Below are 576,716 nucleotides of genomic sequence, written 5' to 3' on the forward strand. Positions count from 1 at the left end.
GACAGAAGATGAGAAATCTTGTGGCAAGAAGCAATTTTCAAGGGAGCGCAGTTTATAGTACCTTGGGAGGAGGTGTTCTCGAGGTGCTAAGACCCCGATTGTGCTTTCCTGCACCCCTTTTGCTCTGACCAGCTCTCCTGGACATTCTGGGACTCTCTGGGACCCTCTGGTGCTCTCTGGGACTCTCCGGCATTTCAACAAAAGTACTGCAGGCAGCAGGCAGGAGACAGTCAGGTTCATCAGGTTTTATTTCACGCCAGACTGACACAAACAGCATCGTTGTCAAGTACACAAACCGCTGTGCCCTTCTGAAAACGGAGATTCCTTTTATACTTTTCAGAGCAAAAGACTCGAACCCTCTCCCTTTTCTAAACATGTCCAGGCAAAACTCTTGGCTGACTATACTTGCGCACCTGGCAATTAATTCTTATCTGTTTAAACCTTCAAATTGAAATACATTCTGGCACCTATTCTAGGATTTTCCCGGCCACATTACCCAAATATGGTCACGCAGCTGTGTTGCTAGGCGAGAAACTCAGACATAGGCTCATTAACTGTCTGGTTTCAGAATGCTTATCTGGTTTCTGCAGGGCACTGTGGCCTTGAATTGTTCAACCCCAGGGCTGACTTATGCTGCCACTGTCTGCAGAAGGCGTCTTCATTTAAAGCATTATTTTTACTCAGTTAAAGACATTGTCAGTTAAACAGATGGTAGTGTTCTTTTCTGTCTGGGTATAGTAAAAAAAGTAATCATTTTCCTACTCAATTTTTTATAATGTTCATTCTGTACCTTGCCTGCTTACTAAACCATGATAACAGCATTTTCGACTTTATAAACATAACACCATTTAAAATACTAATGTCTTTTAACCTTAGGAGTTCTATTTTCACACATTTACAATACAAAAATCATTCCATACGAATTTCTCTGCCTAGCTTTAAGTGGGGGGGGCTGTCCCTTACTGCATTCAGTTGCTGGTACCTCATCTTCATTTTGGCCCATCCATTACACTCCCCCGTCTTGAAAGTTCTTGGTTGCTAAAACAATTACTTTCAACCATATTCATGTCCATCCTCCTTGATACTTATCTAAAAAATATTCTATCACAATTCTACAATTTGTCAAATAGTAACATATTATTATTAAAACAAAACATGCGTGTATCTCTAAACTTCTTTTGTCTTCTTTCATCTATGCCCCACCTTCCTTTCTCAATTTACCTTAAACTAACTGTGTGCCTTAGATAATTGCACAGCCATTGTGAGACTCGAGAGGTTGGTCAAGCTTTGAGATAACCCATTAGCCCATTGTCTTTTCATATGTCATATCTTGTCTGCAACTCCCACCCCAATGAAATACAATTGCTCCTTGATTTCTTCTGCCCAGGCATATTTATACAATGTTTTCAAACTGTATCCTTCCCCTCTTGTTCCACCCATTTTCTTCTTCCATATCGTCCACTTTACTCATCTTAGTTTGGCATCGGTGGACCGTCTGTGTCATGTTGACTTTGTCCTTTCTTTTGAGCTGTTTTCACAGTCAGTCTCCCAGGTTCTTTGATGCTTAGACCAGGAGTCCATTGTCTTTTTTCCTTTGTCACAGAGTTCACTTTTTCTCGAGTGTCTCTCTTTCAATAAATACATTGTTCAAATGAGTCCAAAAGAGGGGATGTTTCAGCATGGGGACACAGGGTTGGGGGAGTCTTTTGCAGACACAACTCAGACAATCATCTTTTGTCGGGTTTCCACTGGGTTTCTCTATGACCTCCCTCTTTCCTCACACGGTTCTACGTTAATTTCCTGAGGCATACAGGTCCCTCGACACGTATACCTGTAATATAAAACTGAATGAGTTTCTTTTGTAAAATAAACATGTCTCTTTTATTTGCCACATTCCCTATCAAACTATTTCTTTAAAAACCCCTCTGATTCAAACTCCAGCTCAAATACCCTACCTCCTAGAAAACCTACAAGACATTTTTATTTAAACATTTCTTTTTAATGGATCATTCCTGCCTCCTAAACAAATTCCACCCCCATCTTTCACTCTGGATCAGCCGGCTAGAACCTGAGTTTGTTTTAAAAAATATTATTTTGTCCTTCATGGGACACATTTTTCGCTTGAGGGTGACACATGTAACCCTAAGGAAACAAAAATAACAATGAAAGAAACAAGTCTTCTTTCTGGTCTTCTAGGCGCGTCCGTAGTAGATGACAGAATCGTCCTTGGGGATCCCTGTTGTCTGTAGAAAGTTAAAATAGGAACAAAAGTCATTTGGGTACTGGTAAGGGGTCAGGTTTCTTTCTAACTTCAACCCTTTCCTGCTATCAAAATACTTTCTGGATCATTCTCCCCTATTTGTTGGTGCACATAAACAACCATTTTCCAATCACCCTGCAGGATACTTAGTTTAGGCTTGGTTCCTTGCTCAGCTTAGCTGCACGTGCTTCCTGGTTAGCTGTAGGTGCTTCCTGGTTAGCTGCAAGTGCTTCCTCAGCTCAGCAGTAAATACTTGCTTATTAGCAGCCATTCTTCCTTTTTTATTCTGGCCTTGGTTGGACCATGGGCTTTGCTTGTGCTTTGCATTTATCCTATGGAGACAAAACAGAGGTGTTTCGCTGCACACCGTCCCTGCCTAACTTAATCTAGTCTACCCCTGTTTTTCGAGACTAGGGCACCAATTCTTACTATGTCTCTCCATTTTTTATCGTACATAACAATGTTTGCCTCTTCTAATAATTGCATTCCCCTATCACATCAACCTTTTTTGGCATTATGAACACAAAAATAATTACTCGCCTTCAATTTAACTTCTGTTTTCTGTGGATGTCTGAAATGGCCATGTTGTCATCTATTTTCTACTCTTTCCACACCTGATTGTACCTATCTTGGGAAAAACAGCTGAAGACATTGTGTCTCTTACTACCTCTTTTCCTGTTACTCACCTGGATCTTCCTACTTTTGATGCTGATCAATTGTGTGTCCACACCCTTTTAGCATGAACTAGTACTTAACTTTTTCTTTTTCTCCCTAATTAAGGCCATGCAGACATTTCACGTGCTTCCACGCAAAGGTCCATAACTTCTATCTGTGAAATAAATCAAAATTGTTACATGCGCCCAAAAAATTGTTTTTTTACTTACCTCACTATATTTTCTTAAAATGGCTTTGTGTGTAATGTCCCTTGTTTGGTGAACACAATTTTTGGTCACCCATACTCCTTTTCTCTGTCTTCATGGTCAATGATGTTTTTTATTGTCTTACGCTTCTTTTTTACTGTTGGCCAGGAAACCTCATAAGTGCTATTTGTTTTCCAATTTTTTGATTTTTTTTTTTGTTTTGTCCGTTGTATGCTTTTGAGTTTATTCCCTATCCTTTTATTCATTTGCCCAATTGTTCCCTTCCTCAATTTTTCTTTTATTCATTTTTTATTTAAGATGATCATTTTCATCTTTTCCCGATTTATTTTTTCTGATCCTATGTAACAGAGGCCCAAAGTCTCCCTAATGTTTTTAATCCTTTTGAGCATTTATTTAATTTTTTTCATGTATACTAAAACACACTTTCTTTTTCTGCGTGATGCTGTAAGGAAAGTACCATTTCATTCTCCATTAAGTCCTGTAAGGCTGTATAGTCAACTATGATGTTTAACCTAAATCTATTATCTGAACCATTACTGTCCTTCATGATTCTTATTTCATTCTGTTTGCTTCTTAATCATTTGCCATGCGCTATGGCTGCCTCTATTTTCCTGGAGGTCATCTGTCTCTTCCTCTTGTTCATGGCCTGCGCCTGAATTTATAAAATATTTTCATCATTTCTCCACAAGGTCACACAGCTGGATATTATCAACATGCTGCCACAATAATAAAATCCTTTAATTTTCACACAAACAATCTCATTGGCCTTCTGCCGTTTTCATGCCTTCAAAATTATGCTTGTCCCAAATACACAAACATGCTTTCCTTGGTAACCTAAACACCATCATCATGCTTTCATGCTTTGTCTTTCAATCCTTTTTTCAACCATCTGAATCCTATAATACTAGGCTCTCTACTGTTAGTCCTGAATCAAAAAGCTTTTCACTATTTTTCAAAGAGCTTTCTCCACGCCAGCTGCCAAGGCATCAAACATTGTAAACTAACAACCCTGGTATAACACCATTCTGGCTGTCCCATCACACAAGGTGGAGCCCCTGAAAAAGGACTTTTAGGAGCACCCCAAAAACCCCCATTCAGTACATTATGATTTCCTCAAAACTCCCCCAAAACAGGTCACAAAGGACCCAATAACCCCCTTCAAGTTTCTAAGTCAAAAATAATAGAGGACATCAATCACATTAGACCATTCAGCTGCAAAGGCGATGCCTGCCTCTGCCCGCACTTTAGTTTAAAAAACCTGTGTAAATCACTTGCTCCACATCTCATGACGTTCACCAATACCTCCTTCAATCCTAACACTATTCTGCAGCTGTAAAACAACCCTTAGGAGTGTTCCTCCACTCACCCTTGTCCATGTCATGCCAGGTTACATGCTACAATCTGTTCTGTTGCACTTATTTTTTTTTTTAAACTTTTTTATTCATTTAGCATGGCAGCAAAAAACAGGCGGACAACGCCAGGCAAGTACAATATGAATACAAAAATACACAGTATAGGCAAACAAGGGTTACATTGCAAAGAAACACAGCCATTGGGGACTTTTATAACATGAGCAGTATGTCAGAAAACTATGATGTGGGCGAGAGCTCGGGTCGGTGGGGGGAGGTAGTTGGAGGAGATGTGGCCGGTGTCGTATTCAGGTCTGACATATAAGAACGGAATCTGAGCCAGATGTTCCTGGGCCTGGAGTGGGTGGGTTGTAGATGAGACCAGGCTTCCTCGGAGTCTGAGGCCCACGTGACCGCTCTTAGCCATTGGGCGTGCGTGGGAGGCGAGGGGCGAAGCCAGCACAATAGGATGGATCGTACAGCGAGGAGCATGCAGAGACTAGCTAGTTTTTTGGAGTCCCGGGGGAGGCCCGGGAGGTCATGGAAGAGACAACCACCGGGGAGGGGCTGATGAGATGGTCTAGCATAGCAGACACCGACGAGCAGACTGCCTCCCAAAACTGTGAGAGATGGGAGCAGGACCAAATCATGTGGATGTAATCGGCAGCATCTATGCCGCACCTAGGGCAACTAGAGGGGTGATCACTGAACATGCGGTGTAATCTGATCGGGGAGAAGTGGAATCTATGTAGGACCTTAAACTGAATCAGTTTGAAGCGGGAGTTGAAGGACACCCGGTGTGTGCGTTCACACAGATGCGCCCAGCGCTCATCGGACATTTCGACACCAAGGTCCACCTCCCACGCCCGCCTCAATTTAGTGAATTCCGGAATGGATCTGAACTGCAGCATAGTGTATAGTCTAGATATTTTACCTCTAGTGGGTGAGGGGGAGGTGAGTTCCTCAATGAGGGGGTCGTCCGGCGGCATGGCCGGGAAGGTCGGATAGTTACGCTTGAGGGTCCTGCGAAGGGATGAGTATTGGAGCCATATACACTGGCCTCCCCTTAAGGGCAGTGGGAGGTCGGGCCATTCTACAAATACACCTTGATCAAACACATCGCGCAGCAACTCGTATCCCGCCTCGGCCCAGCGTCGGACCATGGCCGGTGGCACCCAAGGGACCCCCGGCAGGAAGTTCCAGAGAGGGAGGTTACCATGAAAGGTGTGAGCAGTGCCGGACAATTTCCATGTTTTTGACAATGCCAGGGATGTGCAGGCGACCGGGTTCTGTGAGTCCAGTGCCAGAGGGGCGGGTTGTATCACTAGTGAGCAAATGTCACGGTCGCTGACCGCAAGTTTCTCGAGTCTAACATGTGGGGGGGGGGGGTCCGTCGTGTTGAACCAATGGGATGTATATTGGATTTGGGATATCAGCCAGTATTTAAGAAAATCCGGGGCACCGAAGCCCCCATAAGCCATGGGGGTAGACAAGGTATCCAGTTTGAGGCGGACTGCACCCGAATGCCAGAGGAAGGAATTGGCCATGCGGGTCAGTTCCCGGAAGAAACCCACCCCTGGCCACAGGGGGATGTTGGTAAACTTGTAGAGTAACTGGGGCAACACTACCATTTTCAGTAGACCTATCCTGCCTGCGAGGGATATCGGGAGTTTGCCCCAGACTAGAACCATAGAGGACAAATGTGTGAGATACTTTTGGTAGTTCTCATTGAAAGTCAGCGCTCGATGGCGCGTTATCTCAATCCCCAGGTAGGTGAAAGTAGACTGGGCCCATGTGAACCCCTGAGTGTCCGGAGGGGGGGGGGGGGGAGTGCATTCTGTAAGAGGGAAGAGTATAGATTTCGAGCAGTTCACCTTAAGGCCCGAGATTCGGCCAAAATGTATGACGTCTTCCAGCATTGGGGGTAAGTTGATGGAGGGAGAGCGTATAAACAGCAGAGCATCATCGGCGTATAGGGAGACTACGTCTGCCTGGCCTGCCGTACGGAGTCCTCTATGAGCATGAAATTGGCGGAGCATATCAGCGAAGGGCTCTATTGCTATGGCAAAGATCAAGGGAGAGAAGGGGCATCCCTGTCTCGTCCCCCTGGTGATTCTAAAGAGGGGGGAGCAACGGTCGCCGGTGCAAACCCTAGCCACAGGATCAGAGTAGAGCAATTTAACCCAGGAGAGAAAAGAGGGACCAAATTTACAGCTCTCAAGGACCCGTCACAAATACCTCCACGAAACTGAATCAAACGCTTTTTGCATGTCAAGTGTGGCCGCCACTGCATGTGTCTCGGGATTTATTCTATTAATTATATTAAAGAGGTGCCTAAGGTTCAGAAAGGTAGAGCGACCAGGGATAAAGCCCCCTTGATCCGGATGGATGATGGAAGGCAAGAAGGGAGCCAACCGGAGTGCTAGTGCCTTCGCATATATTTTGACATTGCAATTTATAAGTGAGAGCGGGCGGTACGATCCGCATTGTGAGGAGGGTTTGCCTGATTTAAGTAATACCGTAATTGTGGCTTCGCGAAGTGAAGGGGGAAATACACCGGCTTCAACCGATTCCTCCCAGAGACCCATCAGGTGAGGGAGCAATAGTGATTTATAGCGTTTATAAAATTCAGCTGGGATACCATCCGAGCCAGGGGCCCTCCCCGAGGATAAGGAGTCAATCGCATCAGAGAGCTCCTCAAGCGTAAGTGGGGAATCAAGGAGACCCGCAGCTTCCGGAGTGAGAGTCGACAAAGGAAGGGTATCGAGAAAGGAGTCAATCTCCACCGCCGGCACCTCATCAGAGTTGGAATATAGGGTTTCATAAAACATGAAGAATTCTGTATTGATGTCCTGTGAGGTGACAGCCATAGAGCCTTCCGATCTCTCAATCCCAAGTATATGCGGGGACCCCATCTCGTGACGAATAAGTCTTGCCAGAAATCGGCCCGGACGTTCACCCTCCCGTATTTTCTCGCCATGCCGGGATTATCCAGAAATTTTTGTTCGCGCTCGGCAAGGGATCGGAACGTATCCAACTCAACCCCGATGTCCGCCAGGGCTCCCGGAGTGGAGTGAAGTGAACATTTAGCCTCAAGGATCGATAATTTAGATTCACTCTCGGCGAGGTCCCTGCGGATCGACCCAAGGACACCGTTCTCCTTCGATAGCGCTATCCCTCTGATGTAGACCTTGAAAGACTCCCACAGAATGGCCTGCGATGTCACCGAGCCTGTGTTTATATCGAAGAACTCCTCGATAGATAGCTCAAGTTCAGAACAAAACTCCGGGTCTAGAAGGCAGAGAGGCTTCAGCCTCCAACGTCGGGTGCGGCCGGGATCTGGTCCCCAGTCTATGGTGATAGTCACGGGAGAGTGGTCAGACAGGGTCCTGGGGAGAATCATTAACTGTATGACATTCTTAACTAGTGCGTTGGAGATCAACCATCTGTCAATACGGGAATAAGAATCGTGGACCGAGGAGTAGAAAGAGTAAACGCGGGAATCTGGGTAAAATAACCTCCATGCATCAACCATGGCAAGCCGGGGCAGGGATGATAGTGCTGTGTAGGCTGCTCTAGAGAGTTGACGAGGTTTGGACCCCGATCTGTCGAGGGCCACATCGAAAATTGTATTAAAATCCCCCGGCGCTTCTATTCATCACACGGGCTCCATCTTCAACTCACTTCAGCCCGTCATCAGCCATCGCCGGAACCCTGCAAAACAAGAGACATCATTACTAAAGACTTTAAAGACATTAGAATTACTCGAAACTTACCGTTCGTGCAGTAAACGACGGACAGCAGTCCTCTGAAGTCAAGAGGCCTGCTCCCCTTATCCAGTGAAGAAACTGGTTACAGCACCCTGCCCCGAGGCAGATGGAGAGCACAGCGTTCACTTACCTAAGGTGAGAGCGTTAACCTTTGGGGTTCTACAGGAGAAGAGAAAGGGAAGAAGAGAGAGACATTCATTCAATAACCCAGTTCCTTAATCCCATATTTTCTATCTGCAGACATCTTACCCTTCGAGTCAGACATACAGTGCACAGAGGTCCAGCCCAAAGAGCCAGCCGTGTGTTACACATCACCTTTGAAGATACGGTATACGCCCAGTCAAGACCGGCGCCTCTACGGGAATCAGGTGAGCGTTACACCTGTGGGCCGGATTGGCCGCGTCTCTCCGGGCCGCGGCAGGTCCAAATGACGTAAAAGGGTGCCAGTAGTAAGAGCTTGCACGTAACTTGGGCGGAGATGTTGCACATGTTGACGTGGCACCTATTCATAACAGTGAACAAACTAAACAGGTTGCAGAGTAGAAACCCAGTGTGGCTCCAGCGCAGGAAGGTGGCCGGGCATGGGCCCTCCCCGAACGGGCTGAAGGGTAGCTGCAGAGCCTTGAACAAGGGGGGGGGGATCAACCTGGGAAATGTTCGTCCAGGAACTTGGAGGCTTCTTCTGGAAGAGTGAAAAAGAACACCCGGTTGGCGTGTTCTATGCGGAGCTTGGCGGGGTAGAGCATGGCGTATTTAACTGAGTGATCACGCAGCCTATGCTTAACCGCCAGGAGGGTCTTGCGTTCACGCTGGACGGCTTTGAGAAGTCCGGATAAAGATGGATCCTCGCGCCATCCAGTAAGAGCTCACCCTTGAGTCTCGCGGCTCTGAGGAGGGCATCGCGGTCCCGAAAATTCAGCACCCGGGCTATGATGGGCCGAGGAGGAGCGCCGGCTTGGGTTTAGCCGTTAGGGCTCGGTGTGCACGCTCTATAGAGAATTGCGGGGAGAGTTTGGGTGAGTCGAGGAGCATCAGTAGTGTGTGTTCGACGAAGTCCTCCATTGATTCGTGAACCTCGTTCTCGGGGACGCCGATAATACGGAGGTTATTGCGTCTTGATCGGGATTCCAAATCCTCATTCTTCTTCTCCACGTCAAGGACTCGGTTGGAAAGAGCAGCGACTTCAGAGCGCAGGGCACCCAATGCATCCTCAGCAGAGCCCACCCTCGTCTCAACCTCCGCCACCCGGCTATCCGTCCTCTCAATATGGGCTTTGATAGAGGATATAGTGCCGTTCATGTCATCTAGTTTGGAGTGAAGTGTGGTGAAGTCCTCCCGAATAAAGTCCATCATGTTTTGGGACTCCGGGGCTGTGGCGGATGATGACGCTGTGGGAGCCTGCACGGTGGTTTCCTCTGGCGATCTCACCGGCGTCTCCGCAAACATATTGATGGAGCTCTGTTTCCTTGCGGCCCTCTTGGTCATCCTGATGATGTTGAAGTTCCAATGGAGTAAGGGGGGGGAATACCAGCGGCTCAAGAGAGAGGTGTGGGGACCTCGGGCCGTGAAACACACAGGGCAGGGTGCAGGGATGATGTGGAACAGGTAGTCCCCCGGGGGGGGGGGTCAGTGGCTGTGGACCCGCATATGTGTGGCCCGTTGCTGCCAACGAAGTCCGTGGGGGTATAGCCAGCCCACGGCAGCGCGGGAGGTGCAGTCCGGAGAGTTCAGATGTAGCTCAGAGGCTAAAAGTTGGTGTGCGGTGGCTGCCGTGTGATAGTCCAGGCGTGCCTGCAGGAGGGACAAGGGGAAGCACCAACCGGCCCCGTGTCCCACCGATGGATTGGACAGGCTGAGGCTCAAGAGCAGCAATGTGAGGTGACAGACCCCCGAGGCCCCTCAAGGTAGGTGAGGTGTAGGTGGCTAGCGTGGCCCAGAGCCCCCCAAGACAATTCCGGAGTGGGGGGATACCAGGGTGATGCAGCTCCAGGGCAGAGCTATCTGCATCGGGTACGAGTGCCGGCGGCCAAAGTGTGCCTCTATGTTACGGAGGCGGGCATACGGGTCGCGGAGCCAGGCGGCACCCCCCCTCCATGTACCACGTACCTTATTGGGCCCGGGGCCCTGCGGTGTATGTCGGGGGAGCGCGGCACCAGGTGTGATGGGGTGCGCCGCAGCTCGACCCCTCCGCCAAGTATCCTTGAGGGGGGGGGACCCCCAGCAGCAGGCAAACAGGATTGTGAGCCAGGAAGGGCCAGGCGGTAGCAGCCGAATCGTGTCGCAGCAGTATATGCCGCCCCTCCGCGGCTGGAGAAGGACGCCGGATCAGGGACTCCGGAGGAGGCCCCCCCGAACTGCAAGCCTCGGCAGGGGTGGGTGGGAGCGCGGGGGAGCGCGGCACCAGGTGTGATGGGGTGCGCCGCAGCTCGACCTCTCCGCCAAGTGTCCGTGAGGGGGGGACCCCCAGCAGCCAGCAAGCAGGATCCCAAATCCGGAAAAGTCGCGCTGCAGCCACGGTCGTGTATGCCGCCCCTCCGCGGCTGGTGAACGCCGGATCAGGGCTCCGGGAGAGGCCTTCCTGAGGAACGAGCCTCGGCAGGGGTGGGTGGAGGCCCACACCGGAGCGAGTAGTGGCGCCGGTGAGCAGGGGAGTCCGGCGCGTTCCACAACTGAGCAGGGTACTGGCGCGAAGCTGCCTCACTGGTGGGGAGGGGCGGAGAGACGTCGGGATCTTAGGGCTCCCAGCCCCGTTCCGTGTCGGGATTCGGGCCGAGTGTAGCCCGGATCAGCAGCTGTGGAGTCGTGCCCTCCGAAGTCGGGTATCGGTGCAGAAAGGTGCCGCAAATCGGATTCTGTGACCTGCCAGCCGCGGAGAGTCACAATCAAGCGCCCATCTTGTTCGGCGCTCAACAGCGCCCCCCCCCTGTTGCACTTATCATTTGGGTGCCATTGCTTCTGCTTCATTACCACATTCACCAATGCCGGCAGCCATTTCCTTTCCCCACAAAACTGTTTATTCATTTCTTGTGTCATTATCAGAGTTAAATTGGACTACTACACTGCCATCCTTGCAGGCATCCTAGCAAAACATTTTCACTGGCTCTAAAAAGTACAGAGTGATGCTGTGTGCAACTCTCAGTATTCTCAAAAGGATATACATTACTCACGCCAGGCGAGCTGCTCACTGGCTACCCGTGAAGGAACAGTTAATTTCAAGATCCTAACCATCACGCATAAATATATGTCTCACACAGCACCAGTATATCTAACTGATGCTGTTAATAGAGTCAGTTCAACCTGACCCAAAAGGAAGTCATCATGTCACTCACCTGCAAGTTTCACTAACCAAATGAGCTAATGCCGGAGGTCTAGGCCTCCCCCCACAATGTTCCCAAACCATGGGATGCTTTCCCTAGCAAACTTAGAGCAGAACCATCCCTCCTCATTTGTTCGCCAAAATCCTCAAAACTACCCCTAATTAGGTCCCCCAGCAGTATCTATACGTATTCCCCTGCTGCTTAATTAACCTCTATGCCATGCGTTTACTCAATTTCTACTCTATCCAATGTAAGCTAAACATGCAGCTCATCCATTGCAACTACAGTATGTATTTATTTGTCCTATAACTACAGGCGAAGCTGTGGCATGCAACCACTTATGTATGCCATTTTCCTTGTAATCTGCAAGCCTCTTCTTTGTAACAGCACCACGATGCCTAAGGGCTTTTGTGTGCTCTATAAATTCTAATAAATAAAGAGTTATTCATGCATTTAAGCCTTTCCTTTCTACTAGGAATTGCTCATTCCTTGCCAAAACTACAGTAGACACTAATACTGGATCACTACAATGCCCCTTCTCTGGGCACTCATGGATAACTCCTCAATAAACATATATATCACACAGAATAATGCCTCTAGGCAATACTGAATATTCCCATACAGAAATCTCTCATATGCCAGGAAAAAAGCGCACTGGCTATCAGTAAATAAATGCATTCCTTTTTTAAACTTATGGCCATCACACAAAAGATGCCTTTTTGTCCACGCCCTTTCATACTTAGAGTGAATCACTCTTGTTAGTCCATCAGAACCTCCTGATCAGTCCAATATATATGTCTGCCTTTACAAATCCACAACTGGGTGGCCCAGCTCTAGCCATCCGGCTCATAAAAACTGGAATGCTCTCCCACCAGCACTAGGAAATGAAGGAAGCTTACATTGCTTTCCTCAAAATGCTGAAAACATTCATGTTAAACCAAGCCTCTTCATGATCTTATTGTGATGAATAGCTATGCTGGCTATGACAATGCCATGCATGTGCCAATTCTTCTCTTGTTCAATGTATTCCTGTGCTTGTACCATTGAATCCTTTGTATGTGCGCCACAATGCTCCTGGGCTGATGTGTGCCTTTATATTTAAGTAACTGCCACTGGAAAGTGCTTATTGAAATTACACCACAGCTAACACATTCTCCCCAAAGACTGCTACCAATGCCACATCTGTAATCTTAAAAGCTGTCTTTGCTCCATGGATACACAGTCCCAATGTCTATCATTAGACCAAAATCGTTCTTTCTTGCCATAACACACCTGGTCATCCTCTGGGGCTGTCCTACTGTGAAAACACATTCATTTTTCTGTTTTGCAGGTTGACAACTTTTATTCCCAGGTACCTCTGTGTATCCTGTGTTTACGTATTGCTGAGCCTACATGTAAACTCACTTGTCCTCTGCAACAAATTCATTTTTTATGTAATGCACTTTATTTTCATAATAAATGCAATGTATAAAACACAACTCGCTTGATCATTTTCCAGATTACTAAATTGCCTTCATCTAACAATTACACCAGCTGTACATCTAGCTGATACACCCATCCATCATGCAATGCTGTCTCTCTCGACTGGGTGTTCAACCTATCAGTGCTTTAAAGTAATACTGCTGATATGTAAGGCACTATATGACTGTCAAATAACATGACATGCCATCTTTGTTCTTTTTAATGTGTCTTTTTACCACACATTTTAAACTAATGTATCTAGTTTACCACCCTACTATAAATGACCACTACGAGTCATAATGAAACATAAGCCGTCCCACTTAAATATTCAGCTGAGAGAAAAAAAATACTATCTTTTAAACCACAGCACACAAGCCCCAAACAGAACATTCCAACAAAAACACAGCTTGTTTCACTTCAGAGAGACATCCGTGTCAACACTTTTCTGAACTGAAACACAAATAAAACCTAGACTAGCATTTCACCATGCTCTGCTTTTACCTTGAAAATCATTAACTTATTTCTTGTCTAATAACCAATTGTCTTGCGCATCCCACAGGATCACAGTTCATTTCTTAGGTCATAAATTACTATAATTTCAACTGGAGTTTTTCTACCACACACAGTTAAAAAGCCCTCCTGCACGGTGCATTCCTTTCTCCAGGGTGCTTAAATGCGCGACAACAGCACTTCTATAAATCACTGTAACTCAGTCATTTGAGCGCGGAATTTTATCGTTCCCGACGCAATTCATTAATTATCTTGCATAGTACTAGGACATCTTAACTCTATAGTTGCTAGTTTCAATTCTCTGCACTGGCTACAAGTGCAAACAGCTTTTTTTCACTTATCTCATAATTGTTTGATTTTTTTAAAGTGAAATCACCACAAATTTGTGTGCCTTAAGTCATAGCATCTGATCTACTACATTTTTGTAATTTTTTGGCATTTTTCAAATTTTGGCTGAAAGCCAGGTTTTAAAATTAGCTTGAAAATACCATTTTTATATTATTCCCAATATTTTACAGTGCACACGGACAGTTACGCCATAAAACACGACAAAATGAACAGTCATAACATATAACAAATCAGACACACACATGGCCGGCTACATTCAAGTGCACTTCCTAGTGTCACCTGCCTCTGAAGGTACACTCCTGCACCTACATATGTGCGTTTCTTTAAAAAACGCGAGTTCACCCCTTTCAAGGAATCTTTAAATTCTCTTGGTCTCCTAATCACCCCATTAACTGGGCTCTGGGTGCAAAACTCCTTCCAGCCGTCTTTAAACGCTAGGCAAATGGGCATATCCTCTCTCTCGGGTGTCCTTCCCCGGTATCTCCTCTTCTCAGGTATTTTCCTGGTATCTCATGGGGTACCCCAATAATTTCTGTGGGGGTTACCCCAACATTTTGCATGGGGGTTCTCCAATCATTTCCTTCCCTATCCCCAGATGGCAAGGCCCTCTGTCATGCTATCGGGCCTGGAAGACTCTCAGAGTTTGCTAATTTTTGGGATTTCTTGCCTTTTTTTCCAAATCTGTACTCTAAAATTATTTTTCCCTGAAAAGTTGCCAAAAATATATAGTCCCCTTCTGCCATACTGTTCTCCCTCTCTGTCCCTTCTTTTCTATCGGCTAGGGCAGCTGCAGTCTGCCTCAAATCTATCTTATTTTCTATCCCCTTTACTCCACTCTTCTCTTGGGCAGAACAGTATGGCTCACCTTACTCTTGACTGTACAGGCTCTTTTCGGCTTGAAGAGATGTAGTCTGTTCAGTAATCTGTTCAATCTGTTCATCATCCTATCCGTCCTGGGTTGGCTTGCCATGTGTTCTCGAGGTGCTAAGACCCCGATCGTGCTTTCCTGCACCCCTTCTGCACTGACCAGCTCTCCTGTACATTCCTGGGCCTCTCTGGTGCTCTCTGGGACTCGCCGGCATTTTAAAAAAAGTACTTCAAGCAACAGGCAGGAGACAGAGTCAGGTTCATCAGGTTTTATTTTCACGCCAGACTGACACTAACAGCATTGTTGTCAAGTACACAAACCCCTGCTCCCTTCTGAAAACGGAGCTTCCTTTTATACTTTTCAGAGCAAAAGAGTCGAACCCCCTCCCTTTTCTAAAAATGTCCAGGCAAAACCCTCCGCTGACTATACTCACGCACCTGGCAATTAATTCTCCACTGTTTAAACCTTCAAATTGAAATACATTCTGGCACCCATCCTAGGATTTTCACGGCCACATTACCCAAATATGGTCACACAGCTGCGTTCCTTGGCAAGAAACGTAGACATAGGCTCATTAACTGTCTGGTTTCAGAATGCTTATCTGGTTTCTGCAGGGCACTGTGGCCTTGAATTGTTCAACTCCAGGGCTGACTTATGCTGCCACTGTCTGCAGAAGGCTTCTTCATTTAAAGCATTCTTTTTTACTCAGTCAAAGGCATGGTCAGTTAAAGGCTTTGTCTGTTACACAGATGGTATAGTTCTTTTCATTCTGGGTATAGTAAAAAACGTAATCATTTTCCTACTCAATTTTTTATACTTTGCATTCTGTACCTTGCCTGCTTACTAAACCATGATAAAAGCATTTTCGACTTTATAAACGTAACACCAGTTAAAATACTAATGTCTTTTAACCCTATGAGTTCTATTTTCACACATTTACAATACTAAATCATTCCATACAAATTTCTCTGCCTAGCTTTAAGTGGGGTGGTGGGGGCTGTCCCTTACTGCATTCAGTTGCTGGTACCTTATCCTCATTTTGGCACATCCGTTACAGAGGTACTAAAATTACTGGAAGCTTGTTTGTGTGATGGTCTGAGATGTGCTCAGGAAGCCCTCCAAGTATGGAGACCAGAATTAGTAAGTAGCAATTTGTAGGCTACCCCTGCAATCTCCACGATATAATCTGGGATAGCGGGAAGCGACATTGCCAAGTATTACCTATGTAAATAAGATGAGGGTTAAGCACAATGAGCGTGCAGGAAGAGCGACATGGAAGTGAAAACCACCCTACAAGAGCCATATCGCCATGGCTTATCCATGAGGGCAAATCCACTAACACAGGTTGGTCACGTGTAGAAACAGTGTAACCACCATCAGTATGTAGGCTCACATTGCGTTTTTGTCCTATTTATCTGACCAGCAATTGGGTAGAAAGCAGCCAGGGATCTAAGGGGTCAAGCTTTCAGATTAGTAGTTCCTGATGTGATTCATGTTGATTGTTAATTGGTTGTGTGGCTCTGCACAACCGTGGCAAGGGTTTAACAGTAAGTGGCAACATGTTCTCTCCATAAAGGCTGGTAGAAAGTAGCCTTTTACCAGTATGACAGATAGATGACTGAGCCAATGATGGAGGATTCATGACAGGAAAGTAAAGCAGAAGCTCGCTGTCAGGTGGCTAAAGAGAACAGACTGTTCTCAGGTGAGTGATGCTGTAAAGAAGGTCCCTGAGAGAAAGGGAGCCACAGGCTGGATTCTCAGGGAGGGGAGAATAAAGAAATATGTGAAAACTGCACTTATGTGGGTCAATAGATAATGATACAGGTCCATGGAAATGGGCCAGCTCTTGTGCTTCGGCATGAGACAGGCATTCAGGAAACGTATTGGACATAATTATGTATTAATGACACAGACTGACAAGTAGGGTGTGTTGTACATTGAATCTAAAACAGTGATGTGTGGAGAGAGGAGTTCATGGATGGCAGAAACCCTGTAACTGGTTGGGTACCAGCCCCTCTGCAAAGCGTAGTGTGAAAGAAATAATATGGTGAGGTGAGTAGTAATATTCGTGGTAGCATGCAACTTGGATCAATGTGCTTTTGTACAAATGTTCCCCTGCAAGTGTAGGGGGTATGTTATCCCCTCAGGCAGCAAATATGGAAAATTCCATGCATTTGCACTCATCCTACTAGGGGAGATCAGGGGGTATATTCTTGTGTGGAAAGTAGATCTCAGGAAAGGGGCACCACACAGGTAATCCCTTGGTAATGACTATCAAAGAAGAAAAAGTTACTTACCCCTGGTAAGTTCTTTCAACTGGATGTTCCTCCCAAGTATTTCTCATCTTATTGATATTTGCAGCTGAAGCTGGAAAAGATAATATCAAAAGATTAGGAACACATGGGAGGACACAATCCATTCAAAATCCTGGTTTTCCTAGTACATGCCAGGTGCAAAATAAAGATGAGTTGTTATTTTAGGGCTTGATATGCTATGCTGTGTCAACTTTATCCAAAGGTGGAGACAGGCAGGGATAAGCAATATCCTGAAGTTTTAAAATAGAATGCCAATGGTCAGTTCTGTTTTTGGGCAGAGAGGACCATCATTCTAGGGGATGGATTTACATGCTTGTGTACCTAGCCTACAATATAGTAATGTGCTGTAATTTTATGGATCTATGTGGTATATGTAAATAAGTTGCCAGCAGTAAAGAAAAGGTGTTCTCTTATGTAATCATATGTAAAGGGTATAAACGACATCAAACACCTCCTGGGCTGTGTGCAAGACAGTTACTGCATTATTAAAATAAAGGTCAGGACCCATCACCCTGCAATCAATAGGCAGGGGTACTGACAATGTTGCATTACCTTCTGGGGCAGTACAGCGCTGAGTGTAGTCAGCAGGAGGGGGAATTGGATCACAGACTCTGCTGAAACCCTAATCCCCTACAGTGTCAGGCAGCAGAAGGGAAGATAAGCCCCCAATGTTACATATGCATCATGTTTGCGCTGCTTCCGTTTGCTCTCCACTGCTATTTTATATAATGTAGTAATGCATGGCTAATTTAAGTATGAGGGTTGTGAGAAACCCGAGGGCGTCTCCCTGGCTAGACCCCGGGGATCTGTCATCCAGGTGGCCAGGAAACTGCCATCGCTATTGGATCCAGTTCCTGGGGGGGACCAGTGAGGGAGGATCACCTGGATGGGGGTGTCCTCTGGGAGAGGGACACCTGACAGGTGAAGCGCGGTATCCCCCTTTCTTCAACAACTCTTCCCCATCCTACCACATAGGGCATTCAAAAACACTGCCCCCCCTTTCAGACACAAACACTTTCGCACAACACGCAAGAGAACTAATACCAGAGCCTGACCTGACATGTCCCAATACAAGAGTCAGGCAATTGGTCAGCATCACACACACCTGACAGCCCTTGCTCTACCCCACAGGGATAAAAGGTGGAGCAAGTGAACACAGTACGAGCAAGGCAGACCACATGAGACAGATATACAGGCCCAGCAGTTCAAGAGTCGGAGAAAGGCGACGAATATCAAGGCTGGCAATGAGCGATACGACCTTGCCCTTTTTGACGCAGACCTGCGTAACCTGTAAGACCAAGGACAATAGCTCAAGTGTGCTGCAACAGATGTCAATGGTACATGGAGCATGTTGACGCTGATAAGTGTGAGCGAGGGAAACTCCTGCTACCGTGGTACCGGCCTTGACTCCAGTTACGAGGAAAGTCAAGCGGTTCATCACAGCCGGTGAGTCAAGGGGAAAGCCGATAAGAGCCGGGCTGTGGTGAATCAAAGTGGCAAGTTGAGAGAACTGTAAAAGTGTTAAGGGGAGAACAGCTGCAGAGGGAACCGGCACCAGCTGGGGAGCAGGTGTAAGTGGATCTAGGTCACCTGGCCTAAGCCCGCCCACCTGGTGCCTTCCTGGTTGCCGCTTTTTCACCACTTAAGGAGCCCTCCAGCCTCTTTCCCTTTGCAGCTGGGGAGCAGGTGTAAGTGGATCTAGGTCACCTGGGCTAAGCACCACCCACCTTCTTAGCCCTGCCTCTTCCTTCCTGCTCTTAAGTCTTAGATCAAAGGCGGCTCTCTCCCGGGCGTCCTAAGTGAAGGGCAGTCAAAGAAAATGGCAATTCCTGTTTGGGCATTTTCGGACCAGGAGGATCCAGGGTCCGACCCCCTGCTAAAACAGCAGGTAAGCATGCACCAACACGTGTTTACACCCTCTGTCCCCACAGGCCCACTCCACCCACTCTGCCCTCCCCCCGTGTTGTTCCCTTGTGTCCCCCCCTTCCCGCACACAGGAGTCTGTCCTGATACATTCTGGTTTCACCATCACCGTCTTCTGGCCAATGCTGGATTTTACTTTTATGGACTTCATTGATTCACAGTGTGTCACCCTTTCTCAACTCTCATGCTGGACTTCCTTTGCATCTTGTACTCATGGTGGACCTGAATCATGCTGGCCCCATCTTCATCTTGCATCCTGGCTTGCAACATTATGTATTACTACTGATTTCTGCAATTGCATTTGCTCTCCCCTCTTGCTTCTCCACTATTTTGACTGCTTACTCTCTGTTCTCTCCTCCCCTCTCCCTTTTCCTATCTCCTCCCCTTACTTTCTTCTATGCACTTACTCTATCAGAACTGTCCCTGGACCTAGTATGATAGCAACCTCGTCTGTCACTCCCCCAAACCCTTACTGTTTTCCCCCCCCCCCCTTCCCTCCAGCACTATCTGAAACATTGTCAGGCCTAGTATGTTTTGTTCCTCCCCTCCCTTTCTGCATCCCTCTCCCTCACCTTTTGTTTTTCTCCGGCTCTACCAGAAATGTCGTCAAGCTTATTACGGTAAGCGCCTGTCTGTTTCCATTTCCTTCCCACTCTCCCACGCCCTTCCTTATCTATGTCTTAGCTCTTGCACTATCTGAAATGTCGTCAGGCCGAGTACGATAGTTAATTTCACATCCTTACTGTTCATGGCCTGTAAGAATGTCGTATTTTCCCTTGTTCCCTCCCTTGCTTTGAAACACATTTTGTATAGGCGCTATATAAATAAAATATCATATCACGTGGGTGCTAACTCGAGAGACTCTGGTCAATCCCCGCCTGAGTGAAACTACAGATACCAGAAGGCCTTAGGAGAGCCACCAAGTTAGGTCAAAGTGGTCATACCGTGGGTGAACTAAAATCCATGTACAGTCGAAAGCCTTTGACCTATGAACTGTAGAGAAAGTAAGGGAAATGAATACCACAAACAGTGAAAATTAAAAGCACATTGAATGCAACGTTGGCAAGAGCGACCCCGGAAGAGGTATGCTAACGAATAGGGGGTAAAGTGTAAAGTCCCAAGAAACAGTGTGTTGACAAAGATCAACCCGGCCGAGGGATGTCCACTGGAATGGTTTAAAAAAACATTAAGATTTATGAAAGAAGGAAAATCCATAGTGAACCCGGAGGAGGGAAGCTGAAAGTAAAGAGGGGACAGCACCCAGAAGAGGGGCGACCAAGGGTGAAGATGCCACACCCCAAGTAAAACCAGCAAACAGACTTCAATTTTGTTGAAGGAACTTTTTGTTTTGGTATTTGAAAACGTCAGGCCCCCGAAGGTAAGAGACTCAAGAGAAACGAGACTTGGCCAACGATAATCCTGATAGCTGTTAGCAGAACTGTCATCTTGTGCTGGGGATGCTCGAGAGTGTACTGTGCTCCATAATCACACCATACCCTGTGCTTAAACATGGGGAAGGGAGACCCAAGCTACCACATCCTGACATATTATTTGTGAACACTTCTTTATTTTCTTGAAAACTATCCCACTCCCTTCATGTATTAGTTGTAAGGTTTGGCAATAGGTTTCTTAGTATGGCCCTTTTTATTTGACACAACATCACTAGGACTTCCTTATTTTCATTTGATGGTCAACATTTGCTCCCATCATAGATTTAGGTTAGGTATTTTTCCAACCTGCATACAGTTTAACAAACACCAATGAACTGTGATCACTTGTGCCTGTCTTTACTGTTGCCACCATGGGTTCCTTACAGGGTTCACTGGGAGAGAAATTAATTCAGAGATAAGGTTGTAAAGTAATGCTTGGCAGGCTAGCTAAATAAAAGGAAACATTCAGTGAAGAACAACACTCTACAAGGGCAACTGTCCAATACAATTCCTGCATGCAGTGACAATCTGGCACCCTTTTGTGTGGAATGCCCCAATGATGCCAGTAGCTCTTTGGCTCAGGGGTAGTCGACCCCTGGTCTTTATGCACTTCCCATAAGTGACCAAGCAATGCATATAGGAACAGTAGACCAACTGCTCCTCTACTTACCTCTGTCTGTTATGAACAAGCACGCAGAACGAATTCTTGCCACAGACTAGTTGTTCAAGAACAGTTTTGTGCCACCAACCTTCGTCAGGATTCCCCCATAGCAAATGCTCCTTGTGCAGGAAAATATCAGAACCCAACTTCTCTAGACAACTGTTTTACACCAGTGCTGTGTAGGACACATTTGGAACAGATTAAATGTGTCTGAGCAACTTGTCTGGTCTAGTGTCCCATTCATGGGAAGAGGAGCCAGCCTGTCCATTTCAATAGCAAGGCATAACATAACAGGAGATATCACGCCCAAATTAGTGTGTGGTGTCCTGCAGGACATAAACCCAGTTGTATCTCTCCCACTCAGGACACCAAAATCCACCTTTCTGTTCTGGCTATTGCCACACATACCTATGAAGGCCAGCCTTTTTAAAGGCCAATGTAGTGCCAGGTTTCCACTTGAATCAAAGTATCTCTGCCATGTTATTTCCAAAAATCTTGAGATCGGCTAATGGGGGCTCTTGAAGCTATGGCTGTGAAAATAGCCTCGAGATTCTGCTAAGAAAGGAATAAGGCTTTTAGACAAACCAATCAATTGTTGGTGGCTTATTTGAATCACAATACAGCCACTTCAGCTAAACAACAAGGCACAGCTAGATAGATGGTGGAATGTACAAAGTTCTGTTATGAACAAGCATCCAGGTTACCAGGATGTTTAACTGTGGATTCTACAAGATGCATAGCTGCAATTCGAGCATTGTTTCCAGACACTCCCACCCAGGAAATCTACAAAGCTGGTACATGACAGAATGCTTAGTATGTTCAGTAAGCCTTACTGTCTGGGCAGACTTAGATTGGGGTGGGTTTTGAACAGTAGTTCCACTGGGAATAATGCCCTGGAACGGGCTACCTGGAATTTCTAGACGCCTGCTAGTCACTTCATCGGAATGGCAAGAGATGGATTCCTCTTGAGCAGAGGCTGGGTTTTCTGGGAGTTAATCTGCATAATTCAGCCAGGACTATTTTTCTTCACCTGGGTTGCAATTCCCTTGAATGCACTGTATCCCATGAATCGATACTATAGCGGCGTAGCTTTGCAGCCGTACTGGTTGCAGATATGTCCAAACAAACACTTGCTGGATAACATTCCAATGTTCTGGCTTCTTTATCAGGTTGCAAAGCAGAATCTGATGTCTGTGTGCTTGACTTTCTTTATTCCAAATGTTTCCCTATAGAATCGGGCTTGACCGATTTTTTTTTTGTCAGACTGCTTACCACTTTAGGTAACTAATCTGTAGTCTGTCATTTGCTGGGCCACTTTCAAAATAGTAGGCATATCTGGTATCAGCAATGTAATTTCTCCATTAGGACTATATCTTCCCAAGGGCCATGTACATCCAGTTCAAGATATCCTTCAGAGAAATCAACTGGTTCCGCGTGACTTCAGCCTTGTTGTCTTCCTGTTCAGACTCCTCAGCCAAAACATAGTATGGTAACTTGCTGTAAGACCTATGTCTCTTCCACAGGGCTAGGCTATACAGGCTTATGAAAATATCCACCAGTGTTCTTGATATTCTCCAAAAGAATTGGAGGAATGCTATGCAACTCTTTTCAGTGGGTCTCCTCAGAAATTAACTCTATTCCTCCGGTGAAACACCCAGTGATAAGGAACCACAATGGGAACTGCCGTCTACTACCTCCTGCAATGAAATTGCAACCCATGTTGTGATCTTTACCACACATCTAGATTCCATAGACGATGGCCACTATGACTAACAGATTCCTACAGAAATACTGCTTTCTCATTATTGGCTGTTTCCTCAGCATTACCAGCATTAATGGAAAATCGTGAGATTGACGACAATCCTCCGGTGGAATTGACATCTGATCCTACACCTGCATGGAATGCTTTTCCGTCGGCAGTGCCGCTTGTGCAGCCAATACTCATGTCAAAGAGCCTTCTCCCAGCGAAAGTAGTTGTGACACTGGTCGCTTTCCCCACCATCATCTTAACAGTGGGTAATTCTGAGGTTCTGACTTGATGAATGTTGCCCCTAAAATAACTTCACAGAAAGTCTCACCTCTTTACATTTCATCCCCCACAACACTAGTCTTTCTGAGGGTGCCTTTTTAGAGCCCTTAAAAGCTTCACCTATGAGATTCTGCAGTCACGCCTAAGTGCTTCCCTTTTCTGTCTTGTTACATCCTGGTGCTCAATCCTTTCCATGATCTTTTGTAAACAAATGCAGAACATGTGTGTGTTCTACGGACTAATTTTCTTTAGGAAATGCTTGGCACTGGTGCCGAAACCGGACATTTCCAAAGCTGCCCAGAACTAGAGCTAGCTGGAAATGAAAATCCCCAAAGAGCCTTCAGAGCACGGACAACGTCTGACAGGCAAACTGTGGGACTGAAACAGAGGTAGTCAACACTCATTGGTTAGTGGTGGACTGGCTGTGCAATTGCCCTTAAAATAGTAGGCATCCACATTTAGGAAGGTTCAAGTTAAACCAAAATATAAAACTATTTTTTTTCTACGTTAACAGATAATGTTGAAGTTCCCAGGTTTAGTAGCTTGAGAGTTGGGTATGTTCAGAAGACCAAATAGTCCAGAGCTGAAATATGTGGCCAGTGCCCTGAACTGTACTGGTTTGTTCAAATTATTTCAGAGGAATGTCTCCTGAGAAAGTGTTACACATGACCCACAGAAGAGACCAATGCTCTGAGATGGCCCAAAGGTCTTTATTATGATTTCACTGGGCCCCATGGAATACCTCTCTCTGTTCTAGAAAGCACCACTCCTCCTTAACACGGGCATCCCTACTCCTCCCCAGGTTAGTATATGCAGCAGATTCCACCATATTAAGTTCTTAATAATACTAGGAGTGAAGACCTAAAGGCTGAGCACCTTCTCTATATGAACTTCCTCAGGGACTTACTGTCCCTACTCTGTCTAGAGATCAGTGGTATACAAGCAGAACTGGATTGTGCCTTACAATCCTCCCAATTCAGTCTCTTTTCTATCGCACCTGTGTATTCCTCTCTTCCCGTTATCCCACTCCTCTCTTCTTTCCAACTCCACCCCTCTTCTCACCTGCGGTTCCATGTAATTTCATCACGGGATGTTTTTTCGGTAGTTTTTTTTTACTGTGAATTTTTTATCGAAAAAATCCAACTAATTTTTTATATTTATTTTTGGGGGGTTATCCCCCATTCCCTTTCAGTTTATATCCATTACCAAAAATCCACATCCCATATATTTACCTTTCTTAACCCCCCCAAAAAATGAGATTTTTTAAAAATAAACGTGCAGTAAAAAACCCAGCGAAAAAACGTCCCGCGATGAAAGGATGTTGTACCCTCACCTGCCTACTCTGTGTGTCTTCCTCCTCTATCCCTCCAATTTCTCTCACTCTTTCTTAGCCTCAGCTTCACCCTTTGATGTCAGTACTTTGTATTTGTAACGCACAAACAGGCAGAGGAAACTGCATTTAGGCACAGGTCGTAATGATTCAGGTCAATCACAAAGCTATGAACTGAGTAGTCAAAGATAAAGAGTAATTGAAATAGGTAGGTTTTAAGAGCTTTACATAATGATAATAGAGGGCATATTGAGAGGCAGGGAGTTGCACAATCGTGTACCATACACTGAGAAACGTCCATCTCCCTTATGTTCCTACTCCCTCCTCCACAATACATCTATGTCCTCTGCACTACTACTCCACCAACCTTTCTACTCAAGCATGCTCCAGTCACTCACGTAATCACTTCACATACACTCCTTACACTTTTTCTCCTAACTACACTCATGTCCCTTAGACACAGTCATACTGCAGTACCACTTGCGCTCACTAACCAACATCACACTTTCTCCCGAAAATCTCATTCTGCTTTTCCTTCCTTCCATCTGCTGGCTTCTTGGTCTGCCACATCCTCCTTTGACCTCATCCAAACCCAGAAATTCCTGCTTCCTGTTGCCCTCTTTATGCTCCCCCACCTCTTGCTATTGGATCACTAGCCGTGGCCAACCTGGCCCTGCCTCCCTCACCCGGAAGGTGTTACAAGCAGCAAAGATAACAAATAGCATATGATGCCCTACCACCTTCCTCCATGCGGGCCTGCCACGGAATAGTGAGGGCGGCCCAGATAGAACAAGGTCTACATTTGTGTTGGGTGCCTGCCTTGGTCTTTGATCCCCTAAGCTAAGTGGAGTATGCGCAGGTATCTGCGACCCTTGGTTTGGTGCCTGCTGGGCTATGGGGTTTGACTCCTGCCTGAGGGTGTTGGGTTGTTGACGCTGAGGAGCACTGCAAGCTCTGCCTTGCCCCCACATGTGTTGCAATATCTTCCCCATTTTCTCCCTCTCCTTTTGTATGCTCTCAGCGTCTGACCACTGGCAACGTGGAATACTGGAAGGTTATTATTTATTTGGTTCTAGGTCTCGTCTTAAAAGGCGGATAAAATGTAGCCCTGGAGGGTTCCTCTCTCGGTCTGCCCGATGTTACCCTGATCCTGAATGTTGAATAGGCGAAATAGAATCTGGCGAGCATCTTGTTTTGGACACAAGTTATGAAAAAAGGGATGCTGCATATAAACAGGCTGGCACAAACTGGGGGTGGCAGGATTTGGGGTCCTCCCAACTGGCACCGTCCTCGTATGGGGCAGGACTGGCTATGGATTTCTCCTTGAAAAGGGAATTCAGAGGGCTTCAACAAGAGATTAGGAAGAATTGGGTTGAATATATAGTGCTCTGACATTGAAATATTGGTCTAATGTCACCAATAGTTTTACATGCATTAGGGATATTTTGAGGGATCATAGCAGGGAAGTGGTACTTTGATTACCAACAACATCTGGGCGTGATAATGAGGGTTGAAAAAGGGCACCAAATTTAGATTCTCTAGTGTCCAGTAATTTATGAGAATAGTGCCTTGTACAAATGTTCTTTTTGTGGTACTTCCTCTTTGGGCGGCTGTGACGAGATTCTCAATGAAACAAAGACAACCAGAATACATTTTTAGTTTTATTATTGGGAAAAAAAATAGTCTTACAAAAACAGACATTCCGGGTTTGCAGGTTAGGGGTGATTCCTATACTCTGCCTCATCCTTTGAGTGGGTTCCGAAGCCCAGTCTCTTTAGCACCCAACTGTCTAAAGCTGGCCCTACTACAAAAAACCTAAAGGCAGTAGCCTTAACTAACTTCCTCAGGTCCTTTTTCTAAATGAACTAGCGGGGTAGTCTGCCCAGGCTCCTTTCCTCCAGATGATTGCCTCTCAACCTTTTCTTCACTCTCGCTGGTCTCCTTTCGCTGCACACACTGTCTCCTAGCCTCTCTTTCGCCCTGCTGTCTCTGCTCTCCAACTCTTCCCGGATCTCATCTGCTTCCCTCCTGCTCTCGCACCTCCCCCACACTAGTGCCACCTCTACTACCTCACACTTTCCTCTCCTCATCTACACCCACCTGCCTCTCCCTCCCTCCTGATCACTCTCGCACACTCCTCTCACATGCTTGCTCTCAAAAATGATCTTCAATCACTCTCTTACTCAGAGCAAACACACATTGATACCACTCTCTCAAACCCAACACCTTACATTCACTATCTTCAAACACACCAAAAGTCTTCTCCAAGTCCTGCTCCACCTGATAGACATTTTGCTTGGGTCTCTTGTTTTTCTTTCAACCTCACCCAAACACCTCTCATGGCAGACTGACTATTGGAATTTTATAGCCCTCCACTTCCTGCCTAGGTTTTCCCTGCTTCTATTGTTTACACACGTCAGCTGCTTCCCCGGCTCAATCTCTAGCCAAGCTACCTTTAACTCCTCCCATCTCCTACCCTTGTGGACAGAAATTTCCCCCCAAAAGTCTTGCATGCGCCCCTTTTAGTCTCCATTTCCTTCCAGTTTGCCATGCGGTCTACACATAATTTGCTCTTTGCTCCTCTCCTGGATCAAATAAATCAGTGTCCATAAAAGATTTGAATAGTGGTCCCTAGTGCTGCAAGGTTCTCTGCTATCCCTAACTGCTGCTCCCCTGTAGCACGGCAGGGCTATATTCAGTGAGTTTTTGATCTCCCATTCGGCTTCTCAATAGGGAAGCCAATCCCATTTCCATTATGATAACCAGGCCGTTTCCTGTCTGTTATGTCCACGTACATTGTGGTACTTCCCAGGATGTTACTGCCTCCCGGGAATCACCCAAAAGATTAGAGAGCGAGACCAAGTCAGGAAAGAGCCTGATCGGGTAGTGGAAGAGGTACCAATGTACATACACTGATCCATACCTACATGAAGCTGTGGTACCCCACTCCTCCCCCATGCCACCTCTGGGATAGGTTGCCCTGGTAAGCCACCTACCCCAGGTTGAAAGGGGTCCATAGTCCTACCCCCTTTGACAGAGTCAACCCATGACCCTGTCTGTCACACATCTCCAATGAGGTCAACTAATACGTTTCTACTCCGTTGTAGTCTTTCCTCTTTGAGCAGTGTTCTTTGTCTCAATGCCCACTTGTCAGTTCCTCAATTATCAGTGACATCATAATTTGTCTATTTACTTGAGCTTTAAAGAAAAGCAGAAGAACAAAAAGTTGTACCAAAATAATTGAATTGTGGATGAATGCCGTTTCAATTTTAAAAAGGTACAAAATTGTAGATTACTTCATTGAAACAGCAAACAGGGGGGTACGTGGTTTTCAAGTAAACGATACTCAAGGCATAGTGTGGTGATCTGATGGCATTCTTTCTCCGTCATCATCGACACAATGATTTCTGGGACAGATTCCGCTATGTGTAGTAGCCTTACTCTGCTGAGGCCAGGCTCCAGGAATATCAGGTAATAAAATTGCAGCAAAAAATGTCGCGGTAAAAATAATCACGGCACAAAAACGGTGGTTTGACCCGGTAAAGGTGTATCCCATTATACCATTTAAGGGTAGCGGGGGTGTCCCCCTCGCTCTTTAAATGGTATAATGGTCTGGGAGTTGCGGGGGTGTCCCCCGCATCCTTTACATGATTGCTGACCACAGCATTTTTGCCACAATATTTTGTATTCACGCCCATTTCTGCTACGATTTTAAGACATGGAACAGCTCCAGGGACATCAATGTATCAAAATTTCAGGGGTAGCTGAAGTGACATCACAAATCTGATGACATCATAGAAGTGAGATCACATTACCTTTGACTGACATCACAGGAAGTGATGCCATATGATCTTTTTCCATCATGACATCGCACAGTGACATACAAGTGAATGATTAATAGAGCAGACAAAAGGCAATTTCAGTTTTCATCCAAATATTAACTATTGTCCGTCACAATATGTAATGGGTACAGCTATGATGTGCTAGGTGCTTCCTTATGTGAATTGACATAGTGTACACTCCTTCAGTAAGTGCTTGTGGTGGTGGGCTCCCAACTAACAAGCAGTCAGTGAATGGGACTAAACACACATCGAGTAACAAGTGATTTGTTTCAGGATGACTGTCTTTTCAGCACCCAACGTTTTCTCTAAGTGTCAGGATCCGGTTAGCAGAGGCTGTGCCAGGGATACCAAGGATGTGGTTTGGAGTAGCAGCTGGAACCTCTAGCTATCCCCTGACGTATGTACCCTCACCTGACTAAGGAAAAGGGCAGAGTAGCTGGATTAGATCTGGCCAGTCCCAGTGGCACCTGCAGTGACGTCGCTACCGGGAATGGACCTGGTTAAAAAAAAAAAAAAAAGGGAAAGCCGGAAGAGAAAACGAACAAAGTTAAAGGGACAAAAAGTCCCATCACACATCCTTTGGGCAAACCTAAGCAGAACTTAACCATACCAGAAATATTGGGCGGGAAATTAAAAGCCACTCCTTGTCCAGTAGAAAAGGAAGGCCATGAACGAGATACAGGTCAGTCACAACAAGCAATTGCAGCAGCGAGGTTGCTATGGAACTTGCATTGGCAACTCCACCCAGGATTGTACCAATAATGAAATCGACTTGTTTGGAGTGCAGCAGAGCTTTAATAAATAGTGTAAATATTCCGCTGCAGGTCGTCCATCAGGAACCACTAGTGCGGGTGAATGGTGTAACCAATAGTACGCTTGTGTCAGAAGAGCTGCCTGGGGCAGCAACGAGGGGGATGTAAATGAAGCATGTTTTAAATGCATTTATATTGACAGTAACACACCACACTTGCCAACCAACACTAATGATGAACGACTGAACCAATATGCGTGTTGTGTGGGCCCAAAGAGGGTACAGTACTGAGACAAGGTTCCAAGGGGTGCTATGCGTCTATCTCACAGGACTCATCACAACATGCTCAGAGGTTGTTGACTAAAGCCTGTGGGTTGGGGGACAAACCAGGGAACGATATTTTAAGCAGGAGACAATAGTTTGAAGGTCTTGGTAATGATGGCTTGGACATAAACGGTGCACACTTTATTTATGAAAAGTTATGCCAAAATTTGAAAAAACCTCTGACTCGCTCTGGTGCAAATCACATGAATGTTAAGTTTTCAATCCTGAAAGGGGCAAGGGGTAGAGAGGAGTCTGGTGATTTGATGCAGAGAAATGGGGACCACAATGACAAACCTAACAAGTCAACTGTTACAAAATGGGATAACAGCCTTAAATTTGCGTCCAGTAAAAAAAAAAAACAGGCCCCTTAACTTCTTTCGGAGGGCATATTGTACCAAGACAGGGTATTAGTCCTGAACCGCTCTGCAGTCCTGTCTGTTTTCAGAAACTGTGAACTTGAGTGTTATATCAACTAGAGATATTGCGAGCGGAATTTGTAGCCCAATGCCATACGGATAGAGTTGTGCTCGGATTTGATTCCAAAGTGGTGTTTGTGCTAATACTGAAGGCGGCTCAGACACTGAGGCATCTTGGGTTTGCCATTAGAACTATGGACATGACTGGGGATCCACAAACGAGGAGGAGGGCCCTCGCCACTAGTGATGAACAGCATCAACACACTAATTATCCTCAACAAATCACTGGTACAATGAACGTGGGTAATCGGGACAGGAGGGTGGCACTTGACAGAAGGGCAGGGAAGGGGGGGGGGTCGAGAGGATTCTGGATTGGTCCTGGGTGGCATCGACTCTAAACCCAAGTCGTGAGTCACAGAAATCAACATGCAGACTCGAGCGCCGGCAGCCTTCAAATTAGCCACTTGGAGCACGAGAGGCCATAGACATCTTGTCACCAATCCATCCATGGGGGCTCATGTTGAGAAAGCTAGATTAAATCTGTCTCCAAGAGTTCTGGTTGACGGAAGCGCCACGAACAAATGGATATATTGTGACTTCACAACTGGCAAGCAATGGTTCGAGGGGGAGACCGAAAGGGGGCCTCGTTACAATGTGTAGATCTGATCGTGGTCTAAAGCTCATAAAAAAATTAAGTCAGAACAGGACTTCTGGCCACTGAGTGGGAAAGCCACAATGAATTGATGTCCTTACAACTCTTATTTTGTAGTATTTACTGGCATGAGGATGTAGAACAGCTAGACTCCTTAGAAGCTTTGAGCACTTTTTCTGTGGAATGGATGGAGCTCCATAGAGATGGGCACGTCATTGTCCTTGGTAATTTTAACTCACCATGTTTTGATATAGATGCAGATGTAGGTTTATCATACTAGTCAATCACACGGGACAGTGCTAGGGCTGGTGGTCCACAGGTCTTGGGGGGTAAATGGCAATAAGCTGAAAAGCTGCCTAAACATTGGTTTGTACTTTTTGAATGTCTCCACCAACGTCGATATGGTCAAAGTAGATCTGCCCTGGACTACTCTTTCGACAACTTTTTGATGACCAAATGTAGCGACTATGAAATAATCAGAAACAACTAGAGTGATCACAGCTTATTGACTTGTTCATTTAATTGGTCACAGGGAAGCGGTCGAGGGGAGTATGACAAGGACATTGGGCTTAACCCTGCCTATAATATAAAAATATGGAACCAATGTAAGCTAGATAAGGTGAACCAAGAAGTCAAAAAGGTATGGTCAAAAGCACCATCTAGGACTGGAAATTGCTGACGTTCACACATGAGACCGTCAGTGACTTCTTGCATGATGTGATAGAGAGCACAATTGGTGGTAAACGGAACAAGGGTAAAGCTAAATGCCTTATTAACAAGAAAACACACAGATACGAGGCAGTCGCAAAAAAGAAGAAAAAAAAGGAGGTCCTTTATCTAGTCAAGAAAGAGAATAGAACTGATGATTGTTTGATGAAAATTTAAAAGAATCAGTTTGAAATATAGGAATTGAGTAAAAAACCATAAAGCATTAATGGTCCAGGAGGACACAGAGGACATGCTGGGATATCTCCAGAAGAAGGACTTGCGTTCTTTCTGTGCTTTCAGCAACAGCCAAAATAAAAGCTATGGGGAAAGCATCATCAATGCAGTTCAGAAGGCCACTGGGTTCGGCACTTTGGAGCCATCTATGGCATTGAGGGGGGAGTCAATAATGGAAAAATGTAACCATGAAAGTTGCAACAGTCGATAATGAGCTTGTGGGGGTAATTACCTATGGCATGGATGATGTGTTAGAAGCCATCAAAGGAGCTAGCACCTCTAGAGCCCCAGGACATAATAAAACTACAAATAGGTTGTTCACAGGAACCATGATGGAAGGGGCAGGGATTTTGAAGGTCCTTTTTGACGATATCTTGAGGACAGCAACATACCCGTTAACGTGGAGGAATGCGTACATTATCCCAATTTATAAAAAGGGTAGCAGATCCGATGCTAATAATTACCAACCAAACTCTATCCTAGATGCGGATAGCAACATTTTCAAGAGTTGGATCCTGAAGCACTTGGAAGCCTGGGCACTAAGTAAGAACCTGATTTCACCTTTTCAGACCAGCTTCCGAGAAAAATCATGGCACAAACTAGAATGGATACTCGCCGAGCTGTCTTCAGGATCTAGTGAATAAAGGAAAATATCCTGTCATGCATCTGGCGACCTTGGACTTATCCAATGCATTTGACACAGTTTCAAGACCCTGGGCGAAAGTAAAGAAGTGTGGCATCCCAGATTGTCTATTAAAGTTGATAATCAAACTGCACGAAGATACAAATGTCCAAGTCAGGCTAAATCGGGAGGGCACTTTATCCGAAAAGATACACACAAGTAACGGGTTGAGGCAGGGGTGGATTTTGGCATCTTGCCTCTAACCTATACGTTGCAGATGTGGGTTTTTCATTGGAGACAGCCTCCTTTGTTCCCCTTAAAATTGGAAACATGGCAATAAGTTGGCTGGCTTATGCCAATGATTTTGTTTTAATGGATTCTACACAAACAGGCTGTGTCGTCGCTTGAAGGCATTTGAAGGCTTTGTGAGGGAAAATTATCTTAACATCAACTCTTTATAAATAAAAAAAAAAAAAGTACTGTCGCTTGTGAGGAGAACATAAAAAAAACAAGTTGCTATGGGAATGGTATCGCCCTAGAGAAGGTCAAGACCATTATCTACCTTGATTTCCTGTTCATTAGTTCACCAGACAGAGCCTTTCTCCGGATTGAGAGCGAAAGCAGATCATTATATTCCACAAGTGAAAAGTAACAAGTTTCACTACTGTAAGTTCGCAATGGTCCGAATAATTACATATTTTTAGGGTAATTTCAGCCCAAAACTGCTACATGGTATTGAGTTACTGGAGGACTGGGCACTGGACTAGCTCACTTGGATTGAGGATGTGATCTGGCATAAGGTATTGGGGGGGCTCCAAACTCAGTGCCAGTGAGTGACATTAGACATGAATTTGGGCTAACATCCTTCAAAGCCAAAAGGTTATTGGCACATCTTGTTACTGTACAGGAAATGTTTGTGCCCTCGTGAAAATACTTTGTATCAAGCTATTGTTGAGGTCATGGTACCCAGGCTGGACAATTTCATTGACCGTTGTGAAACTACATTCAAACAAAGAATCAGGATGGGAGAGCCCCACACTATCGAGATTCAGGATATTTTAGTTTAATCTCTGAATTTTAGTAATGATACATACAATATATCACTTATTTGCGTAAAGACAGATAGACGGACAGTTATACATTGGGTATTTAGGTGTACCGTTGGGTACCACCCTCAAGAGTGTGGAGGGTGGTACGACGGCGCGACGCGACACTCCAGACAGACGCTTCTGCTCAGGCACTCTACCAATTGCTTGCGCCATTTATTGACGCTCCCACCATCTGGAAACCCCGGTTCCAGAATCAGTACTTTGGCCTAACACCCTTAGCAACAGTGGACACTGGGCCACTGCTTTCACCAGACTTTACGCATGGTCGAAAATCCTCAGAAGCTTTTACCGCCACACCGCTTGTCGGTCCAATATATCATAAGGACAGTGTTTCATTCCTTCACCTCCATCCTGAAGAAGGCCATCCTAGCCACCTACGTCCAGCCCTCGTACCCCGTGGCCGAAACACTACAGTGTCGATCCATGACACAACTCCACCTCATATTTACCTGTACACACCTGTTGAGTTTTTTCTTATGACAATACCCATGGACCAACTAAGGTCCTGGGCTGCATTCACTCTTGTGTTGTGAACCCATGTTCATTGTGTATCCAAGAGATTTTGCACCGCCAGAAGGCTAACACCCTGCACACTCTTCAGGGTGGTACCCAACGGTACACCTAAATACCAAATGTATAACTGTCCATCTATCTGTCTTTATGCAAATAAGTGATATATTGTATGTATCATTACTAAAATTCAGAGATTAAACTAATATATCCTGAATCTCGAAAGTGTGGCTCTCCCATCCTGATTCTTTGTTTGAATGTACATTCACCCTCCTGGGCATATCAAGACCTAGCCAGGCGCCCTGTACTATTACCCGTTGTGAAACTATACTAAGCAAATTGGAACCGGCTAAGGATGATCTAGTAAATAACCCAGAACAGGTTAAAAAAAAGGCTCTTTCAATATGACTGGTGCCTAAACATTGAAAGCTTGCACGATTATAAGACTTTTTCCCCAATTGTAATATGAACATAAAAGCAAAGGGACTGTTGCCCCTTATTTGGTGAGTTTTCCTAGTGCCAAGATCAGGAATGACTACATGCGGTTCTGTTGGAATCCATTTCCAACAACGGAGGTTCTGTTTAGACGGAAAATGTTGTTGGTGACAGAGGTTGTATGCAAATTTTGCAAACGGCAAGGTAACCTTGAAACCTTGAAGCACTTGTTAACAGAATGTTTTACACTCCGATCTAGGAGGCATTGGCATTTTCAGAAATATTTTGACAATGTTTGCACAAATCAAGAATCCCTTTGGGGAAAATGCATTAAGGGTACACAAATGGCAATGGTGGTTTAAGTGGTAACTTTCCTTAACAGCCTGAATTTAAATGACTTTAACCAACATGTACCAACATAAATATGCTTTTGACAGGAGGCTCACCGGACCTAAAACTTCTGTAAAGATCACATTTGATGTGGACAACCGGGAAACCGGCCCTTCTAGGGCTCAAGAGGAAGCAACCACAGAAGGAAGAAGGTTGGTCCTGGGTGGGAGAAGCATTGGTAAAGCGCAAGGAATAGCCATCCTGGCCATGACAGTACAAGATTAAGGCAACCTCGGCAGTCCAGCGACCGCAACAAGAGAACAGCGGCCAAGAACTAAAAATGGCATCTTGGAATACCAGAGGGTTCTACCACTTGACAAGATCTAGTGATGTCAACCTGGGTTCTTAGGATATGTTATGCCTCCAGGTAATCTGGTTGCTGGAGGCCCCCTACCCGGAGGGGTATGAGATGATTACAGCCTTGGCTGCGTGAGGCGAAAAGGGCCGCACCCGTTCTCAGGTTTGTTGATAGCCCTAAAAGCAGGCTCTGGGATGAATTTACAGAAAATTCTGCTCTAAAACCTTGTACTGTCTTGCGGTCTTAGTGAACTGGATACATGCTCCAGAATGGACCAACGTTGGAAAGATGGGAAACCTGGTTATAATAACTTGCTATTGGAACCCACAGGCTGCCACTAATGAAAGCTTTCTTGAGATAATTAGCAACATTATGGAAGATGTCTTGGAGAATACCAACGCCACCTATATAGTGGTCTGTGGAGATCTGAACGCTCTAGGTTTGCCCCCTCTATCAAGCAGGAGTGGGCAAAAGTCTAATTCCGAAGCTATGAAGAGAGGAAAGTTATGGTTAGGAATAATTAAATCCTGGGTCATGCAGCAAGTAAAAGTGAAAGATGACAACACCTTGAACTTGATCCCCACTTGGGAAAGAGGAAGCCAGGTGACCCAGGCAAAACAGATTGACAAAAAATACGGTAGAGTCTCGCTCATGGAGGCCATCAAATTCTACAAAGGCAAGGTGGTGCCCATACTCGCATATGGTGTGGAGGCAGCTCCTGATATTCCGAAAAGGCTTTGGTGCAAACTTGAAGGCAATGGGCCTCATTACACGGACGGCGGTGGTCCAAGGTGCTATTAGCACCTTGGTTCATGCCGGTAAAATACCGGCACCGCCTTGGTGGGGCGGTATTCCAAGGTTGGTGGGGCGGTAATTCCCCCTTCCCCCATAGGGCAAAATGGGAATGGGGAAGGTGCTAATTACGGCACCGCAAATTGCAGTACCGTAATTAGCTCCCTGGTCCCTTTGCGGGTTGGTTTTTAACGCCTGCAAAAAGCAGGCGTTAAAGTCTCCAACACGCAAAGGGACCTTGTAGTAAGGCAGTAAGGGTCAACGGTCACTGGTACCATTAACGGTGACCGTTAAGCCTTACCGCCGTCCGTGTAAGGAGGCCCATTGTGTGGCGAAAAATCTTAAATTTGCCAAACACAACACTAGTCTCTATAATCCGAAGAGAACTAGGCCTCTCGTCACTCTACGCCACAGTAGAGTGGAAAGGGTTGGCCTTGTTTCGCAAGGCCCTACTCCCACCCAGTACAATGATCTTGAAGCTAATGGAACGCGAAGTTGAAAGGATCCTCGGCCTTGCTGACCAAGTGGGACAAGCACAACAGGAATAAACTGGAAGAGATAGGCTGCAATGTGGAGGTCCTGATGACGAACCCTATGCGAGTCAAAAGGAAACTCATGGAGTTTGACTGGATAACCACTGAGGAGAACGCAGGGGCTTAAAAAAGTGTTAGTGACTTGCCAGCTAAAATTAGGAAGTTTAACCAGCCTCGTGCCTATCTCTTGAAATTTCCTAACAGAACGTATAGGGAAACCTTTATGAGAATGCGGTTTAACATGATTTTAACAAATGAGATCGAGGAAATCCGGGGTTTGAGCACGTCCAAAGCTTGCAGATTCTGCTGGAACTCTGACCAGGTAGAGTCACTCAAGCATGTGATGATGATTTGCCTTGGGTTGATCACGGAGCGACAGCTGTTCCTGAAACGACTTACGAGACATTTTAGCACATTGGACGATGAGTCCAGATGGGTGGTGTTGATCAACAGTGACAAAACATCTTGGGTCATTGCCGCCGTATCTTTTATACGGAAGGTCTTTCCACTTGCAACATGATCCCAATGGGACGGAAGAATGTGGTCATGCCATGCAATGCCAAAAAAAGGTCATCAAGACCAGAGAATCGACTCATCGAATGACTTGGAGCAAGGCCAGGGTTGATGGAGACTTCTAAGCCCTTGATGGCTGGAATTGAATTCTTAATAGTAAATACTACTATTGATTTTTTCTGTACTTTTCGTGGGGGTGGAAACTAAGGGAAGGATTGTTAACGGGAATTTGGTTAAAGAATCTATATAGTGAATGACTGAAGTTTGAATTGGATCTTTTGGTCTGCTCTTAATTTTTGTAAAAATTGCTATGCAATTAAATCAAGTAAAAAAAAAATAGGCTGTTATAGTCTTCCTACCTTCTAGTCACAAATGCTCTGGCTTTATGGCATGTATACACTTTTCTTGTTTCCAGGGCATAAGCAATTGATGATTGACCATACTATGAACTGCATTGTTAGCTACAAACGCTCTCGTTTTATGGTACAAATACATTTTTCTTGTTTTTAGGGTGCAAGCAATTGATGATTGACCACATTATGAATTGTACTTTCTTTTTTAATCTGTGTATTCATTTTTTTTCTTAATATGTTTTGTTAAGGTTGAATTTACTTTAACCAATAAACACATTTTTTTTTTAAACATAACACAAATATCACTAACCCAAACAGTGAATCGTCACCTTCTATTCTTTAGTGTTTTAAGGTTGGAATTGGAATTGTGCATCCAAATGGTTAAAATCATCAGGGAAACAATAGACAAAGCAAATACATTGTACTGCTAGTTGACCACTCCATTCAAAAACATCTGGAAGACCGTATCTACCCAAGCCCCTCATTTTATTAACATTTAAACATACAGACCTTAATTATAGACAATACATATTAATATACTGTATTAAAATATAGCCTCTTCACTTAAGAAAGAATTGGTTAGACAAGAATCTAAATGTTGATTAATTTTAGACTGCAAAACCTGAGTTTGACAGATGGGACAGCTGACGTTTGCACTTAAACTGCTAGTAAAAATGGTAGGTACAGTAGAACTTGTTACTTCAGTACTGGTACTCCCAAGAACACTTGTGGTGCAACTACTTCCTCTGACTGGGACACCAACATTCAGTGGTTTTGCAAAAAAATCTGCAATTGCCCTTTCATTGTCCATCTTGGGTCGTTTGTTGGGTTGGCCCCCATTGTTAATGCTACGAGATCCTTGAGACGAAGAAGGAATTGTTGGAGATGTTGCAGTATCATGATTTGAAGTCCTTTTTTGTGCAATACTCAATGACGGAAAACTTGGGACCTCCTTTGTTGGTCTCGTGACTGAAGGTTTTATGTTGCCGAAGACTGGAAATACACGCGTGCTAATTGATCCCTCTGATACATCTGGGGACTTTGAAGAGTCAATCACCCCAAATGAAATACTTCTCTTAGCCATACTGGATGATGAAAAACTTTGTGCATCCTTGGTCGGTGGTTGATCTGATGTTTTACTGCTGCCAAAAACTGGAAGTATTCTCACAGGGGAACCATTTATATTTTTGAATGCCTTGGTGTTGGCCACTGATATTTTCTTCTTTTTAATGACAATCTCATTACCGTGGTTTTTAATAGGACCCGAAATCGTATTATTCTGAGTCCTGCTGGCAGAAGTCTGAGAAAATCTAATATGATTTTCAAGTGTTGAGTTTACACATTCAGTTTCAGGTTTCAGAATGTTTCCTGGGCTTCTTACTTTAGCCCAGTGGGAAGTTGCACTTTGTTCTCCAAGTTTATAACCCTTCCCACTGAAAGGAATTATAGTTTGTAGATGAACACCTTCGGGATTACCTGCAGCATAAGGGAGGAGAGGAGGGGGACGAAAAACAGAGGTTAGATCTAAACATATGTAATACATTATGTTTGTTAAGTCAGTCACTTATACTAAAACACATATCAGGGACATGTCACAAAATGTAAAACCTACTCACTGCAGTGAATTCGAATCGATAGTCACTTTTACTTCACACTCAGCAGATGGCCCTTTTTTTGACAGAAAACACCCCACCATTTTGAATAAGCACATGCGTGGTGCATGGATCTGTCCCTGAATGCAAAAATGCCTACTTTGGCTGCCCCCGACAAGTAACTGGTAAAGCGGGAGGGAATACGAAGGAAAGGCGAGTAGGAGTGCAGTAATCACTATGGTGAGTACCTATTACATTCTCTTGTGTCCCTCTTCTCCATCCTCATGGCCGATTTATACAGCAATGAAGAAAAATCTATTCAGATTAAAGTCTTCCTCCAGTTTAAGACTATGGGCCTCATTACGAGTCCGGCGGTAACCGAGGTGGTAAAACCGCCTGGTTAACGCCGGACTCGTATTACCATTCCGCCTCCGTGACTACCGGAAATACCAGGACATTACGACCCTGGTGTCGCAGGAATTCCGGAGGCGAAATTCGGTAAATCCCCATTCCCATTGAGTCCCATAGGACTCAATGGGAATGGGGAAGTGGAAACACCGGCACCATCTCGTGATGGTGCTGGTGTTTCCACGTTCGACTGCAGGCAGGTGGTGTTAAACCTGCCAGGTCAGACCTGGCGGGAACATCGCCTCCCGTCTGCAGGACTCGGGATCAGGCGGTCCGGAATTAACAGTGGTGGCAAGTTTACCACCACTTATTTCCGGACCGCCCGACCTGTAATGAGGCCCTATGTGTCCAAACCTTGCATCTCATCTGGTGCCAATGTCCATGGAGAAAAGAGGATTTAGCAGCCCACATGGCTGCTCTGCATTTCACGTCAATGGAAACATGCCTCTGAAAGGCAATCAAGCACAGCTTCGCTCCGACAGAATGGTCATGCAGACCTTCAGGGCGATTATTCTTACAAATGCCAGGACAAGAGACGATACAGAGTCCCAAGATGGGCGCCGTCTAACGAACATTGCGGCTCCCGAGCCCCTGGACCCGCTCTTACTCTGACGGTGCCCACGCAGCCCTGACGCTGACTTTGGCCCTCCCCGGCAGTCTTCTTCAGTGTCAGCACCCTCGGTCCACCGGCTCACCTGGAGACATTGTGTGCGGACCTCGTCCGAGCACCCCAACGAGCGGCCTTCGCGAGTGGAGCTGGCCCATCTCACCGGGACGACAGCAGTAGCTTGGATCGGGCTGTGCTAGCAGAGGAGCGGCCCCTCAGTGGGGCCCAGCGGGGGAGGCCCCCCACCAGTGACTGTACCAGGAGGGACCTGGGGGGCACCGCGCGACACCCCGCAGTCCCTGGTGAAACCAGGAAGGCGCGGACACCTCGGGTGTGCGGGGAGATGAGCGGCAGTGGGCAACGACGGAGCTGGTCCTGGCGAAACCGGAGCACCACATTCATCTAGGTGACAGTAAGTGGGGGTAGGGGGCCTCCAGTTCAGAGTGGACCTTGAATTTGACCGGCAGCTTGAGCACCATACCCAACGGGGGGGCGGGACGGTGAGTGGGGGCGGGAGGACTCGCAATTCAAGTGCGATCCCGCGGATATTAAACTTGGCCATCCCCCAGCGCCTCATTAAGGACTGCGGTCAGGGGTCGGCGCGCTGCAGGGAAGAAGTCCTGCGCCCCCCAGGCATAGAGGCACCTCTGCGCTCCCCTCACCGACCCAGATCAGTGGAGGCGGACGAGTCGCCCTCCGGCCCCCCCTGTGACACTATTAGAGTAACAAGGAGACGCCTGGTCCTCTCAGCTGCCCTGACTGGATTTGTCCCCCAGCCCACCACGAGCCCATCATGCACACCTAGGTGGAGGAGGAGTGATCGTTGCCCATACACAGGATAGCCAACTATATATAAGAGAGTGGAGACCCCCGCTCTCACTTTGCTGCGCTACCCCAACATTTTGTGACAGAAACCAAGTGAACCCCAGACCTGTGCCCTACTATGTCCAGAAACAGACCAAGGATCCCCACGCCCCCTCGGCCCTCAAAAGCACCAGGAAGACCCAAGATGGTTCCCTTACCAAATTCTGGGCCAAAGACCACGTCCCAGAAGCCGAGCACCAGAGGGACCATCAGGCGGGTGACAGGGCTGGTGCCCAGAGTGAGGACCCTTATCCCGATTATCAAGACGGGCCGGTCACCTATGCGGTACTTCGACAATTTCTCTGAGATATAGTGGAAAAGATTACGACGGTGAGTCAGAAGCAGATGGATTCTCTGAGAGAAGATCTGGCCGAGGGGCTAAAAGATATAAAGCGAGACATCCGCAATGTTGAGGAACGAGTGGACACTAATGAATGGGCCATCCAGGACCTGACTGAGGACGCAAGGAAAACAGAAAACCTCCTGGAAACTCTGGCACAGGCCACCCAGAATCTGGAGCTGCAGGCCGAAATTTAGAGAACCGCTCTAGAAGAATCAACATACGAGTCAAAGCATTGGCAGAATCCGTTCAGGCCCAGGACCTAGCGCAGACCCTCACAGCCGTCTTCAGGGACCTCCTGGATGTGGACACGACCATTGATCTCCAGTTCGACAGGGTCCACCGAGTGGGCCCTCCCCGCTCTGAACTGGGCCCTAGACCCAGAGATGTACTAGAGGCATTTCACAGCTATGTAGCCAAAGAAAAGATCTTGAAAAAAGCGACGAAAGCTGGACATATATCCTATAATGGCGCCGAGATATTTTTGTATCAGGATCTGTCCCAAATAACCTTGAATAAAGGTGACGGATGCTCCCAGTACTGAAATACGTGCGTGAAACGCGGATCAGATACAGATGGTCCCATCCCTTTGGTCTATCCTTCATGTGGCAGGGAAGACAACACAAGATCACTTTGTGCGAACAAGGTCTGGATTTATTGGGCATCGAGGAGCAATCATCAGCAGACCCAGCTGGCCCTCCTGGCCGGCATGTCTCGTCCAAATCCTGGGAATGGACTACAGTCAAACCCAAGCGATCAAAGAAAGAGACCCCCCCGGACGGTGGGTCGCAGCTCAGCAAGGAGGGGGGTGGGGGGGAAGAGTCGATCCAATAGCCAAACTGGCTCCCCTGAAGTTTCAGCCGGCACCGGATCCCCGAACTCATTGGGGGCCAGAATAGCGGGTCCGGGGAGAGCACTCACTGCATAAATCTGAGGCACTGGTGCAAAGTTGCGAAAGCATTTGTAAAAGTTCTTACCGGAAAAGCGAGGGGGAGAGTCTCTTGGGATGGGATTGGGATATCCCGCGTTGGGAAATACTGGGTTGCTCTTGGGGCTCACCTCACGTCTTTTGGTTACGAGGGGGGCAAGTTGCCAGCTGAGCCCACCCAGGGGGTTATCTGAGTTTTGGGCGGGGGTGGGGGGTGGATGGATTCCCAGGGGCAGATGGGAGGGGGGTCTGGTCGGAAAAAACACAACCAAACCAAGGTATCGGGTGCCCCGAGAAAACAGAGGCCCAATGCGTTGAGCCTGTCTCCCCTAAATTACACCTCTTAATAATATGGACCAACTGAAGATAATATCCCTGAACGTAAACGGGCTAAATTCCCGGTTAAAAGAAAGAAGGAGGAGCTGTTCATACGCAAAGAGAAACCACATATAGTCGCTTTTCAGGAGACCCATATTCAAACACGGGACATCCGGAGAATCAAAATCTGGGGATATGCTCAGCTCTCCCAGGCCACTCAAGCTTGCAAAAAGGGGGGGGGGGGGTGGCCCTTGCTCTGAAGGATGGGTTAGATCTGTCGATCAAGACAGCGCAGAAAGATGAACAGGGGAGGTACCTGGCGTTGATACTAGAGGGCAGAGGAGAGGTATATACGGTTGCCACACTATATGCGCCCAACACTGGTCAGGATGCCTTTATTCAGAAGTCTCTCACCCGCCTGAGGGATTTTGCCAGGGGACGTATTGTTCCAACAGGGGACTTTAACATGGCCTGGGACCCCATTCTCTGTGGGGATCACCGGGCGGGCCTTCTGGGGACCTTAAAAAGAAAGTTCAAGACCTGGCCCTGGTAGACACGTGGAGAGAGACACAGGGGCCCGATAGGGGGTACACATTTTACTCGTATGCTCATAAAACCCTCTCTCAAACTGACTACATCTGGGTGTCTGCCCCTCTTCTAGGGTCCATTACCAAGATCTCACTTGGGCCCATTGCGATATTGGACCACACCCCTATCGCACTAACTCTGAGCAGGCCACAGGGACCCCTTGGGCTATGGAAATGGCGCTACCCGTTCTCGCTATTTAAAGACCCGGTTCTAGTGCAGGAGGTGCAGCGGGAACTGGAGGAATACGCGGAGAAGAATGGCTGGGATGATACTACCCCGCAAATATGGTGGGATGCACTTAAGGCCACGATACGGGAGAAAATCATGGCAATCAAAGCTATAAGGGAAAGGGAATTAAGACTTGAGGAAGAGAACCTGGGCATGAAACTTAAAGAGGCAATGGCACTATTGGCCACCAAACATACACCAGCCACAGCTAGAGAAGTCCGAACGCTAAGAGGTCAATTGAACCTCATCCAAACCAGGGCGGCCGAGCGCAATTTACTGCGCTTGCACCAAATGCACTATATTAAGGCGAACAAGTATGACAGACTGCTAGCCCGAATGTTGCGAAAGGAAGAAAAGTGTAAAACTATCCTAAAAATCAAGGGAGAGGGCGGCCGGGTGTTTACGGACAACAGAGAGCTAGAGAGAGAATTCTGCCAGTTTTACACCACCTTATACGAGTCAAACAATCCTGATCCCATGGTGCAGAAGGCTCATCTAGATAGGCTTGACCTCAGGGCCCTTTCAAGGGAGGAGCGGGAACAGCTTGACTGAGAAACAACAACTGATGGAGTCAGGAAGGCGATTTCCACCCTCTCCCCGAACAAGGCCCCAGGTCCAGATGGCTTTGTGGCCGAGTTCTATAAGGTCCATAAAGATTTTCTAATTCCCCAGCTCACCAGACTCTTTAATCAGATAGGCTCTTCTGGAGTTCTTCCCAGCTCCATGGACGAAGCCAAAGTAACTCTTATATATAAACAAGGCAAAGATCCAGGAGTGCGGTTCCTATCGCCCGATAGCACTCAAACGTTGACGCGAAAATTCACACGAAGACCTTGGCGACCAGGTTAGATTCCATCATGCCCAAGTTAGTCCAGCACAATCAGGTGGGTTTCATAAAGGGGCGGCAGACCGCTGATACTGTGCGGAGAGCGATTCACTTGGTCGAGAAAACTCAGATAAAGGGGATTCCTGCCCTCCTCCTAGCGGTCGACGCCGAAAAGGCCTTCGACCGCGTGGAGTGGGGCTTCCGCTTCGCCACAATGAGCAAAATGGGTTTCGGACCCAAATACATGGATCGAGTGAGGGCCAGCTATCGAAACCCGTCCCTCCGCCTACCAATCAATGGCTGGATCTCAGAACCGGTGAAAGTAGAGGGGTACGAAGCAGGGGTGCCCACTATCCCCGCTGCTCTACGCTCTTCATTTAGAGCCTTTCCTAGAGGCGATAAGAGCAGATGGGAAGATAAAGGGCATCATGTTTGGGGGACAAGTGCATAAAGTTGCCGCGTTCGCGGAGGATGTGTTACTCACATTGACTGACCCCGAGGCATCGTTACCAGCGCTATATGAGGAGCTTCACCAGTTTGAGCAGGTCACTGGCTTGAAAGTAAACACTAACAAGTCGGAGATTCTTGACCTTAATCTACAGGCGGCCTCGGTGCAACTTGTCAAGCGAGACTATGCTTTCAGATGGGCAGGCAAGGGAATCAAGTACTTAGGGGTCTATCTCACCAAAACCGTGGGGGAATTATATCGGGCGAACTACCTCCCTTTGTTGGAGAAAATTAAATCAAAACTAGTAGACTGGGGCCCGGTGCACATTTTGTGGGGGGGGGTGCATTAACGCCCTCAAAATGGTGGTGCTACCAGTCCTCCTGTACAACTTTGCCGCCCTCCTGGTAGAAGTTCCAAGTTCCTTCTTCAGAGCCCTTCATAAACTCACAAATCTCTTGATCTGGAACCACAACGTCCCAGAGTAGCCTCAGCCCTTATGAGGACCCTAACCAACCAGGGAGGCATGGGGGAACCAGATTTTAAAGTGTACTACTTAGTGGCCCAGATAAGGGTTCTCAGAGATTGGCAGAGGGACGATCGGGACAAACCGTGGAGGCCAATGGACAGGGCAGTGGTGGCCGGGAGGTTGGAGGGAATGCTCTGGCTTCCAAGAGCGGATAGGCTTCCCCAGATGTATAGGAGCCGAATCACATCGATCATAGGGGAAGCCTGGGACGCGGCAGTCAAACGGGCCCACATCACTACCTTTCCCTCCCCTTACACACCTATGTTTGAGAATCCACAAATTCTCCCCGGGTTGTAAAAAGGTAAAGGAATTTGAGCAGTGCAAATCAGAGTTTGGACTGAAGGAGACCCATAGATATGGGTATATACAATTGAGACATTGGTTATCGCACCCAGAGCAGAGACAGGCAGGCACGCGCCCCTTAACCTTGTTTGAAAAGTATTTAGACACACACGAGGGGGACAGGGGTCTCATGGCCTCCATATACAAGCTTATCAAACAGGGGGAAGATCCTCTGTATAGAGCTTTAATGAGGAAATGGGAGACTGACGCAGGCACCGAAATAGAGGAGAGTGGGTGGCAAGAACTGTGGACGCAGATCCCGAAACTCACCAAGTCCCTCCAGATCCAGGAGATCTGGCAAAAGCTGATGTACCAGTGGCATCTAACCCCGGTGGTCAAAATAAACTAAATGTTCCCGCGAACCTCTCAGCTTTGCTGGAGGGACTGCGGGGAGATGGGCTCATGGGCTCACATTTGGTGGGAATGCCCAAAACTGGACATATTTTGGAGCAACATTCAACAGGCCATTGAACAAGTACTGGGAGTCAGGGGCGGTGGAAACAGAGGGCTCAATATGCTAGGCCTAAACCGGGTCCTGGTGGACATCGCTACAAAATCGGGCCGCATAGTGTATGTCATTATGATGATGTCTGCAGCAATGACACTGGCGCGCAGGTGGAAGTCGAAAGACCCCCCACCCCCCCAAGAGCATGAGTGGATAGCAAAAATGTGGTCGATCGTGGCCATGGAATAGCTCACATACTCCATACAAGGGCAACATATGAAATTTGTATCCGACTGGGCGACCCTGCTAACTTTTCGAAGGAAGGGGCATGCAGAGCTTGGTGCCACAAAAGCATGGGTGAAAGACTGAATAGATTAAGAGCTGACCCAGACAAGATCACACAGACTTAAATCTTGCCGCTGCCAATATCAATCTCACAAGAGGGGGTAAAGCTCAGCTCATGGCTCCTGGAATCTGGGCGGAGGGGGGAACTGGGGAGAGGGATGGGTTTTCTTTGGTTATTTGTTTGTGTTTGCTTGAATTTTCTGTTCTGTCTTGTCATTGCTTACAGTAAAATGTTAATAAAAACAAGTTGTAAAAATAAAAGAATAGACAATATAAGATCCAATCTAAGGCATAAATTAGTATTCCAAAATTGATTAGCCAAGATTGCTTAATAAATATTTGATTTGCAATCTAACTTATTTGATTAGCAGTGTCTAAATCCTTAATTTGTTGCAACAAAACCTCAATAAAGACTTTACGAAGTAAAGTGCTTGCCATTGTTTAGCATACACCTATTGCTAAGTTTTGAAGTAACTGGTTGGCTTACAACTGCAGATTTCTTTTAAACAAATCAAGGCCAACATGTGACATTTCTTACTTACCGGTGGGCTGCCTCACCTTTGCCTTCTTACTGTACTCCCAATATTTCTTTCCCTCACCGTTATTGTCAAATTACCCATTCACTGTATCCCATTCGGTCTCCCTCCTGTCTCACACCTCTTCCATTCTGGCTCTCTTCTACAAGTTCATCTACCCTTTCTCTCTCTCTCTCTCCTATCTTTTTACTTGCGATCAGTTGCCTCCATGTCCTCTGAATCCATCATTTCCCCAGCCAACCCATATATTCCCAAAGTTCGTATGTCAGACTATAGTAACGTCCACATGGCATGCCCAACAGGAATAGTTGAAGTGGGTATATCTACACAAACAGTTTACAATATTTCTTACAGCACACCTCACAGGTCATTTAAAATTACATGCAAATTTGCTTCATGAGCTGTAGTGACTGGTAAGCTTTATTTGCAAATTTATCAAGCAGCTCACTCTTGCCACACTCCTTACTATCCCATGTAGAGTGAAGCTCTTAAGGGAAGAGACACTTTGATTTTAACATTTAAAGGTGTTTCAGTGGTGTATGCAGCATTGGAAGACAGTCAAACTATGGCAAGAGTCCAATATTTGGTAAGGAGTCTGAGTCTCACACGTGTGGTCAAAGAAGGAAGCCTAACTATCCATCTTATTGGGCTTGCGCACCCCAATCCAAAACACATTCAGTTTATAGGCTCACTGGCACAAGGTATAAACTACACTGCATCACAGTAGCACTAATTAACAGATCATGTTTTTATTACCCAACAAAATGTTACTTATTTTACAGCCGAGTGTTCTAACATTATCACATTATGATTAGCAACATAACGAGTGCCTGTGTCAAATATTGTTTTAAAACAGGCGAGATGTATAGTAGTAAGACTTAATTTATCAGTCAATTCAGAGGTCTTAAGAGGTCATACTGCCACATATCAGATGGTGAAATTATTGGCTTTTACCCTCATAACATATTACTTTCTGATATTTGTGCCTTTATAATCTGTACAGAAAGGCAGAATGGCATGCTCTAAAATGCCAGAGGTTACAGGATAGGAATTGCGAGCCGTTTCATATTTTGAAGACGTACAAGACTGAATGAAGTAGTGAGATTAAGTGATAAAAGTTGGCATTGCTTTATGTGCATTACTAGCTTTCTCCAGCAGTTACTTTGCATGCACCTTACTGTTGGTGCGACAGAACTACGAAAATATACTGCCAATTACATCGGCTCATTTCGGGAGGATTGCTACACATATAGGTGCAGAGTGCATGGAACGTTAACTACCACTATTTGGTAATAAGGTCAGTAAGCTCACTTTGCATCCATAAAAATGTTTTTAGTTTCCAACTGTTTATCCTGAATAGATGCTCCATGATGAAACGCAATTGACGTAATGCGATTACAGGAACATAGCTGTTGGTTATGCAGGGATATTGACCACTTTCCGGAATTCAAATCGAGTGTGGACTAATTTTGAAGTTAACGCATCGGCGCCGAGGGACAAAAGTAAAGAATTCATTGAAAAGGAAGGCACTGTGAGGTAGCAATACAAGTGTTACGGCCACTCCCAGAAGGAATCGAAATAGTACAGAGAAAAAAAAAAGACTGACTTCTTAAGATCACAAGTATTTTATTTTTGGGCTCTGCATAGATTGTGAAAATAAAGCAAGCAGGTTTGGTGGCTGTTGAGATCATATGTTCAGAACTGCATGGCACTCCTGCAGCTTTTTTCAATTTCCTATGAAAAATGTGCTGCAAAGTGCAATTTGGACACATTCATTTAAAATAAATTCCCTCTGGGGAAGGGTTGGGGGTACTCACTTTGTTCAGTTGTTTACTCCTATTCGGGCTAGGTGGGGGTGAATGGTAAGATGAGAGGGGAATTTCATATGCCTCATAGGGAAAATCCAAAATTGGCACCCATGAGTGTACCCATATGTAGATTTCCCAATGTTTGTCCATCTGTATGTATATGTTGGAATTCATCCTTATGAAGCTGATAAGGCTTCGCAGGAGGAAGCTGAGGCTAGAGGAAAGGGTCGCTACTACGCTAGTTGTGGTGCTTCGTACAGCCATTAGGAAAGGTTGCCATCAATGCCAAAGTCCAAGTGACACTGTCGAAAAAAAGGACTTGAAAGCCAGGAGTGCAGCTATTTTGAGTACCTTACACACCCTCAGGCACCTGATTTACCAGAGGTGGAGAGAGGCAAAAGTTGCCTGCTCCCTTTACTATGGAGCATGTGTAGGGCAAGCAGCCCCAGCTGTATGACCATCACTGGATAGCATTTTGGAAAAAGACATCCATCATTTCACATCCTTTTGCACCGGTTTCATGGGAACTGCTTGAATAATGCAATTTAGACCCAAAACAGTAGAAGGTGTATAGCTGAGAAAGAAGTGTGCAAATTAGGCAGGCTGGATAGCAAAGGACACTCGCACACGATAGAATTGCTGTCATGCAGGTCTAAATCCAAAGTAAAGAATTCATTTAAAGGCAAGGCACTGTGAGGCAGCAATACCAGTGCTATGCGCACTCCCAGAAGGAATTAAATTCGTATTAAAAAAAAAACATCTGACTGCTTAATATCATAAGTGATTATTTTTCACTTTGAATCAATTGTGGGCAATGCCGCAGGGCCGCCCAAGGATCAGCAGGGTAACTGATGTTACCATCCAGTAGGCCAGGAGAGGGGCAGCCCCCACCCCATGCCTGCTCTTCTCCCCCTCAGCTGCAGAGACACGCAGTCTCTAACACACAAAGCCAAGGAAGGGTGAGGTGTGAACAATCACCTCACCCTTCCTCTAGGCAACAAGGTGCTAAGCGCCAAGAGAAACCAACATTCAGGCAGGGCTCAGGTTCAAAGACCTGCCCCTCCCCTCAGGGGGCCAGACAGGCGGCTACCCGGCCTGGGAGCTGGAGCACAGCCCCAAACATATGAACATCAAAGACCCAGGGCTCCCCTGGGTCTTATAAATAAGAGCAACATGCTTTAAGAAAACACAATCTGTTTGTGGACCCTGAACGGGGACCCAAACAAACAGGAGGTTCGCTGTTCACTCAGCTTCTTCCACTCTTTGCTTCTTTAGCAAAACTCTAAAGTACACTGCACCCGCAGCGTCTTATTTCCCTTATGAACATTGTTACTGTTCAGAACTTCCCGTCCTGCAAACGAGCAGCGATATTTGGTTAAGCAGAGAGAGTCTCCAGGGACCTGCACGTGCGGAAACAGGACTCCAGCCAGCCCGAACGATTGGAAGAAAAACAGAGCGCCCCGGTGTAGGCGGCCATGTCAATTTCACAGTTTTAAGATGAGCCCCTACGCCGGGGTGCGAAGGAAGGGAATGTTAATTGTTAGAACGCAGACACTTATGTAAACATCCCGCGGGCAGCCGGCGAAAAGCAAATCCACCGGCAGCCATGGAACGCGCACTTTCATGTCAATTACAAAATTGAAACTAGCAAGGTGTTTAACCCATGCGCACATTTTACTGAGCATTATAATCCTCGCATACGAGGCCGTAACTTATAGAAAAAGGATCCTGGGCAATAATAAGCAGCGCTCGGATACCTAAACCCAACAGCCGGTCCAATAGCACAGCAAACGGAGCGTTCGTGTTCACGTCTGCACAGAGCCTGCTAACGCAGGTTCGAATCCGGGAAAGGCAAATAAATTAACAAAGGACCACAATTTTTCACCGCCCTGGGCCAGCGAGCTGGGGCACATTTTAAGTGTTTAGAAACGAACCAGGCAATAATAAACAGCGGTCAGACACTCATTTTTCATAACACAAATAAACACAAAATTGAGTTTAAGGGGACAACCCGGGGACAACAAAGCAAGCTAGCTCAGGAACAACAGAGGGCATAAGCCCACACCCATCACAAAGGGCAGAAAGGCCAAAACACACATGTTCTGGTCACACATAGTGAAACATTTTTTCTTTGTATTCAAACAGGCTAAGAATCATGGGTCCCAAACGAAAAAAAACACAGGAACCCCCAACCCCTGCGCAGAATCTCAAATCACCTCATTTGCCAGCAGCCAAAGAAGCAGCTGAACATTACGGCTGGGCCTGGGTCAGAGAGAATATGTATGGCCTACCAAGAGAAGGGGAGCCCACACCACCCAGTCAGGAGGATGACAGCACCAGCAAAGAAAAGGAAGTCAACAGAAGGCATGAGAAAAGGTAACAGAAAACTGTCTAAATTATGCGAGAACATGAGTGAAATGCAGCAATTATTGCTTGAAATCAGGGGAAAACAAACTCTGACACAGCCGGGACCAGGCCAACAAACCCTACCACGCCTTTAGAACCGGATATCACGGTGACCCCCAACCCCCCCAGCAACAATTACAACAGCACCAGCCCCATCAACACCAATAACACAGGTGCCAAATACACCAACAGCAGCCCCCACAGTTTTACCTACACCAACTGCGGCAGCTCCATATACAACAGGTGCATTAAAAGCATGGCGATCCCCAATACAAATACACCTGGACAGGCAGGGGCAAGCAACAACAACTCCCCAGACATGGTAATGATGAGCAGTACCCAATTAGACCTAAAGCTCAAATCCTTTCAGACAGAAATACTGAACAGATACAAAAAGGTGCTTAGCATGGAACATTGACATTACAATCAAAGAAGCCATATGGGTCAAAGAGTTCATAGAAATATTTTCACTTATAGAAGCCCAACTCAAAGGGAGAGATGCTTTTAGGGACCCCAAAAAGACAGAGGAGAAATCCATAGCCAGAAACGCCCAGGTGGAACAGAATTGGGACAACTGACTGCAGGCCGATGCCATCTTGGCAACCATATATGAAGAAAAAGTCCCCAATGATGGCAGAAAACTATGGGCATACATGGATAAAATCAGAGAAGTAAAAATCGCTCAAAAAGGAAGACCTGGCTAGCATATGATATTAGATTTAGGAGAAGCATGTCAGAGAGGCCAGCCATAGAATGGGACGAGGTCCGGAATGATGTATACATGCTCAACGCCGAGCCCCCAGCAGAGGAAGAGGCCACACAAGCAACTCCCAAAAATAGCAAAAATCAACAGGGCCCCAGATTTTCTGAAAATGAAAAAAACAAAAAAGGGGAGCAGCCCTTTCGGAAGAGTCAGCCATGGGCAGCTAAGTCTAATGCCCACAGGCAGAACAGAAATCACGCGCCAAAAGCCAACATACCTGTAACGCTCACCTGATTCTCGCAGAGGCGCCGGTCTTGACTGGGCGACTACCGTATCTTCAAAGGTGATGTGTAGCACCCGGTTGGCTCTTTGGGCTGTACCTCTGTGCACTGTATGCCTGACGTGTAGAGTAAGATGTCTTAGGTAAGTGAATGCCGAGCTCTCCATCTGCCTCGGGGCAGGGTGCTGTAACCAGTTTCTTCACTGGATAGGTAGCGCAGGCCTCTTGACTTCAGAGGACTGCTGTCCGTCGTTTACTGCACGAACGGTAAGTTTCGAGTCATTCAAATGTCTGTAAAGTCTTTAGTAATGATGTCTCTTGTTTTGCAGGGTTCCGGCGATGGCGGATGACGGGCTGAAGTGACTTGAAGATGGAGCCCGTGTGATGAATAGAAGCGCCTGGAAGCACGTAAGTAAGCGCTTGATTTTGCAGGTACGAGTTCGGAGCGGCTGCAGGGTGCCGGAATACCCACTGGATTAGATGTGGAAAGGAGTAATGGCACGTGAGTATTAAAGTTCCCCAAGGTCTTTAAACGCACCTTGTTTTGTCTTTCAGATGCGGGATGCAGCGCCGAAGGCCTCCGGAGCGTGCGAAGAGTTGGTAAACTTTTGTCTTTCAGATGCCGGAATGCAGTGTGAAGACCTCCGGAGCGCACGAAGAGTAGGTAAGCCTTTGCCTTTCAGATGCCGGAATGCTAACCTGTTCTTTCTTGTCTTTATAGGTGTTGCTGAAGACTGGATTCAGGATGGTAAGCCTTTTTCCTTAGGCCCAGGACCGGATGCAGAAGACACGATGAGCGTTCTGCTGCAGAGGTTGCAGAATAACGCAAAGCAAGATTCATCCACCGGGTGTGGTTTAAATAGCCTCCTGTAGTGCTTAGGGGTCTCCTTCCACAGCCACGCCTAAGTAAGAAAAGAGTTCCTGGTAAGAAAAGAGTTCCTGCCTTCCAGAAGAGTTCCAGTGTTCTGAATCTAGGGAGTGGCTCCAGCCCCACCCAACAGGAAAAGTAGTTCCAAACAGAAGAGGATCAGAGGCTCAACTGGCAGGCAAGTAAGCAGCATGGTCTGCTGAAGGTAAGTCCACCCAAGCATTATGAGCCCGGCGCTTCCAGCGCTGGGACTGGGCATATTTATGAGCCTGGTGCCACTGGCGCCAGGACTGGGTCCAAAAGGTCCCAATTGGGACTGGTTGGCACTCGGAACCTGGGTTATGGATCTGCTTCCAAGGGAGTTGGGAAAACCCTGACCTTTTGGAAGCAGAGATCATGACAATACCATGCAAGGACTTTGGAAAAAACCTCTGCACCTGGAGGAAGGAATGCTGGTACAAACACTTGCACAAACTGCAACAGTGACCACGCAGCAAGCAACTGCACCAGACTCCCAGCCAAAAATACAAAAGATTAACACCAACCCCACCCCGCTAAGTCCGCGGTTAGTACCGGGCAGAACCCCCATCAACCCAAAGAATTTCAGAGAAGCACTCATGAATTACCCAGACAGAGAAATCAGTGAGGCAATCCGGCAAGGTTTCACCATCCCCTTCAAGGGCACAGGGTCTCAGAATATTCCAAAGAACCTGAAGTCAGCCAGGGACAACTCACAAATGGTGGAAAGCAAAATCAAGAAGGAACTACTTCTAGGCAGGATTGCAGGACCCTGGGACCACATGCCCCTCAAAGATTACATAATATCCCCACTAGGCCTGGTCCCCAAAAAAGAACCTGGGAAAATGAGGCCAATTCATCACCTATCATATCCTAAGGGACAATCACTGAACGACGGCATTCCACACACGGAATCTGCGTTATACTACACACATTTCCAGGAGGCGGTACGACTCTTACAGGAATGTGGCAGGAACGCCCTGATGGCCAAACTGGACATCAAATCCGCGTTTAGATTACTACCAGTCCACCCAGACTCTCAGCAATGGCTAGGTTTCACTTTTAAAAACAAATTCTATTTAGACAGATGCCTTCCCATGGGATGTGCAGTATCCTGCGGCCTATTTGAGCAATTCAGCTCCTTTTTTCAATGGGCATTCCAAAAACAGAGACCAGGGACCAAAATAGTACACTACCTCGATGATTTCATGGTATTGGGACTAGCAAAATCTGAAGAATGTAGCAAAGCCATGGCGAAGTTAGAAAGAATGGGCTCACAGTGGAGCATCCGCCTGGCAACAGAAAAGACGACCAAACCAGCCACTAACATAATTGTTATGGGCATTGAGATAGACTCTGCAAAGGGCTTATGCAGAATCCCAGAAAATAAAATAGCAGAACTCCTGGAGAAAATACTAGGCCTGACAACAAAAGGACACAGTAAAAGAAATCCAGTCATTAGCAGGAAGTCTCAACTTCGCAGCCAGAATCATCCCCCAGGGGAGGGTATTGTCCAGAAGTCGAATTAAAAATCAAATCATACACCAAACCCCACCTGCACATCCGGCTAGGCACAGAGGTGAAACAAGATCTGGAAATTTGGGGAAATTTCTTTAAAAAATTCAACGGGACCTCACTTTTGCCCACGCCATTGAATACATAGACAAAAAGGGTCCTTTTCACTGATGCAGCCGGGAGCAGGGGGTTTGGAGCCATACTAGACTCAGAATGGGTGGCAGGACACTAGCCCAAATCTTGGCAATCGGCAGGGTGGACAAAAAAACATCACCCTCATAGAAATATTTCACATTTGGCTAACCTTACACATCTGGGGCAGACAGCTAGCGAACACGGAACTTTTGTTCTGGTGCGACAACATGGCCGTGGTAGGCTCCATAAGCAGAAGATCTACCAAATGCCAATTAGTACTGAAAGTCCTATGAGCCAACACAGCAGTCACACTACAAGAAAACATTGTGGTCAAAGCAAAGCACATCTCGGGGGGCGGATAATAACATTGCAGATGCTTTATCTCGCTTTCAGTGGCCAAGATTCCGGGAGCTAGCACCACACGCCCAAGAACAGATGACGCCAATACCAGTGGAACGCTGGTCAATAATGGTACTACAGGAATAATGTCATCAACGCCAGCGCCAGAGAGCCCAGGCCGGGATGCCCAACAAGTCCCAGCACCTCAAAAACGGGTGCCAACAAATCACTGCCTACAGAAAGCACTAACCTTGGCTTGGGTTTCCTAACAGAGATGGCAGAGAAAGCACTGGCAAGCAGTACTCCAGCGCAGTACAGCAAGTGCTTACAGATAGTATTTAGAGCCATAGGTTTAAACCATGTAGAGTTAATAACGATTAAAGAGACACATATTTTTAAAATGGCCGCATGAGCAGGTCTTTAAGAGAGATTGGGCAAAGAGACACTTGGTAGCAATCTCATATTTTTCAAAAATACGGGGCGATGCAGATCCCACCCAGAATGCCCTTATCTCCTACACCATGAAAGGCTGGGCCAGAATAGAGGGACCACAGGTAGACACCCGCCGCCCCCTTGATTTCAGCAAACTAGTAAAAATAGCAGATCAACTGGAAGCCATATGCTGGCACCCATATGAGATCATACTATTCAAAACAGCATTTTTTGTGGCATATTTCGGGGCTTTCTGCGTTAGTGAACTCATTGCCTCCAGCACCAAGGCCACCAACGGGCTAGGCATCATGGAGGTCAGGGTCAGACAGGACAGTGTCGGCATAGAGATCCAACAGTCCAAAAAGGGGGCGAAGAGAACCATCAACATCTGCTGCATTGATGATGCAACAAACTGCCCAGTATGCATCACCAACCTTTATTACGCGCAAAGGCCCAGAGGGGGGGGGGGGGGGGAGGTTTCTAATCCACAAGGATGCCTCGGCATTAAGCCGCTACCAATTTAAAGGGGTGCTGATGAAAGCAATCAGCAAAGCAGGATGGCACCAAGGGTTTCGGCACCCACTCCTTTAGAATAGGTGCTGCCACCTCAGCATGGCAAGGAAGCCTGGCACCACAACAACTAAAAAACATAGGGGGATGGAAGTCAGATTGCTACAAGAGATACATCAGATCTCAACTAATATAGCCACCCCCCCTTTTTCTTTCTCTCCACCCCTGCAGAAACTACAGGTGAAGGGAGGACCTCGCTCCGGTCAGCATGGATAGTCGGGCACTCATTTGTCTTCAGGACAGGCCGTTGGGCAGAAGAAACCAAAGAAGGGCCACCCTTCAGGAACACCATTGCCTCCTGGTGGGGATACAGAGGCCTGCGGTGGGCCGACATCCACGAAACACTAGCTGAGCTAGTCGCATACAGAGATCCGCCTGAATTCCTGATAATACACCTGGGGGGTAATGACCTAGTGACCACAGGAAGGAGAAACTTACCAGAGGAAATTTGCTCCTCCCTAGCGGGTATTTCACACAACTGGACGGAAACAGAAGAACAAGTTACTTACCAACTGTAACGTTCTTTCGACTGGATGTACCTCCCACGTATTCCTCATCTTGTGATAATCGTTATCTCCAGCTTCGCTGCTTCGGAAAAAAAAATTCTCGGCAGAGGGCGCTGTGCTCGAGGTCATGGCGTTGATTGTCCCCCGACGTACTCCGTACTCTGTCGACGTCACCGATGGTATAAGTAGCTCGAGCCGCGCCCGTTGCTTCAGTTCTGTTTTTTCGATGAAATATATATAGGAGGAACACCCAGGCGTGTCCCATGACCGATACATTCTTCGTGAGAGGAAAGTGTAAGAACACGTAAACTGTACTGTGGGGTTGGATGGGAGGGTCGATGAGGAATACGTGGGAGGAACATCCAGTCGAAAGAACGTTACAGTTGGTAAGTAACTTGTTCTTCGAATGGATTGTGTCCTCCCACGTAGTCCTCATCTTGTGATAGGCTCCCATAGCAGTATCAATTTTTGGAGGTGGGAGTACCATTTCAGTTTTCGTGGACAGAATGCAGAACTGCCTTTGCAAATAAACCCTCGTTAGAGGAGGCAGTGTCCAGACAATAATGTTTAACAAAGGTATGTATTGTTTTCCAGGTTGCAGCTGCACAAATGTCTGCTGCCGGGACTCCCCTCTTTAGAGCCGCAGAAGTAGCCATTCCCCTTGTAGAATGGGCACGAAGCCCATCTGGTGGTTCTTTTCCTGCTAATCTGTAGCATTCAACTATAGCTAATATGATCCAGCGGGAAATGGTCTGTTTTGTTACAGATGAGCCTAATTTTTGACCAGTGTAACCCACAAACAGTTGGTCATCTTGTCTCAATTTAGCCATCCTAGATATGTAAAAACTAAGAGCCCTCTTGGGATCTAATCTGTGTAATCTCTCCTCTTCTTTGCCCAGATGAGGAGGAGGATAAAACGTAGGAAGTACTATTTTTTGTGACAAATGGAAGTCCGAGACTACTTTTGGCAAAAATGAAGGTTTAACTTTAAGGACTACCTTATCTTTATAAAAAATAGTATATGGTGGTTTGCATGAGAGAGCCTGAAGTTCACTAACCCTGCGGGCTGATGATAGGGCCACAAGTAGGACAGTTTTTAGAGTCAAAAGCCTCAATGGACATGAGTGCAGAGGCTCAAAAGGTATGCAAGTCATGAATTTTAATACTAAATTTAAGTCCCAGGCTGGTACATGAAAAGGGACTGGAGGGTATACATTAGTGAGCCCCTTTAAGAATTGAACTATTAACGGTATTTTGAAATATGAAACCTCTTCCGAGGAGCGCTTGAAAATGGATAGCGCAGCAAGGTATCCTTTTATTGTTCCTATCTGGAGCCCCAGATTAGTTAGATGCAGCAGAAAAGAAAGCACCATTGGGGTGCCACACTGAAAAGGGTCCACATCCTTGTCTTTGCACCAGTTACTAAACCTATTCCAGCGACATCGGTACAAAGACTTTGTTGCTGGTCTTCTGGCCGAAAGCAAGATTTCCATTACGTCATCCGGAAGATCCCAATCCTTGTATCTCAACCTCTCAGAAACCATGTGTGAAGGTTGAGTGTTTTGACCTCTGGATGGAGAACCCGACCTTCCTCTTGCGAGAGAAGATCCTCTCTTTGCGGAAGAAGTATTGGAGGGCAGATGGACATGTCTAGAAGGTCCGGTTACCATGTCCTCCTGGCCCAATCTAGGCTAATTAGAATCATGGTTTTCCTGAACTTTCTCAACCTCCTGATTACTTGAGGAATCACAGGGACTAGGGGAAACGCGTACAGCAGTGGAAACTTCCACTCCACTACGAATGCGTCTCCCAGAGCACCTCTTTGAGGAAATTCCCCTGAGCAGTACTGATCGCACTTCCGGTTGATCGCGGTGGCGAACAGATCCACTTGAGGGGTTCCCCAAAGGGCGAAGATCTCCAGAAGGACTTCCTGAGCCAGCTCCCACTCGTGAGAGACCGTGCTCTGCCTGCTCAGAGCGTCTGCCACCGTGTACTTCTCTCCGGCTAGGTGAATTGCCGACAGAGAGATTCCTTCTCGTATTGCCCAGAACCAGAGCTGCATTGCCTCTCTGCATAGTGGCAGTGACCCTACTCCTCCTCTCCACTGTGTTGTCCGTCATTATCAAAACATTCATTCCCTGTACAGAGGGCAGAAAGGCCTTCAGAGCTAGTCTGATTGCCCTCAGCTCTAATAGGTTGATGTGTAGTTTGGACTCTGATGGAGACCAACGACCGCTGATTGTCAGATCGTTGGTGTGTGCTCCCCACCCTGTGAGTGAGGCGTCCGTCACTACCGTTATCTCCGGCCATGGTTGCCAAAAAGACTCTCCCTCGAGAATGTTGTTGTTGCAAGCCCACCATAGCAGATCCTGAGCAACTGCGCTCGGGACTTCCAGAAGATCCGACATATTCCCTGAGAACTGGGACCACTGAGTTCTGAGTGCCCATTGAAGGGATCTCATTCTCAATCTGGCCTCTGGTACTAGAAAAATGCAGGATGCCATGAGGCCGAGCAACCTGAGAAAATCGAAGGCCGGTAGACGTTGGGCATTCTGGAATTTTGTTACCATCTGCTGGATCTGGAGAGCTCTCACTTCGGGAGGCGAGGTTTTTCCCGATGAAGTGTCCAAGACTGCTCCGATGAACTGGAGTTTCTGGGATGTATCATGTGGGACTTCTTGAAATTGAGGGAGAAGCCCAGTTTGTGGAGGAAGTGGCAGGTGATCGAAAGATGTCCTGAGCTTGTTCTGGAGAACTTGCTCTGATCAACCAGTCGTCCAGGTAGGGATATATGTGAATACCTCCTTTCCTGAGACTTGCTGCCACAACCGCCAACAGTTTGGTGAAAACCCTTGGGGCGGAGGTCAACCCGAATGGCAGAACTCGAAACTGATAATGAGAATTGCCAATCGCGAACCTCAGGTACTTTGGATGGATTGGCACATGAAAGTAAGCATCCTGAAGGTCCAATGATACCAACCAAACTTGGAGTTGGAGAGCCTGAAGGATCTGAGAAAGAGTCACCATCTTGAACTTGTCCTTCCTGAGGAACTTGTTCAAGTTTCTCAAGTCCAAGATGGGTCTCAGTCCTCTGTCCTTTTTTGGGATGAGAAAATATGGGGAGTACCAACCCCTGTTCCTCTCCGCTACAGGTACCAGTTCTATGGCACCTTTCTCTAGCAGGGTTAAAATTTCCTGCAACAGGAGCAGATCGAAATTTTGACGGAATTGGCTCCCGGTGGATGATTCGGAGGCCTTTTTAGAAAGAGGAGACAGCAACTTTGGGCTACTGTTTCCAGTGCCCAAGCATCTGAGGTAATTCCCCGCCATTCCTCAGATGTTGAGAGATCCTGCCTCCAACTGTTGTTTTGTGCAACAAGGTCTCAGAGGGATTTGGAGGCGGCTGCAGGAGTGGCTGAGGGTACAGATGCCGCTCCTGAGGCTGATTTTGCACCTCTTCCCCGTGTTCCACGAGGGAAGTTCCTTTTGCCCCTTTGAGAGGCCTGTCCTCTTCCTCTACCAAAAGAGGAGTAGAATCGAAAAGAACAACCCCTCCAGGAAGATGAGCCGGAATAGGGTTTTAGAGGCTGGCGCAAAGAGGCGCTAAGTGATTTAGCTGCCACTTTCGAGGTCTGAAGTTTTTCAAGGCTTTCATCAGCCTTTCTGCCAAAGAGCCTCGAGCCATCAAAGGGCATGTTGAGGAGTCTAGCTTGCACATCCGGTGCAAATCCCGACTTCCTCAACCACGCAAATCTGCCTAGCACAACGCTTGCAGCCATGGATCTGCTGATGCTATCAGCAGTATCCAGTCCAGACTGGAGGCATTCCCCCATTGCCTCCTTCCCGTCTTTGACTATATTCAGGAAGCCTTCCCTTTCCTCACCTTCCGGAATATGATCAGCCGCCACCGAAATACATTCCCATAGGGTATGGGTAGACCTGGCTAGGGTACAGGTGACATTTGCCGACTTAAGTGCCATACTGCCTGACGTGAAAACTTTACGTGCCCAGGCGTCAATTTTTTTATCCTCTCTATCTGGAGGGATAGTTGGATAAGCAGTTTGTTTTGAAGTGGATGCTGCTTGAATGACTAAACTCTCTGGAGTCAGATGTTTATTCAAATATTCAGGATCCGATCCAGCTGGTCTGTATTTTCTTGGAAAAGTGCTGTCTGCAGCAGCAATGGTTTTTGGTTTCTCCCAGTTTTTCTCCACAGTCCTTTGAAGGGCCCTGTGAAAAGGGAGAACAGGATCCTTCTGAGGTCCCTTGACGATAATATCCGTCATGTCATCTTGTTAAAAAATGGGTGAAGTATTACCCCAACCCATGTATTCAACTACCCTGGTCATAAGACCCCTGTACCCAGCATCTGCATGCTCTGCAGGATCAGGTTTGGCAAACTCTAATTCTGGGGATGTGTCAACTCCACTGGCAGAATGTAGAGTATCACTCAGGTCTCTCATTCTGGATTCCTGGTCAATAAGTTCTTCAGGAACTTGTCTTGTCCCATAAGTAACTCCCAAAGGAGTAACTTCGTCTTCTTCTGAAGCAGACTCTTCATAAATCGCAAACAGACTTGAAAAAGTCTGATCTGGGCAAAGGAGTGAATCTCCTTTCTTCCTCTTCCATCTGCTTCGAAGGAAATGGCAAATCCCTCGAAGTTTTCGAGGGTGTCTTCAAAGTCTTCGAAGTTTTCGAAGATGACTTCGATAATGGCGTCGATGACGCATGTGGTTTTGGTGTCGAAATTATCGACGTCAAGGTCGTCAATGAAGTCGTCGAAGTCTTCGATGATTTGTGTTTCTTGGCCGGCACCGGAGAGGTGCTCGACTCTCGAGGTTTCTTCGACGGTTTTACGTCGACTCAAGGTTTTTTGTATTCCCCAACGCTACTGGTCTTAGCCATAGTAGCCTAGGACTTCCCTTTGTCGTCCAACGGAGCGACGTTAGGGGTATGGCTTTTTCGAGGTTCTTTCGAGGGGGTCGAGGCCGCATTCTTGAAAACCTCCATCATCTTTTTTGCGGAATTCTTCCCACTTACTGGGAGAATCTGATTTAGTCGTACAACGAATTTCTTCGGTCGATTCTGATGAAGAAGATGATGAGGGAGATCTAGGTCTCTTCATTTTTTTCGAGTGCCTATGGCGATCCGATCCCTTAGAATCGGTCGCTTTCTTATGTTTTTTTGACGAAACCTTTTTTGAGGCCTCCCTCCCCACCGACAGTTTACCTCTCCTCTCACAAAGAGCTTTTTCGGTCATCGACTGGCAGGAGCCGCAGTCGTCGGTTCGGTGACTGGAACGAGACACCAGAGACAAATCCGGTGGGGATTGGTAATCGACATCTTAGATCCACAATCTGCACACTTCTTGAACCCAGTCCTGGGTGTCGAAGGTGTCGAAGATGGTGACATTTTCTTCACAGAAAATAGAAGCGCGCCGTTCTCGATAGCGAAGCGATCGGAAAAACGGAACTAAAGCAACGGGCGCGGCTCGAGCTACTTATACCATCGGTGAGGTCGACAGTACGGAGTACGTCGGGGGACAATTAACGCCACGACCTCGAGCACAACGCCCTCTGCCGAGAATTTTTTTCTCCGAAGCAGCGAAGCTGTAGATAACGATTATCACAAGATGAGGAATACGTGGGAGGACACAATCCATTCGAAATATACTTCTCGGACATCCTTTTTTTTTTTTTTTTTAGAAGAAAATGGCAGTAGGCCACATGTTACAAATCAATAGACATTTCTAGAAGAAAACTCAACAGAGGGCTGGAGAAATTCTGTACAGCAAGAGGCCTGGGCTTCATAAAGCATCCGGCCACTACCCTGGGTGATCCAGACCTTTTTCTCAAAAACGGCACCCACCTATCAAACCAGAGTATGGAACATTTCTTTCGAGAAATTTCTGCAACCCTAGCCTCCAGGGGATGTCACTAAGATACTTTTGGGGGAACACGTGCCAGTGTGTGGCGGCACGGGCCAGAGGGGGTAACCTCAGGACCCGGTGCCCAAAAGTATGATACTATTAGGCAGTGTTTAATTTGTAAAAAAAAAATAAGTGCCAGTGCCCAAAAAATATTGGCCCCATAATGCCGGTCGCAGCCCGGCCTCAGCGCGGGAGCGCCGGCCGCGCCAGTTCAGTGCTAGCCCTACCCAGATCGGCCCACCACCAGCCCATCACACAGCTGCTGCTCCATGTCACATGTTTGGCGCTGCAGCAACTGCCGGCACAGGCTAGTAGTAGGATGGATGGAGAAGGGCACACATGGGTTGAGAAAGTATAATGCTTTACAGTTGGAAAACACTTGTTATGGTAGGTGTAGTGGTTCCAGCATTCCGGCAAACCCAGAGGCAAAAGAGTGCATTTGAACACACTTCTAAGTTCTAGACCACACTTGTTAGACATCTGCACCATACTTGCTGTCCTCGAAGTGATAATGCATTTGATAACATTGTTGCAAACCTGTGGATGTTATCTTATTTGTCAATTTTGAAGAATGACTCCCCACCGCCTTGCCCACCCCCTCCCACCGCCCTGTTTCCCAAATGGCTCTGAGTGGAGCTGCGTTACAATCATTGTCCCGGGACTCAGGATAGCTCAGCAGCAATGTGCTCGATTGGAAGCAAGAAGACCCGAAGCAACACAGGTTCGATCCCCGACTCCTCCCTTAGAAACCTCTGGGTATTAAGCGCGTTATAAATGCGCAACTAAGACATGCTCCTCCTGTAACTGCGCCTTGATGCCCCCGGGCTGTGTGAGCGCTTTAAAAATGCAAATAAATAGAAAAAAGCATACTGTTTCAGTCACTGTTGCACTGTATTTGTTTCTACCCCTTCTGCCCAATCTGACAGTCTGTTAAAATACACCAAGTATTGTTAATCGGTTACCTCAGGAAGGGCACCCTCCCCTCCGCCTGTTCCTCAGTCACCTCATCCAGGTGTTTTGTATAATCAATTTACTCTCAAGCCCTTATCAGTCATCACATCTCATAAATGCATCCTCCTTCACCCTTCCTTCAAGCATGAGCATGGTGTTGTATAACTTGGAAAAAGTCATTTCTGCAATACATTGTTGTGAAATCAACTGCCTGTGCTACTTCTGCTTTAGGGCCTCTTTCCACCTTAACACATGTTAAAAAAACTAAATATGTTTTGTCACCCAATATTCAGGAGCCAGAGGAGAATGCATATTTGGATATCTCCTTCCCACTGGCATGTTCTTGACGTACTTCACTAAACTGCGGGGTGTAACAGACACCCACCTCTATCTGAAGATTCCTATCTGAGGATTGCATGTGCTCTCATTTGGATTGGAGCACATGCTTGGAGCGTATTGTACCCAGGTTAAGGGGCCACATCTGGTGTATTAACCACACATCAGGATAGATATCATGCTCTGGAATTATGTAAAAAAAATGACAGCAAAAGAGGGTTGAGAATTGTACACAAATACTCAACTAGTGCTTTTATTTATGACGACAGATTAGAGGGCACGTGCACCATGTTTATCCCAGTCTATTTTCCATGTGTGTATCTTTGCTTGAAATGGCATTTCAGAAGTTTGTCTTTGCATGGGCTTTTCTCGTGAAGTGCAGCCGGTTCGGTTTCGGCCCTGGCCCCATACATGCACCGTTCCAGACAGGGTCCCCTCGCTGAAGCTAGTTTGTGAACTAATGAGGTTGATAACTTTAAAAGGAAGAACGGAAACACCCAGGCAAAAATTCACAGTTCATGTTTCGCTTAGATGAATGTTATCCAGGGTCGGACTGGGGCATACAATTGTCTTGAGTCAGGCTCGGCACCAATGAAAAAGTGGCCAAAGTTGCAAATGACTTTTCATTCCTTTTGTGACAGAGTAGTGGGACCCCGCTGCCGCCCGTGCCCCGCCCGGTCCTGGGCCTTGCCCTGCCCTGCCTTGCCTCAATCACGTAGGCTACCTTCCGTGGGGCCGCCACGGCCATGCTGAGCCTGATGACAAAAATAGGTGTGCGGTGCAGCGGCCCCACGGAAGTTAAGATTTTAAAAGAAAAAAAACGTATATTTGGGCGGCTGGGGCCCATCACTCTCGACGTGATGGGCCACAGCCGCCACTCAAAAAAAGTTATTTATTTTAAAAACTACCTTCCGTGGGGCGGGGCCCCAGCCACCGGCCCCACGGAAGGCTAGGTTTTCAAAGAAAAAAGTAAAAACGTACTTTTGGGCACAATCCACGGGCCCGGCCGCCAGCGGCAGAGTCATTCGACTCAGTCTGCGGCAGCCGGCAGCCCCTGGTCACAGAAATTGGCCTGGGCCTGGCATTGACTGCAGTTAGCAGCACACTGCACACAGGTCACACAGACAGTAGCCCGGGTGCAGACGGGCCCCTGGTGGGGTCCTGACTCCTGGACAGTCAGGACACCACAAGGAGACCATGCTGGCACCCGGGCCCCAACCTGGGCCTTGCCTGATCACTTGACTGTGACAGGCTGAGGCTGCACTGCATGCAACAAGTGACTTACCAGCCAGCCGTTAAGGCAGGTCACAGACCCAGTCACCCAGGAGTCCACCAGGGACCACGCTGCCAGTGCCACCCGTGCCCCGCCCGGTCCTGGGCCTTGCCCTTGCTTCAATCACATAGGCTACCTTCCGTGGGGCCGCCACGGCCATGCGGAGCCTGATGACAAAAATAGGTGCGCGTGCAGCGGCCCCAAGGAAGGTAAAATTTTAAAAGAACAAACGTATATTTGGGTGGCTGGGGCCCATCACTTTCGAAGTGATGGGCCACAGCCGCCACTCAAAATAAGTTATTTCTTTTAAAACCTACCTTCCATGGGGCGGGGCCCCAGCCACCGGCCCCACGGAAGGTCAGGTTTTCAAAGAAAGAAGTAAAAAACATACTTTTGGGCACAATCCACAGGCCCGGCCGCCTGTGGCAGAGTCATCCGACTCAGTCTGCGACAGCCGGCAGCCCCTGGTAACAAAAATTGGCCTGGGCCTGGCACTGACTGCAGTCAGCAGCACACTGCACACAGGTCACACAGACAGAAGCCCGGGTGCGGACGGTCCCCTGGTGGGGTCCTAACTCCTGGGCAATCAGGACACCACCAGGGGACCGTGACACCACCTGGGCCCCGACCTGGGCCTTGCCTGATCACTTGACTGTGACAGGATCAGGCTGCACCGCACGCAACAACAAGTGGCTTACCTGCTTTACCGGCTGGGACTTGGTCTCCTGTCGGGGCCTCAGGCTGGGGGTGAGGGGATGGGTGCGCACACTGGCACCCGCACAAATGAAAAGGCAGGCAGAGGGGTCCCCAGGAAGCAACTAGGCTGCACCATGCAGGGCAGGTGGCACCGCGCTGCCTCCTCTGGCAACAACACGTCACCATGTAATTTCACTGGCTCAGAAGAACAGCCAATGAAAACTGCACATTCTGTGTTACTATACAGAATGTATCAAATACTGCATAGTAACAACAGAATGGTAGTTTTCATTGGCTGTTTGTAACAGTTTGTTGTTCATTGCTATTGCTGGCCCCTCCCAGGCCCAGCCAGCCATGGCCTGCAACCACAAGAGAGATCAGAATGACAAATCCCAATGATTTATAATCGAAGCAAAGCGAAGTGGAAGAACAAACAAAGCAATTGCACGTGCGCTGGCCCCGCATGGGTTCCAGTGCCCAAAAAAAAGAGTGCTGGTGTTGGCCACCGGCAACCACCCCCACAAATTAAGCACTGCTATTAGGATATGTGATTATTGTTATCTCCATAACCATATCTGCACAATAAAATCCTACAGCCTTTTATTGCCGACACTTGACAAATCTTTGTGAGCCAATTTATTTTCTGGTGAGGGTAAGGGGTTGGCCTACACAAGTGCATGCATATGGGTTCAGCAGTTATGAAATGAAAGCAATTTTAGGCTACAAGACTTCGTTTCTGAAGGCTTCCAGGGAATGAGCAGCATTGGCAGGTGCACAGCCGTCAGCGTTAATCTCTCCCACCTGCCAAATGTATTAGCCGACAGCCCACCTCATGTCTTCAACCGCTGCTCATTCATGCAAGCCTGGATGGTCATCTTCCGATATACACCCACTGAAGGGGGCTTTTGCTGGGCCAAGTCACAATTGAAGAAAATAAAATGCCTCTGCTTCACTTCCAGTTAGAGGTGTTCTGGGGCAACTGGCAACGCACCTCTTCCCTCTGAAAGAACCAACACTTTGTCGGCTATTAAGATGAGTAGGCAGTTAACTGGACTCTTTGAACATCCTCAATTCCCTGTGAACAAGAGGGACTGGAGAAGCTTGTGAGCTCGCATGAAGGTGTCATCACATACCCTAGAGCGCGTGGACATCTCCCCATCCATGAGGTGTACTAGCAACATTTGCAGTTCTACTGAGTTGTGAAAAGGTCGATGAGGGGTGGGGGGAGGACCCCATAACTGGAAATTTAGGGGCAGGGTGGAGTAAGGCATCTCCCACTTGGGGCTCTGCCGATGAAAACTGCTGAGTTAGCAAGCCTGAATATTGCTCTTCCCTGACAAATGGCGCACACGCAGATGCCTCTTCTGAGCGACAAGCACTGTGAGTACATGTACCCACATCCTGAAACACATTCTTTGGAATCCTTTTCAGGTGTCTCCTGGGCACTGGAGTAGTGGGGTGTTGCTGGCCTCCTTTGCTGTTAGCCATTGACTTGCATTGGCCTGAATCCTGCTTGGCTTCTTTCCTTCTCTGGTCGGATGGGTCTCAAACCTGGCACTGGAGCTCTTCAAGGCTGTCTCCTCTTGTATCAACTGTTGTTGGTTGCTTCTTTGCGCACACTTGTTGGGTAGAACAAGTACTTAACCAGCTTCAATTCATAACCACAGCTTAAGTATGGATTCTGTCACGTTAATACCTATGATTAGCTTCTGCAGACTTTAAACATCTTGCTAAAGTGACTAAGAAAAGGGTACTTACCTGACCGTTTACAATTTCTGTGAGTCCACTTTGGGTCCCTCAACTTCTACACCAAAGACTGAAATGTTATAACCTACTGGTTTATTACACATTTAAAATTTAACAAATCACTGCATTGCACTCCTGCCTGTTGGAATGTATAAGATTATAGTGTTTAACTTTTCTTACATTGAATCTATCAATTTTTAAGAGTGGAATAAGATCATGTAGGTCTGAAATTAGTCTTACTATAATCTGAAAGTTGGTGCCCCTTTGGGACACGTTTTAGAAGTGTTACCCTTTCACTCCCTTGAAGTACTGCACTGAGTCTATGGCTTAAATGTAGGTTAACTATCCAACTGGTAGCAGACGTTGTGGGGATTACAACGAATGGCCCTGTATTAACATGTTGGTACCTGAATAGAACTGAAGTCACGTTTTATTTATGTCTGGTGGTCCCCTCAAGCGTATATGTACTATCCTTATAACCAAGTACAGGTCATACATTTAGCATAGAAGTGAGAGGGCTCTGCTTAAATATATTTTATATATAATTCTACTCTGTTACAACTTGAACTTTGTGCGTTTTAAGTGTATCCCTATAATAAAGAGTTGTGACGAACCCGAGGGCATCCTCACTTACTTCCGCCCGGCATCGTCTGCTCAGGTGGCCAGGGAAAGGCCACCACTCTTGGATCCTGACCATAGCAGTGGATATGTGAGGGAGAATAACCTGGGTGGAGGAGACTTGGGGAGATGACGTCTTTGGGTGAGACACGTATCCCCCATTTCCTTTTCACAATGAACCTTCAGTCCCAACAAACTTAGTAGGTTACTCCCAATTCTTCCCCTTTTCTTCATTACAAAGTCACCCTCAGAAATGCAAGTTGTTATACTGGGACGTGGAAGTGATCAACTAGGAGTGCACCTCCTCATTTGGGAAGGTTAAACACACACCAGCCTCCCCTTGTTAATACAGAGAAATATCAGATCAATACCGAAACGAGGAAGAAGCAACTGCGAGTTATGCACAAATCCATTCATCCACACCACTTTGGTACCGAGACGAGGAGGAGGGCTGTGGAAGAGTTCCACTGTAATAGCAATGCATGTCCCACTAATCGGCATAACCATGGTCAGGCAACTGAGGTGAAGGACTTGCACCTGCAACCATTTAACAAATCTCATGAATATAAAATGGGGGACCGTCCAGCAGACAGGGAGAAACAGCTCAGAGAGAAGGTTGCAGCTTGTAGAAGCTGAGCGGGCTGGAGGGGCACTGGCTGGCGGGAAGCTGTGCTGAGCAGGAGGGCGAGAGAGATGCTACCGCCAAAGCGGGTCGAGAAGCCCGCTGTCGTCCTTGCCCGGTGTCGACAGCAGGAGCTGTGGGAGACCGAAGCCTCCTGATCACCAAAGGTTGCTTCAGCTGAGGAAGAGTGGAGCTATGCGCAGCAGGATTTGAGGACAGCGGGAAAAGGCAGAGTGGAAAGAAGCTGGGAATCGGAAACGAAACAACCGGAGGAGCAGCAGCATACCAGTGAGTGTAAAGAAGGCAACACTCATACCGGGACACTCCAGTGGCTGTAAAACAGGCATGATTGAATGCCGAACTAACTGAGAACTATTACCATTGCTATGGAAGACCAAATTAAGTGTTTATGAATGCTGCACAAGTACTTTGAAGAGTGCAACAAGCATTATAGAATACCGAACTAACCGTAAAGATATGAGCATATTTGAATACAGCACAAGATAAAAGCAAGCGATGACCACTCATTTAAAAAAAAAAAAAAAAAAAGTTATTACTTGTTTGTAGCCAAATATTGGCTTTTACAAGGGTGTGATAACAAAAACTTTAGTTTGGTGACCAGATCAGAATATCGAAAACATAAGGTTTGTGAACAGTCCGAGTAGTCTGGTGACAACATTGCTTTAAAGATTTGCGATTTTGTCCATTGCCAGTTTTTGAATTTTTGCAGCTGCAATGGTCCATCTATTGTTGTCGCCAGAAAAAAGACGAGTCCACCAGAGGTCCTCTTCACAAGATCATTGTCCAGAAATAGTGGAGAAAGGGACGTCTTTCTGAGGTTTTGTGTTGCAGGACATTTTATCATTGGATGGGGTAGGGTTTCCGGCTGGTTAATTTCCTGGCAGAGTCCACAATCACTCGTGACCGATTGGGATCTGATTTTCAGGATTTCCCCGGTGGGTAGGCAGTTGAGTCGTGCTCTGAGAAATATCCCTCTCAAAGATTTATTTGGGAAAAATGTTATGTATAGCGCTACCTCTTTTCTTTTACGCCCTATTGCAGGAAGATTAATCAATAGTCTGATACCTGATCTAAGGTCTTGATCCAATCTAGATCTTCCATCTTAGTTTTTATCCTCAAAGGGTTGACCTTCAGATCCCCTTCTGTACAGGCAATGGTTTTTAGCAGAGCTTTGTTCTTTTCACACCAGCCAGATAATTGAACACAGGTACCTTTGACGGCTTCCTCTTTAAATCAGAGTGTAAATGGTCAGACTGTCCAAAAGCAGGAGTTTTCTGAATAGTTGGATTCGGCTGTTTATCGCTGCTGATAGAGAAAGCAAGCCGAGTTCACGTCGGATCTCTGCGATAGATGTCCACTTGGGGAGTTGCAAGACTGAGCGCCAAAAGAAGCCCTCCATATTAGGCAAAATCATCTCCGGCATTGCCAGGCAAGCATCCATGCCATATACCATTGACGGGATGACTTTAGTTTTATAAAATAGGATGGCCGGCAGCAGGGAAAACCTTCTGTACTTTTTGTCATGCATTCTTGTTTGAGCAGTAAGATTGCAAATCTTAGACCAGAGCACTTTCTGCATGTGGGCCTCAGTTTTGGAGCAATTGAAGCTGACACCCAAATATTTAAAGTGGTCGACTGACTCTAGCTTTGTTCCTTCCAGGAACCACGTTGGTTTTGCTTTTTTCGACTGCGCTTTTTCCATGGTCAAGATTTTAGTTTAGCTCTTATTGATCTCCAAGTTGTTGAGAGATAGATAGTATGCCAGATGGTCAAGCTTTCGTTGGAGCCCGATCGGGGTTTGATCAACCAAGATCATGTCATCAGCACACAGTAGAAAAGGAACCGATTTTTGGAGGAAAAGCCCGAACTATGGGTGGCAAGTCTTTATAGTCCCCAAGAAGGGCGATGAAAAGTGAGGGAGACAAAGGGCAACCCTGTTTGACCCCTCTGAAAGAGGCCATCTCCGTGGAAAGCAAACCATTCTGAATTTGTCGTACTCGCATACGTGTTCCCGTGTGGAGGACTCTGATAGGCGCCAAGATGGTAGGGGGGGGGCAGTTCCAGGCCATTAGTTTCACCCAAAGCTTGTTCCGCTCCACGCGGTCAAATGCTTGGGTTAGATCCACGAAGTCGCGTTTAGTTGAGGACCCGAAAGTCAGATTAACAACCAAAATTATTTTGTTTTTTTTAAGGCCACTAGCTGGAGCATTCGCTCAGCGTCTTGTTGGTATAGGTCGATCTTGTAAGATCTGAGCCATGATCTATAGTTCTTGTGTTCAGTGTGAAATAGAGACCATGCTTCTAGAGTGTTTGGTTTAAGAGTAGATCTTTTGAGCTGTCTTAGCTTACTGCGAGCGATATTTCAAGAGTAGAGGTTGATAATCCACAGTGGTTTCTTTCACTTTGCTGATTTTGACTTCACACTGCCCGGTATATTTTTTCGCAAGATCAACTATATATTTGACGATGTTAGCTTAAGCCGCGTTTGCTGCTGGTTTGGTTCAATGGTAGCGTTCCATGAAAGGTTTTGGATGTAGCTGGTGGACCAACTTGTGGTCACCAGGCTATGGTTACTTTCATCTGTCCTCAGAACGTTAAAAGAGTCGAGTTGTGCCAATAAGGTGGTTGAGACGAAAATGTAATTTAAAGTTGCAAAAGATGAGGCTCTTTCCCATGTTGGAATCAGTTGATCGGGTAAGCCAATGGACGAGGCGTTATGTAAAGATCTTGAATTCATGCGCGCCTGCCATTCAGATCCTCTTTCGTCAGTAACGGACCTTAATAGTTTCGACGTTGGTCTGTTGTAAGAATAAGGGCAGGTGCGTTCAGGTCACCGCAGATGAGAATATTGGACAGTATGTGGTCTACCAGGATTTCATCAATCACTTTGCCCACGGTTGCACAGAACACTTTGGTTGTTGTTCTCCGAGGGTTCCAGTAGAGGGTGATCATTCCCAATTTTATTTTTCTAGGCGTCGATTTTAAGTTATCGCAAACATCCCAGGTTAGGAGGGCGGCTAGATGGCCAAAGGATTCTGATGTTTTCTTTATGAGATTTATTCCCGAGCCATTGCGAACTGCCAAAAGGAGACTCGATGAGGGTCTGCCTAAGGGGCCTCTGGTGGCGGGAGATACGATTACCGTAAATCGTCGAGGAGCGGGATCTCCTCCAACCAAGTCTCTTGGAGGCAACGTATGTCAGAAGCGCCTAGATCTATTCCTCCAGGTTTGGTAAGGTGCTGATGCCCTCTCGTGTTCCATGCTCCCAAATTTAACCTTGACAATTTGGGCTGGTCATTTGAGTTCGTAGTTTATGGAAAGTATTTGTTTGAGCTGCAATGGCTGCTATCTCTTGCTCGTTGGATCAAAGGATTTTGGCAGCCAAGCCCATATTCCTTTCCTCGGGCTTACATCTCGGCGGTTTGCTGGTGTCCGACGACCAGTCTGATCATCTGCAGAGATGCGGGCTCCTGTTCCGACATGCTTGTCTATGCCTTAAGACTTGGTCTAGTTCCTCAGGTTTTCTATGTGAGGAAGGTGAGCCGCACGATCCTCAGTGATCTCCATCGCCATGGAAAAACTCTGCAGCGTTTCGGATGTGTCGTCGGTTACTGCAGGTCACAGATTCTTTTGTTGTTCTGGAAGATTATCTTGAGGATCTTCTCCATCTTGAGTTTTTGTACAGTTCTTCTGTCTTCGAGACGTATCTGTTGTGGGTGCCTTTCTTACTGCTAGAATCCCTATGGATCGTCTTATTGGATCTGTGGGTTTGTAGTTCAGTCAGTCGGAAGCCTCGGCTTTCAACGTCATGATAGGCTTTGGACTGTATGTTCAAGAGATGGAGCTTTGATGTGCAAATAAGCTTTGGCCAGCCCTTCCCGATGGTATGGTTCAATAAGGAGGAAATCCACCGTTTTCAAAGTCTTCATCTTATAGTCCACCTATTGAGGATCAAGTCCTCCTTTATCTCTGGGGTTTGTTCAAGCTTAAAGAGCTGAGTCGTTGATTTCATCGTTAGACTTGAGTTGGAATCCTTGTGGGAGATGGTTTTCCCGGGAGCTTTTGTAGAAGAGTAGTCGTAGCTTAGTCTACCATCGTTAGAGGGTTCCAAGAGTGTTGCCTTTTTTTCTCCATTTCAGACTCTCGCAGGAGATCTCCGTCTTTCTGACCTTGGGAGAGATCACAGAGGCACAAGGGCGGGGCCCTCGATATGAGACAGGAATGCAATCATGAGATCTAAGAGAGGGTCGGCTGCCATTCTTATCGGAACAAGCGGAGGTAGTGCCTTTGAGATTTATTGCTGGAGTTGTTGGTACGGTTTGCTGCTCCGGTTCAAGCTCCTGAGATTTGTTTGTTGTGGTTGCCAAAACTGACAACTTCGTATCTGATTGGGGACTTGCGTCAAGATCTAGGTGGATGGTTAAATCCATTGAGTCTTTATCCTGTAAGAAGTCGTTTACAGTGATGGGGAAGGGGGAGGTGAGCCTGTGCTGGGGCCAAAGACTGTAGGCTTTAAGTGGTTTTGTCGTATGTTGGTAGTAAGTTCCTGGCACGGTGTTGGCTGCCCTTGACGACGAGGAACCCTTTCCGGGACTACCGGGAGCTTTGATGGAAGTTGCAGGACCACTGCCTCATATATTGGCGGTGGGCTTTTTCAATTTGGTTTTTGGATTTTCGAAAAATGGGGTATCCAGCGGAAAGGTCAATGGATAGCGCCAAGCCTGAGGTCGGGGGCCTAGAGGATCCATCAGATGTTGCAGTCGGCAGTGAGGTGATGGTTGGTATGCTAGTTAGATCGATTGTCGTAGTAGACTGGTGCTGGGTATCGGAAGACTTAGGTAGAATAAGTCCGGTACCCACCTGCTCCACTGGGCTCAGGTTACATTGGGTGCCTTTAGCAGACTGGCTAAGGTGAGTTGAATTGTGGCGAGACTTTTTTAAGTCCGCTATTTGGAGATCAAATGCAGACTGATGTTGTTTTGACTTTGACTCCATGGCAGCAATGTATCCCTCCAAGTAGATCATCTTCGAATGAGTCATAGCAAGGAGAGTTGTCTGGTCTTTAAGTGAGTCATTTAAAACTTCATAGAGCTTACTGAACAGTGCTAAGGCAATGGTTACCGTTGCCATTATGGACAAAGGGTCAGGTTTCTTGTTTTGGGTAGCGCTGGGAGGTGCAGTATGGAAGTCGCTCGCCCGTCTACTGGATTGTGGCCTGGATCCACAAGAAAACCGACGAGGGGGTGAGCAGAAAGCAAAGTCTGAGGGTGCTTTGCTAATTGATCGTCCCTGGGTGGACATTCTCTTGGGAATAGCTTCTGAGCGCAAGGTCTGAGGGGGATCAAGAGTTTGTTGCTCAGGAGCTGGTTCATCTTGCGAAGTCTGTGCTTCTTCCCTTGTTGGCAGATGAGTTGTATCTGGAGGCCTCTGCAGTAGCGGGCTAAGTGTGGGAACATGTGGTCGAAGCCGTGGTGAACCCCCCACGTAGTTGGTCAAGGGGGTCCTCGTCGTGTAGCCAGAGGACTCATGTATGCGTGATGCTGGGGTTTGGGGGCCCAGAAAGCCAGAATACGTCTTGGGAGCGGAGAGGGGCTCGCCAAGGCCAAACACAGCCCGCAATTCTAAAGTTGGTTCTTTAGCAGTATGACCCAGAGCTTGAGTACTAACTTCCAAGATAACTGGAGCGCGTGACGTTTGGAGATCATTAGAAGGTGGCGGGGAGCTGGCCATTCTCGAAGGGGAGGTCTCGACTCTTTGCTCTTTGGAAGATGGTAGATCTTGGATGGCTTCAAGTATTTCACTATGTGAAAGTTCGGAGGAAGAGTTTTTGTTTTGTTTTGTTTTTGTTTTGTTTTTGGAAGAAGTTTTTCAGGGCCTTTGACAATGGCGGGGTCGGCAGAAATTTTGCTTTAGGGCCTCCCGTTTTCCTTCTCTGCAGGTTAGGCCCTTTTGTGGGAATTTTCCCACCATCAGATGCTTGCCGAATTCCCATTGTGTGGTCCGTCGTGCTAAGATGTCTAGATGCCCTTGTCTTTGTTTTATTAGTGGCTATCGGCACTTGGGTTCTGAGAGGCTGTGATTTCAGCAACGTTTTTGGAGTCAGAGACTGATGACGAATGCTGAAACCGGATTTAGATTAAGCTCTGATTTTCTGGGATGGCTGCGTTTTTAGCCTGTATGTTGTATACCTCGGTAATTTGCAGGTTGTTATGGAGATCACGTTGGGCTTCTACTCCGCCGGAAGGGCTACGATCATTGTCTTGAAGGTCTACGGTCTGAACATAGTCTAATACTAAATCAGGTGCAGTATGGATGGTCGCCGTGACCTTAAGTATGCTTGACACCAACCACTCGAGTGAGAGTTGATTGTACTAAGATTAGATGGAGTTGCGGGCGGAAACGAAGATTTTAACGTTTCACGTTCACTTTCACTGACTAAAGGTGGCGGCTCAGTTATGTGGGATGCAGCCTCGTTGGTGCTTTGGTATATGGGACCATTCAGTGCTCAAGAGGGAGTCTGCACGGGCGAGGCCCCGCTGATGTCAACCGCGGCCGGACCCCCAGTTTGTGCTGAAACAGGCACCGGCAGGCCCTGAAGAACAGAGGGCCACGGGGGAGTCCCCCTGCTGGATTGACCAAACGGGTCACCCGGTGGGGGGCGCCAGACTGGGTCGCAGAGAGTCGGCCCGTACTTCTCGGGATTGCTGGATCTGGGGTTTCCTCCTGCACCTCCTCCCGTTCTGGAGGGACCCCCCCGACTGGGAGGACCCGGCTCACCGATGTCACATGCAATGCAAGCAGGAAATAGCGACTCTGTTGCTCTGCCGCGAGGGCTCGCGAGCTCCGCTTCGGGAGGTAGGTTAAGCATGGGGTTATGGAGGTCCTCTGGGGAGGCTCAACAAGGGTACGATACTTCTCAAACGCCGCCCTTCTCCTTCACAGGATTTGGTGCATTTGTGAAAAGCATGGGGCTCCATGTCCACTGCTATATTGCAGGAAAATGTGGCCGTGCAGAATCTTTCTGATGCTTCAATTGTAGTTAGTAGATTGATGGCAAGGAGGTAGCGAAATGCGGCTCTCGCCTCCCGAGATCACTGCAGATCACTTTTCTCCCCACTTTCCGCTCCGCATTCCGCGGCGGAATGAGGCTTAAGAGACCTGCTGCTGAGCTCCGGGCTCGGAGGCCCCTCCTTCAGTCCAATGAATGAAAGTGAAGGGATTGCAGGGCAACACGCAGGCACCGCAGATCACTTTCCTCCCCACTTTCCGCTCTAATGAATACATTGAAAGCAAGGTGGTGGAGAAGGGTGAAGACCACAGAGTGAGTTGTGTGAGATACAAGTTGTGGCAAAAGACTGCCAAGGAGAATCTGGTTGTATGAGATACACGTTTTGGCACAGCCAATGAGACTGCCAAGAAGTAGTATGTGAAATAAGTGAGAGCCAAAGATGTGGGAGTCCAAGGAACTACAGGTTCAGAGAAAAAACCTGTCTTGGCAAAAACATGAAGAATACAGCAGTACAAATGCCAAGGGTTATCGGTCGGTTGGGTGACCTGTAATGGGTGGACCGTGTGCCTGACAACTGCGCCTAGACCGAGTGACCCCTGCTTGAAAAGAGCAAAAGAAAGCAAATGAAAAGAAGCTTGTATTTTATAACAGTTGCTGAGGTGAATGATAAATACAGAAAGTGAGCAACCTATGTGAACTATTGGAAACCATGATGGTTAAGGAGTTGAACTGGAACTGTTTGGGTTGAAAGCCAGGAAACTAGAACTGATTGTAGTTTTGAAACTGGAAGAGCTACCTTCTTGGAGAAGGGAACCCTGAGGCCTTTTGGAACTGTTCTGAACTTGGATAAGGGGAAGCTGAAAATAAGCCAGGAGCTGAAGAAGCCTGGAACTTTATTTTGAACACTATTTCTTTTGCTGCGGAGATCCCTAGACTTTGTATATATTTAGTTACGATGGCAAGCATAGGTTTTCAACACAGACAGACATTTAAGATGAACTTACTGACAAAGACTATCCTTAGTTTTCTTTAGGTAGGTAAATCCCACCTTCGCATAGGGCAAGTTAAGCCTAACTCCATCCCGACATTTAAGTAAAAGAACAAGTTACTTACCAACTGTAACGTTCTTCCGACTGGATGTTCCTCTCACGTATTCGTCATCTTGTGATAATTCGTTTTGCCAGCTTTGCTGCTTTGGGAAAAACATTTTTGGCAGAGGGCGCTGTGCTCGAGGTTGGGGCGTCGAATGTCCCTCGACGGACTCCGTACCGTGTCAACATCACTGATGGGATAAATAGCTCTAGCCGCGCCCGTTGGCTTCAGTTCTGTTTTTTCGAGGAAATGCTTGTGGACCATCCAGGCGTATGCTGTTATTGATAGGCCCATCATGATAGGAAATTGTAAGAAAACAAACTGTACTGCGGGGTAGGCTGCGAGGGTCGATGAGGAATATGTGGGAGGAACATCCAGTCGTAAGAACGTTACAGTTGGTAAGTAACTTGTTCTTTGAATGGATTGTGTCCTCCCACGTATTCCTCATCTTGTGATAGACTCCCATAGCAGTGATCAATTTGGAGGTGGGAGTGCTAGTTCTCGTTTTCATGGACGGAGTGAAGTACCGCTCTGGCAAATAACCCCTAATTGAAGGAGGAGGCATCTAAGCAGTAATGCTTGATAAAGTATGCATTGAAGCCCATGTTGCAGCCGAGCAAATATCTTTTGCAGGGACTCCCCTCTTCAAAGTCGCAGAAGTAGCTGTTCCCCTTGTGGAGTGAGCACATAGCCCATCCGGTGGGTATTTTCCTGCAAATCTGTAGCATTCCAATATAGCTAGAATAATCCAGCAGGATATGGTTTGTTTTGTCACTGCTAACCCCAATTTACGACCTGTGTAGCCCACAAAAAGTTGGTCGTCTTGATGTAATTTTGCCATTCTTGCAATGTAAAAGCAGAGGCCTCTCTTGGGGTCCAGCCTATGTAATCTCTCTTCTTCCTTTCCCAAATGAGGCGGATAGAATGTTGGTAAAACAATTTTCTGCGTCAAATGGAAGTCGGAAACTACTTTTGGTAAGAAAAATGGTTTAACTTTCAGAACTACTTTGTCTTTGTAAAATGTGGTGTATGGAGGTTTACATGAGAGAGCCTGTAGTTCACTAACCCTGCGGGCTGATGTTAATGCCACAAGAAGGACAGGCTTTAGTGTTAAAAGCCTCAATGGACATGAGTGCAGAGGCTTAAATGGTATACAAGTTAGGAATTTAAGAACTAAATTTAAATCCCAAGTTGGAACATGAAATGGTATTGGTGGGAATACATTTGTAAGTCCTTTCAGGAACTGTATTATTAATTGTATTTTAAAGTAAGAAACCTCTTCCGAGGAGCGCTTAAAAATGGACAGCGCAGCAAGATATCCTTTGATTGTTCAATTTTGGAGCCCCAGATTGGCTAGATGTAATAGAAAAGAAAGCACCGTTGGTGTGCTACATTGAAAAGGGTCCGCATCCCTATCTTTTCACCAGTTATTGAACTTATTCCAACAACACCGGTACAAGGATTTTGTTGCTGGCCTTCTGGCCGAAAGCAAAATCTCCATTACGTCATCTGGAAGATCCCAATCCTTGTATCTCAACCTCTCAGAAACCATGCATGAAGGTTGAGTGTGTTGACCTCTGGATGGAGAACCCGACCTTCCTCTTGCGAGAGAAGATCCTCTCTTTGTGGAAGACGTACTGGAGGACAGATGGACATGTCCAGAAGGTCCGGGTACCACGTCCTCTTGGCCCAGTCCGGGGAATTAGGATCATGGTTTCCCTGAACTCTCTCAACCTCCTGATTACTTGAGGAATCGCAGGGACTGGAGGAAATGCGTACAGCAGGGGAAAATCCCAATCCACTACGACCGTGTCTCCTAGCGCTCCTCTCGCGGGAAATTCCCTTGAGCAATACTGATTGCACTTCCGGTTTAGCGTGGTTGCAAACAGATCCACTTGAGGGGTTCCCCAAAGGTCGAAGATCTGCAGAAGGACTTCCTGAGCTAACTCCCACTCGTGGGAGACTCTGCTCTGCCTGCTCAGAGCGTCTGCCGCCGAGTTCTGTTCTCCGGCTAGGTGAACTGCCGATAGAGAGATTCCTTCTTGTATTGCCCAGAACCAGAGCTGCATTGCCTCTCTGCACAGAGGAAGTGATCTTACGCTTCCTCTTTTGTTGAGGTAGTACATGGCCACTGTGTTGTCCGTCATTATCAGGACATTCTTTCTCTGTACGGAGGGCAGAAAGGCCTTCAGCGCTAGTCTGATTGCCCTCAGCTCCAATAGGTTGATGTGTAGTTTGGACTCTTTTGGAGACGAACGTCCGCTGACTGTCAGATCGTTGGTGTGAGCTCCCCACCCCGTGAGTGAGGCGTCTGTCACTACTGTCATCTCCGGCCATGGTTGCCAAAAAGATTCCCCCTTGAGGATATTGTGGTTGCAAGCCCACCATGATAGATCCTGAGCAACTGCGCTCGGAACTTGCAGAAGATCTGACATATTCCCCGAGAATTGGGACCACTGAGTTCTGAGGGCCCATTGGAGGGATCTCATTCTCAGTCTGGCCTCTGGCACCAGAAAAATGAATGATGCCATGAGGCCGAGCAACCTCAGGAAATCGAAGGCCGGCAGATGCTGGGCTTTCTGGAATTTTATTACCAACTGCTGGATGTGGAGAGCTCTCACCTCGGGCGGCGAGGCTTTGCCCGAGGAAGTGTCCAAGACTGCTCCAATAAACTGGAGTTGTTGGGATGGTATCATGTGAGACTTCTTGAAATTGAGGGAGAAGCCCAAGTTGTGGAGGAAGTGGCAGGTGATCGACAGATGTTCCTGAGCTTGTTCTGGAGAACGTGCTCCGATTAGCCAGTCGTCAAGGTAGGGGGAGACGTGAATCCCCCCTCTCCTGAGACTCGCTGCCACTGCCGCCATCACCTTGGTGAAAACCCTCGGAGCGGAGGTCAGCCCGAAAGGCAGAACTCGAAACTGATAGTGAGAGCCGCCAACTGCAAACCTCAGGTATTTTCTGTGCTTGGGATAGATTGGCACATGAAAATAAGCATCCTGAAGGTCCAATGATTCCAACCAGTCTTGGAGCTGGAGAGCCTGAAGGATCTGAGAAAGTGTTACCATCTTGAACTTGTCCTTCCTGAGGAACTTGTTCAATTTTATTAAGTCCAAGATGGGTCTCAATCCTCCGTCCTTCTTTGGGATGAGAAAATAAGGGGAGTACCAACCCTTGTTCCTCTCTGCTACAGGTACATGTTCTATTGCACCTTTCTCTAGCAGGGTTAAAATTTCTCGCAAAGGAGCGGGTCTGGAGTTTTGGTAGAGCTGGCTCCCGGTGGATGATCGTGAGGTCTTTTTAAGAAGGGAAGGCAGTAACCTTGAGCTACTGTTTCCAGTGCCCAAGCATCTGAAGTAATGCCCCGCCATTCTTTCAGATGCTGAGAGATTCTGCCTCCCACTGGTGTTTTGTATGATAAGACCTCAGAGAGATTTGGAGGCGGCCGCAGGAGCGGCTGAGGGCATAGATGCTGTTCCTGAAGATGGCTTTGTAGTCTTTGCTCGTCCACCACGAGTGACATTCCTCTTGCCCCTTTGAAAAGCCTGTCCTCTTCCTCTACCAACAGAAGAGTAGTATCGAAAAGGACGACCTCTCCAGGAAAAAGAGCCCGAATACGGTTTCTGAGGCTGTCGCATGGAGGCAGCTGCCGCTTTCGAGGTCTGTAGTTTTTCTAGGCTCTCATCAGCCTTACTACCAAACAGCCTCGAGCCATCAAAGGGCATGTTGAGAAGTATGGTCTGTACATCTGGTGCAAACCCCGACTTTCTCAACCACGCAAATCTGCGTAGCATTGTGCTTGATGCCATGGACCTGCTAATACCATCAGCAGTATCCAGTCCAGACTGGAGACATTCCGCCATTGCCTCCTTCCCGTCATTGACTATATTCAGGTAGCCTTCCCTTTCCTCGCCTTCCGGAATATGTTCAGCCGCCGCCGAAATGCATTCCCACAGGGTATGTGTGAACCTGGCCAGGGTACAGGTGACATTGGTCGATTTCAAGGCCATGCTACCCGAAGTAAACACTTTACGAGCCCAGGCATCAACCTTTTTGTCCTCCCTGTCCGGAGGTATGGTTGGGTATGCTGTCTGCCTGGAAGCGGTAGCGGCATGAATGACCAGGCTTTCTGGTGTAGTGTGTCTACTCAGGTATTCTGGATCAGAAGTAGAAGTTATGTACTTCTTTGGGAGATTGCTGTCTACTGCAGCAATGCCATCAGGTTTTTCCCAGTTCTTTTCAACTGTCCTTTGGAGCGCCCTATGGAAAGGGAGAACTGTCTTTCCGGGGTCCCCGGATTATAATGTCTGTCATATCGTCTTGTTCAAACGTAGGGGAGGCTCTTCCCCAACCCATATATTCAATCACCCTACTCATCAAATTCCTATACGCTGAGTCTGCATGTTCTGCAGGATCAGGTGCAGCAAACTCCAATTCAGGTGATGTGTCCACACCACTAGCAGAATGCAGAGTTTCAGATAGGTCTCTCATTTTTGTCTCAGGATTTATCAGTTCCTCTGGAACATGTCTAGTGCCATATTTTACTCCAAAAGGAGTGACCTCCTCATCATCTGAGCCAGATTCTTCAGAAATTGAAGACATGGACCTAAAAAAATCCGATTTTGGTAAAGGTGTAAACCTTCTCTCTTCCTCCTGATTTTTTGTCGAAGGAATCAGTGTTTTCTTCGAGGGGGTCGAAGGCACCTTCGACACACTCAACGAAGCCTTCGAGAATAATATAGGCTTCGTCGTCAGCGCTGTTGGCGTCGACGAAGTTGCGCTCGACTTCGACAACTTTTGTTTTTTATAAGGGATCGGAGAAACACTCGATCCTCGAGGATCTCTCGACGATTTGTCGACTCGAGATTTATGGGTACCACTAGGCTTAACCGTCCTAGTTCCCGACTTCCCTGCGTCGTCCAATGGAGCAACCGGGGTCTGGCTTTTATGAGGTTTCTTTGAGGGGGTCGAGGCCACGTTCTCAAAGACCTGCATAATTTTTCTCCTAAAGCTTTCCCATTTTGAAGGGGAATCCGATTTAGTCGGACATCGAACCAATTCAGTCGATGAATCGGACGATGACGATGGAGATCTATGTCTCCTTTTGAGCTTTTTAGAAGACGAAGGAGATCATCTCGACCTGCTACGAGATCAGGATCTTTTCGAATGTTTTTTATGACGTTCCGATTCCTTGGAATCGGACGATTTCTTATGTTTTTTAGACAAGGCTTTCAAAGAGCCCTTTGACGCCTCCCGCCCTACCGCTAACTTACTTTTCCTCTCACAGAGGGCCTTCATCATTGACTGACAGGAGCCACAGTCGCCGGTTCGATGGTCTGAGCCCAGACACCAAAGACAGATACGGTGAGGATCGGTGATAGACATCTTCGACCCGCAGTCGTTACACTTCTTAAACTCAGTTTTGGGAGTCGAAGGGCTCAATGAAGACATTTTCTTGACAGAAAATCTCAAAGCGCGCCGTTCACGAGAGCGAAGCAATCGGAAAAAACGGAACTGAAGCCAACGGGCGCGGCTCGAGCTATTTATACCATCAGTGACGTTGACATGGTACGGAGTCCGTCGAGGGACAATCGACGCCGCAACCTCGAGCACAGCGCCCTCTGCCGAAAAAATACATTCCAAAGCAGCGAAGCTGGCGAAACGAATTATCACAAGATGAGGAATACGTGGGAGGACACAATCCATTCGAATAAAACATTTACTTAGAAAGTTGAATCTGTGTCTTACTTCATGATGCCTCCACAGAGTATACATTTTTCGGTATAGCTGTGGTAGATTTCTATTTTGTGTATTTATTCTATTGGGACTAATTGTGCACGTCCACCATACTTCTTTCCTCCCTCCAGTGAATCCTGACTGCTCAGCCATAGGTACTCGGAGTTCGGTCTATCTTTTGGTTGGAACCCTGCTGTTTCTTTTGGATAGACGGTTTATGTTCAGGGGGCAGAGGGCCTGAAAGTTCCCCATCTCTGACTAGAATTTTGGATATTTGGAGCCAAGATGGAGTTGGTATTGCCTTGTTAAAGGTCCAGGGTGGAATTTAAATATATATTTTGCCCGAATCCACCAAGGGTCTTATCCTCTCTATTCAAGGGACAGCAACTGATTTGCTGTATGGTTTGGCAGCCTCCACCATCAATGAATGTGCCTGAGGGATCAACTCTAGGCAACGTTTTTAGGTGAAAATGGCCTATAATCTTATATCCAGGTTATGGCTGACTCAATGGGGTGAATGTGGTTTACACAAGATACTCTTGGCCCCTCAAATGACATTCTTTCAGACGAAAATACCAGCTCAAGCTGCTTCCCCGGATGCAGTGACAGAAGATAAAATATTACGGGCGATAAGATTTTCAGGAAGAGGGATACCCAGGAATCCCATGTTTTGCTGTAATCGCTTATGAAAAGCCCTTGTAGACAGAGAAATGTCCCCTCTTGACTAATGCATCATCAATATAGTCTGGACTATCTGGTGGTGAAGGAGGATAGGCCAAAGGAGGCTGCAGAGGAGCCACTGTAGTGGTTCCTTTCAGAACCAAAGGACTACCCACTGCAAGGCCTTAGGGAGACAGAGGATTTGTGCAAGAGGATCCTTAGGCAATCCCTATTCGGGTGCCAGTACCAGTGGGGGCATCAAAGTCTGCACATCTTTAATTAGGCACATAAAATTGTCCCTCATTGCCAGAGGCGCCAGGATTCTTCATTTCCATTTTAAATACAAACAATATTATTCACAAAACTTATATACAGCAATATATGTGTCATGATCACGGCAAAGGTTCCTAAAATTGCTTCCAAAAAGAATTGGTCTTCAATCTACCATTCGTGGATGTTAGGAAAAGACAACTCAGGGAAGTGTTTGGCATGGGTAGTACATCTTGACACTCAACAGGGCTGCCTGGGTTATGCTGGTAGCGTGCGCAGTGTAGGTCTAGTTGTTTTCTCTCTCCTCCTATTTAAGCCCCTCCCCTCGAGCATTCCCTGCTTCGCGTTCGGAAAGAATCCAGTCAACGCTTACCGCTGTCCAGCTTTAGGTCCTGTCACGTTCAGCGCCACTAGTCACCCTTCCTTTTCTGTCATTTTGGTTCCCTCTGCTCCCGTTATTTGTTTCCCCGGAGTTCCCTGTAATTCCTACATTTCCAGTCACAGAATTTTCCACAGTAGGGTCTTGGAACTCTAGTCACGGAATTCTTCCCTGTCACTCAGTTAGCCCCGTCACTTTCCAGACACAGAGCGGCTTCCATGGTTCAAGGGTTTCAGTCAGGATATTTCGCAAGTATCTTTTATTTTCCCTGAAGTGTCATGGTTTTTCATGGCATTGTAAAGTTCTGTGTTACGTTGTAATATTTATCTAAACACATGTTGCGCGCAATGTAATGGAGCCGGTTTTACGCTTCATTAGTTATTGAGCTTTCTTAGCTTTTGGTTTTAGTTGGTATGTGTTCTTCACACATTGTTTGCAACAAGCTTTTGATGACGCATTTTACTATTTTCAAAGGCTTGCACGTTCAGTGGTTGTGAGCGTTTTCCTGAGGTAAATTCGTTTCCTGTGGTGGTTCCACGAAAGCGTGTGTGTAGAAATTTTCCTCACATCCAAGTACTCCACTCAGCAATCTTTCCCAGCCCTATTCACCTGTGGGGGTCCCTTGGATTGACCAATAGTTTCAGCTACTTCAGTTTAGGCAGTCGTCTAGGGTTCACACTCTTTATCAAGCCGTGTGAACATTCTGTTCGAAGTACCTTCCCAGTTCATTTGAACTTTAGTAATAACGTCCTTCCTTGCCACTATAATTAGCGCCATATCCCTTCTTCAGAACTAGCGCCCCTGCACCGATGCAGGATGGAGAGCTAACAACACAAATTCCCAAGGTAATGAGAAAAGCTGAAGAATGACATTAGTGTTTTGGATTAGTTTAACTTCATTGAAGCGCTAGTCAAAAATCTTAGAATTCTCTTGTGTTTGTTCTAGGAACCTTTCCTGGTATGTTGAAGGGAGAATTGGAGGCACACTAATTGAGAAAAAGCTGTGTTACATAGTTCCATCGTGAGTGTCCCCGCAGAGTCCAGGTAAGTGTTACAATATGTAAGAGGAGGAGGAAAGAAAGAAAAACATGAGGGGCAGTGGTTTGGGCCATCCATTCCAAACATACAGTTCACTAAAAGCATTCCAAATTACTTAATAGTTTTCCAATTTATCCTTCTTTCGAAAGGAGTTCTTCTCTCTAATTGAAAGAGTAATCAAGTTGGTAATCCAGTCTTCACAAAATGACCTAATTGGACTCTTCCATACTTTTAAAATCTGTCTTTTCGCCACAATGAATGCTCTATATACCACCCCCATTCACCCCCACCCCCCACAACATGCAAACCCAGGACTTGTGGCATCAAATTCAATGCACAACAAATTGGAGATCTCAGGAATTAGATGTTCAATATTATATTTACAAGTTGCCAAATGTTATTCCAATAAGGTTCAACTTGGTTACAAGACTAAAACATATGAAGAGTTGTTCCACTCTCATGCTTGCAGTTCCAACACTTATCCGCATCCAGTAGTTTACAGTGCCACATGTTCCAAGGTGACCAATACAGGTAATGTATTATCCTTTGTTGGGTGTATCTCTAGTAGAGATCTATGTTCCAGCGTGACTATACGGAACAAAACTTGAGTCCAATGCTTAACCCCCCCGCCCACCCCCGTTGGCGTTTTTATTCAGGGGATTTAAGAAAAATATATATAAAGGAAGCAGATAAAGGAGCCACTCTAGAAAGCCTTAACAATTGTATGTCAACTTTTAGAGTCAAACAGAATTAAACATTTTGTAATGCATGATCTCTCTGAATTTTGCATGCTCCTAGCTTGTATTTAAATTAAAAAAAACATTTATTACCACCTAGAACTTGACCTAAAGCCTATAACCAGCATTTTGACATGATTTCCAAAAGATCATATGAATATTGATCAGTAAAGCGTTTTTTTTCCCAAAGACAGGAATTCTTAGATAGAAGATATCCCCCCACACACACAAATAAAAAATGCGTTTCCGTTCTTTCAGGGCTAAGTGAAGGGGGCGTCATTCGCCACTTATTCTCCATAAATAAAGAGCATTGTAAAGGAATCAAATCAATACTCGATTTTTCCATTTTCACCCAGGTAGGGGATATCTCCAAATCATCAATTAAGCAATAATGAAAAGAACAAAACGCGTATGCTCCATGATATTCTTTTAACTTAGGAAATCCAACTCCCCCGACCCATTACAACCAGACTTAGTAATACTTGTAAAGGGATTTGCGCCTTATTTCTCTCCCCACAAGAAACTACTAACAACTTTGTAGATGTTAGATATTATATGATTAGGTAACGGGAGAGGAAGCCCTGGAGATTCGCACTTACACCACCCATGGTCCAGGCTATGTAGCACTCCATCATTCCTAGCATTTCGTCCATGTCTCACCTGCGAGATCGGACCTGCCAGCACTTACCCCCTCTTCCTTTTTCCTTTCTGCAGTTGCATGTTCTGAATACTCACAAGGCATAGTAGGTTTGTCACTCCCCCTCTGCTCCCTGTGCTCTTAATGTTGTGTTGTAATTGTATTTCCCAACCTCCCGCCCTGCCGACACTTTGAAACAGTATATTCTTATTGGATAAGCGCCAAACAATAAATAAATAAATAAATACATACAACCATTTCAGCAATAGGGTCATTTTAATTATTCCCATGTTCCCCCAAAGAACGAGTTTGCTTGTTCCCATTTTTTGCATAAACTCTAATTATATGTCAGAATCTGTGCAATGTCTCGTATCATTAACACCCCCATGTACTTAAACTCTTTCTTGGCCCAATGTAATGCAGTATTCCCAAAGAAACCTATGACAAGCTAGGTTTATCGGGAAAATCAGTGTTTTGGGAAAATCAGTGTTTTGGATGTATTCATCTTGAAGTCACTAATCTTTCCGTATGTTTCTCAAAGCACAATCCTTTTCTGAAATTAGCTTTCAGTCTCGGATAGCATGACCAATAAGTCATCTGCATAGAGGCGAACTTTGGGAGTGTATCCTCCACACTGTACCCTCATAACCCCTTGATCTTCTCAAATCTGAATTGCCACGGGTTCAAAAAATAAATAAAAGAGGAGCCAACTGGCATACCTGCATAGTAGCCCTACATATAGAAAAAGTCTCCGAAGTTACACCATTCCCTGATATTTTGGCATCTGCGTTTTTAAATAAGGCATCAAAAAAGGAAGGGTCACATCCAATCATACTCAAAACCTGGCCCAGGTAGGGCCAACTTACTCAAAGGCCTTCGCAGCATCTATACAATATATTGCATCAATCAATTCCCATACAATGTACAAGCAATTGTGACCAGCCCTGCAGATAAGGGGTTTGTTGGCCACTTTTAATCTTTAAAAATAGGCAAATGCGACCAATAGGATGAATAGGGGAGTAAAAATACTCCCAACAAAAATAGGAAATAAACCTATGGGAGCCAATTCCACACCTTTCCTCCACACAGCTCCATAGATATGTTTGGACGAGTAGTGCCAGAGCAAGAAACCACTATTAATGCATGATCCAAAGTGGCAGAAAAGTATCTTTTAATGTGCATAAATAACTAGGTGCAAAGAAAGTGTTAATAACAAAAAACAGTACTGCTTTACAGTTAAAGCACATCTTTACAAGCTTTTTAAAGACTCCCACTGGGAATGCCACTTACTTTTTCACTCCCTAAAAATCATTTTACTCCCAAAAAGGAGTAAAATACTCTCACTGTAAAATCTCATCTGCAGAGGTGATTGCGACCGTCCAAAAATCCTGGTCGTCTTTTCCAATTACACTCGGTAGAAGTTTACCCAATAGCCTGGCATACATCGTTGCAAGCAATTAAATATCTGCATTTAGCAAAGAAATTGGTCTATAATTTGTACAATCCATGTGGTTTTTCTCTGGTTTAGGAATTACTGTTAAGGTAGATTGCATCGATGTAGGAGTTGAGCTTCTCACAATAATAACCCTGTACACTCTCTTAGAATTGGTATAATTTCCTTAGCAAATGTTGTATAAAATTCAATTGTGAAGACATCCAGGTCTGGACGTTTCCCTTCTTTTGTCAAATCTAAAGCTTCCATTATTTCTTCCGTCGTTATTTCTCTATCCAATTGCTCATAATCTTCGAACTGCATTTTTGGGATTTCAACAGAGGTTAAAAACGCCTCAATCTCTTCCTTCCTCGCTACTCTGTCCGGAGTATACAATCTTCCATAGTAGGTTCTGAACACCTCATATCTCATCATTCTTCCGTACTACCCTGTTATTCCAATCCATTAAAGACAAAAAGCTGATTTTTATCTTTTTTTTAAGGCGACTGGACAGAAGTAAACCTGGTCTTTCTCCATGTTTCCAAAAGCCTGTCTTGTATTTATCAGCATTTGTTCAGCCTTATGTGTCAATCTATGATACCGTGCATGTTTTGCTGTCTCAACCTTATCCCTCTTCACATCATCTGGGTTATCATTATATTCCTGTCCTGCTCCAAGAAAGGATTCTTCCCGGCTTAACAATTCCCTACATTCCTCTTTACGTTTATGTGTTGCATAACTAATCATTCTGCCCCTAATCGAAGCCTTTGGTGCACCCCAGATAAAAATAAATCTGTGTCCGTCTCTTTGTGAATCATTAAACATTCTTCTACCCCAACATCATTCTTAAATAGTTAATATGTTAATAAAGACTTATTCATCCTCCAATGGCTTCTTTCACACTAACCTGCAGACGAATTGTCCGATATCATCTGCACCACAGCATAATCAAAAATTACTATACTGCCGAAGACGTTTTCTATGGTGAGTGATAAAAGGTATTTTGTTTCTCCATTATATGTAGCTCCCTCCATATATCTACCAATTCCCATGTATTCTGGAAATCTAACAAACCTTTGTTGGCTTTTTCTTCTAAATAGGATCTGCTTCCACTTGTCCTGTTCAATGTACTACTGAATAGTGTTGAAATCCCCCTACCAACATACCATGAGATATATATATATATATATATAAATATAAAAAAGCAATAATGGCCAGTTTTCCATAACTATCACATAATATCCTCCTACGTGACAACTGAACTTAGAAATTCTTACACCAGTTCTGAACAAAAGACTCACCCCGCCCCCTGAACGGCTAGTAAAACAACTTTAGATTTCTTGATCATAGGCCTTATTTAGTATGTACTCCTTATCCTACTTTTTTATGAGGAAGACTAGATCTTTTTTCTAGCCCAGAAAGGTAGAAGTTTTTTTCCTCTTCATCGGATTATTAATTCCGTTCACATTCCAATTTACATTTCTTTAACTGTTCTACCATTTAATCCCTGGAATAAACACACTAGTGATGGAATAAACACACTAAAGATTAGACCAAAGAAACATAAAAAATGATAACTATAACTTGCACCATCTAGCTGACCCAAAATTGTATATTGCATACAAAAAACTAGACCTATATCTAAATGTAAACTAAATAGAGAAGATATATCTAGTACTATTGTCAAAGAAAGTAACTAATTTAAAACTGATATTAACAGGACGGCTAATGGCAGCCTCCCCAAAAAACAAAATGTAGACGGTTCACATTTCTTCACTTCCTCCCATTCACATCGAAAAGTAACCCCCTTCAGAACTAATCTACCATATACATTATAAAACTCAATTTTAACATTAATAACCCCTCTAACCTTATGTAATTGCAAGCTATTGCTACTTATTTCACACAATTATACATGAATTAATGAAGTCAAGATCATTCCTACCTATTTTAACATATTAAAACACAAATATTTACCATAGTATCCATATACCTAATTAACAACAGGAATAGAACGTTTTTTTATTCTTTATACACAAATGACTACCATCTCATGTTCTGGATTACATATGTCAACTCTTTACAATAAAACTGCAAAGTGCAAGCAGGCAAGAGACGACCTCTTTCCAGCTCCACACTGCCCTGAAGTCAGTAAAGGAAAAAGGGAGCTAAAAGAAACATGGACAGGTTGGACAAGTGAATCTGAAATACAAAATTCTAAAACTATCAGGCAAAAATGTTTAATAATATCTCTAATCATGTTTTTCCCTTTTAATGTATCATATTTCACTGTAATCCAAACCCTAACCAGTTCTTAAATATTATGAAAATGTATATTTTAAAATGTTCTTTTAGCATCAAAGAACAAGTTACTTACCCCTGGTAAAGTCCTTTCGACTGAATGTTCCTCCCACGTATTCCTCATCTTTGATTTTCAATATCCAGCTTCAGAATCTTTTTTAGGCAGAGGGCGCTGTGCGTCTATGAAGTCGACTCGAGGTCCCTCGGGGGGCCTCCGTCTCGAGGATGATGTCATCGAAAGCATATATAGCACACGCAGCGCCCGTTGGTTTCAGTTCTGGGTTTTCGTTCAGTAGAACTAACCGCATCAACATGGGTTTGATCATACTAGGCTCTGAAAGAGCAAAAGCTTTAATAGCATGGGAAATTCTACTGCAGGATAGGCTTGGTGGGCGATAAGGAATACGTTTACGTTTAAGAAACATCCATTCGAAAGAACGTTACTGTTAGGTAAGCATTGGTGCAGTCACACTTTGTGAGACTACATAAGACTTATCTGCTTGGTATTAGTTAACCCAACTTTTGGCATAGGTCTGTACTACACAAGTTGTTAGTGTGACTGAGCAGCCAGGCCCATCTCAAGAGGGGTAAATGTGAGCTGTAGAGATGTACATATGAAATCAGTCAATACAAGTACCCAAGTAACACTTGCACTCTCAAGGTTTCTGTTATAAATATATTTATTTACATCAAGTTTTAATTAAGCATTCTTTAAAAAATGCAATTGTTTCTAACAGGCAAGCAAACTTTGGAATAACATTTCAACAGTCAAAGTTGGTCAATACCATTGGATATGCCAATACATTTCTCCTACACCCTGAAGTGACTTCAATAGCAAGGATAGTATTGCATTTATTTATAACACCAATATACTCTTTAGACAGTTTCACAGGAGAAGGATTAAGGAAACATAGAAAGGTTAGAGCATACTTTCTTTTAAGTGTAAGACAATTGGAATCCTCCAATTATATCTAGGAAAGCCTTTCCCAGCAGTAAAAGTGTTCAATGAATTACAACCTATGAGGGACAAGCAATGCCAAAGTCAAATGATTCAGAAACGTGCCTTTAGGAAGCCAGGACAGCCAAAGTCATTTGGACAAAGTCCATAGTTCTGATGCACTTCTTGGATAAAAGTCTTTAACAAAGCATAGTTCAGAGAAAATCACTCAGGGCGCATACACACTGTTAAGCCTGTTCAATGGGAGTTGAAATCAACGCAGAAGATTAAGCAAGTGCAATTCTCAAGTGAGAAAGCAAGACGTAAGGCAAGAAGGTAAGTACCCCAAGCCCAAACACTACCTCTGGTTAGAAGTAAAGTGGTCCAGCTGGATTCCGTCTTGCTACAACCATGCAGACCCTGGTTCCTGAGCCTTAGTCCTGGGAACAAGAGAGATGCTGTCTGGAGGGCTTCTGCGGCAGTACTCTGGAAGGTCTTCGGCAGTTACGGGCTCTCTTCAATTCAGCAGAACTTCGCAGTTTCAGCGCTTTGCAAACAGCACGGATGCAGAACAAATCTCTGGTTGGACTTTCCTTGCTCCCTCGGTCCTGAACTCTGGATCGGGATTTCTAGCTTCTGGAGTGTCCTTAGGAGGCTCCTGAAGCTGTTGCCCGGATTCGTGCTGCGACAGATAGTGCACTCGATTATGGAGACTCAACCCCTGGCATTGGGCTTCTGCAGCAACGGAGAAGCACAGCAAGTCAGGGATTGCACCAAAGTGAAGTTCATCTTGGGGTTAGTTGGTCCCACTAACCCAAGGGAAAAAGTCGTCCCGTCTGGAGCTTCTCTGTCCATTCAAAAAAAGGAGGTGAGCACAGCAGCAGAGCTTCACCGGTACTTCGAGGTCCAGGAGGCTGCAGCAGGCTTCTCTTCACGATTTCTGCGTAAAATGTTAAGTCCAGTGGCCGACTCGGTCTCTAGTCCCAGAACCCTCACCTTTTAAGCAAGTTTCCCATTCATTCACAGCCTAGGCTATCAATCACACAGCAGGGTGGCTGTCAGTTCAGGACAGCCAGGCAGTCAATCGGGACTTTTTCGTTCAGGCACTCCTACAGACAAAGGACAGGGGAGTGTTTCGGGAACCTCCCTTACTTCCTGCCCTTCCAGACACACTGGAACCAGGGGCGGGCTTCAGGGCTGAAGCCCGCCAAAGGCAAACCACACAAAGGGCTCAAACCTGTCTCAACGTACAGAGTAGAAGCCAAGAAAGACCTCACAAACAGAAAATGGCTAAAAAAAGAGGACAGGGGCCATTTTGACAAAATGCTGTACTGCATGTGAAGGTTCAGCCTGTGGTAAAAAAGCACACTGGTAGTAAAAAGTAAACCACTGCCACCAGCCATTTAAAGTAGTGAGGGTAACAAAACACGTTACATGAGAAAGTAGGATATGGGGCTACCCCCAAGCACTCCACATAAAATGGTGTGTGCTGGACCTACAAAGTAAAAGCGAAGTAAGATCAATTTCACCTTACTATTCTTGGGAACAGTAGTTAAGCCAAGAAAGGGTATTTAAACCTTACGAGAAATCCAAGGGACTGTGTGTCACTATACAAAAGCAGATGCCTATCGAGTTTGTCAGACTCCAAAAACAGTGAAAACATAAAATCCTAGTCCAGTAAAAACCCACGAAAGCGTGAGAAAAAGGGCCCACTCACTCAGGAATTAAAATGAAAAAGTACCAAATCCAGCAAAAGAGCTGGGGGTCTCTAATGTGGGAGGAAATTTGTAGATAAATGAAAATTCTCCCCAACAGTTACCAGGGGTAAGTAACTTGTTCTTCGAATGGATTGTGTCCTCCGACATATTCCTCATCTTTAATAGACTGCCACAGCAGTATTTGTTTTGGTGGAGGGAGTAAGAATTTATCAACGGTTTTTATGAACAGAATGAGGACAGCTTTTCCAAAGCTTCCATCCTGACTGAGGGAAACATCAAGGCAGAATTGCTTCGTGAAAGTGGGTATTGTAGACCACATAGCTGCCTCACAAATGTTTTTAATAGGAACACCTCTTTGCAGAGCCGAAGAGGTAGCCATGCCCCTGGTGGAATGGGTCCTCAAGCCTTCTGGAGAATTCTTGCCTGCCAGCCTGCAGCATTTTGAAATTGCTAGAATAATCCATCTTCAGGTTGAACTGGGGTCCTTCCCATCATCTATCTTCCTCTCTACCTGTGGTGTTGCCCAGGGGTCTAACCTCTCGCACTGGCTTTTCAACCAATAGCTGGCAAGTCTCGCCCACTGCATTGCCACTCTATGCTCACATTTCCAGTGCTAAGCTGACAACTCATTTTCAGGCTGCCCTCGGCCACCTCCACTCGCATCTTGGATTGCCTAACTGCCATTCAAGATTGGTGTGCCGCCAATGATCTTTGCCTGAATGCCAGCTAGACTGAGATCCTCCTCATCGGCACACCGTCTCCATCCTTTCCCCTCTCTCTCTGGCCGGCCTCGCTTGTCCCTCCTCCCATCCCCACCCGCGAGGCTAAGAACCTCAGGGTCATCTTTGACTCCACACTTTCCTTCTCCTCCCACATCTCAGAGGTCTCTAAAAAGTCAAACTTCCTACTGCACCTCCTCAGAGGTACTCTTCCTTTCCTCTCCTTCCCCCAGAAGCTCACTGTCTCCCAAGCTCTGGTTCTCTCTAGGTTGGACTATTGCAACAGCCTCTTTCTAAAGTTACCTGCCTCTACTCTTCGCCCTCTTCAACTAATCCAGAACAGGACTGCGAGACTTGTCCTTGGCCTCAAGCCCTCGGTTCGTATCTCTCCAGCTCTGAAATCTCTCCATTGGCTCCCAGTGGATGCAAGGATTAAATTTAAAACCCTCTGCATTGTCCACAAGGCTTTCTGGGGCCTGGGTCCAAAATAGCTTCAGCTATCCATCCGCAAATACCTCCCCTCTCGAGCCCTTCGCTCCTCTACCTCGAACTCCCTCAGGGTCAGCCGTTTTTCAAAGAAACGAGCTGGGGGGGGAGATCTCTGTCTTCGGCTGGGGCCTCCCTCTGGAAAAGCATCCCTGCCACTCTAAAGCTTGAGGAGAACCATCTCCGGTCCTGGAAGCACCTCAAGACCTTCCTCTTTGCATCTGCCTTTGCTTCCCCTTTGCCCTGCTGATCCGCTCTCTTGGCACTGTGCACCTGGCCACCCTCTGTCCCCCGGGCCCAAGTACCGGCTCACCCTGCCACCCTTCTGCACTGCCTCCCGGCCACCCCTCGCACTGGGGACTGTACCTGTAACCCCCACAGTCCCCCACACCCCGTTTTTCTTCTTTTATGCACTTATCAGACTTACCCAGTTCTGCTGCCGTAAACACAGCTCTTGCCACTTGCTGACCGCACTACCCCTGTTATTGCTTCATTATCTATTTATTTGTATTCATTATTATTTATCTGTTCTCCTCTGCTCTGCACTGTCTACTCTCCCCCTTTACCTTTCTCATGCACTTGCACGTTCTCAATGTCACTGGGCCTAGTAAGATCGTTGTTTTTGTTCTCCCCCGTTTCCCCTCCCTTGCCTTGTCGCGCTCTAAAACACTTGTGTACGAGCGCAATACAAATAAAATAGCATATATCATATGTTGAGAAGGTCTGCTTTGTTACGGCCTGGCCCAGTTTGTGACCTGAATAAGCTATAAAAAGTTGATCATCCAGACAAAGTTTGGACAATCTAGAAATATAAAAGCTTCGAGCTTTACGTGGATCTAATTTGTGCAACCTTGCTTCCTCCTTGCTAGGCTGAGGTGGAGGATAGAAAGTGGGTAACACAATATGTTGTCCTACATGAAAACCCAAAATTATCTTAGGCAAAAATGAAGGCTTAACCTTCAGGACGACCATGTCATTGTGGAATACTCTAAAGGGTGGTTTAGGTGATAGTTGCTGCAACTCACTCACTCTACGGGCTGAAGTTAGCGCTACCAACAAAACGATCTTGAACGTTAGTAACCTTAATGGACATGAATGTAGTGGTTCAAATGGTGCACACAAGAAATGTTAACACCAAATTAAGGTCCCAAACGGGTACCTGAAAAGAAGATGGAGGGAACACATTGGTGAGTGCCTTCAGAAATTGCATCACCAGTGGTATCTTAAAATATGAAGTTTCTTCAGATGAGCACCAAATAGCCTTTAATTGTTCCAACATGGAGCCCCAGATTGGCTAGGTACAGTTAGAAAGGATAACACCTCTGCTGTTTTGCATAATAAAGGGTCTACATTCTTGCCCCTGCAGCAGCTGCAGAATTTGTTCCAACGGCAGTGGTACAAGGACTTTGTTACTGGCCTTCTGGCCGAAAGCAAAATCTCCATTACGTCATCCATGATGTCCCAATCCTTGTATCTCAGCCTCTCAGAAACCATGCGTGAAGGCTGAGTGTCTTGACCTCTGGATGGAGAACCCAACGCTCCTCTTGCGAGAGAAGGTCCTCTTTGTGGAAGACATATTAGCGGGCAGATGGACATGTCCAGAAGGACCTGGTAGCACGTCCTCCTGGCCCAATCGGGGCGATTAGGATCATGTGTCTCCCAAACTTTCTCAACCTCCGGAACATGAGAGGAATGAAGGGGACGGGAGGAAACGCGCACAGTAGTGGACACTCCCAGTCCACCACGAACACGTCTCCTAGCACAGTTCGCACTTCTTGTTGACATTGGTCACAAACAGGTCCACTTGAGAGGTTCCCCAAAGGATGAAGATCTCTTGAAGGACTTCCTGAGCTAGTTCTCACTCCTGGGAGACTGTGCTCTGCCTGCTCAGAGCGTCCGCTGTTGTGTTGTGTTCTCTCCGGCTAGGTGAACGGACAACAGGGAGATTCCTTCTTGAATTGCCCAGTACCAGAGCTGCACTGCCTCTCTGCACAGTGGTAGTGACCCTACTCCTCCTCTCTTGTTGAGGTAGTACATGGCCACTGTGTTGTCCGTCGTTATCAGGACATTCTTTCCCCGAACAGAGGGCAGAAAAGCCTTCAGCGCAAGACTGATTGCTCTCAGCTCCAAAAGATTGATGTGTAGTTTGGACTTCGATAGAGACCAACGATCTCTGATTGTTGGCGTGGGCTCCCCACCCCGTGAGTTAAGCATCCATCACGACTGTTATCTCCGGCCATGGTTGCGAAAAATCTTCTCCCTTCATAATGTTGTCCTCGCAGACCCACCACTTGAGATCCTGTGCGACCGTGCTTGGAACCTGAATTCGGTCAGACATGTTGCCCGAGAATTGAGACCATTGTGTCCTGAAAGCCCATTGAAAGGATCCCATTCTCAGGCGAGTGTCTGGCACCAGAAACATGCAGGATGTCATGAGGCCAACCAACCTCAAAAAGTAGAAGGCCGGGAGATGCTGGGCACTATGAAACTTGGAGACCAGCTGCAGAATGTCTTGAGCCCTCACCTCGGGTGGCAAGCTCTTTCCCAAGGATGTATCCAGTACGAATAGCAGAGGGGCAAGGTGCAGGTCTTGGAAGCAAGACCACATACAGCAACAGAGGTTTGAATCCCAGATCTGCGTGTAGAAACCTAACTCAGGTACGGTATTAGGCGGGTTATAAAAAAAAAAAAGAAAAAATACAGCCCGATGAACTGGAGCTTTTGAGATGGTGTCATATGGGACATCCTGTAATTGAAGTCTGTGAAGAGAGTGGCAGGTGAATTTGAGACGATACAGGACTTGTTTGGGAGAACGTGCCCTGATCAGCCAATCGTTCAGGTAGGGGTAGACATGAATCCCCACTCTCCAGAGACTCGCTGCCACCACCGCCATCAGTTTGGTGAAAACACTTGGGGCGGAGGGCAGCCCGAATGGCAGAACTCGAAACTGATAATGAGAACCGCCAATGGCAAACCTCTTCTTGGGCTTGAGTTTGATTGGTACATGAAAATGAGCATCCGGAGGGTCCAATGACACCATGCAAGCTTCCCCGTGCAAGCAGCTCAGTACTGGAATGTCCTACAACAGCTTAAGGCGCCATACCCGCACCTGGCTCCGTCGTAATGACCTTTGAAACCTGAGACCTTGTGCATTGCGTACTGATACCATACGCACCTATCCACTCGATCATGTAAAATGTACATAATGCATCTCCTGTTTGTAATATGTATCTATATGTAAAGTAAAGAATGTATATAATGTAATTACTGTATATAACACATAATACCAACATGTGATAACACTGTAACCAAGTTCTAAGTGCCCAGCTACCCAAGGGTTTTCTGGTGCCCTATAAATAAACAAACCATCCAATCCTGGAGTTGGAGGGCCTGAAGGATCTGAGAAAGTGTGACCATCTTGAACTTGTCCTTCCTGAGGAACTTGTTCAAGTATCTCAAGTCCAAGATGGGTCTCAGTCCTCCCTCCTTTTTGGGGATTAGAAAATATGGAGAGTACCATCCTTTGTTCTGCTCTGCTACAGGCTCTATAGCACCCATCTCTAGCAAGGTCAAAATTTCCTGCACAAGAAGGGGATCTGGAACCTTCAAAGAATGGCTCTCCGGTGGATGGTTCTGAGGTCTTTGAATGAAGGGAATGCAGTAACCTTGGGCTACGGTTTCTAAAACCCAAGCATCCTAAGTAAAGTTTCGCCATTGTTTCAGATGCTGAGACAGTCTGCCTCCCACCGGGGTGTCGTGACTCAAGACCTCCGAGAGGTTTTGAGGCAGCAGACGCAGTGGCTGTTGGTAAAGATGCCTCTGCTTGAGCGGGCTTTGCACCGCTCTCTCATCCACCACGAGGGAATTTTCTTTAGCCTCTTTGACAAGCCATCCCTCCTGCTCTTCCAACTGAGGAGTAGTAGTAAAAAGATCTATCCCTCCAAGAAGGGCCACCGGGGCGAAAAGGCTGAGGCTACCCAATAGTGTCACCCAAAGATTTAACTGCCCCCTTTGAGGTCTGCAGCTTCTCAAGGCTTTTGTCAGCCTTGCTGCTAAAAACGTTGAGACTCGTCAAAAGGAACGTTAAGAAGTCTAGACTGCACGTTTTAGGCAAATCCAGATTTTCTTAACCATACAAATCTGCGAATTACGGTGCTTGCCGCCATGGCTCTGCTGATGTCAGCAGAATCCAGACCCGATGGAAAAGGCTGGCACATGGGATCCTTGTCGTCCCTAACAATGGCCAAGAAACCGTCTCTTTCCTCCCGTTCAGGAATATGCTTAGCCGCCATAGAAATGCAGTGTATGAAAACTTTGCTAAGGCACATGTGGAGTTGGCCGACGTCATGCTCCCCGCGAAAAATACTTTTCTTCCCCATCCATCTACCCTTTTGACATCCCTATCCGGTGGGATGGTTGGATAAGGTGCTTGTTTTGAGGTTGCGGTTGCACCACCAGACTTTCTGTGATGGGGTGTTTTGATAAGTAGTTGGGGCCACTACTAGATGGGTGGTATTTTCTTGTCAAGCCCTTGTTTACTGTCGGTCTTGACTCTGGCATCTCCCAATTGGCACTCACCCTTTTCTGAAGAGCAATGTGGAAAGATAAAATGGGATCCTTTTGCGGACCTTTATCAAGGATGTCTGTTAGATCATCCTGCTCGAAGGGGAGGGCAGGCCTGCTCCATCCCAGGTAATCTACTACCTTAGAACTCAACTGCCTGTATGAGGCATCTGCATGTTCATCGCGGTTTTACCAAATTCTAATACTGGTGAAGTGTCTACTCCACTGGAGTGTCCACTTCACTGGCTGTTTGCAAATTTTCATACTGTAACCCAAAAGGCGCGTCATTATCAGATGGCTCATTGTCCTCATAAATAGAGGTTAGTGACTTAAAGTAATCCTTTCTTGGTAATGGAGGGAAAGTTTTCTCTGGCAAGGGCGTTGAAGGTTTAGAAAATGTTGAGCTTGCCGCTCGAGGAGTCGATGTCTTCGATGAAGATGTTTTCGACTTCGATGGTGCCATTGGTGTCGATGGGCCGGTTGGCATTGATGGCACAGCTGGCATTGAGGGCACAGCTGGCATCGCCGACCTGCACCTATTTTTTGACTTGTGACTTGAAGGATCCTTCTCACTGTGTCAAGACCTTGATGGCTCTCGATGTGGCTCTGGCCTTCGTCCCGGGCTCGAGCCTTTTCCTTACCAACTTCAGAAGGCGCGGTGGGAGCATGGCTTGTCAAGGGTTTTTGCTTTTCAAAATTTGAGCATTTGTAACCTGAATGTTTGCCATTCGGCAGGAGTGGAGGCCTTTGGGGGACAGGATATAGGAAAAGAGTCACACGAAGATGTTGAAGTGGGTGGCTTTTGATGCCTCCTCTTCGACTTCCTTGACAAGGAGTGGTGGGAACGACTCTTTGACCTGGACCTGTTCGCCTTCTTTCTTTCGAGGAGAGTTGTCTCTCGCATCATCAGAAGGTGTAGTTGATGGGGATTGTTTAGGGTTTCTACCTACCGCCAATTTCCCCTTACGCTCCTTCAGAGCTTTTCCAGTCACCGATTGACATTTCGAGCAGGCCGAGGTCTTGTGCTTCACACCGAGGCACCACAACCATACTCGATGTGGATCGTTAGCAACCTCTTGGAACTGCAGTCTTGACACTTCTTAAGCCCGGTCTTCGGGGTAGATGATGATACTGAAGCGCAACGTAGTTCTCCAAGCATAAAACGGAACTGAAGCCAACAGGTGCTGCACATGCTAAATATGCCTTTGATGACATCATTCTGAAAACGGAGGTACTAGAGGGATATCGAGTCAACTGCATCGACGCACAGCACCCTCTGCCGAATATTTTTTTCCGAAGAAGCTGAAGCTGGACATTGAATATCAAAGACGAGGAATACGTGGGAGGACACACTGCATTTGAATTTTTTTTTTATCTCTTAATTCACGGGATCTGTGTCTTGATTTTGGATAATATTTTATTGCAATTGCCGGATCATAAGAGATTCAGTTGCCCGCTTAATAGCTACATTGGTGATGATCTTTGTTGTTTATGAAAACTCTTCAGAGCCAATTCCCAAAATCACTCAAAGAAAAAAAAAAAAGACATCTTCCATGGAAACGGTACACACTTGGAGAGAAAACTACAAGCCTGTATCATATCAAATCCCTACAAAGGCAATATAGAGCCCATCCCTCCCCTCTATTCCCAAATAAATTCAGGCTCCCTAACATGACTGTCCTCCGAGTAGAGCTCACCTGTTATCCAAGCTGTTTCGCTGTGGTTGCATCACGAAGGGGAAGCTGGCCAAGACAGCCACAAACATGGGGAACACTTCCTGCAGAGCGTAGGAAGGAAGGAAGAAAAGAGCAACATTTAGGTGAAGGGAGGCCAATGACCAAACTGGAGGTTGTTGTACGTGTGTCTGAGTAGCAGCGGCCAAGAGATGTTGAAAGCCCACAAGACCAAGGACTCATGTAAACTAGAGAAGAGGGCCCAAAAGGGTTTATATCTAGAAGTAGTGACAGAGTCTTCTCAACTCCAGTTGTGATGAGTGGCCCATCGCCTGCCTCAACAGGTCTGGGCAAAGCGAACCCCGAATCCTCCGTTGAGGCCATATACCTGCGAGCTGTGGTGGGCAATTGACCCCTAGTGTCCTTGTGCCTGAATGGTACTTACGGACATCATGAGGACTACAGAAATCTGCATCACAGTGGCCACAGTGCAGCTAATGTCTGATCTGTAAGTTTTAAGGGGAATCTCAGGTCTTAACCTGGAATCAGGCCAATGGCCCTCATAAGGGATCATGGTCTAAGCACATCAAAGGCAGGCCATGCGCTTTAGGACGGACGGACACACACACACACACACACACACACACACACCCCCCCCCCGTTCTTTTGCTGGCACACACATTTTGCCAGCATGTAAAAATGCTAAACTAGACTACTGCAACAGCCTAAAGTCGGCAACTCACTAACAAACAAAGAAACTGCAAATTGTGCAAAATGGAGCTGTTCGTGCAATATGTATACTAGGGAAAAATGCCCAGGTTTACGATGAACGCCGTAGGCTGCACTGGCTCCCTGTGGAGGAGAGAATACAAGGCAAGGCAAGCTCCCTTGAACACAAGTGCCTATCAGGCAATCCCCCGTACCTCTGCTCACGCATTAGAAAAGCCCCATCTAACACAGATGGAACCCTGAAATGCCCATGCTTTAATCTTAAAAAGCTAAGAGGCACCAGTTTTGGCCAATGGGGTCCCGCAATGTGGAATGCAATACCAAAAGCTCTGAGATCAATACCATCTCGGCCCCATTTCAAAAAGAGAATGAATACTTCTCTATTTGACAAAGGTAACGCCTATGCCACGCACGGCTTAACAAATCCCTTCTCTGTCTCAATGTTCCTCATCTGTCTTGTGAGCGAGCTGAGGCCTCCGGGTTTGTGGCGCTATACAGATTTGCCACTGTTGAGTACCAAGCCGGTTTGCAAAATGTCTCAGGGTATCCCCTAGCAATTGCAGTACCATTTTTATGAGTACTTCGCAAATTAAAGCAATACCAGAGAAAGAACATTTTTGCAACTATAGATGAGCATATGCCTACATATTTCAACCATTGTTGATGGTTTTTGTATTTAAGTAACTAGCCTTTAAATGAGTATGTAAAACGTTGCACTTTTTATTGCTGCTCCTTAGGTACATTCTTTGCATCTCATGCACTTCAGCATGTAGCAGGCACGGTTTCAGTATTTCATGGTGGAAAGGAAAGGGACTTAATTTCCCCAATATCTATAGGGTGACGTTGGCTTTCGGCGTCAGAAGATGCCAAACGGGCTTAATTAACTTATGTCGGCACAAACGCTCTGCTTGACTGCTGCTCTGTGGGTAGAGCTCTGCGCAATTGTCTTCAAAGGCACTAGGCGTTCTGTGTTTTGCCCAGTCAACCTCACAGAGGAAGGGTTTGCACTGGATGTATGTATTAGGCGTTTGGCATTTTTTGGGTGGCATTTTGTTAAGTTAGTAGCTCAACCTAACAGAACTTTCTTTATAGAAGCTAAGACAATTTATAACTCCTGTGTTTTGCGGCTACTATTAAAAAATATCCTGATTTGGCACTTCAGCATCTCTGCAGTCCTCTGGTCTTATTAAAAAATGGCCAGTGCCTAGCTGCCCCCCGAACGAGTTTGATCTTCTCATTATTGTAGACTTAAATCCTGCCCCTGTTCTTGGGTACGATCAACATATTTTAGACTCAAACAAAACCTTCTATCTTCTATAAACGAGGCTTCACTTGAATCAGATAATCAGGATAAGTCCCAAGAACAAGGGAACAATATCAATGGCATTCCTCCATGCCAGAAACTTGTATGTCACATGTGACTCCGGAGAATGCCGTGCTGGGTGCCGCCAGCTATTTCTATAGGAGAAACAATTTTTATATTTGAAACACTGTTTAGATGTAGGTATTGAATTGGCGAGTCGCGCAGGGCCAGCAAGGTAGTAGCTACAGTTCACTGTCCCTTGAATTCATCCATAGAAAGCTCAATTTTATCATAAATGTGATTTATTCAGATTCTGATGGCGAATGTCTGCTTGCAGCCGACATGTGTTTCGACCACAGGCCGTCTTCAAGGCTGCCATTTCAAACATGGGTTAAACAGATATCATCAAATATAACCATGTTAGAAAAATGAATAAACAAATATGTAAAATATAATTTGTCGTTACATACCATATTTGTAAATGTGTGGTCAGCAGGATTGGCAGAGCAAACAGACAGAAAACATGAAATATGTTATTTAAGCAATGTTTGATTCATTAGTAAAGTGATAGGTCTATTGTTCTACTATTGCATATCACTGATGCTATATGTTTCTTATCTTGAGCAGAGGGATTGGCTATTTACCATTCCATGGTGCTCATACAAGCATACAAGTATCCCCATTATAGGTGATTATTATCTGGCAAAACAATTGCTGAATGTGCACTTTTTGACTTTAAAAGCTCATAAAGGCATTGCTTTAATAAGTTGCAAGCAATATTGTATTGATGTGATGTCCCCATGCAGTATCACACGACATTTCTCTGAAGAGTGGATTAGTGGCCATTTAGATGTGTAAGCGCCTTACAAATGAAAAAGAAATAATAAAATAAATAAAATAAGTACTCATGAAACATTCAAATAGGCATCAATTAATACACGCTCCATACCTGCAGACACCACAGAAATATCTGATCAAATTTTATATTACAGAAAACAGTTTTTCAGGTTAGTTTTTTGGTTCAACTGAAGCATCCGCCTGCCCCCTCCTTGAGACAAAGCAAGTAACGAGTGTTCATCAAATGTGTTCTTGCATTCAGTTTTTTGGGGTGTCATCTCCCCGGCTGCATCTCACGTCATTTGTAGGCATTGAGGAAGGGTGCCCACTCCATTTCTCTGCTTGAGGTGATCTCATGGAGGGCCCCTGTAATGTTCTCCATCTCAGAGTTCTTTAGCTTTCCAGGACCAGGTTGATTCCGATGGAAGAGTCTGATTTCCAGCTAATGGAGATGCAGACCCTTGCTGCTAGTAATAGGTAGTGTGTCATATGTGAAGCCCGTTTCCGATGATTTTCCTGTTCTTCCAGGCCGAATATAGTACCTGTCTAGGGTCGCACTCTCGGGTGATCCCGTCTACCTTTCTGATCCGAGCTAGCACTCCTTTCCACTATGCCTAGGTTTTCGGGCACGACCACCACATATGCCAGTAGTCAGCCTGGGACACCACATCCTCTCCAACATTGGGGGCTAGTTTGTTCAAACATTTTGGAGAGTCTTGTGGTGTCGTATTGTCATTTGTGCAACAATTTTAGTCTGTGGAGTTTATACTAGGCTGAAATTGAAGTTTTGTGTGCTGATCTGTACATTTAAGACCATAGTCTGTCCGAAATAGAGCCCATGTCATTCTCCCATCTTTTTTAAGGCAGTCGGTTCTGTTTCCTCGACACTCAGCAGGGATCTATATAGCTGTGAGATGAGGCACTTGGTTGCAAGGGAATCACATTTTCTCCATTGACGTGTGAGGTCTCTCTGGGTTTTTTCCTTCCATTTCGAGGTTAGCAGCGCTCCTTTTAGTTGTAAAAACATGAAGGCTCCCAGGGGTTTGGTTTGCAGGCCTGTTTCCAAGTCTTGGATAGAGATGCATCCATTGGCTTTAATGAGCTGGCCCACTCTTACAAGACCTGCTTCATATCATTTCTGGTAGCAATGGGGGTCTTGAATTTCATATGTGGGGCGCCCATATACAACTCATGAGGGATGGCCATGTCTTGTGACACTTCATTTCTTCCTTGTTCCACCATAGCTGCAGGAGAGATCCCATCTCAAAATGGATAACTACCTTTTTGGGGAAGGCCTTCTTTGGTGCCCAGAGCCATTCTCCAAAAGTTACAGGACGCAATAGGTGGTTTTCGATGGCAACCCACTGTTTCTGTTTGCCTTCTCTCAGGTGTGGCACCAGGGGCCCGAGTTGGGTCGCTCGATATTATGTGTACAGGTCTGGGAGCCCTGTTTCCCCTTCCTCCTTCGGTTGGATTAGGGCACTGTAGGCTATCTGCTGTTTTTTCCCTTGCCATAGGAATTTGAGGAGCATTGTTTTCATGTCTGTAAAGTGTGTTCGTGGGACAGGGATTGGGAGCATCTGGAACTGGTATAGGATTTTGGGGAATATCACTATTTTTATGGCATTCAGGCAGCCCAGCCATGATATCGTTAGCTTGGTCGACCTTTCCAGATCTTTAGTTATTTCTAAAATTAGTGGTGGGAGATTTGCCTCACATAGCTCTTGTGTCCCTTTAGTGACATTCCCAGGTATCTCAGACTTTGATGTGTTGTGGGGTTCCCCATGTAGTAGTTTTTCTTTTGTCTGGGTCAGCCCTACAGTTAAGGTGCGTAACGTGCCTTTTTACGCATATAATAAGGAAATACGGATGATTTATTTTACTACTGCGTACCATGTACGCTGGATTTATTAATTAAAAAAATACTTTCTGCCACTAGATGGCACTGTAGCAAGCAAGCTCCTGCCTTGAGGCAGGCAGACCCTTCCCTTGACAGTCTCTCTCTGAAGCATGTATCCTAATGAGTGATCTCAGTGAGGGGGAGCGAATGGGAGCGGTGCTTTTTTTGTTTTCCCCCCATTACCATTCGTATACTTTTATTTTAAAAAGAAACCGCTCCGGAGCGCTCCTTTTTAAAGTAAAAGTATAGGAACGGTTGCAGCACTGCTCTGTCTGATGCAGGCTGCAGACAGTTGACAGATGGCAAAGCCTTGGCCCACGTCTGCACATTGAGGGTGCAGTGCCATTCATTTCTGCACGTGCCCCTCACTATGCGCAAGCGTGGGCCAGTGACCAGCAGCCTCTGTCGGAGTTGGACTGCGCCAGGCTTTGAACTTACCTCCTGCAGGCTGCGTTGCCAGACAGGTAGGTAAAGGGGGTCACAGACTGAGGCCAGTGTAGTGGGTCGGGAGAGAGGAACGGTTCAGTGCCGTCCCTCTCTCCCGACCTGAGCATTTTTTATTTCTTTTTGGTGCGGGCAGGAGGGAGGTCACAGGGCCAGGCCAGATGCTGGGTCGGGAGAGAATGACGGTTCAGTGCTGTCCCTCTCTCCCGACCCGAGCAGCATTTTGTACTGCACTGCAGTAGTAACGTGCATAGTACGGGCGGGGTGTCAGGCTCCAGCCAGGCCAGGTGACTAGTGGGTCGGGAGAGAGGGATGGTTCAGTGCCATCCCTCTCTCCCGACCTGAGCATATTGGACTGCACTGCAGTAGTCTGCAGTGCAGTACGATATGTCTGCAGTGCAGTGTGCAGGCAGGAGCTCAGGGGCCAGCCAGGCCAGATGATTAGTGGGTCGGGAGAGAGGGACGGTTCAGTGCCGTCCCTCTCTCCCGACCTGAGCATTTATTATTTGGTTTTGGTGCGAGCGGCAGGTCACAGGGCCAGGCCAGGTGCTGGGACAGGAGAGAAGGAAGGGTCAGTGCTGTCCCTCTCTCCCCACCCGAGCATATTGTACTGTACTGCACTGCAGTAGTCTCGGTTCAGAGGATAGCGCCCAGAAGCTGCGTGTTTCCACGTCTGAGGCAGTGAGAGACTTTTTGGGCCAATATGGGCCAGTTTTATGAGTTACTTAACTATGCAGATAGTAGTTTTGACCAGTGTTGCCAAATAAATATTCATTAAAATGCTCAGGTTTTGTCCCATTTGAAATAAATACCTCCCCCTTGGGTAAACAGTGTCACAAAAGGAATGAATTGCCATTTGCAACTGTGGGCCACTTTTTCATTGGTGCCCAAGACAATGTTATGGCCCAGTCCGACCGTAGGGGAAAATGAATACAATTGAGAGCAGATGGGTAAAGCTGGAGACCACATGAACCCAGAGCATTTGCAGACTGAGGGCATCCATTGCTGTTCTTACCTATGCGAGCATAGCCAGGCGCCTAGAAGCTATCCAGCAACCTGGCACTATAAAATTCATAAAAAATAGAACAAACACACAGGTGAATAATTAAACTGCATTGCACTGGGTAACGCAAGCAACCCCGGCACCACCTTTTTAAAATAATATAATGGGAAATGCAGTACAGCTCTAAGTAAATGTTTATTAAACATGTTCAAAGTCCTCTGTAAATGGAAAGTGATTCTTACCTTAATCCGGTCCCAGGCAGGTGGTAGAATCAGAATAAAACTTTAAAGCTGCTACTTTCACGAAATACTTCCATCACCTTTCTGCAAATTGCGCTTTAAAATATACTTTGATAGTTGGTCTCCAGACAGTGGGGGCGGGGGGTAGACTGGGGCAGAGCCTCCAAGTGTACCCCGTCTATTTTCTGAAGTTGCCCCTGACAGCCCTGTCTCTCCCTTCCGGCTTGCATTGCGCACTTCAACGACTCCGGCCAACCCATTTTGCTTTGGCCTGAGCCAATGGCCGGGCCCCACAACCATCCCTTGGGGCCCCGTCCTGATTTCCTGGCATTTTTCCTTTCTAGCTCCTGCTGCATCATTCCCCCCTCCCCTCTTCTCGTTCACTTGGGCTGAGTTGATCATCTCATTCCCCTGGGGCCCTCTCCCCTTTTTAGGCCTTTGTGTACCACTCTGAGGCCCCCACTCCTCTGTTCCCGACCTTGGGTTGGGGGAGGGTGGGAATTACTTTGGCCGGGCAGGTATTATTAAAGTGCATAGAAGTAGAAGGAATCTGGCATGAAGTACTATCTAACATGGTGGTAAAGTGTGTTGAAGGCATTTCATAGCCAAGGCGGCGGCAGAACAGAGAGCACACTCACAAACGGAACCTGGAAGGTAGGCATTGACCACACCAGTAAGTGGCAGACTGCAATATCAGGAGAGGTGACCAAGAAGGAGCCCTCTGCTGTTGCTACTAAACGACCAGGCACATATGGGGATTATAGAGGGGTGGATGTGGAGGGGTGCTGTTTAAATGTAAAGTAGCAATGCAGAGAGATGCATACAGATGTTACCAAGCTTGGGGTGAGGTATACACAATTTACCCAAGTAGTCTGTTCTTCACTGGATTACCATTTCCGGGAGTGAGTTGGTGTCTTCCTTTCCCCCAAGTTAGCTAAATTGTTTGTGCTTCTGTAGCTTCCTACATTTATTAATTGATGCAGTCTGTGGGTCCCGGTCTCCTTTTGTGAACAGTCAGATTTGTATGCAGTTCAGGCCTAAGTTAAGAAAACAATCCCCCTGGGTCACTGCACATTAATGCCTTCTCGTAGACCTCTTTATACCAATGTTTCCTGGTCTTCATAGGTATATGGTGAATAAGCAGCAAAACCAGACTATCAGAGGCCCTGCTGGACCAACCAGTACTCTGACTCCAAAGAGCTGAACTAAAAGTGGGGAGGTGGGCACAGAGGCCCATGTACTTAGAACTTCAAGTACATGGGAAAGGAATCCCACTAATTGCAGAGATTAAGGTCTACACACTTGGCACTACTCTTACTATCTGGTTGGCATTTTAAAAGCATTGCCAGGAAGGATCTTTATTATGTTATGAATAGTATGCTATAGCCAGTTTCAAAAGCTCAAGCTATGATAAGTTTTGAACAACTTTATGTTCAATTGCATAACTAATATAGAATGAAAGGTCACGTCAGGAAGGGTGGTTGAATTTGTTCATGCTGTTTTCCAGGTAAGAACAAGGTGCCTGGCAGTGGCAGAAGTCTAGAGAGAAGCAAGAAAAGAAATGCAGAGGGAGGACCCCTAAAATGGCTACAAAGAGAACACTGCTAGATTTCTTTGCGCCTAGTACAAAAAAATCCCAGGAAGATCCTGTACTGTTATGTGGAGCAATTGTACATGACATTATTCGCAACGTAGTTGACAAAGTTGAGCAGCAGAAAAAAAAATACAGGAGAAAATGTTAAAGATAGCACTTTTGCTGAATGGCAAGTTAGGTATCCATGGTTAGAAACAAAAATGGATGAACAAGGCAATAGGAGACTTCTATGTAAAGTTTGTGTTAAGGCAAACATTCGTAATGTGTGGGCACAGGAAGGAGCCATCGATGTTCAATTATCAACCATATCGCGCCACAAGGATTGCAAAGATCATCAAACTGCTGAACAGGAAATTGCATACCTTGTGATGTCCAACAACGATGCAGAATGTCTAGATAGTAGTGACAGTGAGGAAGATGTCAGCATTGTTGTAGAAGAGAATGACAAAAGATTGTTCAGTACAGTATTTTATGCAGCAAAAGAGGAATTGTCATCCGAAAAAGTAAATAGTTTACTTGAACTTCAAGCTAAGAACGGAGTTACTACTGTACACAGTAAAGATTACAAAAATGTAAGCTGGGATTCGGTGAAGGATGTACAAAGTAGCATTGCATCTGTGATGGAAAAACAACTATCTAAGCAACTAAAGCAATCAACTGTGTTTGGTATTATGATAGATGAAAGTCAGGATCTTAGTGTTCAAAAGAAACTGGCCATTTGTGTCCGGTACCTTGATAGTACAGGAGCACCAATTACTTTGTGTAATTTACGCATTGACGACGGCAAAGCAAGCACAATTGTAGCACGGTTGACAGAAAAAATGAAGAGTATTGGTCTTGATATGTGAAAGCTTCCATCTCTTGGAACTGATGGTGTGATGGCACTGTAGTTATGTTGGGATCAAAGACAGGTGTTGGTGTGCAACTCTGGGCCAAATATTCACCATTCCTTACACAAACACATTGTCTTGCACACAGACTCAGTCTAGCATGCACAGACTCTATGAAGAAAATGCCAGTCCTCGACAAATTTACATCCCGGTTTAATTCTTTATATGCCCCATTTCATACTTCTGCAATAAAAACAACAAAACTTGAGAAGGTGCAAGAAGTAATGGACAATCCTGTTTTAAAAATGAAAGAGACACACTCGTTGGGTGGCTTAGTATGAGAAAAGCGGTTGAAGCAGTCCACAGAAGCTACCCTTCGGTTGTAGTTTCTCTATCGCAGCTTGCTGCTGATGGAAACGCTACTGCATCTTCACTGCACAAATACTTTAGCAGCTACAAGTCAGCCGTTATTACTGCATTTATGTTAGATGTACATAATGTTGTGGGAATTCTTTGCCGGGAATTGCAGAAACAGACTTTACTATTTACTGAAATTCAGCCATTGGTAGATGCTACTTGTATAAGTCTTGAATCCTTACTCAAAGAAGATGGTGATAATTTAGGCAACTTGAGATTATCGTTGGGTTCGCCTCACACAGAGGGCAAATGTATCTCACTAAAAGGTCTAATACTATCTTATAGTTCTCTTTCTGGTGCAGAGTTTAACTTATTAAGAGAACAGTATGTCACAAATCTAATAGAAAACATTGGGAAGAGATTTCAAAATGAGGATAATGCCATTTTTACTCATTTGGGTAACTTGTTAGAACCAGCAACAGTTTTAGACAATAGTGAGTCAGAAATCGGGGAAGCACTCCATGGCATATGCACATTTTTATGGACAAGCAAAAAAAGTAAGAATTCAGTATGACAGCGAAGGCCTGCATGTTGAGGAAAATGAGATTGCTTCTTTATTAGATGGCCAAACTTTACAGAAAAAAGAATGGACTCTGTTGCGTGGTATGATTAAGGGGAGCTATAAGGGTTGCAGTATGACAAAAAATCTGCAGACGTGTTGCTAGTCTACATGGTGATTTGATGCCAAATATTGCAAAAGTATGCAAAATTGCTTTATGTCCGTGTGTAACCAGTGTAGAATGCGAAAGGGCATTTAGCACACAAAACAGGATTAAAATAAAATTCAGATGCTCCCCTAAAAGTGAAACCATAGACACTTTGATGAAAATCGTTATGTTAGGACCATCCTTTAGGGACTTTGACCCAACTACTGCAATAAAACTATGGCATGCAAGGAAGAAAAGACGTCCAGCCAGGCTTTCACAGCCATACACACCTAGACAAAAGAAAACTAAAATTAACTGAATTCTTGTAGGTTTTCTTCACCGTGGTACTTTGTTTCTGCCATGATGCTTTCAAAAGCATTATATACATTTGATAGGTGTGTGTATTAGCTAGGACACAGAAAGCCTGGAGACTTGCATATTCAATCCTCTTAAGCATGGTTGGAGCGAAAGTGGAGACTTTATTTGCCAGAGACTAAACTTCACCCCGAAACAGGACAGTCATGATGCAGATGTTTGCAACAATCTATAAGATTGTCTTTTGAAATGTAGACTGATCCATCTACCTCCATTCTCTAGGTGACAATCACACACCTATAATCAGCTTGCTTTTTAAGTGTATCAGGCTGTTTTTTCGTGTTTTAGTGTGTGATTGTGTAATGGGTGGCTCAGTTTACCTTGCTCCGAGCTACCATGTAAGCCAGTAAAAGTTGATTCTGGCTAGTGAGTAATGTGTGGAATACTTAGTGGTCAAAACAGATTACCTTGGCTCTACGTAAGGGTAACACTTTTATTTGTGAAGCGTTGCATGTTATTTTCAGAATTTGTGATGTCTGTTTTAAATTATAGGAAAGGAGACCACATGTAATATTTCCAATAAGAACAACGCACGGAACATGTTATAGAAATTGATTTTGAAGTTATATAGTTCCAAACCTTTAGCCTAGCACTGTTTTGTTGACTGCTTTCACTTCTTTCAAACTATGTAAGCAAGTTCTGTACTGTAACACTTGCTTACGCACGCTCCATCTGCAGGAAATGCTTACGCACGCTCCATCTGCAGGAAATGCATTAGTCTCAATCTATAGTAGTTCTTAACAGAGTTTCTAGGCCCAGAATTTTGAAAATGAAGCTGCGTATGTAGCATGTACTCACGTTATTTTATGGCAGAATATTGTCCGCAAGTGTAATAAAATGCTTAAAGGCAAGCCAGACAACTTTGATCTACAACTCTATTTGTCTATGGGTCTGACTTTACGTATGCATTGGGTGTATATGTTGGATACGTTTTACTCTCTTACAGAGGAGAAAACTCATTTTTACTCTCTTGAAATTGTATTTACTCTCTAATTTAAAAAATCATGCGTAAAATACTCCCACCTCAAAATCCTATCTGGAGCACTGGTCTGGGTGGCTTGGTGTCTTATATGGGAAGAGTGTTGATTTTTCTGCATTGACTTTTAGTCCTGCCCATTTGCCAAATTCCTGTATTGTCTCTGTCACACACTGGACCAGGACCCAAGCCATTAGCTAAGGAAGTAGCGCTCAATTAGAATGCTTTTTCTTTATTTTCTACGAATTCGGATTGAGCTGGCATCCAACCCCTCTCACACCCCATTTTAGAAATACCCCAGGTCACAATGGACCATGAACCAGGCCGTAAGTGGGAATACAATATTTATTCATTTTAAAATTCAAATGAGATCACACAATTTTAATATTGGGCAGCAATCAGCAATGGGGTGATAATTACAGAATAAATTATGAAATACACTTAGTTTGACCTTCTGTTATAACATATTCAGAGCACAGATGCATAGCAGCAATTTTACTGTTTGGGTAGATAGCACCCAAGTTAAGATTTCCCCCTGCAATGCTCCCTCAAACCCCAATTAATTGAATTTTGAGTGGATAGAAAAGAGCAGAAAGGAGTCAGGGGTACTAGGCAGCAAACAGAATTATCCAAACTTCCCTCACGATTTTAAACCCTTTGTAATTAATTGCATAAAATGACACTCAGAATTGCTAATAATGAATTTAAACGTGCGGTTGAATAAATGAGGTAAATATGATTTATCACAGTATCAGGAATTTAATATCACTAACAACTACAAGGCAAAGTATCAACAAAGGGCATACAGTTCAGAAAGCCACTTGATAGTAAGAACACAGTGCATCCAAAATCACACGTTGAAAAGTTGCATTTTCCACTTTTTGCAATTTTAAATGTCAGAACATTTTTTTTTTTAAAAAACTGGTGAAATAGACAGAATCGGAATGCGGTTTTTAGGCATGGTGATAGATGCACATCTCAGGGATACTACAGAAGTGAAAGACTGGCTCTAGCTGAATACCTGGATGAGATTTGTAATGTGGAAGGAGATTCGGTTTTGGGAAAATAAACAGTTAACAGAGAAAGTCTGTTTGGAAAGAAAGGACAAGTTTTACTTAAACTAGATTATCAAGCCTATAGTCTTAAAGAAAGACAAGGTACGCTCCAACATTAATTTGCAACGTTAACCTTTTTCGCTGTGAATTCAGCTCTATGTGGGAATTACTTAAATTATTCATAATATGACTAAGGATCTATGCAAGACAGAAATGAAAAGAAGAATGGTGCTAACGCTTGGAGATCAAGGACAGGAGGCACAGAGAATTCTGACAGTTTTAAACAAGTTACCAGGGTATGCATAGGATTACTTAGAGAGTAGGCGAAAGACAAAGTATCAAGATGGGGTATTCTATGTGTTGCTATGGGATGGGAAAATACTCACAATCAGCACTTGAGTTTGGAATTTGGGGCAGCCAACTGGGTTTCTGGACTCAAAGGCTCTGGCCACAGCACGGCAGGCTCTCCTAACAGCTGGGCCTGTCTGGTCACTGGATAGCAAGGGTACAGCTGGCATGCAGGTAGTGGGGCAAAAAGCCGGTCTGGTCACAGGATACTCCCAAAAGGGTACCACAGCTTTGCCCCCCCTAGTTCTTGGGATTTTTAGTGGAGTTTCTGGATCAATGGTCCTGCCTGGATAGGGTCAGCTATGCTCTGGCCTGGCAGTAGAGTCTGGAATCTTGCAGAGTGAAGTGGAATATCTGGATACGCAGGCGCTGGAAAATTCAGACGAGAGTGTTCTGTCTCTGAGAGCTTCCCCCCTTTATATAATGCAGTTGACCTCACAGGAATTATTGTTGGGCAGAACTAAGCTAGACCTACCCTAAAAACCAGATAGGTCAGCCTATGTTGGTCGCCTTCTCCAGGAGGGGACTCAGTTTATGGGGTTGTGATTAATGAGGTACAAAGCCATTGCACAGTCAATTTTTGCACAAACTCAATTATGACATAAATCGCTCCTTTTTACAATTGTGGCGCTTTTGCAAATTACATAGGCAGATGGCATATTTCATACAGAGCATGGTATTCCAACTCCCAGGTCTGTACAACATGGTTTCGCCCTTCTAATAATTATTCACAATTTTTAGTGGGAACTGCTTCACCCAAAATTCCACAATTTTAGATATAAGTACATATTATCATGGAGCATATCTCCACAAATCTTTTACGTTCCACCATATGTACTTTTCCCATGATTCATATTTACCTGGCATTTCCGCCCCCGACATGCTATGGACGGCCATGATATCTTGTTCTAAAGCCACAAAAATTACATTTAAACTGTAAAACGTTTACATTACTGCGTTGTCCGGTTGTAGAAATAACAGTTTTAAAGTGTATTCATTAAAGTAGTCTTTAGTGGCAGATGGGCTGATCTTTGTCACCAAATGTCAGTTTAGCCCAGGGTTTCCCAGGGAGTTTGTCTTTGGAGCTCCTTAGTTTTAGTGGATGGGAGGTGTCACTTCCAAAAGTAACCCGTAGGTGTCCCAGAATCTATTGTAGCAGGCTAGAGTCCAGACAAGCATGTTACATTCTCCCCATTGGTCCATTAAGAGCTTCCAGATGCTGGTCCCCTTGGGGAGATGCAAGGTCCATCGAAGCCAGGGCAGAAACAACCTGTAGGGCTGGTTCCCCAGTACAGCCAATGCAATTATTTATTTATTTAGTTTTCCTGAACCCAAAAGGCAAGGCTGTTGGAATAAAACATTTTAGATTTTAAACAAACCCCATTTACAATTCTAGGCAAGGACAGGGCCTTATTCAACATTACACTTTTAAAACAGATATTTTTCTTGTTTGCAAAAGCACATTTGGACAAATGATGAATTCTGCTGGGATGTTCCTTTCAAATTCGGTTTTCTCTTCCATCTGGATTCCATAGATTGTTTGCAGCCTTGGTCAGTTTCTCTTTCACAGCAATCTGTTCAAGGCACAGTTCCACTGAAATTGACATATGCACAGAGAGCTAGGGTTTCTTTTGAAGAGTTCACCTTGACATTTTGTAGCATAAAAGTCAAGCGGTTTTCCTTACGGCTGAGAGTAAAGTTTCTGGTGATTTCCCAGATCTTGCATGACACAGCCTGTCATTCAGTGAGAAGAACAAGTTACTTACCAACTGTAACGTTCTTTCGATTGGATGTTCCTCCCACGTATTCCTCATTTTAGATATATCCTTACCTTCAGCTTTGCTGTTTCGGAAATTTTTTCTCTCTCCACCAGAGGGCGCTCCACTCAAGGCAACGATGTCCCTCGGTGGCATCCGTCGAGTGTCGACGTCATCCGTAGTATAAATGCCTTGAGCACGCCCGTTGGCCTCAGTTCTGTTTTTTCGTTTCAGAGCCCATGTATTATAAACAAAGGCGTGCCTCTTATTGACACAAGCCTTGAAAGAATTCAGAGTGTAAACCACGTAAACTGTAATGTGGGTAGGATGGCAGGGTCGATGAGGAATACGTGGGAGGAACATCCAATCGAAAGAATGTTACAGTTGGTAAATAACTTGTTCTTCGAATGGATTGTGTCCTCCCACGTATTCCTCATCTTAGATAGACTCCCAAAGCAGTTTTGTATTGGAGGCGGGAGTACAGATGCCTTTTAGTCATGTACCGAATGTAGTACAGATTTGGCAAATAAACCTCCTTGAGATGTAGTTGAGTCCAAAGCATAAGGTTTGATGAAAGTATGCATGGATGACCATGTGGCTGCTGCACAAATATCTTGCACAGGGACACCCCTCTTAAGTGCTGTTGAAGTTGCTATGCCCCTAGTTGAATGGGCTCTTAAGACCTCAGGGGGATCTTTTCCGGCTAGCCTATAACACTCTGTTATGGCTAAAATTATCCATCTTGATACTGTTCGTTTGGTTACGGCTAGTCCCAATTTACGGCCAGTGTATCCCACAAAAAGTTGATCACACTGACTTATCTGACAATCTTGAGATGTAAAAGCTTAGAGCCCTTCTGGGATCTAGCCTATGCAGTCTTTCCTCTTCCTTACATGTGTGAGGAGGAGGGTAGAACGCAGGTAGAATTATTTTCTGTGACAGATGAAAGTCAAACTATTTTTGGCAGAAAAGATGGTTTAACTCGAAGGACAACTTTATCTTTATGAAAGATGGAGTGAGGAGGACCACTCGAAAGTGCCTGCAACTCACTTACTCTGCGGGCTGATGTCAATGCAATTAAAAGTATAGTTTTTAATGTAAGAAGCCTTAACGGACAAGAATGTAAATGCTCAAAGGGTGCACAAGTCAGACATTTAAGTACCAAATTTAAATCCCACACAGGAACTTGAAAAGGTACTGGTGGAAAAACATTGTTTAAACCTTTTAGAAATTGTATTATTAAGGGTATCTTAAAATAAGATATTTCTTATGATGAGCGCTTGAAGATAGATAGCGCTGCTACATATCCTTTTATTGTCTTAACCTGGAGCCCCAGATTAGCTCAATGTAATAGAAAAGATAATACCATTGGAATGTCACATTCAAAAGCATCCACATTCTTATCCCTGCACCAGTTACTGAATTTATTCCAACGACACCGGTACAAAGATTTTGTTGCTGGCCTTCTGGCCGAAAGCAACACCTCCATAACATCATCCGGAAGGTCCCACTCCTTGTATCTCAACCTCTCAGAAGCCATGCGTGAAGGTGGAGTATGTTGTAACGCTCACCTGATTCCCGTAGAGGCGCCGGTCTTGACTGGGCGTATAGCGTATCTTCAAAGGTGATGTGTAACACACGGCTGGCTCTTTGGGCTGGACCTCTGTGCACTGTATGTCTGACTCGAAGGGTAAGATGTCTGCAGATAGAAAATATGGGATTAATGAACTGGGTTATTGAATGTCTCTCTCTTCTTCCCTTTCTCTTCTCCTGTAGAACCCCAAAGGTTAACGCTCTCACCTTAGGTAAGTGAACGCCGTGCTCTCCATCTGCCTCGGGGCAGGGTGCTGTAACCAGTTTCTTCACTGGATAAGGGGAGCAGGCCTCTTGACTTCAGAGGACTGCTGTCCGTCGTTTACTGCACGAACGGTAAGTTTCGAGTAATTCTAATGTCTTTAAAAGTCTTTAGTAATGATGTCTCTTGTTTTGCAGGGTTCCGGCGATGGCGGATGACGGGCTGAAGTGAGTTGAAGATGGAGCCCGTGTGATGAATAGAAGCGCCTGGAAGTACGTAAGTAAGCGCTTGTTGCCTGCTTCACGATGTGCTCTAACTGTCTTTTTATTTTGCAGGTACAAGTTCGGAGCGGCTGCAGGGTGCCGGAATACCCACTGGGTTAGATGTGGAAAGGAGTAATGGCACGTGAGTATTAAAGTTCCCCAATGTCTTTAAACGCACCTTGTTTTGTCTTTCAGATGCGGGATGCAGCGCCGAAGGCCTCCGGAGCGTGCGAAGAGTTGGTAAGCTTTTGTCTTTCAGATGCCGGAATGCAGTGCGAGGCGTTGGTGACAGCCGATGGACCAGGTAAGTGAAGCGCTGTCACTGAAGACCGTAATGCTAACCTGTTCTTTCTTGTCTTTATAGGTGTTGCTGAAGACTGGATTCAGGATGGTAAGCCTTTTTCTTTAGGCCCAGGATCAGATGCAGAAGACACGATGAGCGTTCTGCTGCAGAGGATGCAGAATAACGCAAAGCAAGATTCATCCATCGGGTGTGGTTTAAATAGCCTCCTTCCATAGCCACGCCTAGGTAAGAAAAGAGTTCCTGCTTTCCAGAAGAGTTCCAGTGTTCTGAACCTAGGGAGTGGCTCCTGCCCCACCAAACAGGAAATGTAGTTCCAAACAGAAGAGGATTAGAGGCTCAACTGGCAGGCAAGTAAGCAGCATGGTCTGCTGCAGGTAAGTCCACCCAAGCATTATGAGCCTGGCGCTTCCAGCGCTGGGACTGGGCATATTTATGAGCCTGGTGCCACTGGCGCCAGGACTGGGTCCAAAAGGTCCCAATTGGGACTGGTTGGCACTCGGAACCTGGGTTATGGATCTGCTTCCAAGGGAGTTGGGAAAACCCTGACCTTTTGGAAGCAGAGATCATGACAGTACCCCCCCTCAAGGCCCCTCCCAAACCGGGCTTCTCCGGGGGTTTTGGCTCGTCAGGAAATGTTCGGTGAAATCTTTTGATTAGGCGAGGAGCGTGGACATATTCAGCAGGTTCCCAGGATCTCTCTTGGGGGCCGTAGCCTTTCCAGTCAATTAGGTAAAATAGTTTAGATTTGGAGATCTTGGAGTCCAGAATGCTTTTGACTTCAAACTCGAGTTCTCCATCAACTAGGATGAGTTTTGGAGATTTAGTTAGTCGGGTTTGAGGTTGCACGGGTTTTAATAGAGAGACGTGGAAGACCGGATGTATCTTCATGTGCGGGGGCAAGTCCAACTTGACCGCTACTGGGTTTACTATGGTAGTGATGGAATAGGGACCAAGGTATCTTGGGTTGAATGTGCGTGGCCCTTTTAGAGGTAGATATTTGGTGGATAACCAGACTTGATCCCCTACTTGATATTGAGGGGCTTCCTTCCGATGTTGATCTGCTCCTTTCTTGTATTGTTCTTTAGCCCTTTGAAGGTGAGAAACAGCTTCCTTAAAGGCTTGGGTGATTGTAGAATGCAGGTAGTCTACTGCTGGTGTTTCAAGATCTTGGAGGGGATCCAACTCCGAGGTTCGAGGGTGACTGCCGTATAAAAGAAAAAACAGGGTTTTCCCAGTTCCCGAATGGACAGAGTTATTGTAGGCATATTCGGCTATCCAAAGGATGTCTTTCCAAGTTTTTTCAGTTTGTTGCAGCATGCAGCGTAAATACTGTTCGAGTTTGATTGGTCCTCTCGGTTTGTCCGTCGGTCTGAGGGTGGTGACTGGTCGATAGTCTCACATCAATTTGAGCCGACCGACAGCAACTTCGCCAAAAATGAGAAATAAATTGACTACCTCGATCCGAAATTAGAACCGAAGGAAAACCGTGCAGTCGGACGATGTTTTCGAGAAATTCTCGGGCCAGAGTTGCTGCTGTTGGCAAGCCTTTGAGCGGAATGAAATGCGCCATCTTGGAGAATAAGTCCACGATTACTAGAATCGTATTGTATCCGGAGCATGGAGGTAGATCGGTGATGAAGTCCATAGAAAGCGTATGCCAAGGGCGAGGTGGGATGTCAATAGGGCGTAAGAGGCCTGCTGGTCTTTCCTTTTGACTCTTGTTTTGGGCACATACTCCACAGGACATTATAAAGTCTCTGATATCTTTTTTCCAAGACGGCCACCAGAAGTAGCGCTTGATCTTTTCTGAGGTCTTGGCCATACCGGGATGTCCTTCCATTAAAGAATCGTGATAACAAGAGATTACTTTTTTCTGTAAATCTGTGCTGGGCAGGTATAATCGTTCTTGGAAATACAATAAGTTGTCGTTTACTGCAAAGTCCTTTCCCTGCAGATGCCAATTCTGTATGTCTGCTGGAGTTACAAGTTGCCTGGCCTTATCCTTAACTTCCTCTATGGATTGTGTGGCGATTACACCCAGAATTCTATGTTCGGGAATGATTGGTACAGGTTTAGGGTTGATCAAGTGTTCTTCCACTCCCATCCGAGAAAGGGCATCAGCTTTACCGTTTTTTGTACCAGGTCAATAGGTAATTATGAAGTCAAACTCGGCAAAGAATAATGCCCAACGGAGTTGTCTAGAGGATTGGGCTTTTGCGGTTTTCAAATATTGCAGGTTTCGGTGATCCGTAATCACAGTAACGGTGTGTCGGGCCCCCAGCAGATAATGCCGCCAAGCCTTAAAGGCAGACTTGATAGCCAGAAGTTCCTTGTCAGTAATCGTGTAATTGATTTCAGGAGGCGAGAATTTGCGGGACCAAAATGCCACGGGATGCAACTGATTGGTTACCGGGTCCTTTTGTGATAGAACTGCCCCCATGGCAAGGCTTGAAGCATCAGTTTCCACGATGTAGGGGAGTTCGGGGCGAGGGTGTTTTAAGATTGGTGCAGAGATAAATTTAGTCTTCAAATCCTGGAAAGCTTGTTCCGCCTCGGTAGACCATTCAAAACGTTTGTTTTTCTTTAACAAGGCAGTGATGGGCTGGACTATTCGAGAAAATTCGGGGATAAACCTGCGGTAAAAGTTAGCGAAGCCTAACATGCTTTGCACACCTTTTACGGAGGATGGTGATGGCCATTTGAGAACTGCATCGACCTTCTTTGAATCCATACGCACTCCGCTAGGTGATAATATGAATCCCAAGAATTCAACTTCAGTCACGTTGAAAACACATTTTTCCAACTTAGAGAAAAGTTTGTGTTGACGCAATCTTTCGAGGACCATTTTCACGTGTTTCCGATGTTCAGATTCCGATGAAGAATAAACGAGGATGTCGTCAATGTAAACAACAACACACACATCTATGAGCTCTCTGAGGACATCGTTCATAAAATATTGAAAGGCGGCCGGGGCATTGCAAAGTCCGAAGGGCATGACCTGATATTCAAATAGCCCATATTTGGTGCGGAAGGCCGTCTTCCATTCATCGCCCTCTTTTACTCGTACCAAGTGGTAGGCTCCTCTAAGATCCAGCTTTGTATATATGCATGCTTTTCTGACTTGGTCCAGGAGTTCAGGGATCAAAGGTAACGGATATCTATTCTTGACGGTGATCTGGTTCAGGGAGCGATAATCTATACAAGTTCTAAGGTCTCCTTCCTTTTTTGGGACGAAGAACAAAGCTGAAGAAGCAGGGGACTTGGAAGGACGAATAAACCCATTTGCCAGGTATTGATCCAGGTATTGTCGCAGGTGAAGGTTCTCAGGCTCGGTGAGGGCATAAATTCTACTACAAGGAGGAGTAGATCCAGGTATCAGGTCTATCTGGCAGTCATAAGACCTATGAGGAGGTAGAGAGTTAGCCTGATCCTTCCGGAAAACATCTTGGTATTCTAGGTATTCGGGAGGTAACTGGGGAGTCTCTGAAGAAATTGCTGCCAGTGCAACACCAGGTGGAGGGTGACAAGTAGAGACACATTCTGGAAACTGGACCGTTCTTGCTCGCCAATCGATCAGAGGATTGTGTTTCTCTAACCAAGGTATTCCTAGAATAATCTGAAACTGAGGAGCCTTGATCACATCGAACACGATCTTCTCATGGTGTCCATCTTGACTTACTAGCGTCACTTCTTGAGTGGTATGCGTTACTGGTCCGGAGGCTATCTCCGTTCCATCCACCGTAGTAATGACGTCCTTTACAGCCTTGGGACAAAGAGTTCGATTCATCCTCAAAACCATTTCATGATCCACATAATTGCCGATGGCACCGCTGTCGACGTAAGCTTCAATTGCATGTAATCGATCCGGATTATCAGGGCTAATGAGGACCATAGGTATCACGAAATGCGAGGTCACGGAACTGGTTTTCACGCTCGGCAAGAGGACCTCTATTCTTGTCAGGCGAGGTCGTTTCCCTGCTCAGAGTTTGTAACTTTGGTAACTGCAGCTCCTACTGCCTTCTTGGCAGGTTTCACCGGACAGTCTCGAAGAAAGTGCCCTGAGTTTCCGCAATATAGGCATAATTGCAACTGTTTTCTCCTTTCCCGCTCCTTTTGTGTTAGAGGACCTTTCAGGCCCCCTATTTGCATGGGTTCCCCGGAGTCTATTCCTTTGGAAGGAGTTGGCGGTTTGGAAAATACTCGAGCATCAAACTTGGAACGATCGGCCTTCCTGTTCTGCAGTCTGTGATCTATTTGAACGACTAAGTCTATATAGTCCGAACAATCTTGTGGGGGATTCACTACTTGGGCTAACACATCTTTGAGCTCTCCACGTAGACCTCTATAAAACAGCGTAATCCTTTTGTCCTCAGGCCATTGAGTTTCCACTATCAGTCTGTTGAAAGACGCAATATAAGCCAAAAGGTCTTGATTACCTTGTCGCAACGAAAGAAGCTCATTGTCCAAGGCCTGCCCCAGTGAATGTCTTGCGAACAGTTTTTCCATACTGAGCTGAAAAGCTTGAAAATCATGGAGGACCGGATCATCTTGATTTACTAGAGGGATCGACCAGTCTGCCGCATTGCCACTAAGGTACGAAAGCTACTTTAGCTTGATCAGTTGGAAAGGCTGCTGGCCGGCATAGGAAATGCAACCGGCACTGATTGATAAATACTGCAAACCTCTTTGGGTCACCAGAAAATCGTTCGGGCGGAGCCAGAGGTACATTCCCAGGTAGGTTGATCTGCACTGGATTCATAGAGGATGTAGAAGGAAGATTTCCCCCAGATGTGGGTAACGGGGTCTGTCCGGCTTGTGACTGTAGCAATTGTCTAGCGAGATGATCTGTTCGCTCCTTGGAAATAATCAGTTCCCTTCTTAGAGCGTTCGTTTCCTGACGGGCTGCATGCACTTCTGCCCTTAGTTCCCCAAGCAACTGGGCTAGCTGGTCGGTATCCGAGGTCTCCATAGCGCCTGGACGGGAGTTTTGCGGTAGGCTTTGCGTTCTGTAACACTCACCTGATTCCCGTAGAGGCGCCGGTCTTGACTGGGCGTATACCGTATCTTCAAAGGTGATGTGTAACACACGGCTGGCTCTTTGGGCTGGACCTCTGTGCACTGTATGTCTGACTCGAAGGGTAAGATGTCTGCAGATAGAAAATATGGGATTAATGAACTGGGTTATTGAATGTCTCTCTCTTCTTCCCTTTCTCTTCTCCTGTAGAACCCCAAAGGTTAACGCTCTCACCTTAGGTAAGTGAACGCCGTGCTCTCCATCTGCCTCGGGGCAGGGTGCTGTAACCAGTTTCTTCACTGGATAAGGGGAGCAGGCCTCTTGACTTCAGAGGACTGCTGTCCGCCGTTTACTGCACGAACGGTAAGTTTCGAGTAATTCTAATGTCTTTAAAAGTCTTTAGTAATGATGTCTCTTGTTTTGCAGGGTTCCGGCGATGGCGGATGACGGGCTGAAGTGAGTTGAAGATGGAGCCCGTGTGATGAATAGAAGCGCCTGGAAGCACGTAAGTAAGCGCTTGTTGCCTGCTTCACGATGTGCTCTAACTGTCTTTTTATTTTGCAGGTACAAGTTCGGAGCGGCTGCAGGGTGCCGGAATACCCACTGGGTTAGATGTGGAAAGGAGTAATGGCACTTGAGTATTAAAAGTTCCCCAATGTCTTTAAACGCACCTTGTTTTGTCTTTCAGATGCGGGATGCAGCGCCGAAGGCCTCCGGAGCGTGCGAAGAGTTGGTAAGCTTTTGTCTTTCAGATGCCGGAATGCAGTGCGAGGCGTTGGTGACAGCCGATGGACCAGGTAAGTGAAGCGCTGTCACTGAAGACCGTAATGCTAACCTGTTCTTTCTTGTCTTTATAGGTGTTGCTGAAGACTGGATTCAGGATGGTAAGCCTTTTTCCTTAGGCCCAGGATCAGATGCAGAAGACACGATGAGCGTTCTGCTGCAGAGGATGCAGAATAACGCAAAGCAAGATTCATCCATCGGGTGTGGTTTAAATAGCCTCCTGTAGTGCTTAGGTGTCTCCTTCCACAGCCACGCCTAGGTAAGAAAAGAGTTCCTGCTTTCCAGAAGAGTTCCAGTGTTCTGAACCTAGGGAGTGGCTCCTGCCCCACCAAACAGGAAAGGTAGTTCCAAACAGAATAGGATCAGAGGCTCAACTGGCAGGCAAGTAAGCAGCATGGTCTGCTGCAGGTAAGTCCACCCAAGCATTATGAGCCTGGCGCTTCCAGCGCTGGGACTGGGCATATTTATGAGCTTGGTGCCACTGGCGCCAGGACTGGGTCCAAAAGGTCCCAATTGGGACTGGTTGGCACTCGGAACCTGGGTTATGGATCTGCTTCCAAGGGAGTTGGGAAAACCCTGACCTTTTGGAAGCAGAGATCATGACATATGTTGACCTCTGAATGGAGAACGTGACCTCCCTCTTGCGAGAGAAGATCCTCTCTTTTTGGAAGACGTATTGGAGGGCAGATGGACATGTCGAGAAGGTCCAGGTACCACATTCTCCTGGCCCAATCCGGGGCAATTAGGATCATGGTTTTCCTGAATTTTCCCAACCTCCTGATTACCTGAGGGATCACAGGGACTGGAGGGAACGCATATAGAAGAGGAAATTCCCACTCTACTACAAATGCGTCTCCTAGAGCTCCTCTCGGGGGAAATTCCCTTGAGCAGTACAGTTCGCACTTCCTGTTGACAATGGTCGTGAACAGATCCACTTGAGGGGTTCCCCAAAGGGCGAAGATCTCCATAAGGACTTCCTGAGCTATCTCCCACTCATGAGAGACTGTGCTCTGCCTGCTCAGAGCGTCCGCCGCTGTGTTTTGCTCTCCTGCTAGGTGAATGGCAGATAGAGAGATCCCTTCTTGTATTGCCCAGAACCAGAGCTGCATTGCCTCTCTGCACAGTGGCAGTGACCCTACTCCTCCTCTCTTGTTGAGGTAGTACATGGCCACTGTGTTGTCCGTCATGATCAGGATATTCTTTCCCCGTACAGAGGGCAGGAAGGCCTTCAGCGCTAGTCTGATCGCCCTCAGCTCCAAAAGGTTGATGTGTAGTCTGGACTCCGATGGAGACCAACGACCACCGATTGTCAGATCGTTGGTGTGGGCTCCCCACCCCGTGAGCGAGGCGTCCGTCACTACAGTGATCTCCGGCCATGGCTGCCAAAAAGATTGTCCCTTGAGGATGTGTTCTTTGCAAACCCACCATTGTAGGTCCTGAGCTACTCTGGTTGTAACTTGTAAGAGATCTGTCATTTCCCCTGAAAATTGGGACCATTGAGTCCTGAGGGCCCATTGAAGGGATCTCATCCTCAATCTGGCCTCTGGCACCAGAAAAATGCAGGATGCCATGAGGCCGAGCAACCTGAGAAAATCGAAGGCCAGTAGATACTGGGCAATCTGGAATTTTGTCACCATCTGCAGAATGTGGTGAGCTCTCTCTTCCTCCTATAAACTGGAATCTTCTGTGATGGTATCATGTTTGACTTTTTTAAATTCAGAGAAAACCCTAGTTTGTGAAGGAAGTGGCAAGTCTTGGATAGATGATCCTGGACTTGTTCTGGAGAATGTGCCCTGATCATCCAATCGCCCAAATAGGGGTAGACATGAATCCCCCCTCTTCTGAGACTCGCTGCCACTACCACCATCAACTTGGTGAAAACTCTTGGGGCGGAGGTCAACCCGAAAGGCAGAACTCGAAACTGATAGTGAGAGTTGTCAAGCGCGAACCTCAGGTACTTTCTGTGCTTGAGATGGATTGGCACATGAAATTAAGCATCCTGGAGGTCCAATGATACCAACCAGTCTTGAAGTTGGAGAGCCTGAAGGATCTGAGAAAGAGTGACCATCTTGAACTTGTCCTTCCTGAGGAACTTGTTCAAGTTTCTCAAGTCCAAGATGGGTCTCAGTCCTCCGTCCTTCTTTGGAATGAGGAAATATGGGGAATACACACCCTTGTTCCTCTCCGCTACAGGTACATGTTCTATTGCACCTTTCTGTAGCAGGGTTAAAACTTCCTGCAACAGGAGCGGGTCTGGATTTTTGGTAGAGTTGTATTCCGGTGGGTGATTCTGAGGTTTCTTTAGAAAAGGAAGGCAGTAACCTTGGGATACTGTTTCCAGTGCCCAAACATCTGAAGTAATGCCCCGCCATTCTTTCAGATGCTGTGAGATCCTGCCTCCCACTGGGGTCTTGTGAGTCAAAACCTCAGAGTGGTTTTGCGGCAGCTCCAGCAGCGGCTGAAGGGACAGATGCTGCTGCTGGGGCAGATCTAGCGCCTCTTCCTCACCCCCGAGGACATATTCTTTGCCCCCTTTGATTGGCCTGTCCCCTTCCTCTTCCAAATGAGGAGTAAAAATGAAAGGGACGACCCCTCCATGAAGATGAGCCTTTGTAGGGGCATTGCTGAGGTTGTCGTATAGCGGCACTAAGTGACTTTGCCGCTGCCTTGGAGGTCTGCAGCTTCTCCAAACTTTCATCCGCCTTGCTGCCAAACAACCTCGAGCCATCAAATGGCATGTTAAGGAGTCTAGATTGAACATCTGGTGCAAAACCTGACTTCCTTAGCCACGCAAATCTGCGTAGCACTGCGCTAGACGCCATGGACCTGCTGATACTGTCAGAGGTGTGCAAACCTGCTTGAAGGCATTCTCCTGAAGCCTCCTTACCATCCTTAATTATGGATAGGAAACCATCAAGTTCCTCTCCTTCCGGGATGTGTTAAGCTGCCGCTGACATGCAGTCCCACAGAGTATAATTAAATCTATCCAATGTACAAGATACATTGGTAGACTTCAGAGCCATGCTCCCTGATGTAAAGATCTTTTTCGACCAAGTATCTATTTTCTTGTCATCCCTATCAGGGGGTATAGTGGGGTATGCAGCATTTTTTGTTGATGTGGCTGCCTGAACTACCAGACTCTCAGGAGAAGGATGTTTACTCTAATACTCTGGGTCAGAGTTACAAGGTCTGTATTTTGCCACATATTTTTTATTTACTGCTGGACTAGATCCTGGTCTTTCCCAAGCAGCATTTACTCTCCTTTGCAGGGCAATATGAAAAGGAAGTATGGGGTCTGGTTGAGGACCTCCTGACAAAATATCTGTCATGTCATCATCCTGGTATACAGGTGCATTATTACCCCACCCCATAAACTCTGTTACTCTATTCATGAGTTTTCTGTAACCCAGATCAGCATGTTCTGTTGGATCTGGTCTCTCAAATTCATATTCAGCAGATGTGTCTATTCCACTTGCAGACTGTAAACATTCATACAAATCCTGCATTTTTTGAGGATTTATTAATTCCTCTGGAACATCTCTTGTCCCATATTTTACCCCTGCTGATGTAACCTCAGGTTCATCTTGTTCTTCATATTCTTCATTTTCTGATGACATTTCTCCATATACAGATGACATAGTATGGAAAAAATCATGTCTGTTTTCAGGGTGAAATATTTTTTCAGGAATATGTTTCAACCCTGGTGTCGACGTCGACAGAAGCGTCGATGGCGTCGAAGTCGTGGCCGTTACCTTCGATGTTGTCGAGGCATTCTTCGATGTTTTCGAAGGCACTACAAATGGCGTCGAAGGAATCTTCGAGGCAGTCGATGTTGTCGAAGCAGTCTTCGAAACACTCGACGCCGTTGAAGAAATCTTCGAGGTCGTCGATAAAGTATTCAACGTGACTTTTTTCTGTTGGGTCGTCGACCCTTTATATTCGACAGCCTTCGACAGAGGCTTCGAAGATGTTTTCGTCGAAGTCTTTAATGACTTATCGACGTCGAAAGTTTTTTTCGTAGAGTCTGTCTTTTTAGGTATCTGGGAAGAGTCCCTAGAAGACACCCTCGACAATTTCTTGCCGGACTTCTTAGTTTTAGACCTTCCTCTGTCACTTTTGTGACTAGAGGCATGACCTTCAACAGACATTTTTGAGGGGGTCTGGGCCGCGTTCTCAAAAGTTTTCATCATGGACTCTCTAAATGCTTCCCACTTTTTAGGGGAGTCGTGTTTAGTTGGACAAGTAATAACTTCCTCCGAAGTCGAGGAAGAAGAAGAAGAGGGAGATCGGTGTCATCTCTTTTTCGCCTTTTTGGACGAAGAAGAAGAGGACTTCCTTGATCTACTCCTCGATCGTGATTTTTTTTATGGTGTTTTGCCAAAGACTCAGCCGAGTCTTTCTTCCCTCTCGAAGAAAACTTAGAGGATTCCTCCCCCACCGCCAGTTTATCTTGTCTTTCTTTCAAGGCCTTGTGGGTCATGGATTGGCACGAACCGCAGTCATCGATCCGATGTTTGGACCCGAGACACCAGAGGCAGTTACAGTGAGGGTCGGTCAGCGACATTTTTTTGCCGCACCCTAGACACTTCTTAAACCCCGTTTTCGGAGTAGATGGGTTCGAGGAAGACGACATAATTGCTTAAGACTGAAGCGCCGTTTTATTTCGATCCGAATCGAAGCTAACGGAAAAACGGAACTGAGGCCAACGGGCGCGCTCGAGGCATTTATACTACAGATGACATCGACACTCGACGGATGCCGCCGAGGGACATCGACGCCGTCGCCTCGAGTGGAGCGCCCTCTGGCGGAGAGAGAAAACATTTCCGAAACAGCAAAGCTGAAGGTAAGGATATATCTAAGATGAGGAATACGTGGGAGGACACAATCCATTCGAAATGTTTTTTTTTGCTAAAGCACAACTGGAATATAGCTGGGCATAGTTGGGCCTTACTGGATCAGAACTGTATATTGTTTAACAGATGTGAGCATCAGGGCGCCATCATTTGAATGCCAAATATTTCCTTTTTCAAAGGGAAATTTTGAGCTAACAGCAAAGCAGCTCTGCTTTTCAATTCTCTTCTTTGGTGCACCCAAGAAAACACACTGGCAGCCTTTCTCGGTGTGCTCCCTGTTCCATCTTGCCCAATAGGTGCTTGGCAAAACAGTGTAGCCATCATTTTGTAGCTGCAAAACGCAGTTTTGATGCGAGGCAATGGTGCTCAAAAGGAGCCAGCGCAGCCATTCTGCTGGTAAATGCTGAAGTGCAGCTTGGTGATGGAGGGGAATTCTGCAGAGTGGGTAAATGTACCTCACATCAATAGCACTCTAGGTATGGGGGTCTGTCGGGTATAGGAGTATATCGCTGGCGAACATAGCTAGCTTGTGCTCTGTGACGCCCACTACAATCCCCTTAATTGTATTCTCTTTCCTAATGACATTTCCCAGAGGCTCAATGGAAAGGGCATAGAGGAGTGGGGATAGAGGGCACAGCCTTGTCTGGTTCCTCTGGACATGCCGAATTCTTCTGAAATTTTGTTATTCACAGCCACTTTTGCCTTTGGTGCTTTATAGATTGCCTGGATCCCATGTATAAATCGATCCCCAAAGCCCATGTTCCTAAGTACTGCCGGGAGAAAGAACTACTCCACTCATCGAAAGATTTCTCCGAGTCCATGCTTAGAAGTGCATGGTCTCCGTCAAGCCCCCTGTAATGCTCCATGATGTCCAAGGTCTTACGCATAGCATCCGCTCCTGATCTACCTTTTATGAAGCCCACCTGGTCCGGGTGGATCAGGCGAGGCATTATCTCCTCCATACGAGAGGCTAGGACCCTTGCGTATACCTTGGCGCCCGTGTTCAACAGCAAAATCGGTTGGTAGGATTTACAGTGTGTGGGGTCTTTTCCTGTCTTGGGGATTACTGCTATGTGTGCCAAGGAGAATGATGGGGGTGCGTGGCCAGATGCTCGAATGTGATTGAATAGGTTGGCTAGGCAGGGGGTGGTGAGGGGAGGGGGCAGGGTTTCGATGAAGTGTTTATAGAAGCCCATATGGTATCCATCCTCTCCCCGGGCCCCTCCTGAAGGGAGTCCCTTTAATGCCGCCTATACTTCCTCTGAGGTTATGACAGAATCTGGGAGTGATTGTTCTGATCCCTTTAAATGGGTTAGTCCTGCCCTCTCAATATATTCTTCCATTTCCTTCTCAGCTCTATTTCCCTCTGAGGTGTGCAGGTGTTTATAATACTTGGCAAATTGGCCTGCCATTTCCTCTGGCGATTGTAGCCAATCCCCCTCCTCGGTTTGAATTCCGTCAACCCATCTCTCTGCTTTTTGGGCTCTCAATCTGGTGGCTAACATTTTATTTGCTTTGTCGCCCTTTTTGTAGAATTTTTGCTTTAATAGTTTTAGTTTTCTTATTATATCTCCCTTCCCCAGTGCTTTGAGCTCCTCCCTTTTTTGTTTGAGAGTTTCTAGGTGTTTTTTTCTATAGGACCCTTATTTCCGTCCCTAATTTCTCCTCCTGGAGCCTCTGTTCTCTTTTACGCCTTGCCCCTTCCCTCCATACTGCTTTTGCAGCTTTCCATACCGTTGAGATGTTTACTTCACCATTATTGTTTATCTGAAAGTATTCTTCTATTATAGTCTTTAGTTCCTGTGAGTAGAGTTTGTCCTTCCACAGGAAGTTATTACAAAACCTTTTGCAGTCTCGGTGGTTGAGCTCTTCCATTTCCAGCGTTGCTGTGACCATATCGTGGTCCAACCAGCCTATGGGGCGCATAGCACTGTCCATAATTCTAGATCTGGTTTCTCCGTTTACCAACAGTCAATTCTGGTAAACGTATCGTGAACCCCGGATCAGAACGTATACCCATTTTTGTCTGGGTTTATTGATCTCCAGACGTCCACCAGGATTTTGTCATTGAGGCTGGTTAGGAATTTACTGCCTTCCTCTATGGAGTGGTCTTTGGTTCTCACCTGTGTCGCTTGCCTATCTATTTGAGGGTCAGCCCATGTGTTAAAGTCTCCCCCTATTACCACTGGGCCTATGCTATTTCCCATTATGGTGGACAGAGCTTTCTCGTTGAACTATCCTTGCTCTTGGTTGGGCGTGTAAAGTCCCGCAAAGGTAATCGGAGTGGTTTCCCATTCACCCTGAACCACCAGGGCCCTGCCTTCCATTGATGCTTTCACTACGTTTTTTTTTTATTTTGATTTGTTTATTCAATATAAGGCCTACTCCCTCTTTCTTTTGGTCTGCGGATGCCCAGAATGTTTGTCACCCCTGCCCCCCCGCCCTCCCTTTAGCAGTACTCTTCCCCTGATTTGAGTCTGGTCTCTTGGATAAAGAGGACGTCAAGGGCACCACTATCAAATTCCCTCGCTACTAGAGATCTCTTAATGGGGGAGTTAAGCCCCTTGACGTTGAGAGTGCCCGCCTTTAACGTTGCCTTCCTCGGCCCTGCATTAGTGCGAGCTTCTGTCTCTACGCTGGGTCCCATTTTTTTAGTCTGCTCCCTCCTCTTTTTCCCCCTTTGTTTTGAGTGATCCATCATTCGTTGCTTTACCAGAGTAGCGTTATCCGCCTGTTTGAATCCCTTTGCCCCAGCCCATGTTAACTGTAAACATAACTAAACCCTCTAACTGAACCACAGTCAATGCAAATGCCCTAGGTACTTTAGGTTGAACCGCCCCCTTCGAACTGTGGGCCAGTAGGGTTGAAACTCGTCCCTTGCTGGGGACTTCCTTTGTTAATCCCGATCCTTGTTGCTATTACTCTGTGTCTCGTGTATTATTGGTCCTTATTTTCGTTGCTTCTACTACTTGTGTCATGCACCCACGGTATCGGCCCCCCTTTACCCTTTCACTGAGGTTTTGTTGGCGATGCCGGACTAAGCTTGGCATATTTTCTCCCCACCCTGCTTCTTTTTCATCTATGCAGCGGGACCTCTACTGTTTGCACTTGGGGTGAGTGGGCCCCTTGGGGGCCAGAGGTGCCTCTGGCATCATTCCGGTCTGTCAGGTGTTTCAGAACTTGTTTTTCTTCCTCTGTAGTAACCACTCTATAGTCCTCTCCTTTGTACTCTAAGGTTAGATCGAAGGGGTAGCGCCATCTGTATCGGATGGCTTGCTCTGTGAGCCATGTGGTGAGGGTCATGGTGAAGCTTGATAGATCTTGGAATATTTTTGTGTTTGAGCCCTGGAACTCGATGTCTTCCATCTGCTTAGCTTCAGTTAGGATTGCTGATTTCTCTTTGAAGCTGAGGAATTTCACGACTATTGAGCGTGGGCCTCCTCCGAACGCTCTTCCTCCCCTATGGGCCCTCTCAATTTGCATATTCTAGCCTCCCTCTGTCGCAAAAAGTTGATTTATTATGTCTTGGACCTTCCTCTCCACCTGTAGCAGGGTTTCCCCATCCTTTTCCTCGAGACCTAGTATACGCAGGTTTGATCTTCTTTCCCTATTTTCCATATCGTCCGTTTTAAGTGATAGCTCTTGCTCTCTCAGCTCTATGTCGGTCATTCTTGCGTTTAACTTCATCGCTACTAAATCCATATTGATCTGGTTGTGTTCCAGATTTTCCAATTTTCCTTCGATATGTTCTACCTTTCCTCTTATTTCCGAAATGGATGTTTGAATGTCCGATCGTAGAGCCCCGATTTCTGCCATGATCCAGGCGATGTCCTCCTTTGTAGATGTGTTACTCATTGTGTGGGAGCCTGTGTGAGGGGCCTCTAATTCGTGAGGTTGCCGTCTTCGATATTGTTGTAGCCTGTATAGGCTTTTTGCTCACGGGGGGCCTTTCTCCGTCCCCTTCTCCTCCTGGTTGTTTTGCCTTGGTGGTGTAGGGGGTTGCCCCGGGTACCTCCGCTTTGTTTTCCAGGGTTCTTCCTTGTTGGGGTCTTGGGGTACACTGGCAGAGTGGGCTCGGTGGTGTGGGGCCTCTCTGTGTGGTGTTCTGCGCTGGCGTCTGTGCGATGATCTTGCTGTTTTGGGCTAATTCCAATGCCGGCGAGTGACGGCTTCTCACACCCCCGCTGTGGGTCTCGGTGAGGTTCTCAAGCCTGGTGCACTCCTTTGGGTGTTGCTTATAATGAGGGCTCTAGTGGGTGTTCACCCGTACTGCTGATCTGATACTGACCTCACAAGGTCTCAGGAGTCGCTAGATTCCTTCCTATTGTCCTATGCGCTGTAGTTCCTCGGTTGCCGGTTGGGGTCTCCCGCTCCCCAAGCTGCGGGTGCGCAGTTCCCCAGGCTGCCAGCCCCTCTCCCTTGTAGACTGCAGGCTGGGATCTTTTTTGTCCTTCCTGGGTGCTCCCTATGGCACCTGTTGGCTCTCTCTGAGTGAGGCAGGGAATGGCAGATACCCTTGTATCGCCCGGGCGGGATATCTTTCTTTACGGTGACCCCGTCCCTCTATGTTGCTGGGGGAGAGGGGGAAGGGGACACTTCTCACCTCGGGTTTCTTTGGTGCTGCATCCCTCTGCATTGGCTGTAGTCTGGGCCCTCCACCCTCTCTTCGGTCCCTCATCAGGTCTCCACGTCGGCTTCCGGGGTCGCCTCCTTGTTTGGATCAGGGTGCTTCGTATGGAGTTGCGGGACAGAGGCGGTCACCTCGCAAATCATATCACCTCTGTGTGCCATATCTAATCCTGGTCCCTTTCTCAATACCTTTCGTTTGAGGGTTGCTGTGGGGTGGAAGGTGAAGGAGCCTGATCACACATGGGTCAATGCGGCTCCTTAGGGATGCCTTCTTCTGGTTGCTGGGGGCCTTATTTTGCCTTTGTTATTGCCACCTCTGTATAACGGTTGAGGTGGAGTCAGACCCTCTGGGTGGACACTGTCCGGGACGTGGCCGGAGAAGGAGCGTCTCTTCATGTCCGGCACCGGATCTCCACTATGCAGCGCTGGCTGGTCGTCTGTCCCCCGGCTCCCGTTCCAGGTCGGGCACCACTTGTCTCTCAGTGTCACCGATATAAAGGTCTTCCCCACCTGGCCACTGGTTCGGGACCCTGCCTCGAATGGGGGGAGGGGGGGAAGTTCCGTGGGAGGGGAGCGGGGCAGCCCTGGCCCTGCTGATTTCTTCCCTGGTTACCCTGGGCCATTTCTTACGCAGTCGCAGATTTCTCAGTTTCGAGTCTCTGGGGGTTCTGCTTTGGTCGCTATGGCTGGAAACGTCTTGTTGGCCCCCGGCAGCCCCCGTAAGGGTTTCCTCTTGCCTGTTGGGGGTTCTTCATGCATCGCTTAACTTTCGTCTGTTTGGAGCCTCTCATCGTTTTGCTGCCATGTACTGGGCCCTGTGGGAGAGGGGAACCTCGCTATTTTCTCGATTTCTCCTCCGAGCAGTCAGGGATTTGGAACTCCTATAGATTTTCTTGTGTCTCTGCGCTTTGAGCCCCTGTTTACCAAGCACAATTAAGTTTGGGATATTCTCTTAATCATCTCTTTAGTCCCCACTGGGAGAGGAGCAGCGCTTCAGGCAACCATTGCCTTCTGCACCCCCTAGTGGTCTCGTTCATTTCGATTTTTAACTCCATTGAATATGTGGATTGGAATGACCATGCAGTATGAAATCCAAAGAGTCAAGTAAATGAATTACTATTCCTTACAGGGACTATCACAAGCATTTGCCTAAGCACTACAATCCCTACTTTAATACATTATATGGCAACTTGAAGCCTTGTACTATTTTGAAAACTATAGCAAAAAGGTATATAATTAATGCATCTGTTAAACTGGTGACAATTTGGTTCCTTTCTAAATAAAAAAAACGATTAAAGCAAAAATGTTTGGAAATGTCTGCTACTCGTGAGAAGCGATCTAAACATAATCTAGTGTTGCTTGAAAAGAAACCTGAACAAGGGAATCTGTATTTAATAGGTTACATAAAATAAAAATAAAGCAGCTGTACTCGTATCTAAAATACATTTTTGCTAGCAAAATTAATTCTGCTTAAATTGTATAAAAGCTGGATTTAATTTTCTAAATTAACAAAGAACTCCCCTTCCAATGGCTAAATCGCATCAGTCTTCAGAGGGGCGGGTAGTCTGCAACACATTTTCAAGAAAAAATTAGAGATATTTGCAACAATATTAGCTGCTCTCTTCAGAATATTTCAAGTCAAGATACCTTCATTTTAAAGGATTTGCGAACCTCCCCCGTTCATCTTGCTGTACAGTTTACGTTTAAAGAATCCAACAGTGGAACACACAAAAAACCTCATCCTCAGTCAGAATCCCACCAATTGTTCAGGAGATCACGGTTAGCCTTTTGTCATCAAGGACTGTGCCGATGTCTTATCCATAGTAACTGCTCAAATAATCAACTCCTCATTCAATGACGCTACGATTCCTGTCTGCCTAGGACTTGATTTGATAACCCAACTCTTAAATAAGAAATCTCTGGACCCAGAAATGTGTGCCAGTTATTGGCTTATCCCAAACATTTCTTTTCTTATGAACACTTCAGACAAAACAGCAAAATTCAGTTGCAGACTCACCCTGAAGCCTTGTATTTGTTGGGAAACAGGCAATCAGGCTTCTGCCCATTCAGAGGTATGGAGATGCGAAAGATAATCTTAAAATCATGGATTATGGCAATAAAGGCTTATTCATGCTGCTTGAATAGTAAGTTGCATTTGGTACCGTAGATCATTCCATCCTCTTATAGCGTATAAAAGGAGGTCAAAAATTGTAAACAAAAAGAAATGCTGGACTCTAGCCTCTAAGCGCAGGACTGGGTATCACACCTCTGCTGCTTGGCGCAGTCTTGTTTCCAAGAGTGTAGAGGGGCGCCGGCTACCTTTTTTAAAAATGGTTTCCAAGACAATTGCGTCTAGGTATCCTTCTGACCAGACCCAGTGGGAGCTCATCCATCAGGTAGTGCCACTTCATGGATTTAATCTTTTCTAACCAAATACTTTTTGGGAGTAAACCTCGATTAACCATCGGTCAGACCTGAAGATGGTGTTGGTTGGCTTCTCACATGGTTCAGGTATTTTTCCACAAATGCTCAACATTTATTCAAATGATTTGCATGACCTTTTGAAAAACATGGGAGTGATTTGTTTAGAATTGTGCCAACGATAACCGGGCAGTCTTGCACCTGGTGGGACAGTCAAAGACGTTCTGCTCACGTTCATCTAATTTTCCCAAAACTTTGTTCAGAAATGTCCTACAATTGGCTTGGTCTAAACTCCCAAAGTGCTCAATTAAACATCTTGTTAGCTTCCAGATTCATACACACCCAAAATATATTAGGCAATATTTTAATTTGCTTGTAGAGCACATCCTCCATATATGGAGGGGCATTATAACTTTCTGATCAACTATCTTGGGTATCTGCAACCTGCGGATCTCTAGATGTCTTTAGCTACAACGCCAATGATCACTCATAAATGACTGTGCTGGCTATGGCCAAATGAAGTTGTAGTCCAAAACATCAGGAGAGCAAATGGTTGCAGACTCCTGCCCTGTCTAAACTGAGATGTTCATCAATGTTGTGGACACGACAGCGCAAATACAAAAAAGTAACTGCCGCAAATGAGGCAATGTTGCAGTCTTAACTTTAGGACCCAAGTAGACGGGATGGTTGAGAATGCTTACTTTTGTCAACCAAAACCTCTGCGCTAACTCCATGGACTGCTCTGTGCTGTAAATAAAAACACTAAATCAACTATGGTGAAGAATGTGCATCAGTGCAGAGAGCACAGACCTAGGAAGCATAGTTACTCTGACCAACACTATTGCCAGCTTGTGCTGCACATGCTGCAGCCTGAAAAGCTTAAGCATAGTAACCTAGTTTAAGAAACTGCATTTACCATTAGGGTAGGGAAAGCAGACTGTAAAAACACGCCTAACTTCAAGATATATGTGGCTGTTGTCAGGTACAGAACCATTGCTCCAAGGCACCAACAAACATCCCAGGACTCGGAATTAGCATTTTAGAGAATAACCACGCATTTGGCTGAATGGCATTTCAGTTGATTGACCTCCATCAACAACACAACCTCCATTATAAATAGCTGAATTGCCCTGGAGGGACAAAAACCACTAGCCTACTGCATCTACAACAAGAAGGCTGAACTGGGTCATTTGCACAAATACAGAAATGCAGTATTTCTAAGTGGAGAAAGCAATGTGAGCATGTTTCCAGGGGAGAAAATAAAGGTCTTAAGGGAAAGTGCCGACAGCCGAGAAATAACTTCACATGTAAGGATTTTAGACTTCTTCATGGGATGGAGGGGAAATGAATTGGCTTTGCCCAGTCAGCAATGGTTAGATCACAAGTAGCATAAGGTGTTGGATGCCTACATAATTCTGTACATAAAAAGTGCAAACTGGTTAACTATGTTAAACCCCACTGACTGATCCCACCATTTAATAGACGAGGCAACTGTTAAATTCTGTGAATTACTGCAACTGCTGAATTTCAGAAAGCTGAAAGAAATTGTAGGACCTGAAGGCTGGTAGCTTGATTTGAAATGTCGTCAAGTGGTTTGCATACAATGGCAAACGCTGTTACTGCACTCTCTGGTTGATCAAGCAAAGATGATCGTTGGCCACAAAACAGCCGAAGTGATACCTTTTGGGGCAACAGTCCGAAAGGAAAATGTCTTGAGATCGAACCAAGGGAACATTATCTTTTCAGATAACATTAAGCAAAGACTTCCCAACACTGGTACATTAACTGGGAATGTTACAGAGGGATGGCACAGTGAATGCTGTCTTGGTACAAAAAGTCTCCATACTGGTCCTATGTCAGGGACAAAAATGAGGTTCTCCAAGGTGACCAATGTATGCTTTTAATCAAATAAAAGGGAAGAACTTACCATTGGTACAAGAATCTCTGGTACCTCTAGCAGCCCCCTTTTCTATTTAACAGTACTAATTGCACGCATTGGAGTAATGATTCCAATATGAAAATGGTAAGCGCTATCAGAGGAGTTGTCTTTGAACTTGATAAGGCACAAATCACAAGTCTCACAAATGAAATTTATGTAAGACATTTTATGAATTCAAGCCTAGGGTGGGGAAAGAGCAACAGCAAACAAGTGATTTTCTCTAAACAAAAAGGAAAAAGTGCAATATCCAAATAGATGGAAGCACAAAAAAAAAAAAAAAAAAAAAAAAAAACAGACTTGGAGACCGTCAGGGGGCATGGACAGTAATGGCCGCCTGCTGGATATATGAGAGGATAAAGCACAGTCATTTCGACTGGCCTCGGCGACAACGTGGGGCAACAACTCGTGAAGCAAAGGGGAGGGAGTGGCTGATCCCGTGGCGCTGCCAAACTCATCTGAAGCCACAGGCACTGTGAGCAAGGAGCCGCAGCCTTGCTGTCGGAGTGTGCATCGTTGGAGCCAAACACCAGCAGTGCAGGGGGCTGCCGGAGAGTGACCAGTGATTGCCGGACAAAGGAGAAAGACAGAGGCAGCTCACCGGTGCCAAGGTCAGTGGACGCTGCCTGTGGGAGTGAGCGTCTCCTGTGGCGGAGAACCGGAGCAAGGCCGGTGACACAGGGGGCGCCCCCCAGTAGTGTCTGAAGCTGCTTGCTTGAAGAGCTGCAGCACCGCGATTGTGAGGTGGGCGACCACGCCGGAACAAAAGTCGGGGGAGGGTACAGCACTGCCCAAGGGGCTAAAACAGTGGGCAGCGAGGGGCCGCCGGTGGGAGCGCATAGCAGAACAGCATAGCACTTGTAGCCCTGGTATGGTAATGTTTATTTATAAAGCGCCTATACACAAAGCAGGCGTTTCAAAGCGCCAAAGGAGGGTGGGAACATGGGGAAAAAAAACAGTCACTCAGAGCCATTGAAATTCAGAGACAATAATAGTCTGCACATGCAGGGTAAGTGCATATAATACATTTAACAGGAACAGAAAATAGGCCTGACGGCGATTCTGCAATTTTACCAAGTGCAATTAAGCGGTGAAGACCAGGGAGAACAGACAGATGATCTTCAGGCACAGTGCATTCGGATCGTGCAAGTGCACAGACGCTTACACGGAAGGGGAGGTCCAAGTGCACCCGGTTGGTGGAGACTGAGGTAAGTGCAGGGAGAGCCACTCTCCTGGGTCATTTCTCAAGTGCAGTGAGGGTGGAGGGAGTGTAGGGCCCTGAGGCAAGTGCGAGAGAAGACTGGCGGGGGTTCTGTGACCTGTGAGACTCGGAGGTACACCAGGCGGCCAGGCAGCAAGCTGAAAGGAAGAGGAAAAAGAGGGAAAGAGCAGAGAGCTAGGTTAGCAAGGTAGAGGGAGAGAGAGGAAGATGAGAAGAGAAAGGTCTTGAGGAGTTTCCGGCACTTGAAGATCAGGCTCAAGATGGAGGGCAGCAGGGAGGCTATTCCAGAGGGAGGCACCTGCTGAAGATAAGGATCTCCCTCCAAATCTCTGCTTTGAGAACCGGCTCACTCGCAGAAGGTTGGAGGTAGTTGAGTGGAGGGCTTGTGAGGGACAGTATTTAGGTAGGCAACGTTGCAGGTAAGTAGGTCCCAGACCCCAGAAAGCCTTGTGGACAATGCAGAGGGTCTTGAACTTGATCTTTGCAGCCACAGGGAGCCAGTGAAGGGATTTCAGCGCCGGAGAGATGCAGTCCCTGGGCTTGAGGCCAAGGATAAGTCTCTCGGTTCTGTTCTGGATGAGTTGCAGAGGGAGCAAGGCAGAAGCAGGGGGGTTGAGGAAGAGGCTGTTGCAGTAGTCTAGCCTAGAGAGAACCAGGGCTATGGAGACCGTGAGCCGCTGGGGAAAAGTGAGAAAAGGTAGAGTATCTCTGAGGAGGTGTAGCTGATACACTTTTTTAAAGATGTCTGAAATGTGAGAGGAGAAGGAGAGAGAGTGGAGTCGAAGATGACCCCGAGGTTCTTAGCCTCGCAGGTCGGTGAGGGTGCAGGGCCGAAGGAGGCCGACCAGAGTGAAAGTGGGAAGGCAGGAGCAGGGGCCCCAATGCTGGTGAGACCGTTGAGAGAGAAAGGAGGGGAAGTGGAGGGGGGTCAAGGGAGGCTCCAGTGTTGGTGTATGCTGTGGTATGGATGTGAAAGGGAGAGAGGAACAGATGTCTTGGGTTTTTGTGATTAAGTGTGCAGCCAGGGCAGAGCAAAGGTCCTGGGTGGGTCTGACCGAAGAAGAGGCTGCTGCAGGATTGGCCAGTTCCTTACAGACTTCAAAAAGTTTGGCCGTGTTGCTTGATGCAGCGGAGATGCTGGCTCTTTTCTTGGAACGGATGCAGAGTCGATATTGCCTTTGAAGGAGGCAGCAGGCCAGTTTGTCAGAGGGACCGTTCTAAGAATTCAATTTCCGCTCAGCTACCCTACACCTGCGTTTAAGGGCAGCCAGATCAGAGTCGTACCAAGAGTTGCACTTTTTGGGAGGCTTCAGTCGGATCCTCACGACAGGGGCAAGAGTATCAAGAGTGTTGGAGATAGAGGGATTGAGGTTAGCGAGGGCTGTGTCAGGGTGGGAGTCAGCCGCAGGAATGGGAGGAGAGTAGGTGGAGGCAAAAGCAGCCACAGTCATTTTTTCATGGGTCTGGTGACTTTGAAGCCGAGTGGCCGCGCAGGTTGTGCCGCCGCAAGAGGAGAGGGGAGCTTCCGGTGTGTTGAGAGAAGAGTGGTCAGTCCGAGAGAGGGGTAGTGAGAGGGATCGAGGGAGGGACGTTAGTAGAGATGAGAGCATCCAAAGTGTGGCCTGCGGAGTGGCCTGCAAGGACTTGAGAGGCAGTGTTGATCAGACCACAGGGCAGCAACAGTGGCGGAGGCCCGCAAGCTGGGGAAGTGTGAACCTTGTTGAGGCCCCGCATGGTGAAGAATCGCGGGCAGTCTGGAGGCAGACAGAGAATATTGGAGAGGCAGATGAGCAAATCCGCCGGGAACGCAGATCCCCCCGTCCCCCAGATACACTCCATAACAGGGCACAGGGGCAGAGAGGAGCCAGCCCTAGGCCCCACAAGGTTCAGCGATCTCTGGTAAGAGGGCGCGTCTAAAGGGTGGGTGGTGGTGAGTTCACCCATGGTGGGGGAATCTGGGTTTAAGTTTCAAAGTATGGGGAGGGATTGGGGGCGTGCAGACAGGGATAAATGATTGGGTGGCAGGAAGACCAGTGCTGGTGATCAGGGGTGGGGGACAGCATTGAGGGAGTGTGAGAGAACTCATTGGAGTGCAGGATTGTGGGGATGACAAGACATTAGCGAATAGGGACACAATGTGAAAAGGCTTAACTCCCCAACCAAAAGGTTTTTGGTGGCCCTGGAATTCAAACAGGCTGCAACGGATGTCGTTTTTTCAGGAAACTCGATTGAGGGCAGGGCAAGAGAGGCCCCTGCGGGTGGGTGGGGGGGCTTGAGGGGGTGGGAGGGGATAATAGGGCGGTCCTATTGGGCATCTGGCAGGCTCAAAAAGGGAGGAGTTGGAATAGTGCTGCATAGGCCCCTCCAGTCGGCGGCTCCCTAAGAAAGTGGCCCGATTGGGGTTGGGGGGGGGGGGGGGGCGATAGTTGTTGGTGCAGGGCAGGTTGAAGGAGGCATGGATGAGGTTTACCTCTGTATATACCCCCAACCCACCACCACCCCAGCACTTGCATGTTTCTCCCATGCACTTGTGCATTCTCAAGGTCACTGGGCCTAGTAGGATTGTTGTTTTTGTCCTCCCTTGTTTTTCCCCTCCCTTGCCTCGCCACGCTCTGAAATACGCATGTATGAGCGCAATTCAAATAAATATAATATTATATCAACCAGGGCCAGAGAGCATTCAATGAAGAGGCACTGAACACCATATTGCCCAGAAGAAAGGGATTAGTCATAATTTGGGGGAATTTTAATTCATGGGCGGAAGCGTACCTGGACAGGCAATCGAAAAAAGGAGAGAGATTAGAGCAGAGGAGGGGCATGGAGACTCCTTTAAAAGAATCCTGGAGGAAAGGGGCCGGGCTGACGTGTGGAGAGTAATGCATCAAGGCATCCCATTCTTCTCGGGAGTGCACTCCACCTTTACTAGGATAGGTTACCTGTTGCTTGATAGGAAGCATTCATCACAAGTGCAGAGTTGCGAAATTCGCCCGGTGGGTCGGTCAGACCATGACCTGGTCAGCATGGTGGATGATATAGCTGGATTGAATAGAGGAGACACTAGGTGGCGATGCAATGATTTCCTATGGAGCGATCCAGTCTTTGCACAGCAGCTGACCACAGTACTGGAAGAATACTTCCAAGTGAATAACAATGGAGAAGTGAAGCCGATCAGAGTGTGGTAAGCAGGGAGGGCCACCTGGCGGGGGTTACTGATTAGCAAGGGGCTAAAAGGAAACAGGAGCGTAGGTTGAGAGAAGAGGAGCTCTGCAAATAAATTGTACAGTTGGAGGACAGGTAACATGAAGAAAGGGGTTATGAGGAGGAGGATTTGCAGGCCCTCCAACGGATGAGAATAGAGCTGAACTCGTTTGGAGTGGGAGACACCATCACAAAACAGAAATTCTATCAGAAGAGAGATAAGACTGATGCTATGTTAGCAGCTAGGCTGAGGGTGCAGAGAACGGTGGGTAGAACGCATCCAGGGGGAGGTAGAGCAGTGGGTCATGATCCCAGAAGGTATTGCTGAATGCTTTGCACAGCACTACAAGGAGCTATACAAGAGCAAGGAAGACAAGGACAACACAGGGATGGATTGGTATCTGGATCGGGCAGTGATAACACATTTACTCCTGGAAGAGAGGGCGCTCCGGGAATCCCTGTTCACATCTGAGGAAGTGCGGGCCGTGATTAATGGGTTGCCTTCAGGGGGGGCCCCCCAAGGGGAAGACGGGTACCCAATGGGGTTCTTTAAAAGGTTTGCAGGGGGACTAGTCCCACAGTCCGACAGTTGGTGAAGCTCTTCAATCACATTCGGGAGTCAGGGCAGATACCAGCTTCAATTGACAGGTCTCTCATAGCGCTGATCCCAGAAGGCGGCAAGGACACGGCCAGCTGCAAGTCCTATTGGCCAAGGGTGGTAGTGAATGAAAACCCCCCCCCCTCAGGGAGTGGAGCATGGGAAGGGGAACGTGGCAGGTTGCCCACTGTCTCCTCTTCTGTATGTATTGTCCATCGAACCACTGGTGAACAGAATTGGGAAAGAGGGCAGGATAGAGGGAAACAAAACCGGAGAGTGCGAGTACACATTGGAAATGTACGCAGATGATATGCTCATGTACATAGACAAGCCTGCATTATCTATCCTGAGGGCCCTGGAGTTGATTCAGGAGTATAGATAGTGGGCCGGGCTTAAGGTCAATGCAGAAAGATCAACTCCATTACCATACAGAAGAACCGAGCAGGACCGTGGGATGGGATTACAGACATTTGGGGTTCTGATTGAGGAAGTAGCAATTAAATACCTCTGTGTATAGATCACAAAAGACACTAAAGACCTTTACGACGCAAATTTCCCCCTGCTCCAATGAAACATCTTTGCTGACCTAGACAGGTGGTCAAGACTGACCATGTCTTGGCTGGAGCACCTCAATGCGATCAAGATGACGCTACTTTCAAAGGTCCTGTATTTTTAGCAGATGCTGCCCATAGCCATGCTGGGTGAACATTTTACGTAGTTGAAGAGCAGGATCAACCAGTTCCTGTAGCAGGTGAAGCGACAGAGTGGCCTACTCCACCCTAGTGCGTGCCAAGGAGGAGCAGGGTATGCGCCTCGCAGATATGAATAACTATTTTCAGGCGGCGCAGTTCAGGACTTTGGTTCCTCACTTCAGGGGAGAGAAGGACAAACAATGGGTTAAGATTGAGAACTACCTGTTTAGGACAGTGACGTTAGGGGAATGGTTGTGGGCCCCAAAAGTAGTACATCTGCAAATTATTATTATTAAGGTTATGGTGGACCAAGCATGAAATGAAGGGAATCACCAAGTGGCCCTCCCCACTGAGTAACATCTGCCCCCCCGCCCCCACTTCCCCTACCGACACCGCAGAGGTTTAACGAAGAGGGATCCAGGCCCGAGCGAGAAGGTGCCCCCGGTCTAAGAGACAATTTAGGTGCCGACGACAAGAACTCTGTCCACTCTCACCAATGTCAGCCCTCGTCCAGGGTACGCCGCCACGTTCGAGTTGGAACAGTGATGCACCCAGTCCGTCAAGACATGCAACATAGGGTGGAAAGGGTAAGCACCACTTCGGATGCTGTAAAAAATAACTATGTAAATTTACCAACAACTGCTTTTGTGAATTGTATGATGTAGGCACATTTATATAGAAAATGGATTTGATTAATAATGCCTCCCAATGTTGGAAAAACAAAGGTGGCGAGGCAATGCATACTAAATAGAATGACCCATAGTTCATGAACCATCAACCATGCAGTCCGAGCATCCCCAACCACACAAAGGGGGCTGCAGCAAGTCCATTGGCTTCAGAAGACTGCAAACAACCACTGCAGCTTGTATATTACGCAAAAGTCCAATTAGGAATAATGATTTTCCACATGGTTTCTGAAAGTTGTCTGATTCAATCTGACCCACACAAACTACCCTTCACTGTCCGCCAAAACTGGCAAGTGCAAATATATATGCCATGTAAGCGTAAGATATAAACTCTTTGGCCTTTTATTTAAACACTAGGCACCTGTTCGAGGGGCTTCACCAGCTGGTAACAGCCCTGTGCCCAATTAATGGGCCCGAGCAAAGGGAGGTCCTTAACACCGGGCCCAGTGCCGTTACCAGCCGGTGAAGCCCCCCGAACAGATACTTATTGCCATTGGTACCCCGTGTTTTAAATCTGTAAACCCCGGGTGATGATAGCAATGCATTTTGTTTGAATGTAAGGGACGCTGCGAGGCTTTCATTTAAACAAAAAAATATAAAGAAGATGGCCACCATGGAACTGGAAGGCAGGGCACCATACGCAGCACCTCTTCCATTTCCATGTCAGCTAGCAGGGACACGGAGAGGAAGCAGCCATGGAGCGGCAGCAGCAGCAGTGCCGCTGCACGAGTATCGGGTAAGTGCAGCTGGGAAGGGACCGGACACCAGAGGGGAAGGTTGGTTGGGCGAGGGGGATGGGGGAGATGGGATCTGGCTGCTCAGAACGCCAGCTCAGATTGTATGCTTCAGCCCACGATCCGAGCAACCGGATTGGCTGCTTCTCCCTCTCCAGGTGCCAATATTCTATTTAAAAACATGTACTCCAGCCATCTTTCTGGTGCTTACAAGTAACAAATATCCAATAAGCTTGCCTTAGTTTCATTTGGCAGCAATAACCTTTTTGTGCACTAAGGCCGATTCTAGTGTTTCATACCTTTTTCTTCAAGTAGCTTTTGGCTTTGAGATGTCCCCATCTTTGGATTTTGAGTGGAGGGTAGACTACTTTTTCCATTTCCCTTTTTAGAATAGTTTTCTGGCTCCTTGACTTTTGTAAATGTGCCTCCACATGTTTGCTTGTGCTCAGCCCACCAAGGATCATTGGCAGATGGTGCCCTATTCATGGCACGCTTCACATAACCAAAATACGGCCGCTTTTTCTGACAGGGGCCATTACACAGCCACCAATGTTTGCGATACTCGTCTACTTCATCATGGAAGTCGTGGTAGACCTGCAAGAGCAAAAATAGTAACATTTGAACAGTTGCATCCTAATACACTTTGCTTGTAATATTAAAATTGAATAAACATATGCAAGCAATTATACCAAAGACAATGGCCTCTCATTGTGCAATTTTTATTAGCTGTTACAATATAAAAAACAAATTCCAACAATTAATATATTTTCCAAAAACCCATCTACAAACAGCTCTTTTTCTGAGTACTTAAAAAAAAAAAAGCTGTGTGTTTCAATTGGAGAGGAGATTTCATCAATTAATATATTTTTGCATCAATTATACAGAGTTCAATCTTCTGTAAAGTCCACCAATATTTTCTTTTGGGTACGTTGTGCAATCAAAAAGCTTTTTCTATGAAGATTTAGAGTTCATTGCATTTAGAGTTCATCACCCATCGCCAAACACATTTTCGCACTACGAGACATGTAGCACTTCCGCATCATATACTTCTTCAGGGGCTATAAAACAAATGAATTCTATTACCTCTAATTTGTATGAATGGCAATAATCTTGCCTTGTTCTCCAATACCACAAACATAACTGATTGTCACATTTTTTGCCTAGAAAAGAAAAAAATATTTACTGTATTATGCCCGATACATTATTTCATTTAATTAAAATTAATAAGAGCTCTAAAATAAGTAACTGCCCAATTTACTGATGTTACAGATAATATGTTTATGTGACTATTCATTGGTATATTACTTTCAATGATCTATTCATCACCAAGTCAATTTTAGTTTCCAGGCCCTCACCTCTTAAATCGAATAGTAGTGATCCGTGATTTGTATTAGATCATGTACCAAGTATGATAGTCCATAAAAAAGATATATGCACCAATCAACTTGCTAGGTAACAAGCTTTTGAAGGTATATCATTTATATTCCACTGCATGCCTAATACCTAGTCCTTACCTCGCAAAATAGCAACCACTTGTGGTATCAATGCTCCAGATAGGATTTTGAGGTGGGAGTATTTTACGCATGATTTTTGAAATTAGAGAGTAAATGCAATTTCAAGAGAGTAAAAAGGAGTTTTCTCCTCTGTAAGAGAGTAAAACATATCCAACATATACACCCAATGCATACGTAAAGTCAGACCCGTAGACAAATAGAGTTGTAGATCAAAGTTGTCTGGCTTGCCTTTAAGCATTTTATTACACTTGAGGACAATATTCTGCCATAAAATAACCTGAGTACATGCTACATACGCAGCTTCATTTTCAAAATTCTGGGCCTAGAAACTCTGTTAAGAACTACTATAGATTGAGACTAATGCATTTCCTGCAGATGGAGCGTGCGTAAGCATTTCCTGCAGATGGAGCGTGCGTAAGCAAGTGTTACAGTACAGAACTTGCTTACATAGTTTGAAAGAAGTGAAAGTAGTCAACAAAACAGTGCTAGGCTAGAGTTTAGGAAATCAATTTCTATAACATGTTCCGTGCGTTGTTCTTATTGGAAATATTACATGTGGTCTCCTTTCCTATAATTTAAAACAGACGTCACAAATTCTGAAAATAACATGCAACGCTTCACAAATAAAAGTGTTACCCTTACGTAGAGCCAAGGTAATCTGTTTTGACCACTAAGTATTCCACACATTACTCACTAGCCAGAATCAACTTTTACTGGCTTACATGGTAGCTTGGAGCAAGGTAAACTGAGCCACCCATTACACAATCACACACTAAAACATGAAAAAACAGCCTGATACACTTAAAAAGCAAGCTGATTATAGGTGTGTGATTGTCACCTAGAGAATGGAGGTAGACGGATCAGTCTACGTTTCAAAAGACAATCTTATAGATTGTTGCAAACATCTGCATCATGACTGTCCTGTTTCGGGGTGAAGTTTAGTCTCTGGCAAATAAAGTCTCCACTTTCGCTCCAACCATGCTTAAGAGGATTGAATATGCAAGTCTCCATGCTTTCTGTGTCCTAGCTAATACACACACCTATCAAATGTATATAATGCTTTTGAAAGCATCATGGCAGAAACAAAGTACCAGGGTGAAGAAAACCTACAAGAATTCAGTTAATTTTAGTTTTCTTTTGTCTAGGTGTGTATGGCTGTGAAAGCCTGGCTGGACGTCTTTTCTTCCTTGCATGCCATAGTTTTATTGCAGTAGTTGGGTCAAAGTCCCTAAAGGATGGTCCTAACATAACGATTTTCATCAAAGTGTCTATGGTTTCACTTTTAGGGGAGCATCTGAATTTTATTTTAATCCTGTTGTGTGCTAAATGCCCTTTCGCATTCTACACTGGTTACACACGGACATAAAGCAATTTTGCATACTTTTGCAATATTTGGCATCAAATCACCATGTAGACTAGCAACACGCCTGCAGATTTTTTGTCATACTGCAACCCTTATAGCTCCCCTTAATCATACCATGCAACAGAGGCCATTCTTTTTTCTGTAAAGTTTGGCCATCTAATAAAGAAGCAATCTCATTTTCCTCAACATGCAGGCCTTCGCTGTCATACTGAATTCTTACTTTTTTTGCTTGTCCATAAAAATGTGCATATGCCATGGAGTGCTTCCCCGATTTCTGACTCACTATTGTCTAAAACTGTTGCTGGTTCTAACAAGTTACCCAAATGAGTAAAAATGGCATTATCCTCATTTTGAAATCTCTTCCCAATGTTTTCTATTAGATTTGTGACATACTGTTCTCTTAATAAGTTAAACTCTGCACCAGAAAGAGAACTATAAGATAGTATTACACCTTTTAGTGAGATACATTTGCCCTCTGTGTCAGGCGACCCCAACGATAATCTCAAGTTGCCTAAATTATCACCATCCTCTTTGAGCAAGGATTCAAGACTTCTACAAGTAGCATCTACCAATGGCTGAATTTCAGTAAATAGTAAAGTCTGTTTCTGCAATTCCCGGCAAAGAATTCCCACAACATTATGTACATCTAACATAAATGCAGTAATAACGGCTGACTTGTAGCTGCTAAAGTATTTGTGCAGTGAAGATGCAGTAGCGTTTCCATCAGCAGCAAGCTGCGATAGAGAAACTACAACCGAAGGGTAGCTTCTGTGAACTGCTTCAACCGCTTTTCTCATACTAAGCCAGCCAACGAGTGTGCCTCTTTCATTTTTAAAACAGGATCGTCCATTACTTCTTGCACCTTCTCAAGTTTTGTTGTCCTTATTGCAGAAGTATGAAATAGGGCATATAAAGAATTAAACCGGGATGTAAATTTGTCGAGGACTGGCATTTTTGTCATAGAGTCTGTGCATGCTAGACTGAGTCTGTGTGCAAGACAATGTGTTTGTGTAAGGAATGGTGAATATTTGGCCCAGAGTTGCACACCAACACCTGTCTTTGATCCCAACATAACTACAGTGCCATCACGCCATCAGTTCCAAGAGATAGAAGCTTTCACATATCAAGACCAATACTCTTCATTTTTTCTGTCAACCGTGCTACAATTGTGCTTGCTTTGCCGTCGTCAATGCGTAAATTACACAAAGTAATTGGTGCTCCTGTACTATCAAGGTACCGGACACAAATAGCCAGTTTCTTTTGAACACTAAGATCCTGACTTTCATCTATCATAATACCAAACACAGTTGATTGCTTTAGTTGCTTAGATAGTTGTTTTTCCATCACAGATGCAATGCTACTTTGTACATCCTTCACCGAATCCCAGCTTACATTTTTGTAATCTTTACTGTGTACAGTAGTAACTCCATTCTTAGCTTGAAGTTCAAGTAAACCATTTACTTTTTCGGATGGCAATTCCTCTTTTGCTGCATAAAATACTGTACTGAACAATCTTTTGTCATTCTCTTCTACAACAATGCTGACATCTTCCTCACTGTCACTACTATCTAGACATTCTGAATCGTTGTTGGCCATCACAAGGTATGCAATTTCCTGTTCAGCAGTTTGATGATCTTTGCAATCCTTGTGGCGCGATATGGTTGATAATTGAACATCGATGGCTCCTTCCTGTCCCCACACATTATGAACGTTTGCCTTAACACAAACTTTACATAGAAGTCTCCTTTTGCCTTGTTCATCCATTTTTGTTTCTAACCATGGATACCTAACTTGCCATTCAGCAAAAGTGCTATCTTTAACATTTTCTCCTGTATGTTTTTTTTCTGCTGCTCAACTTTGTCAACTACGTTGCGAATAATGTCATGTACAATTGCTCCACATAACAGTACAGGATCTTCCTGGGATTTTTTTGTACTATGCGCAAAGAAATCTAGCAGTGTTCTCTTTGTAGCCATTTTAGCGGTCCTCCCTCTGCATTCCTTTTCTTGCTTCTCTATAGACTTCTGCCACTGCCAGGCACCTTGTTCTTACCTGGAAAACAGCACGAACAACTTCGACCACCCTTCCTGACATGACCTTTCATTCTATATTAGTTATGCAATTGAACATAAAGGTGTTCAAAACTTATCATAGCTTGAGCTTTTGAAACTGGCTATAGCGTACTATTCATAACATAATAAAGATCCTTCCTGGCAATGCTTTTAAAATGCCAACCAGATAGTAAGAGTAGTGCCAAGTGTGTAGACCTTAATCTCTGCAATTAGCGGGATTCCTTTCCCATGTACTTGAAGTTCTAAGTACATGGGCTGGGATGGGTCTTCTGTGCCCACCTCCCCACTTTTAGTTCAGCTCTTTGGAGTCAGAATACTGGTTGGTCCAGCAGGGCCTCTGATACTCTGTTTTTGCTGCTTATTCACCATATGCCAATGAAGACCAGGAAACATTGGTATAAAGAGGTCTACGAGAAGGCATTAATGTGCAGTGACCAGGGGGATTGTTTTCTTAACTTAGGCCTGAACTGCATACAAATCTATGACTGTTCACAAAAGGAGACCGGGACCCACAGACTGCATCAATTAATAAATGTAGGAAGCTACAGAAGCACAAACAATTTAGCTAACTTGGGGGAAAGGAAGACACCAACTCACTCCCGGAAATGGTAATACAGTGAAGAACGGACTACTTGGGTAAATTGTGTATACTTCACCCCAAGCTTGGTAACATCTGTATGCATCTCTCTGCATTGCTACTTTACATTTAAACAGCACCCCTCCACATCCACCCCTCTATAATCCCCATATGTGCCTGGTCGTTTAGTAGCAACAGCAGAGGGCTCCTTCTTGGTCACCTCTCCTGATATTGCAGTCTGCCACTTACTGGTGTGGTCAATGCCTACCTTCCAGGTTCCGTTTGTGAGTGTGCTCTCTGTTCTGCCGCCTTCTTGGCTATGAAATGCCTTCAACACACTTTACCACCATTTTAGATAGTATTTCATGCCAGATTCCTTCTACTTCTATGCACTTTAATAATACCTGCCCGGCCAAAGTAATTCCCCCCCCCCAACCCAAGGTCGGGAACAGAGGAGTGGGGGCCTCAGAGTGGTACACAAAGGCCTAAAAAGAGGAGAGGGCCCCAGGGGAATGAGATGATCAACTCGGCCCAAGTGAACGAGAAGAGGGGAGGGGGGAATGATGCAGCAGGAGCTAGAAAGGAAAAATGCCAGGAAATCAGGACAGGGCCCCAAGGGATGGTTGTGGGGCCCGGCCATTGGCTCAGGTCAAAGCAAAATGGGTTGGCCGGAGTCGTCAAAGTGCGCAATGCAAGCCGGAAGGGAGAGACAGGGCTGGCAGGGGCAACTTCAGAAAATAGACGGGGCAAACTTGGAGGCTCTGCCCCAGTCTACCCCCCGGCCCCCACTTTCTGGAGACCAACTATCAAAGTATATTTTAAAGCGCAATTTGCAGAAAGGTGATGGAAGTATTTCATGAAAGTAGCAGCTTTAAAGTTTTACTGTGTTTGTTCAAGTACATTTTTCTGAGCAAACATTGTAAAACTTAACACCGCCAGTTTCGGGGAAAGGCTTCCCTCACCTCTCTGCTAAACAAAATGCAAGTGCACACATCCAGGGGTGCATCCAGGCTAATATTTAGACGGGGGTAACCCTTCAAATAGTGGGAGAAGCACTAACTTTGGAGATGGTGGAGGGGTGGCAAACTTATTTGTGAAGGGGCATTTAACTTGATTACTTGTAATGAGATTATTCTAGTGCAGCTTCAATGTTAAAATCAGTTAACTCTCTCCTTAAGTCTGAAACACCCACTTCTTGCAGATCCTGAAGGTCCTAGAAAGTGCCAAAATGGCCTTTGAAAGACTCAATATCATTGCATAACAGGACATTGCAGAGTGTGGGGCAGTACTCAGGACAGCCCAAGCAACGTCAGTGGCTGGGAGCAACAGGGGAGAAAATGTAATGTTGGTTCAACCACAGTTAGTCCGATATACTAGAATCTCTGGTGCGCATTATTGGCTGGTGAGACTATGTCTGCCTGTCAAATCAAGTCCTATTCTAAGGGTGTAAATGTAATCACTTATACACACTCACATTTTTGCAGTTGAAGCCAGGGTTAGATTACATTATATGCCCAGGATCACACACTTAAGCTAAACAGTGAACAGGGATTTTAACTTACTGTGCTATTTGGGCACGGCCATCTTCTTCCACGTTTTACTTGGAAAAAATATTTAAGTTTTGGGTGTCAATCAAGACCTACAATAATACTGTCCTATAGAGTTTACTTGCAAAATACACTAATTTCACAGTAAAGCATCATGACAACATGCCAATTCGTATAGCAGCATGTTGGGCCAAAATAATATCAGTGTGCCTATTGTTTTCCATTTAGGATGTGGAAAATAAAAAGATGCAAAAGGCAAATTAACTATTTACCCACTTCATTTTCAGCGATTTAAGACACACTCACAATAAAATAAGTTGTGTCATAAACTCACTTAGGTTTGGAGATTCGTCACAAACCTCCAGCATGACTTGTTATGTATGATTTTAAGATTCAACTAAGGACATCTAAGCAACTTTAGTTTTTAGCATCAAACTATTAGACATTATGGGTGGCCTGGCTGTCCCCTGACCTCCTGCCCGCACCCTGCCAGGACGAGGCTGTTCATCCCAGGAGACGGCGTTGGCGGTCTGACTTGGAGGGGCCTTGGATCAGTGTCCTCTGGGGCAACACAAGCGAACTATCTCATCAACCCCCCCCCCAAATGATTCTGATTCTACCACCTGCATGGGACCGGATTAAGGTAAGAATCACTTTCCATTTACAGAGGACTTTGAACATGTTTAATAAACATTTACTTAGAGCTGTACTGCATTTCCCATTATATTATTTAAAAAAGGTGGTGCCGGGGTTGCTTGTGTTACCCAGTGCAATGCAGTTTAATTATTCACCTGTGTGTTTGTTCTATTTTTTATGAATTTTATAGTGCCAGGTTGCTGGATAGCTTCTAGGCGCCTGGTTATGCTCGCATAGGTAAGAAAAGCAATGGATGCCCTCAGTCTGCAAATGCTCTGGGTTCATGTGGTCTCCAACTTTACCCATCTGCTCTCAATTGTATTCATTTTCCCCTGCGGTCGGACTGGGCCATAACATTGTCTTGGGCACCAATGAAAAAGTGGCCCACAGTTGCAAATGGCAATTCATTCCTTTTGTGACACTGTTTACCCAAGGGGGAGGTATTTATTTCAAATGGGACAAAACTTGAGCATTTTAATGAATATTTATTCGGCAACACTGGTCAAAACTACTATCTGCATAGTTAAGTAACTCATAAAACTGGCCCATATTGGCCCAAAAAGTCTCTCACTGCCTCAGACGTGGAAACACGCAGCTTCTGTGCGCTATCCTCTGAACCGAGACTACTGCAGTGCAGTACAGTACAGTACAATATGCTCGGGTGGGGAGAGAGGGACAGCACTGACCCTTCCTTCTCTCCTGTCCCAGCACCTGGCCTGGCCCTGTGACCTGCCGCCCGCACCAAAACCAAATAAAAAAATGCTCAGGTCGGGAGAGAGGGACGGCACTGAACCGTCCCTCTCTCCCGACCCACTAGTCATCTGGCCTGGCTGGCCCCTGAGCTCCTGCCTGCACACTGCACTGCAGACATATCGTACTGCACTGCAGACTACTGCAGTGCAGTCCAATATGCTCAGGTCGGGAGAGAGGGATGGTACTGAACCATCCCTCTCTCCCGACCCACTAGTCATCTGGCCTGGCTGGAGCCTGACACCCCGCCCGTACTATGCACTTTACTACTGCAGTGCAGTACAAAATGCTGCTCGGGTCTGGAGAGAGGGACAGCACTGAACCGTCATTCTCTCCCGACCCAGCATCTGGCCTGGCCCTGTGACCTCCCTCCCGCCCGCACCAAAAAGAAATAAAAAATGCTCAGGTCGGGAGAGAGGGACGGCACTGAACCATCCCTCTCTCCCGACCCACTACACTGGCCTCAGTCTGTGACCCCCCTTTACCTCCCTGTCTGGCAACGCAGCCTGCAGGAGGTAAATTCAAAGCCTGGCGCAGTCCAACTCCGACAGAGGCTGCTGGTCACTGGCCCACGCTTGCGCATAGTGAGGGGCACGTGCAGAAATGAACGGCACCGCACCTCAATGTGCAGACGTGGGCCAAGGCTTTGCCATCTGTCAACTGTCTGCAGCCTGCATCAGACAGAGCAGTGCTGCAACCGTTCCTATACTTTTACTTTGAAAGGAGCGCTCCGGAGCGGTTTCTTTTTAAAATAAAAGTATACGAATGGTAATGGGGGAAAACAAAAAAAGCACTGCTCCCATTCGCTCCCCCTCACTGAGATCACTGATTAGGATACATGCTTCAGAGAGAGACTGTCAAGGGAAGGGTCTGCCTGCCTCAAGGCAGGAGCTTGCTTGCTACAGTGCCATCTAGTGGCAGAAAGTATTTTTTTAATTAATAAATCCAGCGTACATGGTACGCAGTAGAAAAATAAATCATCCGTATTTCCTTTAATTATATGCATAAAAAGGCACGTTACGCACCTTAACTGTAGGGCTGAGTGGTATAATTCCTGTGTGTTCTGGCGTCCTAGACACTTGGTGCCATTTCAAATTACTTATGTAACTCCCTAATCGAAATAAAAGAAGGACTGGTTTTCTCTTTATATAATAAAAGATGGGCAAACTATTTCTGCCATTATAGTTAGAATATTATTACCAAGATCTACTTTGTAAATATGAGCCTCTCTCGGCCCAATTGATGCCAATGATTACATATATATATATATATATATATACACATACACACACACATATATATATATATATATATATATATATATATATATATTAGATATCTTTTCATGTTGTATCCCGTACAGCGACCATCCGCGATAGAATTCCTATGCGTTTTCTGGCATCCTGCACACTCCGGTGTCATTTTAAATTGCTTGTTAAGTAATTCCCTACCAATAAAAAAAAAGGGACTAATTTACTCCTTGCAACAAATATATCAAAAGATGGCCGAACTAGGTTATGATGATTTATACCACGCACCACTGCAATTTGCGTTCACTTGGCTCTGTAAGAAAAATGGGTGGGGTTGGTTAGTAAGGGAAATGGGGAAAGGAAAGAAGTTGTGCTGTTCTGTTGATGCTTGCAGAACCAGGAGAAACTGGTGTCTATGCGGGTCTTATTTGTAATTATTTTATTGGGCATTTGTAAGGCGCTTATACATCAAAAAATTGTGCTTCAAAGAGCCCACAGGGCAAAGGGAAGGAACAAGGGAACAGCAAGACAATAGAATCTAACAGTGAAGAGCAAAATACAATAGCGGTCCTACTAGGCCTTGTGAACATTCGGCGTGTGCAAGCCAGTGGGAAGATTTTAGGGCTGGAGAGATACGGTCCCTGGGCTTGAGGCAAAGGAGAAGTCTCGCAGTCCTAGTCTGAATTAGCTGGAGGTGGTGGACAAAAGAAGGTAGATTAAGGAAGCGGCTGTTACAATAGTACAGCCTGGAGAGTACCAGAACTCTGGCGACCTTACGCTTCTGGGGAAAAGGGAGGATGCCTCTGAGGAGGTAGAGTTGGAATACACCCATTGCTCCATCGCACACCAGTGGTCCATACCCGCCAGCCAAATTGAGAACACTTGCCCAGTTTGCCTCAATGTCTCTTTTAGCCACCATCAATGCAGTCTTTATCAGCTCCAGTCACTTGCCATCAAAGTCCATCTCCCCCTATATTTGCAACAAACAAAACTTTGGGCAATTAGGTATAGGTTTCCCTACCACCTCCCCCACCGATTACTGTACCCTCTCTCAAAACCGTCGTAATCTGGGGCACAACTACACAGTGTGAATGAATGTGGCCCTGCCCTATTCACACCTAACACAATTGGGGTCCCCTGCCCTCCCCATCCTATGGAGCCTGACCCTGGTGAAGTAAACCCTATGGATACATTTGTACCAAACCAGTCTCAACCTACTAGAGACCCCGCCTCCCTCGCAGAACCCAACACCCCCACCCAGTCCTCTTCCCATTTCTCCTTCAATTTGCTCATCGGACCAGTAGCAAAGTTATTAATTGCCTAATAAAGTGTAGTGGCCACCCTCCCCGGCAGTTTCCCGTCCAGCAGGTTAGCCTCCAGCAGAGATCACTCCGGTAGGTCCCACTCCTCTTAACCCTTGTGACTCAAGGGGTGGTGTAACCGCATGTAAGTGAATTGCTCATTGGTGCCCAGCCCTGGGGGACCAACCGTTTATGTTCGATTGTATGTTTCATCCGATGTACACCAGCCGCAGCCCCCCACAGGACCCATTCATTCACTGCTGCTAACTGTGAGGCACAGTAATACTCCTGGACGTCCGGTAACTCTATCCCTGCCCTCCCAGACCAACCTCACCAGGGTTAGGTTGGTCTGGGAGGGCAGTGTTACTCTTGCCGTTTTACCCTCCACCCCCTCCATTTCGCCTGTCGCTGAATCCCTTCTATGGTTCGGAACATCTTGGCTGGGATCTTCATGGGTGTGTTCGGGACGGCATTTAACAACCGTGGGAGGGTCAGCATCTTAAACAGATTTGCATGTCCCAGCAACGACACCAGGAGGGGGTTCCAGTGGAGGACATCTGTCTTGGCTCTAGCCAATATCAGGTTGAGATTGATCCGCAGGGAAGTGCGTTTGTCCGGGCATATGTGGATCCCCATTTATTTAATTGTCCCTTGGGCTACGGTTAATGGGCAGTCAGGTAGTACCGCCCCCACTCCCCCACCTCAGCAGCCCCGCCGATTTCTCCCAATTCGCCCATAGGCCACCCGTAAGCCACTGAAGTCCCCAAACTCCCTGATCAGTTCCTTTACCACCGGGCCTGGGAAAGGGGGCTTCTTGGCAAGGTCCAAGATGTGAGGAATGAAAGACAGAGAGAGGAGTCGAAGATAAAACTGCCAGGTTTCTGGTTTCAGAGGAAGGCGAGTGGGGAGAGCCCATAGAGTTTGGCCAGAGTAAGGGGAGAAAAGAGGGAACATGAGTCCCGATAGGAAGACTCTCAGTCTTGCTGGCATTGAGACAGAGATCATTGGAGGTGCACCAAGATTGGATGGTGGACAGGCAATAAGGAATGACAGAGGAAGTCGGAAGAGATGCAGAGGGGAGTCTGAATAAGAGTTGGGTGTCATCTGCATAACACTGGAAGCAGGGCTCCAGATAAGATTTTGAGGTGAGAGTATTTTACGCATGATTTTTCAAATTAGAGAGTAAATGCAATTTTATGAGAGTAAAAATTTGTTTTGTCCTCTGAAAGAGAGTAAAACTTATCCAACACATACACCCAATGCATACGTAAAATCAGACCCATAGACCAAAAGCGTTGTAGATCAAAGTTGTCTGGCTTGTGAAGAGCCCTTCACTCCACATGCAAACGGCACTTCCCGTCTGGGCACATTGTAACAGCACATAACTCCACTTGATAATGGCATATATCCTCCCTGAACATGCTAGCTACGCATCTCCTCGACACATACTAACGAGTATGCCACGTACTCTGTGCACATGGTAAAGGCACATCTACTTACAGCATTTTCAGAGATGTGCCGTTAGCATTTGAAGAAAAAATTTTTGTCATTTGCATGTGGAAATTGCACATTTACACCGTGCGCATGCTAACAGCACATCTCTATGAATATGCTAATGGCAGACATTGTTTTCACGTATTGATAGAACATGTTCTGTTTAGCAAGCCTGATATTTGTACACGTTGACAGGACATATCTCTACCCATAGTGACTTCCAATCTCTTATATGCTCATGCTATTGGCACATCTCTTCTCGTCTGCTAATGGTGTATCTTCTCTGCGCACATACAAGTGGGACAACTCTCTGTACATTTGTTATAACTGCATGCATGTGCACAGAGGAGATGTGCATGCTAACGACATGCCTTCTACGCATCTGCTAATGGGACGTATCCTCTCTGCATGTACTAACTGCACATCCTGTACAGCGACGGGATGTGTAGTTAGCATGTGCAAATTCCACATCCTGTCTATGCACATGCTAACAGCACATCTCGGCTCTGCATGCTAACGGCACATCTCGGCTCTGCATGCTAATTGCACTTCTGTTCCATGTCACGTGCAAACGACACATCTTTACTAATTACGTACTATGGGGACATTTCTTCTCTGCGAGTGCTAACATAGCATCTCCTCTGCCCATGCTATAACAGCACATCTCCTCTCTGGCAGTTTTAAGGGCTAAAACGTTGCATCCAAAGAAAGGGTGGAAAGCTAATGGGCAGGAGGGCGGCCTGCACGTCCCAAGTTCCAATTACGTGATGCAGCCTTGATGGGTGTGGTGCAGAGGGAAGACCGCAGAGGAGTTGCTTCTTTCTTACAAGAAATGCAATGATGAAGAATGACTGTTCACACAATTTACTATCATTGCTGGAAATTGACAAAATGTACTGGGGCCAGATGTACCCGATTTTCCCTCTCCCCTTTCCTTATTCAGCCTCGAACATGTCCTCGCCAGCCCCCACCACAATGCCCAACAGTGCTCCCCTGGCATTCTGCTCTGTTTTGCTGTAATAAATCAAGTGCCATTCGAAATGGGATAATAACCGTTACCACAGTGCTTAAAAGCTGAAGGAATTTGGCTAAAAGCGCTATGTAAGAACACATACTCCCTTTCGACCTGTTATTGGCATAGCCCCCGTACACATGCAGCAGCAAATCTCCTCTCTGCACATGCTAACTGAGCATCTCTTTTCTGCATGCGCCAGTGGCACATAGCCTCTCTGCATATGCGATTGGCAAATATATTCAGTTCAGACTAATGGAACCGTTGATCCCTGCATGGGGTAATGGCCCATCCCTCGTGGTATAGCCCAACAGCAAGCACACGTCTTACTGCAGCCAGCATACCTTTATAAATTATACATTACAGAGCAGATTTACAACAGGCAGCAAGTAAAGGAATAATTGCATAGGTGTTGGCTCCCGCCCCTTTATTGCAAACATTTGAGGGGAGAGCTGGGGCTGGCTGGTGGCTTGTGAGAGTAAGCCGACCTATCTGACATCTCTCCCATGCAGGGGTACAACAAAACCTACATTTCAGAGGAAGGAGGGGGGAATTAAGTTGTGATGGGAGGGACCGCTTCAGAAAATAGGTAGGGCAAACTTGGAGGCTCTGCCCCCACTGTTCTACCCAACTCCTTCCATGGTCTGGTGTGGGGAACAACTATTGAATAGTATATTTTAAAGCGCAATATGCAGACAGGTGATGGAAGACTTTCTTGAAAGTAACAGCTTTAAAGTTTTACTGCGTTTGTTCAACTACATTTTTCTGAGCACACACAGTAAAACTTTAACATCGCCAGTTTGGGGGAAAGACTTCCCTCACCTCCCTACCTATCAAAATGCAAGTGCGCACATCCAGGGGTGCACGTAGGCTAAAATGTAGGCTGGGGCTAACCCTTAAAATGTTGGGAGAGGCTCTAACTTGAGAGACTGTGGAGGAATGGCACACTTACTTGTGTAGGGGCATCTAACTTCATTACTCATTGTAATAAGAATATTCTAGTGCAGCTTCAATGTTACAACCAGTTAACTGCTCCCTCCTTTGAGTTTGAAACACCAACTTCTTGCAGAACCTGAAGGTCCTAGAAAGTGTGAAAATGGCAGATGGTGTGCAATTAAAGACTCAATATCCTAGCATAACAGGGCATTGCAGAGTGTGGGGCAGTACTCTGGACGGCCCAAGCACCTTCAGTGGCTGAGAGCAACAGGGGAGAAAATGTAATGTTGGTTCTACCACAGTCCGCTATACTAGAATCTCTAGTGCACTGACTGGCTGGTGACACTGTCTGCCTTTCAAATCCAGTGTTACAAGAATGGGGGAGGGCCAGTGCAGCAATAATGCAATTCTATGCAGCAGTATTGGAGCCACTAGCAGAGGAACACCAGTATACACCAATGTGCCCCTACACTTATTAAAACTGTCCTTTTGTAAGGGTGTAAACTTATAAGCACTCCAATTTTTGCAACTGAAGTCAGAGTGAGATTACATTATTTGCCCAGCATCACACACTTACGCTAAACAGCAAAGCTGGGATTTTAACACGCTCGTTCAATTTGGGCATGGCCACCTTCTTACGCGCTTTACTTGGAACAAAACATTTTGTTTTGGGTGTCAAGACCTACAATAATACTGTCCATACAGTTTACTTGCATAGTAAATCATCATAACATGTAAATCCTTATAGCAGCATTTTGTGCCAAAATAATATCACTGCACCTTTTATTTTCCACATCCTGCATGGAAAACTAGAAGATGCAAAAGGCAAAACATCCTGGATTTATCCACTTTATTTTCAGCGCTTTAAAAAACACCCCAAAAAATAAGTTGTGCCTTAAACTCACTTAGGTTTGGAGATTCGTCACAAACTTCCAGCGTGTTATGTATGGTTATTAAAGAATATTCACCTAAGGACATCAAAGCAAACTTTACTTTTTGGCATATCAAGCTATTAGACGTTATGGGTATGAACACATTTTAAAAGGGTGCATGCTTTATTGTGTTGCTCGCTTAGCTGTCACAGATTTGGTCTTTCGGTTGGAAATTCACCATCATGTGTAAGAAAGGCTATGCTGCTGACAAATGAAACGCTACAGTGCCATCGAGTGGTGGAAAGTATATTTTTTAATGAATAAATCAAAGCGTATACAATGCTTCAAATAGTGTACATTTGAAGCATTGTTAATGTGCTTTTTGTATATAGGTCCATTGATGTGGGTTTATGTTTATTCTTGTGACTGCACATTTGAAATGATCAACCAATCAATAGTAGCAGTTATCTGTTGTTGTTATTGCATTGAGATCCAGCCTGTCATACTGGATCATACCTATATGTATTGTTTTTTCTAAACATCTCTGGGTGCTCTATTCCCACCAACATTATCCAGATTTATCCAGATGACATTAAATACATTTTGTGAAAAATAATGCAGTAAGAAGTGATTGTTATATTTGCTATAATGTTGGAACGTTGTGACCTCTCACCCTGAAGTTTTTGTTAATTTAAGCATACCCACCTGGGTTTTTCAGGGCTCTGCCACGTGCCCTAATCTTCAATCGCGTTAGTTAGCCAGACATGAGGGGTTGGTAGAAGGCTTTATCAGGAGGGGGCTCACAAGGGAGTGCTTGAGGGAAGAGGGGCAAGAGCCAGTGGCAAGAGAGTGATTACAGAAATCAGCCAGTGCAGGGGCAAGGGAGCTCTAGTGACCTTATCCGATGTGATAGGAGGAAAGAGTGGAGGGGGGCGGGCGGTGAGGGTGGTAGGAGGATCTGGGGGTTAGGGGGGGGGGGGGTTGGGGCAGAGAGAACTCAGGATGTCCAGAGTTTTAGCAGTGACGTGGGTGGCCAGTGCAGTGCAGAGGGCCTGGGAGTTCAGCCATGTTAAAAGCTCTAGAGATGCGGGCCTGGGTGCAAATGGAAGGACAGCATTCCCTTTGGAGAAGGCGACACGCCAGTTTATCAGAGGATGCACTCCAAGACTGTCACTTCCATTCAGCAGCCATGTAGTTGCGTTTCAGGGCTGATAGATCAGAATTGTACCAAGTGCTATGCTTGGTGACAGTTTTCAGATGGATCCTCATGACCGGGGCAAGAATATCGAGAGTTTAAGTGATAGCGAGAAGGAGATTGTTGAGAGCAGAGTCAATAGTTGAGTCAGTAGGGGGGAGGGTGGTAGATAAAGGTGCAAGGGAATTCAGCAACTGATACTCATGTCATCGGACAGATGTCTGCAAACAAGGCTGGCAGAGCTTGGGGGGGTTCGGTCAGAGGGCTGAGAGGTCTCAGGTGGGCGGAGAGGAAGGAGTGGTTAGATCAGGAGAGAGGGGTGGTGAGATGGGTAGAGAGCAATATATCAGTATGGATGAAGGCATCAAGAGTGCGTCCAGCTGAGTGGGTAGGAACAGAGGGGAGAATAGAGAGGTGCAGAGGTCACGGAAGAGGGTGGAGGCTGTGAGGAAAAATCTAAGTGGATGTTAAAGTCACCCAGAAGGAGCAGTTTAGAGGTGGAAGTCAGGAGAGAGGAGGAGAAATCGTCCCATTCTGAAAGAAAAGAGGAGATGGGGCCCGGGGGCCTGTAGACCGTGGCAATGGTCAGCGAGTTAGTAGGCGAGATGTCAAGCTTGCAGACCAGGCTTTCAAAGGAAGAGTAGGGCTGGGTGGGTATGAGGGAAGAAGGGCACCCACTCAGGTAAGATCAAGGCTACTCCATAGCCAACACAGTTGAGACAAGGCTTCGAGATGATCTTGTAGCCATCAGAGAGTCAAAAGCAGTGACTGAACTAGCATTGAACCACGTCTCGGTGAGAGCAAGGGCGTTGAGATCAAAGTCTTCGAGGAGGAGGCAGATGTCGGAAAAATGTTTGATAGCAGAAGAAGCATTTAGTGTGGCCATGTGAAGCCGGTCACCACCCATGAAGGTTTTCCGAGGGAGTACAGGGAGGTGGTACACCCGTCGGAGGTGCTGAAGGAGGTGCTCAGAGGAAGGAGGGATAATAGGAGCGGGAAGGAAGTTGATGAGACGGCAGGCGCCGGTCAAAGAGGAGGAGATTAGCTTGAGGACCCTGAGCCATGATAGTGCCATTGTGATAGACATTCATGTATGAGAAGCCCACCAACAAAATTTCCCATCTAGGGCCACCATTAATGAGGAAGAGGAAGGGGAGAGAGTGGAGATCAGATGAGGTGTCCAAAGGTCTGGAGAGTGGACAGAAAAGAGGATATCAGTGACATTCTCTCTGGAAGCAGCGCAGAGATAGGTGTCTGCGATAGGTAAGCCAGGATTAGAGAAAATGAGATCTTTCTTCAACTTTTTTCTTCCAGACTTCGTGAGAGAGGGAGGATATGTAGGATATGTAATAGAATGGCAGTTAGAGTAGATTGGAGAGATGGAGAGAGGGGAGTAAAGGGATAGGCAGCGATAGTGCACATGCACAGCAATTCACCAGGCGGCCTATTAGCCGACAGTAGCTGATCATTTAAAAATCACACCTAGCAAGCACACCTAGTTCTGAATTTGCCAAAGAGCACTTAAAAAGCACAAAATGCAGGTTGCAGCAATTTAAAAACGCACCTAGATTTCGATTTGCCAAAGAGCAGTATGGAGGGCATAGATGTTTAAGTTGCTCTTAGGAAGAGTAGGTTAGGCACAAGCAGGCATCAGAAAGCAGGCTGTAGGGGATTAGCCATGTGAATTGGGTCAGGAGGAGGAGACAGTTAGCAGTCAGGCTGTGCAACAGTGGAAAGAGGAGTCAGCAGGCAGTCAGATGGATGTTTTTTGCTCGGCACAGGTGGTCCGGCGCGCTTACCGGTGCCGAGTGGTGGCACATTGTTCAAGGATCCAGTATGCAGGGAAGATAGAAAAGTTCAGTGTGCAGCGTGGGCCTGGGAGATGCAGGAGCTGCGGCAACAAGGGGGGGCTCCCTCCAGTTCCAGACAGGGCCAGATACAGGCCTTTGTGTGGGTCTTGGTCCTTGCTCCCGGTTGGCCCCGTAACAGTAAAAGCAACCAATCGGGAGCAATACTAGTCCGTTGGTATGGCAACCCTCTGAGGCACTCCAGTGCCGAGGAAGAGGGCAGCCATGATGAAGATTGGGATTGGCCCACAGAGCTGGTGCTCCATGCACGTGTGGCTGGTGAAAATGCAGGGCAATTGGCAGCGCGGAGGACATGAGAAGACTGCTGCGGCCCAAAATGAAATTACTGTGGTGCAGAACACCACGCCGAACATAAACGCCCAAATGGGCTTACCTTCAATAACAATGGCTCTCAAAGCCCTCAAGAAATTCTGTCAGCTTTCTGTGTGTGCTTTGTTATGTGCACTGGACTTTTAGTGTCCAGAGGGGTAGCGTTCAGTGTCTAGGTTGTTTGCAACTGTTTGGTCATGTGGCATGGTTAGCAGTGGGTGTTTGGATTGTGTGTTTTTGTGTGTAGTTTTGCTTGCCCTTTTGGGCGTGTGTAGTATGTGAGAGATATGCAGGTGTGTAAAAGAGGATGGGTGTGGTTAGTTATTTTCTGTTTGGCTCTGGGTTGTTTTATTGTTAGCTCTTTAATAGCCAGGATTTCAGTTGTTTTCTGAAAGTTAGGTGTTCTTCCTTTGTTCCCATTTCATTTGATAATGAATTCCATAGTTTGGCTATCAAACAGAAGACTGCGGTTCCTCCGAATTTTCTTTTCTCATAGTGTTTTGTTTCTATTTGGAAGTCATTGCTCGATCTAAAGATAGAAGCATTTGTTTGTTATTGCGTTGACGTTTGCTTTGTGGCATTCTAGTATCCAATATTAAATCTACTTAGTAAATATGAGCTAATCTCTGTGCCTAATTATTGGCAATGAATATAATATATATATATATATATATATATATATATATATATATATATTTTTAGATGTTTCCCTTAGCCCATTAAATCATACTTATTTAATTGGCTTGATACAATGCAATACCAAATCCAATTTAAGTTGATAGTTTTCACCATTTGTTCATGAACCACATAATACTGTTGTTCATCAACCCCATTAATTTAACCGGAAAAATATTCAATCATTTATTCTTATTTAATTCTAATTTTATTGCGTTACATTGAAAAATAAATGTCTCTATTCTCCGGAGCATATTTTCTGTTTCTCGCTCTTTCGCTTTGAGGTAGCTTGTACATCCCAAAATATCTTGACTTTCCTCTTTCTGTTCCAGACATTAGTTCCCTAACCCTAAAGTGGGCAGGAACTTCCTTTGCTGCTTACTTTTATTTTTAAGAAAACTATTATTTCTGCACGATCCATTTAATGGGTGCGGGAGACACCCCCACCAGCCCCTGCACACATTTTACCGTACTAGGGTAAAGGGGGTAGGGGGGCATCCCGCAATCCACCCCCCACCCCTTGTTCAGATGTATGGGATTCAGCATTTTCTGACATCACTGAATGTGCAGTAAATGTGCATTCAGCATTTTATTTGACATTTTCTGTCGATACCATTTTCTGACGTCTGAAGAGTTTACCTCTTTCAAAAAGGCATGTCCATCACTTTCTGGTGCACTTCCGATCTAAAGTCTGTACATCTGAGCCAACCCTGGCCCTCTTAACACCACTCCATTGCTGATTTGTTCAAAGCCTGCCTCTGCAAGGTCTACGGCGATGTTAATACTGTGATTTGACGCCTCCTCCCCTTCCTTGAGGATTGCCTTTGCCTCTTTCCTTTTCTGTTCTGGGAGATGTTGCAGTATGGGGGCCAGCCTATGCCACATCTCACGGTCATATCCTGAGACTATGGCCAGGGAATTGGCCACCTTGACTGGTCACGGCCATCACCAGCACTTTCTTGCCAAAAGCCTCCTGCTTGCGACCCTCGTTCTCCGGGTGCACCACACTCTTTTTCCAAGCAGGGCTTCCGACCTGCTTGCCGCCAAAATGACAAATTCTGGGGATGGTTGTGAGGTGAGGTACTTCAGGGTGGAGTCTAGTGGATAACACTTTTTGGCTAACCCGCTCTTTACGGCAGGCTCTGTAAACCGATGCCTCATAATTTTTAGACCACCTTCCCATATGGGATCTAAAATTAGTATGAAGACCACTGCTTTTCTTCTCTTTCCCGATATGATCAAAGAGGAAGCATTCCCTTTTGTCCCCCGATGAAACTAAGCTGAATTCTTGGCAGGTATTTGTAATCATGCTATGAAATGCTGAGATGTTGTCCGGCGGGGAAGAGGGAGTTTGTGCCTCATCTGGAGGTTCGACTGGTGTGTTCGTATCCCAATAGTCATCGCTCTGTCGCGACTGTGTGGTATTTGATGTCGCTGTATCTTGGGGAGCATCCCCGTCTGTCAGTTCCCCTTCCTCATGTTCTTGCACTCGATGTGGCAAGTGTCCCTGCCGAGGGGTGTTGGGGACCTGTGAGGAATGGGTCAGTCGCTTCTGCCCATGGATCCCACCAGTAAACAGGGTCTTGAGGGTCCTCAGGAGGCCTGTGTCCTACTTCTGGATCTAGACCTTGCCCTTGTGGGAGTGGGTGATCGATGTTGCTGTGCGATATGTATGGGTGCCTGCATTGGTGGAACCTGTGGCTGTACTTGGTGCAGCTTAGGTAAGGCGGTATCCAGTTGTGTAATAACCCTCTGTAAAGATGACAGAACCTGCAGGGACAAGAGCGCCTGTGTTGTTACAGGGCTCACATTTTTGCCACCCAGATGACTTGGTCCCGGTTTTGGGTGGAGTGCCTCATCCAGGCATTGTTGTTAAAGGAATAGGGCGCTCAAAAATATTATTGGCTAAAAAGATGGCCAATAATAAAAAACGTATCTAAAAAATATATTTTTTTAAAGTCCCTATGTAAAGTATTGAGCAAATGAAGCTCAAACTTAAAAATGGGAAGCACTAGGAGGCCTCCATTTTGTGAAATGGATGCCTCCTGTGCTTGCCCTTCCGGCACTAATGAAGCAAAAGCCAGCCAGTTGTAATAAACAAAAGCTACCACTGGGTGGCTTTTGCTTCATTGGTGGCGGAGGACGGAGACCAGAGACAGCAGGCAGGAAAGCTGCATCTCGGTAAGTGCTTATTTCTTAATTTCTTAAGCACTAGCTGCGTTTTTTAGTTTTCCGGGCTGGAGAAAACTTAGAAAGAAAACATCAGCTTCTAAAGAGAGACTCAAAGTGAAAGCCAAGGCAGGCAGAAACACAACGTGGTTGTGTTTCAAAATGCTGCAGTGTTTCTGCCTGCAGCAGCTTTCGCATGGAGTCTCCTGAGCTCCCTCAACCCTGAGGGAGTCCAGGAGACTCCAAGCGAAAGCCGCTGCAGTGAGAAATACAACGTTGTTGTATTTGTAAATACTGCAGTATTTACAGGGTTGCGGGAGCCCAGAAGACTCCACGCAAAAACAGCCGCAGTCAGAATAACAATGATGTTGTATTTATGATTTCTGTGGTTTTCCAACCACAGCAATCACAAATACAACGTCGAATTTGTAATTGCCGCACCTCTGCTTTTTGCCTTCATTTTACGTTTTCTATGCTTCCGTGTGCTTGGGGAGCACCAAATATGTAAAATGAAAGTGAAGGCAGCCTCCTCAGCTCTGCTCTGGCTTCAGTAAGCAAAAGCTCCCAGTAGGGGACTTTTACTGCTTGTTCAGTGCCGCCAGGGCAGAGCTGAGGAGGCTGCCTGAAATGGCAAAATGGATACTCCCATGTAAACGCCTTGAGCCTCGTTTGCTCAAAGTGTTTACATAGGAACTTTCATTCAAAATATGTTTAAACTATGTTTTAGACTATTGCCCATCATTTCTCATTTTTTCTCCCTGGAGTTGGGGAGAAGTCTAGAATACATAAGCCGTTGCTGTGGCTCCTGCATGATCACTGAATCTTCAGAGTCCGAAACCTGTGCCTGCTCTGCCTGTTGTGCTTCAAAGTCAGTGTCTATCTTGTGCTGCAGGATGTCTGCCGGGATAATCTTAGCAATGGGTGAGACCGGTGGAGGAATCCCCTACAGATGTCCTGCCTCCTGTTGCAGAGTGCCCTTTTGCTGTAGAGTGGTCTCTGTGGGATGAGCTCCTCTTCCTGGCATTCCATTAGGAGTTCATTTACCTGGGATAACAGCCCCAGTCTGCTCAGTGCCTTTAATGGTTGAAGGAGGTTTTTTTTTCCCATCGACTGGGTCGGTGACGACTTATGCTTAGGTGGTGTATACGCTGTAGGAGGAGGTTTATTAACCTGCGGCTTGGGTCTTTTCATTGAGGTGATCTGCTGTTGCATCGTTGACGACAGAGGAACCAGTGTTGCCATCGACTGCCATATAATTGACTAATGTTTACTAGTCAATGAGGGCATCAGCGAGGTTGTCTACGAGGTTTGTGCGCTCAATGATGGGACTGTTTTTGCCTGATCCATCATAGGAGCCTTCGTCGGCTTATGGTGCTTACCAAACAATGTGGTTGTCGTCAAAGGGATTTGTGACTTGTGCCGTTTACCCGATGATGGGGCTGTTGTCATTTGGCTTGTCACCTCCAACTCCGTTGAGGGTTGTCTCACCTTCAACCTGTGAGTTTCGTGTTGGTTTGTGTTTTTGACGACAATGGGCTTCTCGCCGACTCCATCAACCGTTTGCCTGATAACGATTGGGGTTTTAGAGGCATCAAGGCACCGTTTCCTTTGACGAGGCCTCCCGCACCGACGGCGGCTCACCAACAGCTTTGTGACACTTCTATTTCTTATGTGGTCTTTCTTCTGATCTCGCTCTTTCTTTAGAACGTGGTCTCTTGTCCTTGGAAATGGCCATACTGCTGGTGAGTCAGAGGGGTAATTAGACTCAGGGTGAATGCTTCCCTCATTGAGGCAACAGACAATACGCCATTCCTGTCCTTCAGGGTCTTGGAACTAAAGCCCTTACAAATATCACACTGCTCTACTGTGTGGTTCAGGTACAAGCAGTAGATACAGTTGGTGTGCCGGTCTTCCCTCGAATACATATTTGGGGCCATCTGTGGCACAGGCCTTAAATAAGGATTTCCTTTTGCCTTCCATTCCCCCTTATCTGTTGAAGTAGACAAAGAGACTTCCTTGTAGATGTCCAAAACTACAACTATTTTCTGAAGAAACGCTCGTTTTTCCTTCACTGAAGCAATATTTTCTCAGGAGAAAAGACAAGGACTTCCATTAACAGGACACGCAGTTAAAATCTGAGGAGAATTGGATGGTCATCCAACTACTCGATGGCCCATTGGTTGGCACCAAAAGCACCCCCGAGGACGGTGACAGCTTGCACAGTGAAAATGTTCTTTGCTTTAGGCAAGGAAAACAATATGTAACCAAGGATTCCCAGCCTGATGCAGGGGAATATTCACAGCATGTGAATCTATGAAAGATCCAATACTTGGCTATTCTAGATTTCCTGAAGACGAAAATGTAGCCTTTAGCTGCTGGTGGCCTAATGACATCCCACCATCTCTAATTCATTCAAGTCATCATCTGTGCAGTATATGCCATGCACATGCCCAGTATGTATGTATGCTGCATTGTAGGGGCTTTCCTGTTGTATATGATACCCTTGGTTTAATAACTAATCCACAATGATTTTCAAATGTGGAATGGCCTGTGCTTTCATTGAATATTGCTTCCGTTGGTGTTGCAAACACTGGCATTTTATGTGGCGGGCAGTCTATGTCATATCCTACATGATTCTTGTAGGGTTTGCAAATTCTACTAGCCCACTCGCATTGACGAGGAGATTTTTTTGAAGGGCAAGTATCATTTGCAGGGTACTCGAACCTGCTGGTGAGTATGGGGATTTTTTAAACGTTTTTGACATTTACTGAAAACAAACGGTTTGCAGTAAATGGCAAATAAAGGTTTCACTGTGCATGGCTAGCCTTTGGGTGGCAGCACTGCACCGAATATGAAGTGTGCTTTTGGTGACAAGCAATGTTTCATAGAAACCAGCTGTAAATATTTTTTCACCCGATACCATGGGGCTAGTGGATTCCTCTTAGGTCGAATATCTAAATTAAGGACCTCGCCCGGCAGGTCTAATGGGATTTTAAAGAATTTGCAAGGCCCGTCTTGTAAAACTGTGCTGCACCTAAAATAGCCCATGAGGTTGCATAGAGGTTCACTGCATGTCACTCAACCTCATCTGAAAGAGTTAGTTTAATGACTTCCTCCCTGTAGGGGTTTCCCTAACATATAGCCTAGACCAATCATGTTCTGCTAAAAAGTCATCTTGTGTTATATGCAAATTAGGCCAACATAGTGCCTCCATTTCCTTTGGATGTTCACCTTCAAGTTTATGCATATTAATGTCCTCAACCACTTCTCCTGTGGGAGTACTAACCTTGAGTTTTTGATTAGTAGAAATGTGATGTGAAAGCTTCTTTCGTCTTTCTTTAAATATGGAGACTTGTGTGCCAGAATCCAAATGTACCACTAGCCAGTCTGGTTTAGAGCGTCTGCCATTGTCCACTCTTATAGCTGTAGTTTACTTCCTTTCTTCTCCCCCCTCCTGACAGGCTTCTGCTCTCCCTTGGGTGTCGAGCCCTGCTTCTTCTCGTTCTGTGATGAAGGATAGTCTTCACCTCTGTATCTTTATCGTTGCCTACGCTGTGCCAGATCCCTTAACCGATAGGTACTCTTATCACCACTTTTGCCCTTGTAGGGTCTCCAACCCCAACTAGCTTCTTGTCTGGGGCTTGCACTGTCTCTTTGTACAGATATTGTCCTGCAACTAAAGGTCTCCCTTTCTTCTTTGGCAGGGGGCATACTTGAAGCATGTGTCCTTCCCTTTCTCCCTCTAGCTGAGAAGGCATTTCTGCCTTGTTTCGGTCTCATACCAGTGGTACTAGTAGGTGGTGCCCTTTAAGAGTGCTTATTCTCACCTAATTCTTTCCTTTGCCCTTCCCCAGGGTTCTACCCAGGTGACCTCTGCCTAGGGACCTGTAAGTAGCTGTCACGATGGGTCCAAACAGGAGTTTCCTTTCTTGGTCACTGGGCAATACTGCCAGGCGTCTGAAGAATTCTAGTCTCATTGACTCAACTTTTATGAGGGGCATGAATACTCCCGCCATCATGGAATGATTGCCCCCAGCTATTGCTAGTCCTAAACTCAGTGCTGCCTGTTCTCCCTCAGAGTTCTTCCAAAATTGGAGTTAGTACTATCATTGAAGGAGTCAAAATTAAATGAAGGTATAACCAACTGTACAGTGAAACCCAACTATTCACAGTGTTCCATAGGTGGATTAAAACCTGTTTGCATTATAACTGCTAAAGCCCTCTGCCGAGGAGTGACTTGAGGGTAGGCTGTCTCTAGCTGGCTCACTTTAGTGGAATACCATCTAGGGATTTCCTCCCGCCTTGTGTGGCAAGTGCCCAAAAAGGTTTTGAGGGTCTGGAATGGAAGTGTTCCTTCCTCCCCTGCTATTACTGGTCTGGGTGCTGGCGGTGCAGCTCCCAGGGCTCTATATTCTACAGCTTAAGCACAGACAGTGCCAAAATGTCTCACCAGAATGTCAGTGCTCCCCAGTATACGGGTCATTTGCCTCCGTATTTGGGTGGAACCTAAGGATGCGTTCTTAGGTTAACCCTTCCATAGCAAAAAGGGCCTTATCTAGTGCTTGTACTGGGATATGTCAAGCCCCCTTGAAACCAGTTCTGGTAGTATACACCTGCTACAAAGCTAACTCAGATACCCATCGGGTGAATACTGTATTTGGTCCAGATCCCTCGCTAATGTGTAGGGTTTCAAACACCTCTCCTGGCTTAACACCAGGAGTCTTCATATATGTAAAAAACAGGGGTTCCCTTGGCAATCCTCAAGGAACTGTCACTATAAAGTTGGTGTTTTTATTTATTTCATTTTGCATTTTAAAGCGCTCACACAGCCCGCAGACATCGAGGCGCTGTTACAGGAATTGCTTTTTTATTTTTCAGTTGCATAATTATTTTTTCTTAGTTGCGTATTTGTAACGCGCTTGAATACCCAGAGATTTCTAAGCGCAGACTCGGGGATCGAACCTGTGTTGCTGCCTGTTGTCTTGCTTCCAAGGCGAGCACGTTGCCGCTGAGCTACCCTCCCGGGACGTTGCCATCTCTAACACTGCCTTCCTGGAACCACGTGGTTACTGCCTAGCAGCAGTGTACAGGTAGAGGGACATCAGCATGTGGGTTAGCCATTTTAATAGCTCTTTGCCAGATAGCTTTTAAGAGTACTTGGGATACTCAAATGCCTCCATGAATCCAATTTAGTGGCTTTAAAATCAAGCAAGGAAAAAAGGAGGGACTTCGACCCTTCCATTCTGCATAGAGGATAATGGCCCCAATGCTTCTCCCTTCCAGCCTTCCGTCTGCATCTTCTGCAAACTCCAGTCTGGTAGGTGCACAGCTAATCTCCCGTTATGCCTTCTAAAATGGTTTTCTATTTTTCTGAGCATAAGCTATGCACTCCGCTTATTAGCATAAGATCTAACAAATATAAAAAGCTGGTTAGACTTTTGGCCTGAAAAAGCTGTTCTAGTTACCAGCTCAGAATCAGTGTTCAACATCTTTTCAGGGAAGCAAAAAGCTTGTTTCTGTTAAAAGCAAGGCCGCAAGGCCACAAGGCCACAAGGCCAATGCGGTCTGCCGATACCTTTCATCTAATTATACAAGCCGCCCCTGCCATTGCAAGCTTCGCAGGAAGTGCTGTAGCTTCTGTAATTCTTTCAATTATATGTAATTTCAGATTTTAGTTTTGTGTTTAAAGATTTTATTGGAAGAAATTAGGTGTACAAGACAGTTAATACAAATGTCAAAAATAGTAGCGGATGTAAAATTAGGTAAGCAGGATATAATGAGAATTAATACAAAGTATGCCAAGTATCCTTATATCATATGGTATCAAACTGTGTTTGAGAGGTTTGAATAAAAGGGGAGAACAAACGATAACAAACATCAAGACAACACACCAACTGGACAGAACGCACACAAGAGGAGGAAGAAGGAAAGGGGATGAAGGTAGGGTATAAATATATCATGCAATTTTACATAATAGTGATTCACAGGTTACTGATACAAAATTACACAGATAAGAAGTCATTACATGGTTGCCATTTCAATTTATGTTGTAATTTAGGGCTAATTTCATGGGTACAAGCATTACAACCTTCCAATCTGTGAATATTGCATATAGAATTCCACCAAAATGTATAATGAATTTGATTTAGTTTTTTCCAATTGGTTGTGATATTTTGGATTTCCACCATTAAGCATAAATTAAACAAATATCTAGCATGTTTATTGACTAAGTTACTCTGAAGCTTGGAGCATCAAAACAAAAATCCATAGTCAGGTTAAAAATGCATTTGATGGTGGTATTCCACACAGAGTTCCAGAATAGTTTAACATATTGGCAGTCTATAAACATATGTTTAAAAGAACCTGGCGCCGTAAGCAACTCTAGCAATTATCATTACAGTACGCACCCTCTTCTCCAGCCATTACGAAGTCATTCAATCCTCAGGGTAGGTGAAGAATTTAATGAGATCTTATAGTAGATAGAGGCTGTTGTATTAGAGTGGAGCATATGAAGCAGTCTTAGCGCATCAGGATTGTTGGAACTATACATCAGTGTCTCAAAATGTTCTACTATTGCTGGAGTAATTGTAAGAAATTGCATCAGGGAAGAGCCAGGCATATGAACTTTAACAATAAATTCATCAAATGTAAAGGGAATACCACATTTAAATAGCTGGTGGCAGAAGCGGATGCCCTTAAAGAGCCACGGCTTCCAGAAAATGGATCTACCTTTAATTTTAATCAAGGGGTTATGCCAAATGCAAGGGGATATGAATGAGGATTGCTTAACTATAGATGGGAACAAAATCACCTTAAGGGGAAGGGTAGATTGGCGAAGACAGGAGTATTTAGTACATTTATTTTTCCCTTTAATTAGGTTGAGACCCGCAAGGGACATTGGGGAAACAATAGCTCTCTCCAGGCGAACCCAGTTAGGCACCTGAAATGATATATCCTGAGCGAACCACCACTGTGTTTGCTTAACAGTAAAGGCTAGATGATATTTTTTTTAAATCAGGGAAACCTACCCTTCCATGGGAACAGGATTTTTTAAGCTTGCTCAGTGAAATTCTATGTTTTTTCCTTCCCTATAAGAATTTCGTAAGGCATGAATCTATAGATTTAAAGAAGGAAGGAGAGAGAGGAATAGGCAACATATATAGAAGATCAGAGTATTATAGGGGAGATTATTATCTTGATTGATTCCAATCTGCCCCACCAGGAGAGATACAGGGGGGACCAAGAAGATACTACTAACTCTTTGACTCTGGCTAATATGCTATCTGAGTTATGTTTACGAATACCATTGATGGATGCAGAAATGTGGAGATCTAAATATTTGAATCCTAGGGGACACCATTTCATGCCTAGAGTATTAGAGAGAAACGGGGTGCAATGTATGTTGAGTGGAGGAATCTCAGATTTGTCGGTATTACGTTTATATCCGGACGCATCTGAGAATCTGGATATAATATTAAGTAAATGTTGGGCGTCCAGCTGAGGGTTTTTTAAGAATACAAGTACATCATCGGCATAAACCGCGATTTTAATATGTAAATTGTCAAATGGAATTCCCAAGATGAAATCATTTTGTCTTATGGCTTCAAGAAAGGGTTCTAATGCTAGAATAAACAGGATAGGAGATAATGGGCAGCCCTGACGTGTTCCTCTAGATAAGGGAAAAAAGGAAGATAATTGTCCATTTACAAAGATTGCAGTTTTAGGGTTGGAATATGGGACCTTAATCATAGATAGAAAAGGGGGACCAAAAACCATGCCATTTCAGCGCTTGGAACACAAAGTCCCATTCAACTCTATCGAAAGCTTTTTTAGCATCATGAGCTATCGCATCAAAGGGGTCATTTGATTTGTTTAGAATGTCAATGGTGTCCAGAAAAATCTGGTCTGATCTGGGATGAGGACACTACCCTTTACATAACCTACTTGGTCTTGTTAAAGGAGATTGGGTAGGAAAGGGAGGATTCTGTTGCTGAGAATGTTCGCATAAATCTTACAGTCAGTATTAATAAGGGAAACTGGACGATAGTTTTGGGGGAGTTCGGGGTCTTTATCAGGTGTGGGGAATACCATTAGCATAGCTTCTGAAAAGAACCTTGGGCCATGTTATTTAAAATAAAATGCGAGAAAGGTTTGCTTATTTTAGGGACTAAAAGATTGGAGAAATGGGCAAAGAAATCAATAGGCAAGCCATCCGGTCCTGGGGCTTTACCTTTAAGGTTTTTGACTGCTAAATGTATTTCTGGGGATGTAATTGGAACACTAAGAGAAAAAAGATCAATTTGAGGATAGGAGTCGAGATATGTATTATATAGGAAATCATTAATAGCGGGATTATTAGGAGGAGCATCAGAAGTATATAATTTGGAATACAATTCCTTAAAGACATGCACAATATCTTTGTCAGACAATTTTCTATTTCCCAAATGATCTTTAATAACAATTTTGGATTTCTCCTTTTTAAGTTTAAGGTAAGAAGCCAAAGTTTTACTGGTTTTATTGGACAATTGGTATATTTTGGCTTTATATTTAAACAGATTGGAACAAGAGTAATGTATAATAAGCTTATTGTACTGAAATCTTAGTTTCAAAATGTCCCTAAGGATTACGGGAAAGTTAGTACGGGCAAATTGAATTTCTAAAGGTTTAAGCTGTTTGAGAATGAATTCAGATTAAGCTTTAAGGTTTTTCTTCTTGTTCACCATGTAAGAGATAATACGACCTCTAAGGACAGCTTTATAAAAGTCCCAATTATTGGGGATAGAAGTATCTTGATATTTATTTTCAGAGAAACAATTATGTTGTTCTGTGATAAATTGTGTAAAAGATGCATCATTTAATAGGCTAGTATTAAATATCAATCTGCAGGCGTTACGAGAGGTTATTGGGGTAGCGATTTTAATGTGCACTGGAGCATGATCAGAGATTGTGATGGATTCTATATGGGCATCAAGTAGAAGGCTAACCATAGAGTTAGGGATACAAATATAATCGAGGCGTGAAAATAAGTTATGGGGTGTAGAATGAAAGGTGAATTCCGAGTCAATGGGATATAGGATGCGCCAAGCATCACTAAGACCAGTTTCAGAAATAAAGTTAATAAATTGTGTATGAGATGTAGTGTTAGTGTATCGCATATCGGATTTTCTGTCCATAAAAGGGTCTATGACTTGATTACAAACTCCACATACAATCAAATTGAGGGGGTTACTAAGTAGTATATGATTTCTGAGTTGTTTCCGAAAGAAAGGATCTGCAGAGGTAGGTCCATACACATTAAGAATTGTATATGTTGTGGAGTCTACCAATATATTAAGAATAACGCATCTTCCCACTTGGTCCGATTCCGTAGATATAACTTTACACTTAAGGGTTTTGTTGATCAGTGTAATTACACCATTTTTTTCTCCATTGGCTGCGCTTGTAAAGGCCTGGCCCACCCAATGTCGTTTGAGCTTTGCTGCTTTGTTATCAGAAAGATGTGATTCTTGTATACAAGCTATAGAGGGATTCAATCTATTGAGATGTGAAAGTACTTTTTGTCTCTTAGTGGGATTATGTAATCCCTTAACATTCCAAGATACAATGTTGAGCGCCATTATTCAAGAAAAAGGATAAATATGTAATAAAATTAGCTGTAATAGGAATGAAACAGTAACTTTAGAGCATAAAAACCTGTTAGCATGTATAAATACATGAGTACCGGACAGGGCAAGGGAGAATATGAAAGGAGTGAGACATAAGGGAGAGGGTAAGAAACAAAAAGACATGAACATTGTTAAAAAATTGTTGTTTTCAAAAAAGATCAAAGAAACAGTGACGAACAGGAACCAGCCACACCAATCCATGTCCAAAAATGAAGAAGTGGGGAAGGAGAGCCGAGGGAGAGAAAAAAAGGACAGCCCGCCCTTCTCTGCTCCGACGAAGATCATCAAGTTTCAAAATGAAGAACACACATAGTTGTAGAATTTGTTCATGTAATGGGGTTAGAAGTATCCATATCAGACCTTTTATGAGATTGGATATAGTGTCTTAGATCCGTTGTGTTTTGAAAGGTTGAGGTGTGCCCATTTAAAGTAACTTTCAGGATAGCAGGGTGGATAATGCCATACCTGGCATTTAATTGCCTCAGAGCCGGTCGGAAAGTTATAAGACCTCTTCTTCTTGCAGCTGGTCTCTTGGAAACATCTTGTGAGATAAAAACTCTGTTCCCTTCCCATGTTAGCTGTTTAAGTTGTTTGACTTTTTGCATGATGAGGGTGATGTGCGTGAAGTCAAGAAGGGCTAAAATCAGATTTCTGGAAGGATTACGAGAATTGGAAGCTGAGATACTGGGGTCAATTCGATGAGCTCTCTGGATGTCGAGTTGCGCAGAGGGCGGTAGGCTGAGAATTTGAGGAAGAAACATATATAAAAAGGCAATTGGATCTTCTCTTTCGATTCCCTGCGGAAGGCCAACAATACACAGATGATTTCTCCTATTCCTGTTTTCATTCAGCTTTCAGTCTGTTGTAGGAAGGCCGCTTGCATTTCTAAGTTAGCAACCTTATTAGAAATATCTTCCGCATTCGTAACTCGTTTTTCCACTTCACTCATGCGAGATTCAAAAGCAGATCATTTGTTGTCAAGTAGTTGCAACTTAGCATTTGTATCCTCCATGAAGGGTTTTCTGACAAAATGGTCTGCATGACTGGGTCTGCTGTGTCTTCTTTGGGTGTCGGAGACTCACTTTTCTGTCTCTTTAGGGTGGGTGGGAGACGACACACATGCCTCTTTAGTGTGTCCCTTTTTAGTAGCCATATTATGAATATATGGGGATGTAGGAGCAAATTAGTTCAGCAGAAAAATAGCCTTCTCCTCGTAAATAACTTGGGACTCTTGTTTTCTTCCTTCCCTATCTTAACTCCATTACTAACCAGTAATTATGTAGCCTCATAAAACCGGGGACTGAGTAAAAGGGTTAAAACTTTAAGGAGGAGCACAGACAATCTGAGCCGGTATGTGAAGCAAGAATACGGAGCATAAATGATATGGGTTTGCTTTAGGATGTCGTTTTTAGCTTAAAAAATCATCAATGTGCAGTGAAACAGTGAAAGCAACAAACTCCATACAAAAATGGCTTGAAGTACTTATAATGTCATTTACCTCAGCGATAGTACATTAAACTGAAGTGAGTATAAGAAAAAGGTAGCAAATACCCCATGTTATGCAAGAGGAAAAAAAAAGAAAAAAAAATATTCACTTGAAGGAGAGGCAGTCCAAAATATTAAATAAGAAGAAAAAATAGTTTATAATATAAGGAGCTGAAACGGTTAAAAGAGAAGAGAAAAACCTGTGTCGTGAAGAAACCGTTGATCCACTGCAGGGCGTGCCCTCCACGTCGCGGCAGCCGACCAGCTGACAGGAAAAGTTGGCTGCCTGCGGTGCGGAATGATACGGTTACAATGCGGCCCTCCGGAGGTTCCAAGACGGCCTGTTGGAATCTTCATGCGGCCCTCCTCGGACTAATGGCATTACATAGTGGCATCACAGTGGTTACCACCTTCCAGGAAAAGGTGCGTTTGAATTATAATTTTAATGGTAATTCCTTTGCCGGAGCGCCGAAATTAAGGCGACCGCTCTCGTGGGCTCCAAGCCACGCCGCCCCGTAATTTCAGTTTTATTCACCATTACCAAGGCACTTGGAACACTTCCCAGAAAGTCGTGAATTCAGTTAGTGACTTGGTTTACATAATTTACCCACAAGAACCATAACAAAGATATGGCCGGGCGTTAAACCCGGAATTCCAAACCCAATGTAATTCTCTGCATTTAATTGTGAATCCTACTGGTTCCCTTAATGTATCAAATGCATTACATTAGGCACCTATGTTAATGATTACATGGCTGGGAATTACGCTAGGACAATATTCCACCAACATGGTTAAAACTAAAACTACATAACACAGTTACTAACACCTGTGTAGGGCATTTAATGGCTAGGATTTACTATAACCCAATACCCCCTTTTGTAATGGCCGAGTTAGCTTCTGACCTTGAGCAAACAAACGCCCATAAGCAAGCGCTCTGAAGAAATTATTTAATATCCATTAACATAAGCACGTCAATCAATCAACTGGTTACTTGCAGTTTGGTGAAGTGAGTTATTAGGCGAGTGAGTATTTAAATAAATCAAAAATAATTTGACAAAAAGTAACGAATACAACTTTTGAACTAAGCATCAGTGCCGAATAAGTGCCACTAGTTTCACTAGTTTATGCGGCAAGAGGTGGTGATTGGAGTCGAGGTTAAAGGAGGAGGCATGCTCAGAGAAGAACGTTGGAGAAAGGGGCACACCAAGACTAAACAAGACCATGTTTGTAGAGAGGCAAGAGGCAAACCCTTTTCTTACACAGGAGGGCCTAGAGTGGGCAGAGAGCCAAGCATGTGGGGGAAGCGTTGATGTACTGGTGCAGCCAGTGGTCAGAGAGGAGGAGGAGAAGGGGCTAGAAAAAGGCCCCATAGGTACTTTTATGCGGCAGAATAAAGTTACTCACTGTAGTGACTAACTTACTTCTAGTCCATAGTCCTCTTTCCTCCATACTTGTGGGACATTCCGTCCTTCAGGACGGGACCGGAGCACTTTGTAAAAAAGCATTAAAAAATTGAAATGTTTGTCCTTTTGTTTTTACGCGGGGTACTGCACGTGGCCGTAACCCTGCCCTCCTAAGCTCCGCCCCACGCATCGCCCTTCAGTCCTTTTCTATTGCCAGGTCTGAGACCAGTTAAACAATAATAGAGGATACTTTTTAGAGGGGATGACGGTGGGCGCATGGAGGAAAGGGGACTATGGACTAGGAGTAAGGTAGTCACTACGGTGAGTAACTTTGTTATGCTCCAATGTCCCGTCCCCTTTCCTCCATACTGGTGGGAGATTCCCAAGCACGCATCACAGTTTGGGTGGATGGAAAAACCACCTTACTGGAATAAGTTCTTAAGAACAGCCTGGCCAAATTGGGCATCAGCCCTGGAGCTCAGGTCCAAGCAATAATGCTTACAAAAAGCTGGTGGGGAAGCCCAAGTAGCCGCTTTGGCGATGGTTTCCCAAGGAACATACTTTTGAAGGCAACAGCAGCCGCTTTGCCCCATACAAGACGAGCATGAATGCCTTTCGGAGTTTGAAGGCCCTGGATGGTACAGGCTTCTGAAATTCAAGAGGCAATCCATCGGGACATAGTTGCCTTGGAAGCCGGTTTCCCTTTCGGGACCCCGAATGTGACAAAGAGCTGCGAGGAGCTCCCGAGTACACTCGTTCCGTCGAGACAAAACTTCAGGGCTCGCCTGACGTCTAAATTGTGTGAGACTCTGTGGGTATCCGATGCTGGGTTAGGAAAAAAGACAGCTAAGGAAATCAATTAGTTCAGATGAAAATCGGTAACCACCTTAGGCAGGAAAGAAGGATGAGTGCTGAGCACAACCTTATCCTTGTGGAAGGTGAGGAACGGATGTTCCACAGAAAGAGCTTGGAGATCGCTTTCTCGTCTTGCCGATGTCACCACAATCAAAAACGCGACCGTCCAAAAAAGGTATTTGAGATCGGTGGTGGCTACGGGTTCAAATGGTTTATGGCATAATGCCGCGAGTACTACATTCAAATCCCATTTGGGATTAGGAGTGTGTATAGGCGGGAACAAATGAAGACCACCAGCAAAATGCCTTTTAATGACGAGATTAGTCAAAGAAAAGGAACAGCTGTCAGTGGGCTGATAGGTCACAATGCAGATAAGCAAGTCCTCCAAGATAAGACATGAATGCCGGAAGCTGCGAGGTGAGCCACACAAAAGATAGAAGTGTCAACCATAGCGTGTCTGGGGTCAAGCTGTTTAGCTAAGCACCAGTGGCAAAAACTGAGCCAGTTGCTTCTATATTGGACCCTTGTTGAAGGTTTCCTGGCCGTATGGATGATGCGCATATTGTCCTCGGACAGATTAAACTGTGTTAAGGATCTGAATTCAGGCACCAGGCCGCCAAGCTGAACGATTGTGGGGCATGGTGTGATGGTTCATGGAATACGCGAACCTTGGGATAACGGGCCAGATGTACGGCGTCCATTTTACTCATCCAAAATGGAGAATCACATTGCAGCAAATAACGGTATAGCCGTTGGTTCACATGAGGAAGAGGCTGTAGCCACGCCCCCAGACTGGCGAGCAGTACTTCCGTATCCATCAGACGCACATCGTTGCGTTGCTACTCTCATTCCAGAGTCCAGCCGCGCTTCGCAGACGTAAGTACGCATTCGTACCCGCTGCGTTTCCACTTTTTTCCTTGTTAGTATAGTTCAAAGTTGGTTATCCTGTGTCGGTTTCTCTGCTCCCACTTGTTGAAACTCCCTATACCGTTTGCTGTAGGCAATCATCAGATCGCGGCTCCGATCCTCCACCTTCTTCTCCGCCTTCTGTGGAATCAGAGGAGTTCTTGTGTTTACAAGACTATCCTTCATCCAGGAATATTAGGACGCAGGTCTTGGTACGATCTTTAATATAGAGTCGGATTTCCTTCATTGGCATTTCTCTTGCTTTACCTGGTATTTTTCCATTCATCACAATCTCCTTTCTTAAGGATTCATTCATCTCTCTACACGGACCATTACGCTACCTACTTCCTCCCAGTACTAGCAGGGGATTAGTCTCTCCAGAGTCTCCTTCGGGTGGTAAGCTTAAGTGACATTCCATCTCTGTTAACAGGATCAGGATTGGGAGGGGAAAGACCAAGTCTAATTTTCATTCTTTACACTTCGTTAGGCTTTGCAACTATTCCCCCTGTTTTCTCCAAAACTGCCATCCAGGAACTCAACCCTCCGGTCTTCCGGGCCTGATTTAGGTGTTTCTAGGGTAAGCCTTTTAGAGATCAGCCAACATCCTCTCTTTGGGTCTGTAACATCTATCCTTCGTGTCATTAATCCCTCTCTGTGTCTACTTGCACCTAGCGCCTATAGATCTTGGAGGAGATTAGGAAGTTCAACCGAAGGGGCTGATTATTATCCACCGGAAACATCTCCAGGGAGCAGTCCTCAGGAAACTACGCTCTCTTGCAGCCCTTCACAGGGTTTTTTCCCCGTAAGGGGTTTTTCCCTGGAGGCTCCACCACTGTCAGACTCTCCGAATTCGGATTGTGGAGGGGCTTCTAGGTATTTTCCCATTACTTCAAAAGATTACAGAACCATCAATCCCAAAGAAGAGATAGGTAGGAGTTTTGTTTGTCTGTATTGGAGTCTGAGTACATGTAATGATTTTGAAATATCACACAGGGTGTCACATCTGGTGATCGCATTGGTGAAGCAGGTCGGGAATAAACGGCAATCTGATTGGAGGAAGAATCGACAGATGGAGTTCTGAAAAACAAAATCTGGCTGGCCACCGAGGAGCTATGAGGAGGAGAATGCAATTCGATGCATTCTTGAGCTTGCAGAGTGACCGATGAATCGGGGGCAGTGGAGGAAAAGCATAAGCCTTCCTGTTGTGCCATGGAATCTCGAAAGCGTCTCCCAGAGAGGACTCTCCGAGACCCTGTCTGGATGCATACAGAGGAAGTTTCCTGTTTGTGAAGGTCGCAAAGAGGTCCACTTCTGGAGTGTCCCATTGGCGAAAAATGGTAGAGATCTTCTGTGTTCGATTCCCACTCGTAACTGGCTGCTGACTGGCGACTGAGTGAGTCTGCAGTTACATTGATGTGACCCGGAATGTGTACAGCCAGGAGCCAAATGTTGTGCTGGATGGCCCTTTCCCAAATCTGTATGGCTATGTCCACAAGAAGAGGCGACTTGGTGCCACCCTGCTTGTTGATGTAAAACATTGACACAGAATTGTCCGTACGAATACGGATTACCTGGTTCGTGATGGACGGTTGAAAGGCTTTCAGCGCCAAAAAAACAGCAAGGAGTTCCAGATAATTGATATGAAACTGCTTGTCCTAAAGTGACCAAAGGTCGAACACTTGTAGCTGTCCCAGCGTCGCGTCCCACCCCAGAAGGGAGGACTCTGTTGTAACTGTCACTTGTAGGCAGGGCTCCTGGAAGGAGGCTCCCACTGAAAGATTGTCGGTCGAGGATCACCAATGTAGATTCACTGTCATGCAGGACGGAACTGGGATTATCTTGGAATCCGGGTCCAAAGCCTGAGACCAAGCGCTCCGAAGAGCCAGTTTAGTACACCTCATCTTCAGACGAGCCAGAGGAAGGGCTAACACGCAAGAAGCCATGAGGCCCAAAAGTCTCTGGAACCACCAAGCCATCATGTGCGAGGACTGGAGGAAGAACTGACACGTGGCTGATAAGTCCACAATCCTGTCTGCCGTTAGGAACACCTTGGTATTGACTGTATTCCAATGAAAATCCAGGACAATCAGGTCTTGAGACAAACATGGAAGATTTCCGCCAGTTTACCGACAGCCCAAGGCGAAACATGAGCTGGAGGAGAGACTGGAGATTGATCAATGCCGTCTCTGGGCAGGGGCTGCGCAGGAGCCAATCACCCAAATACGGGTATACATGGACTCCCTGCAGCCTGAGGAAAGCTGCGATGACCAACATCATCTTCGTAAAGTCCTGCAGCACCAAGCTGAGACCAAAAGGGAGCACATAGAACTGGAAGCATTCCCCTCCCAAGGAGAACTGCAGATATTTCCAATGCAGGCTCCATATCAGGATGTGCATGTATGTGTCCTGGAGGTCCATCACTCTGAGCCATTCGCCCTTCCGAAGAGAGGACTTTATTTGGTCAGGGCATAATAATCTTGAATTTCTCTTGAGGAAGAGATAGGTTGAACTGGGAAAAATCGAGGATAGTACGCAGGCCAGCCTGGTTGGGTTTGGGCACTGAACAGACGGGAGTAGAAGCCATTCCCCTGTTCCCCCGAGGGGAACATTCTCCACCGCTCTGAGGTCTAGAAGTTTCGGTACCTTGGCTCTGAGGGAGGGCGACCCGATCTGCTGGATGGGAGGATTGAAGGGTGGGGTAGCGGGGAGGGGCAAGCGAAAAGCCCGCCCTAGCGATGGACAAAACCCACCAATATTCGGTGATGGTCTGCTATGCCTACGGATGAGACTAGATTCGTCCTCCCACCGGAGTCTCGTGTGACCGACCAGATATATCATTTGGATGACTTGTCAGCAGAGAAACTACCTGTCCCTGGATAGGAGGCTGATGGGCGAGAGAAAAATAGACCACCTTGCCGTTGTTGCTTTCGATGGGGCCCGCCAACCGGAGGTTCAGTATGGCGTGCACAACAATCCTGAAACCCCCTGAATCCAGAGAAGGACAGAGTCTGTGACCCTGACCTCTGTGTCTAAGGGGCCTTAGCAGGAGTTTTCACCAGGACTGATAAAGATTTGGCGGTTTGGGTTCTCGCCTTCGTCTTTGTGAGTTTCTTGTCTGCAGAAGAACAGATTACTTCCTTGCCATCAAAAGGAAGGTCCAGTACTTTGTCTTGTACTTCCTTTGAAAACTACGTTGCGTGGAGTCACGCCTGGTGGGAGATGTCCACCCCAACAATCAGGCCTTGAGCTGAGGTATCTACGTGGCGTGCTGCAGTCTCCAGTAGATTCTGTCCCAACACTTTGGTGTCTGACAAACCGGCCTTGAAATCCTCTAGCCTATCCGCAGGAATACACTACTGGAAATCGGCCAACTCTTTACACAGCTTCAGATTGGCTGCTGCCCGGATGAGCTCGGTGTTGGCTTGACGAAGTTGGAGCGCCGAATTAGCAAAGACTTTCTTGCCCAAGGTGTCCAGAAGCTTATCCTCTTTAGAAAGAATTGGGGCTGCAGCCGTGGAGGATACAGAAGCCGGTTTTGACTGGAGGGTGGCTGCTGCCACCACCGTTGAGGAAAGGAGCGGACAAGCCGATAAGGCTATCGCTTCAGAGGCATGAAGCTTTTATTGAGCGTCAATCCTCTTGTTGAGGTGTAGCCCAGTATGGGGTTTATCCCAGAGCTTGCAGCCATTAGCCAAGACGTCCTTCTGGAGGAACAGGCCACAGCGCTCCTGAGACAGGGTGAAGGCTCCAGAAAGCACCCTGTCCTATCAAGTGGGGGCCTCAGGTACTGGAATATCAAGGAGGGCCATCATATCCAGTACCTGGTCATGGAATGCTCCAACAGAGCGGAGCTGCTCATCGCCATCCTGATCGGCTTGAGGCTCTCCAACGAAGTGGAGGCATAAGACTGGTCCACCACGCATACTGCCTCAGGCTTTAAGGGGGTGTCTCTCTCTGCCGGTGTCTTCTCAATAGGCGACAGAGGGAGAGGAGGCAGGGGCCCATTAGGAAGCAGTGGAGGGATTGGCACCACCGGGACCTACATAGGAACCACCGGGGCCGAAGGTGAGGCAGGAGGACCAGGGTACATTTCCCTGAAAAGACGTTTAAAATACGCCTTCATTGGGTCAGAATGCATGAGCATCTAAAACTTCCCGAAAAAACTAATATTCAGCTGAAGATTTTGGCACTGGAACAGGCGAGAGGCCGCTCGTGAGGGGCATACCCCTGAGCGCAAGGAGTCTGGCTGCTAGGAGGGCTACCCACCGGCTGGATGGGCATATATGAGAGGAGCAGAAGCGGGAGGGAGCAAGACTGTGTGAGGCAGCGGTATCCGAGCACGCCAGTCACATGGAGGGCAGAACAGATTTTTGTTGTCCACAAAGCGTGGAAAAGGCTGCTTAGCCCCAAGAAACATATTCCCAGCACCAGACATCATGAATGTTGGTGTGAGAGACTTATCCAAAAAGGCTGCCGTGGACCACGGTGGTTGGGCCGCCATTTTGTTTGCACCCGAGAAGAACTGCGTCACATGTGAAGATGAGGCAATTGTCTCCTCAGGGGACTGAAGTAAAACTTTAGCCTTGACACAAGGATCCTTGGCCGAGCCTGTCCAGGGAGGTCTCAGATGTTTACTAGACATCTTAGAACCTGCCCCAGAATTAGCCTCGAGTAGAGGAACCTCTGCAAAGCATGTACTGGAAGGCTTATGGTCAGTGACGGCCCTCTTTACCCTCTTGACAGAAACGGTACCACCACGACCCTGAGCGTGGGACGGTTGAGGAACAATCCTCACCGACAAGACCTTCAAAGAGGATCTCTCGATTCTGTCGGTACTGACCTTAGCCTTAAGAAGAGGAACCTCGGGTTGTAACGCGGAATGGATAGCTCCCTCAAGAGGGGCCTTGAGCCGTGACTCAGTGTGGAAAGCTCCAGAAATTGAGGCCTCAGGGCGTACCCCGGTATCTGTGTGGAAAGCTCTAGAAGTAGAGACCTCAGGGCGAACCCCGGTAACCACAGACCCAGAAGAACTGGGCTTAAAGGCATGGTCCAGTAAAAAATGTTATTGTCCCTACGGGTCGGCCATGTTTTTTTAAGCCTAAGTGGCTCGATTTTAGAAAACTTTCCTATGGACCTTACCCGAGTTTTCGTCCATTAAACGCACGCGAAAACAGGCACCAGGGAGCCGCCACTTGCCGCATCGCCCTGGCTGACCTGCTTCTGCGGCACTAAATCAATTCCCCCGCCCCTGAGCCTGTCATCAGCAGACTCGTACCGCCCATTTCCCAATGCCAAAGCACGTCTTGTGTCAACATTCGCTGCGCTTCAGCTAATGCCGTGTCGCCATGGAAATGGCAGGACGCCTCTTTCCTCAATAAGTATAAACAGACCGTTTCACAACACACAGCAGCAGATTTTCGATTCCATTCCTCTCTCTGTGTTACTTAGAGTATTTTGTGACTCGTTTCTGTGCTCTGGTAAGCTACCTTCGCCTCTTGTAGCCCGTGTGAACACCTGTACCATCTCAGTAAATTATTTTACTTTGTTTACCACGCAATGGCTACAATAATGCCCTACATGTATGAGCCCGAGTATACCGAGGAGGAACTATTGGAAAGGGAAGCACGCGAAAACGATGGGGATTCGGACGGCATTTGGCAGGACGAATCAACAGATGAAGAGCCTGGACCTAGTCGCATGGACGGCGTCTCAACCTGCTGCACATGCAATTGGTGCGAGCTAATGCCAACCGAGGAGGAGAACTGCTTCTGACGAGAAAACTCGGGATGCCTGGCCTACATTTCGGAAGGCGAGCCACGACCGCAATGCATCACCGAGCTGCCAGACTTCAGGGCAGCCTGCCTCACACGGGCCGTGTTGAGAATAATGATGGTGCTAATGCACGAACTTCGCGCAACTGTTCGTCCTCGTAATCCGAGTAACGAGTAAGTATACTCTGCTTGTCATGCCACTCCTATTTCATGTTCTTCTACTATATCCAAAATTATATATTCATATCATAGTAACGCATGAAAGTCGTTCAATAGTGTGCATTGTCTAGATAGCATTTGTCCGTGCAGAATGCCATTAGTTACAAGACTTGTCATTGACAACAAACGTTTATTAAACTTATCTTGGTCATTTAAAAACAGTTTGTTTCATTCCTTTTCACAGGTGGTACAGGCTAGTGGCCTATCGTTCCTTTACATGGGGGCTCCACGGAAGGCTTGGACACCGCGTTCGAAGAGTGATACCCGCCTGTGCCGTTCGTGCTATAAGAGAAACGTTCCCGAGTGACAGCGGTCAGTACAGGGGATTTTCTCTCGCTGTGCTGCAACCTGACCTGTATAATCTTTAAAGTCTTGTATTTTTGTCTCATGAAAATAAGATACAAAATAAAAAACACCACATATATTTTAACAACGGTTGTTTCGATTTTTTAAATGAATCAAGTGTGTCTCCATTCAAGGATGGATGTCAGACATCTGTGCTGCAAATGGGTGAAGGTCTGGTCGCTGTGAAGCAGGGTGGTCACTATCTATCTAAGCTAACATAACATATTCTCGATAATGCATGCACTAAATAACACTTGTTCAAAGTCTTTCAGTAGGTTATGTCTCAGTCACACATATATCTATACTAACAATTACCATTGGATTATACAGGCCTTAGGGTCTTGACCACTATAATACACCGGTTGAAGTGTGGGTCTGTGCTCACACGAATCTCCGGTATGTGGCATTTGTCATTGATAAGCAACAATATACTATCAAAGGCGGTTCGCGCCAGTGGATGCGCGCTGTCACGGGCGCGAAAGGCCAAGGTGCCAAACTACATGTACACTTCAAAAGGTATCCCACGCCAAGGGGCCATCGGTCACATGGCCTCCTCAGACCCCGTGTCTCCAGCCAGGCCTCGCCTTGAAGCAGGCCGCCCCCCTGCAATCCACATAAGTGTGTCTCCATTCAGCAGTCTTCCTGTGCCTTATCTGCACGCCCCAGGCCCCTCCATCCCACCCACCCTCTATCAAAGGCGGTTCGCGCCAGTGGATGCGCGCTGTCACGGGCGCGAAAGGCCAAGGTGCCAAACTACATGTACACTTCAAAAGGTATCCCACGCCAAGGGGCCATCGGTCACATGGCCTCCTCAGACCCCGTGTCTCCAGCCAGGCCTCGCCTTGAAGCAGGCCGCCCCCCTGCAATCCACATAAGTGTGTCTCCATTCAGCAGTCTTCCTGTGCCTTATCTGCACGCCCCAGGCCCCTCCATCCCACCCACCCTCTATCAAAGGCGGTTCGCGTCAGTGGATGCGCGCTGTCACGGGCGCGAAAGGCCAAGGTGCCAAACTACATGTACACTTAAGGTATCCCACGCCAAGGGGCCATCGGTCACATGGCCTCCTCAGACCCCGTGTCTCCAGCCAGGCCTCCCCTTGAAGCAGGCTGCCCCCCTAATACCACAACATACATACGTCATTCATTCACAAACACACCCCTGTTTCTAATACTTTATAAACCACTTGATATGTCTCATGAGAACATCTTTGTGCTTTGCAAGTCAACTCCTGAACGTGCTACCTGGCAACCACTGAGATCTACGCTAATCTGCTCGTCGTCGTGCTATCAGTAAACTTCTGCGACCGCTTAGAGCAAACCCATCAGTGTGCTACCTGTGGCCACCCACCTATTCTCCTGCAACATACTGCTCTGCTTGCTGAATCCAACTGTTTGTTGGTCAAGGTAAGGCCATGTATCCTAGTCATATTTCGCAGATTTTTAAATTTCTATCTATTTGCGAGTAGAGTACACAATAGTGCTATGTTCATTGGTCTCATTGCTATTGACTTCGAGTTTCCATTGCTATGCTATAAATAGATCTATTTATTTTCATCTGTGTCTATTGTCATCGAATTGCATCCTTCGGGGGTCCAGTGTATAATGTAAGCATGTTTCCTTCTCGTGCAAGACAGAACATCCAAGGGACGAGTCACATGTTCAGATTTTAGTCACACGATTTATACATTTCTGCAACTTATGCAAATACTAAGCTGCACATAATGAACTGGTATAGTGCCTGCGAACAAAACAAACCTTGCATTGATCATTGAATGATTCATTTACTTTTGTATCAAATCTTTATTCTTGCAGATTGTATAATAATCTTGATATTTACTTTTCAGATTTATCAACAATGCCTGCCTGTTCGATTAGCGATTGCCCTTCGAAGACCCATGCGAAATCTGAAGGCACTACAATGCATGTATTCCCGAAAACTGTTGATCGAATAAGAGAATGGGTCAGACATTGCAGATATTCACTGGATGAGCTGGAAAGTAGAGTCCAACAAGTCTTACAGGACAAGAGGGGTGATCGATACCGCATCTGCAGCCGGCACTTTTCCTTGGACATGTACACAACATCTTGGGTAACAAAGAAGAATAAACAGCGAACGACACGGAAATTGCTCGAAAACGCTATTCCCACTCTATTCGTCCACATTCCGCCACCGGTGAGTCAAGTGTCCGGATTTAGCTTTAGGCTTTGAGGTAGTGTGTAGGTAGCCGAATGGATTAATTGATATTGTAGGTGTTCTATCCCTTGTAATAATTTCGATATGAGTGTATAGTTTTTTGAATAATGACATTTATCAATATATTCTTTTTTGATTTCATAACCCACAAACGCAATGTATATATATGGGAACAGGGAACTGTGCTGTATTGAGCATTTTTCAAGTATTCTGTCGCCTTACATAGCTATTTTTAATATTGGCATTTCATTATCAATCATTAATTTACCTTTACAACTACTTGACTATCCCTTGAATCTGAAGCAAGAACATTCTACATCCTTGACGTGGTCGCAGTTATCAACCACTTCTAGCTCGTATCAGGTAATCTTACTAGGCTAATCCGCTACAGACTTGTTTTATGCATGTCACGTAATAGTTTTATTTTATCGTGTAATTATTTTACCGAATGTTTGGTTAGTGCTTTCCAATTGATATACACCTTAGTTATCGTCCACTGGTGTTTGTTTTCAGTTATAATTAGTGTTATCCATACTAATGCAAGTACTGTCTTTCAGGGAGATGCTGAAGCGTCCGCCACATCTACAACATTTCTAGATGTTCTTCACCAGCAGGAGGTATGGATACTGACAGCTCCATCGAGCGTAATCATCAGAGCTGGAATTGATTGTTCTACACAATGTTTCATTCATGGTTAGCCGTTGATATGTACCTGTACCGTCGACCCCAGGTGTGTGTTATGTTTTCACTATTGTAATCCTCACTAATGCAAGTACTATGTTTCAGGCAGTTGATGGAGCGTCAACCCCTGCACTTGATGCAGAGCCTGACATTCAAGTAATTCCAGGGGAAGTGGAAGCAGGACCATGCGTATACAAATCGGCGCAACAGCTTTCGGAAGTGCGCACTACATTTACAACATCCATAGATATTCTTCAGCAGCACGAGGTATGGATACTGACAGCGCCATCATGCGTGATCATATAACGTGATTCCATTTGCTATACTTTCTTCCCTATTAACGCAAGTGCTGTGTTTCAGGGAGACGACGGAGCTTCCACTACAATCACAACATCCCATTTAGATGATGCAGATGTAAATAAATCGGAGAAATAAGTCGATGAAATGTGATCATATTTAGATTTTCCTTGATTCTTTTAGACAATGCATCATTTGTGGTTATCTCTTTATATGTACCTGTGCGTTCGACCCAAAGTGTGTGTTATGTTTCCAATATTGAAAACCATACTAATGCAAGTACTGTGTTTCAGGGAGATGCTGATGCCTCCTCTCCAATACAACCATTCATGGCAGTCCATGCAAAGCCAGAGGTATGGATACTGACAGCTCCATCGACATAGATCATCACTGGTCGAATACTTGTCGTTTGATTGTTGCACACAATGTTTAAATCGTGTTTGGCTATTGAGATGTACCTGTGTGTTCGTCCTCACGTGTGTTTTATGCTAACAATATTTTGATACATAGTAACGAAACTAATATGTTTCAGGGAGACGATGGAGCCTCATTCCGTGCTGTCTATGCGGATACAGAAAATATAGTCGTTGCAGCGCAAGAGGAAGGGAGGACATGCGGAAACGAATTGGAGCTACAGCGTGCAGATGTTGAAGGTCGAGTCAAAAAAGTTGCAAAGAAAAAAAACAAAAAAAGGTTAGTTACAAACAGTTCATAACTTTAAAAAAATGTTTGTGCTGGGGACTATTTTATGTTTTTTTCCAGTCAATTGGACTACACTTTATCTTGTGTTTAAACTGAACATCCCTTTTCCAATCTCTCCTCTAGTTACCAGTGGGTGTCAGAACTATACATACACAGACAGTGAAGCGAATGAGAGATGTTGCTTGCCAGACCATGTACACTACGGAGGAACTATTAATTGAGGTGAGACGTGTTCAGGCTCGAGATGCTCATGTCCAATGGCCAGAACATGAATTAACTGTGTTTGGAGAATACAGCAAAGTTGCATTGGACCATTGCTACAGTGCGACCGCACCACCTCAAGAAGATATTGAATGTATTGAAGATAGCTCTGAAGTAGTTGCAGATCAATTCACACAATCTACACCCACCAAAAAATTGCCACCCAAAAACCTGTCGACATTGTTGTGTTCTCCCATCAATGTTGAAGTAACAGATGTTGAAATGACAGAGAATGAACCAGCCGCAGCATCCATAGACGCATCAGAACTTGATATCAGCGATATTACTTTCCAATGCGTTGAAATCTCCGCAACGTCACAGGCCGAAACAACGTGGACGCAGGATGACAGTCTAAGAAAGAGAGCAAATACATTGTTTTCGACAGTTGTTTGATGGAAATTATAAGTATGCTGAAATGTGTGCATTCCGTTAGAGGGAAAGTATGTGGGAAGCCATTGATTAATGTGACTCGTCAAATAAAAGGCAGTAACGTCACAATACATGCCGCCTGTAGATTAAATCATACGTTCTCATGGTCTGCACAAACGATGCTGGGGAAAATGCCAGCAGGCAATCTACTGTGTGCAGCTGCATCACTTTTTAGTGGCTCCAGTTTTAGAAAGTTAGAGGCTTTCTTTCAGTTTGTGGGACTCCATTTCATTTCTAAATCGCTGTACTACATATACCAACATGATTATCTGTTTCCGGCCATTAGTGATGCTTGGAAAATTGAACAATTGTCTCTAGTAAGTACATTTGAAGGGAAACGTTTCAGGCTAGCCGGCGATGGACAGTGCGACAGCCCTGGATTTTCTGCCAAGTACTGCACCTACCACTTTCAGGACATGGATAGTAAGAAAATTATGAGTTTGGTGGTCGTGCAGGTAACACAATGTACATCCTCAGTGGCCATGGAGAAACTAGGATTTATAAAATCAGTGGAATATCTACAATCAAGGGGAATGCACATCGACCTCATAGCCACGGACAGACACGTTTAAATTGCCAAGACAATGAGAGAGCAGTTCCCGCTTATTAATTATCAATTTGACGTATGGCATCTTGCTAAATCAATCAGTAAGAAAATCTCGGCTGCAGGAAAAAAAAAAGGTTTTGAAAGTATTTTGCAGTGGTCCCAGTCTATCACCAACCATCTTTGGTGGAGCTCAAAAACTTGTGAAGGGTCAGTGGAAATACTACTTGAAAAATGGCGGTCACTGATGCACCACTGTACCAACGTTCACCGCTGGTCAGAAAACCTACATTTCCACCAATGTGAACATGGCCCTTTGTCCCCAGAGGAGGCAACGAAGAAGAAGTGGTTGATTCCATCTTCACCTACACACAAAGCCATTGAGAAGATTTTTCGACAAAACTCTATCAAGAGATTTGAGAGGACTGACAGAATTCTATCACACAGGAGATTTGGAGGTGTTCCACAATATGTGCCTAAAGTACAGGCCAAAGCGCTTGCATTTTAGCTTTCGGGAAATGAAACATCCCACTCTACTTGCGGTCTTGGTCCATAACAGCAATGTCGGACGTGAACAATCTAGGACTAGGGGTAAAGTAAGGATGCCTCGCTACACTAAGGTGTTTTCAAAACAAAGTAAGCAATGGGTGATCAAACCAGTCTATGATGAAATGCAGTTTCGACTTTGTGAAAGGCCTTATTGTTGCTGTGTTAGAGAAGCACAGATATGGAATTTTGGACGTTTCTGTGCAGAGCAGTGATCCATTGCCACCGAACATTTCAACTGTGCCATGTCCACCAGAAGCACAGCTGGTTGTTCAGTACAAATGCCGGTTTAAATAATTGCAATACGATTGTCTTTTTGTAAATAAATGTTATTGTACAGTGTACCTGTAACCCTAACCCCTACCTTCACCATCATGGGTGGCGAACAAGCTGGGTGTCATCTTTGAATTCTCTCTATTCACCTCATATATGTGTATGTATATATTTTTCTCATGTCTCATCTCATGTAAATGTTGCGCACTGTTAACGGAGGGGAGGCTTGCGTATTGCAAATAATAAAACAAACAAACAAACAATAAATCTCACTTTTAACTCCACTCCTGTGGTACTTTATACTTTCCCTGACCTTCCGCCAAAAATTAAATGTCTCCATTTGGGCTGCAAAGCTCGCAGACAATGGGGACAAAATTGGGGGCCTTAGAAAGCGCCAAGCGGGCCGTGGCATTTGGGAGAGATGCCAGTTCGCATTTGCACATTGAGGCGCACTACATAGAGGTATTCTAAACTTCAAGTTCTCACAGATGCCTTTACTACGGGATGTTGCAAATAAAGAATGCGAAGGACAGCGGCTTTGATTTTCAGCTCGCGCCCAGAAGAGGCCCACAAGTGGCACTGGAAGTATAAGGATCTATTGTTTTTTGACCTTGAGACAGCGGCCATGCCGAAAGAACTTCATTTGAAGGGGGTGCGCAATAACCTAAGAGACGATAAGGCAGAAAATTCAGAAACTAGACCGAGTTTCATTTTAGTTCAGTATACGAAAAATCATTGTCAAGAGCACGGTCCGTTTTACAGACTGCATTACACAGAGACACAATGGAAATTTCAAATATAATGTGAGTAAATCTTTAGACGCTTTTATACCGGAATGAAGAATTAATGAATGGATGCATGAATAAATGAATGAATGAAGAGCTAGGAAAAGCAAGGAAAACGTGTTCGTAGTGGGCACATGGGCATGCAGGTCCACTGGTCTCACCGATCTCGGTCCTTGGCCCAGCCACTTTTCCCTGCACTGCCTACCTGCACTACGGGACTGTCTCTGTATCCTTTAGGCCCTTTCTCCCGGCATTTACCTTGCACTTGCCACCAGCTGGCCCTATTATTTATCTTGTATTCTACTAACCATGTACAGCACTTTTACCCCACTCTCCCCTTCCCCATGCGCGATCTGAAAGACACCTGGCCTAGTAGGATCGTTGTCTGTCTGCCCTTGTTCTCCCCCCCTGCCTCGTTGCGCCTTGAAACACTTGTGTATAGGCGCGTTACACATGCCATATCATATATCATATCATTCCACACGCATGTAGACTGTCGTTTCTCATTGTGTGTTGGCCTCAATTTATTTTGTTACTTTTCGCATTGATTTTAGAGCCGAACATACTCCATTGAACTATCCTTGCAAGCAAATAGTTTCTGATTGGCCGTAATAAATAAAATGATTAATATTAATGAAGATCGGCTGGCGAGACTAATTATAATTTTTTTGTTTTCATAACAGGTATTTGCTCCCCTTCTGCTACTGTCATCGGTTTGAGACACCGGCAGATGGTTTTTTCGTCAGACACCTGCAGCTTCGTGTGAACTGGAGCACACTGACAATTTTATGGGACGATCGCCAAGGGCCCACATGCCCTTACGCTGTACTAGTGGCTAGAAGCAACATATCAACCTTTACGATGGACTAGTGCCTAGTTGATGGAACAGCCTTGCGGTTCACTGTGCTTCCAAAGTGCTTCTTTTAACGAAAACCAACATCCTGTGTACCATTGCGGATACAGATAAAAGAAAATAAATGGCTTTCGGAGTTCATATGGCAATTGCTGAATATTCTCTAAACATTTAATGTCAAATAAATGTACTTTACCAAATGTACTGTGTTGCTGTTTGATTTTAAAGTACAGTTTCATATTCCGAATTGTGGCACGCTGTGTTGTGAGATGGTCTGTGTTGAGGACTGGGCGCGTTTGCCTACGCAGCACAGTAACGTCACGGAGAGAGGCGGGGAATATGAATGTTTTGATAATGTCAGGCTCAGGGGCGGGGGAATTGATTTAGTGCCGCAGAAGCAGGTCATCCAGGGCGATGCGGCAAGTGATAGGATTATCACAAAATGGCAGCTCCCTGGTGCCTGTTTTCGCGTGCGTTTAATGGACGAAAACTCGGGTAAGGTCCATAGGAAAGTTTTCTAAAATGGAGCCACTTAGGCTTAAAAAAACATGGCCGACCCGTAGGGACAATAAAAATGTTTACTGGACCATGCCTTTAACTTTAGCACCCTAACGGTGAACCTCGGAACAATATCCGGTTTTGCCAGGTCCGCCAAGGGAACCCTCAGAGAAAACTCTGGTATGCCTATTAGGCCCTTTCGGTACCTCAGGGGAACCCCTGGTGACAGAGCTACTGGAACCCCTTCCGGGCTTGGAAGACAGCAGAAAGGAGTCCCCTGGCCGGGGTGCCCAAAAAGGTAAGGAACCTACCGGGTGTTTCTTCTTTTTGTCGATGAAAAGAGGTAAATGAGGTGGAACGTGCTAAACCACTTGCTCCCACCAAAGAAGACGACGGAGTGCCCGGACGGAGAGGGAGTCGCAATAGAAGCACGAACCCCAGCGATGTTCTGGGCCTAGATACTCCAAGCAGAGAGAATGATGATCCGCCCTCGCAAAACGACATTTGCATGAAGAACAGGACACGAATCCCAGACGCTCTGGCATAGATGGAGGACTAGATGACCATTTAACCAGAGCAGGAAGAAGGATAAAGGGAATACAAATTCCCAGTGATGCTATTGCGTCCAGCCTCGACCGCACAGAGAAAAGGACAGAAGGGTGATGCGCTGGGCGGATCACAGGAGGGCAGGGTTACGGCCACGTGCGGTGCCCCACGTAAAAACAAAAGGACAACAATTTCAATTTTTGATGCTTTTTTACAAAAGTGCTCCGGTCCCGTCCCAAAGGACGGAATGTCCCACGAGTATGGAGGAAAGGGGACAGGACATAGGAGTATGTTGAAGAGTAAAGTGAAAGAGACAGGACTCAGAAGAGAAAAGGTGGTGAGAGACCCAGGAGCAAGTTCAGTTTGAGCTGAGAGACAGCTTCTGCTCTTGCTCAGACTTGGCCCTTTATGAAAGATCTGCTCAGATTGAAAGATGAAACTAATCCTGGGCCAATGGGTGTGGGAGGAGAGGTTGTCAGCATACTCCCCATAAGAAAACAGGAAAATCAAGAAAACCTATTAAAGTGATGGGGCCAAGCCTTTCAGAAACCCAATTGGGTCGACACCAGAGACAGTAGTATACTACACAGCCCCCATCCAACACTAGTAAGCAGCACCAAAGATAGTTTTTCTTTCATGTCACCAGTAGATGTTGTTTCAAAATTATATTTGTTACAACCATTCTAGACAGATGGGGCATGTATGTAAATGCCACAACAGAATTGTTGTTCTTCTCTGTCAATATCAGATGCTATTATTCCAAACATTTATTTTTCCCCAAGATGCTAGATAGATTAGGGCATGAAAATAGATATGGTATCTTTATTGTTAACGGAAAACATTGTTCCTCGAAATATATTTGTGAAGATACCTTTGGATCTCTTGATGCAAGAAGTTTCATATCACTGCAGAGATATCAAATGGTGTACATTGTATCTCACAAAATCAATCATTTTACACCAGGTGCAGGAATCTATCGCCAAACAGATGAATCAAAAGTGCTCAATTCAAACTACATTGACTATTACAATTAATACAAGCATCAATGCCATTCATCTATCTTCAGCAATAGAAACAAAGTCTCAAACTAGTCGAGAAAAAAGACTGAATAAACAATCACAAGAAAATGGTCTCCTGACATTGTTTTTAGACTAATTCCTACTTGCAACTATTCTCTGAGCCAAATGAATTTGCAAGGCTTCGACAAGGGATAGAGTGTGCCAATATTCCTGTAATATGCAAAAACTGTCTTCATGCTAATGGTCAAGATGCTACACATAGTAATACAGGATTCTATGCCCTTGAAGTACCTGTTCCCACAGACATTGTTTACAACTGGACAAATAGAGATCTCCTGTCCAATTGAATTGAGGGTTCGAAATTAAGATTAGATGTGCACAAGCTAAGACCAGCTCCTCTCTGTCAGGCACCACACAGTAGGTAGGAGCTACCGCTGGGGGACCAGGAAGAGTACACAGTGTGCTACAAATCTAACTTCCACATGAGATGCACACATTGAACTTTTGTTCATTATGTATGTTCATTATATTTAAGCGTGTCCTGTTGTCTCTCAATTCTTCTTTCTTTAAATTCTCAAACAAAGTTAATATCACATATGCATGCTTGTAAGGCACCAGTTGACCGGGGGAGCCAAAAGTAGTATCTAGTAACTGTTGGTTTTAAGCTAACAGGCTCTTCGAGGGTAGAATGTCAGCATCCATGCAGAAGTGGGTCAAAACCGCACACTGCCTCCCAACTACAGAAGCCGTTTGGAGTATGACCCTACTTACCTTGGCAGTTCACGATGAGGCAGCCAATGGGCGGTCAGGGTGAGAGGGTCAAGGAATGGTTGCGGGATGGGGTAGTAGGGAAACCAGAGAGAGGTTAAGGAAAACAAAATGGATATGTCTGGGGTGAATAGGGAAGAACACATGCGTTTGATTATACAGCTTTGAGGTATCCTACCCCACACCAGAGTTGATCCATGTGCGTTGTGTGCACCCTTGACTGAGGAACTTGAACCGCGACCCCCGCCTGATCCTACAATGGGGCAAAGATCCCAGTACCTGTCTGCTAGCAGACATTACATAACATTTAGAAAACACATAGCAGAAGAATTAGCAAGCAAATGCGGTGCAACACGTGGACAAAAACAAACATTAAAGCAAAGCAGTTCTCTGGGCTTGTACACTCGTGCGAGGACTGTTAGTTTAAGTCTGGTAAATAGACTGTTTCTTCACAGGCGGTTTTCAGTAGATGCAGCAATGAGCCTTCCCATAGCTTTATAACAGAAAATAGTATCCTATAGATTTTATCCTGCAAGACATGCACATATTCCTATTCAACAGTCACTCAGAATCTCACTTATCGTTGGCCCTGCAACTCTCAATGCAAGTTCCCAAGGCTTGTAGCGAACAGCACGTAGATCAACCAGGCGCTCAGGAGCTGGTCTAATCACCAATGCAAAGTCAGCGTGGCGGGGAACCACGCTGTATCCAGCAGAGCTAGCAAGAAGAAGCTGTTGTCAAGCATTAGCGTGTAGCCGAGCAGGATGAATGTTTAACAAATGGAGTTATTGTAAAAAGAAATTAGGTTGGTATGGGTAAAATTTAATAAGGAGTTGTAAAAAAAAACAACTAGGGAGCGTTTCACTACCTAAAGCCCAGGGATCAGTTGCTCAGGTGGCCAGGGGAGGGCCATCCCTTTGGGATCCTAACCCTGGGGTGGACAAGCGAGGGAGGATCACCTGGATAAGGGGTCCACAGGGAGTGATACATGGTATCCCCCCCACTCCCTCACACCTTCCCTACTCCTATCCGAACCTACTCTTTAGGACACTACAACTCCCATGATCCTCACCCTATCAGTACTACTGGGCCGAGTAAGATCAGGAACGTACTACTGGGCCGAGGAAGATCAGGAACAGGGTCATGAAGATTACCTCTGACTCTTTTCAACAGCTCTGTCCCAGTAATGAGGCCAGGCAAGGTCAGGCGTCCCTTTCCAATCATCCCCACCTGAAACCTGGTAACTACCACCCGGGATAAAAGGCAGAGCACACAACTACACTCTGAGCGAGGCTGGGAGCGAGAAGGGACTGACTTCAGGAGCTGCTGTGAATGAGAGATTGGTGGCCAGAAAGCCAGAGGACTTTACGAGCTGTCAGAAGTCTCTAGTAAGCCAGGCAAAAGAATCGCACTTGCAACAAGCAGCTGATAACCTGAGCTGGAAGTTGTCCTTCTGGGGAACTTTGATGAGAAGCCTGCTTCCCTCCCGATGAAGAATTGAATTGCGGAGGTTCGATAAAGCTACGAGTAAAGGAGCCTTGAACGTGGACAATATTAAAACTCGAACACAGACAATATTAAAATACAGCCAGAACAAAGGCCTGGTTGTTTTTGCTTGAAAGTAACTGCATCAAGATAAGGTTGCACGTAATACAGCAACCGCGAGTAAAGAAAGATCAACGCTTTAAAAGAGACAGTGTGATACAATGTACACAGAGTGGTCCTGCTGTTGGATACAGTACAGCCGGAAGTCTCTGTAGTAACATGCCTGACTATTCAAAGTCCTGAGGCAAATGGGATTGTTGGAAATGGAAAATAACATGGATTGAAGCTTGCGCCTGATGAAGGGGAGCTTGTGCGAGCTGGAGAAACGCATTTCAAGCCTGAGCCCTACTGGGGAGGCTGATGTGAAAGATAAGAGGTCTGAGCCCGACTGAGGGAAACCAGTAATATTATGAGTGGCTCGAGCCCGACAGTGAGAAGCCCATAATCTTGCAACTACAAATACCAGAAAGCATTGGGAGAAAGTGATAACGGTTGCCGAAGTGGTCAGGCATAGTCGGAATTCAAACCTATGCCGTCTCGAAAGTCTTCGACCAAGAAAGTTTGGGGAAGGGCATCCCCGAGACCTTTATGAAAGATTTTGACTAATTAGGTTTTGTTTCAATACAAAGAAGTCTATCTGTGGAAAACATTTGCAACCTTTGTTTTTGGAAAGTCCAAACTAACATTTGATTAGGAAAGAAACATTTTGGTGACTCACCCCAGTAAGCCAAAACTGTGCTGTCTAAGTCCCTATGCCCTTGAATCCCATTCTCCCAAGGTCAAATCGTGGGGAAGGGATATTTTTTTTATTTTTTTTTTATTGGTTTTATTTGGTTTTTGCATGCAAAACCTTTACCCATTTTTAAAATTCATATATCACTTTAGTTTTAAAATTGGCCAAATCGGTTAAAAAGTCACTAGATCTTAAATGTTCTTCATTAAGTCTTGTTTACTGATTTTCTTTATTCAATTTACTAATAGTTTCACCAAGGCTAATGTAAGGATGACCTTTCAACAGCTCGAGCCACCACTCATCATACGATTTTCCCATGTATTTCTTTGTGATGTCTTCCATGAGTTTGGTGCGTTTACCTTCCAAGGATGGACAGAACATTACTAGATATTTTAGGCTTTCCTCCATCTTTGGGTTCTGACACCATCTACATTTGATCTTTTATTTTTGGGTTGACCTCCCGTTTAAGATTTCTCCCGTAGGGAATAAATTTAATCTGAAACGTAGGTATTGATCTCTGAAGACCCAATCGGAATTTTGTTCCAAGTATTGTGGTAGCGTATTTAAATGTCGGCCTTCTTCTAATGATTTTCCATAGTATTTGAAGTTCTTTCGTCCTCCCCCATGTTAATATCCAATTGTCTGTATAATTTCACCTTGATTTTATCTGGATTTTTAATTAATGTTTGATCCATTTCTCCCAGATCACTGATTATAGCTTGACAAATCAGTTTCCATTCCACCAGTGGGGTGTCAGACTCTTATCATTGCTTCTTTAATTCCATAAAAGCCTCCTTTTCCTGGAGGCGCTAAGCATTTACAGTATAATGCTATTGTTTTCCATGTTACTATTGTTTTTAAAGCTGTAAGCCCTAATTCCATCCGTAATGCTTGCAATGGTAGGTTTAATGCTTCCAGAATGTTCCTTCGATAACTGACCAGTTTTCTTGTTTAAACGTAAACACAGTTTCTGCTCCATGTCTTAAAATGGGTACAACTTTTAATCTGTAGAACTCAGAGGTTTTACTGTGAATCCGCAGTATCTTCTCATCAGGATCTTCCCCTAGCTTGCTAGATTCTTTGCTTGTTTTCAACATTATTAGTCGATGTGCATCCGTTTTCGATGTATTTCTTAGAACTCCCAAATATGTAAATGTTGCAACCTGGGGAATCTTTTTTCCCTCTAGGTTCCAGGCATAAGACTTTCTTGATGTTGATAGAAGTCTCCCTGAATACCATTATCCTATAGGTCAGTGGATTAATCTTTAGCCTGTTGTCTTGAGTATATTTTTGCAATGGCTCCAATTGTCGTTGAAGTCCTAGCGGCGTTTGGTCCAATAGGACATCATCAGCATAAAGTAGTCAACCTATTTTCGTTCCCCCGATGCTTGGGGGGGGGGAACATCTGATCTTATCAAATGATTGTTTTATGTCCGAGGAAAACATGTTAAATAGAACTGCTGCTAGGGGACAGCCTCGTTTTAATCCCTTATTTGTTTTGATACTTTTTGTTAGCGTTCCTTCTCGATCTAATCTAATCTGTACCTATGTGTCTGAACACAACTCTCGAATCGCTTCCAATAATGGTGATGGACAGCTCCATGTTGTTAGTTTGTTCCATAATTTGGGTCAGTCAATTGTATCAAACGCTTTGGTTAGATCAATGAAGGCCATATATATTTTTTCCGCTTTTTCTCTTTGTGCTTGTGCCTTAAGTAAGTTGATTATAAATAAGTTAAGAGAGGTACCAATACCTTTGATAAATCCACTTTGCCACTTATCCTGCTGATTCACTTATCGCTCCACTGGTTCAGATTTTTCGACACCATTGCTGCAAACACCTTGCCCACCACATCTAATAATGCTATGGGCCGGTAATTATTTGGATCTGGTCTTACCTCTTTTTTAAAGATTGGAATAATGATTGCTAGCTAACTTTGCAGAACTTCTTGTTTATCAATAATCTGTGAGACTAGAATAGATAAAACCTTAGCCGATTCCTCTTTAAGTTGGGCATTCATCAAGCGATCAGGACCTGGTGATCTGGACTTATCTAATCTAGTTTTCTTATGGCTTCAAGTAGTGTGTGATAGTTGACTTAACACATTCAAATTACCTTTTTTACTCGTTCTTTCTCGTTTTTCTTCGGCCTCCGGGTCATAAAATTTTGAGAAATGTTTAGTCCAAACTTCTGCTGATATTTGATTTGTCAAGATGGCCTCTTGTGGTGTATCCATGCTATTAATTTGTGACCATATTTCTGGGTGTTTTATTTTGTTGATGTTATATAACATGGTTTCGGCATCAAGTTGTTTGATCATTCTTTTATGATCTTTCTGCCAGTTTCTATATTTTTGTTTGATCTTCTTGGCTTCAATGTTACGTTGTTGATCTTGTACATATTTTAAGCAGCTCTTTTTTGTTTCTTCCGTTACCATATTTTATGGTCATAGCTATGTTTGTGACTAAAATTAGGTCTATTTATTGAGCTTTGCTTTATCTCATAAGCCGTTAGCAATGGTGTGTAGTCTACTGTTCTTGACAGTTCCGTATTCTGATTTTGAGTTATTAATACATACGTTTTTTGATCTGGTCCTTATTTAATCTTATCTTATTTCTCCCTGGTTCTACACCAGGGTCTACATTATATGTGTTTATCTTAACATTCCTTTTACACCACCAACTACCTTTTAACAGATTGCGATTGCTTTTGTGTTTTTCCACAACTTCCATCGAGATTTGTCTTGGAATGTTATCGGACACACATATATAGTCTAGGATTTGACCTTTCCTTCTTCCTCTCCCAAGTTATCTTTCCCAGTTTATTTTCCTCCATGTTGTCCGTCAGGAGATAAAGATTTCTTGAGATCATGGTTCTCTTCCAGGTCAACCCTCTTTGTTTCGCTGCTGTTAGTGCTACGGGGTCCTCATCTGTGTCATATCCATCAAGGTTCCAACAGTCAGCGTTCAGGTCACCACAAATCAGAAAATATGGATTCTTCCATTTCTGTTGTGGTTTATCCATCTGTGCTACTACCTGGTCTGGGAAATCTAACTCTGTTTTATGGATTCCAATATACATTTAATATTACAATTGTGATTGGCTCTTTGTTGATATACTTACATTTTCCAGTCACCAATTGTATATACGAGTTTGGATTGCTTGTTTCCACAATCTCAATCTGTCGAGTGTTTTTAATTGCCATCAGTAGCCCTGGCATGGGTCTACCTCTTTGCCGCCTGACCGCTGGATTGAGGTATGTTTATCCTTCCATAATGGGTTTCTCTCATCCACGTCTCTTGCATACAAATTAAATCGTATTCCATTTCTTTTTGTTCCGGTCTCTGGAAAAAATGTGTGATCCATTTTGTGTTCCAGCTGGTCAGGGTTAACTGCGCCATTTCTTATATTTTTGGACTCTATGGTTTGTTCGTTTTTGAAGCTAGCAATCCCACTAACCAGCTTCAATTTTCTTCTGTCTCATCTTCATCAGACTTTGTTGCTTTTATTTTACTCTGGTTGTTAATTTGTGATTCTTGCCTCTTTAGTACTGGTTCTTCTTTGTGGCACTGTTCCCTCTCTTTACGCTCATCCTGGCTTCTTGTTCTACTCCTCCATTTCTGGTCGTCCCTCTTCTCCCTTGGAGTTTGTTCCTGTGATATCTCTTGTCTCAGTCGGGCCAAATCAAAGCCCATTGGTCTCAAATAACAGGATTCCTTTAGGAGATGTTTTATTAGTGAGCTTGATAGATGAACAATCACTTTATCCATTTGTTCATCCTTTAGAAATTAATTCTATAGTGGTTAGGTCATTGTTTGTCAATAGTCTTAAGGCTGGTAAACGATGGAAAAGTCTAAGGACATTTGCCCTATTTAAGATTAGACCATCATTCGTCGGAATCACTCTAACATGAGGCAAAGATCTATTTTATCTAGCTCTTCTATTCCCTCCTCTTTCTGTCTCTCTAGATGATTAGGAGCACGTTTTCTTTTTGTGATTCTAAGAAGTGGTATAATGTACGTATCCATTCTTTTTTTTAGCCTTTTTTGTTTCTGGTGTCGCTCTCATGAATATGGACTTCCTTGCTCTTTATTTCAGATCTTCCTATATTTATTGTTTTCCTAGTTCTTCCTCAATTTCTAGGATTTTGATCTTCAGCCTTGGGTTATCATTAGCCTGATCTTTTATCATCGCCTTATCATTGGCCTGGTCTTTTATCATCGGATTTTGGATGAGTTTCTTTGATGGCGTGCTTTCCTTTCCTTTCCTTAGTGATTGTGTTTGCTTCATACTGTTATTTATGTTTTCTTTTTGTATCTGCTTCATGGAATTTAGTCCTTTTGGCTGCCCTAGCCATATAGATCGTTTGCCCATCTGAGTTTCTTCTTCGCTTTCTGATGAAGCAGGCTCGCACGATAATTCTTCTTCCATCACTGAATTTTTTATTTTGTAATTTTTGTTTTAAACAAATGTTTATTATTTTTTGCCAGCATGACAAACATACATCACAATAAACCATCATACATATTAACATTTTTACATACAGTTCCATGTAGCATCCACCCACCCCCCAAATCCCCTCCTGCCCTTCAGCCTACAGAACCCTTCAATCTTTTCTGCTGACTCCTACCAACATTTCTGGAATACTCCACCCCTGCAGGACTATCTCCTCCCCGGCTTCCTCGGTCCGACACAAACAGTGCCATTATTAGTTGCCTCCAGGCAATCGACGTGTCTGCTTCCTCAAACTCCTCTCTGCCTGTTGCTTCTTGCCATAACGTTTTGATATACGCCCACTTCTTAAGATCTTGCCACAAGACCTGGGACTACGGTTTCTTACTCGCTTTCCAGCGCATAGCTATCCTCGTTTAGCTAATATATGTATGCCAAGTCTTTTGAGTTTGCTCACGTGTTTAGTATGGTGGGGCCTGGAGAACCCTCCTAACAGGCACGCCCAAGGGGAGCTTGTGTCTAAGTTTATCTCTTTCTCTGCCATTAAGCAGGCCACCTCCCTCCAAAATTCTTCTATTTAGGGGCATGACCAGAACATATGTACCATTCCTGCATTCACTTCCCCACATTTCAGGCATGCTTGCACACCAGCCTGTTTGAACGTAGCTATTTTCTTCGGGGTCATTTATGCTTGGTAGGTAACTTAGAACTGAATCTGCTACAACCGTACCTTTCTGGATACTTTTTTATGGTATCCCTGCAATCCGACCCACAGCCTGTCTTCCATTGCTTCCCCCACATCCTCCTCCCAGTTTAATCTTGTCTGGACAACTTCTTTCCCAACTTTAGACCTCAACAACTCATATATACGGGATACCTCGTGGCCCTCATCCGACATGTCATAAAAAGGTTTCTATTACTGTTTAGGGCTGTTGGGCTAACACCCCATCAGGCCATGTGCCTTTGATAATCCTCACCAGCCTTGAATATGTTATGTGCTGCCCCTGATGTAACCCTGTATCGACCAGTGTGTCAAACTCCTTCACCTGCCCGTTTTGCCACACATCTCCCATTGTCACTATGCCTACAGGTTCCCATTTCTTTCTGATGTTCCTCCTCATCTGCTCATCTACTCTTTCTAGTGCCACTTGCGGAATCTGTGGGGAGCTCCGAGACGGAATCGCCATTAACTGGCAGGCTCTACGCCACATCTTCCCTACCAGGTCTAGTAACCTACCCTCTCCCAACCTCTGTTTTGTAACCACATTCACTTGTTCAGGAAACACGGGGTACATTCTGCATTCAACAGTCTAGACTTGAGTGTTTGATCTGCTGACAGCCATCTTGCAACATATTGGAGTTGGCTAGCCAGATAATATACTTCGAAGTCCGGTAATCTGATACCTCCTAACTCATAAGAGTTTTGTAACTTCCATAATGCTATTCTATTTCTAGAATTATGCCAGATAAAACCCCTGCATTTGCTCCATAGTTTTGAAAAGAAACGCTAGGGTATTGTATGTGGGATGTTAGCGAAATAATGTAGTAGCCTGGGCAATACTACCATCTTTAACAATGCCATTCTTCCCATCATAGTTAAAGGCAGCTTGGCACAAAATCCCATACTGTTTTCTATTTTGGATACTGCCTTCCCCGTGTTTTGCCTGTATTCCTCCCGGCTAAAATGATATACGTCTATACCCAGATATCTAAACGTCTTGGTTTCCCAATGTACCTGTAGTACCGTCAGTTTGTGTTGTGGTATTCCTACATATCTCCCCAGGGGGGAATATGCTTGACTTTTTTGGGTTACCTATTAAGCCAGACAATTCCGCATACCGCTCCATAACCTCCAGAATATATTGTAGATTCTCTTCTGGGTACCACAGCATGTCATCCGCATACATCGATATCAAGTGTTGCCCCCACCCCTTTAGTGCTGATTCCAACTTCCCCATATTGCTGCCTTAAATACACCGCTAGGGGTTCTAGTGCTAGGATGAAAAGCATCAGGGACCACGGGCATCCTGGTCTGGTGCCCTTGCTCAGTTGCCACCGTTTTGATATGCACGCACCCGTTCTGACTCGCGCCAATGACTCACTGTATAGTATACGGACCCATTTCAGGTAATTGGGCCCTATACCGTATTCTCCCACAACTGCCAATAGCCAGGCCCATTTCAGAGTCAAAGGCTTTCCCCGCCATCCAGTGAAATTATTGCCGCCTCTTGGGAGCTCCCCCGGACCTGATCAATAACATGATGGAGCCTCTGCAGGTTATCTGACATGTTCCTACGTGGCACATTCCCCGTTTGGTCTGTATGCATGAGTTTGCTTATGACAGCTCTCAACATATTCGCCATCACCACTGTCAGGTTCTTACTGTCCTGATTGAGTAGCAAGAGCAGTCTGTTGGACCTGCACTCCGTGTCTGGTTTGATGGGTTTAAGAAGCGGAATGACGATCGCCTCTCGCAGGGACCCGGGCAGTGGGCCTGTATTAAACCCCTCATTGGAGCATTGCCAGCATTGTAGGGAGTAATTCTGTTTTGTAAGCTTCATAAAATTCACTCTGAAGTCCATCTGCCCCTGAGGCCTTGCTAGTGGGCAGTACCTTGATTACTTGTTCTAGCTCCTCAAATGTTATCGGGACCTCTATGTTTTCCCTCTCTGCCTCCTCAAGTTTGGGGAGTGTGATCTCTTAATGCTTCTAGTGCATTTACCTCTTCACCCTCCTCGGAGTCTGCATATAATCTCATACAGTATTCAAAAAAGCATTTGTTTACCACCTCCTGGGTTTCTCGTACCTGACCATCCTTCATTTGCATTGCTCCGGTTGTTTGTCTAGGGGTCTCACTTTCGTATAGCCAGGCTAGTAGTCTGCCTGGCTGGTCACCTTCAGCGTGTTGCCTTTCAACATATTTCTCATAACTTTGTTTGCTTAGTCTATCTTAATGGTTTCTGCCCTCCTGTTGCAATCTGTTCATGGTTGTGGTTTCCTCTAGGGATCCCGTACCTCCCAGCATACTGGTCTCGAACTCTCGTTCTGCATTATGTAATTCCTGCGTTATCTCACCTTGTAACCCCTTTGATTTAGCCATTGCTGCTCCCCTTACTACCACCTTAAATGCTTCCCACAGTGTCCCGCCGAATCAACACTGCCTGTGTTGTGTTCGAAATACTCCACTATCTCTTTTCTCAGGTCCTCTCTAAACACTGTATCCTTTAAGGATTCGGCCCTGAGCCTCCATGTCGGGATTCTCGCTCTGGGTGGTAGAATCTGTCACATTACTACCAGCAGTGCAAGGTCTGAGAGGACTATGGCTTTGTATTCCGCTTGTGTTACTTCTTTTGTTAACTCCATTCTGGTAAATACATAATCTAGCCTTGTGTGCAGGTTCTGTGGGATAGAGTAGCGCGAGTATCCCCTGTCATGTGGGTGGCGCAGCCTCTATACGTCAACTAGCTGAAAGGATTTTAATAAGGTGCTTAGGGCCTTCGCTGACACGGGGGGGGGGCACACCATCGCTCCATCCATATGTGGACTAATCTTAGTATACAAAAATAAAGTAGGGTGTAGTATCTTGGTTCGGGGCATAAATGTTAATGATACACACTTCTTTATTTACCATCCTGCCTTTCTTGTCTATGGTGGACTGTAGTAGCTTGAACGGGACATGTGGCGCTATCCATGTCATGACCCCTCTGGCATACGCTGAATATGTGGCTCCTAGGGTTATGCCTTTCCATTTCCTGGTTATCACCTTCTGCCTTTCCTTAGTCAGATAAGTTTCCTGCAGCATTGCTCATCTATTTTCGGTCTCTTCAAATACATCATGACTAGGTATTGAGCCCCCTGACGTTCCAGGTTGCTATCTTCAATTCACCCATCTCATCCATCTTTCATCCCTCCTGTCTCCACCCTCCCCCCTCCTCATCGCACTTTTTGGCATGTCTCTGTAGGATTGTTCCCCTTTAACTTTTCCAACTCCCCTATCCTCTAGTTACCCCAACTCCCCCTCTCCTGCCTCACCCCACCCCACCTATCCCCAACTGTTGGCCAGCTCCATCCCTGGATCTCAGGTTACCCCGCATCTAGTCCCTTTCTCGGTCAACTGCCGATACTCAGAGCTCAGTAGGTGGATACCGCACTACCAGTATCCTAACTAACTATTGGGGGTGATAGCTTTTCTAGTGCTAACATAGCACCTGTGTCTCCTGCATTAGGCTAACGGTATACGGCACATTTATATATGTAAACCCTCCTGTGTACATTTCACACTAGTCTCGACTTATTCGACATTATATTCTAGTCCCAAAACCACTGTCCTTGCTTAATCATGACCCCACCGCATCTGCACTGTCCAAAAGCACATTTCAGGGAAAAACACAGGTTCACTTATCCATTCTGCTCTCCGCCTGATCGTCAGCTCCTGCCGAGCAGTTCCTCGCGTGCAACCAAGCTGTAGCATCCTCTGGAGTCTTGAAAAGAATGCCTTGCTGTCGTGCAGAACTTTCTGTTTCGCTGGATACATCAACATATATTTATAACCAGCTACGCGTAGCCTCCTTTTAACTGACACTTAGTGCAGGCGCTGTCTGTACCAAGAAGGTATAATCCGGGTATACCGTGATGGTCGCAGACGCTCTGCTTATCGTTCCACCTTTACAACTGGCCGGATAGGGGCTCCTGGTGGCGGCCTTCTGGCCTGAGCTCTATGCGCGTTCTCCAATGTGGACCCCTGGGTGAGTGATCCACCGCCTATCTCTTGTAGCAGCATATTTTCGACATAATTTGTCAGGTCTTGTCCTTGTCCCTAAGGGAGCCCCACAATATGTACATTATTCCTGCATGCTCGTCCCTCTGCTTCCTCCACCCTGTTCTCCAGGTTGCACACTTGTTGCAATATGTTGACGTCCTTGGTATTAGCTGTGCAGGTATTTGTGTTGGCCTTCACTTCTTTTTCCAGTCCTCCTGTGAGTTCTGCCAGCACCCTGACATCTTGCCGTAGGAGGTTGACATCCACACTGACAGCATCTAGATTGCATTCTAACAAGGTCTTCAATTCTACGATAGCCATATCAATCTTGCATTCCCATGAGGACTTCAGCTCTGTGATGGCTTCCAAGATCTGGTGGTCGTCCCGTCTAAGGGTAACATCTCCTTACATGCTCTGCTCCAGTTTTTGGCGGCGTCTGCAGCTTGAGCTGGTTTGGCAAAAATGTCCATTGATGGCTGTCTCGCCTTGGATTTACCCAGATTGGACGTCATTCTTGCTTCCTTGTATTACGCACTCGGGTGATCGCGTCCGGCAGTGTATTTTCTCCGGCCCTTGTGTTCTTATGCGTAACACCTCGAAAGTGACCTTCTTGCCTTTGGTGGCACTAGGCTTGTGGCCGCCCCTGTACTGCTCTTGTGCCCAGGCCGGCAACTGTTCAAATGGGCAGTATAGTTACAACCGATTTATAGCTGTAGTTGTGTTTTCCGATGTCGCCGCCTATTGTGGTGGCACAGCTTGTGCCAGCTTTCTCTACTGCCACAATCTATGCTGCCTCATTCAATACAGGACCTCCTTTGTAGTCACTGTACAGTTGCGTTCCTCTGCGTCGCCTCACTACATTGCTACTACTGGTGTCAGGCACTGGTGCACTGCTGTTCAGTCCCAGTATGGAGTGCTTCACTGTTAGCCTCTTTAAATCCGGCCCACATATTGTGTGCTCCAGGCGGCCCTACATCCGTCTGTGCTCTTCCCCTGTGACCAATTGGATACACAACGTTGAGCTCCTCCTCACCTACACAACCAGTTTGTATTGGTGTCAGGGATTTCTGTGAGCGTCCTCCTTACGCTGACTATTTTGTGGTGTTTCACCTCGATCAGTGTCACTGTTGTGATCTTGGTATGCAGCAGTAGTGTTCCCCTCCTCCTGCAGTCCGTATGCCGGGCACTAGTATTCAAGTATACTGTTTGTAACTCAGGGGGGCATTCCAATTAGTTATAATATTGCCAGTATTCATGCAGCTTTTGTTCTTTGGGCCGCGCTCTCCGCGTGCAGCTTTTGCGTTAATAATATGCCTCGTCGCATCCACAGGGCTGTTGGTGGGGCTGCTTAGTCGGTGTTGGTTCTTGTGTTTTGGGGCGTACACGAGGTGATTTGAAACCCTGGTTACACAGCTACTGTGAACATTTCAAGAGCCGAGCTGTGGAGCTTCGTCTTTTCCGAGTCGTTTTTAGACAGAGTTAATATTTTAATATTGTACTCTGCCTCGCATTCTACTTTCCTCCGGCGGCTGTACTTTTTGACTGGGCACTGGTTACGCCAGTTTCGTTCTCTTGGGAGTCACTGGTTATTGTACTGCACTTGGTGGCGGTGCTCTTCGGTCACCACAACGTATCCCCTGTGAGTCTGGAACAAATGATGTTTGACAGTTGCTTACTATTCAGTATCTTTCCGTTCTGACCTGGAGTGGTACAGCTCAGATCCGATCACTGTAGTGGCCTGGAGAGTGTTTTACGGCCACTTCCAACACGCTAGCTCCCAACACGCTGGCTCCCAATCTGGGTTCAGTCACTCTGAGAACTTCTTGACATTCCACAGCCTCATTTTGTTCAAGTGACGATTTCTGTCCCAGACAGCACAGCACAGTAGTCTGTACCAATTCTCCTGTTAGTACCTCCTTGTTCGTACCATCGCCTCAGGGTGCGCTGTGCAATGCAGTATATTCGTCAGTGTCTGCACATTTCATGGTAAGCCACCGTCTACTGCCGGGGAGCCTGTCCCGGATGGCCGCGGGTACCTGATCCGCCCCACCGCACCTTAGAGGCACCGTCCACTCTCATGACGTGTGCTTTGTCAAATCACTGCGACTTACTCCCTTTGTCTATGGCTCCTACAGGCGTCGGGTCCATGAAAGCTCACACGGCTGCGTTACTTATGATTATGCATCGGTTATAGCAGTCAGCTGTGCCTCTCCGAGCCAGTCGTGTTGCGGTCCCGCTACGTTGTACATGTAGCTCATAGCATTATGCTTTGTGTCCATGCAGGCACCATTTTGGGTATTTTTCTCACGAGTTTCTCGCAGCTCTTATCGTCGTAGCTGTAGTTCTTCACCTTGGATCTTCACAAAAGTATTACCATCATACTCCACACATATTCCCCACAGCAAAAGTGTCGTTTGTATCCCGAGTGCACCAGTTTCAGCGTTAGTGTACAAGAGGATGTCTAAGGAGCTGCAGGAGCCGCGTCTTAGCCCATGGCTCCTTAGCCACACCCCCTTCCATCACTGAAGCTTCATAAGATCTTTCCGCTATCGTTACTGTGTAAGTTGATAGATCCATTAGGTCAATGTGAGAAACTCTCTCTATTGGAGTGGGTTCTTCTAAGCTCACAATATCTTCCGGTTTCTCTGCCAATTTCTTAGTTTTATTTATATTTTTTTCCATTTGGCTTGCTTTTGGTAGCGTGATGTTTTTAATGAAGCTCTTGCTTCCATTTGATCTTTGCTTTCCATCCCCCGCCATGTTCTTCATTTTTTAAATTTGATTTAATCCCTCCTTGGCGCCACCATTATTATTTCTTTTCATCTTTTCACTATTTCTTATTGTCTCTAAACGCTGCTTTGCTGGCTCAGAAATATTCTTAGTGTGTTTGTCAAAGATGGGGCATACGTTAATTGGTTAACCAATCCTGAAGTTGAAGGGCCTGGAGGACTTGAGAAAGAGTGACCATCTTGAACTTTTCCTTCCGGAGAAGTTTGTTCAACCAACGTAAGTCCATGATGGGTCTCAATTCCCGTCTTTCTTTGGGATAAAAAAATAAGGGGAATACCATCCCTTGTTCCTCTTCGCTACAGGCACCAGTGCTATAGCGCCTTTCTCCAGCAGGGACAAGATCTCCTGCGCAAGGAGCGGATCCGGAAGCTTCAAAGAGAGTTTCCCCGGTGGATTGTCGTGAGGCCGATTAAGGAAGGGAAGGCAGTAGCCGTGGGGTATGGTATCCAGAACCCACACATCTGAAGTAATGGCCCGCCACTCTTCGAGATGCTGAGACAGTCTGCCCCCAACCGGCGAACCATGGGACATGGCTTCATGACTGTTTGCCTACAGGCACTGCCACAGCCGCTTCCAAAGAGGCAGCTGCTGAGCGGCTTTGGCACCACGATTTCCCCGACCACCATAGGTACTTTTTCGCTGGCCCCTTTGACTGGCGCCCCTCTTGTTCTACCAAAGGAGAAGTAGTAACAAAAAGAACCTCCCCACCACTGCTGTCCCCTAGGGTGAAAAGGCGGAGGTTGACGCACTGCAGCGCTTAAAGATTTTGCCGCAGCTTTTGAGGTCTGCAACCTCAAGGCTCTCGTCAGCCTTGCTGCCAAACAAATGTGCGCCATCAAAGGGCATATTCAGAAGATAGGCCTGCACATCCGGAGCAAACCACGACTTCCACAACCACGCAAATCTGCGTATAATGGTGCTCGCAGCCATGGATCAGCTAACATGGTTGGCCGTTCCCAAACCCGACTGAAGGGATTCGCACATGGCATCCTTGTTGTCCTGCACAAGAGCAAGGTACCCATCCCTTTCTTCTCCCTCGGGAATATGCTCAGCCGCCAAAGAATCACAACTCCACAGTGTGTGTGAAAACCTTGCCAAGTTACACGTAGAGCTGGCCAATTTCAAGGCCATGCTCCCAGCAGAAAATACCGTCTGGGCCCAACCGTCAAAGTGCTTGTCGTCCCTATTAGGAGAGATGGTAGGGTACGCCGCCTGCCTCGAGGTGGCCGTAGCTGCCTGAACCACCAAACTCTCGGGAGTGGAGTGAGTAGATAAATAGCTGGAGTCGCTAACGGAAGGGCAGTATTTCTTGGTCAAAGAGTTATTAACAGCAGGAAGAGATTCCGGGGACTGCCAAGCAGCTGCCACCCTTTTCTGCAAGGTAAGATGAAATGTCAAAACAGGGTCAGAGGACGGACCTTGATCTAAAATGTCTGTTAGATCATCCTGCAAAGTCTTCAGGAGGACTGGACCAGCCCAGATACTCCGAGACCCTCGCCAAGAGCCTCCTGTACGAAGACTCTGATGAGCCCCAGGCTCAGGCCTACCAAATTGCACTTCCGGAGAAGTGTCCAACCCACTGGCATCAACTCCGCAACTGACTGTCTCCAGAATAAAGTGGAGCCTCATCGAGGTCACCAGGGTCCTCAACCTCACACCTTTCTTCCTCTTCATAGATATCATCTAGGAGGGAGTTGAAACCCAGGCCTGGGGACAGAAGAGGGCCTGGAGGCAAAACTGGCCGCACAGACTTCCCAGTAGCCTTTCTTGGAGGATCCACGAGATCCAGGTACTAGGTCTCGCTGGGGACGAGGACTGAGACCTAGAGACACGTCTCATGCGACTTTTCGAATCCTTGTCCGGACCTCGAAGGCTCTCGATGCGAGTCGCAATGTGGATCCGAGTCCGAAGGCGTGCGAGCCACGGTACAAGACTGATCCTGGCCTGCTTCGACAGAACGCGCGACCGGACCCGCGCCCTGCGATTGAAAAATTGCCAACAGATTCTTTAAACGCCGCCCATTCCTTCGTTGGGCACGTAACCTTCCTCAAGGCACCCTCCTTCGAGGAGGACGGGGAAGGCAACTGGTGACGGTGCTTCCTAGAGTGCTGGGACGAGGAAGACGAGTGGCGGGAACCACTCCGGGACCAACATCCCTGGGATTACTTCAGACGCGGAGAGTCGCCCCTCGAGTTGTCGGTGGAAACCCCCTTGGACTTGGCTTACGGGACTTAACAGGCTTAGAACCCCTACCTACCTGTAGCTTCCCCTTCCGCAAGGCCTTGGCAGTCAGCGACTGGCATTCCGAGCAGTCGTCAGTGTCGTGCGACTCTCCCAGGCACCACAAACAAATGCGGTGCGGGTCGGTGAGCGACATTTTCGACTTGCAGTCCCGGGTGGTCTTGAAGCCAGACCGCGGAGTCGGAGGGGTTGAAGAGAAAGACATTGTAACGATGAACACACAAGGCGCGGCGAGTCTCGCAAAGTTAACACGTTTGCGGACAAAATGGAACTGAATCTACGGGCGCCGTGCGTCCTATTTATAACATCTGGTGACATCGCCCTCGACGGAGACCTTAGAGGGACATCGACCCGACATCATCGACGCAGGACGCCCTCTGCCGAAAAAGTTTCCGAAGTGCATAGCTGTGGACATTACATGTCAAAATGTGGAATACGTTGGAGGACACAATCCATTCGAACTCCTATTTGCTCATAGAGCTTCATGAAGGGAGTTAGTACCGCAGTCAACGTTGAAACCAATAAGAAGTAATTATCTTTCTTACTTGTTTCATGATCCACTGTTTTCCAGTGTTTTTCCTTTATGTTTTCGGTTTGTGTTTCCATAGACACAGGCCTTTTGCCTAGTTCCAGAAAAGCTCTCTCACTTGATCTTTGCTTATTTGAGTTCCTCAGGTCATAAGACTCCTCCCTTCTCTCGATCGGTACCAAGCTATGTTGGTTATGAATGTTCTTCCATGCGTCTCCCCGACCCTGTACAACATTTTTACGAAGCCCCTTTTTGATGATCTAGATGGGCTGGGTATCACCTACACTAATTATGCCGATGACACCCAGATCCTCATCCCGTTGACAGGGGATTATGACAAGGATTTGGCCTTCGTCAATAAAGTATACCTCATCATCCAGGCATGGATGGCCTTACATGGTCTATGCCTGAAAGATGACAAAACAGAACTCCTCATTCTAGGGTCCACACATAACCTCAACAAACTAGACCTAAACTACTCCCTCTCTCGTAATTGATAACAACAAGATCACTGTAGCCAAGGAAGTCAAAACCCTTGGCGTCTAACTCAAAAAGCAAGTTAATGCTATGGTGTCCGCCACATCCTACACTTGCAAACTTATCAGAGCAGCCAAACCATTCCTCTCACCATCTAACTGTATCACCCTTGCCAGGGCTCTGATCCTGTCAAAACTGGACTATTGCAATGCGCTATATGTAGGTTGCAACAAATATATCACAAACAAAATTCAAATCCTACAGAATAACGCCCTAAGAGCGGTCCTTAGCATCCCTAAGAAAGCCCACATTTCCGAGACTAGAAGATCTGTCAACTGGCTATCTACGAAAGACAAAATCTTCCTCAAATCTGTCTCTTTGACTCACAAATGCCTCCACCAAGCAGCCCATCAATACCTTATAACTAAATTCACCAGAACAGCTTCTTCCCGCCCCATTAGACTGGTTAACTCCAATCTCCTCCATGTGCCCAGATTTAAACGTACAATGTCGGGAGGGAATAGCTTCCCTGTAAAAGCAGCGCAATATTGGAATTCCCTACCCCCCACTTGCAGGGAGAACCTCCCTTACCGCCAATTCAGATCAAAGACCATTCATTGGCTCAAGAACCATGATATATAACTCCTGCCTGCTGTGCCACACTACTATGACTGTAAACGTGTACACTTTGATGTTCAACTGATCTGCGTAGATACAATTCATGATTTAACCTGCATCTTGTATCTGTAAATTCTTTTGTAACTTATGCCTCACCGGCTTTCATTGTCTTTGATGCTCCAGTAATGTAACATAAGCTGGACTTCATCCTTTTGTATGTAACAAGCTTCGCAGTCATCTTGATGTCCCTGCGCCTTGTTACCCCCGGGTTAGGTGTGCAATATAAAATAAATAAATACAAATTCAAATGAGGAGGAGCTGTCAAATTCCATTTTATAGTTGAGTCTGAGACTCAATGGTTCGCTTTATGTATGCCTTAGTTTATTCTTTCTTGATGGTTTCCTCTCACTGCTTCCATTTTAAGTGATGTTTCAAGCAACAATTCATCTGATATTTCTGAGTCATTATCCTTTCCCTTCCCATTATTATTCATCAGTCGCCGTAATGCCTTTTCGCATGTTCTTTCTTCACATGTTTTTTCTTCTGTTTGCATTCCAGTTTTGTATCTAATATTCGAGGCTCACTGGATCCTTCCTGTGTCATACATTGCGGTTTTAAACTTAATGGCATCCATATGTTCGTTCTCTTTGTTGAAGCTGACATCGGGCGCAGTCGTAGTGTAAGCATTCGAGTTTCCTTTTTTTGGTGCAACAGCGTCTGTTGTCTCTCCGCAGTTTTCCTGGGTAGGGTAATCTGTCCTCCATCAATACTTGCATGTCTGCTTTGCTGTTATTTTTTTGCTGTTTTTGGGAATTGATCACCAATCCAAACTCGGTTGCATTTTGTCCGCCTTTTATCATTTGGTGCACATCATTTATTTTGGTAATCGGTTGTTCCGCTGAGGTTCTCTGTATTATTACATCCAGTGATCCTTCTCTCGATTCTTGTTCTTTTAGCTCACTCCGTGTTTCTATGTCCTTAACACTGTATTTTTCCGTGAGCCGTTTCTCATTGGCTTGCTGCATTGCATTTATGTGATCATCTTTTTCAGTTTTTTGTGCAGTCTGTGCCATTATCTATTGTTTTCGTTCCCGTCGACATTTCTGGTAGCGATTGTGAATCCAGATTTTGCTCACTCACCCCAATCCAATTTCTTTCTCCTATCGTCCCAGTGGAGAGACTTTCACCTCTTACTAGTAGGGGATCATGTTGTAAAATGTTTATGTGAGTCCGAATTTGTGCCACGATCTCCACCGCCAGGTCAAATGGCATTGGTTGTTGGTGACGGCCCTTTAGATGCACGGGTGTCAGTATTTCTCTGTGGGAGTTAAATTGCGGGAGGCTACCCGAGGCCTCAGATCTAGGATTTGAACTTCTCCCCACAATGTCAGTCAGTGCATTCCATGTTTAACAACTGTCGCTCTACGTCATGTACGTTTCCAGGAGGATTTCCGTGTAGATCTACGCTTACCTCTCCTTCGTGACACAGTACATGGTTTGCCTCCCGTGTGCTGATGGTCGATTTCTTTAAGCAAGAGCTTCGGCAATCTTCAGCATGGGCGTCTTCCATTTTCAATGTTTACAGGCTCGGTTATCAGAGGTCCAATGTTATTATTATCAAACCGCTATACACAATGTGCACCGGCTCCTCTCCCCCCTCCCCGCTAGAGATTGCAAGCTATTCGGCAGAGGCAGGAGGGGTACTCAGGGTCTGGCTGTCTATGTCGTCTCAAAGGAATCACTTCCTGCAGTCACCGCCTTTATGCACTTCTAACTCTTCCAATAGTCTAACAGCCCTGAGTCCCGAGCTCACCTGAGATCACTTTCACTCCACTTTCCGCTCTGTGGCGGAATGGAGTTAATGGATACTTGCTGTGCTTGTTGCCTTCTCCAGTCAACTTAGCCACTCCTCCAATGATAGAACTGGTAGATAGATTGTAGTACGTCTCCAGTCTCCGCAGATCACTTTCACTCCACTTTCCGCTCCGTTTTGCTTCAAAACCCTTGCCATGCTGATCCTTTTGCTGAGAACACTTTTCCTTTTTATTTTGTGTACATTTCCCTTGCACCTTTTTATATTAGAATTAGGGCAGACGTTCGGTTTGGAACCTTTTGTTTTGACTGTACTGACTAGGACTGTTTTATTTTATGGTCGAGTTTAGTCCCACTTTAGATTTAGGGTCAGTTAGGAAGCCTAACAGTGGTGTGGCAAGGTGAAACAAGGAATGCAAGAGTTCATGATTGAATCAAAGCCTCAAACATTCCCTTTAGTGTTTGCCATTACGTGCAGGCTATGAATTATTGCACTGGAATAGAGATGGGGGAGATGGGATGTGAGGAGACACACAGCCTATGTGTTTTCCGTGTAATTCCCCGCCCATTGACTGCCAATGGTCATGTTAACCTCTATGGCCTATCAAACACACTACATGACATCCCTGCTGCTGAAAAAAAATACCCTCCTGGTAACGTTTTGAGCTACAGCACTCTCAAAAGAAATATCAATCTTTGTGCCGTGCAGGGCCTGCCAACCTTATTTCTAAACCTTCTTGTGGACACCGATGGCTTAATGGATTGGTGACAGAGCTTAACGTGTAATAAACAGCTTTTGCAAATACAACTTTATTTGTAAGGAATATGTGTCTCCTTCCATCAGTGCCTTATACGGAAGTGCAGTGCTGTCTTTAACAGGCATCCATAATCCGGACTGTTTTTCCATGCTATTAGACAGGGTGTTGCCAGGCTATGACATCAGAAGCATAAGTATTCGCTGCATTCTGCAGTTGTTATCATTATATGGCCTTATGGCAACTTTATCGTAGTATCCCTCAAATACATATCCCACGAATACTTAAAACTGAAATGAATCTTCGTCATTCAAACCATTTAGACGAATGACACTATGCAAAGACTCGTAATGAACTTCTCCACAATATAACCTCCTATAAAATAAGGGTTAACTGTAATAGACCCTTAAAAATACAAATTGGTACTTGAAGGATGAACAGCGACAAGGGAACAGTTACTGCAGTAAAATTGCCTTTCCCGAGAACGTAGATGGGAAGGTTGGTGGGAATGGCCCATGTCACGGAGTGACGTGCTGTACAATTCCATAAAAGTATAAGACAGTCATACCGCAGTTTACCTTATGTAAACTTGAATATTAATGTTCAATTGCCATGCAGAAAGAAAACATTTTCATTCATGTACTTCTGTAGACTTAATGCAAATGAAAATACTTGATCTTGGTGGGTCTAACAAATGTAGAACGTGTAAATCAAGGAAAGTGAAAGAAAATGATGCTAGTCCAAAGGGACCATGAACCCTTCACTCAGTTAATGCTACAAGGTAGCCAATTCCAAGAAGGCGTTTTTGTTTTACAAAAATATATAACCCGTCTGAATGCAAACATTTCACATTTAGCATTAGCATGACATTGCTCGACCATGGGACAAGCAAATGTAGTATACGTTTTAGCTTTAACCTTGTCAAAAAATATAAACATTTCATTTTTATGCGCCTTATATCAAGCCTTTAAATGTGTTTTTTGCTCAGCAAAAAAAAAAAAATGATAATGGCAGAGATTCAGATTGAAATACGTGACTCTGCTACTGTGTGCGCTGATTGTCTTGTTAGTGAATAGCCGACTGCAATCTCTGCCTAAAAAATATTTTTGCAAATTACAAAAAGGATAACATTGGGGGCTAATTAATGAAAAAAGGAGATGCTTTTTCATTAAGTAGGAGCGCAGAGCAAAGACATGCAACACACATTGCATGCACTACAATAGCGTCCTTGGGCTTGTAGTCGTGGATTTCAACATTATAATTCTAAATTGCTCCTTCTCCACAACAAGTACGGTGTGTCAAACACGCCTGTGTCACAGTACAAGTAGTCCTTCAAATGGTAATCTACAATTAACATGCGAGGATGTCCTCTACTAATGGCCAGATCGTTACAGTTAGATGGGAAAACCCTGTTGCTCAGGTTTGCTCATTTGTTTACCCAAATATCAAGAGCAACGCATGCCGATTCAACAATCATGAAGCCGCTTTGTCTATGGGCATCGCGATTAGATGTGGGCAGAAAGTATCAAAGTTAACACATCTGAAAGGGACGCAGAAACGTACTTTTGCTAAAAAAAACATTTTTTTTAAAAAAAGACAAATATTTACGTAATTGGACTTTGGTTTTTGAGAGCGGTGTCATGTTGGAATCTAAAGCAAATTGAAATAAACGTGATGCTCTTTTATTGGGCTGACCATACGCTTTATTATCCAAGATGCACTTCTCATTTGAAATTTCAATACAAACCATATGGTTAATATTACCACCTCGACTGTTTTAATTAATTCAGGAAACAATATTTATGATATGATTTGATATGGCATTTGTAACGCGCCTATACACAAGTGTTTCAAGGCGCGACGAGGCAGGGAGGGGGGAACAAGGGGAAGACAGACAACGATCCTACTAGGCCAGGTGTCATTCAGATCGCGCAAGTGCAGGGGTAGGGGGAAGGGAGAAAGTGCATGGGGAAGGGGGAAAGTGCAGTACAAGGTAAGTAGAATAAAATAAATAAAGGGCCAGCTAGTGGCAAGTGCAAGGTAAGTGCAGACAAGTGCTGGGAACGGGGGCTGTAGGGATACAGAGACAGTCCCGCAGTGCAGGGATTGCCAGGGAAGCAGTGCAAGTGGAGAGTGGCTGGGCCCAGGACCGAGGTCGGTGAGAGTGGCCCAGTTGCAGATTCGGTGCAGATTCAGCGAAGAATTAGCAGGGGAGAGGGAGAGAGAAAGCAGAAGCAAAGAGGAAGGTTTTCAGGTGCTTCCGGAACCGGAGGTGGTTCTCCTCAAGTTTCAGGGAGGCAGGAAGGCTGTTCCAGAGGGAGGCCCCTGCCGCGGAGAGAGATCTACCCCCAGCTCGTTGCTTCGGCGGCTGACCCCAAGGGAGTTGGAGACGGATGAGCGAAGGGCACGGGAAGGAAGATATTTAGGAAGAGAGTTGAAGGTATTTAGGCCCCAGGCCTCAGAAGGCCTTGTGGACAATGCAGAGGGTTTTGAACTTTATCCTCGCAGCCACTGGGAGCCAGTGTAGAGACTTCAGTTCTGGAGAGATACGGTCCCTGGGCTTGAGGCCAAGGACAAGTCTCGCAGTTCTGTTCTGGATGAGTTGCAGAGGGCGGAGAGTGGAGGCAGGCAGATTAAGATAGAGGCTCTTACAGTAGTCCAGCTTTGAGAGAACCAGGGCTCGTGAGACAGTGAGCTTCTGGGGGAAGGAGAGGAAGGGAAGAATACCTCTGAGGAGGTGCAGCTGGTAGTGTGACTTCTTAGAGACGTTAGCTATAGGAGGAGAGAAGGAGAGTGTGGAGTCGAAGATAACCCCGAGGTTTTTTGCCTTGCAGGTAGGAGCAGGAAGAGGGTCAAGAGAGGCCGGCCAGAGAGCTGCAGGGAAGGAGGGAGTGGGTGTGCCGATGAGTAGAATCTCAGTCTTACTGGCATTGGTGGCACACCATTCCTGGATAGCAGACAGACAGTCAGAGATGAGGGAAGGAGAGGAGGAGGCCGAGGGTAGCCTGAAAATGAGCTGGGTATCGTCCGCATAGCACTGAAAGTTGGGGCAGAGAGCGGCGATGCGGGGGCAAGGAATGCCACATACTGGTTGAACAGCCAGGGGGAGAGATTTGATCCCTGGGGGACACCACAGGTGGAGAAAAAGATGTCAGAGAGGAAGGACCCCAGTTGGACCTGGGAGGGTCGATTGGAGAGGAAGGAGGTCAGCCACGCCAGAGCCTGACCAGTGATACCCAGGTTATCACAGAGACGGTTGAGCAGGATGGCATGGTTGACGGTGTCAAAGGCAGAAGAGAGATAGAGCAGAATGAGAACACACGGAGTGTTGGAGTCAAGGTTCAAGAGTAGATCCACACGGATGTTCAGGAGAGCAGTTTCCGTGCTTCTGGCAGCTCTGAAGCCAGATTGATGGTCATGAAGACTGCCAACAGATTTAGCATGCAGGTTAAGCTGGGAGATGGCCAGTTTCTCCAGGAGCTTGCCCAGGAAGGAAGTGATGGAGATTGGGCGATAGTTAGCCGGGCAGGAGGGGTCAGAAGAGGGTTGCTTAAGAAAAGGGTGCACAAGGGAGTGCTTAAGGGGGGATGGGAAGACTCCAGAGGCGAAGGAGTGGTTGCAAAAGTCAGCCAGGGCAGGAGCCAGGGAGTCGATGTGGTCCTTGATAGTTTTGGAGGAACAGGGGTGAACCTGTTTAGACGAGACTTTCATTGATCGGACTTGTCTGGAAACCTCGTCAGCAGAAAAAAGGGGAAAGGCAGAGAAGGAGGGAGGAGGGGTGGCTGCATAAGGGCCAGAGGAAGAGCCAGGAAGAGAGGGAGGGAGGTGATAGGAGGAGAGTGAGGACAGGATGTCCTGAGTTTTAGAGATGAAGTGAGAGGCCAGTGCAGTGCAGAGGGCCTGGGAGGGGACAGGAGAGGTAGAGACTGCAGCAGGGTTGGCAAACTCCTTGCAGATTTTAAAGAGTTCGGCCGAGTTGTTAGATGCCGCAGAGATACAGGCTTGGATAAGGGCTCTCTTCTTGGTGAGAAGGGAGAGACGGTATTGCCTTTGGAGCAGGCGGCAGGCCAGTTTGTCAGAGGATGAACATGAAGCACGCCATTTCCTCTCTGCCACCCTGCACTTGCGTTTAAGGGTGACGAGCTCCGAGTCATACCAGGAGTTACATTTGGCTTTGGGCTTCAGGCGGATTCTCATGACAGGGGCAAGGATATCAAGAGTATCAGATATAGCAGAGTGGAGCATGTAGAGGGCTATGAAATCTTGTTTTGTGTTGGAGCGAAGGGAGTGAATGTTGTTATGCATTTCTTGATGAAGTGTCTTCCGCATTTGTGTGGCCACACAAAATTGTGTGCATGCACAGTCTATGTTTAGCTCCGTTGCCCACTCACGTCCAATGCAAGAGTGCTTTGCGGCTGTGGCAGCTTACATCATGAGCAAGTTAGTATGCTAGGATTTACTTCAGCTTGATCACAGTTAAGATTGCGTTATCACACGATGGCGGATATATACAGTTGTGGTTCATAGATATAAATCCTTCAAAATGCAAGTGATCCTCCAGGGGAAAAAATGTAAAACATTGCCATGTGCTGAGGGGCGGATGTCAATAAGATTGGTCGAATTAAACATGTGGATGAAACTTTCCTTTAATACACACTGTCTTTTTTCTGATCTTTCCTCCAACCACCTCTGGATACCCGGATCTCCTCCTCACCCGCTTCTACTGGCTTCCTTCACCATCCCCCTCTTCCTGTGTGGTCACTTTCAACCTCCTCCTAAATACACTCTGTTCTCTCCAAATATCTCCACCAGCCTCCTCAGCACCCCAAACTTCCTCCTCTCTATACCAGAGCTCCTGCTTTCCCCTCCTCACCACTCCGGTCACACTCTTGCACCTCTCATCCTCACTACTCATTTTGCCCTTTTCCTCTTCTTTACTACACTCCCTCTGTCAGGAATAATATTTGGGGCATCAAAAGACTCAGACTTGGGATAAAGTAGTATTGGAACTACAATTCCCAGCAGTCTCCAGGCCTGGAGTAGTTTGAGCTCACACAGGTTCAGCTGTGTGGGGGAGGCTGGGCTATCAAAGACCGTTGGCCGGCCATGTTCAGGTGCGGCTAATTGAAGATCCAACACGGGCGGCCACGGCATGCGTTTCCAGAGCTTTGTTACAACGCGGAAGGAATGCAGACAACTATGTCCAGGCGGCGGCGGTGACCGAAGCAGCAGCGGTCCTCGGAATCTCCGGTTCGGAGAGTTGCGAGGCTTTTTTCCCCGGCCGCAGTGGTGAGCAGCTTTGGTCTCGACCGCTATAAGAAGCCAGTTCCCCAAGCCCGAGTGTCCTCATGAGGCACTCAGGCAAGCAGATAAGTGACTCTTTAATGCTTGTAATCACAGTTTATGTGCACGCTCTGTTAGGAGGGAATAACAGCAAAGTCGCCTTTTTGGTTCACGAACTTCTAGGAGTATTTCCGCATCACGGAGTTACAGTACTACCCGGCCTTCATGCTTTGATGCAAAATGCCATACCTGGGAATAGTATACGTTCCTCTCCCTCATTTGAGAACCCAGACAGCAAGTGGATGGGTACAGGAAAAGTCTAATTAGCATCTGCTGACTAGGAGTGTCTCTTCTTGGAAAGTGGGTTAGGAAACGCTGCCAAACGTTCTGTTCTATGGTGTTTTGTTGCTAGCCCTATGGGCCATGTGTACTGTCTTTCATGATAGGGAGCTTCCCTTGTATGTTTAATTCTGCTTACAGTTCTACATGTGTTTTGTGCTTTTGTTGTGCATGTTATTTGGTACCTGCTGGGCCACCTATGGCACTCTGTGCCTAAAAGTCAAAGTCATGTTATATGTGTATTTATGTTTGAACTTGCTGGAGTAAGGATGCAATTTGAGGTAGGTGATTTATCACTCAGTGTTTGGTGATATGTATGCACTTAATGTTTTGTCCCCACCTTCCCTTTATCTGTCCTCACCCTTTCCCCAACTTCCTTCTCACCCCCACCTCCCATTGGCTGCCTCGTGGTGACCTGTGGTATTTATATTCGGGTGCCCGTGCCAGCCAAGGTGGGAGGGTCGAACTATTCAGCTTCTGTGGTTCCGGAGAGGGGGTTGACATCCCTTGATCCCTTAAGATTTTGACACCCTCCTTACCAATTTCTTTCTCCCCTTTCCAACCTCCATACTCCTCCTGCTATCCATCCTCATCACCTCTTTATTGGGTGTCCAGTCAACTAGTCGACAACAAACTGGTCGACTGCAATTTGGTCGACACCATTTGGTCGAATGCCAAATGGTCGAATTTTTTTTTTTTTATATATATATATGTGTTTTGTGGGTTTTCGTGTGGGGAAAAAAAATAAAAAAGAAAAAAAAAGGGGGTTGGGGGGGGGGGACCCCCCCCAAAAAAAACCAAAAAATGGGTAAAAAAAAAAAAAAAATTCGACCATTTGGCATTCGACCAAATGGTGTCGACCAAATTGTCTGTCGACCAAATGTTTTCGACCATTTGACTGGTAACCCTTTATTCTTCACCACATCCCTTCCTGCCATCTAAACACCTCTCTCCAGCCTCCTTCCTCCTACACCAACTCCTCCTCTAGCTTCCAAAAATGTTCTTTCTCTGCCTTCAAACTCACACTCTGCACCCCAGAACTCTCTCACCGACTGTGCTAAGAGTTGGGTCTTTGGGGCATAAAAAAAACTGTCTTTACCAGAAATGGTTGGCGGGGTCACATTTTCTATCTGAGCATGTTCAGTCACTACGAGACCTGTTAGGGAGAATTCTCTTCTAAGGCTAATTTCCCTTACCTATAGTGTCCCCCAGCACCTTTGCTGGATTTGAAGGGTTTATTTTTTCCTCCTGCTAAGAGCGAGACCCTTTTTTCCTCACTCTTAGACAAATTGCTAGTGCGTGTTTTAGGCTATCTTGTGTGCTTCTGGTCTATGGGGTTTTTCTCACCCTCATAGGAATCATCTTTTTAACATGTGTGGTACACAGCATCCTCCAAGGCCGTACAACAGGGTTGTCGTAGTGACCCCCAAACATAGACTCCATACCCTGGGACTGACTACTGTCTCCCAGGGCATGTAAAGTCCCCATTGACTTTACTAGTCAATACTTATGAACTAAACCAGTACAAACCATCTTACTATGGAAGTACTGGAAAGGGTTAATAGTTTTTCCCTTATGTTCATTTTTGAGGGGGTACCGTACAGTCCTTCTCTCAAAAGGTTCTGGCTGGTGGCAATGGTCACTACCGTAAACATTCGACCGTGAATATTTTCCTATGGGATTTTCCAATTGTTCGAGGCTACCAATTTTACTGACAGTCTCTAACATACCGCCGGGTTATTTTAAATATTAACTTTACTCTGGTGGGTTTTTATTGCCAGAACTTTAATAATATTTCTTTCTCGTGTCTTTCTCTATAATCCTAACCCAGGTCGGGGATCCTTAGTTCGTCCTTTTGGCAGGCTTCTCCACAGAAGCCCTCCTCTCAGCGCCACTGAGTCTGGGGTAGACAGGATGTGTGGGAGGGGGAATAGGCACCCTGGACAGGGTTGCCTACGCAACCCAAGTCGCACTCTGCCCCGATAGGCTGGGGGGGGGTTCTCCTGCCAGGAGAGCCACCCCACTGTGTGAGCGACAGCTAGGATGTATGAATGGGGGTCTTGCTGCATAAAAGCAGGGTCCTGAGGACTGGAGGACAAGACGTCGCCACTGGAACTAAGAAACCGAAGAGGAGAGAAGCTGAAGACATCTACAATGAATGAACCACCGGTGAAGCCCTGTTGCAGATCCTCACCATTTTTCTCCAACGACTTGAGAAGATCTTCCTCTCCAAGAGTCTTCTTCCCTTGAGCTGGTGGGGCCAACCAGTTCGACAATCGCCTTCCTGGACCTGCTTCGGTCGAATCGCCAGTGCCAAGCACTAGGAGACCGGATAGCCAGGCACCCGTCCACCCGGACCGCGATTTAAAGGAGCGTACCTTTTATTCATTTGGCAGCACCGCGGCTGGTTTCATCCCTGGGAAGTGCAGTAACTCGAACCTTCCTCCACGACGAGACCCTCTCTTCCTCTGCTGGATCTCCCGAACTGCAGGAACTGCCAGGAACTACTGCCACCGCAGGAGCCTCTTCAACTTCAAAGGTACATTGTTCCGCTAGGCCTCCTGTTTCGTTGGGTATCGCTAAAAGGTGTTTTAAATCATTTGCTTACCTACTGGGTTGGCCGCCACCATCATCTAACATTGTCTTTCACCTTCTGCAACCGCCTTTTTGAATCGTTAAACAAAGAATAGACTGCAGCTACTAAAACAGTTTGATCTTGGGCACATTGCATTGTACCATTGACCCTGGCACAGGCCTATTGACTCTGGCTAAAGTTGTTAAAACTGCCTTCTCTAGAGATTGCTTCTCACCTAGAAATGTGTTGGTACACCTAACTCTTAAAACCACCTTTTCCTTCCCTATTTTTAAACTTGTGAAGTGCCATTTTGCTCGGGTTTCACCTCAGTATTGCATATGCTAAAGTACTGCTTTGCCTAACTTGTTCACAATCTACTTGGGAAGTGTTGCTGGTGTGTTAAAGAGTCTAAACCTGTATAACTTGTCCTTTCCCTCCCTTTTGAGAAATTGATAGAGTGCAATTTCGGCTTGGTTTTCACTGTGCCGTTTTGCTCAGTTTTCAATCTTCACTCAGTTGTCGTCCCTATTAGGGGGGATGGTAGGGTAAAGACTGACGTAGGTCTTAGATTTGGCTGTGACCAGACAACAGGTCATCAGGAACCTCAGGAGGCACAACCCCCTCCTCATCCGACCCTTCCTCCACCTCTGAAATATAGTCCAAAGGCTGGAATAAATCAAGCCTGGGGGGGATGACCAGAGAAGGGCTCAAAAACAGGCCTCACTGACTTACTGAGAGCCTTCCTCTGAGTTTCCACAGCCCTCCAGGGCACCTCTGGTAAATCCTCCTCAAAAGGAGTCGAGGGCGCCGATGAAATTGGTGTCAACCGAGGCGCCCACGACTTTGACACGGCTTCGATGCCGGAGCCCCGAGCGTGTCCTTCGACGGCCTCGCCGTAAATGACTTCCTCTGAGCCAGAGAGTATCTCGACGGACATGGCGCCGACGGCGTCGATGCCTTCTTAGAAGGCCTCACAGGCTTTGATGGTCTCGACGGCGTCTGGGACCTGGACCTGGTACGGCTATGGCGATCAACCTTGCCCTATTGGGACCTTGACGGCTCCGGATGATCGCGCCGACCGCCTGAGCCCGAAGGCGTGCGAGTGGTGGCTCTAGCTCGCTCCTTGCCGGCTTCTCTCGAAGGCGCGGATGGAACGGTGCCCTGCGATTCGAAAATCGCCATCATCTCCTTGCGGAATGCGTCCCGTTCCGCCTGCGATTAATGCTTGGTGGGACAAGCTACCCGCCATCTGGCGGAGTCCTCTGACAAGGACGAGGAAGGCGACCGGTGGGCGCTTCCGAGAATGCCTAGAAGAGGCAGTGGAATGGCAGGACCCACTCCGAAACTGAGACCCCCCCCTTGACTTACGCGGACGCGGAGAGTCGCCCCTGAGTCGTCAGTCGAAAGTCCAGCAGATTTCGGCTTACAGGTTTTAGATACCGTACCTACCGTTAACTTCTTCCGCTCCCGCAAGGCCTTCGAAGTCAGGGACTGGCAGTCATCGCAGGCATGGCTTTCGCCGAGGCATCAGAGGCAGACGTTGGGCGGGTCCGTAATGGACATTTTGGAACTGCAGTCTTGACACTTTTTGAAGCCCGACTTCGGGGTAGAAGAAGACGAAGACATGATCTCAACTTTCACAAACAAAGTAGAAGAATCGAGCGCGCCGAGATTCCGAAGCGACCACGTTCACAGAAAAAATGGAACTGAGGCTACGGGCGTCGTGCGTCATAGATATAACATCCAGTGACGTCGACGGAGGTCCTCGAGGGAGCGTATCAACATCATTGATGCAGGACGCCTACGATGAAAAAGATTTCCGAAGCAGCACAGCTGTGGTAATTACTGTCAAAGATGTGGAATACGTCGGAGAACACAATCCCCTCGAAACACCTTTTTCCCCAAATCGCATCCGGTGCTCTCTCTTCCTTTCCTGATGGTGCAAGACATACTGTTAGTAGGTGCTTTCCCTTGTGCCAGAGCTGCTGAGAAATCAGCAGAGCATGCTGCCTGGTTATTTGTTAGAGAAAGAAGCTCAGTGGTTACCTGTTTATAATGAACATAAAGCTTTTTGTTCACCTGCAAGATGTTATGGGGCTTTTCCCATATTTCCTTTGCCTCAGCAAGGATATGCTTTAGCAGAATTCCTATGCATTCCGTTCTTTTGGGCAGGACGTCAGCCAGAGTGCGGATTCTACAGGTTGTGCTGCTGGTACTGGAAGTTATGGGAACTCCACTATATCTCATAATCTATCCTGGAACATCCAATTTGTGGAGGTACTTTCCTCCTGTTCTTCTAACTCATCCTCTATGCTATGGGGTTCTGTCGAAATGTCTTTCTCCTGCAACCCCACGCCTGTAAGGCTTGACGTGGGTATGGGGCGGTGTGGCCTGCTGTGGAGGCCCTTGTGTTGGTTCCGATTGTGGTACCATTTCCTTAATCATATCTTTAAAGAAACCATCCATGTCAGGTCCCTGCAAAAGTGGTTTAAAACTAATCACTGAGTCAATTCCTTTCCCAGGAAGGGTCCTTCAGCTGACCCCGGTTGAGCAAAAAGGATGTTGAGGGAGAGTTTGGGTGGTTATTCCACCATGACGGTGTAGTCCAGGAGTGGGTTGCCAGAAGGGGGATGCCAAGTAAGCTTCCCTTGTTGGGGCAGACCATATAAGTCGTGGTTCATAATTTTGAGGCAGCGTTTGTGGATCGAAGTTCTGAGGCTGTGACTGCAGAGCCGTAAGGGTTACCGATGTTGCCAATGTGGAGGTAATCTTGCCACAGGTGCCAACTTCCTTAACCTTTTGGGCATCTTCCACAGGGGCCTTTCCCTAGGGTGGCAAAGAAATGTATTTCTTGGCTCCCAAATCTTTTAAATCTTGATGTGGGGTCCTATGTCACCTTCCTTTCAGGGGCGTAAGCCTTTGTGTACTCCTTGGGGGCCCTTACCTGCTGCTGCGCTTAGCACCCCAGGCACCCTTAGGGGCCCCTTATGTGCTCCCAATTGATGCGGGCGAGGCTGCCTTGCCCCTCTGTGTCAGGACTAATGTCCCTCTCATTCTTATTGCACGCACAGGGCACCTCTTCACCAGCTGTATGGACAGCAGTGAAGTCCCACCAATGCTTAAGCCGTGTGGTGTGAGCACAGGGTGCGGCTAGAGCCCCTACTCTACCAGGGGGTTCCCCTGTTGGATGTTTCATAGTAATCAGTCAATGGACCTCAGGCGTTGGACAGGTGCTATCCGCTTGCGTGGGTGGGAAAGGGCCTGCAAGACCCATTCCATGCAGAAGGGTACTAGGGAACGTACATGAACCCATACGAGTGTGTTGTCTCTCCAGTATTCCCCATGGATCAGTCACAGGAGACATTTTAGGCAACATTAATGACATTACCCCAGTGCCTTTAACATTTACCTTAATGCAGCGATTGGTCATGTCACAGGCGTCACCAAGCCTAAAATGCCCTCTCTTTCACCTTGTACCCTTGCTGGGTATCCCCCTGTGTTCCTTCCTTTTACGTTCCCGTTCCGTTTGTTCTCTATTGTTGCCATTGTTTCTCCGCCACTGCAATATCAGTTTCCTCCTTCTTATCATTCTCTTACGTGCTGCCATCCTTCATTTCTTTGGCTTACCGAAAGCGGTCGACTTCTCGATGGCCCATAAAACGACACATGCAGACCATGTATCCCTCGGTTATTCTATCCATCTCAACATGGTCGTCAATGACCAGCTGCGCTTCAAACAAAGTCAGCAGTCTAGTCTTTTCATTCTGCTGCCATGTTGCCACGGTGTTCAGCTACCTCCCTCGCTTTATTGTGACAGAGCCTGCCCGCCCCTCTGTCCCCTTTAGTAGTCCGGGTAGTACACTGCTTGCTTGGGCCTGTAACTGGGGCATTACCTGATGCAGTAATGCCCCCCGCTCAGGGTTTATTCTTATGTAGGATTGTGATGATTCAGGTATGCACATATAAACCTGTTTGAACTTTGAGCTACGCTCCAAATAGCACAGGGACCTAGCCAGAAAGGATTATGCCAGAATTCTAATGATTATACTATGTTTTGGCTGTAAGCTTCCTGTAATTCTCTTAGGTGGGCACTACTAAGATTATGGTGCCAGTCACCAAATGGACTGCAGCTTTGTTCATGAATGTTTTCAAGCAGAATAGGTATTAGATACTTGTATTAACTAGATGACTGACCTCTGGCTTTCAACCAAGTGGCACAGACACTTAACCGAAGAAGTAGAAGGCATCACTCGCCCTAGGAATAAAATATGCAGTGTTGCCTAACAATTTGTTATGCAATTCTGTAGATTTGCTCATTATTTTGGCACTTGTGTAGCAAAGCTAGCTATTTAAGTTACTGTGTTCAATTAAACCACAGCTTGCCCTGCATTCCACTCTTGCCTTCAGGGCTCTCTCCACTCTCTTTCTCTGTTCGCTGTAAGTTCAAAAGGGATAATGGAGAAAAAGTGAATCGATAATCCCCTCCTCCACTCTTAGTGCCAAAGGCCTGTGTGCGAGTCCTGGGCAAGATTTTCTTTTCTATTTCAAATAATCGCAAACCAAAAGTAAATCGGGAGGATACTTTCATTAAGCAAACTATATCCTGTTTGGCAAAGACCGGTAATCAAGTTAGCTTTGTTCTTTTTTTTTTTTTAAAGTCATGCAATTCCATTCCTAAAAATGTAAATTAATTATTACATAATGCTTAATTAGTTTTGCTACTGGAAAACACTGCATTGTTAGCATGCTTTAAAGTAAACTAAGTTTGTGTATCTAAATCTGTGTCTACTATATTTACTTTTGTTGGGGATGGTGCATCATATTGACGAGTGAACACTTTTGAAAATGTACATGACCAAATTTGTTTTGATGCCAAACCTAGTTCTGCAATCTGCTGGTTGCATACACCTGAGCAACTGGTGCTAAACCCATGAGCTGATCCCATGCTCCTCGACATTCTGTCTCATCAACCGTGGTGCTTTATACCAGCTACCCCTGAAAGTGAGATGACCACAAAATACAATATTCCACCCAATTTTCCCAATTCTCTGACTGCGACGAAATCCACTCTGCTTAGTCTCTTACTTTCTTTCCTCTCATTTATTTATTGTGCATTTGTTAGGCGCTTATACAGTAAGTCAATTCTGTTTCAAAGCGCCCACAGGGCAACATGGAGGGAACATGGGATTGAAATTAATGAATAAAATGGAAGATAAAGACAAACCTACTATGCCTTGTGAGTATTCAGAAAGTGCAAGTGCAGCGAGAAGAGGGGGAGTAGGGGTAAGGAACAAGTTACTTACCTGTAACTGTTGTTCTCCAGCATGGGTCTGGCATGGATTCACATGCTCATGAATATTCCCCGTCAGGCTGGGAATCCTCAGTAAAGAAAAAACCAGTATCAGTTTCGTTTCTGATCTGTCTTTCGTAGTAATAACCAATCACTGGTCTCTGCGTCATACTGACCACAGCCAATGACTGCCCTCTACCTAAGCACCGCCTCTGGCAGCCATCTTCAGATTTGGAAGCACGTGAAGTGGCAGTATGACCAAGTGAAGAGCCGCAGAGGGGTAGGCGGGAGGGTTCGCATGTGAATCCATGCCAGACCCATGCTGGAGAACAACAGTTACAGGTAAGTAACTTGTTCCTTCTCCAGCATGGGGTCTGGCATGGATTCACATGCTCATGAATAAAGAATACATAGCAGTACACACATGCACAACCACGGGAGGTGGCAAAGGCTCAAACTCAACATTAAGCATTTTACCTCCTCACCAGGCTCACCTCAGGCGAACAGGTTGCGCAGCACTGCATGGCCGACCCTGGACTCCTCCCTGGAATCCCGATCGACGCAGTAGAATTTCGTGAAGGTGTGCGTCGACCTCCACGTAGCAGCCCTGCATATGTCCAGCAGGGGCACACCAGAAAGGAACGCCGTGGTAGCTGCGATCGCTCTGGTGGAATGAGCTCTCGGACGGCCAGGCAGCGGTCGGTTTGCCAACCGATGACAGTACATGATACAGCCGGAGAGCCATCTGGAAATGGAAGCCTTCGAGAGAGCCTTCCCCTGATTGACAGGTCCAAAGTTCACAAAGAGTTGTGACGTCTTCCGAAAACACTTCGTGCGGTCCACGTAGAACTTCAGCGCTCTAGCCACATCCAGCAAGTGCAAAGTCCTCTCAGCCGGCGACGAAGGCGACGGGAAGAACACAGGCAACACCAAGGGTTCGTTGAGATGGAAGTCCGACGGTACCTTGGGCATGAAGGAGGGGTGCGTCCTGAGCACTACCCTCGTGTCGTGAAAAGTCAAGTACGGGGCCTTGCAGGAAAGGGCCTGGATCTCTCCCACCCGTCGTGCGGAGGTGATGGCCACAAGAAACGCTGTTTTCCACGACAGAAACTTCAACGGGGCCGAGTGCAGAGGCTCGAACGGAGGTCCCATGAGCTTGGTCAGCACCACGTTGAGCTCCCACGCCGGGGCCGGAGCCTTCACCGGCGGGAACGATCTGAACAGTCCCTTCATGAACTCTTTCACCAGACGATGAGACCACAAGGACGTCCGGCCCGTGGTTCTGGTGTATCGGGAGATCGCAGCAAGATGAATCTTGATGGACGCGTGTGCCAGTCCAGCTTTGGCCAGCGTCAGCAGGTACGGCAGTACCTGGGGAGCCGTAATCTGTAGAGGGTTAATCTTCTGTGGCACCAGACAGAGAACCTCTTCCATTTGTGTCCGTAGCATTTAGGAGTCGAGGACGCCCTGGCCTTTGCAAGAACCTCTCTGCAGTCGGCCGGTATGTCGTATCCTCCAAACTCTAGCGCTGCAGGAGCCAGGCCTGCAAGTTCAGCGATTTCGGGTCGTGGTGGAGGATGGCGCCTCCTTCCCTGGAGAGTAGATCCGCGTCCACCGGCAGCTTGATTGGCGGGGACGCTGACAAGTCCAGAAGGTCCGGGAACCATATCTGCCTCGGCCACGCAGGTGCGACGAGGATCATCCTGCACCGTGACCTCTTGAGCTGGTTGACGAGCCGGATTAGCAGTGGCAAAGGAGGGAACGCGTAGAGGAACAGGACCTCCCAGGGGAACGAGAAAGCATCGCCCATGCTCCTCGCCTGGGGAAACCTGCTGGCGAACCTCCGGCACTTGGAGTTCGTCGCCGTCGCGAACAGGTCGATCTGGGGTGTGCCCCACCGTTGGAAGAGGCGATCCACTAGATCCTGCCGTAGTTCCCACTCGTGGCACGAGCGCAGCTCCCTGCTGAGTGAGTCGGCGATGGTGTTTTTTATCCCTGCCAGATGAAACGGCACCAGAAACATCCTTTGGGCGACGGCCCAATGCCACAGGTCCTGCGCCTCCTTGGACAGCGCTGGGGACCTGGTTCCGCCCTGTTTCCTGATGTAAAACATGGTGGTGGTGTTGTCGGTGAAGATCCTCACCACCTTGCCCTTGAGGGACAGAAGGAAGGACCTGAGGGCCCAGAACACTGCACGGAGCTCCAGGACGTTGATATGGAGGGACTTCTCCGTCGGGAGCCAAAGGCCTCTCGCGTGCAGATTTTCGGTGTGCGCTCCCCACCCTTCCAGGGAGGCATCCGTGGTCACTGTCTCCTGGTGGTCTGGGGTCTGGAAGTCCATGCCCGCCGTCAGATGCGCGCGGTTGCCCCACCACCGGACCGCTCGGCGGAAACTCTCGTCGAGTGTGATCCTCTCCTCGAAGCCGCCCATCGTTTGGATCCAGCGCGCGTCCAGGAACTCCTGCAACGGGCGCATCCGGAGCCTGCACATGGGAATGAGGTAGATGCAAGAAGACATCATTCCGAGGAGGGACTTGATGGACCTCACCTTGGCCGCGTCGGAAACCAACATCCGCTGTACCTTGCCCAGGATGGACCTGGTCCTTTCCTCCGACGGGGAGGCCAGAAGGGACACTGTGTCGAGCTTCGCTCCCAGAAACAGTGCGTTTTGCGCGGGTACCAGGTGGGACTTGGCGTAGTTCACGGAGAATCCCAGGTCCGTGAGAAGTTGGACGGTCCTTGCCGTGTGCTCCACGGCGAGCTCCCTCGTCTTGGCTCGGATGAGCCAGTCGTCCAGGTAGGGGTAGACGTGGATCCCCTCGCGGCGCAGCTGCGCTGCCACCGGTGCAAGGCACTTGGTAAATACCCTGGGTGCCGACCGTAGTCCGAAGGGGAGGGCTTTGAACTGGTAGTGACGCCCTTGGACCACAAACCTGAGGAATTTTCGGTGCCCCTTTAGGATGGGAATATGGAAGTAGGCATCCTCTAAATCCAACGACGACAGGAAGTCTCCTTCCTCCAGCTGCCCCAGGACGTGCTGGAGGGTGACCATCCGGAACTTCTGCGCCTTGATGAACTTGTTCAGACGTCGCAGGTCTAGGATGGGGCGCCATCCTCCCGTCTTCTTCTTCACGAGGAAGTATCTCGAGTAAACTCCGGAGCCCCGAAGCATCTTTGGGACGAGTTCGATGGCGCCCTTCCTGAGCATCGCCTTTACCTCCAGGAGAAGCTGAGGGACGTGAAGCTCTTTACTGGCCACGGGGGGGACGCGCGGGCACCTTCTTTGAAACTCGAGTGCGTGGCCCCGGGCTAAGGCGTCCAGCACCCAACGGTCGGTGGAGATGGACTCCCACACGCTGACGAAGCTCGCCAGCCGACCTCTCACCGGGGTGCTTCGGTGGGGGCCCGACCCCACGGCCGGTTCAATCCTGTTTCGACGAGGCTTTGCCGCCTTGACCTCCTTGGCGACGACGGCGGGGTCCGCCAGACTTGCCTCGTCCTCTGTAGGCCTCCTGAGACGACGAGCGGGCCGCTTGACGGTAGGTGGAGAAACCGCCGCCGGAACCTTTGGAGGCGCCCTTGCCTCCGCTGCTCCGAAAGGGCGTCCGTCGTTGCTGCAGAACCCCAAGGGCCCGGGCCGTCTCAGTGTCCGCTTTAATGGCCTGAAGGGAATCGTCCACTGTTTTCCCAAACAGGTTGTTCCCATCGAACGGCATGTCCAGGACTTTGGTCTGTACGTCTTGACGGAAGTCCGTAGCCTTGAGCCATCCACGCCGCCTAAGGCACACGCCGTTGCCCAACTGGCGAAACCCAGTGTCGGCGATGTCCGTCGCAATAGTGATGGCGTGGTCCGACGCCACCTCACCTTCCTGTAGGATCTCCAGGGCATCCGCCCTCTTGTCGTCCGGTAGGAAGTCCAGCAGGGGAGCCAGTTTGTACCATAGCTCCCTGTCGTAGCGGGCCACGATAGCCAAGGCGTTGGCCGCCTTAATCGTCGTCGCTGCAGACGAGATGACCCTGCGTCCCATAGCGTCCAATTTCTTTCCCTCGCCGTCCGGTGGGGAAGTCGATGTGGAGGCCGCACCCCCCCCGCTTTCTTCCTGGCCGCCGCGGAGACGACGGAGTCCGGGGTAGGCTGCGCCCGGAGGCACAGGGGAGCCGCGTCCGGGACCCGGTACTTCTTCTCGTCCCGGTCTCTTCTAGCTGGCGTCGTGGAAGGGTTCTTGAGGAGGGCGAGGCCCTCATCCCAAATGTCGTCCAGTAGAGGCTCCGCGAGGACCGTCTTCCTCTTGGCCTCGCGCCGTTGATAAAGGAATCCTTCCTTTTTCTTCTCCTCAGGGCAGAGTTGGAAAAGCTCGGATGCCCTGGCGATCATGGAGTGGAAGGATCCAATCTCGTCGGGCGGAGAAGCCCTGGTGGGAGGTGACGACGGTAGATCCTCGTCGTATACCTCGTCGTCCGTACCCGTCGGTTCTGTGTCAGTCCCGGTATCATCCCCTCGGGTGGACGGGGAGGAGGGCTGGACGGGGCGCGACGGCTGAAAAGGAGGTGGAGGGTGAATCCTTCTTTTCTTGGGCGGGGGAACACCAGAAGGTCCCGGTTCAGGATCCCCCGACGGGAGAGGTTCCTCCGTCGGCAACGGTAGTCTCGTCCTTATCTCTGAACATAAGGACTGTATAGCCAACAAAATGGCCGCCGAGTTGTCTTGCGGCGCTGGCAGAGGGGAATCCGACGGGCGATCAGGGGCCCCGTCGGCACCCTCGACGATGTCGTCGTCACCTGCGTCGGGATCCATCCCGACGGGCCGGTCTTCTTCCGCGCCAAGGCCGTGGCTTAAGACCTCAATCAGCTCTTCCTCCGAGGTTGAGGCCGAATCTACGACGACGCCCTGCCCCCCCTTTTTCTTCCCCGCCGGGGATTTCACGGGGGTCCTATCGATGGGCACAAAAGAGGACTCCCTCCGAGGTGGCAGGGAGACTCTGAGCCCCGAGGTCGCCACCACTGGTGTAGCCTCCACAGGCTGAGCCAGGGCCGCCGCGACAGTATCGATAGAGGGCTTGGCCGGATGGATTAAGGCCTTCACCTTAGGTGCGCTCACCGCCTTATCCTTGAGGGGGGGGGGACACTGCCTCGCTCCCCCTCCGATGGGGCCTTCGAGCTCGACCGGGGCCTCTCCAGGAGCTTCGCCGGGTGCTCGCCCTTCCTCTTACCAGACCCAGAGCGTTGGCTCGTGGCTGAAGGTGCCGGGGAGGGTGCGCCCTGCCTGGGGCCCGTAGAGCCAGACCGTTCGGCGCTCCCGGTGCCAGCGGACTCGCGGTGCTTGGCCTTGTGTTGGACCCCCGTCGCCGGGGCGTCCTCAAAGGTCTTAGAAGACCGCTCGGATTTCTTCCTCTTCTTCTCACCTGACGGGCTCTTCCCTTCCAGCCAGTTGGCGAGACGTTGATGGCGGTCCTTCATGGTCCGCTCCGACATATTGCCGCAAAACGCACAGTCCTTCTCCACGTGCGTCTTGTCCTCATGTAAGCAGTAGAGACAAAAGGAGTGTTCGTCCTCCTTAAAGACGTTCTGCAGCTGGCATCCAGGGCAGATCCTGAACAGCTTTCCGGGCGTCGAGCTTCCCTTCTCCTGGGCCATGTCCGGGCCTGAGAAGCTTCTGGAGTCCTCCAAAAGCGTAGCTCGACGAAATTTTCACCCTTGAGGGGCGCAGACGAATCCGACACGGGTCCCCGTTGATCGGATGGAGAGTCGGTGGAACTTGAGGCTCTTTTGACCGAAAAAACGAAGTTTTTGAGAAAAAACGTGAAAAAATAGCACTAACGCTCGAGAGCAATAGCACGAGGATCCCAACACATGAACGTGCGGTAAAAATCTGAAGATGGCTGCCAGAGGCGGTGCTTAGGTAGAGGGCAGTCATTGGCTGTGGTCAGTATGACGCAGAGACCAGCGATTGGTTATTACTACGAAAGACAGATCAGAAACGAAACTGATACTGGTTTTTTCTTTACCGAGGATTCCCAGCCTGACGACGGGGAATATTCATGAGCATGTGAATCCATGCCAGACCCCATGCTGGAGAAGTGCTGGCATGTCTGTGCTTGTGGGTGAGCAGCAGATGAAGTGCATAGTGTGGTAAATGCTATGCAGCCTGGAGCTGCACTGGGTAGAAAGTGCAAGCCTACAGGATGGAGGCCGGTGGTTGCCCAGGCAAGTGCTACGAGGCAGGCAGAGGCTGGGGCGATTGGGTGTGGGAGACCAGGACCCCGAATGATAGAGAAGGGCCCTGGTCACCAATCATAGGGACTGAGATTAGCAGAGGAGGGAAGAAGGGAAGAAAAAGGTGAAGAGGAAAGTCTTGAGGGGCTTCTGGAATTTGAGGAAGTCCTGTTCAAGATGAAGTGGAAGGAGGAGGCTGTTCCATAAGAGGGAGCCAGCAGAAGAAAGTGATCGTCCTACGGCCATCTGTTAGGGAACCGCTTTTCAGACAGAGTTGGTGCTAGAGGATCGTATAGATCTAGAGGGAGAGTATTTAGTAAGAAAAAGTTGCAGATAGCATGGTCCCAGGCCCCAGACAGCCTTGTGGATGATGCAGAGGGATATGAATTTAATCTGTGCTGCAACCAGGAGCCAGTGAAGAGTTTTTAGGGCAGGAGAGATGCTATTCCTGGGCTTAAGGCCAAGGATAAGTCTGGATTAGCTGGAGGGGTCGGAAAGTGAAGAAGGTAGATTCATGAGAAGGATATTGCAGTAGTCAAGCCTAGAGATAACCAGGGCTCGGGTAACATTGAGCTTCTTGGCTAAAGTGAGAGAAGGGATAATTTCTTTGGGAAGGAAGAGTTGAAAGTGGGACTTCTTGGCAATGTCCTGCGTGTGAGGGAGGAAGGAGAAGGTAGTCTAAGATGACCCCAAGGTTTCTGGCTTCATATGAAGGAGCAGGGGGAGAGCCCATAGAGGAGGGCCAGAATGAGGGGTGGCGGGGGAAGAGGGAGTCGGAGTCCCAATGGGAACGATCTCAGTCTTGCTGGCATTGAAGCAGAGATCATTCGAAGTACACCAGACTGGATGGCAGATAGGCAGTCAGGGATGATGCAAGATGCAAGAGGGTCAGCAGCAAGTTTGAAAATGAGTTGTGCATCATCTGTGTAGCAGTGGAGGTTGGCGAAGGAGAAGGATATGAGGAGTTCCAGTTGAGCAAGGTAAGTGTTGAAGAGCCATGGGGAGATGCTTGAGCCCTGGGGCACACCACAGGTGGAGAAGAAAGTAGGTGACAAGGTGCCCAAAATGACTTGGGATGAACAGTCAGTTAGGAAGGAGGTCAGCCAGTCCAGTGCCCGATCTGAGATACCAAGGGTTTCACGGAGTTGTTTAAGAGGATCGAATGGTTGACCGTATCAACGGCAGAGAAGAGATTGAGTAGGAGGAGGACAGCTGGAGAGTTTGAGTCCAGAGATGCAAGCAGTTCTTCACAAGTGTTCAGAAGAGCAGTTTCCGTGCCTCTGGATGCTCGGAATCCAGATTGATGGTCGTGGAGACCGCCAACAAGTTCAGTGTGTGAAGTAAGTTGTGGAAAGGCCAGCTTCTCCAGCAGTTTCCCAAGGAAGCGGGTGATAGAAATAGGACAGAAGTTGGCTGGACAGGTAAGGTCTGCTGAAGGTTTGTCGAGGAGGGGTCGCGCAAGGGATTGCTTGAGGAGGATGGGAAAGATCCAGTGGTAAAAGGGTAGTTCCAGAGATCAGCGAGTACAGGGGCAAGAGAGCCAATGTGGTCCTTGATGGTTCTGGATGAGCAAGGGGAAACCTGTTTGGAAAAGACCTTCATGGAGTGTACACATTTGGTGACTTCTTCAGGTGTGACAGGGAAGAAGGAGGGGGGGGGAGAGAGAGGGAGAGAGAGAGAGAGAGAGAGAGAGAGAGGGCAAGGAGGGTGAGAAGCCATAGGAGGCAAAGGAGTGAGGGACGGGTTGGGCGGGAGGGTTCCAAGGCTGCTCAGGATGTCCAGAGTTTTAGTGGTGAAGTGTGTGGCCAGAGCATTGTAGAGGGCCTGGGACGGACGAGGGGAAGAGACTGAGAAAGGGTTGGCTAGATCCCTGCAGATTTTATAGAGTTCAGCCATGTTGTTGGATGAACCTGATACCCGTGCCTGGATGTGGGCCCTTTTCTTGGCACGGATGGAAGTTTGTATTGCCTTTGGCGTAGGCGGCAGGCCAATTTGTAAGGGGGTGATCCTGAGGTTTGCCACTTCTGTTCTGCAGCTCTGTACTTGCGTTTTAGGCCTGCAAGTTCAGAGTCGTAACAGACGGGTTTCAGGCGGATCCTCATGGCTGGAGCAAGAATATCAAGGGTGCTGGTAATGGCCAAGTGGAGATTGCCGAGAAAAGAGTTGGTGGTAGAATATGGGGGTGGGCAGAGGGGGGGGTTGAAGGTGGATGCAAAGGCAGCAGCTGACACTCGTTTCATCGGACAGATGTTCGTGAACGATGTTGGCAGGGATTTTGGCGGTGCGGTCAAAGGCTCGAGGGGACCCAGGTGTGAGGAAAGGAGAGAATTGTCTGACCGGGAGAGTGAAGGGACCGGGGGGGGTCAGAATGGATGAGCGCAGCCAGAGTGGGTTGGGCCAAAAGGAAGAATGGAGAGGGATAGTGAAGTGCAGAGGTCAAGGAAGAAAGTTGATGCTGTGAAAGGAGAGTCCACTTGGATGTTGAGATCGCCCATGAGGAGAATGGAGGTGGTTGAAAGTAGGGAGGAACAGGAATCAGCCCATTCAAAGAGGAACAGGCCTGTAGATGGTAGCAATGGTCAGAGAGGAGGAGGGAGAGATGACCAGCTTGCAGACCAGGTTCTCAAAGGAAGAGTAGAGCTGGGTGGGTATGACGGAAGAAAGAACCCACTCAGGAAAGATTAAGGCAACCCCACCGCCAGCATGGTGAGGTTGTATCTTGGAGATCTTGAAGTCATCAGGGAGAAGGGAGTCAAAAGCAGTAACTGAGCTGGCATTGAACCATGTCTCGGTAAGTGTGATAATGTCTAGGTCAGTGTCTTCAAGAAGGAGGCAGATGTCTGCAGAGTGTTTGTTGGCTGAGTGGGCATTAAGAGTAGCGAGGTGAAGGAGGTCTCCACCTTTGAAGGTTTTCTGAAGTGGAGTACAGGGATGTGGTACACCAGTCAGAGAGGAGGGACAGAGAGTGGTAGGGGGAGAGGCAGTTGAAGGAAGGAAGTTAATGAGGGACAGCAGGCGCCGGTCAAAGAGGAGGAGGTTGGGTCGAGGACCCTGAACCAAGATAGTGCCTGGGTGGTAGTGTCATGGTCACAGGCCCCAGAACACAAAAACCACACCATCTATTGATGGGGCAAGGGTTACTTGACTCACTTATGTCCCTTTGGGACCTATAAACACAAGGGCCCTGGCTGGACGCAGTCCTGGCTCCTTTGGCGCCAGGCTCATATAGAGATGTGAGCAGGAACACTTTATTTCAGTGCAGGAGTGCTTTTATTTTAAAAGAACTTTCCCGGAGCTGAAAGCCTTTATTCCAGAGAACATTCTCATGTGCTGACTCATTGGGTGTGGTTCCCTAGGCCTGGTCTTCATGTGCTGACTCATCGGGTGTGGCAGGGTGTGGCTTCAGAAGCTCAGCTATATAAGCTGCTACACCCTTAAGGCTGGTGCTTCGCGTTACTGTGCACTTGCATGCAACGTGACGCTCACTGCCGCCTGGACCAGTTTACTTACCTTTGAAACCAGGCGTTCTCCTGCATACTCACCTCCAGGACACCGGTGCTTCATCGCTTCATCTGCAGACTCATCTCCTGACATCCAGTGATCTTGATCCTGACGCCGCAGCACTGCTCTCCGCAACCACAAACTCGGACCCTGTGAAGAAGAAAGACAAGGTTAGAACATCCGTCCTAGGGCCGCACCACATTTGAACCCTGCGCGCCCCCTAGTTAACTTACCAGCTACTGTACCGCTGCAGCTTCGTTCCTCATTCCTTTCCGGCTGTCGCCTCGGTCTCCGCAGCTTTTGCCAGGCCGGCAACATCACCTGCAAGGGAAGAAAGCAAAAGAGCAAACATCAAAAGTGGAACGGACAGCAATACAAGACAATGAACTTTACAATACAAGAAAAACAGACGAGGAAAGACAAAGCCAAACAGGAACACTTACCTGAAGTATAATGGCTGAAGTCGCAGTAGGAATGGACTACCACGTGCAAGGGACCAGTGAAGGAACTCGGTCCAGATCATACAAGCGCCCCTGCCAGAAGCAGCAGGACGGAGTGCTCGCCAAAACTAATCAACAGGTGAGCTTTCCAGGGACAGTGCATCCCACGGGTACCACGGTTTGGGAGAAGTGGTTTGGAAGGGGATCAGGCGCACAAGCTGGCACTGTCCACTGACACTGATGAAACTAAAGTTATTTTCTTCCCCTCCAACTCTTTCCCTTCCCTCTCCTCCTACTTTCATTCATTTCCCCCCTTTCTAATCTCCCCATCTCTGACCACGCTCGTAACCTAGGCATCCACTTTGACTCCTCGCTCACCTTTTCCCATCACATCTCTCTCACGTCTCATGCCTGTCGCTCCCACCTCTTTAATATTCATAAAGTCCGCCCCTCTCTCACTTTCCATGCTACTAAACTCTTAATCTCCTCCCTTATCTTCTCTCGCCTCTTATACTGCTCCTCTTATCCTTTGGACTTCCTACTTCTCATCTTGCCCCCCTTAAATCTATCTACCACTCTGCCGTCCACACCCTCTGTCTCCTCTCCCACCAAGACTCCATCTTTGCTTCCCTTTCCTCCCTTGGCTGGCTTCCCTTTCACTCCCATCTCAAATTTCTATTTCTCTGCCTAGTCTTTAAATCTCTGCACGGTCTTGCTCCCCCTTATCTTGCCTCCCTCCACACTCCCTCCCGCTCTGCCGACCACTTCCTTCTCACTGTTCCTCCTTCCCCTTGTGCCTCATCCCGTTTCCGCTCCTTCCATCTCCTAGCCCCCCCTACACTGGAACTCCTTACCTATCTCACTCCGCTCTATTTCCACCTTTTCCTCATCCCGAACATCCCTCAAATCTCTCCTCCTCCATTCCCTGCCTTGATACCCCTCCCCCTTCCTACTCCCCTCCCTCCTTGCCTTAGCTCCTTGATCTTCTTCCCCCTGCCCTCCCCCCAATCTCTCCCCTCCCTTTCCCTTCCCCCTCTCAATTCTACTGCACTTCTCTCCCCCAGTTAATTGCTCTACTTATTGTTTTGTTGGCCTGATTCGCAATTTGTTAATTGCGTCTACTGTTATAAAGTTATTATCTTATGTATCCTGTTATAATGTGCAGCGCTTTGGTGTAAAGCGCTATATAAACAAAAATAAATACAAATACAAATGTCTGGGAGGACAACATGGGAAGTGGAGCTCAGGTCAGCGTGAAGGTGCAGGCAGCATACCACTCATTACGCATATTGAACCATACTTTATCATTCATTGCGAATGAGAATAGAGCTGCAGTTATCGGCACTCTGGTCAACTCGAGGCTAGATTATGGTAATGCACTGCTATCGGGCATCCCAGCCTATCAGCTACGAAGACTGCATGTGGCTCAAAACGCAGCGGTTAGACTGGTGCATAGGGTGAAAAAAAATCAGCTCCAACCTCCATTTTGAGAAGAGCTCTACATTGGTTGGCAGTAAAGGAGAGAATAGAGTTTAAGGTCCTTTGCCTGGTCTCTAAGTGTGTCAAAAAGATACGACCAAAATACTTATCAGATAAAAATCAGGAGGTATGTGCCACCAGACAACTGCGCTCTGCAGACTAAAATCTGCTCTACATACCATGTACTAGGCGTGTGTGAATAAAGGGGACCGTAGATTTGGAGTCTACGGTCCAAGAACATGGAACAAACTGCCCAGAAAAATCAGAGATTAAAAACCCTCTCGGCTTTCCGCCGGGCTGTGAATTTTTTGTGAACCTTAGCTGGTGCCAAGTAATCTCATATGACTAAGGCAATTCATACATCTGCGCCCAATTACGATTCAATTCGTCCAGTGCATGTTACAAATACTCAAATACTCACGCTCCCTATTCTCCACGCAGGAGCAGTGCCGAGCAGCATCACCTATTACCACCAGTAACCACATAAGCGCAGAGGGTGAAGTCGGACACGTGCGACCTCATCCCCGGGAGGGCTGCAATCGTGCCCCAACGCCTCCACAGAGACTACGTGAGCATAACAGGTAGACATCAATGAAGCAGCACGAGAAGCCGGACAAGAGGACTTGCCACTTGGCTCCACCATTAATGGGAGAGGATGTTAAAGGGAGGAGTGGAGATGAGGAGTCCAGAGATCTGGAGAAGCGACAGAGAAAAGGATGTTGGTGAAGACCTTTTTGGAAGTTGCACTGACATAGGTGTCTGCAATGGGTAGGCCAGGGTTGGCTCTCAGTATGTCTTTTTTTGTACATTTTTCTTCCGGACTTTGTAAGAGAGGGAGGGCAGGTGATAGTGTAGCAGTTGAAGTAGATAGAAGAGATGGCGAGTGCCATGAGGGTGGCAGAGGATAGTTAAAGGGGAAGTTCACTAAAAAAAATGCATTGTCCCAAAAGATGGGCCATAATAAAAAATATATACAAAAAATATTTTTAAAAGAAAGTTCCTATGTAGAATTTAGAGCAAATGAGGCTCAAAGTAAAACATTTCAAGCACTATGAGGCATCCATTTTGTGAAATGAATGAGCATTCTGCACTTGTGTTAAGCTCTACTCTTGCGGCAATAATGAAGCAAAAGCTCCCCTAGTGGTAGCTTTTGCTTATTACAATCGAGAGCAGAGAATGCCGTCAGGCTCCTTCCTGCCCTGTGGTGCTTGAGAGTGCTTCTTTGTGCTTTTTTTCCTGCTTTCCCAGGCTCCCCTGAGCTGGGGGAGCCCAGGAAACAAAGCAAAAGTCCAGGCAATGATAAATACAAAGTTCTTGTATTTATGATTTCTGGGGCTTTTGCTTCCAGTCTCTCGAGTCGGTGGAGCCCAGGAGACTTGTACCAGCAATTATAAATACAACGTTGTTGTATTTATGAATGCTGTGGCTTTCGTTTCAAGTCTCCCAGGAAGTCGCAGCAATTATGAATACTTCACCGGTCGAGTATTCATAATTGCTGAGACTTTAGTTTTCAGTTTCTCATGCTAAGAAAGTTGCAGCAATTTTGAAAAAAACTCTGCCGGCGAAGTATTTATAATTGCTGTGCCTTTCATTTTACGTTTTCTGTGCTTCCCTGGGCTTGAGGAGCACAGAAAATGTAAAATGAAAGTCAAGGCAGCCTACTCTCTTCACATTAAGCTCTGCTCTCTGGCAGCAGTAAGCAAAAGCTCCCAGTATGGGGCTGTTGCTTGATTATTGCCACCAGAGCAGAGCTTAACATGAACAGAGGAGGCTGCTTCATTTCACAAAATGGAGGTCCCCATGTGAAAGCTTTGAACCTCATTTGCTCAAAATAGGAACTCACTATAAAAATATATTTTTATATTTTTTATTTATTATGGCCCATCTTTTGAGACACTCAAATTTGTGAGTGAACTTCCCCTTTAAAGGAAAGAGGAGAGGCTGCACTGCAAGTTCTGGCCCTAGCTCACAAGGCAGTCTAGTGTTTACAGGAGGGGCACACAATGCAATGCAATCTGGGGTACACAATGTTGAAATAAAATGAATAGACAAAGCTAACTAGGTGTTAATGATAAGTAGTTACCAATAGTTCCATCCAGTTGGTACATCTACAGATCTACTGCACTACCATACACTGTAGTTAGTTTAATCATAGAGCAAAGCGAGCTCTGAAAGCTATGTATTAACACCTGTAGGAGCGAACTGGCTAAACTACTTTCAATGCCTTCTACTTGTGTCCATTCATACAGCTAACCTTTTCCATTTTACAGACACTCATCTAGGACTTTCAAAATCCTTTCGCCCACTTGCATAGTTGAGTAGATTTTATGAAGGGCGAGTACCATTTGCCGGGGATGTTTGAATCTTTTATTTAACGTTTGCTTTGTTTGTAGTAAATGTCAAATAAATGTTTCACTGTGAATGGGTTGCAGCAGTGTGGCAAACATAAAATGGGTTTGTGGTGATATGCAGCATTTTGGAGAGAGCAGATTTAAAGTGTGTTGTCATTCGTTGCCATGGGTGAGAGCGCATTTCTCTTAGGACGAGTAGGTAAACTAAGTTACTCGGCCTTCAAGTCTAGTGAAATTTTAAAGAATTTGGAAGGCTTGACTTATCTCACTAATGCCTTACTCCAGCAGTACACAAAACTACTATATTGTTGCTCATTTTAGGTCTTGGGTACAAATATGGTTTGGTGACATTAAACATATGAGAACCGCATTGCTAATCAAATGGGTGGGTTTGCTAATCAAGAACATTTTAATTACTAAACTCATGGAAAAGAGTAAGCCAGGCAGTCCTTCCTCAAATCCTTAGTGATGAATAAATATGTTTAAGTTGGCACAGCATACTGTTGGAGAGCACAGAGAACTTTGGATTTTCATAAAATGGACAGCTATTATCAAAATACAGAAAACACATCATAAAATACTTACTGAAATCTTAGCTCCAGTTATGCCATTGATGCGACGCATGTGTTTGCAAAATTCATCTCCGTGGGCGTCATGGTCTCTATCGTTGTGTGTCACAAACAGTAAGGCATGGATCATTTCATGTAGCAGGGTCTGTAGCATAAACAAAATAAACACTTGATAACTAGCCACCATTCATCAGAAACTTAAAATCTTGCAACCTTACACAGTATACATGCAACCCAGGGTGCATTGTTCCTCGACGTTAAATGGAAGGCGTGTTTGCAGGGTTAATGCCCTTCCGAGTTTTTGTACATGCCCACTGGCCTCTCTGCTTCTTGGCCCCTTCCCAGTTGGGATCTCACCCTTCAAATGCATTTTATGATTCTGGTATGCACCGAGCTGCCTCTTAGGGCTGAGCAAAATTGTTATATTCCGCTCTGCCAGGCATGAAAGCAGAATCTGTCTAATTTCGCTTCGCCCCATTCCGCCCCACCCGCATATCAAAGAGAGACGCATGATGCTTCTTGTGTTGCTGCGTGAACATAGCACGGATCGAAGAAAAACCTGCACTTAGTTTCAGGTGTCGCTGCACGATACTAGCACTGATCAAACTACACAAAGTTCCTCCTGTCACTGTGAGAAAATAGCACAGATTGGAAAAAACAAGCAAAGTTTCTCATGTCGCTGCGCAAAAGAGAGATTGTATATATATATATATATATATATATATATATATATATATATCCTGTGTTTTAGTGGTGAAGTGAGAAGACAGAGCCCTACAGAGGGCCTGGGAGGGAGCAGGGGAGGTGGAGACTCTCTTCTTGGACAGGATGGAGAGTCTGCATAGCCTTTGGAGCAGGCAGGAGGCCAGTTTGTCAGAGGAGCTGCCTGAAGCCCTCTACTTCATCTCAACCACCATGCACTTGCATGGGTGGCGAGGTTGGAGTCATACCAAGAGTTGCACTTGGAGGTAGGCTTCAGACAGATTTTCATGACCGGGGCAAGGATGTCCAGGAAGATGCAGGTTAGAGAGGGCTGTGTCAAAGTGCGAGTCAGCCGCAGGAGTAGGAGGAGCAGAAAAAGGCAAAGACATCCACTGACACACGCTTCATGGACCAAATTACCGAAAAGGCAGGGTGGGGTGGAGCCCAGAGGAGGGATTTGAAGCATCCAGGTGGATGTTGAGGTCTCTGAGGAGAAGTTGAGAGGTAGAGGCATGGAGAGGAGAGGTCAGCCCACTATGAGAGGAAGAGGGCAGCCTGGCCAAGTGGCCTGAAATGGTGGCCACAGTCAGAGAGGGGGAAAGAGAAAGAGAGAGACTGCAGACCAGGCGTTGAAAGTAGGAGTAAGCATGAAAGAAGCAGGGACCCACTCCGGAAAGACCAGAGTTACTCCACCTCCTGGTCGGTTGGTTCTGGGCTCAGAGAAGACCTTATGGCCATCACAGAGGAGGGTTTCAAAACATGTGACAGAGCTGGCTGTGAACCATGTCTCGGTGAGAGCAAGGACATCCAGGTAGAGTTCTTCGATGAGGTGGCAGATGCCAGAGGAGTGTTTGACAGCAGAACGAGAGTAGTAAGGTGAAGCAGATTGCTACCTTTAAAAGACTTACGGTGTGGGGTACAGGCTTGAGATACACCCAGCGGAAGGGGTAGAGAGGCCCGAAAGTGGGCAGAGGTGGTTGCAGGAGGTGGAATAATAGCCAGAGAGTCACTAATAGGAGCAGCGGAAGAAGGAAGGAAGGAAGTTGATAAGACGCAGGAGACATCATGATCAAGGTCAAGACCCTTTGCATCGTCCACCAGGCTTTCTGGGGCCCCCCCTACATCCAACTGTCTTCCAAAATACCTTCCTTCTCGAGCCTGTTGCTCAGCCACCTCCAAATCTTTGAGGGTCAGTCGCTTCTCCAGGCAGAGAGTGAGGGGTAGACATTTCTGCTCAAATTTCCAGTGCTATGCTGTCAACACTCCACTCATTTTCAGGCTGCCCTCAGCCACCTCCTCTCCCTCTCTCATCTCCGATTGCCTAACTGCCATTCAAGATTGGTGTGCCGTCAATGATCTTTGTCTGAATGCCAGCAAGACGGAGAACCTCCTCACCGGCACACCCTCACCATCCTTTCCCCTCACTCTCTGGCTGGCCTCCCTTGGCCCTCCTCCTACCCCCATTTACGAGGCTAAGAACCTCGGGGTCATCTTTGACTCCACACTTTCCTTCTCCGCCCACATCTCTGATGTCTCTTAAAAGGCAAACTTCCTACTGCACATCCTCAGAGGTACTCTGCCTACCCTCTCCTTCCCCCAGAAGCTCATGGTCTCCCAAGCTCTGATTCTCTCTAGGTTGGACTACTGTAACAGCCTCTTTCTAAATCTACCTGCCTCTACTCTCTGCCCTCTGCAACTAATCCAGAACATGACTGCAAGACTTGTCCTTGACCTCAAGCCCTGGGATCGTATCTCTCCAGCTTTGAAATCTCTCCATTGGCTTCCAGTGGATACAAGGAGTAAATTCAAAACTCTCTGCATTGTCCACAAGGCTTTCTGGGGCCTGGGTCTAAAATACCTTCAGCTACCCTCTGCAAATACCTCCCCTCTCAAGCTCTTTGCTCCTCTACCTCTAACTGCCTCAGGGTCAGTCGTTTTTCAAAGAAACGAGCTGGGGGTAGATCTCCGCCTTCGGCAGGGGCCTCCCTCTCGAACAGCCTCCCTGCCACTCTAAAACTTGAGGAGAGCCAACTCCGGTTCCGGAAGCACCTCAAGTCCTTCCTCTTTGCTTCTGCCTTTGCTCCCCTTCTCCCCTGCTGATCTGTTCTCTCTTGGCAATGTGCACCTGGCCACCCTCCGTCCTTCAGGCCCAGGTACCTGCTCACCCTACCAGCCTCCTGCACTGCCTCTGGCCCAACCCTTGCACTGGTGTCTGTATCTGTACCCAGAAGAGAAAAGAAAATGGGCGAACCCTCTTTTTTAGGGGGCCTGACTCGAGAGGGTTGAGAAGTATACAGATACGTGGGGGTAGAGTCAAAGGCTTCCCAAGCCAATAGCGTGACAGGAGGTCGCTATAGCCTTGCAAAAGGAGCTAGATAACTGCTAACTCAGAACAAAGAATCACCGTGGATGAATAAAACATTATAAATTTATTAAACAGGAAGACATTTTTGTGCCATAATCTGGCATATATGCATACATTAAATCTGCATTGTGAAGGATTAGTATACAGTGGTGACAGTCTATTTTATGTGTTGTTTTATATCACAACACATTGACGTTGTCGACACTTAAGTTTGTGTTTCTGGTTCGGTTGATAGCTGACAAGGGCAGAAGCTGATAGAGATGGAAAAGCGCTGCACTGAAAATACCGAACTGTCTTCAGGACTTGGAGGTCGAGTTCAGACCGGATGAATGAGTGAGATGTCGTCCTATGGTAAAAGAGGCTGTGTTAAAAACGGTGAGAATAGAGTATCCACTAATGGTGAGAAGGGCAAGGCAAACGGACCTACCGTGTGGACGTTGATAGGCGCCATGGCTGTTTGAGTGAATAGCGGCTGCTGGAGTTAGCGGCCGGGGGGGGACGATCTGCAAATGTCAGAGGCCCCAGTCTAAGTAAAAGAAGGTCAAAAAATTGATACGAAATAATCATAAGGCAGTGGCTACAACAAGGACTAACTCGTGCTGCTATGTCCAGTGAGCGGCCGTGACTCAGAGTTTGTAGATGAGGAGTGCTCGAGTCAACAAGTGAGTGGGAGTTGCAGTACTGATAATTAGTGGGGAGTCCGTGACTGCGTGGTGCTGGGATATGCAGGTGGTGTACAGAGGTACCTAGCCTAAGTACAGAGGACAAAACCACGAGTGAAACGTTGGGATATGGTTGTGACCAGAGAAGGTGGTACCAGCAGCGCGGGGAATTACGGATCTTACCTGTACGTGAGACAGGAAAAAGAGCTGTGTCACTGCTGTCGGTTGCGCTGGACTGACTGCGCATGTCAGGAGTTTAAAACGAGGCCGTAGTGCCTGCAGGGACTGCGCATGCGTCTGGGGATAGTGTAAGGGGTGGGAGCAGTCGCACTGAATGCGTCGGTATGCACGTATATTTAGGTCATGTGTATATTGGTGCGTGCACTGAAAGAGTCATGAATTGATCATGGGCGAAAAAATTAATTAATATTGGCACCATTTGCAACATGCATTATTATTCCATGAAATATCCATGAGGAAATCAAGTTAAAGGCTATTGAGCGAATATTGTCGAGTCGCTAGGTACATGTTACATACAATGCTGGCACTGCAAAATTACAAAACATGTGTTGCAGTAAAGCGACGTGAGTCATCAATAACATAGTTACCAGAAAAAACAGTTCAAAATTTCTGTATCGTTTCTGTGCTGGTAAATTAAGGACATGACTATACAACAGTAATGAAAGGAGTCATGGGTTGCAGTAAATCACAGACAAGTGCCAGAAAAAGATGAATCACGAAAAAAGATAGGAAATTGTTACAGGTGTGACCAGAACATCATGGATGTATACAAAAGAAAAACCTATTTGAAAAACCTCAGGGAGACTGACAGTTGGAGGGAGCTTGTTCTGGTAGTGGAAGAAAGCCCATGGGAATTTAAGTGGGTCAGAGCACAGGGGGGTGAACCGCACTTTTACTTATTAAAGAACAGGTTCCATTCGATGGAGATGTTAAGACCCTGTCTTACAGAGTCCAGACGATAAATCCATTTTTGCTCGAGTTTACGAAGGGCAAGATCCCTGTTGCCTCCGCGGAAGGGGTTGCCTACTGTTTGCAATATTGCCCAGAAGATGTCGTTGTGAGTGTGATTCATCATCTTGAAATGTGCCACTAGTGGTTTGTCTTCTGTTTGGTTTCGTACGCTGGAGCGGTGTTCACAGATCCGTAATTCCCCGCGCTGCTGGTACCACCTTCTCTGGTCACAACCATATCCCAACGTTTCACTCGTGGTTTTGTCCTCTGTACTTAGGCTAGGTACCTCTGTACACCACCTGCATATCCCAGCACCACGCAGTCACGGACTCCCCACTAATTATCAGTACTGCAACTCCCACTCACTTGTTGACTCGAGCACTCCTCATCTACAAACTCTGAGTCACGGCCGCTCACTGGACATAGCAGCACGAGTTAGTCCTTGTTGTAGCCACTGCCTTATGATTATTTCGTATCAATTTTTTGACCTTCTTTTACTTAGACTGGGGCCTCTGACATTTGCAGATCGTCCCCCCCCGGCCGCTAACTCCAGCAGCCGCTATTCACTCAAACAGCCATGGCGCCTATCAACGTCCACACGGTAGGTCCGTTTGCCTTGCCCTTCTCACCATTAGTGGATACTCTATTCTCACCGTTTTTAACACAGCCTCTTTTACCATAGGACGACATCTCACTCATTCATCCGGTCTGAACTCGACCTCCAAGTCCTGAAGACAGTTCGGTATTTTCAGTGCAGCGCTTTTCCATCTCTATCAGCTTCTGCCCTTGTCAGCTATCAACCGAACCAGAAACACAAACTTAAGTGTCGACAACGTCAATGTGTTGTGATATAAAACAACACATAAAATAGACTGTCACCACTGTATACTAATCCTTCACAATGCAGATTTAATGTATGCATATATGCCAGATTATGGCACAAAAATGTCTTCCTGTTTAATAAATTTATAATGTTTTATTCATCCACGGTGATTCTTTGTTCTGAGTTAGCAGTTATCTAGCTCCTTTTGCAAGGCTATAGCGACCTCCTGTCACGCTATTGGCTTGGGAAGCCTTTGACTCTACCCCCACGTATCTGTATCTGTACCCATACAGCCACCCCCTTTTCCTTCCTGCACTTATCAGACCTAACCTGTCTGCTGCCTTAAACCCAGCACTTGCCAATAGCTGGCTGCACTGTTTTTTGCCTTTATTATTTACTTATTTATTCATTATTATTTATCTGTTTCTCCTTTGCTCCGCACTTTCCACTTCTCCCCCCCTTCCATGCACTTGTGTGTTCTCAATGTCACTGGGCCTAATATGATCATTGTTTTGTTCTCCCCTGTCCCCCTCCCTTGCCTTGTCGCGCTCTGAAACACTTGTGTACGAGCGCGATAGAAATAAAATATCAATATCAATAGAGCTCTCTCCTCTGCTGGGTCATCCCTCTGGAAGGGCCTCCCTGCCCATCTCAAACTTGAGCCGGACCACCTGAAGTTCTGGAAGCAGCTCAAGACCTTCCTTTTGCCCTCTGCTTTCTCTCTCTCTCCCTCCCCTGCACCGAGTGTTTGCTTGGCTACCCTCAGAGTCTCACTGGGTATGAGGCCGCTCCATGTTCCATCCCCCCTGCACTGGTCCGGGCCTACCAAGCACTTGGGGGATGTAACTGTAACCGTTACAGGGCTCTGCCTCCTTGCACTTACCCAGTGTCGCGCTGTCCTGGTTGCACTTCCCTCTCCATGGTACTTCCCCACCCTCCGTTCCCCTAAATTTTGCATTGGAGCAGTTGCACAACATGAATCACACAAGGCCTAGTAAGATCGCTTGTCATGTCCTCCCTCGCTGGGAAACAATTGTGTACAGGCACGTTATAAACGTATTTATTTATTGTTCGCTTATACAGCAAATAAATACTGTTTCAAAGTGACATATCACATAACAGGCAGACCAGAACAGAAAGCCCACTTCTCTGGCACTTCTGGCATTCCATCCATCTTGTCAACCCACTGTATAGGACGATTTCTAATAACCAGTGTTAATCACTGTGTCCCACAGGTATCCAGAATTCATACATGTAAAAAGTGACAACATCTATGTAGAGAATATGGGTATTGGCCTATATCACAGTCCGCTGTGACAGACTTCAATTAATGTAATGTTCATCTAGTGTGAAGGGATCAAACATAGGGCACATGGACCAGATCAAGTCCCATTCAAACCAACAGGTCCTCAACATTGACAGAGCACACTGAAGGGTAATCAGGGTAGAGCAAAGAAAAAAATATTCTCTGCCGCAGTGGCTTGGTTTCCTTCTTGTGAAACGTAAGAAAGTAATTACAGAAATTGAAGCTAGCTAAATCAAAGTGAGCCAGCTAAACATTGTGCCTTTGCTTTATTCATGCATGTTGCAGTTTTTTCAACAACAGTGAAAAAGCTGTACCTGTGAAATCTAGATAAATAACTCCTTAGGTAATAGACAACACCAGACAAATGACAAGGTTTTCCCTCCCAACAACATTGAAGCAATATTATTTGCAGGGGCCAAAGCACAAGCAGGCCCAAGGTCTGGATTCTGATGAACTTTAATTTAGCAGCAAGATAGGATGAAATCCCCTTTTGTAACTAAGACTTTCTACATTTACATTGAAAGTACGGCCACCGGTTTTCAAATCAAGTGTAACATTGGACAAGACTAAGCTTAAATTGTGCATTGCATTTCATTCAAAACATGCAAAAGAGTGTCAAATATAAAAAAAAGATGCCACTATAAATAGATAGAAAGATTTTAAATGCATCAAATGCTCATAATTACAGGTTTGACTGTTAGACGTTATACAGTAAATACATTACTGTTTAATCTGCATGGGCAGATGCCACTTTTTATTTTGGCTTGGCCGATGCTCGTTTTTGCTAGTTCTCCAATTAGTCTGATACAAGTTAAACTTTGTATTCTACCTACATGAAAACAAATTGCTGATGGGGTGGGGGGAGGGGTTGAGAGCATTAAGACCACAGGAATTCTTTTGGCCAGATTGAGAAAAACAAAAGTATTCACTTTTCATCAAAGGAACACACCGAGTTCACTAGTAGCTGAACTGGGGGAGAATGGAGCACCTAAGCCAAAGGAGCAGACTTTGTGAGGAGGGAGTCGCTGTGGTCTGAAGACCCCTGCTCCGAGTCTGCTTAGCATGAAGAGGGAAAGGGTTCCTCGTGGATGAGCTCGAGAGCCAGCGAAAATGGCACTGCACTGATGGAATGTCAACCGCTGGGTCTACCAAGTCACCCTGTTCCTTGTAAAACTCCTTTCGGAAGTCTCCCATTTCTCTTGCCTAGAAGGGCTCTAGCCCGAAAGGGACAGGATTCATGCCTCATCAGAGATGTCCTCTTAATGGGACATAAGTGCCCTTCTGGGGAGTGGGAGCAACTCTTTTGCCACTCCGGCATCGCCGGCACCGCTAGACAGGAACCTGAAGTCAGTGGACTGACATCTTGAGACGGAACGGTATGCCACTCTGCCGTGTCTCACGGCAGAGTCCCTGCCAGTTCTTTCAAGGGTGGTGGGATAAGTCGGTTTGGCCGAAACCATCAGGGTCGATGCAGTCCGCCCATCGCCGCCAGGGCCTTGGCAAAGATGACAAGCAACTTCATACTGAACGCCTCTCAATCCTCTGGAGTAGAGGACTGGGTGGGAAAAAGTACCTGCAGGACCTCTTCCGCTTGGCCGTCCTTGGAGTAGTGGCTCCTCTTCTTCTAAGATGAGGAATGATACCACCAAGGATCACAAACTCTTGCAGCATGTCTTTTTGTCCTTTTGGACAAGGGAAGGTGCTGCGGTCCGCACCCGGCGACTGCGAACGGGTCAGCGTATCACATTTTTCCTTGTGGAGGAAGGTGAAAGTTTAGCTGCACACACTCAAAGCGTCTTCGGGTACATCGGTTGGCACAATGCGCCGTCCTGCGCATCGTGGCCTTTACAACAGTAAAAACAGTGGGACAAGATGTGCTCGCTGACCAAGACTGTGTGGTTTAATTCTACATTTAAGCTAATTTAATACAACATACTACACAAACTGCATTACACCCCTAACAGGCTTAAATTCATCTATCCAGGGAGTGATGGCAGATGCCCCCGCTGCCATGCAGAGGAGGCAGATCATTTTCACATGTTGTGGACAGCCAAACTGCAGGAGTTTTGGAAGCACATCATAGATACCTTATCGCAAATGGTGAATCGCGCACTGCCATATTCGCCCATGAGTGTTTTGTTTGGGTTATGGGGAAATGTCCCGAGAGGAGAATTAGATCTCTCCTTAACATTGGATGCATTGTGACTAAGCAATGTGTACTAGAAGGTAGAAGGATGCTGAGGCACTAAGGGGCAAAGACTGGACGTCTGACTTGATTTGGGTTCAGAATTATGAGGACCTTTATATTGCCACGCTGCCACGTACCTCCAAACCAAAGGCCATATGGTGTGAATTTCGGGTCTACCTGGCCAGGTTCCAATCTATTATCAATGACTTCTGAGGGCATTCGAGGGGTGGGGGAACTCAGCATTATGGAATGTCTATTGGGGGTTTGCTGTTTTCCCAATGTCATTTTATGCTGTTGATGCTACGTACAGGGCAGTAACACAAGACCCAAAGCCCCGCTTCATATACACAATGCCTGCTTTAACTGCTGTTCAATTGTGTCCGCCAAGAATAAATACATTTTTTACAAAAAAAGAATAAATCAGTGCATGTTTGTGTGAGGGACTTGTGATATGCTCAAGGGTTTGATTGATGTTTGAAGGCTTCTTCAACAGATAAAGCTATAAAACACACCACACCTCCTCCATCAACACAGAATAATCTTGTTCTGCAGAGGCAGTGCTAGAACAAAGACTTGGCCATGTGTAGGTGAATGGGGTGGGGAGCACAAAAGGGGAAGAAGGGAAAAGTCAGATCCTCGAGAGCCAAACCCCTTAGACCACTTAAATATGGTCAAATATTCCTGGTTCGGTATTATTAAAATTGAAGCAAATCCATATGCGTTATGTATGTTTTTAGCCTGGGGTTGGGGAAGACAATTTGATTAACTTGGATCCTGCTTGGCAAACACACTCAACTTAAGATAGGTTTTCTTATCTCATGACTATATTGCCATCGATTCCCCTGGAATATTGTTCCCAAAGGAAAATATGCAAAATAAGCGTATGCCTGTTATTGGTGCTCACTTTTTCAAGGCTGTCAAAGGGATAACCCAGCACATTTACAAGTGAACTTCTTGTTCTTGCATGCCAAAACGTTTCTTCACAAAAAGCAGAATCGGAACCCAAAGAAAACATTGTGTAAAAAGTCCTCTCCCTCAAATAAAATCAGCTCATTAAAAAAATAAAAAAATTAAATAAGGTGAATACGAAAACAAAAAGGTGGTAACGGGCAACAGCAATGGTCTTGAAGTGCTGAGCCTACTCCATGTTATCTGGCTATCCACACAAAGTACACTTGAATAGAGCAACTCTAAAAGGGAAGTTTCTTTACATAGTCATTGTTATTTGAAAACCTGGTGTGGTTGAGGCTCTTCATGACCAGTTTTTTTAGATGCCCTCTGGGCCATTGTCATTGATCATTAATATCAGTCACATCTGATGGTTTCCTGATACATACCCAAGGCAGTGACCGGGAGCATACATAAGTAAAAACACCAGATTTTACACACAAGCAATACACATGAATATTTAGATTTGTGAAGGCCATTATTAGTGGACATAGGCTGAAGATCAGGTCGATTGATTATTATGCGCTTATACACAAGTGTTTCAAAGCACAACCATGCACGGGAGGGGAAGACATAAGGAAGACAAGACAAATAATCTTACTAGGAGTGGTACGTTCAGATCGTGCAGGTGCACAGAACAGGAAGTGCAAAGGGGGGAGGGGGGAGAATAGGGACTAAGTGCGCCCATTCCCATCAGAACATGGGTTAAGTGCAGAGAGATACCACCCTCATGGGTTGTAACCGAAGTGCAGTAGTGCTGTAGCAAGTGCAAGGCCCGGAGGCAAGTGCAGGAGACTGGCGAGGAAAGCTTGGGACCTGTGAGGCCCTGAAGGTACACCAACTGAGCAGAAGTAGAGGAAAGAGAGGGATAGAGCAGAAAGAGGTTGTTAGCAGAGGAGAGGGAGAGGGAAGGAGGAGGCGAAGAGGAAAGTCTTGAGGAATTTCCGGAAATTAAGGAGAACCGGCAGAAGAGAGAGAGAGGCAGGGAGGCTGTTCCAGAGGGAGGCAACTGCAGAGGATAACAATATCCCCCCTAGCCTCTGCTTGGAGAAGCAGCTCACCCACAGAGAGTTGGAGGAAGAGGAGCAGAGGGCTCTGGAAGGCGAGTATTGCAGATAGAGTGGGCCCCGGCCCCAGAAAGCGTTGTGGACAATGCAAAGAGTCTTGGACTTAATCCTTGCAACCACACAGAACCAGTGAAGGGATTTCCGCGCCAGAGAAATGCAGTCCCTGGGCTTCAGGCCAAGGATAAGTCTTGCAGTTCTGTTCTGGATGCGTTGAAGTGGACGAGGTAGAAGAAGGAAGGTTGGGAAAGAGGCTGTTGCAGTAGTCTAGCCTAGGGAGGACCAGGGCTCTGGAGACGGTGAGCCTCTGTGGGAAAGTGAGAAAAGTTAGAATACATCTGAGACGGTGCAGCTGGTAGTGGGACTTTTTAGAGATGTCCACGATGTGCGACGAGAAGGAGAGAGTGGAGTTGAAGATGACCTCCAGATCTTTTGCTTCGTTGGTTGGTAGAGGTGCAGGGGTCTCGATGAGGACAATCTCTGTCTTACTGGAATTGAGACAGAGGTCGTTTGCAGCACACCACGACTGAATTACGGACTGACAGTCAGGTATGAGAGAGGATGAGGCTGAGGGTAGCCTGAATGAGTGCTGTGTGTCATCCGCGTAACACTGAAAGTTGGAGGTGAAAGTGGCTGTCCTAGGGGCCAGGGGGGGCCCATGTAGCCATTGAAAAACCAGGGGTATAGGTTAGATCCATGGGGTACACCACACGTAGAGAGAGAAAGGACCCCAATTCCACCTGGGATGGGCGGTTAAAGAGAAAGGGGGTTAGCCACGGCAGGGCCTGATCAGTGATGCACAGGGTATCAGGGAGACGTGCAATCAGGGTGTTGTGGTTTACCGTATCAAAGGTAGAGTAGAGGTCGAGTAGAATGAGGACAAAAGGAGAGTTAGAATGGGGAGTTGTCGAGCTGGCAGTTAGGTGTCCCTTTGCAGGCTAACAAGCTATCTCGGGTCAGGACTTTCATAAATCCACTGATGCACTTGCTTTGATGGTTGGGGGATTTGAGTGGAGAGGGCAAGTAGAGCGAAGCAGGGGTAGGAGGCACAGTGAAGGGGCTTGGGGCAGAAAGGTTGATGGAGAGAGGAGGATCACAGAGCGTGGGAGCTCTGAGATGCATCCAGCAAGGTAGTGGTGCAGTGAGATGATGGATTTGAACATAGGGTGTAGGAGATTGTAGAGAGATTCAGCATGGAGAGCCATCTAGTATGGCGGTGGTAAGTAGAGGTGGGGAACGATCTAGGAAAGTTGTTGAGTACACGTAACACTGTTTGGAACATTGTTTTGGAGAGGTAAGGAGGGCACAGGATGAGGATCAAGCAGTTATTCAGCTTGCTGAGCACATGGGTGGAGGTTGGATTTTTTACTGAGTGGGTGATAGGTGGTGGTAGCTCTTTTTTTTTTTTGAAGGAGAAGGTTAAACCTGGCAGCAGTGGCAGTAAAACTGCTGGAGTCATAGCTCACTGTAGAAGAACCCCAAGATGGCCAGCTGTGCATGAGTGAGTGAGGAGGAGGAGGACAGGAGGGGGAAGTGATTGAAGAGTGGAATTACCACCGGAGCAAGAGAAAAAAGGGACTTAATTTTGGAGACGTTAAACATCAGCCAACATAGAGCCATCCACTGTCAGATAGCGATGGGGCAGCTGTTGATCTGTTTGAAAGTTTTATTTATTGGATATTTGTAAGTCACCTATATAAATGGTGTTTCAAGGTGCCATAAGACAAAAAAAGGGGGGGGAACAAGGGAGAAAACATAACAACGGTCCTACTAGGCCTTCTGACAATCGGAGAGAGGTGGAAGAGGGAACGAATAAAAAGTACTGGGTATCATCAGCAAAGAGGTGGTAGCATAGACCAGTCTGCCCAAGGAAGAGGTGTAGAGGGTGAAGAGTGAGCCAATGAGTGATCACTGAGGAAAGCCAACTGGAAAGTGTGAGGTGTTAAGGAGTTCCAAGAGATGGAGAAGGAGCAGTCGGAGTAATAGAAAGACCCCCAATCAAGTAAAGTACCCTCAAGGCAAAAGGAGGATAGGGTTTGTAGGAGGGAGAGATGGTCCACAGTGTCAACGGCTGCAGAAAGATCAAGTGGATGGAGAAGAGGTGAGTGTGGTGGGCCAAAGTTATATTTTGCGAGATGTGGCTGGGAGCAGTTTCCGTGGAGTGTGTACACCAGAAGCCAGACTGGTGCAGGATCACAGAGTGAGAACCTCGAGGTAGCTGGCAATACAGTAAAGATAATGGTCTCAAGATAGAAGGGTATAAAAACTGCACAGTAAAGAAATTCAGCAGGGTCAAGATCAGTAGTGAGGGCAAGGAGAGCTGCTTTGTAAGCAATAACGGGATGGGTCTAGGGGAGAAGCGAGCAGGATAGTGCCAGTTAGTCAAAGGAGTAGCCAGTGGGTTGTTGAACTCAACAAGGGCAAGTTCAATTCAGTGAGCAAATGGAGGATAGAGGGTTTGAAGGGAGGACTTCACTTGATCCTGGTACGGTGCAATGGAGTCAGGTTTAAATTTCCTTTCAGGGATCAGTGAAGAGGGGGAAGTGAGGAGGGGCATTGATGGTGAAGTGTATTTGCGCGTTCTCACAGGGAAAGAGGTCAAAACAGAGAGCTGCCGAGAGTGGAGGATAGGAAAGTGGGTCAATGGGGTTCCCTGGAGTAGGAAGATTATGTAGATATACCAAGAAGTGGCCTGAGAGAGTGAAGTTAAGTTGCAGTTCATGGACCAGGTCATATCGGTGGGGGTTGAGATCTCCAAAATTTAAATAAAAGCGCGAAAAGTCTTGGCGGGTAGGAAGGCTGACATGCAACAGCTCCTATGAACCTTTAGTACTCTCACAGTTTTGGAAAACACCTAGGAGAATGGGTTGTTGACATAAGGTACCAGATCAAGGCTTGTTGAATACTTTAAAAATAAAAAAAAAAAGGATTTTTAGCAAACAAGTAACTAAGGCCATATACTGAATATGAATACCTCTCAAAATGTGTCTTTTGATTTTAAAATGATTACTGGTGTACTTTAGATACAATTACCTCCACAAGATCTTTTCGTGGTCTTAACTTCAATAGCGGCCCGCTTAGACGTATCGAACAGAGGCCACCTCGTCCTTCATAACTGCATACTCCAGCACATCTGAAAGAACATGAACTTCCTATTTAACCAGTGTGACAAATGCCAAATATATATATAGATCATAAAATACATACATGGTTGAAATGGGCAGGATGCTGTTTCTATAATGTAGGGCAAAACCCTTCTCCTGGAGGAAGAACACGATTTAATAAAACTGGGCTAAAATGCGTAGGGTTCTCTTTATAAAAAGGCAGGGCCCTACGCACCGTATAGAAGTTCTAGATCGATTTGTGCATTCCAGACAAAGCCATTACAACAAATACCTTTCAACATTATTCTTTAGTTCATTCAATTAAAAGCTGTATATTTTGTGGACTCAAATTTGAAGGCTATTGCAATAGCTATATAACAGTGTGGGGGGAAAGAGAAAAACCTGGGTTTTGAAATTTTTAAAAACCTCCTTGAACACTTTTGCTGTGTTAAAATAATGATCAGCAAAAGCTAACTGCCATGTTTAACAAGTGCCTTAATGCCATTGTTGTGTGAGCCCAATGTACTAATGTGCATCTCCCAACATCGAAGGCTTTACCTCCTAGTACCGAGTGGTACTCGCTTCCACAGTTGTCCGACGGGGTTCCCTCTGGGCATATAGAAGCACGTTTTAAAGTGCTGCTTGTCGTCAGTAGTAAGCAGGCCCCTAACAGTGTGGGAACTCCATGAGTAGGTTACCCAGTAAGACCAGAAACGTATAACTGTTCGACCTTCCATCCTGCGCGCGAGAACGCATCCGCTGCCTACGACTTGTGTGCTGAGGCACTGACATTCACCTGAAACATTATTTCTTGACAATATCATGCCAGGTCTGAGCCTCCCTCGCCATTGCAATGCATGGATGCCTTCCTGTAGGTGCCTAGAGGAGGGGCGAGAGGGAAAGGGGTTGCTGCACCGAGGCTTGTTCTGTCGTTGGGTTGCTGTTGTCCAGTGTATGCCAACTGTCATTAAAAGACGTGGTTGTTTTTCCATGACAAGATTGGCGGCCAAACACAAGGGTCGCCGAACGCAATTCCCAGGAACCTGAGGGCCAAGGTAAGACAATTTCATTGATGGGGAAAGCTAGCAGGCACGACCAGGGATTCGTGGAGAGTAGACAGAGCAGACGCAGAAGAAGAGCACAAAGTCGTGTGTTGGTGAGTGCAGTTAATTACATTGCTTTTTGTCATGTTTCGCGGATTGTTGTCGGAAACTAGTTGGTGTAATGTTTGTAAATGGTAATAGAATTCTGAAATCTGGACATTGTCTGGTTGTCCTAGAACATAGGAGAGATGGTTTTATTAACGGGTTTGATATGACCAGAAGAAAAAAAAGAAAAGAAATCATAAGTGTTTCACCACCGGGGGTTAAGAGTAATTCCAAAGCAGCGCATCTATGCACCCCACTGACTTAGGATGACATAAGGCTGCTGTGCCATTCACAGTAGAGTAGTAAAGACCAGGAACTGGAATGAGTGTCCCGTGAGAGTGCGAAGAAAACTTGTTGGCCGAAAGTCCTGTGCTTGTCCTGTCTAGCCCCTTCCACGACACTCGAAACCCTGTATGTGCCACTCAGCTGCAACCACAATTTAGCATTCACACTTTCCTCTATCCTAGTACAGGAGCTGTAATAGGTTTTTTTCCTCCGTTTATGGGTCTTGTCTTCGACCCTTTCCTAACCCTTTCCTAACCCTTTCCTAACCCTTTCTCTGGAAAGCTGAATACCACTCTGTATTTCAGGAAGCATAACAGGGGACATTGTGACTCCTACGTTTGGTGGTATCCTGCCATACCACCAAACGGTAATACCATTCCCACCACTTGGTCTATGGAGGTTTGGTTGGGGGATGAGGGGGCCGGGGGGGATTACCAGTAAAGGACAGGAACCCTGTCGGGGCTCCCTGGGCCTGCTGCTGTGCTTGGGATGGCCGACCCACATGCGAGACAGCTGCCCAAAGCCAGGGACATCACCCCCAACCATCCTGGAGCTCGGGCTGAGCTGTGTTGCAGTTTTGTCCCCCACCTGTGAGCCCTGGCAGTGTGCCAATGCCTCTCGGGAGGGAAAAGCTGTAACATAGCCCAGACAGAACTCCAGGACGGTTGGGGGTGATGTCCCCGGCCTTGGGCATCCGTCTCCCATGTGGGTATACCGTCTCCAAGCACAGCGGCAGTTCCCGGGAGCCCGGGCAGGGTACCCATTCTCAATCCCCCCCCCCCTTTCCACTGGAGAGAAAATTTGTTTTCATCAGGACACCTGTGGGAAGGTAGGACATTAGTTGTTTTCTCTTGGTTTTGATAACATTTTCATACTTTTGCTACTGCACTTTGTTACACAACTGTAACGCTCACCTGGTATCCACAGGGACGTCACTCAGCCTGTTCTGACCTCTTACGACCTCGAACCCTTCCATGGAGTCTACTTGACTGGAGAATGGGCCTGAAACACAGGATTGGCAGAGTTTAACTCCCTATTGTCTCTGTGTGCTTGAACCCCTTCTTCCCCGGGGTCCAACCCCTCGCTTTGATCCACAGCTCACCTTATTTTCTCCGTCCTGCTTTCAGCGCAGGGGCGCGCCGATTGATGCGGGCTTGTTACTTCACTGGCAAGAGTCCGACAGGTAAGTATAATGAGTCTTTTGAACAGTTCTCTAACTCCGTTCCTTTCCTTCCTTAGATGATGGCCGGTGTCCGGGGATGGCGACGTGCTGCTGAGATGAGTAGCGCTGAAGGTGAGTGAGAGCGCGATGCGACCCTTTCGTATTTGTATTGAACTCAGTTCTTTTTCTGTGTCTTTTAGGTGCCGTGACGTTTTCAGCGTGGATGCCGTTTATGAAGAAGAAATGCAGTGAGTAAGCGCAGTATGTGGCGCCTTCTAGATGTTTCCACGCTAACCTGGAGTGTCTTTTACCTCTTGCAGATGGATGAGGAGTTCCGGAGACAGAGATCTCCCAGAGGGGCTTGGATTCAGGTAAGCGTTTGAAGCTCATACAGTCTTTAAAAAATAAGCGAAGATTTGCTGAATGCTTACTAATGCCTTTTTTCTGTTCTTTTCCCTTCTCATTAGGAAGCAGCGTGTCGGGATGGGAATGGCACCGCCGAAGATGCCCGCAGAACAGAAGGAGTGATGAATGATGGGCAGAAGCGCCGCAAGGCAAGGCTGTTCCTAACGGTGTTCTTGTTCTTGCAGGAGCTGAGCGCAGAAGAAAGATGCAGACCTACTAGAGACCGTTCCGAACACGGTGAGTTTCACGCTGCAGGTGCAGAAAACACAAAGCATGTTTCTCAGCCTGGGCGTGGCTTAAATAGTCTCTGGGTATCCCAGGTGTCTCTGGGTATCCCAGGTGTCTCTGGGCTGAACCACACCCAAAAGACTAGACTGCACATGCAGTTCTGGGAACCGAAATATGTGGGGGCATCCATCCTGTCCCCATCAATGCACTACAAGTCCAATCCCCAATGTTATCCTATGGGAGTGAGTGAGTCTGGTGCTTCAAGCGCCAAGTCTGACTCCAAGTGGGTCTTTGGAGGGATGGAGAGGCCCTTGAGGGCCATGTAGGTGTTGTGGCCTGGCTCCAGCCTGACATCTTGGAGGGCTGGGGACATGAGGGGCAGCAATCATGACAACCACCCTTTGATTTCCCAAATGTAACCTACATTTAGTCGCTGCTTTAGGTGCTGTACGCTTTTGTAACCTGCACGAGTCACCTATCCCTCAAAAGGTCGGTGTGTGCTCTTTCAAAAAAATCTATGCTTACTAATCCTCACCAAATTTGTTTTCCTTATGTTCAAATGCTAAGTAGGTCTGTTTAGGCTGTCAGCATAAAAATCCTGTGTACCATGGCTCAGTTTTTTGGTTTGTGGTATTGCTCGTTTTGTGAAACATTATGAAAAATGTGCGATTCCCTCACTAGAAGAGTCGGGGGGAATGTAGCGGTGCGTTGCTTTTCTCAATATTCACAGAAGCCATTTACCTTACAGGTCCGAACATGTCCGGCACATACCTTTTTTTCCCTGTAATTTTTTCCAAACTATGGTATTTTTACCTACATAGTTGTTGCCTGAATTGCGCAAATGACCCCTTCCTAAACTTGGAATTTTGTCTACTTTTCTGAAATGTATGGCTTTCTGTCTTCCCATTCAGCTAGGCCTAACCTCATTCCATCCAAGCATGGCCTATTGAACAAAAAGGGCGAAAAACACAAAAAAAAGAATTGCCTACCTTTCACAAAACTGTTGGTAACCTTACAAAAATATAGGTTTCTTTTTGTTTCCACTCAACCTGTCCTTGAAAGCTCGGAAAATGGCGAAACAGCAAACTATTTCTTCCTAGCTCTTACAAGGAAAAGAAATCACAGGCTTCTTTGTACATCATTTTATTGGCATTTTCTTGAAACACACAAAATGTGCTCTCTTTTTTGTTATTTGTTCTCACCCCCAAACAGCAAACTAGGATTCCTTGGTGGCGTTATGACCGCCTACGTGTGGGAAGAAAAGGGGCCAAATTTGGCTGAGATAGCTCATGTAACAAAAATATTACAAGGTATTGAATGGCGACATACCGAAATCTCAAAAAAAGGGCTCAGCACTGGGAGGGAAAACACTCTGCATTTAAGGGGTTAAAAACCTGCCATCCTCTCGAAATAAACAAAACCATATACTTTCTCACTTCTGAACGGGATGCTTGGGTTTTTCACTACAGCATCGATGCCACCCCTCTCCCTTTGTTGTCTCTGGGCCATTGTAGTTGCCCTTTTCCCTCGTTTTCTGTGGGGTGATTTTCGCCAGCGTATTCCCTTAAAGACAGAATGGTTAATAACTAGTCAAATATACGTTATGTTCAGTACCCACCTGACAAGCCGGTGGGCAAAATGGAAACAGCCTTTGGCACAGAACAGGGTTAGAAATTGACAGGAGCTGGGAGCGATTTAGCTCCTGCTTATAGCCTAGAAGATCGTCCTGGTTAGCTTGACACCAACAGTACCAGGAGCTACTTTTGGCTACGAGGCCAACTGATGCCAAGCAAAGACACCCAACTGAATATCCCACATGCACAGCTACAATATATAAACAAACATTAGGACACAGCTATATGCCATTTAAAGCATACAGGGTGATAAATAACTGAAAATGATAGGTTTCCATCTTATGTGGAAGTTAGATTTGTGGAACGCTATGTGCTAGCTCCTCATTCCACAATGGTAGTTCCTGGTCAGTGGTTCATGCTGGATACCCAGATGAACAAGTTACTTACCCCTGGTAACGTTCTTTTGACTCGATGTTTCTCTCACACATTCCTCATCTTTTGATATTATCTTTTCGAGCTTCAGCTGCTTCGGAAAAATGTTTACGCAGAGGGCGCTGAGAGTCAATTCCGTCGACTCGATGTTCCACGAGGGCCTCCGTTTCGAGGCTGATGTCATTACCAGTATATAAAGCACTCACAGCGCCTGTTGGATTCAGTTCCGTTTGTCCCCAGTCCTTTCCTTTGCAGAATTACCTGCTTAGCATCATACCATATCAGACTCTAAAAGAGCGTAAAGTGTAATGCCTGGAAATTCTACTGCAGGGTAGGTTGGGAGGGGAGATGGGGAATACGTGGGAGGAACATTGAGTCGCAGAAACGTTACCAGGGCCAAGTAACTTGTTCTTCGAATGGATGTCCTCCCATGTATTCCTCATATTTTGATAGGACTTCAAAATCAGTGTTGAATTTGGACGCGGGAGTAAGTATTTTTCTGAATTAATATTAGTCATGAAACGAATGAAGGACTGCCTTCTCAAATCCTCCTTTCTGAGATGAAGGTAAGTCTAGACAGTAATGTTTTACAAAAGGTTATGTACTAGCAAAATGGTCTTAAATGTCAGATTGTTTTAATGGACACAAATGAAGCGGCTCAAAAGGAACACATAAGACATTTTAGAACAAGATTCAAATCCCAAACCGGGACTTGAAAAGGAGTTGGGGGGGAAAGACGTTGGTGAGCCCCTTGAGAAATGTATGATTAAAGGAATGACACTTCCTCAGAAGGCTGCTTAAAAATTGATAGAGCTGCCAAATAACCATCAATGGTTCCAATCTGGAGCCCCAGAGTTGCCAAAGGTAGTAAGAAAGTCAACACCATAGGTGTGTTACATTGAAATGGGTCCACATTCTTATCTCTGCACCAGTTGCAGAACCTGTTCCAACGGCAACAGTACAAAGATTTAGTTGCTGGCCTTCTGGCCAAAAGCAAAATCTCCATTACGTCATCCGGGAGGTCTCAATCCTTGTATCTCAACTTCTCAGAAACCATGCGTGAAGGTTGAGTGTCTTGACCTCTGGTTGGAGAACCTGACCCTCCTCTAGGGAGAGAAGGTTCTCTCTTTGTGGAAGACGCATTGGAGGGCAGATGGACATGTTCAGAAGGTACGGGTACCACGTCCACCTGGTCCAATTAGGATCATAGATTTCCCAAACCTTCTCAACCTCCTGATGTCTTTAGGAATGACGGGAGCTGAAGGAAAAGCACACAGGAGTGGAAACTCCCAGTCCACTATGAACACGTACCTAGAGCTCCTCTCGGGGGGAATCCCTGGAACAGTACAGTTCACACTTTTAGTTGGCACTGGTCGCAAACAGATCTACTTGAGGGGTTCCCCAAAGGGCAAAGATCTCGTAATGGACTTCCTGAGCAAGTTCCACTCGTGGGAGACTGCTCTGCCTGCTCAGAGCACCTGTGTCCTCCTCTTCGGCTAGGTGAACCGCCAATAGGGAGATTCTTTCTTGAATTGCCCCGAACAAGAGCTGCATTGCCTCTCTGCACAGTGGTAGTGACCCTACACCTCTTGTCGGGTTAGAACAAGGCAACTGTGTTATCCAAGATTATCAGGGCATTCTTTCCCCATACAGAGGGCATAAATACCATCAGCGCTAGTCTGATCGCCCTCAGCTCCAAAAAGTTGGTGTGTAGTTTGGACTCAGAGAGCTGACTGCCAAATCATTGGCGTGAGCTCCGCACCCCGTGAGTGAGGCGTCAGTACAGTCATCTCCAGTCAAAAAGGTTGTCCCTTCAGAATGTTGTCCTTGCAGGCCCACCGCAGGAGATCCTGCGCGACTCTGCTCAGAACCTGAAGAAGGTCTGACATCTTGCCTGAGAGTTGAGACCACTGAGTCCTGCAAGCACATTGGAGGGATCTCATTATCAGGCGAACCTATGGCACCGCGAAAATGCAGGAGGGCATGAGGCCGAGCAACCTTGGAAAGTCAAAGACCGGAAGAGGCTGGGCACTCTGGAATTTGGTGACCATCTGCAGAATGTGGTGAGCCCTCACCTCGGGTGGCAAGGCTCCCTATCCCTCCCCAATCACCCAATCCCCCAATCCCCCCCAGTCCCCCTCCCCCAAGGATGCCTCCAGGACTGCTCCGATGAACTGGAATCTTTGTGTTGCTATCATGTGGGACTTCTTGTAATTGAGGGAGAAGCCCAGTCTATGGAGAGAGTGGCAGGTGACGCGGAGATGTTCCAGGGCTTTTCGGGAGAACTTGCCCTGATCAGCCAATTGTCCAGGTATGGGTAGACATGAATCCCCCCCTCTCCTGAGACTCGATGCCACAACCGCCAATAACCTGGTAAAAACCTTCAGGTGGAGGTCAGCCCGAATGACAGAACTCAAAACTGAGAATGAGAAGCACCAACAGCGAGCCTCAGGTACATTATGTGCTTGCGATGGATAGGCACATCAAAGTCAGCATCCTGAAGGTCTAATGACTTCAACCAATCCTGAAGCTGGAGGGCCTGAAGGATTTGAGAAAGGGTAACCATATTGAACTGGTCCTTCCTGAGGAACTTGTTCAAGTATCTCAAGTCCAAGATGGGTCTCAATCTCCCGTCCTTCATGGGGATTAGAACATTTGGGGAATACCACACGGTGTTCCATTCCACTACAGGTACTGGTTCTATAGCATCTTTCTCTAGCAGGCTCAAAATGTCCTGCACAAGGAATGGATCTTGAGTGAGTGAGTGAGTGGTTCCCTGGTGGATGATTCTGAGGTCTTTTTATGAATGGGAGACAGTAACCCTGGACTACCGTTTCTAATGCCCAAGCATCTGAAGTAATTCCATGCCATTCTTGCAGATGCTGAGACAGTCTGCCTCCCACTGGGGTCTTGTGGATTAAGACCTCAGAGAGGTTTTGAAGCAGCTGGAATAGTGGCTGATGGTAAAGCAACCGCTGTTTCAGCATACTTGGGACTTCTCCCTCGTCCACCACAAAGTGAATCTTCTTTGGCCTGTAGGACTCTACCAACGGAGAAATAGAAGCGAAAGGACCAACCCCTCCACTGGGGTAAGATTGTTGTGCCTGTCTGATTGCAATGCTAAGTGATTTTGCCAGCGCTTTAGAGGTCTGTAGCTTCTACAGGCTTTCGTCAGCCTTGCTGCCAAATAGGTGAGAGCTGTCAAAAGGCATATTGAGAAGTCTGGACTGCACGTCCGGTGCAAATCCCGACTTTCTCAACCAAGCTAATCTGCATAGTACGGTACTTGTCGCCATGGATCTACTGCGGCTGTCAGCAGTATCCAGTCTTGACTGCAGAGATTCGCACATAGCCTCTTTTACGTCACTTATGATGACCAGGACGCCGTCTCTTTCTTTCCCCTTGGGAAGATGGTCAGCCGCCATTGCTATACAATCCCACAGGGTGAACATGAATTTTGCTAAGGCGCAAGTGGCGTTGGCAGATTTCAATGCCATGCTTCCCGCAGAAATAAAAAATCTTTCTTGCCCAAGCGTCCTCTGTCAGGAGGGATAGTGGGATATGTCGCCTGTTTAGACAAGGACGTCGCCACCTGAACCACCAGACTTTCTTGCTTGGGGCGGTTTGTCAAATATTCAGGGCATATACTTTTTGGTGAGGTTCTTGTTCACCGCAGCAATTCTCGGGTGCCTTCCAATTTGTCTTAACATTTTTCTGAAGGGCAAGGTGAAAGGTAAGGATATGACCCTTTTGTCGACCCTAGTCCAGGATATCTGTTAAAACGTCCTGCTCAAAAGGGGGGAAGCAGGCCTGCTCCAACCTAGAAAGTCAACCACCCTGGTCATGAGTTGCCTATAGAAGGCTTCTGCATGGCCTGAAGGGTCTGGTTTTGCAAATTCCAATTCAGGTGATGTACCCACACCAATGGCTGTCTGAAGGCTCTCATACAAGTCCTTCATCCCGGACACTTCCGACATCAGGGTCTCTGGTACGTGAACTCCAGGTCAAAGGGTGGAGTGTCTGCATCAGAAGGCTCATGCTCTTTAGATTGATGATAAAGATTTGAAGATATATTTTCTCAGTGCAGGTTTGTAAGTCTTTGGTAAAGGCGTTGACGGCTTCAAGCCTGCCGTCAACGGTTTCTTCGATATCAATGGCGTCGACATTTTCAACACTTTAGACATCGACGTCCTTGATGGCCTCGATACCGATGGTGTCAATGATGTCTTATTTGCAGACAACGCCCTCCAAGGGCTAGACCCCCGACTCGAAGGAGTCTTCGATGAAGTAGTATTACAATTGGGTAAAAACATTAATAGAGAATGTGGACAATTACTTCACGATGTTTTAAATGAATTGGAGAAATGAGAAGGGTTATGTGCACCACCTTATATATCAGAAGACTTTCCACCTCTCAAAGGGACGGCTCTAGGAACATGTGTGTACCGAGTCAGGAGAATACCATCACCCGAGGGGTTCCACACTGTATCAGATCACGTTGATGACACCAGATCAGATATGGTCCATCAAGGACACATTACCCCCCCCTCCCACCCCACTTCGCACCAACCACAAGAACTTTATTAAGGAACAAGAAAGCATCATAGATTCCCCTAATCCCACTACCGCCGATTTGACAGGCTTGCTTAAACAGATACTTAGACCGGAACAACTGCAAACAGTAGGAACCAAGGCACAATAATGATGGCACGAATTTAATAGTTAACATGGAAGACTGTGCAAAAAAGGGAAGGGGTATTAAAAGGCAGTAAAGGAATTTGCAAAAGCTACACCAGATTGGTCAACGGTGATATCTTTAAAGGCAGGATTAAGCGTAACATCCTAAGGATTTCTTAACAAGGGTTGTTGTCACTTTAAAGACCATTCTAATATAGAAAAGGTCAGGCACACAGCTCCAAAGTTGGTTACGCAGTATTTTGTTACTGGCCTTCTCCCGGCTATTAAAAGTGATGTTGAAAAAGCAGTAATTGATTGGAGATATTAGGAGATGTTAGAAATAATGCCAACAGTAATGCACATGTGCAGTTTATTTATTGGTCACTTGTTAGGCGCTTATACAATGAGCAAAACAGTTTCAAAGCAGATTTAGATGTGATCAGAAGAAAAGCTGTTGAAACTGCAATTAGCTCAGTTTGACTGACTGCAGAAACAAGGCCCTGCAGGACCTGGTGCACAAGGGGCAAGGAGGTGGGGGACAGCAGATCTCAGAGAAATGTTGCCCCATACAGACCCCCATACCAGCCCTCAGAGGGTTCTAAAAATGGGGCTATTGCCAAGGGATAGAATGTCCTAACAGATTTAACTTATATATGCCTCTGGCCCCTCCAAATGTATATGGATGGTCTAGTCAGACTCAATTGACACCCTGGTGCCCTAAGCCACTTGCAGGAGTCACAGCATCAAGGACACCATAGTAATTGTGCGTAGACAACCCCAATATCAGACAAGCCAATTAAATCCACAACCAACTGCCTTCCCAACTGGACACTCCAATTTCTCATATTGACATGAGGATGCCGCAGGACCACGCGTTATTGCACCTGTGTTCAAATTTGACACATCCAATCCTTTACTCCCAGCTAGAACTCCACCCTTATATGCCAAAGGCCTGTGTGAGTATGCAAGAAGAACAAGTTACTTCTTACCTTGTAACGTTCTTTCGACGGGATGTTCCTCCGACGTATTCCTCATCTTAGATATATCCTTCCAGCTCTGCTGGCCTCGGAAAATTTTTTCTCCAGAGGGCGCTGCGCGTCGACGTCCCTCGAGTCGATGACCCTCGACAGCCGCCGTATCGACGCTCGACGTCATCTTGCCTATAAAGGCCGCGCGCAGCGTCCGTTGCTCAGTTCCGTTTTGTAACCCACAGTATTACTGTCTGGACTAGACTAATCACCCTGAAGGAGCGTAAGCTGCAACAACAAGGGAAGTAGAACTGCGGGGATGGATGGGAGGGTCGATGAGGAATACGTCGGAGGAACATCCCGTCGAAAGAACGTTACAAGGTAAGAAGTAACTTGTTCTTCGAAGGGATTGTGTCCTCCGACGTATTCCTCATCTTAGATAGGCTCCCATAGCAGTATTCTATATTCGGAGGAGGGAGTACTGACTTCACGCTGTCTTCTATTGATGAATAGAATGTAGTACAGCCCTTCCAAACCTAGTCTCTTGACTAGAGGAGGAATCCAGATTGTAAAAACGTGTAAAGGTATGGACAGACGACCATGTAGCGGCCGCACATATGTCTTTAATCGGCACGCCTCTTTTGAGGGCCGATGAAGCTGCAATACCTCTGGTCGAATGAGCCCTAAGGTTTTGAGGGGGCTCTTTCCCTGCCAGTTTATAACATTCCAGAATGGCTAGAATGATCCATCTGGAAATGGTCTGCTTAGTTATTGGTAACCCCAGCTTGTGACCTGTGTAGCCTACAAATAGCTGGTCTGCCTGTCTTATCCTGGCTAGTCTACTAATATAAAAACTTAAAACCCTCCTAGGGTCTAGTCTGTGTAACCTCTCTTCCTCTTTCCCCGGGTGAGGAGGAGGATAGAAAGATGGTAGGGTAATCTTCTGAGAGATATGGAATTCAGAGACTACCTTTGGGAGGAAATTAGGCTTCACTTGCAGGACAACTTTGTCTTTGTGAAAGATTGTATGAGGGGGTTTACAAGAAAGAGCTTGTAATTCGCTCACCCTTCTAGCAGATGTAAGTGCTATTAATAAAACAGTCTTAAGGGTAAGGAATCTTAACGAACAAGAATGGAGAGGTTCGAAAGGTGTACCCATCAGGAAAGTTAATACCAAGTTTAAATCCCATAGGGGAACTTGGAATGGTCTTGGGGGATAAACATTGGTTAACCCCTTTAGAAACTGTATTACCAAGGGTAATTTGAAATAGGATGGTTCCTCCGCAGTACGCTTAAAGATAGATAGCGCTGCGAGATAGCCCTTAATGGTGCCAACTTGAAGGCCTGAATTTGCTAAATATAGTAGGAAGGACAAAACCATTGGTGTACCACATGAAAATAGGTCGATATTCTGTTCTCTACACCAGCTGCAAAATCTGTTCCAACGGCAGCGGTATAAAGACTTTGTTGCTGGCTACACCTCCATAACATCATCAGGGAGGTCCCAATCCTTGTACCTCATCCGTTCAGAAGCCAAGCGTGAAGGTTGAGGATTTTGATGTCTGGATGGAGAACCTGACCTCCCTTCTGTGAGAGTAGGTTCTCTCTGAGAGGAAGTCGAATTGGAGGGCAGATGGACAAGTCTAGAAGGTCCGGGTACCACGTTCTCCTGGCCCAATCCGGGGCAATTAGGATCATGGTTCGCCGGAATCTTCTCAACCTCCTGATCATTTGAGGAATGACAGGGACCGGTGGGAACGCGTACAGAAGCGGAAACTCCCAGTCCACTATGAACGCGTCTCCCAGAGCTCCTCTCGGAGGAAATTCCCTTGAGCAGAACAGGTCGCATTTCCTGTTTAGGCTGGTGGCGAACAGATCTACCTGAGGGGTTCCCCAAAGGGTGAAGATCTCTTGAAGGACTTCCTGAGCTAGCTCCCACTCGTGGGAGACTGTGTTCTGCCTGCTCAGAGCGTCCGCTGTCAAGTTCTTCTCTCCGGCTAGGTGAACTGCCGATAGAGAGATTCCTTCTTGGATTGCCCAAAACCAGAGCTGCATCGCCTCTCTGCACAGGGGTAGTGATCCTACGCCTCCTCTTTTGTTGAGGTAATGCATGGCCACCGTGTTGTCCGTCATTATCAGGACGTTCTTCCCTTGTACAACTGGCAGGAAAGCCTTCAACGCAAGTTTGATGGCTCTCAGCTCTAACAGGTTGATGTGTAGTCTGGACTCCGATGGAGACCAACGACCGCTGATGGTCAAGTCGTTGGCGTGGGCTCCCCACCCCGTGAGTGAGGCATCCGTGACTACTGTTATCTCCGGCCAGGGTTGCCAAAACTGTTCTCCTTTCAGAATGTTCTCCTGACAGGCCCACCACTGAAGGTCTCGAGCCACCCTGCCGGGAACCTGAAGAAGATTTGTCATTCTCCCTGAGAATTGTGACCACTGAGTCCTCAGTGCCCACTGGAGGGATCTCATTCTCAGGCGAGCCTCTGGCACAAGGAAAATGCAGGATGCCATGAGGCCTAGCAACCTCAAAAAGTCGAAAGCTGGGAGACGTTGGGCATGTTGGAACTTGGTAACCATCTGTAGAATATCTTGAGCCCTCACCTCTGGTGGCGAGGCTTTTCCCAGGGAAGTATCCAGGATCGCTCCTATGAACTGGAGTCTCTGCGATGGTATCATTTGAGACTTCTTTAAATTGAGGGAGAAGCCCAGCTTGTGAAGGGAGTAGCACACGTGATTTAGCTGGATCTGAGCTTGCTCCGGAGAAACAGCTCTGATCAGCCAATCGTCCAGGTAGGGGTAGACGTGAATCCCTTCCCTCCTTAGACTTGCAGCCACTACCGACATTAACTTGGTGAAGACCCTCGGGGCGGAGGTCAGCCCAAAAGGCAGTACTCGAAATTGATAGTGAGAGTTGCCAATTGCGAACCTCAGGTATTTCCTGTGTTTGAGATGGATAGGCACATGGAAATAAGCGTCCTGAAGGTCCAGAGATACCAACCAATCCTGAAACTGAAGGGCCTGGAGGATCTGAGAAAGAGTGACCATCTTGAATTTGTCTTTCCTGAGGAATTTGTTCAATTCTCGCAAGTCCAAGATGGGTCTCAGTCCTCCGTCTTTCTTTGGAATGAGAAAGTAAGGGGAGTACCAGCCCTTGTTCCTCTCCGCTACAGGTACCGGTTCTATGGCACCTTTCTCTAGCAGGTCTATAATTTTCTGCAAGAGGAGCGGATCTGGAGCTTTCTGAGAGCTGATCCCCGGTGGATGACTCTGAGGAATACGTAGGAAAGGTAGGCAGTAACCTTGGGCAACTGTTTCCAATGCCCAAGCATCTGACGTGATAGCCTGCCATTCCGCCAGATGTTGAGTCAACCTGCCTCCTACAGGTGTCCTGTGAGGGAAGTCCTCAGAGTGGTTTTGGGGCGGCTGATGCAGATGCCGAAGGTAAAGAGGCACCTGCTGTTGCTGCGGCTTTAGAATATCTACCCCGTCCACCTCGGGTAGTCCTTCTTTGACCCCTTTGAGCCGGTCGTCCTCTACCTCTTCCAAATGAGGAGTAGAAGCGAAAGGACTTGCCCCTCGCAGAGGTTCCTGTGGGACGAAAAGGAGTCTGACGGATTGCAGCTCCTAGGGATTTTGCTGCTGCTTTTGAAGTTTGCAGTTTCTCTAAACTGTCATCCGCCTTTTTCCCGAACAAAGAAGAGCCATCAAATGGCATGTTCAAGAGCCTGGCTTGCACATCTGGGGCAAAACCCGACTTTCTCAACCAAGCGAACCGCCTGGTTGATGTACTTGCCGCCATTGCTCTGCTGATACTGTCAGCCGAATCAATGCCCGTCTGGAGGGATTCGCACATAGCGTCTTTACCGTCCTGTATAATATTCAGGAACGCATCCCTTTCTTCTCCCTCCGGGATGCAGTCAGCCGCTGTAGAAGCACACTCCCAAAGTGTATGGCTGAACCTAGCAAGGGTGCAAGTAGCATTAACAGACTTTAACGCCATGCTACATGCTGAAAAGACTTTTAGCCATAGCATCATATTTTTTATCGTCCCTGTCCTGTGGGACAGTAGGATAAGCCGTCTTGACGTCGGTAGAGGATGCTGCTTGTACCACCAGACTTTCTGGGGATGGATGTTTAGACAAGAACTCTGGGTCAGTGGAAGATACCCTGTACTTTGCAGACAGTTTCTTATTTACTGCTGGTATTACATCTGGGGTTTCCCAGTTTGTCATGATCTTTCTCTGAAGAGCTTTATGAAAGGGCACCACTGGATCCTCTTGTGGGCCTTTGTCAAGAATATCCGTGAGGTCATCTTGCTGGAAAGATTGTGAAGGTGTAGACCACCCCATGAACTCTGTAATCCTGGCCATTAAGGCTCTGTAGGGGGTTTCAGCATGCTCCCCCGGGTCTGTCTTAGCAAAATCCACCTCAGGGGAAGTGTCTAACCCACTTGCCTCATGTAAAGAATCATGAAGATCCTTTAAATCTGCGCTCTTCAGAGGAAAATTCCTCTCTAACTGGGGTTACAGGTCCCTGTAACTCAAATGTGTCTTGTTCGGACAAATCACCCTCTTCTAAAATTGAGGATATAGTTCTCAATTGTTCTGAACTAATAAAGGGAGTAAATCCCATTTTCAAGGCAGAGGGTGCTGAACTTGTCATTATTGGCCTCGAAAACGTCGATGTCGTCGACGCCGACGTCGAAGGCTTCGAGCGTGGCGTCGAAAACAGAGGTGGAGGCCTCGAGGACCTCGACAGAATTGGAATTTTACTCGACAATATCGACGCCATCGACGTCGAGGGCCTGGGGATCGTCACTGGATGTGTGGTCACCGTGACTTTTCTCGGCGTCGACGCCGGTGTCGAGTCGACAGACCTGTGTGTCGAAGGTCCCCTCGACAACGGCGTCGAAGACCTCGACGTCAATGGAACCTTCGTCGACGGCGTTGACGGAACCTTCGAGGAAGGTTTGGAGGTCATGGTCCTACTCGAGGGTTCGAGACGCGCTCGAGAGGTTTCTTTCGCCGGGTACTGCGACTCGCGGCGTTTTTGACCTTCGGGTCTTTCGACCAGAGCATCGCTCTCGGCAGTCTTCGAGGGGGTCGAGGCCGCTTTCTCGAAGACGCTCATCATATTTTTTCTGAATTCCTCCCATTCAGCCCGGGAACTATGTTTCGTGGGGCAAGGGATTCTTTTTGGCGAAACAGAGGAAGAGGAAGACGGAGAAGGGGATCTTCGACGTCTCCTCTTCGAGTGTTTCGATCTCGAGGAGTGATGAGACCCACTCCGAGACCTGGAGCGTGAATGGTGACGAGGAGACGAATGTCTCGACTTCGTCGAAGAAGAAGAAGCTTTAAAAGTCTTACCTTTCTCCAGCTTCCCCCTACGCTCCTTCAGGGCCTTAGCTGTCATGGACATACAGTCCTCGCACTCCGAACAATGGTGTTCGGCTCCCAAGCACCACAGACAATTTCTGTGAGGATCGGTTAACGACATCTTTTTCCCACAATCTCGACATTTTTTGAAGCCGGATCGAGGAGTTGTCGGTTCCGACGAGGAAGCCATCGAGTACGGTATCGAATAACTCGAGGTAAATAGTACTAAGAACTGAGCAACGGTATTCCGAGGCACCGAGTAGCGCGGAAAAACGGAACTGAGCAACGGACGCTGCGCGCGGCCTTTATAGGCAAGATGACGTCGAGCGTCGATACGGCGGCTGTCGAGGGTCATCGACTCGAGGGACGTCGACGCGCAGCGCCCTCTGGAGAAAAAAATTTCCGAGGCCAGCAGAGCTGGAAGGATATATCTAAGATGAGGAATACGTCGGAGGACACAATCCCTTCGAAAGATTGTTATTTTTCAAATAATTGCAAACCAGAAATAATTGGTATAATACCTTTATTAAGCTAACCGTATCCTGTCTGTCAAAGACAAGTATGTGTTAACTTTTTTTAATGCAGTCCTTCAATTACATTTCTAAAAATGTAATTTATTACATAATTACAGTATTGCTACTGTGAAGCACTCCATTGTCTCCATGCTTTACAGAAAAGTGAAGGTTTGTGTATATAAATTTATAGGGTCCACTATATTTCATTTTGTTGGGGAAGATGCATCAGATGGACGACTGGACACTTTTGAAAATGTGCACGATCAAACGGCCAAATGCTTCCGATGGAAAACCTAGTTCTGTAACTGGTTAGTTATATGCAGCTTGCAAACGGTGCTCAACTCACAAGCTGATGCCATACTCCTTTACATTCTATCTTATCACCCTTTTGCTTTATACCAGATACCCAGAAAATGAGATGGCCACCAACTACAATATTCCACCTAGTTTGCCCAGTTCTCTGCCTGCTACACCATCCAATCTGCTTAGTCTCTTTCTTTCCTCTTACATAATGCATAGACAAAACTAACTAGATGTTCACACATAGCAGTGACCAATAGTTCCATCCAGTATGTACATCTATAGATCTACTGCACTACCATCACTGTAGTTAGCCTCCAGAGCTTGCTTTCCTCTGGGATTATGATTACATTACATATTAGCACTAGCAGTAGAGAGAGCTAGCCAAACTGTTTTCAGATCCTTTTTATCATATCTATGTGTGTCCATTCATTCAGATAACATTTTACAGACACTCATCCAGGGCTTGCAAAGTATTTTCGCCCACTCACATAGTCAAGTAGATTTTAAGAAGGGCCAGTACCATTTGCAGTGGATGTTTCAAACTTTGTTTGCAGTAAATGTTAAATACACGTTTTACTTTGCAGGGTTGGCCTCTGAGTGGCGTCAGTGCACCAAACTAAAATGGGATTGTGGCGACATGCACCCTTTTATAGAAAGCACATTCAAATTGTTGTCATCCGTTACCATGAGTCGAATGCGTTTCTCTTCGGTCGAATGGGTAAACTTAAGTTACTCGTCCGAACTAGACTTTGTGGTCTAGTAGAATTTTGAAGATCTTGCAAGGTCTGACATATCTCACTAATGTCTTACTTCAGTGGTACACAAAACTCCTACATTGTTGTTAATTTTTATTTGTATGGTACAAGTAACTTTTGGTGGTGTTAAAAATATTAGTACAACATTGCTAATCCAAGGCATACAATAAGCAGTGCTGCATAGCAATTTGCTATGCAATTCTGTCAGTTTGCTAATCAAATGGACACTTGTGTAGCAAAGAAAGCCATTTAAGTTGCCATCTTCAATGAAAGCACAGCTCGCCCTGCATTCTTCTCTTGCCCTTTGTGCTGTTCCCCCTCTTTTCTCTGTTCACTTCAAGTCCAAATGGAGAGAAAGTGTAGCAGTAATCATCTCCTCCACTCTTGTGCCAAGGGCATGTGTGGAAGTGCTAGGCAATTTTATTTTCTTTTTCAAATAATTGCAAACCAGAAATAATCGGGATGCTACTTTTATTAAGCTTTCTATATCCTGTTTAGCAAAGACCAGTAGGTCTCAACTTTATATATATATATATATTTTTTAAAGACAGTCATGCAATTCCATTCCTAAAATGTAGGTTGTTGATGATGCATAATTAGAGTATTGATACTGTAAAACACTGCATCATCTCCATGCTTTACAGTAAAGTTTAGGTTAGTATATCCAAATTTCATTGTGTCAACTACATTTCATTTTGTTGGGGAAGATGCATATTGACGAGTGAATACTTTTGAAAATGTACATGATCGCATGATTAAATGCTTTTGATGGCAAACCTAGTTCTGTAACCTGCAGGTTCAATACATCTTGCAACTGGTGCTCAACCCATGAGCGAACCCATACTCCAAGACATTCTATATTATCACCCAGTTGCTTTATACCAGTTACCCTGAAAATGAGATGACCACAAAGTACACTATTCCATCTAGTTTTCCCAGTTCTCTGCCTGCTAGGCAATCCACTCTGCTTAGTCTTTCTTTCCCCTTACATAATGAATACACAAAGGGAACTAGATGCTTACGCAAAGTAATGATCAATAGTTCCATCCAATCTGTACAGCTACAGATCTATTGCAATACCAAGCACTGTAGTCAGCCTCCAGAGCTCGCTTTGCTTTATGATTACATTATATATTACCACCTTCAGGAGACAGCTGGGAAAACTGTTTTCAGAGCCTTTTTATCACATCTATTTATTTGTGTCCATTCATGGAGCTAACCGTTTACATTTTACAGACACTCGGCTGTGGCTTGCAAAGTCTCTGCGCCCACTTGCATAGTCGAGTACATTTTATGAAGGGCGAGCAGCATTTGCAAAAGATGTTTGAAACTTATGTAACATTTACTTGCATTAAATGTCAAACAAAAGTTTCACTGTGCATGGCTGGCCTCTGTGTGGCCGCAGTGTGAAAAACAAAGCAGGTTTGTTGCGGCATGCTCCATTGTACACAAATTGCATTTTAAATTTGTGGTCCTCCATTGCTATGGGTTGAGTGCATTTCTCTTAGGTTGAATAGGAAAACAAAGTTACCCGACCTGCAGGTCTAGCTGAATTTTAAAGAATTTGCAGGGCCTGACTCGAACTTATGTCTTATTTCAGCGGTACGCAAAACTTCTGTATTGTTGCCCATTTCATGTCTTGGGTACAAATAACATCTGATGACATTAACAATATTAGTACAAAATTGCTAATCAAATGCGCCCGTTTGCTAATCAAAAAGATTTTAATTATCAAACTCTGCTAATCAAGTTTGGAAAACAAATGTATGCCTTGCTCTTCAAAAAGCACCCTTAAAGAACAAAACTTTCCCCTACCACATTCTGGGAAAGCTGTAGTTACCATGGGAGCGCAAGGTGTCAGTACACGCCTACCTTTAACTAGCCCAACTGCATTAACCATGGGGTCCCTCACCACTACACAGGCATTCCTGCTCATCCCAAATACTCTGAGATCTCTTGGGTATGGACTGCCACAATACCATGGGCACAGTGATCTACTGCAGACGACATGGCTCTTACCTTCATTTACCTCAAAATCCTGAATTGGCGGTAGATCTACCCACAGCAGTAGAAGCGTATACTCTAGCCACACACACTGAAGTGCTCGCAACTTCAAACACTTTTACCTGACTGTCTTCAGGATGGTCCAAAACAATGATGTGCTCATTACTTTGTGGGAACCAGTAATGATACCTTTAAATGTCCCTAAAGTGACGCAAAACCCCCCTTACGCCACAAGGGATACAATAGAAAGAACCTATTGTCCACGACCTGTTGAAACATGATATACTTATATCTTCCTGCAATGGCCTGATTTTCCCAGTGCAGAAGGGCGGCGCAACTACAGAAGAAAGATGGAGGGTAGTTCAGTACTAAAGGGCAATTAATGAGATTGTGGCACCTATTGCCACCTATTGGCACCACCCCACATATTGTCCTCTCAGCAATTCCATCAAGCACCACTGTTTACAGCATAGTGGACCTATGTTCAGCATTTTTCTTAGTACTTGTTGCACCCCAGTCTCAGTTCCCATTTGCCTTCCCCTTCCACAGAGGGGGCAAATACCAGAATTATCAATGGACTTGAAATAGGGTCCCCTAGGGGTTCATACACTCCCCTACCATCTTCTCAAGGATTTTGCATGCTGACACAGCATCTCTTTGTTTCCTGGGAGAGTAGTCTGCACTCATTCAGTAAGTCTATGGCTTATTACCTAGCTCACCTGATCAGGCAGCAGTACAAAAGCATGTTCATTATTTATTAATTAGTTTGGCCAACTCTGTCCATGAGGTAGCTCCATCTATGATGCATCTGTGTCAATTTGTAGTAAAATACCTGGGACACATCTTAACGCCTGGTCATCGGGCCGTCGATCCATCCAGAGTGAACGTTATATGACCACGTCTCCACCACACTCCAAGGCTGAATTGAGATCATTTTTATGTGTAGTATGGTATTGTCGGGCTTGGATTATGTAATTTTGTCAAAATTCATGCAAGGGGGAGGCCCCAAACGAGACTGTCTGGACACCAGCATTAACAAAGGATTTTCAAGGTTTGAAAACTGCATTATGCACTGTGCCAGCATTGAATTTGCAGCCATGTAAAAAGATTTTTGTTCTTTACTGCCATGAGCGCTCAGGAGTAGTATCTGGATTACTTGCACAAGACCATAGGGTAAGCCACGCCCCAGTGCTTATTTTTCTACATCTCTTGATACAATGGCTCAGGGTTTTCAAGTTTGTTTGAGAGCAGTTTCTGCATCTGTGATGCTCACCTGAAAAGTTTTGCCAATTGTTTTGGGGTCACCTTTTACTGTTATGGTCCCACACGCTGTGCATGCTTTGTTGTTATAAAGCAAAGCAAAACATACCTTACATAGCATTGACTGTGCATGAGGAAACACTTTTTAACGATCCTTCCATCACATTAGTGCATGTCGGCCCTCTTAATATTTCCTCATTGTTACCAGCGCCTGTGCTTTCTGAAGAAGACTCATGATTGTGTGACTGTTGTTTCTCAATGTTCTACCATCGAGCCCGACATAGGAGAGGTTCCCTTGGAAGGAGGGTGCACTATTTTCGTGGATGGATCCTCCTTCCACCTACCCTCCTCTGGTGCCCTCTCGTCCGCATTTGCTGAATGATTAATTTGTTGTTGTAATAGCTCAAATGACACACTTTCCTAGCCCAGCCCAAGTTGCAGAACTCGTTGCCTTAACATCTGCATGTCATCTTGCATCCGCTCACTCTGGCACCATATATACAGAGAGCAGATATGCATAGGGCTTAGCTCACTATTTCACCCAAATTTGGAAAGAGCAAGGGGTTAACTTCAGCAGGGACATTTATTCTTAATGGCCCCTACATTGCAGCCTTCCTTGATGTCATCTTGTTGCCCGCAAATATCGTAATTGTCAAATGCTCTGCACATACTAAGAGGGAAGACATGGTGTCCTAAGGAAATCAAGCAACTGATGGCACAGCACGAAGTGGCCCTGAGGATAATCCACCGACATGTAGTAAGTACCCAGAGCACCCCAGAGGCCATGGCCAGTATATATGTGAGTGACAGTCAGGTATCTGTGACAGACAGTTTGAGGAAGTTTCAAGAGGAGAAGGACAGGTGGGAAAGAAGGTAGCGCTGAAGGACAAAGAGGGGATATTGAGATGGGCAGGTAAACCTACTGTGCCTTAAAAAAGGCATTTATTAGGTTAGCCAGAAGTGCACATGGATTAGCACATGTGAATGAACAGCCAAGGTCTCACAGGTGTATTCGGCATGGTGGGCTCAGGGTTCCCAGCAGCAGCATGTCAGACTGTTCGTCAATGTTCCAAATGACACCAATTTAATCCGGGGGGGGGCAGCCCAGAAGGTCCCTTTTGGTATGGCACAGCCCCCGGATGGCCCATTTCAGGCCGTACAAAATGACTTTGCCTACGTCACTGTATGTAAACTCATGCAGCTACCTCCTTGTAGTGCTTGACGTATTTAGCAGATGGGTCGAAGCGTATCCCTGTAAGAGGGAGGACGTCAAAACAGTAGCTAATCGCATGTTGCAAGAATTTATACCGAGATGGGGAATCCCCATCTATAGATGGCGACACACTTTGATAATGCTTTAATAGCTCTTATTTGTAAAGCTTTATCTATTGCACATAAGTTACACACCCCTTATCGACCACAAGCATTGTCACGTGTGGCAAAATGAAATGTAGATCTTAAATGTAAACTAGCAAAGATCTGCAGAGAGACCCAACTTAATTGGCTCCAAGCCCTCCCAATTGCGTTAATGTACATGCAGGGCTCCATTAATTGAACTACTGTTCTTTTCCTCTCATGAAATTGTCACTGCACGAACTATGCGCTTGCCTGCAGCAGCAGGAGCAGTCTCATCTCTCCCATTGTCTGACGATTCTATGTAGCAGTACTTTATTTCCTCAACCTCTGCCCTCCAGTCTCTTCATTCACAGGTGTCTTCTTCCTTTCGAGAACAGCTGAGCAAGCCATTGCATGACGTACAGCTTGGGACAATGGGCATGTTCAAATGCACACCCGAAAATCGGAGTTGGAGCCCAGGTGGAACAGACCTTTCGTGATCCTCCCAACATCATTCAGAGCAGTCTACTGGGAAGGAGTATCAACGCGAATCCACGCATCACATGTTAAGAAGCAGAAGGAGCTCCCGGCACTTGCATCACAAAGCGCAGCATTTTTACAGACTTTGCCGTAAATTCGGCAAGCAAGGGACTCAGCTACAACATCTCATTATATTTTTACAAGCAGAAAATGACAAGCAACATGCACAACGTTCCAGAGTTGACTTATTAGAACACCCGCAAGTGTCAGATTGATGAGATTTGTTATGAGCACACTGGTGGGAAAATAGGTCATGGAATTGTCCTCCCAGCACGTAGAAGTAGATCGTAGCAGCGATAGTGATGAGGTTATTTAAGATTTTCCTCAAAAGCATTATATCCATCATGTTCTCACAGAAGACTGTACCTGCACAGCGCTAGGTGCCATGTATGTTGCATCGATTCTAAGTGAAACATTACCCATTGGTTATCAACATAGGCATTTATTACCCAAATAGTCAGTGCATGAAAGTTATTGGGATTGTGAAAGGTGTCTCAGCCAACATTCCACAAAAGGGCCAGTCTTAGCTGTCCACAAGAACCGCCCCTTTTGGGAATTTCTGCCAGCTTGGAGAAGGGGGCGAAGGGGGAAAGAGAACACAAACTCCCTCAGGAGGCACAGCCTGGTTTAATATGCACATAAAACACCAATTTCACCATGATCATGAAAAACAAGGCACACTTTCAGACCTAGCAAATTATTAAAAAATTCACTAGCCCTACACGGCTAGTTATTTACTCAACCTACTCCCCGCACCCCCCCCCCCCCCAAAATAAATCCACCTTTTTGGTTAAATGGTGCATTTCACCATAAATAAATATATTTGGCGCGGTGCTGCCACCTAGTGGCCAACCGCGCACAGTGAAAGTTGATTTGCTATTTACAGCAAAGTACTTTGCTTTGCAGTAATGAGCAAATGAAAAAAACTCTACATCCCTGTACTCGACATTAAGGGCGAGGAGAATGTAAATTGCCCTCGCCCTTCATAAAATCTCCTCGCCTATGCGAGGACGTGTAGATTTTGCACACAGTTTTAAACTATCACAGTGATATTCCCTACCATTGCCATATTTGTGAGGTTCTCGCCCAGCACGGCTGTACCGTACCGGGTTGTACAGCCTGCCCCTCTAGGTGGGTAGGCTCCACATGGGGACAACACTGGGTATGGCACAAGATAACTTATCCACAGTTCATAGCATAAGATGTCACATATTGGCTACCTTACCCACATACCTATAGGAGAGATAAATGTGGAATAAATATACTCAAACCGAGGACATTACAGGAATTGGAACAATTACACCCGAGGTACTTGCAGCCTATACGCTCAACCTGTACCACCACTGGGCCCGTGAACCTGAAGGGGGAGGAATTGATGGGAACAAATTAGGAAAAGCAAAGGCCACTCGGGTTGCATTAGCCACCACAATGAGAGGGATCATTATAAGCTTCCTTTTCATTGTGCCCATGCTAAGTTATCTTCACTAGAGGGTCATTTGTACATGAAATTGGCATACACAACTGCTTTTGATTTAAATGTTAGCGATGGCTGTGTATTCAGCCACCTGCAACAGCATTTCGAAGATACTTATCCCCTTGTTGCCGTTTCTGACCTAGCACTATGGAACCTCTCATTTAGTGCTTGCACCTACAAATTGGACTTCCGGATAATCTCTTTTGGCCCTTAGAGTAACACTTAGAGTACACCCCACATCCCTCTTTGTGTGGAGATAAAAGTAGAAGTGAGTATGCTGGGTAATGGGGTGCAACATACAGTGCAGTTGCTAGCAAATGGCACTGCCTTACTGAAAGGAGACAATTGGGGAACAGCCGATCTTTAACACAAATGGAGCAATACCACAGATCCAGTCTTCCGTTTACTGAAAAAGTTAACACTGGTTTTGGAATGCACAGGTTTCTGTCACTAAGCAGTATTCCTATAATGAGACTAAGAGTACCATGGACATAGTGAAGGAAATGTTCCCCTCACCAGGCTGGTGTGGCAATATCAGTGCAGCACGAACAACAGCGAGTCATAATCTAACCTGTGTGCCCTAAATACCACTAGCCTTCCCCGGCTACAAGCTGTGTTCTGGCTCAGTGGGACAAGATTGCATAAGGCACTAACTTCCCCATGGGTGGGACGATGCACCCTCACATAAGTGTTTCCCGGGTTGCAGGTGTTTAATGATCTCCCCTCCGGATAAATTAGAAACACTCACTCACTACATAAGAGGAGCAAAGAAGATGCACAAGCAATTGTGGATACTTTCCGCCCATAAACATCTGGTGAGATCACAGGGGGAGGAGTAGGGTGCATATTTGCAGGGCGGCTCAAAGGTTACACATATGCCATCACACAAGTTGGTATGTCTCTCCTAAAACTCCATGCAGTGCTCAAGCTAATGCCCATTGAGACAAGCTACATTCTGGATGCTCTGGTTCGGGAACATGGGGGGAATTAGGACTGTGGTCCTATAAAATAGATTAGCCCCTGACAGGATTTTGGCAGCGCAACGAGGAGTGTGTGCTCGCATTAAAAAGCAGGGTTGTGAGTAATACATGGGGCCCCCTTCTAGAGGCAATCACGTTTTGACAGGTGGGCACACCACTTTGTGTCTTTAGTCCCGCCCCCTTTGATAGGCTTTTGATATCAATGTAATATAAAAATGATATCATGATAAATAGATATAAAATTTATATAAATGGCTATAAAGTGTGTTTGTTTTAATATAAAGTGAAATTTTAATATGATGTTTATATTAAAAACGATTTTAATATGGGAGAGTGCATTTGTGCAAATCTGTGTCATTTGTCCGCAACAGACATGTTCGAGGGAGAAATGCCCAAAGATTATTTGCTCAAAATAATCTTCGGTCATTTCTCCCCTGAACATTCCCGATGTGTGCAAACCCCTACCCAAATGCCACCATACCCCTAGCCCCAACACACCCCAACCTCCTACTTACCTTTCCTTCCAACGCGCTGTATCCCTGCGGTGCTGCTTCCCTTTCACTTCCAAGATCGAGAACCAGCGCTGCTTTTCCTTTTTAAATAACATTTGATTGGGTGAGCTGCAGGGGTGTCCCCCGCAACCTCAGCTCACTATACTATACATTTATAGTATAGTATAGTGAGCAGGGTGTTGTGGGGGACACACACCACAGCCCCCAGCTTTACATTTTTTTATTTTTAGCGGCTCAGTTACAGGGGTGTCCCCTCAACCCCTGCTCACTATACTATAATGAGCGGGGGTGTTGCAGGGGATAACCCCGCAGCCTTTGCGTTTCTTTTTTTTTTTTATCCAACCCCACCAAAAAAAGTTTGAACTTTTTGTGGTAGGTGTTTTAGGTCTTTTGGTGGGGTCAGTAATTTGGTTACGGTAATTTTTGCCTATTCCATGTGCGCTGTTGCTTGGTTGAGGGCCTAGTGAGGAGTTAGCTGGCGAGTGTTAGTTGGTGGGGACGCATTGACACAGGAGTTGGTTGGAGCATTTATGGGATGGTGTCATTTTATATGAGGTTGTTGTTGAATCATTTTATATAAACTTTATATTATTTTTATAGAAGGCTGGTGGGCATTTTGATAAACACTTTGATGTTCATTTAATACAGATGTATTAGAGTTGTAATATAAAGCTAGGCAGATGGGGTGATGTCATGACTTTATAAGAGTTTTATAACAGAAAAAGGTTTTGGTGTTTTCTAGGCACGCTGTTATTTTATAATGTGAAGGACAGGTCTGGGGGGCTTGCGGCTATTTTAACACCAATAAAAATGATTTTATAATGGTGCGGACATGTCGTCCAGGCATGGCAGTGCATGCCCGGGCAAGTTGTGCTTATGAAGCAGACATTAAACCTTTGAAAATAGACAGGCAGAAATGCTGGGGCATTGGCTTTTGTCTGGGTTGCAAAACACAGTGTTAACAGCAACACAGCTCCAGGTCCATATGCAAACATGATACCATTTTAAAATATACAGTGTTCACAGCAGAGAGCAAAAGAAAACTTCAAAAGCCATATTTCAGGGGTGTGTTAATGTTATACAGAGTGCCAAATTTTGTATGGCTAGCCAGGGGTCTGCAACCTTTGGCTCCCAGATGTGTTTGGACTACCATTCCCATCCGGCCTGTACAGCATAGTCAATGTCAGGAGATCATGGGAATGGTAGTCCAAACACATCTGGGAGCCAAAGGTGCTGTTCTCACACACACACACACACACACACACACACACACACACACACACACACACACACACACACACACACACACACACACACACACACACACACACACACACACACACACACACACACACACACACACACACACACACACACACACACACACACACACACACACACACACACACACACACACACACACACACACACACACACACCTCCCCCCCAAAGAATTCACAGATGACGACACAGGAGGCCCTGGCGTCTGACTCTGCTGTTGGATCTGCCCATGTATTAGAAAATAAACGGAACCAACATCAGAATGAGGCAACCTTACAATGAAGCCCTGCAGCTTGTGTAATCTCCAGTGCTGGGTTGTCTAAACTGCATTTGAATGAGCCCATTCATTGTAAACTCAGAGTGACTAGGGGGGTTTTCAGAGGCCCGTAGCAGACTGCACGTGGAATATGCAGGATGGGGTTATGTTCTAATAAGCGGGCTGGGGGGCTAGGTGGGGGCACTAGCTGGATGTCTTTAAAAAACAGGCTTTGGAAGCCTGTCAGAATAGCGCTGTGGATTTCACGAGATTTACTTAATCTGTGGATACACCGGTTGGACTGAACACCCCTGCCATCTACAAGTCCTGTGAGGGAAGAATCCTCGTTTTTTGAAACAATAAAAGGTAAGATGTGTTTTATTTATTTATTTTATGCAGCCTTGTACAGCTGTGTGAAATCATTACTAATACATGGTAGCTTGTATTTAAAAGTGGGAAAACATGTATACTCTTTAAATCTAAAGAGGAGCATTTCTAGTCCTCGAAAGTGTTTCAAGGCGCTAACATTTGCTTTCTGGAAATGGAAAAAAGGTGTAAAAATGCTTCCAATTGTTGTTAGCCCAGCTATTTTAAAAATGTGAAATCCGTATGCAGTTTTTACATTTAAAGAGTAGCATTTATAGTGCTGAGAGGGTGTTTCAAGGCGTTAACATGTGTTTGTGACTGCATTGCAAGTGTTTATAGCATAGCTATTTAATGTGTAGGATAAACAAAATATATTTGTTTTTGGGAGGACATGCCATAATGAATGTGTGTTTTGTCAAACACACATGTTGATGTACTGCTTGTTAAATATTTTTAAAAGATGCGGTTCTTGTGAAAGCCAACTTTTATTTAAAGTTTGTTCAAGAATCTGGCATTGTTTATTTTTAAGTATGTGTCACGACCCTCGCCCAAAGACCCCTCTGGCAAACCCATTGGCCAGGTGGAATCAGGACTCGGGCCTCTAGAGCCTGGCATCCTCTTCAAAAGCCCTCATGGGGCCAGTCCTGGCGCCAGGCTCATACACCGTGAAAGACAATGTGCTTGGGAACTACTTTATTGTATTGTCACCCAACATGGAGGCATCCACATAGCTTGGTTCCTAAGAACCAAGCTATGCGGTCTAGTGTTTTGGGTGTGGTAGCCTAAGGACTACTTTACCTGGACTATTTTGTTGGGGCTATTTAAACCACACCCGAGCAAGACAACACGCTTCGCGTTACTTTGCAGCTTGCAACGTAACGCTCACCGTGTCCAGCTATTCCCTCGAACCTCGGAGAAGCAGAACCTGCAAGGAGACAAAAGGAACATCATTAGCAGCAGCATCTTACCTGCAGTCTTCATCTTTAAACACTTGCAGCTAACTGCTTCCTCGAATTTGCACGCCTCCCCGACAGAACGACCTGAAAGAGGAAGATAGAGGCAACATTAAAGAAAGCTGTAGAGACATTTACAAATTACGAACTGCTCAAAAGGCTTACCTGGCTGGTCGCCTCTCGGCTGGCACCACTCAGGAGATTCCACTCGCGCTGAAGAACACTGCGACCTACAAGGAAGGAAAACACAGGTTAGCAAAGGCAAGACTTTGCAGCGCTGCTCATAGCGCTTACTTACCGCATCATAGCGCCCTTAATGCACCATCATTTACCAGTGGGGCTCAACCAAGCCAGTTCGCTGCGCTGAGGCTCCGCATACCTAAGGGAGAAGAAAGGCATGCAGGATAGCAACAAAACTAAAGAACAGCAATAAGACCTACCTGAACAATATCAAATGAGCCGGCGTCAGTGAAGTAACTGGACTGCACTTGCCCAAGAAAGACAACGCGCCCCTGCAAAGAAGGCAGGACGGAAAGCACGCCCAATTCTACCACAAGGTGAGGAGAGGGCGCCAGAGGGACTGAAATCATACTGGGGTGGAGGTAGGATACTTACCCCAGTCTGTCAGTCTTGAACACAGTCCTCCTGTATTTTCAGGCAGAACCTTCCCCGCAGACCACATCAGTGCAAAGCTGAGAAGCATACTAGCGAGTAACCCGGCTGGGTGGCGTCCCTGTGGATACCAGGTGAGCGTAACAGTACGGGCCTGTTTGAAAGGTGCAACGTGACGCATTGTTGCAGCGGTATAAATGCCGGATGTGCAGGACGACGTTAGAGTAGCTGGTGTAAATATATGTATTCTACACTATATGAGGAATATTTACATTCTGGCTTTGGAATGTGCCTGGATAAATAAGGCAGGCTTGCACTATAAACTTGTATGTGCTATAGGGTTCCGACAACCTACAGCAACGGTGCTAAGCCTTATTTGCAGATTTAAAAAATGTCTAATGTCTTATAATGCACACCAGTAAATAACCAGATTGTGTTTAAAGGGGCTGCACACAACACAATGTCACAAATTTGAAAGTACATTTTTAAACCCAGAATTATTTAAACATGTTATTTAAACATGTTTCACAGGATAGCCTGTGAAAGCAGATGTGCAGACAGTCTACATGAGGCACTGTGAAGTGGCCGACAGCCTATGGGTGTAATGTATTTTTATTTAATGGGGTAGATTGTGACAATTTAAAACAAAAATGTGTTTATTCTTGGTGGGACATGCTGGATTAACAGGCCAGCATGCATTTTCATATGGATGCTGAAGTGTGCTTTAACAGTGGCAGGCGAGGGGTAAGTTACATGCAAAACTGTCTTAAGCGAGATAGGGTCATTTTGTAATCTGCATTTTATGCTCGTTTTAGGGCTCCTAGTGTTTAGGAATATCAATGTTTTAAGAGAGCTTGTTTACGAAGTTTTCGGCAGTGGGGACATTCTTTATGCAAATGAAAACTAGGCCTCGGTCTTATCGCCACATGCCGAGATGAAACAGCACGCACAATAATGGCAGTTATAAACTTCTGTAAACATTTATTTGGTTTTAGGCAATTCAACTTTTTTAAATGTTGAGCTCCGACTATGCACACAAGCGACATGAGGCATTGTGAACTGACATACAGCACATATATGAATAGGCCTCTTTGTGAAGAAAATCCCACTTTTTTTTAATGGCACACCCCTAAATAACGAAAATGCCGATTTAAACAGTATTGCAAATTAACCCATTTTAGCCATTGACAAACCCGATAGGCATAGGGAAGATTGAAAGCAGCCACAGTTTTATTTTATAACACATTTGTTATTTTAAAACAAATATTTGTTTTGGTTGGAGAGGCTATTAGACACGTAAGCTTATCAACATTTTAGATAACCACCCTCAGAAGCTCTAGGAAGCGGGGACATTCTATGTGTAAAATCAAACGTCTATATTTAAGTATTTAGAAAGTGCATAACACTCTTGGTTCTAGGAAAGCAGTTTGTGAGGTGTGGTTTTCTAATTGTGGACCCTTGACAAAGCGAATCGACATAGTGAGCCTTGTTTATAGTAACCACAGTGACAAAATGAAAATGCTGTTCCAGCTGTCCTTGATGGTCCAAATGTCCCTGTGTCCATTGTTTTCTTGCGTCAGGAATTTAAAACATAGGTGAAACTTTTATAATGAGGCTTCTGTCAGTGTGTCACAGATCACACGGGCGGTTGACATTTTTAAGGCTGCCAGGATTCAGGATGTTATATTTTGACCCAGGGTGTAAATATTAATGTTGAGATATGCTGAATATAAGAATTACTGATTGTATTGTATTTGATTGTATTGTATTTGGTTATTTATATAGCGTTCTTTCCCCTTTTGTATGGCCTCAAAGCGCTTTGTGGTTGGCACGCCATCAGTGACCGTAGTTAATGTGTTGGAAGTTCTAAGTGTTTTAGATTAAGAGATGCATGTGTGCATTTTCGCCAGACTGGGATTTAGGTGGCTGGTTGGGCTCGACCAAGCTGCCCAAAAAGGTCTGGCACGTGGGTGGGCGTTGTTGGTAGTTTGCGATAGAGTGCTATTGTTGAGAGAGTCGATGTGTGGCCAGCTATACCGAATTTATTTTAGTTGGTAGTCGCTGTATGATAGTGGCAGAGGTGTTGAGGTACGTGTGTTTCAGTGTGGACGGCTGTATGCACTGCTGGACCGGACGAGCATAGCCATAGCTGCATTCTATGGTGCATGGATGTTTGACAGTGCCTGCGGCCTGTGTCCACAGAGATGGTGTGAGGTACAAGTACCGTAGGCTTCGAAGTTGTTCGGCTGGAGCGATCTTTGTCCAGTGTGGACGGCGTGGTCTCATTATTCGAGGTCTCTCTGGTGCGAGGGTCTGCGCGGTGAGGGCGGGTGAGTTTAATGCGGTGTGCCACAGCTAAAGTTGCTGGCTTCCCTGGTGCATTTGTTAGGTAAGGAATGGTGTTGTGCATGGGGCGATAGTACGTCAGGTGAGCCGCTGCAAATGCTGCCAGCCTCTGTGTTGTAATTGGTGTAAGGGGATGTGGGGTAAGGCAGTGTTGTTTTGAGAGGGGGGAGAATTCATGGGAGATTATGGGAAGAGCCACGATGTAAGTGCCTTTCTGATTTTCAGGTGGTTTTCAGTGTTGCGAATGTGTAGGGATAGGGAGTTCCAGATTGGCATTTGGACGGAGAAGGAGGATCCGCCCAGCTTGGAGGAGTTGTGAGGTGGGACCACTAGGCGAAATGCGGTGCGAGATCTGAGATTCCTTGACGGCTGCTAGGGAACGATTTTGTCTCAAAGGAATTTTGGTCCGGTGTTGTGGACGGCGCGGTGGGTGATGCACATGGCTTTAAAGGTAGTGCGTCAACTTGGGGCGTGGCTAAGAGGCCATGTAGGAGGACGTGTCCTGCTGGAGCTCATGGTGATCCGACTATAATCCTGTGAATTTGTGCTGAAATATTGACCATCAGGCCAGCAGAGCAAAGTGCTAGGCAAGGGAAGCTGTGGAGCACACATTGCTGCAATCGGATGTGGACCGCCGGCTCGGAGGAGACAGCTGGAGCCCCGAATAGGGTGCGAGCGCCCGTGGCACACGCGAAAGGAAAATGACCGCCGCTTGATGCACCGCAGAACAAAGGACTTCGGGCCGGCGAGAGAACTGTATGTGGAGGCAGTGGTAGTATTGGAGATCCATGGCGCCGGCGTGTGCGAGCGGGAGCCGAGCGAAGACTGCTAGCTGCAGGTGGTGCCCTGTGTAAATATGGAAGAGGTCGGGCCCGCTCGGAGTGTTACTTTGTCTCCGTTCGCGGGCTCCGGCACGGGCGCACATCAGAAGGTGCGCTTGTAGCTGGGCTGAGCGGTGCTGCTACATTTGTAACCTGGCGGACCCGGCGAGCGCGCAAGTGCCGCACAACTAAAGGAGCCAGGCCACAGTGGGTGTAAGGAGCAGGACATGTGTGGAGAACTGGAGGACCGGTTCGGGCCTGCAGCGGGCCTAGACACACTGCAACTACATCGGATGACCCACGGTGCCAGCGGGTGCCGGCAGGATTTGAGCGCAGACCACCTGCTGCAGGGCACGAACGACGGAATCCGAGGAAGCCAGGCCCGGTTGGTTGGTTACATTTCTCCATCCACGGGCTCCGGCAAGAGCGCGCATTGGCGGGGAATCGGACATGCAGCTGCGACTGTAGCAAGGCTGATTTAGTGAGGTGCGATGGCCCGACACTTGCTGCCTTGCACACGGATGCCCATAGAAGTGGGATGCCAGGACGGATGAACGCTTGAAGGCAGAGGTGAGCACATACGCTTGAGATCCGCACCCAAAAGAAGGAACTGCAACAACACACAAAGGCAAACTTAGCCTGCAGGCATGCTTAGAACAGTGCTGGTCATGTGCTGGACATGGAGCTAACAGTGATGCGCTCAGAAGAAACAGATAGTGGTGGATGCAAGTAAAGCTGCTGGGATGGGGCTCCTGGTTTGGGGGCCCAGGATAGCCCGTATTACCACATGGGAAGGCAAAGCACGCTTCAAGGACTGGCTGGGGGGCCCCCTGGCACTGACAACACGGTTGGTCTGCGAAACAAGACCACCACTGGACAAGAAGCTGCGGCATCCTTGGGGTCCTGGGAGGATGCAAGCTGGACTGGTAAAGCGCTGAGTGGGCTCTGCAGGCTCTGGAGAGAAGCCTGAAGGCCCGGACCAACTGGGGCTGGAGCTTAGGGTCCGAGAGGGGTAAATGAATGCACATTACTACGTGGGAGGACACATCCCACTCATGTAGCAAGTAAGTAGCTTCAAGACACCCCTTGTGTAGCTTGTCTGGGCCCAGGCGCCAATAGCAGTTTAACCCCACTGGGGCTGGTAGCCATAAGTGGTGGGGCTCACCTACAAGTTTCTGGCACAACGCCATGTCCAGCAAACCTCTAAGAACGAAGGGCAAGCAACCTACGCTGGACAAATACGCCAGAACACCACCGGGCCCGGAAGGAGCCAAAAGTAAAGACAAAACCCCCGTTGGGAGCGCAGCCGCCATGGGCACGAAGCAGGAGATCCTTGCTGTGATCGCTGACCTGAAAGTGGCCTGGGAGACCAAACTGGGACTGGCGATGACTGAATTGAAAGCAGCACTAGTGCTCAAAGTTGGGGCAGTGCAAGAGAAAGTGAACCTTCGCCGGCAAGATGTCAGGTCTCTGGCAGAACGCACAGGGAACTTAGAAAAAGAGGTGGGCCCGAACACAGCGGACTGTGCAACACATAAAGCGAAACTTCACGCCCTAGTGCAACGCGTGGGTAACCTAGAAAGCAGGGCGGAGGAGGCGGAGGGACATGCCCGGAGGAATAACATCTGCATTGTTGGTTTGCCGGAGGGATCTGAGGGACCCAACCCTACGGAGTTCATCGAATCTATGCTGCTACAGGAGATAACCGGAGGGGTGCTGTCCCAGGGGTTTGCGGTGGAAAGAGCGCACAGGGCCCTAATGAGGAGGCCGCCGCCAGGAACCCCCCCCCCCCCAATGGCCACTGATTGCCAAGATCCTGAACTATCGCGATCGGGAAAGAATCCTTGAACACTTCCGGAAGGGTGGAACAATACAAAGGGGGACAGCAAACAAAACCACATACCCAGATTACACCCTGTTGGTACAATGCAGTAGTATGAACTTTGGGACTGTGAAAAGAAGATTGCGTGAAGAAGGCCACAAGTATATGCTGCTCTACCCGGCGAAGCTGAAGGTGTTCCACAAAAACAGAACCTTGTTTTTCGAATCCCCCGAAGAAGCTATGGGGTGGCTCGACACGCAGAGCTGCCCCCAAGAGTCGGGCATCCGGACGGGAGAAGAAGGAGAAGGAGGAGATAAGTAATCTGTGTCTATGGTATCAAGGGATGTTGCAGCCTAAGACAATGGGACTTGATTATTGAAAAAGATGCAGCTTATGGGCGTGCATGGTCAGGGATATAAGTGGATATGATCCGTGAGCACTGAGACTTTTGATATGAGCACGGGAGCCTTGCAGAGCTAGTGCTCCTACCCCCATATAGAGAAGCTTAGTTAGGTCACCGGTAGTCCGGTGACACCCTGCCGGGTTCCTGCCCTCGGCATTCCGAGGCAGGACCAAACGCGAGGTCGTCCGAGATCCAGGGATGGAGCTGGGCACTTGTTGGGGTTGGGAGGGGCGGTGAGATCTAAAGGGGCGGTGTGTTGGGGTTTGTTGTTGGGAAAGGGGGGGGGGGGAGTTTGTTGGGAGAGGGAGGGTAACGAGCCAATCTGAAAATCATATCAGGCGGGATGGGAGGTGGACAGGGAAGGCAGGATATTGTACCTAACGCGTCAGGTTGCCTTAGAGTGGTTACCTGGAATGTCAGGGGCCTCAATAGTTACTTGAAGTGTAGTAAAGTAATGATGTACCTGAGAAGGATGAGGATCGACATAGCATTATTGCAGGAGACCCACCTTACCAAGGAAACATTGGAGGTGGTCAAGAAAAAGTGGAAGAGGAGCATTGCGGGGGCCACATACTCGGCCTACGCAAGAGGAGTTATCACATGGGTAGCACCTCATGTACCATTTCAATTGCTTCAGTCTACGGGAGACCCAGAAGGCAGAATGACAGTAGTGCGGGGGATGTTGGAAAACCGTGAAGTCAGTATTATAAACGTATACGCCCCTAACCAGGATACAGCGGCCTACTTTCAGACCCAGTATGGCAAAATTAGCCCCCTATTAGGTGGCAGGATCCTATGGGGCAGAGATTTTAATTGTGTTCTGAATCCCAAGATGGACAGATCAGATGGTAAACTAGACAAACCCACCCCGGCTGCAAAGGTGCTACATGCCCTCCTGAGAGATTTAGACCTCGTAGATGTCTGGAGGCAGTTGCACCCTGCAGACAGGCAATACTCACACTATGCGGCACCACATGACCTGCACACGAGGCTGGACTACGTGTTTGCCGCTGTCGAGCTGGTAGGTGAGATGGGAGGCACGGAATAGAAGGCTAGAATGCTCTCGGACCACTCCCACCTGGTCCTGGAGTGGCGACACCAACCCCCTAGAGCGTGGATTCCGACGTGGAAACTCAGAGCTGAGGCTTTGCAGGACTCGGGATTCCGGGAGGATCTGAAGGAGGTGATCACGGAGTACTTCGAGATTAACGCCGGCAGTGTTCGAACAATGGGAACTGTGTGGGAGTCGTTTAAGGTGGTAGTGCAGGGGGTGGCTATATCAAAATCCAGAGGGCTCCAGGGGGGCATTGAACGAGAGCTGCAGAAAACAGAGAAGGAGTTGGAAGACATTATGCGCTCTCAGGAAGATGGGGTCAGGATGAGACTGCTACAACAGGCTAGCTGTGAACACTGGGACAGGTTATGTAAATTAAGCTATAAGAAATATGTGGAGAGACAGCATGCGGGGGGGAAGACAAGTCAGGCAGATTGCTGGCTTGGCTATATAAGAGCGAAGTGGCACGGCCGGTGATCAGGGAAATTAGAGAGGAGGGAGGCCTGGTCCTGGATACCCAAGAGGGGGTGAATGAAGAGTTCCTTGGACATTACGAGCGTCTCTATGATGACCCAGGCAAAGAGAGGGACCAGGAAATCCAGGAAACGCTAGAAGATATAGGCTTGCCCCCCTTAGACGATTTAGAACTGGCAGCCCTGGATGCCCCAATCACATTAGAGGAACTCGAGATGGTGATTCAGCACCTGCCTACTTGTAAAGCTCTGGGATCAGACGGGCTCCCAAGCGAATTCTACAAGACCTACAAACAAGAGCTGCTTCCCCCTTTGCTAGCTATGCTTAATGCGGCGTTTGAGCATGGCAGGTTGCTAGAGTCCCTATGGGAGACGGTGATCATTCCGCTTCTAGAGCCGGGTAAGCCTAGCACAGACTGCGGGTCATATAGACCCCTATCGAAGCTTAACCAGGACAGCAAAATCCTTACGGCCGTGCTAGCAAACAGACTTAAGCGAGTCATCAGCAAACTGATACACCCAGACCAAACAGGCTACGTCCCTGGCAGGAATTTAACTGATAACCATAGAAGACTGCATCATATTATTGATCAGACAGAGGGGGACCCGGATGAGCTGGCGATAGTCTCGCTTGATGCAGTCAAGGCCTTTGACTGCATCAAGATGACCCTGGCTGTTAGCAACTTTGAGAGCATACGGAATGGGGCCGGGGTATCTCAGGTGGGTCAAAATTTTATACAGCTCCCCATTTGCAAGGGTTAAAACGGGTGCCATTATCTCAGACAAATGGCAGCTTAGCATGGGCACGAGACAGGGCTGCCCCTAGTCGCCCATGTTGTACATACAAGCGTTGGAACCATTGGCAGTCTGTCTTAGACATCAATATGGGGAGGTAGGGATCCGCAATGAGTGGTCAGCATCTTATTTCATTATGCGCTGATGATATACTCTTGTACCTGCACTTCCCAGAGGAGAATATACAATACATCCTGGAGGTGATGGAACGATATGCTACCCTCTCCGGTATAGCGGTAAACCCCAAGAAATCTAGCATGTTCCCCCTGGGGAGATATAGACGTGCTTTACCAAGGAGCTTGCCGGCATTGCCAATACCCTGGCGAACCAAGACATTCCGATATCTTGGAATTGACATATACCACACGACAGGAGAGGAACACAAAAACACAGAAAAGGCAGTTGAAAGCATTAAAAATAGCATGGGTTTCTGGTCCAGGCTACCCCTCGGGAGAGCTGCTCTGATTAAGATGGTAGTCCTGCCCAGACTTACATTTTTTTGTAAATATCCTGTATGTGATCCCCAGGCACTTCTTCGCCAGTCTCCACAGCTTGTGCAGGGGCTTTATATGGCATAACTCCAGGAACAGGGTGGCTCTTTGGAAATTACAGAATTCATGTGACAGGGGGGGGGAAATAATCCTGCCGAATTTTTAGCTATATTACTTGGTGGGACAAATGCAATATGTGGCCAGATGGCTCTCTGAAGAAGAAACGGCTGAAACCAGGCTGTTGTGCATGGAGCCTGCTCCTTACTTCCTCAGAAAGATAGTGTGGTTGTCAAAACCCAAGGTACTAGAGATGGCGAGGCTGTTGGTACTTGGTTGGGAGGAGTGGCACAGGGCATGGCAGTTTGTGGGATACCCGGCTCCGTTCTCTATGCAGGTGCTGCTGGTGGCGCTATGCAGAGAAAACCTCCAATTGATAAAAGGGGTCCGTAAATACTGGGAACCAATGGGCCTGGCTAACCTGGGAGACATATGGCAGGAGGGGGAGGCACTGGAATTCCAGAAACTAACAGAGGACACGGGGTGCATAACGGGCAAAACATTACCTACTCCAGAATCGTTAAACGAGTGCCGGCGTCAGTTCTTGCAGAACAGCCTGATGCCACCTTTGAGACGATATAGGACATCTCAGAGGGTGGACATGAGATATCCCGCATATATGAGCTATTGGGGTCAAGGTGGGGAAGGAATTGCTCCAACTGATGCAAGCCTGGGAAAAAGAGGTGGGAGAACCCATGTCGGACGGGCTATGGGACAGAGACCAAAGATATCATAAGAAAGTGTCCCGGAACGCGAGGCTCCAACAGATCGAACTATATGTAACATATAGAGCATATTTGACCCCCAGTAAGATTGCCAGGTTTGGTGGCCAATTCACTCCGATGCCCCAGGTGCGGAGAGGAGGAAGCTGGGATGTTACACATGTTCTGGGCTTGCCCGGAGGTGGGAAGGTTTTGGACAGAACTGAAGATATGCTTGGCAGGTATAGGCATTACGCTAGAGGTGGAGTCGGCGTGGGCATGCATGCTTGGGGGCTTTCCTAGACCACAAAATCTGAGGCATATTAGTAAGATGAAAGACCTGGCCAAACGGAGGATTGCAATGTGCTGGAAGGCAGCCCATACGCCTAGGATAGAGTTGTGGCAGGCAGACCTCATGAAGTAGGCAGAGGCAGAAACGGCTGCTTGGTTCAAAGCTGTTAGGAGGAGGTGGGACCCCTAATCGAATGGAGGCAACTGGTGGCCACTCTATGGCGGGCCCCTCCCAGACCGTTCACGGCGATGATGACACGGAAAAGATAATGACAATAGACCCGCTTGAGGAAGAACAGGCTGATGACACAGATAGAGTGGCTCGAGTTGATGGGGCGGGAGGGGGTAGAACAGAAGAGCGTACTCTGCAGATGTTATATTGTTAAAAATGGAAGTCCTAATTATTTGTATGTTTGGTGTGTTGTTATAAAATAAAAAAAATTTTAAAAAATAAATAAATAAAAAAAAAAAAAAAGGTAGTGCGTCGAATCATGAGCCAGTGGAGTACTTTTAGTGTACGGCTGATGTGTTCTGGTTGGATGGTTGGAGATTGCATTTTATAAATGGGCCCGATCTGTTTTATTGATTCTGGCGGCCTGTGAGGCCTTATCGTCCGTGGCGGTCCTGTGCCTGTTTTGTTTGAAATACATTATATTAATATAAACACCAGGGTGTTTGGAAAACATTTGAAGGCTGAATTAGAGTGTTAGTATTTTTAAACATGCAAGAGTTGCACGGTGGGTTTATTCATTGTGTGCCATGAATTGAGAATAGAATTTCAACTTTTATAAAATAATGATGCTTCTGCCGCTGTGTCACAGATCACATGGGTGGTTGACATTTTTAAGGCCGCCAAGATTCAGGATGTTGTATTTGGGCTTAGGTTGTAAATATTAACATTATAATGTACTGAGTCTATATTTTGCAGTTTTTGTTAGAAATGGCCTGCAACACATGGATGGCCCGGGCGTTGAAATCTCTGGATGTAAATTGAGAGCACAGCAAGAGACGCTCAATGTATGGATGAATATTTCTGTGATTGATTCTGCAAATTCTGGATATCATGATAGCGCAGGGATGGAACCTTTGGCTGGTGGTTCAACAAATATTGGAGGTCAATGGAATGGTGCAGCTTGTTCCTACCGGAACTTTTAAGGGTGCTGGGATGGTGCCTGTTTTGCATGGATCAACAGGGGTCATACACCAGAGGAGCTGCTACTACCAAGATATCAAGCTCTGAGTTTTGACAAGAGGAGCTACAGAATGTTAGACTCCAAGGATGGGTCATCTTGGCTGTTGATCGTAAGGGCCCAAGGAATGTCAAAGTTGTTATTTTTTTTAATCATCGAGAGGGGCCTGAGGAATGTCTCGGATTCCCGACGTCTGGAGTTGTTTTGATTCATCCAGAGGGACCTGAGGAATGTCTCGGATTCCCGACGTCTGGAGTTCTTTTGATTCATCCAGAGGGGCTTGAGGAATGTCTGGGGACTCCTAAAAAAGTGGAGTTCTTTTTTTTTCTTGTTTTTGATGCATCCAAAAGGGGCCCAAGGAGTGTGTGTGGTGCCCCGACGATCAAAGTTGTTCTTCAGATTTAATAAATGGGCCGATGGATTGCCTGAGGCCCCAACGAGTAGAGTTGTTCTATTATTTTTGAAGACCGGTGTCATGACACGGCTAACAAATCACAACCCAATGCTTTTTCACAGGGGTGATGGATGGGTCGCTTTATGCTGAATGATTTATTATAACTTCTAAAGCTATGTTGTGTGTGATGTATACCACATGTGTTTTATACATTTTTCAAGTGGTATATCATGTTTTTATTTACATCTTCTCGTTAGGTAAAGAATGACAATTAATTTGTAAGTATTCATGTAGCGCTTAAATTCCAGATATATACGCCGAAATATAGCAATGTTTGTTTTATTAACTCCTAGAAGGCTAAAAGGCTAACCACATGCTGCGATTTAACCTCCCCCGAGAAGCGCACACAGATATCTGTAGATGTTTTGTTAATGCGCAAGTATTTGTCATTATGGATATCAGGCTACAACACTTTTCGCTTGCGTGCTGGCTGGCCCTTCTAGCTGCGGCAAGAGTTATTTTGTAAAAAAAACTTTTAGAAACGCCCACACTGCATTATCACATGCCCCCGATAATATTATTTGGTTTGACAGTTGCTGGCAACCTCTTTACACCACCTTACTGTTACGCTCACCTGGTATCCATGGGGACGCCACCCAGCCCTGGTTGGATGATTTGCACACTCGAACCCTCTCCCGGCCCCTTGGTAAGGCCTCTGGTTAAAGATGGGTCTGCAATATAGGAGAGCTTGGTTCAGTACCAGATTGTATGTTTTCCCACCTCCCTTGGCCTCAACTCCTTCCTCCCCCTTGGGCCTTCTCCTCACCTTAATATTGTAAAAGGTGGATTCTACGTCCTGCTCCTCGTGGCAGGGGCGCGTAGATGTGGGGGGCGAGCAGCGACCAAGTTACTTCTCTGGTGCAAGCCCCCCTGTGGGAATCAAGGCCTGCTGCGAATCCATCGGTTTGCTGCTTTACAGTTTTTATATGCACTTCGTATGTTCCTCTTTCGAATAATAATGTCTTGCTGCTTTCCTTTTAGGTATGGAAAGGTATTTTGGTGTTGTCATGCAGTTTGAAGACGAGCATGGGCCGGTAGGCGAAAGCGCGGTGTGCGCGATGCTGTCCGGTGAGTAATGCGCGATGCGCGGCGCCGTTTCGCTTTTTATATTGCTAACCTGTCGAGCGCCGTAATGTTCCAGCAATGATACTGACCAGGAGAGGACTACCCAGATTAAGAATTGTGTGGCTTTCTTCATTCGGGAGGAAATGTGTGCTGTCTTTCTTTCTCCCCTTTCCAGGTTATGGTATTCCAGGATGCATGCGGTGCTGGAGTTCGTACCTTCAGGTGAGTGGAACGGAAGTCAGCAATGGACTGAAGACAGGATATTGTTCCAGGTACGTTTCTAGTGTTCTTTCTCTCTCTGCAGGTCCTTGGTTTCAGGTAAGCTGGCATCAAAGAACTGGACACGGTGAGCGGTACGCTGCCCACAGCAGAATAAGGCAAAGCATGTTCTGCTGTTTGGGTGTGGTTTAAATAGTCTCAGGTAAAGTAGTCCAGGTAAAGTCGTCCCAGGCCTGCCACACCCAAAAGACTAGACCGCATAGCTCAGTTCCTTGTAACTGAGCTATGTGTGTGCCTCCATGTTGGCTGAATCCCTCCCCACCCCCCCAAGTAAATAGTCCCATTCTAATGTTGGTCTTCATGATGGTTATGAGTCTGGCGCCAAAGGTGCCATGACTGACTCCAAGAGAGTCTTGGATGAGGTTTTAAGGCCTTTGACCTGGCCCTAACTGGAAGGCTGACTTGCCAGTGAGAGCCAGGGGCAAGGGTCATGACACTTGCAACCACAGCTACACCTTCGGTTTGTAGAAGGTATGCCCGAAAGTCTCAACGACGATAGTTTATTACCGCCGAGCATGGTGAATATTATCATCATGGACTATTTGATGACCGAGGAGGGTCAGAACGCTGAACTAGAAAAAGCCTTTACTCAATAGTCCCATCACAGCAATCTCTACTTTTTTTGTATTGTGCAACACCTGTTCAACAAGGGCAAGAGCAACAGATCTATAACGCTAAACGCTAGTTATATAGTGTTATTCAAAAAGCCCCATGATAAACAATTAGCCATGATAGCCCACAAGATGTATCCGACTAAAACGCATTTTTTCATGGAGGCTTTTGAAGACGCGACCAGTAAGCCCTATGGGTATCTCCTGGATGATTTAAAAACAACGACTCCAGAGGATTATAGGATTGTGCACCGATATATTTCTGCTGCAGCTACCAGTTGTTTATCCCGAAAAAGACATCTAAAAAAACAACATTGAGGGTATATCACGTCAGTAGCCGGTCGTGCTGTCAGCATGTCGACACGCATACGAAGAAACAATGCGCTGTTGAAAATGCTTGTATTTGCCACCACTCAACAATGCAAGGCCATTCTAGCTGCGGCTTCCGACGATTTGGTGGCCGCTATTGCAGATTGCTCAGAACACTTTAAAGGGACACGTCCCTCTAACACACTGTCAAATCCTCACCTCGCTGTGATACCCAAGGGGTCTGGGCGAGTAAAAAATGTAATAAAATAAAAAGTGTTGAAAAAGGTAATCAAGAAACTGAGCAATAGGCAAATATCGCCACGGTCTGAAAGAAAAGTGGTCTCGCAGGCTGGTGGGTTCATAGGATCACTCATATGCATAGCTCTACCGCTAATCACCAGCATGCTTGGGGGACAAAAATGGAACACCCACAAAATATATTTGGTGGACAAGCATCAGTTAGAAAACCTGACGACTTTCACACCCACGCCGGATTGAGATATAAGAAAAGTTGCAACTGTGCGTCTCGACTCGGAAATGAAGGATGTTTTAAACAGATCTGATTTAGCGGTGCATGATAAAGCCGCCTTACATTAGAATATTCTGCATAAATACCTAAACCACACCCGACACGGCGATGCAAAGAAAACAAACTACCTTTATATATGCCGCTCAAAGAATCTAGCAGTGTGAAGGCTACACGCACGGCAGATCCGGTTGTGGCCGATGTGATAAACACTCTTAACCAGCGTTATAAACCAAACTATTGCTACATAAGATGAAACTTACAAACTATGTGGCCGGCTGAACTGATATGGGTGAGCTTATTTACAGAGGCAGGGTTGTCAGGTGTTTGAACCTGCACCATCTAGTACGGGTCGCTACAAACCGACACCACACCGCTACAATAAATGCCCCCATCGGCTGGAATGAGTTTATGCAAACAGTCGTGGATTTAAATATTCTGACTTCGGTCACAGATAATGTTGCCCAACTACGCATTCTGGAGCGGCTAAAAACTAGGGTTCTTGCAACTCCTCGCCAACAGCCCCGCTCTTTTGTCATCCCTATAAAAACAGTCCCCGCTTCCCCAACCCCGTAAAGGAGTGGAACACCAGCTGGTTTAGGGAATCTTTACCCACCCCCGTCATACATGACTCTGGAATGTCTAGGCAGCGCAAGGTGCAACATGCCTATATGGTTATCTGAATAATGCGATCCTGTCATGATCTCTGCTTCCAAAAGATCAGGACTTGCCCGACTCCCTTGGAAGCAGACCCATAACCCCGGTTCCGAGTGCCAGCCAGTCCCAATTGGGACCTTTTGGACCCTGTCCTGGCGCCAGTGGCACCAGGCTCATAAAGATGCCCAGTCCCAGCGCTGGAAGCGCCGGGCTCATAATGCTTGGGTGGATTTACCTGCAGCAGACCATGCTGCTTACTTACCTGCCAGTTGAACCCCTGATCCTCTTCTGTTTGGGACTACTTTTCCTGTTGGGTGGGGCAGGAGCCACTCCCTAGGTTCAGAACACTGGAACTCTTCTGGAAAGCAGGAACTCTTTTCTTACCTAGGCGTGGCTGTGGAAGGAGACACCTAAGCACTACAGGAGGCTATTTAAACCACACCCGATGGATGAATCTTGCTTTGTGTTATTCTGCATTCTCTGCAGCAGAACGCTCATCGTGTCTTCTGCTTCTGATCCTGGGCCTAAGGGAACAAAGGCTTACCATCCTGGAATCCAGTCTTCAGCAGCACCTGTAAAGACAAAGAAAGAACAGGTTAGCACTACGGTCTTCAGTGGCAGCGCATCTCTTACCTGGTCCATCGGCTGTCACCAACGCCTCGCGCTGCATTCCGGCATCTGAAAGACAAAGGCTTACCTACTCTTCGCATGCTGCGGAGGTCTTCGCACTGCATTCCGGAATCTGAAATACAAAAGCTTACCAGCTCTTCGCACGCTCCGGAGGCCTTCGGCGCTGCAGCCCACATCTGAAAGACAAAAGAAGGTGCGTTTAAAGACATTGGGCAACTTTATTACTCACGTGCCATTACTCCTTCCCACGCCGAATCCAGTGGGTATTCCAGTACCCTTCAGCTTCTCTAAAGCTCCAAACTTGTACCTGCAAGATAAAAGAGACAGTTAGTGCGCATCGTGAAGCAGGCTACAAGCGCTTACTTACGTGCTTCCAGGCGCTTCTATTCCTCACGCGGGTTCGATCCTCAACTCTCATCAGCCCGCCATCCGCCATCGCCGGAACCCTGCAAAACAAGAGATATCATTACAAAAGACTTTTAAGACATTTGAAGTGCCCAGAACTTACCGTTCGTGCAGTTAACGACGGACAGCAGTCCTCTGAGGTCAAGAGGCCTGCACCCTTATCCAGTGAAGAAACTGGTTACGGCACCCTGCCCCGAGGCAGATGGAGATCTCGGCGTTCACTTACCTAAGGTGAGGGCGTTAACCTTTGGGGTTCTACAGGAGAAGAGAAAGGGAAGAGGAGAGAGGCACCCAATAACCCCAGTTCATTAATCCCATATTTTCTATCTGCAGACATCTTACTCTTCGAGTCAGACATACAGTGCACAGAGGTCCAGCCCAAAGAGCCAACCGTGTGTTACGCATCGCCTTTGAAGATACGGCATTCACCCAGTCAAGACCGGCGCCTCTGCGGGAATCAGGTGAGCGTTACAGATCCCCATCATTGTTGAATGTATACGTTTCTTCTTTGCTATATTGTGATAACATTTTTTCTTTCTGTATTAAATATGTATTTTTTTTATTAATAAATGTTTTCAATTCATAAAACTGCCTGGTTGTTTATTATGTCATATTATTTAGTATGTATAATAACGCACAATGCATGTTGATTTTTAAAGCTATTTTATTGCTAGATGTATCACTGTATAGACGATCCACATGTACACTTTTGACATTGTAAACATATTTTGCAAGATCTATACACATCAGATAACGTTTTGGCACCAAGCGGAAGAAGGTGGAAGGTGATTGCGTATTAGTGACTTTCTCTGACCCAACGGTGGCTGGTAATCTTCTTAGCTCCAACATTCTACGCGGTCTTAGACCAAATGATAGTAGACTTTTTAGTAGTCTACTTTCCCTGGACTACTTTATTCGTGGTTGGGGAATGAGGTAGTGCCAGAGACACCCCAGGGTAGTTTGGAGGGAAGGGGTTCTGGGGGGCGAGACAGAAGGGGGGTTGGTCAATGGTACCCCTTATTTGACCGTAGTAAGGGGGAAGGTTGGAGGTCGATCCCCATAACAAGAGGGTCAAATGGTATAAGGGAAAGGGCGCCCTTGTGTGCTCCAGGACTGGCCAATCGTTTTGAGGTTCTTACCTCCTGTGAAGATCTAGACTGACAGCTGGGTGCTTTCGGGTGCCAGGAAGCCCTAGAGGCAAGGATGGTGGCGAAGGGGATAGGTAAATTCTCTAATAGGTCACCTTTAGAACTTCACCTGCTATCTTGGAATATTGCCAGGTCAAGGGGAAAGATAGATAGGGCTGACATGGTGGCACTCCTACAGGTAAATGAGGTGATTCTCTTGCAAGAAACATAGGCACTGGAGACCCCGAAGCTGGATGGCTTCGTCTCTTTTGGGATCCCTGTCATAAAGATGTTTTGGGGGTCTGACCACCCTAATAAAGATCTCTCTCGACCGTAGGGTCAAGTTGGTTGAAACCAATTTTGATTTTCTCCAGGTAATTTGCCTCTCACCAGGTAGGGGGAGAGCAGTTGTGTATTATCAACTTTTATAATAGCCCACACAAAGCAGAGGTGGATAGGCTTCCTAAGGTTAAGGTGTTCCTGGAGGATTTGCTGGCCACCAGCAGGAGCAGACATGAAATGTATATATGGGGTGGTGACTTTAACCTCAAACTGGGTATGGGCTTACCAAATGATCTTGTAGATCCCTTAGAGGACATGTCCTTAGGCATCCCTGTGCCTCAAAAGAGGGATACCAGGGGCTGTGTAAAAGGTCTGCAAATGTTTTCTTGGTTGATGGAATGGGGGCTGCGGACTATGAATGGTCGTTTGGCTCCTGATATTCCTGGTCATCTTACCTTTAACAGTCATGTAGGTTCCTCAACCATTGATTATTTTTTAAACTCTGTGGGACTATGAGTTTTGGGGCCATGAGTTTTGAAGTGTTAGCAGATGTGAATAGTGACCACCATCCCATCCGTTTGACCCTGAAGGGTGTGCTGGAGGACGGGGCACATCCAATACCATAGCCTGCCCAGTGAAGGGGGTGGCCTCGGGTTCCAGGAAAACCGAATGGGGGAAAATTAGTGTCTCTCTCTAATCTGCACCTAGATTCAATCTCTGAAAATATAGCCTTAGTTCTTTGTATTCTGGATGACGGTCACCCCCCTGGCAGATTGTGGATCAATTTTCTGAATTGGTGAGTGCTTTGCCTAAAAGGTTCACGATTGTGACCAAGGTACCAGGGAGGGCACTGCGTAAGGGCTGGTTTGATGAGGGCTGCAGTGGCGCGAAGAGATCATTGTTGAAGATTCTGAAAGCACCGGCCTCCAGCAGATGCCAGATCCCTATATCAGACAGAGATCAAGAGAAGGAAACGGGAAATCGAAGGGGCAGCTTGGGAGGACTTTCAGGATGCGGCGAAACGCAAGGACCAGACGGTTTTTAGGAGTTTTTGAAGAGGAGTCCCTGTGATTTTATGGCGCCGGTGCCAGTGGCACACATTTAGAGGAAGCAGCCCGGTTGGAACATTTTAGAGGAGGGAACACAAGGGAAAGCACTGGTTCAAGCCCCTCCTGCCTGAAGTTCAGGCTAGAGGATGTGTCTAGAGCCATCTGCCAGCAGGCACATAATCGTGCCCCCGGCCCCAATGTGATCCGCTCCGACATGTATGTTCAAGGACCCCCTGAATTTGTGGGCACTACTTTTAACAATGGTGTTTAACGCATGCATGGAAACAGGTAGCTACCCCCCCCCCCGTCCTGGAAAAAGGCCATTATTTTCCCCATTTTGGAAAGGGGGGGGGGGGGGAATCATACTAACCCACTTTCCTATATGCCTATTTCGCTCTTGGATACCGCCTTCAAGATTTTTGGCAGAGTGTTTTTGGGCCACATAGAAAACTGGCTCTCGGAGGAGTCGGTCTTGTCTGATATACAGTTTGGTGTTCACCCCGGGGGTGGGACCATGGAACAGAGTCTTAACCTATATCTCCTAGAAGCGAATTATGTCTTTTGCAGGGGTGAGGGAGTGTGTATGGCATTCATGGACCCGAGCACAGCCTTTGAGAAGGTAGATGGGAGGAAACTTTTGGGACGTGCTCCAGTCCTTGGGTTGCCCAGGGGATGTCTTGAAGGTTCTGGTGAAGTTACATAGAAACAGTGAGGCCTGCGTGCGCAGTGGGTTATTGCAGAGCATGTTTTAAGGTTGGGTGCAGCGTTCGGAAGGGCTGTGTCCTGGCTCCAATTTGATTTTGTTTATATATCAATAGACTTCTGAAGGACCTCCTTACGCGGACGACACCGTATTGCTAACCAGGACCCCAAGAGTAATCCAGATTCTCATTGACGCACATGTAGCATTCATGAGTAATCTGGGGCTCAAAATCAACACAACGAAATCAGCTGTAATGGCCTGTGTGGGAAGAAAACGGGCAGCAAATATGCGCCCTATGTTCTGTTGTGGAGAAGTAATCCCAAGGGTGAAGGTGTTTGACTATCTGGGGATACGATTTTCAGAAACACTCACAGGGAAGATGCACCTAAACAAACAATCAGTAAAATTAACTCAGCAAATAGGGGGAATTTTTTCGCTCTATGTCGCACTGGGAGGGTCAACCTCTGGATGCTGTGGTCAAGATATATGTGGCACAATCAAAGGCTGTTACTCTGTATGGTGCACAACTATGGGGCTTGCAGAGGGCAGACGAGATACAAACAAAGGAGAACCAGTTTCTTAGGAGATTATTGGGGCTCCTGAGCTGTTCGCCCTGCTTGTCCATCTATAGGGAATTGGGCTTGGAATTTTTGGAGGACCAGTGGGCTTTGGTCCAGAGAATCTTTTGGGTTCGGATTTGGGCGAACGAATGTGCCTCCCTCTGCCATACTATAATAAGGTCAGTAATGGCTAGGGTGGGTTAGAGAAGAATCCCGTGGCTCAACTACATTGATAATGCCCTTGGAGAAGCGAACCAAAGTACCCTTTCTCCACCAGTGGCTCTTCTGACTAAAATAGAGGCAGGCAGTTATAAACGTGTTTTGGGGAAAGCATTTGCTATGAAGAGACTATCCGCTGAACATGAGTAATACTGATACAGTGCATGCTGTGATTAGCCAGCTAAATGAGATCCAACCATACCTAATTTGGGGTACAAGTAAAAAAGACTGCTGGCTAATCAGAAGGGCAAGGTTTGATTGTCTTCAACTGAGGGATAACAGTGCACTGGAAGGTCTACCCGGATTCGACTGGGTGCCCAGTGTGCAGGCACAACAAGGAAGACCGGACGCATTTGTTGTTGTTTTGCCCTGGGTACGAAGGGATTCGAAGAGTAATGTTATTACCAGTGCTGATGGAGGCCAACATTCGTCAATATAGAGCTGCCATTTTGTTCCTTTAGAGTGCTGACTCTGTTCTGGCTGCTTGGTCCCTACTGTCTTTTCTGAAAAGAGCAATGTACTTCAGAACTAGGATACTGAGGTTACAAGGTGAATAACGCAGTGAGTTTTACACTGGATTGTAATGGGAACGGGAGCCATATGTTGAAGATCGTTTTTAATTGCATGCTTGTCAAAGAACATTTGAACTAGATTTTATGTGCATTGTTCCATCAGAGTGTATTTGATATGTATTATGTGGGTTTTTATGTAAGCTCAATGGAAGTTTTTTAAAAAAAAATAACAATTAAGTGTGATTATTGTTGTGTGTAATGTTATGTGTTTTATGGATTTTGAATGCAAAATAAACATTTTTGACTGAGTGATGTTCTGTTAACAAATCTGGTTACCATTTGATCGTTTTGCATGTGGTTGTTCAAATACATTTTTAAAATAGCCGCCAGCAACTTCCATTCCGACACTTGACTGATAAAGAATATACAGTGTTGACCACAGGTCACAGCCTTAGAGTTTTTAACTATTACAGTAATAGAACGTACATATTTTGCAATGCTTTTTACATAGATCATTAAAACTCCTGCTTATATGGGATGTTGGCGCGAAGTGCGCCACTGTCAGCACATCTCCCTCCAGCCACAGAGCTACCCAATGTGTTCCACCCTGGGGCTGAGGATCAGTGTTCACCACCAGAGTACCGGGGGATTTCTGGGTAGGCGCTTGGGACATGTATCGCTGGCATACACACCATGAAATGTTCTTTGAGCAGGTCTATGTTTACACAGAAATCTATCTGTAGAGTATCCATTAAATATCAAAAAGTATGTTTCTTTGCGTGTTGATCTCTAGAATGCTATCGAAAACGCTCCACACTATCAGGGAATGTGTGGCGGTTATGTTTCTTTCATACTTTATTTCAGCACATAGGTTTCTGCTGCTCATGAGGTTGAAATGCCCTGCTGATGTGTTATCGGGTATTAGATCAAAGGCCAGCAAGGTATAGCCTAGAGCATACTTGTTGCGTGTGAATGAAACCGGTAGATCAAGCATTTGTTTTCCGGTGACAGCAACATGTATTCTCGGATTATGTTCAGCAGTCCAAAATTGGGAGTATATGCTTTGGCAGGAATCAGAACACCTCCCTTATGCAGAGGCACATAGTTCATGTTACAGTGCTTGAAGTCAAAGGGCTTTCTATCACATGCAACAGTAAGCACCGTTGTTTTAACAATTCCCATGATGATTATCTTTGGGAGCTGCCCCAGAGACAAGTAGGAATGGTGAAGACTTTAAGAGCGACTCTCTCCACAGGATATTTCAAGTTAGATATCTGCAGCACCTCTGCATGCGCCAGTCAAACAGTTGGAGGGAAGCTTACATGTTTAACAAATAAACTGGCCGCGTTTGTATTGTTCGGCGTCCCCCACTCATGAGACAAAAAGCATCCGTGTTTCTGGATAGTTTCACTTTAAGATTAACGCTCTTGATCAATAGTGTATCCTGAAAGAAAATGTCAGTGTGTAGGCGGCCTAGTAAATTGAATACTTTACTTGTCCTGGCGTGAAGGGATCTCTTCTCGAAGCCCTTGTTATCACTGTCCAAAGCGGGTTTGTCGAAATGTCCCGCGTTATCGCGATAAAAAAGACCCGCTTAGAGTTGCTTATCCAGGACATCATGGCCACAATTTAACAAGCTCTCAATAGGGCCTGTAGGCATACATATCGCTCTGTGGTGTCATTCAATCACCCAGCATCACGTCCACCTGATTAAATATGCTGTCTGTCGGGTAAGCGATTGTGCCCACTCGTGCTGTAGCCGCAATGTTGGTTCCATCCACCTTTGTTATTTTACAGGTTAGATGTAACAGTGTATCGTTCAAATCCAGATACATGTCGGTCGAGCCCGGTACTAAAAATACCTATGGGGCTAGCAGTGATAGAGCCGCCATAGGCGAGACCTCGATAAAGAAACCGTTATCAATGCTGGTCTGTGTCAGTGGTACAGTAAAGAGATTGGCTCAGATTTTACACATTCCCCGAGGTTCTGTGTAAGAAAGCCCGGGTTCTTTAAAAAATATCACTGCCATTGTGTCTTTTAGAACTAACACGTTTCTTTTTCTTACTCAACTGCGCGTGTCAGGGTTTTCATCTGCTTTTCATGGTGGGTTTTGGGAGGCTGCGCAACAGGACGCCAACCTCTTCCTCTTAACGCTCATACATGGTTTATAAATGAGGCCAGATCCGTCCTGACCCTGCATTTTCTGTTGTGCCAGCCACTCATCAACTGCCGATGTCACGCCTCCCACAACGTCCTTTGCAATATTGCGGACCACCGTTTTCACATGCGGTTTAGCCAATTCAAAACCGCAACCTAGAAATGGCATCATGCATCTAAAAAGACTTTTAAAGATACTGCCTAGTCCTGCCGTATATATATTATGGGGTTCCGCTAAAATATGGCTGATCGCCGTAACAAGCCTGGTTCATGTAATATTACATTAAGGGCCTGAGTCTCTATAGTTCTTTACCACAGTCATTATAATGCTTTTCTATTAATCTTTCAGCCGGAGCGGCCTGAGGTGCAACCGCAGCCAGATTTTTCCATATTTAAATGATACAAACTGTCGCTCTTATCTGTATGTTGATGGTGTCAAAATGGTTTTTACACACTGGAACATAATCGTGGTTAGCCGCGCATAGCTATCCCCCACCCGTTGATACTCCAACACATCGCTATAGAGCAATAAGCTATAAACAAAACTCTTGTCAATGTCGGCACAGGTATTATCCCACGGTTCTTTACTTCCAATATGTTGCGCAGTCTCCCAGCTGTTGATGGGTCTGGACCCTGTAGAAAAACTGTGGGTCTAGTTGCACTGTCGTGTCCTCATATTTGGGTAGGATTGATACGGCCTTGTTGAGGACTCAAGTTCCTGTATAGCTGGATTATGCCCCTCGGGAAATCCACCCGGCCAGAGCCTCGGAGGGTTTGCTTGTTTTATAATAAAGGTGGTTTCCCCCCAGGGCTAAAGTGTCCCACGATCGGACGTACTGAACATCAGCGAGCGCCACCGTCCATTGCCCCTCCAGATTTACGGGTTGGCCAGCTTCATGGTAAAGTTGGATATTTTGGTCCCTGGAAATGTCTCGGCTAAAGCATTGCTAGGAAGCTTAATATAAAAATATGCAGACTCCATTTTGACCACCGTTACACACCAGTGGTCTCTAGGGATCCGACGGAAACCAAACTGTTGAATTTGTCAGACCAGCCCAGCCATTTAACTAGATATTGTTTTCTAGGTGCACGGCCATTACTTTTTAGATTCTATAAACTCGCTGTTGGTCTTTACTGACTTTCTGGATCTCCGCCCTATACAAAACACCTTGAACGCCCCTCACCCGGAGGGTGAGGGTGTTGGAGGGGGGTGAGAATATTGTGTCGCTGTAGTTCTGCTCATGCCCCTTTCTAAAAACGGTCTTGTATTTTGAAATCTGCACATGATCCCTGTAAGGGGTACAAGCTTCTTATTTTTAAAAAGGCTTTCACTGTACAGTTTTTCCAGACCTCCAGGGGATTATGTGACGTTACATCAGCTGGGATGGTTTTAATAGATCTATGATTGCACATAGCTATAAATATTTATAAATCCGGGTAGCACTCCCACATATCTTCAGGTATTTTTAGCTGTAAAAAAGAAAGATTTTTTTATTTTTCAAAGAAAAGACAAAAAATCGCCAGAGCCAGGTTTTCTACAACAGAGGCTTTAACTTCAGAGTGTGTTACAAAGTGGTGCGCTCCGGCTTATTTAAAAACTCTTTACCAGAGTCCGTCTGTAGTTTAGCTGGAATTCTGCTTTTGTTAAATATACACTTAAAAGCTGTTGCAACGTTGTGGCCCCCGCTTACTATTCTTCAAAGCCTCAAAATAGGCATATTTTGATAGACCGCCGATGACGGCTAGAATATAGCAGTAAATGAGTTGACTGGAATACAGTGTTGCTTTAACAGAAGGGCTGCCTTTTTATTAATTCCAACAACACAATTAAATAAAGTGGTTTTTTGCCTGAACCTTAGACTTGCTTCAGTCTTTTTGTAATGCTCTTCTCCTCAGAATTCCTTAAATAAGGGTGCACAGAGAGTGTGTGAGCCCAGACGGTCTCTTCAGCTGCTCTCTCTTCCCCAAACTGGCTGTTTTGAAAGTGAAAGAACGAAATCCCCTTAGTCCGTCATTCATTTCCACTTTATATAGGGACAGGAGGGATTTGGACCAATCAGAAACAAGATCCCTTGAAACTCTATATTTATCCCCAAGCTCCTCCCCCTTTCTTTCCGTCGGAAGGTTGCCATGATGCTACCCCATGCGGTGCCGGCGAAGAATGCAGAGTTCCGCGCCTCTCACAACCCGGGGACTCGGAATTGTGAAGTTTTTGGGAGAGAGAGAAAGCATTAAGCATTGTAAACTTGTAGGTAGTGGAGCCGTCAATGTTAATTGACGATTGTCCGATTCTTCATGCACAGCAAGCGAGAACCGGCCGGGTTCTGACCCACCCGTATCATGTCCACGAGAATGTGGGATATGGAGAACAGCTTCCGTTTCTCCGTGTGGGTAAATCTTGGTCTTAGATGGCCCAGGTCACCTCACAGCATCTTGTCGACCCGTGGCTACCTTCTTCCCTAGTTGCGATTCCCTGCAATGTCTCTCCCGCTTTCTGCCTCACTAGGTCCGCCGCCACGTCCCATTCTCTCACTGTGGATGCCGTGTGGGTTCACATTCGGGGCTGTGGTGTCAGGAATAAGGGCTGGTGCCACCGGGGAGTAACTAAGTTTGTTTATTAAAGCATTGGTAAAGAGAACTACATTTCCCAGCATTCCGAGGAGGACCTGTAGTTCAGCGCAAGTTACCGCGCGTTGCCAGCTGCAAGTAATGAAGGGCAGCATAAAGCCAACACGCTCGCGCCCGCAGGTGTGGCTTATTTTGTGTTCCTGGATGGGTGCGGTCGGAGCGAGACGTGAGCGAAGCTTTCCTTACAGCCCGTAAGACTTTGGAGCAAGACGAAGCTGGCGGACTGGCTGGCAGTTGCTACAGCGTTTTCTTCAGACTCCGAGTGGTCCCGTGGGGCCGCACGGAGCTCAGATAAGTACTGGGCACATTACGAGTTTACAGCAAAGTGTGCGTTTTCAGTGAATCCTTGTTAAGGACTTCGATGCTTAATACTCGTGTGTTTAAAGGCACACGGCAGAGTGCGGGCAATGTTTAGGGTTGCTAAATCAGCAACATACAGTACAGGACATTCAGGGTTAGGGGCTGTTTGGGCACAACAGTGATCTGGTGTCCCTGTCTGGGCATGTACATTATGGCTATATGTGTTCAGTGTTGCTTCAGCTTGCCTAACGGGCCACGTGTCATGTATTTCAAGTATGGAATCTAATTCCATTGTTGGTGTTCATCTATGTTTGCTATATGTTTATCTTGTTACATGTTAACACGTATTAAGGTGTGTTTATACGATTTAGAGGTAGGCTGGAGGCAAGATTAATAGCGCATACCCTATGTGTTTGGTTTAGTAAAAGAACTAGATAAGGAGGTTTTTTCCCTGTGCTTCCCCATTCCTATCCACCTTAGGAGTTCCCTAACCCTCTATCCGGTGTTCCTACATCCCTACCCTATCCACAACCTCTTCCTAACTCCTCTTCCCCCCCATTGGCTGCCACCGGGTGTCCTGTGTATAATCAGGCGCCTGTGCCAACCACGGGTGGAGGGTCGAATTCCTTCGGCTTCTGTGGTTCGGGGGAAGAGTGTCGATTCCTCTCCTCCATTATTGTGTGCATTCTGACATGTGGTGATCATGTTCTGTGTCTCGGGATCAGCCCTCTCATAATAGCAAAAACCGTAGTTATCTTAGGGAAACTAACTCAAATCCATAATATCTGCCTGCCATTGTTGATCGACATCACATACTACAGTCATTCGCCGTTTAAAATGTTTTCAGTCCGGTTTGTGTAGCATGTAGGCCCTCCTCCCCTGAAAGCCACATCTTAACCGCTCCACGGGGCACCTTCTCACCATCGCTTTGCAGTTTACGATACAGCCCGTCAACCCCTCCATAACTGCCAACACCACCTCCATCATAATACATTTTATGGATTTGGGGCAGACATGTTGGCCCGTAAAAGCTCAACATAAAGACACGGTCCATTTTTCTAAACAATAGATTTTTATTCACATTTAAAACATTAATTTGTATTCAAAATATATTCATACTAAAGTAATCAGCCCAGTTATAGAATCCATAATACATGTGAATACTGCATAAACACATTGCATGCAGCCGCTTCGTGAAGGCACTAATTTACATATACTTTATCCCCACCCAATTGGGAACTGTTTTCTCAATGTTTCTTCTCTAACGGCCATCGTACACATGCTTCTAAACTGCTTCAATTTCAAGCGCGGGTTATTCACAGATTGTATAGCTCATAATGTTTTAGATGCGCATCGTTCAATCCCAGCACCAATCCTAATCTGTGTCATTGGCTGCGTCAAGTGCAGAAAATCTACAATGCGTTTAGGGCTCAACGCAACATATTTTACATAGCAAATTATCCGCGTACAAGTTACAGACGTTCTCCAGCATTCTGCTGGAGTCAATTAATTGTATGTCCGTAGCACCATCTGTTGTTTCAAACATGCCTCAGCCGCTATGGCTGTGACCCCCTGAATGGCTCGAATATCGTTACGAATTGGGGTAGTTGCGTCCATGGCAGTCTCCACTAGCGCAAGACAGGCCTTACACACAAGACTGTTATCCCCCGGACTTTCGATTTGTTTTGAACAGCAAGCACACTGAATATAATAGCACTGTCTTTAAGGCTATCGGTCTCCATCAGCAGAAGACAGGTCTTACACAGATTATTTTCACAAAAACCCGTGTCTTCAAGCTGGTTTGAACAACCGACACAAAGTGTTAATAGTTTCTGCCACTGCCTCGATCAGCACATACCTGCACACAACATTGTTTTTCATCATGGTTCCGGGGGTAGTGGAGGGAGGGGGGGGGCGGCTTCCGTCTCAGGTGTCATCACTGCATCCACCTGCAGCATCATAGCTTCACAGTCCTTGTCTTCAGAGCTTGCATCGGCCACAAATGGCTGCTCCATAACCGCATCATTGTTCCAAAACTCTTTGGGTCCATAACCAGCCATTAAATCCTGAGCATCTTCCATCCCCTCTTACACCATAAAATCCATCAGGGTTCCTGGGGTTGTTCTCCCGTCTTCGTAGCTATAGCGGATTATAGTCGCAATTTTCTGAATAGCCCTTTGTAAGCTCAAAATAGCTTTACATACACTCCCGACGCAGGGGTAGGACGAGTAGAACACGACATTAGCCAGTAAGAATATAAGACTGACTAGGATTGCAGAGTAATGGTGAAACAATATAAAAAAGGGGGAAACTGTCAGCTATTTGGTCTTCAACAGCGTAGGCTGATTCATTTTAGCGGTTTGCTTTTAAGCTAAGAAATACACTTGTATTATGAAAAAGTGTCCATGCTAGGAATGGATGTGCACTTCATCACAAACAAGCATTTGGGGGAAGAGGACATGCAAGGTTGTTTTGTGAACTACTGCTAGGCCTCGTTTGTCAACACATATATAAGGCATGGATGCATCTCTGCGTCAATAAGCAGAGTTTTTTTGCTGTTCATGTTTTCACTAGATAAACAAGTTTCACGCAACAATTGACTTCTTAACAATTAAACTGTTTTCAGGCATGCAAATAATCAAAAGAAAAGAGAATATTGTGATGAAATACGTATGTATTCTTGCTTGCTATTGCATATTTGCATTTGTGGTTTTGAGCTATAAAAAGGATGGGACAAACATTTGCACATAATTCTGAAACCAGATGGTGTGTGGTGGGTGTTCATTTCACAGTGCCGCTTCTGCAAAAGGCCCGTCCAGAAGCAAGAGTCTGAAATGTGAAGAAGTGGCCCTTACAACTGGACAAAACCAGGGCAATGAGAGGGCGATCATACAAAAGCTTAACAAGAGGGAGATTGTACAAATGCTTACAGCGAGTCTGGATACTGGAAAGCCGAATTAGATTCAGCATTACGGTCAATGCAGGAAGCTAACCAGAGATAAGTGGGTTTTATCGCAGGAGAATTTGTCGAATTCTAATGCATTAAAATAATGTTAACGAAAGAATGTTAACGAATTTGGCCACAAATAAATGTGGTGGGGGGTGGGGGAGTGGGCAAGGGTAATAATGAAGGTGGGGGCAGGGTGGGGCACCGGGGAGTCTCCCCCTGCATATATTTGCAGCCAAATGGAATAAAAGGAAAAAAAAACAAATTTGAGGGATTTGTAGGGATCACAATTAAGGTTGGATAAGCAGGAGCTAAAAGCAGCTCCTGGATATCAAGAATCATTAACCCATGACCAGGAGCTACCACAAGGTAACGAGGAGATAGTACACAGTGTTCCGCAACTCTAAATTCCACATAAGATGGAAACATATAATTGTGTCCATTATTTATGGCTTCTTATGTCTTAAATGCCATAATGATGTGTCCTAATGTTTATTTATAGATTGTCCCAAACACACATAGGTGTGTATGTTCGGCATCAGTTGGCCTGGGGAGCCAAAAGTAGCTCCTGGTGTCAAGCTAACCAGGTTCTTCTAGGCTAGAAACTGGGGCTAAATAGCTACCAGATACCCTCAATTACCCTGGATTCAAATTCGATAATTTCTCCTAAATAAAATCATTTAGAACCGCCAACCGCACCTTTTGGGGTGGTTGTGTCCCCACCTCCACCCATCTCCACAGAATGCACATTATGATTGCCAAGGAGTTCCAGAACGTGTTGCACCACTCTTACCGCTTAATCCTGCTGCTCCCCATGTTGATGGTTTCATTGCTGGTCAAAAGGTTCCATGTTTGGTAGTCAACAGAGCATCACGCTCAGCGCCAAAGACTCCCGAATTTCCACATATTGTGCGCTCTCATGAAATTATCAGTGCTGTTGGTATTGAGGTAGGCAGATACCTCAACCTGTGTCTCCCTCGCTTGTAGCCACGTTGGGTCCTATTTCAGACAATCATGCTTTCTAGTTGATCGCCTGTTAATTTATTTGGGTTGGATTTGTTAAGTAAACCAAATTGTTCCATTTACTGTACCCCCAGTGGCATATTTCTTGACATCGCTGTCCACAGGGGCATTGACTGTACTACAGGAGATTCTGCATTTGAACCCTGGCGACACAGACAGTGCTCCCTTGCGGATCGAGTTCCTGCCAAATGATGTTCCAGTCATTGTGAAGGCCTCATGAAGACACAGATAACAGACTCCCTTTTCTCAAAAACAAGAATGCATTCCTTATTTGTTAGGATGGAGTAAGGCCTAACGTGCCCTATGCTAAGGTGGGATTTCCCTATCTAAAGAAATTAAGGCTAGCATGTGTGTCCTTGAGTTCAACTAAAAGTCCGTCTGTGTCTAAAACATCTGTGTCACAAACCTATTCTTGCCCTCACATCTAAAGATACATAATGTGTAGGGATGTCAGCAACCAAAGAAATAGTGTTCACAACAAAGCTCCAAGCCTTTACCGGCTCCTTGGCTTGTATTACAGCCTTCCCACAGCCCCCCACCCCAAAACAATTCCACACAAATAACCTTGGGGTTCCTTTCCCCAAGTGTAACACAGTTTCAACAAGGGTCTTGAGGTTCCCTTCCCCAAGTTGAACACTTTCAGCTTCAAAATGATAGTCAGTTAGTTGTCTTGGATTTCAGTAGGCTTTCCTAACCAACTTTGCACTGCAAGTACGGTTACTCGGTCTAGGCGCAGTTGTCGGACCACACAGTCGACCCACAACAGGTCACGCAAAGGAAAACCCTTGGCACTTTGCTACAGTCGCTTGTTCTCATTGGACTTCCTTGCAGACACAGGCTCCCTCTTTGACCCTGCATCAATTGTCCACTTGAAGCGCTTTTCCTCTTTGGAAGTTTTCTCGACTCTGCCACCACGTGGCTGTCACATCATTCACTTTGTCGGATGCGTTCCTTGTACCCACCTTGCTTTCACACTTCACAATAGTGCTATCTTTTGCTTTTCACTTGCTTTCAAACACCCTTATTACTGGCTGTCCCTTCAGTTATACTTTTATATTGTCCATTAACATCTTGGACTGGCTTTCACTATTCTCAAAATTGCATTTCACTTTCATTTCATTCATACAGTGCTTTCATGTGTTTCACATAACTTTTCTTTAGTTTGGTATTAAAAAATGCAAGCAATATTTGGCAGCTCGTTCGGGTTCATAAAACTCTCCTTTGGTCTCCTGACCCAATTAACATTAGCTTTTGTCCAAACGGCACCTCTGTATGCCCGAACACAAGCCCCTGGAGTCTTGTTCCCCCCCACGCTCCAGCGTGGGACACACGGCAGCGGATTCTGTAGGATTCCGATCCCTCACAGCCTGGTAGGGCTTGGCGTTTCTCTGCCTTTCCTACAGCACTCAGCGTCCTTTGCACCGAGCGGGTTCCTTTCTCCACACAGGATGCCATCGCCTGCAAGCTGGGTTCTCTCTCTCCCAGTTGGACTCTCTTTCCTTCAGACTTCCTTCTCTTTATATACACCTGTAGCCCGTCAACTGGCTGCAGGAGCAAATCCTTTGCTCAACCCCAATTAGTGGGACTTGCCCGACTAGTATAGTGGTGTTTCACAGTCCTCTTCCTCGTCTCAGTATCAGAGCGGTAAAATGACATTGGTGTGTATTGCTCCTAGTCACTGCGTCCCAGTACTATAGTGGTGTAACTGAGGGTGAACGATAGACTGGGATTGGCAACAGCCAATAAAGGCAGGGGGCGGGTAAGGTTGTTTAGCACAAGGAAAAAGGGGGATACTATAGCTCACCTGCAGACATCCTCTCCCCAATCCCCAAGGACCCTCCATCCAGGTGATCCTCCCTCGCATCTCCACCCCCAAGGTCAGGGTCCAAAAGCGATTGCTTTTCCCTGGCCACCTGAGAAGATGAGAAGAAGATTCAAGGGTAGTAGGTGTGAGGATGCCTCCGGTTTCTCACATAATACAAATGAAGCTGTTTATATGCTCAATGCCAAGCAAGTAAAAAAATAAATACCAAACCCAGCTAAACCTCTACCGTGTGTGCCTCAGTATCCCATAGCTATACAGGTAGAAGGAGGTATCCGTCACGTAATATAGTCCCTGCTTATACAGGGTTTTATTGTGCGTAGAAGGAGCACCTGTAATACCCCTATTTTGCCCACCAAGAAGCCAGGTAAGGAGGTCTACTGTTTCATAAAAGACCTGCAGGCAGTTAATGCTGCTGTCCCAGCCACCATCCTGCCCTGTATTCCACTGTCAGTCATCTATTTCACGGTTGTAGATTCGTGCTCAGCTTTTTTCTCCATTCCAATCCACCCTGACAGACAGTATCGGTTTGCCTTTACTTATAAAAATATGCTCAATATATGTTCACGTGTCTTCCTAATGAGTACGTAGAGAGCCTCACCTTGTTTTCTTAAATCCTGAAGAAGGATCTGAACTTGGTAGTATTACCAGGAGGGTTCACGCTGGAGCAGTATGTAGACGATCTGCTACTAGCTTCCCCCTCCTTGGAAGCCTGCAAGCAGCACTCCTTCGCTCTGTTGACAGCGCTTGTTGAAAAGGGTCAAAAGGTGCCCAAGGACAAGCTACAGCTGCGCTTACCCTGCGTGCGATATCTGGGCTATGAGATTTCATCTGGTAAAGACACCTATCCAGGATCATATTGTGGTGATCAAGAGAGTTCCCAAGTCCCAGATCAGGAAACAAATGAGGGTTCCTCAGGACGGTCAGTTACTACAGAAAGTGGGTCCCAGGGAAATCACACTATAGTTAAGCCCCTTCAGACTCTCACGCAAAATTCAATCCTAGAGCCCCTGCCATGGTTCCAGGACGCTGAAGACGCTTTGTCACCATAATACAAGTGCTCTCAACAGCCCCAGTGTTGGGTCGACCTGACTATGAGAGGCAGAGCCTCTTCGTTCCACCAGCCCTCCTGCTTCTTGGCACAGGAGACAAACGGGCCGTTCCAAGCTTTTCGGAGGATGATGTGGTCGCCAGGGTCCGCAAGGCGGCACGTCAACGTCCAAGCAAGAATGAACCGGTCGTGCCGTCGGGCCCCTACCCACGCACCCCAGTGGGAGGCCAATTGGCAAACTCCGTCAGCGTGTGGAAGACCATCTCCACCGACCGTTGGGTGCTGGATGCTCTTGCTCACGGACACACTCAGAAGTGTACCCAAATATCACCTGTGGCCCATCAGGAAAACCACGCCGCTCAGCTGCTGCTGGAGGTTCAGGCCAATGCTAAAGAAAGGGGCGATGGAGCTCGACCCAAAGCGGTTCCGGGGCTCCGGAGTGTACTCAAGGTACTTCCTCGTGAGAAAGAAGACTGGGCGCTGGAGGCCCATTCTCGACCTCCGATGACTGAACAAATACATCAAGTCTCAGAAGTTTTGAATGGTCACTCTTCAGCACATGCTCAGACAGCTAGAAGAGGGAGACTTTGTCATCGTTGGACCTGGAGGATGCGCACTTCCACATCCCACTTCACAAGGAACACTGCATGTTTCTGCGCTTCGTCGTTGGGGGAAGCATTTCATTTCAAGGCCCTTCCCTTCGGATTGAAGTCGGCACCAAGGGTCTTCACCAAGTGCCTGGCTCCGTTGGCGGCACATCTGCGACTGCAAGGGATCCAAGTCTACCCGTATTTGGACGACTGGCTCATCCGGGCCAGCTCAAGGAGCATCACCGTCGACCATACAGCGAAGACCGTCCACCTACTGATGGATCTGTGGTGCTCAGTGAATTATGCGAAGTCCTGCTTGACTCCATGGTAGGACGCACTGTTCCTGGGATTCCGGCTCAACACGGTGTTGTGTCTAGCATCCCCGTTGGAGGAGAGAGTGGCTGCCATCCTGGACGAGGTGCAACGGCTGCTCGCTCTGAAGATCGCCACAGTGAGGGCCTTCAAGTCTTTGCTCGGCATAATGTCATGCATTTACCTCGTCTGACTTTGCAGGCTGCGGATGCGGCCACTGCAGGAGTTCCTCAACGCCCATTATCAAGTTTCTGGAAGTTTCCAGGACAAGATCGCTCTTGACGAGGGGTTCCGTTGGGCGATAAGATGGTGGGGCATGCGCTCTCATCTTACCGGAGGAGCGGATTTCCAGAACCTACCACATCAGGAGGGGTTAACGACGGACGCCTCTTTGGACAGATGGGGACCCCACACCAGAGGTCTTCATGCCAGAGGCCTGTGGCTGCCGGAGGGAAAGACGTTGCACATAAACGTGCTGGAGCTACAGGCAGCGTTTTGGGTCCTCCAATCATTCCTGCCCTCTCTCAAGGGCAAGGTGGTGCAGGCCTTTACTGACAATACCACCACGATGTTTTACATCAGAAAGCAGGGGGGCACCGGGTCCCCAGCGCTCTCCAAGGAAGCGCAGGACTTATGTCTGAACTCAATGACCAAATACACAATGAGACTCTTTACTACGTGTTCAATGACCTCTGATCCTACCCACACGATAGGATCGATGGAGTGGATGAAGGAATAGATGTATGAATGATGGAGGGAATGGACTGACAAAATGGGTGGATGAAATGGATGGTGTGGATGCATGTATGGAGTGACGGATGGAGCAAACGGGTGGAGTGGATGAGACGATGGAATGAATGGAACAGATAGACACATGTGAAATTAGGGTATTGTATGTATCGCAAGATGCATGTGAAATTGAATAGAAGCTATGTATACCGAGTGGATAGAATGGATGAACTAGAGAGAATAGACAAAATCAATGGAACTGATGGATGGAGTGGATGGACGGATCAGACGAGTGTAACAGTGGTTGAATGGAAAGATGGATGTAAGAAAATGAGTGGATGGAAGGGACGGATGGATGTGATCGATGGAATAGATGCTGGATGGATGCAATAGATAAATAGACGGACGGATGGAAGGGATAGATGACATGGATGGACGCATGTGGGGCGAGTGGATGGAACGGACGGCGTAGATGCATGTGGAATGATTGGAAGATATGTACAGAGAATTGACAAATGCAATGGATGGAATGGTCGGAATATGTGTAGATGCAATTTATAGATGGAATTGGATGATGTGTATGGAATTGGATATAAGGGACGGATGGTTGGATAAGAGGAATGTATGGAGCTGATGGAACAGACTGAGCGGAATCGATCGATGAATGGAACGGAGTAGACGGAATGGATCGAACACATGAATATAACGGATGGGGTGGATAGAATGGAGGGATTATACGGATACGGGAACGATCAATGGATGGAACGGATGGAGTAGACCGAGTAGATCGAGTGGGTGGAATGGACGAACGGGGCAGATGATGGTACGGATAAAAATAGATGGAAGGAATGAATGATGGAAGAGGTGGATGGAGTGGGCGGAGTCGATGAATGGGTGGAGTGTATGGAATAGATCGGATGGGTGAATTGGATGCAATGGATGGAATAAATTAAGTGTATGGAGTAGATGGAATGGATGAACTGGGCGGAGTGGATGAGGTGGATAGACTGGAGTGGATGTGGTGCTTAGAATGGTTGGAATGATTGGAGTGGATGGAATGGATCGAGTGGATGGAGTAAATCAAATCGAGGGAATGGAGGGAGGTGGGTGAAATGGATGGAATTGGTGTAATGGATGAAATGGATGCAATGGATAGAATGGAATGATTGGTTGGAAGGGATGAAATGGGTGGAATTGTTGTAATGGATGGAATGGAAGGAATGGTTGGAGTGGATAGAGTGGAAGGAATGGATGATGTGGATAGAGTGAAAGGAATAAATAGAGTGGATGAAGAGAGTGGATGGAATAGATGAACCCAATGGAATTAGTGTAATGGATCAAATGGATTGAGTGGATAAAACGGATAGAGTGTATGAAATAGGTAAAGTGGACAAAGTGGATGGAGTAGATGGAGTGGACGGAGTGTATGGGGCAGATGAATGGATACAATCGATTAAATGGATGAGTGGATGGAGTGGACAGGGTGGAAGGGGTGAATGGGGCAGATGGATGGATGCAATTGTTTAAATGGATGAGTGACTGGGGTGGATGGAGTGGAAGGAGTGGCCGGGGTGGAAAAAGTGGCCGGGGTGGAAAAAGTGGATGCAGTGGCCAGGGTGGAAAAAGTGGATGCAGTGGCCAGGGTGGAAAAAGTGGATGCAGTGGCCAGGGTGGAAAAAGTGGATGCAGTGGCCAGGGTGGACGTTGTGGATGCAGTGGTCAGGGTGGATGGAAGGGTGGATGCAGTGGCCAGGGTGGATGGAGCGGACAGAGTAGACAGGATGGATGGAACGGATGGGATGGAACGGATGGGGTGGATGGAACGGATGGGGTGGAAGTGACGGAGGTGGCAGATGGGGTGGATGCGGTGAATAGAATGTTTGGAATGGATGGAGTGGATTGAATCGACGGAATTGATGTAATGCATGAAAGTCGATCGAATGGATGGAGTCGATCGAATGGATGGAGTGAATCGAGTCGATTAACTGATTAAATGGATGGAACTGATGTAATGGATGTAACGGATGAAACAGATGAAACGGATAGAGTGAATCGAATGGATAGAATGGACGGAACAGACTGAGTGGATGGAGTCGATGGATGGAATTGGTGTGATGGATAAAATGGATAAAGTGGATGGAATAGATAGACGGACGAAGTCAACGGAATGGATGGAATGAATGGAATCAATTAAATGGATGGAGTAGATAAAATTGATCAAATGGATTGAATGGGTGTATGGAATCGATGGATGGAATATACCAAACAGATGGAATGGGTGGAGTGGATGGAACGGATAGAATAGATGAAGTGAATGAAATGGATGGAATCAATGGAGTACCCGGTTAGAGCTGTGAATATTAGCCTGAATCGCATCTGGATAGAAATATGAATGTAAATGTTAACATGCTCCACACGTGTATCACTGTGTACCCTGCCTTCCTGCTCCCCATGCTGTCTCTATATATCCGTATCCCCCCTCTGTCGCTGTAAGCCCAACCCCTGTCTCCATGTGTCCGTCTGTCGCTCTACTCCCTGCCATCCTGTTAACGTGCCTGGTCTCGGGCGAATAAAGATAACCGTCATATCACCTCACTACGCTTACTCTCTACTATACACCATCATTCACCTAGAACACAGCTATACCCATAATTAATTCGGCCTAGCTGTCCACATACGAATACGACCCCATGAACACCTTATCACCCTAATAAAACGCAGCTAGCTGAGCACATTCCGGCCTAGTTGCTCACATATGCGTCCTTCAGGCCCAACGCAGCCTCAGCCCAGTCTGGGTGTCCACCCACCAGACTGCACACATTCAACTGATATCTCCAGCTCCACACAACACTAGGATGCAGCTACCACCTGGCAATCAGCTGCCCACATATCTGGTGCACCCACGCACCCTACAACACTATCTCTCTCTACTGACAAGAACTACGGTTCCTGAGGGCGTTCAACCTACCAGTGCTTTGAGGTCATAGCGCGATATATAAATGCCAAGTAACATAACAGATTGTGTTGTACTCCAATGAGCACAACTGATTTGCCCAAGAGCGTTAACACAGTTGCATGGTGACGTCCATTGGCCTGTGTCGTACCACAGTGTAACTCTAGTCCCCGGTAGTGGTAGGAATCCTGCTTGCCTGCGGGCTGTGGCCACTGCCGACCTGTTGATAGAGAAGACAGATTCCTTAGTACAGTGTCACCCTGTCACAGTTTCTTTACCCCACTCAGTGCTGGCCTTGCTGCTTAATGGGAAGACACAACATATGTCCAATTCACGACTTACAAAGTATGAGAAATTGATCATCTCTGCTGCAAATGTAACATTGAACCGCTGTTCTGTCTTGAACCCTGCCTCGCTGCTGCCAACCCTGCAAGACGGTGAACTGCATGATTGTCTAGTGGCTGTCGAAACACTTCTGTTGGTACAATGTTACATAGCTAACCATTTTTTTTTTTTTACAAAGAAGCTCTTTAAAAAATATAGGGGGGAGTGAGGGGAGTCGGGAATAGGTAATAGTCAATAGGGGAGGAGGGCATGGGGGAATGGAGAACTCCCCAAAAATAATTTGAAGAAACAATTAGATGTGTTTTTATGGCAAATAATTTTGGGGAAAAAAACATTGAAAAAAGATGGTTGATGTAATAACATAGAACCCATCTGTCACCTTGTGCTAATTTATTAGATGTCTCACTGCAGAACCCTGACGAGATACTCTTCTTGGCTAGCTCATGCTTGCGTAGCTCGGGGACAGGAGAACTGGTCTCTGGATACTCTGCATGCGCATCCCACTCTGTCCTCAAGGCTTATCGATTGCCCACGGCCAAGTCTTCCAGGGTTGCAGAACTTATAGCTTTCACACGAGCATGTACTCCGGCACGATTTCTGTGTCCTATGAAAGTAGCGTGGTTATTTGACAACCACCGGTACCCATATATGGAATGCCCTAGCACACAAAGTAGCTAATTCGGCGGCCTTAAAGTCATTTTAATGAGATTAGACATGTGCTTTGCCAAATACTGAAGGCGGGAGCCAAAGTATCTTTGCAGAAAGCACAATGGTGTAAAAAGAAAGTGAACTTTTTAGGCCACGAGGTGACTGAGGATGGGTTGAATCCACAAAAGTAAAAGGCGGAGGCAATATAGAAGTTGAATGATCCTACTAACTTGAAAGGATTGAAGAGCTTATTAGGCATGACAGGATATAACAAGAAATGTATTAAAAACTATGCAGAGATTACACAACCTTTAACCAAATTATTGAAGCAGGGTGTACCCTGGAAGTGGGAAAAAGAGCAGTGTGACGCGGTGGCTAGGCTGAAAGAATGTCTAATGAAGGCGCCAAGTTTGGCCCATCCCATAAAGAACCAGGATTTCTTTGTAGAAATAGGGTTCAAGGACCAATGCATGTCAGCTGTATTATCTCAGAGGCATGATTTAAATAACAAAACTATTGCTTATGCGAGCAAAGCTTTATCCCAGGTTGAAACTAAATTCAGTGAATGTGAGAAAACACTCCTAACCAGTGTCTGGGCACTGCAGCATTTCCGTCCTATCATTCAAGGAAAGAGTAACTATTGAAACAAATCAACAACCCTTACCGTTTCTGCAAAGTAAAAGAATTAGGTCAGGTAATTTGGCACAGTCCAGAAATACTTCCTGGATGTTGGCATAACCGGGGTTCCCTACAGGGGTTCCCGGCGGAAGTAAAATATGGACAAAATAAGAAGAGCCCAATTGCCCAGGGGCTGGTGGACCTGCATGATTGTGCAGCTGAATGTACACCCAATGAAGCAGAAATAGAATCCAATTTGAACAATCTCCCCATAAAGCATTCCAACAGTGTATGTGGATGGGTGTGCATATCATGTGGAAATAATACGGACAAAGAACTGGTAGCAGGAATAGGAAATATCTGGTTTAAATGTGACAACATTCCTAGAGTGAGCATGATAATTGGATCTAGGAGTAGTCAAGTAGCAGAGTTAGTTGCCCTTTACAAGGCAATTGCTACCGCAGTTGAAAATAAACTCAAGGAGATAGTGTTAGTGACTGATTCTGATTATGCGGGAAATAGTTTTGTGGAATATTTACCTGGCTGGAAGGCAAAAGGTATGCTCACATAATACAAAAAGCCTCTAAAACATGGGAAAATAATCCAAGCCATAGATAAACTTGCGTCAAAAATATTTAATAGTACATTGGAGAAACATCGGAGGCATCTAAATACACCAGGTTAGGACAAGGAGGGGGAATGACAAAGCAGATCAATTAGCATAAATTGGAGCTGTAATGGGAGAGTTATTTCTGTTTGAACACCGGCTTGGCGAGATACAGGTAGATGCGATCACATGCTCCAAATCTCCAAAAGAAGTCAAACAGCCTGTAGTGCAATATAGTTATGATAACCCAGATCAGAACCTAAATCAAAGCCCAAAAAGAAGACCCAATTTTAGGTCAATTTTTTTATCATTTGGTAGATGCCGAACACAATCCTTTGACTGAAAATGATTGTGAAGGGAAAGAAGAGTTGAGGGTACTGTTAAAGAACAAAAAGAGAATTAGGTTACAAGATCGATTGATGATTAGAGAATCTGTAACAGGGCAAATCCAATGGGTGGTGCCTTTGTCATGTCGGGGACTGATGTTACATCATGCACATGATATAATAACTGTAGGACACGGGACACAGGGGTTCACAAAAAAACTTGGGACATTTTAAAAGATTATGGTTATTGGCCACATATGTCCCAAGATGTTCAACTATACACCAGAGGGTGTCTAGTATGTGCACAATTTCAGCCTGGTTCACCTATGCATAGAGCTCCATTAATGAAAAGAGGTGCGACCCTTCCATGGTCTGGTTTTCAAATCGGCTATGTCGGGCCTGTAAAAAGATCAGAGGGAACAAATATTTATTAACAGTGGTTTGGCTAATGTCCAAGTGGGTGGAAAGTATTCCCGCTCCGGAATGCAGTGCGCAAACAGCAGCCACGTTACTGCCAAATCATATCTTTTCAAGATTTTGGTTACCCCAAAGGATAGAGTCAGTCCGGGGGACTACTTTCACTAGCTCCTTGATGACTAAAGTTTGGCAAATATTCTGTGTGAAAAAGAAACGCCACATCTCGCATCAGCCTTCTTCTTCAGGAGGGGTGGAAAGGAACCATAGGTCTATAGTAGAAATACTAAAGAAATTTCTAGCTAAGGCAGGTTCTAGTTGGGATCTTTGGCGGCCCTTAGTATCGATGGCCATTAGATCGACCACCGCTAAATCAACAAACCTCAGTCCTCACGAAATACTGACGGGGAGAAAGATTGTGTTACCACAACATTTATTGTACAGGATTCATGAGCAAACACTTGTAAATGCCTCCACAATTCAAGGATATGTGGAAGAGTTGAGGAAGCACTTGCAACATGCATTTGCATTTGTGCAGCGGAATCTAGAGAGGTCTGCTGATGGTGAAAAAAACATTATGATAGGAAGATATCTGTAAGGGAATACAAGGTGGGAGATCAGGTCTGCAAGTTGCATTTTGGGAAAAATAAGCATAAAAACTCTTGTTTCTTGCAGCATGGCAAGGTCCATTTAGAATCATAGACCAGGCGTCCCCTCTGGTATAGAGAATAGTTAAGAAGGAGGGTGAAGTGACAGTGGGACAGTTTGTCCATGTAAATCAATTCAAGCCTTTCCACCCGAAGCAGGAGGTGAAAATGTTGGAGCAAGTCGACACTAGTTGAATGAAAATAATAAATGCAGTTAAAATTGAGCCAACAGGGAGTCATGGTAAACACATCTGTTTTTCAGTGAATATAATGGGAAACTATAAGGTGTTTTGAGATGAAGAAAAATAATGGGGCGGGGTGTGTATTTGTGAAATTAGTTTGGTTGCATGATGTGGTTGTTTTGTATAATGATGGATTTATTTTCAGGTGTTCCGGTGTGACAAACCAGTATCCAGGCAGTCACCACAATAATAACAATAATCCAATTTTATTTTCAGACATTGCAGCAGAAGAGGGATACAAAAAAAATGTGTTGTTCTAGGTACTTAATTTGTTTGTTTCATTTTACTTTAGATGACTAATTCCTTGCCCTCGGCAGGGCCGGATTCTTGGAGCGCTGAACCCTTGGAGGATGCCACGGGATCGGATGCCCCGGGAAAGCCCCCAAACCGGGAGAAGGGGGTGAAGATAAGGAGCCCGAGATGCCATAAAAATGACGCCTGTGCAGGAGATTCCATGGGGTGCCGGATTGGAGAAGTTCTGCTGATGACAACGTTGTGTCTTTGTAGTGCAGAGACTAATGGACAGGACATTCCGGAGACGTGGTCCTGTATATTCTGGGTACCAGGAACTAAAAATGACAATCTTCACCGTCATTTTATTTTCCATTTATTGCATATGGAGCATATTGCTGTGCTGTGCTCCCCTAAAATGGAGATTGGACTATTGATAAAGGAGAACTTTTTTTTATTCTGAAAATGTTATGCTATTTATTGAAACATCATTGATGTATATATGGGTGGAAATATGGATTGTTCCATGAAGTTGGAGTATGTACATAATTAATGACGCCTATGGTTAAATATGTGTGGTATTTATTTCAAATATTGACACTTCAAGTGGGAGTACACATTTATTTTTTGTTTAACATTTTTATTTTTGAAAGACTGTTTGTTTCACCTGCAGTGATGTCTCAGGCGATCCCAGCAGGAGAAAAAGGAGGGAGATGTAGAGATACTGCAGACGTGTAGGGAGATACTGGAGATGTAACAACACTGTATATGGGCAGAGGAGGCAGTAAACTGAATGCAAAATACAGACAGCAAATGGAAATGCACATTAAGCACGTTTTAAAATGATCCACTTTATGGTGAATAGGCCATCTGTCCAGTTTGCACTGTATGCATATATTAACCCAACTAACACTTTCCCATCAACTAACACTTTCCGATTAATTAATAATTAATAATAATTAATAATAATTTATCCTTAACAAATAAGTGCAAAATACTTCAGATGAAATGGCAAAGTAATCTGCTGTTTTACAGTAGAATTATAACGTGCATGCAGTTTGCTGGCTATGATTCATTGAACAAATTGTGAAGAAAATATGTGCTCTGGTGAAGAGTGCCATTGTACCAGAGGAAATGAAATGTTGCCAATTTTTTTTTATGAAGCTATGCTTCCCTCTGAGATCAGCTCGGATGATGTGTATACGTCAGGGGAAAGGGCAGGTTTAGTGAGTTTTACAGGGTTAGGGTATAAATCTAGCTGACAGAAGGGGTGGAGAGGTGATTCAGAGAAAGGACAGGAGAGCAGAAGGCGGATAAAGCGGAATCATGCAGTGCAATATTTTCCATGAAGCTGGGGCCTTGAACTGTCCATCATGGGTGGTGGAGCTGCGGAATTCGCAATTCACTTCAGAGAGGGACTCCCCATGATAACAGCGCAGAAGTCTCACATGCTGGAAGCGAGTATTGGTAAACTTGAGGAGCGTGTACATAACCGTTTATCTTTTCAGTCAGTCAGTCAGGTTAAGTGGTCACTTTATGAGCAGTTTTTTTTAGCATTTGCTGAAGTGTAGACAGGGATAAGAAATTGGCATACCGTTGTGCTGTATTTTTTTGTTTCTTCTCTTAGACTGTATGTTATGCCAATTGCCTCGGAACTCAAGGTCTGGGTAAGATATAAAATGCTAATATTTTGTTCTGAACACAGGCTGGTCACGTAATCTATTATATACGTGCTATGTTGTATTAATGTGCATACCTCAACCTATTTTCAAACAACAGTGCATATAAAAAACATTTTAAAAACTAAATCAGTGGGGTTGTGTTTTCTGTGTCTAAGTGTAGTCAATGACAAAGAGGGTATGAAAATTCAGGGAATAGCCCCAGTGTGTCAAAAGAGGTAAAACATTTTACCACGGGTGGCAAAACAGGAGGTAAAGTTTGGGGGCCTAGCAAGTAAGTTCAGAAAACGTATGATTCATGCGTAACTGCTGAATTATTCATAATGAAAAGCGTCTCATGAACAAATCTGTCCAAGACAGTAGTCCAGTCTCGTAGATAAGTGATAGGTAGCACTGTCGAGTTCCTGTATGTACAAAGCCCGCTATCCTGCGTTAGAGTTGACCAAGTAGAATACAGGTATTAGAGGGGAGTTTTGTCACATCATATAGGGCATCACCATAACCATGCTGTACCACCATTTTACCACTATACCACCATAAGAAAATATCACAAGATTATAAAATAGTCCTCTGACAAAATTCCTTACAATATGCATTTAAGATGCAGGTAACATTCAATTGTAACAGTTGACTTAACTTTCGACTTCTCAAAGGGACTATTTAATTTCGGAACACACATTTCATCCAAGATGCTCTACATGTAATGGCTTAGAACACACAACTCATCAGTGCTGCTATACCTGTGATTGCTCAGAACACAACTCCCCAGGGCTGCTATGCTTGTAATGGTTCAGAAAACACAAATCATCAGGGCTGCTACACCTGCGATTGCTCAGAACAGACATCTCATTTGGGCTGATATACTTGCAATGGCACAGAAGAAGCACATATCTAGAGGACTGCTATATGTGTAATGGCTCAGAGCAGACATCTCTTCAGGGCTGCTATACTTGTAATGGCTCAGTACACACAGCTCATATGGGCTCTTATACTAGTAATGACATACACAGTGTTGCTGAAGCATCTGCATTCAAGCAAGTGCTGCATCTTGTCAGACAAACCTGTAACTCGAGAAATCCCAGCCGAATGGCCAAAGGAATGTTTGCACACATCTAAAAAGAAGCAGTCAATGGTAAAGCTGCACTAGATTTTTTAAATAGAAAATACATTTTCACCTTGTTGGTGCCATGTTAAAAGACAAACAGAAAAACTCGGAGAGGAAGAGCAACTCTGAACCTAAGAAATACAGGAGAACAAAGGTGTGGCGGGGGAAGGGGCAAAGGGACAGAGAACATACTAGACAATCCAAAACAGGAATTTCAGCAACAGGAAGAGAGAGCAATGAGCTACATGACAGGGCAACATAGAAAGTGAGAAGGGATATAGAATTAATAATAAGACAAAAACACACAATAGGAGTGAGGGATAGAAGCAGAGCAAAAGAGAAATTTAGAGACAGCAAAATAAAAACGCAGAGCAACAGCAGGTGGGGAGAGATGGAAATAGAGAAGCAAGACTAGAGAAGGGTAGGCCAATAGCATACCAGACAATGCAAGAAAGATAATCAAAAGGAGTAGCAACTACAACTGAGAAAATGAAAGAACATATATAGCCAGAGTAATGAGATGAGAGAGGAGGAGGTGTTCTATCAACCGATACAGCAAGATATAGGAGGGGAAACGGCAACAATAGAATGCACAGATGGGAGTGGCAGAGTGACAGAGAAACAGACCACAAAATGTGGCATCGCAACACTAAAGGGTAAGAGGCAGAGTGTCTGAAAGTGAGAGACAGGGGAAATAAGAGTAGCAAAGGGAAGTAGAGATGGAGCACAAACATGGAGTGGCTGTCAAGCAGGTAGTGCCAGGCAGCAACAGTAGGCCCAAGAAGCAGAGAAGTGATGCTGGTAGAGTGAGGGACTTGATTTATGAATCACCCGGTGTAACTAGCTGATATTAGTAGCCCTTAAAAGGAGAGTTTGGGCTCAAGTATCATGAAAACGAAGCTGAGTAGTATGCATCTATTAATTTATTTGCATTTTTAAAGCGCTCACACAGCCCAGGAGCATCGAGGCGCTGTTACCAGAATATGTCTTAGTTGCGTATTTATAATGCGCTTGATACCCAGGAGGTTTCTAAGCGCGGACCCGGGGATCGAACCTGTGTTGCCTCGAGTCGTCTTGTTTCCAAGGCGAGCACACTGCCGCTGAGCTATTCTCCCTACAAAGTTCTTGTGTGGGGGAATATTTAGAACCACTTTGAAATACAGCTGTTTGGTCACAAAGGATTTGAAACAAAGTTTTAATTTCATGTACAAACTGGATAGTTGTCAAGACACTTTACTCTCTTGAAATCGGATTTACTCTTGAATTTTAAATATTGGGAATAAAATACTCTCACTATAAAATCCTATCTGGAGCACTGCTACTGCTCAAGTTTCTTCCTTAGCCTTTGCACCTATTCCTTTTCTCCCCACATGAGCTCTCTTGCTCCTTCCCACCACCTCCATGCCCGCTGCTTATCCACGAGCAACCCACCTGTAGACTTCCCAGCTTCAACATTATCAATGGTCTTGCCCTTGCACCCTCGGCCGGGTACAAAACGTTACCCTCCTTTCTCCAGCCCTGTGGTTTGGGGAAACTCCATAATACGTGTCCCTTGCCACCCTGTTTGGTCGTTCGCTTTTTACCCCTGCCCCTTCCGTGGCCCCTCTCACCGAAAAACACTCACATTAAAAACACCCACCCATTTGAATAAGCACTTGCACTTCAGTACCTTCATCTTCAAGGAGAACTCTTGCTCTCGATCAACATTTATTCTATGTCAAGACCGGAGGCTCGGATTATGCTCCCTCTCATTTTACCATTCATGCAGCATTACAAAGGGAAAACCAATAATAAACACTTCGAACTACAAATCCCGCTTATGTAGTCTCTCTCTTTGGTAGTATTGGTCTTTGATAAACCCACGTGTTAACATAAACCAATCAGTAACTGTCTCTGCCCATAAACACTGTAGATTCCTCCATTACTTCCTCTTTCTTTGCTGCTTGGCAGCGAGTTAAGTACACATTCTTTCCTTATAATTTTATTGTGAAAAGAGCATATGATTAACAATTTTAATATTGTTTTCACTATGTCGACGCGCGCAGAGTAGATGTCTGGCGGAGCATATGCGCTAGAGTTGACCGAGTTAGCTGCGGCCGCGACGGGCTGGGAGATCTGGTGACCACAATGTCATGGTAAGCCCAGAGAGGGAAGCACGGTCATGAAGGAAGAAGCGTGATGGGACAACTTGTTCCGGCGTTTTCCATTCCTTCTTCCTCTGTGAGTGACTGCGTCGATCAGAGCGCTCCGACGGAAGGAACAATACTAAATTAGAAAAGGATCCCGATCTTGTTTATAACAACGCACGCTGCTATGGAAGGAAACCGCAACCGTTGGGCCTCGATCATTAGATCACGCATTGGCGACAGCGCACCTGCAGGCCAAGAGCTACCACAGCAAAGCATTTTGACGGGCACAGTCCTAGGTAAGACTTGATGATTTTGTGAGTCTGGCTAGCCTGGATCAAGGCTATTACAATAATACTTGACGGGTGACAGGCTCAAGCACCCCCCGGGAACGCCACCAAAAAAGAATGGTTGGTAAAAAAAGGAAGATGAAAGCCAGACCACGACTTAGCAGGTGGCAAGATAGATCCTCCAATAGCTCAGAGGATGACTATACTGAAGAGGAGATATTCTCAATATCATCCTCAAATGAGGAAGGCCGGAAAGCGCCAAAGAAAAAGAAGGTGGATAAAGAGGAGGACAGGCGGTGGGGGGGGGGGGGCTGATGAGTTTGACCCGGAGGCAATGTTCCACCCTTGGTCCTCCAAATGGGAACCATCAAAAAAGATAGCAGCCCATCTTAAAAAACGCCTAATAACACCTTTGGCAAAAGAAGTCAGGAGTAAACCAAGGGCGGAATGCCCAAGACCACACCTCCCAGAAGGGGTCGCAGATACCCTAGAAATAGATTATAAAAAGATCACCTTTATGGGGAAATACGTGAAGGACATGAGAAGGGCCTGAATAGGTCCTGGCGCTCCTGCCAGGACAAGATGTTAAATATGGTAGGCCCAATCGCTAAAATATTGCAACTGGGTGAAGAGGCCCTGGACAAGAACAAACCAGTAGACCCAAGAGGTCTCATTGGATGGGCCCAAAAGGCCATTTGCATGTTGGGTAACGCTAATTGGGCAATTACCATGGAAAGGAGGAGATCACTGCTAGTCAAGATTGACCCCAAACTAAGCGAACTGGCTTCGTCAGAAACGGCATCCTGTTACGCTCACCTGGACCCCACAGGGGTCCAGATCGGACCCGGACAGCTGCGGTCTCCGTCAACGTGATGCGTAGTGCAGAGATGACTGACCGGACTGGCCCGCCTAGTCTTGTCTGCTGGACCCGAAGAATTATTTTCCTGCAAGTGGAGACAGGGATTAGCCACATGTGGGTTTTAGTGATGGCCTCCCAACTGTTCTCGCTCTCCCCCACTAATCACCTCCGATATTCCCTTAGTTACCTCACCTTACATTTGTAAAAGATGAGCTCTCCATCCTGCGTGTCTTGCAGGGGCGCTTAGATACCAGTTACTTCACTGGTTTGAAGGCGTTGGGAGAGTTCCGGTACGCATTGACAAGTCCCAGGCGGGATTGGTAAGTATCAAGTTCAAAGAGTTCAATGTGCCCGATGTTCACTCTTGTCCCCTTCCTTCCTTAAGTTGCAACTGAGTTTGTGAGAAGAAGGTCTCGTAGCTGCTGCTGGCGTTCAGGTAAAGTCTGTGTTACCCAACGCTGTCCGGTAACTATTGCATGCGTTAACGTGTTGTTTTTTTCCCTCTATACAGATGCGGCATATGTAGATATGGAGAATAATACCGCCGGTGGTAAATCAGGTAAGTCTATGGTGGTAAGAGGTATTTGTTGATTCCCTTGGCTCACCTTGTTATTCTTGTGCCCCTAGGTGCCGGAGTACGGCGAAGAAATGATGGAGACAGTGCCGGATCGAAAGATGCTGTGAGAACTGGCGAGTATGGCGCCGTGCTGGAGCTGGCGAAGCGACGCGTGCAGGACTGATGTACTTTCCAGTTAGGGAGATGAAATGGATCCAGAATCAGGTGAGGAATTTGAAATAAGTTTGTTTTCTAACCTTGTCCTTTTCTTCCTCTTTATTCTAGGAGCTCCGGCTTCGAGGCGGGCGTGGCAGAAGACTGGATGCTGGCTGCAGGCACGCGGGCATGGCAGAAGACTGGATGCTGGCTGCAGGCACGGTGAGAGTCACGCTGCTGGATGCAGAATAACAAGAAGCATGTGCTGCTGTTCGGGCATGGTTTAAATAGCCTCCAAAGTAGTCCCAGGAAAGAAGTTCCCCAGGACCACACCCGAGTAAAAAAATAGTCCCTGTAGTAAAATAGTCCCATCCAGGCCTCACGTTGGCTTGGATTTATTTGCAGCATGGTCTGCATGAGGTAAGTAATGTCTATGAGCCTGGCGCCTAGGCATCATGACACATACGCAACAAAGTCTTCGGAGATTCTTTCATTAAGGAACTAAGTTCACAAATTCCTACGCGGCACTCACTAAAGCACAAGCTTCCCTCAAAAGAGTGTTCGGGAGACAAATTTTTGGAAGGGTTGGCAGAGGAAGGGGTCGCTCTTCCACCCGCTACCTATACAACAGGCCCGACAGTGAGAAACCACATTGGAGAGAACAAGAAGATCAGAGACAGAACCCCACCCCCACTCTTGGGGCAAAGGAAGGGGCAGAGGATGGTGACAAGGGGAACGCCAACAGAATTACACAGGTGAGGGCAAGTGAGCTTCCATGCACCTTAAGCTTAAATACCCCAACAGTAGGGGGAAGGTGAGCAGAGCATATAGGATGCTGGCACAACATATCCCCAGATGCTTGGGTATTGGAGACTTTTCAGGGTTTCCACATAGATTTTCACACAACACTATGGCAAACATCCTCAGCAAAGCGCATTTATCTAAGCCTAGAAGACCTACAGTTATTAGAAGCAGAACTGAAGGGGCTAGAACACAAACGCAAAGCGCCCATAAGACAAGTGACAGACATTCAGTAGACTACATAAGCAACATGCTTATAGTGAGAAGGAAACACAAGAGAAGACTGATTATCAATCTGAAGGGGTTGAACGAATTTGTGGTATACAGACATTTCAGAATGGAGGGGATTCATCTCCTAAGAGACATACTATTATAGGGCGACTACCTTGCCAGGATAGACCTGAAGGACACATACCCGACGGTGCCCATAGCAACGGAACACCAGACGTTTTTGAGATTTATATGGGGGCAACATGGGAATTCTGTTGCCTACCATTCAGGCTAGCATCTGCTCCCTGGTGTTTAATGAAACCAGTGGGGACACATCAGAGAGAGCAAGGCATTCACCTCATAATATACTTGGACGATATCTGCATAATATGCCAAGACAAGGAGACGCTTCAGGCTCAGGTACAGATCACTGAGGAGCTACTCCAGAAACTGGGATTCCTTATAAATTGGGAGAAATCCAAGGTTCGCCTTGAACAGACCATGGAATCCCTGGGTTTTGTGGTGGACACGACGCAGGGATCTCTCAGCTTACCCATCACCAAGGTGAACAAAATCAAAAAACAGATCAAACATACAATAAGAGAGATGTCGGTGAGAGACATCGCCAGACTGGTAGGACGTCTAGCGTCGTCGATTCAGGCCATATTCCTGGGGCCGTTACATCACGGCATGGGGCCCTTCAGAGGTTAAAAATACACCTCAGAAGAGGCACATCTAACGAAACAAGAGTTCCAATCCCCCCCAAGAGGTGAGGGAGGAAATGGAATAGTGGCTACACCACGTCGATGCATGGAACAAGAGAGCGATATTTGGCACATCCCCGGACATGATCATAGAATCCGACGCCAGGAGATGGGGCTGGGGAGCCTGATGCTTGGACTTATCGACGGGGGACAGGTGGTTGGAACAATAGACGTCCCTGCACATCAACTGTCTGGAACTTCTAGACGGATCCTTTTCGGTGAGATGCTGGACGCAAGAGAGAGCAGAGAGTTGTGTTCTACTCAAGAGGGACAACGTGACAGCAGTCAGATATATATACATACACATATATATATATATATATATATATATATACATACACACACAGGCTGGGAGGCACGAGGTCCAGGATATTAGCAGAGATGGCGAAGGAATTCTGGAAACTTTGCCTTCATAGACAGGTCTCAGTGACAGCAGAGTACCTGCCGGGACGCCAAAACGAAGTGGCCGGCTGGAACTCCCGATATCTCACAGACGCAAACGATTGGAAGCTAGACGAGAAAGTGTTTTCAGACCTTATGGTTCGGTGGGGTCCATGTCAAAATCGACCTTTTCGCATCGAGACTGACAACCAACTACCCCAGTTTTTCAGCTGGAGGTCGGACCCAGAGGCAATAGCAAAGGACGCTTTCCTACAATTATGGGATCAGGGAGTAGGCTATGCCTACCCGCCATTGTCGATGATTGCGAGGACGCTAGCTCAGGTGAGGCGGCATAAAGCCTCTGCAATTCTGATCACTCCAGACTGGAGGGGTCAGGCGTGGTTATCAAGCCCATCACAACCCAGTGGCTCTCCCCAGACACAATTTTATCATGAGGGGGACTCAGCCATCCACTAGTGAGCGCAGGAAAACTCAGCCTGATCGCGTGGGTGATTCACGAGGAGCTTGTGTTAGGCCAGGCCTATCGAACGAGGCTGAGCTCATCATTAACAAATCCTGGGCACCAGGATCCAAGAGAGCATATAAATATGCGTGGGCAAACTGGAGTGGCTTGTGTATGGAAAGAAGAAGAGATGTGGTTCACGTAGCCGACTTCCTTCACCCAGATGAAGGCATATAGGTCCATTAATACAACTCGATCTGTGATAGCAGCAGGTCACCCTAGAATTGAAGTGGTCACCATAGGGGAACACCCTTTGATTTGCAGACTATTAAGAGGAGTGAGAATGTCTAGGATTCCGATGGAGAAATACTCTCAACTATGGGATGTGGACACAGTATTAAAGATGTTTCTATCATGGCCAGACAACACTGAGTTATCCAGGAAAGCCATATCGGGTAAACTATCTATGCTATTGTATCTTTTATCATGCAAGATAACATCAGACATTAGAGCACTGGAGGTAAACAAGAAAAGTGCATCACTGAACAGGGCCACTGAACAGGGTGACTTCTTTTTTTTTTCTCAAGAAGGACTAAGACAGGATTGAAGAGTATATTTTATGAATCATTTCCCGACCAACCCAAACTATGTCCAGTTAGATGTTGGACAGCATACAAAGATATTATGAAGGAAGTGAGACATCCAGGAAGCCCTACAGTTAAGGTGCGTAACGTGCCTTTTTACGCATATAATTGAAGGAAATACGGATGATTTATTTTTCTACTGCGTACCATGTACGCTGTATTTATTCATTTAAAAAAATACTTTCTGCCACTAGATGGCACTGTAGAAAGCAAGCTCCTGCCTTGAGGCAGGCAGACCCTTCCCTTAACAGTCTCTCTCTGAAGCATGTATCCTAATCAGTGATCTCAGTGAGGGGGGAGCGGATGGGAGCAGTGCACCTGTACTCCCCCCCCCCCCCTTACCATTCCTATACTTTTATTTTAAAAAGAAAGTGCTCCGGAGCGCTCCTTTTTAAAGTAAAAGTATAGGAACTGTCACAGCACTGCACTGTCTGATGCAGGCAGCAGACAGACAAATGGAAAAGCCTTGGCCCACGCCTGCGCATTGAGGTGCAGTGCCGTTCATTTCTGCACGTGCCCCTCACTATGCGCAAGCGGGGGCTAGCGAGCAGCAGCCTCTGTCGGAGTTGGACTGCGCCAGGCTTAGAATTTACCTACTGCAGGCTGCGCTGCCAGACAGGTAGGTAAAGGGGGACACAGACGGAGGCCAGTGTAGTGGGTCGGGAGAGAGGGACGGTTCAGTGCCATCCCCCTCTCCCGACCTGAGCATTTTTTATTTCTTTTTGGTGTGGGCAGGAGGGAGGTCACAGGGCCAGGCCAGATGCTGGGTCGAGAGAGAATGACGGTTTAGTGCTGTCCCTCTCTCCCGACACGAGCAGCATATTGTACTGCACTGCAGTAGTGCAGTGCATGGTGAGGGTGGGGTGCCTGGGTCCAGCCAGACCAGATGACTAGTGGGTCGGCAGAGAGGGATGGTTCAGTGCCGTCCCTCTCTCCCGACCTGAGCATATTGTACTGCATTGCAGTAGTCTGCAGTGCAGTACGATATGTCTGTAGTGCAGTGTGCGGGCAGGAGCTCAGTGGCCAGCCAGGCCAGATGACTAGTGGGTCGGGACAGAGGGACGGTTCAGTGCCGTCCCTCTCTCCCGACCTGAGCATTTTTTTATTTTGTTTTGGTGCGGCCGGCGGTCACAGGGCCAGGCCAGGTGCTGGTCGGGAGAGAGGGAAGGGTCAGTGCTGTCCCTCTCTCCCCACCCGAGCATAGTATTCTCATTTCAGAGGATAGCGCACAGAAGCTGCGTGTTTCCACGTCTGAGGCAGTGAGAGACTTTTTGGGCCAATATGGGCCAGTTTTATGAGTTACTTAACTATGCGGATAGTAGTTTTGACCAGTGTTGCCGAATAAATATTCATTAAAATGCTCAATTTTTGTCCCATTTAAAATAAATACCTCCCCCTTGGGTAAACAGTGTCACAAAAGGAATGAATTGCCATTTGCAACTGTGGGCCACTTTTTCCATTGGTGCCCAAGACAATGTTATGGCCCAGTCTGACCGTGGGGGAAAATGAATACAATTGAGAGCAGATGGGTAAAGCTGGCGCCCACATGAACCCAGAGCATTCGCAGACTGAGGGCATCCATTGCTTTTCTTACCTATGCAGGCATAGCCAGACGCCTAGAAGCTATCCAGCAACCTGGCACTATAAAATTCTTAAAAAAATAGAACAAACACACAGGTGAATAATTAAACTGCATTGCACTGGGTAACACAAGCAACCCCGGCACCACCTTTTTTTAAATAATATAATGGGAAATGCAGTGCAGCTCTAAGTAAATGTTTATTAAACATGTTCAAAGTCCTCTGTAAATGGTAAGTGATTCTTACCTTAATCCGGTCCCATGCAGGTGGTAGAATCAGAATCATTTTTAGGGGGGTGGAGGTTGCTGAGATAGTTTGCTTGTGTTGCCCCAGAGGACACTGATCCAAGGCCCCTCCAAGTCAGACCACCAATGCCGTCTCCTGGGATGAACAGCCTCGTCCTGGCAGGGTGCGGGCAGGAGGTCAGGGGCCAGCCAGGCCACCCATAATGTCTAATAGTTTGATGCTAAAAACTAAAGTTTGCTTGGATGTCCTTAGTTGAATCTTAAAATCATACATAACACGTCATGCTGGAGGTTTGTGACGAATCTCCAAACCTAAGTGAGTTTATGACACAACTTATTTTATTGTGAGTGTGTCTTAAATCGCTGAAAATAAAGTGGGTAAATAGATATTTTGCCTTTTGCATCTTTTTATTTTCCACATCCTAAATGGAAAACAATAGGCACACTGATATTATTTTGGCCCAACATGGCGCTATATGAATTTACATGTTGTCAGGATGCTTGACTGTGCAATGTGTGTATTTTGCAAGTAAACTCTATAGGACAGTATTATTGTAGGTCTTGCTTGACACCCAAAAAGTAAATATTTTTTCCAAGTAAAACGTGGAAGAAAATGGCCATGCCCAAATAGCACAGTGGGTTAAAAACCCCTGTTCACTGTTTAGCTTAAGTGTGTGATCCTGGGCATATAATGTAATCTCACCCTGGCTTCAACTGCAAAAATGTCAGTGTGTATAAGTGATTACATTTACACCCTTAGAATAGGACTTGATTTGACAGGCAGACACAGTCTCACCAGCCAATCAGCGCACCAGAGATTCTAGTATAACGGACTAACTGTGGTTGAACCAACATTACATTTTCTCCCCTGTTGCTCCCAGCCACTGACGTTGCTTGGGCCGTCCAGAGCACTGCCCCACACTCTGCAATGTCCTGTTATGCAATGATATTGAGTCTTTCATTGCACACGATCTGCCATTTTGACACTTTCTGGGACCTTCAGGATCTGCAAGAAGTGGGTGTTTCAGACTTAAGGAGAGAGTTAACTGATATTAACATTGAAGCTGCACTAGAACAGTCTCATTACAAGTAATCAAGTTAAATGCCCCTTCACAAGTAAGTTTGCCACCCCTTCACCGTCTCCGAAGTTAGTGCTTCTCCCACCATTTGAAGGGTTACCCCCCGTCTAAATTTTAGCCTAGGTACACCCCTGGATGTGTGCATTTGCTTTTTGTTAGGCAGAGAGGTCAGGGAAGCCTTTCGCCAAAACTGGCGGTGTTGTTTTATAGTGTTTGCTCCGAAAAATGTACTTGAACAAACCCAGTAAAACTTTAAAACTGCTACTTTCACAAAATACTTCCATCACCTCTCTGCATATTGCGCTTTAAAATATACTTTGATAGTTGGTCTCCAGACAGTGGGGGTGGGGGGGTAGACGGGGCAGAGCCTCCAAGTGTGCCCCATCTATTTTCTGAAGTTGCCCCTGCCAGCCCTGTCTCTCCCTTCAGGCTTGCATTGCGCACTTCGACGACTCCGGCCAAACCATTTTGCTTTGACCTGAGCCCTGGGGGTTTAATGGCCGGGCCCCGCAACCATCCCTTGGCGCTGTTTAAATGTAAAGTAGCAATGCAGAGAGATGCATACATATGTTACCAAGCTTGGGGTGAAGTATACACAATTTACCCAAGTAGTCTGTTCCTCACTGGATTACCATTTCCGGGAGTGAGTTGGTGTCTTCCTTTCCCCCAAATTAGCTAAATTGTTTGTGCTTCTGTAGCTTCCTACATTTATTAATTGATGCAGTCTTGTGGGTCCCGGTCACCTTTTGTGAACAGTCATAGATTTGTATGGAGTTCAGGCCTAAGTTAAGAAAACAATCCCCCTGGTCACTGCACATTAATGCCTTCTTAATGCCTTATACCAACGTTTCCTGGTCTTCATTGGTATATGGTCAATAAGCAGCAAAACCAGAGTATCAGAGGCCCTGCTGGACCAACCAGTACTCTGACTCCAAAGAGCTGAACTAAAAGTGGGGAGGCGGGCACAGAAGAGCCATCCCAGCCCATGTACTTAGAACTTCAAGTACATGGTAAAGGAATCCCGCTAATTGCAGAGATTAATGTCTACACACTTGGCACTACTCTTACTATCTGGTTGGCATTTTAAGAGCATTGCCAGGAGGGATCTTTGTTATGTTATGAATAGTACGCTATAGCCAGTTTCAAAAGCTCAAGCTATGATAAGTTTTGAACAACTTTATGTTCAATTGCATAACCAATATAGAATGAAAGGTCATGTCAGGAAGGGTGGTTGAAGCTGTTCATGCTGTTTTCCAGGTAAGAACAAGGTGCCTGGCAGTGGCAGAAGTCTAGAGAGAAGCAAGAGAAGAAACGCAGAGGGAGGACCGCTAAAATGGCTACAAAGAGAACACTGCTAGATTTCTTTGCGCCTAGTACAAAAAAAGCCCAGGAAAATCCTGTACTGTTATGTGGAGCAATTTGTACATGACATCATTCGCAACGTAGTTGACAAAGTTGAGCAGCAGAAAAAAAAAAAACATACCGGAGAAAATGTTAAAGATAGCACTTTTGCTGAATGGCAAATTAAGTATCCATGGTTAGAAACAAAAAGGAATGAACAAGGCAATAGGAGACTTCTATGTAAAGTTTGTGTTAAGGCAAATGTTCGTAATGTGTGGGGACAGGAAGGAGCCATCAATGTTCAATTATCAACCATATCGCGCCACAAGGATTCCAAAGATCATCTAACTGCTGAACGGAAAATTGCATACCTTGTGATGTCCAACAAATTCAAAATGCCTAGGTAGTAGTGACAGTGAGGAAGATGTCAGCATTGTTGTGGAAGAGAATGACAAAAGATTGTTCAGTACAGTATTTTATGCAGCAAAAGAGGAAATGCCATCCGAAAAAGTGAATAGTTTTCTTGAACTTCAAGCTAAGAATGGAGTTACTACTGTACACAGTAAAGATTACAAAAATGTAAGCTGGGATTCGGTGAAGGATGTCATCTGTGATGGAAAAACAACTATTTAAGCAACTAAAGCAATCACCTGTGTTTGGTATTATGATAGATGAAAGTCAGGATCTTAGTGTTCAAAAGAAACTGGCTACTTGCGGTACCTTGATAGTACAGGAGCACCAATTAGTTTTTGTGTAATTTACGCATCAACGACGGCAAAGCAAGCACAATTGTAGCACGGGTGACAGAAAAAATTAAGAGTATTGGTCTTGATATGGGAAAGCTTGTATCTCTTGGAACTGATGGCGCTGCAGTTATGTGGGGATCAAAGACAGGTGTTGGTGTGCAACTCTGGCCCAAATACTCACCATTCCTTACACAAACACATTGTCTTGCACACAGACTCAGTCTAGCATGCACAGACTCTGAAGAAAATGCCAGTCCTCAACAAATTTACATCCCGGTTTAATTCTTTAAATGCCCCATTTCATACTTCTGCAATAAGAACAAAACTTGAGAAGGTGCAAGAAGTAATGGATGATCCCGTTTTAAAAATGAAAGACACACTCGGTTAAGTGGCTTAGTATGAGAAAAGCGGTTGAAGCCGTCCACAGAAGCTACCCTTCGGTTGTAGTTTCTCTATCGGAGCTTGCTGCTGATGGGAACGCTACTGCATCTTCACTGCACAAATACTTTAGCAGCTACAAGACAGCCGTTATTACTGCATTTATGTTAGATGTACATAATGAATGTTGTGGGAATTATTTGCCGGGAATTGGAGAAACAGACTTTACTATTTACTGAAATTCAGCCATTGGTAGATGCTACTTTTAGAAGTCTTGAATCCTTACTCAAAGAGAATGGTGATAATTTAGGCAACTTGAGATTATCGTTGGGGGTTGCCCGACACAGAGGGCAAATGTATCTCACTAAAAGGTGTAATACTATCTTATAGTTCCCTTTCTGGTGCAGAGTTTAACTTATTAAGAGAACAGAATGTCGCAAATCTAAAAGAAAACATTGGGAAGAGATTTCAAAATGAGGATAATGCCATTTTTACTCATTTGGGTAACTTGTTAGAATCAGCAACAGTTTTAGACAATAGTGAGTCAGAAATCGGGGAAGCACTCCATGGCAGATGCACATTTTATGGACAAGCAAAAAAGTAAGAATTCAGTATGACAGCAAAGGCCGGCATGTTGAGGAAAATGAGACTGCTTCTTTATTAGATGGCCAAACTTTACAGACAAAAGAATGGCCTCTATTGCATGGTATGATTAAGGGGAGCTATAAGGGTTGCAGTATGACAAAAGTCTGCAGTCGTGTTGCTAGTCTACATGGTGATTTGATGCCAAATATTGCAAAAGTATGCAAAATTGCTTTAAGTCTTTGTGTAACCAGTGTAGAATGTGAACGTGCATTTAGCACATAAAACAATATTAAAACAAAATTCAGATGCTCCCTTAAAAGTGAAACCATAGACACTTTGATGAAAATCGTTATGTTAGGACCATCCTTTAGGGACTTTGACCTGTAAGGATATTTGGCGTGTTACAGCACAGAGTACAGCACTACTGCACAGGTAGCAATTTTTTTTTATGCAGCGCCACCACATGGGTGCGGTGCATTGCTATATGCGTTACCAGATTAACATGGATATAAGTAAAGCCAGGCTATTCAGTCAAAAACGATTTTAACATATAAGATGCAAATCTATTTTTACAGTTAAAAGCACACGTGCACATTCAAAAATGCACACTATTTTTCACCTGAAATGCCTATGGTGCAAGAGACACATTTGAAAATTAATAACTAACATTATTAATAACTAACCTGACTAATAAAACTGCATTTAACATAACCCACTAATAAAAATGTGTCTCCACTGCAGAAATAGGCCTACTCTGAAAGTGAACTTTTAAACGCACATTCATTTTTTTTTCTTTTTCTCTGCTGCTCTGTCCACATAACTACAGGAAGCCAAGGGCTCGAAGGTACAGGAAATCAGTTGGTTACAAATGGTTACTGTAAAAAGGAGCCATTGTGTAGAGAGGGAGGAGATGGCATGATTAATTTCTGATTGGAGCAGCGTCATAGCAAGTATCATGCTAGAGGCAGTGATGAGGGTTTTGCTGGGGGGAGTTTGAAGAGAGGGGGAGGACAGTCGGGATTTGGAGAGCTGGGAGAAGGACCCGTTTTCCTGGCTGGAGCATTCCTGCTGCAAAAGCTGAGAGTTCCAGGCAATAACCCGGTTTGAGAACGAAAGACGCTTGTTTTCACCGGGGTTAATCTTCAAGGGAGCCAAATTCAGAAAGAGAACAGCTGAAGAAAACTCAGGCTGACCAGATAAGGTAATTACAGAAGTGTGGGGGATGAGTGTATACGGGAATATTCAGTCAGTGTAGGAAAGGAGATTCCTTTGCTTTAATCACATGTTAATGTTGCAAATTGAGTTCTTGTCTCCGCCACTCTCTTTTCAGTGTATCACAGACAATGCTGTTACTGTGCTATTTTATTTATTTCTGTAAAGAGTGAGATCGTGTTTAAATGCAACTTTTATAATACACAAAAATATTTGAAAGCAGACGGGTGGTGTGTTTTATATTTACCCAAACAGTGCTGATGATGTGGGGAGATGTTTAGACAGTGCAATTGTCATTTTCAAGCTAGCTAAACATCAAATTTGGTTGCAGCCGTGTGCACAATGTAATTCAGTATGAGCAATTATAACTAACTGTGTGTGTTGTAGTTTGTCGGAGGTCTATGAGTCGGCAAAAAGGGAGGCCCGGGACATAGTTCACTACCGTATATAAGATAGTGAAAATACCACATGATAGCTCGCTGCCGTAGATAAGACAGAGAGAAATTGCCCATGGTGGCACACTAAAAATGAAAATGTGGTGTTCCTGAAATGCAAGCCTGAGGTCTCTCTAGTGATTACACGAAAAATCTAAGCAAAAATAAGGGATTCTGGATATTGGGGCCACAAATAAAACAAGGGAATTATGCTCACCAAAATACCACCAACCACGCATACCAAATACGCATGTCTGGGTGCTGAAATAATGCATGTCCACTGTATTATTGTTGTACATGGCCCAATCTGAATACAAGGAGTGATTGTTGCGAAGTTATTTTTCGGCGGTAAGAAAATACCGTCAGGCCCCAAATCTCCACAAAATACCCTACAGACCCAACTACTGCAATAAAACTATAGTATGCAAGGAAGAAAAGACGTCCAGCCAGGCTTTCACAGCCATACACACCTAGACAAAAGAAACTAAAATTAACTGAATTCTTGTAGGTTTTCTTCACCATGGTACTTTGTTTCTGCCGTGATGCTTTCAAAAGCATTATACACATTTGATGGGTGTGTGTATTAGCAAGGACACAGAAAGCCTGGAGACTTGCATATTCAATCCTCTTAAGCATGGTTGGAGTGAAAGTGGAGACTTTATTTGCCAGAGACTAAACTTCACCCCGAAACAGGGCAGTCATGATGCAGATGTTTGCAACAATCTATAAGATTGTCTTTTGAAATGTAGACTGATCCATCTACCTCCATTCTCTAGGTGACAATGACACACACCTATAATCAGCTTGCTTTTTAAGTGTATCAGGCTGTTTTTTCATGTTTTAGTGTGTGATTGTGTAATGAGTGGCTCAGTTTACCTTGCTCCGAGCTACCATGTACGCCAGTAAAAGTTGATTCTGGCTAGTGATTAATGTGTGGAATTCTTGGAGGTCAAAACAGATTAACTTGGCTCTACGTAAGGGTAACACTTTTATTTGTGAAGCTTTGCATGTTATTTTCAGAATTTGTGAAGTCTGTTTTAAATTATAGGAAAGGAGACCACATGTAATATTTCCAATGAGAACACACGGAACATGTTATAGAAATTGATTTAGAAGTAATACAGTTCATAAACTCATGCCTAGCACTGTTTTGTTGACTGCTTTCACTTCTTTCAAACTATGTAAGCAAGTTCTGTACTGTAACACTTGCTTACTCAAGCTCCATCTGCAGGAAATGCATTAGTCTCAATCTATAGTAGTTCTTAACAGTTTCTAGGACCAGAATTTTGAAAATGAAGCTGCGTATGTAGCATGTACTCACAAGTTATTTTATGGCAGAATATTTTCCACAAGTGTAATAAAATGGTTAAAGGCAAGTCAGACAACTTTGATCTACAACTCTTTTTGTCTACGGGTCTGACTTTAAGTATGCATTGGGTGTATATGTTGGATACATTTTACTCTCTTGCAGAGGAGAAAACTCATTTTTACTCACTTGATATTGCATTTACTCTCTAAATTTCAAAAATCATGCGCAACATACTCGCACCTCAAAATCCTATCTGGAGCACTGCCTCCAGGGAGATCACAATTATTTATAGCATTGTGCAAGCCCTGTAAGGCGGTGGCGTCAGCGACATTAGCCAGATGGCTGAAGGCGCTAGCTGGCATTTATGTGGTCAATTACGGTGCACACTACGTGAGGGTTGCGATGGCCACCAAGGCCTTTAACGTAGGTGCTAGACTAGAAGATATCATGAGATCAGCAGATTGGTTGAATGAGCCGACCTTTAAGACCTTCCATTTTAAACCAGTGGAGAGTATGGGATTGTTGGTGGTAAGCTTTGAACAAGCATAATTCAAGCCTCCGATCTTGACTTGGAATTCAGAAAGTCAAAATTCATTAAAGACAGAGGCAAAGGATTATCCCACCCTTAAAATCAGATTTGATTTGTTGATGCATTAAGTCATTAAAAAATGAGTTACATTTATTCTATTTTGAATACTGTGACTTACGATTGCACAGCCCTTTGGTTCCATCTCACCGAGTATACATTTTGTCATACTAGGTACCGTGGTGGAATCCAAGCCGTCTGGGAGTTCAGAAGTGGATTTGATCATACATCGGAATTGTGGATTACCATGAGAAAGCAGTTGTGGATTCAGCAAAGAAAAGAGGAAGTAATGGAGGTTGCTGCAGTGTTTACGAGCAGAGAAAGTTAATGATTGCTTTATATTATCACGTGGGTTTATCAAAGACAAATGATACTGTACTACCAAAGACTTTAAGAGGGATTTGTAGTTTGATTATTTAACGATTATTATTGGTTTACCTTTGTAATGCTGTTGTAGTACTAAAATGAGAGAGAGAGAGCATAATCCTTTGCCTCCTGGGTTTAATAGAATTATAACTTTCTGGAACTAGTGTGGTGAAAATCTGAATTGCCCCAGTAAATCCCACCTCCCTTCCACTGCTGTAGTTGCCAACGACCATCCCTTTCATATTCCCTACACGTTTAAATCGATGTCCTCCTCTCTACAGGTCCTTAATCTATGTACTAGATTAAACCATCTGCCAACTATCCAATTAATGTTATTTTTTCTTGTAACCGGTCTCGAGGACTGCCGAACTTCTGGCTGTGTTACCCAGACCCACTATATGTGTCGAACAAACGTTTAAGTCAAATCGGTTTTAAAATGTAAATAAATATAACAATCTCTTTTAACAATAAAACGGTTTGTTGCAAGTCGTTTTTAACGATAATGCTATAAACTTACAGCGTCATGCGGGAGCTCCATTTCACCTCCACCCCCGCCAGCTTCCCCCAAAAAAAAAGTTGATTGAACTGGAGAAAGAGGGCGCGTACGTCAGGGCTGGGATCCAGCAACTCCCAGGACGGATCCACCACAGAAAGCGACTTCTCGGGGGCAGCGGTGACTGGGGTTCTGTAAGTCGAAAGAGGGGCCATCACTCCCCCCCGTGCCACCTCCTCTTCCTCAGCCTGCAGACAAAGAGCCAGCAGCAGATCCTGGTCCATATCCCGTGGACCCCGGGCAGCGTTAATCCGAGACCCCATGTCCAAAACAGTAATAGCTGCTAAAACATCTCGCCAAGAATTAGGACAAATACAAATGTACAGGTAGTACGCACGCGTGCGCATGCGTAGAAGCAAACGGATTGTGACGTTTCTGCATTTTACACAGCAGGCAATACTAAACTACAAAATAGTGGCGGCAACAATAGGCTTAGGGGATCGTCATGCTGTGTATCAATGCTAAAGGAATGTAGGCGGTGCATGTTACATTATTTTCCAAACCCAGTAAAGATACAACTTGCATGCACGTATGTTTGGTCAGTGTGGCATCTAGCCACGCAGTCTAGCGTTCAGCGAAAGGGGCGGGACGGGAAGAACGGCATTGACGAGGCGAAAGTCAGTTATAGATTGGAGACATGTGGAGTACTTGTCCGAAGACGGCGCTCCCTTGCCCGCGTCTTCTTATGAAGCACCGTGTGGGCGTAGAGCGTCGGGCCGGGATAGACCCTTCACTAGCTGGCGTAGATGTTCCTTATCCAGTGACAACATAGCAAATTAAAACTGCCCCCCTTTTTGCATAAAATACGTAGACGAAATCTTGAAGTAATTACGCATGGATATCTCCTGTACGTGTCGAGTTGTAAATGGAAGTTACTTAAATGTTCCCTTTTTCCATTTAACAAATGTATTTTTTTTTAAAACAGACTAAGCTATTTCAAATTACAAAACAAGACGTTGGCTTTGCTGACAGCCGCCCTTTCAACCGCCACCCGTATGGATATTCTAAGATGGCGGCATACTTTGCCAAACGCACAGCTTGCTGCTCTTACGCTGCTGCTAAGTTTACAGGCCGCCTGTCTGACAGGAGGAAAGGAGGCGGGGTTGCTTTGATTTCCGTCAACAGGAAGCAGAAATAGCTCGCAACCAAACAACTGCTAGCTGTCATCTTTCCAAACCAGTTGCCAATCGGTCTATCAATGGCGGACGTCAGGTTGCGACGGCAGCTAGAGTCCGGCGGCTTCGAGCCGCGAGCTTATGTCCAACGCCTCTCGCAGCAGTCTGACGGCGACCGGGACCTGCAGGAGCATCGGCAGCGCGTGCAAACCCTTGCCGATGAGACTGCGCAGAGCCTGAAGCGCAATGTCTACCAGAACTACAGGCAATTTATCCGAACGGCGCGCGAGATCTCTTACCTGGAAAGTGAGATGTACCAGCTTAGCCACATCCTGACGGAGCAGAAGGGCATCTTGGAGGCGCTGCCTGCCGCTCTGCGTCCCGACCTAGACGAACTGCCGCCTGGGGTCGCCGCCTTCCCGCTCCGAGAGTCCGAAGAAACACCTGGCCCTCAGCCGCAGCGTGCTCTGACCACCTTGCTGGAGCGGGTGGAGGGAGCCGAGCACCTGTTGCGCGACAGCCCAGGGCGGCAGTTGCTTTACAATGGCGATCTACAGGAGTACGAAGCCGACCAAGCGGCACACCTTCAGAAGGTGCATGTGTTTTTACTCAGTGATTGTCTGCTGGTAGCTGTATCAGGTCGACGTGGTGGCTACCGCCTGGACGCCCGCTATCGCCTCGATGACCTGGCAGTGGTCAATGTCAAGGACCACCCACCAGCCAAGGACATGTTCAAAATACTCACCTGCCCAGAGAGCCGCATCTTCCAGGCAGAGAATGCCAAGGTCAAAAAGGAATGGCTGGAGGTGCTTGATGAGGCCAAGAAGAACCGGGCCCGCAGTGAGAAACGCAGAAAGGAGGAGGAGGTTGCAGCAATGGCCCCACCACCACCCCGGTCACCAGAGAACACTGGAAAAGAGGGTCCCCGAAACCCGTTTGATGATAATGATGATGCTCAAGAAGAAGAGGCAGTAGACCTTGAGTTGGACTGGATCCTAGAGCTACCTGAGGACTTGGACGTTTGTATTGCACAGAGGGATTTTGAGGGTGCTGTGGACCTTCTTGACAAGCTGAATGCCTACCTGGGAGACGCACCTCTGACACAGAGGGTGAAGGAGCTTAGGGCGAAAGTAGAAGATCGGGTGCGTCGGCTGACTGAAGTGCTTGTATTTGAGCTGTCTCCAGATCGTTCACTCCGCGGCGGACCCAAGGCTACACGACGGGCAGTATCCCAGCTCATCCGTCTCGGCCAGTCTACAAAGGCCTGTGAGCTGTTTCTTAAGAACCGAGCAACTGCCATGCACACTGCCATCCGCCAGCTGCGCATTGAGGGTGCCACTCTTCTCTATATTCACAAGCTCTGCAATGTCTTCTTCACCGGGCTCCTGGAGACGGCCAAGGAGTTTGAGATGGACTTTGCTGGCAACAGTGGCTGCTACTCTGCATTTATTGTTTGGTCACGATCCGCTATGAGGATGTTCGTTGATGCATTCAGCAAGCAAGTATTCGATAGTAAAGAGAGTCTTTCAACCGCTGCTGAGTGCGTGAAGGTAGCCAAAGAGCATTGCAAACAGTTGAGCGAGATTGGCCTGGACTTAACTTTCATTCTTCATGTGCTCTTGGTGAAGGACATTAAATATGCTTTGCAAAGTTACAAGGATATTATTATTGAGGCTACCAAGCATCGTAATTCTGAGGAGATGTGGAGAAGAATGAATCTAATGACTCCTGAGGCTCTTGGAAAGCTGAGGGAGGAGATGCGAAGTTGTGGTGTAGGTAATTTTGAGCAGTACGTTGCTGAGGACTGTTGGGTGAATCTCAGCTATACTGTAGTGGCCTTCACAAAACAAACAATGGCCTTCTTGGAAGAGGCCCTGAAATTATATTTTCCAGAGCTACACATGATTCTTCTCGAAAGCTTGGTGGAAATAATTCTAGTTGCTGTCCAGCATGTTGATTACAGCTTGCGATGTGAACAGGAGTCTGAGAAGAAGAACTTCATCAGACAAAATGCATCCTTCTTGTATGAAACTGTACTTGTAGTGGTTGAAAAAAGATTTGAGGATGGTGTTGGCAAGCCTGCCAAACAATTGCATGAACTCCGTAATGCTTCTAGGATGATTAGGGTAAATCCAGAAAGTACCATGTCTGTTGTTTGAGAGGAATCTGGTATATAAACATTGTACTTTGAGAAGCCTAATTAATAGCTTAGAAAAAATATAGAGACATGGAGCAACAGGTGGAACCCACACAGAAATGTTTTCCAGTCCATTCCCATGAAATAGCACTATCGGAATTAAGACAAAAGATGGGTACAAAGTTTTTAAACTGTGCTGATTTGCACTTTTAGACCTCTGGATTTTGTTCAGGAAGCAGGATGTATGTGGAAAGAAATTGGCATAGCCTGTGTCAGCTATCGGGTTTTACACATTTCGTGTATAAACTGACACTTCTGTGAGGCATCAAGTTGCTGTGTGTATAGAAGTTTGCACCTCCACAACTGCCATTTCCACCTTTCACAGAGATGCCAGCATCAGTAAAAAGAAAAAAAAGGCAAATGCCAACAACTATGGTCCAGGTGCTTCGGGCACAAGATTGCAAACCTTTCTGGTTGGACTTCCCACATTTACTGTTTATGGGGCAAGAAGAGCACAACTCATTGGAAAGTCTCACATGTTTCCTTTGCTCTTGAGATGTGAAATGTGAAACATTATTGCTGTTCATTTATGGGTGCATGGTCGTTTAAGATTACTCCCAACAGTAATTGAATATTCAGTTTAAATAGGAATGGTTTCCAATGTTGCTTCTTACTATTATAACCATAGTGTTGTATTGCGAGAAACATCCAAACTTTGACAGTTCTCCCTTTTTGAGTTGATATCTCAATTGTCGGGTGTAGTAATCCTTTTAAGGCATCAGCATTTTTGGAAACTTGGAATAACCTCATGCCATTGTTGGGAGTACTACAAACTTAGCATTGTAAATCCTTTAAGGGCATGCATATTTGTGTTGAAGTATTTTAAAAGAATAGTTTGTACTTTTAATACAAAGTTCCGAATCACTTCACCCTTACTTTAGTGCGTTCTCACAATGCACAACACAGGTTCTTTCTTTAAGTGTCATATGTGAACTTTTGTAAAACTCCTGTGCAGATTTGGCCTTTTCAGTCATGTTTTTCCAATTTTGTCCCACTGGATAAAACTTTGCCTACAGCACATTTGGCTCATTTTCAACAATTTGCATGGTGGAGAGGGGCGGTTCGTAGTTATGATTCTGCCTCGCCCTTTCTCTCCGCAATGCAAATACTTCAGCATTTGTGCCAGGCTGCATTTTCATGCTGGCACAAATGCAGTGGATTCATTTGTAATCCATTTTCAACACTGCCTGCCATGCACACGTTGCAAGCAGTGTTCCCATTTTGCACAGCAGAGTGCAAAAGATTGAGAGTACGCAACCTTTTGTTTTTTACACTGCACATAAGTACTCCGCCGTGCAAACTTTGACAATTATGGCACCTGTGTACGTGAAGGTGCAAGTGTAACAGGCTCCCCGGGGGTAATACTGGGTTACTCGAAATTGAGCCATACTCAATTTTAACATAGCAGTGGTCCCGTTTCTAGTACCAAAAACCTTGCTACTTTAAAACGACAGCAGAGTAGCTGTATTTTTTTTATTTTTTATTATTATTTTTTTGGTTCATCCCTTAAAAAAAGTGTCGTTTTTATGGTGCGCCTCTTATGCCCTATACTTTAAAAACAGAAGTCACACACTTTGTTACAAAGTAATCCCAAACATAATGGTTTCGAGATGGTAAAGCTTGTCCACTTTACAATATCTGTGAATAATTTGGTATTGTGAAGAGTAATGCTGTTTTAATGCTGTATGCTTGTGTAAACTCTTTGTGCTTTCATGTATGATCAGATTATGTTAATTTCTGTTGTACAGTAAGCACCAGCTGCGTCCTGAACTGTAAATGACACTGCTACAATTCCTTATTTCATATTCTTTTCTTATTGATGGCATTTTGTTACAAGAAAGCTCCATCTTGCATTGTAAATCACTAAAATATTGCTTATGCGGGTTGTTCAATTACAAATTAAACATTATATACCTACCACAGGCTCAGGCCACGCCTCAGTGTTTTAGAATTTTAGAATATAAATAAAGAATAATTAGCAAACCTCTAGGAAACGGGGCTAAATGTTGAAGTGTGCATCTCATGTGGAACCTAGATTTGTAGAGCACTGTGTACTTTCTCCTGGTTCCTCAGCGGTAGCTCCTGCCTACTCGGTGATGCCTGACACCCAGGAGCTGCTTTTAGCTCATGCTCATTTCGAACCTTGGAGTACTGTCAGGGGTATTTTGTAGTATTTCTGGTGAGCTTGTTGGGGTATTTTTGGTGAGCCCTAAATATACAGGACTGCCTGATGCTATAATTATTATTATACCAGAGTCATAAACGGTAAGCTAAAACCGGACCTGGTGCGCCTTAAGTCACAATTTCATCATCATGTGGTGTTTTATTGACAATATCACTTTGGCAGTAATCAAGAATACACTTACCAGGACACCTGAATGCTGTTATTTATGTAATCCACCCCTGAGATGGACCCAATTCACAGTGATCAGTTTTTGTTTTGTATTTGACCAGATGTGATAAAATGCAACTACCACCTCCTGCTTCACATTGGTCTGAATACTAACACAAGGAACCAGAAATGCGTAATGAGTAGACTATGGCTAAATTGTTTCTTCTATGCTTTGTAAGAGATTAGAATTTTATAAAATGTACAGACTTATGTTATGTTACTTTGCATTTATATAGCGCCTTATATACCATTGGTATGGTCTGAAGGTGCTGGTAGGTTGAACGCCCTTGGGAACCGAAGTTCAAGTCAGTAGAGAGATTAGAGAGAGTCAAAGGTGCGTGTGAGCACCAGATATGTGTGCAGCTGGTGTGGCATTCGTGTAATAGCTGCTTCTTAGCAGTAGGTGTGGTGGTTGAGAGATTAAGAGTATGTGCTCGTTCTGGTAGGATTTATCCAGACCGATTGTGACTGCGTTAGGCCTGAGCAGAACGCCTGGCTGGGAGGTGTGTAACCATCAGTGTTTAGTTATAGTGATGTGGAGTATGTGGCAGATGTTGGTATGGGAACAGCTATACCGAATGGTGTCATAGTATCTCTTTGTTCTAGTTGGGTGGTGGTGTAAAGAAGAGAGTAAGCATGGTGATGTGATATGATGGGTTACATGCTCTTTCAAACGTTCTATGCACTCGCACCATTCCATGTAATTCACGCCGTTCCTTGCGCTCCAATCTGTTCTATGCATTCAGACCGCTCCATGCACTCCAGTCTGCTCCACGCACTCCATCTGTTCCACATACTCCAATCTGTTCCACGCACTTGAATCTGTTCTATGTACTCCGTTCCGTGTGTTTCTAAGTTGTTTTATGCACTCCATCCACGTATTTCACTCGTACCATCCACATAGTTCCCGTACCTTTCACATATTACACCAGTACCTTCACATACTTCGTGTTCCATCCACATATTTCACCCGTTCCATCCACATATTTCACCCGTCCATCCACATGTCACCCATTTCATCCACATACGCCACCCGTTCCTACCGCATAAGTCACCCGTTTCAACCACATGTCACACGTTTTATTCCCATACATCACTTGTTATATCCATATACGTCACCCATTTCATCAACATTCTTCGCCCATTCCGTCCGCCCTACGCGCTCATCTGCTCTACATGCTCTATGCACTCATTCGCTCTAAGCACTCGTCCGATTTACGCACTCGTCCGCTCTACGCACTCACCCGCTTTTGCGCCTCGCTCCGCTCTCACACATGCCTCTGCACTTACACACTCATTCGCTTTCACGCATTCCTCTGCTCCATACACTCGTCCGTTCTACCCACTAGTCTGTTTCTACGCATTCGTCCACTCTACATGCTCATCCGTTCTTACACATTCTTCCGGTCTACATACTCTTCTGCTCTGCGCAACCTTTTGTTCTGCGCGCCCATCATGCTCTGCGCACCCATCACGCGCTGCGCACTCATCCGCTCCCCGCACTCATCTGCTATATGTACTCATCTGCTCTACAAAGTCATTCGCTCATAGGCAGTCATCCGATGTATGGATTCCTGCGTTCTACGCACTCGTCCGCAGGTACGCACTCATCCGCTCTACACACTCGTCCGCTCTGCACCTTCATCTGCTCTATGTACTCCCACGTTCTACATACTCCTCCGCTCTATACATTCGTCCGCTCTATACACTCATCCGTTCTGCACATTCATCTGCTTTATGCATTCCTGCGTTCTACACATTCCTCCGCACTTATGCACTCATCCGCCCTACACACTCGTTTGACCTACACACTTGTTTACTCTACACACTCATCCGCTCTATACACTTCCGCTTAGCACTGCACATTCATCTGCTCTATGTACTCCTGCGTTGTACATACTCTTACGCAGTCATCCGCTCTACAAACTCGTCCGTTCTAGACTCTCATCCGCTCTACGCCCCATCCGCTCAGCAAACTCATCCATTCTATGTACTCATCCGATCTACGCACACGTCTGCTCAGCACATTCATCCGCTCAGCGCATTCATCCGTTTCATCCATTCTAACGATTTCATCCGCTCCGTTCACTTCGTTCATTCATCATGCATTATCGATTCGTTACATCCATTTCATTACTTTAAACCTCATTCCTGTTTTCGTACGATTTATTCCTTTTTTTTTTTTCTTCACTTCACTGCTTTGAGTTACTTTACTCGTTCTAATCTGTTTGTCCTTTTAGTTTATATTAGCGGTTATTAGTTGTCGATTTCTTGCATGGATCTTGATGATGTATTTTTATTTTTCTTATTGTTGTCAAGATCTAGTAGTTTCTTGGGTTGGTGTCATTGAGATGTTGTTATTCAGTTTGGGTTAGTTTGCGTACAGGTTGGTTTTAGGGGAAGAGCCAAGTTTTCAGTAGTTTGCGGAAAGACATTAGATCTTCAGTTAGGCGGATGTGGGGTGGGAGTGCGTTCCACAGCGTGGGGGCTAAGGCTGAAAATGATGATCCGGCTAACCTGACTGAGTTTGTTTTAGGTATGACTAGGAGGCCGGCTGAGCTTGATCTTAAGAGTACGTGAAGGGTGATAGGGTTTTAGCTTATCTTGAAGATATTGAGGTCCGGTTTTATGCAATGCTCTATGAGAAATGCATAAGGTTTGAAAGTCACCCTTCAGGCTACTGGAAGCCAGTGCAGAGTTTTAAGGGCTGGGGAGATGTGGTCTCTCGGGCCGAGCGCTAGTAGCAGTTTGGCTGCAGCGTTTTGTGCTCTTTGAAGTTTATTCATTTGGTAAGCGTAGGCTCCGAGGTAGAGGGGGTTAGCGTAGTCCAGTCTTGATGTAACAATTGATTGGACCGCGGAGAGTCTTTTGGGAAAGGAGAGATACAGAAAGATGCGCCTAAAGAGTTTTAAGGTGGTAGTGGCAGGACTTTGAGACGTTGTTGACTTGGCGCGAGAGTGTTAGGTCAGAGTCAAGGGTGCATCCAAGGTTTTTTACTGATTTAGACGGAGTCGGTGAGTTGCCCATGGCAGATGGCCAGGGTATGGGTGCGGAAGAAGTTCGGAGTTGCCACATACCATGATTTCCGTTTTGGAGGGGTATAACAAGAGGTGGCTTTGGGTCATCCAGAGCTCTATATCGAGAAGGCAGGAGTATCTTTGCATGACATTCCTTACGATTCAAAATGAAAATAAACGAAAGCCACACATTTCATCAGCAAAGTTCCCCCACGGTAAACAGCCTTTTCCCACAATAGGCCTCAAACACTTTCTTGCGATAGATGGCAATGGTTCTGCTAAAACTGACCTTAAAATGTGTTACAAATCTTGGCAGCCTATATCCTTGTTACATCTGAATCTCCTTACATGAGGTCAAAAACACATGGGAAAAATAACTCTCTTCAATTCAGAACGTGAATGTGCTTTTCTGAGCAGCCACAGTTTGTAACATGCATTTATCAAAAACCCTTCAAATATAAGTTACTTTGAACAGCATGTGAAAATGAACTGTGTACGATTGACAGTTTTAAAAAAAATTATAACAATCACCTCGCACCTCAATTTGACTAGAACTCGCCAAAAAAACACACCTGGTTTTGTCCACCGCCCCCCCACACCCACTGGGCAGCGAACCCAGGACGCCCTCCAAACGGACTGTAGAATATATCTGGTTTTCTTACCACTCGTCCTAGAAAGGTATCAGCCAAAGGGGGTGGTGAATTTGGCACTGCATTAACAGCTGACTGACTTTCCCTGTCAGCCAGCCTGCCTGCGAGCGAATGCAGCACACTGTCCCAGAGCCAGTCAGAGAGCGCCCAAAAGACCAAGCCTTCTGACTAACAGCTCTTTTTAAACCCTCTTCACCTCCAATGAATGTATGCGTGCCTACATAAAATGTAAGAAAATACCACATTTTGAAAGTGATGTCATGTGTCCATCAGAACCACCTCCCTTTTGCAAAGCAACTCACTAGAACGTTCCATTAAAAAACACGTGATCAGCCTGGCTTTTAGAAAGACAGCAAACAGATGAAAAGTCTTACATTACTACGCTCTGTTTTCCTGTTCTGAAAATGAACAATGGGGCTTCTTTGAACAACGTGGCTCTCCACTTTCCACATCGTCAACTTGTCATGTATGCACTGCAAAACAAATTCATTCTTGTTTATTTTCTTGCACTTCCAATTAACCTTGCACAGCCCGTGGTTGCCATCACATTCAGCTAATCAAATTACACCAAAAGTCATGGACTGAGATGCTCTGAATATTAGTAAGGGAATAGGGTAGAGTTTAGAGGTATTAGTAGAATAATGCATGTTCGTTTAATTTTCCATTGCACTCAGTCCATAACTGTGGTGTGGCATGATAACATCAGCTGTTAATGCAGTGCACAATTCCCCTGCCCCTCCTTTTTAGCTGGCATGTGCTCTGTGCATTCACAATACTTACCTAAACTATATTTGACCCAGAGCCTCATGCCCGAGTCTCACACTCTTGTTCACAAATGGGATCAGGTTTAATCTTTGTTGACATTCGGAGCCTTAGTTAAAATTCAGAGTCTCTTCTCCTACACTCCCCCCAATCTGTGTTTGCTGGGACTCGAGCGAAGAGTCACTGCAGAAACAAACTAATGCCGGCTACAGTACTATGTGTGATCTTGGAAAAAAAAAAAAATCTCATACTTTGATTTCATTATGTTACACGCCATATTATGCATGAATTGCCATAACATCATGCAATTAGTATCCAGAAGTTCTTCACATATCGTATCTCTGAATGTATATTATTTTGCGATTTAGATTTTTTCTTTTGATCACTTTTCTCATTTTTATCTCTTTTCTTTCATTGTAGTGATCTTTGATTTTTTTTGTAGATTGAAAAAAATCTGATATTCTTTTAAAAATATTTTTCTAAAAATATATTTTAAATAAATCATTATACTGTAGGTACCATAATTCCTCATGCTATCCAAAATGAAGAAAAGAGGGATGAAAATATGAACTTGTCCATTCTATGCTTGGATGTCGGCATCAGTCCAACCCTAGAAATGGAAATATTTAAGTCAATGTCTCAGTTGAAAATAAGTTGCTTTCAATGTTTTTCAAGGCATACAATAAGTGGTATTGCATCGCAATTCACGATGGAAAATTATTTAATTGTTTTTCATTGTATTGAATGTGAGTCGCTATAGCTGCCACCAATGTTCCCTCGGGGCTGTGTGCGCCAAAGAGTAGTTGTGAGTGGGCTGTTTTTCAGTCATGTGCGCAACTGAGGGATGCGCCGCCAGACTGGTGGTGGTCGGTGATTCGGCAGCGCTGGCGCGGCACTCACCAGTGAGCAAGTGCTTGCTTAGTGATCCAATTCCACAGTGTGCAAGCGAAGAATGCAAATTTGCGGCACAACAAGCTGTACTTCAAGGGACATTTGGGTGCCCTATTCATCCTAAGATTTTAGCTGATCTCAAAATTGTGTCCCTTTTACATAGCAATATCTTTCGTTTTATGATGGTTTGGTACAAGAACAGAGGGGTTCTTCTAGTGGAACCCAGATTCTGCCTCACAAATTAATTAGTAGCACAGCAGTAGCGCCTCCTGCATTCTCAGTTCACTAAATGTATGTCATTTAAAGGAAATGCTTTCTATTGGTTTAATGAAATAAGCAATACATGAACATGATTATGACTTAATAGAAGGGGGGGGGAGTATGGATGGACACTGCCCAGTGAAATAAAAAGCACTGAATTGTGTAATGTCAGATTGTCCTGGACCGGAAGTTAACCCCACCGATAGTCTGCCAAGAAAAGTGTGACTAGACTACTACTAGTACAGCATCATAAGAGGACTCTTAGGGTTGTGCAACCAAATCAGAGGTCCAGCAAGTGGCCACTCTCTAAGATGGAAGGGTTTAGTGTATTCTGTTTACTATTTTATTCAACATGAACAATAAATGTAAAGATGAAGGAAAGGGGACCCTGGGGCTGGTATAGTAGGTAGCAGCCAGGTAATACATTACAAAATAAATTGTTTTACAATTAAGAAAATAAATGAAACTTATGTAAATGATACAGAAAACACACATTTCTCATCAGATAGGAAAACAGGACAGAGAGCAATTTGCACCACCAGTTTTGCCATATATTGTAAGCTGATGGTGAGATATTAATACAAGAAAAAATACAAATCTACACACATTTTCATATAAATCAAGGGGGATATGTGCATGTCATGCATACCAATTGCTGTTCGTTAAAGTTGGAGTGGCTGTCTCAGTAACATTTCGACAGCATAAACAGGTTCCCGATTGAAAGCTTCTTTATAACATGCTTTTGTTTTTAAAAGTCAAAGTTCTCTGATGAGCAAAGCATCAATAGGCTCTAAAAATGGGACTGATTTGCAGAGTATGTGCGGAAGCTAAAGTTACTGAACAATTTTCTACAGGAAATGGGCTGAGGGGTGGAAATTGGACTACATGAAACACCATTTAGTTGGAAGAGTTCATGGCTCTGCTGTACAGGCTCTCGGGCACAAGAATGCGGCAGAGAAACTGGGGGTTGGATTGCGTAGTATGCTGGCACAAACGTCAACTGAGAGAATAGCTTGACCATGGTTGAGCAACAACGGTCTAAGCCTGAAGAGGTGAAAGTTCTACTCCACAATGTTTTGCTAGCTGTAAACTTAAACACTTCCATGCTATCCTCCGTCCCGGGAGGATAGCTCAGCGGCAGCGTGTGCGTCTTGGACGACACGAAGCAACAACAGGTTCGATCCCCGGGGCGCACTTAGAAACCTCTGGGTGTTTAAGCGCGTTATAAATACGTAACTAAGACAAAAAAACACAACTACGCAACTAAGAAAAACAAACAATTCCTGTAACACCGCCTCGATGCCTGCGGGCTGTGTGAGCGCTTTATAAATGTAAAATAAATAAATAAATAAATAAAAATATCTGTGCAAGAAATCCACAATCACATAGCGCGCTACACCAAAATACCAGACAGCTGGAGAAGTAAATATTATGCGTTTAAATTCCTGGAGTCCATCAGCAGCGTAATCAGATCAGAAATCTTGGTGAAGTTTGCAACGCTCCATTTCACACTCTGTTGATGAAAGTACTGACATTTCAGTCAGTAAACTGTTAGTTATTTACTTTAAAATCAGATCTCTTGCACCAACCACACACATTCAATGTACAAAACTCTGTTCGGTGGAATTGTCAAGTTAACATCTTGCAATGCAGAAGCTGTCACTTCAGCAATTACTGAATTTTACTCTGCCAGTGGTCTGAGTCTTCAGAAAATGGTGATGTTCACATCAGATGATGAGAAGTCAGGCTAAACAAAGTGTCAGCAATGGCATTGATGAGAAGTTGACGTGTCAGTTGTTATCTTGCGACACTTCAGTGCTGCTACAACTCGCCAATGGCGATGGAATGACTGCCGTGGCACTACTGAAACTTGAGTCTTTTGAGCTGTCAGACTCCCCTTGATTCACATGCTTCTCTCGCCTGTCTTTTCCGCTCTTCCAGTGCTGATACACATCATCAAGATTTACTTAGTTATGGGATAGATACACCTTCGTTCACATGAGCATGTCAAGGTGACTTTCTTCCAGTTGTTTCCTTGAATTGGTCTTCATGCTGTTCATGAGACTGAACCCTCGCTCACACTTGAGGCTTGAAATGTGGTGCATATGTCCATGAGCTGTGCCACTACATTGTACTCCACGGCATGTTGAAGTGTGAAATTCACCATGTCTTGAAGACATTTTAAAGAACCACACTTTTTTTCTCTGTGCTAGCACATACTCTTAAAAGCATTATATTGCATAAGGAGGGAAACTACTGCAAGCATGCTAGGGTCTGATTCTAAACAGTCCACCTCCTTACAATCTAAAATGGCATTGTATTTTTCAGCAAGATGCTTAACAATTTCTATTCCAAAGTCAAAGCTGCATTGTTGAGTGGCTAGTGAATCAAAATCAAAACTGGCCCAGTCCTTCAGTCTGTTTTCTGGAAACCTTTTCTCCATATGCCCCCACACCAAGCCAATAAAACTCAGAATAGATGCAGTACTGAAGTCCTTCTTGTTGTCGGAGTATGTTGAGATCAGATCTCTAACTGTGCTGCTCCAGAACACTTCCTGACCAAGGTACTGTTCCCTAATCTGGTTGATCTTGCCACGTGCAAACTGCATGGCTTCAATTGGGGTAACACTGCTTTGTTGGAGTAACTTGGACAAGTCTGCTAGATCGCAAAGAATATCAAAACAGTATTTCGCTATAGGATCATTTTCCTCCGTCATTTCCTGATTAAAGTATTTTAGCAACACTTAATATTTGCGCATTAATGCATTCACTGCAAAATGTCTTGATAACCTCAATTCATTGATGGGTCGAAATGACAAAGCATCACATGGAATGTCTGATGCCATTTCTTCAAATTTAGATTTTCTCACTGGAGATCTGCAAAACACAGAATAAACAGTTCTTAGCAACGTTTCTACTTCCCTAATCATTGGCACCTTCTTCCAAGCATCGCTGATGCCCAATTCTTCACGGTGAGCAACACAGTGTTGCTCAATTAAACGTGGAATAGATTGTTTAAACCTTGTAGCAATACCATTGTTTTTGCCAAGCATAACGGCTGTACCATCTGATGTGAACATCACCATTTTCTGCAGATTCAGACCATTGGCAGAGTAAAATTCAGTAATTGCTGAAGTGACAGCTTCCGTGTCGCATGATGTTAACGTGACAATTCCACCGAACAGAGTTTTGTACATTGAACGTGGTGTTGGTGCAAGAGATCTGATTATAAAGTAAATAACTAACATTTTACTGACTGAAATGTCAGTTCTTTCATCAACAGAGTGTGAAATGCAGCATTGCAAACTTCTGCCAAGATTTCTGATCTGATTACGCTGCTGATGGACTCCAGGAATTCAAACGCATAATATTTACTTCTCCAGCTGTCTGGTATTTTGGTGCAGTGCGCTATGTGATTGTGGATTTCCTGCACAGATAGCTTGGAAGTGTTTAAGTTTACAGATAGCAAAACATTGTGCAGTAGAACTTTCACATCTTCAGGCTTAGACCGTTGTTGCTCAGTCATGGCCAATCTATTAACTCTCTCAGTTGACGTTTGTGCCAGCATACTACGCAATCCAAAAACCAGTTTCTCTGCTGCATTCTTGTGCCTGAGAGCCTGTACAACAGAGACATGAGCTCTTCCAACTAAATGGCGTTTCATGTAGTCCAATTTCCACCCATTGGCCCATTTCCTTCCTGTAGAAAATTGTTCAGTAACTTTAGCTTCCGCACATACCCTGCAAATCAGACCCACATCAGCATTGTACTAAAAATCTCTCCAAGTAGCACATGTACCTTATCTTGTGATTTCTGGGACTCTGTTTCAACTATTCCCTTTAACTAATCCTCTTTGAAAGCAGCGCAACATTTCTTCTTAGATGGTGCAGCAGCTGCAGCACTCCTTTGCCCTTCCTTTAATGAAGAAGACTTTGATCTTCTGAAGTTAAACAGTTTATCTATTATCTGGTTAAAAAATAAATAGCATTTATTTGCATGGAAACAAAGTGCTGTGCTCCTGCTGCTGTCTATGTGCAAGTGGAGAACTTTTATTCATCATCACACCAGGCCGAGGGCAGATGCCCTTTATCTTTTAGCTTGCATCTTGAAATGTTTACCCACCCCAGGCAGCCACACAACACAAGTAGCAAAATGCATATCTAATATGAGCTACAGAACACTTGATGACTAAATGAGTAGCTTACACCTCAGTTGGACTTGACTGACTTCCCCATAACAAGCTGGTATAGGGAAGTGCTGTGGTATAGAACTGCAATGTTGTCTAATGTTGGTTGTCCTACCACCTCCACCCATGGAATTTGTCAGCGCTGTGAGTGAGAGACTGTTAGTAGCCCCCCCACCCTCAACATGAATGTCACTGAAACCCACTGCATTCTCTCAATGCTTCCCGTGAAATCTGATTTCTTATCTATTATACATACTTTTGTGATCAGGAGAGCATTGTGCCTCCCTGTATGTAAAATAAATGAAATAAGGACTGCAACAGCCAATGATCCGATTCCTGGCTGATAATCCAGTCAAACAGAAGGATCTATAAAGAGCATGACATCATGTAGTTAACCTAAGCTACTCCCCCAAGTTCTCTGGGTGCACTACTCTGCTGGCTGCTGCACTCGTTTAACAGAAGAGTGCAACTGCTGTAGGTCTTGCTTCTCGGCAAGGTACCTAGTACATAGAGAAACCTTGGTGCACTGTTGCTAAATCTGCTGGATTGTGTCTTCTACTGTGCCTAAGGTGGTTGTGTTTTTGGGGACAAAGGGAAGCAAGGGAGCGGTCTAAAGCACTGCAGTGCTAATGGGTGGCATGCCTTTTTTATAAAAAAAATATCAGGTTTTCTGACAATCAGAAAAGAATAGCAATCCAATCAGGCCAAAGGCAGAATGCACATGCCAGCAAGTCTGTGATATTTCTTATTTATTTAGTGTGTTGTTCTTAATACAGGGAGCGGTTTATAAGCGCGGATTCGGGATTCAAACCTATGTTGCACCGCTTTGCCTTTCTCCAAGACAACGTTGCCCCTGGGGCCTGAGATATCCTCCCTCCCCATACATCTCAAGACAGCAGCAGCCAGGTCTCCTTTGGAGTGGACTAATGTATCTTATGGTGGGTGATTAATTGAGATGCCGACAATTTAGCAGGAGTCCAGTCCTGGGCTTTCCTTTTGCTAATCATTGCTGTAATGAGCACAGCCCAATCTGTTTAACTGAAGTTGACAGACTACATCTCCCAGAATGCATGATATGATTGGTTATTTATAACACGCTTAATACCCAGAGGTTTTTAAGCGCGGATTCGGGGATCGAACCTGTGGTGCTCTGCGTCTTGTTTCCAAGGCGAGCACGCTGCCCCTGAGCTATCCTCCCGAGACTTGTTAAACAAAAGCCTAGACTGGAACAGTGGTGTCAGACCCCTAGAGACCAACAACTGTTAAAGGCATGGTCTAGTAAAAAAATTTATTTAAAAAATAGATAGACAACATAAAAAAAAATACTAGCATTCTCTTTTTTAAAACTTCCTATGTAAAATTTTGAGCTATTCAAGCTCAAAATTTGCAAAAGCAAGCACATGGGCGCATCCATTTTGTGAAATGGATGCCCTCCTGTGCTGGCTTTTGCTTTTGCGGCACTAATGAAGGAAAAGCCAGCCATCTGTAGTAAACAAAAGCTACCGCTGGGTGGCTTTCCCTTCATTAGTGCTGTACGTGGAGGACGGGGACCGGAAAACTTAGAAATAAAACCTCAGCTTTAAAAACGTTGTATTTATGTTTGCGGTCGCTTTTGAAGCGACCGCAAACATAAATACAACGTTATTGTGTTGGAAAACGCTGCGGTTTTTCTTTCCGAGTTTCCCAGGCTCCTCGGAGGAGCCTGAGAAACTCGTAAAGAAAAACCACAGCGTTTTCCAACACAACTGCGTTGTGTTTCTGCCTGCTGTGGCTATCATTTTGGGTCTCCGGTGCTCCCAGAGCACCGGAGACCCAAAGTGATAGCCACAGCAGGCAGAAACACAACGTGGTTGTGTTTACATGCCGCATAGTGTTTCTGCCTACAGCTGATTTCCCATTTGGGGCTCTCAGGCTCCCAGTGGGGAGCCCGAGAGCCCCAAATGGGAAATGCTAAATGCTGCGTTGTTTCTGCCCGAATCTGCTTTCCCATTTGGGGCTCTCGGGCTCCCCCCCGTGGGGAGCCCGAGAGCCCCAAATGGGAAAGCAGATTCAGGCAGAAACACAACGCGGTTGTGTTGGAAAACGCTGCGGATTTTCTTTCCGAGTTTCTCAGGCTCCTCCGAGCCGGAGCAGCCTGAGAAACTTGGAAAGAAAAACCGCAGCGTTTTCCAACACAATAACGTTGTATTTATGTCAGCGGTCGCTTCAAAAGCGACCGCAAACATAAATACAACGTTTTTAAAGCTGCAGTTTTATTTCTAAGTTTTCCGGGCTCCTCCAGCCCGTAAAACGTAGAAAAAAAACACCAGCTAGTGCTTATTTTTTAAAAAAAATAAATAGCACTTACCGAGATTCAGCTGCAGCTTTCCTGCTCTGGTCTCCGGTCCCCGTCCTCCGCGTACAGCACTAATGAAGGGAAAGCCACCCAGCGGTAGCTTTTGTTTACTACAGCTGGCTGGCTTTTCCTTCATTAGTGCCGCAAAAGCAAAAGCCAGCACAGGAGGGCATCCATTTCACAAAATGGATGCGCCCGTGTGCTTGCTTTTGCGAATTTTTAGCTTGAATAGCTCAAAATCTTACATAGGAAGTTTTAAAAAAGAGAATGCTAGTATTTCGTTTTATGTTGCCTATCTATTTTTTAAATAATTTTTTTTACTAGACCATGCCTTTAAGGCTACTGTAATCTGAGTACTCAATACAAAAGCAAATTTATTATTGATGCTCTGGTCCTCTTCTCCCTGTGGATGACATCTCAGAAGTATAGTGGAAAGGACAGTGATCGGTCACTGCAGTGAATAACTTAAACTATATTCCCTGCAGCCACATATTCAAAGGACTGCAAACGCAAGGTCTGGGAGTGGCTGCTGCTGGCCAGCTAGTACAGCTTAACCCAGCAAATCTGAGCCTTGTATGTGGAGCCTCCCCCAGGTCTTTGAGATTCCAGGGAGTGAGAGGAATCATGACTGCAGCAGATATGTTGGCAGATAGGGTATGGTGGAAGGAAGCGTGGTGTGGCAGTTCTCTAAAACTTTGGTAGAATGCAGGCCGAGCAAGAAGGGGGTAGGCGATGCCTCACTCTATACGTTATATAGACGCACCATTCCTCAGTGGGGTGGTATGATGAAGTGACCTGCTGACGTAATTGGTGGTGTGCTGTGAAAACGGCCAGGGCATTAGAATAAGTCTGCAAAGTGGCATCGGTTAGGTTCGTTAGCCGAACGTCAACCAGAATAAACGGGGATTGTGTGAACCTGCAAGTTAACTCGTTAGAGTGGAATATGTCAAAGTGGAAGAGGTGTCAAAAAGAATGGCACACAAGAAAATGCAAACTAAACATGCTGCCACCTGCGAAAGGAAGTATCCAACCGAAGGCGTATTGCTTGACGTTCAGAACAGTAGCTTTATTATTTCTGTCATGTTTCTTTGGGGTAGGAGGTGTGACTGTGAAATGGTTATCCTGCCAGTTTAAACGCCACAGGTTTACATTACTCCACAGATGGCAATTGCTCCAGAGTGTACACGTGAAATACAGCTCTCCTGCCCATACCCGTGGATTTCCCTCACATGGGCACGTTGCCCACTCAGTGGCAACTGGGCAGCTCACGACATCCACGCTGCCAACCCATGAGCACCGACTTACGAGAGGGGCAACATATCAGGGTGATGAGCAGCACCCGTCTTTTCCAATGCCATATCGTAGCCGTTATGATCTTCGGAAAGAAAAAGTACATAAATTGGAAAGTGTGTCCCCTGAAAGCTGAAAATACCTTGACCCTTCATTGCCCTGAAGTCCTTGTTCGGATCAGCCCTTAGCTCCAAAGCACCCACATATGGCTCACTGTTGTGCACAGACCACGTGGGACCAGGAGGATGCGCTCCCCAACGCCCACCGTAAAACTCACAATAACACTATTGCCATTTTGTATAGCCACGTCAGGCCTCAGATCACTGCAGTAGGCGTTCGAGTCAACAGTACTGAGCTGCTAAAAGAGTTACCCTCTGGCCTAAACACGGAACCGCTGTCATTTAGCCCTGGGCTTTGCAGGCTGGATTTGTAGTTCTGCACGTGGCCTACAAGCCCCAGAATGCAATCTGCTGCTTACAGGCAAGAGTGGAGGCTAGAGGTAGTAAATCCGCGGGCACGAGTCCCGCTGGTAGTGCTGGAAGTTGGAATGTTTATTCTCTATGTACATTGTACACGGTCACATAATTCGTATTATGTGCAGTGTGAAGGAAGCCAAGCCAACCATGGCCCAGCCGGCCCTATTACTGCAGCACCTTGGTGCACAGGCCCTTGTGCGCCCGCCGTCTACCCCACCCCACCCACACTCAGTGAAACACTTGGCGCTGCATTACACGGCAGGACAGGTCTCAGGAGCCAAATGAGCGCCGGTGTTAAATGTCACAGGCAGAGGGGCACGTGCCATTTCACACCGACGCTGCCTAATTATTTATTGAAATGCCCCCGGAGGGACCCCCGCCCTAAATAAGCAGCCGCCACTCAGTTGCTACACCAGTGTCTGTTTTACTCACCAGTCCGGTGCCCAGCGTATAGGCCTTGAATGCTGGATTCACTGCACTGAGGCCTCCAAGTTCCAAACCAGGTGCCTGGCTGCCTGCTGCCACGCCTCATGCACGAGGTCTCCAATGTCAAAGTGAGTGGGCGGGAGCAAAGTGTTGTGAGTGGCTGAGCCATGCAGCCCGTCAACAGGAATAAAAATAAAATGTTCATAAAAACAAAACAATGATGATTGGAAGTTGTGCACGGTAAAATAAACAATATGCGCGGCTTCCCAATCAAAGGTGCGCGGCCGCATAGACGCGCACCTTACAGGGAATGTTGGCTGCCACACAAATGTCAAACTGGCAATATGCTGCTAATGAGGTTTTAACTGATGTGTGTTGAAAGAGACTTTCAACAGTTGGACTAGTCCTGTAGGCGGGGCCGAGCACTCAGGCCAGGCTCTGCAACATAACTACAATCAGTGTTTAATAACATTTAGGCTCTAATCCCTGCTATGCTGGGTGGGGGGCTGGTCTGTGTTTCGTCACTGGTGTGTTTTAGCAGCCGAAAAGAGAAGAGGCAGGCTGGCATTTTTTGTGTGTGATTGCAAAACATGAGGAAGGCAACACTGACATTTTACCTGAGCTTCCTGAAAAACACGCATATTCTTAAAAGTAGAATCTCAGTTTTATTTGGTGGGTAGGTGGTTTATTTGCCGATGCAACCACAGATTTTGATCTACGAGCTCAAGGGAAAAAGAACGGCAGCACTTCCTTTTTATTCGTTAGACTGTGTTGTTTGGTTTATTTTTTCTTAGACCACACTATAGCTGAAGTGTGCATTAGATAAGTGGCATTTTACCATTTGTTCATAAATTATATGAAAAAACAAATGCAAGCATGCACTGTGAAGGCGGCTATATTTTGAAGGGATAATATTGGGTGAATGGTGTTGGATAGCATTGTAGCTGGCCTGTGTTGCTGGCCCCCTTGCTCAGGAAAGGATACCTGTTCCGCTTGTGTATTGGTTTTAAGAGCAATGCACTCCTCAAATGAATGGGTAGGTGGGGTGGGGGCAAGGGTGTTTGGTTAACATGGTGGGCCTTCAGTCTGTCAGGGTTTAAAGCACGTTTATCTGCATAGTTTTCAAAGAGAAAAGCTCACCAGCTTAGTTGGCTGCTTAATGTATACCTCCATTAAAAACACTAAAATCTGATTGAAATATTAACCTGTATATTCCATTTCCATTCTGACTGCCTGTACACTGGGCTCAAGTCCTTAAAAAAAGTGGAAAGAGTCTGACGTACGCCATAAATTCCTTCACAGTAGGGGAACATATATCCTAAAGTAAAACATTCACATTTCTTTCAAATTTTCTTTTCCAACCGAGCAAAATGCACAGGACAAATTGGCATTTGCCAAAAGAACAGTTTTCCTATATTCTTGTTGGCAGAGTAGAAAAGGTGCACACCTTTTATGTCTAAGAATCAGTTACAAAACATGTGTTTTTGTGGCTAAGCGACCACCTGGCCGTGCAACATGGGTTTATCTCCTGTCTGCGACACGGTTTACTTCAAATGGAGACAGCCAAGTATATCTCTATTCTTTCAAAAGCACACAGAGGCGGTTGCAGGGCATCCACGTGTTTCCACAACTTGTTCCTGCTTACATATCACGTCAAATTTGTTTTGTTGAACTGTACCTTTAATGCATAACCACACGCTGACTCCCAGTGTAGTAGGACTAAAAGTATTTGACTTTGAGAAATCTTTGAGAGGGTCTTGGGTCTCCAAACGAGAGGGAGAGTTTGGAGATCTAAGCTGTAAGCTGTCTATTGTCAATTATGACTTGTACAGCAAGTTCTGGCTTTTAAGATCCACCTCCCTTTGCATTCTGGTATTTGTAGTCATATATTTAAAAAGGAAAAATAACACTAGTTCATAACAGAAATCAAAATGAACTGAGGCAAGATATTCCAAGCATGATATGGAGACCTGCTTATGTGAAACAAAGAATAAGTAATCTGAAACAGACCAACTGTGTTACAGTTTTTATTGATTGCAATTATGATACATGATATGATATTCTATTTGTATCGCGCTCGTACACAGGTGTTTCAGAGCGTGACTAGGCAAGGGAGGGGAAACAAGGGAGAACACAAAAACAACAACGATCTTACTAGGCCCAGTGACATTGAGGTTGTGCAAGTGCATGGGACGGGGAAAAGGGAAAACGTGCATGGAAGGGGGAGAGTAGGTAAATGAATAATAAATAAAAAAAATAGAAAGGAGGCAATAAACAGTGATAGTGCAGCCAGCATGTGGCAAGTGCTGTGTTTATGGCGACAGACTGGGTAAGTCTTATAAGTGCAGAAAAGAAGAAAATGGGGGGGGCTGTATGGGTACAGATGCAGTCCATCCAGTGCAAGAGGTGGCCGGGAGGCAGTGCAGGAGGGCGGCAGGGTGAGCAGGTACCTGGACCCAGAGGAAAGAGGATGGCCAGGTGCACAGTGCCAAGAAAGAGCAGGTCAGCAGGGGAGAGGGGGAGAGAAGGTAGAAACAAAGAGGAAGGTCTTTAGGTGCTTCCGGAACCAGAGATGGTTCTCCTCAAGTTTTAGAGTGGCAAGGAGGCTGTTCCAGAGAGAGGCCCCAGCCGAAGATAGAGATCTACCCCCAGCTTGCTTCTTTGAAAAAGGATTAACCCAGAGGGAGTTAGAGGTAGAGGAGCAAAGAGCTTGAGAGGGGAGGTATTTGCGGAGGGATAGCTGAAGATATTTTGGACCCAGGCCCCAGAAAGCCTTGTGGACAATGCAGAGGGTTTTGAATTTAATCCTTGCATCCACTGGGAGCCAATGGAGGGATTTCAGAGCTGGAGAAATACGATCCCAGGACTTGAGGCCAAGGACAAGTCTCGCAGTCCTGTTCCGGATAAGTTGCAGAAGGCGGAGAGTAGAGGCAGGGAGATTTAGAAAGAGGCTGTTACAATAGTCCAACATAGAGAGAACCAGAGCTTGAGAGACAGTGAGCTTCTGAGGGAAGGAGAGGAAAGGCAAAGTACCTCTGAGGAGGTGCAGTAGGAAGTTTGACTTTTTAGAGACCTCAGAGATATGGGCGGAGAAGGAAAGTGTGGAGTCAAAGATGACCCCAAGGTTCTTAGCTTCGCAGGTAGGGGTAGGAGGCGAGCCAAGGCATGCAGGCCAGAGAGTGAGGGAAAGGGATGGAGATGGTGTGCCAATGAGGAGGATCTCAGTCTTGTTGGCATTCAGACAAAGATCATTGGCGGCACACCAATCTTGAATGGCGGTTAGGCAGTGAGAGATGAGAGATGTGGAGGAGGTAGATGAGGGTAGCCGGAAAATGAGTTGAGTGTCGTCAGCGTAGCACTGGAAATTTGCGCAGAAAATGGCAATGCAGTGGGCAAGAGTTGCCAAGTATTGGTTGAAAAGCCAGGGTGAGAGGTTACAACCCTGGGGAACTCCGCAGGTAGAGAGGAAGACAGATGATACGGAGGACCCGAGTTGGACCTGGGAGGGTCGATCAGAGAGAAAAGAGGTCAGCCAGGCCAGAGCCTGATCAGTGATACCCAGGTTATCACAGAGCCGGTTCAGCACAATGGTGTGATTGACCGTGTCGAAGGCAGAAGAGAGATCAAGAAGGATGAGGACAGAGGGAATGTTAGAGTCCAGGTTGGAGAGCAGATATTCACAGATGTTCAGGAGAGCAGTTTCCGTGCTTCTGGCCGCTCTGAAGCCATACTGGTGGTCATGAAGACAGCCAACAGAATCTAAGTGAAGATTAAGTTGAGAGATGGCCAGCTTTTCCAGGAGTTTGCCCAGAAAGGGGGTAATGGAAAATGGGCGATAGTTAGCCGGACAGGAAGCATCAGCTGTGGGTTTCTTGATAAGAGGATGCACAAGGGAGTGCTTCAGATTGGAGGGGAAGGATCCCGAGGCAAAGGAGTGGTTGCAAAAATCAGCAAGGGCCGGAGCAAGAGTGTCAATGTGGTCCTTGATGGTTTTAGAGGAACAGGGATGAACCTGTTTTGACGAGACTTTCATAGATCCGACTTGTCTAGCGACCTCGTCAGGGGAGAAAATCGGAAAGGAAGAGAATGACGGTGGGGGGGTGGATAAAGGAGGGTCTGCAAGCACAGACTGAGGGGGAATAGGAGGGGCAAGGGAGGAGAGGGTGGACAGGATGTCCTGGGGTTTTCAGATAAAGTGCGAGGCAAGGGCATTGCAGAGAGCCTGGGAGGCAACCCTGCCGCAGGGTTGGCAAGCTCCTTGCAAATTTTAAAGAGTTCGGCTGAGTTGTTTGATGCTGCAGAGAGACAGGCTTGAATGTGGGCTCTCTTCTTAGTCCGGACAGAGAGTCGGTATTGCCTTTGGAGCAGGCGACAGGCCAGTTTGTCAGAGGATGAGCAAGAAGCCCTCCATTTCCTCTCAGCCACCCTACACTTTCGTTTAAGTGTAGCTAGGTCGGAGTCATACCAGGAGTTGCACTTGGCTTTGGGCTTCAAACGGATCCACATGACAGGGGCAAGAGCATCAAGGGTGTCAGAGATAGAAGAGTAGAGAAGGGACAGGGTAGTGTCTGGGTGAGAGTCAGCCAGAGGAGTGGGGGGGGAGAGAAGGTGGCTGTGAAAGCCTCAGCTGTCGCACGCTTCATGGGTCGGTTGTACGTGAAAGTAGACGGCAGTGTTGGGGTGGGATTGGCTTGGGGCGAAGAGAGTGAGAGTGAGAGTGAGAATTAACTCCCTATTCAATTGAAAGTAATGACCTAACACAACTGCTAATCATATATGTTGGATTGCTAATCAAAACATTATTATTTAGCATTCTTGACTAATCAATTTCGCAAAACGAATTTATGCCTTGTTTTTAAGAGTGACCATGCAATAGAGAAAGAAAACAGCCCTGGAGAAAGATGTCGATTGGGCCAGAAAAGATCATTTGGTTGTCTATAAAAGCCAACTCCCTTAGAGTTATGGCACATCCATCACAAGGCTTAAAGGGTGCTTGTGACCCTGCTGCGACTTTCTTCAACCCGAAGCAAGCTTCCATCCTCAGCGAGTGGGCTTCCTTCAGGGGTCACCATCTTCTCCCTCCTTCTTTGGTCCAGGTTTTTTCCCCACGAACTCAGGTTCTGAGCGAACTTGAAGGGTCCCCTCCATTGACACCTGTCTTCAGGAGCGCTGGTGGAATAATCGGTTAGTATCTAAAGCAAATAGAAAAAGACACACTATGAACCAAGTACATCACACTCATTCATTGTTCTCTTTCCTTTGCTGATTACCTGAAATAAAATGTTGTATTATGCATATAAATATACCATATAAACAACAGTCAAGGATACCTTTTCCGGACCTGGAAATAACACATGGGTTGATTATAAGAGATACAACCAATGGTAAAAAGATGTGCCATATTGTAAGAAAATGCAGGTTCAGTTAACACAAGAGACACGTTGATCATTTCCTACAGGGAATTGCCAATGTAATTGTACTCGCATATCGACCTGCAGCAATCTAAATAAATGTCACCTGAAAAACCTGTCTATCTTTTGTTTTTTGTACAACCTTGCACACATAGTAACATTTATGTACTCCCCTGTTTCTCCCCTTTTTCACATTGATTTTTAATATGCATTCACAGTTAGCTACCTGATGTATCTCTCCTTTCACCCCCTTCTTTACACTTCAGCTTGATATTTTCTATATTATTCAGCCACTTATCTGCTATGGTGAACATCTTTCAGATGCAAGCTCTTCATTTTCAGGATTCTTTCTATATTATTCACCTACTTGACTGTTATGATGAACCTCTTTGAGATGCAAGTGCCTCATTTTCAGGACACAATCACATTTTTCACTCCCTACTAGTTTCACCAATTTGTTCTAACCTCCTTACCTCATGCTTCGGGTGGAACGGTTTAATTTGGTAACATGGTCAAATTGTTCTCCCTCCTTCATAGAAATTCCGTGAACTACAGGTGAAACTTTATCCATAATCCTAAGTGGCCCACGCCATAATGTGAGAAACGTTGCTTTTTGTGTTTACCTTTTCCGAAATCAAACTTATATACCTGGTCACCTACTTCATATTCCCTCACAGATGTTTTCTTGTCATATTATGATTTGCACTCTCAGCGTTTTTTCCAAATTCCACTGTGCAAACAGATAAGCAATTTATTCGAATGCTTTCTCAGTTCTTCCACATATTCGTGGATTGTGGTTGCGTTTACCAGGACCTGCTCATTGGTCCTTTGAAGCAGGTGTTGTGGCAAAACCATTTTCCTACCTGTCAAAATCTCATGTGGACCGAGATTTGTTATCTAGATGGTGTTGACTTGATAGCCATTAACACCAGAGGAAGTCGCAAATCCCAACTAGATCCTGCTTCAGCTACACATTTTTTTAACATATCAATTATTGACCTGCTGCACCGTTCCTCTCCCCATGAAGAGGAGGGCCGGTATGAAATGTGTAATTTTCTTTTCACACCCAAGATTTGCCACATCTTTGTCATCGCTGCACTAGTCAAATGGTTTCTACGGTCTGATTCTATTCTCTGAGGTAAACCAAATCTTGAAAATGTATGATTCACTAGCGAAGAGGCTACCGTTTGCGCACTGCAATCTGGGGCTGGAATCCACTCCGCCCACTTGGACATCAAACAAACGTCTGTTTGCCTCTGCTGACCTTTGCACTGGCCCAATGCAGGTCTGACCATGGAAGTGTCAGACCTCTTTTCATTAATGGCACCCTATGTGTTGGGGAAGTAGGTTGACATTGTGTGCACACCAGACATCCCCTTGTATAGAGTTCTACATCCTGTGTCATGTGTGGCCAATATGCATAATCTTTTAAAATTTCTAACGTTTTCTGAGAACCTCTGCGACCCGCAGTTATGGCATCGTGGGCATGATGTAACATCAATCCCCAAAATGACAAAGGTACTACCCATTGAATTTGCCCTGACACCGATTGCCAAATCATCAGTCCATCTTGTAAATTAATTCTCTTTTGGTTTTTAACAGAACCCTCAATTCCTCTTTCCATTTGCAGTCCTCTTCAGTTGAGGATTTTGCTGTGCATCTAGCAAGTGGTTATAAAATGGGGCTAAAATAAGATCTCCTTTCTGTGCCTTAATTAGGTCTTGATCAGGAGTATAAAACACCACTGTGCCACAGGCAGATCAACTGTTCCCTGAGATTTGGAGCGTGTTATCGCATCCACTTGGATTTCACCGAGCAGGTGCTCGATAGAAAATAATTCCATTACAGCTCCAACTTTCGCTAATTGATCTGCTTTGTCATTCCTTTCCCTGTCTTCCCTTGGTGTTTTTAAATGACCACGTATCTTCCTCCAATGGATGATCATGTCATTTTCTGGAACCAGTTTGTCTATGGCTTGGATCATTTTGCCATGTTGAAGTGGCTTCTTGTTATATGTGAGCATTCCTCTCAATTTCCAGCCAGGTAAACATTCCACAAAACTATTTTGTGCATCATCCGAATCAGTGAATCAAACTATTTCTTTAAGTTTATTTTCTACTGCTGTAGATATTGTTTTATAAATGGCAGCCAATTCTGCAACTTGACGGCTTTTGGGTCTGACCTCATGCTTATTCTTGGAATTCCATCGCATTTAAGCCACCAGTTTCCAATTCCTGCCACTAGTTCTTTTTCAGAATCCCCTTCAACGTGGTAAGCACATCCATCAACATACACAGTCGGGGAATTGATATGATGATATGATATAGCATTTATAACATTCCTATACACAAGTGTTTCAAGGGCGTGACGAGGCAAGGGAGGGGGAACAGAGGGAAGACAAAGGCAACTATCTTACTAGGCCAGGTGACAGTGAGATTGTGCATGTGCAGGGGACGGGGAAAGCATAAGTGCAGGGGTATGGGGCAGGGGGCAGTGCAATACATAGGATCAACAGAAAAGAATAAATAAAACAATAGGTAAAAGTGTGGCTAGCTAGTCGCAAGTGCAGGAGTAAGTGCAGACATCAAGTGTCAAGAGCTGGGGGGACAGTTGGGATACTGAAACAGCCCCCAAGTGCAGGGGTTGCCCGGGAGGCAGTGCAGGTGTGCAGCTGGTGGGGGAGGAGACCTAGGCCCGAGATCAGAGGGTGGCCTGGTGACTAGTGCAGTTTCAGTCAGGAGCTCCGCAGGAGAGAAAGCAGAAGCAAAGTGGAAGGTCTTGAGGTGCTTCTGGAACTGGAGATGGTTCTCCTCAAGTTTCATGGAGGCAGGGAGGCTGTTCCAGAGGGAGGCCCAGCTGAAGAAAGCGATCTACCACCAACTTGTTACTTGGAGAAGCGACTGACCCTGAGGGAGCTGGAGGTGGATGAGCGAAGAGCTTGAGAAGGAAGGTATCTAGGTAGAGAGAGTTGGAGGTATTGAGGCCTCAGAAGGCCATTTGGACAATGCAGAGGGTTTTGAACTTAATCCTTGCAGCCACTGGGAGCCAGTACAGAGATTTCAGTCCTGGAGAGATGCGATCCCTGGGCTTGAGGCCAAGGATAAGTCTCACAGTCCTGTTCTGGATGAGTTGCTGAGGGCGGAGAGTTGAGTCAGGCAGATTTAGAAAGAGGCTGTTGCAGTTGTCCAGCCTAGAGAGAACCAGAGCTCTGGAGAAACTGAGCTTCTGGGGGAAGGAGAGGAAAGGAAGAATATCTCTGAGCAGGTGCAGCTGGTAGTGTGACTTCTTAGAGACGTCAGAGATGTGAGGAGAGAAACAGAGAGTGGAGTCGATTATGATCCCGAGGTTTTTAGCATCACAGGTGGGAGAAGGAAGAGGGTGAAGGGAGGCTGGCCAGAGAGAGACAGGAAAAGAGGGAACAGGTGTGCAGATGAGGAGAATCTCAGTCTTACTGGCACTAGGGCAAAGATCGTTGGTGGCACACCACTTGAGGATACCGGACAGACAGTCAGAGATGAGAGAAGGAGAAGAGGTGGCGGAAGGGAGACTGAAAATGAGCTGAGGGTCATCTGCATAGCACTGAAAGTTGGGCCAGAGAGCGGCAATGCGGTGGGCAAGAAGTGCCAGGTATTGGTTGGACAGCCAGGGAGAGAGGATAGGCCCCTGGGGAACACCACAGGTAGAGATAGAGATAGAGGAGAGGAAGGACCCAAGTTGGACCTGGGAGGTTCGATCGGAGAGGAAAGAGGTCAGCCAAGCCAAGGCCTAATCGGTGATACCCAGGTTATCACAGAGATGATTGAATGGGATGGCATGGTTGACCGTGTCAAAGGCAGAAGAGAGATCAAGTAAGATGAGGATACGGGGGGTATTGGAGTCAAGGTTGGAGAGCAGGTCTTCACGGATGTTCAGGAGAACAGTTTCTGTGCTTCTGGCAGCTCTGAAGCCAGACTGATGGTCATGGAGACAACCAACCAATTCAGTGTGAAGTTTAAGCTCGGAGATGGCCAGCTTTTCCAGGAGTTTGGGGGTGCAGACACAGAAGCTCTGTATTCTGGTTCTGTCCATCCTGCATGGGTGGAGTTCAGGTCTGCACATGTCCTTCCTTCTGGTGGATTGTAGGTCTCCGGAGAGTCTGAGTTTCTCAGTGAGGTAGCTTGGGAACTTCAGGGTAGCAGGAGATAACATTTGGAGGCTCTGTATTGCACCTGCCCCTCTATATGCATTGACATATATTTTTCACAGCCATAGATAACTATTTCTGTTAATAATTGGTCTTAGCATTGAGTAATTGAACATATACAATGTTGGTGTTTCCTATGGTCTTCAAATTCATTGGCACACTAGTAAAAAGGAGACATGTGTATGACGATAAGCAACTTTAATATGACTTGGCATTAACACAAAGCTAAAGCCATACATATATATTCCACTTAAGTATATAAATACCCTTTTATAACCGTACATAATTGTACGATCACAGTTAATCCTATGCGGGTCCCTTTTGCAAACTTATGAATAAGACTTTCCATTCCTAAGACTGTGACCATTATTATTGGACGCTGCTGAGCAATGTTCCCTGTAAGGTGCATGCCTGTGCGGCCGCTCACCTTTAATTGGGAAGCCGCACATATTGTTTATTTTACTGCGCACGACTTCCAATCATCATTGTTATTTTAATTGTTTTGGAACAAACATTTTTTTTATTCCTGTTGACGGGCTGCATGGCTCAGCCACTCACAACAAGTTGCTGCAGTCACACATCACATTCCTTTAATTTGATTGGCTGTAGCAGAGCTTGGATACACGTGCTGCACTACTACATCCAATCAATCACAGTTGCTGGCAGTGCTTACATGTTGCTCCCACCCACTTACTTCGACATTGAAGAGCTTGTGTGTGAGGCATGGCAACAGGCAGCCAGGCACCTTGGTTGGAACGTGGAGGCGCTCAGTGCAGTGACTCCAGCATTTGAGGCCTGTACGCTTGGCAGTGGGGCACTGGACTGGTGAGTAAAACAGACACTGGTGTGGCGACTGAGTGGCAGCTGCCTATTTGGGGCAGGGGTCCCTCTGGGGGCATTTCAATAAATAATTAGGCAGCGTCTGTGTAAAATGGCACGTGCCCCTCTGCCTGTGACATTTCACACTGGAGCTCATTTGGCTCCTGAGTCCTGTCCTGCCGTGTAATGTAGCACCACGTGTTTCACTGAGTGTGGGTGGGGTGGGGTAGGCGGCGGGCGCACAAGGGCCTATGTGCCAAGGTGCCGCAGTAGTAGAGCCCAGCTGGGCCATGATTGGCTTGGCTTCCTTCACGCTGCAGACAATACAAATGATGTGACCGTGTACAATGTACATACAGAGTAAACCTTCCAACTACCAGCGGGACTTGTGCCCACAGATTCACCACCTCTAGTCTCCACTCTTGCCTGTAAGCAGCAGATTACATTCTGGGGCTTGTAGGCCACATGCATAACTACAAATCCAGCCTGCAAAGCCCGGGGCCAAATGACAGCGGTTCCGTGTTTAGGTCAGAGGGTGACTCTTTAAACAGTGCTGTTGACTCGAGCGCCTGCTGCAGTGATCTGAGTGAGACCTGACGTGGTCATACAAAATGGCAATAGTGTTATTGTGAGTTTTACAGTGGTCGTTGGGGAGCGCATCCTCCTGGTTCCTCCTGGTCCGTGCAGAACAGTGGGCCATATGTGGGTGCCGTGGTGCCAAGAGCTGATCCGAACAAGAACTTGAGGGCAATGAGGGGGCACACACTTTCCACTTAATGTACTTTTTCTTTCCGAAGATCATAACGGCTACTATATGGCATTGGAAAAGACAGGTGCTGCTCCTCACCCTGATATGTTTCCCCTCTCGTAAATCGGTGCTCATGAGTTGGGCAGCGTGGATGTCGTGGGCTGCCCATTTGGCACTGTGTGGGCAACATGGCCATGTGAGGGAAATCCAGGGGCATGGGCAGGAGAGCTGAATTGTGCCTGTGCACTGTGGAGCAATTGCCATCTGTGGAGTAATGTAAACATGTGGGGTTTAAACAGGTAGGCTAAACATTTCACAGTCACACCTCCTGCCCCAAAGCACTGCGATAAATCCCAGATAATCAACGTGACAGAAATAATAAAGCTATTGTTCTGAACATCCGGCGATATGCCTTCGGTGGGATACTTCCTTTCACAGGTGGTAGGCTGGCAGCATGTTTAATTAGCATTTTCTTGTGTCCCATTCTTTTCGGACACCTCTTCCACTTTGACATCTTCCACTCTAATGAGTTAACTTGCAGATCAGCATTTTACACAATCCCTGTTTATTCTGGTTGACATTCGGCTAACGAAATTAAACCGATGCCACTTTGCAGACTTATCCTAATGCCCTGGCCGTTTTCAAAGCACACCGCCAATTAAGGCAGCAGGTCACTTCATCATACCACCCCACTGAGCAATGGTGCGTCTATAAAGGGTGCTCGGCCTGCATTCTACCAAAGCTTTAAAGAACTGCCAGGCCACTCTTCCTTCTACCATACCTTCTCTGACAACATATCTGCTGCAGTCATGATTCTTCTCACTCCCTGGAATCTCAAAGACCTGGAGGGAGGCTCCACATACAAGGCTCAGATTTGCTGGGTTAAGCTGTAGGAGCTGGCCAGCAGCAGCCACTCCCAGATCTTGAGTTTGCAGTCCTTTGAATATGTGGCTGCAGGGAATCTAGTTTGTTATTCACTGCAGTGACCGATTACTGTCCTTTCCACCATACATCTGGGATGTCATCCACAGGGAGGGGAGGACCAGAGCATCAATAATAAATTTGCTTTTGTATTTATTACTCAGATTACAGTAGCCTTAACAATTGTTGGTCTCTAGGAGTCTGACACCACTGTTCCAGAATAGGCTTTTGTTTAACAAGCAACATTCTGGGAGTTGTAGTCTGTCAGCTTCAGTTGAACAGATTGGGCTGTGCTCATTACAGCAATGATTAGCAAAAGGAAAGCCCAGGACTGGAATCCTGCTATCTTGTCGACATCTCATGTAGTCACCCACCATAAGATACATTAGTCCACTCCACAGGAGACATGGCTGGTGATGTCTCGAGAAGTATGTGGAGGGAGGATAGCTCAGGGCCCAGGGGCAACGTTGTCTTGGAGCAAGGCAAAGCGGTGCAACATAGGTTCAAATCCAGATTCTGTGCTTAGAAACCACTCCCTGTATTAAGAGCAACACACTAAATAAATAAGAAATATCACAGACTCGCTGGCATGTGCATTCTGCCTTTGGCCTGATTGCATTGCTATTCTTTTCTGATTGGCAGAAAACCTGATCTTTTTTTTTAAAAAGGCATGCCTCCCATAGTCCCATTAGCACTGCAGTGCTTTAGACCACTCCCTTGCCTCCCTGTGACCCCAAATACACAACCACCTTGGGCACAGTAGAAAACACATTCCAGCAGATTTAGCAACAGTGCACCAAGGATGCTCTATGTTCTAGGTACCTTGCTGAGAAGCAAGACCTGCTGCAGTTGCATTCTTCTGTTAAAAGAGTACAGCATCCAGCAGAGTAGTGCACCCAGAAAACTTGGGGGAAGTAGCTTAGGTTAATAGATTATGCCATGTTCTTTATAGATCCCTCTGTTTGACCGGGTCATCAGCCAAGAATCGGATCCTCGGCTGTTGCAGTTCTTATTTTATTTATTTTACATACAGGGAGGCACAATGCTCTCCTGATCACAAAAGTATGTATAATAGATAAGAAATCAGATTTCATGGGAAGCAGTGAGTTTCTTAGAATGCAATGGGTTTCAATGGCATTCTTGTTGAGGGGGCGGGGGGGAATGGGGCTACTAACAGTCTCTTACTCCCGGCAATGACAAATTACATGGGGGGAGGTGGTAGGACAACCAACATTAGAAATTTCTAAGTGCAACAGGCAGTGGTACTGCAGTTCCATACCACAGTGCTTCCCTAGACCAGCTTGTTATGGGGCAGTCAGTCGAGTCCAACTGAGGTGTAAGCTGCTCATTTAGTCATCAAGTGTTCTGTAGCTCATTTTAGATAAGCATTTTGCTACTTGTGTGGCTGCCTGGGCTGGGTAAACATTTCAAGATGCAGGCTAATAGTTAAAAGGCATCTGCCCTCGGCCTGGTGTGATGATGAATACAAGTTCTCCACTTGCACATAGACAGCAGCAGGAACACAGCACTGTGTTTCCATACAAATAAATGTTATTTCTTTTTTAACCAGAGAATGGATAAACTGTTTAACTTCAGAAGATCCAAGTCTTCTTCATCAAAGGAAGGGCAAGGGAGTGCTGCAGCTGCTGCATCACCTAAGAAGAAATGTTGCGCTGCTTTCAAAGAGGATTGGTTAAAGGAAATAGTTGGAACAGAGCCCCAGAAATCACAAGATAAGGTACATGTGTGACTTGGAGAGATTTTTTAGTACAATGCTGATGTGGTCCTGATTTGCAGAGTATGTGCGTATACTAAAATTACTGGAGAATTTTCTACAGGAAACAAATGGGCCGATGAGTGGAAATTGGACTACATGAAACGCCATTTAGTTGGAAGAGTTTATGTCTTTGCTGTACAGGCTCTCATGCATAAGAATGCGGCAGAGAAACTGGGGTTTGGATTGCGTAGTATTCTGGCACAAACGTCAACTGAGAGAAGTAATAGATTGGCCATTGTTGAGCGACAACAGTCCAAGCCTGAAGAGGTGAAAGTTCTACTGCACAATAATTTGCTAGCTGTAAAATTAAACACTTCCATGCTATCTGTGCAAGAAATCCGCAATCACATAGCGCACTACACCAAAATACCAGACAGCTGGAGAAGTAAATATTATGCATTTGAATTCCTGGAGTCCATCAGCAGCGTAATCAGATCAGAAATCTTGGCAGAAGTTTGCAACGCTTCATTTCACACTCTGTTGATGAAAGCACTGACATTTCAGTCAGTAAACTGTTAGTTATTTACTTTAAAATCAGATCTCTTGCACCAACCACACACATTCAATGTACAAAACTCTGTTCGGTGGAATTGTTAAGTTAACATCATGCAATGCAGAAGCTGTCACTTCAGCAATTACTGAATTTTACTCTGCCAATGGTCTGGATCTGCAGAAAATGCTGATGTTCACATCAGATGGTGCAGCAAAAACAACAGTGTTGCTACAAGGCTTAAACAATCTATTCCACATTTAATGGAGAAACACTGTGTAGCTCACTGTGAAGAATTGGGCATCGGGATGCTTGGAAGAAGTTGCCAATGATTAGGGAAGTAGAAACCTTGCTAAGAACTGTTTATTCTGTGTTGTACAGATCTCCATTGAGAAAATCTAAATTTGAAGAAATGGCATCAGTCATTGAATGTGATGCTTTGTCATTTCGACCCCTCAATGAAGTGCGGTGGTTATCAAGACATTTTGCTTTGAATGTATTAACGTGCAAATATGAGGTGTTGCTAAAATACTTTGATCAGGAAATAAAGGAAATAAAGGAGGAAAATGATCCTATAGCGAAATACTGTTTCAAGAAACTGTCTGACCCCACTTGTCACATTTCTTTAGCAGACTTGTTCAAGTTACTCCTAAAAACCAGTCTCACCCCGATTGAAGCCATCCAGTTTGCAGCAGCAAGATCAACCAGATTAGGTGACAGTACCTTGGTCAGGAAGTGTTCTGGAGCAGCACAGTTTGAGATCTGATCTCAACATACTCCGACAACGAGAAGGACTTCAGTGCTGCATCTATTCTGAGTTTTATTGGCTTGGTGTGTGAGCATATGGAGAAAAAGTTTCCAAAAAACAACTGAAGGACAGGGCCACTTTTTATTTTGATTCACTAGCCACTCAACAATGCAGCTTTGACTTAATAGAAAATGTTAAGCATATTGCTGAAAAATACTAAGCCATTTTAGATTGTAAGGAGGTGGACTGTTTAGAATCAGACCCTAACATGCTTTCAGTGGATTCCAACCGTATGCAATATAATGTCTTAAAGTACGTGGTAGCAGAGAGGAACAAGTCTGGTTCTTTAAAATGTTTTCAAGACATGGTGAATTTCACACTTCAACATGCCACGGAGTACAATATAGTGGCACAGCTCATGGACATATGCGCCACATTTCAAGCCTCAAGCACAGAATGTGAGCGAGGGTTCAGTCTCAAGACAGCATTAAGACCAAATCAAGGAATCGACTGCAAGAAAGTCACCTTGACATGCTCATGCGAACAAAGGTATATCTATTACATGATGTAAATCTCGATGATGTGTATCAGCACTGGAAGAGTGGCAAAGACAGGCGAGAGAAGCATGTGAATCAAGGGAGTCTGACAGCTCAAAAGATTCAAGTTTCAGTAGTGCCACGGCGGGCAGTACTCCGCCATTGGCGAGTTGTAGCACCACTGAAGTGTTGTAAGATAACAACTGACACCGTCAACTTCTCAACAATGCCATTGCTGACACTTTGTTTAGCCTGACTTCTCATCATCCGATGTAAACATCACCATTTTCCGAAGACTCAGACCACTGGCAGAGTAAAATTCAGTAATTGCTGAAGTGACAGCTTCTGCATTGCAAGATGTTAACTCAACAATTCCACCGAACAGAGTTTTGTACATTGAATGTGTGTGGTTGGTGCAAGAGATCTGATTTTAAAGTAAATAACTAACAGTTTACTGACTGAAATGTCAGTGCTTTCATCAACAGAGTGTGAAATGGAGCGTTGCAAACTTCTGCCAAGAGTTCTGATCTGATTACGCTGCTGATGGACTCCAGGTATTCAAACGCATAATATTTACTTCTCCAGCTGTCTGGTATTTTGGTGTAGTGCGCTATGTGATTGTGGATTCCTTGCACAGATAGCATAGAAGTGTTTAAGTTTACAGCTAGCAAAACATTGTGGAGTAGAACTTTCACCTCTTCAGGCTTAGACCGTTGTTGCTCAACCATGGCCAAGCTATTACCTCTCTCAGTTGACGTTTGTGCCAGCATAATACGCAATCCAACCCCAAGTTTCTCTGCTGTATTCTTGTGCCTGAGAGCCTGTACATCAGAGCCATGAACTCTTCCAACTAAATGGCGTTTCATGTAGTCCAATTTCCACCCATCGGCCCATTTCTTTCCTGTAGAAAATTGTTCAGTAACTTTAGCTTCCGCACATACTCTGCAAATCAGGCCCATTTTTAGAGCCTATTGATGCTTTGCTCATCAGAGAGAACTTTGACTTTTAAAAACAAAAGCATATCAGAAGGAAGCTTTCAATTGGGAACCTGTTTAATGCTGTTGAAATGTTACTGACACAGTCACTCCAATTTTAACGAACAACAATTGGTATGTATGGCATTCACATATCCCCTTCATTTAAATGAAAATGTGTCTAGATTTGTATTTATTCTTGTATTAACATCTCATCATCAGCTTACAATATATGGCAAAACTGGTGGTGCAAATTGCTCTCTGTCCTGTTTTCCTACCTGATGAGAAATGTTTCTTTTCTGTATTATTTACATAAGTTTAATTTATTTTCTTAATTGATTGTAAAACAATTTATTTTGTAATGTACTACCTGGCTGCTAGCTACTATACAAGTCCCAGAGTCCCCAGTTCCTTCATCTTTATATTTATTGTTCATGTTGAATAAATTAGTAAACATAATATATATTCTTTGTTAGAGTGTTGACTCTTGCTGGACCTCTGATTTGGTTGCAGAACTCTAAGGGCCTCATTACACGGATGGCGGTAAGGATTTACCGGTACCGGTAAAATACCGGTACCGGTAAATCCTTACCGCCTTACTACTAGGTCCCTTTGCAGGTTAGGGGATTTAACGCCTGCTTTTTGCAGGTGTTAAAAACCAACCCGCAAAGGGACCCAGGGAGCTAATCACGGTACCGCAATTTGCGGTACCGTAATTAGCGCCTTCCCCATTCCCATTGAGCCCTATGGGCCAAAAATGGGAATGGGGAAGGGCAATGGTGGAAGGGGAATTACCGCCCCACCAACCTTGGAATGGGGCAGTAATTCCCCTTTCCGCCAAGGTGGTGCCGGTATTTTACCGGCATGAACCATGGCGCTAATAGCGCCATGGTTCTCCGCCATCCGTGTAATGAGGCCCTAAGAGTCCTCTTATGATGCTTTACTAGTAGTAGTCTAGTCACCCTTTTCTTGGCAAACTTTCTGAGACTGTTGATCAGGTTAACTTCCGGACCAGGAAAATCTGACGTTACACGATTCAGTGCTTTTTATTTAACTGTCCATTGTCCACCCCCCCTTCTATTAAGTCTTCTTTGTCATTAATCATGCTCATGTATTGCTTATTTCATTAAACCAATAGAAAGCATTTCCTTTATATTCCATATATTTAGTCAACCGAGAATGCAGGAGGCACTACTGCTGTGCTACTAATATTAATTTGTGAGGCAGAATCTGTGTTCCACTAGGAGAACCCCTCTGTTCTTGTACCAACCCATCATAAAATAGAAGATTTTGCTAATGTTTAGAGGTGTAAAAGGGACACAATTTGAGATGGGCTAAAGTCTGAGGATGAATAGAGCACCCAAATGGCCCTTGAAGTAGAGCTTTTTGTGCCGCAAATTTGCATTCCTCGCTTGCACACTGTGGAATCGGATCACTAAGCAAGCACTTGCTCACTGCCGCCGAGTCGACGACCACCACCGGTCTGGCGGCGCATCACTCAGTTGCGCACATAACTGAAAAACAGCCCGCACACAACTATTCTTTGGCGCACACAGCCCAAAGAAATTAGAGGGAACATTGCTGCTGAGGCCAGCAGATAGAGACATTGCAATGTATAAGCAGAGTCAAAATGACTTCATCCATTTGAATAGAATTTTCAGAGCGTACTATAACGCATCGGCTCCAAATACAAATGTGATATAAACTTTAGAAACATTTGTGTTTTTAAGTATGTCCAAACACATGTCCTTATAACTATATCATCTATCTATTATAGACAATAACTGACATGATATGGATATAGCTGCAGACCTTTATAGATTTCCCCTCCCCTCTGCCTCCATTACACTAAAGAATACACAATTGAGACCTTTTATATTTGGTATATACTTGAAAAACGCCCTTTTTTATTAAACAGGTTTAATTGCTAGTTTCAAAACATTTATCATTCATCACAGTTAATAACTGACATGAAAGTCGAGAGGAACTGGGGGTAAGAAAAAGAAAAGAAAAAAATATTCACCATTGGCTAGAGTGAGTAATTTAAAAAATGACGATCACTATAGTTTCTTACGACGATTCTTAGATGTTTCTTCATTGAAAGCCTTGTGTTTGTATTGCTCAAATTCATTTGAATTTTTCTCTAATTCAGTGTCTTCAGGTGCACCGATAGCTGCACAATCATGTAAATCTACTAGTCCTTGAACAACTGGGCTCTTTTTGTTCTGTCCATATCACACGTCCACTGGAAATCCCTGTAATGCTAGTGACCATGAAGTAATTCTTGACTGGACCAAATTCTCTGATCTGATCCTTTTAGTTAACACAAATTGTAGAGGCTGGTGATTTGTTTCAACAATCACCCTCTCCCCTTGAAGTGCATTCTTTACCAATACCTTTGCCTAATTTTATTGAACTGACTTTTTAAATCTTAATTTTTGATTACCACATCCACATAAACTATAGTTCCTCTCTCAGCTGCATCTGGAAGTGCCTTGTTCAGGCATATTCCAAATTCACTCCCACTATTGACATACCCAAAAGGGTCCGGAACTATGCATATTGTAATTTGTCAAAGGAAAATGCAAATACATTTTGTATATCTTCAGCTAGTGGTACACACCAGTAGCCTGCTATGAGATCTAAAGTGGTAAACACCTTTGACCTGTGCAAGGCCTTGATCAATAAATGGAAGGGGCCACCTTGAAACAGGTACCCTCTTGTTCAATTCTTTTAGGTCTGCACACAAGCACCATTGGGCTTTAGCACACCTAATATGGTAGTATTTAAAGTACTATGAATAGGCCTGATGTCTCTAGATTCAACATTTTTTATTATTTCGGCCAGTGACTACAGACATGCTAAGGGTAACATATATTGTTGCACAAATACTGGCTCCCTACCATATCCTTCTGGTAGCGTGGCAACATGCAAATCGGTCAGCCAACAATCATAGGCATCTTTGGCAAATACCTCTTTGATTTCCATAAAAATCATCCTCAATTGATCCCTTTCTTCTTCATTTGTGAAAGCATCTGCAGCTTGAATCTGCTCCTCTGCCATTTTTGAAAATTCTGGGAAATCCTCCAAAGGAGTAACCTCGGTACTCTCTTCTAGTTGTGTGTCAGTGTCTCTTTGGAGAGCCACTACCCTCAAATATTTTGTAATATTTACCTCCATCTCAATTTGCTGTGTTTTACCTTGCTTCTTTCTATTTTGGATTTGCCCACTTCAAATAGGACACAATAATCCTGATGACTGCATACCACTTCATTTGGCTCATAAGGGTATACAGACTGAATTCTAAAAAATCGTTTTGGTCTAGTCACATAGCTTACAGGGATATTCCCAATCACTGGGTTTCTTAGATCTGTGTAGTAAGATTCCTGCGCCGCCATCCCTAACACTGTATTTTCTTCCAAATGAATGTCCTGACACCCTTTGTTATCTACCAGTATTCGAATGGGTCCATCCCTAATCTCTACCATTGGTGTATATTTGCATTCTGACCCTTGCTGTTTCATGGATTCATTTAAGCACACAAATGCATCAAGCCCTTTCTTCTGTTGTCCCTTTCTGTACTTTAATGCTACTGTAAATTGTCTGGTAAATGCAGGAATAGTGACAGCCAACTTCAATTGAAGCTCAATCGTATATGGCATCATTTGGGCACAATGGTAAGCTTGTCTTTTATCCTCAGATTCAGGTGCAGCTCCACCCACTCTGGACCAGGCCTTCTTATTTAAGAAATCGTATACCATACACATTCTGTGCATGATATGATTTCCTAAATAGAATTTAGTTTGGGTTCTGCTTACAATCCAAATATCATGATGAATGCTTTTAGAGCCAATTGTAATCTTTAGCATACATCTTCCCACAATTATTTGTGCCAATTCAGGGTAATTCAGCCCAAAAATCTATTGATTTTTTATTTGAAAACTTGAAATTTCCTCTCTGTCAAGTATTTGTTTAAACACCTTTAAGTTAGTGAAACTTCTTTCCTGCTCTAGCGCCAAAGTGGCTTCAATCTTTTCAGAATGTCCGTTGACATGGATAGTGATCAAGGGCTGTCCTTCTCCCATGTGTATTTCTGCAATTGCTTTCCTGATCTGATTCTGCAGCAATATCTGGTTTGTAGTTTTCCTCATCTAGGTAAAAATGCAAGGTGTTCTCATCTATTTCTGTTTGCCAGTTTTTCTTGGGGTCCAAATAAATCTCTAAAGATTGTTTCTCTTTTTATCCTTGCATTTCATCCTGGCACATGAGAATGACAGTGACGCTAGGCCAGCCATTCTGAAGATATAATTCCACTGTGCTATCTGATTTAGTAATAGTGTGGCTTTCTTTTGCGCTGTTGCTCTGAACCATTATTTCCCTAGGTTTCAGTGGTTCTTTGGCTAAAGGCCACAACACTCAATTTGCCCTCGGAAGTACTTTCGAAGTACTGTTGTGCTGTGCCGGCGTCTCTTGCCGAGGGCTCTTGCTATTCAAGGACTTGGCTGTGGATTTTATTGGATTTTGTTGATTTATGCTCCCGAACGGCGCTGTATGCGCAAGAGGAAGGAGCTGGGAGCTGGGAAGCGAAACGCTGCATTTTGGACTGCCTTTACCACAGTAAATATCTCTGCACATTCCATCTGTTGGGACTGGGACTGATGCTTGGTGTTAGGGGGAGGGGGATTCTCACCACGCTAATGCGAGTTACGTAACATTTTTGTTCTCTTTCTTAGAGCCTTTGAAGCGTGACCTTGGGACTCCGCCCCCCGCCTGCCCGCCTCCTCTGCAGGTCAATATAGTACTGTGTGCGTGCGCACCCGCGCACGCACCTCGGAAGTACTTTTGAAGTACTGTTGTGCTGTTAGGCTGGGAGGTGTGAGGATTGGGGGGCTCCCTGGGCAAGAACGCGGGATGCAACGGTAGGCCGCCTCTAAGGGCTATTGAACTAGGAGGAATTTCGGCAGCGCTGCACAAAGCGGAACTGTTTATGAGCTGGCGTTTTGCGTTTGGTCCAGTGTGCTGCTTACACTCTATCTATGAATTAACCAAGTGGGACAGTGAGGGGGAGAACTGTGTTACTGCACTGATTTGATACTTTGAACTGGTGAGTGTGTTCTGTAAAGGTTTTGCAAACGGGTCATTTTTTCTATAGCAGGCTCAAACAATGGTGCAGTGATAATTAACAGACCTATTAAGGGCGGTTGTGTGAGCTCCTATTGAGCTGAGTATCTCTATTCTCGATTTTGTCTACATTGCAAGTTTTGCCTAGCCTGCTGATTAGCAGCTCGGGATTGAATTTCAAGCGTCTCTCCTCTGGAAATTCTATGCCATAGGTTGGAAGAGGTAATGTCTTTTGCACCACTAGGCACAAAAGGTTCTCATTTTGAATGCTGCTAGTATGGTCACGGTCTAAGAAGTGGTTGGAAGCTCACAGGGGTGGGTGTTTCGGCTGCAGCAATAATGGAACTACCTACTGAAAGATCCCTATGTGAGGATACGCAGAACCAAAGTGTCATTCAAGATGAGGTGGTCAATTTTGAATGCAGCGAGCATAGCATAGTCAACATTCCTATGGTACAAAGTGTTAATGAAGGAGGTGATGTAATATTGGATACACTTAAGGTTGAACAGATGAAATCTGATCTCGAAAGTGAATGTGATAAGAAGTAAGAAAAATGTGGTGTTGACCAGGAGGGAAAAAAGAACCATAGCCCGTGCTCAGAAGAGGGAGGCAAAGAGTAATAAGTCTAGAAATGTGAAGAAGAAGAAATTGGCAAATACCCAAATAGGGGATCTCCTTGTATTCGCAAGTGCAGATTCAAGGAAAAAAGTAGCGCATAAACAAGAGGAGGAGATTGGCATTGATCTCCACCAATTGGATGAAGAGTCTAAGGTGCACTTGGATCTTCACTCAGAGGATCAAGGAAACGTGCCCTGAAACTCTAAAAAATGTACACAAAAAAACAAACATCTAAATGGGGCGAATGGTAAGGCTGGGGAGAGCGTTAGCATTGAATGTGATTTGCACTCTCAGAAAAAAGGGCGGTGTGCACCCGTTGGTATTGCTGCTTCACAATTTTACCCAGTAAATAGTAAAAAACAGAAAAAAGCAAAAAGTAATCTCAGGATAGTATCCGTTGCAGTAATGAGGCAGGAAGGAGTGTACAGTCAGTTGCAGTTGAGAGGAAAGGAATGGGTGACAAAGCTGATCAAGGCGAGGGTGAAATTTGTGATTTTGTGGATGGAGAGGAGGTGACATCCGCTGAGGTAGTAAGTGGGCCAGAGAACAAGTCCAAGACGCAACCCTTAAGTGGCAGCACTAATCCTAAATCCGAAATAGCTGGCAAAGAGGAGGAAGTGGAACATGAGGTATGCAATGAAGAGGGCCGAATGGGGTCAGGTATGAAAAAAGTGTGCTGTGAGGAGAAACTGGTTGCAGGAATGCTGGTTATTATGGGTTGGGAAAGTGATGTCCGAATGAATGGTAAAACAAGCTTGAATAGAACATTCATGTTGAAAATGTTTCAAGCCATCCCCTCTCTAAGAACCTTGCGCTCAGACGATGTGGATTGGATAAGGCTGGCCACCAACTACAATCATTGTATGTTATGTGGGTTCCAGTCTATGATTAGTATGAAAATGGTGTGGGAGCAGAGGGAGAATTTTATCGCACTTGGCCTTGCCCCATGTGTATTCATGAATGTAAAAGATGCTGAGGAATTTCTGGAAACCCCACCTGAAATTGAACCTGTAAAAGAGATGCCATTACAAACTGTTCCACAGTTGAATATCAGTGGAGATACTTTGAAATAATTGCTTGCACTTGTGGTAGCACTGAATGGGATTACACCTGTGGCATGTGGAACCAATGGTCCACCAGTAAAAGTGAAAGAGGATGCGTTAGCGTAGCGTGGGTCCCCTTAGGGTCACATCATGGAATTGCTGTGGCCTATCAAACTTTCATCGTTGGTATGGCAAATTTGATTTAGGGAATTGTCCCAAAATCATTCTGCTGCAAGAGACGATGCATATGTCGGTTTTTAACATTGCTGGATACAGCTTTTACTCGATGGATGCTACTAGAGGTCCAAAGGGTAGGTCCTCTGGTGGACTAGCGGTACTTGTTAGCAACAGATCTAAATATGATGTTCTGTTGTTGTACAAAGATGAAAGTGTGCTGGTAATACAAATGAATCCATGTAAAACTCAGGATCTAGTTTTGGTTCTCATATGTATATATTGGAATAAGACTTGAATAGCATGGGACCAGATTGCCAACACTCTTGATGGAATTTTGGAAGACTTGTTTGTACGTATGGGTTGTGTGGGGATTATAATGGGTGGGGACTCCTTGTATTCCTCCTGTTATAATAACAAGAGTGTTCGAGAGAGAAATAAAAAAAAGAGATCATCCCTGTCATTGAAAAATGGTCAAAAGTGGGTAAAATATCTACTAGGATGGGATATGCAACTGGTGGAGCCTGAGGGTTGTTTGGATCCGCTTACATGGAAGCGAGGTGATCGAAATTCTTACATACATCCTTTTTTTATATCTGCAGTCCTGTGAAAGAACTGCGAACCTACACAAATACTAGACCTTGGGTATGGGGATCACTCTGCCATTTGTATTAAACTCAATATTCGCAATTGGAGTTTGTACTCTGAACCTGCTTTGAGTCTGACAGAGATTGACAGGCCTGGCCTGTCGCTAAGATGGAACAGGGGGATCTGCTTAAGACGGATTAATAGGATCAAGGAGCATGCTCTATTTAAATATATCAGTCGCAATCCAAGGTCAATTGGTAGATGGCTAGAAGCAGAGCTGAGCAGTTGTATTCAGGCACACTTGTTGGGTATTGCACAGGAGAAAAAGATGTATCCATTTGCAAAGGTGCACAAACATGCATTTGATCTCAGAATTTATAAGTTTAAGATTGCAAAAAATCTAAAAATGAGGAAAGTACTTAGAATGCAACTCAGTCATGATGCACACCAAGCTGAAAAGAAGTGCATTATTCTATCTCATAAAAATCAGATCAGAGAACTCAGGCAGGAAACTGCCATTAGGGATAATCAACGTATGATGCACAACATCTTATCCCGGGATACTAGGAATACTTGGACACTGATTAGAACTATATCCGCCCCCGCACTCTCCATTGAGCCTTCTATTTTGTCGATCACCTGGGTACAATACCTTACTAAGAAATTCGAATTGCCAAACAGGTTTTCCAGTAAACGTATTGTTGATTTCTCTGAGTATATTCTGGAGTCCTGTCCCTGGTCTGCTGAAGACATAATCAATGCCATAGCGAATTTGAAGGATTTTAAAGCATGTGGCTCGGATGGGATCCCAGCATGTGTGGTAAAACTTGATCCGCTATTCTGGGCTGAGATTCTTAAATTAAAATTTGATATGAGATTTCTCACAAAAAAAAAAAATTCCTGGCTCATTGTGTTCGGCCATAATAGTGCCGATTTACAAGAAAGACCCCATAAATGATCCGCATAATTTTAGACCTATTGCACTTACGGATGCCTCATCAAAGATTTTTTCTCAGCTTATTTTAAAGGAACTCCAGGACTACCTTTTCTCTAATGATACTCTGTTCAAATTTCAAAATGGGTTCCGTAAAGTAGTGGTGCACTCTCAATGCCACTATTCTTGCGTATTTGCAGTGTCAAATGAAAAAAAGGGGGAAGAGGAAAAGTCTATATGGCTGCACTCGACCTGAACTCAGCCTTTGACACAGTAATAAGATCTAAATGATGGGAGATTATGATACATCTTGGGATTCCGGTACATGTAGTGGCTTTGATAGCTATGTTGTACTCTAAGACGAACTATAGGGTACTGGAACCCTAACAAACGCTATTTCCACAGAAGTTGGGTTAAAACAGGGATGTTGCCTGGCAGCGGTTTTATTTAATCTATACCTTTCTTACATGGATATTATATGGAAGGATGGAATAAATTATCCGGTTTGCCTAGGTGATCTAAAACTGAATTGCATCTGTTTTGCGGACGATCTGTTGATGTTTGACAGAACGCCATTTGGGCTACAGAACAAGTTGGATGCCCTCTATTTCTTTGCAGAGGATCACAATTTAAAGATAAACCAAGTGAAATCCAACATTTTTATATTTAATGATGGAAGCAAAAGAACCAGGAAATTTAATTGGTCAATTGGGTCGGTAGAGCTTGAAGTGGTAAATGACATGCGTTACCTCGGATACACACTCACCGATCAGAACTCTAAAAAATGGTGGGAAACATTGCTTAGGGAAAAGATGAAACCTCTTACTGCACAGATGTGCATCCTTTATAGGAAATACTGTAATTTCTCGTTAATACCATTAATACAATTCTACCTGCTAAAAATTGAGCCAAGCATTCTTTACATTCTTGAGTTATGCACTGTTGAGATTGATGATATACTGGATATGCTGGAGGGTATACTGTGGAAAAGGGTATTATGTCTAGCAAAATCTATTCCCAATGACATAATCAGACATGAGCTCGATCTTCTGCCTCTCTCCGCGAAATGGAATTAGAGGCTGCTTAATAATTATAGGAAAATGTTGAGTCCCACTAGGAACTCACTTTATGTAGACCTAAATGCAATGATCAAACTAGGAGCTCTAGCCGATTTGTCGGGATTTGTAAGGAAAATTGATGTAATTTTGGAAGAATTTAACATATCGGAGGATCTGATTTTATGTTTGCCCTCTAATAAGCGCAAATTCCAACTGTTGACTTGGTGCTTGCAATCTGATCGTATAGGCAGATATAAAGCATCCAAAGAATACGCTGCATTTAGAAGAAAAATGGGGGATTTGTCCAGATACCTATTACAATTTCCGTGTCAGGCTGCAAGAAAGCTATACACGCGTTTTCGCCTAAATCAGTTTCCTACATACAACCGAATTGGTAGATGGTGTGGGAAATTGGAAAATTCCGGGAATGTAGATTTTGTCAATTTGGTGGAACTGTTGAATCCCTGAGGCATTTAGTGATGTATTGTGTACATTTTGATGATATCAGAATCACTCATTTTGGGAGCCATTGGCAATCTGGTATGGAGCTTTCGAGACTCTCATTATGGAATAGGTGCATGTGGGGGAATAGCATAAAACTACTTATTGGGCTAACAAACTTCCTTGAGGTTGTAATGCAAATCATCATTGCTCTAAATGAATTGGATCCTTGACACCAATATATGTTATAAGTATGTTTTAATTGTAATTGTAAGCTAATCATCATTGGCTCAATGGTGTATAAAATAATTCTGTATGAAATGTTTTTTTTTAAAAAAGATAATGACATGTTCTTAAGTTTTGTAGCATTGTAAAGGTTCAATAATGAATCAAACACAATAAAAAAAAACACTCAATTTACCCGATCAATGAGGGGTGACAGCCTCCTCAGGCAATTTGTCCCTAAAAGGAATGGTATTTAATTAATGGGTGTGATCAGCACTTCCTGTCTCACCCTATGCTTCCCTATCTTTATGTCAACCTCAGTGACACCTTCCACTGGTATTTCTTCCCCACTGAAATTGCGCACAAGGCCTTCACTCAGCCTCAAATTTACACAGTTTTGTGGGGGATCTCCCCTCATTGATGCTTTGCATTAGTTCCTGAGACATTATTGTTGCTTGGGCACCTGTGTCAATCAGTTCAAATGCACTACATTTCTCTTCAATAGTGATAGGAGCATGATATGTATCCTCACATTCTTCTAGTATGCATAGAAAGCGCAAATTGTTACTGAAATCAGGGCTTACTTTTCTTAGGCCAGCTTGGCTTTTTGCTAGGCAAAGGGGCATATGAAATGACATTTTACCTCCCTTTTTGGCCATTTCTTTTTTAATTTCCTTGTCTGTTCTCCTGGGTTCAGAACCCATTTGAAGTGTAGCCACCAACTGCTCCTCTGATTTGGGACAACTAGTGTGCATTCCCCATTCCTCTAGTGTCCTTTTGACATTGTCTGGGTCCTTTCCACTTACCCCCACTCTGTAACCTATTGACTGTGTATTTAGACAAGTGTCAGGTGACAGAATATCAGTTTCGGTGTGATACTTACCTGCATTTTGGACGATACATGTCATTTCTGTCTCTTGGAATATCTAGGGCTCATAATGCTCCTCAGGTAATGACCTGCATCTGTCTTTTGGGAATACTAATTTATTTATTTATTTATTTATTTACTTGTGTATAATCAAAATATATGATTTTTACAAGGCTGAACATCAAACATCAACATTTTTATATTTCGCTACATCCCACGGCGTTGATTTTACTAAACGCTGCTTCCAACAGTTTAGCTGAGGCTATCACCCATCGGGTTTTCTCCCTGAAATGAGACGACACCACCAAGTATTTTCTTCTATCAGTCGGGGGTCGTGCCAGCAAGGTGATAGGAAAGCGGTGCGTTCATTCGTTAAGGAGGGACAATGCAAAAGAAGATGACGAACTGTCTCAATAGAGTCTGAGGCTTTGCATAGCCTGCAGCTTTTTGTGGCTGTTTGTTGTCTTATTGTCAAGATTTCTCTTGTGTGGAGTAAATTCAAACGTGCTCTTAAGAAGGTAGATCTTAATTTTCTGTCTGGAAATTTCGAACAATAGGCTAGAGGAATGTGCAGTCTATTGAACGTAGGAGGAAGATGGGTCAGCAGCTTGCATGCTTGTACTTGGTCGTTTGTTGTTATCCAATCCAGATCCTTCAGTTTTTTGGCGATTCTAACTGGGTTGGTGATCAGATCGTCCACGGAGCACATAATCTCCTGCAGTTTATTTTTTTGGCGTTTAACCCAGTTCACAAGAGTCTTGCATTCTGAGGAAGCCATCTCTTGGGCGATGATGTTGAAGATAGGGAGACCGTCTGTTATAAGAGTCTTTCTAAATAGAGCTAAAGACGAAGCATTCACCGTAGCACTTAGTGATAGAAGGCCCAGCTCTCTTCTTACGGCCGCAATAGGAACAGAGTTAGGAAGGCCGAGAACAGATTTCCAGATGAAGCCTTCCAGTTTCTGCCAAAAAGTAGTAGGTATGGAAAGTGTGGCATCCATACCGTAAGTCAGTGCCGGAACCATTTTTTCTTTGTAGAAATTAATGGCCGGAATCAAAGAGAATTTGCCATACTTGCGGTCCACCATTCTTAGTTGCGAAGTTAAAGATTTTGCTTTAGCCCAGAGGTGGTCCTGCATTTTAGCGTCATGGGTGCTGCCATCAAGAATTACTCCCAGATATTTGAATTGGGAAACCACTTCGATTTTTGTTTGGTGGACCGACCAGGGCCTGATGATTTTCGTCGACAGGCGTTTTTTTGAAAAAATCATGATTTTAGTTTTTAGCTTGTTTATGGACAGTTTGTTTGATTCCATATATTGGGCTAAGTTTTCCAGCTGGCGTTGAAGGCCAATGGGCGTCTGATCAAGCAAAATCATGTCATCTGCATATAAGATGCGGGATAGTTTGGAACCACCAAAATTCGGGGGAAAAGAACGGACCATGGGTTCTGAGTCTTTGAAATCGCCTAAAAAGGCCAAAAACAGGGCCGGGGCCAAAGGACATCCCTGCTTGACTCCTCTTTTGGCTGTGATTTCCTTTGACAGCGACCCTTGTTTGTTCAGACGAACCATAAGTGTGGTGTTCGCATGCAGCGCCATTATTGGATTCAGGATGGCCTCAGGGCAATTCCAATGTTTCAGCTTGTTCCACAGCAGCTTTCTATATATTTTATCGAAAGCCTGCGACAGGTCGATGAAAGCTACGTATACCGTCAGAGCCCCTTGTTTAATTTTTGCCTTCAAGATGTTTAGAATAAAGATGTTAACCGTCGTGCTTCCGTTCTTCTTGAAACCGACTTGAAAGGGATCTCTGCAGGGAGCCGAAAGCGCCCAGCGGCGGAAGTGGTCCAGCAGTAGGGAGGCGAAGAGTTTTCCCAGAATATCCAGCAACGCAATGGGCCGATAGTTACCTGGTTCTTCTCGGCTTCCTTTTTTGTAGATGGGTATTACTATGGCTTTGGTCCAGGATAGTGGGATTTTCTTGGTGTCAGCACAGTGTTTAAACAGAAGGCTGATGAAGGGAACCCATTCCTTGATATGAGTTTTAAGATCCAAGTTTGAAAGGCCATCGGGGCCCGGGGCTCTAGAGGATTTCAACTTCTGAATGGCCCTGGATATGTCTGCTTTATCGGATAAATCGGCCCAAGATGACTGCGTTGGCTCTACTCGCAGGTTTCTTGTGGAATGCGGGGACGCAAACAGTGCTGTAAAGAATTGAACCCAGGCTGTTTCCGCCACTGCATTAATCATGTTGTTATCTATGTTGCTCTGCGAGTGATTTATGAGATTCCAAAAGTCGGCAGTTTTTTTTGAAATGATAACTCTTAGCATTTTTTCTGCATCGTGTTGATAAATGGCTGCTCTCCTTGATCTTATCCAAGCTTTATAGATTTTCTTATGGTGATCCCAGACGTCCCACGCTGCCCGTGTATTTTCAGAAGTTGCTCTGCATTTTTGTTTTCTTAACTCCTTCTTTTTCGCTGCTATGAATTTATCATAGTTGTGAGTGAAAGCTGGGGCGATGGTCTTCCCTGGCCCCGACTTGGTTCTGTGTTCAATCAGAAGAGGAAGGTAGTTCGGCCTCTGTACCTTTGCGGAAGTGTTAGCAGTATTAGCTGTCTCCGCATATTGCTGCGTAAAAGACCGCACATTAGCCGCGGTAAGGCGAAGCCTGGTCTGTTGGAAATTCGTCTCGATTGATGGAGAATACTGGTTACACGTCTTGACATATGCTGGCCATTCCAGAGTGAGCATGTTATGATCACTTGCCTCGGTTTTCACCACCTGGTATTGGCGAGTTTCAGCGATTAAGGCCTGCGAGACAAAGATGTAATCTAGAGTGGCCATCGACTGGCCTCTTTCCCTAGTTGGGATATGGATGTCTTTGCCCAGAATCCAAGCCGCATTGTGGAGCCCTCTGGCAGCCATAAGGTTCATCCACGCTTTGCCTCTGTGTTCTGCTTGGGTCGTGGGAGCATCCGCAAGAGCTTGTTGGTTAGGGTGGATGCAGTTAGCATTAATGTCTCCACAAATTATCGCAAAGGGGGAGTTCCATTCCAGCATGATTTCATCCATGGTTTCTGCCATGACTCGGCAGAAGTCTGTTACTGTTGTTCTTTGCGGATTCCAGTATGTAGTTATTAAGGCTAAAGGGTGATTGGTACGGCTTTTACTGTTTTGACATGTAGTATCACCTCCATAGTTCCACTCTATAAGGACTGCCAGAACCCCATACGACTTTTTCATGGTCTTGATGATTCTCAGGTTCTGCCCTGAGCGGACCGCAATTAAGAGACCGGCGGACGGGCGGCCTAGCATGCCCTTGATAGCTGGCGAGATCTCGATTTCGTAGCCGTCCATAGATGGTTTTTCTTGGAGCCAGGTCTCTTGAAGACAGAAAATGTCAAATGATGATAGAGCTACAGAACTGGGTTCCACTAAATGGGAGTGTCCTCTCGTATTCCAGGATGCCAGCGTCAAAGTCTTTTGGAGACACAAATCGCCGGTCTCGGAGGGTAGTTGCTATCTTGGGCGTTTAATACTTAGGGCGTCCTTGATCCAGTTCCAGGGACCCCCTGATAGCAATGGTTTTTCCAAGATCTCAGATGTATCTTTGCTGTGCCTGTTTGGTGAGACTTGCCGATGTTTTCTTTGGATGTCGTTTCTTGTAGCCGGTGAGTAGGCTCTGGTGGAGTGTCACGAGCCGTATGTACGCAATTTGTCCATACGTCGTTCTGGCAGGGTATTCCTGTTCTTCTCATAATGGTCTCTTCTATTGGAGAAGTCCGATGCTACTGCCGCATATGTTCGAGCATGATGATCTCTTCGTCGAGATGTTTCCGGAGAGCAGGCATACTTATCTGTCCAGCGAGTTACTTCTGGTGAACGGCGTGTGTGTTGATTTTGGGCCCTAGATGGTTTGGTTTTGACCGCTGAGTCGAAGAAATGCGCTTTTAGGACTTCTCTCCGTGCCGAAAGGTTATGGGCCGGAGTTCGGGGTTTGTGACTGCTAGTAGCGACCCTGTCTTCTGTCTTAGCAGTGGTGTTTTCCGGATCTATTATTTCTGTTAGCAAAAACCCCATGGATTTTAATTCGTCTCCTGCCTTTTTGGAAAGGTCCTGTAATGGTGCAGCGTGTATGAACAAATAGGCCTTGGCCTTGTTGATGGAATGGTAAGGCTGAATCCATTTGAAGTCAGCGGATTTCAATTTCTTTAGACAGTCTGTCGAAGATGTAATTTTCAAAATTGTTCTTCTATTTAAGATCATGTAATTGTCTTTACTCGAGATTTGTTCGATTTTAAACGTGCGGATCTGAAGTTTCCTGTTCACATCTGCCTCTCGAGATTGCACATGGTTGTGTGGGTTGTTCTGATGAACTTCCGGAGATCTGTTTTGACGGTTTGTCTTTGCTGAGGTGTCCCATGGGGCCAGTGAATGAGACACGATTTCCTGTGAGGAGGCTCTCTCGGATGTAGAAATGCTTTAAGAGTGAGCTTTCCGTGGCGCGGTAGTTAAGACGCTAGGCCGTTTCTGAACTTCTATAGACTTGATGTCTGGGGCTATTGGAGATTCGTCAGAATCAACGTCAATGTTTACTAAAAGGCTTGAGTCCAAGAAGTCTTCTGCAGATTTGGGCGACTGAGTTAGGTCAGTAATGGTAAGAGCCAAATTACCCCTGGCAGACGGTGTGCTTCCTTCTGGAAGGACCTGGGAGGGTGTCCCGTTTGACTCTGTTTGTTTGGAAAGGGGCTGAGCGTTCGGCCGAATCGTCTCTTCTTTTCTGTTTACTTTTAGTGTTTTATTTTCTTATGTTTTTTTCCCCTCAGGCAGAGGGAGCCTCTGACCCAAACCTGATCTTCCCATCAATACTTCTTTCGGCTCTTTTGCTTCTTTCGCCATGGCTCTTTTTGACAGGGTTGTAGTTGAAGGTTTGCTACGGAACAGAGGTGCAAGGTCCTTCCTGTCTGTAAGTACAGAGGTCTGTGTGGATTAATGGCCCACCGCGTCCACTGAGGAACAAGGCTCGGGTGTCTGTGGCGATCCCCTTTTTTGATATTGAATATCATATTTTAAATCAATGGCGGTGATGAAGCCCTCCAAGAAGGTCAGCTTAGATTGAATAATAGCTAGGGCGGCAGTGTTGTCTTTTAATGTGTCCCCCAGGCCCTCATAGAGTTTGCAGAATGGTGCCAGTGCTATTGTAATGGCAGACATGATCGTTGTCATGTCCTTCCTCACGGTGGGTGATTCTTTGTGACTCGAGGATTCACCTTCAGAAGGTCTTTCGTTTCTGACTGGTGTGGCTTTCAGTTCTGTCAATGTTGAGTTGGCGATTGAGTGTCTGCGTCTCGAATTCGGTTCCTGTGACAAAGAGGCCGGTTTCGGTGTGTTCAAATGGGCTGAGGCCCATGCTTGTGCAGACGTCCCTCTTTGAGGTGGGTAGACTTTGGGCTGTAGAAGATCCAAGATCTCTGAAACTCCATTCCGAAGAGGTCTATCTTCCGGTGAAGGGGAATGCGGCCCTATAGACGGCGGGATGGTAAGGTTGGAAGCCACTAAACCCAGTTGCAGAGAAGTGGGTTGATCTGGAGTGGAAGTCGTTGAGGTTTGTGGCAGCGGTGTGGCCGTCAGTTGGGCCGCTGTTGTGGGAAGCCGAATGTCCGGCGCCTGGGCTGCCTCTGACTCAGCTGTCAATGAGCTCGGTGCTGTCGCCCCTGCTGTTTTCCTACACTTAGGGGCTGGAGGGGTTTGCTCCAAAGCTTTGAGAATCTCAGCATCCGATGGTTCAGAGTCGATAAATACTTTTCTTTTCCCCTGTGTCTTGAAGAAGTTCAAAAGGGCATTTGACAACATAGGGGTAGAAAGGAAATTTTTCCCCGAGGGATTTTTTTTCTGGGCTGTAGGAGAACCCGTTTGTTTCATCTGTTTAGCGTTCTTTTTTTTAGGAACCGCCTGATTTTGTTGTGGTTTGCTGGCCGGGAGGCTTTTGCTAATAAGGCCTTGAGACGGGACCTTTCTCTGGATTGCCTTCCCTTTTTTTTTGTATAAAGGTCTCTTTATATTAGACTGTAAGGGCAGTTTAGGACTCCCCCTAGATGAAGCGGAGAGGTCCGAGATAGAGTCTGAATCAGAGGAGGCTTCTGCGGAGCCTCTCATCATTTGGGGGAGCGGGTGGACCACCCTGTCTTGCTCGTTGATCCTAGAAGAGGGCGGGACCATGGGTGTGTCCACCGTAGGCAGGTGTATTAGATCCTCAAAAGGCAAGGGCAAAGTTGCCGGAGCTGCAAAGGACAGCCGAGGTAGAGTTTTCCTTAAGTCAATGGTTTCTATGGACAAGGCCTCCACAGGAACGTGGATCATGGCCGTGATGGTTTGAGTAGGTGGAGCTTCTAAACGTGCTGTTGGTTGGGCGCACCTCCCAGGGGAGGTTCCATCCTGTAACTGCGGCTGCATCTGGGGATGCAATTCCGGAGGGTTTAGCGCATCCGGCTTGGTACAGGTCGAAGCCGGCTGAGGTATTGGACCAACAGAACCGCCTGCCAGGGCCACTTTCCTCAGGTCTTCCCCCAGGGGTCCTCCGACCCTCACGGAGGTTAGACCACTCGCCGAGGCGGTATCGAGGCATGTGGCGCTGGCTAACTGCAAAATGTGTTGACGTTGGCTGACAGCGGAGCAGGTTAGATTGTCTCTGGGGCCTGTAGCAGTGGCCTGTGACAAAGGCCCATTGAAGAGACATTTGGATGCTGTAGGATTTAAAGTAGAGGAAACTCCTCCGGAAAGCGTCATCAAGTTAGCCGCATTTGTTCCACTGGGGCCTGTTTGCCCCATGGCCGGGTTAGTGATCAAGCTGTTCATCCCTTGGCCTGGGTTAGACGGTGAAGCAGTCAAAACGGCCACCGGCATATCTGTGGTAGGAAGCGTGGATGGGCCAGCCTGCGTTAGGATTCGATTTTGTTTTGCATCACTTCGTAGAAGGCACTTTTCCGGATCTTCTTCCATCTCCGGAAGGCGCCAAAGGGAAACGAGAGGTAAGGATGGGCACGGGAGTGGGGGAGGGAAGGGGGGTGGAAGGGGGGACGGGGGAAGGACGAATGCCGCAGGAAGCGGCAATGAGTGAAGTTGAGCGGAGGCGGGAAAAAGGGGAAGGGAGAGGAAGGAAAGAAAGGGGAAGGGGAAGGAAGGGGAAGGAAAGGGGGGGGGAGTGGATGGGGACGAGCCGCCTCAGACAATGGGGACACTGTTTCCCCCCGCGCTGGAGATAGAGATAGAGCACTAGGACCGTTCCGATAAGACGAGGAGCAGTGGCGTGCAGGCGAGCGTGTGGGCGGGCAGGGTCACAAAGTCACGGTAAGAGTCAATGGGAAGCGGTGCGTGAAACTGCCTACCTCCTCGCTGGTGTCGACTGGCGGCCTCCGCCTCCCTCTTCACGACCTGCAGCACTGCTGCAGACTGGACTCTGCTCACAGACTCTCCGCGCGCTCCGCGCGCTCCAAGGGTTTTTAAGGATAATTGTGCTTGTTTCCCTTAAAGGCACACTAAACAAAAAGCAAAGTTCGTGGGTCGTAGCTGCAGCTCCTCACTCCTTCTCTCACTGCTGCAGACTGGACTCTGCTCACGGACTCTACTACTACTGGGGAATACTAATTTCTGTGGGGGTATAAATGGTATTTTGGTTATTAAGCAAGGATAGACTATCCCGACCTTTCATTTTTATACTGCATATCATTTTTTAGTTGCCATCTACGGCGCTGCTCTTTTTCTTTTTTCTGTTAATTTCTTATTTCCAGCTCCTCATTTTCACACTCCTGAATGGTCTGGCTCAAATCTAAGTTAGAACATACTCCCTTTTTGTGTGCGTTGCTGTTCTCTGTCTCACTTTCATTTGTTTTCTTGTCATCAAGGCGCTAGACAACTCAGTGTTTTCATTCAAAGGTAATTCATGGGCATCTGTGTTCTCATCATTGCCGAAATGACTAACTAGTCGCTTGTTGTCGCTGCGCACAAGGTCACTCCTAGAACCTCATGCACTTTTCATTTGGTTGCTGTTTTTGCACTGCATATAATTTCTCGATTTGCTCAGAGGTCATTCTAACCTGTTTCCCATAAGCATTGGAACCTGTCCATGTCCCTGAACTCATCCCTTTGTGGTCTGGGTCGGTAATGATTGAAATCACCCTGATTAGGCATGTTCTGGTACCTGTCAGGAGATGGATTTCTTTTTGTGTTTCCCCTGAATTGTCATGACACAGGGGATGGGGAGCGTGGGGTGACCATCCTTTGACCATGGTCAACCTGTGGTGGGGATTGGCTATATTGGTGAGGTGCATAATTCACGTTTTGTCTTTCATGTGGTGGGAATTGTTCCCTATTATGATTTCCATTTGCCATGAATCGATCCACATACCTTGGTCTTTCCTGATGGCTATAAACCATTGTGTTAGGCTCACATCTACTCTTGGCCCCCTAATGTCTGATATGGACTGTTGTATTTCGGATTCTAGTTGTTGTTTAGTCCTAGCATATCATGGCGAAATCCCACATTGGGAGCATTACTAAGATACAGAGGACTAATGTATTGGAATATGGGAGTTTGGGGTGGTGTTCTCTGTTGACCCACTCACCTTTCACTGTGTGGTGTGTCTTTCATTGCTTGAATTTGTGCTGTTTCTAGAGGCATCTTTACAGACTTTACCTCAAGAATTGCCAGTGTGGACTCTCTAGTTTTTTATTTAGTTTCCTTACTTTTCGTTCCCTCTTCTTTCTCATTAAACATTACCTCATAGATCTTGGTTGCCTGTTCAATGATCCAATCTAATGGTTTTTCCATGTCAAACTCACGGATTAACTGAGACACGATACCTTTTTGAAACCCATACAAGTAAGCAGTTTTGAATTCTACTGACTGAGGAATAAAGGTCACATCAAAACCTGAGAATGCCCTATTTAAGTGTTCAAAGAATTGGCGAGGGGATTCATTTGGCTATGCAGACATGCTATAACCAGCCTTTTTGGCTTGTTGTATAGAATGGTAGGGCAAGAATTGGTGTCTAATTTCTTTCTAAATGTCCTCCCATGACAAGATTTCCTGTTCATTCAGGCCACGGATAACACTGGCAGAAGCAGCATTTAAAGTGAGGTGAAACTGCCACCCATATTGTTCCCCAGGAATCTGAAGGGTCTTAAAGATATCATATACAACCTCAGGATGATCTTCTATACAGCTATCCCCTCCTTTTTTGAATGGTTTGATTAAAGCCTTAATCGATTTCATTATCTTTAAAGCACTACATGGGACATTTTGGGATGTGTCATGTTGTCCCCCACTCCTGTTCTTTTGTGGGTGAACATGTGTGTGAGCAATTGTTGGTGGTTCAGCCTCAAATACTTGACCATAGCCAGGCCATGTCAAGTGGACATTTGCTGGCAAATGTCCCTGGCTAGGGCTGTGATTAACCCCTTCAGTGCCAAGTACGAGCTGTCCCGTCCTTGGAATTACTTCTGCAGTGCCAAGGACGAGATAGCTCGTCCTTTTTGGTACTCCGTTTTGAGCGATCCATGTAAAGCAGGGATCGCTCAAAACAGTAATCCAACCCCCGGGCTATGTGAGGGGGAGGTCACCCCTCACTGCCAGCGGGCTGGATTACCTTCAGTTTCACATCGCGTGCGTAAAGCACGCCGACGTGAAAGTAATTTTCACTACAGCAGCCGTTTCGGGCTGCTGCAGTGAAAATAAAAGGCGAGTCTTCACCTTTCTCCCCCTCGATCTCCGGCTGTATTTCAAGCCAGAGATCGAGGGAGGTGTTGTTGGAAAGGGGAGATTCTCCCCTTTGTTTACTAAACTTGCCTTGGCGCAGAGGGGCACATTGGTGTGCCAATCTGGCCCCGGGGTATCTACACCTTACTGCCCCACCCACTGGGGGGCCTGTCCCACAATTTTTGGGGCCCCTCTCCCCCCTCACCCAAAATAGGTGGCAGGGGTACCTCCTGCAGGCCTCCCTGGAGGCAGATATCTGCCTGTAGGAAGGGGCAAATGGGTTTTCAGCGGGGAGGTGAGGTTCAGTAGACCACCAGGGATGGCTTGCAAGGGGTGGTGCATGCTTGAAAATGATTTGTTTTTGCTGGTGTGACCGTAGGTAACACATGTTTTTTGTTTTGTTTACAGCTTTTTCTACGTGAGCAGCTGCAACGTTATGTGAGTAGTGTTTTTTATTATTCTATGCTTAGGGCCCACTGTCAGTGGGGTGGGTGAGACTGGGGCTGGATTGTTGGTGGGGTGGGTGGGAATGGGCCGTCTGGGCAGATATGTTGGTGGGCTGGGACTCAATTGCAGGGGCAGGCCACAAATTGCCCCCAATGCCAGCCGAACATTGGTGTTTTCCTGGGAGCGGATCCCTCCCATGTGGGTTGTCCGTCTGCAAGCCTAGGCTCCACCTCTGGCTGTGCTACGTTACAGATGTCACCTCCTGGGAGGAATTGGGATCCTGCGGGGCTCCCTGGAGCTGCTGCTGTGCTTAGGGGACGGTACACACACATGGTACATGGATGTCCAAGGCCAGGGACATCACCTCCAACCGTCCTGGAGTTGCGGCTGGGATGCATTACAGCTTTTCCCTTCGAGGAGATATTGGCACACTGCCGAGACTCCCTGGTGGGGAGAAACTGTAACGCAGGGCAGCCAGGGCTCCAGCAGAGTCGGCGGTAATATCCCTGGCCTTGGGCACCCTTCTCCCATGTGGGTCTTTGCCGGGGGTTCTGGGTAATAAATTCTGGGCCAATTTGCGTAAGTCAGACCTCTGCGGATTCCCACAGGTGTCCTCTTTTCGGAAATGCATGGGGTTCTCTGTTTTCCTTGGTGGCTTGGACACCCCAGGCCCATATCTGTATGGTGTGCCCGTCTGGAAAAAGTGTGAAATTCAGCTGTCAGAACAGACTTGGGGTTACCTGTATTTTAGGCTTTCCCCTTAGTGCCCAGGTAGGTGCACCCACACATGTGAGGTACCGTTTTCACCGGGACACCTGTGGGAACGCGGGACGGTAGGCCATGTGTTGTTGGTGGCGTGTTTCGGTGGGTGAGCCGAGTGAAATGTGCGGAAAAGGTGTTTTTTTGCCACATTTCGGACTTTGCCGGGGTTTCTGGTTAATAAATTATTTGCCGATTTGCGCAAGTCAGACCTCTGCGGATTCCCACAGGTGTCCTCTTTTTGGAAATGCATGGGGTTCCCTGTTTTCCTTGGTGGCTTGGACACCCTAGGCCCATATCTGTATGGTGTGCCCGTCTAGAAAAAGCGTGAAATTCAGCTGTCAGAACAGACTTGGGGGTAGGGGTCTTTTATGCTTTCCCCTTGGCGCCCAGGTAGGTGCACCCACACATGTGAGGTACTGTTTTTATCAGGACACCTGTGGGAACGTGGGACGGCAGCCCATGTGTTGTTGGCGGTTTGTTTCAGTGGGTGAGCCTAGTGAAATGTGCGGAAAATGCATATTTTTAGCCACATTTCGGACTTAGCTAGGGTTTCTGGGTAATAAATTCTGGGCCGATTTGCGCAAGTCGGACATCTGCGGATTCCCACGGGTGTCCTCTTTTCGGAAATGCATGGGGTTCCCTGTTTTCCTTGTTGGCTTGGACACCCAAGGCCCATATCTGTATGGTGTGCCCGTCTGGAAAAATCATGAAATTCAGATGTCGGAAAGGACTTGGGGTTAGGGGTTTGTTCGGCTTTCCCCTTGGTGCCCAGGTAGGTGCACCCACACATGTGAGGTACCGTTTTCATCGGGTCACGTGTGGGAATGCGGGAAGGTATGACATTTGTTGTGTTTGTGTGCTTTTCATAACGTTTTGACCCATTAGTGGTGCCCTTTGTCACACAACCCTTTCATTTCCCAAATGTACCCTACCTTTAGTCGCTGCTTTAGGCACCATACACTTTTGTAACCTGCACAAGTCAACAACCCTTGAAAATGTCTGCCTGTGCTCTTTCAAAAAATGTATGCTTGCCGTTCTTCACCACATTGGTTTTCCTGATTTACACATGCTACGTACCTCTGTTCAGGCCGTAAGCATAAAACTCCTGTGTACCATGGCTCAGTGTTTGGCTTGTGGTATTGCTTGGTTTGTGAGACACTACAAAAAATGTGTGCTTTCCTAACTGCAAGAGTGGGGGGAATGTAGCGGAGCATTGCTTTTCTCAAAATTAATAGAAGCCATTGCCGTACCAAGCCAACCATGTCCACCACATACCTTTTTTTCAGTCATTTTCCTGCTTTTTCCCCAATCTATGGCATTTTCCCCAACCTAGTTGTTGCCCGACCTGCGCAAATCAACCCTTCCTAAACTTGGAATTTTGTCTACTTTTCAGAAATGTATACCTTTCTGTCCTCCAATTCGGCTTTCCTACCCTTTTCTTCCATTCCGTCCATGCATGTCCAATTGGCAAAAATTGACAAAATCGCCTACCTCTCACAAAATGGTTGATAACCACATCAAAATAATTTCTTTTCGTTTCCAATCAACCTGTTCTTGACAGACAGGAAATGTGGGAATTCAGCAATTACAAGGAAAAAAACACAGGCATCTTTGGACATCTTTTTATTCGCATTTCTTTAAAAAACACAAGATTTTCGCACTTTTTGGTTATTTTCTCTCACCCCCCCCCCCACAGCAACCTAGGATTCCTGGGTAGCGTTATGACCGCCTACATGTGGGGAAAAAAGGGGTCAAATTTGGCTGAGATATCTCATGTAACAAAAAAGTTACAAGGCATTGAATGGCCACATACCAAAATCACCAAAATAGGCCTTGGTACTGGGGGAAATACCCATGGCACTTAAAGGGTTAAATTCAGCTTCAGTGAACGTGGTGCACTGCCGCTTTTCTTGAGATTCAAAACTCGAAATTTAGAGGGCGCTAGAGGGCCATCCAAGATGGCCGACCTGGTCTAAAGCTCCCGCTTCGCCCCGTATTAATCCTTCGGAATCCTCCAGTTCCCGGCGAATCTGTGTGTCAGCCCGCAGATCCTTGTCTTTCTGGTCCCCCCAGCGACATATCTAAGAAATTTGGAGCCAAATCGGTGCCCCCGAGTCAAAGCCCAGCCCACGCGGCTCTGTACCCGAGCCCCGCATAACTGGCTAGCGGGGCGCCAACTACCAAGAGCCCTGCTCCCTCTCCAGTGGTAACCTGATCCCCCACCAGAAGCCGAGCCGTGACGAGGGCGCCAAGGGAGCCGACGACAAATCCGGGCGCAGCACTGTGGGCACCTGTCAGATGACAGCCAGTCGGCGAGGGCACAGGGGCCTCCCTCCTCCACCATCGGACGCCGGCGGTCGTGCAGGGATCGCGGCCACAAGCTATCCCAGCGGCCGGCGCCGGCCTCGGAGGTGACGGCACTTCGAGAAAGGATCAGCTGCTCCCCCACGTCGTCACCGCCCGCCTCTACCGCGCCAGCTCCGTCATCCAGCTCCGAGGCTATGGGCCTTTGAGCAAGAGGCACAACGGCGGTCGGGGGTTAACCACCTCTCCCCCCCCAGCTCCGAGCCACCGTACAAGTCCACACTCTGCTGAGCCCGCAGCGAATACCGTCGCCCCAGCGTCGGTGCCGTGCTGAGAGCTAGGAGCCCCCCCAAGTCTCGTGAGCACCCAGGGCGGCACAAGCCTCGAGGAAGGAAAAGACTGAGCGAGTGCTGAGGTAAGGAGTGGGGGGGGAGTCTACAACACTCCCCGTAGGGAGCCGGTCCGGCATATGGCCGCCCCCTCTCCCCCCCCCTCCGGCCTCCCTCAGGCAAGCCGTGATTAACATTGGGTTGGGTCGGCGCAGAATTCCAGAAGTTGTCCATCATGACCCTGCTCCAACTGTGACTTGAACATTGCGTCATCCACGCTAGCTGGACACTTTGGGCCTCACCGCACTAAGGTGGGCAACATCACCCTGGTTCAGGAGTGCCAACTGCACCGGAAAGGGTAGTCCACCCCCATTGAAGTTCTCAGAACCCTTCCCCACTGCCCATGGGTATTGGATTGTGATGCTTCTTCCTTCACAAAGCCGCAAGACCACCATCCATATCAGGCAGCGTTCAGCCCACTCCAGGGAAAGGCCCTGGAGGTGCCCCAGTTATAGTCTGGACATAAGCAGCCGACAACAGTCATTCCCACTTCCACTGCCGACAACAGTCATTCCCACTTCCGCTGCCACGATGGGGAAGACTGACAAGTCCCAGAGGAAATTAAACTTTGAAAGTGGCTCGACTCCCAGAGCACCCCTCCTCCAGGAGGACCTAGCTTCAATGTCAGTCTGTCCGCAGCAAGATGATTCTAGTGGCAACTCCTCCGAAATCAAAGAAATCCTCCTTGACTTGAAGGCTGGCATTGGCAACCTGAGCAATAAAATGGATGGTCTTGCATCTAAAGACGACCTCCTGCAATATCGGATGGACTCACATACTGAACGCATGAACGATATGGAGCAGAGAGTGTCAAATCTCAACGACAGTTCAACAATTCTAACCAACAAAGTCTCTCTATTGGAATCACAACTTAAAACAACCATTGCCAAGTGTGAAGACTTAGAAGACCGTTCAAGAAGGAATAACTTACGGATAGTGGGAGTGAGAGAACAGCAAACGCAGGAGAAAATGGAGGACTTCGTCGAGTCCCTTTGCATCAACCTGTTCGGACGCAAGGCTCTGTCCCACCTCTTCATTATAGAGAGGGCTCACCGTGTTCCCACGTCTAGACCAGCTCCGGGCTCGCCACCCAGACCAATAATAGCGAAGCTGTTGAACTACAGAGATCGGGACTCCATACTTCGGCTAGCCAGAGAGAAAGGCGAGCTACGCCACGAGGGGGACAATATTCACTTCTTCCCCGACTTTTCCCCATCGGTGCAGTTACAACGGAAAATGTTTGCCAGTGTCAAGCAGAGACTCCGAAACAGTCAAATGATGTACTCAATGCTCTATCCAGCGCGCCTTAGAGTTCAGCACGATGGGAAGATCCAGTTCTTCCAAACCCCGGATGAAGCAAACCTATTCTTAGACCGTTTGGGATGTCCAGATCAGAACCAGGCTCGCCCCAGACCGCAGAGAGATAGAAACCCCAGGAATCCTCCATAAAGAGTAATGCAGGGCGGCGACTCAGAAACTAGCCTGCATCACAGAGTAAGCTGGAAAATTCACACTAAGCGAAAGACAGAGCAGGGACACTTGGGAGGCCCCGAGCGCCCCTTGCACAGCTACTGTTAAGTTTAGTTTTAGTTGAGTTTTTTTCCGCTGAGGTGGAGGTTCATTCCATCGGCATGGTATTTCCATGGGCCATTTGTGTTAGCTGTTGGCTAATGAGGGACCTCTCGGTGGGCCAGTTGGGGGTTGCCCACCCTTCGGAGAGTAATGTCTCGGGCCTGTTGGGATTTGCCCCTAGATCGAGCCCTCAGAGTGCATTGGGAATGGTCAGCACCGCCAGATCCCGACCGTCCTGTTCCCCGCTTGTTCCCTGCCCATCGTCGATTCCGTCGCCTCAACCAGGCTCTCCACCCCTGAGCATTGATCCTGGTACTAGACCATTTATTGCCAAGTCAGCGCTGCCCATCGGAATGGCAATGTGGTCCGACATAAAAACCTACTCGCCCCATTCAATGTCCTAACGTGGAATATAAGAGGCAGCAACATCCCAGCAAAAACCAGAAAAATTCTGCATTACCTTACATGCCATGATGTGGACGTGGCCTTGATCCAAGAGACACACCTCAGCCCTGGGAATGATCACCGGTGGGCCAAGAGTTGGGGATGCCATAGATATTTCTCATCCTACTCTACATACTCGAGAGGAGTCGCTATACTCATACACAGGAGGCTCAGTTTCCGTCTACTCCATTCGGCAAAGGACACCGAGGGAAGAGCAGTACTGGTGTGCGGCATCATCACAGGTCAGAAAATGACTTTCATTAATTCTTATGCGCCGAATGTGGACGGTCCTGACAATTTTGGCTGGGTGTTGACACAGCTCTCCACTCACGACCCTGCAATAATAATTTGGGGCGGAGACATGAACACGGTTTTAGACCCTATGAGAGATAGATCAAAGGCCACACCGCTGCCGCCCTCTAAGGCTGGCCTCCAAATAAAGGAAATTTGCAAAGCGTTTGATCTTCAGGATGTCTGGAGAATTTCAAATGGAGAGCTGCGGGATTTTACCTTCCATTCTGCGGTCCACAACACGAGCTCCCGGATCGACTATCTCTTCACCTCAGTAAATGGCCCCTTGACATGTGGCCGGTGTTGTATCCATCCGAGAACGCTCTCAGACCACTCACCACTTTTTCTCAATCTCAAGCCATCCAACCCTACGCCGCCTCTACAGCGCTGGCGCTTCAAAACGGGCTTGCTACATGATGAGGTCTTTGCCTCCGAATTAAGAGAGGAGATGGACGTGTTTCTTGAAGCCAACCTTGGTTCTGTCCCCTCAGCAGGCACAATCTGGGAGTCTTTTAAATGTTTCATTAGAGGAGTCTGCCTCGCCAAAGAAAACGGCATCCTCAAGCTCATCAGGAGCGAGCTTACAGCCAGCGAAGATAAACTAAAATCTCTCGAGATCCAGAACACAAACTCGGCCGACCCAAAGTCAGCGGCAGCTCTGAAAATGGAACTGCAAAAATTCAATGCCACCGCGGATCGAGAGGTCAAATGTTTAAGTCGCTCCAGTCAAGTCCATCAATACGGCAAGGGACAAAAACCTGGTGCCCTCCTAGCGAACCTAATCAGAGCCGACAACAAACAGTCCCAAATCGAAAGGATCCGAACCAAGCAAGGTGAGGTGATCCACACCGACGATAAGATTGCAGAGGAATTCAGGCTATTCTACCAAGACCTCTACAGTGCGAAACTCCCAAAAGATTCAAACGTCCCATTGGAATATCTAGAAGACACAGAGCTCTACTGGGTCAAACAACACCTGTGTGAACCTCTGAATGAGCTGATCTTGCAGGAAGAGATTAAAGCAGCCATAAAGACCCTACCCTCTTCCAAGGCGCCAGGCCCAAACGGCCTAACGGGAGAAGTCTATAAAGCATTTGCAGACACCCTGGCTCCCCTCCTGGCGGCGGTGTACGAAGAGACGCTGGAAGTCGGGACTCTCCCTCGCTCCTCCTGTGAAGCCAATGTCATCCTTCTGCATAAACCAGGAAAACCACCAGAAGAATGTGCTTCGTACCGCCCTATCTCGTTGCTTAACCTCGACAATAAAATACTCGCCAAGGTTCTAGCCAAAAGGTTGATGCCCCTGATGCCCGCCCTTGTACTAGCGGAGCAAGCCGGCTTTATTCCAGGCCGCAATACGACCTTCGGCATCCGTAGAATGTTCGGTATCATCGAGGCACTAGACCCCTCAAGTCAGGCAATTGCAGTCCTTCTAGATGCCGAGAAAGCGTTCGATTCGGTTGAGTGGCCGTTTATGTTCATGGTCCTCACCAGGATGGGATTAGGTGCCCGTTTCATCAAGCTTGTCTCTCTCCTGTACACCAAGCCACAAGCAAACATCATTGTAGGCACCGCAAAATCAGCTTCAATAGATCTGCAAAGAGGTACGCGACAAGGCTGCCCGCTGTCAGCTTTAATCTTCGCCCTGGTAATGGAGCCACTCGCCTCCAACCTTCGGGAACTCAGACAACAGAGGGGACTCATCATCGGCCCACACAGGCTCATCGTCTCTCTATATGCCGACGATGTGGCTCTGTTCATTCGCGACCCCGAGGTCAACCTAAACCCAGTCATGAGGGAAGTCATCAAATTCGGAGCGGCCTCTGGGCTAAAAATTAATCATTCTAAATCTGTCGTCTTTCCACTGACCAGGGCCACAAAACAGTTTGCAGACGAATTCAATCTGACGTGGAAAACTGCCAGGGTCCGGTACCTGGGGATACAGCTGTCTCTGGACCAACACGAGGTGTTTTGCGATAACTACGAGGAAGTGGTCAAGTCCCTCCAGGACAAGGTTTCACGCTGGAAGACGCTTCCACTAACGCTTTGGGGAAGGGCCTCCCTGGTCAAGATGGTGGTCCTGCCTAAACTACTGTACCTCTTCAACAATATTCCTCTGCTACTACCGCAAACCTTTCTGAAAAGGCTGAAAAGCTTGGTTCTTGAGCTTCTTTGGGCGGGCAAAGCAGCCAGAGTGGCACACTCAACATTGACACTTCCTGTGTCCAATGGGGGGCTTGCCCTCCCGTACTTGGAGAAATACTTCTGGGCTGCCCAGGCACAATACCTCAGCCATTGGTATGCAACTCACACGATCCGCCCTCATGTACAAGTGGAAAGAGCCCTGGCAACGCCCAATTTCCTGACTGCAGTAATCTTCGGCCAGATCCCCGTTCCTTGCCACACGATGAACGTGATGCTCACGACGTACAAAGTCTGGAAAACCTTAGCCCAAAGGCTCGGGGTGCAAACACGGTACTCCCCTCTTTTGCCAGTCAAGTTTATTCCGGGAATCCCCCTAACCTCAGAGAAAGTCTTTCACCAATGGGTCGATAAAACAAACTCTAGGAGACCTCTTCACAGAGGAAGGCTTCCTAACCCCAGACCAAGCAAAAATGAAAGGGGGCAACACTGCACTGGATGTGTTCCTCTATTTCCGGACTCGTTACACATTACAGACCCTCCTGCCGGGCTTCCCGTGTCAACCGCCTACCTGGCAATTGCTGCATGACGTTATTCAAGCACAAGGTGACGGCAGGTTGGTGTCACAAATATACAAAGCATTAATCTCTAGTACGACCACCGCCACCACTTGTGCAAAACCCAAATGGGAAAGAGCACTAAACACAGTCATTTCAGATGAGGATTGGAGCTACATCCTGAATCAGAATCAGGAAATCGCACTTAATTCACGCCTCAAACTTATCCACTTCAACTTCCTCCATCAAACCTATCACACACCCGAAAAGACCAACAAACATCACCCTGACGTGCAGGCGGAGTGCAAGAGATGCGGTTCCCTATCCGCGAACTTTGTCCCTCTGTCCTGGGAGTGCCCTGAAATAGCCCCTTTTTGGAACCGAGTGCTGGAAACGACGACGGCGATTGTTGGAGAATCTATACACCCGAGACATACAGCAGCACTGCTAGGCATGACAAGGCTGCTTTCCGTCCCATCCAGAAGGTTGACGGGGGTTCTGCTGACACTTGCCCGAAGGAGAGTGGCCATGGCGTGGGGCGGGGGCCCCCCTCCTTCTTAAGCAGCCTGGCGCAAAGACTTACTCTACTACCAGGATGTAGAATCGGACTTTATAAAACTTCTGCCCCTACACGCTCGCCCTCCTGACATATGGGGCCCGCTGATAACATTCCTGATGAGTGAAGCGGAGGCCCCCTCAATTGGCACTTCAGAGTCAGGAGGCACACCCTGATGAAATCTCAGTCCAGACCAACTTTTCCTCAAGTCATGGATCAGGAGGGGAGCGATGAATACCTACGGAGACTTAGCTCGGGTGAAGCGGGGGTGGGGGGTGAGGGGGACAGGGGACGGCAGGAGGGTTTAAGACGACAGGTGCAAAGTTAATGTCCACCCTAATGTGAGTGTGTAGTTGTATGGTGTGTTAAATACCAAAAATAAAGAGTTTTAAAAAAAAAAAAACTCGAGATTTGCTGTTTCATTTCTCTGCAGTGTGCATGGAGCTGCTGTGCTTCATGGCAAAGGGCAGAGTTCTCATTCGTGACTTTAGTGATTATTCCTTGCAATTCATTGATTTGTGCCTGATAATGGTCAACTGTTTTGGTTTTTACTTCTTTCTCATCTAATAGTTTAAATATTTCATTTTCCATGGCACAGAATTATTTATCTTTTTCACTATTATCCTTTCTAAGTGTCTTACTTTCTGAGATTGCGACATCTCTATCTTTTCTTTCCGTACACTGTCTAATATGTTTTTTAAATTAATTAATTCTCCCAAAATTTCAGCAAACTGTTTGTCTCTCTGAACCAACAGTGTATTAAAATCGCTACGTTTGGCCTGGAGTTCCGTGTCTAATTCTCTATGTTTTAAATCTGCCTTCATTTGTTCCAACCATTCACATTCTGTATCTAAACTACACTGCAACTTGCTAATGACCTCAGCATCCTTTCCCAAAAGCTTGATGAGCCTATGTAGCAGAAACCATAACCTGGCAAAGACCAATAAATAATATGGTCATTCTCCTGTTTGAGTTCTTTGGCTTGAAATAATCTAAGAAGACACGTTTGTATAATGCTTCCTTCATCAAAGATCTTTTCAGGGGCCTCTTTCTCGACTTCAGTACTAATCTTGTCTTTTATTGTTATCAGATTTTCAGATGACAAGGTGCCTAAAGCATAGAATTTCGTTTCGAGGTACGCTGATAGTTCAGAAAACCCAGCTTCTATCTCGGACATGGTGGTGTAGTGGCAATAACACAATAACAAAATCAATATGCACACAGCACAGTTGCTGATACTTCCCTCCCAATGCACTTTAGGTCAGAGAATGAACACACAATATGATTATGCTATATTATGCAAAGCCACGCCCAATAATTGCTTCATCATGTTCCCAGCCAACGCACAATAAATCTGTCAGGGGTATTTTGCAGTATTTTTGGTAAGATTGTTTGGGTATTGTGTGGTATTCTGGTGAGCTTTAAATATACAGGACTGCCTGATATTATTCTAATAGATGTGCTTTGAGGGTAGTGCTGTAAATTAAGCTACTTTAGATGTAAGAGATTTAGAGATTATTAAAGTTTTGGGATTGTGTAAATCCAGTTTTAAGATCATACAAAATCCAACATTTTGATGCCTTTTTTCTGACTACCTGAAAATACTATACTGACAGATGGCACATTTTGTTAGCTTTCAAAGTCTATTGGGACACATTTGACAATTTCTCTGGACATGTTATGCTAAGGCAGTTCTGCTCTCTACCCCAGTGTTCTGAAATCAATTTATTGTGTTTAATCCATAATCTTTGAAGGGTTACCTTGGTATAACCTAAGGGACCGATCAAGTATATTAGCTTTTGTACAAGTAATAGTTTTGCAGGCTTCTGTTGGGGCGGACCCCCAATTACCCCAAACCAAGTGGGCCTACCACCTGAGGAACGAGTCCACGTTTTGAACATAAAGCAAGTTTATTGTGCAATCGTCCGGGGAGCAGTTAGATGGTACAGCGGGACCAAACTAACCCAAGTTTCAATAACGCAAGTTTCAACAAACCACATCAGTTGATATATTTTATACATTTTTGCAACAGTTAAAACACTCCCATATACTTTATTACAATCCACCCCTGTATGTGATTGGACGAAACCTCTTCAGAGAAATCCCATCTTTCTCCAATTGCTACACTCTCATTGGTAGCCGTTATCTTAAATACCATCTTCAGCTCGTGTAGAACACACCTTTTAGGATTTGTCTATGGTAGGTCATTGCATCATCAACCAGTTAAACATGTGTATACAACCATAATTCATTACTAGTAATAACTGGCCTAAGCCCTTTTAACCTTAACTCTGTAGGGGAGGGTAGGTCGATAGGACCCTCCCTCCCACTGCATGTCCCACCCTAGTGAAGACCCATGACTCGTCGGCAGTCCACCAGCCCCTGGGCCCAGGCGGCAGGGCGGCTGCAGACCGACACGTGAGGCTGCAGCACCACGTTATGTGGCAGAGCACAGACGCCATCTTGTATTAAGCCATCCCCATCTTGCTAGAAATGTGCAGATCTAACCCAAGGCAGAACAAACATGCACGCTGAACGCTGCAGAGTGACCCCTACTCGACCGCGCTCACAGATGCCCACACTTCCCCCACATCCCACTGCATGGCAGATCCGCTGAGGACTCTTTCTCACGAGCCACCAGACGCGAGCAAACAACAAAATAAAACACTGCAGCCGTTAACCTTCCGCAGTACATCATTGCCCCAGCCATGAACAGGAACATTAGGAAGTAAGTGAGACCAGCCCAAACCCTGCAGGCCCTGACCCTGCACCAAGCCCCCCACGATAGACGGCGTGGCGCCTCACACCCATACCCACCCCGAAAACCCTTGCAATGTGTAGAAACCATTTATGTAATGTGTGTCTTGTTGACTAACGTTCGCTGCTAATGTAAAGGAGAATTGTTAAAGAGAAAATATGCAACCGATATTGTATATAATGAAGAGATGTACAAAGACTGGATAGCTGATAATAGTGAACAATAACATGTGTTGCTCTCTTTATACACACACCTGCCTGACACTACCTCATGTTCATATGTCAACTGTAGATGTGAAATGCTATGCAAAAGAGTATGATCCCCAGCAAGTATTCCATTTTAATGCAAATACATATGAGCGCTTTTAGAAACCCCATGTGTTGTTAGTCGCCCCTCACCCATAAGACAGTAAACCGCCTTGTGCAAGATGCCACGCACAGAGCTGCAAGGCCATTTCCCCCTCCTCCTGCCCAGGCCCTCTATAGATAGCTGGTGTTCAAACAGCACAGCTTCGCCTCCCCTCCCGACCCTGCTGGACCCATTTCAAGCATCCGCCCGCCTCCCCCATGTCAGAGGCCACCACAGCCTGACTCCATGACTTACGAGCTACCTGGTCCTAAATCCCAACGCCTCTCAGGCACCAATCACATGCCCCCCATGGGCCAGTAGTACCTCCATCGACCCCGAGTTAATGACCTCAAAAAGGGGGGGGCCCACACGTGTACCAACAGATAGTAATACCATCCCTCACCTAAATTGCCAGGGCAGGTTGGTTAAGCACCCCCGCCCATGCCCCTGATTATGCACATGAGACCGGATTCTTTGAACCTAAGGTATCCTCCAAACTGATGTATTGAGACACTCCAGATCGCATATCAATGTTCCTGGCCATGTACTGATCTAAGGTCAGTGCTTACAAGAGTTGCAAATCAACGGAAAATACGAAGTGTGACGAATGGGTGGGAATGTGTGCCCAAAAGGGCACATGTTAGTTTAGTTATCAATCATCGTTACAAGGCATGTCCGGCCCGGCACTCCACCCCGATGAGACCAGCTGACCTCCCACCCCACGTGGCGCAGCACCAACGTCCGCCAATCCTGGAGAAGCAAATGTATACATTGTATACCACCTAGCCATCACCACCCAATCCCTAAGAGTCTGTGGCCCCTATAGCCTACCTCATGCATGACGTGTATTTGTAATATAACTGATTGTCTTTGCCATTGTCAGACAGAGCGCTCTCGGAGTTTGCAGAGTCCTTTGCATGCCCTATATTGACCTATATAAAGCTCTTTTTAATCTGACCCGCACTTGGTCCTGGCCTCATTCCCCTTCTGGGGTGTGTCCTTTACTGCCTCTCACTAAGGGGGGTGCGTTTCTGGGGACACTTACATTCAGTGGTGACCCCATAGACGTGATTTATTTTGTTAACTTTAAACTGTCCCCTTGGCACGAGACGGCCCCGGTCGCAGTGGAGACGCATGGCGTGCCCGCTCAACAGAGCCACCCACCTATGGCAACTGGTACGCAGAGACGTGCGCACGCAGTTAGGGCCCGCTCGCCGGAGCTGGGTGGGGCCATTGAGTGCAAGGCCACGCTGCTTGGACGGACCGAATCCGGAGAGTCTCGGATCAAGACGGGCACGTGAGTATTAAGTGCGAGTGATATTAAAAGGGAAAACATTGGGGGCGTGGCCTGGAGCGCCAGCGATGAGGCAGCTCCTCTAATGGTCTCCGCTCGGATCCGCGGTTCAGTGATAATTTTACCCGTGTCCAGCTGAGTTCGTTGGTCGTGATGGGGAGCTTTCAGCTGCTGTGGTCCTGGGCTATGGATAGCAGCGTTTTGGGGGCATAATGCCTTCGCTAACGGCGAAAACCCGACGGGGAGCGTGAAGGTCCGCTCCCGTAACACGGCCTAAAATGGCCACCGCATCCTCGCAACCCGCTCCAGGCTGGCGGCTGGCTGCCATCATCTGCCCATGAGACGCGCCGGCCCATGCATGAGGCTCATCCCGCCAGACACCCTGCACCGGAGCGTCCCCCCGTGCCTGGTCCTCGACGGTGCGAGGCCTGCTGCCGGTGCCCCTGTGATCACCCAACTCGGCGGCTCCCGACACCGCCGCCTCACTGGGATTGCCCTCTCTGCGGACCCTCCACCCTCGTTTCCTGGGGCGCCCCTGCCCACTTTCTGCCTGCTGCCTCTCCCGGCAACCACCGGAGGCCCCCCCATGATCCCGGCTCGAGTGAGAGCCACACACGTTGCCCGGCTGTGATTGGCGGCCCCTCAGCTCCACCTCAGCACCTTCTCTGATTCCTGGGGCGCCCCTGCCCATCTTCGGCCTGCTGCTCTCGGGGGTAGGGCCCTGCCTCCCCCGGCTACCATCGAAGGCCTACTTGTTGCAGCGTGGCCCCGGCTCGGAGGACGGCCACGCACAGGTGAGGTGAGCTGCCCCTCATCCCTGCCCCAGCAACCCCCCCGACCTCTGAGGGGGCCCTGCCAGCCTTCACTCCGGAGGCCCTCCAGCTACAGCGTGGCCCTGATTTGAGCCACACACACCGCCCTGGGATGACTTTGTGTCTTCTGGCCCCTCTGCTACCTGCTCTCTGCCCACCCTCCCGGGGCTGCCCCGAGGCCTACCGCAACACCCCCTCCGGGCGCCTACTATCCCCGCCGGGAGGGCCCTTGAGCTCCACCTACTCTGACCCCATACGGAGTGTGTTCCCCCTGCGACTTCCTGCGGCACCCCTGCCCACGTCTGCTTGCCACCGGCTGGAGGTGCCGATCGCCGCCGCCATCTTCCTAGGCAGACGCCCAGCTTGCTGGACTGCCCAACTTTGAGGAACTGTTCTACTTCGTGAGAAGATGGATTCTTAACCTGTCCGCTCCACTGCCTGGGATCCCCGGGCTTTGCCCACCCCGCACATCTATTTGGCCACCCCCCTCAGCCCCTTGCAAAACGTGAACTCGGGAGTCACACTCGGGTGACGTCCCCTCTCCGTGGAGTGATGGCCAAAGCACTGAAGCCTCCTAAATCAGCCGACATCTCTGCTATGCTGCTGGCCTCGGGAAAGGGTGGCAAAGCGGACCCCCTCAAGCTCACCCCTCAGAAAACGTCTGATGGCAGCGGAACGCTCGCAACTAAGGAGAATCTTCAGGCTTTCATGAGCGATATCAAATCTGAATTCAGAGCCTGCATGTCGGAATTCACCGCCAAACTGGAGCAGACCGAGCAAAGAGTCGCCGGCATCGAACTGAGGGTTGGCGAGGTCGAGGACCTGACCACGGACCACTCCGCTTCATTGACGGAAATTCAACGCACCGTCCAATCGCTGGTGGCAAGAACCGAAATCCTCAAACATAAACAGGAAGACTTGGAGAACCGCTCCCGCCGCAACAACTTATGTCTTCGCGGAGTGCCCGCCTCAATCTCCGACCGGGAGCTCTGGAATACGTTAGCACCTTCTTCCAGTCCCTCCTGCCAGACCTGGACGAGACTCAACTGCTGCTGGATCGGACCCACAGGCTGCGCCCTCGCCGAGGGGTTGATACGGACCCCCCCGGACGTGATTACTAGGGTCCACTTCTACACCACCAAGGAGGCCATAGCAGCGATCGGCCGTTCTAAGGACGAGCTCTCATTTCAGGGAATCCCGATATAGATCTTCCAAGACCTCTCCCCGCTGACTCTTCAAAAGCGCAGAATGCTCCGGCCTTTGTCACTCTTTCTTCGGGATCAGCAGATCCGTTATCGATGGCTCTTTCCTACGGCCCTACAGTTTTCGTACAAGGGCACTCAGCGCACCATCAGCCACCTCGACGATGCAACGTCAATCCTCCGCACAGACTCCCCAGAGACCTTAGACCTCTCCGCTCCGGGCCGATCAAGCCCGGCCTCAGATGCAATCTCCCCAAAGCCAAAACGGACCCCATGGTCCAGAGTGCAGAGAAATTGCAAACCTAAATGACACGCCTTAACGCCTGCACTGGAACCATGACTCTGGAACATCCTTAAGCCTCACATTTTGCCGCGGATCCGACGCGGTCCATAACCCCCTCCAAGGCGGATGTCATCACTTTACCCTTGGAGAGACTTTCAAACATGTTGGTGCTGTCGAATGACAGCCCTGTTGCCTAGAGGCCATGTCGATAGTTCTAAATCGACCCCCCTGGCCGCACTTTGGTCCTCCTGTTGGAGGTCGCTTTTGAATGTGCTTTCTCCCGTTGGAGACCAGTTAGACCAGTTTAAAAAATCCTCGACCACAGGAGACTCCAACTCAATCATGCTCTCACGTCCATGGCTGACCTAACTCCCCCACAACCCCCTTCCCCTCAGCAAGAGGATCGCCCGGATCAACCCCCTCACCTGAAACTCAACTTCACCTCCTTGAACGTTAGGGGCCTGAACTCCCCCCCGAAGAGGAAATCGATCCTACAGAGGCTACAAGACGACGGGTCGTCGATCGCTTTTTTGCAAGAGACGCACCTGATTCCGGCGGACTTTCCACGCCTGCGAAGCAGACTCTTCCCGCTACAATTCCTCGCCTCTAACGGCACTAAGAAGGGGGGCACCGCTATTTTATTTGCAAAAGACCTGAAGCCTCAGATCCTTGACTCACTACGGTGCCAGGAGGGTCGCTTTACTGCAGTCAAATGCTCCATCCATGGCCAGCTCTACACCCTCATCTCGGTGTACGCCACGAATGAGTATCAGGAGAGCTTCTACCAGGACCTGGAGGACTCTCTCCTCCCATTCATCGAGGGGCATGTCGTCAACGGGGCTCTGGACCCTCTCAAGGACAGATCTCACCCCCGTCTTCTAGAGATTTGAAGTTGGCCGCCGGCTTGCTCCACCTGTTTCGCACACTAAACATTGTGGACACTTGGAGGGTTCTGTCCCCAGACGAACGGGACTTTACCTTCTATTCATATGTGCATCGTACCTTTTCCAGAATTTACCTGATCCTGACCTCCCCACAGATCATGTCCTTCACTGATGATGTGATAATTGGCCCCCGGATCCTTTCAGACCATGCCCCAGTTACTCTGACCCTGCGGTCTCATGACCCAGACCCCCCTCCGAGTCGCCGGTGGTGCCTCTATGACCCTATCCTGGGAGACATGGCAGTGAGGGACTCAATCGCCAACTCCATTAAGAACTTTTTCGTTGAAAACCGGGACGAGGACACTTCCCCAGCTAACACCTGGGACGCCATGAAGGCGGTCCTCAGAGGCGAGCTGATTGCCCAGGGAGCCGCATACCACAAAATAAAGAGGGCGTTGCGCGCCGCTTTGGAAGCTGCAGTCCGAGAGGCTGAGGCTACACATAAAAGGAAGGGCTGGGCCCCCAAATCTTACAGGATCCTGCAAATGGCCAGGAAACGGCTGGAAGCCCACTACGCTGAAGCTACGGCGAACCTGCTAACCAAGTCTAAGCAATGGTACTATGCTCTCAACAATAAGGCCAACAAGCTCCTGGTTAACAAACTGGTAAGGGTGAAGAGCAGGAATACTATCTTAGGCCTCCGTGATCCGCAGGGGGTGATCCACTACGCTGACCATGAGAAAATACGCTTGGCAACAAGCCCACCACCTGGAAATAATGACGGCGGCCCCAAGACATCCAATCAAGCAGCACTCATACATCCAAGAGGCGACCCTACCACACCTGACCCCGGCGGCCAGGGAAGACCTGGAAGCCCCGATTACAATCGAGGAGGTGGAGGCGGCCATTAAGAGCTTAAAACCTAGAGCCCCGGGCCCGGATGGATTTTCCACTCGCTACTACAAAATCTTCTGGCCCCAACTAGCGGTCCCCCTGGCCCGCCTCTTCAACTCATTCGTGGCCACTGGCACGGTCACCCCAACGATGCAAGAATCTATTACAGTCCTTATCCCCAAGCCCGGGAAAGACCCTCATGATATTAGCTCATATAGACCCGTTGCGTTGCTGAATCTGGACGCCAACATATACTCTAAAGTCTTGGCCAACCGTCTGGCACCTATCCTCCCTAATATTATAGACCCGGATCAAACAGTCTTCATAAACCACAGGTCAACGAAAGACAACATCCGCAGGGCCCTGGACCTCATTGAAATCGCCACTCGGGATTCCCAACAGCTAGCCTTATTGGCATTGGACGCAACTAAAGCGTTCGACAAGGTGGACTGGTCTTATCTGCGCCTCACTCTGGGGGCCTTTGGCTTCGGTCCGACCTTTCAGAAGATGATCCTGGCGAACTACCAGTCCCCCAGGACGAGGCTGAGAGTCAACGGCCGCTTGTCGGACCCAATCTCCCTCACGTGCGGAACGAGGCAGGGATGTCCTCTATCCCCTCTGCTCTTCGCTTTGGCCATGGAGCCGCTGGCTCAACGAGTCCGTAAAAACCCCCGAATCAGTGGCCTGAACACCGGCTCTGCGCAGCATAAAGTGGCCCTCTACGCGGATGATGTTCTGCTTACCATCACAAACATTGAGAGATCCATGAGTGAGGCTTTAACTGAAATTCACAACTTTGGGATGGTCTCGGGATTTGCGATTAACTATCAAAAGTCGGCGACGCTGGGAGTGGGCATGACGCCAGCTGAACGAGAGGCCCTGGTGAAGAGAGGTCCGTTTCAATGGAGCATCAAATCGATCCCCTACTTGGGGGTTCAGATCCCCGCACGCCCAACGGAAGTTTACCGAGCTAACTTCCCGCCACTCTTCGAGGAATTAGAAAAGGATCTGACCCGCTGGCAACCCCAAGAGATCTCCCTCCTAGGCCGGATCACGGCGTGCAAAATGAACTTACTTCCTCGCTTCCTCTATGCCTGTGCCGCCCTCCCGATCACCATTCCGCTTCCCCCTTTGCAGCGGCTCCAAAGGAAGATGGTGGACTTTATCTGGAAGGGGAAGAAAGTGCGCATCCCGCGGAGAACAATGATGGCCAGCATGAGATTGGGAGGCCTGGGGGTTCCCGACCTCCGTAAATACCATATGGCGGCACAGCTGGCCCACCTTCAGGCATGGGGGCTTGCTACGGGTCGACCGTAATGGGTGGAGATCGAACAATCCTGCCTTTCTCTTCCCCTTCGCTTCCTCCAGTTCTTACCCACAGCCTTACGCCGCAGCTGGCCGGGCACTCTCACAGCTACAAAACAAACAATTAGGGCCTGGGAGTGGGCTCGCAGACACCGGGGCATCCCAGGAGACTTGAGTGTGCTCTCCCCAATCTTCCTCAACCCAGCTTTCTCCCCCGGGGCCCGTCCCCAAAACTTTAGAAACTAGGTCACAGGGGGCCTCGCCACTTTAGTGCAACTTTTTGAAAGGGACTCCCCCCTAACCTTTGAACGCTGCAAGATGACTTTTCAGTTAGCGGAAACGGATAGGTACTCCTACGCTCAGCTCAGACATTGGTGCTCCCACCCACAGACCCGAGCGGCGGCCACAAGACCCCTTACCTCACTGGAACTGACGGTGAGTGAGCTACCGGCCCAGGGGAAAATATCGACCCTGTATAGGCTGCTACTGGAGGACCCCCTCCAGTCCAGGCCTTCCTATATGTCCTAATGGGAAACGGACCTCGGACACGCCATTGAGGACCATACATGGGTGGACATTTGGACAAGAACGCGGACGACTTCCCGCTGTATTACCAACCGGGAGTGTGCCCATAAACTACTCCTGCGCTGGTATTACCCCCCTCTACGCCTTCATCACTTCCAACCAGCACTAAACCCTCACTGTTGGCGACTTTGCGGCCTTCCAGGATCCTACTTTCACATGTGGTGGACCTGCCCCCGGGTGCAAGAGTTTTGGTCGCTCTGTTTAGCTACCATAAAAGACGTCGCCCAGACGACCATTCCGTTCACGCCCGAACAGGTGTTATGTCACGCGGGAGACGGGGGTCTGCCGCTCTCTTCCCCTCCTGGCGAGTCTATCCGCGCATCTGCTTCCGGGGGCTCGCCGGGAGGGGAGTGGCGGGCTACAGGGCTGGCGGCCTTCGGCGCATGCGCGGAAGGCCTCTCTCTCGGCTCCGCGCATGCGCCGTGGGCCGAACTCATCTCCCTAGCGGGGCTTGCTTCTCAAGCCTCGTTATGGGTCCGCCGGCGTCCGGAAACGGAACGGCTTGCGTCCCAGGCCTTTCGGGCGCCGGCGGCCCATAAAAGAGGCCGCAATTCACAGCGAGTCGCGTCTCAACGCGGTTCGCTTCGCTCGCCTCGTTGTTCCTGCCTCTTACTTACCTGCGGCCTGTCCTGGGCCAGCTTGCCTCCTGCATTTACCCGTGGCCTGTCCTGGGTCAGCTTACCTTCAGTCCTTACCTGTGGCCTGTCCTGGACCAGCTCTCTTCCAGCCTTACCTGTGGCCTGTCCTGGGTCAGCTTACCTTCAGTCCTTACCTGTGGTCTGTCCTGGACCAGCTCTCTTCCAGCCTTACCTGTGGCCTGTCCTGGGTCAGCTTACCTCCATTCCTTACCCGTGGCCTGTCCTGGGTCAGCTTACCTCCATTCCTTACCCGTGGCCTGTCCTGGGTCAGCTTACCTTCAGTCCTTACCTGTGGCCTGTCCTGGGTCAGCCAGTCTCCAGCCCTTACCTGTGGCCTGTCCTGGGTCAGCCAGTCTCCAGCCCATACCTGTGGCTTGTCTTGAGCCAGCCTGCCTCCAGCCTTACCTGTGGCCAGTCTTGAGCCAACCTACCTCCAGCCTTACCTGGGGCCTGTCCTGAGCCTGCCTGCCTCCAGCCCTGACTTGCTGTCGGCACTGGGTCTGCCCATCTTCAGACTTACCCGGGACTTGCCCAGTACCAGCTAGCCTCCAGCTGTTCTCTCTCTTCCTGTTCTGCCTACCTCCGAACCTTATCCTGCAAACCTCTGGAACTATCAGCACCAACCGGACTTTTCTATCAACTGTAATACCTCACTGTTACATTGGTTCCGGAAGATTCATGATATCTACAATCGGCTCTACCTGAACTACAGTATCACCAACCTGAGCCATCAATCCTCGAGTCACGCTCATCTGGCGAATACTTATCGTGACATTGGGGGTCGGTCCAACCTTCACCCAGTTCCTCTTTTGGGTGGTGGAGGGGCTGATTCCTCGTGCCGCTAATTCATCAGTTCCTGGACTCCAGACTGGCGACTTCAGCAAGACCAACCACCAAGATTACAGGTACGCGGTCCTCTCGGGCCGATCAGCTTAACAGATCCTTTTAGGGATTCCACTTTCAGGCTCATACCCGCGGTTGGGGAGAAGAGCGGCCCTGATATCCCAGTTCCTATTAGCGGCTAAGATCACGGTGGCCCGCACCTGGAAGTCCGCGGACGGACCCTTGATGGCCCTTTGCTGGGTCAAACTTTGGGATATTTTAATAGCCGAGAAAGTCACGGCAGCCAGGGCGGGACTGCTTCATCAATTTCGGGATATCTGGGAGCCAGTGCTAGACGATGACCGGAATTATCCGGCCCTGACCCACAAACCGCGCCTGATCGCAAGGGCCCTTCACGCTATGGAAGACCCAGCAGTGCCGCCAAGTCAGTCTGACTAAGGCCGAGAACTATGCTTGCCGGGGAACGTAAGGGGGGGAGATGGGGACTCTGGGTTACATGACCTGAGATGCTACATGTAATGTTCTTGTATAATTTCTCCTGTGTGTGGATTGATAAATAAAGAAATAAAAACATTTAAAAAAAAGGGAAAACATTTTTTGGGAGGACAAGGGGAAGCAAGAGGAAAGGAGTGGGGGATATAAGGGGAACTTTCTTACTTCTAATACTTTCTCTTTCTTTGCATATGGCCATTAGGATACTGAAGTGAAAAGGGAAAAGAGGACGGGAACCTAACTCTGCAAGGGGGTAGAAGGCGGCGCCGAGAAGTGCTATCTCGACTAGTGCTGGGAATGAGTACAACAGTGAAAAAGATAAATTAAGGGTGTCTGAGCGAAGAGACACGGAAAATACGTTAGGACTAGCTTTTTCTTCCTCTTATTCTTCTCTAAATTCCTCTCATCCGGGGTAGAAATAAGGTCTCAAAAAATATATATATATATAAATAAATAAAAGAAGCTGTGTAAGGGTTAGAGGGGGTCGCTGTAGAAGGCGAAGGGCAAGGCAGGGAGGGTAAATGCTATATGCGTATGCTGAGGTATGATGAATGTCTGTGGTGTTTTGTGCACATTGTATGTTTGTGATTTTCTGTAATGAAGTGACTCTGTATGATAGCACTGTTTCAAGTACTTTTCTAGGGGGGTACGGTCATTGTAAGTGTGGCCTGGTAAGATTTGACAAACCGGCACCTTTTCCATTGAGTAAGAGTGTGAATTGTTTATTAAAACGTAAAAGTGGTTGAAGTCCCATGTACACAGTGACCCATACATAGTGACAGAACAGACTGATACAAGCAAACAGAGTAACACTGGTCTAGACATAGGAGCGTAGACACCCCTAGCGCACATCTGTAAAAGTTTGCCAGGACATGCAGAAAGAATAACTGAGTACCATGACCAGTGGGTAACAGAATTGAAGGGGGAGGGTCTCCCCCAGGTCTGGCCACAAGGAGGGTCTTTTGATAAAAGTGTGCTAGACATAGACATGGTAGCCACCTGCATATTCCTAAAACACAAAGGAAAACAATTTCATAATAGGAGAGAGATACTAGATCTATGGCGATTATTCAAGGAAATACCTCCACTAAAGAAAATAGAGACCACACTTGATCAACCTGCCCTCACGGCTACCCCATCAGCGTGAGCAGAGGGTAGCAAGGAGGACGAGGTAAAAGCGGGAGTCATAGAGGTGACTCGATTGTACCCACTTCTGAACAAACCCCCACCTGCTGAAGGATACAGTGATCCCACATATGTGCCCACTAGCACCCCCACACCCACAGTAAGACCAACCGCACCACTGCCATTTAAGTGCCCCCGATCAAATGGTCAGGTGAGTACCCCCTCAGTAAACATATGTAAGTTGACAGAAGACTTAGACGCCAGGCTCTCAATAGCCAGGGAAGAGTTGTCAAGGATACAAAGCCTATGTGAACAAGGTGAGCCCAGTACAACAAAGTCAGAACGATTGTCCCGGTCCCACCCCTTAGATAAGTCAAACGAGGAAGGGTGGAAAAAAGGGGCGATACTATTCAGAATACAAGAGGAGCCCACCCAGATAGTATAACTAGGAGCAAACAATATAGGAGGAAGTGTAGAGGGAGGAGAAGTGGAAGGTGATGGGAGAGAAGAGCTGTGGTGTGACCTGGAAGAAGATGAGCAGGAAGCTGGGAGGTTGGGAATGGTGGCAGGAGGAAGTTTAGTGGAGTTAGGGGAAACACCACTGGGGAGGACAATGGAACAGGAGTGGACAGGGAGGTTAAGAAACAGGACGGGAAGGATAGCCATGGTGGGGAAAAAAAGGAACAAAGGTGAGTATTGGGAAAGGAAGTAAGGGACGATTACAACTCCCACTAATACATCGGGGGGCGGGAAGACCAAATTATATAGCTTGGGCACAGATGGATAAGGCAAACTTATTAAAATCTATGCCCTCGCTATCAGGTGTAGCTAGCAAGTGGATATACGCCTTTGAGAAACACACTGCAGGGGTTCCCCTGGACATAGGAGATGTCAAAAGTTTACTCGTGTCAGCAGTAGGGGACCAATCAGACAGGGTGTAGGCAAAAGCAGGTTTTCCGGGAATAACGCTGGATACTGACAGACATGATGGCGCTGCCTTCAATATAGTGCACGCGCGCGTTTGGGACGCATTGAGGGAAACAGTTCCAGACGCGCCATATTTAGAGTCAGTAATGCAATGCACTATGAATGATGGGGAAGAAGTTATGGACAGGGGGGATTGGTAGCGATTTAGGGGAGGATGGCTGCAAATTGGGCAAACAACGGGCAGAGACAGTGGAATGGACAGGAGGAATACGGAGGACTGCAGTGGCAAGCGTGGCACCCCAGCAACAGAAGAGGTGAGTACAGGGGGCGAAGAGGAGGTGGACAGGGATATGGAGGTAATGGTGGAAATGGGGGACCAGGACCCAGAGGGGGGCAAGGAAATTGTTGGAATTGTGGAAGGTGGGGACATTTCTCGCGCGAATGCAGGAGCAGGCCTAAACCGAGTTACCAAGATGACCAATATTGCGGGCACCCCCATCCGGGGAGCCCATACGGGTTGCCCCGGGACGGGGGAAGAGAACAGCAAGACCAAAGGGGGCAAGAGCAATACAGGGAAAGACCACACAATGTTCAACAACATCCACAAAGCAGTGAGCACCTACTCTACACTCAAAACAACCCATTCACTACAACATCCAACGGCGTGCCTGCCCCATATGGAGGAGTAGCAGTAGTTTCAGGTAACTTTTTCAGCCAAGGGGGAACAACTAGGCATCCAGCATAGGACAGCCCACAGAGAACACCTGCGTGTCCAATCCTATCGACAACCTTCAATGCAAGCGAGGAACCATTGATAGGAGCAGAGATAGGAAATAGACAATTCATCTTCATGGTAGATTCGGGAGACGAAAAATCGTGCATACGCGAAGGCCGGTTTCCGCTATCTAATCGTAAATTGGAAACGCAGGGGTTCTCTGGGGCGGTGGTCGAAGTTCCTTACACAGAAGATTTGGACGTGACAGTGGGGGGGAAAACAGTAAGGGCACCCCTATTGTATTATGATCAATCCCCCGTGAACCTGCTAGGAAGAGATCTCCTCAGCAAATTGAACATGACTATCTCGTTCACAAAAAGGGGAGGGATTGTGTGCTCAACCCCAGGGATGTGTTCTATGCGTGCGATACTAGTGATATATTCAAGATTGACATGCCCAGAGGTGAGTGGCATACCCGTGAACCCGGATATGTTCAATCAGGGGTTAAAAACATTAGCTGGGGTGGTCCCGGAGTTGAAAAAGCTGGAATGGAGAGTGCCAGCAGAATTTGTCTTCCGCCCAATAGCTCGCCCCGAGATAATGCCAGGAACAGTGATGTCATTGGACATACATGCAGTACAAATCACAGCCAAAAGAATAGTTGTAATTGCAATGGACATACACGACTGCGAGTGGCGCACAGTATTATGCATAAACGCTGACATTGCACTCCAAGATCTGTCAGACGAGGAGCTTTTCACAGATTCAGAGAGTGACGGAGAAATAATCCTGGAAATAGCCATCCCTTGTGAATTAATGATACAGCAGAGGCAGGTGCCAGTACAGTTAATGGCAGTAGTGGGCGCCCCACCTTCGTTCTTTAATGATGACATGCAGTGCCCTGGCAATTGTGGACGACTGGTCCCCACGACGTAGGACTACTACGCGGGGTCACACCAGGAAAGATCAATCTCAAGCCTGGAGCAATTCTGCCCCGGGTCAAACAATACCCCCTGTCCCGGGAAGCAGAAGAAGGGATAAAAGAAACAATAAATGCTCTACTCACACAGGGGATAATAGTATTCTCGAACTCCCCATGTAACACCTGTATTTACCCAAACAAAAAAGCAAAAGGAGGGGCCTGGAGGATGATCCAGGACTTACGCCCACTGAATGACGTCATCTCGAAAGAGTTCCCTTTGGTCCCGAATACGTCCTATGCAGCATCCCAAAAGACGCATCTCACTTCACTGTGGTGGATTTGAAAAACGCATTTTTCTCAATACCACTCGCAGAAGAGTGCAGATACCTGACAGCATTCACCCTAGGGTGGAGGAGGTACGAACACTGCAGATTGCCCCAGGGTTATTGCGAAAGCCCCAGCATATTCAACAGAATATTGCATAAAGATCTTGGAAACATGATTGCCGACAGCACAATAATACAGTACGTGGATGATTTGTTAATTTGCAGCAAAAAACGAGGGAGAGTGTGGAAAAGACTCCATTGCCCTTTTGGCATTACTAGCCCAAAAGGGGTACAAGGTGGACAAAGAAAAGTTGCAATATTATCAACGTGAAGTGCTGTACCTAGGGCAATTAATCTCAAAGGATGGCAAGAAAATTATCGCAGTAGCAGCCATCTCGGCTGTGGGGAGACCAAAGACAGTGAAAAACATGCAAAAATTCCTAGGGATGTGCAACTATTGTCGTGCCTGGATATTAGACTATGCTGCATACACACGCCCATTGCTCCAGGCACTCAAAGAAGCACAAAAGGGAAAAACATAAATACAGTGGGACTCAGATTCGTGCGATGCATTCACATCACTCAAAGAACTCATTTCAAGCGCACCAGTGCTCGCAAACCCAGATTATGAACGCGAGTTCTACCTATTCTCGCACTGCAAGGGGGCACTCATGACAGCAGTCTTAACCCAGAAAACAGACAACTGACACAATGCCAGCACGCATGCAGTGAGGACGAGCACCGTGGCGCTCCTGCCCGAGATCCTGAAACGAGTGGAATTACGCAGTAAAAACTTCACGGACATCATTGGTAATCATACTTGTGGAAAGGGGAACCTCTCCCCCCTGACTTGGCCCCACTCTGAAACGAAATCGGACCTAACAAAGTCTTGAACGGAGCAGAGGGAGAGGCGCCCCCCCTGACATCCAAGATGGCGATGCCCACGGCGCTCGCTGCCGCTGATGAGACTTGGCGCTCGTGAACGGAGAGGTCCAGCCGAGAAGGAAAGGAAATACTCTCACCTACCTCCACCTTCTACACCCGCTGAACGGTGCAACTCTTCTGGGCCTGGGAGGTGTTGAGATCCGGAGGCTCTCTGCAGCGGAGGAAGAGGCGGACCCTCGGACAGAGGGATAGTGGACGGAGACTCTTGAACGCCGCCTCAAGCGGGAAAAATGAGAGGCCCTCGTCGGAAAAGGCGGGCGGTGGGAGGCGACCGAGTGAGGAGAAGCGGGGCTCGGTGATACCGCCCAGCGTGACCCACAAAGCGGAGGACCCCCGACCGTGGCGGGAGAGGGGCTCGGCCCGGGACAAACAGAGAGTCACGGAACTAGAATCTTCTCACACACACTGTTACTCCGCTAATAGACCTGGGGTCAGGCTGGGCTGATTAAGTGGAGCGCAGGAAGGAATAGGACAGTACACTGGACTTAAAGGCAGAGATGCCCCCCCCTAAAGCAAAGACAAAACTATCACCGACAATGGACTCCTACACGACGGTCAGGCCCAAACAGCCGCTGCAACAGGACCCCGATCCCAATTCAGTGTCACCGCAGCTGGAAACAGAACCTAAAGACACCCTAGTCCTCCAAGCTATTGCAGCACTACGCACCTCTATTGAAATTAAAATAGAGGAAATGAGGGCGGACATGCAATTTATGCGCCAGGATGCCCGTAACCTAACGGAAAGAGTAAATACGAATGAAGCTACCCTGCGAGACAACGTCGCTAACACCTCAGACCTGAAGGCAAAGGTAACGGAATTGGAACTGAAAGTAGCAAGGCTGAAGGCGAGATCTGAGGATGTGGAGGGGCGCGCTCGGCGCAATAATGTTAGGATCTTGGGGGTCCCGGAGGACATGGAGGGCTCGGACCCTACAGACTTTATAGAGACGTTGCTCTTACAAGAAAAAGGGGCGGGAAAACTCTCCCAGGGGTTCTCAGTGGAGTGCGCCCACAGATCTCTTCAAAAGCGTGTCCCGCCGGGGTCGCACCCGCGCCCGATAATAGCGAAAATCCTCAATTTCCGCGATAGAGAAACGATACTACGACACTCCAGAGAAGGCGAAGCGATCAGAAGACAGAACTCCAGAATAGTCATACACCCAGACTATACCCCCACAGTACAGCGTGCTAGAAATTCTTTCATACCAGTGAAAGCCAGGCTACGAACACTTAACATAAAATACATGTTGCTATACCCATCTCGTCTTAAGGTTTTATACAAAGGGAAGGCAATCTTCCTAGAGACCCCAGCGGTGGCAACCATGTGGATGGAGCACAACAATCTAGCGGAGAACGGAGAGGACCCATAGAAAAGCAGATAAAAGAGAAGTGAACGACAATGAAATGAACACCTATGGAAGGTCCCACGCTGGAGATGAGACGCTTAACCAGATATTACAAAGGACCACACTGTGAATATAGCTACGTCGGGTAGGACCACAAAGAACCACAAGCAAATACACCGCTGACACACCCCCTCACGGAAAGTGCAGGTCAAATGCCTACACACTGCCCGCACCAAAAACGTTTAACTGGAGAGGCCCAGAAGGCTCGGGAGCCCCTGAGCGCTGCAAGTTCGAAGCAACTGCTGGGGGCAGTTTGCAGTTAAACGTTTTTGGTTATTCATTCGTTCGGATGAAAGTTATAACAGTTGGTAAGTCTCCAGAAAACATCGACACGGAAGAGGGGGAAAGGGCTGGGGAGGAAGACACTATGTGGGTAACCTCCCTACAGGACAGCGTAATCAGCAACTCCCAACCTAGAGTAACATGGCAGGGGAAGTAAAAATAATGACATGGAATGTGAGGGGCCTCGGCACCTACCTTCGAAGGAATAGAATCAAGTCATACTTACACAGGAAAAAGGTGGGAATAGCGCTCTTGCAAGAAACGCACTGCACGGCGATATCTATGGGCAAACTTCAGGAACATTGGGGGGGACAAGGGTTTGGAACTGCTTACTCAAAATATGCTAGAGTGGTATATACATGGATACACCCCCAACTCCCTTTCCGACTAGCCAAATTTGTTAGCGATCCAGAGGACAGATATGTGATTGTATGGGGCCACATCGAACAGCAAGAGCTATGCATAGTGAACATTTATCTACCTAACAACAGCATCCCCGCCTACTTGGCCTCGATGTACGACATAACCACCCCACACAGAGACTGCCTCTTCATCTGGGGTGGGGATTTCAATTGCGTGTGAGACCCCACGCTGGACAGGTCATTACCGCCGCCTACCACCACTATGGCGGCCACGACAGCGCTACACGCGCTGATAGAGAGGCTAGACTTGGCTGATATATGGAGGGAGCTTCATCCCCACACACGAAACTACTCGTACTTCTCATCCCCACATAGCCTCCATACGAGGCTGGACTACATCTTTGTTGGTAGAGAACACCTACCTCAGATGGAGGGAGCAGAATACCTGGGAAGGACAATCTCGGACCACTCCCCCCTAATAGTAAATTGGAACCACACTGGCCCCAGGCCCCCCATCCCTATGTGGCGCATGCCAACAACGGCCCTGTTAGACCAAGCATTCAGAGATGAGCTTCAGGACACGATGGAAGACTACATAGAACTAAACAAGGGAAGCGTAGACTATGTAAGCACGGTATGGGAGGCTTTAAAGATAGTGACCAGGGGAGAGGTCATGGCAAAAGCAGGTGGCATCAGAAGATCGCTACGCAAAGAATTAGAGCAGAGCGAGTCAGAGATTAAGAGGCTTAGTACGGACCTCACAGACCCACAACAACACAAAGACAGAATTAGAGCACTCCGCGAGGAGTGCTCGACTGCTTGGGACAGGCTTGCTAAGTTTGATTTTGCCACCAGAACAAACAGGGCACACACAGAAGCAGACAGACCTAGTAGGCTCCTGGCCTGGCTCTGCAGGAAGGAACAACCCAGACACACCATTACCCTGATCCAAGACGAACAGGGCAACACATACCAGACCCAACAGGAAATAAATGATACCTTTAAGAACTATTACAAGCACTTATACTCTCACGAAATAGAAATATCTGGGGACCAAATAGCGGATACCTTAGAAGAGATAGGGCTACCCAGGCTCTCTCCAACACAGGCCGAAGCACTAGATGCAGACATTACCACAGAAGACATTGCCGAAGCGATTAAAACACAAGCTACGGCCAAGGCTCCCGGGAGCGATGGGTTACCCTCGGAATTTTATAAAACTTATAGTTCCTCCCTGATACCACTCTTGCATGAGGTCTTCCAGGAAATATACGAACGAGGCATCTTACCTGACAGCATGAGGGAAACCCTAGTAATCCCAGTCCTTAAGCCAAACAAGCCGGCGGAGCAATGCGACTCATATCGCCCCCTGGCTATGTTCAATCATTATGTTAAATTGCTAACCACAATCCTAGCCCAGAGGCTGTCCAGACATATAGGGGATATTGTACACTCGGATCAATGTGGGTTTGTCCCAGGCCGGAACACGACCATGAACTTACGCAGACTTCAACACATCATTGCACAAACAGACGCGAGCATTGAACCCTACGCCCTGTTATCACTAGACGCCATCAAGGCATTCGATTCCATATTTTGGGAGTGGCTATTAGCGGTCCTGAAAGAATTCGGGTTTGGCCCACGATTTATCAGGTGGATCCGAATACTCTACACTGAACCAAGGGCACGGGTAAAAACTGGGAGGCATGTGTCAGAAGTTCGGGAGATACGCAGAGGTACCCGGCAAGGCTGCCCGCTATCCCCCATGCTTTATATATTGGGGTTAGAACCCATAGCTATTTATTTTCGTAAACAATTTTTTGATGCCGGAATAAGGCTAGGGGAGATAGACCACATAATTTCACTTTATGCAGACGATGTGCTTCTGTACGTTAGAGACCCGCATCTCAATGTCCCAACTATGCTGGAGGTTCTTGACAACTTTTCCAAAGTCTCAGGCATAAAATTCAGCAAGGCAAAGTCCTGCCTATTCCCACTAGCAGGCCTTAAAGACAGATGCTCGGAGGAGCTCCCAGCACTAGAGATACAGTGGCAGACCACCAAGTTCCGTTATTTGGGCATCCAGATTATGCACACTCCCCAACTGATGCACAAGCATAACACAAATACTGCAGTACCCGCACTGCGCAGATCAATGTCCTTCTGGGCAAAACTCCCACTGTCGGCAATGGGGAGAATTTCGATAACCAAAATGATTGTCCTCCCTAGGCTCCTGTATAGGTTCCAAAATGTGCAGTAATACATCAAGAGCCTGTTCTTCCGCCTATTAGGGCCAATAACTCTAGAATTCATTTGGAGGCAGGGCAGGCATAGAATAGCACACTCCACGCTAGTCCTACTACATGCTCAGGGCGGAATCCAACTCCCCCATATCGAAAAATATTATCTAGCAACCCAACTCAGCTTTGTGTCCAAATGGCTAGCCGACGAGAACACATCTGAAACTCCCCTGCTACAGTCCCTGATCTCTCCACTGCAACGGAAAGAACTTATTTGGGTGCCACAACACCAAATGAGCGACACACCCTTTATAGCCACCCTGGGGAAACAAATTTGGCATAGAACGAAATCACTAAGAAACCTAACATACCTGTACTCCCCAGAAATACCAATGATTTGGGACCTGTGCAGGTCAGACACAGACATGTTACACCTCAGGGTCTGGGAGATGAAGGGAGTCTACACGTGGGGAGATCTATACGAAGAAGGCTCCTTTAAAGAGTTCAGCACACTACAGAACATGGACGGGAAATAGCAAGACACAAATGGGACACCTGGCCAGAAGAACCCGAACCTGATCCACTCACAACTCTATTATATAACCTAGGCGAGGGACAGAAACTGGTCTCCCAAATATACGGACATCTCAACGATAACCCCAATCCAAATGGAGAGACCCTGAAAAGCAAGTGGGGAACAGACACTGGCAGAGAACTCTCGGAGGGAGAATGGAGCAGGGCGCTAGCATTTCCCAAGGTCGTATCAAGGAACCACAGATTCCGCTTTATACAACTAAACGTCCTGCACCGGACATACCTCACTCCACACAGGCTTACGACATTTAACAAGAAGGCAAGCCCCAACTCCCCGTGGTGCAAAGCGGACAGGGCTGATCTCATACATATGTTCTGGGAGTGCAACACAGTGCAATTCCTATGGGCAAAAGTCAAGTTGACGTACGAGAAGGCAGGAACCTCCAATTACAGATGGACTCCCGAAGAATGACTTTTAGGTACGTACCCCAGACTGGCCAAACTTAAACATCGGGTGAAATTAATGGACCTATTGTGCCTCCTGGCCAAAAGACATATCGCCATGTCCTGGAAAAAGCCAGTGGGCCCCAGACATGACGCCTGGCACAGCGAGCTTATCAGATGGATTAACACAGAAACTAGGGTGTGGGAAGATAGCGTTGCCAGATTCACCGAAGAGTCCAGCTCCAGCCTAGAAGCATGGAGGGAGATAGTTAGAACAATAATCTACCCCTCAGACGATAAACCCCCATGAGCAAACACTAACTGGACAATGCAGAACTGCAGAAACCTAGAAACCCACGAGGGAGGCCCCTAAACACCTAAGGAAAGTGCTGCACCCAAGAATCCCTCCCCTTCCCTATAGCACCCCTTACTGCATACTCGGTAAATGGACGATGAAGACTGGATAAGGAGACAGTTTATGTTAATGTTATCAGGTTATTGTTTACTGTTCAGAAGTTCTTTCTTCTCCTATCTCTTACCTCCTCTCTCTCCCCCTTTCCCCCTTCTTACTCCCCCCCTTTTTTTTCTTTTCTTCTTTTCTCCCCCTTCTTTCCTTTTCTTTTCCCTCTTCCTCTTTTTCTTACCCCCCTCACCTTTGTTCATGATATACTATTCCAAAGAGTTTTCATTGTATGGCCTGATTGACCTGCCAAGTGTCACTGTTTTCATGATAAATGCCAATAAACAAACTTGAAAATAAATTAACCCAGAAAACATCACTAGGTCACAAGCCTCTGGCATACTACAGTGGTACACTGGACGCAGTAATGCAGGGACATTTTGCATGCAAACAGGCTCTCGCAGCCGCCGCGTTCGCCATTGAGAAAAGCGCCACCATAGTAATGGGGTGCTCACTGACACTGTATGTAGAACACTCATTGTTCCCCATACTCGAGCGATCAAAAAGCACATTAACCACACAGAGAGCTACCGCGTATGAGGTAATACTGTCAAGCGCCAATATACATGTGGTAAGATGCAAGGTGGTTAACCCCGCAAGATTCATCTCAGAACCATGCACTGTAGAGGACATCCAGGCACATGATTGTGCAACATATCAGTGTGAGGACAATGGCACAACTGTGGTGAGCGAGAACGCACTGGCGGAGGGAGAGGTATTTTTCATATATGGGTCAGCATCCATAAATTCGGAAACTGTAGAAAAACATGTGGGGGTGGCGGTCGTGCGAATGGAAGAAGGTGAGTACGAGGTCCTAATACAGCAGCGACTGCCGGCTCATTTCTCAGCACAGGCAGCAGAACTGGTAGCATTACTAGCAGCAAAAGGATGCGCAGTAACAATTTACACAGATTCGGCATACATGGCCACAACAGTACACGGAGGGCTTGGCGGGTGGGGAAGAAGGGGGTTCAACCGGGCAGATGGTTCACCCGTACAACATGCAGAATTATTAAAGGAACTCATAGAAGCGTTGAAAGAACCCACCATGGTAGCAATAGTGAAATGCCAGGCCCACACCAACAATACTGACTTTGTCTCTTTGGGAAACGCGGCAGCAGATGTCACGATGCCCGCTCCCGGGGAGCCGGCTCAGGCCCTGCGTCCCCGAAAGCGGACATCAAGTCCCCGGGGAAGGTCCCAGCAACCCCTTATAGGGGCCCTTTGGACAGCGTCCTGGCGCCTATGGCGCCAGGCTCATTATGAAAGTGTTTGGGTGCACTTACCTGATGCAGACCATGCTGCAGAACCCCGGCCTCCTTGAGGCCTGAAAGGAACTACTTTACCTGTGGGACTCATTTACCACCCAGGCGTGGTCGGGGAAGGATACATACCTGATTGGAGGAAGGACACATTCTAGGAACTTCTTCCAAGGCTATTTAGACCACACCCGATCAGCCACACGTGCTTCGCGTTGTTCTGCATCTAGCAGCTGGACGCTCACCGTGTCTGCTCCTGCATCTTGACTTCTGCCACACCTTCCAGCATCCTGAATCACCTGCAAAGGAAGGGAACAAGAGAACAGAAGAAGGAAAAGGCCTCACCTGCTAAATCTGCATCCCAGAGACATTTCGCCGACAATCCTGAAAAGGAAGACATTTATTTTTAAAAGCACATCGCATCGATCGCTGCAGCGCCGCATTCTACTCACCTTTACAGGGCGCCTCCATGTTCAGCAGCGACCATCCGGATTCGCAGTCGCGCCCCAGCGCCTAGGGAGAAAAAGACAAGAACAAAGGTGAGAGAAAGAAGGGAAAAGGGAAGCTAAAACTCCATGTCAAGACTTACCTGTTGGGTCATTCCCTTTTCATTTCGGGTCCGCGCCGCATCCAGGCATTTTCGAACCCCGGCCCCTAAGGGGAAAAAGACATCAGCGTTAATGAGTGAATGAAAAGACATTACCAAAACACTCATTAAAGACTTACCTGATTTCCACAAGGATTTCACCGCTCACCTCGGGTCGGTGCCTGTTCCCCGGCATTCCGTACCCCGGCCCCTATGGGGAAAAAGACACTAGCATTAGAACATTAATGCATGGACACAAGGGGAACCACTAATAGAAAAACTTACCTGGAAGCCAAGCAAGTTTGGTTCTCACCCATCCGAAAATCCAGTGACGTAACTGGATACCAACGCGCCCCTGCATCAGAAGCAGGATGGAGAGCTCGTCCTTCCAGACCCTAAGGTGAGACGCTACGGGGAAGCACAGAAGGGTTTTGAGGAGGGTGAGAGGGGTAAGTGGGAGGCCGATTGCATTACCCCGCAGACAGTTAACCCCCTATTCTCACCTACAGAAGGATACTTCTGCGAGTCAGACAAGCCAGATCTGGGGCCCGGTCCAGTCCGTCTTCCGAACCCTGCGCATCACCTTAGACGAGGTCACAGCAGCGCGAACCAGGCCAGCGCCCCCGTGGGAGTCAGGTGAGCGTTACAGAACGCAAAGCCTTCCTACAAATTCCCACCCAGGTGCTATGGAAACTTCTGAGACTGATCAGTTGGCCCAATTAGTGGGGGAATTACGGGCCGAAGTACATGCCGCTCGTCAAGAGACTAATGCCCTCAAGAGGGAATTAATAATATCAAAGGAAAGAACTGATGACCTGGTCAGACAGCTTTTGCAAGGTCAAGCTGGACAAACTCCTCTACCCTGTTCCGGAGGGAACCCCGCTCCTGTGATTCCCAGTAACCCTGTGCAGATTAATCTACCTGGAAACATGCCGCTGGCCCCACCTGAACGCTTTGCTGGGGACCCCAAACGATTCGCCGTATTCATGAATCAGTGTCGTTTGCACTTCCTATGCAGACCTGGGGCCTTTCCTAATGATCAGACCAAAGTAGCCTTTGTATTGTGATATCTCAGCGGCTGCGCTGCCGATTGGTCAGTTCCACTGGTTACTCAAGATGACCCGATTCTCTGTGATTTTCAAGGATTTCAAGCAAGCATGGAAAGGTTATTTACTCGACACTCTCAGGGGCAGGCTCTGGATGACAAACTTCTATCCCTGTGACAGGGCAATCAGGACCTCCTATCCTATATTGCAACCTTTAATAGACTAATTGTGGAAACGGGATGGCCAGAGGATAAAAGAGTCACGTTATTTTATTGAGGTCTACGCGGAGAACTTAAAGATGTTTGTGTTTGTGTTTGATGTAATCAAGGCTCCACAATTTCAGGTTATTCTTGGAATTCCTTGGTTAGAGACACATAATCCTCAAATTGATTGGCGAGCTAAGAGAATAACCTTCCCGGATTGTGCACAAACATGCTACCCAGAAAACCTGAAGATTAATCTAGCATCTGTAACCTCTGCCTCCATGCAATTACCTCCGGAATACCAGGACTTTCAGGACGTCTTCCAAAAGGAACAGGCCAACACGTTACCTCCTCACCGATCGTACGATTGCCAAATCGATCTGGTGCCCGGTGCACAACCCCCTTGTAGCAGGATTTATGCCCTTACCGAACCTGAGAACCTGCATTTGAGACAATATTTGGATCAATACCTCGCCAATGGTTTTATTCGCCCGTCAAAGTCCCCGGCATCCTTGGCTTTGTTCTTCGTGCCTAAAAAAGAAGGCGACCTTAGAACTTGTATCGATTACCGTGCATTGAACCAGATAACGGTTAAAAACCGTTATCCTCTGCCTCTGATTCCTGAACTCCTTGACCAGGTGAAGGACGCTTGCATATACACCAAGTTAGATCTCCGGGGGGCATATCATCTGGTGCGAGTAAAAGAAGGCGACGAATGGAAAACAGCCTTCCGTACAAAATATGGATTATTCGAATACCAGGTAATGCCTTTCGGGTTGTGCAATGCGCCTGCTGCCTTCCAATTCTTCATGAATGATGTCCTTCGGGAACTCATCGATGTTTGTGTTGTCGTCTATATCGATGACATTCTAGTGTACTCCTCTTTGGAATCTGATCACAGAAAACACGTTAGGGCAGTTCTGGAAAAACTGCGCCAACACAAACTATTTGCTAAACTGGAGAAATGTGTTTTCCATACCACAGAAGTTGAGTTTCTCGGTTTCATCCTGACACCCAAAGGAGTCCGAATGGACTCAAGAAAAGTGGATGCCATCCTCAAATGGCCATCACCTAGCTCTGTAAAAGGGGTTCAAAGCATGCTCAGCTTTGCCAATTTCTATCGCAGGTTTATCCCGGAATGTTCACGCATAGTACAACCCATTACTGCACTCTTGAGGAAAAATAAACGTTTTGAATGGTCTGAAGAAGCCGAGCAGGCCTTCCAGGATTTAAAAGCTAAGTTTACCTCTGCACCTATATTGAAACACCCACGTCCAGATCTCCCGTATGTCGTCGAAACTGACGCATCCAGCCTAGCCATGGGAGCAGTTCTGTCTCAAAGAGATCCTGAAACCAACCAACTGCATCCCGTAGCATTTTGGTCCAGAAAATTCTCGGCACCAGAGATTAATTACGCAATCACTGACAAAGAACTGTTAGCCATAAAGTCTGCTTTTAAAGCCTGGTGGCATTACCTGCTTGGCGCTCGACATACCATCACGGTGATCACTGATCACCGGAATTTACAGTATTTGAAAACCGCCAAGGCTCAGTCATCACGGCAGCTCCGATGGGCTTTGTTTTTCGCTGAATTTGATTTCGTGATTACCTATCGACCTGGCTGCAAGAACGGCAAAGCAGACGCCTTATCCCGAATTGGAATGGGAGAATCTGATACAAACTCAGAACCAGTACCAATAATTCCCGAACAGAGAATTCTAGGCATGACTTCCTTACAGACGCTTGAAGACATTCAAGTCAGAGTGAAACAACTCCTGGACCCTACAGTCCTACAGGATTGGATACAAAAGGGATCAGACTTTACCATAGATAATGGTTTACCTTATTACCAAGGACGCTTATTCCTGCCGCACAAGGATTTACACGAAGTAGTTATTTCAGGTTATCATGATACATTAATAGAGGGACACCCCGGTATTGCCAAGACAATGGAAAAGGTGAAACGACAATTCTGGTGGCCCTCTTGGCGAAAAGATGTTAAATCTTTTGTGATGTCCTGTGGTGTTTGCGCCCAAAATAAAGGTCAAAAGAAAAGACCAGCCGGTCTCCTTCAACCTCTAGACATACCGCCAGCACCCTGGCACACCCTATCAATGGATTTTATTACGGACTTGCCTCCTTGTTCGGGATACAATACCATTCTGGTAATTCCAAAATGGCCCACTTCATTCCTTTGAAAGGTTTACCTTCAGCTTCTGTCCTAGCCAAAGAATTCCTCGAAAATATTGTTCGGCTACATGGATTCCCATCTATACTAATCTCTGCCCGGGGAAGCCAATTCATTTCCCACTTCTGGCGCAAATGTTGTCAAATGGCACAAATCGATGTAAGATTATCGACCAGTCACCACCCTCAGACCGATGGTCAGACCGAGAGGACAAATCAGACCCTTGAGCAGTACTTACGGTGTATGTTACAGCAATCTGAAAGCAACTGGAAAGACATCCTTTGGATAGCCGAATACGCATATAATAATTCGGTACACTCTGGAACTGGCCCTAGTCCTTTTTATACCTTGTTTGGACATCCCCCTCAAACCTCGACTCACCTCAGAACCTCGGAGTGCTTGCAGTAGAACATCTGCATTCTACCATTACCCGAGCCTTCAAAGAGGCAACCACGCATTTACAACAAGCCAAGAGAAAATACAAGGAGAATGCTGACCTACATCGGAGTGAAGCACCTCCGTATCAGATTGGGGATCAAGTATGGTTAGCTACCAGACATTTACCGCCCAAAGGGCCTCGAACTTTTAACCCAAAATATCTGGGACCTTATTCTATTACGGCAATAATTAACCCAGTAGCGGTTAAACTTGATTTACCAGCTAATATGCGAATTCACCCTGTTTTTCATGTGTCACTTCTGAAACCAGTGGTACCCGGAACCCGACTACTCAAACCGCCAGAACCTATTCAAATAGATGGGGAACCCGAATTCGAAGTGAAGAACATTTTAGATTCAAAAATGTTTAGGTCAAAGCTTTTCTACCTAATTGATTGGAAGGGGTACGGACCTCAGGAGAGGTCGTGGGAACCCAGTGACTATGTGCATGCACCTCGATTAGTCAGGAAATTCCACCGACTCTTCCCAAATAAACCAAAACCCCCGGAGGGAACAACCTTGGGAGGGGCCTTGGGGGGGAGTGCTGTCACAATGCCCGCTCCCGGGGAGCCGGCTCTGGCCCTGCGTCCCCGAAAGTGGACATCAAGTCCCCGGGGAAGGTCCCAGCAACCCCTTATAGGGGCCCTTAGGACAGCGTCCTGGCGCCTATGGGTTCCAGGCTCATTATGAAAGTGTTTGGGTGCACTTACCTGATGCAGACCATGCTGCAGAACCCCGGCCTCCTTGAGGCCTGAAAGGAACTACTTTACCTGTGGGACTCATTTACCACCCGGGCGTGGTCGGGGAAGGATACATACCTGATTGGAGGAAGGACACATTCTAGGAACTTCTTCCAAGGCTATTTAAACCACACCCGATCAGCCACACGTGCTTCGCGTTGTTCTGCATCTAGCAGCTGGACGCTCACCGTGTCTGCTCCTGCATCTTGACTTCTGCCACACCTGCCAGCATCCTGAATCACCTGCAAAGGAATGGAACAAGAGAACAGAAGAAGGAAAAGGCCTCACCTGCTAAATCTGCATCCCAAAGACATTTCGCCGACAATCCTGAAAAGGAAGACATTTATTTTTAAAAGCACATCGCATCGATCGCTGGAGCGCCGCATTCTACTCACCTTTACAGGGCGCCTCCATGTTCAGCAGCGACCATCCGGATTCGCAGTCGCGCCCCAGCGCCTAGCGAGAAAAAGACAAGAACAAAGGTGAGAGAAAGAAGGGAAAAGGGAAGCTAAAACTCCATGTCAAGACTTACCTGTTGGGTCATTCCCTTTTCATTTCGGGTCCGCGCCGCATCCAGGCATTTTTGGACCCGGGCCCCTAAGGGGAAAAAGACATCAGCTTTAATGAGTGAATGAAAAGACATTACCAAAACACTCATTAAAGACTTACCTGATTTCCACAAGGATTTCACCGCTCACCTCGGGTCGGTGCCTGTTCCCCGGCATTCCGTACCCCGGCCCCTATGGGGAAAAAGACACTAGCATTAGAACATTAATGCATGGACACAAGGGGAACCACTTATTGAAAAACTTACATGGACGCCAAGCAAGTTTGGTTCTCACCCATCCGAAAATCCAGTGACGTAACTGGATACCAACGCGCCCCTGCATCAGAAGTAGGATGGAGAGCTCGTCCTTCCAGACCCTAAGGTGAGACGCTACGGGGAAGCACAGAAGGGTTTTGGGGAGGGTGAGAGGGGTAAGTGGGAGGCCGATTGCATTACCCCGCAGACAGTTAACCCCCTATTCTCACCTACAGAAGGATACTTCTGCGAGTCAGACAAGCCAGATCTGGGGCCCGGTCCAGTCCGTCTTCCGAACCCTGCGCATCACCTTAGACGAGGTAACAGCAAAGTGAACCAGGCCAGCGCCCCCGTGGGAGTCAGGTGAGCGTTACAGCAGACATGGCTGCCAAGGAGGCATCATATTTAAGAAAGGAAAACACAGGTGAGTACTTAATACAAAGAGAATCGGAGGAGGATGTTCCGGACGGGTACAATGCCATGCCAGTGTCTCAAATATTGGAGCTACAGGAAGGGGGCAGCTGAGGACGAAAAAGAGTTGTGGACAAAAAGAGGATGCAGCCAGTCCGCCACTGATTTATTATGGAGGCAAGACAACACAGGTAAAGTAGTGATGCCAACTAAATTATTAAAAGGCATTCCAGCAGTTACACTTTCCAGCACACAATGCAAAACAACACATCGTGGCCGAGATACAAGAACACTAGTTCATTCCAGGATAACAGGAACAACTCTCTAAGCTAGCAATGGAATGTACAACGTGCCAGATATACAACTCCAGCATGACTTTAAGGACACTCAGGGGAACAATACCCAAGCTGGTAGGACCTTTCAGAGAACTGCATATAGATTATGCAAACATGGGTGAGAGATGCAACGGAGCGAGGTACATGATAGTGGTAGTTTGCCCTTTTTCATGGTGGGTAGAGGCAGGTCCCTGTGCCCGCCCAGATGCTAAATGCGCTGCAAAGTTTCTAGTGAGGGAAGTATTCCCCCGCTGGGGAATTTGCGACATAATTCGCTCTGACAACGGCACACATTTTGTGAATGATCTCTTTAAAGAAGTGACATCATTGCTAGGAATAACACACAAATTATGCTCGATTTATCACCCGCAAAGTATTGGTGTGGTAGAAAAGATATACGGACTACTAAAAGGCAGACTCTCAAAACTGTGTTTCACCTTTAAGAGAAATTGAGTGCACTGTCTCCCCTTGGCCCTGTTTGAGCTGAGGAATCAGCCAAGCAAGGACCACCATTTGTCGCCCCATGAGATCGTGACAGGGAGACGAATGCACACAGCACACTCACCCCTCCGTAGACATTCAGATGCACACAGAAGTGCAACTGTACTAGGAGAAGAATTCAACGACTACCTAACAAAACTCACTAAGGCAGTAAATGATAGCGAGACAGCTTGCACCACCATTCGTAAGTGATGGGGAAAACGAAACACACACTCCAGAGAAAGAAAACACAACAGGTCAGCTGGAACCAGGTGAAATGATATATGTTAGGAGCTTCTTGCGTAGGTGGAATGCTCCAAGATTTCATGGCACATACGAGGTGGTGTTTTGCACACCCACAGCGGTGAAAGTGAAGGGCTTGAGATATTGGATACATTTGACAGACGTCCGAAAAGCCTATGACAGCGTGGGACCAGTAGAAGGTGCAGAGGACCCTGAGGGGGAAAATGTGCAAGAATAAAAGAAATTTACACACAAGAGCATGCAAGGTTTATTGAAATAACAACTGTATTATAACAATGTTTATGACAAAATATGAAACAGTATAAAATGAACATGATCTCTCTCTCTCTCTCTCTCTCTCTCTCTCTCTCTTTCTCTCTCTCTCTCTCTCTCTCTCCCTCTCTCTCTCCCTCTCTCTCTCTCTCACTCTAGATGATTACTCCAAAGTGGAAAAAGCAAAAATAATTGCACTATATGCTTAATGTACCATTTTCTATGCTTAAACATATAGGAGTAACCATGCAACCGAACAGGCCGCCTGCTACAATTAGCAATAGGGACGCTAGGAGTAGAAATGTTTTTGATTGGCGAACATACTCATACGAATGCGGGTTGACTGTCTGTGCTATTATATTTTTCACGCTCATGTTTGGCTTAACAATATATTGGATAATAGCATTTATCTGCATTGAGATAAATGAGGGGGGAGGTAATGGAACCAATATGGAAAATGTAAGCAAACCATTTAAGGAGGGTAACTATTTAATATGGGATGGCTTTCAGCTGGTATGGGGGTATGGCCCATATCCAGATGAGGCAAAACGTCAGAACGATACTAACAACAAGCCGACCACCCCTCTGAAGCCCCAAAGCAATGCTACAAATGTTAGTGTACATGAACTAAATGACCGACACCCATCTGTTATATCATGGTTATATGGCACCACTGCTACCCCACCCACAACGACAATCAGTCCTCCCAGAGAAAATGACTACACCACAGAATGAAAGAGAATATTAAAATGGCTGACAGTTTTATGACTTTGTATGAGGAGTGGGAGAAGGAGGGGTCCGGGGAGAGGGAGTCCCTGTTGCACGCAGCCAGGCACGCTAAAACATTCCTCAAAAACAGAGAAAGAGAGAAGTAGGTAGGAAGAGATATGATGAATACTATGGCCTGGGACTAGATACGATAGAAGATCCCAGACACCCACACCAGTCGAATAAATGGTATGCAGACATGAGCTCCACAGCCAAACGAACAACTAATGAAAGCTTCTACGTGTGCTCCCTGATCCCCCATGCCTCAGGCACTCCTAAAGTTTTAATGCCACAAGAATTGCCTCTTGCAGATGCCCAGTGTCTCCTCCATCTCACTCTGTGCAGAATTAAGAACACCTTCCAGGCACACACAGTATCTTTTGAAATGCTGCAAAACGAGAAAACGTGCTACTCAAGAGCAAAAGGAGTGGTATGCTTAAAAGAACCATTCTTAGTAATAAAAGGAACACTATTTTCTGAAAACAAATGGAAAGATGATGTGGTAACGTGCAAAGCTGAAGCACTGCGAGGGCTGTCAACCGAAAAACTACAATGGATTGCAAAGACGTGTGCCGTAGTGTGGTCAGAACATATGGCAAAATTGACCTGTGTGAGCGCAATAGAGAAAGCATTGAAACTACAGAAAGAAATCTCAAAGGAACTTTGCTTCCTGGGAGAAGGGAAAATCGACATGGGAAGAAACACGAACTGCAGAAAGAGCCTAATGATCCCAGATATGAAGAAAGGAACAGCAGCCTTGATGTTTACTTACTGGGTCTGTGGCAAAAGGGCGTACATGCACCTCCCACCATCATGGAGGGGCACGTGTTCCCTGGCAACACTGCACTCAGCTCTAATGGTAATACCAGAGAGCCACCTCGGCCAAGGGGGCCAGAGGACAACCCAAGCTACAGCCAACGCCTCACCCACTGAAGAGCCACCACTTTACGCCCTATCAGAATGAAACGCAGAAGGAATCGTGTCCAGAAAACGGAGGTCATCAAACTACATCACAAAGGCCTCCTCAGAACTTTTGGCACAGATCCCAGACAGGTACAGGTTATTCAGCTCAGCGGAAAGCTTCATCGCCTCTCTCATTCCAAGCATTCAGGCCCGAACAAATGCAAAATGGCTGCAGATTACACGGTGAGAGCTGATTCAATTGGCCAACGACACTGAAGAAGGGTTCAAAGTGATCAAGGTGGAGCTAGGGGCGCTGAGACTAATGACAATGCAAAACAGGTATGTCCTAGACCTGTTGACAGCGATGGATGGAGGTGTTTGCCGAAAAATCAGAAGTGCCTGTTGCACTTTTGTACCTTCTGAAGATGCTGATAATGGGACACTATCACACGTTATCGCTGCAGTGCACAACCTAGGGGAACGAATGAAGACGGAAGGTGGCACAGACCCAAGCACATGGTTCGATAACCTTTTTTCCTGGGTACCTTCCTGGATGGGGCTCGCTGTGAAACTACTAATGCCCCTCATCGTGTTTTTACTTGTGATTTTTTGTGTGTGCCAGTTAGGTCTTCGATGCTGCGCAAATGTAGTCCCCAATGGAACAATGATGATGGTGACAATGGGCAACGCCGGAGGAGGGGCACGGGCGCAACAGGAAGCCCACATACAAACTGGTGAGGCTTCAGAGTCCATATATAGATTGGTACCCATATATTATGACAGGGATATAGTGGACAGGTTATATCATAACACAATAAAGGAGCCCCGGGAACTAGAGTGGTACACGGAGGTATGGGTGGACCTGGAGGGAGATGGGGGATGTATATATATGACCTGCACCCCAGATGAGTATGCTAGAAGGGGGGAAAGCCTCCGGGGGGTTTGCAGAGCTTGGATGCCAATAAAGGGAACGCCAGCCTGGGAAGAGGCAGTGTTGGCTGAGAAAGAGCGCGAACGACTGGGGGAGCTAAGGTATTCGTTACTTAAGTAACAAAAGGGGGGAAATGTAGCGGAGGGTAGGTCGATAGGAACCCCCCTCCCACTGCATGTCCCACCCTGGTGAAGACCCATGACTCGTCGGCAGCCAACCGGCCCCTGGGCCCAGGCGGCAGGGCGGCTGCAGACTGACATGTGAGGCTGCACCACCACATTATGTGGCAGAGCACGGACGCCATCTTGTATTAAGCCATCCCCATCTTGCTAGAAATGTGCAGATCTAACCCAAGGCAGAAAAAACATGCACGCTGAACGCTGCAGAGTGACCCCCACTCGACCGCGCTCACAGAGGCCCACACTTCCCCCACCTCCCACTGCATGGCAGATCTGATGAGGACTCGTTCTCACGAGCCACCAGACGCGAGCAAACAACAAAATAAAACATTGTAGCCATTAACCTTCAGCAGTACATCATTGCCCCAGCCATGAACGGGAACATTAGGAAGTAACTGAGACCAGCCCAAACCCTGCAGGCCCTGACCCTGCACCAAGACCTCAACGATAGACGGCGTGGCACCTCACACCCATACCCACCCCGAAAACCCTTGCAATGTGTAGAAACCATTTATGTAATGTGTGCCTTGTTGACTAACGTTCGCTACTAATGTAAAGGAGAATGGATAAAGAGAAAATATGCAACTGATATTGTATATAATGAAGAGATGTACAAAGACTGGATAGCTGATAATAGTGAACAATAACACGTGTTGCTCTCTTTATACACACACCTGCCTGACACTACCTCATGTTCGTATGTCAACTGTAGATGTGAAATGCTATGCAAAAAAGTATGATCCCCAGCTAGTATTCCATTTTAATGCAAATACATATGAGCGCTTTTAGAAACCCCATGTGTTGTTAATCGTCCCTCACCCATAAGACAGTAAACCGCCTTGTGCAAGATGCCACGCACAGAGCTGCAAGGCCATTTCCCCATCCTCCTGCCCAGGCCCTCTAGAGATAGCTGGTGTTCAAACAGCACAGCTTCGCCTCCTCTCCCGGCCCTGATGGACCCATTTCAAGCATCGACCCGCCTCCCCCATGTCAGAGGCCGCCACAGCCTGACTCCATGACTTACGAGCTACCTGGTCCTAAAACCCACCGCCTCTCAGGCACCAATCACATGCACCCCACGGGCCAGTAATACCTCCATCGACCCGAGTTAATGACCCCAAAAAGGGGGGCGACCACACGTGTACCAACAGATCGTAATACCATCCCTCACCTAAATTGCCAAGGCAGGTTGGTTAAGCACCCCCGCCCATGCCCCTGATTATGCACATGAGACCAGATTGTTTGAACCTAAGGTATCCTCCAAACTGATGTATTGAGACACTCCAGATCGCATATCAATGTTCCTGGCCATGTACTGATCTAAGGTCAGCGCTTGTCATGATCTCTGCTTCCAAAAGGTCAGGGTTTTCCCAACTCCCTTGGAAGCAGATCCATAACCCAGGTTCCGAGTGCCAACCAGTCCCAATTGGGACCTTTTGGACCCAGTCCTGGCGCCAGTGGCACCAGGCTCATAAATATGCCAGTCCCAGCGCTGGAAGCGCCGGGCTCATAATGCTTGGGTGGACTTACCTTCAGCAGGCCATGCTGCTTACTTGCCTGCCAGTTGAGCCTCTGATCCTCTTCTGTTTGGAACTACTTTTCCTGTTGGGTGGGGCTGGAGCCACTCCCTAGATTCAGAACACTGGAACTCTTCTGGAAGGCAGGAACTCTTTTCTTACCAGGAACTCTTTTCTTACTTGGGCGTGGCTGTGGAAGGAGACACCTAAGCACTACAGGAGGCTATTTAAACCACACCCGGTGGATGAATCTTGCTTTGCGTTATTCTGCAACCTCTGCAGCAGAACGCTCATCGTGTCTTCTGCATCCGGTCCTGGGCCTAAGGAAAAAGGCTTACCATCCTGAATCCAGTCTTCAGCAACACCTATAAAGACAAGCAAGAACAGGTTAGCATTCCGGCATCTGAAAGGCAAAGGCTTACCATCCTGAATCCAGTCTTCAGCAACACCTATAAAGACAAGAAAGAACAGGTTAGCATTCCGGCATCTGAAAGGCAAAGGCTTACCTACTCTTCGTGCGCTCCGGAGGTCTTCGGCGCTGCATCCCGCATCTGAAAGACAAAACAAGGTGCGTTTAAAGACATTGGGGAACTTTAATACTCACGTGCCATTACTCCTTTCCACATCTAATCCAGTGGGTATTCCGGCACCCTGCAGCCGCTCCGAACTCGTACCTGCAAAATAAAAAGACAGTTAGAGCGCATTGTGAAGCAGGCAACAAGCGCTTACTTACGTGCTTCCAGGCGCTTCTATTCATCACACGGGCTCCATCTTCAACTCACTTCAGCCCGTCATCCGCCATCGCCGGAACCCTGCAAAACAAGAGACATCATTACTAAAGACTTTAAAGACATTTGAAAGACTCGAAACTTACCGTTCGTGCAGTAAACGACGGACAGCAGTCCTCTGAAGTCAAGAGGCCTGCGCTACCTATCCAGTGAAGAAACTGGTTACAGCACCCTGCCCTGAGGCAAATGGAGAGCTCGGCATTCACTTACCTAAGGTGAGAGCGTTAACCTTTGGGGGTGTACAGGAGAGGAGAAGAGGAAAGAGATAGGGACACCCCAATAACCCCAGTTCATTAACCCCATATTTTCTATCTGCAGACATCTTACTCTACACGTCAGGCATACAGTGCACAGAGGTCCAGCCCAAAGAGCCAACCGGGTGCTACACATCACCTTTGAAGATACGGTAGTCGCCCAGTCAAGACCGGCGCCTCTGCGAGAATCAGGTGAGCGTTACAGAACGCAAAGCCTACCGCAAAACTCTCGCCCAGGCGCTATGGAAACCTCGGATACTGACCCCCTAGTCCGGTTACTTGGGGAACTAAGGGCAGAAGTGCATGCAGCTCGTCAGGAAACGAATGCTCTAAGAAGGGAACTAATTATTTCCAAGGAGAGAACAGACAATCTTGCTAGACAAGTGCTACAGTCACAAGCCGGACAGACCCCGTTACCCGCATCAGGGGCAAATCTTCCTTCAACATCCTCTATGAATCCAGTGCAGATCAACCTACCTGGGAATGTACCTCTGGCTCCGCCCGAACGATTTTCTGGTGACCCAAAGAGGTTTGCAGTATTTATCAATCAGTGCCGGTTGCACTTCTTATGCCGGCCAGCAGCCTTTCCAACTGATCAAGCAAAAGTAGCTTTTGTACTTTCGTACCTTAGTGGCAATGCGGCAGACTGGTCGATCCCTCTAGTTAATCAAGATGATCCGGTTCTCCATGATTTTCAAGCCTTTCAGCTTAATATGAAAAAACTGTTCGCAAGACATTCACAGGGGCAGGCCTTGGACAATGAGCTTCTTTCGTTGCGACAGGGTAATCAAGACCTTTTGGCTTATATTGCATCTTTCAATAGACTAATAGTGGAAACTCAATGGCCTGAGGACAAAAGGATTACGCTGTTTTATAGAGGTCTACGTGGAGAGCTCAAAGACGTTTTAGCCCAAGTAGTGAATCCCCCACAAGACTGTTCGGATTATATAGACCTGGTCGTTCAAATAGATCACAGGCTGCAGAACAGGAAGGCCGATCGTTCCAAGTTTGGTGCTCGAGTATTTTCCAAACCGCCAACTCCTTCCAAAGGAGTAGACTCCGGGGAACCCATGCAAATAGGGGGTCTGAAAGGTCCTCTAACACAAAGGGAGCGGGAAAGGAGGAAACAGTTGCAATTATGCCTATATTGCGGAAACTCAGGGCACTTTCTTCGAGACTGTCCGGTGAAACCTGCCAAGAAGGCAGTAGGAGCTGCAGTTACCAAAGTTACAAACTCTGAGCAGGGAAACGACCTCACCCGACAAGAATAGAGGTCCTCTTGCCAAGCGTGAAAACCAGTTCCGTGACCTCGCATTTCGTGATACCTATGGTCCTCATTAGCCCTGATAATCCGGATCGATTACATGCAATTGAAGCTTACGTCGACAGCGGTGCCATCGGCAATTATGTGGATCATGAAATGGTTTTGAGGATGAATCTACCTCTTTGTCCCAAGGCTGTAAAGGACGTCATTACTACGGTGGATGGTACGGAGATAGCCTCCGGGCCAGTAACGCATACCACTCAAGAGGTGACGCTAGTAAGTCAAGATGGACACCATGAGAAGATCGTGTTCGATGTGATCAAGGCCCCTCAGTTTCAGATTATTCTAGGAATACCTTGGTTAGAGAAACACAATCCTCTGATCGATTGGCGAGCAAGAACGGTCCAGTTTCCAGAATGTGTCTCTACTTGTCACCCTCCACCTGGTGTTGCACTGGCCGCAATTTCTTCAGAGACTCCCCAGTTACCTCCCGAATACCTAGAATACCAAGATGTTTTCCGGAAGGATCAGGCTAACTCTCTACCTCCTCATAGGTCTTATGACTGCCAGATAGACCTGATACCTGGATCTACTCCTCCTTGTAGTAGAATGTATGCCCTCACCGAGCCTGAGAACCTTCACCTTCGACAATACCTGGATCAATACCTGGCAAATGGGTTTATTCGTCCTTCCAAGTCCCCTGCTTCTTCAGCTTTGTTCTTCGTTCCAAAAAAGGAAGGAGACCTTAGAACTTGTATCGATTATCGCTCCCTGAACCAGATCACCGTTAAGAATAGATATCCGTTACCTTTGATCCCTGAACTCCTGGACCAAGTCAGAAAAGCATGCATATATACAAAGCTGGATCTTAGAGGAGCTTACCACTTGGTACGAGTAAAAGAGGGCGATGAATGGAAGACGGCCTTCCGCACCAAGTATGGGCTATTTGAATATCAGGTCATGCCCTTCGGACTTTGCAATGCCCCGGCCGCCTTTCAATATTTTATGAACGATGTCCTCAGAGAGCTCATAGATGTATGTGTTGTTGTTTACATTGACGACATCCTCGTTTATTCTTCATCGAAATCTGAACATCGGAAACATGTGAAAATGGTCCTCGAAAGATTGCGTCAACACAAACTTTTCGCTAAGTTGGAAAAATGTGTTTTCAACGTGACTGAAGTTGAATTCTTGGGATTCATATTATCACCTGGCGGAGTGCGTATGGATTCAAAGAAGGTCGATGCAGTTCTCAAATGGCCATCACCATCCTCCAAAAAAGGTGTGCAAAGCATGTTAGGCTTCGCTAACTTTTACCGCAGGTTTATCCCCGAATTCTCTTGAATAGTCCAGCCCATCACTGCCTTGTTAAAGAAAAACAAACGTTTTGAATGGTCTACCGAGGCGGAACAAGCTTTCCAGGATTTGAAGACTAAATTTATCTCTGCACCAATCTTAAAACACCCTCGCCCCGAACTCCCCTACATCGTGGAAACTGATGCTTCAAGCCTTGTCATGGGGGCAGTTCTATCACAAAAGGACCCGGTAACCAATCAGTTGCATCCCGTGGCATTTTGGTCCCGCAAATTCTCGCCTCCTGAAATCAATTACACGATTACTGACAAGGAACTTCTGGCTATCAAGTCTGCCTTTAAGGCTTGGCGGCATTATCTGCTGGGGGCCCGACACACCGTTACTGTGATTACGGATCACCGAAACCTGCAATATTTGAAGACCGCAAAAGCCCAATCCTCTAGACAACTCCGTTGGGCATTATTCTTTGCCGAGTTTGACTTCATAATTACCTATCGACCTGGTACAAAGAACGGTAAAGCCGATGCCCTTTCTCGGATGGGAGTGGAAGAACACTTGGTCAACCCTAAACCTGTACCAATCATTCCCGAACAAAGAATTCTGGGTGTAATCGCCACAGAATCCATAGAGGAAGTTAAGGATAAAGCCAGGCAACTTGTAACTCCAGCAGACATACAGAATTGGCATCTGCAGGGAAAGGACTTTGCAGTAAAGGACAACTTATTGTATTTCCAAGAACGATTATACCTACCCAGCACAGATTTACAGAAAAAAGTAATCTCTCGTTATCACGACTCTTTAATGGAAGGTCATCCCGGTATAGCCAAGACCTCAGAAAAGATCAAGCGCTACTTCTGGTGGCCGTCTTGGAAAAAAGATATCAGAGACTTTATAATGTCCTGTGGAGTATGCGCCCAAAACAAGAGTCAAAAGGAAAGACCAGCAGGCCTCTTACGCCCTATTGACATCCCACCTCGCCCTTGGCATACGCTTTCTATGGACTTCATCACCGATCTACCTCCATGCTCCGGATACAATACGATTCTAGTAATCGTGGACTTATTCTCCAAGATGGCGCATTTCATTCCGCTCAAAGGCTTGCCAACAGCAGCAACTCTGGCCCGAGAATTTCTCGAAAACATCGTCCGACTGCACGGTTTTCCTTCGGTTCTGATTTCGGATCGAGGTAGTCAATTTATTTCTCATTTTTGGCGAAGTTGCTGTCGGTCGGCTCAAATTGATGTGAGACTATCGACCAGTCACCACCCTCAGACCGACGGACAAACCGAGAGGACCAATCAAACTCTGGAACAGTATTTACGCTGCATGCTGCAACAAACTGAAAAAACGTGGAAAGATATCCTTTGGATAGCCGAGTATGCCTACAATAACTCTGTCCATTCGGGAACTGGGAAAACCCCGTTTTTTCTTTTGTACGGCAGTCACCCTCGAACCTCGGAGTTGGATCCCCTCCAAGATCTTGAAACACCAGCAGTAGACTACCTGCATTCTACAATCCCCAAGCCTTTAAGGAAGCTGTTTCTCACCTTCAAAGGGCTAAAGAACAATACAAGAAAGGAGCAGATCAACATCGGAAGGAAGCCCCTCACTATCAAGTAGGGGATCAAGTCTGGTTATCCACCAAATATCTATCTCTAAAAGGGCCACGCACATTCAACCCAAGATACCTTGGTCCCTATTCCATCACTACCATAGTAAACCCAGTAGCGGTCAAGTTGGACTTGCCCCCGCACATGAAGATACATCCGGTCTTCCACGTCTCTCTATTAAAACCCGTGCAACCTCAAACCCGACTAACCAAATCTCCAAAACCTATCCTAGTGGATGGAGAACTCGAGTTTGAAGTCAAAAGCATTCTGGACTCCAAGATATCCAAATCTAAACTATTCTACCTAATTGACTGGAAAGGCTACGGCCCCCAAGAGAGATCCTGGGAACCTGCTGAATATGTCCACGCTCCTCGCCTAATCAAAAGATTTCACCGAACATTTCCTGACAAGCCAAAACCCCCGGAGAAGCCCGGTTTGGGAGGGGCCTTGAGGGGGGGTACTGTCATGATCTCTGCTTCCAAAAGGTCAGGGTTTTCCCAACTCCCTTGGAAGCAGATCCATAACCCAGGTTCCGAGTGCCAACCAGTCCCAATTGGGACCTTTTGGACCCAGTCCTGGCGCCAGTGGCACCAGGCTCATAAATATGCCCAGTCCCAGCGCTGGAAGCGCCGGGCTCATAATGCTTGGGTGGACTTACCTTCAGCAGACCATGCTGCTTACTTGCCTGCCAGTTGAGCCTCTGATCCTCTTCTGTTTGGAACTACTTTTCCTGTTGGGTGGGGCTGGAGCCACTCCCTAGATTCAGAACACTGGAACTCTTCTGGAAGGCAGGAACTCTTTTCTTACCAGGAACTCTTTTCTTACTTGGGCGTGGCTGTGGAAGGAGACACCTAAGCACTACAGGAGGCTATTTAAACCACACCCGGTGGATGAATCTTGCTTTGCGTTATTCTGCAACCTCTGCAGCAGAACGCTCATCGTGTCTTCTGCATCCGGTCCTGGGCCTAAGGAAAAAGGCTTACCATCCTGAATCCAGTCTTCAGCAACACCTATAAAGACAAGCAAGAACAGGTTAGCATTCTGGCATCTGAAAGGCAAAGGCTTACCATCCTGAATCCAGTCTTCAGCAACACCTATAAAGACAAGAAAGAACAGGTTAGCATTCCGGCATCTGAAAGGCAAAGGCTTACCTACTCTTCGTGCGCTCCGGAGGTCTTCGGCGCTGCATCCCGCATCTGAAAGACAAAACAAGGTGCGTTTAAAGACATTGGGGAACTTTAATACTCACGTGCCATTACTCCTTTCCACATCTAATCCAGTGGGTATTCCGGCACCCTGCAGCCGCTCCGAACTCGTACCTGCAAAATAAAAAGACAGTTAGAGCGCATTGTGAAGCAGGCAACAAGCGCTTACTTACGTGCTTCCAGGCGCTTCTATTCATCACACGGGCTCCATCTTCAACTCACTTCAGCCCGTCATCCGCCATCGCCGGAACCCTGCAAAACAAGAGACATCATTACTAAAGACTTTAAAGACATTTGAAAGACTCGAAACTTACCGTTCGTGCAGTAAACGACGGACAGCAGTCCTCTGAAGTCAAGAGGCCTGCGCTACCTATCCAGTGAAGAAACTGGTTACAGCACCCTGCCCTGAGGCAAATGGAGAGCTCGGCATTCACTTACCTAAGGTGAGAGCGTTAACCTTTGGGGGTGTACAGGAGAGGAGAAGAGGAAAGAGATAGGGACACCCCAATAACCCCAGTTCATTAACCCCATATTTTCTATCTGCAGACATCTTACTCTACACGTCAGGCATACAGTGCACAGAGGTCCAGCCCAAAGAGCCAACCGGGTGCTACACATCACCTTTGAAGATACGGTAGTCGCCCAGTCAAGACCGGCGCCTCTGCGAGAATCAGGTGAGCGTTACAGAACGCAAAGCCTACCGCAAAACTCTCGCCCAGGCGCTATGGAAACCTCGGATACTGACCCCCTAGTCCGGTTACTTGGGGAACTAAGGGCAGAAGTGCATGCAGCTCGTCAGGAAACGAATGCTCTAAGAAGGGAACTAATTATTTCCAAGGAGAGAACAGACAATCTTGCTAGACAAGTGCTACAGTCACAAGCCGGACAGACCCCGTTACCCGCATCAGGGGCAAATCTTCCTTCAACATCCTCTATGAATCCAGTGCAGATCAACCTACCTGGGAATGTACCTCTGGCTCCGCCCGAACGATTTTCTGGTGACCCAAAGAGGTTTGCAGTATTTATCAATCAGTGCCGGTTGCACTTCTTATGCCGGCCAGCAGCCTTTCCAACTGATCAAGCAAAAGTAGCTTTTGTACTTTCGTACCTTAGTGGCAATGCGGCAGACTGGTCGATCCCTCTAGTTAATCAAGATGATCCGGTTCTCCATGATTTTCAAGCCTTTCAGCTTAATATGAAAAAACTGTTCGCAAGACATTCACAGGGGCAGGCCTTGGACAATGAGCTTCTTTCGTTGCGACAGGGTAATCAAGACCTTTTGGCTTATATTGCATCTTTCAATAGACTAATAGTGGAAACTCAATGGCCTGAGGACAAAAGGATTACGCTGTTTTATAGAGGTCTACGTGGAGAGCTCAAAGACGTTTTAGCCCAAGTAGTGAATCCCCCACAAGACTGTTCGGATTATATAGACTTGGTCGTTCAAATAGATCACAGGCTGCAGAACAGGAAGGCCGATCGTTCCAAGTTTGGTGCTCGAGTATTTTCCAAACCGCCAACTCCTTCCAAAGGAGTAGACTCCGGGGAACCCATGCAAATAGGGGGTCTGAAAGGTCCTCTAACACAAAGGGAGCGGGAAAGGAGGAAACAGTTGCAATTATGCCTATATTGCGGAAACTCAGGGCACTTTCTTCGAGACTGTCCGGTGAAACTTGCCAAGAAGGCAGTAGGAGCTGCAGTTACCAAAGTTACAAACTCTGAGCAGGGAAACGACCTCACCCGACAAGAATAGAGGTCCTCTTGCCAAGCGTGAAAACCAGTTCCGTGACCTCGCATTTCGTGATACCTATGGTCCTCATTAGCCCTGATAATCCGGATCGATTACATGCAATTGAAGCTTACGTCGACAGCGGTGCCATCGGCAATTATGTGGATCATGAAATGGTTTTGAGGATGAATCTACCTCTTTGTCCCAAGGCTGTAAAGGACGTCATTACTACGGTGGATGGTACGGAGATAGCCTCCGGGCCAGTAACGCATACCACTCAAGAGGTGACGCTAGTAAGTCAAGATGGACACCATGAGAAGATCGTGTTCGATGTGATCAAGGCCCCTCAGTTTCAGATTATTCTAGGAATATCTTGGTTAGAGAAACACAATCCTCTGATCGATTGGCGAGCAAGAACGGTCCAGTTTCCAGAATGTGTCTCTACTTGTCACCCTCCACCTGGTGTTGCACTGGCCGCAATTTCTTCAGAGACTCCCCAGTTACCTCCCGAATACCTAGAATACCAAGATGTTTTCCGGAAGGATCAGGCTAACTCTCTACCTCCTCATAGGTCTTATGACTGCCAGATAGACCTGATACCTGGATCTACTCCTCCTTGTAGTAGAATTTATGCCCTCACCGAGCCTGAGAACCTTCACCTTCGACAATACCTGGATCAATACCTGGCAAATGGGTTTATTCGTCCTTCCAAGTCCCCTGCTTCTTCAGCTTTGTTCTTCGTTCCAAAAAAGGAAGGAGACCTTAGAACTTGTATCGATTATCGCTCCCTGAACCAGATCACCGTTAAGAATAGATATCCGTTACCTTTGATCCCTGAACTCCTGGACCAAGTCAGAAAAGCATGCATATATACAAAGCTGGATCTTAGAGGAGCTTACCACTTGGTACGAGTAAAAGAGGGCGATGAATGGAAGACGGCCTTCCGCACCAAGTATGGGCTATTTGAATATCAGGTCATGCCCTTCGGACTTTGCAATGCCCCGGCCGCCTTTCAATATTTTATGAACGATGTCCTCAGAGAGCTCATAGATGTATGTGTTGTTGTTTACATTGACGACATCCTCGTTTATTCTTCATCGAAATCTGAACATCGGAAACATGTGAAAATGGTCCTCGAAAGATTGCGTCAACACAAACTTTTCGCTAAATTGGAAAAATGTGTTTTCAACGTGACTGAAGTTGAATTCTTGGGATTCATATTATCACCTGGCGGAGTGCGTATGGATTCAAAGAAGGTCGATGCAGTTCTCAAATGGCCATCACCATCCTCCAAAAAAGGTGTGCAAAGCATGTTAGGCTTCGCTAACTTTTACCGCAGGTTTATCCCCGAATTCTCTTGAATAGTCCAGCCCATCACTGCCTTGTTAAAGAAAAACAAACGTTTTGAATGGTCTACCGAGGCGGAACAAGCTTTCCAGGATTTGAAGACTAAATTTATCTCTGCACCAATCTTAAAACACCCTCGCCCCGAACTCCCCTACATCGTGGAAACTGATGCTTCAAGCCTTGTCATGGGGGCAGTTCTATCACAAAAGGACCCGGTAACCAATCAGTTGCATCCCGTGGCATTTTGGTCCCGCAAATTCTCGCCTCCTGAAATCAATTACACGATTACTGACAAGGAACTTCTGGCTATCAAGTCTGCCTTTAAGGCTTGGCGCCATTATCTGCTGGGGGCCTGACACACCGTTACTGTGATTACGGATCACCGAAACCTGCAATATTTGAAGACCGCAAAAGCCCAATCCTCTAGACAACTCCGTTGGGCATTATTCTTTGCCGAGTTTGACTTCATAATTACCTATCGACCTGGTACAAAGAACGGTAAAGCCGATGCCCTTTCTCGGATGGGAGTGGAAGAACACTTGGTCAACCCTAAACCTGTACCAATCATTCCCGAACAAAGAATTCTGGGTGTAATCGCCACAGAATCCATAGAGGAAGTTAAGGATAAAGCCAGGCAACTTGTAACTCCAGCAGACATACAGAATTGGCATCTGCAGGGAAAGGACTTTGCAGTAAAGGACAACTTATTGTATTTCCAAGAACGATTATACCTACCCAGCACAGATTTACAGAAAAAAGTAATCTCTTGTTATCACGACTCTTTAATGGAAGGTCATCCCGGTATAGCCAAGACCTCAGAAAAGATCAAGCGCTACTTCTGGTGGCCGTCTTGGAAAAAAGATATCAGAGACTTTATAATGTCCTGTGGAGTATGCGCCCAAAACAAGAGTCAAAAGGAAAGACCAGCAGGCCTCTTACGCCCTATTGACATCCCACCTCGCCCTTGGCATACGCTTTCTATGGACTTCATCACCGATCTACCTCCATGCTCCGGATACAATACGATTCTAGTAATCGTGGACTTATTCTCCAAGATGGCGCATTTCATTCCGCTCAAAGGCTTGCCAACAGCAGCAACTCTGGCCCGAGAATTTCTCGAAAACATCGTCCGACTGCACGGTTTTCCTTCGGTTCTGATTTCGGATCGAGGTAGTCAATTTATTTCTCATTTTTGGCGAAGTTGCTGTCGGTCGGCTCAAATTGATGTGAGACTATCGACCAGTCACCACCCTCAGACCGACGGACAAACCGAGAGGACCAATCAAACTCTGGAACAGTATTTACGCTGCATGCTGCAACAAACTGAAAAAACGTGGAAAGATATCCTTTGGATAGCCGAGTATGCCTACAATAACTCTGTCCATTCGGGAACTGGGAAAACCCCGTTTTTTCTTTTGTACGGCAGTCACCCTCGAACCTCGGAGTTGGATCCCCTCCAAGATCTTGAAACACCAGCAGTAGACTACCTGCATTCTACAATCCCCAAGCCTTTAAGGAAGCTGTTTCTCACCTTCAAAGGGCTAAAGAACAATACAAGAAAGGAGCAGATCAACATCGGAAGGAAGCCCCTCACTATCAAGTAGGGGATCAAGTCTGGTTATCCACCAAATATCTATCTCTAAAAGGGCCACGCACATTCAACCCAAGATACCTTGGTCCCTATTCCATCACTACCATAGTAAACCCAGTAGCGGTCAAGTTGGACTTGCCCCCGCACATGAAGATACATCCGGTCTTCCACGTCTCTCTATTAAAACCCGTGCAACCTCAAACCCGACTAACCAAATCTCCAAAACCTATCCTAGTGGATGGAGAACTCGAGTTTGAAGTCAAAAGCATTCTGGACTCCAAGATCTCCAAATCTAAACTATTCTACCTAATTGACTGGAAAGGCTACGGCCCCCAAGAGAGATCCTGGGAACCTGCTGAATATGTCCACGCTCCTCGCCTAATCAAAAGATTTCACCGAACATTTCCTGACAAGCCAAAACCCCCGGAGAAGCCCGGTTTGGGAGGGGCCTTGAGGGGGGGTACTGTCATGATCTCTGCTTCCAAAAGGTCAGGGTTTTCCCAACTCCCTTGGAAGCAGATCCATAACCCAGGTTCCGAGTGCCAACCAGTCCCAATTGGGACCTTTTGGACCCAGTCCTGGCGCCAGTGGCACCAGGCTCATAAATATGCCCAGTCCCAGCGCTGGAAGCGCCGGGCTCATAATGCTTGGGTGGACTTACCTTCAGCAGACCATGCTGCTTACTTGCCTGCCAGTTGAGCCTCTGATCCTCTTCTGTTTGGAACTACTTTTCCTGTTGGGTGGGGCTGGAGCCACTCCCTAGATTCAGAACACTGGAACTCTTCTGGAAGGCAGGAACTCTTTTCTTACCAGGAACTCTTTTCTTACTTGGGCTTGGCTGTGGAAGGAGACACCTAAGCACTACAGGAGGCTATTTAAACCACACCCGGTGGATGAATCTTGCTTTGCGTTATTCTGCAACCTCTGCAGCAGAACGCTCATCGTGTCTTCTGCATCCGGTCCTGGGCCTAAGGAAAAAGGCTTACCATCCTGAATCCAGTCTTCAGCAACACCTTTAAAGACAAGAAAGAACAGGTTAGCATTCCGGCATCTGAAAGGCAAAGGCTTACCATCCTGAATCCAGTCTTCAGCAACACCTATAAAGACAAGAAAGAACAGGTTAGCATTCCGGCATCTGAAAGGCAAAGGCTTACCTACTCTTCGTGCGCTCCGGAGGTCTTCAGCGCTGCATCCCGCATCTGAAAGACAAAACAAGGTGCGTTTAAAGACATTGGGGAACTTTAATACTCACGTGCCATTACTCCTTTCCACATCTAATCCAGTGGGTATTCCGGCACCCTGCAGCCGCTCCGAACTCGTACCTGCAAAATAAAAAGACAGTTAGAGCGCATAGTGAAGCAGGCAACAAGCGCTTACTTACGTGCTTCCAGGCGCTTCTATTCATCACACAGGCTCCATCTTCAACTCACTTCAGCCCGTCATCCGCCATCGCCGGAACCCTGCAAAACAAGAGACATCATTACTAAAGAATTTAAAGACATTTGAATGACTCGAAACTTACCGTTCGTGCAGTAAACGACGGACAGCAGTCCTCTGAAGTCAAGAGGCCTGCGCTACCTATCCAGTGAAGAAACTGGTTACAGCACCCTGCCCTGAGGCAGATGGAGAGCTCGGCATTCACTTACCTAAGGTGAGAGCGTTAACCTTTGGGGGTGTACAGGAGAGGAGAAGAGGAAAGAGATAGGGACACCCCAATAACCCCAGTTCATTAACCCCATATTTTCTATCTGCAGACATCTTACTCTACACGTCAGGCATACAGTGCACAGAGGTCCAGCCCAAAGAGCCAACCGGGTGCTACACATCACCTTTGAAGATATGGTAGTCGCCCAGTCAAGACCGGCGCCTCTGCGAGAATCAGGTGAGCGTTACAGCGCTTACAAGAGTTGCAAATCAACGGAAAATACTGTCATGCCGCCGTCTTTTGGTGGTCGCTGGCGGTTATGGAAGGCTTGGCGTTGGCGGCACCATTAGATTGTTCCGTGTTTTTTCCTTTCACTTCCTGGTTTGACGGTCTAGTCTTTTTCTCTTGTTTCTGTATTTAACCACGCCCTCCCTTGGGTTCTGTGCGTTGCAACTTTGTTTCCTTTTCCTGGTTGCCGTGCTACTTTGTTTCCCGTGCCTTTTCCTGTTGTCATTTTCCGCGGAGTATATCGCGGTTTCCTTTCACTCAGCTTCTCCCCCTTCCTTCCCTTTTTCTGCTTTTCCGTTCCCTCGGTCCTCTTACCTTTCGGGGGTTTCTCCTCTCCTTCCTTTCACCTGGATCTCCTTCCTGGTTCCTGGCGGTACTTCCATTCCGGTCCCTCGCACCGCTCCTAGTTCAGCATCAGCATCTCCGGACTTTCCAGCCTACAGCCGCAGAAAGAGACTTACCTTGATTCGCCTGCCCCGGTATTTTCCTGCATTTCCGGGCTCTCCAGTCATCGCTTCCTGCACAGCATCCGGACCAACTACATCGTAGAGAGGTCTTTTTTAGCTGCTGCTTTTTTCCTCTCGCTTTGGTTTCTGCGGGACGGGGGCCGATTGCTTCCCTGTTTATCAGGGGATCAGGGTGGCTTCTTCCCGCGGACGGCCGTACCTCTACTCAAAGAAGAAGAAGCCCAAGAACAAAGCCTCCAGACGAGAAACCGTGTTGAAAGAGACAGGTGAGGAGAAAGGGGAGGTGGACGTTGAATTATCAGATTTGGAAGATAATCCGCTGGTTCCCATCACTCGTGACAGTTTGCAACGCCCGAAAGAGATTACAATGTCTATTCCGGAACAGGTCCAAGAGTTGCTCACCGCAATGCAGAATGTAACATTAGAATTACAGGCTGTGAAGGCCGAAAACGCTGCTTTCAGACAGCGAGTCGACCACTTCGAACAGTCCCGGAGTGATCTGCCTCCCATGCCCTTAGCCTGCGGTAAATATGATGGCTCACCTACTAGATTTAAGGAATTCATGGAGGCTTGCATTATCTATTTCACCTTCAGACCTCAGACATATGCCTCGGATACAGCCCGCATTGGGTTTCTGATTTCTAACCTTACGGGTAACGCTCTTTCCTGGGCTACTCCGCTTGTGACCGGGGTCAGCCCGTTGCTACACGATTACGCCGGTTTCACCGCCCAGTTCAAATTGGCCTTCGAGAGGCAAGAGACAGCGGTAGTCGCCAGTGAACAGTTACTGGACATTCGACAGGGAAGTTCAGATCTTCTGTCCTACATCTCCCACTTTAAACGGGTGGCGGCAGACGCAGGCTGGCAAGAGAACGCTCAGTATACCATTTTTCGCCGAGGATTAAGGGAAGACCTTAAAGACGAATTAGCAAGGGTAACCAGACCAGCCACTTTAACCGACTTGTGGTCTACAGTGGTTCAGCTGGATTTCCGTCTCTCAGAACGGCGGTCTGAACGTCGAAGACAGCGTGGATTTCCTGCTACGCCTGATCCTGGGATTACCTCTCCTTCTCCTACATGTATGTCGAAAGAAGAGCCAATGCAAATCGGAACTACTCGAGGGCCACTCACCTCGGAAGAAAGAAGAAGACGCAGAGAGAACAGCCTGTGTATGTATTGTGGGTCTAACCAGCATATTCTTAGAGACTGCCCTAATGTACCACCAAGACGTTCGGGAAACGCCAGTCCTCGGAGCTAGTAGGGACAAGTTACCGAGGGGGATTTCCTGGTCCCTTCGTTTCTTTATCAGTCACACCCATGCTTACTACAGAAGACAACCGTCTTATGGTAGTCGGAGTAGAGTTATGCATCTCTCAGCAGTCCTATGAGGTTCTGGCTCTACTGGATTGCGGTGCTGCTGGCTGCTTTATGGACTTGGTTTGGGCGGAAAAGGTCGGTATTCGCCGTTTGCAGAAAGACGAGGACCAAAAGGTGGAAGGTGTGGATGGTAGACCACTCAGCTCGGGTCTTATCACCCATACCACTTCTCCTATGCAGATGAAGATCCTACATCACAACGAAACCATACAATTCGACCTTATCCGAGCAGCACATTTTCCAGTAATCCTGGGAATCTCTTGGCTTCGGAAGCATAACCCGACCATTGACTGGACAAAGAATCAACTGTCATTTACTTCAACATTTTGTCGTCGGTCATGTTCTTCGCAGACCACGCATACCTCTGTCCACATTTTTCCAGATATAACCTCCAGTTCAGATATATTGAAGGTAAACAGCATCCCTAAAGAATATCTCCGCTATCAGGAGGTGTTTACAGACGATGGCCCACATGAGTTACCTCCTCATAGACCAGAGGATTGTCAGATTATTCTCCAGCCCTTTCGGGGTTTCTCCTCTCCTTCCTTTCACCTGGATCTCCTTCCTGGTTCCTGGCGGTACTTCCATTCCGGTCCCTCGCACCGCTCCTAGTTCAGCATCAGCATCTCCGGACTTTCCAGCCTACAGCCGCAGAAAGAGACTTACCTTGATTCGCCTGCCCCGGTATTTTCCTGCATTTCCGGGCTCTCCAGTCATCGCTTCCTGCACAGCATCCGGACCAACTACATCGTAGAGAGGTTTTTTTTAGCTGCTGCTTTTTTCCTCTCGCTTTGGTTTCTGCGGGACGGGGGCCGGTTGCTTCCCTGTTTATCAGGGGATCAGGGTGGCTTCGTCCCGCGGACGGCCGTACCTCTACTCAAAGAAGAAGAAGCCCAAGAACAAAGCCTCCAGACGAGAAACCGTGTTGAAAGAGACAGGTGAGGAGAAAGGGGAGGTGGACGTTGAATTATCAGATTTGGAAGATAATCCGCTGGTTCCCATCACTCGTGACAAATACGAAGTGTGACGAATGGGTGTGAATGTGTGGCCAAAAGGGCAAATGTTAGTTTAGTTATCAATCGTCGTTACAAGGCATGTCCGGCCCGGCACTCCACCCCGATGAGCCCAGCTGACCTCCCACCCCACGTGGCGCAGCACCAACGTCCGCCAATCCTGGAGAAGCAAATGTATACATTGTAGACCACCTAGCCATCACCACCCAATCCCTAAGAATCTGTGTCCCCTATAGCCTACCTCATGCATGACGTGTATTTGTAATATAACTGACTGTCTTTGCTATTGTCAGACAGAGCGCTCTCAGAGTTTGCAGAGTCCTTTGCATGCCCTATATTGACCTATATAAAGCTCTTTTTAATCTCACCTGCACTTGGTCCTGGCCTTATTCCCCTTCTGGGCTGTGTCCTTTACTGCCTCTCACTAAGGGGGGTGCGTTTCTGGGGACGCTTACATTCAACTCTTAATTGCACATGGTTCACATAAATATTTCAAGCGATATGAAGAAGACTGAGTATGCCAGTTCGAACTAGAGATAATTATCTCATCCCCTGGATCCTTGTTTCCATTGGAACATTCTAATCTGAATAACTGCCATTTCATTGCACACAGCACATCTGAAAATACAATTGAAACTCCTGGGTTTCATTTACTTTAGCCCAGAGCATTGACTTACCCCATGTTTCACTGATGGTCAAAAACAAATAGCAAAAACACTCTGTCAGGCTCCCATGCATTCAGGAGATTGCATCTGCTATCTGTGATACTTATCAGACCATAAAAACTATGGCCGGCTCCTTCAGCCTAGTAGACCATCGCTAAATTTGTAGTTACTTATTCATCCATTCTCTGGCCTTTGAAACTCTGCAGAACCAGTTTCTGAAAGTCAACCCCTGACTGCCATGTTTTAATCTGTTCATAAAAAGCACACTAAATGTAGATTCATAAATCCCCTTTTATGTTTTTTCAGTGTGCATGAATGTTTGATGAGTTCCATCTTTCCTTGACATGTGGATTCTTGCAGTATAGGTCCCCTTTCTTACATTTGCATTATAAAAACTCCTTGTTGCCTCCTTTTTGGCACTCCATGGTACATTATTTATTTTCACATTTGTATAGCGCATCAAACCCATGGGCATCAAGGCACTGGTTACAGAATGCGCTGGTAAGCAAGAAGGCATGTTAGCGGTCAAGCGTTTAGATTAGATATGCAGACATAAGGTGCACCAAAGTACGTTTACATTGGTTTAAGTTTCATAGGTTTCCGTAGGGATAGGGATTTGGGCGTGCATGCTAATCCATCTTGTGTGAAGAGCCACGTTTTGAGGCCTTTGAGGAAGGACCAACAGGAGGTTTCTGATCTTAGATGATGAGGAGTTAGGGCATTCCAATGTTTTTCTGCCACCAGTGGGAAGCTACGCCCCCCTGTTTTGTGCAGTTTGAATCTGGGTGTGGCTAGTAAGTGGGAATGGGAGGCCCTAGTTGGTCTATTGGTTTGAGATTTCATGAATTTATTAGATAGGTTTTCTGGGGTGGTGAGTGCCAGGCATTCTTAGGTGAGGGATAGGGTTTTGAAGTGGATGCTCTTGCTAACGTGGAGCAAATGGGCACTCCTTCTCGCTGCAGAGATGTGGTCCCTTTTGGGTGTATTTAACGCTGCTCTTGGGGCATTATTTTGTATTACCTGTAGTTTTTTTATGTTCTTCATGGCGGTTCTTGCAAAGAGGGCATTGCATTAATCGAGCCTGGATATAATGAGGGCTCTGGCTAGTGTCATGCAACTGTCTGTTGAAAGGAAAGGTCTACCGGCATTAATTAGTTCTGTTGTGTAGGCCGAGGAAGAGGCTATGGCGTTGACCTGTCTGGTGAGTGATAGGGAAGAATCAAGTTAAACCCAACTTCCTTGGCGACTGGGATGATTTTGCTGTCAATTGTAAATGTTTTGTAGGCTTTGTCAAGTTTGTTTCGAAAATGTTGTGATCTGAGGAGGAGTAGCTCAGTTTTATCATTGTTAAGGCAGAGAAAATGGAGGGCCATCCAAGCTTGGATGCTTAGGTAAATTGAACTCAGAGAGTTGGAATCAGCTTCATAGTTGCCTGAGATGGGAAGAAGGACTTTGGTGTCGTCAGCATAGTTAGTGTAGGCAATACCTAGGGAGTTGAGGAGGTTGAAGAGGGGTTTTGTAAAGATATTGTAGAGCATGGGTGAGACACAAGAACCCTGGGGTAGCCCACATGAGACTAGGACAGGGGAAGCTGATGCTGATGTTGAGAAGGCTCTCATTGTTCTGTTGGCCAGGAAGGATTCAATCCAGGTAACTGACATGGGAGAGAAGGGAGGTGGCAGAGGATTTTGTGGTCTACTAGGTCAAAGGTGGCCGAGAGGTCCAGTAGGAGGAGGAGGGCAAGTTTGCTGTTGTCTTTGAGTTCATCCATTTGTATTTTGAGGTCTAGGAGAGCAGTTTCCATTCCGTGCCCTGGACGGAAGCCCGATTGGCGCAAGCCAAGACGATTGTGTGTTTCCATGTGCTTCTGGATCTGTAGGTGTGCCGCTCTGTCTAGGATTTTAAGAAGGAAGGGGACGGTTATGATGGGACAATAGTTGGTGGGGATGTTGGTGTCGAGCATCGGCTTCTTGAGAAGACGTAAGTCCCACACGTCCTTGAGGTTGGACGTACGGTGCCAGTGGAGAACAAGGTATTGATAAGTGAGGCAATGAAGGGGGTTAGCTCTTCTGCACAGTCTTTGATTACAGATGCAGGGCAGATGTCACCTTGAAATTTGGAGGGTTGTAGGCCTTTAATTATATTGGTTACTTCCAGGTTCGACACGTGGGCGTATTTGAATGGATGGGTAGCACGGTCGAGTGGTGCTGAGAACTGATTTGGAGGTGTTCTGCTGGTCCCAAGTTTGTTTAATTTTGTTTTAATTTTTGATTGGAGTAAGGAGATTTTGGCCATAAGTGCATTCTGGATATTAGAACAACAAGTGCTGTCTTTGAGGCAACAGTTCGTAGGGGTAACGTGTCTCGAGTTCACACAATATTACAAAGAGCTCACGAGTGCCCGACTGCGCTTTATCAATTCTCTCATTGTTGGGACTTTGTTTTGGCTTGAATTAAGGCTCATTTGTATTTTTTGTAAAGGGACGGAAAAATGATTTTAGTTAGTGCGCGAGGGACCCTTATTCCAGGATGCCTCCGCCGATGTTTGGAGGAATGTAGGGTTTTGAGTTTGGGGGTGAACCAGGTGTTCCTGTGGGCAATGGGTTTTGGTTTTTGTTGGCACAGTGGGGCTACTTTTTCAATTACTTGAGGAGAGAGTTGTAAAAATCTACTAAGGATGTGATGTCATTCGAGAAATGTTGGAAGTCTCTGAGTGGCTTAAAGGTGGGAGTAAGTTGTCCGGGGTGCTATTCTGGGCTTTTCGCGTTAGTGTGGCAGGTAGGGGTGCTGTCGCCTGAATGGGTGGATTGCACATAGGGATGGAGACGGAAATCTCATTGTAGTCCGACCACGGGCAAAGTGCATTACTGAGGATTTTGATTTTGCAGTTATATTGTACCAGCCAGTTTAGGGTATGTGCCATGTTGTGGGTTGGTTCTGAGAATTGTTGGGCGAAACCCAGGGTTGCGATTGAGTTGGCTAGGGAGGGAGCATGGATGTCAGTAGGGTTGTTGAAGCCGAGATTAAGGTCACCCCGGAAGGCAATCTTAAAGATGGCTTGGCCTCCAGAGAAAGGAGAAGTGAGATTTCTTCCTCAAATGATAGAAATGGTCCTGGGGGCCTGTAGATGAGGGGAAGGTTGAGGGTAGCTGTGTGGAAAAGGGTCAGTTTAACTGATAGAAGTTCTCCAGTTTAAAGTGCTGGGTTGCTTATTTCTCTAATCGTTAGTGTTTTATTTTGCAATGAAGGCTACTCCTCCATCTTTAGCTGACTGTCTGTCTTTCCTGAAAATGATGTAGTTATCAGGTATGGCTAAGGAGTGCGAGGGGCCAGTTGCCGGGTGTAGCCAGGTTTCTCTGATGGCCAAGATGTCAAGATTGGTGGATGTGATCACATCAGCGATGTCAGGGTCGTGAGCCAGCAAGGACCTTGCATTGATGAGAGCTGCATTTAGGGCTGTAGGTGTGGGTGTGTTGCGGGTACGATGGCTAGTTTTCTTAATGGAGGTATTAATTACAGCGTTAGCTGAGGTATGTGTAGGGTTTATATCATGGGTATATCTGAGGCCAGTGAGCAAGGAATCACCAGTATTCACATTTACATTTCTGTGGCTAGCAGGCAAGGAATCAGCAGTATTCACATTTACATTTCTGTGGCTATCAGGCAGCTAAGCAGCAATGTTCACATTTACATTTCTGCGGCTAGTAGGCAAGAAATCAACAGTATCTGCATTTACATTCCTATGGCTAGCACGTAGAGAGTCAGCAGTATACATATTTACATTTATGAGGCTAGTATCCGAAGAGTTAGCCTGATGGTCAATGCTACAGCAAGCAGTGGTAGTATTTACCTTGGGAGCGGCCAGGACAGTTGTGGTGCCCTGGGCACAAGAGTTAAATATTTCCAGGGCGGTAGTGATAGGGTAGTGGCAAAGTGATCATCAGCGAGAGTAACATTAGCCAAGCGTTTCGGAGGAGCAGTGGCAGTGGTTTTCTTGGAGATATGAAGCTATGCTGGAGGCGTGAGCAGAGGTGTGAGTTCTGAACCCTGGGAGGACAAGGTGTGGTGGTCCATGACGTGTAGGTGGGTAAGGGGGACTCACATTTAGTGGTATCAAGGCTTTGTCGGTTGCATGCATGAGATGCGGCAGGTAGGCAGTATGAGGATGGTATGAGGGAATGATTCAGCAGGTTTTTTGACATAGTAATCCTCACCCTATTAAATTGGTGAGCGGGTGAGGGTGATCCAGCTCCAGGTGCATGTGGCCAGACAGGGACTGACAGGTAAGTCCCTTGGCCATGATTGTGGGGCTTCAGTGGGGGCCGGCATCGCCTGCCGGCTCCCGTGGGGCTCTGACATAGAAAGTGACTAGAGCCATACATGGCAGTGGATCGGTAGAAGGGGCGTGTCTGAGTAGGCAGGGGTGAGCATAATGTCTGAAGTGGCCATCTTGGAGTGCATTATCCTGGGTGATCCAAGTAGAGCGGTGCACTGTAGGGTATGAAGATTGTACGGGGTATGATGAGGTGGATATCCAGATCCCTGCAGCTCGGAATAGGGGGCATGGTTGGCAGGGATGGTAGCCTGGACAGGCAATGTGCTGCAATATAGGTGGGGGACCAGGGGCTGAGGTCACTCTTTCTCCTTGTACGGACCCATGTGGCGATGCCCATAGTGGTCGATTGACTTACCTTCTATGTGGTTGGCCCATTGCGCAAGAATCTGGGTGGCTGTTAAGCCAAACTTAGTTGCGGCTTGGCAGTGAAGACGGCGGAGAACGGCAGAGACTGCTGGTACAATTGGCCTTTCACACTGGCCTATCCGAACTGGCTGGCTTCACCTCCTGGCTCACTACGGGCCATGTAATTGGCTGCACCGGTGCCCAATCAGCTGGCTCCATACTTGCTGTGTTTGGACCATCAGGCTTGATGGTTGCGGCATCGGCCATTTTAGCGATGTTTTTCATGTCCACAGTCAGCGGGGGCAGGATGCTTCTTCTGTATTGTGGGTCCTCAGCAGAGGCTGCTCACCCATATGACAGGCAGAGACTGCTGGTACAATTGGCCTTTCACATTATGTCTGAATTACGTTTATATTTCATTTGGTGGTTTTAGCATTTGTCTTTCTATGCTTGTGCAAAGCAAATATGTATCGGTTCTAACCAAAAAAGTAACACTAAAAGTAACATATTCCATCCATAATTAACTGTACTCGATACATACGAAGTAGCAACATTCCGCCACACCCCCAGTCATCAATATGGCATGCGTAACATGAACTCCTTCCTGCCCAACATTCCCCCCTTTAGTTAATACCTTATCAAATCAAAATCATCTTCCTGTGGAATAACCCTGGAAACATCCCTCATACCAGTACCAATATGGGCATACTCCTCCGCTGGAAAATCCCAACTCGTCCACCCAACATGTCCGCAATCTACCCACCGCTCCACACGAATATCACGACTTGGTGGAGGACACAAAACAGCTTCAGTCTGAGTACCCATGTGAGATGAAATGATAGTTATTCTAGCCTTGGACAGGGTCACGGTCATCATGGCAGTTGCTTTCGAGACCTGGGCAGAACAACATTTGACAGGAACAGAAAAGAATAAGAATAAAAGACAAAAATAGGCAACATGATATTTACAGCGAGTCTCGTCCAAGATGGTACCCAAGAGAATAAAGAAAGAGAACAAAGACGCCAACCACGAATCATTGAGCATTTCTGCCTCATTTTCCATGATCACTCTAAGCTCATGCAAGGCTGCGATACTTTGTGTTAGGGTACTGTTCTCATTGTCATTGGGAGGCACAAATGTGCAGCACATACTCCCAATTTTCACACATACTCTGCCCTCCATTGCTGTTAAGAGGTTGAGTATGTACCGGTTCTGCAATGTCATTAGCAACTCTTCCCTAATGGTACTAAACACTGACTCAGACGTGCTAACAAATAGTAGAAGTTCATACCTGGTTACCTGGAGCCATTTGGCATTTGCCGCTGCTTTGATGCAAGGTGCCAGAAAAGATGAAAAGAAGGTCTTGGTATGACTAAATAACCATATTGATCGGGAATGTCCATTAAAGCCTTTGATGCTGCGGCTGAAAGATAATTGGACCGTCTGCTACGTTGCTATTGTTCCTGATTTTCATCCAGCAAAGTAATTGATTTGTCCACATAAACTGATGAAGGGGATGCAAGGGGCTCAGTGGACAAAGGGGGCACCGATGTATCTTTGGGCATTGGATGGGTAAGGACCAGGTGCTCCTCAGGGATGAGGCCTGGCACATGGAGAGTAGAGAATCTGCACACGGCTCGGCAGGCTGGATGCAACTGCCTGTATGCATTTGGTCCACAGGTCCAGAAGTTGTCCAGAAGGGCAGCAGTACCTACAGTTAGATCAGCGATGCAAAGCGCATGACTGCAGTTCCCATTTGTGCCCTCGGGCGCCATGCTATCGCCCTTAAAACACAGAGAAAAAAATACAAGTGTCTGTATCTTAACAGGTTTATCTGCCCCTTTGACCGATGTCAGATTTTGCAAGTAATGTTTCCATACAGTCCCACATTCTTGATTTAATCATGCCACCCCTCTTTCCGCGAGCTTTGCAACTCTTCACCCCTTGCTCCCATTGATTTTTAGAAAAAATAGCCCCTACTAGCCTCATTTGAGCTCTATGGGTACACCATATAATTTCTGATCTTTACAATCGGCAATTTAACAGTATTCATTGATAGGAAGGATTGATGCCGTGACTGATTGCCCTTTAAACCACCCTCGTACCCTGCATAAGGCTAGGTGCACCAGGCATAGTGCATTTGCTACCCCTACCACGCTCGGTATAAACACCCTAGGGATGCCATAAGCATGGGGGATGAGAGAGCAGATGTAGCAATATCCTGCTGATCTCTCACCCCCAACCTTCTTCATGTGGCCATACCAAATATTATCCACTGTGAAAACATGTCCATTTGTTGTAGGGTCTAATTCATCATCCTCATTAATCACAAAATCAATATTAGCATTTCTTTTTTCGCTAGACAATTCTTTGGATTCCACAAAACTAGATACTTTTAAACATTTTGTGTTTACACTTATTGCCATTGTAAACATTTATTTTCCTAAGCAGAAATATTCAAATTACAGATCTTTATTCCCACCCCCCTTTGCAATGGACTGAACGGCGGGTTCTTAGGGCACACTTAACTTTGGGCCTGCTCCTGCTCTGGTGCCGGTATCACAGAGATGATTCCAATTTGTGTTGCCCTCCACCTTCACAGCAGTCGAAGCTGCGTAAATCACATGATGAGGGCCATTGAAACGCTGTTCATTCCAGTGGCTCACAAAGGTACAGACAAAGATGCAGTCTCCCGGTAGCAGCTGTGCCTTGCGTTGATTGCCGCTCTTTGCCGTTTTCTCCTGTAGTCTGTTCGTGAGAAGACACCTGTGAAGATATCATCATAACACTTTAGTTTAAACCCCTAAGGTACTCCCTAAACTCCTCTCATAGGACCTCTGCAGTCTTGTGTGTGTCTGATGCCATGTGTGTAGGTGAAAGTGGTGTATGTAACCTATGCCATGTCACGATTACGTGGGGGCCTAAATGATGGTTTTTCCCAGGCTGATTTCTGAAATAGAATAGTGAAAGAGGAAGGCAGTATTGCCAGGACATTTTCAATTCAGTACACAATTTTGCTAAATGGGCCTTAAGGGCCCCATTGAGCCTCTCCACGATTCTGTTGTCCTGTGGGTGGTAAACTGAGCACAACCTGTGCTTGATTGCCAAAAGTGAAGTAATTTATGTGAACAAAGCATTAAAAAAGTGGGTCCCATTGTCGGATTTTAGGACCTCACAGATTCCCCACCATGGAATGACATCTCACCAGAAATCTTGCTGCAGAGTTAGCATCAGGATGTTCACAGGGACCAACCTCAAGCCACCGGAGAATGGACATGCAACGACAATCAAATATGTACAGTTATTTCACCTCGTGATCATTTCCACAAAGTCTATATTGAGCTCCATGAATGGCACAGAAGGCCTAGCCAAAGCTTCCATTACTGACCTGTCATGATCTCTGCTTCCAAAAGGTCAGGGTTTTCCCAACTCCCTTGGAAGCAGATCCATAACCCAGGTTCCGGGTGCCAACCAGTCCCAATTGGGACCTTTTGGACCCAGTCCTGGCACCAGTGGCACCAGGCTCATAAATATGCCCAGTCCCAGCGCTGGAAGCGCCGGGCTCATAATGCTTGGGTGGACTTACCTGCAGCAGACCATGCTGCTTACTTGCCTGCCAGTTGAGCCTCTGATCCTCTTCTGTTTGGAACTACTTTTCCTGTTGGGTGGGGCAGGAGCCACTCCCTAGATTCAGAACACTGGAACTCTTCTGGAAAGCAGGAACTCTTTTCTTACCTAGGCGTGGCTGTGGAAGGAGACACCTAAGCACTACAGGAGGCTATTTAAACCACACCCGATGGATGAATCTTGCTTTGCGTTATTCTGCATCCTCTGCAGCAGAACGCTCATCGTGTCTTCTGCATCTGATCCTGGGCCTAAGGAAAAAGGCTTACCATCCTGAATCCAGTCTTCAGCAACACCTATAAAGATAAGAAAGAACAGGTTAGCATTACGGTCTTCAGTGACAGCTCTTCACTTACCTGGTCCATCGGCTGTCACCAACGCCTCGCGCTGCATTCCGGCATCTGAAAGACAAAGGCTTACCTACTCTTCGTGCGCTCCGGAGGTCTTCACACTGCATTCCGGCATCTGAAAGACAAAAGCTTACCAACTCTTCGCACGCTCCGGAGGCCTTCGGCGCTGCATCCCACATCTGAAAGACAAAACAAGGTGCGTTTAAAGACATTGGGGAACTTTAATACTCACGTGCCATTACTCCTTTCCACATCTAACCCAGTGGGTATTCCGGCACCCTGCAGCCGCTCCGAACTTGTACCTGCAAAATAAAAAGACAGTTAGAGCGCATCGTGAAGCAGGCAACTAGCGCTTACTTACTTGCTTCCAGGCGCTTCTGTTCATCACACGGGCTCCATCTTCAACTCACTTCAGCCCGTCATCCGCCATCGCCGGAACCCTGCAAAACAAGAAACATCATTACTAAAGACTTTAAAGACATTAGAATTACTCGAAACTTACCGTTCGTGCACTAAACGATGGACAGCTGTCCTCTGAAGTCAAGAGGCCTGCTCCCCTTATCCAGTGAAGAAACTGGTTACAGCACCCTGCCCCGAGGCAGATGGAGAGCACGGCGTTCACTTACCTAAGGTGAGAGCGTTAACCTTTGGGGTTCTACAGGAGAAGAGAAAGGGAAGAAGAGAGAGACATTCAATAACCCAGTTCCTTAATCCCATATTTTCTATCTGCAGACATCTTACCCTTCGAGTCAAACATACAGTGCACAGAGGTCCAGCCCAAAGAGCCAGCCGTGTGTTACACATCACCTTTGAAGATACGGTATACGCCCAGTCAAGACCGGCGCCTCTACGGGAATCAGGTGAGCGTTACAGAACGCAAAGCCTACCACAAAACTCCCGTCCAGGCGCTATGGAAACCTCGGATACCGACCAGCTAGCCCAGTTACTTGGGGAACTAAGGGCAGAAGTGCATGTAGCCTGTCAGGAAACGAACGCTCTAAGAAGGGAACTGATTATTTCCAAGGAGCGAACAGATGATCTCGCTAGACAATTGCTACAGTCACAAGCCGGACAGACCCCGTTACCCGCATCTGGGGGAAATCTTCCTTCTACATCCTCTATGAATCCAGTGCAGATCAACCTACCTGGGAATGTACCTCTGGCTCCGCCCGAACGATTTTCTGGTGACCCAAAGAGGTTTGCAGTATTTATCAATCAGTGCCGGTTGCATTTCTTATGCCGGCCAGCAGCCTTTCCAACTGATCAAGCTAAAGTAGCTTTCGTGCTTTCGTACCTTAGTGGCAATGCGGCAGACTGGTCGATCCCTCTAGTAAATCAAGATGATCCGGTCCTCCATGATTTTCAAGCTTTTCAGCTCAGTATGGAAAAACTGTTCGCAAGACATTCACAGGGGCAGGCCTTGGACAATGAGCTTCTTTCGTTGCGACAAGGTAATCAAGGCCTTTTGGCTTATATTGCGTCTTTCAACAGACTGATAGTGGAAACTCAATGGCCTGAGGACAAAAGGATTACGCTGTTTTATAGAGGTCTACGTGGAGAGCTCAAAGATGTGTTAGCCCAAGTAGTGAATCCCCCACAAGATTGTTCGGACTATATAGACTTAGTCGTTCAAATAGATCACAGACTGCAGAACAGGAAGGCCGATCGTTCCAAGTTTGATGCTCGAGTATTTTCCAAACCGCCAACTCCTTCCAAAGGAGTAGACTCCGGGGAACCCATGCAAATAGGGGGTCTGAAAGGTCCTCTAACACAAAAGGAGCGGGAAAGGAGAAAACAGTTGCAATTATGCCTCTATTGTGGAAACTCAGGGCACTTTCTTCGAGACTGTCCGGTGAAACCTGCCAAGAAGGCAGTAGGAGCTGCAGTTACCAAAGTTACAAACTCTGAGCAGGGAAACGACTTCGCCCGACAAGAATAGAGGTCCTCTTGCCGAGCGTGAAAACCAGTTCCGTGACCTCGCATTTCGTGATACCTATGGTCCTCATTAGCCCTGATAATTTGGATCGATTACATGCAATTGAAGCTTACGTCGACAGCGGTGCCATCGGCAATTATGTGGATCATGAAATGGTTTTGAGGATGAATCTAACTCTTTGTCCCAAGGCTGTAAAGGACGTCATTACTACGGTGGATGGTACGGAGATAGCCTCCGGGCCAGTAACGCATACCACTCAAGAGGTGATGCTAGTAAGTCAAGATGGACACCATGAGAAGATCGTGTTCGATGTGATCAAGGCCCCTCAGTTTCAGATTATTCTAGGAATACCTTGGTTATAGAAACACAATCCTCTGATCGATTGGCGAGCAAGAACGGTCCAGTTTCCAGAATGTGTCTCTACTTGTCACCCTCCACCTGGTGTTGCACTGGCAGCAATTTCTTCAGAGACTCCCCAGTTACCTCCCGAATACCTAGAATACCAAGATGTTTTCCGGAAGGATCAGGCTAACTCTCTACCTCCTCATAGGTCTTATGACTGCCAGATAGACCTGATACCTGGATCTACTCCTCCTTGTAGTAAAATTTATGCCCTCACCGAGCCTGAGAACCTTCACCTTCGACAATACCTGGATCAATACCTGGCAAATGGGTTTATTCGTCCTTCCAAGTCCCCTGCTTCTTCAGCTTTGTTCTTCGTTCCAAAAAAGGAAGGAGACCTTAGAACTTGTATAGATTATCGCTCCCTGAACCAGATCACCGTTAAGAATAGATATCCGTTACCTTTGATCCCTGAACTCCTGGACCAAGTCAGAAAAGCATGCATATATACAAAGCTGGATCTTAGAGGAGCTTACCACTTGGTACGAGTAAAAGAGGGCGATGAATGGAAGACGGCCTTCCGCACCAAGTATGGGCTATTTGAATATCAGGTCATGCCCTTTGGACTTTGCAATGCCCCGGCCGCCTTTCAATATTTTATGAACGATGTCCTCAGAGAGCTCATAGATGTGTGTGTTGTTGTTTACATTGACGACATCCTCGTTTATTCTTCATCGGAATCTGAACATCGGAAACACGTGAAAATGGTCCTCGAAAGATTGCGTCAACACAAACTTTTCGCTAAGTTGGAAAAATGTGTTTTCAACGTGACTGAAGTTGAATTCTTGGGATTCATATTATCACCTGGCGGAGTGCGTATGGATTCAAAGAAGGTCGATGCAGTTCTCAAATGGCCATCACCATCCTCCGTAAAAGGTGTGCAAAGCATGTTAGGCTTCGCTACTTTTTACCGCAGGTTTATCCCCGAATTCTCTCGAATAGTCCAGCCCATCACTGCCTTGTTAAAGAAAAACAAACGTTTTGAATGGTCTACCGAGGCGGAACAAGCTTTCCAGGATTTGAAGACTAAATTTATCTCTGCACCAATCTTAAAACACCCTCGCCCCGAACTCCCCTACATCGTGGAAACTGATGCTTCAAGCCTTGCCATGGGGGCAGTTCTATCACAAAAGGACCCGGTAACCAATCAGTTGCATCCCGTGGCATTTTGGTCCCGCAAATTCTCGCCTCCTGAAATCAATTACACGATTACTGACAAGGAACTTCTGGCTATCAAGTCTGCCTTTAAGGCTTGGCGGCATTATCTGCTGGGGGCCCGACACACCGTTACTGTGATTACGGATCACCGAAACCTGCAATATTTGAAAACCGCAAAAGCCCAATCCTCTAGACAACTCCGTTGGGCATTATTCTTTGCCGAGTTTGACTTCATAATTACCTATCGACCTGGTACAAAGAACGGTAAAGCTGATGCCCTTTCTCGGATGGGAGTGGAAGAACACTTGATCAACCCTACACCTGTACCAATCATTCCCGAACAAAGAATTCTGGGTGTAATCGCCACAGAATCCATAGAGGAAGTTAAGGATAAAGCCAGGCAACTTGTAACTCCAGCAGACATACAGAATTGGCATCTGCAGGGAAAGGACTTTGCAGTAAAGGACAACTTATTGTATTTCCAAGAACGATTATACCTACCCAGCACAGATTTACAGAAAAAAGTAATCTCTTGTTATCACGATTCTTTAATGGAAGGACATCCCGGTATGGCCAAGACCTCAGAAAAGATCAAGCGCTACTTCTGGTGGCCGTCTTGGAAAAAAGATATCAGAGACTTTATAATGTCCTGTGGAGTATGCGCCCAAAACAAGAGTCAAAAGGAAAGACCAGCAGGCCTCTTACGCCCTATTGACATCCCACCTCGCCCTTGGCATACGCTTTCTATGGACTTCATCACCGATCTACCTCCATGCTCTGGATACAATACGATTCTAGTAATCGTGGACTTATTCTCCAAGATGGCGCATTTCATTCCGCTCAAAGGCTTGCCAACAGCAGCAACTCTGGCCCGAGAATTTCTCGAAAACATCGTCCGACTGCACGGTTTTCCTTCGGTTCTAATTTCGGATCGAGGTAGTCAATTTATTTCTCATTTTTGGCGAAGTTGCTGTCGGTCGGCTCAAATTGATGTGAGACTATCGACCAGTCACCACCCTCAGACCGACGGACAAACCGAGAGGACCACTCAAACTCTGGAACAGTATTTACGCTGCATGCTGCAACAAACTGAAAAAACTTGGAAAGACATCCTTTGGATAGCCGAATATGCCTACAATAACTCTGTCCATTCGGGAACTGGGAAAACCCCGTTTTTTCTTTTGTATGGCAGTCACCCTCGAACCTCGGAGTTGGATCCCCTCCAAGATCTTGAAACACCAGCAGTAGACTACCTGCATTCTACAATCACCCAAGCCTTTAAGGAAGCTGTTTCTCACCTTCAAAGGGCTAAAGAACAATACAAGAAAGGAGCAGATCAACATCGGAAGGAAGCCCCTCAATATCAAGTAGGGGATCAAGTCTGGTTATCCACCAAATATCTACCTCTAAAAGGGCCACGCACATTCAACCCAAGATACCTTGGTCCCTATTCCATCACTACCATAGTAAACCCAGTAGCGGTCAAGTTGGACTTGCCCCCGCACATGAAGATACATCCGGTCTTCCACGTCTCTCTATTAAAACCCGTGCAACCTCAAACCCGACTAACTAAATCTCCAAAACCTATCCTAGTTGATGGAGAACTCAAATTTGAAGTCAAAAGCATTCTGGACTCCAAGATCTCCAAATCTAAACTATTTTACCTAATTGACTGGAAAGGCTACGGCCCCCAAGAGAGATCCTGGGAACCTGCTGAATATGTCCACGCTCCTCGCCTAATCAAAAGATTTCACCGAACATTTCCTGACAAGCCAAAACCCCCGGAGAAGCCCGGTTTGGGAGGGGCCTTGAGGGGGGGTACTGTCATGATCTCTGCTTCCAAAAGGTCAGGGTTTTCCCAACTCCCTTGGAAGCAGATCCATAACCCAGGTTCCGAGTGCCAACCAGTCCCAATTGGGACCTTTTGGACCCAGTCCTGGCGCCAGTGGCACCAGGCTCATAAATATGCCCAGTCCCAGCGCTGGAAGCGCCGGGCTCATAATGCTTGGGTGGACTTACCTGCAGCAGACCATGCTGCTTACTTGCCTGCCAGTTGAGCCTCTGATCCTCTTCTGTTTGGAACTACTTTTCCTGTTGGGTGGGGCAGGAGCCACTCCCTAGATTCAGAACACTGGAACTCTTCTGGAAAGCAGGAACTCTTTTCTTACCTAGGCGTGGCTGTGGAAGGAGACACCTAAGCACTACAGGAGGCTATTTAAACCACACCCGATGGATGAATCTTGCTTTGCGTTATTCTGCATCCTCTGCAGCAGAACGCTCATCGTGTCTTCTGCATCTGATCCTGGGCCTAAGGAAAAAGGCTTACCATCCTGAATCCAGTCTTCAGCAACACCTATAAAGACAAGAAAGAACAGGTTAGCATTACGGTCTTCAGTGACAGCTCTTCACTTACCTGGTCCATCGGCTGTCACCAACGCCTCACGCTGCATTCCGGCATCTGAAAGACAAAGGCTTACCTACTCTTCGTGCGCTCCGGAGGTCTTCACACTGCATTCCGGCATCTGAAAGACAAAAGCTTACCAACTCTTCGCACGCTCCGGAGGCCTTCGGCGCTGCATCCCACATCTGAAAGACAAAACAAGGTGTGTTTAAAGACATTGGGGAACTTTAATACTCACGTGCCATTACTCCTTTCCACATCTAACCCAGTGGGTATTCCGGCACCCTGCAGCCGCTCCGAAATTGTACCTGCAAAATAAAAAGACAGTTAGAGCGCATCGTGAAGCAGGCAACTAGCGCTTACTTACTTGCTTCCAGGCGCTTCTATTCATCACACGGGCTCCATCTTCAACTCACTTCAGCCCGTCATCCGCCATCGCCGGAACCCTGCAAAACAAGAAACATCATTACTAAAGACTTTAAAGACATTAGAATTACTCGAAACTTACCGTTCGTGCACTAAACGACGGACAGCAGTCCTCTGAAGTCAAGAGGCCTGCTCCCCTTATCCAGTGAAGAAACTGGTTACAGCACCCTGCCCCGAGGCAGATGGAGAGCACGGCGTTCACTTACCTAAGGTGAGAGCGTTAACCTTTGGGGTTCTACAGGAGAAGAGAAAGGGAAGAAGAGAGAGACATTCAATAACCCAGTTCCTTAATCCCATATTTTCTATCTGCAGACATCTTACCCTTCGAGTCAAACATACAGTGCACAGAGGTCCAGCCCAAAGAGCCAGCCGTGTGTTACACATCACCTTTGAAGATACGGTATACGCCCAGTCAAGACCGGCGCCTCTACGGGAATCAGGTGAGCGTTACATGACCTCATGGTATTTTCAGGATTTAATTATTTCCACACTGCACAATTCCCTATGAATCTATTTACCTATGACTGTAGGTTCAGGATGAGTCATTCCTCCTGGAGCTCTGCTGTGATTTGTTGTTGAGAAGTATGCAACGGGTAATGTAGTTGCTCTAGAGTCAAAAGAAGCAGCTCTGTGGGCATTATTACCTTCCCCGTCACCTCTTTTCTCCAGAGCAAATGCATGGGTAAAATGACACATTCGTTCTTCTTCCAGAGCTCATGTTGTTCTCTAGGGGCTCTCTCTTGCATCTCTATGATCTGAAGCACTGGGACGGCGGTGTACGGGGCTGGCAACTGTACCTGTTGGGACACGGTTTCCATTTTCTGGGAATCTGTAAACGGTAAATACGCTGCTTGTTTGGCCGCCTTGTCTGCAGAATCATTTTGAAGAGCTATTGGATTAGTGTGGTTAGTATGCGCAGTGCATTTAACCAAACCTATCTCTGTAGACAAAGTTAACGCTTCAATTAGTCAGGATAGCAGCGCACCATGCTGGACAAGGGACCTGTCAGACCTCCTAAACCCTCTTCTCTGCCACCTTGATAATGCAGAATGTACGGTGGAGATTTAGAATGATTGTTAAATAGGGTTTTCAAGAAAGAAGGTTTCATAAATAATAAGTCAGGATGCATGTTGCCAGGGGTCTCCATTACCCATGTTTTTAGAATGGGATAAGATGGGAGTTCTGAGCACAGCACACTGCTGGAGCTTTCCCCAGCAGGAGGCAACAGTTCCAGTTTCAACTTTTCAGAAGCTTCAACAGCAAAGTCTCTTTTCCACAAAAGTCTCTTGCCTTCGAGGGTCAGTAAAATAATAAACAATTGAAAGTTCTGTTTGAAATGAACGTTGGGTGATGGACTCACCCCTGCGTCCCCCTCTTCCGAGCGCAGCCCCTTCAAATAGTTCTCATCAATATCAAGATCTTTGGGTGTTGTCTCTCCTGCTTCTGAGGATCTGATAGATTCGACTAACAAACAAAAAGTGGTTTCAGATTGCTCTCAAGGTAGTAATTCTTCACCTGTGGGACCCCCTCTTCTGGGCGTAAACCCCTCTCGAATATCAACCTCCCTTCGTTGGGTTCACTTTGTCTCTCATTTGCAGGTTTTCTTCTTCTGCTTTCACAGTTCAATGGGTGACAACTTCTTACCCTTGGATCTCCCTTGTCTGGTCTCAGATCCTTCTCAAATCTCAGCCTCCCTCCACCGGGTTCACTACAGCCTTTCAAGGTCTTTGCGACTTGTATTTGGGATGATGATTTTTCACCCCTAGGTCCCACTCTTCCGGGCACAGACTCTTCTCGATTCTCAGCCTCTCTCCGCCGGGTTCACTATGGCTTACTTGTATACACAAATCTTAATGTCTTATTAAACAGTTCTCCGTAGACATCCCTCGGCCGGGTTCACTTTTGTCAACACACTGTTTCTTGGGACTTTAGACTTTGCCCCTCTTACTGGCATCCCTCCACCAGGTTCACTCTTGCCACTTTACAATTCCTTTTGTTGTCAACGATTGCGGGATACACTTCCCTTACTTTCTCTTGGTGCAGGATTCACTTCCCATGCTTTTTTAACAAAGACTTTCGACTGTACGAGGATTTTGCTAGACATCCTGTATGACCACTTTGACTTGTCCTGGCGGCTCTACTATGGCATTCTGGTATCACTAGTTTCAATCAATATGGGATCAAGCCATGAGTTTCTCGAGACTGCACCTACGTGGGGCTGGTCCCTTCTGCAGCTGGTCTTCCCTTAACAATTTGACAGTTCTTTGAACTTTTCTCAATATGCCACTTTGCGACTTTCATTCAACACAGTTCGGTTGATTATCGGCTCTCCCCTCGACTCACCGGCTGTGATGAACTGCTTGGCTTCTTTGGTATCCGGAGTCAAGGACGGTACCACGGTAGCAGGCGTCTCTCTCGCTCCTGCTTATCAGCGTAGGCAGGTCCTGTGTACAGCTGACATCTGCTGCAAGACTGTATAGCTATTGTTCTCTGGCTTACATTTTCTTCCTTTAAGGTTTTGTGGGTTTGTGTCAGAAAGGGCAAGGTCACTTCTGACCTTGTCACCCTCTCGATTCTCGCCGCCTTTCCCCTTCTCTTGAACTGCCGGGCTTGATTAGCTGTCTCGTTGTGCGATCTGCCTTGCTCGTCCTGTTCTCTCGTGCTCCACCTTTTATCCCTGGAAAGGAAAGGGCCATCAGGTGTTGTTGATTCTGGTTAATTTCCTGGCTCTGCCTGTCTCTTGGGTTGGGACATGTCAGGTACACAGCTTTATTAGTCCATTGTCTGTGGTGTGCAAAAGTGTTCATGTCAGAAAAGGCATGGGTAGGAGTGTCAGAGAATCCTACAGGTTAGGATGGGGAAGAGGTATTATAGGGAATGACAACCCTCATATCAGGAGGGTTGATGACTTTAGAAGGGGGAGATTGGTAGGGTTTGTGAAATAGACATGAATGACCGGGATTATTATCGTGAGACGGACAGGGGGTTTTGTGGGAATAGTAGTGTCTGCTTAAGGTAGACTGGGTGTTTGAAAAAGAATCATCAGAGGGACGTGGAGAAAAATGATTGGGGTTTTTCAGGAAGGGAACAGAAAAACAGAGATTCTGAGAGTTGTGGTTGTGGGATGCAATAGGGTATGGGCACTTAGGGTATTTACCAGATATAGAGGGGTCGTCGGGTTTGGACAGGAGAAATCTAACGGAAGGAAGGGAGGCAGATGTAATACAGCCTACGAAAGTTTCAGGAGATCTCGCCCTCCTCTCCTACTATGATATAATACTGCGTCTCCCCTGCGTTATTCCCACAAGTACAAGCCTTGGTTCCACCTTCCAGGTGAGCCTTTCTTGCTCTTTCAGCCCCTGGGTTGGGATCAGAGTGTGTCAGCCTTTCTTTGGTCACCTGAAAAGGGTTTCCCGAGGTTCGCTGGGGAGAATACCGTCAGGTTTCTCACACAACACACTCAAGGGCCTCCTTATTCACATTCACCCTCTCTTCATCTTCTCCCTCATAAGTGGCACAGTCATTAACTATATCCTCCTTTTTCATTGGTTCGGCTACAAATGGCACGGGATGACTAGGTGACACTGCACATGATGTATCGATGCATTTGATAAAATTGCCTCATACCCTGAAACTCTCAAAGTCATTAACGTTGACTTCTGTAAGATCGCAAAGACTGGATTTTCCGCATACAATGTCACTGGGCAACCCCTACTAATGGTCGAAGACTTTTGAATCACAAAAGCTGCTGCTGCTAAAGCTTGCTCAAAGGGGAACTGTCCCTGCATCACTGGGTTTAGGAGTCCTCTCTAGTACACTAAAGATGTGTTGCCTGACAATGTTTGCTGGGTCAGGACTGCTGTCATCGCCTGCCCATTCGAATGAGAAAGAAAATAAAATGGTTTCTTGTAATTCGGGGTCACCAAGACCGGTGCATTACTGATCGCCGCCATGAGTTTCCAAAAGCAAGTTGCCATTTCTTCAGACCACTCTATCAGAACTTTCACCCTCTGCACTTGCACCTACAAGAAGGGCATCACGTAACTAGAGTAATTGAAGATCCATGATCTACAATAGTTACAGATCCCCAGAAAACGGTTGCATTTGTTTTGCTGTGACTGGCTAAGGCGTATTCTGTACTGCAGTGGCTCTCTCTGGCATCCCCTTCCTTCCCCCCTGCAGGTGATATGTGGGTCATCACAGTAGGGATGTAACAGAGAATGGAGGCAAAATTCGGTACCCTCGGAAATTCTGCTTCAACAATATTGTTGAGGGGCACAAATCCTGGACCATCCTCCAACTGGACCCTTTTACTTTCTTCACAGGGTAGATGGTCGTATTGCATGGGGACACAGAAGGTTGTATTATGTCCTGCTCCAACAACACCATAATGGTCTCGTAAATCCCTTCGTCCACCTCCCTAGACGTGTGGTACTGCTTAACCTGTAGTAATATCGTACTGGGTTTGAATTTTGTCCGCATCACTCCAACACGCGTCAGCAGCCCCACATCATGAGTATTGCTGGTCCACAAATGGTCCAACACCGTTCCTAAATCCTCCTTCCAATATGGCAATGTATTTTTAACAATAAGCATTGCCTGTGGCACTTCCCTTTGCTCTATCGCTATCTGGCAAGGCACCCCAATTTCAAAGACCATCTCTCCTGTGTCTTCCCTTAGCGATAAGGTCGGATCAAAAGCACAGAACTGTGCACCCACTGTCCGCCTTCCTCATCAGTGCCTGAGAGAACCAACCTATTCTTCTTGATCACTACCACCTCTAAAAGAATCATAACTGTAGTGCCAGGTGTTACTTCCTGCAGCACATCAGGCTGGAATAAAAACTCCACCAGTACCCGCCATGTCTGATTTTTGATCCATGAGACCCAACTTAACAAAACCATCACCCTACAAAGAAACAATACTGAATATGCAGGTGTTACACTTCGGGCTTCCCTGCAGGCTTCCTTGCAGAATACGACTCCTTTACAAGCTCCTCCAAGGAGCAGATACAGGTTGCCATGGCGCCTGCACAAACTACGACAGAGTCTGTGTCAGCTGACACCTCCTGTACATGGAAGACGTACGGCAAGACACGCCCCCATACGGCTTTAAAACCACCGTCTTTCAAGGGGCTTGTTGCTGCTAATTAGCGTTACAAGCTTCAGTGGTTACGTCCGTTTACTCCTTCATGTTTCCTCTGCACGAATTCCTAATCTGCTTAACTGGTCCTGACCCTTTGTCACGACCGCTCGGCGCTGGCGGCTGTGGGAGAGGTGGAAGCGGGGCCGCCATTGATTTGTGCCGCCACGTTTTTTTTTCCCCCTGACAGTATTAACGGTCTAGTCTTTTTCAACATGGCCGCTGCCTATGCGTATTTACTTCCACACGCTAGGCAGCTCGGCGCGTTGCAACTTCGGATTTCCCTCTGTTGCTCTCGCTCCCCTATTGTTTTCTCCTTGGCGGTGCTCCGCCCATGCTGTTTTGGGGCTCCCTGGCCCTTACGCTCTTTCCCTTGCGCTCTTTCTCCTTCCAGCCTTCCCAGTGTTTCTCTTCCCGGTTGGTTTCACCGATTTCGCTCCCTTTCCCTGGCTGTCACTTTCTCGGCTCCTTTCTAATATTCAGCTCGTCCCTCTTGTGCTCTCTCACTCACCTTGCATATTCGTTGGATTGTGCTTTCCCGAGTATTCCTGTTATCGGGTTCCTGCCTGCTCAAGTACTCCGGAGGGGTTTTTATGCCATTCTGGCTTTTCCCCTCACTCCCCTCACTCCGTTGTTAGTCCGTCGCGGAGGGGGGTCACCGTGCCTCCTGTGTTTGGAGCCGAGGTGGCTTCCTTTCGAGGCCGACCTTACCTTCTACAGAAGAAGAGACTTCCCGCTCTCCACGCCAGAAGAAAGAAGTTAAATTCAAGCTCAGGTGAGGAGGAAAGGGAACGGGAGTCCGATTTGTGTCCAACTGATGAGGAGGAAGACTTTACCGAACAATCTGATACATTGGTTAGTCCGCCAGCCCATTGTGATAGATTGCAACGCCCAAGTATTGAGATGGCAACCCCACAACAACTCCAGGAACTCGTCGCAGCAGTACAAGGTTTGAGTCAGGAGGTTCAGACTTTAAAGGCAGACAATGCCGCCCTTCAACTAAGGGTGGCTGCTCGAGAACAGCTTACTGCCGATCTTCCCCCCTACCCTTGGTATCAGGCAAATTTGATGGCACCGAGAGGAAAGTAAAGGAATTCCTTGATGCTTGTGATATTCACTTTGCTTTCCGAAGAGGCACCTTTTCCACAGACCATACCAAGGTAGGGTTCATGATAACCCATATGACGGGTAATGCCTTAGCATGGGCCACTCCTTTGGTATCTCGATCTGACCCAGTGTTACAAGATTATTCGGCTTTCAAAGACCTTCTCAAACAGACTTTCCTCCATACGGAAACAGCTTTTTTAGCCAGCGAAGACCTCCTTGACGTGCGTCAAGGAAATTCAGACCTGCTTTCCTATCTGTCCGCTTTCAAAAGAATAGCAGCGGAGGCTGGTTGGCAAGAAGAAGCACAGTATACCATATTCCGGAGGGGTTTGCGGGAGGACTTAAAGGACGAACTAGCCAGAATACCCCGCCCAGACTCTTTCTCCGATCTCATCAAGGCGATAATCAGGATCGATTATCGCATGACCGAAAGAAAGAACGAGAAGAAGACGACTCGTCCTCCCGGACCTTCCCTTGAAGCCCACACGTCGACCTCCTCACCTGTTACTCGTCCACCTTCCAGAGATGAACCAATGCAGATTGGTACCACCCGAGCTCCTTTGACAGCAGAAGAAAAGAAGAGAAGGCGAGAAGGCAATTTGTGTCTCTATTGTGGTTCGGCAAGACACCTTTTGAGGGACTGTCCTGACGTACCCCCGAGGAGGCCGGGAAACGAGCGCCCTCGGTAGTCGGTGGAACAGACTATCGAGGGGCGTCAGTTGGTTCCTATGCTACACTTTCTGTGACCGCTGCCAAAACCTCCGAGGACCATCGATTGATGGTAGTTGCCGTCCAGCTCCAGTTCCGAGGACAACAAATAGAGACACAAGCCTTGCTTGACTGTGGAGCTGCCGGTAATTTTCTAGACACTGTGTGGGCTGACAAGGTGGGCCTTCTCCGAGTACCAAAGAAGGAAGACCAGAAGGTAGAAGGGGTGGATGGTACTCCTTTATGGTCCGGGCCCATAACCCACACCACCGAGGAAGTTCAGGTGTCTATCCAACAACATTCCGAGTCCCTGAAGTTCGATATCATTAGGGCCGCCCATTTCCCTGTGATATTGGGAATTGGTTGGCTCCGCAAACACAACCCAACAATAAATTGGACAGACAACCTGCTGAGCTTTCACTCTTCTTTTTGTAAAGAAAGGTGTCTGCCGGAACCGATGTTTGAGAAGGTAAAGACTATATGTGCTACTGAGAGTAACTCCATCCACAATATACCCAGGATATTCGAGGAATTTGCTGATATTTTTAAGGAACAACAACCTTCGGTACTCCCCCCTCATCGGCTGGAAGATTGTAATATAGACCTCATACCTCAGGCCTTGGTTCCTTTTGGAAGAATGTACCCCCTATCCTTGGCTGAAAAGGCAGTTCTCCGGCGCTACCTGGATGACAATCTTGCTAACGGATTGATCCGACCATCAAGATCCCCAGCAGGAGCTTCTTTATTTTTTATACCCAAGAGAGACACAAAGGAGTTGAGACCTTGTATTGATTACAGGGGTCTAAATCAAGTCACAATCAAGGACAGATATCCGATGCCTATAATCTCGGAGATACTTGAAGCCGTTCAGGGATCGGTATTGTTTACTAAGCTCGATCTTCGGAACGCATACCACTTGCTTCGGGTGAAATCCGGTGATGAATGGAAGACTGCTTTCCGCACTCCCTACGGGCTTTTCGAGTACCGAGTGATGCCATTTGGACTGGTAAATGCTCCCTCTATTTTCCAGAGGTTTATGGATCGCATATTTTCCGATCTATTGGGGATCAACACAGTAGTATACCTTGATGACATCTTGATATTTTCCCGGAAGAAGGAGGAGCATTCTTCCCAGGTATTGGAGGTGTTACACCGTCTCCGAACACATCATCTATTGGTCAAACCAGAGAAATGTGCTTTCGCTAAATCTTCCATACCCTATTTGGGGTTTATTCTCTCTGAAGAAGGGATAACCATGGATCCCGAGAAAGTTGAAGCCATTCTCTCATGGCCATCTCCTTCCTCTGTAAAGGACATCCAGAGGTTTTTAGGTCTGGCAAACTTTTATCGGAAATTTATCCCGGGGTTTTCAAGACTTATCTTGCCCATCACTTCTCTACTTAAGAAATCCTCCAAACCTTTTCTTTGGGATAAAGTAGCTGAAGACAGCTTTACCAGTCTCAAAGGAAGATTCTGCACGGCTCCTATCCTTCGGCAACCAGACCAATTGAAACCTTTCATTATGGAGACCGACGCTTCTGCTGCTGCAGTAGGTGCCGTTCTTCTCCAAATCAACCACGGCATGGAACATCCTATAGCCTATTTCTCCAAAACCTTGACAACCAGTCAACAAAACTACTCTGTCATCGAGAAAGAGCTACTGGCTATGAAATTGGCTTGTCTGGAATGGAGACACTTACTTCAAGGAAGTATGTACCCATTTCAGATACGTACTGATCACAAAAATTTGCAGATTTTGAGGCAACAGGAATGCTACAACACCCGACAAGCCAGATGGGCACACTTCTTTGCTCAGTTTCATTTCACCATCACGTATATTCCAGGCTCTCAAAACCAAGTCGCTGACGCGTTGTCTCGAAGAAACGAAGTACACCAGTCATATCAGAAAGAACTCATGTTTCCCCATACTAAGATCGTCCTGGTTGTATCATCTTTTCTGGAAGAGGTTAGGGGGGCTTATACTCCTTTAGAAGGTCTCGCTCCCACTCTAAGAAATTTACCTGTCGAGGAAAGGGATGGACTGTATTTCAACCAAGGTAGACTAATCCTACCCACACATGACCTTCAAGTACGAGCTCTTAAGTGGTGTCACGACTCAAAGGTTGCGGGTCATCGTGGCCTGCGCGGTACTCTTGAACTGCTCCAAAGAACCTTCTTTTGGCCCAAGATGCGGGCAGACACTCAGGCTTATATTCAAACATGCTTGACTTGTTTATGTAACAAGAATTCCACCCAGAAATCGTTGGGGCTACTTCAATCCAGCCCGATCCCTCCAGGTCCTTGGATCAACATTTCTACGGACTTCATCGTTGACTTACCTAAATCCCAAGGGTGTACGTGCATCATGGTAACAGTCGATTCCTATTCCAAATTGGCGCATTTCTCCCCACTGTCTGGCATACCTTCTGCTTCACTCACTGCTGAAGTCTTTCTTAAAGACATATTCAGATTGCATGGACTCCCTCAAAAGATTGTATCCGATCGTGGCAGCCAGTTCACATCTAAGTTTTGGTCAGCTTTATGCAAACTGTTGGGTATTGAGAGGGCTCTTTCTTCTGGATTCCATCCTCAGACTAATGGCCAAACTGAGAGGCTAAACGGAACCCTTGAACAATATCTGAGGTGTTTTGTAAACCAGTCTCAAGACAATTGGGTTTCTCTTCTCCCAACTGCCGAGTTCTCATACAACAATGCGATTCATGCTTCTTTAGGTATGAGTCCTTTTTTTTGTACATATGGATACCATCCCAGATCGATTATACCCACTTTCTGGAAGGAAACTCCTATCCCGTCGATTGAATCCAGTTTGGCACAGCTGAAAGAAGCTCACTTATCGGCCAAACAGAGTCTTAAAGAGGCAAACATTCAATACAAAGACCAAGCAGATCGCCACCGGAGACAGGTACCGATGTGGGAGAGAGGTAAAAAGGTTATGCTGTCTACCAAGTTTCTACCCCGATGGGTCAGACCTTCCAAGTTGTCCCCCCGGTATATTGGACCTTTTGACATCCTGACCAAAATCAACCCAGTGGCTTACCGCCTCAAGTTACCTAAGTCACTCAGCCGTGTTCATCCGACTTTTCATTCTTCACAGCTCCGCTCTTATGTGGCTGATGAGAGAAGGCAGAGAGTTCCCAGACTTCACGTTCCGCCCGACCCTAACTCTGAAGTATATGAAGTCTCCCACATCAGGGATTCCCGTTAGCATAAGGGACGCCTGGAATATCTTATACATTGGAAGGGCTTCCCTTCGTCCGAGGATTCCTGGGAACCCCGATCTTATGTTAACGCACCTCGTTTGCTACACCGGTTCCACAACCTACATCCCGGCAAGCCCGGGGGGTATCGCCCTAGAGGGGGGCATACTGTCACGACCGCTGGGTGCTGGCGGCTGTGGGAGAGGTGGAAGCGGGGCCGCCATTCATTTGTGCCGCCACGTTTTTTTTTTCCCCCTGACAGTATTAACGGTCTAGTCTTTTTCAACATGACCGCTGCCTATGCGTATTTACTTCCACACGCTAGGCAGCTCGGCGCATTGCAACTTTGGATTTCCCTCTGTTGCTCTCGCTCCCCTATTGTCTTCTCCTTGGCGGTGCTCCGCCCATGCTGTTTTGGGGCTCCCTGGCCCTTACGCTCTTTCCCTTGCGCTCTTTCTCCTTCCAGCCTTCCCAGTGTTTCTCTTCCCGGTTGGTTTCACCGATTTCGCTCCCTTTCCCTGGCTGTCTCTTTCTCGGCTCCTTTCTAATATTCAGCTCGTCCCTCTTGTGCTCTCTCACTCACCTTGCATATTCGTTGGATTGTGCTTTCCCGAGTATTCCTGTTATCGGGTTCCTGCCTGCTCAAGTACTCCGGAGGGGTTTTTATGCCATTCTGGCTTTTCCCCTCACTCCCCTCACTCCGTTGTTAGTCCGTCGCGGAGGGGGGTCACCGTGCCTCCTGTGTTTGGAGCCGCGGTGGCTTCCTTTCGAGGCCGACCTTACCTTCTACAGAAGAAGAGACTTCCCGCTCTCCACGCCAGAAGAAAGAAGTTAAATTCAAGCTCAGGTGAGGAGGAAAGGGAACGGGAGTCCGATTTGTGTCCAACTGATGAGGAGGAAGACTTTACCGAACAATCTGATACATTGGTTAGTCCGCCAGCCCATTGTGATACCCTTGCCTGGCTTCTGGATTGGCTTTCTACTGACCGCTGTTTCTGACCCGGACTTCTCCCGTTTGGCTTGCCTCCTCCTTTAATTCTGTCGTGCTCGCCTGGCTTTTGACACGGAACGCTATTGGATTATTCTTCCTGCTTCCTGCTGCCTCTTGTAGTACCTCATCTCAGCTAGCTGATACCAGACGCGGAACGACTTTGCCCTCCTCACAGGTGACTTGCTATCAACCACCCAGAACTCTTCCACACCTTATCTGGATGCGTGTGTGCTCAGGTACTTATTTGTAGTTGGCAACTCCATCTCTGCTATTGAATTCATTTCCCTATTGTCTTGATTGGATATTTTCCTTTTGCTGGATTTTGGGACACTGAGTGATCTACCCTGTCTTGTGAACTTGTCTTCAAGTGCATATAAACGCTTTGCTGATTCTGCACCAACCCGGCACTAGTGCGACCCTCGTGCTGCTCGGGTTTATTTCCCTATACTAACATTCCTGTATGTTGTTTTCTCCTATCGTTGTCTCCTGTTTCCTGGACTATTATCCATCCTCAAAATACCCATATTTCAGGTTGGTTGTCATTGGTTCAATACTTCAGGAAGTCTCTTTAGAATTCTTTCCACTCACTGTGGTTATTCAGATTTTTTTGTAGATTCACCCCGGGGAAGCTCCACTCCAATACTTACCTAGGTATTTTCTGTATTATACTGCTCTTCTGATTGCTTGATTTATTCTCAACACTGTATAATATCTTTGTATTCTTTTGCAGCATTGGTATTGGCGGTGTATGTTCTCCCCGCTCTTTTATTCAATTGACATCTCTGTCTGTCCCATTCGAAACAGCAGAGAGGTATATTGTAGAAAAGAGCCCCTCTTTGAGGAAGCCTGAGTCTTATACTCAGGGGAGCTGGGATAGAAGGCGGAATATTGATTCTTGTACAACCATCATCTCCAAGGTCACTCATCCACGTCTTGGGCCTACTTTGGAGTGGTGAGTAACAGAATTAGCAGCCACGAACAATGTCCACGGAGGCCAGTGATGCTTTGAATCAAATTGTGCAAATGGTCACGGATCTACGAATCGACTTGACCAATGCACAAGGGGCACTGCGCCAACGTATGGGCGCCATTCAGGCCTTGGTTACCACTCCAGCACCACAGATGGCCGGTTCTGGTGCTGCGGCTTCAGGATCAGGGTTTCCACCTCCACAGCAGGAATCAAACCCTATTATGCTTACAACCCAGTTTCCTCTAGCTCCTCCTGGACGCTTCCTGGGTGATCCTAAACAATACTGAACCTTCATCAATCAAAGCAAACTGCATTTTTTGTGCCGTCCCGCTTCATTCCCTACTTCTACGGCTAAAGCGGCTTTTGTTTTGTCACATTTAGGAGGCACTGCAGCCGCGTGGGCTAACCCATTGTTAGAATCCAACAGTCATGTTCTCTACAATTGTGATGCCCTTCTTGCTATGATGAGTAAAGTGTTTGATACACGTTATACTACTCAAGCTACTGACCTGGAACTCTTAAAGCATCGGCAAGGGAACAACTCCGTATTGGTTTATTTGGCCCGTTTCAATCAGCTGGCAGCAGAAACAGATTGGCCAGAAGAGAAGAAAACTGCAGTCTTCTATCAAGGCCTCTCAGATGAGTTAAAGGACATCCTCCCCACTGTTCTGGTAGTCCCCACGGCATTTGGGGAACTGCTAGATCTAGTCCTTCAGATTGATGCCCGTAAATCCGAAAGACGTGCTGAAAAGAAACCTGCTTTGTTCAGCATGATTCCAGCGGAGACATCGTCCTCTTCACTTCCTGTGCCAGAAAATATGCAGATTGGTGTGGTTAGTGGTCCGCTAACCCCTGCTCAACTAGAATACCGTAGATCGCACAATCTCTGCATTTATTGTGGGGCCTCTGACCATTTACTGCCCGACTGTCCCAAAAAACCCAAAAGAAAGGCGGGAAACGCCAAATCCCGACAGTAGACGGAGCCCCTACGTCGGGAAGTTCACCTTTGGACTCTACAGTACAGAATCCGAGCCATCTAGGCCACCTTCCTGTTACATTTTCCTTGAGTCATGGTGGTTCATTCCAGACAACAGCAGTAATTGATTCAGGAGCAACGGGCAATTATGTTGACCAATGCTTTGCCTCTATGTCAGGGATACCACTGATTCGCAAAGCTATACCTGAAACAGTGAATGCAGTGGACGGTTCAATCCTTGTATCCGGAATGGTAACTCACCAGACAGTTCCATTACACATGAGTACCGACGAAGGCCATACTGAAGAGATATCATTCGATATCATCAAAGCGCCGGCCTACAGGGTCATTCTGGGTATTCCATGGCTGAAGCTCCATAACCCTATCGATTGGTCAATGTCTCAGATCCAGTTCCCTTCCAACATATGCAATACCTGATGCACTACATTGCTTGGAATTAGCCAGGATAGTCCTGTCAGGGCACTGGTATCTCCTACTATGCATATTGGAGCCGTTTCTAACAACGCTGTCTCTATGGTACCTTCTCAATATGCAGACTATATGGATGTATTCGACAAAGGGATGGCAGAGACTCTACCCCCACATAGGGTCTATGATTGTCCAATAGACCTAGTACCGGGGGTAAAGATACCATCTGGCAGGGTGTATTCGCTCACTCTCAAAGAAGACAAAGTACTTAAAGAGTACATAGACAAGGCTTTGGCCATGGGATTTATTCATCCATCCAAATCACCAGTTGCATCCCTGCTTTTTTTTGTTCCTAAAAAGGAAGGGGACTTACGTCCCTGTATTGATTAATGTGCATTGAATGCAGCTACCATAAAGAACCATACTCCCTCCCCCTGATCTCTGTTCTCCTCGATCAGTTGGGATCCTCCAAAGTATTTACCAAGCTCGATCTCAGAGGAGCTTACAATTTGGTCCGTATGAGAAGGGGGGATGAATGGAAGACTGCTTTTAAAACACGTTACGGTCTATTTGAATACCTGGTGATGCCCTTTGGGCTATGTAATGCCCCGGCCACCTTTCAGGCATTCATGAACGATTTGTTCTATGACATCCTTGACCAGTTTGTTGTAGTCTACCTGGGTGACATTTTGATCTATTCACAAAACCAGGAAGACCACGAACTACATGTCAAAACAATGCTCCAACGTCTGAGGGATCACAAACTGTTTGTAAAAGCCGAAAAGTGCATATTTCACGCCTCAGAGGTGGAATTCTTGGGGTATGACCTTACTAGCAACGGGGTGCGCATGAGCCAGTCCAAAATTAGCGCAATCCAGGAATGGCCTGTGCCCAATTCAGTCAAATCTTTGCAATCATTTCTGGGATTCGCAAATTTCTATAGACGCTTTATCAACGGCTTTTCTGAAATCTCTGCACCTCTTACCTCCCTGACCAGAGCCAAGGTGCCATTTGTATGGTCTTCTGAAGCGGGCTATGCTCTTGGTGCTGTGTTGTCACAAACCGGTCCTCACTCGGGTGAGATGCATCCCATTGCCTGCTTCTCTCGTAAATTGACACCTTACGAAAGGAACTACTCCATTATGGAACACAAACTCCTAGCCATCAGAGACGCATTCTTGGAATGGAGACATCACCTCCTGGGGGCCAAACACCTTGTAACGGTATACTCGGATCACCGTAGTCGGTTAGCCTTCAAATCCATGAAATGTCTTACGGCTAGACAGGCGCGGTGGCATTTATTCTTTTCACAGTACCAATTTGTTATCACACACTGTCCTGCTAAAGCTCAAATCTCTGCTGACACTGTCTCCCGCCTCCATGTGGGTAGCCAGTCGCAACTGGTCGAAATACTTCCTCTACTACCGAGCAAAGTTGTTTGCGGGTGTTCGGTTCAGCCCTCTTTACGTTCGATCATCCTTGATTGGGTCTCAACCCATCCAAAGGAAATCGCTGACTTGAACCTAGAAGTAATTCAGGGTATGCCATTTATCCAAGGGCACGTCTATGTACCATCAGGTCAAGCTAGAACTTTGGCTCTCCAGTGGTCCCACGATTCTTTGGTTACAGCACACCCAGGAAGTCAAAAAACTCTTGAGGCCTTACGGTGTTGGGCCCAGTGGCCTTCCATGGCTCGCAATGTAAAGGACTACATTTTGACCTGCGTCATTTGCACCCAATGTAAGACATCTAGAGCCAAACCAGTAGGCTTATTACAGCCTCTGCCTGTTCCGTACAAACCTTGGCAGATGGTGTCAATGGATTTCATTGTGGAACTACCCGACGTCCAGGGTCACAACACCATTTGGGTGATTGTGGATTATTTCACAAAATACGCACTGGTCATAGCTTGTTCCGGCTTGCCTTCAGCTCCGGAAATGGTGAGACTGTTCATGACGAATGTGTATCGTTTCTTTGGCTTACCCTCGATCATTGTTTCCGATCGTGGTACACAATTTACTTCACGGTTTTGGAAGGCACTTACGGCTTCCCTGGGCATCGAGGACCGATATTCCTTGGCATACCATCCTCAGATGGATGGGCAGACTGAGAGAACCAACGCTACTATCGAACAGTTCCTACGCTGTTTATGTCTTCAGTTCCAACAGTCCTGGTTTACTTCCCTGCCTTACACAGAGTTTGCATACAACAATTCTATGCATACGTCAACCGGGGTTTCTCCCTTCTTTGCCCTGCATGGTGGCCATCCTAGGGCACTCCCACTCGATCCGGTACTGCCGGCTGTCAACCCAGCCGCAAGAGACTGCGTGAGAGACCTCGATAAGATTCATCGGGACATACGCTGTCATTTGCTCCATGCTCAAGACCGGGCCAAAAAATATGCTGATGTGCATCGATCCCCGGCACCGGTCTATCGGAGCGGCATGAAGGTGTGGTTGTCGTCCCATAACTTACGGATTGCGGGCAAACGTTCGCTTTTGCCTAATTATGTGGGACCCTATGCCATTATTGATGTTATAAATCCTGTGGCGGTCAAGCTCTCCCTGCCACGTTCATGGCGTATACACCCAGTTTTTCACGTCTCCCTGATCAAGCCATTCATCCAGGGGACTCGCCTGCCTACACGTCCTTCGCGGATCTTGGTGGACGGCAAGGAGGAGTACGAGGTTTTGCGCATTGTGGACTGCAGGGTGTCTAGGGGTGAGTTGTTCTACCTGGTGGATTGGAAGGGTTATGGGCCTGAGGACCGTACCTGGGAGCCTTTGTCTAACTTACATTGTCCGGAGCTTCTGAGGAGTTTCCATTCCACCAGGGGGTTGCCGGTGTCTTTGGGGGAGGATTCTGTTACACTTCGGGCTTCCCTGCGGACTTCCTTGCAGAATACGACTCCTTTACAAGCTCCTCTGTGGAGCAGATACAGGTTGCCATGGCGCCTGCACAAACTACGACAGAGTCTGTGTCAGCTGACACGTCATGTACGTGGAACACTTACGGCAAGACACGCCCCCATACGGCTTTAAAACCACTGTCTTTCAAGGGGCTTGTTGCTGCTAATTAGCGTTACAAGCTACAGCTGTTACGTCCGTTTACTCCTTCGTGTTTCCTCCGCACGAATTCCTAATCTGCTTAACTGGTCCTGACCCTTGCCTGGCTTCTGGATTGGCTTTCTACTGACTGCTACGTTTCTAACCCAGACTTCTCCTGTTTTGGCTTGCCTCCTCCTTTAATCCTGTCGTGCTCGCCTGGCTTTTGACACGGAACGTTATTGGATTATTCTTCCTGCTTTCTGCTGCCTCTTGCGGTATCTCATCCCAGCTAGCTGCTACCAGACGCGGAATGACTTTGCCCTCCTCACAGGTGACTTGCTATCAACCACCCCGAAGTCTTCCACGCCTTATCTGGATGCGTGTGTGCTCAGGTACTTATTTGTAGTTGGCAACTCCATCTCTGCTATTGAATTAATTTCCCTACTGTCTTGATTGGATATTTTCCTTTTGCTGGATTTTGGGACACTGAGTGATCTACCCTGTCTTCTGAACCTGTCTTCAAGTGCATATAAACGCTTTGCTGATTCTGCACCAACCCGGCACTAGTGCGACCCTCGTGCCGCTCGGGTTTATTTCCCTATACTAACATTCCTGTTTGTTGTTTTCTCCTATCGTTGTCTCCTGTTTCCTAGACTATTATCCATCCTCAAAATACCCATATTTCAGGTTGGTTGTCATTGGTTCAATACTTTAGGAAGTCTCTTTAGAATTCTTTCCACTCACTATGGTTATTCATATTTTATTGTAGATTCACCCCGGGGAAGCTCCACTCCAATACTTACCTAGGTATTTTCTGTATTATACTGCTGTTCTGATTGCTTGGTTTATTCTCAACACTGTATAATATCTTTGTATTCTTTTGCAGCATTGGTATTGGTGGTGTGTGTTCTCCCCGCTCTTTTATTCAATTGACATCTCTGTCCATCCCAATCGGAACAGCAGAGAGGTACACTGTAGAAAAGAGCCCCTCTTTGAGGAAGCCTGAGTCTTGTACTCAGGGGAGCTAGGATAGAAGGCTGAATATTGATTCTTGTACAACCATCATCTCCAAGGTCACTCATCCACGTCTTGGGCCTACTTTGGAGTGGTGAGTAACACAGGGACCCCCTGGTCATGCTGCCATTACAATCGGCATGTAAACGCATTATTTCTCTCACCGGTTACAGCCCTGAGCTCAAGCATACTATACCTTCCTCTGTGAAAGCAATCAACATCTGTAGCTTGCTCAGAAGTTCTCTTCCCAAAATATTCGCTGGGGTGTCTTTACAATACAACAAAGGGGCAGATAAATTTTGAGTACCTACCTTAATGCGAATATCTTCAGTATAAGGAACCAACAGGATAGCCCCAGAGAATCCCTGTGTGTCCACCGTTTTGCCTGACAAGAGGAACTCACCTTCCTTAATGCAAGATTTCATTGCCCCTGTGTTGACGATGAATGAGAACGTTTGATCACCTTCCTGCACACCTAGCCGGGGTTCCTCTCCCGGATCAGTGTCAACAGACAGGACTGGACACATCAGAGACCCCTGTGGGCTGTCCTGCTCCTGGTACATATTATTAACACAGGGGAGTGACAAACGACTCCCTCCAAAAATACTTGCTCCAGTTTAGTGAGGAAACGTTCATTGGGCTACAGCCTTCTTCTACCATGTCTGCACCAATGCTTGTGCTGTCATGGTTGGTGGGATCCCATAGGTCTGTGCAGCCCCAGTCACTGGGTTCTGTTCAACTATGCTTGCTGAGATTGCAAAAAGCCTGGGGTATTTGGCAGGGTCGAGGATTGCATCTGCTGAGCTCCCATGTTGAAATACTGTGGTCGTTCATGACAATCTTGTGACATATCTCGCAACCTTACATACGACCAACAATGGATCCTGTGGAACCCTCCATAAGTATGTCCCATTTGCCCATTAAACCGAGGACCTTTTCCTCAGAACCTGCCAAAAAGCCCACTTCCTCGCAGAAATCCACCCCTGCCCCTTGGAAACCCTCTCATATGCCTTGGAGATGGAGCATACCAGTCCATCCACCCCTGTGTCATACCCGATTCTCCCTGTCCCTTTTGTTCCAATTGCCCGTGCTGTGCCTCCATAGAGTTAGTAATTACCACCCCTTCCAAACAAATCTTTAAAAAAAAATTCTGCACAAGCTTAGCCTCTGCTTTTTGTGCTTGCTCTATAATTTCCCTTTCTTTTACTTTCCTCTGTTTACAAAAATGCACAATATGTGCTTGAATCTCTGGCCCACTCTTGGCCTCCATTCCTACCTCCTTATCTAAATCATGCTGGACTTCCTTACAGAGTCCCTTCTTTAGCATGTGCTAAAGAATTGGCACGCTTTGGTCCGACAGTTCTCTTGTCTCTGCCATCCACATCTCCTGAATCAACTGAATGTGTGGCAAGAACATCCTGCAAATTCATTGTTTTCGTTAAAAATCAAATTTATATCCGGCGTATCAGGATACATAATTTGCAGGGCCCCCCAAACCTGTGCCTTATAATTATTAAAAGCGGCTCCATCATGAGTATTCATATCGAACTGAACTCCCGGATACCCTGCTCTTTTCCAAAGCTCATCTGACTGCTCCCCCATCAGAGACACAAATAGGCTTCTCATATCCCCTATTGACAGGTCACCATGGCTCCACTGTGCAGGAATAGCACAAACCAACCACCCTACCACAGTTTTGGGACCTGTGAGGCATAGTAACACAGGGCTCTGCAACCCAAAGGGGGGAATTAGAGTTAGGGTAATGTTGGATTGATGGGTAAGGGGAAGTAGGGTAACCGGGAAGAGGGTTAGGGAGAGGTTATGGATGGGTATGTGTGATTTAGGGAGCTGTTGTGCACACATTTGCATGCGCTGTGAAAGGTGTTCTCAGAGGGCATGCTTGCTTCCACACTCACACTAGCACAGACCTGCCTGGCCCATGTTCACTCACACATCCACACAAACTCATAGAGCTTGTAACAATAGTTGCCTCAATACACATGTAGCAATAAACATAGATATGCACAAATCAAGAAGGCACTTAGCTTGCTCAGTTGCTGTGTATCTTGTTCCCTGGTAGGCGTTCAGTGCTCCCTCCCAGTTCTCAGTTCATATGACCAATGCTGCAAAAAAAGCAATGGTTAGTATGCTATGCCTGCAATGTTGTGGTTAGGATCCACTAAGCATAACACGTGGATCACTTAGCTGCTCTGCTATGTGTGCAGGGGCCGGAGTGATCTGGCGGAGTGTGGCTCCTGCGTGTGCCCCTGCTCTCCCAAGGACAAATTAGGGCTACAGCACTTATCTGTATTGAGTGAGGGCCCGATGTGCTTCTCCAGTGGGGCATGGCCTCTCATGTTTAGATAAGTTGCCGGAGCCTCCACAGAACACGTCCTCTCATCTTGGTTCCTCGAGTGCAAGCCTCGAGCTTGTTCTGTGTTGCGTGTACATTGGCTTGCCATGCCCAGCACTCTGTAGGGATGTAATGCTTTGGTTTTTGCCTTTAGGCACTGTGCATCTGCTTTGGATACTAACATGGCTTTTTGTCTTCCTTTCTGTGCCTTGTTGTCTTGGTTTTTGCACTGTTTATAGGTATGGCAAATCCCTGAATCACTTGAGTTCTGTCACTCCGACCCCCCCTGTGTCCTGCTCCTACACCCTCTCATGGCCCCAGCAATGACACCTATGGCCAACATGACACCGGTGGTATATTTCTACAAAGCATAAATCCACTTCCATACCCCTGCAGTGAGCGAAGGGAGTGTCTTCATCAAGTTGTTATGGTCCATGGGTGACAGGACATAATACGACCTTCCTTAACCCTTCTAGAGCAACAAAAACAGAGTTATACCTGTTTTTACTGGGGCTTCCCCCATCTCACCCCTACTACCTACTAAGGCCATGTGAGGACCCTTGCACGTTCTATGACTCAATGGTGTGCTTTCCATCGCTGCTACTGGAGTGAGACATAGGGTGACTATGCCCTGCTCGGCATCCCACTCCTCTTCCTCTTCATCGCCTGTTCCAATTATCACAAGCCCTGACCCTTCTACAGGCATGCAAGCATACTCAGCCCTACAATAGGATGTTGCCTCTCGTTCTCCCTGTTTAATACCTGTGCATCCAGCAGCATCCCTGTTCTCCATATCCACATTAACTGTTTTGATTACCGATGTATCCAATCTCACAAGAACCTGCCCATGCTGCCACCTTCCTTCTTCTACATCCCTTCCGTCTTCTCCCTTTTTCCTGCTCTTCATCTCTTTGCTGCTGTAGCAGTCTGCCTCTTCCTCTGCCTTAGCACTGTTTTCATGTTTTCTTGCTCGTGTGTCTCTACTGCTTTTCGCAGCCTATCCTCTATCCTAGCAGGAAAAGGCCTAACCTCCTCCTTCTCCCTCATTCTCAATCCTTCATCTGCTCTTCTAGCCACTGCCCTCTCTCTCATTCTTCCACCCTTAATCTATCTGCTAAGTTAGCAGTCGGGGGACTTATCCCTTTTCCGCTCTGCATTCTCAGTCTTTCTGTAGCCCTAACCATTGAAGGAGTTACCCTTCCTCTTTCCTTGCTATCCCACTTCATAGGCATCGCAGCTGATGGAGGCATCACCTGTGTCAGTCTTGCAACCAATGGAGTGGTTGCTTGGGAAAATGGAGGTTCCAACTCAGGGTCTGTGTACCCCTCTGCAGTGATAAAGGATAGCATCCATATGGGGGTGGTGCAGAAGGAATTCCTGCACCCTCCTTTTTCGGCCCTTCCTCCATGATTTTAAGATTGTGGCTTTTCCCACCTTTTTCATACATCCTCCATAGCTTGAAGATATTTAACTGTGTCTCTAATTTCGAGCCCTTCTGCCTTGTAGTCAAGAAAGTATGCAAGTTCTCCAACACCCCTGTGTCATAGGTTCCCACGATAGGCCAAGAATATAGCATTTTCCCGCAGCCATTCCCTTTCACATTTTCTCCTTATAGCCAGGAAGTACATGACACAAATGATTCAGTTGAGTCTCCATACCCTACCCCAATGTATCCAAAATTTCTAAAAAACAATACCGGGCCGAACCAGCGGCACAACAAATGTCCACCCAAAGAAATCAAATTTTTACCCCTGCCCAGTTGCTTAGTCATTCCCCACACTCACTCACTGTACTTGTTTATACCGCAATTACCTCACTGCGCTACTCACTTTAATTTTACTTCTCACTCTTACACAAAAGACAGCATCTTATCAAAAAAACTTGCCGGACAATATCTCTGAGATATCTCCCCCACTGGAGCATAGAAGGAGCACAATGCTTTTCACAACAGCACCGCTGCTCTTGCTTCCTTCTTTTACTATTACGGCCTTCTCTACTGCAAAACCGCCCTTCCCTGACTACAGAAGGATTTCCTGTCACTACTTCGACTAACCAAGAAAATGGAGGCAAGAGCTCCGTCTGCACAGTCAATACAGTATGAAACATCAGGAAGGTATCTATGGGTGGACTTACCATAAGATGCCACCTCACCTCTAGGTGAGGACTTCTGCCAACCAGACATTCAAACTGAAGGGTATCAGGACAAAAACCTTACAATGGGCGTGCTGGGTGGGATACCACCTCACACCTCTAAAATAACAAACTACGCAAAAAATATATACAAGGGACTTACAACACAAGACCGTTCACTCACTCCCTCAAATTACTCACGCTTTCAATCCTCGTTACCTCGACTAACTCCACAACCACACTCCAAGTCCACCCTTACCATACCCCTTAAATCAACAAGTAAAACCCTCTTTTACCCCCTATTTCCCTCTTGCTTTACCCCCCAAAAGTGCACTCACGTGTACCCGAGGCGCTCCAATGGGTTGATCCATCAAGTCGTCCTGCACAGCTGGGCCACGGTACCACGCCTCCGGAGAAACGAGGGACATTTAACCAATATGGCATCCTCAAGTCTTTCTTTCACCGTACACAGAAGACTGGTCCCTGCAGTGAGGTGACGCATCGCAGTGGTGTAGGCAGGAGACCCATAACGTCTCATAAAGCCTGGGCTCCTGACTTGCCAATTTGTGGGGGCAGTCCCCCTAATTACCTCAACCCAAGTGGGTCCAGGACCTGAGGAAGGAGTGCATGTTTTGTACGTAAAGCAAGTTTATTGTACATTCATCTGGGAAGCAGTTAGATGGTACTGCGGGACCAAACTAAGCCATGTCGCAATGAAACACATCAGTTGATACATTTTTGCAACAGTTAAAACACTACCAGATACTTTATTACAATCCACCCCCCACATGTAATTGGACAAAACCTCTTAAAAAAATCCTATCTTTCTTCAGTTCCTACACACTCATTGGTTGCCGTTATCTTAACTACCATCTTCAGCTCATGTGTAGAACACACCTCCTTGTCTGTGGTAGGTCATGACATCATCAACCAGTTAAACCTTTGTACGCAAACATAATTCATTACTAGTAATAACTGGCCTAAGTCCTTTTAACCTTAACTCTTAATTGGACATGGTTCGCATTAATACTTCAAGTGATATGAAGAAGGCTGAGTAAACCAGTTCTTCTATGAACTAGCGATAACTATGCCATCCTTCAGTTTCCCGTCTCCATTGGAGCATTCTAATCTAAATACCATTTGATAATACAATTGAAACTCCTAGGTTTCAATTACTTTAGCACCGAGCATTGGCTTACCCAATGTTTTATTGCTGGTCAAAAACAAATGGCGAAAACCCTCTGTCAAGCTGCCATGCATTCAGGAGATTATATCTGCTATCTGTGATACTTATCAGACCATAACAACTATGACCAGCTCCTTCAGCAGAGTTTACTATTGCTAAGGTCATAGTTACTTATTCACCCATCCTCTGACCTTTGAAACTCTGCACAACCAGTTTCTGAAAGTCAACCCCTGATTGCTGTGTTTTCATCTGTTTATAAAAACCCACTACATGCTGATTCATAAATCCCCTTCATATGTTTTCTCAGTGTGCATGCATGTTTGATGAATATCATATTTCCTTTAAAGTGTATTCTTGCAGGACAAGCCCCCTTCATCGCATGCACATTATAAAAACTCCTCATTGCCTGCATCTGGGCACTACATAGTAGATTATGTCTGAATTGTGTTTATATTTAATTTGGCTGTTTTAGCATTAGTCTTTCTATGTGCATCCAAAGCTCTTATGTATCAGTTCTAACCAAAAAAGTAACTCTAAAAGTAAGATATCCCATCCAAAATGAACTACACTCAATACAAACGAAATTGCAACATTGTGCCCAGTTTGCCACACCGATAGTTATCAATATGATGTGCACAAAATGAACCCTTTGTGCTCGTGGGGACCCTTCTTGACCACCCCAACACTTCTCTGCTCCAGATCTATGCCTTAAGTCTTTAACAGGTGCTTGCACTTGGTGCATTGTGGGACTTGTCACACTCACTCATGCTTCTCGCTCAGTCTGTGCATCTGTTCACTCGCAATCCCTTTTCCCATCTTTGTTGAAAAAGTAATCCAACTTGAAAAAGATTATTTTTAGATCCACGTTTTGTAGCCAAATATTGATGTCGGCAGACAGGCGGAGCTGTCTACGGATCAGATGGTCAAAAATACAGAGAAAGAAATGACTGCCATTATATTTCTTATTTCCACATTATTTCAGCAATAAACCCCAAGAGCTTTACAGAAACATTAGAAATAGATGATGGGCATGTTGCCGATAAATCAAACTTCATCAGGGGCAAACAACCACAGATTTTTCGTAGCAATTTACACAGTAAAACATTGATTATAACATCAATGTTCATGATGAAATTAAATCACTAAACATACAATGTTGAAAAAGAAAAAAATAAACAAATGTTTATAAAATAAAACAAATCATACAAAAACGCATTTGTTACCTGCTAAGAATGCTTCCTTCTTATACGGCAAGTGCTGCTTAGAAAGCTTGATCTAAAAACCTGGCTGTCGCAAAACAATGCAGTGCTCCCATTAAAGTACGACTCTTGTTGTGTCGAAGTAAAAGGATCAACAATGTGGACCTACAGCCATCAAGTAAGAGCAAAAAATAGAAAATGGAACTCTTATTTGTTATAATAATAACAGATAGGGCATAACTTCATACCGTGTAATGCCCAAGAATGGGCATATGAGCTCAAGGGTAAAATACCTAGCCTAAGTTTCAGGTAAAGCATCCTTGCCAGTGCAGAATTGAGCCAATCTAAATAGCCCTCATGGCCGTAAAATGACTTTACATCAACATTTTGGCTATTATTGACTTGCCATCTCAGTAACTGCTTCTAGAAATTGAATCAAGGTGTTGCTTCAAGGGGCCCATAGAAATGTTATTCAAGATACATTTCATGTGGACGAACCATGGCCATGTGTTTATATTGTTACCTATAAGCACATCAAACATAGCTGCTTTGAAAGAACTTAACTCAAGATTGGGTCGTGCTTTATCCATAATAAAATTGGTTTTATTTCGACTGCATATTCGATTTCTCCCTCTGGCCGAGTTCCCTTCGGACTTCTAATTTAGGTGCGCCCAGGGGTAATCCAACAAAGTTTAAAAAAATGTATTTTCAGTAACTGATAATTGATTGATATGCTTGTAATCCCAAACGTCAGTGCCATAATGGACTGCACTTTCGGGTTTGAGCCCTATGCACCTCTATAGTTGGGCTAACATTATTCTACCTAGACCTTTAAGAAAGCTTAAGGTATTTTCAATCTGTCACTTGTTCAGCTCACTTTTAACAATTTGTGAACACCAACAACACTTTTTATTGAATCGGAGGCCAAATCATATATTTTTTAAAACGGTATTCTTTATTTCGGCAGACTAGCATCGTAAAAGAAATACAAAATATAATCATAAAATAGATACCATCATAAAACAAATATTAACACATCACAATAAAACAGAAAGAAAGATGCCAAATCCAGAATTGTGCCAAGTACATCACCCCGAAACATAACGTTAAAATAAAATAAACCTTTTCCTGAAGGCAAGATTAAAAAAATTTGCGATCGCTATTATATCTGCAGGTGTGGCACATCATTTCACAGATTCAAGAGCCATGCAGGTGGATCTCATATTTAAACCCAGCCAGATTGGCTTAAACCAGTGATATCTGGCTTGACTCCGACTCTTAGACTATATACTGTGGTAACACGGCTGCTATGTACCTTATTGTCCCTTGTCATTACGTATCTATTTTGACTTTAGCAGCATTTTGCTATACTTGGATACTAATTGTAACTTAATAATTGTGACACTAGCAGCACTCAGCTGCCAAGGCGTTCTACCTGTGACCTGTAACCAACCAATTGTGACTCTAGCAAAACTCTTCTGCCAATGCAATTTACGCAATCTGCGTGGCTTTGTCAGACTGTGAATCTACCCTCACTTTGTTCTATGCATCTGTATGCCTGATGTAGCCCCCCATACCATGAGACACGACTTTGCCAGACTGTGCATTTACCCTAATTTTGTCCTATGGATCTGTATGTCTGATGTAGTCTCCCGCAGCATGAGGTATGGCTTTGCCAGATTATGCTGTTAAGAACCACCTGTATCTTGTGATCTGCATTTGTGGTCTTGCACTTTGAAGAATGACACTTCGCACTTCACTGTAACTAGTGCCCTGATGCCTGATGGTTTGGCACGCTGCTATAAATGCAAAAATAAATAAATATATCCCTCCCTTGCATAGGCAGGGCAGAAGCAGTAGAAGTACATGTTATCCCTAGTCATAGCAAAACAACATGGGCACAAAGATAACTTGCTCTCGCACCAGTTGCAAGTATAATGAGCAAGTGGCAGAATACCAAGTCAAAATTTAACATAGCTACTCTTCACATTCGGATTGAACTGGTAATCCAAGTACGGCTTCAGACCCCACATCATTTTAACTGACAGATAATTAGCTGCCAGCCTTCTCATAAAGCAAGAGTCTGAAGAGGGGAGGCCGATATATACTCCTGCTCCCCTTCCCCCCAGACGCATCAGCAGAAAGAAGAGCAGAAAGAATAATAAGCACACTCACCATTTTGCACCAGCCCCCAGGGTACCCATGAGTGACAAATATGCTGAAAGTCACCCACTTCACCAACCCTGCAACCTAAAAGCCACACAAACCTTGCCCAGAGTGGATGAAGACCTTCCGGGTGCTAGCAAAGACACTTCCATTGACATTATTGACTAAAAACACTAAGAAGACGTGCTCAGTGTCATTAGGGCACTCATGACATAGGCATGTTAGACATGAAAAACACGTGCCGCCGCACTGAACCACTCAAACACATGATTACAATAAGCACACAGATGCGCAGTTCTGTAATTAGAGGACAGAACACATACATACTGGCCCTCATTCCGAGTTTGGGGGTAAGTATCGTCCCTTACCTGCATGGCGCAAATAGCGTGTCCGAGCTGGCAGCAGCCCGCTAATAGAGGACTATTACGACTTCGCGGGCACGACCTTTGCACCATGCTGGTAAGGTACCTAGCACCATGCCGCAAAAGGGCCGCAAAAAGCCCTTACCGGCATCAAGCGCACCGTAGATAACACTACCGCCATAGTCCAAAGCGGCATTATCGGTGACCATAAATAGCGGTGACTGTAATTAGCGGTCACCGCTATTTATGGTCACCGTTAAATAGCGGAACCGGAAATAGCGTCATCGCAGAGGAACGGGAAGGAGCATGGTGGCCATCTTTAAAAACACAATCCATTGCCATCCTCACCACTCAGGACCTCTGGGACACTGGTGATCGACCGAAAAGCACATCCTACCTTCCAAGAATGCCTAAAGCACCCAAGAAGGGATCTGCCCGCCTCCGAAAGGAGCGATTCCGCCAGGATGAACTACAGATGCTCGTCGACACCCTGCATGAGCATGTAGGGACAGTGTTCAACAGCAACCTGAGGAGGGAGGCAGTGTTGCACAAAAAGGAGATTTGGGCAGTAGTTGGGCAGAAGGCCAGTGCAGTGGGCAACGCCCCCCGCACGGTGAAGGATTTCCGCAAACGTTGGAATGACCTGCGGCTGAGGGTGTGGAACATTCTATCGGCAAACCATACCAAGGCCTTGGAGACCGGAGGAGGACCAAGTTCTCCCATTAAGCTCACACCGTGGGAGGAAACATGTGCGAGCATGATTGGCCCAGAATCCATAGAAGGCGTAGGAGAGATGGAGTGTGGTGCCACGTCATCTGCTGATGGAGGTGAGTGTCCAAAGTAAAAACTGCTAAGCCAAATCTGATGAAAGTCAATGCCAATGTCTGTCCAAAGAGTGACGCCATGGTCGGCCACACACACACCTGGTGCAAGGCTGTAACGTACATGACACATACCACACAAAGTAGGACATTCCATGAGGCACACAGCGTCCATGACCTAAATAGTGAGCATGTCAGACAGCATAGTACCTAGCCAACATGAGTGACAACGACATATGGCTGCATTTACCACCCATGTATGGAATGACGTGCCGTTCCCAACACAAATGCCTATTACCCACAATTGTGTGGATGTGCAATCGTACCAATGTATGTATGATGCCTATCCAAACATCACTCATGCCGCCCCTTTCTTTCACCCCCACAGGCAGAAAGCATGACAGTGAGGGGCAGGACACCACCCCTGCACAGGACAGCAACCGTCCCTCCACATCCAGGGGCCAAGCCAGAGGGCGCTGTGTCCCAGAAAGGAAGCCACCACAGGGACATATACCACCTGCAACACCAAGGCACGTGGAGGGCACACCACCCCCACCCCCACTGTACTGCCTGCAGACACCTGCCTGACACCCCGTTCGGAGGAGTGCAGTGTGGCTGTGGAGGTGGCTGCCACGGCACCCCTCACAGTCGAAGACAGCCCCGATGACATCTGGGGCACCATTGAGGATGACTCAGTGGATGTTGTCCACACCCCAACACAATTGGCATCCCCCCAGGTATCCATGAGTGACACTGTTGATACCAACACCCCGGAACATATCAGTCCGGTATACAGTCCCGGAGAGGATGAGCAGGCTGGGCATGCCAGCCAGATCCCCAGCAGGACCAGAGGTGCAGCCGCAGGAGCACAGCGGGCTGACCAGCTCACTGCACTAATCCAGGAATTTGTCCAGGACAACCGTCAGGCCAGGGAGGAGTGGCGCACGGATTTGAGGGCACTGGGCTGGTCCATCACTGATAACACAAACCGCCTCTGCGAGGTGCTTGGGTGCATCGCTGATGCTTTGGAGGCAGCTCTTCCCGCCCAACAGCCTCAGCATGAGGCCACACCATTCACAAGCAGCTCAACACAAACCAGCCTGCTCCGCCGGTCGGTCCGTGCACTGCGCCGACGGGACATGCCACTACCTGGCTCTGGGAGCGCTGAGTAACTGTACTGGCAGCCTCATGTAGGCTCCGTGGACCCTATGGGACTTGTGTGGGGGAGTTGTGGGGGGGAAAGGGAGGCGGGTGAGGGTGGTGAGGGTGTGTGGGGGAGTTTTGGGGGGAGGGGGGTGAGGGTGTGTGGGGGAGTTGTGGGGTGGAGGCGGAGGGGGATGAGGGTGGTGGCGGGTTTTGTTATTCACGTTAATATTATTACTTTCAATACACCGGTTGTGTTAAAAAAAAGAACCAGAGTGGACATTCATCATTGCATATGTGTCATTTAATCTTGCACAGTGCATAGTGTACATGTACCCCCACACCCAGCGCCCTATGTCCAACCATTATGTCACCCTCTGCTGACATGTAGGTCAGAAATATTGTGCGATCACTGACTGGCGCACAGCACGTCCCTCCTGTGCATCCCCACCGTGATGAGGTCCTGCCACATCTTCATCATCACCTTCATCACCAGGTGGTAGGAGTTCCATGTCAGGGGGCAGGGGCACGTTCTGGTGGATGCACATATTGTGTAGCATTACACATGCCATGGTGATCTTGGCCACCTTCTCATGTCTGTAGAGGAGTGCCCCACCCGACCGGCTGAGGCAGCGAAATCGTGCCTTCAACAGGCCAAAGGTCTGCTCAATTACCACATGTGTACGGGTATGGGAACGATTGTAGTCCTCCTCGTGCCTGTTCTGTGGGTTTCGGACGGGGGTCAGGAGCCATGGCCTCAAGGGATAGCCACCATCACCTGCATGAGAGGGGAATGAAGGTAAATGTTCGCACATTCATGTTGAACAACTGTACTAGTGTCACATGCCTGCAGGTAATTGGTGCCCACAAGCACATGTCCCTGGATGCATTGACCCCATTTCAGGTCCCTCTATGTGCCCTGTGCCATGGACTAATGGTGTGGGTTGCATCTTCAAGAAGATTCATGGTGTGCATGTGCATCGTATATGCATACAGCAGTGCTGGAGTTAAATTAGTGATGTGTTGTGTTCTGTGAGAATTACTAGTAGAGAGTGTTGGCTGTAGTCTGTACAATATTGGGCATTCTGCGCTGATCATTTCCATGGTGACATGCTGCACTCCTATGGGTGTGCCGAACCAGTGACACTCTGTTGAATCCCTGGTTGGCTCAGTCCAATGCACTCCCAGGGATGATTGTCCTGTGTGGTGATATGCTGGAGACAGCAACATAGTGCATATGCACTGCATGGTGCAGGATGGTTTTACGGTGGGTGAGGGCCGCTGATGAGTGGTGCATGTGTTGTGGGCTGGTTACCTGTTAGTCATGTAGTGATCAATGTCGACCTTACTTCATCACTATGGGATTTGGGTGTCATGTACCATTTCTGATGCTTTGGAGCACAGTGTTCGGTGATCTGCACATCATGCACTGACATCAACATTCCCACCCAGGTGGAGTATGCGTCCCCCCCATTCCCACCCAGGTGGAGTATTCACCCCCCCATTCCCACCCAGGTGGAGTATGCATCCACCCACCTCACAACGCCGATGCACTGCCATGGCCCAGTCAGGCAACTCACCAAGCAGCCAGGCACGTCATCCAGCATGTCGCACCATGAAGCGTGGTAGCGTGGAGTTCTGCAGGACCATAGAGTCATGAGTTGATCCGGGATATCGGGCACAGCAATATGTGATGATCTTGCTGGCATCGCATACCATCTGCACATTGATGGAGTGGTATTGCTTGAGGTTGCGATACACAACCTCCATGGCATGCGGGACCACCAACTCCACGTGGGTGCAGTCGAGGGCACCTACACAATTTGGCATGTCTGCCAGTGCATTGAAGGCAACGTTTGTATCAAATATCTCCTGGGGAGTCCGTGGTAGGGATATGTAGTCCCTTGTGTGCTTGAGGAGGGCATCCAGCACTTGGTTCAGAATCCGGGAAAATAAGGATTGTGATATGCCATGCATGTGCCCCACTGTGTGCTGGTAGGTGCCTGTGGCAAGGAAGTGGAACACTGACACTACCTTCAGTAGAGGGGGGATGGCAGTGCGTATTTCTATGAGGCTCACTATGTCGTTGTGTATCAGGTCCACTATGGTGGTGATGGTGTCCCGGTCAAGCGGTACAGGTTGTGGATCTGCTCAGGGGTTAGATTGAATGGACTGGCTCTGATGCGAGGGATTGTGGGCTGCCGGGGTGGTCGCGGTGGCTGCACTGGTGGGGCATGCTGAGCCTGTCTCATCCTCCTTCTCCTCCTGCGTCTCCTCTGTGGTGGCGGCTGTTGTTGTTGTTGTTGTTGATGTTGAGGCATTGCAAGCAGGTCCTCCAGCTCTAGTAATGCTACTACTATTGGTATCATCTTGGTGTGGGAGGAGGTGTGGTGTGTGGGTGTGCTCCTTTTGTACTGGGCCTGACTCCATTGCCTCCACCTGTGCTGATTGTGTGCACCTGTGGCGGTTGGAAACACTGCTTAGGGCTCTTTACGCCTGGTCGGCAATGCCGGTATTTATGCCATGCCGGTAGGCACTTTTTCCACCTTCATGAGGCCGTTATTTGCATGTCCTCCTCACTTGTGATCTTCTCCGGTTTACGGCATGCCGCTAATGCCGGCATGGTGTGTCACGTGCACGCGCCCAGACCGCTATTAACGGCATCGTACTTTACGATGCTGTTAATAGTGGTCTGGTTGGTCAGAATAGCCCCTAGCGGTAAGCGATGCCGGTAAACCTTTACCGGCATCGTTTTTCCCTTACCTCCAAACTCGGAATGTGGGCCACTGTCATTTCTTTTGTTATTTTGTCACTAGTCTCAATGCAACAATACCGCCATGCAGAATCTACAAAATACAAGAGTTCCTGTTTAAAGGCTTGCAGATGCTTACATGAATTAACCCTATAGAAAAGCAAAACCTAACAGAGCTACAACTAATTAATTAATGCATTTTAAAATGGTACAGTGGAAGCCCTAACTGGCTCAGGAACATTACAACCAAATACACTTGTCTCAGTGAAGTTCAGCAGCGTTGGGATCCGCGGAGACAACAGGAATGCACCTCGCAAATCCAAGCTCTCAGCCAAGGTTGTGCAACAGATAAAATTACTTTCTCTGAACGACAAGAGCATTATTAATTATTATAAAATACCGCTAATTCAGAGCTGGAAAAGGCCAGAGCATGCAGATTCAGTGGATCTGCCAGCCAGCCAAGGACCCTTCTCTGTGAACGAAAAGACAAGTTCGCATTGCCCAGACATGATTTGCAACACTGTGTAACAAAAACACCTGTATGTTGCATTTGAAAGCGAATGCATTCAAAAGAAGTGGTGATTCACACATGATTATGACGCAGAAATAAAACAGTTACCTTTACTTTAGGAAGATACATTTCAAGCCGAGAAACAGATGACAGCACATTTTGTCTCAAGCCTTGGGCATCAGCTACCTGATCTCTGCGGGAGCATTGGATGCCACTGGTGCTATGGTCAGTCTTGCTGGTTTTGTTGAAGAGGTCTTCTGTAAGGTAAGAAACAAGGGACACTATCCTGTGGAGCCCATTCTAGTGTCTTCCCCCTTTGACTCTCCCCTAACCCCCCTTGGAATGTATCTGACTTCTGCTCACCTGGTTGCTTAGAAAAGGAAGCTCTCCATCCTGCTGTCTTGCAGGGGTGCAATGTTCCTGGTAGAGGCTGCTGTGATGCCAGCTGGCAACCCAGACACAGTGTGACTTGAAAAGCGGCCTTGGTCAGTTCTTAGTTCAACAGTTTTATGGCTGGAAGATTCAGTTCTGCCTCATGGTAGATTGTGGCTTCATTGTCTTTTGCCCTTAGAGGTCAGCGAGGGTTGATTATGCTTGCTTGAACTTCGCGGCTTTACATGTTTGCGTGTCGCTAGACGCAAGTGGTGGTCCTTGACTTGTCTTTATGACTGCTGTATTTCTCCCCTAATGCAGGCTGGAGCGGGAGCCGTTGGAAATGCCCAGTGCTCACTGACTAGATGCTGCGGGCACCTTTCTGTGTGTGTGCTTGTTAAAAGATTCTCCCTTGCACGAGCACGTGTGCTCGGTGAAGCCGGGCGTATTACTGTGCGTTGCCAGTAAGTTTTGCCTGGTTTTGTGCACATGGTTTTGTTTTTGCAGTGATTTTGTAGAGCGCGGTCGGGAAAAAGTTTGTATACTAACTCTGATCTTCCTTCTTTCTACTTCCCAATAGGCACGGATGATCAGCGGTTGGATTCAGGAGCAGGAGCCGGGAATTCCCAGCCGAAAACGAAGAGCCCAGCTGTACTGATGGATGGATCGGACTGGCCCATGATGTGGCTGGTAAGAAGTAGATCTGATTCTTTGTTTGCAGTGGTTCTGATTTAGTCTGACATGTATCTTCTCTCTTTGAAGGGTTGCCATAGCGCTGGTAAGCGTTGTGCTGCAGTCTGCAGTCTCTACGAGAAGCATGAGTGAAACCCTGGGTGTGGCTTAAATAGGCATCCACGCCCAGAGACTAGTCCTCTCCAGAATGTGAGCTATGGCTAGATGTGTGGCCATCTTGGAGGATGAGGAAGTCCTACCCCCTCCCTTGAGTCTCAATAAAACCATGTGCCTGCAACTATGAGGCATGCCTGGAACACCAGGCAAAGACCCACCTAGCCCCCATGTGGTCATATGAAGGGTGACCTAGCAGGGGTGAACCCTTAGTGATCATGACAGTCTTTCCCCCAAGGCCCCTCCCAAGGATGGATTCCCGGGCCCTGGCTTGGTAGGATAGTTCTGCTGAATTTTTTTAAGTAACCTGGGTTAGTGAATTTTACAACTGGGTTCCAATGTTCTGTCTTGTGGGCTATACCCTTCCAATCTACCAGATAGTACAGTCTCTTTCTGACCAGCTTAGAGTCTAGTATGTCTTTCGCTTCATATTCTGGGTCACTCTCTCTGGTAGCTGAGGCTGGGTGTGTTTGCACACGAGTTCCAGGATAAACTGGTTTGAGGAGTGAGACATGAAACACAGGGTGTAGCCGTATGTTGGGTGGAAGAGTCAGCCTCACTGCCACAGGGTTCATTATTGCTTCTATGGTGAATGGACCCAGGAACCTTGGCTGAAACTTCTTTGGCCCCTTCAACGCGACATGTTTAGAGGCTAACCAGACTGCATCACCCACCTTGTACTTCAGGCTCTTCTCGCCGGTGGCAGCCTGCAAACTTTTTCTGGGTTTCCTTAGCTGCTGCTAGATGTGTTACAGCCTTCTTTTCCACCTGATAAATGCTGTCATGTAATGTCTTGACAGCCAGCATCTCCAAAGCTTCCGGCGGATCATAAACTGAGGTCCGTGGGTGACGACCGTACAAGGTATAGAAAGAGCTGAGTCCTGTGGATGCATGCACCAAGTTGTTATATGCTTACTCCGCAATCCAAAGTAAGTCCATCCACGTGTGGTCTGTTCGATGAAGAAGGCATCAGAGGTATTCTTCAAATGTTTGATTGGTACGTTCCGATTGTCCATCAAATTGTGGGTGATGGCTTGTGTATAGACACATCTCTATCTTGGTCAGTTCACAGCTCTTTTCCAGAACCTAGATGCAAACTAGCTACCTCTATCTGACACTACAGCAGACGGGAAACCGTGAAGTCTCACAGTGTGTTCTAGGAAGACCTTGGCCAGTGTCGTCGCTGTGGGAATCCCTTTTAAGGCCACACAATGAGACATCTTGGAAAACAGGTCTACTACAAGTAGTATGGTGTTGAATCCCGAGCAGGGCTGTAAGTCCATGATAAAATCCATGGAGATGGTATGCCATGGTGTCAGTGGTATCTCTAAAGGTTGAAGGAGGCCCGTGGGTTGCAGTTTTTGGGCCTTGTTCTGAGCGCAGATTCCACATGACTGAATAAAGTGGATGATGTCCTAGTGCCAGGTCTGCCATCAGTACGACCGCTTGATTTTTTCCATGGTCTTAGCTTCCCCTGGGTAGCCTTCCACTAGTGCAGCATGGTAGTTGGCTATGACTTGTTCTTGCAGGTTCCGCAATGGCAGATACAGGCGTCCATGGAAATATGGTAGGTTGCATTGCAGAGAACAATGAGGGTCTTTAGACTCCCAGTTTTGCAATTCCGCGGTCGACATGCTGTGTTGTATTTCGACTTTCAGGTCTTCCAAAGGAGACTTTGTGGTTCCAAGATTCCCAAGCAGTTTCTCCACAGAAAGTATGTTTACTGGGTCGGGACTAACGTACGCGTTGTTACCTTTTCCGATGCATGATAATGCATCTGCCTTGCCGTTGCGTACCCCTGATCGGTAGGTGATGACAAAGTCTTACTCCAAGAAGAACAGAGCCCAGCAGAGCTGCCGAGATGACTGTTCTTTTGCTGAACGCAGATATTGCAGAGTCCGGTGGTCAGTGATAATGGTGATGGTGTGTCGGGCTCCTAAAAGATAATGGGCCTCATTATAAGTTTGCTGGTCCAGAAACAACAGTACTGGTAAGCTTGCCGGTACCGTTGTTTCCGGACCGGCAAACTACGAGTTCTGCAAGTGGGGGCTTTTCAGGAACGCCACCCATGCGCAGACCTCGATGGATGCACCACCATCCTTCATGAAGGGTGCCGGTGCATCCGGCCTCCCCATTCCCATTAAGTCCAATGGGACTCACATGAGAATGGGTACTAACATTTTCCAGTGCCCGGGAATGTGAAATTTCCTGGTCCGCCGGGGCTGTAATGCCCCAGTAATTGCCCATTCCTGGGCACCGGAAAATTCATGACTGCGGCGGCAGCACCAGAGTCATAATGAGGCCCAATTCATCCTTAATAGCCAGCAGTTCCTTATCTGTTACAGCGTAATTTAACTCGAGAGAACTTCTTTGACCAGAAGGCCACGGGGTGCAATTGACCGGTGTCAGGGTTCCTTTGCGATAACACAGCTCCAATGGCAATGCTGGAGGCATCAGTCTCCACAACATATGGGAGGTCCGTCTGTGGATGTTGTAATACAGGTGCCGTGGTGAACTTGCTCTTGAATGCCTGGAATGCCTCTTCCGCTTCTGCCGTCCAGTCACACCTTCTATGTTTTTGGATTAGTGACGTGATGGGATTCAGCAACTGGGAGAAACCAGGTACAAACCGGCGGTAGAAGCTTGCGAAACCAAGGAAGCTTTGGACTCCCTTCACTGACACGGGGGAAGGCCAGGTGAGAATCACCCCCACTTTTCAATTGTCCATGCCGATGCCATGTGGTGACAACACTAAGCCCAGGAACTCGACCTCCGTCACATGGAAATAACATTTTTCCAGTTTCACGTACAGTTGGTGTTGTCGTAATTTGGTGAGGACAGCGCATACATGAGATATATGTTCCTGCACCCTAGCTGAGTAAATTAAGATGTCATCAATATTGTCAAAAACACCATAGGGGAGGAAAGTGTCAACACTCTCCCCCGAACCCCAGAAGCCAAATGAAGTCGACCCTCCACCCGTGGTTGGCACAGATACCTGATATTCAAAACACAGGATACCACGTGGCAGCCAATGGGGGCAAGAGGTTAGGGAGAGGTTGTGGATGGGGATGGGGAGGTTAAGGAAAACCGGATAGAGGGCTAGGAAAAACCTACAGTGGTTAGGATGGGGGAATAAACAGGGAAAAACCCTACACTGTCTAATATGGTAAACCATGAAACATAACACACACATAGATCACCAATATGCCCCCTTAATACAGGCTGAATAAGGACCTTAGATAGTGTAACCGTTCTCTCTAATAGCCTCTTGATACAGGCACATGTAGTTATTACTAGGACATGGAATACATATAAGCAAGCTTGGATGAAACAAACTCAGGGGCTATGACTGCCCAACATGAAGAACATGACACATGGCCCTTTTGGGCAAGCAAAAGCAACATAAACACTCATAAAACATGTAGGACCAAAGGTGTGATTTTCAACACCCACGTAGAATGAACTCCAACACATAAATATATTGAGGTAGCAGGCCCCTAATGATAAATTGTATGTGGTACAGCGTGACCGCTGATTGCCTCCTTAGTGTCAAACATTCAGTAATTCCCAGACCTGGTCTAATCAAGAGTTCGACCCATATGATATGCTCAAAGAAGTCCTGCAAACATTGCCCTACGTTAATTCACGAAAAAAGCAACAAAAGCATTGAGCACTTATCTGTGCGTCTGGGAGACTCGCAAGCTGTCCCAGACGAGAAACGATGACGCCTTGATGGAAATGAGAGCGACCCCGCTTGCACTGTCCGTGCCAGGAGAAGAGCGGAGCTTTAATGGAGTAGCGCGAGTCTTCTTGCTTCATGTGCTTATCCGCGCGTACTTTCTAGGACCGCATAGTTCTCTGTGTGCTGCCAAGATTCCTGAATCCTGCTGTAAGCGTGCGCTGGACCGCACGAACCTCAGGCATTGCTTTGCCTCGTGGAAACAATAAGCCACACTTGCCGTGCGCCGTTGGCCCTTGATAAGCCGTTGTTAATTACAGACAGCTGGTCAACGCACACGGCAAGGACTACGATATGACAAAGGGCAGCTTTACACACCTCTTTCGCCTCCACCATCCCATATTCCTGACATTACCTCCTTTCTCAGGGCCCTTCCAAGGGCACGGTCTATCAGGATGTTGCCGATGAAATTGTCTGACCAATTTTGGAGCATGTACCTCAGCTGCGGATTCCCAAGAACAATCTTCTGGCCATACCCTTTCCACTGAATGAGGTACCAAAATTGTTGATTCCTTTTTTTACATCCAGAATACTCTGCACTTCGTATTCTTCTTGACCATCTTTCATGATTGCTGGGGGTCGTTTCGTAGTCATGCCTGGAGCTGCAGGTTTAAGTAAAGAGACATGGAACACTGGGTGGATATGTAAAGATGCAGGCAAACTCAATTTCATGGCAGTTGCAGATATACATTTGCAAATCTCTTACGGCCCAATGAATCGAGGCAGAAATTTTCGTGACCCTATTAAAGACAGGTTGCGAGTAGATAACGAAAATCTGTCTCCCACTTTATATTGAGGACCTTCCTGTCCTGTCGATGCTTATCAGCCTGTCTTTTGTATTGTCTCTTGGCTCTCTCTCCGATTTTCTCGTGCCTTCCGTCTGGCCTCATGAATCAACTGTTTGCACTCCTGTAACACTGGCATATTTCCTATTTCTGGCAATTCTTCTGGTATCATATTTTGTTCATGACCATATAGGCATTCGTTAGGTGACATGCCCAAGGAAGTATGATAGGTATTGTTGTAAGTAAATTCTGCTAACCATAAAGCGTGCACCCAAGAGTTCCAACCATCACTCAAATAGCCCCGTAAATATTGTTCAAGTGTTTAATTCACTCTCTCTGTTTGCCCATCAGTCTGGGGTGATAACTGGTGGAAAGAGCACAGTTGATTCCCAAGATTCGACAAAAAGCCCGCCATAATCTGGAGGTAAATTGCAAACCTCTATCGGAGACAATATTTTTTGGCAATCCATTCAGCCGTACCACATGTTGTAGGAATAACTCAGCCAACTTGCCTGCCCCAGGTATTCCTTCACAAGGAATGAAGTGAGCTTGTTTTGACAGAAAATCTACCACTACCCATATGGTGTCATATTGCTTATCCGGTGGCAGATCAGTAATAAAATCCATAGAAATGTGTGTCCATGGTTGCTCAGGTGTAGGTAAAAGCTGTAGCAACCCTTTTTTTTTTTAACATGCTCTGCTTTATTCCTTGCAGAGTTCTCACATAATTCCACATATTTCTCCATATCTTGTTTCAGAGAAGGCCACCAAAAATATTTTTCCAACATGGTCTGCGTCTTTCTCAACCCTGCGTGTCCTGCTAAAGGAGACTGATGACACCAGAATAGCGCCTTGTCTTGTAACTCTTTTGTTGGTAAATACAATCTCTTCTGATGATACGGCAACCCTGCTCATATAATGTGTGCCGGATGACTGTTCAGCCACTGTACCATCTGTCTTGATGTTAACGCTTTCTTGACTATGTCTGTGACTTGTGTGGTAATGGCCCCAACAATTTTATCTGGTGATATAACAGTTTTGACCTCCCCTACTGGATGTTGCGAATTTTGTTGTCTAGAAAGTGCATCTGCCATCCCATTCTTGTTACCTGGTCTAAAAGTAACCACAAAATCAAATTCATTAAAGAATTGAGACCATCGCAATTGTCTTGGACTAAGTGTGTGTGCTGTCTTGAAATATTGCAAATTTTTGTGGTCAGTTACCACCACCACCTGATGTCTAGCACCCAACAAGTAGTGTCGCGACTCAAGGAATGCTGCTCGAATTGCCAACAGCTCCTTATCAGTTATAGAATAATTTTGTGCACACCCTGACAGCTTTCTGGAAAAAAATTCAACCGGCTGCCAAGTTTCTTTTTCGTCTTTCTGTGACAGAATAGCTCCTGTTGCCACATTGCTAGCATCTGTCTCAACTTGAAATACTCTCTCCGTGTTCGGATGTTGTAACAAAGGAGCAGTAGAGAAAGCTACTTTCAACTTCTGAAAGGCGTTTTCCACTTCCTCACTCCAAGTAAATTTCACTGCCTTTTTTAACAAATGCGTGATGGGAGTGACTATGGTAGAGAAATTGCTGATAAATCGCCTATAAAAGTTGGCAAAGCCTAGAAAGGATTGGATATCTTTGATGCATTGTGGCGAAGGCCAGTCTCTCACTGCCTGCACTTTCTTAGGGTCCATCACAATACCTGTATTTGTCAAAATAAATCCCAAAAATTCCACTTGTGTAACATTAAAGGCACATTTCTCCACTTTGACACATAATTGACAATCCTGTAAGCGTTGCAATACTGTTTTTACATGTTGCACATGCTGCTCTGGGGATTCAGAATAAATCAAGATATTGTCTATATAAACAATAACAAAAACATCAATGAATTCCTGTAAAACTTCTTGCATAAAGAACTGAAAGGCAGCAGGAGCATTACATAAACCAAAAGGCATTACAAGGTATTCAAACAAACCAAACTTAGTTCTAAAAGCCGTCTTCCACTCATCCCCCTCCTTAACCCGTATCAAATGATAAGCTCCTCTCAAATCCAATTTAGTGTAAATCTTAGCGGACCTCACTTGGTCCAACAAAACTGAAATCAATGGCAAGGGAAATCTATTCTTGATAGTTACCTTATTTAAAGCTCGGTAGTCAATACAAGTACGTAAAGTTCCTTCTTTTTTGGGAACAAAAAATAAAGGTAAGGAGACTGGAGAGGTGGAATGCCTAATGAATCCCTTGGACAACATTTCATCTAAATATTCCCTCAAATACTGATTTTCCTTTTCTGTAAGGGCATAAATTCTGCTGCAAGGTAATTTTGCTCCTTCCTCCAACTGTATTACACAATCATATGGTCTATGCGGAGGTAATTGCTCAGCCAGTCTCTTGTCAAACACCTCACTAAACTCTCTGTATGGTGCAGGAATTTCCTCCGACACTGCTCCCACAATTTGATCTTCGGTCTCTCTTCAACTAACCATGTCACTGGTTCTGTGTCCTAAAAGATATGCTCTTGACATTGCTCCTTCTCAAACCACACTGTCCGTCTTACCCAATCTATTCTGGGGTTTTGAAGCACCAACCAGGGTTTTCCCAAAATTAATCCAAATTGGGGGGCTGCTATCAAATCAAACGAAATTTCCTCCCTATGCCCCTGTCCACAAATCATTTCCAATGTTGCTGTCTGCTTCCTTATAAGGCCTGATACCAAAGGAGACCCATCCACTGACTGTACTCCTTCCGCCTTGCTTTTGTCACACAGAGGGAATCCTAACTGTTCCGCCAAAGTAATATCCACGAAATTACCAGTAGCCCCTGAATCCACCATAGCCAGAACCTCCTGTTTTGTCAGAGCAAAACATAATGTCACCAATATATGTAAGTGGGAAGTCTTACCCCCCACTGTGTTTGCAACCCATCTGGGGAACTTGATCTCCATGGGGCCTGTCACCTGTGTTCCTCTTAAGGCCGGCCCATCTCTTTTCCCGCTTCCTTGGTAATTTTCACACTGTTCCCTCTTTTCTGTGGAGTATTGGGACATGTAGGTATGAAATGTCCTGCTTGCCCACAATACAGACACAGTTTATTCACCTTTTGTTGTTGTTTCTCTGCTGCTGACAAGGGTCCTCTTACACTACCAATCTGCATTGGTTCCACTTCACTTGTCCTTCCTCCTCTACTTCTGTCTAATCACACAAAAGCGCCCATTTCCGGTTTCTATTTATCACCTTTCCTTTCATTTATGCGATGATCCAATCTAAGAGCTAAATCAACCATAGCCGTGCAAGTGGTGGGTTGTGGTTCCTTCAGGCATCCTTCAGTTCCTCACGTAATCCCTGATAGAATAACACTGTCTGTTTTGCCACCGGCCACTCGGTCTCAATGACCAACCTGTTAAACTGGGTAACATATGTGACTAAATCCCGACCTCCCTATCTTAATCCCAACAATTCCTTGTCTTGAGATAATGACACCTCTCTGCGATCAAATAGCCTGCCAAATTCTCCTAGAAAACCATCCCAATTGTGTAATAAGGGATCATCCTTCTGTACCAATGGCATTGCCCATGCAGCCGCATTTTCTGTCAGATATGAAATTACAAATGCCGTCCTAGCCTGAATAGATTGGAACGCAGTAGGTTTACACAAAAAATGAAGACGGCATTGGATCAGGAATGTCATATACTTTCTAGGATCACCAGCAAAACGCTCTGGTGCTGCTAACGGGACACTGCTGGAGGGTTGGACAATAACCGTGGGATTCTGACTCTGGGACCCCCTAGCCACATTAGCTCCTTCCAACGGTGTCCACTGAGCTACCAGACGCTGTACCTGGGCCCTTAACGTATCCAAATCCTGTTTTGCTTGTACTAACTCTACCTGAATATCCTGAAGCGCCTTGAGCACATCTGCCAAGGCCGGAGCGGTTGCCTCCATTTGGCTCGGGAGGTTGTAAGTATCCCAATTTGGGGGTGGCTTATTATGTCAAAAACACCATAGGGGAGGAAAGTGTCAACACTCTCCCCCGAACCCCAGAAGCCAAATGAAGTCGACCCTCCACCCGTGGTTGGCACAGATAACTGATATTCAAAACACAGGTTACCACGTGGCAGCCAATGGGGGGAAGAGGGTTAGGGAGAGGTTGTGGACGGGGATGGGGAGGTTAAGGAAAACAGGATAGAGGGCTAGGAAAAACCTACAGTGGATAGGATGGGGGAATAAACAGGGAAAAACCCTACACTGTCTAATATGGTAAACCATGAAACATAACACACACATAGATCACCAATATGCCATCTTAATACAGACTGAATAAGGACCTTAGATAGTGTAACCGTTCTCTCTAATAGCCTCTTGATACAGGCACATGTAGTTATTACTAGGGCATGGAATACATATAAGCAAACGTGGATGAAACAAACTCAGGGGCTATGACTGCCCAACATGAAGAACATGACACATGGCCCTTTTGGGCAAGCAAAAGCAACATAAACACTCATAAAACATGTAGGACCAAAGGTGTGATTTTCAACACCCACATAGAATGAACTCCAACACATATATATATTGAGGTAGCAGGCCCCTAATGATAAATTGTATGTGGTACAGCGTGACCGCTGATTGCCTCCTTAGTGTCAAACATTGAGTAATTCCCAGACCTGGCCTAATCAAGAGTTCGACCCATATGATATGCTCAAAGAAGTCCTGCAAACATTGCCCTACGTTAATTCACGAAAAGCAACAAAAGCATTGAGCACTTATCTATGCGTCTGGGAGACTCTCAAGCCGTCCCAGACGAGAAACGATGACGCCTTGATGGAAATGAGAGCGACCCCGCTCGCACTGTCCGTGCTGGGAGAAGAGCGGAGCTTTAATGGAGTAGCGCGAGTCTTCTTGCTTCATGTGCTTATCCGCGCATACTTTCTAGGACCGCATAACAGGTGGTATGCCCCCCTGAGGTCTAGTTTGGTGAAAATCTGTGCTTGCTTGACCTGATCCAAAAGTACCGGGATTAGCGGGAGCGGGTATCTGTTTTTAACCGTTATCTTGTTGAGCGTGCAGTAATCTATGCATGTTTCTAAATCCCCCTCCTTCTTTGGTATGAAGAAGAGGAGGCAAGCTCCGGGTTATTTCGAAGGCCTTATAAAGCCATTGACCGGGTATTGGTCTAGGTATGTCCTTAGGTGTAAATTCTCCTGTTCGGTCAAGGCATAGATCTGGCTGCACAGAACTTGGGATCCTGGAATGAGGTCGATCTGGCAATCATATGGCCGATGCAGAGGCGAAGTGTTTGCCTGTTCCTTCTCAAACACATCCTGGAACTCACAATGTTTAGGAGGTAAGGTGCCCATTAACCCTAGGGTAGGGCTGGTCTTCCGGATGGTCTGTCGCTGACTTCCTGGTACGTCTACTCCATAACACAAGCTTTTGCACTCGTCAGTGAAGGCCAAGGTTCTGGTGCTCCAGTTGATATGTGGATTATGTGCTTCCAGCCAGGGTATGCCCAAAATAATCTGGAATTGCACGGCGCTGATAAGGTCGAACACGTTCCTCTCCCTGTGTCCGTCCTGACAAAGCAACGTAAATTCCTCTGTACACTGTATCACTGGTCCCGACACCAACTGGGTGCCATCAACTGCTGTGACGTTCTCTGTTGTCGGTTTAGAGTGAACTGGGACTCTGATTTTACTTGCTAGGTTTTGATCCATGTAATTGCCTACTGCACTGCTATCCATATATGCTTCCAGGGTGTGCATTTTGGGGGGCTGTTGGTGGCAAATCAAGATCACTGGGACAACGAAGTGTAAGGCCTGGGGTACCTTTTCACTGCTCGGCAAGCCCACCTCTATGCTTGCCGGCCTTTGGAGTTTTCCGAACTGTCTTCCTCTTCTGCCTTATCCAAGGCCCTCACTGCCTTTCTGGGCGGCCTCACAGGGCGGTCTTGGAGGAAATGGCCTGCTTTTCCACAATAGAGGCATAGCTGCTGTTGCCTTCTTTTCTCCCTTTCGACCCTCGTGATGGGGCCCCGGACTCCTCCCAGCTCCATAGGCGCCGGATGGGTATCAGTGGTGTGCCGGACTGGACTTTCCTTTGGGCGGACGTAGTAAGTCCTGCTTTCCGAACAAGAGTGATCTACCCTGTGGTCCTGTAGTCGGTGATCCAGTTGGATTGTCAAGTTGATATATTCCGCAAACCCTAAAGGGCTTTAACCACCTGAGCCAGAACATCCTTCAGTTTTCCCGGCAGGCCTCGATAAAATAGCATCGTCCCTTTTTCCTCTGGCCAGTAGGTTTCCTCAACTAGCCAATTGAAGGTGGCCACGTAGGCCAGCAGGTCCTGACTGCCTTGCCGTAGGGACAACAATTAATTGTCCAATGCCTGTCCCTGAGTGTGGCGGGCAAAGAGCTTTTCTAATTCCTGCTTGAAACCAGGAAAGTTGTATAGCAAGGGGTCGTCTCTGTTAACTAAAGGAATGGACCAATCCGCTGCATGTCCCCCCAGATAGGACAACACAAAAGCTATCTTTGATTGGTCAGTGGGGAAGACCCCGGGTCTACAAAGGAAATGCAAACGGCATTGGTCATGAAAACCACAAATCTCTTGGGATCCCCAGTGAACCGTTCAGGGGGTGCTAGCGGGATGTTCCCTGGTACCACCACCTGCACAGGGGCCATAGGCGGTATCGGGACTGGTGGCGGAGCACCACCTTGAAGAGGTGCCTGCCCAGCCTGTGTCTGTAGCAGCTGTCGGGCCAATTCATCAGTGCGGTCTCAATTAACTATCAACTCTCGCCGTAGGGCATTTGCCTCTGACCTGGCAGCATGCACCACAGCACGCAGCTCCCCTAACAATTGGGACAGGTGATCTACCTCTGAGGTCTCCATAATGCTTGGGCAGAGTCATTTTAAGAATGGCTTCACGTTCTGAAATGCTTACCTGATGTCTGAGGGACCATTGGGTGCCCCTGGTGCTATGGTCAGTCCCGCTGGTTTTGTTGAAGAGGACTTCTGTAAGGTAAGAAACAAGGGTCACTATCCTGTGGAGCCCAGTGTAGTGCCTTCCCCCCTTGACTCTCCCCTAACCCCCCTTGGAATGTATATGTACTTCTGCTCACCTGGTTGCTTACAAAAGGAAGCTCTCCATCCTGCTGTCTTGCAGAGATGCTATGTTCCTGGTAGAGGCTCCTGTGATGCTGGTTACTTCACTGGCAATCAAGCCCAGACCTGCTGCGATTTGAAAAGCGGCCTTGGTCAGTTCTAAGTTCAACAGTTTTATGGCTAGAAGATTCAGTTCTGCCTCATGGTAGATTGTGGCTTCATTGTCTTTTGCCCTTAGAGGTCAGCGAGGGTTGATTATCCTTTCTTGAACTTCACGGCTTTAAATGTTTGCGTGTTGCTAGACGCGAGTGGTAGTCCTTCACTTGTCTTTATGACTCTGCTGTATTTCTCCCCTAATGCAAACTGGAGCGGGAGCCGTTGGAAATGCCCAGTGTTCACTGATTAGCTGCTGCGGGCGCCCTTCTTTGTGCGTGCGTATTAAAAGATTCTCCCTTGCAAGAGCCCGTACGCTCGACGTGGTTTTGTTTTTGCAGTGATTTTGCAGAGGGCAGTCAGGAAAATGTTTGTATACTAACTCTGATCTTCCTTCTTTCTTCTTCGTTCTTCTTCCCAATAGGCACAGATGATCAGTGGTTGGAGTCAAGAGCAGTAGTCGGGAATTCCAAGCCAAAAACGAAGAGCCCAGCTGTACTGAGGGGAGGAGCGGACTAGCCCACGACGTGGCTGGTAAGTAGTAAATCTGATTCTTTGTTCACAGTGGTTCTGATTTAGTCTGATATGTATCTTCTCTCTTTGCAGGGTTGCCGTAGCGCTGATAAGCATTGTGCTGCAGACTGCAGTCTACGCAAAGCACAAGTGAATCCCTGGGTGTGGCCTAAATAGGCATCCACGCCCAGAGACTAGTCCTCTCCAGAATGTGAGCTATGTCTAGATGTGTGGCCATCTTGGAGGATGAGGAAGTCCTACCCCCTCCCTTCAGTCTCAATGAAATCATGTGCCTGCAACTGTGAGGCATGTCTGGAACGCCAGGCAAGGACCCGCCTAGCCCCCATGTGGGCATGTCAAGGGTGACCTAGCACGGGTGAACCCTTAGTGATCATCACAGATGGGAAGACCTTCCCAATGCAACATTTTGAATTAGGTAATTTGGAAACAGCCAGGCCAGCCCTTTGACAATGTAGGACCAATGAAAATAATGTATGTAAGGGAACTATATGTGACCTATCACTCAGCACCCAATCACAGGGTGAGATAGGTTCTGGGAACTGACCCAAGCTCTGATGTCAGCAGTGCACTGTGTCTTAGAAAAAGGGCCTGCATCCAGGCTCTGAGAGAGAGCGTTTGGATTTTGTTTCCCTGTGCACATCCCTGTGTGTTTCTGGCCAGAATAAAACTACAGTTTGAACTTGCTGTTAGTTTGGACTTCTGCTGCATTCATTTTTGGCAAGAAGGGAGGTGTTGGGCCTCCCATGAGTTTTGGATCCAGGGACCCCCAGTAGCCCTTCCCTAGCTCGGGGTTCACTCCTACTCAACAAGTTGGTGCCCTAAGTGAGGTACTAGGTGGAGTGCTGGCACTGCCTGCGCAAGCTCTGCAATGAACCAGCCCCCTCGCTGCTGACCCAAAGAAACTGTGCAACCCTCACATGCACCTCAAGACCACCAGAAAAACGCGTAACCAGATACAGGATCAGGTGCCACTTGTAAACAATCCCGCTTGAAGGCATGTGTTAGGGAGAATTCTCATTCTATGGCTAATTTCCCTTACCTATAGAGTCCCCCAGCAGCTTTGCTGGATTTGAAGGGTTTGTTTTTTTCTCCTGCTAAGAGTGAGGCTCTTTTTCCCACCCTTAGACAGATTGCTGATGTGTGTTCTAGGCTACTTTTTGTGTTTAATGTCTATGGGGTTTTTCTCACCCTCATAGGAATCATCTTCTTAACATGTGTGGTACACAGCACCCTCCGTGCCTTACCACAGGGGTGTCATATCGACCCCCAAACATAGACTCCATACCCTGGGACTGTCTACTGTCTCCCAGGGAATGTAAAGTCCCCATTGACTTTACTAGTCAATAATTATGAACTAAACCAGTACAACCCATCTTAAAATGGACGTACTGGAAAGGGTTAATAGTTCATTTTCGAGGGGGTACCGTACAGTCCCTCTCTCAAAAGTTTCTGGCTGGTGGCAGTGGTTACTACTATGAATATTCGACCACAAATATTTTCCTGTGGGATTTTCCCATTGTTCGAGGCTACCACTTTTACTGACAGCCTCTAACATACCGCCGGTTCCAGCTTCCACCCAGCACCCTATTCAGGGTTGTTCTCTACATGCTCTTTATGGGAGCTCCACCCAAACGTCAATGCCTTGAGAAAGACTTCGGTTGAAACGCGCATCGGCTGTTTTGTTATTTTTATGGTTCACCAACCTGGTACAGTGTGCCGCAGGTGTTATGCTGCACTTGAAACAATAAATATTCCCTGCACAATCACAAGCCTGGACTGAATTGTGAAATTACTAGTGACAGTACTGGAGTACCAATCCCCCTGCCAGCGCCACCAACCTACAAAGTTTTGTCAACCCACCCTCTTCTCTTCATACCACCGGTTTATTTTAATATTAACTTTAATCCAGTGTTTTATTTTTGCCAGAACTTTAATAATATTTCTTTCTCGTGTCTTTCTCTGAAATCCTAACCTGGGTCGGGGATCCTTTGTTCGTCCTTTTGGTGGGCTTCTGCACAGAAGCCCTCCTCTCAGCGCCACTGAGTCTGGGGTAGACAGGATGTGTGGGAGGGGGAATAGGCACCCTGGACAGGGTTGCCTATGCAACCAAAGTCACACCCTGCCCTGATAGGATGGGGGGTTCTCCCGCCAGGAGAGCCACCCCACCGTGTGAGTGACATCAAGGCTGTATGAATGGGGGTCTTGCTGCATAAAAGCAGGGTCCTGCGGACTGGAGGACAAGACGTTGCAACTGGAATTAAGAAACCGAAGAGGAGAGAAGCTGAAGACATCTGCAACGACTGAACCACCGGTGAAGCCCTGCTGCAGATCCTCACCACTTTTCTCCAACGACTTGAGAAGATCTTCCTTTGCAAGAGTCTCCTTCCCTTGAGCTGGTGGGGACAACCAGTTCGCCAATCACCTTCCAGGACCTGCCTTGGTCGAATCGCCAGTGCCCTGCACTCGGAGACCGGAGAGCCAGCCACCCGTCCTCCACGACCGTGATTTAAAGGAGCATACCTTTTAATCTGTTTCAGCATCACCGTGGCTGGCTTCTTCCCTGGGAAGTGCAATAACTCGAACCTTCCTCCACGACGAGAGCCTCTCTTCTTCTGCTGGACAACACGAACTGTAGGAACTGACCAAGGGAACTGCAGTGGATTCTGCCTAACAGCATGTGAGGGCCCTGCAGAAGAAGGGGGCCGGCGAGCGCCTTGACGGGGGGCCGGTAGCCGAGTAAGCGTCAGTGCAGCACAGGAAAGTAAGTACTAGTCCAAACAGCCAGCAACATGGGGTCTGAGGGGGGGTATGAATTTTTGTGGGGTAACAGTGGGCAAATGTTGAAGTATTAGGAAGTATTGTTCATTAGTATGTTGTAGAGCTGTTAAGTAGTTTTGTCTGAATAGAGACTGGAGCGGTGGTAGAGGTCATGTTTTCTGTGTTAGGTTACATTCAGGTTTAGAAGGCTTCGATGGTGAAAATGTGTAACTAAGAAGAGGTATTCCTGTGAGTAGGGCATTGTAGTTTGGATCTTGGATGATGGCATTCCCGTAGTGATTGGTTAGCTGGAGCTATCCTAGATTGGGCTAGGTGTTTCGTCTGGTTAAGCCTCCCGGAGAGAGGCGTTTCAGCCTTCAGGCGATGCGCCAGTTGCAGCAAACACAATAAAGAGAATACTCCACCCCTGGAGAGGTAGGAAGACAGCTGTGGGTTGTTATTGAGATGTTTGTGGTGTTTTGTGTGAGATTGGGAGCAATGGGTTATTGTTCTGTGCATGCGCATTTGTCTGTTCATTTGAATTGTGACTTTAGTTTGGTGATGTCACCCTTAGGTTGGTGCATCGGACGCAGAGTTTTGATGGTGAGGAGCTAGTGTTGTGAACTTGGGAGAGGCAGAACAGGTGAACCATTGGCGGTGTGCGTAAGACACATGCACAAGATTGTGGGGGTGTGCCGGAGAAGGCAATGATGTGGTGAAGTGGGGCTGTACATGGAGTACACTGGCTAAGGTGCAGAGCCAAGAGGGCTCATAGAAATGGAAAAGTATTAAATTACCTTCTAACCTTTGCTCCCTGAACAGCAGATTATTGAAATCCTCAACTTGAGGTCAGGTAAAAGGTGGTACATAATGCATTTAGTGATTGTGGGGGAATGGCTCCCTTTCAACCGTCGTGTAGGACACCGCCTCCATGCAAAATAAGTTAGTTAAACACAGTGCACAATGGTTCAAAAGCACTGAAGGCACATTAATAAGACCATGGCCGCCCACAGGCAGCTTCTCCAGGGACGTGCAGCAATCCCTACTGACACACATACAGAACAATTACAAGGGAAAGAAGCTGAACGAGCACCTGGCTATATTTGAGTGATGGCGCATGTTCCAGGAGAGGGAAGGGGAAGTGGTAAGGCATCACCAGATGCTGAACCAGCACGAGGTGAGGGAAGAGGGGTCTCACCCTTCCGCACCTCTCCCTGCCCCCCCAAGTGCAACATCTAATGAAAAAGATGATGAGCAGGTAATGTACCCCATAAGAGAATTGAGGGCATCAGGAGGATATTCAAATCCCACATACAAGCCACCACCATACACTAAAGAGGACAAACAGAATGGTGCAGAACAACCCACTAGCAGCACAGGAGAACCAAGGAAGGGCCACAGAGCGCCAAAGCAGAATTTGAAGGCATAGGTACAGGGGAATGGATAGCAGCACAAATACCTTTGAAACTTAAGGGGAAGACAACGGGGGAGGTGGAAGGAGTGACCACTGCAATAGAGAGTTGGGAGAAGAAATGGGGGAAGAAGAGAGAAGGGAGAGGGACCGGGAAATGAAAGTGCAGAGTAAGGAGAGGGTCAGGAAGGAGCGGAGGAACTGGAACAGGAGGACAGGGAACAGAGGAGGAGGAAGGAAGAGAGGAAACTCATGGAAAAGGAGCATAAAGAAGGGTTAGAAAGGCAACTGAAGGAAGGGAAGAGGGTAGAGAGGGAGTTGAGAGAGAAGAGGGAAAGGGAAATAGAGGAGAAAGAGAGGAGGAGAGAGATATCAGAGAAAGAAAAACTTAAGTTAGCAGAAAGGGAACAGAGAAAGTTGCAACTAAAAAGGCTGGCAAGGGAATGGGCACAAAAGCAGGAGGATGAGCGGGCCATAACGTGGTCAGCAAGGAAGTTGCACTGGAATGGAAAAGGAAGAGACTGGAGGAGCAGAGAAGGACAGAACAAGACAGCACAGACAGCCATGAAAGAGGCTCAGTAGGGAGTGGTGCAGCATGTATGGGGTTATGGAAGGGAGGCAGCAAGTATAGCCTGGTAGACATTGACCTTGTGCATTGTACATTGTGGCAGGAGCAGGTTAAACAAAAGGCAGAGGAGAGGAAGGCAGATGAGGCCAAGTTGGTACAAAAGAAATTATTAAAGTATGCAATGGAAAGGGCAGTAAAAACCAGCCCCAACTCACAAGCACCAGCACCACAACAGCAGTATCAACAACCACCACAATACGCACAGCCCATGTAGGGAGGATACATGGGGAAGGGCAGGCTCCAGCAGGGATTCAAAGGAAGGGGAGGATTCCAAAGAGGGCATGGCTTTGGACCACAGATGCACTAAATCAGGGAGGATTTTGGGGCTATGGACAGCAGGGACCACAAAATGCAGGAGACTTTCCAGGAGGTTCTTGGGGACAGGGGAGGGAGCCACCACAGTGCTGGACCTGCGGGCAGTTAGGACATGTTTCAAGAACCTGTAATTTTGGGGGAGCACAGCAAAAGTGGGGGGATCAGGGACAACAACAGTATGCAGGGGCACAGGGAGATTATTATGCCCAGGGCCAGCAGCAACAAGGGCAGATACAGGGCTCGTACCAGCAGACACCACAAGCACAAACACAGGCACTGTCACCACTACAGGCACAGACACCACAAATGACAGCACCACTACCCCAGTACCTACAAGCACCACAAACCAGAGGGACTGCACAACAGTTAGCACAAATACAGAACACTGACACAATGGGGCCCATGGGCATAATAGCAACGGTACCAGTTAAACGAGTGGGAGGGGTTACCATGGTGGGGAACAACCCCTTCCTAGAAAATTGATTGTCATTATACCCTTAATAGGACAGCCCACAGACAAACATGATGTGTCCCATCCTGTCAGTAACACCCAATCCTGTGGAGGAACCTCGCATAGGGGTGGCGATAGGTGACACAACCTTTTCCTTTCTGGTTGACAGTGGGGCGACTAGGTCATGCATCAGGGAAGGGACATTTGTGACATCATGAGCAGACTGAACATGACCATTTCATTCACAGACAATGCCATAATTTGCTCAACACCAGGCATACGTATGTTGAATATAAGACAGATTGTTCAGGGATATTGTGGGAGTACAGTACAGAGGGGGTGCCTGAAGATAGTGTGTTGCAAGACAGTAAACTCAGATACATTCTTGGCAGATGTCCACCAACCGGAGGAGAGAATTGGGTGCATGACTGCACAAAGAACATAGAACAATTCAGTGGGACACGCAAGGTGGAGGAAGGTGCTCTTGAGGGGTTATGCATACTTTACATTGACGGTTCACCAACCATTGATCAGACTGATGGGGTCAGGAGGGCAGTAACTGCTGTAGGGACACTGAGGGAAGGCGGGACAAGTGAGGAGGTTGTCGGTAGACGATTACCATCTCATTATTAAGCACACACAGCAAAACTAGTTACTCTCACACTGGCACTAGAACACAGCGTAGACAACTGAAGGAGAGACAACACCCCGGGAGGAGTGAGGAACATGATGATGAGGGAAGGGTACAACCATCTGCTGGAGAAATAAATAATGGAGAGCTGCACCACAGGAGGAGAAAGAACTCTGGGTAAAGAGAATAACACAGGGAAAGTAGCCCTGCCGCTAGCACTTTTTGAACACACCACTGGCACAAATGAATTATCCAACACACTCAGGGAAAGAGGTCATTGCTGCACGAATTGGAGAATAATGGTTATATAAACATTTTGGGAGTGGATCCTGATGGGAGAAAGATCGTGTCTAACATTAGCAGTGAATAATGTAGTGGGGTATGTAATGCTAGATTTAAATCAATGAGTAATTAATTGACTAGGGTTTAATAAGTGGAAATGTGGTGGGGTAGAGGGCATGGGAGTTAATTGTGATGGTTGGGATTGGGAGAAAAAGGGGGAGAAGGACAGCTAGCCTATACCTAGTTTTAATAAGAGGACAGTGTGGGAATGAGGAAAATCAGCCTGGTGTGTCTCTCTTATCTTAAATCTGTAAATTATTGTTTTAGAGGAATTTTATGACTGAGATACCCACCCCCACCCACCTTCTAATTAATTTGTGGATTTCAAAATTATATGACTCCCTGGGATGATTGTGTGGATATTCTGAGTAGATGTAAATGTAAATGGTTGTTCTGTTTCTTTCTGTGTTTCTGTGTAAATAAGTAAGAATCTAACCAATAAAATTGTATATAAAAAAGTATTACTTAAAATGTGAATGAAAATGTAACAAATTTAATTAGTACCAGCTTAAAAGTGCCAGCAGTTCACTGTGGGGCACACCCTGAGAGTTATGAGAGGAGCCATACAAAGACTTGAAGGCCCATTTTTACACCTTCACCTAAATTACGTGCATATGATTCAAGTGTCATGAATACTGCTACATGATAGTGGTTGTCTGCCCATTTTCCAGGTGGATTTTGAATTGTGCAACAAGCCAGGGTCCTACCACCATTTCACGCCCCACAAGGTGGTGACAGGATGGCACATGCATTTACCCCTGGCTCCGCCCACTAGGGCACTCCAGGATTGTGAGAGTAGAGCAGAGATGTTAGGTCAAGAAATGGAAGAATATGTCAATTCTCAGGTCTCAAGCGCTTCTTTTTCATCTCTCGCCAGATACAAAGGACCCAGGGCAGGCCTGTAGACAACGTAAAAGTACATTTTAATGACTGAGAACTAGAGGCTGCACCAGAATTTAGTGTAAGTGGGAGACCGACTCTCCTAATAGACTTTGTTAGATGCTTAAGACGTCAAGCCATACAAAGCGGTGGCCACCCTGGCAACGAGGGAGTAACAATCAACGGGGCAAACGCTGCGATTACTGACAATCTACAAGACAGTACAAATGCCCGTGAACTATACACTACTGGTAGCAACACTGGTGCAAATTGGCCCCTGAAGGAAACTTTGTCCCTCCTCCCCCTCCAGAGTCTGTACATCTCCCTACCCCTCGTACTCTGCCCACTGTGAAAGTGCGACCTGGATGTTGTGCACCTGACAGCTGTAACACTGTTTTGTTTGCTCTCTCTCTCTCTCTCTCTCTCTCTCTCTCTCTCTCTTTCTCTCTCTCTCTCTCCCTCTCTCTCTCTCTCTCTCTCTCTCTCCGTCTCTCTCTCTCTCACGTGCAGGTTGTTGCGTCTGTGTTAGAATTGTGTAGGGAATTTCCCTGATGTTACCTCCCATTAATCACCCCGAAGCATTTTCCAACAAGGTTGTCCACTCTATCTGTCAAAACACACACTTACTTGGAGGAGAGAATCGACACTCTCCCCCGAACCACAGAAGCCGAATGAATTCGACCCTCCCACCGTGGTTGGCACAGGTGCCTGAAGTGTAAGACAGGACACCACGTGGCAGCCAATGGGGGAAGAGGAGTTAGGGAGAGGTTGTGGATGGGGAGGGGAAGTTAGGGAAACCGGGAAAAGGGTTAGGACAAAACCTAAGTTGGATAGATAGGGGGAAGCACTGGGGAAAAACCCTTCCTTTCATATACCTGTATATCCTAGTTCCTGACACACTGTAACATTGACTACATGAATATCCAGTAACATAGATCAGAACACACCTTAATACCTATGCCCCTGACTTCAGAACAAACATAGAGCACAAAACATGCACATGTAGTAGCAAGCGGGATGAACACAGGACAATGAACTTTTCCCATCAATGAAGAACGATGGCCCGTAGGGCAAGCTTGCTACTGCAATACATAAACACATAAATGCATGTCCTTGCGGTTTAACCAGATAAACTAATACACATCATCACCCCTTGAGAGTGAATACTCTTGTCACCCCTAATGAGCTGTATTCGAGAGAATATGCCCCAAAAATGTTCCGTAATGTCCTTGTGTCTTATTAAACAAAACCAATTGCTTTATTCCCAAATTCAGCCCTTCCGTGATTGCCAAGTATCAGCTTCATGCGAGAGAAAACATATGCATCATAAGCTCCCACCCCGCAATGCCTTCTGCACTTATCTGAGCTCCGAGGGCCCCGTGGGACTCCTCGGAGGATTAGTAGCATGCTGAAAATGCTGCCGCAGTTCTGCATGCAACTCAGTGCAAGAGAACTCTCGAAACCTTGTGTAGCTTTAGGGCAGAGCTTCGCCGTCCATGGTTTCCTCAGCGTTTCGCCGACATGCTCCTCACGCCAACCGCTCCTGGATTCGTAATAAGCCACACCTGTTTCACGCGCCGTTGCTCTTTATGCTGTTTGTAATCACTGCAGCTGGCAACGCGCACATGACCTTCTTCCTGATTGTGGTGCACAGAACTACCAACTTCCCGTGGCTTGCTGGGAATTGTAGTCTTTGCCTCCAAAACTAGCCCAAAAAGGATTAAGAGACAAAACGTCTGACTCCTGTGCGCTTCCAGCCCTTATTCCTCACATTACCTCCCCTCTCAGGCCTCTTTCCAGGACCAGGTTTTTGCGGATGTTTCTTATGAAAAAGTTTCAATAATTGCGGTGCATGTACCGCTTCTGCCGGCTCCCATGAGCAGTCTTCCAATCCATAACCTTTCCACTGGATCAAGTACCATAGTTTTTGTTTCACTCTTTTAGCATTCAAAATGCGTTTCACCTCATACTCCAAATGTCCTTCTTTCACCATAGGAGGAGGGCGCTTTGTCTTTACTTCCGGAGCTGCAGGTTTAAGCAGAGATACATGAAATACCGGATGTACCGGCAGAGTTTTTGGCAAACTCAATTTCAAGGCAGTATCGGATACACACTTAACGATGTCATAGAGACCAATGAATCTAGGCATAAATTTCCTCGATCCAACCAAAGCTAAATTCTGTGTTGAAAGCCACCCTCTGTCCTCAATCTTATATCATGGGCTCTCTTGCCTATGCTTGTCAGCTTGTTTCTTGTAGGCTTTCTTGGCTTTTTCCAAATGTGTGCGTGCTCTCTGTCTAAATGCAAGAAGCAACTGTTTTCTGTCTTGTAACACTGGTATGGTTTCAACCTCAGGTAATTGTTCAGGGATCATATTTTGTTCCTGTCCATACAAACATTCATTAGGTGCCATTCCCAGTGAACTGTGAAAAATATTATTGTAAGTAAATTCCGCCAACCACAGTGCCTGCACCCAGGACTCTTTACCATCTCCTAGATAACCTCTCAAATACTGTTCCAAAGTCTGATTAACCCTTTCAGTCTGACCATCAGTCTGGGGATGGTAACTGGTTGACAAAGCACAGTTGATTCCGAGCATTCGACAGAAAGCACGCCAAAATCTGGAGGTAAACTGTGATCCTCGATCTGAAACAATACTCTTTGGTAACCCATGTAACCTAACAACATTTTGTAGGAACAATTCAGCTAACTTGCCTGCCCCGGGAATACCAATTCATGGAACAAAATGAGCCTGTTGGGACAAGAAATCCACCACTACCCATATGGTATCAAACTGGTTATCTGGTGGTAAATCTGTGATACAATCCATGGAAATGTGAGTCCACACTTTCTCTGGTGTAGGTAATGGCTGTAAGTACCCTCTCTTTTTGACATGCTCAGCCTTGTTCCTTACACAATTTTCACATTGCAACAGATATTTAACCACATCCTGTTTTAGGGTAGGCCACCAAAAATACTTTTCCAACATTTTTGTCATCTTTCTCTGACCTGCATGCCCCTCCAAAGGAGATCCATGGCACCAAAACATCGCTTTTTCTTGCAACCTTTTGGTGGGTAAATACAAATGACCCTGATGATAGGGTAACCCATCTCGCACCGTACGTGCCAGATGACTGTCTTTCCATTGTTGCAATTGTCTAGATGAAACTGCATGCTTTATTTGGTCAATTAGTTGTTTAGTGACTGCCCCAATGACTTTCTCTGGAGAAATAATGGTCTTGACTTCCCCTATTGTTTTGTCTATGTGTTGTTGCCGGGATAATGCATCCGCCTTCCCATTTATACTCCCTGGTCTGAATGTTACTACAAAATCAAATTCATTAAAGTACTGGGACCATCATAGCTGTATTTGACTCAAGGTGTGTGCTGTTTTGAAATATTGTAAGTTCTTATGGTCAGTTACCACCACCACCTGATGTCTCGCTCGCAATAGATAATGTCTCCATTCTAAGAATGCAGCTCGAATAGCCAACACTTCTTTGTCAGTAATTGAATAATTCTGTTCACAACCAGTTAATTTCCTTGAGAAAAAGGCTACGGGATGCCAAACCCCTTCCTCATCCTTTTGTGATAATATGGCTCCTATTGCGATATTACTTGCATCCGTTTCTACCTGAAACGGTTTTTCCGTGTTTGAATGTCTTAATACCGGAGCCGTAGTGAAGGCCTTTTTCAATTCCTTTAATGCCCTCTCTGCTTCTGGACTCCACACAAAACTGACTGCCTTCTTCAGCAATTGTGTAATGGGCGTAACTAGTTTAGAAAAATTACTGATAAAAGCGCCTATAGAAATTGGCAAATCCCAAAAAGGATTGGATGTCTTTGACACATTGTGGAGATGGCCAATCTTTGACTGCTTGTACCTTCTTAGGGTCCATGACCACACCAGATGGCGTCAGCAGATATCCAAGAAACTCCACTTGTTTTACATGAAATGCACATTTCTCCAATTTTACACATAATTGGTATTCTTATAAACGCTGCAACACTGCCTGAACATGTTGTACATGCTGTTCAGGCGAATCTGAGTATATCAAAATATCATCAATATAAACAGTAACAAAAATGTCAATGAAATCTCGCAATACTTCTTGCATAAAAAATTGAAAAGCTGCTGGGGCATTACACAAACCAAACGGCATCACTACGTATTCAAAAAACCCAAATTTGGTTCAGAAAGCCATCTTCCACTCATCCCCCTCTTTCACTCTTATTAAATGATAAGATCCTCTTAAATCAAACTTGGTGTAAATCTGGGCGGATCTCACTTGATCCAACAACACTGAAATTAATGGTAATGGGAACCTACTTTTAACCGTAACTCTATTTAGAGCCCGATAATCAATACAAGTTCTTAAGGTACCTTCCTTTTTTAGGAACAAAAAATAAAGGCGAGGAGACCGGGGAGGTAGAATGCCGGATGAATCCCTTGGCCAACATTTCATCAAGATATTCCCTGAGATGTTTATTTTCAGACTCTGTGAGGGCATATATCCTGCTACACAGTAATTTTTCCCCTTCCTCCAATTCAATTACACAGTCATAAGGACGATGAGGAGGTAATTTTTCTGCTCCTCCTTTATCGAAAACTTTTGCAAATTCTCTATACTGGACAGGGATGCCTACATCAACTGCTCCCACCACTTGCTCCGAGGATTCTCTTTCCACCAACCAAGATGCAGCTCCTACTTCCGATAACATATGATCCTGACCCCAGGGATGGAAGAACCCCGAAGGCCCAATAGTCGCGTGCTGGTGGGTCAAAGTATGGCACATTCTAGCGATGGAGAAAATAGGGGCCCTAAAGGATAACAAATATCTGAAATTCAGGGCAGTATGGGAGCCATTCATAGACTATGTCACAGACAGGGAAGCTTACTTCCACAGACCCAACCTGCTGAGATCAATCATGAACTAAGGCTCTGGACCAAGAGGAAACATGAGGAGGCCCACACCTCCAGCCAACATACGCGGCCAAGGCCCGGACTGTAACAAAACTGCTTAACGGTTGACGGAAGCGGAACGATCCCAGCTCTATTGTTGTTGAATTTGTTTTTGTGTTTGTTTTTCTTTTAGGGGGGAGGGAGGAGCGAAAGGGGAAACATACCAGAATCCGAAGGAAGAGGGAGCAGGGGAGTTATAAAAGTTAAAACTCATGGACGTACTACAAACTTGAAAACGGACGGGGGGGGAAGAGGGATGAGAACAATACTAAGATTTAAGTATACTGTTCCTTACCTGAATGTTTGTAACTAAGACTCCATGAGAAGAAAATAAAGTTTTTTAAAAAAAAAAAACATATGATCCTGACAATGATGACTCTCAAACCACACCATCTATTTCACCCAATCAATTCGAGGATTATGTTTTCTTAACCAGGGCATTCCTAAGATTAACCCAAACTGAGGTGCTGCAATTAAGTCAAATGTAATCTCTTCTCTATGGCCGGAGGCACACACCATCTCCAGCTTCCCTGTTTGTTGCCGAATAGGGCCTGATATTAACGGTGATCCATCCACTGACTGTACTCCCTCCACCTTTTCCTTCTCCTGTATTGGTAATTTCCATTGTTCTGCTAACGCAATGTCTACAAAATTGCCCGTTGCACCTGAATCCACCATGGCCCATACCTCCTGTTTAGACATTGCAAAACACAGCGTCACCAAAATATACACATGTGAAGTCCTATTACCAATGGTGTTAGCTACCCATCCTGGGAACCTTATGTCATTGGGGCCTGTCACCGGTGTTCCCTCTACGGCCGGCCCGTCTCTTTTCCCGCTTCCTTCTTGTTCTTTTCACTTCCTACCCCTCTATTTGGTGTGTTGGGACAGGTACGTATAAAATGTCCTGCCTGCCCACAGTACAAACATAATTTGTTCGCTTTACGCTGCTCCTTTTCTGCTACCGATAGGGGTCCTCTAACACTACCGATCTGCATGGGTTCCACTTCACTTCCCTTGCCTCCCTTCATCTTATCCAGTCTCACAAAAGAGGTCACTTCCGGTTTTTTCTTGTCTCCTTTTCTCTCATTCATTCTGTGATCCAATTTTAACGCCAGATCAATCATAGAGGTACATGTCCCTGGTTGCGGTTCTACCTGAGCAATGGTATCCTTTAATTCATCCTTCAAACCCTGATAGAATAGAACCGTCTGTTTCTCCACAGGCCACTCTGTCTCAATCACTAACCTATTAAACTGAGTCACATAAGTCACAAGATCTCTACTACCCTGTTTAAAATTCGACAATTCTTTATCCTGTGCCAAAGATACCTCCCGGCGATCAAATAATCTACCAAACTCTGCCAGGAACGCATCCCAATTATATAACAATGGGTCATCCTTTTGAACTAGTGGCATAGCCCAAGCCGCTGCATCCCCCGTAAAATAAGAAATCACAAATGCAGTTCGAGCCTGTATTGTTTCAAAGGCTGTAGATTTACAAAGAAAATGCAATCTACATTGAGTCAAGAACATCATGTACTTGCGAGGATCTCCTGAAAAACGTTCAGGGGCTGCCAATGGTACACTGCTGGGAGGTTGCACGATTACTGTAGCATTCTGATTAGAAACTACTTCCCTGGGCCTTGCAGAAGACCCACTTGGCCCTTCCAAAGGGGTTTGCTGAGCCACTAAACCTTGTACTTGTGCCTTTAACGTGTCCGACTCTTGAGGGGCATGTGCCAATTGTACCTGAATATCCTGTAAGGCCTTTAGCACATCATCCAAAGGCGGAGGTGTCGAATCCATTGGCTTGGGTGGTTGTAAGTATCCCAATATGGGGGTGGCTTATTATGTCAAAACACACACTTACTTGGAGGAGAGAATGGACACTCTCCCCCGAACCACAGAAGTCGAATGAATTCGACCCTCCCACCGTGGTTGGCACAGGTGCCTGAAGTGTAACACAGGACACCACATGGCAGCCAATGGGGGGAAGAGGAGTTAGGGAGAGGTTGTGGATGGGGAGGGGAAGTTAGGGAAACCGGGAAAAGGGTTAGGACAAAACCTAAGTTGGATAGGTAGGGGGAAGCACTGGGGAAAAACCCTTCCTTTCATATACCTGTATATCCTAGTTCCTGACACACTGTAACATTGACTACATGAATACCCAGTAACATAGATCAGGACACACCTTAATACGTATGCCCCTGACTTCAGAACAAACATAGAGCACAAAACATGCACATGTAGTAGCAAGTGGGATGAACACAGGACAATGGAACTTTTCCCATCAATGAAGAACGTAGGGCAAGCTTGCTACTGCAATACATAAACACATAAATGCATGTCCTTGCGGTTTAACCAGACAAACTAATACACATCATCACCCCTTGAGAGTGAATACTCTTGTCACCCCTAATGAGCTGTATTGGAGAGAATATGCCCCAAAAATGTTCCGTAATGTCCTTGTGCTTTATTACACAAAACCAATTGCTTTATTCCCAAATTCAGCCCTTCCGTGATTGCCAAGTATCAGCTTCATGCGAGAGAAAACATATGCATCATAAGCTCCCACCCCGCAATGCCTTCTGCACTTATCTGAGCTCTGAGGGCCCCGCGGGACTCCTCGGAGGATTAGTAGCACGCTGAAAATGCTGCCGCAGTTCCGCATGCAACTCAGTGCAAGAGAACGCTCGAAACCTCGTGTAGCTTTAGGGCAGAGCTTCGCCGTCCATGGTTTCCTCAGCGTTTCGCCGACATGCTCCTCACGCCAACCGCTCCTGGATTCGTAATAAGCCACACCTGTTTCACGCGCCGTTGCTCTTTATGCTGTTTCTAATCACTGCAGCTGGCAACGCGCACGTGACCTTCTTCCTGATTGTGCACAGAACTACCAACCTCCTGTGGCTTTCTGGGAATTGTAGTCTTTGCCTCCAAAACTAGCCCAAAAAGGATTAAGAGACAAAACGTGTGACTCCTGTGCGCTTCCAGCCCTTATTCCTCACACTATCAGAAGACCCAGACGGTTAAGAGCACAATCCCCTGAAGTATATTTCCTTGCTTTCATTGAACACCTAGCCCAAACTTTTCCCCAACTTAAATACAGTGCATACCCCGTCCTACCCACATTGAGAGACCCCTCAATTAGAAAGGTCTAGGAGGAGGTTTTTATTTTTGCCCTTAGTGATTTAGAGCTTGAGGGTACTTAGAAATACTAAAACAATAACGCTTTTTCATGCGATTTTCAGGCAGGCAACTTTATCATCTCATCAGCTGCAAGGATCTAGCAGCGTAAGTTGTTATGGGTGGGTTAATAAAGACTTATCATCATAGCGGAATTATTCATCCTCAGTGGAATAATGGGGGTGGTCCTTTGGAAATTATTTGTAATTATAAGCATTACCGCTGTACCCCCTACTAACATTTCCCTGACCCAATCAGGAAGGCCTACCATCTCAGAGGGAAGGGAAGACACTGCTGCCAAGGTAAGTAGAGGTAAGCGCACTATTGATGCAAAAATTAAGGGAGTAAACATATACCTCACAGACACAGCACAGGTAACCAACAACATGTGGTATACACACATGTACAAGGTTGGTAGGGACACCACCGGGGAGAGCTGTTATGCCTGCTCTTTAATCCCCTATGCCTTGAGTGCCTCAAGAACATTAATTGCAACTGAAATACCTGCAGCAAGAGCACGATGCTGATGTATCTCGCAATGTTACAAACGCGAGGACGACTCCAAGGGAAGACCACAACATTGAGATGGATGTCAAAAGGGACGTTCCACTATGAAGACAATTAGCCGTGATGAACAATTACTGGCAGCTCAATGAAGGACTACACTATGTAAGAGAGGGGCCAGAGACAGAAGAAACAAAGACTATCACACTGAAGGAGTTGCCATGCCCATGGACAAGAGTAAAGCAGATAGGAGGAAAACCTGGTTGCTGGGAAAGACCACAGATATTGATCTATGGACGTGTACACACTAATGATTGCTGGGAAGACAGAGTGGTAGGACACAAAAGCACTGACCCTAGCCAAAGTACCAGTGAGCAAGATGCAAGAAGAAAATGACAAGTGCCTAAAGGAGTGGGACAGGAGTGCGAAGTTAATGACTTGGGTGGAGAATGAATCTGGATCTATGCCAATAAGTCCTCTGAAGCCACTGACCTTATGTCACCAGCACAACAGTGATGAAGATGTCAGTGAAAATGTAGGATGCAAGATGGTTGAGATCACTCCTGCAATGGGAGCAGAAACAGCAGTACTTATGGACCACTATTGGGCGTGTGGATCTAAAGCATATGAGAAACTGCAACCGAATTGGAGAGGAGAATGTTCCGTGGTGCACATCAACATGCCTTCGTTGGTGGTACCCAAGAAAGATGTGAAGCTTGACGACTTCCCCAGGATGGAAAAAAAACACAAGGAAGAAGAGATCACTGAATATAGCAACAACAGCAAAACAAAGGAAGAAGAGAAACAGACACTGAGAGGAGTGAAAAGAGGGGGGAACTACTTCTCAAGCAAATCAGAAGCAGCCTTAGATGAAGTACCGGCACACCATAGACTGTTTAGCAGGACACAGATGTTCTCTGCATTGTAAGATGCAAGAAAACAGCAGAAGAAGCTATCAGAATGCAAATACTGATGGATGTGAGCATAGGAGGAGCAATGGAAGATGTGGTGAAAGAGACAGACTAAGGGAGAGGATAGCGATATGTGACCTGGTTCGAGCAGTAATAAAGGTGGACAATCCCTGTGATCTGAGGAGGTACAAAGGGAAGTGGATTTCCTGCAACCCGGTCCTTGATGGTCATGTGAACAATTATGGACACCTCGGAGGAGTAACAAAGATGTGCCAACTGAAAGAAGATGAATGTTTGTTTGGTGGTGTGGTCGACAAGCCAACCAGAGGGGGGACTGGAGAGGAGAGGCCGAAATCTAATCCTGCTCCCCTTGCCCCGAGACGCATGAGTAGAAAGAAGAGCAGAAAGAATAGTAAGCGCACTCACCATTTTGCACCAGCCCCCAGTGTGCCCATGAGTGACAAATATGCTGATAGACACCCACTTCAAAACCATACCTGCATACAAGACAGTATAATCGCCATTTGAATGAAATCCCGGAAGAAGCAGGACAAATAAATGACAAAGACGAATGGTGACATCATGCAGAGCCGAGCTAACATACATAGAAGAGATGCAGAGACTAGAGAATGCAGACATTCTATGAAGCATCATGAAAGTATTGAAGATAAGTGACATCTTGGGATCAACATGAAGAAACATATGCTACAAAATGTATGAAGATTTCAAGTCATTTTACACATGTACATATGCAAAGAAATGCAAGCAGATGAAGTATTCTTGAGGCTAGCTTATAGTGAATAGATTGCGGCATGCACCAACATGTACATATATATTGGAGTGAATAAAGAATGGATGTTTTAACTATGTGCTATAGCAGAGCTGGGCTAAGGAAGGAAAGTCTCTTTTCCAGTGTGTTGCAGTGAGAAAACAAGTGAATTACAAAGTGAATCTCAGAAAGGCGAGGCTGGATGAGCCAAGAAGCCAAGGCCATATCAGGCTGGGGTGAACAGACATTGGATACAAATCGTGTGAAAGAACAAAACTCCTATTCAGGAGGCTTGGACAAAAACAAGGAGACCTATTAGAAAATAATAAATTAATGCATTAGAAACTCGATTTTGTGGTCTTCAGTCACGTGGAGGGATGATGTTGGATGAGCATGATGGTCAAACCTACGCATGAGGGCAGAGCGTGCCTTCTCTTCCCCGAATTCTCCAGAGCAAGAGAACACTCCCAAGGACAAGTTCTTTGACAGCAGACCACTGAGGTGATGATGGATGATTATGCTAATTGGTGGAAGCTATGGTTAAGACTAGCTCAGCACCTGGAAGCCGAGTCTGTGTGCTGCTAAAAATAGCTGGAAAAGTACTGACGGAGGTTAGAAGCCAACCAATGGTAGGCGGCCGCGTGACTAAGGCTCCTACAGTTTGTGTAGCCAATGGGACGTCGTTTATTTAGTGACGTTCATAGTGACCTGTTTTAGGGGAAGGCTTAGTTGCCCCACCTGATGTTAAGAACCCTTTCACCTTTCTTCACCCATTTAGACGAGTATGGATCGTATACTTAGATGTTCCCTATCACAATTGCCACTAGGTTTTTGTAGTTTGCCACGTAGGATGATGTTAGTAATATGTATGTTGATGTCACCTATGACGATTTTTTGCTATAAAAGAATACTTTTTTTTAAAGCATTGAGAGTCCTTACGCTGAGACGTCCGTTGATGTCCTGTGTACTCCCTGTTTTAGATAATTGATATTAAAACAGTTATCTTTTTGACAACTACTTGAGTCGGTTCAATTATTGATGTTTGAATAACTTCTGCATTCCCATCCATCTCAAGGGTATTGCTACCTCATCTTAAAGGGCTGGAAGCTCCAGTTCAGAACAAATGTCTTTACCATTCCTGGGGGATGACTCCAATATTCAGGATTCATTGGATACAGGAGTTAGCTCACTCGTAGCACTAAATTTAGTGCTGCAATCATTTATTCACCTTTAAGATAGGGTGGCTCATGAAGTCAGAACAAATTCTGCTACACTAAATGAGATAAGAACATTGTTCCTGGAGAGAAATCAGCTATGCAACTGTGTTGTTGATCTTCAGATCTGCAAGAGCCCTGGCTTGAAACCAAAAGAGGCAGTTAAATCCAGAGACCCTACGCATGATGGAAATGCAACTATCAAAGAAACGCAACATGACACGGTAATAATGGTTGACCAATCTGTGAACAATCTTCCAACTTCAAACTCCTGAAACAAACCAAAAAAAAATCCAAGAATATGAAAATGGGCTTGTGACAAATCTGATGGAGAAAACACAGCGGATAAACAATCAGGCTCTGGCTCTGCCAATACCAGGTCAAGCAGGGCAACCAAGGGTTAACTATGCTGCAGGGAATAATTGACAGCTTAAGTAACCAATCATTAACAGAGAGGCCAGTGTTGACATTTTTCTTTGTTGTTCCTGTCGTTGCTAGGAAATGGAGGGGCTGGAATCCGAAAATGACAGTTATGGATGGGCGTATTGAGTGCTACAGATGAAGCAGAACCTGAGAGAAATTATATAGTTATATATAGAAAAGGAAGGAAAAGTTGCACCGTTGCGCTGTTGTCACGTTGAGTTATTGAAGTTTAAGGCGACCGACTGCAATGCTGGAAGAGAGCTGTCGAGCAGAATCGCTGACGAAGCCCGAGTCGAAGGGGGGGAAAAAGCATAGAAGGGAGAAGCCCGCATGTCCGTTGAGACGGAAAACAGATCCCTTCAGCTGAATAGGAGATCGGGGAAGAAACCGCACTGGTAAGCGATCCAAAGATCGTATGGCAGTTGAGAAGGCGGAGGCTGTGCAGCAATAACGAGTCCCACTACACAGCTGGGCAGCGAGGCGGTATCTCCTCGCAGCCGTCGAGTGAGAGGAAAAAAAATCCTACAGCAGCGGTGAGGAACGGAGTTCGTATGGTGACGAGAGATCGCACTGGACAGCTGAACGAGTAGGAAAAGATTCCTCACAGACGTCGAGGTAAGAAGAGTAACTATAAACTGACACAGAAGTCGATCGTGTACAGAGGGCTGAAAGAAATGTAACCGAAAGTTCAGGAGGCAGTCGAGACTGAGAGAGAGAGAGAGAAAAAGGAAGTGCAAGTGGACAGTGAAAACAAGGAAAGGTGTTTTGCTAAAAAAATAAAAGAGCATTAGACAAGGAAGAACTTTAACTAAAGAACAATGTAGACACCTTGACAAGTCTAGAAGAGAGAGAGAATCATACCTAGATTGAGGAAAGAAGCAATATCAAAAGAGACTTATTCGATTTATAAACAAAGAACCAGTATTGCCTATAAGCGGAGATGGAAAAGATATAAAACAAAGAGAAGACGTCATGAGAGAAAAGGACAAGAGAAGTTGAAAGAAAAATAAGGAGAGTTGTGATAACAGAGACTGATAGAAAGACTTTGAGAATTTTATGAGACTTACCTGAAACAATCCGCTGTTCTGCATGAAGTTAATGCTCAAGACAAGGTCGTCAGGAGAGTTAAAGACATATCCTTTTACCTACAAACAGAGAAAGTTATAGTTAATAAAAAGATATTACAGAATCAAAATAACATACTTACAGCCTCAGTAAAATTATTTACCACCCCGAGTATACCGGCTCACAGGGCTCCAAACCAAAGAATAAAGGATCTCGGAAGTTCTTATGTAAAATTCTGTTAGCAGCAAATAAAGCCGCTCTAAAAGATAAGCACTGTTTATAGGGATGTGAAAGTTTGATAACTATTAACGACACAATGACGTTAATGCTAGAACTGCAAATCCTGTGGGTGCTGGTACAGATAAACAAGATGAACATTCTCTAAGGCACCTCTCGCTTCTCCGATGGTCCGAGACTGGTCTTAAGATGAAAAACATTAAAAGGGCTGTAAGGAAGGACTTGCAAGAGGTGGCAATTTGGGAGCCAACAGCTGGGGCCAGGCAATCCCAGAGTTGTATCCCCTATGTGTCAGGTGACGAGACTGGGCACCAGGGCAAATAAAAGGTTAATATTGTCATCTGAGCGTCACAGGAAAATCTGACACCCGATGAAGCAATGGTAACTAAAGATTCCCAGTGGGTTAGGGTGGGGAGACTGCAGCACGAGGAAAAAAGGCTAGTTTACAATCTGACTGCTCATTCTGGTTCTCATAAACATAGCACTGGTCAAATCTTAATGTTCAAACCTCTATTGGAAGATGATCGGGATGTCCCTCTAAATCGACAAAGGTTGTTGGCTCTTTTGAGGTCGATCCCAGAGTTAAGCTCGATATCATCGTGGGATGTGAAGTTTGTCCATCTTTTTGATCAATCCCGTTTGGGGAAATGTGCCGTTCACTTTCCTTCTAAGAGGATCGAGAAGTTGGTAGTTGATCAACAAGAGGAAATCCTTTTGAAAGGCTTTGAATGTTACCGGGTGTGCCTTGGAAGGACTGCTCTGAAAGATCATCATAGGCACAAACTTACAGTGAGATGTTACCTTGATGCAGATCGGCAAAGGTTATATCCCCAACCAGCCTGATTCTCTGAGTTGGGGTTGGCTTGCGGCAGCACTCCCAGCTTCAACTGTAGGTCGTCCAGGATTCTAGGGAGAGGTTACAATTATTGAGCTGGAACTCACAGGGTTACAACTCTTTCTTGACTGAAGATATGAATAAAGTGTTTGACAATTTCTACTTTATCCTTCTGCAAGATATGTGTCTCTCGGATGTGTACCATAGGGGATGGTTATTCAACTCACTACATATTAGCTAAAAAAGGGGTAAGGGAGAGACCAATGGGAGGACTACTAACTGATGTGAAAATCAAAAAATGTCACTCCATAGTGGAGGTACCCATACACTCTGATGCAATTTTGATAATAAAGGTGGGGGATACTAGAGAAACCTAGTAAACACTTTTATAATTAGCATCTACTTCAATCCATCTACTATGGATCTGGATACTATTATTCATGAAATGTATAATGTTTTGATCGATTGGATCACAGTTCATCCTGATAGTCCTGTTGTTTTGAAAGATTTTAATTGTAAGTGTTTGGTAACTGATGGCGCATGGGAGGAGCTCGATAACAATACCGATGTTGTATCGTCTAATTACTTGCTAGGCAGAGATAACAATGGGAGGATTTGGTCCAATGTCTTTCAAGTTATACCTTACAGACCAATCTGGTTTTTCAGGACTCCCTTCAGGAGATTCCAACATGGTTGAATGCTTCTGCATCCTCAACTATAGATTACATCTTTTTAAAGAGGTTTGGGGTGGAAGAGGTACTGCAACTTGAGATAGAAAAGACAAGTTTAAGCAACCATGCAAAGTTAAAATTAACCTTATGTGCCAAGACCCCGTTTGAAGTGGCTGAACTTATGAATAGTGGGTTCTGGTGGTCCTGTGCCAGGGTAGTAGGGTCGCTCAATATAGCACCAATTCCAAGCAAGTTAATGTAGCCCGGTCTAATTTGTGGAGCAACCTGGTGGTGGAAGATTAAGTTATCTACTCGACCCCAGGTGAATTCTCAAACTTGCTATCAAAGCTAAAAATAAAATCTAAGAAAGTCATTGCCTCGGCACAGCATAATATCTCCCTTCATGGGAAATACAGTCATTTTGATAGCGAGATTTAAAAAAATGTCAGATGAGGAAACAAATCCGGATGAAATGTTCTGGTAAAACTTGGAATAAAAAGGAAAGAGAGAAAATGGTGGTGAAACAACATTACAGGAATTGGTGTAGACTGCATCACCATTGTAAAAAAAAACCAAGACTTATTGAGTTAAATTGTTTCTCAGGATACTCGTGCTATTTGGTGCAAACTTAACAATAAAGATAGTAATCAATCTTTCACCCGATCCTCAGCGGTAATGGAGGAGGTTTGGTTTCAGTATTTCAATGATAAATGCAATGCAAAGTGCAACACCCTTAATGCTCTGAGTATGACTAATGCTGGATCGTCATCCTTGTTCCTGCCCTTAGATCGACTTGACATCAAGCTTGTTATTAATAAATTAAATAGCTCAAGAGCGTCAGGCCCAGACTGGGTGATGAACGGCATTGTCAAGAATAACCCGGCACTCTGGTCTGATATTTTGTATCATTTCTTTACTCACATTGTCAAAGATTCTATGTCTCCTCTATCATGGTCTACCTCGATTTTGGTTCCAATTTTTAAAAAGGCAGGCGGGATGATCCTGCGACTTATTGGCCCATCTCATTGATTAATACAACATCAAAAATCTTTGCCACACTGTTACTAAGGAAATTAACCATGTGGGCAGAGAAGATCAATCTCTTGAGCTGGCTACAAACGGCTTTAGGAGGGGTGTCAGTATGGTGGTGAATGGGCTGGCCTTTGTCCAATACTGGGTCGGCCTCTGGTAGAACACTTTATGTTGCAACAATAGATCTATCCTCAGCTTTTGACAACGCAGACATTTCAATATTATGGTCCAAATTGTCTAGCTGGGGGATAGATGCAGGTCTATTGCATTTGATCCAATTGTTATACTCCAATAATTCCACAAAGGTCAGAATGAATACATTAGGCAAGGTATCAAGAAGTATCCATCTGAATAGGGGAGTGTGCCAGAGGTGCGTCCTCGCACCCACCCTCTTTAATTTATGTCTTGCCGATCTTTGGGCAAATAGTGGTGAGTGAGGGGTTACCTCCCCTTGTGGCCAGGCCTGAGGATGAGCTGCATTGCATATGCTGATGACTTTACTCTGAGGGACTTTACACCGACGGGGTTGCAGCGCCAGTTTATGGGTTTAAAAAACTATCTCAATACAAATCAGCTCCAGATTAATTTAAAAAAATCGTATGTCATGGTCAGCACAGCTAGCAAGAACACCTGCAAATTAATTTGGAAAATAACTAATAAGCAAATACAGAGTTGAATCCATTTGTTATCTGGGTTTCACAATATCTGTAAAGAAACATTGCAAACACATCAAATTAAGGTTGGATGAGAGAATCCGCTCTTGCACCTCACTGCTGAAGGTTACCAAAAGGTAACTATCTGCTTACATACTAATTCCGTTTATAGAGTTTTATAGAGCTAAGTTCACACCTATTATTCTCTATGGCTATGAATTGTGGAATGTTGATGACAGGACATTTTTTAATGTTATGGAGTCCAAAACTTTAAAATGTGCTCTGTGGCTCCCGATCTCAGTTTCAGTCAGTGTCATCTGATGGGAGCTGGGATTGACCTCATTGTGGTCACAGTACATCAGATGGAGCATCTCTTTATTGATCTCTTCAGAGCACTCAAGCAAATCCTTGTTTGGGTTCTATATAATGGCATTACTGGCAAAGAATTCTTATCTGTTTTAGCTTTTAATTGTTTCTTAACAGCTATTGACCTGTGGTTAATTTCTTTCAGCTGGGTATCGTGGCAGCGTGTTCTCCTCGCTCTTTTAGGTGATCAGCCCCCTTGTCTGCCCTGTTTAACTCAGCAAAGGGCATATCACAGAAAAGAGTTTCCCTCAAGAGAGGATGCCCAGGTTCTGACAAACCCGGGCTCTTCAATCAAGTCAGAGGATTAGGACTTCAAACCTTGCCTCATCTCTCCAACTAATATGGTGACAATGGGCGTACTGGAAGCAAAAATGTATGCCTTATTCCTTATGTGCTCAAAGATTGTGGAGGAGCAGCGAGGGCTTAAATAAGTAGTTGCTAAAGTGGTTGACGTAATTTTGCTTGCCACAGAAGCAGTTCTATAGAGCCGAGCTGGATTCTTCTCCCCCTGGGGAAACCAACCAATCTCGCAAGACTAATAAGGTTGTGGTGCTATTGTGCAGGGTGGAAGTGGGTACACACAGTGAGGCACCTTCTCTACCCCCGTTAGCTGAACTATCACATGGAACTGCCTACATGGTGGCAGATTCGGAGAGCTGTGCACTGGAGGCGCTTTTTGCTGAGATTTCTCTACTTAATTCCACCTCAAGCCCAATAAAGCATAAGCAGCTTAAATCCCGCCACCCTCCACATAGGAGACCTCACTATAAAGGTTTCAAATCTTCAGCCGTATATCAAATGAAATCTGGGGCTGGTCATTCATATAAGAAGGCAGCTGGCAAAAAGACTGTCACTAAAGATATGAGGGATGGCACGGTCAGAAGAATACATCTACAGGCCCCCATGGATATATGAATTGGCCCACCCACGACGGCCCTCAAGTCCTTGTCCCACAATTGAGGCTCCTGTCTGCACCAACAATACAGGCTCCTCGCAGGCAGTTGGGCTAAGGCCTTCTACTCTGTTTACCCTCTCTCAGTTGTCTCCCATGGTTATGAAGGGCAGTACCGCTGCCAAACAAATCTTTACAGCAGGGAAACCAAGGATCTTGGTTCAGTAGAGTGGAAGAACTACAGCCCCTAAGCCAGGTCAATCTGGGCAACTAGTCCGACGTGGCCTACTACACAGACTTGTTCCATATGAAATTCAGAGTCAAACCCTACATCGTCGAGCCCTTTTCTCATTCAATCTTGGCTATTAGAATTGATGCATCTCATTCCGGATTTAACATCTTTCTCTACCAATGACATCGGAAAGCTTGAATTACCACCATATGATGGCACTACCAATTGGGCAGTGGTTAGATTTGTGTCATCATTTGTAGTTGAGAGTGTCTGTAAAAATGTCAATCTATTCCAGGAACTGGGTTTTGAGATTATGGTGTTTCAACCTTCAGGTCACAGTGAGTCAGTCTCAGTACCCTCTCAGCACAAGCAGCCTAATGTGCAGGGGTCTGGCAGGGCCCCTGTAGGCAGCAAGGGCATTTGTCCCCGGTTAAGCAAATGTCATATTGACCCACTCCAGGGAGGGAGGCGAGTACCACGCAGATGCTATCCTGGAACACGAGGGGCCACCGTTCTTTTCTTAATAGCCAGGCTGTCCTTGACATTTTAATGAGGGTACCATGTTTCTGCCTACAGGAAATCTGACTGACCACTTTCTTTGACTTGGATATCTTCACCATTTTGTTTAGACTTGTTGACATCCCGAAAAGGGTAGTTCGAAGGGTGGACTTTTTACCGGCTCCAGGGTGTCCCTAAGCTTAATGGAATTTCCGACTCCTAGGTTCCATCGAAATTTACTGTCTGGTCATACCACTAGACTGATTCCGGGCTTGGGGGTAACCATGGTAGCTACCCTATATGATCCCCTAGGTGGTGAAATAACGAAGGTTTGATGGAGGTTCTGACAGCTACCCTCAGAAACTGGTGCCCTCGGTTCCCCAAGGGTGGTATCATCCTGGCTGGAGACTTTAATGTGGATTGTGTCTATGGGTCCCAAAATAAGGCCTGATTCGGTAACAAAGGGCGGCTGGCCCATGTCATGCAATGGCGTAGCCTCCCGAGCCTCCTCCTCACCTTGCTCTTCCGAAGAACTGTCTCTGGTTTCGGCAAGCTTCTTCTTTCTGATGCGTCTGGAGCCCGGGGGCTTCCTTTCCTCGGGCTTTTTCTCCTTCTTCTCGTGTAAGTAGGGTCTAGCTCCCTCGGAGGCCACCTTGACAGGAAGAAGTTCCAAGCCACAGGGAACCCTGAGGAGCCAGCCCTAAAGTCCAGGGAAAAAGCCAGTGGGCAACAAAAAACCCTGGAAGGTGTTATAGGTGTGATGTCAGAAAAGGGCTCAGACCTGTTGGTGAGTTGACAGGCACTTCTGAATTATTACTGCAGTTCCAGAGAGATCTTCTGTACTATGGTGCAAGTATTTAATACGAAGGCCAATGTATTGGCGTGACGATGACATAGGCGAGCTGAAGTCTCTGGGCATGCTGGTGCGGAGAGTTGAAACAGAAACCAGCGCTGTTTCGCAGTATCTCTGGTAAATCCAAAGAGGGTTGAAGTCCTTACACAAGGATCTCAGTGCGGGAACAAGAGGAAGCGATAGGAAAGAGGTAAGCGGACAGGGGAGGAGGAGAAGTCCCCGCCCATGACCTTAATTGCAGCACCGAACAAACTGAAAGAGGCAGCAGGAACGCGAGATTCGTGAAGGAGGAAGACAGGAACAGAACGAGGAGTATAGTGCAAAACCCACAGTAAAATGCCTGGGTGAGCTGGGTGAAAAGGAGGATAACTTTAGTACGAGTGGAAAGAGAGAGGACAGAAAGCAGCAGGAGCGTGTGTGAAGCGAAGAGATCCGCAAAGGTGGGAGAGGAGCGGAAAAACAGGAATGAAAGGACCAAAAAGGTATAGATAGAAGCGAACTAGCAGCAATGAACAGAAGGGCTCTGAGGAACGAAGAGAAACACACAGGGGCCCAAAGAGAGGAACTGTGACAAGGCACAGCAGCGAGGCTCCAAAGGAAGTGACGGAAACAATGCATGGTTCCTAGGGGATGGTGCGTTGATAAAAAGGAGGCGGCCATCTTGGGTGAGGACTACACTGAGTCCTCAACAGAACAAACATCTGATTAGAATCTCCACCTTTGCCACCGTTTCCAGGGGCGAAGCATGACGGCCCATCGTGGTAAATCCTCGATAGTGTCATGATGCCTACCCCCAAGGAGCCAGACTGGGCCCAGCAACCCCAGAGGCAGACATCATGTTCCCGAGGGAAGTCCCAGCGGCCCCAGGTAGGGGCCCTTTGGACTCAGTCCTGGCGCCTTTGGCGCCAGGCTCATGTTGGACAACAATCCTGGCGCCATAGGCGCCAGGCTCATAAAGGATGACTTTGTGTGAAGAAGTGCTTTGTGTGAACTTACCTGATGCAGACCGTGCTGCAAGATCCAGGCCACCTAGAGGCCTGAATGGGACTATTTTACCTATGGGACTACTTTACCACACGGGTGTGGCCGGAGGAAGAATACATACCTTAGAGGAAGAATACATACCTGGAACTACTTTGAAGGCTATTTAAGCCACGCCCAAGCAGCAACTCACGCTTCGCGTTGTTCTGCACCTAGCAGCTGGACGCTCACCGTGTCTGCTCCTGCATCCGGACTCCAGCCATGCCCGACAGCATCCTGGAACACCTGTAAAGGGAAAAGAGAGGAGAACAGGAGAAAGAAGAGATATTACCTGCTTAATCTGCATTCCAGAGTCATCTCGCCGACGATCCTAAAGGGAAGACATTCATTTTTAAAAGCACATCGCATTGCTCGCTGCAGCACAGCATTCCACTCACCTTTACTAGGCGCCTTCTTGCCCATCAGCGATCATCTGAATCTTCCGCCGCATTTCAGCGCCTAAAGGAGAAAAAGACAAGAACAAAGGTGAGCTAGGGAAGAGAATAAGAAAGGCTTAATTTCCATCATAAGACTTACCTGTTGGGTCAATCCCTCTTCACTTCGGGTCGGCGCCGTTTCTTCGGCATTTCCGCACCCCGGCCCCTAAGGGGAAAAAGACATTAGCATTAGTGAGCGAATGCAAGGACATTAGCGGAACGCTCATCAAAGACTTACCTGATATCTATTGGGACATCTCTTCTCACTTCGGGTCAGCGCCGTATCTTCGGCATTTCCGAACCCCGGCCCTTAAGGGGAAAAAGACACAAGCATTAGTGCATTAATGCAAGAACACTAGAGGAACCACTCATCAAAAACTCACCAGAGTTTTCCCTCGACGGTTCCATTTCCTAACTCGGAATCTTCATTCAGCACCTGAAATAGAGAAAACGGACAATGGTTATTTAAAGCTTGAACTTGCAACAGAATTCTTACGGTACCTTACTGGAAAAGTCAAGCGAACTTGAACTCTCACCAATCCGAGATCCAGTGAAGTAACTGGATAACAACGCGCCCCTGCATCAGAAGCAGGATGGAGAGCTCGTCCTTTCAGACCCTAAGGTGAGACTTCACGGGGAATCGCAGAAGGGTTTCGTGGAGGGTGAGAAGGGAAGTGGGAGGCCTACGCATTATCCCGCAGATTGTTAATACTCCCTTTTCACACACAGAAGGATATTTCTACGAGCCAGACAAGCCAGATTTGGGGGTCCGGTCCATTCCATCTTCCGAGTCCTGAGCATCACCCTAGAAGAGGCCACAGCAATCCAAACCAGGCCAGCGCCTCCGTGGGAGTCAGGTGAGCGTTACAGATAGAGGCAATGGATGAGTTGGATCTTACCCTGTGGTTGTTAAGAGGGAGAGATCCAAGCTACATGGACCAATGGAATTTATAACAGTCAATCCCCCGATTTTGAATTGCTGCCCAGAATTTGGAATGATCCCCATGACATGCAGTGACCATGTAATCCTTACCATGAAGTGTCTGGAGGCGTATAAGACTACTACTAGATTTGGTAATCCATCGGTTAACTTACAGGGTAATAGGATGCACTGGACCTCTGCAAGGATCCAACATTCTGGCAATGCGCTCGGTTTGTGGAAGAAGACATTCTGAATGGCTCTGATTGGGAGGTGAAGAAGTTGATGGCGACTTTTCCCTGAACAGTGGCTAGATAAGAAGTGCCTAGTAAACACATGGGACACCCTGGAATAAAATTTGATGTGGCCATAAATAGAAAAAAGAAGCTTAACTCCCTGATTCAGTTAACCAAGCAAAGTTATAATATCCCATGGGAGACCAAGGTGAAAGACATGGCAATTCGAGGTCCAGATACAAATTCAGGCTCCGTAACTACACATACCAGAAGAACACTGTAGCCTGGAAATGTGTTAGCCAACTGATACTGAAAAATAAAACTCAGAAATGTGGGCAACTTATCCGTAGTAATGGGGTAGGTGGGGCGCAATGGAAGTTTGCTCCATATCCGAGGTACATTGGGGATGGTCTGTGTAATGCAGTCATAAAGAGCGACCTTCATTTCCTCTCTTCATTTTAACATACTTCCGGTCTTAGAAAATACAGAGCCATTGTTAGGCATAATGTAAAACCAGATAGTATGTAGAAGCCTGGTTTGTTATCATTAGAGAATCATTAGCCATTGTTAGAGAATCATTACCTATTTAGGGATCCAGTTATCATTTATTCTGATTAGTAGTGCCATGAAGTAGTGACATCATTAGACTATCCACATATATGTAGCCATTTGCATTTGCTAACGAATGAGGCCAGTTATATTTTAAGTGTCATGTAGAAACACATGTTATATTTGTAGAGACATGTAGACACATGTATAGATATGTTGTTATGTATTATGTATGCATGTAGAGACACCAAGCATGAGTGTGCCCTTAGAATATGCATGAAGTCTGAATTATAGATAGCGCTTGGGTTTCAAGAGAGAGAGTAAGCACTAGAGAAAGCATGATGCCATTCCATTAAAACAGAACAGAAGTGCTGCAAACTGCAGTGGTTGTTATGAGTTAGTGTGAACGAGGAATGCGTAAACAGTTTCTTAGCAGACAGAGATTAGACATGACTTTTGCCTTAGTAGAGACACAGAGAAGGGCATGGTATTATCAGCCTGGGTTGTGCTTCGCAGACAGAGAAGGTGGGGGCAGGCAGCAGCAGAGAGGGAGGGAGCTTTGCAGACAGAGCCATGCAGAAGGATAGAGGGATTTGAATGGAGAAATATGAGGAGATGGTAAAATGGTGTTTTGTACCACAGACAGAAGAAGGCCATGGTATAAATATGTAGAAAATGTCATGACGACCATCACACGCAGTGATTGAAAAGTACAAGACATGCATCACAGACTTTTAGGCACTGCTCAGATTTAGAAATGCTGAGATAGACAGAGAGGCATTTTAGCTTAGAGAGACATGTAACCATGGATATGTATTTACATCATTGAACAGTAAAATGAGAGGTGAGGCTTTGGGAGTTTCTAGTTCTAGATGGAGATGTAGTTGGAGATGGAGTTCTAGATGGAGATGACACACTGACACACTGAGAGATTGAGAGATCGAGGGAGCTGCTCTCTGAGATGAAAGAGGTTTGGCGGTGGCATAGGAGAGACTCTGAGAGAGGAAGCATTGGGAAAGCATTCTGATGAGAGCTGATGAGATCGATCTGGCAGTGGGAGGCCAAGGAGAGGCCCTGACCGACTGGCTGGTTGCAGAGTTAGCTGGAGAGGAGAGACAGAGCAACACAGAGCAAAAGGGGAGTATTGATAAGACATGTGCATTGGGAATTAGGACAGACACTCACACAGAGCTTTGGTTGACATGATAGATGGGGTAATCAGACAGGGATTGTCTTAGAGAGAGAGTGTGAAGTATGGTGTGGATTGGAGAGGAATGGTGTGGATTGGCGTTGCTATTAGATTGCTTGCATGGCTTATAGTTATTGCATTGCATTGTAGATTTGCACCAAAAGCATAAGAGGTGCAAATTCAAGATTTGCATTATAGTAGTGTTTGCATCATGCATTGCTGTGTATGAATAAAAGGGATTCTATTGTTGAATCGATTCATGTGTTTTCTTTGTGTCTTATGTTAGTGTGTCTATAGGAGTAACTTAGGAGTAACCTAGGGGTAACACAGTGCACAAAGGCCCTGAGATACAAGAGCAGGGGGGGCATGTGATCCACATACCCCTAGGAGATTTGTCTGGGTATGCCAATACCACGGGGTCAGAGGCTATGTAGACTTGGTTCCACATAAGTGGAGTCTCAGAGGCATTTCCTCTCTAATTGTCCCACCCTAACTTGGGAATATGAGAAGGCAGGGTCGGATTGGCCCACCGGCCTTTTGGCCTATGGCCGGATCGAAATCGTCCCTGGGGAGTGGGGGCCAGTTTTTGGCCATGCCTGAACTGGTTTGGAAGAAAACAAATTGAAAACAAATATTTTTGTGTTTCCCAAAAAATATTGTTCTTTTCAAAAAGCTGTTCATTCTACTTAAGTCGATAAATGAGCACCAATACAGGTTGGGTGATATTGTATGCATATTTGTTCTATAAAAAAAAGAGCTTAAGCGTAAGTGCTATACCATAACATATTATCATTTGGCCTTGGACGTCTGCTTGGATTACAGTAATTTAGTGTACTTAGAACAATTCTATTTGATGCCACTTCTTGTTTTGTCAAAGGGTGAAAGGTTGTGTTTCATCGTTTCCCGGGATATCACTTCCAGTGATGTCATCAGAGGTCAAGGGTCGTGAGGTGAGGGGTGGGCCATTTTTTTTTGGGTCAACAGGCCTATTTCTTGTCCCAGTCCGACCCTGTGCGAAGGGGTACCCCAATTTTAGGCTCCGGTTCTCAGATCAATTCTGGAAAATTATATTTTGCGCCGAACCTCTGGTGCTCTCTTCAGCTGCCTACCATATTTGGCAACGGGCCGAGGTTAAGTTAAAGAATTCTAATTATAACTGAATCTCTCCTTCTGATAGGGGAATAAGAAATGTACAGCTTGATTGATTGAAGGTTGGAGAATAAAGTCTTAAATTTAATGGTAAACTGTAAAGGATACTTTATATATTAACGGTCCTAAGTGAAAAGATATTTTTAGAAATATCTTTTCACTTAAAGACCAATTTCGAAAAGCCTGATCCGTGACCATACTTTCTAAATCCAACTGTCACGCCCCTGCTGCACACAAGTGTGCGCAGGGGCTGACAGGCAGGTTGGGACCCGGAAGCGCAGGACCAGGAAAAATGGGTAAGTATGGGGGTGCGTGTGTCTTGGTGTGTGTGTTGTGTGTATGTATGTGTTTTGGTTTGGGGGTTGGGGTGTGGGGGGAAGTGGACTGGGGCTGAGAGATGGGGTTTCGAGGGTGTGTGTGTGTGTGTGTTGGTGTGCATGTTGTGTGCATGAAAGTGTGTTGGTTTTGGGTTGGGGATGTGGAGTGGTGGGGTTGGGGGGCAGGAAGGAACAGTGGGGGCTCGGCGGGGGGAGTTGAAACTCCTCGAATATGTAAAAAAAGGGAAAACGTATTTTAAAGGTCTCAAGAGAAAAAGACCTTTACAATGCCGGTTTTTCGATCAAAAGAAAATCGGCCAGTGTAAATCAGTCTTTTTCTCTTGAGGCCTTTAAAATAAGGTCTTTTCACATAGGGGATAGTAGCACAAGGAAAGTAGGTAGTTGTTCTGTTCAACTGGAATGGGGGCGGTCGCTTTGGGGTAGATTTCCAGATCCCCATTGTTAGGGAGAATTCTCTTATGAGGCTCATTTCCCAAACCTGGTGAGTCCCCTAGCAGCTTTGCTGGATTTTTGGGGTTTGTTTTTTTCTCCTGCTAAGAGTGAGACTCTTTTCCTCCCACTCTAAGGCATGATTTGAGTGTCTTTGACTCTGTGTGTGCTTGTTGGCTATGGGGTTTTTCTTTCTACTCCATAGGGTATCATCTATTTTTTTATGTGTGTGTTACACAGCACCCTCAGTGCAGTAACACAGGGGTGTCATAGTGACCCCCAAACATAGATTCCATACCCTGGGGCTGACTACTGTCTCCCAGGGCATGTAAAGTCACCATTGACTTTACTAGTCCTAAATTGTGAACAGGACCAGAACAAACCATCATATTGTGGAAGTACTGGAAGAGGTTAATTATATTGCCCCTGGGTCTGTTTTCAAGGGGGCACTGTCCAGTCCCCCCTTGTCGAGTTTCTGGCTGGTGGCAGTGGTTACCAAACGAAATATTCCACCGGAATATTCTCTATGGGATTTTCCCATTGATTTTAAACGCACCACTTTTTGGTGCAATGTTAAAGATACCGCCGGTTTATTTATTTAATATTAAATTTACGGTTTGGGTCTTTTTGCCAGAACTCTCTTCTAAAATGGCATTCGTGTCCGTCTCTGTAACTCTGACCAAGGTCGAGCCCTTTGTTCCAATTTTTGGCAGGCTTCTCCACAGAAGCCCTCCAAATGGTGCCACTCTGTCTGGGTTCCACAGGAGGGGTGGAGGGGGGAATTGGCACCCTGGACTGCGTTGCCTCGGCAACCCAAGTCGCACTCTACTCTGATTGGCTCAGTGGTGAGCCGCCCGGCTCACCACTTAGCATGTGTGATTGACAGCTAGGCTGATGAATGGGGGTTTTTCTGCATAAAAGCAGGGCCTTTGGGACTGGAACTTCAGAAGTCGCCACAGGACCTAAGAATCCGAAGAGGGAAGAAACTGAGCCATCTGCAACGACGACAGCACCGGTGGAGCCCTGCTGCAACTACCTCACCACTTTCCCGACAACAAGAGAAGATCTTCTGCTGGACAAGTCTTCTTCCTCTGAGCTGGTGGGACCAACCAGTTTGCCCTTTTTGCCTTCCAAAGACGTTTCTTGGTCGAATCGCCCATGCCAAGCACCCCGGCGGCCGGATAGCCAAGCTTCACCACTTTGACCGCGAATAAAAGGACTGCTCCTTTTATTGACAAACTCCACGGCTGGTTTCATCCCTGTGCAATGCAACGACTCCACGTTTCCTACTCGATGAGATCCTCTATTCCCCTGGTCGAAACAATGAACTGCAACCACTGCCAGGAACAACTTCCACCGCTGGAGCTTCCTCTCTGTTTAAGGTACTGTGTCCTGCCTGGCCTCCCTTTCTTCGGTTTGCCCAAGGTGATCCTTGGCTGGCCAACTGGGTTGGCCCCAGACCTTCTAACTTTACCTTCTTGAATCACCCCAACCTATTTTGAACATTCTGCAAATACTTCTTTGCGCATTTTAAACCGTGTGATCCTGGGCACATTTCGCTTTGCTCCCTTTAAAGTGGGCCTGGCCTATGAACTTTGGCTCTACAGTATTTAATACCTTTATTCTCTTGCTGAGACCTCCTAAAAGTGTTGGGACCTGTTTTATTTCTATGCTCTGCCTTTTTCTCTCCCTTTAACTGAACTATTGGAGTGCCATCAGGTTATGCGCTCACGTCTGTTTAACAAATCGTGGTGCTCTAATTCTGACTTGTCTAATAGTTATTAAGGGAGGTGTGTATACTTTACCTGACTGTGTTTTTAACTTGCTTTTGATTTGGAGTGCTAGTATATTGCCTAAAGTGTGTTTTAAATAAATAATGATATCCTTTTTATACAAAGCTCTGGTCAGTGTTTATTTGTTCTACTGTGTTTTTAGCCCTATTGTGTATACTCTATATACTGCCCTACTCTTCTTGAGAGAGGTCTGACTGCTCAGCCACAGCTACCAGATAAACCTGAGTGGTGCAGACTGCTACCAATTGGGTTTACTGCTTACTCCTGTAGTCTTAATCTTTTTGCAGTGTTCCCCAAGGGAACTGCACAGGATTCTGCCTAACACCCATGTACACATATTATTTTTACCAGAGAAGCACCTTTCAATTTTTCAGGTGGCATTAGCTCAGCTCCAACTGTGGTCTGTTTGCTACCAGAAGCCACGCGGGCCTTTACCGGGATTGCATTGACCACAGATGATTCATAGGTGGGTTTAGAAGAGGATCTGCAAAATAAATACTTTGGAACTCTACCTCTTCATCCTATTCTGGATAGTCCCACTCTTCCCCCACCATACACCCAATTTCCATGGGTTCCTCTTTTCTATTTTGAGCACCATTTCTGGCTAGATGACCCAGCTCTTTACATGAAAAGCACGTTGGAATTAGGGGATTCATTATTCTTATCTCTTCTCTCTTCAGTTCTTCCCTGGCTTTGTTCTGGACTTTTCTCTATTTTGGCCTGCTCCCCACTGTGTGGATCTCAAAACCTATATGGGAATTCAACCTTCTCTTTATGGATGAAAGGGGCTTTTTGAGGTCCCTTACTTTCTCTGCTTTCCTCGGCCCTATGCAACAAATGGAAATATTTATTGGCATCAGAATAAATGTGGGCGGTCTCAATGGCTAGCAAGAGAGTAGGTCTGTTTACTTGTAAAACCGCCCACTGGCGTGCAGGAGGTAAAGAATTAATAAACTGTTCCAACTTAAAGCCTCTAATACTTCGGATAGTGTTTTCCTCCCTAACCATAGCGACAGGGTGTTTCTAACCCTCTCTCTGAGTGTTAGGAAATATTTCATAATTGTATGTAATTTTCCCTCCATGTGTGCACCCCCAAACATTTTGCTGCTGTTTAGGCACCATAGACTAACTTCGCAAGAAAAGCACAGCCTTCAGCTGCACTCCTCTGGGCGTTTGCTCACTTTTAATGGGGAAACTGATATGCCCTTAAGACAGTCAGTACTGGGAGACTTTGTTTCCCTTAGTCCTTTTCCAATGTTGCAACTTTTCTGCAATATGTAACAAGTGCACAATGTACCTTACAGTTCAGTGTAGTAGTCATTTTCCAAAGGCCCTAGACACTCCCGATGGACATTTTATGAGATGTGCAGATGTGTCATGGACAGGGCTGGTGGCAGCTATCTTTTTGCATTATTTTTAACCCTTTCCTGCCATGTTAAACGTGTTAACCGCTTTTTGCACGAATAGGTGGCTTGGCTCCAAAATGGCCATGTCACAAGGTTCTTTGTCGTGTCCTTTGGCCATCTTGCCCCTTTCCTTCCCCAGGTCGAGTCGACCTGGTTCAGTTCTTATTTGGACATGCAGTTTCCGACGAAATGCTAAGCTTTCGCGGGCTACTGCATGCCTTGTGTGTCTGCCTCCAGGATGTGGGCTGGGGTGTCTGTCCCCAATACACATCCTGGGCACCAGAGAGTCTAGAGTGCTGTGAATGACTGGGATCACCGTGGTCCATGATTGGTCCACATATGAAGTGTGTGTTTGTGAGCAGATCTCCCATTGGGCCCTCTCCATTTTGGCGTGAAGGGAACTTTGGATAAGAGGAGGCTGAAAACACCCATACCATGTCGATCTCTGGAGTTCTCACTGAACAAAGGATAGGATCCAAGTATCCTGAAACTACAAAGTTGAGTCGAGGAACCACTCGTGACCCGCTGGAAGGTTTGGAACCCTGAGCCCGTTGTCGTCCCGTGGGACCCCTCTGCATCTGGTTGTCCTAGAAGGTCTGCGGAAACGCTTCAACCCATTGGCCATTGGAATAGTGGGACCAACTATTCTCGGCACCTTCATCAAAACCTACGAGTAAGCTTTCTCGGAAGTGTCCCTAGGCCAACCAGTGGGCTGACCAGCGTACCAGTTACTTCGCTCTGTCACTGCCGCTGTTTCGAGGAGGCCCTCGTAACTTGGTATACTGTTACTTCTGTGTCCATGGCACCCTCACACCGAATTTCAAACACTTGTGTGCCAGGACCAGAGCATACGCAGTTACCGTGTTGCCCTGCCGCAGCAACAACCTTTGCAAGTACGCTGCATTTGTGACCCTCTTGCCCCTGAAGCCTGCTGCAGAGAAAACAAGTCGATTCATCCACCCGGAGCAGAGAAATCACCACTGTCCCATTTGGGAATTCTTACTGTATCTCAGGAACTGAAAGCCGCAGAGACGTCCTTTTTGCCGCGTTCAAACCTGCAAGCGAAGTGGACTGAACTGGCGAAGTTTGGGTCCAAGTGCGCCTGGGTCCGGTGAGAACTTCCAACACTTACCAGTGACCCGTAGCGCCAGTGCCCCTTTTTACGCATGAGTGGCCCCTGAGGGTCCCCCTCCTTTCCACTGCTAGTGCGAACTAGTGACTCCATCCCGCTCTCTGGAACTGCCTCTGCCTTCAAGTGGAGGTCCTTCCTGAACAGTGGGAACTTGTTCTTCATTGCCTCCTCCACCTTTCTGAGCTGCTAGAGACCCCTGAAGAGACCCCGTTTTGCCCATTGGAACAACCGCGTGCACTTGCATTGCATGTACTATCGAACACAAGGCTCCTCTCTTCTTGGGGCTTGGACTGCCTCTTAGTTAGGTGTGTTGTTGATGTCGAAGGGGCCTAAAGACTACCTGCACTGCCTGTTTCCTTCCCATCTAGGTTGTTGACACATTTTGTGCATTTAACCCTTTAGACCCCAATGGACTTGTATATACATTGTATTGATAGTTGTCATGAATCGACGAGTCGGACCCTTCTGGTCAGCCTGGTCCTTCTACCAATGACTATTACTCTCCGACCCTTTCTAACATGGCCGATGCCAGGAACTGTGCGGTCTAGTCGTTCCGATTCACTCTCATGCTTCCTTGAAATTAGACACGCCCCGCGGCTCGGCGCGTCTCAACACTACGCTTATCTGTGCTCCCCGTCCTGGCAAGTTGTGTTACCTCTTTTCCTCTCCACCCTTGTTTCAGCCTTATACCCAGAAAATACCTTATTCTACCTGCTTCCTGGCAATCCTTTCCGAGCGGTTCTGCTCCTCCGCCTTCTGAGCAGCGCGTGCCGCTTATAGCCACTCCCGGTTACATCCACTCCCTTCCCGGATCCTTCCTGGAACACTGAACGCTCTCCGACTCCCAGGAACAATGGGAATGGGAAGGCGCCGTAATTAGCGCCTTCCCCATTCCCATTGTGCCCTATGGGCCAAAAATGGGAATGGGGTAGGGGCCATGGTGAATGGGGAATCACCGCCCCACCAACCTTGTAATGGGGCGGTAATTCCGCCATCCACCATGGCGGAATCCGGCATGGACCATGGTGCTAATAGCACCATGGTCCAACGCCAGGGTCGTAATGAGCCCCTTAGACTTGACCGCCTACTTCAGCTACCTTGATTGGTCTGGCTTGTCCAGAGGTTACCCTGTTCCAAGAAACTAGGCTGGCCTTCTGAACGTCTGCCCACCAGGTCAACGTTTAGAAATCCATCTTGACAAATTGGTGTACAGCGGTGGGATAGGACTGAAGGTATCTAGTGTTGCGCACTAGTGAAGGCATTTCAAGTTGTTTCTACCCAAGACACATAGTGAATTGTTGTAGCATAACTGAAAAAAGGCCATAGACCTATCTAACAATATGGAAAAAAGTACCTTGTTGACCTTAAATGCTTCTAAATCTGAAACATTAAGAAAGATGTGTGCTGAGAGGGGTTTACCTGCTCAAGGCACAAAAATGGAAATGAGTCAAAGAATTGTGGAATGGCAAGAGTCACAACTCAGTGCCATAGCTCCAGAGGAAAGTGCAGAAGGTGGTGGGGCTGCTCTCACTGGCAGAACTAACAAGTCTGTTGCTGCACTTATCAATGGGGAACCATGACGATTTTGATGATGTGATGTCCAATGTTTCCTCTGCCAGTGGTGATGCTAACGCCATGCTTGAATTCAAGAAGCAAGAACTGCTGTTTAGGCAGAAGGAGCCTGAATTTAACATGGCCAGGCTAAAGATAGAGCAGGCAGAAAAACAGAAAGACAGGGATCACCAGTTGGAACTGGCCAAGCTTCAAGTTCCCAATGGATCTAAGGGTCCTGAACATGGGTCTGGGTCCTCCTCTCATCCACGGTTTCCTAAAGATCTGCTCAGTGTGTATGATGAAAAGAATGACATTATGGACTGGCTGAATACTTTTGAGTATGCATGTGAAGTTCAACAGGTTGATAATGCTGATAAAATGCCTGGTTACATAGCAGACTGCCCCATTCTGGTTGCAGTGCCATTATGGAAATGTCAAAAGCTGAGAGAGCAGATTTTGCAATGTTGAAGCAAACTCTCATCTTAGAATTTGGAAAGACTCCTGCCCAATACTTAAAGAGATTCAGAGAGTACAAGGAAGAAGGTGGTACTTGGGTGTCTTATGTAACTGAATCCTTAACAAACTTGAATGGCTGGGTTGAAGGTTATAAGGTCTCCACCTTTGAAGGTATGATATGTCTTGTCATGCTTGAACATATTCTTTGCATCTTGTTCCCTTGAGCTTAAGCAGCATTTGGCAGATTCAAAGGAGATAGATCCTATGAAGCTAGCAATAGCAGCAGATTTGTGGGTGTCACATAGAGTGTCCGTAAGGACAAGACTCATCCTGGTAAGCAGGAGGAGGGGAAAGAGTTCAAAGATAAGGAGGGTGGGAAATCTGATAAAACTTTCTCCCAGAAGGGCCACAAAAAGAAAAATAAGGGTAAGTCACAAGAGAACTCACAGGGTAGTGGAGGTCAGCCTCCAAGACACAACTCTGATTATAGTAAGCCTCCCTATGTAAACAGACCCAGTGGATCTTGTTTTGCTTGTGGAGCAACTGACCATGTGAAGGGGGTTCCAGATGTAAAGTCAAAACCTTGGGGGTCCACTCTACTAATCTGGCATTCTCCTCCTAAGAGGAAGAAGAGATTACAGGAGCATTCTTCTCCTTAGATTCCTTCCCCAGTGGGATAGATTCTGAGGTAGTTTTAGTTTCCCTCGGCTCCTGGGAGTCTAAAGTCTCAGAGGCTTATGCTAGGATTCCAGGTAATACCAAGCACTACTTTAAGGACAGTGTGCCGATCAATGGAGTAGATACTCCTGCTCTTAGGGATAGTGGGTGTAGTCGAACTGTAGTGGACTCTACCTTGTGTCGTGATACACAAAATTGCAAACTTGCCAATCAGGGCTTTAGATGACAGCATTAGCCGCTAAAAGCCAATAGTTTATTCAAAGTATATGCTAAATGCTGACAGTAGTCTGTTGTAGCACTTCCATTACGCAGTAGTGAGCTACAAGGAATATGTAGGCCTAGTAGGGGTGGTAGGTCACATTATGCATTGTAGATAGACAGGCAGGGCGAAGGCCCCAGTTCTGTAGCTAGTAGAGACATTATTGGAGTGTTTGGAGCATTATGGCACCTATATAGCGCTTGGATAGCCAATCTTAAGCGCTATGAACACTGAGCTATAAGTGCATGCCTTTTAGAGCTTGCTCACATGGGGTTAATTCATCTCGGCTTCTCTTAGAATATTCTGCCTTTCTAACTGTAGCCCTGCATGGCTTCGTAAACAAATCCTCTTTCTCTGGGAAGGCACTGATAAGACATTCCTGAGCTTTTGCGCAGATGGGCTCCAAGCAGGGAGCGGCACAGAAAGGAGCACAGTGGAAATTCACAGAGTTGGGTTTTTCCATGAGCAAGGCTATATTTTGCACAGGGAAAGTTCTGGAACTGTGCGTCATGGACTGACAGCACGAGATTATAAAAATGCATGCCCACATGACTCAGGTGGGAGATCGATCCGCGGACTTGGTTCGAGCAAAATCGAGTGTCCGGAACTGATGCTCTGTCGGCACCCTGCAGCGCTGTCCTCTGAGCGGGGCTGGCAACAGCTAGTTTATGAGGGCCAGGGTCTCCCAGTGCTGATTGAAGGGGCGTAAGACTGTGTTTCTCTATGTTTCTCTAAGTTCTATGTTTCTCTATATTTTTTATTTCTCTAAGTTTTGTGTTTTGTAATCTTCTCTAACTTGAATCCCAAGAGGCTGCTAAATGTTACTGTTTCTAATAAATGCTAAACTTTTTGAAGGTGTCATTTGTCACTAGCATGAGTTCACTGCTCGGCACAATAGAACCTGTATTTTGGGCTGAATTGGGTAATTTTTGCTCTCAAGGGCTGGTCCCGAGGAAGATTTTCCCCAATTCAAGACACCTTGGTAGACCCAGAGGAAGTTGCAAGAGCTACTCTGTTACCCACTAAGGTGGCTCATGGCCAACCTCTCATGTTCCCTGTAATACATGTAACTCTTACTTTGAATGGTACAGCAGTTAGGATTCCAGTGAGCATCCAAGAGAAAGTCCCAGGAAAGGTTTTGCTGGGAAATGATCTCAGAGCTTTAGGGCTTGCAGGAGATACAGCTGAAAGACCCTGCATAAGGTCTCAAACAATGGCAGCACTGGCCAAGTCCACTGCAGTGCCCCAGCCAAAGGGGAAACCCAAGGCTAAAGGAGTCAGAAAATCCAAAAGAGGGAAAGAGAATATTCCCTCTGACTCACCTACCACTGAGGTGGAGGTAGTTGGTCAAACACCAGAACCTGACGAGGTAGAGGTGTTGCCTGAAGTATTTGTTTCAAATGACTATACTGAACTAAAAGACTTGTTAGTGGAAGGTGGTCCTGACAGAGAACAATTCAGTAAAGGCCAACGTGAGTGCCCATCTCTGGAAGGCCTAAGGAGATAGGCCTGCTCCCAGCTTGAGGGTGAACCTCCTGGGAAGCATAGGATTTATTGGGAAGGTGGGCTCCTGTACAGTGAGACTACAGAGTCTACAGAAGGAAACCATAGGAGGTTGGTGGTTTCCCTTGCTGTAAGACCCTCCCTCCTGCAGCTGGTGCATGAAGTGCCCCTTGCTGGTTACCTTGGAAACAAGAGAACCAAGCAAAAGCTATCTATGCACTTCTACTGGCCCAAGATGGGGGTGGAAGTAGAAAGTCACTGCAGGAGTTGTGCCACCTGCCAGTTATCTGGTAAGAGTGGCTCAACAATCCAAGCTCCATTGGTACCACTCACTGTGGTGGGAGTACCATTTGAGAGGGTAGGGATCAACATTGTTGGTCCCCTTGACCCCCAAACATCCTCAGGCAATAGGTTTATCCTGGTGCTGGTCGACCATGCCACCAGGTATCCTGAGGCCATCCCATTGAAGACTTGTGAATACCAAGTCAGTTGCAAAAGCTTTACTTGGCATATTTAATAGGGTTGGCTTCCCTAAAGAAGTTTTGTCTGATAGGGGCAGTGTTAGGACACTCACCCGGGAACGGAAACGTCCGTATTCTTGTGGGCGGGGAGATGCCTGGCGGTTATACCCGCGGTATCGTCTTCGCTCATTTGGGGTGCATGCGTTCATACACGGAAACGGCAGGGAACGGGCTTGTGGTTCAAGCCTCGTTTCTAGGAATATCTTGGTTCCGCGCATGCGCCGACTCGGATTGCGGGTCAAGCCTCGCTTCCATGCCGAGTCACTATAAAAGAACTTCCTGGTCTTGTACTCGCCGCGTCTCAACGCGGTTTGGTCCTGACCTCCCGCTCGCTACTGGATTACCTTGTTCTACTTGGTTACTCCGTTTACCTTCTTGTTTCCTTCCTGTTTCCCCTGCCTTCCTGTCCTGTTGGTCTGGTTCCCTGGTTGGTGGTCTGGCTCCCCTGGGTTGGGTTAGTCTGCTCCTGGTCTGTGTTCCTTGTCCCTACCTGCCTCCTTTTCCCTCCAACGTGCCCACCTTCCCTTGCCTGGTTTCTTCTCTGCCTTGTGCTTGGGTACCAGTGCCTCATCGGTGCCTTACTCTGCCTTTTCTGCTTCCTTCAGTTGCTGCCACTCTACGATCTTGGCAGTCCTCTTCCACCATCTTCGAGAGAGTCTCTGCAGTATAAAACAACGCACTCAAGTTTGCTGTTAACATCTACTGACCTTCCCTGTTCAGTGCTCGCACTGTTCCGGCGCCACGTAAATCCAGGGAGGTGTCCATCCGTGGCGTCAGGAAACGGACCCTTTTTCAATCCTGCAAATCAGGACGGGATCTGGGCCGGTTCTTGGCGTTACCTTGTCATCCTTCGTTCTACGATCAACGTCCTGGCGACCCCGGCACGCAAGCCTTCAGGAAACACAAGTACGCAGCGTCCACGGGACGCACATCTTGACAGATTGAGACGCCTAACTGATTCGGACCCAGATATGGAGGAATCCTCTGATCTTAGAGATGAAATCAGATCTTTAAGGGCTGAAATGACAGCACTTCGCCTAGAAAACGAGACACTACGTCAGATGATGGTGCTTAGGACTGGCACCACAACTCAGGCTGATTCTGCCTTGGCACAGACGACACCCATGAAGTTTGATGGCGATTCTAGAAAAGTGGCCGAATTTTGTAATCATTGCAGGATTCATTTTTTGTTCGGATTCGCCAATTTCTATAGACGCTTTATACCAGGTTTCTCGAATCTCACAGCTCCTTTGACCAGCTTAACCAGCAATAAGACATTGTTTAAGTGGAATGAAGAAGCTACTAAGGCGTTTGACCGTCTCAAGGAAGCTTTCAGCACATCTCCCATTCTACATCATCCCGACGACAGTAGACCATTCATTGTGGAAGCAGATGCATCGAGTTTCGCTGTTGGATCTGTTCTGCTACAGAAGGACCCGCAATCTGATGTTGAATTCCCAGTGGCTTATTTTTCCCGAAAATTAACGTCAAGCGAACGGAATTATGCAGTGATCGAGAAAGAACTTTTAGCTATCAAATTAGCTTTTGAAGAATGGCGCCATCACCTTTTGGGAGGCCGATTTCCTGTGGAGGTCCGTACCGACCATAGAAATTTACAGTACCTACGATCTCTTCAATGTCGCAATTCCCGTCAGGCCCGTTGGGCTTTTTTCTTTTCACATTATGATTTCACAATCACATATATACCCAGTGCTCGAAATCTGAAAGCAGACGCATTGTCTCGCTCTTTCGAAGACATCAAGCAAGACAGTCAGAATCAGTTACTGATTGCCCCAGAACATTTTTTGTTTTCCGTGTCTCATTGTCTGGATACGTTCTTACAAGAAACATTGGCAGACCCCTACAGAACTGAACTATTGAAATTACCCCAAGTTAGTGAAAACGAGGGCTTGCTCTTCTTCAGTGGGAGACTGTATGTACCTACCGACTCTCTTCGGACGGCCATTTTGCAAGCATTCCACGATTTGAAGGTTGGGGGCCATCGGGGCATACGTGCAACTCAAGAGCTTGTTGCCAGACAGTTTTGGTGGCCAGGATTGGCTAAACAGATTAAACAATACGTGGAATGTTGTCCAGTATGTGCCCAAGTAAAGATACCCAGAAGGAAGCCGCTCGGTCTACTCCAACCAACCGAGACACCACCATATCCTTGGCATACCATAGCCACGGATTTTATAGTGGAATTACTACCTTCCGAAGGCTTCACATGCATAATGGTAGTGGTTGACTGTTTCTCCAAGATGGCTCATTTTGTTCCCTTTGTTAAAATTCCCTCTGCAAGTTCCATGGCCCGAGCATTTCTGCACGACATTTATCGGTTACATGGACTACCCGATAAGATCATCTCGGACCGTGGTTCCCAGTTCATCTCATCTTTCTGGAAGCAGCTGTGTCGTCACCTGGGCATACATCGGGCACTCAGTTCCGGCTACCATCCGCAATCCAACGGACAGACGGAGCGGACCAATCAGACGTTGGAACAGTACTTGCGCTGCTTTTCCAACGCCTCTCAGACCAACTGGGCGTTGCATTTGGACTTAGCTGAGGTGGCTTATAATAACTCTATCCATTCTGCTACGGGATTAAGCCCCTTTCTTTGTTCCTATGGACTCAATCCAAGACTTTTTCCATTTGCTCCTGTACTACCAAGCACGGTTCCCTCTGCTGATCAGCTGATTCAGGAGATCCGAAGACTGCATACTCAGGCGACTGGTACCCTGGCTAAGGCACGTGAGGACATGAAGGCTCAGGCAGATAGGAGGCGTACCACTGAACCTGCATTTGGGGTTGGAGGGAAGGTGTGGCTTTCTTCCAAGAACTTACCTGTTCGCAACTTACCTATGAAACTTGCTCCCCGTTTCCTAGGGCCCTTTCGAATTACTAAACAGATTTCCCCGGTGGCATTCAAACTGGAACTGCCCCCATCTTGGCGGGTGCATCCCGTTTTTCATGTCTCCTTGTTTAAACCTTATCTGGATGACCCCTATGGACGTTCGGGCTCCCGTCCTGCGGCCATTGAGGTACAGGGTGTTCCTGAATATGAGGTCCGGGAAATCTGTGACTCTCGTTTCTATCGGGGTCAATTGCAGTTCTTGGTGGATTGGGTGGGGTATTCGGCTTGTGACCGCACTTGGGAACCTGTTGGGAATGTCCATGCTCCTCGTTTGGTGCGAGAGTTCTATTTGCGCCATCCTTGTAAACCGGGGGCCCCTGGTCTTTCTGGGAGGGGGCATGGTGTTAGGACACTCACCCGGGAACGGAAACGTCCGTATTCTTGTGGGCGGGGAGATGCCTGGCGGTTATACCCGCGGTATCGTCTTCGCTCATTTGGGGTGCATGCGTTCATACACGGAAACAGCAGGGAACGGGCTTGTGGTTCAAGCCTCGTTTCTAGGAATATCTTGGTTCCGCGCATGCGCCGACTCGGATTGCGGGTCAAGCCTCGCTTCCATGCCGAGTCACTATAAAAGAACTTCCTGGTCTTGTACTCGCCGCGTCTCAACGCGGTTTGGTCCTGACCTCCCGCTCGCTACTGGATTACCTTGTTCTACTTGGTTACTCCGTTTACCTTCTTGTTTCCTTCCTGTTTCCCCTGCCTTCCTGTCCTGTTGGTCTGGTTCCCTGGTTGGTGGTCTGGCTCCCCTGGGTTGGGTTAGTCTGCTCCTGGTCTGTGTTCCTTGTCCCTACCTGCCTCCTTTTCCCTCCAACGTGCCCACCTTCCCTTGCCTGGTTTCTTCTCTGCCTTGTGCTTGGGTACCAGTGCCTCGTCGGTGCCTTACTCTGCCTTTTCTGCTTCCTGCAGTTGCTGCCACTCTACGATCTTGGCAGTCCTCTTCCACCATCTTCGAGAGAGTCTCTGCAGTATAAAACAACGCACTCAAGTTTGCTGTTAACATCTACTGACCTTCCCTGTTCAGTGCTCGCACTGTTCCGGCGCCACGTAAATCCAGGGAGGTGTCCATCCATGGCGTCAGGAAACGGACCCTTTTTCAATCCTGCAAATCAGGACGGGATCTGGGCCGGTTCTTGGCGTTACCTTGTCATCCTTCGTTCTACGATCAACGTCCTGGCGACCCCGGCACGCAAGCCTTCAGGAAACACAGGTATGCAGCGTCCACGGGACGCACATCTTGACAGGCAGCAACTTTATGTCAAAGTATATGCAGACCATGTGGAAGGAATGTGGTGTCACCTATAAGTTTCCATCTGCATACCACCTACAGATGAATGGACTTGTGGAAACGTTGAACAGGACCTTGAAAAGCATGGCTGGGGCTCTGGAAGAACCCCAAAGAAGAAAATGGGATCTTCTGTTACCATGCTTACTGTTTGCCTACACAGAGGTACCACAAGAGGGTGCTGGCTTCAGCCCCTTTGAACTTCTGTTTGGTCACCCTGTAAGGGGACCCTTAGCCATAGTCAAGGAGGGAGGCGAGATGCCCACTCCCCCCATTACTACCAACGTAGTAGACTATGTGCTGGAGCTCAGAAAAAGGATGGTACTCCTGATGGGTCTGGCTAGTGAGAAGCTGATGGCAGGACAAGCTCTCGTGAAACACTGGTATGACCAGAAATCTAACCTCATCAATTTCACACCTGGTCAGAAAGTCCCGATCATGAAACCTATAAGGCCTAGAGCTTTGCAGGACAAATGGTAAGGCCCTTACACAGTGGTGGAGTCACTGGGTGAGGTCAACTATTTAGTGGACCTTGGAAGGGCTGGACAGGCTCCAAAAGTGTTCCATGTGAATAGACTGAAGACTTTCATCCCAAGAGTTGAAATCGCTGCACTACTACTGGCTTCAGATGTTGAGGAAGAGGAGTCAGAACCTCTCCCTGACCCGTTCCAAAGTGGTCCTTCAGACATCCCCATTGAGGGTGTCCATGTGGCCCCTCACCTGACTTCTGATCAGCAAGCAGAGGTGAAAAGTTTGCTTAGGCAGTTCTCCCCCTTGTTCTCACAGTCCTCTGGTTTGACACATTGGTGCAAACATGACATTGACACAGGAGACAGTGTACCTACCAAATGTAGGGCATACAGAATGTCAGACAAAGTGAGGTCTTACATTAAGACAGAGGTCAACAAAATGTTGGATCCTGGGCTGATTGAACCCTCTAGTAGTCCTT

The 576,716-nt window shown here is 46.5% G+C and overlaps 2 protein-coding genes across 4 annotated transcripts; one reads left to right on the forward strand and one right to left on the reverse strand.

Moving 5' to 3' along the window:
• Positions 1–225: 225 nt before the first annotated feature.
• Positions 226–349,408, reverse strand: SPRTN (SprT-like N-terminal domain). 3 transcript variants are annotated; one of them, XM_069606943.1, is made up of 6 exons: positions 348,724–349,352; positions 258,412–258,511; positions 244,365–244,493; positions 143,312–143,606; positions 17,062–17,131; positions 226–2,243 (listed from the first exon to the last, which is right to left on the reverse strand). In XM_069606943.1, exons 1-6 carry the CDS (start codon positions 349,104–349,106, stop codon positions 2,102–2,104), a joined length of 1,119 nt encoding a protein of 372 aa, XP_069463044.1. In that variant the 5' UTR covers positions 349,107–349,352; the 3' UTR covers positions 226–2,101. The 3 variants fall into 3 exon arrangements, with proteins under 3 accessions (XP_069463044.1, XP_069463043.1, XP_069463041.1); XM_069606942.1 differs by having other exon boundaries at positions 2,132–2,592; positions 348,724–349,353; XM_069606940.1 differs by lacking the exons at positions 226–2,243; positions 17,062–17,131 and adding an exon at positions 37,404–38,410 and having other exon boundaries at positions 348,724–349,408.
• A 343-nt stretch (positions 349,409–349,751) lies between these two features.
• On the forward strand, positions 349,752–353,989 carry EXOC8 (exocyst complex component 8). The gene has a single exon (XM_069606939.1). The coding sequence runs from the start codon at positions 349,958–349,960 to the stop codon at positions 352,031–352,033; it is 2,076 nt and encodes a 691-aa protein (XP_069463040.1). The 5' UTR covers positions 349,752–349,957; the 3' UTR covers positions 352,034–353,989.
• The last annotated feature ends 222,727 nt before the right edge of the window (positions 353,990–576,716 follow it).

The sequence above is a fragment of the Ambystoma mexicanum genome, chromosome 4p (assembly GCF_040938575.1).
Source record: "Ambystoma mexicanum isolate Mex_15411 chromosome 4p, UKY_AmexF1_1, whole genome shotgun sequence".
NCBI lineage: Eukaryota > Metazoa > Chordata > Amphibia > Caudata > Ambystomatidae > Ambystoma > Ambystoma mexicanum.

Excerpts from the sequence above, each read along its gene's own strand:
- EXOC8 (XM_069606939.1), top strand. The coding sequence starts at position 349,958 with ATGGCGGACGTCAGGTTGCGACGGCAGCTAGAGTCCGGCGGCTTCGAG.
- SPRTN (XM_069606940.1), bottom strand. The coding sequence starts at position 349,106 with ATGCGCACGCGTGCGTACTACCTGTACATTTGTATTTGTCCTAATTCT. Across the intron at positions 258,512-348,723 it reads TGGAGCTCCCGCATGACGCT|ATGTGCTGGAGTATGCAGTT; the intron begins GTAAGTTTATAG and ends ATGTTCTTTCAG. Across the intron at positions 143,607-244,364 it reads TAACTGGAGCTAAGATTTCA|GTCTACCACGACTTCCATGA; the intron begins GTAAGTATTTTA and ends TTGCTCTTGCAG.